This window comes from Schistocerca gregaria, chromosome 1 (assembly GCF_023897955.1).
Source record: "Schistocerca gregaria isolate iqSchGreg1 chromosome 1, iqSchGreg1.2, whole genome shotgun sequence".
NCBI lineage: Eukaryota > Metazoa > Arthropoda > Insecta > Orthoptera > Acrididae > Schistocerca > Schistocerca gregaria.
The window spans coordinates 1062689716-1063266431 of NC_064920.1; the positions used below are offsets into that span (position 1 = coordinate 1062689716).

The following is a 576716-nucleotide window of genomic DNA, read 5'->3' on the forward strand; positions in this document are numbered from 1 at the left end:
GAAATCCTCTGATAATGTTACTTGCACAAAGCTCTTTGATGTTTTGAAGGTAGCAGGCATAAAACACAGGGAGTGAAACATTATTTACAACGCGTATAGAAACGAGACTGTAGTTATAAGAGTCGAAGCAGTAGTTGAGAAGAGAGTGAAATAGGGTTATAGCTTATCCCCGATGTCAGTCAATTTGTATAATGAGAAGGCTGTGAACGAAACAAAGGAAAAATTTGGAATGAGGCTTAAAATTCATGGAAAAGTAATAGGAATTTGAGGTTTGCATTTTTGCCAGAGGCGACAAAGGTCATGGAACAACAATCTCTTGAAAAGAGAATACATGATGAACATCTACAAAAGTAAAACAACGGGTAATTGAATGTAGCTGAGTTAAATTATAAGATATTGAGGGATGTAGAGTAGGAAATAAGGGACTAAAATAGTAGGTGAGTTTTGCTGTTTGGGGGACAAAATAACTAATGATGGCCGAAGTACCTGTAGCTTGCATGTAAAATGTAGACTGCCAATTGAAAGAAAAGAATTTCTGAAAAAGAGAGATTTGTTATCATCTACTATAAATTTAAATGTCTGGAGTCTTTTCTGAAGGTAGTGTTCTGAAGTGTAGCCTTGCACGTGAGTGAAGATGAGAGTGGGAACTTTTGAAACGTAGTGCTGCAGACGAATACCGAAGATTACAAGCGTAGAGCGAATAGGAAGTGAGCAGCTACAGAACAGAATCAGCGATAAAAGAAATTTTTTTCTCGATTCGAATGATAGCTTCATAATTAGCTATCTCAGACATCTAATCAGTCTTCATAGTTCTTGCGTAGCATCACATTTACAAGATTCAATTCTCTTCTCTTATGGTGTTTATAGTTTACGTTTCACTCCCGAATAAGAGTGAAATTCAGACAAAATGTTTTAGAATATACTTCCTGGTATTCAGGGTTGTATTCGATGTCAACATATTTTTCATTTTCAAATTGGTTCAAATGGCTCTGAGCACTATGGGACTTAAATTCTGAGGTCATCAGTCCCCTAGAACTTAGAACTGCTTAAACCTAACCAACCTAAGGACATCACACACATCCATGCCGGATGTAGGATTCGAACCTGCGACCGTGAAAAACGAGTGATCGTTGGAGAATGAATTTCTGTGCAAACATTTGTAAGGACATGTGGAAGAGAAACAACGACTAAAACATTGAAAGAAACTCATTTTGATTCGCATTGTTGACTGGGTACAATGTTTACGTTCCAGGTTACAAACTTTACTCAATGTGACGATCATTTGCATCCACGACAGCTTGGAACTGCACTAGAGATTGCTCTAAAGCAGCCCGAAAAATCTCAGATGGGATATACGATACAACGACGCGCTCACTATGCACTGAAACTTCACGAACATTCTCTGGCGATGATCATCCTCAAATGCGACAACTGTGGGTTTTCAGTCAACCAGCGAGCGTAAAGTGTGCTGCATCGCTTCAGAAAATGTTCCAAGGCGTAATTTAACTTACTCTTACAAGAGACGTAAGAACAAAATCTACTCGAATATCTCTGTCACGTGGCAAAAGTTGGTGGGTAGTGTGAAGTTTGTACGGATACCATTTACAATTGTTCGTAGCACTTTTCGAATGATGGACCATAGAATGTTCAACTGCAGTGACACATCACGTGCACGGATTAAAGATCGCACACTGCATCCAGCATTCTCAACCATGGAAACAGGAACTTCTTCAACTACTTGTGGCGCAACTTACTATCGGCCTCTCGCAGGATAAATTCCAAAACCGGCAGTAAATTTAAACTTCCGATGCGGAAAGAGGAGTTCTCCGTATTTCTTTAACGCGTCGTTATTCGCGAGAAGCAGCAGCACTATTGCTGTAGTATTGATAAAATAGCTTTACGAGCAAAGTCCTGCTCACCTTGCCCAGACCCACGCTGCCTGTCTGCAGCTGTAATGCACACTGACGCATGTGTTTCAACCCTACGTAGCCGTCCCATTACCGGCGTATAACGGCAAGTCATGACACTAAAGCTAGTAACAACGCATATATTTGCAACGCACAGCGTGAACATCATTTCTATAAAATTGGGCGCCAATACGACAAAGAGTTTTCTGCCTACACTGGCTCAAGTAGTGAAAGTTTAATTACAGCCACGCATTATAGCCTCTTTATTCTGGTCATAATTTCTTAATTTGTTGCAAAAATTTGCAATTAACAACGTTTAGTGACTCATTTTTTAATCTAATTACCTCAGCATACTTTATTTAATTCGATTACACACCTTTAGACTTGTTTCACTGTTCAGTCCTTGGATTTTTAACTGTCACTTTTACTTCCTTCACCTGTGGCATTGTTAGTTACGCGAAAATTCCAGTGTTACACCGTGGTTCCGAATTCACGTTGAACTGTAGATCCCCCATTAACTGGTTGACAAGCCAGTTGATACATCGGAGGAAGGCAACAACATGCAACCTCTATTAGGACCGCGCCTACTAAAGCAGTTTCGTGTTCACATTCCCTTCGGGTTGATGACAGCATCAAAATTCTGAGAAGGGTACTCCAGCCAATATTTTCGGCAGCAGTTTTTAAATATGAAAAGGCTAAAAATGTGGGTTTGCCTTTAATCGTAAGGTCAGTACCGTCTTGCGTGTTCCTAAATTTCTCTTTCACCCAAGCTGATTTTCTTCTTTCTTTGAGTCGTCCCATTCTTCTGTAAATAATTCGCTGTTTTCATATTGCAATCATACTCGCGTCATTTTGGCGTATTTACTTGGCTGAAATCGTGCCTGTTCTTTTAAACTAATCAAATATGAATCTCAAGCGCCGGTCATGCACTTACTGCCGAGATGTGGCAACGCGGATCAAACAAAAATACAAATCAGGTTTCCTTCCATTCAGAAGGCTGTTGCACGCAGCGACTGTTATATTGACTTGTAAATAACAGATTTCAGCTATCAGTCGTCCTTTTGAAATTTTATTAACAGATCTAGATTTCAGGTAGAAACTAGCCATTCTCAATGCTAAGAATACAACAGGTACATAGTTAGATGATGTCATAAAAAAGTTGCAATTAATGGCTTAACTCATATGGTTTGTACATTACATACCACTATCATTTTTGATCAATGCATGTAACCCTTGAGGTTTATACGTAGTTCACATAGATGGCGATAACCAACCGATGAGTTCTCCAAACAGCCCGCCTTCCGCAAACATTAGTATTTAATGAACTGTGGATGAAGCCCGACCAACAGGCGTTACATGCATTGATCAAAAATGATAGTGGTATTTAATATAGAAACCACATGAGCTAAGGCATTAATTGCAACTTTTTTACGACATCATCTAACTATGTACCTGTTGAATTCTAAGCATTGAGAATGGCTAGTTTCTAGCTGAAGTCTAGATGTGCCAATAAAATTTCAAAAGGATGACTGATATCTGAAATCTATTATTTACAAAAATACAAATGGAAAAAGAAATGCCCATGACACTGAAAAAGGAGTGTGTCCTTTTTTTAGGTGTTGTAATTGATATACAGGTATGAACATTATATGGATACAAACCTTAATACTTTGTAGTTTTGGAATCTGGTTACAGTGCGTGGAAGCTAGTGGCGGCAGTGTAGCGTTCGGTAAAACATTTCCCCTGCGACGTCACGGACCGGAGCATGGCTTGCTAAGTTCAGGAAGCGCTGTAAAATCGCCACTACCGCCGTCCTTGTAAACTGCACCCGACTTTACGCCAGCTTCACGTGCTTCAGGACTTTCTTGTATAGTTCTTTACAAGTGATGCCAGCAGATAGCATTGGACAACAGGGGCTTATAACATCTCTGTTTTGGTGACACACGCATCCGGAAATTCTCGAAGATATGATCTGCCTAGCGACATAATCTTTATGTAGTAAGATTTCTGAGAATCAAGATGTAATTCGGTGATCTTAATGAAGATTACATCTGACTCCTCTTCCACTCTCGGCTACGACCTCTACGTAAGTACGAAACGAGATTGGTAATAATTAGATTTATTGACGATAAAGTCATCGAAAAACTACACAGTGATAGGAAAAACGCACGCGCGCACGCACACGCACACACACACACACACATACACACAATTTTTACTTTTGTCATGGTGTCATGGACAAAGAAATTGTCACAGAAATAAAAATATCCTGATTTCCCATTGTAGAGGATCATGGAAACGCGACGGCCATCCGGAAAAAAAATAACACCTTCCTTGATTAGATTTATATTTCATGGTGCATCTGTAGATGAGCTAGGTTCAAAAATGTGTGTGAATTCTTATGGGACTTAACTGCTAAGGTCATCAGTCCCTAAACTTACACACTACTTAAGCTAAGGACAAACACACACACCCATGCCCGAGAGAGGGCTCGAACCTCCGCAGGGACCAGCCGCACAGTCCATGACTGCAGCGGATGAGGTAGGCAGTGCAGAAATAGATTATGCAATAAAGAAGTTTAGAACATTACCCTTGCACCCAGAGTCCAATTCACGTACAATTTCAAACTGTAAATAAGTGTAAATTGTAACTGTAAATAAATATTTCAGTCCCTGCTTCCAATAAAAATTTTCGGGAAGTTTCCTTTTCTTATCAAGCGAATACTGAAACCGCAATTTTCTTTTCAAATATTTACAACTGTGAATCCCTTTGCCCCACTACCAGGTTGCTGCGATTGGACGGAAAGGATTCGAATTCTACTGCAGCCCCTTCTACTCTCACGACGTAAAAACAAGAAAAAATAATAATACTGAACGGCCAGGTATACTGCAATACATGTCGGGCAGATCGGTTGCGTCATTCAAGAAAGATAAACATGTGTAGTATCATGGTATCGACAAAGGTTTTCCAGAGCATTCAGTTGGTTGCAAGACAAATGCCGAAACTTGAAATCACCTCCTAAACGTTCTTAATTTGGAACCCCTTTGCCCATTACCTGATTACACGGATTTAACTGAAAGGAACAAAGTTATTTAATAATCAGCCCAGACCATATGAAAGAAGCGAAAGAAAAATGTAAGGAAAAATGAATTAATGAATAGTTTTTCAAGAAGCTGTATATCCAACGGGTTAATCTATACGTGTAATTCATTGTACCTGAAGTACAACACACGCATAATTTGAATCGATGTTTCTCAAATGAACATTGCAGTAGTTCCGCAAAGAGGCGGCAAACAGCAAGCATTTATCCGAAAAACCATATGCAAAGCGTTCGACTTGGACCCTATTAATACGCTGCAGATTCATAGAGCTGTAGTGTATTTGATACATCAGTACCAGTAATAATTATCTGCTTCTAACTTTGTGTACTTAAAATTGAGTCTTATGTTATTTTTAGTAAGTTAAATCATTTTTCATTGTCTTTGTCGCGACACCCGACGAAATGTTAAACACAGTAATGCTATTCCGAAGTGGAGCCATCTGGTGGTACCCGAACGACTGTAATCCATGCTGGGTGGAAGGCCACCGGCGTCATCAATTTCAAACGTCATAAGCCTTTAGAGACGATATAGGAGTGACGCTGCGCCAATCTCGGCATTTGCGCACGCAAGTAGCTGTCATAGCACTGACGTCACTTCATTTGAAATCCCGGCATCAGTGTTTACGCAAAATATCCCGAAGAATCAAGGCATCGACATTGATAAAAATCGATGATGACGATACATGGGATGTCAAACTTCGGTATTTTCAATATATCTAAATTTTGAAATACTGTGAAGAGCTCCGAAATTTTGCCAAAAACTTTTTCAGTTTTTATAAAAAAAATTAAGAGTTTTCATCGCTTCCTTTTAAATTAAAAAATTTATAGACTTGGTTAATTAAATTCAATCAATACAGATACCGACATGATGGCGAAAATAGTTCGCTAACTTGACTAACAGAAGCGATAGCTTTACATGACACGTCCTGAAGTATCAAGGAATCGTCAGTTTGAAAATGGAGGAAAGAGTACATGGCAAAAATGGTAGAGACCAAGACTTCGCTACAGTAAACAGTATGAAATGAGTGTAAGTTGCACTAGTTGTGAAAAGATGGAGAGGCTTACGTCAAACCAGTCCCCGAAGTGAAGACAGCAACAGCAACATTTCGCATGGTACGCGAAAACTGTGACTGCGTACTTCGAATGTGAATAGGAGTAAGTAGCAAGTAGAAATATGAAAAAAAAATTTACATTATTTTGAATTTTCGAGACTGCGCTGAGAGAAAATTAAACGCAAGAAGTCATTATTTTATAAATGTTTAATTCTTTATTCAGACTAAAACCAATTTGAATCATGTATGTCCTTCTTCAGATGACTGCATTCAGAAATGCAGAGGTATCAGTGGGTGACAGATGAAGTGGTGGAATTAACAGGGATATGAAAAATATAAATGTTTAATTTGAACATCGACAATATATGCTAGAGTGAAGCGAAACTATCTGGAAACTTAGAAGAGCTAAAACTGTAAGGACTGAGGGAAGATACCATGAGATAGAAGATTAAAACAGGGTAGCGTAGATGATGCACACAGACTAATGGAGGAGGAGATTAGTGTTTAAAAACCGTCGACAACGAGGTCATTAGAGACGGAGCACAAGCTCGGGTGAGGGAAGGATGGGGAAGGTAGTCGGCCGTACCCTTTCAAAGGAACCATCCCGGTATTTGTCTGAAGCGATTTAGGGAAATCACGGAAAACCTAAATCAGGATGGCCGGAGACGGGATTGAACCGTCGTCCTCCCGAATGCGAGTCCAGTGTGCTAACCACTGCGCCACCTCGCTCGGTCACAGACTAATGAACAGTCACTTTAGAGAGCACAGAAGAAGGAGCAAAACCGGCGATTTATGTACCGTGTGATCAAAAAGTCAGTATAAATTTGAAAACTGAATAAATGACGGAATAATGTAGATAGAGAGGTACAAATTGGCACACATGCTAGGAATGGCATGCGGTTTTATTAGAACCAAAAAAATACAAAAGTTAAAAAAATGTCCAACAGACGGAGCTTCATCTAATTAGAATAGTAATAATTAGCATAACAAAGTAAGAAAGAGCAAAGATGATGTTATTTACAGGAAATGCGTCCACCATCATTCCTCAACAATAGCTGTAGTCGAGGAATAATGTTGTGAACAGCACTGTAAAGCATGTCCGGAGTTATGGTGAGGCATTTGCGTCGGATGTTGTCTTTCAGCATCTCTAGAGATGTCGGTCGATCACGATACACTTGCGACTTCAGGTAACCCCAAAGCCAATAATCGCACGGACTGAGGTCTGGGGACTTGGGAGGCCAAGCATGACGAAAGTGGCGGCTGAGCACACGATCATCACCAAACGACGCGCGCAAGAGATCTTTCACGCATCTAGCAATACTTTGTCTTTTATTTTTTCCTAATAAAACCCCATGTCGTTCCAAGCATCCGTGACAATTTTTACCTCTCTATCTACATTATTCCGTGGTTTATTAAGGTTTCAAATTTATACTGACTTTTTGATCACCCGGTACGTATAAAATCGAGCCAGTCGCTTTTTAGGTGCCGGTCTCGGTGGCCGACCGGTTCTAGGCGCTTCAGTCCGGAACCGCACGACTGCTACGGCCGCAGCTTCGAATCCTGCCTCGGGCATGGATGTGTGTGATGTCCTTAGGTTAGTTAGGTTTAAATAGTTCTAAGTTCTAGGGGACTGATGACCTGAAATATTAAGTCCCATAGTGCTCAGAGCGATTTCCGGTTTTACTCTGACACTATTTATTGTACCAATAATCAGTTTTCGAACCACTGGAGGCTCATCATCAGATGGAGGTGTTAAAGGAACTTCATTTTGTGGAACATTTGCTAGGGCCGTGGTGCTGGCGGAAATAACCGAAGCGTAGACATAAGTTAACGAAATGTGTTCGGAATGGAGAGATCGTCATGTTTCAGAGTACTTAAACTGCATTGCACGTTGGTATTCATGGCTAATTCATAACGATAATGTGTATTTTAGCATCTTACACACACACACACACACACACACACACACACACACACACACACACCTGCAAAGTATTTAGGCATACTTGAGTTTGCAGTATCCTGTCAGTCTTGGATTCCAAGATGCACTGCAGTGTAAATATCCTGAAACGATCTTTTTGTTCCAACATATTTCGTCACTTTGTGCCTAAATTTACATAATTTTCATGAAAACCACGACCGTTCGGCTAAGTTACTCACGGTCCATAAAATAATGCTGCTGTAACACCTCTAGCTGATGATTCAACAAACTGTATCGAAGTCGTAAAGCGGTTGTTTGCATATTGTACTACAAAACTCATGTGTTAAAGTCTCAGTTACAATCCGTCATCCACGAAGGATACAATTCGAGGAACACATTTTCGTTTCACGAGAGTGTAACATCGATAAATGAACATCGATACTGCTTCTTTAATAATTCGGAATTTGCTATATTTAGTAGTCTTGTTTGGCTCCTGCTTCCTTGTTTACATCGCGGTTACAGCAAAATGATCGATCAGTACATCTCGCATCGTGCAGCAAGTGACCAGATACCGCGAAGACCGCTGTCGGCACTAAACAAAAAACAAAAAAAAACAAAAAAACAAGCAAGCAAGCACTCCGTCTTCAGGCCACAAGTGGACAATCGGGACCATCCGATCGCCGTGTGATCTTCAGGTGAGGAAGCGGATAGGAAGGGCGTGTGGTCAGCACACCGCTCTCCCGGTCGTTATGATAGTTTTCTTTGACCGGAGCCGCAGCTATTCGGTGGAGTAGTTCCTCAATTGGCATCACGAGGCTGAGTGCACCCCGAAAAAAGGCAAGAGCGCTTGGCGGTTGGATGGTCATCCATCCAAGTGCCGGCCACGCCCAACAGCGCTTAACTTCGGTCATCCCACGGGAACTGGTGTATCCACTGCGGCAAGGCCGTTGCCGGTACAACAAACCCCATTTATTAAATTCTGAGTTGGAGTCCGTCATCCACAAATCATACAATCCGAGGAGCAGAATTTCGTTTCACGGCAGTGTAACAGCGATGTATGAATATTGATACTGCTTCTATAATAGTTTGGAATTTGTGATATATCGTAGTCACTTGTAGCTCCAGCTGGCTTGTTTACATGGCGGTTACAGCTAATGGATCGATCAGTACATCTCGCGTCGTACAACAAGTGACCAGTTAGCGCGATGACCGCTGTCGGTACTACAAAACCCATTTATTAAATTCTCAGTTAGAGTCCGTCATACACAAAGAATACAATTCGAGGAGGAGAATATCTTTTCACGGCAGTGAAAAACCGATGTATGAATATCGATACTGCTTCAATAATACTTTGGAATTTGCGATATATAGTAGTCATTTTTAGCGCCTACTGACTTGTTTACGTAGCGGTTACAGATCAGATCAGATCAGTAAATCTCGCCTCGTGCAGCAAGTGACCAGTTAGCGCTAAGACCGTTGTCGGTACTAAAAAACTGATTCATTAAATTCTCATTTAGAGTTCTTCATACACAAAGGATACAATTCGAGAGGCACAATATTGTTCACGGCAGAGTAAGACCGATGTTGAATATCGATACTGCTTCTATAATATTTCGGAAATTGCGATATATTGCTGGCTCGTTTACATCGTGGTTACAGCTGAAGGATCGATCAGTACATCTCGCGCCGTGCAGCAAGTGACCGGTTAGCGCCGCGGTGGCCGGCCTCGAGGCGGGTGTGCGGCTTGGTGCTGTGCTGAGTGCAAGGGTCGGTAGACAGACAGACAGCCATACAGCTGCGGACTTACAGCAGAGCGCAGCGCTGGCGGCGGCGGCGGCGGTCGCACTGGCGGCTGTGCTCTGCCGCCACCGGCGCACCGGATGGGCGGCCGGACTGGCCTCGCCCGGCGCTCAAAGCGACAGCTCAGCCGTGGCCGCCGAGGGGGGACGTGCCTCACACACCGAGCCGCGCGCACCCGATTACCATTACTGTACTGCACGCCGCCGTCTTACGCGCCAGGCTACCCACCGCTTTACTCACAAGTTACACTCATACCTACGGTACAAGCCATTAAAATTGCTACACCAACAAGAAATGCAGATGATAAACGGGTATTCATTGGACAAATATATTATACTAGAACTGACATGTGATAACATTTTTACGGAATTCTGGTGCATAGATCCTGAGAAATCAGTACCCAGAACAACCACCTCTGGCCGTAAGAACGGCCTTGATACGCCTCGGCATTGAGTCAAACAGAGCTTGGATGGCGTGTACAGGTACAGCTGCACGTGCAGCTTCAACACGATACCACAGTTCTTCAAGAGTAGTGACTAGCGTATTGTGACGGGCCAGTTGCTCGGCCACCGTTGACCAGACGTTTCCAGTTGGTGAGAGACCTGGAGAATGTGCTGGCCAGGGCAGCAGTCGAACTGTTTCTGTATCCAGAAAGGCCCGTACAGGACCTGCAACATGCGCTCGTGCATTATCCTGCTGAAATGTAGGGTTTCGCAGGGATCGAATGTAGGGTTCAGCCACGGTTCGTAACACATCTGAAAGGTAACGACCACTGTTCAAAGTGCCGTCAGTGCGAACAAGAGGTGACCGAGACGTGTAACCAATGGCACCCCATACCATCACGCCGGGTGATACGCCAGTATGACGATGACCAATACACGCTTCCAATGTGCGTTCACCGCGATGTCGCCAAACACGGATGCGACCATCATGATGCGGTAAACAGAACCTGGATTCATCCGAAAAAATGACGTTTTGCCATTCGTGCACCCAAGTTCGTCGTTGAGTACACGATCGCTGGCGCTCCTGCCTGTGATGCACCGTCAAGGGTAACCGCAGCCATGATCTCCGAGCTGATAGTCCATGCTGCTGAAAACGTCGTCGAACTGTTCGTGCAGGTGGCTGTTGTCTTGCAAACGTCCCCATCTGTTGACTCAGGGATCTAGACGTGGCTGCACGATCCTTTACAGCGATGCGGATAAGATGCCTGTCATCTCGACTGCTAATGACACGAAGCCGTTGGGATCCAGTACGGCTTTCTGTATTACCCTTCTGAGCCCACCGATTCCATATTCTGCTAACAGTCATTGGATATCGACCAACGAGAGCAGCAATGGCGCAATACGATAAACCGCAATCACGATAGACAACAATTCGTCCTTTATCAAAATCGCAAACGTGATGGTACGCATTTCTCCTCCTTACACGAGGCATCACAACAACGTTTCACGTGGCAACGCCGGTCAACTGCTGCTTGTGTACGAGAAATCGGTTGGAAACTTTCCTCATGTCGGCACCTTATAGGTGTTGCCACCGGCGCCAACCTTGTGTGAATTTCTGAAAAGCTAATCATTTGCATATCACAGCATCTTCTTCCTGTCGATTAAATTTCGCGTCTGTAACACATCATCTTCGTGGTGTAGCAATTTTAATGGTCAGTAGTGTAATAATGCCATCACCGACTGCTCCACGGGGTTTCATTCGGGAGCCGGCATACGTAAGCTGTCTGGTAATTTGACGATTTTATAAACTCTTTCTTTTCCCATTAACACTTTTAATCTGTGGTTTTCTATTTTATTGAGTCGGCATCGGACGAACTGTAGACAGAATGAAAATTTTTACTCTGCAGCGGAGCGTGCACTGATATGAAACATCCTGGCAGATTGAAACTGTGTGCCGGACCGAGACTCGAACTCGAGACCTTTGCCTTTCACGAGTCAGTGCTCTAACAGCCGAGCTACCCAACCACGACTCACGACCAGTCCTCACAGCCTTACCTCCGCCAGTACCTCATCTCCTACGTTCCAAACTTCGCAGAAGCTCTCCACCGATCCTCGTAGAACTAGCACTCCTGGAAGAAAGGATATAGAGGAGACATGGGTTAGCCAAAGCGTAGGGGATAGATTAAAACTTTGTGCCAGACCGATACGGGAAATCAGGATCTTTGCCTTTCGCAGACAAGTTGAGCTACCCAAGCACGACTTACGAACCATTTTCACAGCTTTACTTCCGCCAGTACCTCGTCTCCTACCTTCCAAAAACTGGTTCAAATGGCTCTGAGCACTATAGGATATCCGAGGTCACCAGTCCCCTAGACGTAGAACTACTTAAACCTAAGGACATCATACACATTCATGCCCGATGCAGGATTAGAACCTGCGACCGTAGCGCGGACTGAAGCGCCTAGAACCACTATTCCACAGCGGCCGGCCCTACCTTCCAGGAGTGCTAGTTCTGCAATGTTCGCAGGAGAACTTGTGTGAAGTTTGGAAGGTAGGAGACGAGGTGCTGGCAGAAGTAAAGCTGTGAGGACGGGTCGTGAGTCGTGCTTGGGTCGCTCAGCTGGTAGAGCACTTGCCCGCGAAAAACTGCTACAAATTCGTCGAGCAACAGACCTCAGCGCTCGAACTGTCAACACAACTGGCACTGCTAAGACTATCCTACGACTTCCACATCGCTGGCAACGGGTTATACACAATGCTGGTGAATGCTTTGAAGGTCAGCAAGGCTTTGAAACACGTATCTATTTTGTCCGAGCTGTAAATAAATAGTTGCCACTATTAAAGTTCCAACCCTCTTATGCTGGACAGTTATCATCAGATTTAATCATGGGTAATTCCTCACCCAACTTCACCAAATAAAAGTTTGCTATAATCCTTAATCTAAATCTTATGGAGTAACAGGAGAACATAACAATAGAACGTAAAATGATCTCATCAACAGTCATCCAGGCGTGATCAACCATTAGGAACTAATAGAGCGGTTCTCCTTCTTCCAAATAATAAATTAATTTTACAAGTTATGAGATTTATAAATAAAAGTTATCTTACTCCATAACAAAACTTGCAGAATTTCGTTAGCAATTTCAGTGATCACGCCGTTGTAACAGAGGATGGCTTTAAGTTGCCAGGTATGGATTGGAAGACTCGTTCTATCAAAACTGGTACGAAAGACAAGGATTCGTGTGCCATTATTTTCAATGTCTTGTCCGAAAATTACTTCGAGCAGATGCATAGAGAACTAGCTCGTGAAGATAACATCTTAGACCTTCCAGCAACAAACAGACCTCAACTTCTCCAATCAGTTAATGCAGAGGAGTGTATCATTTATCATAACGCTGTGATAGCATCTATGACTGCAGTATTACAACGAATGTTAAGGAAGGTGGGAAAATATTTTTGCTTAGAAAGAGTGACAGGATACATATTGCATAGTATCTGAGTAGTCAACACAAAATATTCAGTGATGGGGACGAAAACACGGAGCGTAAATGGAAAAAAAAAAAAATCGAGAGCATCGTTCAATGTGCCTTAGATGAGTATGTTCCGAAAAAGATCTTAAGGGACGGGAAAGACCCAAGTTTGTTTAACAGCTGTCTTACAAAACTGCTATGTAAACAAGAAGAGTTCCATCACAAAGGCAAGAGAAGTCAAAACCTTGCTGACAAGCAAATGCTAAACGTAGCGAAAATGAGGGTAAGGACAACAATGGGAGGAGCTGTCTCTACAGGTAAACATTTGTCAACCTGTCTGGTTCAAATGGTTCAAGTGGCTCTGAGCACTATGGAACTTAACATCTGTGGCCATCAGTCGCCTAGAACTTAGAACTACGTAAACCTAACTAACCAAGGACATCACACACATCCATGCTCGAAGCAGGATTCGAACCTGCGACCGTAGCGGTCACGCGGTTCCAGACTGAAGCGCCTACAACCACACGGCCACACCGGCCGGCTGTCAACCTATCTGATTAAACACACTAGGAGATTTTGGTCTTATGTAAAGTCAATAAGCTGTTCCAAATCTTCAGTTCATTCAGTGACAATACTGGCACGGAAACAAAAGATACCAGAGAGAAGGCCGAAATACTGAATTCTGTCTTCCGAAACTGTTTCACCGCAGTAGATCCTTATACATTTCCATCATCCTACGAAAGTTGAAACGGCGGATATTGAAATAATTTATCGCGGAATAGAAAAGCAAATTCAATCGCTTTGTAGTGGAAGAGCATCGGGACCAGATGAGATACCTGTACGATACTGTAGATACGCGAAAGAATTTACTCCCTTTCTAGCAGCAGTTTATCGTAGATCGCTGGATCAATGAAGGATACCTAACGGCTGTAAAAAAGACGAGGTCACGCCTGTTTTCAAGGGGCCGTAGGAAAGATGCGCGTAATTATGGGCCTATATCGTTGACGTCAGTCTGTTGTAGAATTACGGGACATGTTTTATGCTCAAGAATTATGACATTTATCGCGAACGAAAATCTCCTGTAGATAAATCAACATGGATTCTGCAAACAGAGACCCTGCGAAACTGATCTGGCTCTTCCTCCATGAGATCTACATCACTTTAGACGACGGCTTTTCAGGGCGATGGTGTGTTCCTCGACTTTAGGAATACTTTTGACACTGTCCCGCACTGGCATTTAACGAAAAAAAAAAAAAATACAAGCTTACCGAGCATCGGACCAAATCTGCGACTGGATTCCTTACAGACAGAACTCAAAGCGTCGCTCTTAGGGGATCAAATTGGCACATTTGAGAATGCAGGCTTTCTCGGCGAATCTCGATGATGAAATCTTCTCGGGTTGAAGGCCGAGTCAATGTGTTGTTTTCCAGCAACATTTCAGCAAGTTTCTTACTTGCTATCTTCAGGCGAAGTGTCGGGTTCATGTTTCGTCCGGATCTTTATAGCCGCTGGGTGACGGGCTTCCGCCGGATGGAAGAAACAGGCCGCACCGAGACGAGACGCCAGGACCCGGCGCCTGCGGCTCCCCTCCCCCCCCCCCCCCCTCCCCCCGCGCGACCTCACCGATTCCGCTCGCACCTGATTGGCCCGACCGACGCCGAGGATGCAGAGAAGCCCGTGGTCCAGCGGATATAAAGATCCGGACGAGACATGAACCCGACACTTCGCCTAAAGATGGCAAGTAAGAAACTTCCTTAAACGTTGCTGGAAAACAACACATTGACTCGGCTGTCAACCCGAGAAGATTTTATCATGAAATTGGCAGATGTAAAGGGAATTTCCGGGTAGCAAAAGAAAATTTTATAGGATCGTTACAGTTCACACTGTATATAAATGATCCACTAGAAAGCGTCAGAAACTCTTTAAAGCTGTTCACAGATGATGCGGTTGTCTTTAAGAAGACAGTAACGATTCCCAGAAGTACGTACACAAGTTTGAAGAAAGGTGCAGGGACTGGTGTTAACCCTGAACGTAAATAAATGTAACGTACTGCACATACATTTAAAAAGAAATCAGCTACTGTAAAACCACACAAGTGATGACACTTTGCTGGACACAGCAATCAACGTTAAATGTCTACGGGCGACTTTTAGTGGAATGACCAGACACGGGAAATAGTAGGAAAAGATGACACGAGACAGATTCGCAGGAAGGATCTTAATGAATTGTAATCCATCCGCTAAATAAGTGGCTTACAAGACGCTTGTTAGGCAGATTCTTGAGTATTGTTTATCAGTATGAGACCCTTACAGGTAGCACTGATTTCTAGAGAAGGTCCAACGAAGAGCGGCACGTTTCGTCACGGATCGTTTGGTTGGTGCGAGAACATTACAGAGATGTTCAACAAAATCCAGTGGCAGACGCTACAAGAGAGGCGCTGGGCATATAAATTTCGAAAGCGTAGTTTCCGGGAAGTGCCGGACAGTATATTGTTTCCTCCAATACAAGTCAGTTGAAATGACCACGACGAGATAATTCGAGAAATTAGAATTAATACAGGGGCTTGTCGGCAATCATTCTTCCGACGCGCCATTCGCGAAGGGAACAAGGAAGGGAATATCAATTCGCTATAACAGAAGTACCCTCCGCTACACGCCGTCAGGTGGCTTCCGGATTATTGATGTAGGTGTAGAAGTAAGCTCCTAGTATTTCCCCAAAATACTGAGAGATAGCTGTATATTCCTCAGGACAAAAACCAAAAAGAAAGAAAAAGAGCTTATAATGAACACTAGGTTTATGACTTCTTTATCTCGCATAAATTCCTGATGTCGATCCATTCGGAGCACAAAACATTCATGCTATTGACATATTTACTAAATTTAGCCGCTAATGTTTGTAATTCTGTTCGGCCGTTGTAAAGAAAAATATACTGTTCCACATCGTAGAATAAGAATCTTACAGGAAATACACTCATGCTCATAAATTAAGGATAATTGCAGTATGTGGTGCCACACAACGTGGCACTACACAAAACTGGCGCTAATAGCATAGGCACATAGGGAACACACACGACACAGATATGTAAGTCCACGGTATTGGTGATAAGTTGAGAAAACCATCCGGAAACGTGCTACAAAACGCCACTGTTTGCTGCGCATGTGCCCCGACATCAATATGGTATATGATCACCATGCACACGCACAGAGGTCACACAACGGGTTGGCATAGTCTGGATCAAGTGGTCGAGCAGCTGTTGGGGTATAGCCTCCCATTCTTGCACCAGTGCCTGTCGGAGCTCCTGAAGTGTCGTAGGGGTTTGAAGACGTGCAGCGATACGTCGACCGAGAGCATCCCAGACGTGCTCGATTGGGTTTAAGTCTGGAGAAGAGGCAGGCCAGTCCATTCGCCTGATATCTTCTGTTTCAAGGTACTCCTCCACTACGGCAGCTCGGTGGGCCGTGCGTTATCATCCATCAGAAGGAAGGTGGGAGCCACTGCACCCCTGAAAAGGTGGACATACTGGTGCAAAGTGACATCCCGATATACCTGACCTGTTACAGTTATTCTGTCACAGACAAGCAGGGGTGTACGTGCACCAATCATAATACCACCCCAAGCCACGAAACCTAGACCTCCATACAGGTCACTTTAAATGACATTAAGGGCTTGGTATCTGGTTCCTGGTTCACTCCAGATGAAAACTCGGCGAGAATCACTGTTCAGACTATACCAGGACTCCTCCGTGAACATAACCTGAGACCACTGTTCCAATGACCATGTACTGTGTTCTTGACACCAGGCTTTATTGGCTGTTTTGTGACCAGGGGGTCAGTGAAATGCACCTTGCAAGCCTCCAGGCGAATAAACCATGTCTGTTCAATCGTCTGTAGACTGTGTGTCTGGAGACAACTGTTCCAGTGCCTGCGGTAAGGTCCTGCGCAAGGCCACCTGCAGTACTGCGTGGCCGTCTGCGGGCACAGACGGTGAGATATCGGTCTTCTTGTGGTGTTGTACCCTGTGGACGTAGCGTACTGTAGCGCCTGGACACGTTTCCTGTGTGCTGGAATCGTTGTCATAATCCTGAGATCACACTTTGTGGCACACGGATGGCCCGTGCTACGACCTGCTGGGTTTGACCAGCCTCCTGTCGCCCTGGTATTCTACCCCTCATAACGTCATCAATATGTGTTCTTTGAGCCATTTCCAACACACAGTCACCATTAACACGTCTGAAACGTCTGCACGCTTACTCACTGCACCGTACTCTGACAAGCACCAACACACCTCTGCGTAGGTGGACTGCTGCCAGCGCCACCGTGCGACGACCGCAGGTCAAACGCACCGCATGGTCATACCCCGAGGTGATTTAAACCCGCAAACCGCCCACCAGAGCGTTGTTTCACCTTGTATCAGCATTATCCTTTATTTTTTGAGCATGAGTGTACTTCACGACCCAATTCGCACCATTGTTTCCGCGTTCCCTCTCGTTCATTCCATGAGCCGACCCCTAGACGCCTCTTCTGCAAGCACCAAAAGCACGCCCCATTCTCTAGACGACACTGTATTCTGCAGCACCTGTGATCTTGGGACCAGCAGCGACGAGTGAGGCTAAAATGCGATACAATCTAGGTGGTATCGATACCTGTTCCCTTACTCTCGTCATGCCATTTAGTTAGGTGGTATCGATACCTGTTCCCTTACTCTCGTCATGCCATTTAGTAATTTCATGAAAATGCATTTAGATGAACTAGACATTCCGTGCTAACGATGTGCACGATTCTGATTTACGTTTATGCTACGAGAGGCGCGAATGCGGCGGTATTCAAGAGAGAAGACGGCGTTAGAGTCATTTTTATGAGGTGAGGCCGTTACCCGAGCTTATGGCGGAATAAATCCTCGATAATGGGCCGCGTAATGTTTTCTCGCGGGCGAGTGCGTGCTTAGAGGCACTCCTCAGCGAAGACTTGCAGGGAGATGCCGGCCGGATAAGGGCCGGTGTCGCGTGCCTCTGCCCGACACCTGGGTCCCTGCGGCTGTCTCTGCTTTAATGCGCTGCCTACAGACTTACGAGAAGCGTTATTTGCATCAGATTGATTTACCGGACTTTCCTATGCAAGGCACACTTCACTATCACGTTTACCACCAAACTGCGCCTGAAATTACACCGACGAGCCACAACATTATGACCAAGTCCTTACTATACTTGGCCCGAAAAAAGCATGTTCTTTGAGTATTTTTTTCTCTGGATGTGTTATAGATATCAATGTAAAATTTGGTCAAAATGTTTATTGTTATTTCCTCTACAAATGGGAATTTTTTTGACCGGAAATGTCGAAGAGCAAAGGCGGAAGTGCTGTCGGAACGAAACAAAATTTCGATGTAGAGCTCCACGCGCGATATGTCACAGGTCAGCCGGCTCGTCTGAAATCAAAATTGAGTTGACGTTAGCGAAGTATATAGAATTCGGATTCTTGCAGTTATAAGAGCCGAGGGGCATGAAAGGGAAGCAGTGGTTGGGAAGGGAGTGAGACAGGGTTGTAGCCTCTCCCCGATGCTATTCAATCTGTATATTGAGCAAGCAGTAAAGGAAACAAAATAAAAATTCGGAGGAGGAATTAAAATCCATGGAGAAGAAATCAAAACTTTGAGGTTCGCCGATGACAGTGTAATTCTGTCAGAGACAGCAAAATACCTGGAAGAGCAGTTGAATGGAATGGACGGTGTCTTGAAAGGAGAGTATAAGATGAACATCAACAAAAGCAAAACGAGGATAATAAAATGTAGTCGAATTAAATCGGGTGACGCTGAGCGTACTAGATTAGGAAATGAGACTCTTAAAGTGGTAAAGGAGGTTTGCTATTTGGGGAGAAAAATAACTGATGATGGTCGAAGTAGAGAGGATATAAATGTAGACTGGCAATGGCAAGGAAAGCGTTTCTGAAGAACAGAAATTTGTTAACATCGAGTATAAATTTAAGTGTCAGGAACTCTTTTCTGAAAGTATTTGTATGGAGTGTAGCCACGCATGGAATTGAAACGTGAACGACAAATAGTTTAGACAAAAACAGAATAGAAGCTTTCGAAATGTGGTGTTACAGAATAATGCTGAAGATTAGATGGGTAGATCACATAACCAATGAGGAGGTATTGAATAGAACTGGGGAGAAGAGAAATTTGTGGCACAACTTGACTAGAAGAAGGGATCGGCTGGTAGGACATATTGTGAGGCATCAAGGGATCACCAATTTAGTATGGGAGGGCAGCGCGGAGGGTAAAAATCGTAGAGGGAGACCAAGAGATGAATATACTAAGCAGATTCAGAAGGATGTAGGTTGCAGTAAGTACTGGGACACGAAGAAGTTGCACAGCATGGAGAGCTGCATGAAACCAATCTCAGGACTGAAGACCACAACAGCAACAATAGGATGCTTACGGAGTTGTACCTCGCTTAAGTTATTTGGGCCATAGGAAACAAAATGGCGTCCATTTGAAAAAAATAGTTTTATTTCATCGATTTTTCGACTTCGTCGGCCAAGTAAAAATATTTACAGTTGATGGATCGGAATAAAAGTGGTACGACTCCTAGACAATTTAGTTAGCTTCGTCGGAAACAAAGACTCACTCCAATTGGTTCAGTAGATTTGAAGTAACCATACCGCGCGATAAGAAAAAAAAAATGCTTCAAATGGCTTTGAGCACTATGGGACTTAACATCTGAGGTCATGAGTCCCCTAGAACTCAGAACTATTTAAATCTAACTAACCTAAGGACATCACGCACATCCATGCCCGAGGCAGGATTCGAACCTGCGACCGTAGCGGTAGCGCGGTTCCAGATGTAGCGCCTAGAACCGCTCGGCCACTCTGGCCGGTGCGATAAAAAAAAGTCATTTCGAGAAAAACGCGTTTGGAGTTTTCACTGCATATAAATGCAATATTATGTAACGTACGATCAATCTGCTATTCCGGGTCCACAAACTAGTCCTTCCTCTTCCTCATAGAGGGCGTTCTGCTGGATCTGGGCCATCCTGCGCTGCTCCAGAGCCGCTCGTACGGCCGGTGACAAGCGGTTATCGGCCGCTTGAATCCGGTGGTCGTCCGAATGCTTGGCGAACTGCGTCGAATAGAGTCCCAAGGTGACGTCCATCGTTGTCATGGTCTTCAGAACTGCTGAATACCCATCGCTGAAGCTGCTCACTGCCAGGAACGTCGCAGTCTCAACAGTCTTCGCACCAGAATGCAATTGCTTGGGGGCTCACTTCCAAACATGCGAGTTCAAACTTTCATTTGAATTTTGTGTGTTTCTTCCCAAGCAATGGTACAATAGGTAATCCTCCGAAAGAAAAAAAAATGGTGCGAGAAAAAGGCCGATTTCAGGCAGGTGCATTTTTTTGTTCAACTGCGAATAATAAACATTTCCGTTCCGTATTCGGAAAAACCGTTTCAGGAACGCATTCTAAACACTTTAATGGATTCAAAAATGCAATTAACAAAAATCGATTTTTTGAACCAAAAGATAGTAAACCTCCCCTTAATGGGGTATTAGTCCACCCTTGGAGCGCAGCACAACAGAGATTCTGCGTGGCATGGATTCAACAAGTCCTCAGTATGTTTCTAGAGTACGTCGCACCAGATGTGTACTCACAGCTCACACAGTTCCCCTAAATTGCGGGCCGGTGATTTGCAGACGCCGAGCTGGCGCCCGATAACGTCCCAGGTTTGTTCCATCTGGTTCACATCAGGCGCATTTGGTGGCCAAGAATTCACTATCAAGCTGCTGAAACTACTGTATCACGATTGTGAGCTTCTGGGACGAACAGTTATCCTGCTGGAAGATGGCATCGCAGTAGGGGAAGTCACTGAAAATGATGGGATTCAGGCAGTCCGCAAAAATGTTCACGTAGCCCACAGCTTCGATTATTAGCCCAGGTCCCAGGTGAATGTCCCCAAGAAGCGCAATTCATCCGACAGGGTGATACACTGATCCATGCTGCATCGTCGATGATCCAGTGCACACTCCAGTCGTAATTGACTGTGTTGCTGTGTCAACATGGAGCAGGTTGGGGTCAACTGCTGCATTGTTCCACGTTAAGGAGGGACGTTGATGAAATTGACCAAAAATGTCAACTTTCGATTTCTTTTTTATTTGTTAGTACAACTCATGGACAATAAGTTCCCAAGTTTCAATGTTGAAATCGCATCCGAAGTGCCTGAAAATAAATTAAAAGTGTGACGCGGCCTCCCTGCCACGCCCAAGTTTTGAAACAGCACTTCAATACCAGCTGATTGAACAACGATTCTTTCAACCAAACTTGAGCGGGATACATCTAGAAGACCGTGATGCACACTCTTTGGTATTATAGATCATCTTTGACTCTCTTCCGTATCTTATAAACAATAACAAACTAGCTGCATCGTTTATGACGAAGCAATTATTATTTTTTGCCTTGTGATACTGACGGAGATCTATGCATGTGTTCGATTCTTTCTTAATTTAGTTATGCCACGATCACAAAAATGTCGTGAGGATGATAGTGTTAGAAAGAATGGGCTTAAAGATAGGAAATTTTACTCACGAAATCCTGAGAAAAATAGATTTACAGCTCGTCTCTGCAGCTGGAAAGTCAGTTGAAGACCTGGTAAAGGAAAGAAGACGGACAACATGAAACCAAAAGAGAAGCGTTGAAGGGAAAGACGACCCAGAGAACAAACGTGTTGCCTTCTGAAGAAGTGAGATAAGGAAAACAGTTGAACTTTAAATTGCGTTTTCTGAAAAGTTTGTTTTTTAAAGTTTATGTACCTTTTCCTCAGATTCTGTGAATGCTAGAATTATGAAATTTTGTACACATATTTCTGTAAAACTAATACACGGTATTTCAAGTGCAAATTTTTAAATTCTGATTGCAAGCTAAGATATGGGGCAAAGTGCTTGGAATTTTGCAGGAATTTAAAATTATAATTGTGGAATTATAATTAAAAATTTATGGAAATTCTCCTATTTGACCTATTCTAAAAAACTCATGAAAGAAGCTTACAACGTATAAAGAGATGAAACAGAGAAATTTTTGTAGAAATCTCTTAAATACTTTCTGAGAAAAAGGAACATACATTATTTTTTGAAAATAAAACTTCAGATTTCATTTTAAAAAGTTGAATATACCCTACTGGCCATTAAAATTGCTACACCACGAAGATTACGTGCTACAGACGCGAAATTTAACCGACAGGAAAAAGATGTTGTGATATGTAAATGATTAGCTTTTCAGAGCACCTACGACATGCTGACATCAGGAAAGTTTCTAACCGATTTCTCATACACAAACAGCAGTTGACCGGCGTTGCCTGGAGAAATCTAGTTGTGATGCCTCGTGTAAGTAGGAGAAATGCGCACCATCTCGTTTCCGACTTTCATAAAGGTCGGGTTGAGCCTATCGCGATTGCGGTTTATCGTATCGCGACATTGCTGCTCCCGTTGGACGAGATATAATGACTGTTAGCAGAATATGGAATCGGTGGGTTCAGGAGGGTAATACGGAACGCCGTGCAAGACAACAACCATCTGCACAAACAGTTCGGCGACGTTTGCAGCAGCATCGAATATCAGCTGGGAGACCATGGCTACGGCTACCGTTGACGCTGCATCACAGACAGGAGCGCCTGCGATGGTGTACTCAACGACGAAGCTGGGTGCACGAATGGTAAAACGTCATTTCTTCGGATGAATCCAGGTCATGTTAACATCATGATGGTGGCATTCGTGTTTGGCGACATCGCGGCGAACGCACATTGGAAGCGTGTATTCGTCATCGGCATACTGGCGTATCACCCGGCGTGATGGTGTGGGGTGCCATTGGTTACACGTCTCGGTCACCTCTTGTTTGCATTGACGGCACTTTGAACAATAGACGTTACATTTCAGATGTGTTACGATCCGTGGCTCTACAGCTCCTTCGATTCCTGCGAAACCGTACATTTCAGCAGGATAATGCACGACCGCATGTTGCAGGTCCTTTACGGGCCTTTCTAGATACAGAAAATGTTCGACTGCTGCCCTGGCCAACACCCAGATCTCTCACCAACTGAAAACGTGTGGTCGATGGTGGCCGAGCAACTGGCTCGTCACAATACGCCAGTCACTACTCTTGATGAACTGTGGTATCGTGTTGAAGCTGCATGGGCAGCTGTACCTGTACGCTTCATCCAAGCTCTGTTTGGCTCAATGCCCAAGCTTATGAAGGTAGTTATGACGGCCAGAGGTGGTTGTTTTGGGTACTGATTTCTCAGGATCTATGCACCCAAATTGCTTGAAAATGTAATCACATGTCAGTTCTAGTATAATATATTTGTCCAATCAATACCCGTTTGTGATCTGCATTTCTTCTTGGTGTAGCAATTTTAATGGCCAGTAGTGTATATATATTCAAAGGATTTTATATGTAAATGTGTTACTTTTATGTAAAGGGTGGTACAAAATTTCATTGCCATATCTCCAAAAATGTGGATTTGGTGCATTTTTGAAATAGTGTGTGTTTTTCATCAACGTCCACACTTAAACAACGCGCGCTGAGCGGTGTGCTCTAAAACACTAGCGCCTGCATGAATCAAACAGCCAGCCAGATTTGACAATTTGACATTACCGGGATCCTCGTTCTCAGGTGCCGGGCCGTAACAATCTGCCCTTCGTCAGAGTCAATTCCGTCAGTAGATTGCATCATTTTGGTCAATGTCACAAGAATTACCGCCCCCCCCCCCCCCCCCCCCCGCGTATATGTTCCGCTTATATACCTCCCTTAGAGCATCACGTGCGCACATCGCCACCAGGCACTATGCAAATTACTGTGTGGAAAGTGTGGCAGTGTGTTACTAGTGTGCCGCCAGGGCAGCTCGGTGCGTGGCAATGCAAAAGCGGCCCGCACGAACGACACAGAGAGACTAGCTGGCTGGCGGAACGAAAACTACCAATGTTGATAGTGTTACGTTATATACTCAAGACTAGGAGCGCTAGATCGCTGTCTTTGGTTCAAATGGCACTGAGCACTATGGGACTTAACGTCTGAGGTCATCAGTCCCCTAGAACTTAGAACTACTTAAGCCTACCTAACCTAAGGACATCACACACATCCATGCCCGAGGCACGATTCGAACCTGCGACCGTAGCGGTCGCTCGGTTCCAGACTGAATCACCTACAACCGCTGGCCACAGCGGCCGACTCGCTATCTTTGCAAGCGAGAATAGTAGACACGGAATTTTACTGCGTACTAACATCTAATCATGAAAACAACCAAAGTTAGCCAGAATGCTATGGTGTTTTAATTCCAAAGAAAGGAGCACGTCTTCTTTACCCTCCGCTCACCGTAGTATTGACTGAATAGTACATTTTGACTGGGAGCGATGGGTATACCTATGATATTTTAACTCTGTGATTATATTTTAGACATTTCTTTATTAATTTTAATACCCATTAAATGTGGTGACGCTGTATTTTGCTTTTTACCTTGTAGGTTGCACCTGATGATGCGGCTTTAGGCCGCGAAATCAGTTACGTTTTAATAAACAACTGTTTTACCAGCTGTTAGCGGTGTTCTTGTTAACATAATGCCCTTCAACAGCTGCGGTTGCCCGGAATATAAAATAATTTTCAAAGTCGTAAAATACGCCAAAAGCTGTCTGGCGTCCTCGCGGGCCCTGCGCATGCGCGTTGCGTGCCACGGGGAGCTACGGTCCACAGCGGAGGCGCGACAAGTCACGCCAGAGGGCAGATATTCGCAACGCACGTGACGTCACATCCGCCTGCCGCGGCTGCGCTGCCCACCACAGATCCCGGACGCAATTACAAGTCAATAGTCCGATAGGGACAGACGTAAACAACGCCGTGATACCTCGGACATGAGACCTTGTGAACCCAATCCCGGATCATCAATTTGGCCTGCCAATGGCTACGAACTTTCGACTGCGCTATACACTGCCACAGAACAGTTTATAGCCATTCTGTAATATATATATATACGTAGCTGTGCATTCGTTACATTTAATCGTTGTAGCTTAGGAACTTTGAGCAAATTAACATGTTTCACACAGCGCAGCAAGACGTATTAATAAAGGAAATAAATTCCCTAAATGGCATTATCTTTTCTAGATGGACGCGAGAGGCACCGAAATCTGCATAACGCGTTCCTGTTCACAGGAGCGAGTACCAGCATTATGCTTACTACCGGAGCCCCCATCTTACTCTGTTACTCGCTCCTGTGAACGGGAACGCGTTATCCAGATCTAGGTGCGTCTCGCGTCCATTTAGGAAAGATAACCTGAAGATGCCTAAATAAGGCGAAACGCGTCGTTGAAAAATAAAAAACTAACATTGCAATCAAGACTGTTTTTAACCAATATTATTAAACCATGTTCAGGGTCAATCGCAATAAAACCTTATAAATGTAAATATATCCAACGACCAGGGAGGATTTATTTGTAAAAAAAGCACGGCGTCTGGACATTCAAGACCCTCATCATAGGGCAACCATGTTCAACTAACCTCACTATAACTTCTAAAACGTATTGCTGTAAAGTGCTCTGAAGGATATCCAACGACCCGGGAGGATTTATTTGTAAAAAAAGCACGGCGTCTGGACATTCAAGACCCTCATCATAGGGCAACCATGTTCAACTAACCTTACTATAACTTATAAAACGTATTGATGTAAAGTGCTCTGAAGGCTACAGAAGTATACCTAACCTTCAGAAATATCTCATCACTTGAAAGGGAAAGGACGCTGTAGTAATTTTAAGAAAGAATCGAGACAAAGGGTAAGCAAAAACTAACGCAACCGAACCATTTGCTACGGCTTCACAGGACTTCAGTGACGATAAGAAACAAAACTCTCCATTAAATTACGAGGCCAGTGTTTGCTAATCTCGATTTTCACGAAAGAGAAATTTCATCATAGGTAGTGTTATCAAAACAGTTACAAATCGAAAGGGCCATCTAACTTAGGAAAATAAACTTGTACGATTTTTTATTTTCCGAAAAGTAATAGTAAGTGACTACGAATATTAGGATAAGAAAGTAAGAAAGAGAGTATACTTAATGTCCGTTAAAAACAAAATCGTATGAGTGGCAAGGGAAATATTTGTCACGACGATGATAATGCAAAAGACAACCTACTTCGCGGAAAAGAAGATCGGATTGAAAATTACCTACAGCCATATAGGTCATCTGTATAAATATATAAGTCAAATTTCCAAGCAAATGATAACTGGAACATTATAGAGTATACTGAATAAAAAGTAAACAATCTGAATAAACAACATATGATCATTTGGCAAGAAAAACAGCTGATAGTAATAACGGAATGAAGAAAACAAAATATGAACTTATGTTTTGTACACACCAAATTACATCACTCGAATGGCAAATTGACTAAGGATTGAGAAGAAACTGTAGATGTCTTATTAGATGTTCCTATAGTTCAACAAATACTGCAAGAAAAAACCTCCAGAAGGAATACCAGATGAGGTGTATAGGTGACAGCGCTTCAATAGAAATGTCGAAAGCTGGAGACAAAGTACACAAAAGAAATTTGCAAACCTGTTTTCACAAGGCTTACGAAAAAAGGCATTCCCCCAAGACCGGAAAAATAACATGAATATGCTACTTCACAAGGAAAAGGACAGACAATGAAACACTGTACATCTATCAGATTCTTCTCCATTATGTACAATATATTCACTAAAATTATCAGCAACGACATAGAAAAAAATTATTTATTCAAGTTAAGGAATGCGCTACTTTTAAAAGTGGGTTAAATTACTGAACGGTGCAGCAGTATGAATTATACAGGGGTGATTCAAAAAGAATATCACAACTTCAAAAATGTGTATTTAATGAAAGAAACATAGTATATCCTAAAGAATATCACAACTTTAAAAATGTGTATTTAATGAAAGAAACATAATATAACCTATTATACATCATTACAAAGAGTATTTAAAAAGGTTTTTTTTCACTCAAAAACAAGTTCAGAGATGTTCAATATGGCCCCCTCCAGACACTCGAGCAATATCAACCCGATGCTCCAACTCGTTCCACACTCTCTGTAGCATATCAGGCGTAACAGTTTGGATAGCTGCTCTTATTTCTCGTTTCAAATCATCAATGGTGGCTGGGAGAGGTGGCCGAAACACCATATCCGTAACATACCCCTATAAGAAAAAATCGCAGGGGGTAAGATCAGGGCTTCTTGGAGGCCCGTGATGAAGTGCTCTATCACGGGGTGCCTGGCGGCCAATCCATCGCCTCGGGTAGTTGACGTTCAGGTAGTTACGGACAGATAAGTGCCAATGTGGTGGCGCTCCATCCTGCTGAAATATGAATTGTTGTGCTTCTTGTTCGAGCTGAGGGAACAGCCAATTCTCTAACATCTCCAGATACTGTAGTCCAGTTACAGTAGCACCTTCAAAGGAAAAGGGACCAAAAACTTTATTGGCTGAAATGGCACAGAAAACGTTCACCTTGGGCGAGTCATTTGCATACTGAGTTGTTTCCCGCAGATTCTCAGTGCCCCATATACAGACATTGTGACGGTTGACTTTCCCGTTAGTGTGGAAAGTTGCTTCATCACTAAACACAATCTTTGAAATGAAAGATTCATCTGTTTCCATTTGAGCAAGGATAAAATCACAGAAATCGATTCTTTTAATCTTATCAGCTGCAGACAGTGCTTGAACCAATTTCAGACGATAAGGTTTCATAACTAACCTTTTTTGTAGGACTCTCCATACAGTTGATTGTGGAATTTGCAGCTCTCTGCTAGCTCTGCGAGTCGATTTTCCTGGGCTGCGAACAAATGCTTGCTGGATGCGTGCTACATATTCATCACTCGTTCTCGGCCGTCCAGAACTTTTCCCTTTACGCAAACACCCATTCTCTGTAAACTGTTTATACCAACGTTTAATACACCACCTATTAGGAGGTTTAACACCATACTTCGTTCGAAATGCACGCTGAACAACTGTCGTCGATTCACTTCTGCCGTACTCAATAACACAAAAAGCTTTCTGTTGATCGGTCGCCATCTTAGCATCAACTGACGCTGACGCCTAGTCAACAGCGCCTCAAGCGGACAAATGTACAACTAAATGAAACTTTATAGCTCCCTTAATTCGCCGACAGATAGTGCTTAGCTCTGCCTTTTGTCGTTGCAGAGTTTTAAATTCCTAAAGTTTGGTATTCTTTTTGAATCACCCTGTATTTCTGTTGCGACTCTTACAGCTTTCAGAAACAATTTAATCTAATTTCAAGAGGGTTGAGTTGAATTGTTTGGGGGAGGAGACCAAACAGCGAGGTCATCGGCCTCATCGGATTAGGGAAGGAAGTCGGCCGTGCCCTTTCAAAGGAACCATCCCCGTATTTGCATGGAGCGATTTAGGGAAATCACGGAAAACCTAAATCAATGGACGATCGCGGGATTGAACCGTCGTCCTCCCGAATGCGAGCCCAATGTGTTAACCACTGCGCCACCTCGCTCGGTTTAATTTCGAGACTTTTATAAATCTAGACAGGAGAATAGATGGTGGCTGCGTCACAGAAGGTATTTTCTGTATTCCAAGAGATAATAAAATATAGAAACGAGATGTATGTAATATTTGGTAGTCATGAAAACATGCAAGAGCGGTATAGATGCTTACAACTGAAAATCTACATCTACATCCACATCTACATCCATACTCCGCAAGCCACCTGACGGTATGGTAAAGGATGGAGAAGTGTAGAGGAGGCTTTTCTCCAACAGCAGATGTCAAATTGCTGATGTTGGCGCTGATGATCATGGTAAATTATGTCTTAGAAATTTAACTTGGTTCGTCGTTGAGCTTCAAATGAAAACCGAGTGTGAAGTAAAGAAGGTGCCTAAAAGTTCACATAGACTTAGTTTCAGGACAAAGAAACGGAATTTGCACAGAAGTAGTTCATTTTCTATATATAACTCCGCAATTGAAAGATGTTCACTGTCGTCAAACACTTCCAGAATCTGTCTCATAAAATGAAGGGCAGTGAACGTTTTCAGAACTTGCACATCGTAGAGAAATTACAGATGACCCACGGTCACGAACGCACACTATTTAGAGAAACGTTTCGAAATTTAGACTCATAAAAACTGTCCATCCTGTGTAACGCAAGAGCGACTAAACTCATTAGCTAATATAGCAGCTAAAGGATGTCGTACGGATTATAATAAATCCTGACAGATTTTCTTTCAAAAATAATCTAACGAAAGTGACAGTATAAGTCACTGCTTCATTTACAAAAATTCTTTTTCCTGTATCATGTCTTTATATCTTGTTTCTCTTTATTTCCCTCCAGTATTCACTAATCCTTTGCCTCTGACGCTTTCTTCTCACCTCAGTAATTTTGAAGCGATTTCTATTCCTTCTTGCATTATAATCGTTCGATCTGTAGGACGTTTATTCTAAAACTGCCCCCCCCCTGTCTTTCTTCTCTTACACAGCTGCTTGTAAATATTTCTTGAACTCTTGAATTCCTTCTTGCATTATAATCGTTCGATCTGTAGGACGTTTATTCTAAAACTGCCCCTGTCTTTCCTATCTTACACAGCTGCTTGTAAATATTTCTTGAACTCTTGAGTCTAGGTTGATTTGATTTCTTTTTTACAAATGTATTGAGGAGGTGTTTGGTTACTCTGTTGTCATCCATTCTGGGTAAGTGACCAAAAAATATCAGTTTCCTTTAGAACTGTGTCCTTAAGCTGTCGAAAGCTTCATACACACTGATCAACTCAGGCAGTGGACCAGTAATTTACTATATACTGAAAATATCAGAAAACGGGACCTCAGTGATGCTCCAAAATAGGACAACTACTGAATGTGTTCCCTAGATGTCGTCCGCCTTCAAAATATTTGCGACATTTCTGGAAACCGAAAATCTCCTCTGTAGGAATCAACTCGGAATCCGCAAACAGCGATGTTGTGGAACTCAGTTCGCTCTGTTCTTTTATGAGACCTAGCCCGTAACTGCCTCATATCCACGAATGTAGACGTATTTTTACGTAGCACTCTGAGCCTGTGACGGAAATACAGCCTTCTTTTATTATCGCTGGTCAACGAATGCTACATATTTGCTTTATTTCAGTGACTGCAGCTGGCAGCTCCAACAGGACAGTGATTGTCATAGTTTCAAAATGGAGGAGGCTCATGGGGTTGAGGCCACGTGAGTGTGAGATTTGATTCTTTGTAATCATCAGCTGTTTTCATTATGAACTCAGAATAAATGCTTCACATATTTTAGAGAAAATCTAAAGTTTATGTAGTGTGCTGTGGGCGGTTCGGTGATCTAGGCTGGCACTAGCCCATCTGGCTTGACCAAACTGCCCCAACTATGTATGTGGAATTCCTCTGACGAGGAGAACCCGGCAAGTGCCATCATCCGATTTCCCAGGAACTTCGCTCAATGAAAGGAGAGTCAAAATACGCGAACACGTGTCTCGGCTTATCCGTAGATACTTCTGAAAAAAAAAAAACGACGGGCAAAGTCTTTGAGGTATTTTTGAGGGACTTAATGTGTCTTTTACCGTGAAATATCGGTACACGAAATTATGGATCAATTGTTAGCATCGCGGGCAATTAATTACACTCCCCGTTTTCGAAATCCGATTATTGTTTTTATTTATTTATTTTACTTTATTATTTTCATTTATCTATCTATGTCCCTAGATGGCAACTACAGGAATGTTTTTATCAAATTGCGGCATACAAGGGCATTACATTAATTGTAAAATTACAACTAGATTTCACCATAAGTATCACACATATACTTCGAAATAATGTATGTATGGGATGTGAAGGGGTTACAATCTTTTACGTTCCCGTGATCTGATATTTCATTCTCGTACCGCATAATTAGATTAATTCTCATATGTATTCACCTGTTTATTATTCGAAAGATTTGGTGCATTTCCCTTTGGTGATACCGATCACAGAAACATTCGACACAGATACTTCGAACACCACGAGGATCACAGGAAGGCAGGTTTGCCAGAGTGACATTTCTCCGTATAAATGTCAATCGGGAAAGAAATTTCCTTAACACTGGTGAAATTTCGCGCACTGGCAATAAATTCGCGGCAAACCACGCATAACCGTTTGCTTTGCCAAAAATTGGCGTTTGCAGTTGAGTGTAAATCAAGGAACACTACAGGAATTTCAGCCGGCCGGGGTGTCCGAGAGGCTACAGTCTGGAAACGCGCGACCGCTACGGTCGCAGGTTCGAATCTTGCCTCGGGCATGGATGTGTGCTTTGTCCTTAGGTTTGTTACGTTTAAGTAGTTCTAGGGGACTGATGACCTCAGCAGTTAAGTCACATAGTGCTCAGAGCCATTTTAACCATGAATTTCACCGAAAACAATTTCAAATAATTTTCAGATTTTTAAAAAAATTCTTTACCTGCATGCAAATTGTAGACAAATAAGGACAACATCGTATCAATGTGCACTGAAAAACAGTCGTATAGTAATCTTTTAGAGATATGGATATATAAATGAAAAGCAAAAATAAAAGTAATAATTGGGTTCCGAAAATTGAGAAACAGCGATGGTAACCACTGAGCCACGATTTCCTCTGACGATATTGTGCGGACGATACCTCGGAAACTTTTACCGTCGTTTTTCCAGCAACGGTCGAATATCTACGGATAAGCCGACACACTTGTTCGCTTATTTTGACCCCTCTTCCACTATGCGAAGTTTCTGGTAAATTAGGTTATGGCATTTGCCGTGTTGTCCTCGTAAGGAGGTAAGGGCTTTATCTGTGGAGTGGGCAGGCTTTGAAAGGAGGACGATCGCTGAGTGTGGAGACAATGGACGGAAACATGGAGATGGAACGAACGTGGGCATGTGTGGAAAGCGAATGCGATGGTATCACTTGATGCAAGCTATGCTGGCAAGAGCGTTTAGCTTCGAGGACGGAAGAAGTAAGAGGCACGGTGACTAAAAGCAGACAGCGGTGCATGTAATGTGTCTCAAGTGGACAGTGAAGTGTTAAGGCGGCCGGTGCGTGAATGTAAAGTGTGCAAAAACTACTGATATTCGCCAATATTACGGACGGATCGGAGTTTGAAGCCAGCGCCGGCTTCTGTGGCCGAGCGGTTCTAGGCGAATCAGTCCGGAACTACGTGGCTGCTACGGTCGCAGGTTCGAATCCTGCCTCGGGCATGGATGTGCGTGAGGTACTTAGGTTAGTTAGGTTTAAGTAGTTATAAGTTCTAGGGGACTGATGACTCAGGAGCTAAGTCGCATAGTGCTCAGAGCCATTTGTAATTCTTTTTAATCAATTTCTTGCGGAATGATCATGATTAATTATAAAATAAAACAGACATTTGAAAAAACATTGGAAATAAAAGTAGCATGGACAGGTCTCGAACCAGGGCCGCCTGGACGGGAGTCTCGCTCACTTGCCAGAACAGTGAAACTTTTGTGTATATAAAGAGCTGCCCAAACTTTAAGAGGCAATATTTCAAAAACGATGCCGCATTGGCACCTACAATTTTAAGGTGTGATAGACGCCTAGCCACACTATAAGCAGGCGGAGTGGGAGCTCAGAACTCGATGCATCTCCCAGAAGGCCCTTTCGTCAGCTCCTCAGTCGTACGTTGCCAGACGGCTATGCCGCTGTTCCGCAACGGACTCGAAACCAAACGACACCAAACGGCTCCTCCTCCTAGCGATCGGCGGTTGATTTGCGTTGGTTGGTCGGTTTGGGAGATTGGACCAAAGAGCGAGGTCATCGGTCCCATCGGATCAGGAAAGGAAGTCGGCCGTGCGCTTTCAAAGCAACTATCCCGGCATTTGCCTGAAGCGCTTTAGGGAAATTACGGAAAACCGAAATTAGGACGGCCGGTCGCGGGTTGGAACCGCCGCCCTCTCGAATGCGAGTCTTAGGTAAGGGTTTTACTGTTAACTTGTTGTCAACTCTCTGATTGGGGATTTCTATTAAGAATGAGCCAGAACTTAATTATGAATTGTGAGATTTTGTAAGCGCTCGAGAGGAATTTATTTCCACTGTTAGTGAACTATTTCTGATGATATTTCTGACACAGAATTTTTTGAATTATTATTTAGGAGGTTATTAATAATGATATCGAACCGGTAAGATTTTTCTTATAATTATTGTGCTGTTTTGAAATAACTATTATGGCTATTATGCGAGAATTTTAGTTCATATTTTACTGAGTGGTTTGATAGCAGTATGGTCCAGACATACGGTCTTAGAAATTTCTTCCTGAGATTAAGGCGCACATATTGGTAGAAAAATTTTTGCGCGGAATGCTCTCTTCGCACGTGCTAGTCTGCTTCTCATGTCGTCCTCGTTTCGACATGCGTGTCTGATTTTTAGGTAGCAGAATCCTTCGCTGTGTCTACAGTATGGTCCCTAAGTTTGATATTAACTTTGTCGATAACCTCGTTTCTGCTAATATTCAACATTTTCTCTTTCTTTTGTTAACTCTGAGTCTATATTCCGTGCGCATTACACTGACAATTCCGTTTGAAAGGTCCTGTAATTATTCCTCTCTTTCATTTAGTATATCAGCGTCATTAGTTAATCTCATTATTGATATCATTTTATCCGGAATTTTAATCCCACTCCTGAACCTTTCTTTTCTATCCGTCACTGCTGCTTCGATGTAAAGATTAAAGTCTTTTTATTTTTCCCTTCTTTTTCTTTTGCCTTTGCCCCGCTTCTCCGCGTGGTCGGCACTGTTACTATCGGAGCTGGTAAGGATAATTTAAAGGGTGCACGGAAGCCCTTCCTGTCGCCCATTACCATCCACCCAGGGTAGACATATGTCCACCCCAACTGTCTATGTCTAATGTTATCCATGTCAGAGTATACGAACGTTTTCTAAATGTTTGTGAATCATGTAAATGAGGCGTGACTTCGGGACCAGCGTGGTATTCACCTAGTGGGATGTGGGAAACCGCCTAAAAACCACATCCAGATCCAGGCTGGCCGGCACACCGATCCGTTAATACTCCGGGCGTATTCGATCCGGGTTCGACGCCTCTGCCCGAACCGCGGAAGCGGAGCCTTAACGCCGCGATTTTTCGGCTCAGTGTACAGATTAAACATTAGGAGAGAAATGCTCTCTATAACCTCTCTCCGTTTCCGTTCTTGCTGTTCCCTCTTGGTTCTTCTACGTTGTGTACGTTAGCTGCGTTGCCCCTCTTCCTTGCACCTACGTCACGAGGAGAGATGAGCCTCGCACCTGGAGCAGCGTGCCTGCGTGTGTGGGAGTGCGGCTGCGTGACACTTCCCAGACGCACCGGAAGCTGGGCTGGGCCGGCCCGCCCACGCCCTCCGCCCCCGCCCACCACTGTGCCGCCCACCGACATTCGCGAGCCACGCCCACCAGCACACTGGCGGCAGAAATAGCACCTCCTCTCCCTCCTCCTCCTCCCACACACGTGTCCAGTTCTGTTCTACGGACACACAACACCTCTATAGTCTGGACCCAATGCTGATGCTTCCGCATCACGCCTGATGCTCCACCAGAACTCCAATAGTCGTAACAAAACACACAGTGCACTGGAGTCAGAGTGGTCTGTTGTAGGAAGTGACAGACGGCGCAGACTGTTGAAAGGACATAACGTTAAAGCTGAACTTCCGTCAATTTCGAGGCTGCAAGGGAAGAAGCTCTATCTTATCTTGAAAAGGATGGGCAAGGAGACCGAATGGGTTCTGGTTCTAGAACAGTAACGTCGTCTGATTCAAAGCATGCAGCAAGCTTCTAGACTTGATGTCTTTTTGGTGACTCGCAATACAGAATTCTTAATATTTTATTAGTTTAGTGTAGTGCGGAGGTAGAATTGCGGCCACGGAAGCGTGGGACCAAATGCTATTCCTACCATAAGTCTTTTTTTTTCAGGACATTAGCATCGTACATCTCCTCTCGGCCGTTGAATATTTCGTCCAGCAAGATTTGCATTTGCGCCGTGTTGGATGGGACCTTATTTGATTACAACTGGATTCGGCCAAAGCCTTCTTGGAACGGAAATGTAATTTGATCTGCTTCAGCATGTGAATTCCTTAACAATTAGCTTCAATAACTGCATTTCCTCTAGTCTCTCAAATGTCATGGAATCCTCACAAGAGTCGGCCGTGGTGGTCTAGCGGCTGGTGTCCGCTGTTTGGGCATTGATTTTATGAATGACCTCCGTCGCTCAGCGGCAACCAACGGTCGACGTCTCCTACAAACGATCAGGGCTGGCCTTGTGGACCACCGGCTTCGATCCCTCGACATTATACAGCGCGCGCAATACGTGAATGTTTATCACGCCTCACGCATCCCCCATGTGGCACAAGTGTTCCCGGTTCCGATTACCCTCGCACGTCGTATGTTGATGGCGATGGGATCCTTTGTCTGTGCCGGGATGTTATTTAAAGTTCAATATTCCTCCCTTGCCCTTCCGCGGGAGCGTGGTGGAGTGGGCTTATTCCATGTGCCAGACAGAGTTACCGCACTTTTTGTTAGCTCCCAACTGAAAGTCTGGCGTCGCTGCCCGACGAGCCTGACCGGACTGCTTTTGCGTGAATACGCACCAGTCTCCATGTCAGCCCCGGTCATGTTATCCGACATTCCACCCCCCTTTTATCACTTTCGGTACTTCTTCTTTGAAATCAGTTACATTCTGCACTCCTTACCCCTTCTCCGTATACTCCAGACAAAGACTGTATACGACACCTTACAAATGTGTCAAACCCCCAACCCCATTGAACACAAGTTTCCCCAGATCATATGGCGCCGTGTGTGGAAAGCAGTGCATGCTGGTTACCTCGACACCAGCGTTCAGTCCACCTGGTATATCACCGTCAATGGCAAACAGGTCAACCAGTCTCGTTTGCACCGCATCCGCCTTGCCGACACACCACTCTGTGTTCACTGTGGTGTAGAGGACACGGACGCTCATCGGTTCTCATGTGGTCCGTCTGCTGACGTCTGGAGGCTCGCGCAGCGTATCCTGGCTTTCCTCACCCGACAGGCGCCTGCTCAGATTACTTTCCTGACGCTTCTATTCCCGGATGTGATTCATTACCCCACAACAAAAACTAATGCCGTGAATTGGATACGCGGTCATACAGTCCGCTACCTTTTTGGGCCCGATGAGAAATCAGAACTAGGTTATTGGACGTACCTTAACGATCGACATTGTGCACTTGTTCGCAACCCCAGATACAAGCAGTTCTTTTCCAATTTTCTACGGAGCGCCTTTCATGACCCGCCTTCCAGCTGGAACGTCCAAGCCATGAGATGCTGATGCTTTTTTGCCGATATGATGTTCTGAACGTACTACACACGGAATCCCCACTAAAATTTCGAGAAGACACGTTTGGATGTTCCGCCAATCAGACGGCGCAAGCGACTCCTAGAATTCTGGTGCAACGACTGCCATAATACAAAAAAATGAATAAATAAAAACATACATACAAAAAAAAAAACAAAGAAAAATAAAGAAAACAAAAATGCAATACAATAAACTAAAAAAAAACAAAAAAGTTCCTGTTCACAACAAATTTCATTTTTTTATCGCTACTCTCTATGTTTCTTCCCCCCTACTTTCTTCCTTTCCTACACCTTTGCAGTAATAGGTTAGTTGTTTTGGAATAGGTGTAGATAGGTGCCAACGCCTGAAGAGGTGCATTTAATTTTATTTTTTTGTTAGAATACAAGTGGCGGTGGCAAATAGACATTTTTTTTGTAGTTTTTCCTTTCCTGTCCAGATAAAAAAAAAGGGGTAGCGTCTTATTAGGGAAAAAAAAAGCGCAATGAGGAGCGTCACTGCCCTGAAAGCAGTTGTTTATTGGGGCGGTGGTTCGCCTCGTGACACTAGCAAATTTTTTTCCTGACATTCGCGTTTTTATTATGTTATGATATTCATTATTAGTTTCATATAAATATATACAAAAAAAAAAATAAAAAAAGCGGTTCTAGGCGCTCAGTCCGGAGCCGCGCGACTGCTACGGTCGCAGGTTCGAATCCTGCCTCGGGCATGGATGTGTTGTGATGTACTTAGGTTAGTTAGGTTTAAGTAATTCTAAGTTCTAGGGGACTGAAGACCATAGATGTTAAGTCCCATAGTGCTCAGAGCCAATCCTCACAAGATTTCTTATCAAATGGTTCAAATTGCTCTGAGAACTATGGGGCTTAACATCTGAGGTCATCAGTCCCCTAAAACTTAGAACTACTTAAACCTAACTAGCCTAAGGATATCACACACATACATGCCCGAGGCAGTATTCGAACCTGTGACCGTAGCAGGCGCGCGGTTCCCAACTGAAGCGCCTAGAACCGCTCGGATACTGCGGACGGTGATTTCTTATCGTGTAAGCAAAATTATGTATAGCCTATGTGCTGTAACATTCGACGTACATCACCCACGCAGTTATATTATACTGTAAAACACCTGTCCTGCCGTCATACCATCCTCTACACGCGCCCTCCAAGTCACTAAATTAAAAAACTAATCCAACATCACCACCAACACTCGCACTTACAAAGAGTGCGTCCGAATGATGCGTTCTTGGGACTACCTTGTTCATTATTTTTATAAATGATTTGCCCGCATTTTCCATGTGATGCAGGTCTGTATGTAGATGACACAGAACTCATCACACGTGATAACAATCTCGACAATGTGCAACACAGTGTGGTGGTAGCGACGGAGAGATCTACCAGTTTGATTAAGGCTTATGTACTACAGAGAAAGACAGCAAAACTAGAACGTTACCAGTCTTTACAATAAAATATTAGTATTTTACATAGATCAAACACTGAGCTGAGATTTCCAAACAGGCAAATTATATAGCAGACCAGCACGTGTCATATATCTACTGCGCAAGATGCGGATTCGGTCACTAAAGAACTCCCAAGCTTCAAAATGGTGCGAATGAAAAAAATTGGCTATGCTACAGGTCAGTCCGTTCCAAAACCTATGTTCGGCATTCGCTTTCGCCAAGTCACAACAAACTGTCACGTCCCACAGTAACTTAGACCTCAGGCTACGCTGCAGATCAGTCTGTCCCAAGCAAAATTTCAGGGAGCGTGGGGTGGGGGGTTGGGAGCAGGATTGTCCAGTATCACAACAATCTAGCCGTAAAGAGAATGCTAACTATGTCAGTGTGATCTAATGGCAACACCTGACCACGTCATTTTTAACTCTTGATCATATCCTCCGACAGGCACAGGAAACGAATATGCCGCGATACAATGCTTCCAACATCCCGTCCTACACGTCATTATCACAGTAGCCTTTATGTGAATTATGACGTGCTACAGGGTACATCAATTGCTGTGGAAGATACGAATGTGTTTCGTATGCAACCATGATAACAGTGCCACGTCTGGCAGAACTTGCAGCGCGAAATCAGCCCCGTGGCGACAGAACATGCGCCTCCACTTTAGCGAAGAAGTGCAAAGACATCAAGTGACGTGCAGTGCTGTAGGAAGTTCCCATGTCTTTTCGAGAAAGTTTTTAACAACTAAATTGGTGGTGGTTACAACAGAGGTATAACGGTTGAAACGGTTGCGTCAGGCTCGAGCCGGCCGCTGTGGCGGAACGGTTCTAGGCGCTTCAGTCTGGACCCGCGCTGCTGCTGCGGTCGCAGGTTCGATTCCTGCCTCTGGCATGGATGTGTGTGATGTCCTTAGGTTAGTTAGGTTTAAGTAGTTCTAAGTGTAGGGGACTGATGGCCTCAGACGCTAAGTCCCATAGTGCTTAGAGTCATTTGTCAGACTCGTTTCCAAAAGGTTGACTATTCAGAATCTCCGAGCATCTTCACAACATGCAAGTCAAGCAGCCTTTTGCCTCGACACGAGCATTTGGGGGAAAGGTGAGTTGGAAAATGTGTTTAAGTATTATGTACTAGAGATTCACCCTGGCTTCGAACGGTTAGCACCAAATATCTATCGCCGGACGGCTTGTTCATATGACGTAAAAAATATTTTTCAAGCGACTGTCAACAGCATGGTACACACTGTGTTGTCTTCTAATATACTTATTCACAAACGGTTTTCATCATTGATGATATTCACAGTGGAAAAACATTGTGACAATTTAACATGTCATACATACTGTTTAACCATAAAAGACGCCATAGCTCACTTACAAACTTCAGAAAAAGATACTTCACCAGTACAACGAAAAAACAGTCGAAAGTTTCGAGTTTTACTTTTTTTATACACTAAATGACTAGTTCAGAGCCGAGACCAATTTTCAGATCATTGTAACATAGTCAAAAATGGTATTTCCGAAGATGCGAAAACCATGTCAAAAATGTGCAACAGTTACAGCGCATACAGATATCTGTATGCCTGAGCAATGGTGCTGTGCACTTACTGCTGTTCAAATGGTTCAAATGACTAAGTACTATGAGACTTAACATCTGAGGTCATCAGTCCCCTAGACTTAGAATTACTTAAACACAGCTAACCTAAGGACAGCACACACATCCATGCCCGAGGCTGGTTTCGAACCTGCGACCGTAGCAACAGTGCGGTTCCGGACTGAAGCGCCTAGAACCGTTCATCCGCAGCGGCCGGTTTACTGCTGTTACATGGTTTCATGTTTTCTGCTTACTTAAGCCGGTAGTATGGCATGAGGTACCTTTTTCTGACATTTGTAAGTGAGCTATGGAGTCTTTTCTGGTTAAACAGCATTTGTGACATGTGAAATTGTCACATAATTTTTCCACTGTGAAGATGATCAATGATCGAAACCGATTGTGAATAAATGTATTGTAAGACAGCTCAGTGTGTGCCATGCATTCGTATGATGTAATGAGGGGCGAGATACTGCATGACGCTCTCGATCAGAGTGAGACGTACCCTTAGAAAAATTTAAAAATGACAGTGATGGAAAACCTCTTACTTTATTTGATTTTCAAACAGCTGAGCAGAACTGAAAGTACTCAGACATTTCTCTCTTTACTTATTCTGATCAACACTAAACTGACACGCAATATTTTTTTTAGCGCAACGCAATCTGACTTTCAGTAATACCTACAAAAGAATGGCCCTGAGTAACAATAACCAATGCCTTTCATGAATCACTTACCTCACAAAAATCTTCGTTACTCGAACTACTGCAATACAGCGTGCGCCAATATTGCCAGCTAAATAAAAGATTCTAACTACTGCCGGCCGAAGTAGCCGTGCGGTTCTAGGCGCTGCAGTCTGGAACCGCGAGACCGCTACGGTCGCAGGTTCGAATCCTGCCTCGGGCATGGATGTGTGTGATGTCCTTAGGTTAGTTAGGTTCAACTAGTTTTAAGTTCTAGGGGACTAATGACCTCAGAAGTTGAGTCCCATAGTGCTCAGAGCCATTTGAACCATTCTAACTACTGAAGACACTAACTACTGGTAGGCATAGTTGGCAAATGAAAGATTTTGATGGAGAACAAACAATGTATTTACATTAATAATATTCAAAAATCATCATATATATATATATATATATATATATATATATATATATATATATATATATATATATATATATATATATATATATATCAGTTCATGATATCCAGTATTACAAATTTACTCTTTCTGATGGACACACGTCCGCTTTCAAAATTCTGCCATTTCTCTTCCCACATCCACCACTGCTGGTAGCTCACCTCCAACTGCGCAACGCTACGCGCTGTTCACATCCAACTGCCCAACACTACAATAGCGGATATTCCAACAATGCAAACCAGCCACACACTTCACACAGCACAGTCAGTGATTTTCATATAGAGCGCTACGTGGCGTTACCAACATAAAAATCTAAAGAGCCTGCTTACAAGAGTTACATCTCACCTCGTTTTCGGAAGGAGTTTCCAAACACCACATTAAGCCTGATGTTTTCGAGCCGCAGTTTCTCGCCTCACACTTTTCATTTGATTCTTGCGACTACATAGTCCTCAGGCTTTTAGACGTTCCAGTGTATTGAGAAATACTCGACCGTTTTCTAGACTTAAATTTTTAACAGAAGAAGCGAAACCAGTGAATACGTATATCCTAGGCAAGTAAATTCATTGTTAGCGTTATGTTTATAGACTGCAGCGACGAGTAAAAATGGTATCACGGCCGGTAATCGAACCGAGGTCCCCTGTTAACTGGGCAGGTGCATGAGCCACTGAGCCACCTTGGCAGAGTGGTTCACAGAACTGCACGGATTACCGTGGCACGCCTCTCTCCTCTGTCCAAATTCTCACTGCCACCTCAGTCTACTTTAAATTCCCCCTTACACGTGTACAAAATTACCGAGGCTCTCCGTGTTCTGGAGTGGGATGGAGGCGTGTCACGTTAGTCCATGCACTTTTGTACTTTGCTGTGCCGAAATGGTTTACTGGCTAATGCATCTGCCTACTTTGCAGGAAATCTGGGTTCGATTACCGACCTAGGTACAAAATTTCACTCACCGTTTCAGTCTATGTACATAAAATCGTTTGTATGAGACCAGTAAAGTCACTGTCATTTAAATTCATTGTTGGTTTATATTCGTAAAGGTAAGATTGCGGGGCTGAATTCCGTCACTGACATAAACTTCTGAGAGTACTTCAGTCACTGAGGTAAAAAAAGCACCATATATTGGTTCTTTTGTGTACTGCACCGTGATGATTGTGTCACTGCGGCAGACATGTGAACTACTAAGCTGAGTAGACTCTTAAATTTTAAATTACTATACGTTTTTTCCCGCGATCAGATTTTGATGAAATAAAGCCTGCGTGTTGCCCCACACTACCTGTGAAAACCTCATGGAAATTCGTCTCGTCGTTTTGCAGCTTAGCGTGTTCAAACAAGCAAACAGATAAAGTTTTTAAAAAATAATCTTATTGTATTCTGTTATACTCCCTGCATCTCCGGTAATCAGTGTTTGGAAAATATTCTCCTTGTAGAGACACGATTGGTTTACAGTTTTATTATCAGTATAGATTAGTATCCATTTGATCCACGTCCACTCCAATGCTAAAATCCAAATGACTGAATGTGTCAATGAGTTTGTATGCAAAGATCTGCAGGAAACCAGAATTAACAACTCCGTATCTGGGTTTCTGACAGATTAACAGTAATCTTGTAGTCGTGTTTAGCAGGAAACTCAGGTCAGGCCGGAAGTGTATCGTTTCTACTAAAACACCCCTAGGCAGAATTTGGCACTTTAGCGATGGGCCAGTTCCATCCTGTATCTCCCATCAGGGCGCGACCTGTCAAATTCGCCAACTCTCTCTCCGAACGCATAAATTGATGCTCTGTAGAGCTTACTGTTACATCTTAGAGTCAGGTTTTGGTCTGTGTTATTTCAACACGTAGTGGTGCTTGATCTTTTTCTTTTAGAAACTTCCTAACAGATTATAACTGTGTATCGGACCGAGACTCGAAATCGGGACCTATGCCTTTCGCGGGCAAGTGCTCTATCAACTGAGCTACCCAAGCACGACTCACGCTCCGTCCTCACAGCTTCACTTCTACCAGTACCTCGTCTCCTACCTTTCTTTTAGCACTGTAATATGATAGAAAGTGTTTCGCGATTTATTAAGTTAATTTCATGTATCGGGTGCATTCAGTACAAAGGGCTTTATTCACTTCGAAATGAAACCATGTAAATCCATAGTCCTTTACACTTAGTATTTAATGAATCGTTTAGTTACTATCAGCTCGCGAGACTTACATAAATTATTTTATTAAAATTACCATCGCTTTTAAACCCGTAAGCGATAAAATGGTTCAAATGGCTCTGAGCGCTATGGGACTTAACATCGGTGGTCATCAGTCTCTTAAAACTTAGAACTAATTAAACCTAACTAACCTAAGGGCATCACACACTTCCATGCCCGAGGCAGGATTCGAACCTGCGACCGTAGCAGCAGCGCGGTTCCGGACTGAAGCTCCTAGACTGCACGGCCACACAGGCCGGCCGTAAGCGATATTTAAGAACTTGGTTTTCGTTTGTTTACAACATGGTGTCACGGTCAAATTAAATTCATTCTGAAGTGCACAGACTAGCGCCCTCGCAATATATCTTGGTCACTCTACGACAATTTCTTTTGCATACTTCACAAGAGTTGCAATAATTTTTCTCAGGCTTGGACGTAATCTCGGGGTGCATTCCATGCCTCGTGTCCCTTGTTTTACACCCATCAAGTAATGGTGTAATCCTCCTTATAATACAAAAAATTACCTGTGGAACGACTACTTACGCACTTTAACTACCATGGTATAGAGTTTGAAACCTGCCCGTATCCTGAATTCTTACCCTCCGATGGTTAATTGCATGGCGTAAAAGATTTAATACATCCGTAGCATCCTAGCATGCTTGACTATACGAATATGTGTGAGTAATTCATGGTATTTTAGGCCACCATATATTCCAGATATCTCTCGAACAAGAGAATAGCTATGTTTATGGCGATAGCTTTGAGTCCATTAATCCTAATTTTACCTGTGTTGAGGATCTTTTAATTAATTAAATAACCGGGGGGAAGATTAAGTTTAAATTACCATATTTTGCGAATTGTGTCCGTATGTTACAAGGTTCATATTTCTTCCTTACGTATGTCCATGACAATTTAATGTTTTTCAGTCGAAAATTAATTCCCATTCTTTATGATCGTCAACCTGTTCTTTTTTTTGGAGCCCGATTCCGAACTAGATCGGTTCCCCTGTATTCACCCCACTCCAACGCCGTGATTTGCATGTTAATGTTTTTCGGAATAGCAATTAAATTGATTTACGGTAATGACTCCCAGGTCGATCCATACTTTATCACGTTCCACTGAGCTTGTGTGTGAAGCCTGTGTCGAAAGCTGGAAGAAACCAACTATTGTTTTCCCCAAGCAGATCACTCACTTGCTGTCCTTCTGTCTGAGGCGTCGGACTTCGTTTCTTACAGCAGGTGTTTCGTCGCCTGCTAAAGACTTTATTAAAAAAAAAGGGGGGGACAGCAAGGAAGCTACAGGCCGATGAAACTCAGTCTGGCACTGCATCTATTTAGAAACGGACACCTGAATGAGAAGTAGCCCTGTGACAGGTTTCCTAAACTACCACTCACAATAATGCAGCCGCCAGGCGAGCAAAGGACTTGATGCGGGACAAGTCAAAAGAACAAATGTTCACACAAACAATGTCTTCAGACTAAGGACCTTTCCCTACGGAGAGAGCAGAAATGAACTGACATCAATCGCTATAAGAAAGAAACTAGCCCTGGGTCACGAAGACCATCACAGAAACAGCTGTCGGACTTCACAGCTAGTCACGCTACATGTCGATTTGCAGCGCCGGTATCCCGCCGTGCAAACGCAGCGATACCACAGTCGCAACCATTGTAGTTACCGCGTGATTAGCAATTCTAAACACCACGAGCAACTCGCGGAAGGCTACATCAAGGCTACCGCCGAGGTAATGGAAAACAACACTTGACACAAAATGGCGGCAAATGCTGCACGATGAACATCGTTATGTCGGCACCTTCAGAATCTGCAACGGAATGGGACGGAGAGTTGGCCTCCAGGTACATTAGACACGGTCGATGAACTGCGGTGCACCTCCGCGGCTTACGAGAAGTTCCTTGCGGCTAAACAAACACGGGTAGGAGGTGAAACCGTTACTGCTGTTTTGGCCGACTGCAGTGGCGTAGTTCCTGCCTTCAAGTTGGGTGGCCGTAACACGTGCGGATTCTTATAACGAGAGAGAACTGTGTATATGTCCGTCATGCTGTGGTTTCAACGACGTTTCGAAATAACGGCCAGGAAACCAAGATGTATTTCGCCAATTTGAGCGTTTCATGTATTAAATAAAAGGGGAATCCTGCCCCCCCCCCCCCCCCCCCAACCCTAACCGATGATCCTGTGTATGAAAATTCCTCGGTAGTGTCTGCGGACCTGGGAAAGTTAATTTAATACATCTACATCTACACCCATACCTGACGGTGTCTGGCGGAGGGTACCTAGAGTACCTCTATCTGTTCTCCCTTCTATCCCAGTCTCGTATTGTTCGTGGAAAGAAGGGTTGTCGGTATGTCTCTGTGTGGGCTCTAATCTCTCTGATTTTATCCTCACGGTCTCCTCGCGAGATATACGTAGGAGGGAGCAATATACTGCTTGATTCCTACGGTGAAGGTATGCTCTCGAAACTTCAGCAAAAGCCCGTACCGAGCTACTGAGCGTCTCTCGTGCAGAGTCTTCCACTGGAGTTTGTCTATCATCTCCGTAACGCTTTCGCGATTACTGAATGATCCTGTCAGCAAAAACCCGTACCGAGCTACTGAGCGTCTCTCGTGCAGAGTCTTCCACTGGAGTTTATCTATCATCTCCGTAACGCTTTCGCGATTACTGAATGATCCTGTCAGCAAAAACCCGTACCGAGCTACTGAGCGTCTCTCGTGCAGAGTCTTCCACTGGAGTTTATCTATCATCTCCGTAACGCTTTCGCGATTACTGAATGATCCTGTCAGCAAAAACCCGTACCGAGCTACTGAGCGTCTCTCGTGCAGAGTCTTCCACTGGAGTTTATCTATCATCTCCGTAACGCTTTCGCGATTACTGAATGATCCTGTAACGAAGCGCGCTGCTCTCCGTTGGATCTTCTCTATCTCTTCTATCAACACTATCCGGTACGGGATCCTCCACTGCTGAGCAATATTCAAGCAGTGGACGAACAAGCGTACTGTAACCTACTTCCTTTGTTTTCGGGTTTCATTTCCTTAGGATTCTTCCAATGAATCTCAGTCTGGCATCTGCTTTACCGACGATCAACTTTATATGATCATTCCATTATAAATCACTCCTAATTCGTACTCCCAGATAATTTACAGAAATAACTGCTTCCAGTTGTTGACCTGCTGTATTGTAGCTAAATGATAACGGCTCTTTCTTTGTATGTGTTCGCAGCACATTACACTTGTTTACAGTGAGATTCAATTGCTATTCCCTGCACCATGCGGCAATTCGCTGCAGATCCTCCTGCATTTCAGCACCATTTTCCATAGTTACAACCTCTCGATATACCACAGCATCATCGGCAAAAAGCCTCAGTGAACTTCCGATGTCATCCACAAGGTCATTTATGTATATTGTGAATAGCAACGGTCCTACGACACTCCCATGCGGCACACCTGAAATCACTCTTACTTCGGAGGACTTCTCTCCATTGAGAATGACATGCTACGTTCTGTTATCTAGGAAGTCTTCAATCCAATCACACAATTGGTCTGATAGTCCATATGCTCTTACTTTGTTCATTAAACGACTGTGGGGAACTGTATCGAACGCCTTGCGGAAGTCAAGAAACACGGCATCTACCTGGGAACCCGTGTCTATGGCCCTCTGAGTCTCGTGGACGAATAGCGAGAGCTGGGTTTCAGACGATTATTAAATGAGAAATTAAGATTGATGACTTGTTTATTAACCAACAGACCATTCTGAGTTTGGTATCAATTTACTCGGAATTTTATTGGATGTTTGAATATTTGAGTTTTATTTCTCTCTTTTCCTTTGTGATGAGGATTGGTCTGGACGGAAGCCGTGGCCTTGCCCCGTGTGTTATGTGCTTGAGAGTCACGGCTTTACATGTGTTAGTGCATACGAGTTACCTGTTGTGCTTTTATTGTGCCTGTGCAACCTAATATAATCAATCAACAAAAGATCTATAGTCCTTGAAAGTGACGTAAGCTGAATGATGAAACTTTCGCTTGTGCAAGAGGTCCTTGTCTAAGTTTCATTTTATTAATATTCACTACAAATTCGTTTAGGAACATCCATCTCCCATCCCCTTCTCTAATGGTAAAGTGATGTGACACCATTCCAGAGCATATCAGCTTACCGGAGAACGTATTAGCCACCACTTAAATGAGCAAACTGGTCAGTTCGGGGCACTGTAGGTGGTGTAAAGCTGCTACCAGGTGATCATGTAACCCTGTACCACTGACGCATGGCAGTGGAGGAGAATGGCTGTGCCGGTCGGGTGACCAGTATCAGCACACCATGTCGGGCCGAGGTGCAGACATAACAGACTGGCAGAATGGATCTACCGGGTTTTGACGTAACTTTGACCACACCGTCAACGAATTTGCTACATGAATGCGTGTGAGCCGTGGTGAAATTTGCTATTGTGAAGAACGCGCCGCAGCGCGCCGTGTGAAGCAGTCGTCCTCCGTTTCTGGCGGTGGCGCGGCTGTGACAATTGCAACTTTCGTGTCTCCCGCTGGTGGGAAAGGGGAAAGGTAGCCTGTTCACGTGCATTTAAGGGGCGCTATGAGCTCGTGAGCGGCGAGTCGGGCAGTTGGTCAGCCAAGTCAGTCTGGGTTTGTCTCTCGTCCGCATTGGTGAGGCATTCAGTGTCTGTCTGTCGTCCGGAGTGCTATTATGTGTTAGGCCTTCAGTCTGCTGGAGTGTGTTCAAGCAATGGTCATTGGCGGTTGGATAGATCGGTTGGTCGGTCGCGCACTGAGACACAAGATGACTTGTCCGCTCTGAGCGTCGGCGCATGTGAGGTCGCCACGTGAGTCCAGTGGGCCGCGCCGTATAGCGAGGGGTAGTGGCTTCGCGGCCGACGCGAGAGCAACAGGAGTCAACGCACGACATCGATCTGGCCGGTGCGAGCTGCGACGCCGTGAGACGCGAGATCGGCGAGACTTCCTGCGTCCGTTAAAGCGGCTGACAGCGGACGGTTCGGGAGAACGTTTTGGGGGTGCTGCGCCAGGTTTTCGCCAGACATCTCAGTATTTAAGGTTAAGTGATTGGAGATGTGTTGTTTCACTTACTTGTTAAATTCTGCTTGTTTTCTTGGTCAGTCTCTCCTCCCCAGCTTGCTCGTCTCTCTCCCGTCGGCATTTGTTCGGCAGTTAGTGTCTGTCTGTTAACATCGAGTATAGACTTAAGTGTCAAGAAGTCTTTTTTGAAAGTATACGTATGGAGTGTAGCCATGTATGGTAGTGAAACATAGACGATAACTAGTTTGGCCAAGAAGAGAATAGAAGCTTTCGAAATGTGGTGCTACAGAAGTATGCTGAAGATTACATGGGTAGATCACATAACTAACGAGGTGGTACTGAACAGGATTGGGGAGAAGAGGAATTTGTGGCATAGGTTGACTAGAAGAAGGGGTCGGTTGGTAGGACATGTTCTGAGGCATCAAGGGATCACCAATCACCGTGGAGGGTAAAAATCGTAGAGGGAGACCAAGAGATGAATACACTAAGTAGATTCAGAGGGATGTAGGCTGCAGTAGGTACTGGGAGATGAAGAAGCTTGCACAGGACAGAGTAGCGTGGAGAGTTGCATCAAACCAGTCTCAGGACTGAAGACCACAACAACAACAACAACAACAACATCTTGAGAGGCGGTATATGTGCAATGTAGAGCATGTTGGTACATTTTATGTAAGATTGCATTTCATAGGGTTTTATTTAAATGCTCTTTTTAGTATATAAAGTTGCCACCCTTCCACCGTAAGAGTTTTCTTTTAAAAACAAGTTGCACTTTCGGTGGCAAGTAATTTTTTTATGTGAGTGTTCTGTACCATTTCCATCCCTCCTACGGGGTGCATAGTTCATGCCTTTGTGTGAGGTGTTAAAATTTTTAGTTCAAAGTAATCTGGTGTGTTGCAGATTTGCACCAGTGTAGTCTTTCAGAGGTTGTTGTGAGCGGTCGTGGTTACGGCCGTGTTAAGAAGCAGCGGCAAGCTTCTCAGCCCGATAACTCATAGTGTTAAAAAAATTGTTTTTTTCTGTCTCCGAATGTATTGTAACTTGATATTTAGAGGATGCTTTGTGATTATAATTTTTAAATGCGTTATTTTTTTTAAAGAATGGCTTTTTAGGGATAAAAGTTCCATTTGTTGAAATTTAATTTGTTTTCATCAGTTAGCCACTGGCAACTACTTCCACGCTCACATAGTGTGATTAAATGTGTTAATGTTCTTGATGAATCGCTAGTAGATAAAGTAAACTCTTTAAGAAATGATTTTGAAAGTAAATTTCACGGTTCAGCGTGGTGTCTGTTCTTTAGGACTTGTCACCTCGATGGGCGATGACTCCACCATCTTCAGTGCGGATGCACAACTACGTTCGACCTCCTGCAGGAAGCGCAAAGTAGCGACAATGGACGACGTGGACGGGGACTGCGATACATGGCCCTACGTGGCGAACGAGGGTTTGCCGGGAGGCGTGCTGAGATAGTCCGGCAATTGCGATGAACACCGTGTCTGGATGGCACAGTGGGTAACGCAAGTGCCTACTAAGCACGTGATCCCGGGTTCGAATCCTGGGCAGGCACACATTTTCGCTCGTCGCTGGTGCATCCACATAAAGTCCCGATGCGGCTGAGATCAATAGTTCCTTCCCTTCTTCTTCCTTTCTCCCCCCTCCATCTTCAAGTTGCATAATGAATTTGTTGGTGTTTCAACGTGGGCTTTCCAATGTGTCTACAAGGAACGGTGTACAACTCGCAGGCATGGAGCGCAGCGTTACAACAGGAGACGAGTTTTACTCTTTGTCGATGAGAGTTTGTTTCAGACTGGAGAGGAATTGCAGCTGTCAGGGAGTGCTGGTCAACCTTAACCGATCTACGAGCGAGAACATCGCGAAGGGAATTGCATGCAATGGACAATCGGAACTGGGTACCTCGCGAAGACCATTCCTCATAGCGACACATTAAACTACATGTCTTCAACGGGCCCCAGAAACTAGGCAATACACGAAGGATACAGTGAAGGCTTTCACGACCGGATGTTTCAGCTGCTGAGAATTCTTCCGGGTTGTCACCGTGATCCCTGACGTTTCGTCCAAGGCTACGTTGGACATCTTCGGAGGTGCTGCTGGCTGTGCTGAGTCTCGCCGACTGACGAGTCGGACGTCGAAGAGCGGCTTAAATACCGTGGAATGTGAGCATGGTCTGGATTTCTCGTGATAGCGGTGATAAACGTTGTCAAACATAAAAAAATTTAACTGTCGGTTATAGTATGTCAAAAATAAAAACTTCTCATCGATTCTGTAGCACCAAACTAAGTTTCATGGCTTCTTCTTTTCTGTTAAAATTATTCCCATGTTTATATACACTCCTGGAAATTGAAATAAGAACACCGTGAATTCATTGTCCCAGGAAGGGGAAACTTTATTGACACATTCCTGGGGTCAGATACATCACATGATCACACTGACAGAACCACAGGCACATAGACACAGGCAACAGAGCATGCACAATGTCGGCACTAGTACAGTGTATATCCACATTTCGCAGCAATGCAGGCTGCTATTCTCCCATGGAGACGATCGTAGAGACGCTGGATGTAGTCCTGTGGAACGGCTTGCCATGCCATTTCCACCTGGCGCCTCAGTTGGACCAGCGTTCGTGCTGGACGTGCAGACCGCGTGAGACGACGCTTCATCCAGTCCCAAACATGCTCAATGGGGGACAGATCCGGAGATCTTGCTGGCCAGGGTAGTTGACTGACACCTTCTAGAGCACGTTGGGTGGCACGGGATACATGCGGACGTGCATTGTCCCGTTGGAACAGCAAGTTCCCTTTCCGGTCTAGGAATGGTAGAACGATGGGTTCGATGACGGTTTGGATGTACCGTGCACTATTCAGTGTCCCCTCGACGATCACCAGAGGTGTACGGCCAGTGTAGGAGATCGCTCCCCACACCATGATGCCGGGTGTGCCTCGGTCGTATGCAGTCCTGATTGTGGCGCTCACCTGCACGGCGCCAAACACGCATACGACCATCATTGGCACCAAGGCAGAAGCGACTCTCATCGCTGAAGACGACACGTCTCCATTCGTCCCTCCATTCACGCCTGTCGCGACACCACTGGAGGCGGGCTGCACGATGTTGGGGCGTGAGCGGAAGACGGCCTAACGGTGTGTGGGACCGTAGCCCAGCTTCATGGAGACGGTTGCGAATGGTCCTCGCCGATACCCCAGGAGCAACAGTGTCCCTAATTTGCTGGGAAGTGGCGGTGCGGTCCCCTACGGCACTGCGTAGGATCCTACGGTCTTGGCGTGGATCCGTGCGTCGCTGCGGTCCGGTCCCAGGTCGACGGGCACGTGCACCTTCCGCCGACCACTGGCGACAACATCGATGTACTGTGGAGACCTCACGCCCCACGTGTTGAGCAATTCGGCGGTACGTCCACCCGGCCTCCCGCATGCCCACTATACGCCCTTGCTCAAAGTCGGTCAACTGCACATACGGTTCACGTCCACGCTGTCGCGGCATGCTACCAGTGTTAAAGACTGCGACGGAGCTCCGTATGCCACGGCAAACTGGCTGACACTGACGGCGGCAGTGCACAAATGCTGCGCAGCTAGCGCCATTCGACGGCCAACACCGCGGTTCCTGGTGTGTCCGCTGTGCCGTGCGTGTGATCATTGCTTGTACAGCCATCTCGCAGTGTCCAGAGCAAGTATGGTGGGTCTGACACACCGGTGTCAATGTGTTCTTTTTTCCATTTCCAGGAGTGTAGATCAAGAACATTCGTTATGTAGTTCGCTTTGGCCATCAATAAACTTTGGCGTTGTTAGTTTCTCGTTTCCCATAGTACACTCCGACTTTTTGCATCACGAATGGTGACTCATAACTATAGTTTCGCCACTCACTACTCGGTCACGCAAATTGACGTGACGTGACTGACAGAATGAGTACTTCCTGCAGGGACGTGATGCCCGCTCATTTTTCTTTTCGATCTAAAACCCCAGTTTATTCCAGGTATCAAAAACAAATTGTTATAGTATTTACAAAACGCTTGTATCGAGTCCACAACACCTACGGAGAGAATCTGTCTGTACTAGCGATATAATGACATTCAAAATATACAGGACCCATTGCGGACAAACCTACGTCACCCCAAGAGCACGTAATCACGGTGGCAAGTATGTTGATGACATAAAAATCTATTCTGCGCATTTGGGTGCTCACTCCAGAGATATTTCTACTGTGTGCAATATGTAAGTTCCACCTACTGGGAAAAGAACACACGATGGAAATCACAATTAATTAAACGAAGGAAAAGTCATTTAAAGGTGGTGACCCAATCAGATCACAAATTGTTATTGATAGCGCAATAAGTGGACAAGTTTACAGTTTTAATCATTTAGGTTCAAATGGCTCGAATCACTATGGGACTTTACATCTGAGGTCATCAGTCCTCTAGACTTAGAACTACTTAAACCTAACTAACCTAAGGACATCACACACATCCATGCCCGAGGCAGGATTCGAACCTGCGAACTGAGCAGCTGCGCGTTTCCGGTTTGAAGCGCCTAGAACCGCTCGGCCACAGTGGCTGGCAATTATTTAGGAAAACGCACAAGTAAACTGCATATGTGTTCAGAGTATATGTGGCACTGCTAAAAGAATCTTAAACAACGAAATTGGAAAGGAAAAAAAGTCTTACGCGTTTTACAGGAGTAAAATATGGCTTCCCATAAAGAAGGATGAGAGCAAAATACAGGGCTCTGAAATGAGATTTCTAAGAACAGTGAAACGCTGCACACTTCCAATCGGATTAGGAATCAACAAAGTAGAGAAGTACTGTATGTTAAATGGATAAATGCACTACTGGCCATTAAAATTGCTACACCATGAACATGACGTGACACGGACGCGAAATTTAAGTTATAGGAAGAAGATGCTGTGATACGCAAATGATTAGCTTTTCAGAGCATTCACGCAAGGTTGACGCCGGTGGCAACACCTACAACGTGCTGACATGAGGAATGTTCCAACCGATTTCTCATACACAAACAGCAGTTGACCGGCGTTGCCTGGTGAAACGTCGTTGTGATGCCTCGTGTAAGGAGGAGAAATGTGCACCATCACGTTTCCGACTTTGATAAAGATCGGATTGTAGCCTATCGCGATTGCGGTTTATCGTATCGCGACATTTGCTGCTCACGTTGGTCGAGATCCAATGACTGTTGGCAGAATATGGAATCGGTGGGTTCAGGAGCGTATTTTTTGGAACGCCGTGCTGGATCCCAACGGTCTCGTATCACTAGTAGTCGAGATGACAGGCATCTTATCCGCATAGCTGTAACGGGTCGTGCAACCACGTCTCAAACCCTGAATCAACAGACGGGGACGTTTGCAAGACGACAACCATCTGCACGAACAGTTCGATGAGACCACGGCTTCGGTTACTCTTGGCGCTGCATCACAGACAGCAGCGCCTGCGATGGTGTACTCAACGACGAACCTAGTTGCACGAAAGGCAAAACGTTATTTTTTCGGATGAAGGCAGGTCCTGTTTACAGCATCATGATGTTCGCATCCGTGTTTGGTGACATCTGGGTGAATGCACATTGGAAGCGTGTATTCGTCATCGCCATACTGGCGTATCAGCCGGTGTGATGGTATGGGTTGCAATTAGTTACACGTCTCAGTCACCCCTTGTTCGCATTGACGGCACTTTGAACAGTGGACGTTACATTTCAAATCTGTTACGACCCGTGGCTCTACCCTTCATTTTATCCGATCGAAACCCTACATTTCAGCAGGATAATGGACGACCGCATGTTGCATGTCCTGTACGGGCCTTCCTGGATAGAGAAAATGTTCGACTGCTGCCCTGGCCAGCACATTCTCCAGATCTCTCACCAATTGAAAACGTCTGGTCAATGGTGGACGAGCAACTGGCTCGTCACAATACGCCAGTCACTACTCTTGATGAACTGTGGTATCGTGTTGAAGCTGCATGGACAGCTGTATCTGGACACATCCAAGCTCTGTTTGACTCAATGCCCAAGCGTATGAAGGCCGTTATGACGGCCAGAGGTGGTTGTTCTGGGTACTGATTTCTCACGGTCTATGCACCCAAAAAGGGTGAAAATGTAATCACATGTCAGTTCTAGTATAATATATTCGTCCAATGAATACCCGTTTATCATCTGCGTTTCTTCTTGGTGTACCTATTGTAATGGCCAGTAGTGTAACACAACAGATATATATAGAAACAGGTGAAAGAGCATGTGCGTAGAATTCCAGACGAAACAACTGAAGAGAAGAAACCCTGGCAGGTCCGGTATGAGACAGGCTTAACAGTAACCTTGGAAGATGGAAAAGGTAGTTCGTCTGAAGTCTGGAAGTGAAGATGATTGTGATGTTGACCGGGTAGTCTACGGACATCGCCTTTCACTAGTAATCAAAACGTCCTGGGTGCTACTATCGATCCAAGGAACTGTTTAAAATTTCAATAAAATCGTCAGCATGTCGGCCGCTGTGACCGAGCGTTTCTAGGCGCTTCAGTCCGGAACCGCGCTGCTGCAACGGTCGCAGGTTCGAATCCTGTTTCGGGCATGGATGTATGTGATGTCCTTAGGTTGGTTAGGTATAAGTATTTCTAAGTCTAGGGGACTGATGACCTCAGATTTTAAGTCCCGTAGTGCTCAGAGCCAAATCATCAGCAGTGACGGCCGAAGACTTCCAGCATAAGGAGTCACACAGAAGATGGAGAGGCGGAGTAACAGAGTGAGTTCCGTACATTTCCCTTTTGGTGGGAGACTCCCCGAAAAGGCGGAAGAATAGCAATGATCAAGGGCATGAGGATGTACAAGGCAATGAAACCAGTGCGTTATAGACACATGAGATGCTAATGGGCGCTAGAGGTAAGGTGAAACACCTCAAGCAATCTTAACAATGGGTTGCGGGGTGTGAAAGGGGTAATACGTAATATAATCGAAATATCTGGAAAAGTTCTGGACGTGAGGGATGTCAAGTGATGGTTTTTTTAAAGATTCTGCTTCATATTCAGTATACCGTATTTTTTCGTTACTAAAACCAAGTTTGTACATTGTAGGCAGATCAAGTTCTTTTTTATGCATAGCATAAGATTGTGGTCAGTACGTAGAGGTAGCTGAAAAAAAGTAAATACAATATGGGCCACCTAAATGTGGAGTGTTGAGGTATGTTTACACGCACAATAAAAATTTCATATTGCCTGGAATATAGACTTGCTGTATTGTGTGAGAACCCTGCGCCCACACGAACTGCATCCACAAGTTCGGTAACATTGAAGGCCACATGTTACTGAGTAATGTTTAAGGCAATACATTCCTGGGCCGCAAGTGGTCACACGAGACTCACTATTGCAACAAAGTGGACGAAAGCGAGCTAGTAGAAGTGAATGTGGTTCTTGGTTCAAAATGGCTCTGAGCACTATGGGACTCAACTTCTGAGGTCATTAGTCCCCTAGAACTTAGAACTAATTATACCTAACTAACCTAAGGACATCGCACACATCCATGCCCGAGGCATGATTCGAACCTGCGACCGTAGCGGTCTCGCGGCTCCAGACTGCAGCGCCTAGAGCCGCACGAACCACTTCAGCCGGGTGTGGTTCTTGCGTACTTGCTTTCGACAAGGAAAAAAGTTAGCAGGAAAAAGAGAAATCGGTATTCGTAGATGTGTTCTTCTTAAGTAAGCGAGCTGCTTCTGAAACATTAACTCCTGAACTGATGCTCGATACATACAGATTGACAGTTATTGAACTATATGAAACAAAATCGTCATAACTTCTGAATGGTTTGCGTTACGACGTTTAAACTGCACCCTTGGCCGCGGGGCATGATGGGAATTGGTACGGGCATGCATGTTTTGGTTTAGGGACGCAGCCCACTTTCAGTTAGATAGATCCGTCAATAAGTAAAATTGGCGCATTTGGGGGACTGAGAAGCCGCATTTCATGATCGAGAAGTCTCTGACCGTTTGGTGAGATATGTCCAGTCACGGAATAATCAGTGCGATTTTCCTTGATGACACGGTGACTACCGAACGGTACGTGAAGGTTTCGGAAGGTGATTACATCCAATTATCCAAAGTAATCTTGATCTCGACAAGGTGTGCTTAATGCAAGACGGAGCTTGACCCCATGGAAGCAGAAGTGTATTTGAGGTTCTGGAGGGGCACTTTGGGGACCGCATTTTGGATCTCGGGTACCCAGAGGCCACTGGCATGAGCCTCGATTGGCCGCCATATTCTCCGGATCTGAACACATGCGACTCTTTTGTGGTGCTAAAGACAAGGTGTACAGCAGTAACCCCAAAACCATTTCTCAGCTCAAAACAGCGATTTAAGAGGTCATCGACAGCATCGGTGTTGCGACACTTCATCGGCTCATGCAGAATTTCGCTTTTCATCTACACCACACCATCGCCGATGGTGGCAGTCATACCGAACATGTCATAACGTAAATCCGAATATCTATAGTGACGCTGTAGGTTGTAACTAATTTACTTTTTTTCGTATAGGTCAATAATTGTCACTTTGTACCTTTCTCAGAACACTGAAACAGGTTTTGAATATATTATTTAAAAGCAATTCGTCCGAGAACGGGTAAGATCGATATCAATATAAAAGGCTTGTCCGAGAACTGGTAAGATCGATATCAATGTAAAAGGCTCTATACCAATTACAATCACCCTTAAGTTTTTAGACAGCGATTCTTTATACAGAAATTTGATGTATCTCTGTAATGTACACTTCTCAGCGATATGCCTCTTGATACAAGGCGATTGCAGCGCTTCGGTAGAACGACTCTAGGAATTCATTGAAATAGTAAGAAATAACAATTCAGTTTTTATTTTAATATTTTTCTGAGATATGCCAGCACAGTGGTGGAACTATTAACTTCATAAGGGCAATACATCTACGGCCAGAGGCAAAAAAAACGCAATACCAAAAAATATTTCATGTAGAGTAATGAAATTTCGGCAATACATTTGTGTAGGTGCCATACAGAATTTTAGGGATTAACATTGCAAGTGTAAGTGCGAGATAAACCATTGCAAGCATAAAATGCCGGAACATTAATAACCGATGTTACCAGCAGAATGTTGAATGCAAGAATGTAAATTTGCATGCATTGTGCTGTACAGGTGCCGGATGTGAGTTTGTGGGATGGAGGCCCATGACTGTTGCACTTGGGCGGTCAGTAGAGGGACGGTTAATGCTGTTTGTCGATGACACTGAAGTTGTCATCTGATGATGTGCCATATGTGCTGGACTGGAGGCCAACGCAACATGTCGACACTCTATACAGCATGTGGTATTACAATAGAGGTTTCAAACGACCCCTGAAATTGTTTTTATGAATGAAAGCACAACAGCTCGAATCAGCAGACTGACCTACAAGCTTTGGAGTCAGGGTGCGTGGAATAGCCATGAGAGTTCTGCTGATTTCGCACCCCAGACGATAACACAGGATGTAGATCCAGTGTGTCTAGCATGCACACAGTTTGGTTTCAGGCCCTCGACTGGTCTCGTCCTAACCAACACACGACCAATTTTCATCATAACATACAACAGACCTCCACCCTGCCCTCCAACGAGCTCTCGCTTGCCACCAATGAAGTCGCAAATGGCGGTGGTTTGGCGTCAATGCAATGCACGCTACAGGGCGTCTGGCTCGGAGCTGTTCTTGAAGTAATCGATTTAAAACAGCTCGTTGTGTTAATGTGGTGTCAACTGCTGCTCAAATTGCTGCTGCAACTTCAGTAAGATGGGCGTCCGCCCCAATAGCTGAGTGGTCAGCGTGACGGATTGTAGTCCTGCGGGACCGGGTTCGATTCCCGGCTGGGTCGGAGGTTTTCTTCGTTCACGGACTGGGCGTTGTGTTGTCTTCATCATCATTTCATCGCCATGCGGCGCGCAGGTCACCCAATGTGGCGTCGAATGTAGTAAGACCTGCAGCACAGCGGCCAGACCTGCCCCGTAAGGGGTCTCCCGGCCAATGACACCAAACACTCAGTTTCCATTTTCAGTACTATGGGCCAGAGTCAAACGCCGAAGACGATGGTTTTCCCCCCTCGGTAGTGCAACGTGGCTGTCTCGTGCCCTGTCTTTATGCGACCGTACATTCTCGTGAGAACCACTGCCAGCAATCATGTACAGTGACTGCATTCCTGCCAAGTCATTCTGCAATATCGCAGAAGGAAAATTCAGCTCCTCGTAGCTTCTTGATTAACATCAACTCAACACTTCGTTGAACGGAATGGACAGTGTCTTGAAAGGAGGATATATGATGAACATCAACAAAAGCCAAACGAGGATAATGGAATGTAGTCGAATTAAATCGGCTGATGCTGAGGGAATTAGATTGGGAAATGAGACACTTAAAGTACTAAAGGAGTTTTGCTATTTGGGGAGCAAAATAACTGATGATGGTCGAAGTAGATGATATAAAATGTAGTCTGGCAATGGCAAGGAAAGAGGGTTTGAAGAATAGAAATTTGTTAACATTGAGTGTAGATTTGTCAGGAAGTCGTTTTTGAAAGTATTTGTATGGAATGTAGCCATGTATGGAAGTGAAACATTGACGATAAATGGTTTGGACAAGAAGAGAATAGAAGCTTTCGAAATGTGGTGCCACAGAAGAATACTGAAGATTAGATGGTTAGATCACATAACTAATGAGGAGGTATTGAGTAGAATTGGGGAGGAGTTTGTGGTACAACTTGACAAGAAGAAGGGACCGGTTGGTAGGGCATGTTCTGAGTCATCAAGAGATCACAAATTTACCATTGGAGGGTAATCCACATAGTGGCGGTACTAATGCCGCTCTTACGCGACTGGCGCGAAATTTGAATAGATATTATCCTTCAGATGTATAAGCACGCGTTACTAACTTTCGTTTACGTCGCACAAGTCATTCTTGGTGGTCAGTGTATATACGCACACAATAAACAGAAGGCTGGTTTCGATTCATAGCCATACACTGCCCCCCGCCTCCTTCCCCCCAAATGCCACACCGGCAGTTACAGTAAAAAACAAAACATATTAATCTCGTTTAAGACTGTTTATCTGTAAATAACATTTCTCTATGTATGTATGTATGTATGTATAAACGCCTGAAGATGAACAGAAGATGTTCGAAAGGCGTTGTATTACGTTAAATTAAGCAAAAAATAAAAAGCGACTGGTAGCGGAAACTTGAAATAATTATCCCACACAGTCACGGTTCACAAACATACCCATTATGGCTGAAAATAAAAAGAAGACAGTTGGCGTGTTGCTGCCCAAGAATCACGCGTGACAGAACTTCAAAAAAGTTTGGATGTCTTGGCTGCCTACTGCAGATCTTCACAACTGTATCACTGAGAATGTAGTTTCTCAGATTTGGGTCTCTTTACAGATTATTTTCAGTGTTATAGCTCTGGTCGCAGATGCCACGTACCACATTTATGGAATTCATGATAACCTCGTTTGTCCTACATTCCTGTAGGTAACAAACAACATGAATGCTTCTGTGTACGCCTCAACTTTCCAGCTGAGGCAAAATAGTATTGTTTCACGTGACGCAGCGCTGTCAGAGCGAGAAAGAGGGAGGAACGGTAAGAGGGAGAGAGAAAGGCATGCGAAGTATTCTCCACCCTTGACATCGGCAACGCAGTGGCAACTATTTGCAAAAGCGTATAATGTTAGTAATATTGACCGGCAATTTTGCCTTGTGTTGCAGCGATATTGCAGCAATGTTGCCGGCAACACTATTGCCGACACTCATTGCCGGAAAATATGGCCTGTGTTAAAGCACTTACGGGATTTGGTATATCGCTGAACAAGTGATAATACAGTGGCCGACGTAACGCTGAACATACCTGGTGAAGAGCAGCTACTTTGCAGGCGGTATGTATAGCCCCGTAATAGGGCCGTTGGCGCGTGCTTGGTTGATAGCAGGCTAGAGGGAGGGAGGGAATGATGGGTTTGCCGGCCCGCTGAAGGCCGGATGGGCCGTTTAGTGTGTGGGACGCGGTGTTTACACGCCCGTAAAGCCGCAGCCGCCGCAATCTCGTGGGCGCCACGGCGTGGCACGCAGATGAGGACGGGCCTCGAAAAAGACGGCGATAAACGGGGCGCGCCAGAAAGACGGAGCGCTCACATTTTAATAGCTGCGCGTCAAAGAGACCCGGCGATGGTTCTATCTCATTACTCTGCATAAATCTTCAAGGAAAAGTATGGTGTGTCTGCGTGTGTGTGTGGAAAAGATCCGCTAGCTCTCTGAAAGGCGACAGATCGCTGGCGATATCGCCTGCAATCGGTCGGTCGCTCCGACGCTGCCTTGTACTAGCTATTTACCAAGCAATTTCAACTAGTACTTCGAACACCACTGTGTCGCGAAGTTCTGCGGACAATGATGTTTGGCGTCAGTGGCACTTGATCTCCGGCTTGTAACCGACCTTATAAGCCTCTTTAACGCAACAAGTAAAATTACGTGTCACAGATTTTTTTAAATATGTTATTCCAAATGAAAAAGGGTACTGAAACTTCCTGGCAGATTAAAACTGTATGCCGGACCGACACTCGATCTCGGGACCTTTGCGTTTTGCGGGCAAGTGCTCAGGATAGCTCCGATGGTTGAGCACTTGCCCGCGAAAGGCAATGATCCCGATTTCGAGTCTCGGTCCGGCACACAGTTTTAATCTGCCAGGAAGTTTCATACGAGCGCACACTCTACTGCAGAGTAAAAATCTCATTTGGGAAAAGGTACTGCTTGAAGAGTTTGCATAAGGAATGGTAGAAAAATAATGTTAAAAGTAATAGGAGTAATGTTATTTAACAAACAGAGAATACTGTTTGTTTTTATGCAAGCTCCGTGCAAGTAGTATATAAGCCATAGCTTTCAAGATTCATGTTCTTGTTCGTATGGATTAGCTAGATGACTTATCTTGTAAGTGTGGATTCCATTTTAAGTGTAAAATATATGTATCAAGGTCTTCATATAATTTTTTTCATAATAATAATTACCTACTTCGGACCCTGAAATGCTCATTTTTCATGCGCTTAACAATAACTAGCCTCACTGTTCCATATGCAAAAAGGGGACTGAACTAAGGCATTTTAGGTGACAAACTTAAAATGCGAACAATTCAGGTTAGGTTTTATCGTGACTGTTACTGATATTATCCACGACGCATTTCAAAGCTTTAAACCTCCATCATCAGGTGGATTTACGTTCGTTAGTATCTACATCCACATGGATACCCTGCAAATAACTTTTAAGTGCCTGGCACAGGGTTCATGGAACCACCTTCACAATTCTCTATTATTCCAATCTCGTACAGCACGCGGAAAGTATGAACACCTATATCTTTCCGTACGAGCTCTGATTTCCCTTATTTTATAATGGCGATAGTTCCTCCCTATGTAGGTCGGTGTCAACAAAATATTTTAGCATTCGGAGGACAAAGCTGGTGATTGGAATTTCTTGAAGATTCCGTGGCAACGAAAAACGGCTTTCTTTTAATGATGTCCAGCCAAAATCCTGTATCATTTCTATGACACTCTCTCCAATATTTCGCAATAATACAAAACGTGCTTTGTTTGAACTTTTCGATGTACTCCGTCAGTCCTATCTGGTAAGGATTCCACACGGCGCAGCAGTATTCTAAAACAGGACGGACAAGCGTAGTGTAGGCAGTCTCCTTAGTAGGTCTCTTGCATTTTATATGTGTCCTGCCAATAATACTTACTCTTTGGTTAGCCTTCCCCACGACATTTTCTATGTGTTCCTTCCAATTTAAGTTGTTTGTAATTGTAATACCTAGGTATTTAGTTGACTTTGGGGCTTTTAGATTAGACTGATTTATCGTGTAACCGAAATTTAATGAGTTCCATTTAGCACTCATGTGGATGACCTCAAACTTTTCGTTATTTAGGGTCAACTGCCAATTTTCGCACCATTCAGATATCTTTTCTAAATAGTTTTGCAGTTTGCTTTGAGTATGTCGTTTCTGTGTGTGTGTGTGTTGTCTTACGATTTTTTGGAGGAATTTATGGCACTGTCGAGTGGAGAAACAAAACACTATTTCAGAACATGGTTTTGGTTTTTTTTGACAAAACCTAAACATATATAACGGTAAAAATAAAATGAGTATACTGTCACATTTTGCAAACAAATACTGCGTCGGGAAACTATAAAGTGCAAGTATCATTTAGCAAAAGAGAAACATTATCAGAAAGTACAAAGAATATACAGCGTAGCTACAGTATTAGAGAGTAAAATTTTAAAGGATTTTTGGAGATCTTTGGTTTGAGGCGTTGAATACATGCGTTGGAACAAATATTTCAGGTGGTATATAAGTCTGATTTTGTCACTATAATATAGATTAAACTTCATTCCGTTTATATAATCAGGTGACATGTTACAACCATTACGTACAATAATTATGTTGGGTACAGTGGTAAAGTTATACACAAATAACCATTCTGGTTAGGATTTCACAGACGGAAATGAAAGGCTGGAGGCAGAGGGAGAAGAAGAGAAAGAGAAACTGAGAGGGAGAGCGACGGTGGAAGGAGTGATTGGATGAGAGGAAACTTTTCAAAGCAGGGGTTCTTAAGGTTGTATCTATCACATGTAGTGATAGAAGGTTGGGGGTAGCACATTGGCTAATGCTTTAAGGGGAGCCGGAACGATGAAAATGACAAAACTAATGGTTTTTGTTTTTTTCATTATAAAATTAGAGTTGTCTGAATAAAACAAATCAAGTTTCACCCTTCTAAGCGAATTCTAAGTGCGTTTTTTATCGCTGCAAAGTTGACGCGCCGCGTAAACGATTGAAGCGACTTGGTGTGTCACCTCTGACGGCGCCGCTCGCTGGTTGCAAGCAGGGTATCTTAGACAGTGTTTTGTTTTCCTAAGTTGTATGGCTTTATCTCTGAGACAAGTGACTGTTCTTATCGGTATCCATAGACGCTAAACCGTGTGTGTTGACTTGTGGAGTTTGCTTTATGTTGTTTAGCTGTTCAATTTTGCGTATTTGACGAATTTTGCTTGTACCTGTTTTACGTATATGGTTTGTGGATATCAATATGCCCCGTTTCGGCAATAGAGTGTTTAAGAAAAGGCAGGATGGAAGAAGAAATCTTTTGTTGTTTCGAAGGGAGATGCTGCTCAGACTGCTTCACCGACTACTCCAAATGAATGTGATAGAACTTCTTCCAGCAAGAAACTTTGTGACAGCAAAGAGAAATTTGAGAACTATGTAAATGACAGTAATGAAGTCAATGAAATAATTAACATTTCCTTGATCTCTAATATTTTGAAACATAACGTATTAGGCAGAGTTTGCAAAGAAAGAGGACTGGAATTGAAAATAACTTCACACATTGGTTTGGCATCAAAAATGTTATTGAAGTGTAACAAACGTCCTGCAGAAGTTTCGTTTTCTAATTCCAACAGTATTCCTCGTAGTGGTAATAGTGGAAAGAAGGTGTATGATATAAAGTTAGGCTAGTGTATGACTTCCGTTGCATTGGCAAGGGCAGTGCTGCAGGCACAATATCAAGTGGAATTGTGAACTTGCCAAAACCACCAACCAAGTTTGGATTTTATAATGAACTGGTGCGATCTCCTGCTGAAAATATTGCTCAAGCAACAATGAAGAAAGCAGTTGAAGAAGCTGTGACAGATAATGTTATAATGACATCCTCAATTGTACAAGGGATTGACCTCATTTACAAATATATCATCACACCAACAGCTTGTACCCCTTGTCAGCTTGAAACTATATATACATCAACTAATAGCACAAATTGTATATGCATCTGCATATTATTTCACCCTCTCTCTGTCATAGACTGTGCGGCTGGTCCCGGAGGAGGTTCGAGTCCTCCCTCGGGCATGGGTGTGTGTGTTTGTCCTTAGGATAATTTAGGTTAAGTAGTGTGTAAGCTTAGGGACTGATGACCTTAGCAGTTAAGTCCCATAAGATTTCACACACATTTAAACCCTCTCTCTCCTTTCATCATCATCATCATCATCATACAACTCAAACATACCATTACAATATGGAAGTGCCCATTACAGTCACCTACACTCTGCGAATACACATACGACACAACTTTCACGTATTCGCAAGGGAAAGTACCAGTGCGCGTGGAGCAAAAACACCATTTTCGCCATGCGGCTGAAAAAAACAAGTTAGGCTACGCATCTAACAGTATCATACGACATTTGCATTTTTGCTACAAGTATTTATTTTACATATTTGGAATACAGGTAAGCTTATAGAAATGCCAACAATAGCACTAATGCCGGCTTCCGTAACTCGTATCCTAAAGTCAATAGTGTGACACCGAGTTAGATTACGTGAAGTGAAAGACACTCAGGTATAGCTGTAGTACAATAGGTAAGCCCTGGACTTCTAAATTAAAATGTACACCTTATTTCATTTGTTTAAACTGTTTTCCTCTCACTATTCTGTGGGATCATAATCGAGAAAACGTTTACAAAAGATTTACAGTTGCGTCTGAAGTCTTTTAGAAGTCGCTAAGTGCTTTCCTTATGAAATACCGGACGAGAATGTTCTAGATAATTTGCACTCCACATTAAGCAGAAGCTAGAATTTTTATGAAGCCATACCCACCGAACTATTTGTAGTACGGTGATTTAATTTTGCAGGTACCCTCAATGGTATATATGGGTTCGTTGTGAAGTTTTACTGAACAGTGAAAATGTGGTACGCGATGAACTATCTCTCTCTCTCATTGTTTCAAAGTTGGGAAGGGGGACGGAGGAAGCGTGTTAGTGAGACAATATTTCGGAAAAGTATGAAATTGTGTGTAAAAATTTGTCGGAAGTCGCTAATTCTCAAATACTGGATGAATATAGTCTGGGTTGAGTCACACTTCCTCTGTTCCTAACTTTTGCACTTGACTTACAATGTTAAAACTTTCAAGTAAAATTATACCTCTTACTGAGTAGATTATGAAAGCATTTTAATTTTTTAAATTCGGTCAATAATTATAAGAAATACTCAAACACTGGACCGTTTGGTATGAACGACCCTCTAGCTTGCAACGCAGGCGCATCCTCCACCATGCAGCAATGGTACAATGCACCTTCGGCAACGTTACATCGTTATGAAGCACCCCTTGCCAAGCAACGTTTGCACGCAGCACCTTCTGCTATGCAACACTGGGATGAGCCACCCTCCACCGTGCGGAATTGGCACGCTGTACCCATTTCCACCCCCACCCCCCCTTCCACCATGAACCACGGACCATGGCGTTGGTGGGGAGGCTTGCGTGCCTCAATGATACAGATAGCCGTACCGTAGGCAACCACAACGGAGGGGTATCTGTTGAGAGGCCAGACAAACGTGTGGTTCCTCAAGAGGGGCAGCAGCCTTTTCAGGAGTGCAGGGGCAACAGTCTGGATGATTGACTGATCTGGCCTTGTAACACTAACCAAAACGAGCTTGCTGTTCTGCTACTGCGAACGGCTGAAAGCAAGGGGAAACTACAGCCGTAATTTTTCCCTAGGGCATGCAGCTTTACTGTATGATTAATTGATGATGGCGTCCTCTTGGGTAAAATATTCCGGACGTAAAATAGTCCCAGATTCGGATCTCCGGGCGGGAACTACTCAAGAGGACGTTGTTATCAGGAGACAGATCCCTTAATCGGGCAGGTAGAAAACTTAAAAAGGGAAATGGATAGGTTAATGTTAGATATAGTGGGAATTAGTAAAGTTCGGTGGCAGGAGGAACAAGACTTTTGGTCAGGTGAATACAGGGTTATAAATACAAAATCAAATAGGGGTAATGCAGGAGTAGGTTTGATAATGAATAAAAAAATAGGAGTACGGGTAAGCTACTACAAACAGCATAGTGAACGCATTGTTGTGGCCAAGATAGACACGAAGCCCATGCCTACTACAGTAGTACAAGTTTATAAGACAACTAGCTCTGCAGATGACGAAGAAATTGATGAAATGTTTGATGAGATAAAAGAAATTATTCAGGTAGTGAAGGGATACGAAAATTTAATAGTCATGGGTGACTGGAATTCAAGCGTAGGAAAAGGGAGAGAAGGAAACATAGTAGGTGAATATGGATTGGGGCTAAGAAATGAAAGGGGAAGCTGCCTGGTAGCATTTTGCGCAGAGCATAACTTAATCATAGCTAACACTTGGTTCAAGAATCATGAAAGAAGGTTGTATACATGGAAGAACCCTAGAGATACTATAAGGTATCAGATAGATTATATAATGGTAAGATAGAGATTTAGGAACCAGGTTTTAAATTGTAAGACATTTCCAGGGGCAGAGGTGGACTCTGACCACAATCTATTGGTTATGAACTGAAGATTAAAACTGCAGAAACTGCAAAAAGGTGGGAATATAAGGAGATGGGACCTGGATAAACTGACTAAACCAGAGTTGTACAGAGTTTCAGGGAGAGCATAATGGAACAATCGACAGGAATGAGGAAACGAAATACAGTAGAAGAAGAATGGGTAACTTTGAGGGATGAAATAGTAAAGGCAGCAGAGGTTCAAACAGGTAAAAAGACGAGGGCTAGTAGAAATCCTTGGGTAACAGAAGAAATATTGAATTTAAGTGATGAAAGGAGAAAATATCAAAATTCAGTAAATGAAGCAGGCAAAAAGGAATACAAACGTCTCAAAAATGATATCCACTGGAAGTGCAAATGGCTAATCAGGGATGGCTAGAGGACAAATGTAACGATGTACAGGCTTATCGCACTAGGAGTAAGATAGATACTGCCTACAGGAAAATTAAAGAGACCTTTGGAGAAAGGAGAACCACTTGCATGAATATCAAGAGGGTTGATGGGAACCCAGTTCTAAGCAAAGAAGGGAAAGCAGGAAGGTGGAAGGAGTATATAGAGAGTCAATACAAGGGCGATGTACATGAGGACAATATTATGGAAATGGAAGAGGATGTAGACGAAGATGAAATGGGAGATATGATACTGCGTGAAGAGTTAGACAGAGCACTGAAAGACCTGAATCGAAACAATGCCCCCGGAGTAGACAACATTCCATTAAAACTACTGTCAGCCTTGGGGGAGCCAGTCCTGACAAAACTCTAACATCTGGTGAGCAAGATGTATGAGATAGGCGAAATACCCTCAGACTTCAAGAAGAATATAATAATTCTAATCTCAAAGAAAACAGGTGCTGACAGATGTGAAAATTACCGAACTATCGGTTTAACAAGTCACAGCTGCAAAATACTAACACGAGTTCTTTACAGACGAATGGAAAAACTAGTAGAAGCTGACCTCGGGGAAGATCAGTTTGGCTTCCGCAGAAATGTTGGAACACGTGGGGCAATACTGACCCTACGACTTATCTTAGAAGAAAGATTAAGGAAAGGCAAACCTACGTTTCTAGCATTTGTAGACTTAGAGAAAGCTTTTCACAATGTTGACTGGAGTACTCTCTTTCAAATTCTGATGGTGGCAGGGGTAAAATACAGGGAGCGAAAGGCTATTTACAATTTTTACAGAAAGCAGATGGCAGCTATAAGAGTCGAGGGACATGAAAGGGAAGCAGTGATTGGGAAGGGAGTGAGACAGGGTTGTAGCCTATCCCCGATGTTATTCAATCTGTATGTTGAGCAAGCAATAAAGGAAACAAAAGAAAAGTTCGGAGTAGGTATTAAAATCCATGGATAAGAAATAAAAACTTTGAGATCCGCCGATGACTTTGTAATTCTGTCAGAGACAGCAAAGGACTTGGAACAGCTGTTGAACGGAATGGACAGTGTCTTGAAAGGAGGGTATAAGATGAACATCAACAAAAGCAAAACGAGGATAATGGAATGTAATCGAATTAAGTCGGGTGATGCTCAGGGAATTAGATTAGGAAATGAGACACCTAAAGTAGTAAAGGAGTTTTGCTATTTGGGGAGCAAAATGATGATGGTCGAACCAGAGAGGATATAAAATGTAGATAGGCAATGGCAAGGAATGTGTTTCTGAAGAAGAGAAATTTGTTAACATCGAGTATAGATTTAAGTGTCAGGAAGTCTTTTCTGAAAGTATTTGTATTGAGTGTAGGCATGTATGGAAGTGAAACATGGACGATAAATAGTTTGGACAAGAAGAGAATAGAAGCTTTCGAAATGTGGTGCTACAGAAGAATGCTGAAGATTAGATGGGTAGATCACATAACTAATGAGGAGGTATTAAATAGAATTGGGGAGAAGAGGAGTTTGTGGCACAACTTGACTAGAAGAAGGGATCGGTTGGTAGGACATGTTCTGAGACATCGGGGGATCACCAATTTAGTACTGAAGGGAAGCGTGGAGGGTAAAAAATGTAGAGGGAGACCAAGAGATAAATATACTAAGCAGATTCAGAAGGATGTAGGTTGCAGTAGGTACTGGGAGATTAAGAAGCTTGCACAGGATAGAGTTGCATGGAGAGCTACATCAAACCAGTCTCAGGACTGAAGACAACAACAACAACAACCCTTTGACAGGGGACACGGGACACACGAGGTTGGTATGACGCACTCCCGTCCGCGTAACATAATTATGAAGCACTCCTGAGCATGGACATTTGCATGAAGTACTCTCGGCAACGCAATGTTTGTAAGAAGTTGTAAGTAGGCTGTTTAAGTATTTTTATTGGTAACGCCAACACCACGTAGCGCTCTGTATGAAAAATCACTGGCTGTGCCGTGTGCAGTCTGTGGCTGGTTTGCATTGTTGTCTGCCATTGTAGTGTTGGGCAGCGGCAGCTGGATGCTAACAGCGGGTAGTGTTGCGCAGTTGGAGGTGAGCCGCCAGCAGTGGTGGACGTGGGGAGAGAGATGGCGGAGTTTTGAAATTTGTAAGAATTGGTGTCACGAACTGATTTATATATTATGACTAGTGAGCTGGCAGTAGTGGCGCTTGCTGTATTGCAGTAGCTTGAGCAACGAAGATTTTTGTGAGGTAAGTGATATGTGAAACGTATGGGTTAATGATAGTCAGGGCCATTCTTTCGTAGGGATTTTTTGAAGTCAGATTGCGTTGCGCTAAAGATATTGTGTGTCAGTTTAAGCACATTCGTGTATAATTGTTTCACATAGACCAGTCGTGTACAATTTTTCTAAGGGGACGTTTCATATGTCGACCCTTAGCCGAGGATACCTCACTGGAATCTTCTGATTTTTTCCTTGTAGTTTGTGTAATTAGTGTAGCTTTTGTTTATTGCTAGCGCGTAATCATAGAGAGAATTTCCTTTGTAGTTGCAGTCTTTCATTGTTGTACAGTAAAATAGTTGTGGCATGCATGTAGTTTTGCACGAAGTATTTCGCAGCTGCGCTTGCAATTAACTAGATATTATTTTCAGTGCTATGTTAATGTGTTCGCTTATTTTTGTTCTTCAAATTGTGTTTTTCTGTGTTGTCGTGTAAAAAATTGTGACAATAATGGAACGTGAAAGTAAACTGAGAAATGACAGTGAAGACGAAAGCAGTGTGTTAGCGCCACCATGTAATGAATTAACTAATGTTCAAAGTAGTAATTTGGTAATTGTGTGTAGGGAAATGGAGCGGGTTGCATATAATGGTGTAGGCAGTGAAACAATTAGTGAACAGTGAAGCGTTATCGATCGATCGGTCGGCAACAGCTCGCCTCAGGATTCCGAAATGACAGGACACAATCTTGCAAATACTGTAGATTCAGATTTTGCGTCCTCACCGTTTTCTCAAATAAATCAAGACACATTTTCTGCTTTTCAAAATGCGAATATTGCCGGTTCAAATGCACTGCCGAAAAGCACTGAGGAACATGTTTCAGACACCAGTGCACTGTTATTACAGTTAATGCAACAAATGGGACAAAGGCTACAAAAGTTAGACACAATGGAACAAAATCTTCAAAAGTTAGACACAATGGAACAAAATCTTCAAAAGTTAGACACAATGGAACAAAATCAGAGACAAACAGAGCAAATGTTAGACGCAATGGAGCAAAAGCTTCAAAAGTTAGACTCAGTGGAACATACGCTTGAACAAACACGTGAAGATTTAACTACTGAATTACATAAAATCGAATCGAAATGTCAAAAAGTCTGTAATGACGTAAAAACAGCAATTTGTGAGCATTTCCAACCTATTTTTTCGCGGCATGAAAATGCATTACAGAATCACGAAGCAGCCATAAACAACTGCAAACAATTGTTCATGAAAATCATGAGATCTTGCAAGCTAAAATTAACACAGTTGCATCTACCGATTCGGTTACGCAACTTGCAAAAACTCAAGAAAACTTAAAGGACACAGTAGATACTCTGAAAATTGGTTCAGAAAGACACATGGAGGACATTAGTTCATTATCAGAGAAAGTAGTTGAACTTTCAGATCAGCTAAATAATTTATCTACGAAGGTAGATGATAATTTGAATGGCACAAAACCGGTAGTCTTTAATGACACAGAAGAGTGCGAACTAATTAGGAAATTCAAACAAAGTCTGAATCAAATTAGTACGCAACACCAAAGAGAAATCCGGAAAGTACAAGATCAGCTGACACAGGTAATACAACAATTACGTATTTCAGAGGACACTCGCGCTCCAATACGGGAAGAGGGACATAGAAATACGGAACAGCCACAAAATAATAACACAGGGCTTCAGAAAACATCGCTCTTCTGCAACGCAGCTAGCTCTTTATTCGCACGAAGTAATGGCCGCTATCGACAGGGGATCTCAATTTGATTCCGTATTTCTAGATTTCCGGAAAGCTTTTGACACCGTTCCTCATAAGCGACTTCTAATCAAGCTGCGGAGCTATGGGGTATCGTCTCAGTTGCGCGACTGGATTCGTGATTTCCTATCAGGAAGGTCGCAGTTCGTAGTAATAGACGGCAAATCATCGAGTAAAACTGAAGTGATATCAGGTGTTCCCCAGGGAAGCGTCCTGGGACCTCTACTGTTCCTGATCTATATAAATGACCTGGGTGACAATCTGAGCAGTTCTCTTAGACTGTTCGCAGATGTTGCTGTAATTTACCGTCTAGTAAGGTCATCCGAAGACCAGTATCAGCTGCAAAGCGATTTAGAAAAGATTGCTGTATGGTGTGTCAGGTGGCACTTGACGCTAAATAACGAAAAGTGTGAGATGATCCACATGCGTTCCAAAAGAAATCCGTTGGAATTCGATTACTCGATAAATAGTACAATTCTCAAGGCTGTCAATTCAACTAAGTACCTGGGTGTTAAAATTACGAACAACTTCAGTTGGAAGGACCACATAGATAATATTGTCGGGAAGGCGAGCCAAAGGTTGCGTTTCATTGGCAGGACACTTAGAAGATGCAACAAGTCCACTAAAGAGACAGCTTACACTACACTCGTTCGTCCTCTGTTAGAATATTGCTGCGCGGTGTGGGATCCTTACCACGTGGGATTGACGGAGGACATCGAAAGGGTGCAAAAAAGGGCAGCTCGTTTTGTATTACCACGTTATAGGGGAGAGAGTGTGGCAGATATGATACACGAGTTGGGATGGAAGTCATTACAGCATAGACGTTTTTCGTCGCGGCGAGACCTTTTTACGAAATTTCAGTCACCAACTTTCTCTTCCGAATGCGAAAATATTTTGTTGAGCCCAACCTACATAGGTAGGAATGATCATCAAAATAAAATAAGATAAATCAGAGCTCGAACAGAAAGGTTTAGGTGTTCGTTTTTCCCGCTCGCTGTTCGGGAGTGGAATAGTAGAGAGATAGTATGATTGTGGTTCGATGAACCCTCTGCCAAGCACTTAAATGTGAATTGCAGAGTAGTCATGTAGATGTAGGGCACTTCGGAAATTATGAAAGAAATTGGCAAGGTACACCGAATTCTAAGATGGAACCGCCGACACGACGTAACAATGACCGATATGCTACCCGCCGAGACGATGATTTTGACTATAAGCTGTTCATTACTACACGTAAATTCAAAACATTTAAGAATTCTGGCAACGACATTCATCCACATGCGTGGCTCCATCAATTCTCTCATTGTTTTCCTCCCAACTGGTCACTAGAGCACAGATTAGAATTTATGTGTGGCTACTTAGGGAATGAACCAGCTGTAAGAATGCGATCGGTCATTCACGATTGCCACAGTGAAGGAGAATTTTACCACGCCTTCCTCTCAGCATATTGGTCTCAAGCCACACAAGACCGAGTAAAACATGGCATCATAATGATGAAAAATTTCGAACAATCTGAATTTTCAAGTCTTGTGAAATATTTTGAAGACATGTTACATAAGAATAAATATCTTTCAAACCCATACAGCCCCATAGAACTCATCCACATTTGCTTAATGAAATTGCCTGAACATTTACGACATATTATTTTGGCAGGACGTTGCAAAGACAACATTGAAGCTTTTCAGGGACTCTTACAAGAATTAGAAATTGACACTGACAATCGCGGAACGCGAAAACAGGAACACAACAATTATAGGTAACATCCGTCGCAATTCCGCGATGAAAGAAATAATAACTGGACACGACACGGCTATTCTTGCAACGCAAATCGTGACCAAAACAGACACCACCCGTATGACAACCGTTGGCAGGTTAGCAATAATTACAGAGAAGGTCGCATTTCCGTAGTAATGAATATGACAGAGACAATCATAGAAACAGACAATATGGCAACCAGAACTATTATTATCACGGGAGACAGAATAACTTCAGACGCAAGGGTCCACCACGCAGTGATAATTCAGGGAGAAATTCTCCACCACATGACCGACAAACAAGAAATTACAGGAATTACCGACATGACGACAGACGATATAATCATAATGACAGACCGGAAATCCATCAGAACTGGCGAGCTTCAAACAGGGTAGGGCCCTCTCGGCAAGGTGAATTTTTAGAAGTTTGGTCCCCTAATCCCATTAACGGCGCGCGCCAACAAAGAGACAGACAATGACTCACACCGCAGGCAGCCGCGTGCGCTGGCTGGCTCAGAGAAAAATAACGTAGACGCTAACCTTCAGAAAAAATTTTAGCATTCCGTGCCGACGTATACAACATGATAATTACTTGGAAGCTGAAACTCTGCGCACTAGAAAGAGTAAATGATTGCACCGCATTTCACATGTAAAACCGTTTATTGAAATATAATCTGCTTTTTAACTTTGTCTTTGCCATAAAACATTTCACTTCACATTTCTAGTATGCTTTGTCACACTGAGAAACTGTTAACATGCAACAAAGTTTTGAAATTAACTATACAGTCTAGAACCTAGGGAACATTTTTAAACAGAAATTACGAATGCATTGTTATAGTGAACAGACGTCACAGTGTTATTGTGTGTGTTCATTCTTGCTTGTTAGTTGCACGAGTACGTAACGACTATAAGGTTTACATACTTAGAACATTTACCAGTACTGCTAATGAGATTTTAATGCAACATTTTGTTTTACTTGAAAACACATTCTTTATTTGAAGTTCATTCGGTGAGATTAAAGATGACTTAGCATTTGGTTTCTATAATAGCTACACGATTATATCACGACGCTACTAATATGTGACACGATTTACATTGTTGCTTTTGCGGTGTATCTGTTTTATATCTGCACAGTTTTTCTGCATTATTCTGGAAAGTAAAACATGTTTTAGTAGTAACTTTTGTGGTATAGCTACAATGAGACAGCCTTTTCTGTAGCACAGCAATACGTTACAGCACAGTACTTTCTTCATCACGGCAATAAGCGTAATAACTAAGATATTTATACGCAAAGCAATTCACTTCGTTTATTACGAGGTAAGTACATTGAGTTCAGCAGAACTTAGCTTTCGGAGGACGATAACTACGACACTTCCACAGAGATGATCTTACAACAAGACGCACAGTTTAGCGCTACAGTACACGTATTTGAGTGATTAATTTTGTACTTAAAACATTTATTTTTAAAGATATTTGAAATACAATGATACAAAGGTTTTCCGTGATACATTTCATTCCATTGCTGTAATCTGTAACATCTGAGGATATAATTACATTAATCCTCAGGGGGGGTACACGTCTGCTTTGTATACCATGTGTTTGGCAAGCACAAGGAGCCCTAGCTAATATGGTATTTGCTTATACAACTTTACACATCGGTGCCATATTTCTCTAACACATAAATTACACAGCTATCTGGTCATTTAACTGAGAGATAAACATTTTTTTTACTACATCATCAGTGACACATGTTTACGCAATTACACAGTTGGATGATTTAACACCTATGAAATTGTATTTTGTCTGTACTTTGTGAACTGTTCATATTTTTTCGGAACCATTGTGATACTATGAGAGCTTTGAATGACATACTTGGTATGGGATCACGATTTTTAAAGTACGTTTGAGGCAGATGACACTTTTGACATGAGCAGAGAATTTTTTTTTTTTAGGTTTTGAAATTATTGGAGGAAGCTACGGAGATTTTGAGAATTTGACTGTGGTGTTATGATGTTATTATTACGATTACGATGTGAATTATGCTGCTGAGGTATGTTTAAGCTGATGCTATATGAGTTATTTGGTTATACTACGTATCTGTTATGATGAAATATTGAAGAAGTGTCGACGAATATATATATGTGTAATAAGGTAAGAAATAATGAGTAGTGGTTAGGGACTCTGATTTGTGAAAAAGGATGTTGGAAACCGAGAATCGTACTTTAAGAGTTATGAAATGAGTGTATATGCGTGAATGTATCACTATGCTGGCGAAAATTATTTGGACACTATTCTATTTAAAGGATTTTGTTTCTACATATTTGTAACGCAAATTCTTGACCTGTTAATTTTTTTATATGACACTGCCACTGTAGCGGAAACTGGTGTCGTAAATATTTCGTTAAGACAGTTAAGTGACCACCTGCATGTAATGCGTCGTGGGCACCCATCTGCGCGACAACCACCTGACAAAAGAAAGCCATTAGTGTGTGCCTGTCAGAGGTACAGGTGGAGAAAAAAAAAAGAGGTCATTATCCTCGCTATTGAGATTCCTTTGTAGAAAGCATCGCAAATACTACACGCCCAAACTTGAAAACATATGATTACACTGTGGAGCTCTTAATTTATGATATTTACTAAAATGCCTAATGAAACAACGAGAAACATTTAATGGCTATTGTCCTGCTAATTGAGAGAAATGCCATGTGGCTTGCTTTATGCATTTATTTACTCATTTTGTTTAATATCTAGTTTCTAACTGCACTGAAGCATTGGTTAAAATAAATTTTATGGATGTACTAATATAAATATTTTATGCCTACAGATCCAGTAAATAATAACTTTATGATGTACTTAAAAAAAACGAAGTAGCACAAAAAGACATTTCCCTTCACAGAAATTGCATACAGAATTGTCTTTTCAAGTACATGGTAATATTTTTTTACAATAAATTTTTTGTGGTGCACCACTTTAATTGCATAGACATTAAGATGTGAATAGACATTGTCCTTATCTGCATTGTTGTCTTTAGTGTAACATTTTTTCTGATTGAGTTTTGTCATCTTTAGGTATAAGTTATAGCATTTGCTGCGGCTGTTTGCTATTCATAGTGCTACTGAATGTCACTTTGTATTACTAGGTTAAGCCAATTTTATTACTGATTTATTTTTCTTGTTTGCTGCGCATTGCCTTATATTAGTTGTAATATTGCTGCCTTTTTTTGCCAATTTCCATTTTTTAACATTGCTGTTTGTGTAAATTGTTTTGTGCTGCTGCATTGCCTCATCCCTTAGTTAAGCATCTGAGCTCAGTAGATTTAAGTTAGCTTAAGAGGGGGTCGCCTATATGCGATGGATTGGAAGAAATGCATTGAGAAGTTATACGAAAAAAGTGCAGAAATCAGGTATAGATAGGACTTTTTGGAAATAATGAAGAACGAAGGGAGATCTCCGAGAAGTAAAGAAAGTTTTATTTGCAAAATACTGCAGGAAAACAAACCCTGTCCTTTCCTTTTGTGTATCCCACTATATGTTTGTGTACCCTTGTGTATTTGTTTTCTTCCTGTCTCTGTGAACTGTTTCATACAATTTTTTCTCTTCTAATACTAAGCTACATTCACTATGATGAGGAATACTGTTGTCTTCGAATATAATTTTATTAATAACATGTTATTTACTTCGTAAAGATGTTTACACATTATTTATTCTGTTTTGTTCTAATGCTCATGTGTGAAGTTGATGTTTCAAAAGTTATTCTGATCTTTTGTGTAAGTACTTATGTCGTAATTTTTGTAACACTGATGTATTTATTTCGATTCTTTTGTAAAGCCTGTATTACAGCAAATGTTATCTGTACTATTATGTTCTTTAATGATATATTTTGTCCTTTGTTATTGTATTCTTATGTTATAAAATTGTAATTGACACCAGTTCATCAAATTAAGTAACTTGTAAATTACATTTCACTGCACACGTTTCTGTTGGTCACAGTATATGGACAATATGTGAGAAGTAGTGGCTGACAGTGTTTGCACATGTGTTAATAACTCAGTAAGGGACTGGATAACAGCATTACTGGTTCTAAAGACATTTCAAAAACAATTTTTCTGAGTACACAAGTGGTGGTTATGGACTTGCTATATTATCCACAAGACTCTTCAATGGTGATTGTGCGCCTGCACAGTCAAACAGATGGCTGCTGGCCATCTCTACAAGGACTACAGTGGGTCTACACCTTTGATGACCCACCAATACCATTATTTCTACGAGGACTGCAGTGGGTCTCCACTTCTGGTGGCCCACCAATACCGTAATCTCTACCAGGACTACAATGGGTCTACTCTGTGACGACCTACCTAACAATATTCTTTAAAACTTCGACTGACTCTGCTGTGGGTTTGCTCTGTTGTGGCCCATTACCTGTCTGCATGTCAAGAGTCAGCACTGTCTTTCCGTTGGAAGGACACCACTACTTCTTCAAGACTGCATGGAAATCCACTACTTCCGTGTGCATTTTCTTTTACTACTCAGACTTTGAGAAAAACACTGCAATTTTACTTTGATGAATGATCATGACTGTCTTTATGGACTGTGAGAAAATTTTAGCTTTTGACCAACATTGTATCGATAAGTGTGTGCATTTCATTTCTTTGTTATTGTAATTATGAAAAAAATTTCAAATCTGTATTGGCCACTGCCCAAAACAATTTGTAATTTTTTTTTGTGGGGAGCATGGGGGCTATGTAAGTAGGCTGTTTAAGTATTTTTATTGGTAACGCCAACACCACGTAGCGCTCTGTATGAAAAATCACTGGCTGTGCCGTGTGCAGTCTGTGGCTGGTTTGCATTGTTGTCTGCCATTGTAGTGTTGGGCAGCGGCAGCTGGATGCTAACAGCGGGTAGCGTTGCGCAGTTGGAGGTGAGCCGCCAGCAGTGGTGGACGTGGGGAGAGAGATGGCGGAGTTTTGAAATTTGTAAGAATTGGTGTCATGAACTGCTATATATATATTATGACTAGTGAGCTGGCAGTAGTGGCGCTCGCTGTATTGCAGTAGCTTGAGCAACGAAGATTTTTGTGAGGTAAGTGATATGTGAAACGTATGGGTTAATGATAGTCAGGGCCATTCTTTCGTAGGGATTTTTTGAAGTCAGATTGTGTTGCGCTAAAGATATTGTGTGTCAGTTTAAGCACATTCGTGTATAATTGTTCAAAGAGGACGTTTCACATAGACCAGTCGTGTACAATTTTTCCGTTTCATAAAGTATCCGTTAGCACGACCATTAGTGCGGGGTATCCTCTGCAACATAATACCACTACGAAGCACCCTCTGCCATGTAAACACTGATACGAAGCACCTTCCACAACGCAACCAATATTGGTACAAAGCCCCCTCTGCCACGCATCTTCGGTACAACGCATTCTTACAAGGGAAACTCCCTATCTCACCCCCCTCCGTTTTAGTGGTAAATTGGCGCACTGGATCGGCCGTCGGAAAATGAACACAGATGAAGGATAAAAACAAGAAGAAGGTGTACTGAAGTGTGAAAAAAGAAACAAAATAGAAACAGTGGACGGTCCAAGCTCAAGATATGCAACATGGAGCGACTCGCGAGAAAGACTGAGTCGTGGTTGTGTAGTCACGGTGTTGGCCTCTAAACGGTAGATCCGTGTTCGAACCTCCCCTTTTTTTAACCCATCTATGAACCGTCCGCCCGGTCATTGACGTGTCTGTTCTCCTTCTACAGTCTTGGCAATTGTCATACTACACACTGGTTATAGAATATGAGTCATGTGAAGAGAAAATATTAATATCGCAAGTAAATGCGGTGAACTGTGAGAGCAGGCGAGATGACCCATAGACCTCTCACTGAAATGAAAACAACAAATAAACAGGTGTGAACTATGTTACAACGATGGAATTTAAGAGTCAAAACATCGAAAACCGAACACAAAGGGTATAACATGTGTTACTTGTACAAACAAATAGGACGTACGTCACGTCCTCCGTCACACATATCAGCTGCAAACGGACGTTACGCCACGATACAGATACGAATTTGAATACAGTGAACAGAAACAGTGAGTCCAAAAAGTAGTCGTTTGGTTATTATTTTTTTTAAAAAAACTACGTATATGTCCCGTGAAAGGAAGGGAATATAAGATGTGCGCCGGTCGATGTGACCATGCGGTTCTAGGCGTTTCAGTCTGGAACCGCGCGACCGCTACGGTCGCAGTTTCGAATTCTGCCTCGGGCATGGATGTGTGTGATGTCCTTAGGTTAGTTAGGTTTAAGTAGTTCTAAGTTCTATGGGACTGATGACCACAGATCTTAAGTCCCATAAGGCTTAGAGCCATTTGAACCAGGCATATAAAATTTGAACATCCAGTCATATGCAACGAACCTTGGTAAACCATTTTATTGATGGATAAGGAAATAAATAAACCCATAGCGAAAACAAATTCGACAAAATGGAGAATTTTTTCAAGGGATACTACAAAAAGTATATGTCCACTCATTTTTTTTTTTAAATTTACAATCTGAAGATATGATTTCAATTACAAAAATTAATATTCAATGAAGTTTCTCTTTGTAGCTGTTACTGCTTGTAGTCATCTGGGCATCGAGTTGACCAAGTTTGCAGTCAAAGAGGCTGGACTTTCGTCTTAATCGTCTTGAAATGCTTCTTTTAGGTCTCTCTGTGGTCTTCTCCTGATGATATCTTCCAGTACTTTCAAAAAGTGTTCAATAGAATAAATGTCTAGGCTCTGAGGAGGGGTGTTAAGTTGTTGTGGGGTATTATACAGGATTCACAACCTTGCAGTTAGAGCCGGATGCTTTGGGTCGTTATCGTGTTGAAAAATGTAATTTCCTTGCAGACCTAACTTTTTGGCGCTAGTATTCAGATTGTCCTTTAAAATGTTGATATACATATGGTGATCCATTGTACATACTATGAAATGTATTTTTCCAACACCTGCAGCACTCATACACTCCCACACCATCAGGGAGCCACAACTGTGTTTAACCGTTGACACGGATTAGCCGAGTGGTCTGAGGCGCTGCAGTCATGGACTGTACGGCTGGTCCCGGCGGAGGTTCTGAGTCCTCCCTCGGGCATAGATGTGTGTGTTTCTCCTTAGGATAATTTAGGTTCATTAGTGTGAAAGCTTAGGAACTGATGACCTTAGCAGTTATGTCCCATAAGATTTCACACACATTTGATCCTTTTTGAACCGTTGGCACGAGATTGCGTGGCAACATCTCCTCATTCTTCTTACGCCACACCATTCACTTGCTATCCGGCCCTAATATTACTCGATTCCAGAAGTTTTCCTTTTGGAGTCTACGTTCAATTGCAAAATGAAGAAGTTTCTTTCGATTCTATTCACTGACCTAAAATTTCTTACTCGTTACCCGGCCGTGATACCCACACGTTTTGAAGGTATTTCTGATTGTATTGACACATACCTTCTTTCCCCTAGACTGTACCTTCCTAGCCAACTTAGGAGCGCTGATTGTAGGTTTATTCTTCATTCCCCTCATGATAAATCTCACGCCTGCATCAGTCAAAGAGTGGGGCGTCCGGTACGCGGTTATGTTTCTTAATGATTCTGTTGCGCAAAATCGATCTATTATCGACTGAACCGCCGATCTAGGTCTAACGACTACTTTAACCATCTCTTAAGAAGATTTGCACTCATTATGTAAGCGCAGAATAAGTTTCCTTCCGATCAGCGTCGTCGCACTACCCTTACGGCTCATGGCGCTAATTGCACTGTATGGGAACCGTTCAGGACCACAACAGGCGATAGAATGGGGCCGCGCTCCGTTGAGTCTAGTGTGTGCCGTGGGTCAGCGTTACAGTTTAATCACTGCTCGCAGAATTTCGGCATGTTCTGATGGTGGACGAATACTTTATGAACTAACTTTTGTATTACGTCTTCTATTTTGTTAACCTTGCTGTCGACTTGGATGTATTTCTTCCCTTGCTTTTCAACAAAAATGACTTGCCGAGCTACTTCTTACATGACTACCTCTTTAGATTTCGTACACATTTCTTTTCATGTTACACAGACCCTGTTTTCTAAAAGATATGCAGCTAGTCTAATAGTTTTTGGATTCACTGTACGTCAATGACCGAACGAACATTTTCGACTTGCGTGGAAAAAACAGTGAGACAGGAGGAAGATTTGAACCTGGGTGTCCCCCCCCCCCCCCCCCCTCTCTGCGATTCTACACCGTAACCACAAGACCACGACGCGAGAGCTATTCACACGCGCTCGATGTTGCACATCTTAAACTTGGGTCGTTCACTTTTCTGTTTTGCTTCTTTTTCACATTTCAGTACACCTTCTCCCTGTTTTCATGCTAGATCTGTGTTCAGTTCTTGTAGGGCTGTCCAATAGACCATCTTACCAAAAACCTGTGAGGGGTGCGACGGGGAGTTTCCCTTGTTAATCACGTTACGTTGATGTCCGACCGGCAGTATCGCCACGTCGTACGAGATACCGCGATTCCAAGGTGTTCTGTCATTCACCAGAAGATGGCAGTGACATAGTTGTCATAACGGCGGAGGACCTAAATTCATCATAGTTCAGCCAGTTTGCACTAAAAATATTATACACGTAAACCTTCCTTGTAAATGGGTCCACCTGTTAGTGGAAACTGTATCAAAATCTATCCAGTAATTCCAAAGATCAGCCTGAACATACTGACAAAACTGCACCACAGGACTTCAGTTAATAATTGCATACAGCATAGATAGACGATGTGGTAGTGTGTGGAAATGAAAGATTGAAGTAGATAGATAGTACTGGCTTATAAACACAGGAATAGTCTAACAATGAAGAAGAAAGTAGCTGTTGTGAAGGTCAGAACCAAATTCTACATCTACATTTGTACTTCGCAAGCCACCCAACGGTGTGTGGTGGAGGGCACTTTACGTGCCTCTGTCATTACCTCCCTTTCCTGTTCCAGTCGCGTATGGTTCTCAGGAAGAAAGACTTCCGGAAAGCCTCCGTGCGCGCTCGAATCTCTCTAATTTTACGTTATTGATCTCCTCGGGAGGTATAAGTAGGGGGAAGCAATATATTCGATACCTCATCCATAAACGCACCCTCTCGACACCTGGACAGCAAGCTACACCGCGATGCAGAGCGCCTCTCTTTCAGAGTCTGCCACTTGAGTTTGCTTAACATCTCCGTAACGCTATCACGCTTACTAAATAACCCTGTGGCGAAACGCGCCGCTCTTCTTTGGATCTTTTCCATCTCCTCTGCGTGATGGCTGGGTGTTGTGTGATGTCCTTAGGTTAGTTAGGTTTAAGTAGTTCTAACCTCTAGGGGACTGATGACCATTGATGTTAAGTCCCATAGTGCTCAGAGCCATATCCTCTGTCAACCCGACCTGGTACGGATCCCACACTGATGAGCAATACTCAAGTATAGGTCGAACGAGCGTTTAGTAAGTCACCTCCGTTGTTGATGGACTACATTTTCTGAGGACTCTCCCAATGAATGTCAACCTGGCACCCGCCTTACCAACAATTAATTTTATATGATCATTCCACTTCAAAGCGTTCCGTATGCATATTCCCAGATATTTTACAGAAGTAACTGCTACCAGGGTTTGTTCCGCTATCATACAATCATACAATAAGGGATCCTTCTTTTTATGTATTCGCAATACATTACATTTGTGTATGTTAAGGGTCCGTTGCCACTCCCTGCACCAAGTGCCTATCCGCTGCAGCTCTTCCTGCATTTCGCTACAATTTTCTAATGCTGCAACTTCTCTGTATACTACGGCATCATCCGCTAAAAGCTGCATAGAACTTCCTATCACTATTTACTAGGTCATTTATATATATTGTGAAAAGCGATGGTCCCATGAGCATGAGGGCAAATAAATGTTTTGGCACAACGCGATTAAATGAAGGGATTGATTGATACGGCATATCCTGAAGCATCAGGTAACGGTCAGTATTGAATGGAGAAAGTTGTAGCGGGAGCTCTTTGCATGAATGCAGTACGCAGCTTCAAATGGATGTAGGTTGCAATAGTTCCCCAGAAATGTAGATGCTTGCGCAGAGAAGGCTATCATGGGCAGCTTCGGACCACCGCAACAACTGGTGACTACCCATTGTTTCCTTGGTTAATCAGTGGTACAGTGCGTCGCTTTATTTGCCTCGTTCAGAGCACTGCGCCGAGATGTGTCCGACAGTATGGAAAATTGCTACAAAACGACGACAGATGCTGGGAGCAGCCAATGGAGGGATTACGGTCTAACAATATTTGGACGGACGGCACTGCCTCCCGGCGACTGCAATCTGCCAGTCACAAAGTTGGTTTACCCTGGCGTGTACTGAGTGCAGTATACTTCCGCCGCCAGCGTCAGCCGGTGACGCGGACTCCGCTGCGAGTCAGCACGCCGCTGTCGAATGCGCCCGGCCCAGAAACAATGGCACACGAGGCGGGGCGCATCGGACAATGGGGCTGGCGCGTCTTCCGGCTGCTCCGCTCGCATTGTGACCGCCCCCGCCTGCCGCCGCCGCCGCCGCCGCTGCTCTATATTTAAACGAGTCGCCGGATGACTGATGGCAGCCGCCGCTAAGCTAATGGGCAGGCACCCAGCGCTTGCATCTGCATACAATATTCGCGACGCGTTTCGCAACGACACCGGCCGTCAGTCAGCGGGCCATTTGGCCGCGACGCCGTGCCATGGCTGCGCCACCGTCACACGTGTATACCTCACATGTATGTACGTCCGCTTCTAACGGGTGTCACAGTTCCTTGTTTAAGGCTAAGGGCTCTATTTCGCAGCAGGTGTGGGGTGGCACGATGTTTGGTACACTGGACTAACATTCGAGATGAGCAAAGTCCTAAGCCCCTCCAACCAATCATTGTTCTATCCGACCTTGCGCTCTTCAATCTCCCCTCATTCAACAACTACACCGGTCGGATGGCCGTGCGGTTCAAGGCGCTACAGTCAGGAGCCGAGCGACCTCTCCGGTCGCAGGTTCGAATGCTGCCTCGGGCATGACTGTGTGTGATGTCCTTAGATTAGTTAGGTTTAAGTAGTTCTAAGTTCTAGGCGGCTGATGACCTCAGATGTTAAGTCCCATAGTTGTCACAGCCATTTTTGATGAACAGGCTTGCGCAGGAGGCAGACCATTCTTTGGACTGAATACCATAACAAAAACGTATTTTTATGGTTCCCTGTCTCGATCTGTAAAAATGGAACGGGTCCCTTTGTTGTCCATCTGTCTGCCTGCCCTACTGCGAAAAAAACCCTTGTTGTCAGAAACGAGTAGACGTATATTGTTCAAATTTATGTCTCATATTAAGGTCCTTGGTTTCTTGATCATGTAAAATTGTAAGCTCCTTAGTCAATGCAGTTAAAAGCTACGGGGATTTATGTCACATATTTTGACACTCGAAAGCACACTCATCAAATCCTACAGGGTACTTTTCGTTGACCTATAGTCATGAAATTTGGTAAGAAGCAAGGTTTCACAGTACAAGTAAATAAAAAAACCGAAATTGGTAATTTGACATTATCACGAAAAATATTCCTTTTTTCATTTGTTATATGACTTCAAACTTGAAATTTTTGAAATTAAAACATTCTCGAAAGTCTTGGAACCCCTCGGGCCGATATCTTCCCAGTATCAATGGCGATAACGAGCAAATACTGTCAATATCCTCGATTCCTTAAATGGATAGAATGTCTCTACACGTTATTAAGTTTGTATGGAAACCGCAATGCACAATTGCTACTTGTACCTGTCACTTCACGTTACCTCACTACAGCACCATTCCCAGATCTACCTGAAAATGCCTTCAATACACTACCTGATAAAAAACACCTGAACACTTCTATGTAATGCAGAGGTGGTCACTAGATGTGGATTCAAATTGTTACCAGCAGTCCAGCTAGCACAATGACTGTAACGTAGTGAGTCAGAAGGAATGGAGTACAATGGTCGAGTAACTCCTCATAATCCACACATTTCTGTAGTTAGCGTTAAGGAGGTGTAATGAGCGACGCCATTAGTTATTGGATGACTGGAGGGATGAACACACTGTACCCAGAGGCAGTCCGACGACAGGGTTTGGATTTGGCAAATACTTGGAGAAGTACTGCAATAAAACTGGTTATGATGTGAGAAATATGCTAACCGATATTGGATCATATGAAATGACCGATTCCCAACTTGAAGACTCAAAACCCAGAAATCCCTACCACATAGTTATATGAAAGTGTATAAACGTCATCAGATATATACACTTAATGCAATTACGATAATGATTAACGACTTCTGAAAAAGATAAGCAGTGATAAACAATTATTTGTACTTTATTTTTGAAATGTTTATTTTAAATATGGTTTTGTACAAATAGATCGATATATGATAGTATTTTCTTTGCTACACGTTGTTAGAGGTAAATCTTTGTCTTTGGGCAGTTCGTAGAACGAGTTTGAAGGGCGACGACTGAATGTAAGTTATGTCTGTTGTGTTGGCATCGCGGTTGATTTTAATTTGTATTTTGAAGTGAAATAGCTGAAAATTTATCCATTGAACACTAGAAATTCCACGAAGGTTCTTATTATTTAACAAAATGAAACCGAGCGTCCTCTAAACCAGTATAAAAAAAGTTGCATTACACAATGGACTACGAGCCTACAAGCTACAATAAAGTAAGTGAATAAAACATGAGTATTATGAAAACTTTTATTACAATTTCTACTGTTGCTAACTGCAGAGTGTCACTAACTCGCCGCGCCAAGTGCTGTGAAAATTTGGCCAGCCGCCCTAATTATCAAATTGCTTCAAAATTAATAAATTGACTTCGCGCTATAAGAGGGTGTTGACGGACACAGTACGGAGGAGGTGTTGTTACCGTGTGGGGGTGGTTTTTGTGGTTACGGTGTCGCCTTCCTATTGCGCTTAAGAAAACGCTAGATGCCAGAAGATATGAACACCCCTTGCAGTGCTGTGTACTGCATACAGTAGAAGAACAGTTGGGAATAATGACTTTTCATATTAGCACGACGATGCACTCCGTCCTAAGACAGCATCTGTGAGCCAATGGCTTGTTTGTGGTCAGTAGCATTCCTGAAATGGGCTGCTCTGTCGAGTCCTGAACCTAGTGGAACGATGATGCAGAAGGTCGACTTCGCCCTAGTACCCAACAGCACTACCGTCCCTGGTATTCGCTCTGAAGCAAGGATGGGCTGCCATTCTTCCACGGTAACTGAGACACAATGGAAGTGTCGCCAGTAGAATTCACCTGTCCGAAGACTGCGCACACCCATTATTAATGCCCGCTGTCAGTTCTCCATATACTTTCGATGACGTAGGGTATATAAAAGCCGAATCCGTGCAAGGAGAAAAATAAAGAACATATTAGGAAATGAAGTGTCTAGCAATTAACTCAGTATACAGTTGCGGAGCGAAGCATGGAGAAACTAACACGTATTTTTTATTTTTCTCTAACGAATCTAAAGACAATGTAAGGGTACAGATATCGATGTATGGAACCTTAATCTTACCAGTCTCTATTGGATCACAGGTAGCGCAGCGCATTCCCCTGTCATCTATGGAGTGGGTGAGCTTTGGACATGCGTAGCAAAGGCGCGTAGGCAGTTAGTCAGCGAGGTCGGCTGATGGAGTGAACGAGTCGTGGCGTGCCCTCGTTGGTAAAAACAGAGATGCGAAGCGTTTATCTTATGGTTAATACTGTGCAATTTGAATCTGTATATTTTTAGTTACTGTGACTCAAGGTAATCTAAGAGGGCAGTGCCTAACACCAGTGAATATGTGGATAGTGTGTTTGTGCATGGACTCTGTGTGGACTTCACATCGACGAAAGGACATTTCCGTGAACTCAGGATACACTGATGTGCAAAATTTACGGAGGAAAGTAACTTCCGCATAGCCAAGTAACATAGTTTTGTGGAACTTGGACCATACATAGAAAGATATGCTACAGTACGGAACAGTACACTACAGTAGGTAACTGAAAGAAATACGCAATAAGATGAACAGAAATGAGACAATAATCAAACTGCACGATTGTGGTGTTTTGGATATTAAAAAAAAATGGGACATTTTACTTAGTATGGTGTTCGATTACCACGGACAGCAGTGTATGCTTCAACATGTGCTCCCATGCTGGCCACAATATTGATACGCAGTTCTCATGGTGGAGCATTACATTCCTCCACTAGCGCGCTTACAAACTGATGGATGTCCCTTGGTGCATATGGAGTCTCCCCGATGGGATTTAAGTTGGGGGAGAGACATTCGCTGGATAACGTCTCTATTCATGAGTTCCTCCACCTACGCTTCAAATGGTTCAAATGGCTCTGAGCACTAAGGGACTAACATCTGAGGTAATCAGTCCCCTAGACTTAGAACTAGAGGAAGGATTCGAACCTGCGGCCGTAGCGGCTCCACCTACGCTCTTCCATGCGAATTTTCATCTATGAAAATGAATTCATGGCTGAATGCACCTCTGAAAACACGCACATGTAGAAGGAGTATGGCGTCATATTGACGCTGACTGGTGAAGGTATCGTGGAGAAAGATTTGGAGGTCAGTACGCCGATGTAACATTATGCTCTCCCAAAACATGCACCTGGACCACCAAAATGATCATATTCGACAATCTTGCTTGCATCAGGTGTTCCAACTTCTCGTCATGTAAGACTAAATCCAGCGCTGTTGAACAAGATCACTACGGTTGTCTCGGCCGAGCACCATGATGATCACAGCCTTTCGTTTATAATTCCGAATGAAAGTTAGCATTTTACACACAGAATAATTATTTTAGCAACGGTATGTTTCTAGACCCGCTAGGGAGAAGGAATACAAATTTTGTTTCTGATAAATAGAGTTACATTATGTTAAAAATGAAGAAGGCGTAGACGTATGGGGCTTTCCTTTCTGCTTCCTTTATTACATGAAGAAGGGGGAAAAAACGGAAAAACTTTAGATCAGGTCTCGAGTTCACCCAATGACTGGTTCTAGGATCTAGTTTTTGGAAAAGAATAAATTTTTGCTTTCAGAGCCTAAGAAAAATGAAGGTGATGACGAACATGACTATTATGACGAAGATGATAAAGATAATGACGATGACGAAAAAAACGACGACGATAAACATGACGTGATAACGAACATGACGGGATTACGAGCTTGACTATGACGACGAACATCGCGATGATGACGATCATGGCAAACATAAAGCTGAAGAACTGATAATTATATGAAGATGAAGATAATGATAACAATACTACTTATAACTGGAATGTCGATGATAATGACGATGTTGACGCTGTAGAGGAAGACAGTGGTAACGGTAAAAATTTTCGTGATTTTGGCAAGTATTAGTTATGATGATGATGATGATGATGATGATTATGATGATGATGATTATGATGATGATGATGATGATGATGATGATGATTATGATGATGATTATTATGATGATTATGATGATGATAGTAGCAAAAATGAGGAAAATAATGATGATAAAGTCACTGGTGATGATGATGATGACTGTGATGCTGGTAATGGTGCTGAGTGGCTGGTGATAATGATGAGAATGTTGGTAGTGGAGATCTGATGTTGACGATTCTGATAATGATTTGTGGAATTCAACAGTCTTTCATAAGAAAATTTTTCCTTTATTTCATGAGCAGTTTGGACCTATGAGATCATAAGAAGATGCATCTGTCTTCTTCAACTAGTAAACAAAACGTTATAAAGCTGTAGCCAAGATCGGTACCATCAGAAGCGACAGCAGATAGGCAAGAGAGGCAAGATACGCATCATCTGACGTTGCCTATTTTAGCTAAATTTGTTTATACTTTGTTTATTAGTTTAGGAAAACAGACGCATCTGATGATGGAGATCGAACCCAGTATTAGACTATAGGAAGAAAAATCGATCAAAACCTGTTTTCTGTTCCAGAAATTTTAAACATTGTGTCGCTGTGTACTAGAGTGTGATTATCTCATACTTCGTCTCACAATGATGGTGAGTGGACTGTTCATGGTAAAAGTGATAATGAAGATACTGGTCGCTATTAGGGCAATCACAAGGAAGGAGATTATGAGGAAGACGCCTCAGAGGAAAATGCGGTTGATGAGAGGGATACTATTGATTAAGAAGATCAAAAGGCTCCGAGCACTATGCGACTAAACATCTGTGGTCATCAGTCGCCTAGAACTCAGAACTAATTAAACCTAACTAACCTAAGGACATCACAAACATCCATGCCCAATGGAGGATTCGAACCTGCGACCGTAGCAGTCGCGTGGTTCCGGACTGAGCGCCTAGAACCGCGAGACCACCGCGGCCGGCGATTAAGAAGATGCTAGTTCTACTGCTGATGACGATAATGGCGGCTGCGCCACTGGCATCCCCTTCTTCGTGCATTGGACGTGATAGCTTATATTGTGTAGCTAAAGTGCGCGTCATTTTCGACGGAGGCCGAGTTTAGGTTCGTTCTGCGCATCTGACGTCACAAAACATAGTCAGCCAATGAACAGAGAACGACGTTGCCAGAGCTCGACTGCAGCGCAGAGCACGGACGAGTGTCTTCAGTTTTAGAAACGTTCAGCCATAAATAAAGTAATTCAACAACAGCACTGTCTTGATAGCAGACTTTCTTTTATAGAAAGTTTGGAAAAAGCATACTTTATACCAATTGCTTCATATTCTATTAATTAATTGAAGCAAACAAGCAATAAGCAGGTGATAGCAAGGAAAGGTGTTTGTATCATTCTCATTAACCGCTTATTCGCAATAAAGAACAGCGGTAGTTTATTTCCTATTGCACTTCGACGAAACATGAGTAATTCATAGTCATACGAACAGTGTTTGCCGATATTTTGCGTGACATTTTAAAGTCCTCCAGGAGGTCTATTGAATGACAAGCTGCGTTAGGGTAATGATTAAGGGGTTTAGCTGCTAAGCAGAAAGTTTAGAGTTCAAACCTCGTTCGATGTTTAATATTTTGTTTATTTTAAAAAAAAGTGTCTAACTATACGAATTTTATTCGTTTGAATGTAATTTTTTGAAATTTATACTGGCAACTAAAATCGACCATACGGAAAGTATACGCTATGGACTTTTACCTCTGCAAATTCTTCAAAATTTCGTGCAATGGTTTACTACATCTAATGCTGCACAATAACTGCGTTGAACATCGAAACAAAATTAAGTTATTTATACGGGGAAGGTATCAGTCAAGAAGATGTGTAAAAATCAAATTTTTGGGCCAAATAGTTTTTGTGAAATCGAATGATAAAGTGTGTCAAAGCAGTCGAAACACCACGTGTGTGCACAGGCGAGCAGTGTAGTGATGACAAAATCGCGCACAGCGCGGATTTCGGGGAGCAGCGAAAAGGTTAGTGCGGCCGTGGTGGCTTTACTACATAAACTGCGCGCTCCCCCCTTAACGTAAGTTTGCGAACTATACTATACTATGGCGCTGCTTCTCTTGGCGCTTACAACTGGCAACGCAGCAATCTCCCGCGTCTGGGCGGGCACGCGCGAACCGCCAAGATAAAAGAATTGAACTATAGTAAGCTGCCACTCACCAGAGCCCCTGGAACGCCGCTGCCCCTGCAGCGTTCTCCGCCCGCAGCGCAGCGCCCGCAGCGCGCGGGTCGCGGCCCCCACGGCGCGGGACTTCCCCGCCGCAGCCCGCCTCTTAAGACGCCGCCACGGCGGGAACCCAGGCAACAGCTTCATCTGCCCTCCTCACCTACAGGCGCGACCCACCACGCCTAGGTCAGATACATTCCGGGAAATGCAACGCACCCAGTGGCTTCCACGAGTAATGCTACCGGTGGCTTCGGTAAGGAGGAAAAGAGACAACAGCTTTCGAGTACAGTATAAGAGCCCTGTGACTTGTGCCAATTGGTCTCCTCCCATGGCAATTTGGAACTCTGTATTCTAAGGAGTGTTTGCTATAACACGTGCGCGCGTTGCGGTGTGATGGCGCTAGCGGACTTGGGCTCGAACTGAGCGCCCAGGTGTACGAGCACAAGATTCATAAAGTGTCCGCGGCTCGTGGTCTTGCGGTAGCATTCTCGCTTCCCGCGCGCGGCGTCCCGGGTTCGATTCCCGGCGGGGTCGGGGATTTTTCTCTGTCTGATGACTGGGTGTTTGTGTCTTTCATCATCATTTCATCCTCATTCACTCGCAAGTCGCCATAGTGGCGTTACATAGCTTGTGGAGCGGCCACCAATGCCATAAGCTCATTATATTATATTGATAGGGGCATCACGGCAACAAGGCAGGGTTGGTGTTTGCCAGAGTTGTGGGTTTTAACAGATCGGCAGTAGTCTGCTGATAAGCTGCGGTCAGGTGTTACTGAACACATAGTTGTATGTAGACTCCTTATGTTGTCGCTCGCTGTTTCTTGTTATTCCATTGGTTGCAGTCAAAGTAGAGGCTGGCGTAATTTGAAGCCAAGAGAGGTGGTTATTCAGTGGTCGGTCGCGCCCTGTTGTATGTAGCTTCAGCGTAGTCAGCAAGGTGGTTAACGGTGCCTTAAAGCGTTGAAAGACGACTCGTAAACCTTTTACATCAAGTTATAAGAAGAAAACGCCTACATAGTTGTAGATTACTGTAAGTACTGGCTACGACACGTGGGTTGTTTAAGCGTATTATTTCCAAAAGGGTGTTATAAAGCGTGATGGAAACGAGCGTTACTGGGTTAGTGGTCCTCTCTAAAGCGTATAGTATGCGTCGATTTTCTCTGCCTTGGTGTTGTTACCGGATGTATCAAACACGGAGGAACTGATAGGCTGCCGCCTTGGTATGGTTTCCAAAACGGTGAAACTTGGAGTCTGAAACTTTGACGCACCCTTGTCGTGTGTTGATGCATGATCAGTCTGTTTCCGACGGTGCAGGGCGGTGTAGCCGGCCGTTGTGACCGAGCGGTTCTAGGCGCTTCAGTCTGGAACCGCGCGACTGCTACGGTCGCAGGTTCGAATCCTGCCTCGCGCATGGATGTGTATGACGTCCTTAGGTTAGTTAGGTTTAAGTAGTTCTAAGCTCTGGGGGACTGATGAAAAATGTTCAAACGTGTGTGAAATCTTATGGGTCTTAACTGCTACGGTCATCAGTCCCTAAGCTTACACACTATTTAAGCTAAATTATCCTAAGGACAAACACACAGGACTCGAACCTCCGCTGGGACCAGCCGCACGGTGGGACTGATGACCTCAGATGTTAAGTCCCATAGTGCTCAGAGCCATTTGAACCATTTTTATTTTGCAGGGCGGTGTGAGATCAGTTGTCTTGTTTCTAACCGGTATTGGCTTTCTTGAAATGGTTTAAAAGTTTTTATAGTGTTGTTTTTATGTCTTTCGCGATTGCTGTTATTACGGCGCACGTTTCTGTGAAGAAGGACGCTTCGCTTGCGTAGAATACTGAAGTGGTACATCACCGTAGCTAGTTATTTTAATTAAGGTGCTTGACCGTAAATACTGATCTGGGTACGGCCACATTGTTTTATTTGACTTGTTCTGCACTGCGTCCTAGGGTCAGTTGTGCTATAGCCTTCCCGTGTTTCCTCTTGTTTGCGCAACAACGCCCAGTTATGGTTAAGTTTACCGGCATCTTTAACTGATTTTATTATTCTATTAGCGTACTGGACAGCCTTATGGCGGTAATTTATTTATATCCAGTGAGAGTAGTTTGAGTTTGGACAGCTTTAAGCCTTTTTAAAAGTATAGTAAGTTTTAAATGTTTTGTTGCTAATGCTTCAGCTCCGCTTCTCCTGGCATTTAAGTTGTTTTATTGATAAAATTAAGCCCTGGTGTTCAAGTTGCCGGCCGCGCTCGAGGTCTGTAAAACATAAACATATAGCAGTGTTAAGCTTTGGATTTCTGGCGTTGCCACCGCACACATGAGGCCTTTAGGGGCATACTCGTGCTATGCTGAATAACATCTATGTGTTTATTGAACTTTATGCCCTTCTGGTTATATAAGGAACTTTAAGTTTTGTTGTTATTGTTGGCGGTGGTGGTGCCAGATACTTAGTTTGTGCTAAGTCACTATGCTGTTCACAGTTGCCTACCCGGAGTCCTATTTTCTTATTCATTAATAAATCCACTCCTGCATTACCCCTATTTACCCTTGTATTTTGTAACCCTGCTTGATTTGAAATTCCACGCTCCGATACGTAGAACAGTAGTTTTGTTTCGCCTGATGACGACATCATCCTGACTTGTCCTCCGCGTAGATCCGAATTTTACCCACGAGGATGCCATCATCATCATTTATCCATACAGTAGAGCTGCATGCCCTCGGAAAAAATTACGGCTTGCTTTCAGCCGTTCGCAGTACCAGCACAGCAAGACCATTTTAGTTGATGTTGCAAGACCAGATCAATCAACCACCCAGACTGTTGTCCCTGCAACTACTGAAAAGGCTGCTGCTCCTCTTCAGGAGCCACACGTTTGTCTGGACTCTCCGTTGTGTTTGCACCTACGTTACTGCTATCTGTACTGCTGAGGCACGCAAACCAACCATCGACGGCATGATCCATGGTTCATGGGGGGGGGGGGGGGGGGGGTAAAGTTTTTGTAATGGCTAAAAATGATGTGGATATTTGCGGTACGCAGAGCGAACCATGCCGCCTCGCTTTATTTCCAAGTATCTTAGTGATCAGATCTTTAGCTTCCAGCTTCATTGCTAAAGGTCTGTCAGACACAGGTACTCGACTTTTAGATGTTGCGGCATCTAACCACTGGAGATACTTTGAAAGAAAGCGATACGCACATGGTCCCAATAAGACTTTTCTTACAGTCGCAAAAGACGGGGTGTAGCCTTTGTCATTTGTATAAGTGCCAATGTGAAAGAAAGATGGCCTAAAAGTGAAAAAGACAACATGTAGAGTGAAGGATGTATATTGTATCCATTACTCAAAACAGAATTTTGATCAAACGCTTTAGGCGAACCACACGATTACAGCACTTCCATTTCTTCTCGGATCCTGAATCCTTTGCAGTGTATTTACAGCGAATTGGGAAAATTCCATTTACTTCTTGGATTAATCACATCGGTTACAGTGTGAAATATGGAGCACATAACGCAAGAAAATTAAGGAAAGAGCCGCACAATTTCAAGCTTGTGAAAGGTTTTCTGACGGATTGCTGCGAAAGCGGATCGCAAGAGAAATGAAGTAGGCAAAGATCACTGTTAAACTGGTCTGCGTTTGTGTTATAGAGGTGACGTTTTCTTAGTGTGGCCATTCAAAATCTCAAATAGCCTCAACTATCAAATGCTTTGCTCCATGATCAGGATGTAAAAATCTTCATTCACCGATAAACAGTTTGAAATATAACCTGTTATTTCATCCAATTCAGAATCCTTGCTTTACCGTATAGCAGCCACACGGGCTGCTTTCTTCAGCCTAGGTGCACATTGATGTCCTTCCAATCTGTCAATGATAAAATGATTTATTTCTAAAAAGAAAAGCACTAACCGGTTTCGGCCTGGCCCGTTGTCCTACTTTGGCGAAGGCTTTCTACCAGACCTAGGATTGTAAAAGATATCCTCTCGCATGCCGTGTACCAGGCTTGACATATGCTTGCTTTCAGCCGTTTTGACATATTTTAACCTATTTTAATCTTAATCATGCATCCTTTATGGAATCACATTTTAATATCTTATAAATTTGGTAAGTGTTTCCGGTTTTAGAAATAAATAATTTTAACAGCTATAGCGGATTTTATCACTGACAGTGTGTAACAGTTGTGAATGTCCCGTCCAGAGAAATGCGAGTCTTTCCAACCTAATAAAGCTCCGCGATTGTCGCTACGGGGACACCGTGTCCGCACTGAAACGTTTTCTGACGCTGCGCGCACGCGCTGGTGTGTATCGAGCATAAGGTGCATACGTTCCTCGTTGCTATCTTCGCTGCACGCTGGATTACTGAATAAGCAAAGTTTTAAATCAAGAGGTATGTGTGTGCGTGTAACACAGGTTGCAGTATCATCATATACTACTGGCAATTAAAATTGCTACACCACGAAGATGACGTGCTACAAAACCGAAATGTAACCGATAGGAAAAAGATGCTGTGATATACAAATGTTTAGCGATTCAGAGCATTCACACAAGGCTGGCGCTGGTGGCGACATCTACAACATGCTGACATGAGGAAAGTTTCAAACCGATTTCTCATACACAAACAGCAGTTGACAGGCGTTGCCTTTTGAAACGTTGTTATGATGTCTCGTGTAAGGAGCAGAAATACGTACCATCACGTTTCCGACTTTGATAAAGGTCGGATTGTAGCCTATCATGATTGCGGTTTATCGTATCGCGACATTGCTGCTCGCTTTGGTCGACATCCAATGACTGTTAGCATAATATGGAATCGGTGGGGTCAGGAGGGTAATACGGAACGCCGTGCTGGATCCCAACGGCCTAGTATCACTAGCAGACGAGATCACAGGAATCTTATTCGCATGGCTGTAACGGATCCTACAGCCACGTCTCGATCCCTGAGTCAACAGATGGGACGTTTGCAAAACAACAACCATCCGCACGAACAGTTCGACGACATTTGCAGCAGCATGGACTATCATCTCGGACACCACGGATGCGGTTACGCTTGACGCTGCATCACAGACAGGAGCGCTTGCAATTGTGTACTCAACGACGAACCTGGGTGAGCGAATGGTAAAACGTCATTTTTTCGGATGAATCCAGGTTCTGTTTACAGCATCATGATGATCGCATCCGCGTTTGGCGACATCGCGGTGAACGCATTTTTGAAGCGTGTATTCGTCATCGCCATAGTGGCGTATCACCCGGCGTGATAGTATGGGATGCCATTGGTTACACGTCTCGGTCACCTTTTGTTCGTATTGACGGCACTTTGAACAGTGGACGTTACATTTCAGATGTCTTAGGACCAGTGGCTCGACCCTTCATTCGATTCCTGCAAAACCCTACATTTCAGCAGGATAATGCACGACCGCATGTTGAAGGTCCTGTACTGGGCTTTCTGGATACAGAAAATGTTCGACTACTGTACTGGCCAGCACATTCTCCAGATCTCCCACCAATTGCAAAAGTCTAGTCAATGGTGGCCGAGTAACTGGCCTGTCACAATACGCCAGTCGCTACTCTTGATGAACTGTGGTATCGTTCAAATGGCTCTGAGCACTATGGGACTTAACTGCTGTGGTCATCAGTCCCCTAGAACTTAGAACTACTTAAACCTAACTAACCTAAGGACATCACACACATTCATGCCCGAGGAAGCATTCGAACCTGCGACCGTAGCGGTCGCGCGGTTCCAGACGGTAGTGCCTAGAACCACTCGGCCACTCCGGCCGACCTGTGGTATTGTTGTGAAGCTGTACCTGTGCACGCCATCCAAGCTCTGTTTGGCTCAAGGCCCAGGCGTATCAAGGCCCTTATTACGGCCAGAGGTGGTAGTTCTAGGTACTGATTTCTCAGGATTTATGCACCCAAATTTCGTGAAAATGTAATCTCATAACAGTTCTAGTATAATATATTTGTCCTATGAATACCCGTTTATCATCTGCATTTCTTCTTGGTGTAGCAATTTTAATGGCCCGTAGTGTACTTGTACCAGTAAGCGTAGCTGATGCCTCCATTATGTCACTATATGCGAACACTAAAGTCGATAAGCCGCGAATAGCACTAGGTTCTTCCGTGGTTGAGTGTATTCTCGGTAGTCGCAACACATTAGCCACAAATAGCCAAAGACTTTGAAATATAATTGTCATTGCTGCACGTTTTGCTCGCAGCAATTTAAGCTGCGCTCTTAGATTCCTACCTATACACATCCCTGGAAAACACCACATATTCGGAAATAAAGATCCAAATATTTGTGACATGCAAGAATGTAAATGTGACTGTTGGTCGTTTTTTAGTCATGCTGAAATCGACCGCACTCATTTCTGCCGGCCGCGGTGGCCGAGCGGTTCTAAGCGCTTCAGTCCGGAACCGCTCGACTGCTGCGGTCACAGGTTCGAATCCTGCCTCGGGCATGGATGTGTGTGATGTCCTTAAGTTTGTTAGGTTTAAGTAGTTGTAAGTTGTAGGGGACTGATGATCTCAGATGTAGAGTCCCACAGTGTTCAGAGCCATTTGAACACTCATTTCTGACAGAGACCACTCTTTTATGTAAATAATATCGAATTTGCAGAATATAGTACCATAACATTAATAAGAGAGTCCCATGAGCTGTCACATATGCGAGTGCGGAGAAAAGAACATAGCTGGGCTGAAACCTACTTTCTCTAATTTTATAACCCTACATCTCTATGTGCTTTCATGTTAGGCTTTTATCTTAAGGTTTTTAACGCCAGTATGTCATTAGCTAACACTTAATTGCAACAAAATGTACCAAGAGTGACATTTTTGTGATGAAACTTCAATGCGCCGTTGTCTTGAAACCACATATTGTCACAAAACGCAAGTTATAATACGAAGACAACGATATACGGCAGAATTCTATCAGGCGTAACCAAAGTTCATTTTTTCGACCTCTGCCGTATAATGTCTCGTGGTCGCATCGAGTGACATATCATTCTGTCGTCACTTCATTATGCTTCCAGTGTCACTAGCTTGCCCCACACCAGAAGTCTGCATCAAAGTGATTCAGTGTACATGTCGTGGTGCTGGACGACCGCACTACACAGTGTGACGATTACTGAGCTATATGAAAAAAAAACATAAATTAGTTGCAAAATAAAGCGTGCACACACTTTATTCAACATGGAAACGTCACTACATACACTCCTGGAAACTGAAATAAGAACACCGTGAATTCATTGTCCCAGGAAGGGGAAACTTTATTTACACATTACTGGGGTCAGATACATCACATGATCACACTGACAGAGCCACAGGCACATAGACACAGGCAACAGAGCATGCACAATGTCGGCACTAGTACAGTGTATATCCACCTTTCGCAGCAATGCAGGCTGCTATTCTCCCATGGAGACGATCGTAGAGATGCTGGATGTAGTCCTGTGGAACGGCTTGCCATGCCATTTCCACCTGGCGCCTCAGTTGGACCAGCGTTCGTGCTGGACGTGCAGACCGCGTGAGACGACGCTTCATCCAGTCCCAAACATCCTCAATGGGGGACAGATCCGGAAATCTTGCTGGCCAGGGTAGTTGACTTACACCTTCCAGAGCACGTTGGGTGGCACGGGATACATGCGGACGTGCATTGTCCTGTTGGAGCAGCAAGTTCCCTTGCCGGTCTAGGAATGGTAGAACGATGGGTTCGATGACGGTTTGGATGTACCGTGCACTATTCAGTGTCCCCTCGACGATCACCAGAGGTGTACGGCCAGTGTAGGAGATCGCTCCCCACACCATGATGCCGGGTGTTGGCCCTGTGTGGCTCGATCGTATGCAGTCCTGATTGTGGCGCTCAACTGCACGGCGCCAAACACGCATACGACCATCATTGGCACCAAGGCAGAAGCGACTCTCATCGCTGAAAACGACACGTCTCCATTCGTCCCTCCATTCACGCCTGTCGCGACACCACTGGAGGCGGGCTGCACGATGTTGGGGCGTGAGCGGAATACGGCCTAACGGTGTGTGGGACCGTAGCCGAGCTTCATGGAGACGGTTGCGAATGGTCCTCGCCGATACCCCAGGAGCAACAGTGTCCCTAATTTGCTGGGAAGTGGCGGTGCGGTCCCCTACGGCACTGCGTAGGATCCTACGGTCTTGGCGTGCATCCGTGCGTCGCTGCGGTCCGGTCCCAGGTCGACGGGCACGTGCACCTTCCGCCGACCACTGGCGACAACATCGATGTACTGTGCAGACCTCACGCCCCACGTGTTGAGCAATTCGGCGGTACGTCCACCCGGCCTCCCGCATGCCCACTATACGCCCTCGCTCAAAGTCCGTCAACTGCACATACGGTTCACGTCCACGCTGTCGCGGCATGCTACCAGTGTTAAAGACTGCGATGGAGCTCCGTATGCCACGGCAAACTGGCTGACACTGACGGCGGCGGTGCACAAATGCTGCGCAGCTAGCGCCATTCGACGGCCAACACCGCGGTTCCTGGTGTGTCCGCTGTGCCGTGCGTGTGATCATTGCTTGTACAGCCCTCTCGCAGTGTCCGGAGCAAGTATGGTGGGTGTCAATGTGTTCTTTTTTCCATTTCCAGGAGTGTATATTTGGGCTTAGGTTATGACATGTCTGATATGCCTGTCATTATTGGCGATGATATGGCACAGGCGAACAGTGAAATTCTGCATGACCCGCTGAAGAGTCGGAACATCGATGCCGTCGATGACCTCCTGAATGGCTGTTTTTGACTCAGAAGTGTTCTGGGGTTACAGCTGTACACATTGTCTTTAAGATAACCCCACGAGAAGGAGACGCAAGTGTTCAGATCCGAAGAATTGATGGCCTATCGAGGCCCATGTTCGCGATCTAAGGGGTAGCCCAGAGCCCAAAGGGGTCCTCCAGGACATCGATCACTGTCCTGCTTCGATGGGGTCGAGCTCCGTCTAGCATGAACCACTTCTTGTCGAGATCATGGTCACTTTGGATAATGAGAATGAAATCACTTTCCAAAACCTTCACGTACCGTTCGGTATTCACCGTACCATAAAGAAATATCGCACCGATTATTCCGTGACTGGCCATTGCTCACCACACCGTCACCCGTTGAGGGTGAAGAGACTTCTCGATCATGAAATGCGGATTCTCAATTCCCCAAAAGCGCCTATTTTGGTTTTTGGCGAACCAATGCAAATGAAAGTCGGCTTCGTCAAGCCAAACCATATATGCTCATACTAATGGCCGTCTTGCCCAGCGGCCAACCGTGCAGTCTGAACGTCTTAACGCAAACCTTTGAGAAGTTATGACGATTTTATTTTATATAGTTCAAGAACTGTCACCTTGTACAAGCACCGTGGCGTGGCAGGTAACTGCAAAGTAAGATTTTAATGTGTTTTTGATAGTTTAAAAGCGTGTGACTTATTTAGTTCTATTTTTCCTTTTTTTTTTAAAGACAGCTCAATCGAACAAAATCACAGAGTCACAATGTAGAAGTAACACAGCATATACGCGGTCATGTGACTCTGGCAAGCCAACAGTAAATTCTAAATATTTTCGTAATATGTGCAAACAATCAAACAATTAGAGACTATACGATTTTGGTAATAAAAATGTAACGTCGCGTAACTATCGCGGAAAATACGGTACTTATAATTACAGTAACAGTCTTTTACGGTAAATGTAAATGTCGTGTGGCTAGGGTCTCCCGTCGGGTAGACCGTTCGCCGGGTGCAAGTCTTTCGATTTGACGCCAATTCGGTGACTTGCGCGACGATGGGGATGAAAATGATGATGATTAGGACAACACAACAACCATTCCCTGAGCGTAGAAAATCTCCGGCCCAACCGGTAATCGAATCCGGGCCCTTAGGATTGACATCTGCTGCGCTGACCACTCAGCTACCGGGGGCGGACGTCTGCTATGGTCACCAACCAGTATAGAATTTTGTGAACTGTAACTGTGTACAGGTGGAGGGGGTGCTAAATTCCGATCCACTTACGTAATTTTGAAGGTGTGTCATCTAGAATAGTGAAATTGTAGGTTCTTGTACGGACTTGGCATGGCATGATGCTGCACTGTGTATCAACGTGAATGTGAGTGACTTCGACGAACTGTGTTCCAGTGACGGTTTCAGCCTCTCGGAACTGCGTAGAACCACGCACTTTATTCTGAGTATATCTCGCACGTGGTTTACGCACACGATCCACCTTCCAAGAACAGTTTTACTGCCTTACAAGAGGTACAGGAAACAGCTAAGCACGCGCGTTTGTAAGCAAAAGCGCGCTTACAACCTACATTGGCCTCGTTGCTTGTAACCTCCTTTCTCCAGAATAAAATTCAGATCAGCTTAACAACTGGAATATTTAGTTCACTTAACAGGTTTCGACTGCCTAATCCGTCGTATTCTAAAGTATACAAAATTTAGGAAAACATAAATCACTAGAATATGGCCATACATCTATGTAAAGTACAAGAAGCATATTACAAAAGCTAATTCAATATTGGGCTAGCAAGCGTCAGTGAAGCACAACTCCGCGACATATGGCAAAATGGATATAGTGCATGCTATAATTATAACGATAAACTGATAACAAAAGAGTGAATTAATCACAAACTTGATTCTGCACGTAAGAGTAATAAATGTCTCTGAGTTATCAATGTGTGGTTATAATTATCGCATACACTATGTACATTTTTCGATGTGCCGTGGAGTTGTGCTTCATTGACGTACGTGGTAGCGCCTACTAAGGCAATATTTGGTATGTTTTTGTATCACATTTCCTGTGCTTCACATACACATACGACCATATTATTTATATTTTGCTAAATTTCCTTCCAAAGATGACAAATTACAAGATAGCCCTATTTTCTGTCTGTTGATCCCTGTTTTTTCTTTCGGTGACCGGTTTCGGTCAATATCGCCCCTCTTCGGATTGTATCTCGTACGTACTCAGTAAGCTGCCCTATTGGAACTATCAGTTGCATCGAGGCAGCTTATTCTGTACTTACAAGATATGATCTGAAGAGGAGCCATGTTTCCAGAAACAGCCCAAACAAGGAAAAAAAGCAACTAATGGCAGGCTGAAAATAAGCTTGCTTTATACAAATAAGGATCATGGATAGCTCCGTCAGACAAATGTGCCTAGTTTTGATAACAAAAGATGACTGATTGAACTGCCGAAACAGATTAAGTAAAATAAGTGTTCCAATTGTGCAGCTGAGGACTGTATATTATCTGAAAAGATATACGCCTCAGCTGATGAAAAAATGGCAGCTGTGAATAAAACCTTGTAAGTTATATCTGTGTCGCGGAATTCTATAGATTATTTTTAAGTATATGCATTTTTGCAGACTACCGAATTTGTTGTTCACACTATTCTTTACTTTCCGTTATATTTTCCTGATATGTTCTATTGTACATTGCCTTTCGTGCGTAGGTTTCCAATTACTTGAAAATGACGTAAATGAGAAATTAGAGTAAGACTTCTACACCCACAAGGGGAAAATGACATCCTTTAAACAGTATTGTCCTTTAACAACACTTTCTTGACTTGGTCGTTATATTCTTTTTGTTATTACTCTTGATTACGCGTTTCGCTTTAACAGCATCTACGAATCAGGTCTGTGGCACAAAGAACATACATTTAACAGGATAGAACAAAGTCTTATATAAAAAATGTTTAGAATAATTGTGGTGACACATAAGTGGATCACATACCTCATGGATGCATAGTTGACTCCCGCCGCGCGGCGTTTTACAAAAGAAACGTTTTTGGCCTTCAGATGGCTGTAGTAAACGGCGTATATCGAATATAATTTCCCATTTTAATTTTCAGTTGGAAATAATTACTTCCCTGCTCAAATATAGTAATTACAGCATAAACATAGCATTTTAAAATTATTTTATAGTGGACGTTATTATGCATCGAAAGAAATGCGGCTCTAATCACATGACGGTGCATTTACAGTATAACTTTTTAAAGACGCAAATGCTGTAAAGGTAGTGTCGCGTGATTCAGGAAGCGCATCTTTAGATGCACAATATCGTCCACTGTAAAACGATTTTAAAATGTTAAGTTTATGCTGTAATTAGAAATTTAAAGAGCAGAATAATTATTTAACATTAAAAATTGAAAGGGAAAATTATATTTGATAAATGCCGTTCACTACAGCCACCTGGCCGTTGAACACGTTTACTTTGTAATGCGGCGCACAACGAGAGCCAGTTTGGCCTTCGATGTTTCGAACTCTGACTACACACTATGTAATCAGTTAATGTGTCACCACAATTATTCTACACATTGTTTATATAAACGTTGGTTCCAACTTTTTAAATGTTAATCTTTTGCGGTGAAACATGGTGTGTCGTGGGGCGATCACTCTGTTTTTAAAATAACTGAAAAGCAACGATCGCTTCACTCGTTTATTAGACGACCGGTTTCAGCACTCTGAAGGTGCCATCACCAGATCTGTGAAAGTATAACATAACAGGTTTGAGGGAGGGCTTACATGAGTTATCTATATACATTACAATAATTACGTGAAACGTGGATTAACATTTATAAAACCATATGGACATCGTGGCATATGACGCAGACCTCTGATAAAATCATTGTCACAATCAATAAAAAAAAATAAAAAACTGCTCTCATGGTCGTTCTTTCCATAAAATATAAAACTGAAGTCACCAGATGAAACTACCACTGCTCGCCTAACACAAGTCAGCATCACTACTGCCCTATTCCGCGTAGGCTTACCTGCTGTGATTCTAGCGGTTCACAACCTGCCACCAGATAGCGCTGTCCAAGCAGCGCATGCACAGTCCCACGGTATAACCAATCGTTACTACTAAAACACAACTTTACTATAACTCCTTGTCACATACCCATGGAAAGCCCACATTTGACCGAAGAGTCAAGCAGTATATTGCTCCCTCCTACGTATATCTCGCGAAGAGACCATGAGGATAAAATCAGAGAGATTAGAGCCCACACAGAATCATACAGATAATCCTTCTTTCCACGAGGAATACGAGACTGGAATAGAAGGGAGAACCGAAAAAAGGTACTCGGGGTACCCTCCGCCACACACCGTCAGGTGGCTTGCGGAGTATGAATGTGGATGTAGATGTAGATGTACGTACTACAATCACTATAAAGTACATCAATTACAAAGTAAAAGCATCTGAGGCACAAACATTGTCCTTTAGCGCCTTACAAAACTACATATTATAATTTACCTTTATTCATACAAGGCCGTCAGGAATATGCGCACAGAAAGCTGTCCATAACACGATTTAGGTACAATGTGACGAGCGATTAAAACATGTACTCTGGGCTTTACCTGTCTAGGCACTATGGTCGTAGGTACTGTAAGCGCTAAAAAAAGAACATATTCACTTGCTATAAAGTGTCTTGCAATCTATACATTCGTTATGAACAAGGTACGAATCAACTACGAAAACCTGCATAGGCTTTTTACGGAAAGAACGACCATGGGAGCAGTTTTTTATTATTTTTTACTGGATTTGACAATGATTTTATCAGATTGTCTGCCTCATATGCCATGATGTCCATATGGTTTTATAAACGTTAATCCACGTTTCAGGTATGTGGTTCTGTAATAATTGTAATGTATGTAGTTAACTCATGTAAGCCCTCCCTCAAACCTGTTATGTTGATCACAGATCTGATAATGGCACCTTCAGAGTGCTGAAACCGATCATCTAATAAACGACTGAAGCGATCGTTGCTTTTCAATTATTTTATAAATGTTAAGCCTCTGTGTCACAGATTTGATCTGAAGATTCTGTTAAAAGGAAACGCGTAAGGAGGACTAATAATAAAAAGAAAATAACGACAGAGACAACAACGTGTTACTGTGCCAAACATGGTAAAAGTACCATTTAAAGACTCTTTGTCAAAGGTAACAAAGAAAGTACTGTCCCTGTTAGTATACCCTGTGCATACCGGATATTAAAAGTGTGACCGCGGTTTGCATAGTAAGTCAAGCCACTGGGGTGCGTGCCCACATGAGTGGAGTACACGAGAGGAGAGATTGTGCGTACCGGAGTCGCGTTGTGTCGCCGTCTGCAGCGCGACGCGTGGAGCGCCGTACAGACCCCCGGCTCGGCGCGGACTGGCTGTGAGACGAAGACGCGCGCCGGCTCCCCGCCACTGTGCATGCAACAGGTGACATCACGGGGGCGTGGCCATGTGGGAGAAGAGGCGAAGCTGACAACCACGTCTTCTCCTAATGGCCTGTCGTTTTACTGCTGGTACAGACTCTTCTCAAATGTTCTTTCCCTGCGTGTGCTCGAAGGAACACACAGTTCCACCCTACACCAACGTCTACATCTACAGAGATACTCCGCAAGCCACCGTACGGTGCGTGGCGGAGGGCACTCTGTACCACTACTAGTCCTTTCCCCATCCTCTTCCGCTCGCAAATAGAGCGAGGGAAAAACGACTATCTACAGGGTGGTCCATTGATAGTGACCGGGCCAAATATCTCACGAAATAAACATCAAACGAAAAAACTACAAAGAACGAAATTCGTCTAGCTTGAAGGGGGAAACCAGATGGCGCTATGGCTGGCCCGATAGATGGCGCTGCCATAGGTCAAACGGATATCAACAGCGTTTTTTTAAATAGAAACCCCCAGTTTTTATTCCATATTCGTGTAGTACATAAAGAAATATGAATGTTTTAGTTAGGCCACTTTTTTCGCTTTGTGATAAATGGCGCTGTAATAGGCACAAACTTACAAGTACGTGGCATCACGTAACATTCCGCCAGTGCGGAAGGTATTTGCTTCGCGATACATTACCCGTGTTAAAACGGACCGTTTACCAATTGCGAAAAAGGTCGATATCGTGTTGATGTATGGCTATTGTGATCAAAATGCACAACGGGCGTGTGCTATATATGCTGCTCGGTATCCTGGACGACATCATACAAGTGTCCGAACCGTTCGCCGGATAGTTACGTTATTTAAGGAAACAGGAAGTGTTCAGCCTCGTGTGAAATGTCAACCACGACCTGCAACAAATGATGATGCCCAAGTAGGTGTTTTAGTTCCTGTCGCGGTTAATCCGCACATCAGTAGCAGACAAACTGCGCGAGAATCGAGAATCTCAAAAAAACGTCGGTCTTGAGAATGCTACATCAACATCGATTCCACCCGTACCATATTTCTATGCACCAGGAATTGCATGGCGACACCTTTGAAAGTCGTGTAAAGTCTGCCACTGGGCACAAGAGAAATTACGGAACAATGACAGATTTTTTGCACGCGTTCTATTTAGCAACGAAGCGTCATTCATCAACAGCGGTAACGTAAACCGGCATAATATGCACTATTGGGCAATGGAAAATCCACGATGGCTGCGACAAGTGGAACATCAGCGACCCTGTCGGGTTAATGTATGGTGTGGCATTATGGGAGGAAGGATAATTGGACCCCATTTTATCGATGGCAATCTAAATGGTGCAATGCATGCTCATTTCCTACGTAATGTTCTACCGATGTTACTATAAGATGTTTCACTGCATAACAGAATGGCCATGTACTTCCAACATGACGGATGTCCGGCACATAGCTCGTGTGCGGCTGAAGCGGTATTGAGTAGCATATTTCATGACAGGTGGATTGGTCGCCGAAGCACCATACCAAGGCCCGCACGTTCACCGGATCTGACGTCCCCGGAATTCTTTGTGTGGGGAAAGTTGAAGGATATTTGCTGTCGTGATCCACCGCCAACAACTAAAAAGATGCGTCAGCGCATTGTCAATGCATGTGTGAACATTACTGAAGGCGAACTACTCGCTGTTGAGAGGAATGTCGTTACACGTATTGCCAAATGCATTGAGATTGACGGAGATCATTTTGAGCATTTATTGCATTAATGTGGTATTTATAGATAGTCACGCTATAACAGCATGCGTTCTCAGAAATGATAAGTTCACTAAGGTACATGTATCACATTGGAACATCCGAAATAAAATGTTCTAACGTACCTACGTTCTGTATTTTAAATTAAAAAACTTACCTGTTACCAACTGTTCGTCTAAAATTGTGAGCCGTATGTTTGTGACTATTACAGCGCCATCTATCACAAAGCGAAAACAGTGGTCCAACTAAAACATTCATATTTCTTTGCGTACTCCACGAATATGTTATAAAAATGGGGGTTCCTATTTAAAAAAAACCAAAAAAACGCAGTTGACATCGGTGTGACCTATGGCAGCACCATCTAGCGGGCCAACCATAGCGCCATCTGGTTTCCCCCATCAGGCTAGACAAGTTTCGTTCTTTGTAGTTTTTTCGTTTGACGCTTATTTCGTGAGATATTTGGCCCGGTCACGATCAATGGACCACATTGTATATGTCTGCTTATGAGCACTAATATATTGTAGCTTATCTTCGCGGCCCTTACGCGCGATGTACTTTGGCGTCAGTACAGTCGTTCGGGAGTCCGCTTCAAAGGCTGTTTTTCTAAATTTTCTCAGTAGTGCTTCTCGAATACAATCTCGCCTGCTTTCCAGCGTTTCCCATTTGAGTTACCGAAGCACCACCATTACACTTACGTAATGTTCGAACCTACTCGTAACAAATCTAGCAGCCCGCCTCTGAAATGCTTTAATGTCTTCCTTCAATCCGACCTGGCACAGATCCCAAACACTCGAGCAGTACTCAAGAATAGGTCGCACCAACGTACTGCGAGGGGTGTCCAGAAAGTAAGTTCCCATCGGTCGCGAAATGGAAACGACCATGAAAATCCAATGAAGCTTTGCGCAGATGTGTTGGGCGAAGTCTCCAGTATGACCCTAGATAGCAACACGTCACTCTTCTCATTTCTGAGCTCACAGAGAGCGCGTAAAGATGCCTAGAAAATAGTGTCTCCCGCCGAGTACGAGGGCCTGGTGAGAAATTTCGCCTGAAGCTATGCAACCAACATTACATAACTGTCGTGCGGTTTCTTCTTCAAGACAATTCTCAGCCGCATTCTGTAGGGGGAATGAAGATGCTCCTGCATCGTTTTCAATTGGGAAAGTTTGATTACCCACAATACAGCCCGTAATTCTCTCCCTATGAGCATCTCTGCCTACATGGACCGCTGGCTATGAAGACAACATTTTGGCACAGACAACGAGCTGTAGGCCAGCGTAGAGAATTGGCAGAAAGCACTGGCGGCTGTCTTCTATGATGAGGGTATTGGAAAGTTGGTACAACGCTACGACAGATGTCTAAGCCAGAACGGCGACTACGTAGAGAAGTAGCTGGAAGGTGTAGCTAACTGTTACAAATGAAACATTTCTGATTTTCACTGTGGTTTCCACTTCGCGATCAATGGGAACTTAATTTCTGGACAGCCCTCGTACATGCGGTCTCCTTTACAGGTGAACCACTTTTTCCTAAAATTCTCCTTATAAAACGAAATCGACCGTTCGTCTTCCCTACCACAGCCGTCAAACGCTCGTTACATTTCATATCACTTTTCAAGGGGACGGCCAGATATTTAAATGGCTTAACTGTGTCCAGTAAGACACTAGTAATACTGTACAGAATGTTGTAGGTTTGTTCTTCCTGCTCATCCGCAGCATAATCAGCAAACCGCAGATTGCTGCCCACACTGTCTGCCAAATCATGTGTGTATATGGTGAACAACAGCGGTCCTATTACTTAATTCGGGCGATGGGTGACGCAAGCAGTTCCATTACGTGACAGAATTACGGTCTACAAAGAAAACATCTGACTCGTGTCAAACCGGCATGTCTAATTCCTACGGAACCTATTATTATTAAATCAGTTACTGCTTATGTAACAGTACTTTTATTACGTTTACTTTCCAAGTAGGTTTATAAGAATATTAGGCCGATTTTATAACAGACTGTCAAATTAAAACGACACAGATGGAAAAAGTCAATAAACAGTTGATTTTTTTCAAAAGTAATCGCCAAAACTGTTAATACTTCTATCTCACTGTGAGACAAAATGGATTTGCCTTCATGGAAAAATGTTTGCGGTTGGCATACAGCACAAACAATGACGGAATTAAAGGAAAGGTTGCAGGCGGTGATTAAAATCCGTGGTATAAGGATAACAATGATAAGAGTCGCTGATAAAATTGCTTTCCTAAATGAAAGTGAAGAATAATTACAGGATGTGTTGAATGGAATGAACAGACTAATGAGTGTAGAACATGGATTGAGGGCAAACCGGAAAAACAAAAGTAACGAAAGGTAGCAGAAATCAGAACAGCGAGAAACGTAACAACACAATTGGTGGTCATGAAGCAGACGACGTCACCGAATTCTACGACCTTGCAAGCAAAGTAACCCATGACGGATGAAGCGAGAAGGACATAAAAAGGAAACCAGTACAAGGAAAGAGGGAATTCCTGGCCAAGAGAAGTCTACTGGTACCAAACATAGGCTTTAAACTGACGAAGGAATTTCTCAGATTTCACGTTTGGAGCACGGCATTGTATGCTAATAAATCGTGGGCAGTGGGAAAACAGGAACAGAAGAGAATCGAAGTGTTTGAGATGTGAGGCTACAGAAGACTCTTGAGAATCAGGTGGACAGACAAGGAATGAGGATGTTCTCCGCAGAATCGACGAAGAAGAGAAAATACGGAAAACATTAACAAGGAGAACAGACAGGAGGATAGGACTTGTCTTAAGGCATGAGGGATTGACCACCAGGGTACTAGAGGGATCTGTAGAGGGTAAAAGATCCGTGAGCGGCAGAGATTGGAATATAAAAAAAATAAATAAATAAATAAAAAAATAAAAAAAACAACACCGTCCGAAGCGGCCCCGAATGTCTTTCTTCGGGACTCCCAAAAATATGGAAATCACATGGTGAGGGATCGGAACTGAATGGAAAATGTGTAAGGGTTTCCTGGCGAAACTTTTGCAGCGAGCATAATCAATAACTTTGGCAACACGTAGGCGGGCATTATCCTGCAAGAGAATGGTGAAATCCGTCAACATACCTTGACGTTTGGACTTGATGGAGCGCTTCAGTTAACGCAAAGCGGTACGTGAACACTTTACAAAAATTGAAGCGCGCCATCAAATCGAAACGCGCAGGAATGTCGACGGACTGAATCGTTCTGTTGCAGGATAATTCCCGTGCCCATGTCGTGGAGGTTGTTTCGATTACCTTGCAGAAGTTTCGTTGGGAAGCCCTTACACATCTCTTGCATACAATCCCAAGCCTTCCCCATACGATTTCCATAGTTTTGGAGACCTCAGGATTGATATTCGTGGTCGTCTATTTGCTTCGGACAAAGACGTACATGCCTGGTTCCATAGAAAACAGGAAATATTTTTCCATGAAGGCACTGACGGTCTTTTCTCAAAGTCAGATGAAACTATTAACAGTTATGGCGATTACTTCTGAAATAATAGCTTGCTTACTTTTATCCAACTGTCTCTTTTTCATTTTATTGCACCTAATAATTTTAAATAAATATCGTAGTGAAATAAAGATCATAAAGTGCAGAGTGGAGACTGAAACTTGCTGGCAGATTAAATCTGTGTGCCTAAGCGGGACTCTGCCCATGAAAGCCAAAAGCCAAGCTAACGAAGCTCGAGGGGAATCTTCATTTTCGCTACGTTAAAAAAATACTTAAAATCATGAACTGTTCTTAAGCCAAATTTATTGTTCACAAAAAAATTTAAAGGAAGACATCTTCGTTTTTGCTAAGCGGGCAGAAATCTTTTGTGTACTCTAAATACCAGCATCTCTCTCTCCATGTCAGACTGTTATTGAAGCTTTTATGGAAACCAAAGTTGGGAGGCATGGCTTAACTCCGTCATTATACGATGAATATATTTTGCAGAATGTGTGTTTCTTTACTCGTCTTGGGACTTAAGCTCTCAGAGTTTCATGGTACGAAACGTCTGTATTGTAGTGTAGTTTTCCGACGATTTCTTTAACACTCTTATTAAGACTAAACGAAACAGTGACGAAATTAACCGTTGTTAGTTTGATATTCTCTATAAATCCTGCCTCTTACGGATCTCAGATCGCCGAACGGTAGTTCACATCGAGCCACCTCTATCGACTACTCTTCCTTTGCTTTCTGGCTTTCGCGTTGCTACATACATGTGGTCGATGCACCTTCAGTCGCTCGGGAAAATCAACGACAACGGAAGTCCCAACTAGCTAATGTCCTCGAGACTCTGGAGTGCAAGTCTCGGCATAACAGTTAGAAAGAAGAGATTACGCTCCCCCACAGGCGCCACCATGTTAGTTTTCACAGAAACAGCTGGAATGGCGTTCCGGAATTTTTTTAAATCAGTGGAGCAAGTCGGTACCAGAGCTTTAAAGTAGTACACATGTATTCGAAAGATATTGGTAAACTCCGTGTCGACTGTCTTTTGTTTACCACTGCCAGCATTCTTGTGGCTTTATTATTTTGCTTACAGGAAATTATGTTTTAAAAACCAGGATTTCAGAACGTTATTTTGTAAAAAACGATTTCTCATTCCAAATTTTATCACAATTTTTGAAAAGTCGAAGCTTGTGATTTTTATGGGTAGGGAGGGGAATGATGGCTGTATGGTTCACGAGGTGCGTCACTGCACCTAAAATTCCAGAAGTTAATCACTGTAGCCCAATTTTTTTTTGAATCATAGTTATTTGGTTGAATACCTAACATATCTACTGAAACTGCTTTTCTTCGTTTAGTGCCACTAGTATAGTTGGCTGCCACTACACAGGACCTCTTGTTACCATATTTGTCCTCTTGTGCTCATCCTACAATCAAAATTCGTGCTCTAATGAAATCGTCTTTCCTGGGATATTGTCGCGCGGGATTAGCCGAGCGGTCTATAGGGCTGTAGTAGTGGACTTTGCGGCTGGTCCCTGCGGAGGTTCGAGTCCCCCTTCAGGCATAGGTTAAGTAGTGTGTAAGCTTAGGGACTGATAACCTTAGCAGTTAAGTCCCATAAGATTTCACACACATTTGAACATTTTTTGGGATATTTAACATATTTTCCTTCCTTCATAATGTGCTCTGACACCATAAAATGTCTTGGCAAACTAGTCCATAAATGTATAGAAAAGCATTCATTCAGCGTGTACTGGGAATAAATTCAGAGTGTGACTATGCTTGGCTTAAGAAAAGCCTAATATGCGCTAATAGGTGTTGCAAATGAATCGTCCTTACCCGCCAGGACATCAGATAAGGCTCGCGGGTTTGGTACAATGAACACTTGCAGCAGTATCTGCTTCCTGCAAGGCTCCAAAATGATGTTCCTCAACTCGCCGGATAAAGAATTAGATCCCTGGCGCATCGACAACAGTGAAGCAGTTTTGTTTGGCTTGTAGCAGGAAGGAACAGGTGGCAGCAGCGTGGGAAGTTTACAGTGCGGCACAAGTGCCTACCCAGAGGCTACAGCGCGGTGCAGGACTCCTTCAGCACGCATCACGAACGACGCCATATAGTTGTGATGGAGTTGTCAAGTAGAGCAACTGGTTTCACACGCGCTGAAGTTCATCCAAAGTCTTAACAAGTACTGGTAAACACTTGTAGGGTAAACATCCCGGGCTGCTATAAATTCACATCGAAATTACGAGGTAGCGCCGAAGTCAGGAGAGGTGGGAATGAGTGAGAGGACTCACCAGCGGCGCTGTGCGAGGGGCTGCCGTCGGCTGACTTGACGGTGATGCCGGTAGAGGCGCTGCTGGTGCTGCTACTGCTACTGCTGCCGCCTCCTGGAACACAACACGCGGACACGACCTGGTGTAACACCCCGAATATAGAACCCATAACGACCACCCTTCTGTTGCAAAAGAAATAGCAAAATTACTCATCCTGACAGTGACGGCAGCTTCTGACAACAAAATTTAAACTCTTCTCAGTTTGATTAACAGGAATGTTATATAGATACCAATACTTACCATAGAGGACAAATGTAAGGATGTAGAGGCTTATCTCGCTAGGGGTAAGATAGATACTGCCTACAGGAAAATTAAAGAGACCTTTGGAGATAAGAGAACCACCTGTATGAACATCAAGAGCTCAGATGGAAACCCAGTTCTAAGCAAAGAAGGGAAAACAGAAAGGTGGAAGGAGTATATAGAGGGTCTATACAAGGGCGGTGTACTTGAGGACTATATTATGGAAGTGGAAGAGGATTTAGATGAAGACGAAATGGGAGATACGATATTGCGTGAAGAGTTTGACAGAGCACTGAAAGACCTGAGTCGAAACAGGGCCCCTGGAGTAGACAACATTCCATTGGAACTACTTACGGCCTTGGGAGAGCCAGTCCTGACAAAACTCTACCATCTGGTGAGCAAGATGTATGAAACAGGCGAAATACCCTCAGACTTCAAGAAGAATATAATAATTCCAATCCCAAAGAAAGCAGGTGTTGACAGATGTGAAAATTACCGAACAATCAGTTTAATAAGCCACAGCTGCAAAATACTAACACGAATTCTTTACAGACGAATGGAAAAACTAGTAGAAGCCGAACTCGGGGAATATCAGTTTGGATTCCGTAGAAATACTGGAACACGTGAGGCAATATTGACCTTACGCCTTAACTTAGAAGAAAGTTTACGGAAAGGCAAACCTACGTTTCTAGCATTTGTAGACTTAGAAAAAGCCTTTGACAATGTTGACTGGAATACTCTCTTTCAAATTCTAAGGGTGGCAGGGGTAAAATACAGGGAGCGAAAGTCTATTTACAATTTGTACAGAAACCAGAAGGCAGTTATAAGAGTCGAGGGGCATGAAAGGGAAGCAGTGGTTGGGAAGGGAGTGAGACAGGGTTGTAGTCTCTCCCCAATGTTATTCAATCTGTATATTGAGCAAGCAGTGAAGGAAAAAATTCGGAGTAGGTACTAAAATCCATGGTGAAGAAATAAAAACTTTGAGGTTCCCCGATGACATTGTAATTCTGTCAGAGACAGCAAAGGACTTAGAAGAGCAGTTGAATGGAATGACAGTGTCTTGAAAGGAGGACATAAGATGAACTTCAACAAAAGCAAAACGAGGATAATAGAATGTAGTCGAATTAAGTCGGGTGATGCTGAGGGAATTAGATTAGGAAACGAGACACTTAAAGCAGTAAAGGAGTTTTGCTATTTGGGGAGCAAAATAACTGATGATGGTCGAAGTAGAGAGGATATAAAATGTAGACTGGGAATTTCAGGGAAAGAGTTTCTGAAGAAGAGAAATTTGTTAACATCGAGTATAAATTTAAATGTCAGGAAGCCATTTCTGAAAGTATTTGTATGGAGTGTAGCCATGTATGGAAGCAAAACATGGACGATAAATAGTTAGGACAAGAAGAGAATAGAAGCTTTCGAAATGTGGTGCTACAGAAGAATGCTGAAGATTAGATGGGTAGATCACATAACTAATGAGGAAGTATTGAATACGATTGGGGAGAATAGAAGTTTGTCGCACAACTTGACCAGAAGAAGATACCGGTTGGTAGGACATGTTCTGAGGCATCAAGGGATCACCAGTTTAGTATTGGAGGGCAGTGCGGAGGGTAAAAATCGTAGAGGGACACCAAGAGATGAATACAGTATACAGATTCAGAAGGATGTAGGCTGCAGTAGGTACTGGGAGACGAAGAAGCTTGCACAGGATAGAGTACCATGGAGAGCAGCATCAAACCAGTCTCAGGACTGAAGACCACAACAACATCATCAACAACAACGACCGTAAAGGAAGGACTACATGAAAGAATACCATACGATTCAAAACAGAAACTTTAAAGGAAGAATTCAAAAATCATTATATACGAACGTTAAAGCCCAGACCATAAATCGACGTGAAGAGTGCAGAAAGTTGAAATAAGCAGTTGACATAATAAGCCAAAACTGGTGATTGCTCAAACTGGGGAACAACCAAGAATGGGGTGCCGCAAGGTTCGGTCTTGAGTCCTCTGCTTTTCTTAACACATATTAATGACTTGCCACTCTATATTCACGAAGATGCAAAGCTGGTGCTTTTGCCGACGATACAAGTATAGCTACCACACCCAATAGACAAGTATTAACTGGTGAAATTATAACCGATGTTTTTCAGAAAATCATTAAGTCGTTCTCTGCAAATGGGCTCTCATTAATCTTCGACAACACATAGTATATACAGTTACACACAGTAAATGGAATGACACCATTAATAAATATAGACTTCGATCAGAAATCGGTAGTTAAGGTAGAATATTAAAATTTCTAGGTGTATGCATTGATATGGGGTTGCACTGGAAAAAACACACTGAGGATCTGCTGAAACGTTTGAGTTCAGGGTCATTGCAAATTTTGGCAACATACATCTCAGTAAATTAGCTTACCACACCTATTTTCATTCTCTGCTTTCATATGGCATCGTATTCTGGGGTAACTCAGCACTGAGTAAAAGAGAGTTCATTGCACAAAAGCGTGAAATCATAATAATTGCTGGAGCTCATCCAAGATCATCCTGTAGACACTTATTTAAAAAGCTAGAGTTCTTCACTGTAGCCTCACTATATATATATATATATATATATATATATATATATATATATATATATATATATATATATCTTCACTTATGAAATTTGGTATTAACAATAAGAACGAATTCAAAAGTAATAGCGGCGTACATGGCTACAACACTAGGAGAAAGGATGATCTTCACTACTCAAGGTTAAACCCAACTTTGGCTCAGAAGGGGGTAAATTATGCTGCCACAAAAGTCTTTGATCACGTACCTAGTAGCATCAATAGTCTGATAGACAGCCATATAGCATTTAAAAGGAATTTAAAAGAATTTCTGAATGCTCCTTCTACTCATTACATGAATTTTTAGATACAGTAAGTGGGCTACAACACTAGGAGAAAGGATGATCTTCACTACTCAAGGTTAAACCTAACTTTGGCTCAGAAGGTGGTAAATTATGCTGCTACAAAAGTCTTTGATCACTTACCTAATAGCATCAATAGTCTGACAGATAGCCATATAGCATTTAAAAGGAATTTAAAAGAATTTCTGAATGCTCCTTCTACTCATTACATGAATTTTTGGATACAGTAAGTGGGTAGTTACCCCAAACCACACCAAAAATATTAAGTGTCATGTAATATTTTGGGTAATATAATATCTTGTATAGACACCTTTTATTAACCTGACACGTTCCACATCATTACGAAGTGTCGTATTCATGATCTATGGAACAAGTACTAATCTAATCTAATCTAATCTAACTAAAAATAACAATTATCCTAGAAGAGAGATGTAGTCGCACGGAGCTGTAAACTCGCTGTGACTGCAATGTAACTCGGCAATGGTGAAGTTAACTTCACTTCTGTCTTGTATTCTGCAACAGTTATACCCTTGCTAAACGCAGCTAGATTGTTTTAAAACTGATTGGAAGTTTAAAGTTTTACGATATCGACTGGAAATATTAGTCAGAAGCCGGAATAATGTAGGATCATCTTTACCGTTAGACAAATAGTGGGATTTTGATGTATGTGACAGAAAAGTGAATCGAGTGATTACCGTTTTGTGATGGGACTTAGCCTTCGTGGTACTTAATAGTCACGAACATTAAAGGACACAGAAAGAGACTGATCGCCGACATAAACGCGATTATTAGATTTCAGTAGGCCACAACTAAACGCAGACACGAAGAAATTACAATTTCGTCGTGTTGTCAGAAGTTAACGTCAAGGTCACAATTACTGATGTTAACATACGCAATTCCTTGAATGATATATCGGTGTGTGTGCTCATCATAGGGACAGACAATAATTACGAAGAACAATAAACCTTATTTCAACTTTAATTCTCCGTGTCGCCTATATCATTTAAGATAGCGCTACGGTCGCAGGTTCGAATCCTGCCTCGGGCATGGATGTGTGTGATGTCCTTAGGTTAGTTAGGTTTAAGTAGTTCTAAGTTCTGTAGGACTCATGACCTCAGATCTTAAGGCCAATAGTGCTCAGAGCCATCTGAACCTTTAAAGGACATTTAAAGTGTATTCGTGAAATTAACTGATTATTCTGATAACATGAAAGTGCTAAGTGATTTAGTGACAATTCAACTGTGAACAGTAATAACTTTACACTAAAACTACGACGCATTTAGAAGGTTGCTCAAGAGTATGTTATTCCTGGAATTACGTCGTGTAGTTGTTGAAAACGCGACGTAGCGACGCCTTGACGTCGGAATAATAATTAACAAATTAATATCTTCACAAAATTCATAATGTGGCATCGGCTTGGGTGATGGCATGATGATTCAAGACACTTTTTTTTAACGTTTGAATAACCATTCTCAAACCGGGCATAAGAACTATAGTCAACAAGTTCGCGTGAACTGAAGGGTCTGTCGCGAACGCGCAAGGGACTTTTGGTTATTTCAGGTCAATGGAGGAATAACGTTATAGAGTGGCGCAGTCGCTACATTTATAAGTGAAGAAGATCGACAGACAACGAACACAATCGCTTTCATTACATGCAAGGGCGGCGCGCACACTGTGGCGTGCTGCTCCATCAAGACAATGATATCATTTTCGAGATACAGTATCTGAAAATAACCAAAACATGCGAGGAGGTTTTTTTTATATAGTTACAGATTGGTGTTGTGATCGACGGACGCCATTCCACGTCCTCTAGACTGGGACACCCATCACCATCGAGCCGAGAGAGAACAGCAGTCATGGACGCCCTCAAAAATTTTTCGAAGAGTGTGCAAGACTCTACAATTGCTGTTGATATAACTGAACTGATTCGGTGCTTTTGAGAACATGTGACCCAAGAATTACGTCTGACAGGAAGTACACAGATCTTAGTGCATCGCAAGTGATTGATGCCATATTTCTGATTTGACGATCTGATGTCACATCCTCGTAACGTTAATTCCAGCGTGTCCAACGAGTTAGAAAACATTCTTTTTGATAATACTCTTTTATTCATATACGAATAACGTTAAAATCTTCTATCATGCAGCCCCGGTGTCATACTCAACACACGATTTAAGGTTTAAGGCAATCAATTACGAACTAGACCAATTTATTACACGATATTGTCTACATTATACCTGTGTATACACGGATGGATACAAAATAGAAAAGGCAAGGCGTTTGATTCAGTTCCCCACTGTCGTTTAATGAACAAAGTAAGAGCATATTGACTATCAGACCAATTGTGTGATTGGATTGAAGAGTTCCTAGATAACAGAACGCAGCATGTCATTCTTAATGGAGGGAAGTCTTCCGAAGTAACAGTGATTTCGGGTGTGCCGCAGGGGAGTGTCGTAGGATCGTTGCTATTCACAATATACATAAATGACCTTGTGGATAACATGGGAGGTTCACTGAGGCTTTTTGCGGATGATGCTGTGGCATATCGAGAGGTTGTGACAATGGAAAATTGTACTGAAATGCAGGAGGATCTGCAACGAATTGACGCATGGTGCAGGGAATAGCAATTGAATCTCAATGCAGACAAGTGTAATGTGCTGCGAACACATAGAAAGAAAGATCCTTTATCATTTAGCTACAATATAGCAGGTCAGCAACTGGAAGCAGTTAATTCCATAAATTATCTCGGAGTAGGCATTAGGAGTGATTTAAAGTGGAATGATCATATAAAATTAATCGTCGGTAAAGCAGATGCCAGACTGAGATTCTTTGGGAGAATCCTAAGGAAATGCAGTCCGAAAACAAAGGAAGTAGGTTATAGTACACTTGTTCGCCCATTGCTTGAGTATTGCTCACAAGTGTGGGATCCGTACCAGATAGGGTTGATAGAAGAGATAGAGAAGATCCAACGGAGAGCAGCGCGCTTCGTTGCAGGATCATTTAGTAATAGCGAAAGCGTTAAGGAGATGATAAACTCCAGTGTAAGACTCTGCAAGAGAGACGCTCAGTAGCTCGGTACGGGCTTTTGTTGAAGTTTCGAGAACATACCTTCACCGATAAGTCAAGCAGTAGATTGCTGCCTCCTACGTATATCTCGCGAAGAGACCATGGGGATAAAATCAGAGAGATTAGAGCTCACACAGAGGCATACCGACAATGTTTCTTTCCACGAACAATACGAGACTGGAATAGAAGGGATAACCGATAGAGGTACTCAGGGTACCCTCTGCCACACAGTGTCAGGTGGCTTGCTGAGTATGGATGTAGATATAGATTCTCCCAAAGAATCTCAGTCTGGCATCTGCTTTACCGACGATTAATTTTATATAGTCATTCCACTTTCCACTTAAAATCACTTCTAATGCCTACTCCCAGATAATTTATGGAATTAACTGCTTCCAGTTTCTGACCTGCTATATTGTAGCTAAATGATAAAGGATCTTGCTTTCTATGTATTCGCAGCACATTGCACTTGTTTATATTGAGATTCAGTTGCCATTCCCTGCACCATGCGTCAATTCGTTGCAGATCCTCCTGCATTTCAGTACAATTTTCCCTTGTCACAACCTCTCGATATGCCACAGCATCATCCGCAAAAAGCCTCAGTGAACGTCTCATGTTATCCACAAGGTCACTTCTCTCCATTGACAATGACATGCTGCGTTCTGTTATCTAGGAACTCTTCAATCCAATCATACAATTGGTCTGATAGTGAATATGCTCTCACTTTGTTCATTAAAGACTATGGGAACTGTATAAAACGCCTTGCAGAAGTAAAGAAAATCGGCATCTACCTGGGAACCCGTGTCTAAGGCCCTCAGAGACTCAAGGACGAATAGCGCGAGCTGGGTTTCATGCGATTGTCTTTTTCGAAACCCATGCTGATTCCTACAGAGTAGATTCCTAGTCTCCAGAAGTCATTATACTCGAACATAATACGTGTTACAAAATTCTACAACTGATCGACGTTAGAGATATATTGGGTGATCAAAAAGTCAGTATAAATTTGAAAACTGAATAAATCACGGAATAATGTAGATAGAGAAGTACAAATTGAGACACACGCTTCGAATGACATGGGGTTTTATTAAAACCAAAAAAATAAAAAGTACAAAAAATGTCCGGCAGATGGAGCTTCATCTGATCAGAATAGCAATAATTAGCATAACAAAGTAAGACAAAGCAAAGATGACGTTCTTTACAGGAAATGCTCAATATGTCCACCATCATTCCTCAACAATAGCTGTAGTCGAGGGATAATGTTGTGAACAGCACTGTAAAGCATGTCCGGAGTTATGGTGAGGCACTGGCGTCGGATGTTGTCTTTCAGCATCCCTAGAGATGTCGGTCGACCACGATACACTTGCGCCTTCAGGTAACCCCAAAGCCAATAACCGCACGGACTGAGGTCTGGGGACCTGGGAGACCAAGCGTGACGAAAGTGGCGGCTAAGCACACGATCATCACCAAACGACGCGCGCAAGAAATCTTTCACCCATCTAGCAATACTTTTTTTGTTCTAATAAAACCGACTGTCGTTCCAAGCAAGTGTGTCAATTTTTACCTCTCTATCACGTTATTCCGTGGTTTATTAAGTTTTCAAATTTATACTAACTTTTTGATCACCCGGTTGGTCTATAGTTCTGCACATCTTTTCGACGTCCCTTCTTGAAAACGGGGATGACCTGTGCCCTTTTCCAATCCTTTGGAACCCTACGCTCTTCTAGAGACCTACGGTACACCGCTGCAAGAAGGGGGGCAAGTTCCTTCGCGTACTCTGTGTAAAATCGTACTGGTATCCCATCAGGTCCAGCAGCCTCTCCTCTTTTGAGCGATTTTAATTGTGTCTCTATCCCTCTGTCGTCTACTTCGATATCTACCATTTTGTCATTTGTCCGACAATCTAGAGAAGGAACTACAGTGCATTCTTCCTCTGTGAAACAGCTTTGGAAAAAGACATTTAATATTTCGGCCTTTGTCATCCTCTGCTTCAGTACAATTTTGGTCACAGAGTGTCTGGACATTTTGTTTTGATTCACCTACCGCTTTGACATAAGACCAAAATTTCTTAGGATTTTCTGCCGAGTCAGTACACAGGACTTTACTTTCGAATTCATTGAACGCCTATCGCGTACCACTCCTCACACTACATTTCGCCTCGCGTAGTTTTTGTCTGTCTGCAAGGCTTTCGCTGTGTTTAAGTTTGCTGTGAAGTCCTTAAGTTGGCACTACGACAGACACTGACGACAGCGCCCCCCAGCCGGCGTTGTGGAGATCTACGAGCTCCGCTCCAGGTTCACCCCATTTTCTTCAGAGGAGACGACCCTGCAACACTGTTTCTATTTCACAGTGGACGAACCACTACTTGTAACTTAGTAACTTGATGTACGGCCTCGCACCTACGTGCTCACCTCAGTGCAAAGTTATGTATTCATATTCTTGCTAGAGTAAAGGTAATTTTAATTCACACTGCAGTGCCGAGAGTTCTACCTCACCTGCTCCTACTCACTTCCTACATTCGGCCAAACCTTCAATTTTCAGGAGCAGACCCACGCGCCGCCTTTCAGGCGAAATACAAAAGTTTATTTACAGTGTTACATTTACACGATAATGATTTAGGCTTAAAAGTGCCATCATCAAATGCTTTTTACAAGTGTTATAAATTGCCTAAGATGTCATACTGTGACTAAAGTGTAGCCCAAGTCAACATTCGACAATATGAACATGGAAAATCTCCCAAAAGAGCGCAAAAAATTGGCCGTTAAACCGACTATTTAACTGCGTAGAAGTGAACATGGTCGGTCTTTGTATCCCCGGTTTGTCACGTTATTGTGAAATCATCCCAGGCTGTCTGCAGAATTCATAAATTTATCATTATGTTGCGCTGTCACGCCTCATAGACTTTGAGAACCTACCAACTCCTGAAGAGGACGTACTTACTACCTTGAAACTTCCTGGCAGAGTGAAAATCTCATTCTGGATTACTACCGTGAATTTTCACACTTCTTTCCTCTGTTAATGTACAGAAAATGGCATTTCCTAAAATCGACTGAGTCTGTGGCTGAATTAGATGAACAAACTACAATACAGCAGTGCCTCGATCTTCAGAGTCTACTGAATGCTACAATAGTTCTGTATTCAGTCGTCTGTGCAATGTATATTTCAAAAAATGGTTCAAATGGCTCTGAGCACTATGGGACTCAACTGCTGTGGTCATTAGTCCCCTAGAACTTAGAACTACTTAAACCTAACTAACCTAAGGACATCACACACACCCATGACCGAGACAGGATTCGAACCTGCGACCGTAGCAGTCGCACGGTTCCGGACTGCGCGCCTAGTGTATATTTCAGACGTGATCAATTTTCTGAAAGACTGAAATAATCGTTAGTGAAACATACCATATAAAAAGGGTGAGAGAGGTAATGTAAACAATTACCGACCACTTTCTTTGCTTCCAGTGTTGTAGTTTCCTCGATATGAGAAAATAATTCGATTTTGTAGACCATGCAATACTTTTGCACAACTTAGAACATCAGTAGATTAAGGAAAGAGCTCAACAACGGTTCTCTTTATATTTGTAAAGTAGAAAGCAGAAGGTTGTCCTCCACTGTCGACAAAAAGATAAGAGGTTTGAATAAGACTGGTGTCTGATTGGGTTGCCGCAGGGTTTTATTCTGGGTGCAATGCTTTAAAAATCGAGACGAAAAACTTGATGTAAGAAACTTGTGATGTATGGAGCCGTAACAATCAGAAACTGCACTACGATAGTCACCTAACCGCATATGGGCCGCGTGATTTCATTTATTTTTCTCGTAAAAATTAAAAAGCCTTTGTTCTCGCACTCAAAAAATGTAAGATTGATTATTCTGTAAATTTTACCTCAATTTTTTCCACAAAATACACAAACGTCAGTGTTACCTCAAAATATTGTTAAGTTTCACACCATAAAATTAACAATTAAATAGCTTTGTTTGTCTGACCTACTACCTAGGGAACTACTACACTCGTATGGGTTGAGTTTTGATTGAATTGTAAATGTAATAAGTTTCAGTATAACGTTTACAAACGTTATTTTATCTCGTTATTCTCACGGGAATGTTTAAATTAATAATTTTAAGGGACTGGGTAACTAAGCCAATCATATGAGACAGCGTAAGAATATTTAAATTAACATGCGGCAAGCATACGTTATAACTTAGTTGGCTTTTATACGCCAGTCTGAAGTTGACTGAAATTTCCCACAATTAGAGATTAGAAGGAACGATCTACATTTCCTTTGAAGAAACTTTTAATATTCCAGATCACATTCACTACTATTTAGTTATGACGACCGGTTTCAAAGGTTAAGACTGTCATCACTTGATTATCAAAAAACTTGTAGTTATACGTCCTGTTTCATTATGACTGTATCACACAAGCCACGTAGACATCATTCCACGAAGGTTTTGTTAAAAATAAAATCAGATTTGTCATAAATACAAACAACATAGTTAAAAAAGCACATCCCTAGTAACACAAGATGCTTTGTAATTGAATTGAATTGTATTGTATAAAAACAATATAGTTAAAAAAATCACCTTGTGTGTGACCATTCATAGTGACACAAGGTGTTTTTTAATTGTGTTGTTTTTATTTGTGACAAATCTGCTTTTATTTTTAACAAAATCTGTGTGGGATGCGCTACATACTATCCAATACGATATCTACGTGGCAGGAGTGATACAGCAATAATGGAACAGGGCGTATAACAAGTTTTTTGAAAATCAGAAATTGACAGTCTTCGCCGTTGAAATCAGTCACCAGGAGTACAGATTTCTGAATGCGATCTTGGCTATTACAAGCTTCTTGAGTTTCAAGTTGTTTCCCGGCTTCGTAGACCGCAGGTGTCCTATCCAAAATTGTTCATCTGGACTTCACCTTCATCACTGTGGTACATTGTCAAAGTTATTGCTTACATCCTATATATCGCTGTCAGCCACTAAATATGACAGATGACAGTGGTGTTACTGTGAAAGGTGTGGAACGTGATATGTATGATGTAGCTAATAGGGTAATCAGTAACATTAGCACACAGCCTTCTGAGACCACATTAACGCTTAACTACAACAGAGCGCACTGCACACATTTTCTGACAAGAAATTTTTATAGGGTTTCTTGGAAGTATCACGTTCAACGCCTTGTGTACAAACTTAATTTTGCTGTCTCCACTATAATAATGATCTCTACTTTCTCTGACACTAAAACACAATGGCATGCTTACTCTTCTTACTTTCACTGTGTTATCACGTATGGTGTGGTATTTTGGAGATACTCTGCGCACTCACCAACCACATTCTTACTTTCGTGAAAATTGGAAACGGATATAGAACACGTATACCGTAGCCACGATTGTGTTGTGTTGGGAACCTGCGCCGGAATCTGCGCGTCTCGATGCTGTAAGGGTCATTTTCTGCAGATAAGTGAGTACTGTATGAGCAACGATGCGGTACATTAGGTTATCTGAGTTCTTGCTTCCTTGAAGAATTAGTTATCGCAGCCTCTGGTTGAGTCTATTACTTTTATACGATGTGTAAATGGTTACGGGTCGCAAGATGTCATTCACGTAGTGCCCTGGACACGCACATACTGCGATTTATGGTTGTACCATATAGCACCCCACGCCATAAGACCGTGTTGGCGCTGTATGTCTTATGTGAATGCAGTCACTGCGATGCCACTCCCTCTGTCTGCGGCGGACCAAAACGCGGCCATCATTTACAAACAGAACGTGTATTCGTCCGAAAACACTAGCTGATGGTATTCCAGTTCCCAGTGACGTCGTTCCATACACCATTGCCGTCTAGCATGTTTCTGCACACTCGCCTAACGTAGAGAAGTGGACGACCCGCCGGAAATCGATGCCGTAATGAACGGCGATGGACTGTCACTCCTAATATGTGTTAGCCGGCCGCGGTGGTCTAGTGGTTCTAGGCGCGCAGTCTGGAACCGCGCGACTGCTACGGTCGCAGGTTCGAATCCTACCTCGGGCATGGATGTGTGTGATGTCCTTAGTTTAGTTAGGTTTAAGTAGTTCTAAGTTCTAGGGGACTGATGACCACAGATGTTAAGTCCCATAGTGCTCAGAGCCATTTGAATCATTTGAACCTAATTTGTGTTACAGTGTTCCACTGTTGAGCCAGGGCCAAGGAGGACGCAAAATGTCCTGCAATGCCTTTCGCATAAGGTGTCGATCTTCTCGTGGCATGGTCTGGGTGGTGAGACCTGACCCATTTCGTCGTGGTCTATAGATTTCTGTGAACCATTCTGCACACACCCGTTGCCGTGCCCAAGCAGTTCATCCCACATGAGTAGCAGTTCCATGGATGGATGCATCACATCCTCTCATGCCAATAACGCGCCCTCTTTGGAACTCATTGATCCGCGCATACGTCTGCGAGACATTCTCCACATCTGATTAAGACTCCTGATCCATTACCTTCGGTCTATAGCGACAACGAGAGCCGCAGGCACCTTTTTCCGTTAGGTGTTGTTGCGCCGCGATATCGATGTTGACTTTGAACCCTCGGGCCGACATGCTTCAAACGGCAATTATTTCTGCAAAACATACAAATGTACGTGTCCTGTGAACATGACGTCCTGCCTCTAGTCAAGAGTGTTCAGTGCCACTCGGTTCTGTCTCGGGTTTGTTCCGCAGCGACGGCAGACCCTGTGCAGTACTGAGGACTATTGCAGTTTTCTACGATGTGTGTTTTACGTTTTGGTTATTGCATGTTACAGGCTTCTTCACTGCTGTGAAGATACACTACTGGCCATTAAAATTGCTACACCACGAAGATGACGTGCTACAGACGCAAAATTTAACCGACAAGAAGAAGATGCTGTGATATGCAAATGATTAGCTTTTCAGAGCATTCACACAAGGGTGGCGACACCTACAACGTGCTGAAGTGAGGAAAGTTTGCAACCGATTTCTCATACACAAACAGCAGTTGACCGGCGTTCCCTGGTGAAACGTTGTTGTGATGCCTCGTGTAAGGACGACAAATGCGTACCATCACGTTTCCGACTTTGATAAAGGTCGGATTGCAGCCTATCGCGATTGCGGTTTATTGTATCACGACATTGCTGCTCGCGTTGGTCGAGATCCAATGACTGTTAGCAGAATATGGAATCGGTGGGTTCAGGAGGGTAATACGGAACGCTGTGCTGTATCTCAACGGCCTCGTATCATTAGCAGTCCAGATGACAGGCATCTTATCCGCATGGCTGTAAAGGATCGTCCAGACACGTCTCGATCCCTGACTCAACAGGTGCGGACGTTTGCAAGACAACAACCAACTGCACGAACAGTTCGACGACGTTTGCAGCAGCATGGACTATCAGCTCGGAGACCATGGATGCGGTTACCCTTGACGCTCCATCACAGACAGGAGCGCCTGCGATGGTGTACTCAACGACGAAATTGGCTGCACGAATGGCAAAGCGACATTTTCTCGGATGAATCCAAGTTCTGTTTACAGCATCATGATGATCCCATCCGTCTTTGGCGACATCGCGGTGAACGCACATTGGAAGCATGTATTCGTCATTGCCACACTGGCGTATCACCCGGCGTGATGGTACGGGGTGCCATTGGTTACAGGTCTCGCTCACCTCTTGTTCGCATTGGCGGCACTTTGAACAGTGGACGTTACATTTCAGATGTGTTACGACCCGTGGCTCTACCCTCCATTCAATCCCTGCGAAACCCTAAATTTCAGCAGGATAATGCACGACCGCATGTTGCAGGTCCTGTACGGATCTTTCTGGATACAGAAAATGTTCGACTGTTGCCCTGGCCAGCACATTCCCAGATCTCTCACCAATTGAAAACGTCTGGCCAATGGTGGCCGAGTAACTGGCTCGTCACAATACGCCAGTCACTACTCTTGATGAACTGTGGTATCGTGTTGAAGCTGCATGGCCAGCTGTAGCTGTACACGCCATCCAAGCTCTGTTTGACTCAATGCCCAGGCGTATCAAGGCCGTTATTACGGCCAGAGGTGGTTGTTCTGGGTACTGATTTCTCAGGATCTATGCACCCAAATTGGGTGAAAATCACATGCCCGTTGTAGTATAATATATTCGTCCAATGAAGATCCATTTATCATGTGCATTTATTGTTGGTGTAGATATTTTAATGGCCAGTAGTGTATTTTCGCAGAAGCAAAGATGATGCCGGTAACAAACCAAATAAGTGATAAAAATATTACTACTCTGTAACGAGCCACCGCAGACCGCGGGTAACTTATACCAAATACTGAAAATGTATCCCGGAATAATCTCTGAAAGTTTGTCGGTGGTGTTCTGGTTCACCCTGTGTATACAGCTTCTGGATGCTTGCTTTGCGCAGGGTTGCATTATTGTTTGGCAGGATGTATGGAAGACAGACTGAACAGCTTGTATCGTACAGATGAGACTGGGAATGACTTACGTTTGACTGAGTCGTTCGTTGCATGGTTTTCCCTCGTTGGCTGCGTCTGCTGATGCTGCTGCTGCTGCTGCTGCTGCTGAGCGTTCCTGATGTTTCGTCGCTTGGGCGAACCGCTGCATTCCCTGCAACCAAACAATGTTGTATCACATCAACTGCCACACCATTTGAAGGAAACACAACTGTCTGTCTGTGCAAGAGCTTACGCCACAATGGCTATACCAGATTACATATGACGGGGAGAAGAGGCACATTGGTATACAGAACACACGTCTAAACTCTTTCGTCTTCTACTTTCATGGCAGCTTAAAGTATTGACCAAGTCTACGCCGCAGAAAGATTGAAGTAACCAGGAAAAGTTAACTAAACCATGCAATATAATCTCCATAGTGAAAAGTAAAGATAATCATAATAATAGCAGGTAAAAAGAATAACAAAAATAATAATTAATTTAGTATTTTTTTAAACCTGTAACAAAATTGTTTTTCGCCGCCTCTGAGAGCCACTCCTTTTCGCTTTTGTGACGGCCTCGACCAGTTTCGGCCTGCGGGAGGAATTTTTTTTCTGGACTTCCCCTAATACTTGTAAACGGGTGTAGTTCGCATTCGACTAGGGCGTCTCAAGGACGAGTAATTTTCACAGTAACGGTGGGTTTTTTCAACACCCATTGCAGAGAAGTTTATGAAAGATCTCGCGGGAAGCAGAACCTTCCAGAAGCGCCAATAGTATGAAGAACGGAATGGCGAATGAAAATCCCTAGATTCTCCTTCTGTTTTGGATTGGTTGGAGGACCTAAACAATTTCGTGGAGCGGCTGGGAGCTCGTGAAGTCGGTTCCCGTTAGGCTGAGGTGACAAGACTTGGGCCCTACACGGCGAAGTTTGTCTTTTAAAATGATGTAAAGTGGTTACCATTTGACAATGGAAGAAAGGTTAAGGAAAAATCAAGACATGCCCATAGCATTTGTAGACCTAAGAAAAGCGTTCTAAAATATAAAATGGTGCAAGATATTCGAAATTCTGAGGAAAATACGAGTAAACCATAGAGAAAGACGGGTAATATATAAGGGGCATTCAAAAGAAAGCCAACCACCTGGCCCAACGGGACCATGGAATGGTTCCATTCAAAAGTAATCACCATACACGTTAAGACATTTATCCCATTGGGAGACAAGACGATAATCTCCTATTTTGCAGAACGCAGTCGGCCGCTGACGGAACTACAACCACATTCACTGTTGCACTTCCTCATCCGACGGAAACCTGCGCCCACGCATATCTTTCTTCTGGTCGCCAGATATGTGGAAATCACACGGTGAAAAATCCGTGCTGTGCGGAGGACGTTACAGCGTTCCCCAACTAAATCATTGAAGCGTAGCCCTCGTCCGACTGGCCATGTGGAGATGGGAGACATCATGTGGGAGGATGAGTCTGTCCGACGACATTCCTGGGCGTTTCGACTTTATGGTGCGTCGCGGCTTCTTGATAGTGTCTTCTTGCACTGTGTATTGATTGTATGGTATCGATAGCTAGGATGCCACGGCGTAGCTGCCAGTTAAGTTGTCACTACGACAGACAATGTCGGCAGCGCCCTGTGTCAGGCGCTCCTCAGCTCTACGAGCACCACTGTAGATTCGGCCCATTTGATGAAGAGCAGACGGCCGAGACACTTCGCTTCAGCTTCGCATCTCTGTACAAAGTTATTTATTACTCTTGTTGCTACAGTAAAGGTGATTTTAAGTCACACTGCAGTACCGAGAGATTCTCACCTTTTCCTGCTCCTACCCACGTGCCGCCTTCCAGGCGGGATACAAGAGATTGCAATTTCAAGCTCAAGAAACACGATGGACAGAGGGGCTCTGCAGGCGAAGATGAGGGTCGTCGTGACCTTGGCGGAACAGATTTGGCTTCCTTGGGCGGAGAAGAAGTGGGACGTATCCAATGTCGACTTTTCCATTTTCACTTGGACAGTCGGATATTGTCGGAAGGAATCATCCTGTTGCACTGCAACGCCCGCCCCCACACTCCCAATCCGACGAAGTCGACGCTTCAGTGATTTCGTTTGGAAACACTGTAACAGCCTCTGTACAGCCCGGATCTTTCACCGTATGATTTTCACATCTTTGGTGACATGAACAAATACGTGGAAGTTGGTTTCAGCCAATGAGGAAGCACAAGAGTGGATATGGCAGTGGTTCTGTAAGCGGCCGACCGCATTATACGAAACAGAAATTGATCGTCTCGTCTCCCAGTGGGTTAAATGTATTAGTGCATGTGGTGATTACTTTTGACTGGTAACATTCCATCGATCCGATGTCGCGGGTATTCCGTTTTAATTTCAAATGGTTCAAATGGTTCCGAGCACTATGGGACTTAACAGCTGTGGTCATCAGTCCCCTAGAACTTGGAACTTCTTAAAACTAACTAACCTAAGGACATCACAAACATCAATTCCTGAGGCAGGATTCGAACCTGCGACCGTAGCAGTCGCGCAGTTCCGGACTGAAGCGCCTAGAACCGCTCGGCCAAAGCGGCCGGCGGTTTTAATTTGACTGCCCCTTGTACAATATGCGCAACAAGCAAGATGGAACAATAAAACTGGAACACGAAGAAAGAAGCGCTCGGACTAAAAAGGTTTTGGAGACGGAGATGTGGTTTCGGCTCCTCTGTTTAATCCGTACCTCAAAGAAAGAATGACGGACTTAAAAGAAGATTAGTGGGATTAAAATTCAGGGTGAAACGATACCAATAACAATGTTCGCTGATGAAATTGCTATCCTCGGTGAATGAGAAGAAGAATTAGAGTCTAATGAGTAAAGAATATGGAATGAGAGTACAGCGGAAGAAGGCAAAGGTAATGTAACGGAAGTGAGAACAGCGATAAACGTATCAGAAATGGTGAATACGAAGTAAACGAAGTTAAGCAGTTCTGCTACCTTGGAACTAAAATTATCCATGAGGGGACGAAGCAAGGAGGACATAAACAGTAGACAAAACAGGCATATTTGTTGGCAAGAGAAGTAAAGTGGTGTGAAACGTAGGCATTAGTTTGAGGAAGAAATTTCTGAGAATCTACGTTTGGACCACAGCGCTGTATGTCAGTGAATCATGACCAGTTGGGAAACCACAACAGAAAAGAATCGATGCGTTAGACATGTGGTGTTAGAGGAGAAAGTTGAAAATTAGGTGGAATGATAAGATAAGGAATGATGAGATTTTCCCCAGAATCGGCGAAGAAAGAAACATATGGAAAACACTGACAAGAAGAAGGAGCAGTATAATAGGAGATTTTTAAGACATCAGGGAATAACCTCCACGTTACCTGCAGAGAGGGTAAAAACTGTAGAGGTAAAGAGAGATTTGAATAGAACAAGTAATTGAGGACGTAGTGCTACTCTGGGATGAAGAGGATGGCACAGGAGAGGAATTCATGTCGGGCCGCATCAAACCAGCCAGACGGCTCATGAATTAAAAAAAAAAACTCTGCATCTTACATAAGCAAGGAATCAACGATGCTACTTTTCCAGTACAAAAAAACCTAGAAAGTATTCCAAAGTGCGTTCTCGACTCGAGCGACTTCTTCAGTAGAAAGAGATTTCTTTAGAGCAGAGCGTCGTATCATCAACTAGCTTGAGGTGGTGGTGGATAAAAGCGACGGCGAGGTTTAATTCAAGCCAATAAATAACATTTGTTTCTGTGCGAATTTGATTGTGTTATTTTTGTGCGACCTTCCCATACTGGGCAACGGCCTTGCCGCAATGGATACACCGGTTCCCGTGAGATCAGTGAAGTTAAGCGCTGTTGGACGTGGCCGGCGCTTGGATGGGTGACCATCCAGCCGCCATGCGCTGTTGCCATTTTTCGGGGTGCACTCAGCGTCGTGATGCCAATTAAGGAGTTACTCGAGCAAATAGTAGCGGCTTCGGTCGAGAATACCATCATAACGACCGGGAGAGGGGTGTGCTGACCCCACGCCCCTGCTATCTGCATCCTCCTCGGAGGATGACGCGGCGGTCGGATGGTCCCGGTAGGCCACTCGTGGCCTGAAGACGGAGTGCTTTCTTTTCCGGTACTGGATAAAGTATTCCGGATTTGTTGCTGTGCAGTACACCGACGGGAGTTGTTAGTAGCCAGCTGGAGACGGTAGTATGAACTGTTGGTGTTGCACATATTCCTGCCAACTTGTCGGATCTCGGAATCTGCCTGAGAATAGTTATCTGCAAGGCTTTTATTGGCGACTTTGCAGTTGTGAGAGGTATAACTCTGGCTCTCGCTTCAGAGAGAGTGATTGACGGCTTCCTGGAGAATGTGGCAGTGCGATAAATTAGTTCTGGCCTGACGGTAAAGGTTTCCGATAAAATCCGTGAAGCACTAAGACTCGGTTTGTCTGATGGGCCGCACGCCGCCAACAGTACGTGGATTCTCGCCACCGCCGCGTATACGAATCAGTACGACGCCAAGGAAGCTCTGAGGCACGGACGAAAGTAATTGATGCCGTGTTTTGGTTAGGAGAGAAACAGAAGCGTTATGACAAAGGAGAAGGTAGAAATGACAGCGGTAGTATTTTTTAAGAAAAAGAAAGCCACATTTCTAGATGAAGGCACAACCTATATAACAGGAAGGAAAAACGGAGGGAAACATTAGCCCCAGCGACGATGATGAATGAGGCAACTACAGTGGCAGGCCACATGTATACAGGCCACGTGTATACAGGCCGCGTGTAACCACACGTGACGCGTCGACCGCCCTATAGTAGAGTGCAGAGCAGGCGATTGGTAGCGCTGGGCGTCGCCCGATCCACGCTTCACGGCTCATTTACCATGGCCGCTGACGGCACACACAAACACACACACACACACACACACACACACAGCACGTAAACACGGCAAGCGGACTGTCGTAGCGATACTCACATCTCCTCTCGATTACAATACGTTATATGATGTACATTGAAGCGCCAAAGAAACTAGTACAGGCATGCGTATTCAAATACAGAGATATGTAAGCAGGAAGAATATAGCGCTGCGGTCGGCAACGCCTACATAAGAAAACAAGTGTCTGGCGCAGTTGTCAGATCGGTTACCGCTGCTATAATGGCACGTTATAAAGATCTAAGTGAGTTTGAACGTGATGCTGTAGTCGGTGCACGAACGATTGGACACAGTATCTCCGGGGTTTTTCCCGTACGACCATTTCACAGGTGTACCGTGAATATCAAAGAATCCGATGAAGTAGGGATTTTCCCGTGCCACCATTTCACGAGTGTACCGTGAATATCAAGAATCCGGTAATACATCAAATCTCCCACATCGCTGCGGCCGGAAAAGCATCCTGCAAGAACGGGACCAACAACGACTAAGGAAAATCGTGCAACGTGACAGAAGTCCAATCCTTCCGCAAATTGCTGCAGGTTTCAATGCTGGTCAGCGTGCGAACCATTCACCAAAACATCATTGATACGGGCTTTCGGAACCGAAGGCCCATTCGTGTACCCTTGATGACTGCACGACACAAAGCTTTACGCCTCGCGTGGATCCGTCAACACCGACATTGCACTGCTGAAGACTGGAACCATGTTGTCTGGTCGGATGAGTCTCGTTTCAAATTTTATTGAGTGTATGGACCTTGCATGTCAGCATGGGCTGTTCAAGCTGGTGGAGGCTCTGTAATCGTGTGGGACGTGTGCAGTTGGAGTGATATGGGACCCATGATACGTCTAGATACTACTCTGACGGGTGACAAGTACGTAAGCTTCCTGTCTGATCACCTGCGACCATTGATGCCCATTGTGCCTTCCGACGAACGTGGTCAGTTGCAGCAGAGCAATGCGACACCCCACATGTCCAGAATTGCTACAGAGTGGCCCCAGGAACACTCTTCTGAGTGTAAACACTTCCGCTGGCCACCAAACTCCCCAGACATGAACACTATTGAGCATAACTGGGATGTCGTGACGCGTCGTGTTGAGAAGAGATCTCCAGGCTCTCGTACTCTTAAGGATTTATGGACACCCATGCAGGATTCATGGTGTCAGTTTCCTCCACTATTTCAGACATTAGTCGAGTCCATGGCACATCGTGTTGCGGCACTCCTGCGTGCTATCGGGGGTCCTACACGATATCAGGCAGGTGTACCAGTTTATTTGGCTCTTCAGTGTGTGTTTTCAATGTGTGTTACGTTAGCTTTGCGGCACGCTCGCCTACGCTTATGTCACGTACATTGCACACATATACAGGGCGATCCCGTGCTGACGTTACAAACTTTCAGGGATGATGGAGAAGAGTTAGTGCATTAGTTTGAAGTAGGAGACTCTAGTGAGGAAACGACCTAGTCGAATTTTATAAGCGAAAATCGTTCTGAAATACTGTACACGTACCGGTACCGCTTTTTGTAAGATTGTTCAAATGATTCAAATGGCTCTGAGCACTATGGGACTATACATCCGAGCTCATCAGTCCCCTAGACGCAGAACTACTTAAAGCTAACTAACCTAAGGACATCACACACATCCATGCCCGAGGCAGAATTCAAACCTGCTGCCGTAGCAGTAGCGCGGTTCAGGACTGAAGCGCCTAGAACCACTCGGCCACAACAGCCGGCTGTCTTAAGTCCTGGTGTACACTCAAAAGTCCCCCCCCCCCCCCAACTGTACAGTAGCACGCCGCTCGATTAGCGAAAATTAAATGGCGAAGCCCAATAATAAAGTGCAAATGGGATACTCCATATTGTTTTGTCTTCTCTTGCTGCATGTTATGGTCCTGCCGTGCGGGAACAATTAATACCGTAACTTTATTTTTTTCCAAGTCATAATTAAAACTTCGTGAGACGTTTGTCATCTACATATGTCAGACGCAAGCCACCGTATGATGTGTGGTGGAAGGTAAGTGGGATGTGCGACAATCAAGTCCAGACCCCATTCTTTTCCATGTACGGATGGTGTGTATCACGAAACATTGTAGGTACTCATCTCTATACTCCTGAATGTCTGTCTTATTCATCTTCACGGTTCTAATGTTAATGATATCGATAGTGCCACCAACATAGTCCAATCGTACCGTTACATATCATTGGCTTTCTATAATTTCTCGAGGCGATGCCATAGTGCTAATAGCCAGCAATGTCCGAGCGCAGACACGCAAGAAGTAAAATAACTTATATGATTAATATTTTCTGGGGTTGCAGCTGTACGTCTTCAGTCGAAATTCAAATGGTTCAAATGGCTCTGAGCACTATGCGACTTGACTTCTGAGGTCATCAGTCGCCTAGAACTTAGAACTAATTAAACCTAACTAACCTAAGGACATCACACACATCCATGCCCGATGCAGGATTCGAAGCTGCGACTGTAGCAGCAGCGCATTTCAGGACTGAAGCGCCTAGAACCGCGGTCTGCGCTATGATTGTAGGGTAGGTAACTTTTACATGTGGTAGCACTGACAGAAACAAGAAAAAAAGTCTGGTAAACATAGGCTGTAAAACGCTTACCTTGAGAGTTATGGGCAGTGTTCATCTTCGCTAAAGTGAAACACATCTCTCCTATTGCAGAAGAGCTCACAGGTCTTTAGGCATGCATATTAGAGCTCATGTTTAATAAATATATTTTCTTTTCGCTCGTAAATTTCGACTCGGTCGCTTCCGAACTAGGTCCCTTATCTCAAATTCATAAATTCAATCTTCGTCGTCATCCCTGAAAGTCTATAATATCATCATGGAATCACCCTGTGTATCTCAATCTCTTCGGTTTAAAACCTACGACTCTAGAGAACAAGTTAAATTTATCTGTGGTATTCAGCCGTTTTGCTTGTTATTAGGTCCCGGAACAAGTTGAAAAAATTATTTAATCACTGCAAAGCTGATTCTTGTAACCTGGTTAACATCCTCGGTCGCACAAATAAGAGGAAAAATGCATTTCATGCTTTTAAAAGTATTCCAAGTACAGGAAATAAATACCAACAGCTTGTCTTCGAACATTTTTATGTCACCTGTTCTCATACACCCCTCACCCCCAAAGTGGCAGTCAGGAGTGTTACACTCATAGTATTATTTACAAATAATACGTCATGTACAACAACTTGGCTAAAATGTGTCCAGGTATTCCTGAGTTAAGCCTTAATGTCAGCCCCTTTTCATTTCCACCCCTTTGGTCCGTAAAGATTCTTAACCTTACAGCACTTCTTTCCGTATAGTAAGCAAGTAAACACCCTACGCTTTAAATTTTTTATCTCTACTGTATAAAAGTGCTTCAAACTTCTGATTACTTTAAAAATGAGTTACCGTGTTAAATATTAGACGTTACGGACGTAAACGAACAAAAGTTCAGAAAAGGTTTGAAATTTTGTTTAAAGTATGTTGGAAGTCGTTAAATGCTCTCATTATGAAATACGGGATGAGTACAGTAAGGATTACTTGCGCTCTGTTTTAAGGAAACCTCGTTTTTTTTCGCATCTCAGCGTTTATGACGTCATGTCTCTGAACTATCTGCTCTACTATGATATATTTTCGTAGATACATTCAGTAGTATGTACCGATACCGTCAGCAGAATGTGTTGCGAACAGACTTAACAATAAACGAGTAATAAATTAAAACAGCATGCCTGGTGAGGCAGTTTTACGGCTTGAAAAACAAAAATGCGTGCCATAATTTTTTGCCTGTCGTCATTTTGTGAGGAACGTCAGAAAAGGTTTCAAATGATGAGTAAAGTTTGTTGCAAGTCGCTCATTCTCAAATACTGGATGAATAAACATGGGGTGCCTCTCCTAAGAGTCACAAAGCGATTTCTCGCTGCTGTTTCGGCAGATACGTGCAATTTCGTTTCTGCAGTGTGTAGCTGAAGTCTACCCTATAAAATATTACTCATCACGCCTTCCTTGTGACTCCCTGGCTCTCGCTGACTGCTACTGCTATGCAGCAGAAATACTCAACCGCTACTCTAGTACTGGTTATTCTTAGAATTTTACTGTCTCTTTTAATAGATATCGAGAAACCAACAATCGCACTGGACCAATTTGAGACTGTTCTATCGAATGGACACATAAAATTTGGCTTCAAAAATCATTATTTTTTGTATCGGGAAACAAAACAGCTCTTTCTGACAACACCAAGCGTCGCATGGCACTATTTGTTTGGGCTGCTAACTCCAGGTACACAATGCAGAAACTAAATTGCAATTATCTGCCGAAATACCAGAGAAAATTTGACTGACCCCTCTTAGGAGAGACACCCTCCAGTCTGGGTATTTTGCGCGCGGTGCGTTATGCTTTCGTTTTCACCTCTACACCAATTGCTTTGAAAGGGAGGTTTATATTCCCTCCCCCCCTCCCCTCCCCAAGTTCTTCTACCGATATAAGTGACATGTATACCACGTTTGGGTGAAGTCGATCCAGTAGTTCAGGAGGAAATGTTGAATATACATATACACTACTGGCCATTAAAAGTGCTACACCATGAAGATGACGTGCTGCAGAATCGAAATTTAACCGACAGGAAGAAAATGCTGTGATATGCAAATGATTAGCTTTTCAGAGCATTCACACAAGGTTGGCGCCGGTAGCGACACCAACAACGTGCTGACATGAGGAAAGTTTCCAACCTATTTCTCATGCACAAACAGCAGCTGACCGCTGTTGCCTGGTGAAGCGTTGTTGTGATGCCTCGTGTAAGGAGAAATGCGTACCATCACGTTTCGGATTGTAGCCTATCGCGATTGCGGTTTATCGTGTCGCGACATTGCTGCTCGCGTTGGTCGAGATCCAATGACTGTTAGCAGAATATGGAATCGCTGGGTTCAGGCGGGTAATACTGAGCGCCGTGCTGCATCTCAACGGCCTCGTATCACTAGCAGTCGAGATGACAGGCATCTTATCCGCATGGGTGTAGCGGATCGTCCAGCCATGGCTGCGGTTACCCTTGACGCTGCATCACAGACAGGAGTTCCTGTGATGGTGTACTCAACGACGAACCTGGGAGCACGAATGCAAACCGTCATTTTTTCGGATGAATCCAGGTTCTGTTTACAGCATCATGATAGTCGCATCCGAATTGGCGACATCGCGGTTGAACACATATTGGAAGCGTGTATTCGTAATCGCCATACTGGCGTATCACCCGCCGTGATGGTATGAGGTGCCATTGGTTACACGTCTCGGTTACCTCTTGTTCGCATTGACGGTATTTTGAACAGTGGACGTTACATTTCAGATGTGTTACGACCCGTGGCTCTACCCTCCATTCAATCCCTGAGAAACTCTACATTTCAGCAGGATAATGCACGACCGCATGTTGCAGGTCCTGTACGGGCCTTTCTGGATACAGAAAATGTTCGACTGTTGCCCTGGCCAGCACATTCCCAGATCTCTCAACAATTGAAAACGTCTGGCCAATGGTGGCCGAACAACTGGCTCGTCACAATACACCAGTCACTACTCTTGATGAACTGTGGTATCGTGTTGAAGCTGCATGGGCAGCTGTACCACTACAGGCCATCGAAGCTCTGTTTGACTCAATGCCCAGGCGTATCAAAGCCGTTATTACGGCCAGAGGTGGTTGTTCTGGGTACTGATTTCTCAGGATCTATGCACCCAAATTGCGTGAAAATGCAATCACATGTCAGTTCTAGTAGAATATATTTGTCCAATGAATACCCGTTTATCACCTGCATTTCTTCCTGGTGTAGCAATGTTAATGGCCAGTAGTGTATAACCAGGTATATAGATCACTTGTTATGAATTATAGACTCTTAGAAATTATGTTAACTGTGTTCACTGACCATGGACAGAGGGATGGGAAAATAAGTCGAAAAAATGAACTACCTTTTCAAAAGTGTCCGGCCATCTAATAGTGGACATTAATATGGGCCGTATCCACCCTAATCAGTCACGTTGTGCCATCAATTTCTGTTCTCCCCAATTCGTTTTCGTAGTTCGTCATTAGATCTACACGACTGATATTCAGCATTCTTATAGAGCACCACATTTCAATGCCTTCTGTTCTGTTCTCGTCTGAACTGATTATTGTCCGCAGCTACACACAAATATCTCTAATTAAGACTTCAACAAACAAGTTTACATTACACGTTGAAAAAACTTTTCTTGAACCAGAAAAGCTTTCGTTGCTAGTACCACTTCACGCCTTTTATTCAAAATCAAACTGTCACAGTGTACAGTAATCCAGATAGAGCACACACACAAAGCACTGGTTCATATTAATGAATCTGTGCTACGCGAAAGAGGAAATGAACACCGAAAGTCCTCGGCGTTAGAAATGAAACACAGTTAAGTTTCTCTCAGGTGTGGAGATAACGTATGCAGAACACACGATCCAGATATATCAGAGTGGAAATTTCCTCTCGTTATTTTCATGACACAATAGAGAAAAGTAAATACAATTTTTCTATTTTTGTAATTTTTAATAAGATATTATAACCCCATCTACCTTCCTTGTCACTGGAATAAGAAACACTAAAGAAGCAGCATAAGTTGTACAGACTTCTAACTCCAACTGTCCTGATAACATTTATTGAAACTGTATTGCTAGGCGGTTTTCTTGATATTGGTGGCGAAGGTCGCCAGTATTACTTCACACTTTTCTTTCTGTTTCACTAATATTCCAAACTCAATTATGATAAATCGTGAACAGCGGAAAATCGGTAATTCCAGTTTGACTCCTGTACAGTCGTATACATAGTGTGGGAGGTTTACAACAGTGAAACGTGGGTCTTACAAGAGCTGTACGGCAGTGTTTCCCAAACTGTGTTCCGCGGGAAGTGAATAACTGCTCCCCAAAAAGCTATTAATAACATGGCGTTCTCTTCGACATTTTTGCAATGCTAATAATTTTTTAAAATTTCGTTATGATTTCTGTGTTATTAGTTATGAGATAAAATTGAAGTAATCACTGAATAAATCATGTTTTTCTCATTTTTGAAATATTATTAACTTCAAATAAAACAATATATTTCATTAAAGTAACAGGATTCTCAAAGTGTTCCGCCAGAGGAAAAGTTTGGAAACCCCTGCCCTACAGCTACCTACGCCAGCGCCTGTCACGCCGCAGCCCGGCCACGCCTGAAGTAATGTTGGTAGTCTATCGCTCTGGCGAACCTCTTCCACACGAAACAATACGCACACAAGTTTTCAGTTTAATCGCTTACAAATATTTCCTGCCATTTATAAAATAATTACGCTGAAGCGCCATGTAAAACTTATGGCCTCAGTTACAACGGCATTAGATTTCTTATGAACGGATCCTGTATGACATTTTCTTTCACCCCTTAGTGTGAGAGCGTTGGACATTGTCGGCTAGTCGGTCAAACAAGCATAGTAAAATCATCAGCAAATATCAAGTAATTTAAGAAAGAAGTGTATTTCTGTCGTTAATGCAGACGAATTAATCGATTTTTTTTGACACAGTCAAAACGGTGGTTAATCAGTAACCAAATAACCGGTTTGAGACACCGCGGAATGATCTATAACTTTATATCTAGTTTCTCACAACGTTGCGGCTCAATGTCTGTTACTTGCTGAAAAGTATCGTCGTTGTAAGATTATAAGGAATTATGGAAAGACTTCGAAAAAAATTCCATTTGATGTAATGTATGACAGCTCTATTCGAACGTGGATAAATGAAAGATAATCTCCTTCTCAGAGAGACAGAACCCGATAGTGTGCCACGCGAGAGTAGTCTTCGTTGTCAATACGCTACTGAAAATTCGCTACTATTGCCATGAAGTAGGGGAGAGTGTCCTACCTGCAGAATAGTGTACCTAAGAACACGTGATGTTCCCTAGTCGGTGTTTTAGCCTAGGGGCCTATTTTAGAATCACATGAAGTAACACTTACTAGAGACCGCCGTAAGCAATTACCGACATTTTCTACTGTTTTACTTCTTGTGAGACATGAGATTTTGTTGTGTGCTGCGTTTATCCGAATTGCAGCTCCTATTCAGGGTGAAGTGAAATTAGTACACTCGGGCTTTGGAGCGCGACTCCTCACATGCCAGCAATAAAAAAAAAATGTCTGTCACAAAATTTCGTCTGGGGAGTATATCTGGCAGAAAAAGGACGTTAAATAGTGGCAATATGACAACACTGTAACAACACGTATGGTAATTACACCTGTCATGACATTTCGATATTCCAGCACAGCCGGCGCAGTCGATAGATTTTTGGTTTTCCATGCAGGAGGTTGAGGGTTCTATCCTGGGTTGGGGTGCATGTTTTTTTTTATATTTCTCTCATTTCATTCTGACGTTTCATAATGTAATATACACCGTTTGTTACGTCACATGTACCCTAAATTTACAACATTTTGTAACGCTGAGCACAACAAATTCTTGGTTAGACAAATAAGAAATAGACAGTTGTTCAAATGTGTGTGAAATCTTATGGGACTTAACTGCTAAGGTAATCAGTCCCTAAGGTTACACACTACGTAACCTAAATTATCCTAAGGACAAATACTCACATCCCTGCCCGAGGGAGGACTCGAACTTCCGCCGGGACCAGCCGCACATTCCATGACTGCAGCGCCTTAGACCGCTCTGCTAATCCCGCGCGGCAATAGACAGTTGCAACAATTAATGGGACCATAGTGATAACACATACAAATAGTAACCGAGTTTGGACATTATTTGCAAGGCACGTTGCTAGTCCTACTGGTAACGTAAGGCTTTAATGAAATTTAATGGACCTGAACGAGGCAAGAATAATAGTTGGTATTTATCTATGTGACCATTAGAGGAGAGTAAAAAAAAAAGCAGGTTTCGTTTCTAGTAGAGGGAGTGGTGCGAATAAATTCTAGCCCATGACGTGGAAATGGCATCTTTCAAAGCAGACCAATGTTCCATTTTTAAGATTGTCGTATATAAGTGCAAATGTTTTTTCAGAGGACCCGCTGCAATCGCAGTTGCCGATTAAGATGTCAGATACCGTACCACGTGGTCTACATTTAACAAATAAAAATACGTATGTTTGAACCCAGGATCGAACCCTCGACCTCATGCATGTTAACCCAAACCTCTATCCACTGCACCAAATGTACAGAACAACTAGAACCAGTTGACTGAGATTGTTACTGTACATGGGGTAGTAGTTTTGCCAGATTGGCACTCTTTAACGTCCTTTTTCTGCCGAATGTACTCGCCGGACGAAATTTTGTGAGAGACATTTCTTTTATCGCTGGCACCCTGCGATGTCCGAGTGCGCGAATTTCGCTTCATCCTGTATATTTAAATGCTGTATAATATACACTCCTGGAAATGGAAAAAAGAACACATTGACACCGGTGTGTCAGACCCACCATACTTGCTCCGGACACTGCGAGAGGGCTATACAAGCAATGATCACACGAACGGCACAGCGGACACACCAGGAACCGCGGTGTTGGCCGTCGAATGGCGCTAGCTACGCAGCATTTGTGCACCGCCGCCGTCAGTGTCAGCCAGTTTGCCGTGGCATACGGAGCTCCATCGCAGTCTTTAACACTGGTAGCATGCCGCGACAGCATGGACGTGAACCGTATGTGCAGTTGACGGACTTTGAGCGAGGTCGTATAGTGGGCATGAGGGAGGCCGGGTGGACGTACCGCCGAATTGCTCAACACGTGGGGCGTGAGGTCTCCACAGCACATCGATGTTGTCGCCAGTGGTCGGCGGAAGGTGCACGTGGCCGTCGACCTGGAACCGGACCGCAGCGACGCACGGATGCACGCCAAGACCGTAGGATCCTACGCAGTACCGTAGGGGACCGCACCGCCACTTCCCAGCAAATTAGGGACACTGTTGCTCCTGGGGTATCGGCGAGGACCATTCGCAACCGTCTCCATGAAGCTGGGCTACGGTCCCGCACACCGTTAGGCCGTCTTCCGCTCACGCCCCAACATCGTGCAGCCCGCCTCCAGTGGTGTCGCGACAGGCGTGAATGGAGGGACGAATGGAGACGTGTCGTCTTCAGCGATGAGAGTCGCTTCTGCCTAGGTGCCAATGATGGTCGTATGCGTGTTTGGCGCCGTGCAGGTGAGCGCCACAATCAGGACTGCATACGACCGAGGCCCACAGGGACAACACCCGGCATCATGGTGTGGGGAGCGATCTCCTACACTGGCCGTACACCTCTGGTGATCGTCGAGGGGACACTGAATAGTGCACGGTACATCCAAACCGTCATCGAACCCATCGTTCTACCATTCCTAGACCGGGAAGGGAACTTGCTGTTCCAACAGGACAATGCACGTCCGCATGTATCCCGTGCCACCCAACGTGCTCTAGAAGGTGTATGTCAACTACCCTGGCCAGCAAGATCTCCGGATCTGTCCCCCATTGAGCATGTTTGGGACTGGATGAAGCGTCGTCTCACGCGGGCTGCACGTCCAGCACGAACGCTGGTCCAACTGAGGCGCCAGGTGGAAATGGCATGGCAAGCCGTTCCACAGGACTACATCCAGCATCTCTACGATCATCTCTATGGGAGAAAAGCAGCGTGCATTGCTGCGAAAGGTGGATATACACTGTACTAGTGCCGACATTGTGCATGCTCTGTTGCCTGTGTCTATGTGCCTGTGGTTCTCTCAGTGTGATCATGTGATGTATCTGACCCCAGGAATGTGTCAATAAAGTTTCCCCTTCCTGGGACAATGAATTCACGGTGTTCTTATTTCAATTTCCAGGAGTGTATTAAGGCTCTCGTATACTTCAGCAATCTGCTGGATGGTGTGGCTGAGCGGTTCTAGAGCTTCAGCCTGGAACCGCGCGTCCGCTACGGTCGCTGGTTCGAATCCTTGCTCGGGCATGGATTTGTGTGATATCCTTAGTTTAGGTAGGTTTCAGTAGTTCTAAGTTCTAGGGAACTGATGAAAATGATGTTAAGTCCCATAGTGCTCAGAGCCATTTGAATCATACTTCAGTAATAGAGTTTTATGTTGATAAAAATAGTGTATACATTTAATACTAGGTAGAAACTTGTGAACGATCACATTCATACTTCTTCAGTCGTGGATCTTCTTGCACAATGATGCACATGCCAACGGATGGTCTACCATGGAACGCGTGATTCTGAAGATGAAATGAGTTCCTTTAGCGTCTAAACGATTTTGCCTGTCTTGGAAATTAATTTTAGTTGCCAATTGCTTCTGTTTCAAAATGTTTTTAACTTGTGTTTATGATAATACAGTGATGTGACAAAAGTCATGGGATACCTCGTAATAACGTGTAGGATCTTCTTTCGCCCGGCATTGTGCGACAATTCGACGTGGTATGAACTCAACAAGTCGTTGAAATCGCAGCAATACTGAGCCAGGCTGCCTCTACAGCCGTCCATATTTGCAGAAATGTTGCTGGCGCAGGATTTTGTGCACGATCTGACCTCTTGATTGTGTCTCATAAACGTTCAACGGAATTCATATCGGGCGATCTAGGGGCTAAATCATTTTCTCTAACTGTCCGGAATGTTCTTCAAACCAATCGGAAACAATTGTGACACGTTAACATAGCGCATTGTCATCCATAAAAATTGCATTGTCGTTTAGGAACATGAAGTCCATGAATGGTTGCAAGTGGCCTGCAAGTAGCCGAATGTAGACATTTCCAGTCACTGACCGCTTGCGCTGGACCAGAGGAGCCAGACTATTCCCTGTAAACACAGCCCACACCGTTATGGAACCACCACCATCATGCGCAGTCCCTTTGGGCAACTTGGTCCACGGCTTCGTGGGGTCTGCGCCACGCACGAACCCTACCACTAGCTCATACCAACTGAAATCGGGAATCGTCTGACCAGGCCACGGGCCACGGTTTTCCAGTGTTCTAGGGTCCAACCGCTTTCGTCACGAGCCCAGGAGAGGCGCCGCAGCCGATGTCATGCCGTTAGCGAAGGCGCTCGTGTTGATCGTCTGCTGCCATACCCCATGAAGGCCAAATTTCGCCGCACTGCCATAACAGGTAAGTTTGTCGTACGTCCCACATTCCTTTCTCCGGTTATCTCACGAACTGTTGCTTGCCTGTTAGCAATGACAATTCTACGCAAACGTTCTGCTCTCGGTCGTTAAGTGAAGACTGCGGCCACTGCGTTGTGCGTGGTGAGGGGGGACTACTTGAAATGTGGTATTCTTCGCAAACTCTTGACAATGTATATCTCGGTCTATTGAATTCCATAACGATTTCCGTAATGGAATGCCCCTTGTGTCTAGCTCCAACCACCATTCCGCGTTCAAACTCTATTAATCCGTACTGTGCGGCCGTAATTGTGTCGTAAACTTTTCCACATAAATCATCTGAGTCCAACTGACAGCTACGACAATGCTCTGCACTTTTATACCTCGTGTAAGTGATACTACCGCCACATGTATAGGCTATGTGTATACCGTTATTCCACGGCGTTTGTCACATCAGTGTACTTCCCCTTAGTTTGATTTCACATAGTGATTATTGTGTGTAGCCGAGTAATAATGTAACTGATAGACTACTAAAAGCACAATATTGACAATATTTTCTAGACTGAAACACTTTCCAGTTGGAACAGAATATTTTGTTGCTATTCACATGACCGTGGTGCACAATGGAACAACTTTCACATTTGAAAAACCTCACTTTTCAGGAGTAATTTTTAAACTATTTTCTACAAGACTGCAAGACACATAAACTGAATGTTATAGTTTCAAAACAGAATGAGGAAATATATTAAACCTCAACTGTTAAGTGCTATTGACAAGGAATTTCAGATCGATTCCTTATTTCTGGATTTCCGGAAGGCTTTTGACACTGTACCACACAAGCGGCTCTTAGTGAAATTGCGTGCTTATGGAATATCGTCTCAGTTATGTGACCGGATTTTTGATTTCCTGTCAGAGAGGTAACTGTTCGTAGTGACTGAGGGACAGTCGTCGAGTAAAACATAAGTGATTTCTTGTGTTCCCCCAAGGTAGTGTTATAGGCCCTTTGCTGTTCCATATCTATATAAACGATTTGGGAGACAATATGAGCAGCCATCTTCGGTTGTTTGCATATGACGCTGTCATTTTTCGACTAATAAGGTCATCAGAAGATAAAAAAAATTGCAGAACGATTTAGAAAAGATATCTGAATCGTGTGAAAACTGGCAGTTGACAAAAATGGCTCTGAGCACTATGCGACTTAACTTCTGAGGTCATTATTCGCCTAGAACTAATTAAACGTAACTAACCTAAGGACATCACACACATCCATGCCCGAGGCAGGATTCGAACCTGTGACCGGAGCGGTCGCTCGGCTCCAGACTGAAGCGCCTAGAACCGCACGGCCACACAGGCCGACGGGCAGTTGACCCTAAATAAAGAAAAGTGTCAGGTCATCCACAAGAGTGCTAAAAGGAATCCGTTAAACTTCGGTTACACGATAAATCAGTTAAATATAAAGGCCGTAAATTCAACTAAATACCTAGGAATTACAATTAAGAACAACTTAAAATGGAAGGAACACACAGAAAATGTTGTGGGGAAGAGGGAAAGGCTAACCAAAGACTGCGTTTTATTGGCAGGACACTTAGAAAATGTAACAAACCCACAAAGGAGAATGCATACACTACGCTTGTCCGTCCTCTTTTAGAACACTCCTGCGAGGCGTGGGATCCTTACCAGATAGGACTGACGGAGTACATCGAAAAAGTTCAAAGAAGGGCAGCATGTTTTGTATTATCGCGAAGTATGGGAGAGAGTATCACAGAAATGATACAGGATTTGGGCTGGAAATCATTAAAAGAAAGGCGTTTTTCATTGCGATGGAATCTTCTCACGAAGTTCCAAACTCCAACTTTGTCCTTCGCATGCGAAAATGTTTTGTTGACACCGACCTACGTAGGGATGAACGATCACCAGAATAAAATAAGGGAAATCAGAGCTCATACGGAAAGATATGGTGTTCGTTCTTTCCGCGCGCTATACGAGATTGGAATAATAGAGAATTGTGAAGGTGGGTCGATGAACCCTCTGCCAGGCACTTAAATGTGATTTGCAGAGTATCCATGTAGATGTTGATGTTACAGGGCTGGTTGGTTTTTGGGGGAGGGGAGCAGCCAGCGAGGTCATCTGTCCCATCGGATTAGGGAAGGATGCGGAAGGAAATCGGCCGGGTCCTTTCAACGGAACAATCCCGGCATTTTCCTGAAGCGATTTAGGTAACTCATGGAAAACCTAAATAAGGGTGGCCGGACACGGGTTTGAACCGTCGTCCTCCCGAACGCGATTCCAGTGTGCTGACTACTACGCCATCTCGCTCTGTTGCAGGGCTGGCTAGAGGCGAAAGCGCGCCAAGGTGCAACACTCTAGCCTGTCTTCAGCCGCAAAGAATAATCAAAAAATTTTATTATATAGTGGTAGATCTTTCACGATATTTAGTGGGAGACATTGTAGAAGTTCAGCTGTTATGGACTCTACTCCATATACAGCGAAAATTCGTTTATCCAGCCATCATTAGTAGGGATCTCAGATTCTTCCATTTTTATTTTGTGTTTGTAGAATTCTAACTGTACAATACTTGATACTCCGGACTTAACAGCGGCAACAATCTACGACGAGACTCACTAAATTTAAGGCTACCATCACAGAGAAATACTGGACGGAGTCAAGTTAATAAGTTGAAAAAGAGCTGTAAAATATTGTGTTGACCCCATTTTTCTGAATGTAAAATGACACCAAAGAGGAAGAGTGGTAGGGTCTTTCGCCAAAAGCTTGTATGAAATGCGCAAATGGCTCTAAGCACTATGGAACTTAACACCCGAGGTCATCAGTACCTTGACTTAGAATTACTTAAACCTAACTAACCTAAGGATATCTCACACACATCCATGCCCGAGGCAGGATTCGAACCTCCGACCGTAGCAGCAGCGCGAATCCGGACTCAAGCGCCTAGAACCGTTCGGCCACAGCGGCTGGAATATGAACTGCTTAAGATAGATAACGGAGAATTGTTGAAAAAGATTGCTGGTGAACTTAGTTTGAAGATGTTTTCTATTATCTCAGGATATTTGGACCAAAGCGTTTACTATTATGAAATTATCGCTGTTTGTTCGTTTTCAGACAATAAAGAGAGTTATAATGGATCAGCTGGCCAAACCGACGCACAATCTGAAGACATTACGCCACATGCAGACGCAAAACACAGTTGGACAAAATAATGGCTTATCTGGAGCGCCAGACGGAAGCAACTTTGGCTGATCTATTGCTGGTGAAACGTCTACGTGATTATGCTGCATATAATTGGCAAACGAGACTGGCACAAAAGAAAATCACTGATTATGTCAGTGTATAAAAGTCACATGTTTTTCTACACATACACAGCCTATTTAAAAAGGTGTCACATATTCCAGCAGGACCTATTATCGGTAAAAACTAGAAGAAAAGTTGCTATAATCTCTCGACCAGAAACCAATACTTCTTGATATATGGAACCGTTGAAGAACCGCAATTCACAGCCTACATTTTATTTACCGATGAGGCAGATTTTGTTCCGTTAAGAGCGCCGTGTTGAGTACTATTTCCAAGGAAGTCCTGTATTCAATCACAAATTGATCCGATATTCGGTAAACGCATAGTCTGTTCACAAAAGGACAGCACGGAACTGTATCAAACGCCTTCCGGAAGTCAAGGAACATGGCGTCAGCCTCAGCGCCTTCGTCTTCTACGCTATGGATCGCGTGGACTAAAAGAGAGAGGAGGATTTCGCAAAAGCACTGTTTGCGAAATTAATGCTGATTTTCGTACAGGAGATTTTCATTTTTGTTCACGAAGGACGTAACGGTGCGTGGGCATAAAATATGTTCCACAATTCTAAAACAGATAGACGTCAATGATGTTGTTGTTGTTGTTGTCTTCAGTCCTGAGACTGGTTTGATGCAGCTCTCCATGCTACTCTATCCTGTGCAAGCTTCTTCATCTCCCAGTACCTACTGCAACCTACGTCCTTTTGAATTTGCTTAGTGTATTCATCTCTTGGTCTCCCTCTACGATTTTTACCCTCCACACTATCCTCCAATACTAAACTGGTGATCCCTTGATGCCTCAGAACATGTCTTACCAACCGATTCCTTCTTCTAGCCAAGTTGTGCCACAAATTTCTCTTCTCTCCAATTCTATTCAGTACTTCCTCATTAGTTATGGGATCTACCCATCTAATCTTCAGCATTCTTCTGTAGCACCACATTTCGAAATCTTCTATTCTCTTCTTGTCCAAACTATTTATCGTCCATGTTTCACTTCCATAGGTGGCTACACTCCATATAAATACTTTCAGAAACGACTTCCTGACATATCTATACTCGATGTTAACAAATTTCTCTTCTTCATAAATGCTTTCCTTGCCATTGCCAGTCTACATTTTATATCCTCTCTACTTCGACCATCATCAGTTACTTTGCTCCCCAAATAGCAAAACTCCTTTACTACTTTAAGTGTCTCATTTCCTAATCTAATTCCGTCAGCATCACCCGACTTAATTCGACTAGATTCCATTATCCTCGTTTTGCTTTTGTTAATGACATTAATGATGATGGGTTATAATTATACGAGTGTGTCCGACGGGCCTCTTTACAGACGGGATTAACTTCCGCTTTCTTTTCCTTGAGTCGCTTGGTACCCTTCATTGCTCTAATGACCTACGTTAGAAGGGGAGCAATTTCCTGATGATGATAATTTTGAGTCTAGTCACGGTATGTTCATTACTGTGTGTGTGGCACTTCATAGAGGAGATTATTGTTTTTATGTGTATTTCTTCTCTTGGCGTCGCAGCAGTCCTGAGCGGGCAGGATGAGGCGCTTGTAGGAAGACAGCGCCAGGAACAATGGCCGGAGCACACACAATGAGCGGCGGAGCCGGAATGGTAAATGAATCCCCGGACACTGTCCAGTCAGGGCTGGCGATACAGCTGCTGCGTCCCCCTTCGTGCTGCATCGCCAGCCTATGTAAGAGGCGCCCACTCTTCATTTCTTTCATAAACAGGCTCATTTCATTCTCAAGCACTAGTCAAGCCTACATATTTCCCGGGGGTACTCTGATGCCACTCTCTCCAACGATGGCAAGCTATTGTCGCCACATCAGCATTAATTTCGCTAGGGAGTAACAAGCCTTTGAGAAAAGCATTGCCATGAATTAACTTACACTATAATTTAATTCGTCATTTTATGTGTGTTGCGAGGACGAACTAGAGCAAATACACAGTAATGATGCAACCAAAGAGTCGCTTTGTCCATCATTTTTGTGTTTAGAGGTTTATCATAATTTATGTCTATCTCAAAACTCAACAAGATTTTCCCGTAATATTTTTAAGATGCATCAGCTCTCTTTATTTGTTTACATTAGTTACAATTAATCCTCAATTAGTGCGTATACTGGGTGATTCAGCTGCTCCTACTGTTGGGTTTTATGTAGTGCGCAACGCCTTCAGATACCATATACAAGATTTTCGTTTTCTCTGGCTTTATACACACAATCTACTAGCCCTACAGTAAAACAAACAGGTCTTTTTTCAGTGAATTATTACGTAATTAAATTTTTTATTGGGATATGTTTTCTCTGCAGGCCTGATTTTCAGTTACGTTTTCCTTGAATAACACGGAAATTCCATCCTCTAGCAGATACACATGGCAGTACAAAATTTATGTACATTAAATTTCCTGGGAAAAGGTCCCATTCATTTTGTTCTGCAGGACTAATAGTCTGGATGTAGCTAGCCAGAGAATATGCAACTCTTGCGTGTCGTATTTGAATGTGTTACGGGTTGCGTAAAACCCAGCGGCAGGCAGCTGAATCGCCCTGTATTTACAATATCTATGTCTTGCGAGTATTGTGTCGTAACTTCTCTGACAGATGTAGTTTTTATACGGTTTTGCCTTTATTAATAGCCAGCTTTATATATAAACATCCGAAAAACTTGTGTGTGTGTTGCTCTATTCTTTCTGTTCAATTGTTAAATTTCGCATGTCATTCGCCAAAACGTGCAGTCTATGGAAAACGTTGATCAGTGCAACAAAACGGTTTAGGATTTTCGATTTAAGTAGCACAAAAGGAATTCAGCTCTTAGCTAAGGAAACTGTTTATGGTATTATACTTCATTGTTAGGTCATTTACGAGCCCCTCTAATAACTGAGAGCGCTAACGCGCTCACTTCTGTGACTGGGAGGTGATCCAGTCCCTCACTCGCGCTTTAACGACGAAGGCTAGGGAGCCGGTCAACCTGGGTGTGGTTTTTAGGTGGGTTCCCACATCCATCTAGGTGAATACTGGAATGATGCCCACGTCCCGCCTCAAATACACATTACGCAAACACTTTGCAAATGTTATCACGCATGAACATGAGATCTACCCTAGGCGCAGGCAAGATAACATACACAGGTTCATTCCCGGCATGGGGGCGGGGAACTGGTGATGTCAGAAGGGGTATCCGACTGTCAAATGCCACAAACACTCCGAAAACCGATAAAACGATGCAGATCACATTCAAGACGCGAAAATACAAAAAAAGATAAGAAAGAAAAGGGTTGGGTAATTTATAAAAAACAGCTTTTTTTTTGTAGGGCATCACCACCCCAACATTCCTTCGCCACAATCAATGAACATCACACGTAAAGCATTACTTAACTTGAAGTGCTAACAGCCATCTGAGGAAGAATCTATCAGTTCAAGACCGGTGAACACGCTATTTGTTCCTAATTATTTATTTACGTATTTATCATACGTCATACATTAAGAGCTTTTAGTCATAAGAATAGCTATACAAAGATTCCGAAACTACTATGGACAACACCCCAATATAGTTCTCTAGCATAATATAATATAGATGGCAAAAGCTACAGGCGAATGTAAAGGACTTTTATACAGGGTCTTCCGAAAGTATTCGTTGAAATTAATACAGGAAGTAGAGAATATCAAAACAAATACGTTTAGTTATGGAGCGTACGATCACTGATGACAGTTTGTGATGCTAGGGATGAGCTATACACAAGGTAGTTTAGCATGCTAATTACAACAGTGGTATTCACAAGAACTGCTCGACTGCGCAACAGTTGGGCTGTACGCAGGCAGAACAACGTCGGACCGTTGACTTTCGTGTCCGTTCGAATATTCCTGGCATTTTTGCAACAGTACCAGAAACGACTGCAGTTCCAGCAACGAGGTCTTCTTCCGTTTCTAAAATGGTTTCATACACCAGCTGCTTCATATACCCCTACAGGAAGAAATCCAGACATGTGAGGCCAGATGAACTGCATGGCCAGCCCACAGCCATCAAGAACCATCGATTCCCGAAGGTGGCTCTCGTATGACTCCTCACAGTAATGCCGAAATGAGCTGGTGCTGGAAGTACATCCTATGTATAACATTGAAAAGTACACCTTCCAGCAGTTCCGGCAACACATGTTTCATGAAGATGCGATATCTCAGTCAGCTGGAACAGAATGGAAGAATATGTAGTCCAGCCAACACATCACACAGATTTCCAGCCCACACATTCATCCCGAAACGTTGTCGATGAGCACGAGGTCGAGTTCGCATGTTCCCAAACCTGCGAATTTTGGATACTGAAACAGCTTTCACAAGTAAACAAAACCTCGTCGGCATACAGGATCTCGGCCTGGAATAAACATTGCATGACAATCTGTTATAAAACCGTTATGCCAACTGCACGAGTTGTGAAAGTCTTCAGGTGTTACTGCTGCCACAAGATAGAAAGGATCAAGCTGCTAGTCGTGTAACACACTCCACACAAGGCAATGTTTGACGCCAGGGATATGTTCAATACGTTATGCTTCGCAGAATCTCGTATTCCATTTCAGGAGTTAGCACTGTTCGATTCCGACCTGTATCACGCATACTTGCACGGAAAATGCCTGTTTCACGCAGCAGGCGATGCAGACGTCCGAATGTTTGATCTTGTGGAACCCGTCGGTTGGCAAAGCGCTGTCGATACTTTCTCACTGCAGCTCTTCCATTCCCATTCATAAACCCTTAATACCAGATGCGCGTCAGCCTTTTCGTCACACGTACACCACTTTATGTTCACTGTTGTTGTCACGAGGCGCTAATGATTGAGACTCAATCAGTGTTTGTACAAGGAAGCCACCGTTGTTGTTACAAAGTCGGTGATGCTTGCGAATGAATCGGTGTGTTTCCAACCAGACCTCAGAGCAGTTATGAATGTCAGTAGATATTCCGAGTCAGCGATGCAAAATCAACAACTTGCGTCAGCACCACTAATAAAATGTTTCCTATCATTGCACGATGACTTCAGAGAATTTGTGTTCCTTATCGAAGTATATTTGTGTTGATGTTTTCTACCGACCTTATTAATTTGGACGAATAGTTTCGCAACACCTGATATAGTTATTACACCACTCACTGTCAGGAAATCTTCGAAAGAACCGTTGTAGGAACATATAGAGTAACTTAATACAACGTGAGCAACTTGCTGTGAGTGTCCACATATCTTCCATGATCCGTTCATCATCCATGACCCGTTCGGATGCGCTTCAGAGCAGTCAGAAAAGCCCGAGGCTGATCAGTTCCAGGGGCTCTCTCTTTGATGCAAGGGAGTTTCAGGCATTGTGCAGGACAGTCTTTTTGCAAGCACAGTTTCCACTCACCGAAGACAATGAACTGATCTCCAGCAAGAACACTGTCTATGATTCCCTCTACAGAGAATAAGTAATTCAATATTGGAAGGTCAGGGCTATAAACAATCGTATGATATTCACCTAGTACCCCACTCTTTCGCCTGATATAAGGAGATGGAATGTGACTCAAGACAGTGACCGATATGTGGAAATAGATGTTATCGACCCACCGACAATGCGCAAGGATCTGTCAAGCTGTACCACTGCTTTTTCGTACATGGGCTATTAAACCAGACAGACGCACAGTACTTTGTTTTTGAGCAAACCACTCCAGAGGGTTGATATTCGAAGTGTGTCTGCTGAAGAGCCTCCAGTAGTGCCACAAAGACTAAGAAGAATATTATTTCTGCTTGTGAGCTTACCAGATGTTCGTGTCAACTGCTCCTTAAAGGATATATTAACAGTGCCTGGTTACTGTCTTTCTTTCCCATTAGAATTCACCCGTAATGTAATAATACTGCAGAACCGTCGACTATCACTGCGTTCACAGCGGTACCGACAACAGTTGCCAGATAGCGTCACCAAATGTCACCCCAAATAACCTACTGACTGCTTGGTCGAACTGTGTCCGATAATTTATTCTATGTACGAAATACGTTAGATTTTAACCTCCTAGGGTATGATGGAAAGCACGACGCCTCCGTGCTTGGAGACGAGCGCTGCATTGCGGCTTTTGCTATTAAAAAGACCCGAATACATGTGAATGAGCTGTATCTGTCTCGAAAAGAACGTGACCAGTACTGTACTCTCTGCCCTCAGTTATCGGAAGAGCCAGACAAGTTTTATGAATGTGGAGTACGAAGCGAGAGACGTTCTGTTACGTATTGGAGACCATTCATGGTGATCTTGAAACGCAAGATAACACACACTCTGCTTTGCTGCATTTATTTAAAGTTGTGCAAACATGCAATAATGACTGACATTCAACATACGTGTGGAAGACAAGCACGAAGTTTAGAATAAAATACTCTGAACTCATAAATCACTGGACAGTGGAAAAACAAACACAACATTCGCAAACCACTTAATATAGAAGAATCACCACTCCACTGGCCGAAAAGCGCCACTAAGCAATAATAATAATTTTTAGGCATTTAATGTGCACCTAACAAAACCTAAAAAAAAAAACAGTTCATTCCAGTAACCACATATGTAAGATATGCCACTCTTTTCACTCGAAGAAATTATTTTTTCAGATTATAAATTATGGCTAAAATTTCCGACAAAGATTTTCCCTACTTGTGGTTTCCAATAAAACTGCTGTTTCAGTCCATAGATTCTGAGCTATAGTATATTCAGATTGTGATTTTTTTTTTATCTTCAGCACAGACTCACTTTTCTAAGATTAAACTTATTATCTTCTCATAGTCCATAGTCGAGTGCGACAACATCGGTGGATTTCACAGAAGAATACAAACAAATTTCAATTCCAGCGATTGTCATCTGAAGTCTGTACGTTCGGACGATGAGATCGGCTGCACTGGGGCCGTACTGACTCGAAAAGGTCGGCCATCTTCAATGCCGGGTATCGCTGATTCAGCCGGTTTTCGGTTATACCAGTTTTATTCCTACAGCAGTTAAACTTGGCTGTTAAGATCGCTCAAAATAACCGATTTCTGAAATAACCGACTTTTGGTTTATTATTCTTGTTACTTACTCTAATAAATATAGAAATCGAAAGAAGATTGAAAATCTTTTACTCTCTTCGTTTCAAGACACATAGAATTAAAATAATAAATTAAACAGACAAATAAAAGAAAACTTAGTCCGTTTGGTGTCTTTCTCTAAAAGTGATTAGTGGTTGAATACTACAAAATAATCGCAAGTATTCTCCTACTGATTCTCATTTTTTGAAATTCTGCTCAAAAAATGTTGTTGTAATAGGGCATTACGAATAGTCAGGGCCAAAGGGTAAAACCTGAGATGGAAAAACTCTGATTTTCTTGCTAATGTACGTATTCATTTTCAAGGGTTACAACCAGATAAAGGCATGTTACGTAGACACAGGCAGCATATCAGTTGCTTTTTATTTTTATTGTAAGCTATGTTTGAACTACTGTTAATCTTTAATTTATTACTGTTACCATAATTTCCTTCCTTTTTATTATTTCAGTGAAATGGCAGACGAATCTTTAATCCTTTCGGTCTGAGGCGCCTTGTCACTATCAGAGCGGCTCCCACGGACGGAGGTTCGAGTCATCCCTCGGGCGTGGGTGTGTGTGTTGTCCATAGTGTAAGTTAGCTTAAGTTAGATTAATTAGTGTGTAAACCTATGATTTCAGCCGTTCGGTCCCAGAAGACCTTACCACAAATATCCTAAACTTTTTTCTAATAATTTCCGGGTATGCAGCCGGATCCCGTCGACATTCTGCCACGATATTTCGGCCCAGAGACGTCCGGCCATCATCAGGTGAGTACACAACTACTGAAGAGCCCAGGTGCAGTCGCGGTATTTATACCGATTCTCGCGCACGTGTTGACATGCGCGGCATAGCCGAGTTGTACGTGCTGCCCTCGGTGGTGAAAGTACCTTAATACATCGAGCGCATGTAATATCGGACGATGAAAACCTCCACGCAGAATTAGAACACTTGGAGAAGGTTTTTAAAGAGAATGGCTACACTTCACGCCAAATAAGAAAGGCCATGCGCAACTGTCACAACAAGAAGCAGGGCACTGAGGACGCTGATGACGACTTTAAATCAACTACGTTTCTTCCATACGCCGGGAATGTGTCGTCGAAAATAGGCCGACTACTGAAGAAGAATAAAATCAAGGTTATCTTCCGTCCACCAGCAAAGAACCGGGCCCTGGTTGGATCCGTTAAAGACGATTTACAACTGAAGAAAGCAGGCGTCTACAAAATTCCCTGTGAATGTGGCTCTGCATATATTGGCCAGACGACAAGAACTGTCCATGAACGATGTACAGAACATGAAAGATACACCCGTCTGCGGCAACCGTCAAAATCGGCAGTAGCAGAGCACTGTATTTCAATGGGACGTTCAATGGAATACAATGGAACAAAAATTTTAGCTCCGGTTTCCGGATTTTGGGATTCCGTAATCAAGGAATCAGTGGAAATACGTCTTGCCGATAATCTTATAAATCGTGACAACGGCTTTCAACTGGATAAAACTTGGAATCCTGTTATTAAAATTATACATTCACAGCGGAATAGACAGCGTCATTCGATACTCAATGACTAGATGATCTTTTACTTTCACCACCGAGGGCAGCACGTACAACTCGGCTATGCCGCGCATGTCAACACGTGCGCGAGAATCGGTATAAATACCGCGACTGCACCTGGGCTATTCAGTAGTTGTGTACTCACCTGATGATGGCCGGACGTCTCTGGGCCGAAATATCGTGGCAGAATGTCGACGGGATCCGGCTGCATACCCGGAAATTATTAGAAGAACAAATACGCCGGGAAAATTTCAGAAGTCACATCCTAAACTTTAATTCTTTAAACCAAATGAAGCATTGTGCTGCTTTGCTGTATCACTTCGTAAAAATATTTCCAGATAAAGGTTAGTATGATTTCGCAATACCATGTATGTACGGCGATGACCACTTCTTATGCCATGTGTTTGTCACTCTTTTTGTCGGCATTGTTATTAAAGTAGCACTGACTGCTTTTCCCACTTTCTGTAATAACGCAACATTTCAAAGTAATGCATATTTTACAAATAAAAATTATTACATTTTAAGGAAAGGTTTATTTAAAAGAGAACATTTTAGCACTGCTGCTGTGGCTAATTGATATTTCGGCTTTTTACTTGGTTATTAGTGTAAAAATGAGAAACACTTGTTATTACCGAGACCAACAAATATCGAAAATTAACTTTATGTAGAACAAAAATACCAGTATCGGTCTTTAGTGGTCGGTTGTTTTCATCCCTACGCCACTGTGACCAGACTATGACGTGGCAAGTAAGCCAGATTCACCGTCGCACCAGATCTCCCAGCTGGGAGCTGGAGTTGAAACAAGAAGGAGTGACAGAAAGAGAAGAAGGCTGCTCTACTCACTCGTTGAGGCCTAGCCGCAGCGTGTGCCCGGCGTTGCGTAGCAGCGCGTGCGCGTCGCTGTTGGAGACGGCGCGCGTAGACTGCCCATTGATGCTCGAGATGACGTCACCCTCGCGCACGCCCTTCTGCGCCGCCTTGCTGCCCGGGTTCACCTGAAACACCAGCACACGACAACGTTAAGGGGGGACGTTCATGAAATTGGCGGAAAACCTCAATTTTCAATTTATTTTTTATTCACTAGTAGAACTCGACAATAATTTCTCAAAGTTTCAATGATGAAATCGCATCCGAAGTCACTGAAAAATAAATGTGTGACGCGACCTTCCTACCACGCCCATGGCGACCCTAGAACGATTTCGTGCGTTACTTTCAAGCAAACTTACACGGGATGCATCTGGAACGTTTTATATATCATCTGTGACTCTGTTCCGTATCTTAGAAAAAATAACAAACCAGCTGATTTTTTGGCGAAGAAGCAGTTTTTGTTTTGCCTTTTACTACTAACAGAGAGCGTGGTGGCCAAGCGGTTCTAGGCTCTTCAGTCCGGAACCACGCGACTGCTACGGTCGCACGTTCGAATCCTGCCTCGGGCTTGGATGTGTGTTATGTCCTTAGGTTACTTAGGTTTAAGTAGTTCTAAGTTCTAGGGAACTGATGACCCCAGATGTTAAGTCCTATAGTGCTCAGGGCCATTTGAACCATTTTGAACTAACGGTGATTTACGTTAGTGTTCGATTCTTACATCACTCAATAATGCCAGAGCCCATCCGGTACAATTGACATGAAAAGTGCAGTATGGACTACATTTTCCCAAATGATGTCAACAGATGGACATCCCATTTATCATATGTGCCACTTTAGCTGGTGTAAATGTCTACAAGCTTAGAGGGATAACAACCCCTACATTCGCAAGGAAAGGCTTCCAAACAGTATCCTGAACATTTTCAAGCCTACTTACTTTCTGATCGACACTGAACTTCTAAAAACGTGTGATCACAGCTAAATCCATAATCCAAATGAATCTCTAAATTCACTCATACGGAAACTATGGCCTAAAACCACGTTTTCATCTGGTAAAGTTGTCACAACTGGAACTTACGATGCCGTTCTTCTATATAGTGATGGGATCGTAGGAAAGATGAAGGTATTAGAGCGAACAGGCTTTAAGATAGGAAATTTCACTCAATAGATCTTCATAAACGCGCCTCTTTGCAACTAACGTCAGTTGAAGACCTGGTACAGGAAAGAAAGGGCGAAACAAAAAACCAGAAGAGAAGCGTTAAAAGGAAAGAGGACCCTGAGTACAAATTTGAGGCCTTCTGAAGAGTGACATACGAAAAAATGTTAAAGTGAACTTTAAATTGCAGTTCCTGAAACTGATGTTTTTTAATGTTTATGTACCTTTTTCTCAAGATCTATGTAAGCTTCAATTATGAAATTTTGTATACTTTTTTCTAAAAATCTAGTAAACCTTGTCTCAAGAGTAAATTTTGAAATTATGAGCTCAAGCTGAGATATGCGGCAAAATGGTTTTTCTAAACCACGTGCCTGTGGAACATCGCCCCAATTGTGCGATTAGATTTGTGATTTCCTGTCAGAAGGGTCACAGTTAGTAGTAATAGATGGAAGGTAATCGAGTAAAACAGAAGTAATATCCGGCGTTCCCCAAGTGTTGTAGGCCCTCTATTGTTCCTGATCTATGTTAACGAAGTAGGAGACAATCTGAGTAGCCCTCTCAGACTGTTTGCAGATGATGCTGTCATTTACCGTCTTGTAAAATCATCAGATGACCAAAACGAATTGCAAAATGATTTAGATAAGATATCTGTATGGTGCGAAAAGTGGCAATTGACCCTGAATAAAGAAAAATGTGAAGTTATTCGCATGAGTACAAAAATAAATCCGCTACATTTCTATTAAGCTATGTCACACAAATCGGAAGGCTGTAAATTCAACTAAATACTTACGGATTACAATTAGAAATAACCTAAATTGGAACGATCACATCGATAATGTTGTGGGTAGAGCAAGCCAGTGACTACGATTCATTGCCAGAATACTTAGAAGGAGCAACAGATCTACTAAAGAGACTGCTTACATCTCGCTTATCCGTCCTACTCTGGAGTATTGCTGGGTGATGCGGGATCCGCATCAAGTAGGACTGACGTATGACACCGAAAAATTGCAAAGAAGGGCAGCTCGTTTTTTATTATCGCGAAATAGGGGCGATAGTGCCACAGACATCATACGTGAATTGGAGTGGCAATCATTAAAACAAAGGCGTTTTTCGTTTCAATCACCAGTTTTGCACTCCGACTGCGAAAACATTTTGTTGGCACCCACCTACATAGGGAGAAATGATCATCACGATAAAATAAGAGAAATCAGGGCTCGCACAGAAAATTTAAGCGCTTGTTTTTCCCGTGCGCCGTTCGAGAGTGGAACGGTAGAGAGACAGCTTGAAGGTGGTTCATTGAACCCTCTGCCAGGCACTTTATTATGAATAGCAGAGTAACCACGTAGATGTAGATGATGAATTTTGCATGAATTTTATATTGTACTTACATAATAGTAATTAAAATATTATTAAAATTCTTGTATTCGACATATTCAGGAAACGACATGGTATGTGGTTACTATACGCAGAGAGACTAATTAAACAGAGAAAATTCTGTAGAAATCTCTTAGTTTCTGAGAAAAAGTCACATATATTATTTTGAAAATAAAATTTTAAATTCCATAAAAAACGTTAAACATACATAATCCAAGGGACTTACCAGTAAATGTGTTAATTTCTTCTAAAGTATAGTACAAAATTTAATTGCCGTATCTTAAAAACTGTGGATTCGGTGCGTCTTTTAAATAGTGTCTATTTTTCGTCAACGGAATTACTGCACTCCAATCTGCTACGTGCAAATGTACTTGTGAGACACTATAAATCAACACAAACCTCTTCAAATTCTATTGGATTCGCCGTTCTCTGCAAAACTCCGCGAAGGACTGGGACCAGCGGATCTATTCCAAATGGGGTGCTTCAGATGAAATCCGCATTGACCCATGCGCTGCCTCGACATGAACTCGAAAGTGTGGTGTGATCTCTTCGCATAAATAGCTGAACAACTGCCTTCTTCGCATCCCGCCGGCAGGTGGCATGTGCGCTCTACACCTTACTGGCGTTGTGCATTTACATCTGCACAGATACTCTGCAAGCCACCGTAAGGTGCTTGGCGGAGAGTACCCTGTAGCAGTAATTGTCATTTCCCCTTCTGTTCCACTCGCAAACAGAGCGAGGGAAAAACGAATGTCCATACGCCTCCTTATTTCTAATTTCTCGTACCTTATCTTCGTGGTCCTTACGCGCAATGTATGTCGGCGGCAGAAGAATCGTTCGGCAGTCAGCTTCAAATGCCGGTTCTCTAAATTTTCTCAATACTGATTTCGAAAAGAACGTCGCCTTTGCTCCAGGGATTCCCACTGAGTTCCGCCACACACCGTAACACGGTTTGATGATTGTAGATCTTCACGACGAACTTCTTTACTTTCCGTTTACTGGCAGGTTACGATTACCAACTTTTGGCCTTAGACGCCATTTTTAGCAGAAAATGCCTGTCACCCCAAATACGTCTTGTTATAATGAACCGCCACTGACAAATACTTATAGACCCATAAAAAATGAAAACGAGCGTTTGGCGTCATTGGCCGGGAGGCCTCTTGCGGGGCAGGTCCGGCCGTCTTCGCGTAAGTCTCATTACACTCGACGCCACACTGCGCGACCTGCACGCCGGATGAGGATGAAATGATGATGAAGACAGCACAACACCCGGTTCCTGAGCGGAGAAAATTCCCAACGCAGCCGAGAATCGAACCCGGGCCCGTAGGACGGCAATCCGTCACGGTGACCACTCAGCTATATATATATATCACACTGACAGAACCACAGGCACATAGACACAGGCAACAGAGCATGCACAATGTCGGCACTAGTACAGTGTGTATCCACCTTTCGCAGCAATGCAGGCTGCTATTCTCCCACGGACACGATCGTAGAGATGCTGGATGTAGTCCTGTGGAACGGCTTGCCATGCCATTTCCACCTGGCGCCTCAGTTGGACCAGCGTTCGTGCTGGACGTGCAGACCGCGTCAGACGACGCTTCATCCAGTCCCAAACATGCTCAATGGGGGACAGATCCGGAGATCTTGCTGGCCAAGGTAGTTGACTTACACCTTCTAGAGCACGTTGGGTGGCACGGGATACATGCGGACGTGCATTGTCCTGTTGGAACGGCAAGTTCCCTTGCCGGTCTACGAATGGTAGAACGATGGGTTCGATGACGGTTTGGATGTACCGTGCACTATTCAGTGTCCCCTCGACGATCACCAGAGGTGTACGGCAAGTGTAGGAGATCGCTCCCCGCACCATGATGCCGGGTGTTGACCCTGTGTGCCTCGGTCGTATGCAGTCCTGATTGTGGCGGTCACCTGCACGGCGCCAAACACGCATACGACCATCATTGGCACCAAGGCAGAAGCGATTCTCATCGCTGAAGACGACACGTCTCCATTCGTCCCTCCATTCAAACCTGTCGCGACACCACTGGAGGCGGGCTGCACGATGTTGGGGCGTGAGCGGAAGACGGCCTAACGGTGTGCGGGACCGTAGCCCAGCTTCATGGAGACGGTTGCGAATGGTCCTCGCCGATACCCCAGGAGCAACGGTGTCCCTAATTTCCTGGGAAGTGGCGGTGCGGTCCCCTACGGCACTGCGTAGGATCCTACGGTCTTGGCGTGCATCCGTGGGGTCGCTGCGGTCCGGTCCCAGGTCGACGGGCACGTGTACCTTCCGCCGACCACTTGCGACTACATCGATCTACTGTGGAGACCTCACGCTCCAAGTGTTGAGCAATTCGGCGGTACGTCCACCCGGCCTACCGGATGCCCACTATACGCCCTCGCTCAAAGTCCGTCAACTGCACATACGGTTCACGTCCACGCTGTCGCGGCATGCTACCAGTGTTAAAGACTGCCATGGCGCTCCGTATGCCACGGCAAACTGGCTGACACTGACGGCGGCGGTGCAGAAATGCTGCGCAGCTAGCCCCATTCGACGGCCAACACCGCGGTTCCTGGTGTGTCCGCTGTGCAGTGCGTGTGATCATTGCTTGTACAGCCCTCTCGCAGTGTCCGGAGCAAGTATGGTAGGTCTGACACACCGGTGTCAATGTGTTCTTTTTTCCATTTCCAGGAGTGTATTTCATTTTGTTCGGTATCTTTCGTTGGGTTTGGTCTGAACGGACGTAACAAGACAAACGCTCAAGTTGATCGTTGATTCCTTTACTCAATTTCTTATCACAGAGGGCGAGCAGGCCTCCGACTGAACACGTTGAGCTATCGTGCCGGATATCAGGCGGACATAGACCCACAGTTTTAACTTCAAGATATCCGCATCTTCACAGACGTTGAACAACGAATCAATTTGTTGAAGCAGCTAGAGTGCGGGTAAATCAGCAGGTAATGGTTTCGTCGTCATATTTTCTTCCCGCTGGCCCGATTCTCGTTTTTAGAAAGTATCGGAGCATTCTGTAGCTGACAGCGATACTCCTTTTAGTCCATGTGAAGCTAGTAGAACAAATGGGCGGGATAAGTGTCTTTCATCAGCACTTCCGTGTAAGAAGGTCGTAACAACACGTCTGTCTCCAGACAGCTACAGCCAGACAGGAAGGGAGGCATCAAGTAATTAGCTAAAGCAAAGCGACACCAAAGTGGCGCGAGCTAGCGGTCTTAATGGCGAACTTCCCAACACATTAGTGACCCAGCGCTTCTCCGCCAATTAGTTCCACCGGACAGCAAAAAACATATGCACAAGGTGGCTCGTGAATGGAATGCAAATCATGCCGGACTTCGTTCTGTACTCAGTCCACCGGAAAGGGTAATACAAAACATTTACACACTATCACCGCGTGGGGACTTGCGCCATTTCGAAATAGTCCATAGTTTCACGGATTCGACGATACAGTTACATTACTTGTCACTTTTGCTACACTTTTCTGACGTAACGGGGCAGCAGAGTGCAGCTGTACAATCAAGAAAGAGAGGTATAAGGAAGGAATTAATAAAGGAACTAAGGTAGAAATGTCGTCATTGACTGCGCAAGCACTCAGACGAACAATGATAGGGAATCGAATCTGTCGTTCTGTTGTAGCATGGTTCTCTGACACTTTGCTGGTGTTATTTTGAGAACACTGGCAGGTAATACGGTTGTGAAGTAGCACAGGTTTTCTTAAGGTTATGAGTTATGCGAATTTTGTTGTAGTGTTAGTGGCAGATTTTAGTGCGTACGTGTCAAATTATTAGTTAGTTTACTTGTGAGGGTGTTGGAGCGTAGGTTGCATTGAGAAATAATTGTAAAGAAAGAAATTCTATACGTTGTACGGTTTCAGAGTTAATTACACTACTGGCCATTAAAATTGCTACACCAAGAAGCACCGGATACTCATTGTACAAATATATTATACTAGAACTCACATGTGATTACATTTTCACGCAATTTGGGTGCATAGATTCTGAGAAATCAGCACCCAGGAAAAACACCTCTGGCCGTACTGATGGCCTAGATACACCTGGGCACTGAGTCAAACCGAGCTTGGATGGCGTTTACAGGTACAGCTGCCCATGCAACTTCTACACGATACCACCGTTCATCAAGAGTAGTGACTGGCGTATTGTGACGAGCCAGCTGCTCGGCCACCATTGACCAGACGTTTTCAGTTGGTGAGAGATTTAGAAAATATGCTGGCCCGGGCAGCAGTCGAACATTTTCTGTATCCAGAAAGGTCCGTACAGGACCTGAGACATGCAGTCTTGCATTATACTGCTGAAATGTAGGGTTTGGCAGGGATCGAATGAAGGATAGAGCCACGGGTCGTAACACATCTGAAAAGTAACGTCCACTGTTCAAAGTGCTGTCAATGCGAACAAGAGGCGACCGAAACGTGTAACCAATGGCACCCTATACCATCATGCCGGGTGATATGCCAGTATGGCGATGACGAATACACGCTTCCAACGTGCGTTCACCGCGATGTCGCCAAACACGATTGCGACCATCACGATGCTGTAAACGGTACCTGGAATCATCCGAAAAAATGACGTTTTGCCATTCGTGCACCCAGGTTCGTCGTTGAGTACACCATCGCAGGCGCTCCTGTCTGTGATGCAGCGTCAAGGGTAACAGCAACCATGGTCTCAGAGCTGATAGTCCATGCTGCTGCAAACGTCGTCGAACTGTTCGTGCAGATGGTTCTTGTCATGCAAACGTCCCCGTTGTTAACTCAAGAATCGAGACGTGGTTGCATGATCCGTTACAGCCATGCGAATAAGATGCCTGTCATCTCGACTGCTAGTGATACGAGGTCGTTGGGATCCAGCACGGCGTTCCATATTCTGCTAACAGTCATTGGCTCTCGACGAACGCGAGCAGCAATGTCGCGATACGATAAACCGCAATCGCGATAGGCTACAGTGAGACCTTTGTCAAAGTCGGAAACATGATGGTACGCATTTCTCCTCCTTACACGAGGCATCACAACAACGTTTCACCAGGTAACGCCGGTCTACTGCTGTTTATGTATGAGAAATCGGTTGGAAACTTTCCTCATGTCAGCACGTTGTAGGTGTCGCCACCGGCGCCAACCTTGTGTGAGTGCTCTGAAAAGCTAATCATTTGCATACCACCACATCTTCCTCCTGTCGGTTAAATTTATGCTTCTGGAGCACGTCATCTTCGTGGTGTAGCAATTTTAATGTCCAGTAGTGTAGTACCGAAGTGGGGCAGTCAGGCTGTTAGGCGCGCAATTTCTGGCGACCCACCAGATGCAGTTACTGTCAGTTGTTCTCATAGCGTAGGTGATGGCGCACGAGACTGCTCAGTGTCTGGATCTGATTCAGTCCTTACTAACGTCCCATATTTAATTTTTGTATCTCTCTCTTGTTCAGTTTTATAAAATCAAATGAAGCACACGTTTTGCGACACCGTCTCTGGCGGACCGCTTTGAATAACCCGCGCAACGGGCTGATTGGCTAACTTCAATGCTAATTAACTCGGAAGAGGTACAATGTATCGAATTTTTTTCTGAACTATTATTTTTCAACACAGCTTACCACGTAACACACTAACAAGCTTTTCAGACTCTTTCTGATTACCCTGTATAATGAAGAACTGTGCGATTTCCGTTTTTTATGTCCTGTACACTTTTCATTTCGTGCGACGTATTAAGAACAATTTTTGTTGAGCAGAAAATTGTTGGCTCTGGCTGAACCGATAGTGGTATATGGACATGTACTTGCAACTGGTGTTTGTATTTGTTTCCAAAGCATGAAGAAAAATGTCGCTCCACTTTTACGCTCTTACGTCATTAACAGGAGCTGATTAAAGTTGTAGTAGGAACACAACTGACTCATCTTAGACATTATTCAGACCGAATGTTTGGACCGTGGATCAATGCAAATGTGTCGCCAGGTCGTATGAATCACATTTCTTGTTACACCAGACTGTCAGTCGTGTCCTGATGCACCATCACGCAGGCGAATGGCAGTTCGAAACATGTACCGTGCTACAGACGCACACAGTATTACGTTGTCGGGAACATTCACCTGAGCTTCTGCTAACTGAAAGCAGAACGGCAGCTATGGATGAAGTGAGTATTATTGTGGACCACCTCCATCCCCTCACGTCTGATGTCTTCCCCGAAGGCGATTGCACCTTCCAGCAGCGCATCTGTCCTTGTCACAAGGTCAAAACCGCGCAGGAGCATGATAGTGAGCTCATGTTGGCGTCTTGGCCACCAAATTCCCCAGATGTGAACCGGATGAACTACTTGTGGGACGCTATCGGGCACCATCTCAGCGCCCACAAACGAGCGGTCTGTAATTTACGGGAACTTCGTGACCTCTGCGTATGTATGTGATACCACGCACTTGTTTGCAGATGACGCTGTAATTTACCGTCTAGTAAAATCAGCAGACCATCAATTCCAGTTACAAAATGATCTAGAGAGAATTTCTGCATGGTGCGAAAAGCGGCAATTGACACTAAACAAAGAAAAGTGCGAGGTCATCCACAGGTGTCCTAAAAGAAATCCGCTAAATTTTGGGCTTACAATAAATCTCACAAATCTAAGGGCAGTCAATTCGACTAAATATCTAGGAATTACAATTACGAGCAGCTTAAATCGGAAAGACCACGTAGATAATATTGTGGGGAAACGCATAACAAAGACTGAGCTTTGTTGGCAGAACACTTAGAAGATGCGACAAACCCACTGAAGAGACAGCCTACATTACACTTGTCCGTCCTCTGCTGGACTCTTGCTGCGCGGTGTGGGATCCTTACCAGGTGGGATTGACGGAGGACACCGAAAAAGTGCAAAGAAGGGCAGCTCCTTTCGTGCTATCGCGCAGTAAGCGTGAGAGTATCACTGATATGATACGCGAGCTGGGGTGGCAGTCGCTGAAACGAAGGCGGTTTTCTTTGCGGCGAGATCTATTTACGAAATTTCAATCACCAACTTTCTCTTCCGAATGCGAAAATATTTAGTTGACACCCACCTACGTAGGGAGAAATGATCATCATAATAAAATAAGAGAAATCGGAGCTGGAACGGAAAGATTTAGACATTCCTTCTTTCCCACGCGCCATTCGAGAGTGGAATGGTAGAGAAGTAGTATGAAAATGGTTCGATCAATCCTGTGCCAGGCACTTAAGTGTGAATTGCAGAGTAACATTGTAGCTGTAGATGTAGAAACCAAACACGTATCGATGTATGTCAAGTATCATCGCTACTGTACTGCGTTTCAAAGATCGACCAACCCGCTGTTACCCAAGCGGTAGCAGTGTTTTGGCTCATCGGTGAAGTTGAAATACTCCAAAGCTTTTTTAAAACCTACGGTCATAAACAAAAAGGGAAAATTATAGTCACTGTTCCGTTTCACAACTACATCCACGACTTGCAAATGATACACACCTGACAGAAGTTCACGAATCCAGTCGCATAACTGAGACGATAAAAGCACGCAGTTTGATTACTAGCCGCTTGTGAGTTATGGTGCCAAAAGCCTTCTGGAATCTAGAAATACGGAATCATTCTCAAATTCCTTGTCGATAGCACTCAAAACTCGTTGAGTGTAAACGGCCAAAGGGCCAAATGTGTTTCATAAGAACGATGTTTTCTGATTCCGTGTGACTGTGTCAGTAGGCCGTTCTCTTCGAGGTGGCTCAAATGGCTCTGACCACTATTGGACTTAACTTCTATGGCCATCAGTCCCCTACAACTTAGAACTATTTAAACCTAACTAACCTAAGGACATCACACACGTCCATGCCCGAGGCAGGATTCGAACCTGTGACCGTAGCGGTCGCGCGGTTCCAGACTGTAGCGCCTAGAGCCGCTCGGCCACCTCGGCCGGATCTCTTCGAGGTAATTCATAATGTTCGAACACAATATTTGTTAAAAGATCCTGCTGCATATCAACTTTAATGATGTCGTTGCTGTTATTGTTGTTGTGGTCTTCAGTCCTGGGACTGGTTTGATGCAGCTCTCCATGCTACAATATCGTGCGCAAGCTTCTTCATCCCCCAGTACCTACTGTAACCTACATCCTTCTGAATCTACTTGGTGTATTCATCTCTTGGTCTTCCTCTAGGATTTTTACCCTCCAGGCTGCCTTCCAATACTAAATTGGCGATCCCTTGATGCCTCAGAACATGCCTTACCAACCGATCCCTTCTTCTAGTCAAGTTGGGCCACAAACTTCTCTTCTCCCCAATCCTATTCGACACCTCCTCAGTAGTTACGTGATCTACCCATCTAATCTTCAGCATTCTTCTGTAGCACCACATTTCGAAAGCTTCTATTCTCTTCTTGTCTAAACCATTTATCGTCCATGTTTCACTTTCATACATAGCTACACTCCATACAAATACTTTCAGAAACGACTTCCTGACACATCTATACTCGATGTTAACAAATTTCTCTTCTTCAGAAACTCTTTCCTTTCCAGTGCCAGTCTACATTTTATATCCTCTCTACTTCGACCATCATCAGTTATTTTGCTCCCCAAATAGCAAAACTCAGTTACTACTTTCAGTGTCTCATTTCCAATCCAATACCCTCAACATCACACGACTTAATTCGACTACATTATATTATCCTAGTTTTGCTTTTGTTGTTCATCTTATATCTTCCCTTCAAGACACTATCCATTCCGTTCAACTGCACTTCCAAGTCCTTTGCTGTCTCTTACAGAACTACAATGTCATCGGCAAACCTGAAAGTTTTTATTTCTTCTCCATGGATTTTAATACTTACTCCAATTTTTTCTTTTGTTTCCTTCACTGCTTGCTCAATATACATATTGAATAACATCAGGGAGAGGCTTCCTTTTCATGCCCCTTAACTCTTATAACTGCCATGTGTTTTCTATACAAATTGTAAATAGCCTTTCGCTCCCTGTATTTTACTCCTGCCACCTTCAGAATTTGAAAGAGAGTATTCCACTCAACATTGTCAAAAGCTTTCTCTATGTCTACAAATGCTAGAAACGTAGGTTTCCCTTTCCTTAATCTAGCTTCTAAGATAAGCCGTAGGATCAGTATTGCCTCACGTTTTCCAACATTTCTACGGAATCCAAACTGATCTTCCCCAAGGTCGGCTTCTACTAGTTTTTCCATTCGCCTGTACAGAATTCGCGTTAGTATTTTGCAGCCGTGACTTATTAAACTGATAGTTCGGTAATTTTCACATCTGTCAACACCTGCTTTCTGTGGGATTGTAATTATTATATTCTTCTTGAAGTCTGAGGGTATTTCGCCTGTCAGTAGTTCTAATTGAATGTTGTCTACTCCCGGGGCCTTGTTTCGACTTAGGTCTTTCAGTGCTCTGTCAAACTCTTCACGCAGTATCATATCTCCCATTTCACCTTCATCTACATACTCTTTCATTTCCATAATACTGACATCAAGTACATTGCCCTTGTATAGACCTTCTATATACTCCTTCCACCTTTCTGCTTTCCCTTCTTTGCTTAGAACTGGGTTTCCATCTGAGCTCTTTATATTCATACAAGTGGTTCTCTTTTCTCCAAAGGTCTCTTTAATTTTCCTGTAGGCAGTATCTGTCTTACCCTTGGTGAGATAAGCCTCTACATCCGCTCATTTGTCCTCTAGCCATCCCCGCTTAGCCATTTTGCACTTCCTGTCGACCTCATTTTTGAGACGTTTGTATTCCTTTTTGCCTGCTTCATTTACTAAATTTTTGTGTTTCTCCTTTCATCAATTAAATTCAACATTTCTTCTGTTACCCAAGGATTTCTACTAGCCCTCGTCTTTTTACCTACTTGATCCTCTGCTGCCTTCACTACTTCATCCCTCAAAGCTACCCATTCTTATTCTACTGTATTCGTTTCCCCCATTCCTGCCATTTGTTCGCTTACGCTCTCCATGTAACTCTGTACAACCTCTGATTTAGTCAGTTTATCCAGGTTCCATCTCCTTAAATTCCCACCTTTTTGCAGTTTCTTCAGTTTTAATCTACAGTTCATAAGCAGTAGATTGTGGTCAGAGTCCACATCTGCCCCTGGAAATGTCTTACAATTTAAAACCTGATTCCTAAATCTCGGCCTTACCATTATATAATCTATCTGAAATCTTTCAGTATCTCCAGGCTTCTTCCATGTATACAACCTTCTTTTTTGATTCGTGGTGCAAGGGTTAGCTATGATTAAGTTGTGCTCTGTGCAAAATTCTACCAGGCGGCTTCTTCTTTCATTTCTTAGCCCCAATCCATATTCACCTACTACGTTTCCTTCTCTCCCTTTTCCTACTACCGAATTCCAGTCACCCATTACTATTAAATTTTCGTCTCCCTTCACTATCTGAATAATTATTTTATTTCATCATACATTTCTGCAATTTGTTCGTCATCTGCAGAGCTAGTTGGCATATAAACTTGTACTACTGTAGTAGGTGTGGGCTTCGTATCTATCTTGGCCACAATAATGCGTTCACTATGCTGTTTGTAGTAGCTTACCCGCACTCCTATTTTTTTATTCATTATTAAACCTACTCCTGCATTAGCCCCATTTTACTTTGTATTTATAACCCTGTATTCGCCTGACCAAAAGTCTTGTTCCTCCTGCCACCGAACTTCACTAATTCCCACTATATCTAACTTTAACCTATCCATTTCCCTTTTTAAATTTTCTAACCTACCTGCCCGATTAAGGGATCTGGCATTCCACGCTCCGATCCGTAGAACGCCAGTTCCCTTTCTCCTGATAACTTTATTGATACGGGCCTTTCTTGATATTGGTTTGAAATGCGTAACTTTCCGACCTTTGGGTATGGATCTTTCGTCGAGCGAACTGTCGTATATATCAGTAAGCGTTGTTCTACTTGAATAGGTGTATATTTGCACACAAAATTCACTTTCTAAGTACTATTACAATCTTATTATTGGCTGTCAATACGAGTTCCTGGCCACCAATCCTTTCTGAGAAAACAGCCCATCAAGAGGACTTCTGCGATATTTCCGGTGCAAGTTTAAGGTGTTTGTGAATTGAGACATCAATGTTATGGCTGGTTCGATGCGGCCAACCTCTTTATTTCAGAGCGACATTTGCACCCTACGTCCTCATTTATTTTTAGAATGTATGCCAATTTTTGTCTTTCCTAGTAGTTTTGTTCTTTACAGCTCTCTCCAGCGCCACGAAAGCTATTCGCTGATCTCTTAACACAATTCCTATCGCCCTGTCTCTTCTTGTGAAAGTTCGTTTCTTCGCCGATTCTGCAGAGGCCTTTCTCATTCCTTTTAACATGCTTCTACAGCACCACATGTCAAACGCTCCGATCTTCTTCTTTTCCAGTTGTCCATGACACTTCCATACTTTGCTGTACCCAAAATGCACATTCTCAGAAATTTCTTCCTCAGATTAAGGCCGATGTTTGATGCTTGATGACTTCTCTTGGCCCAGAATGCCCTCTTTTCCTGTGCTAATCTGCTTTTTGTGTCCTCCTCGTTTCGATCGTCATGTGTTAGTCTGCTTCCGAGGTAACAGGATTTGTTAATTTAGTCTTTTTCATCTTCCCCAAATTTTGATGCTAGCTTTATGGCTAGTCTGATTTCTCCCACTCCTCACTACTTTCTTCTTTCTACTGCTTGCTCTCAGGACCATATTCTGTACTCATTAGACTTTTCATTCCACTCAACAAGTTCTGTAATACTTCGTCACTTTCGCTAAGGCTAGCAATGTCATCAGCTAGTTTTATCATTGATATCCTTCACCAATGAATTTTAGTCCGACTCTTGAACTTTTCTTTTTTTTCCTTATTGGTGCCTCGACGTGTAGACTGAAAAACAGGGACGACAGACTACATGTCAGTCTTACACCCTTTTTCATATGAGCACTTTGTTATTAGTCTTCTATTCTTATTGTTCCCCATTAGCTCTTCCACGTATTGTGTATTATCCATCCCTCCGTATAGTTCGCTATCATGTCCATCACAGTTTCTATCATTTTGCTGCATTTTAAACCGTCGTAAGGTTTTTCCAGGACAACAAATCCTATGAACTGGTACTACGCATTTCATTAATATGTTTATTACATTTGATACCAATTAATGGTCGAAGTAGAGAAAATATAAATTGTAGACTGGCAAAGGCAAGGAAAGCGTTTCTGAAGAAGAGAAATTTGTTAACATCGAGTATAGATGTAAGTGTCAGGAAGTCGTTTCTGAAAGTATTTGTATGGAGTGTAGCCATGTATGGAAGTGAAACATGGAGAATAAATAGTTTGGACAAGAAAAGAAGCTTTCGTAATGTGGTGCTACAGAAGAATGCTGAAGATTAGATGGGTAGATCACGTAACTAATGAGGAGGTATTGAATAGAATTGGGGAGAAGAGGAGTTTGTGGCACAACTTGACAAGAAGAAGGGACCGGTTCGTAGGACATGTTCTGAGGCATCAGGGGATCACCAGTTTAGTATTGGAGGGCAGCGTGGAGAGTATAAATCGTAGAGGGAGACCAAGAGATGAATAGACTAAACAGATTCAAAACGATGTAGTTTGCAGTATGTACTGGGAGATGAAGAGGCTTGCGCAGGATAGGGTAGCATGGAGAGCTGCATCAAACCAGTCTCAGGACTGAAGACGACAACAACAACAACAACAACCAATTAATTAATGTCGTGCAGCCGGCCGCGGTGGGCGAGCGCTTCTAGGCGCTTCAGTCCGGAACCGCGCGAGTGCTACGGTCGCAGGTTGGAGTCCTGCCTCGGGCATGGATGTGTGTGATGTCCTTTGGATAGTTAGGTTTAAGTAGTTCTAAGTTCTAGGGGGCTGATGATCTCAGCCCCATAGTGCTCAGAGCCATTTTGGACTTTCAATACCAATACGTAGTTTTTTTAACATCCTGTGTACCTGGGCAAAGATAACAATCCCACCCGTTACACGGAAGAGGCGAAACTCCCTGGGAGACGTCAGAGCGGCTCGTCACGCCCCGTGGCGCTCCCTTCCCCGGACTTCGGGCGCGCCCAGTGGCGTGACTGATGAGGCGGTGGCGGCGTCCCTCCCTGACCCCGCTCTGCTCTGCCCTATCCTGTGCCGTCCTGTTGCCTGCGCGCATCCCCGATGAGGCCGCCGCCCACGGAAGGCGACGCGGCGCGACGCCACCCCCGCGATAACAGCGCCGACGAGACGCGATGCGACGGCAGTTGCGGCGTCGACGTCCCGGCGTAATCAGCCGCGGGGCTGGCGTCAGCGAATCTGGCGTTCAGAGCGCGCCAGCACTCGGGTTGATTCCTGTTGCAGGAGCCAGGCGTGGCTTGCGGACAACGATACTCGGTTTTGCAGTTAACACAGAAAAAGATACATGCGGAATACCGTACTACTCCAGTTTAATTATCGCACATTTCCAAATATGACTGATATAGACTCTAGGGAGTCCATGAAGTACGCTATCATTAGAGACAGAGAATAGCAGTTTGTCTTGAACGTTTAGCAGCTTACTAAGTTTTTTCTCTTTGTCAGTTGTTCCAGATTTCACCTGAAGTGCATCAAAATGGCAATATATCAGGTGAGGGCGCTATGAGTCATCTGGTAGGCAGATTCCAAATCTGTGTCATCGGTTCATCTACATCTACATCCATACTCCGCAAGCCACCTGACGGTGTGTAGCGGAGGGTACCTTGAGTACCTCTATCGGTTCTCCCTTCTATTCCAGTCTCGTATTGTTCATGGAAAGAAGGATTGTCCGCATGCCTCTGTGTGGGCTCTATTCTCTCTGATTTTATCCTCAACGCTTTCGCGATTACTAAATGATCGTGTAACGAAACGCGCTGCTCTCCGTTGGATCTTCTCTATCTCTTCTACCAACCCTATCTGTTACGGATCCCACACTGCTGAGCAGTATTCAAGCAGTGGGCGAACAGGCGTTCTGTAACCCACTTCTCTTGTTTTCGGATTGCATTTCCTTACGATTCTTCCAATGATTCTCAGTCTGGCATCTGCTTTACCGACGATCAACTTTATATGATCATTCCAGTTTAAATCACTCCTAATGCGTACTCTCAGGTAATTTATGGAATTATCTGCTTCCAGTTGCTGATCTGCTATTTTGTAGCTAAATGATAAGGGTTCTTTCTTTCTATGTATTCGCAGCACATTACACTTGTCTACATTGAGATTCTATTGCCACTCCCTGGACGATGCGTCAATTCGCTGCAGATCCTCCTGCATTTCAGTGCAACTTTCCATTGTTACAACCTCTCGATATACCACAGCATCATCTGCAAAAAGCCTCAGTGAACTTCCGCTGTCATCCACAAGGTCATTTATGTATACTGTGAATAGCAACGGTCCTACGACACTCCCCTGCGGCACAATTGAAATGACTCTTACTTCAGAAGACTTCTGTCTGTTGAGAATGACATGCTGCGGAATTATCGACGCCAATATGGCAGGGCACCACCAGCAAAAACTTGCATAATGGGGTGGTTCAGAAAATTTAAAGAGACAGAGAGTGTAAAAGACCTTCCTCGAAATATACGTACCTCTGTCTCAAGCAAGTGTTGATGTAGTGCGAGCTGCATTTAACCGCAGTCCCTGGAGATAATTTCTCCTCGTACATCACCTCAATTGCAATAAGCAAGATCAACTGAAACTTTCTGTCAGATTAAAACTGTGTGCCGGACCGAGACTCGAACTCGGGACCTTTGCCTTTACTGGCGGAAGTAAAATTGTGACGACGCGTCGTGCTTGGGTAGCTCAGTTGTCACCATGTCCGCGGTCAAGTGCACCGTAGCTTTAACCAACTCCAACGTGTGTCCTATGTCAACATGTACGTCGCCCCTAAACTGGTACACGTCGCCCAGATCCTCCCAATGCCGTTACTCCTTGGCCGCCGCATCCAATCAGCCTTTGGATGTTTCGTATCAACGGGGGCTCTTTTCAGAGTCCGCTACAACACTCTAACACTGCCTCCTGCAAAAGGTGGCCTCGGACTCGTCAACGTGCGGGCACGATCTTCTGCACTCTTTGTCCACACTCTGTTGCGGCACTGGCGGGGGCCGGTCCCGTCCTTAGATATCCTCCGACCACATGCGATATGCGGATATACAGATGACGGTAGTACCGCGAACACAAGGTATAAAATGGCAGTGCACTGGTGGAGCTGTCATTTGTATTCAGCTGACGGTTTCCGTCGTGATTGTGGCCTCACGACGTTATTTAACAGACTTTGAACACGGAATGGTAGTATGAGACATTCCATTGCGCAAATCATTAGGGCATTCAATATTCGAACCAGAGTGTCAAAGTGTGCCGAGAATACCAACTTTCACGCATCACCTCTCACCACGGAGATCGCAATGGCCGACAGAGTTTGTTTAACAATAGAGAGCAGCCACTTTCGCGTTGAGTTGTCAGTGCTAACAGACAAGCAACACTGCAAGACATAACGGCAGAAATCGAATGTACCCATTAGCACAGTGTGGCGAAATTTGACGTTAATGGGATATCGCAGCAGACGACAGACTCCAGCGCCTTTGCTAAGAGCACGACATCGCCTGCAGCGCTTCTCAAGGGCTCGTGGCCATATCGGTAGGACCCTAGACGAGTAGAAAACCGTGGCCTGGTCAGATGACACGTGATTTTGGTTGGTAACAGCTGATGGTAGGGTTCGAGTGTGGCGCGGACCCCACGTAGCGATGGACACAAGTTATGAACAATGCTCTGTGCAAGCTGGTGCTCGCTCCATAACGGTATGGGCTATGTTTACATGGAGTAGACTGGGTCCATTGGCCCAGCTGAACCGATCTTTAACTGGAAATGGTTATGTTCGATTACCTGAGGACCATTTGCAGATAATCATGGACTTCATGTTCCGAAACAGCCATGGAACTTTTTTGGATGATAATTCTCCGTGTCACTGGGCCATTGTTGTTAGCGATTTGTTTGACGAACATTCTGAAAGATTCGTGCGAATGATTTGGCCACCCAGATAGCCCGACATGAATCCCATCGGACATTTATGGGATATAATTGAGAGGTCAGTTCGTGCACATAACGCTGCACCGGCAACACTTCATACTATTTGTTGATTCCAGGCCACTTCGAGTTGCTGCACTACACCGATGCGTCAGACACGATAATAGGAGGTATCCCATGGCTTTTGTCACCTCAGAGTGTTCTTCTTCTTGTTATACAACGATTCTCTGGCGGCAGCGCGGGATTGGTTCAAATGGCTCTGAGCACTATGGGACTTAACATCTGTGGTCATCAGTCCCCTAGAACTTAGAACTACTTAAACCTAACTAACCTAAGGACATCACACACATCCATGCCCGAGGCAGGATTCCCACCTGCGACCGTAGCAGTCGCGCGGTTCCGGACTGAGCGCCTAGAACCGCTAGACCACCGCCGCCGGCCGCGCGGGATTAGCCGAGCGGAATAAGGCACTGCAATCTCAGGACTGACGACAACAACAACAACAACAACAATGACCGACCTAATATTCAAAACTATTTTATTGAAATTCAGAGGTGGTTGTTTTGCGTACCCAACATCAACTCGTACCAGAACGCCATCTGCTGGGCCCATACAACGATGATGTACGCGGTCTACCAAAGTTCGCTTTCATCGGAGTTTCCAGACGTGAATACGTCCATGATGATGCCGAACGTAGAACTGCGAATCGTCTGAAAAGAGGGCGTGGCGTCAGTCCTTTGTCCTGTATTGTTGCGGGCTCACCACTCTCACCGTCTTCGCACGCCTTCCTTCTGCCGCGTCAAGGGAAGCCGCAGCAATGGCCGCTGAGCTGAGGGTTCATAAGTGCTCCCAAAGTCGTCGCACTGTGGTGTCTGACAAACCGTTATTCGCCTTACCATTGCGTGATTGTATGCCGTTCCTATCCGGAGGCAGCACTGTCCAATGCTTGTATTGGTCATCAACTGCAAAAAATTCGTCCATCCAGAGCAACTCGACTTGGAAGACTTTTTTTCCATCCATGAAGATGATGTTTGCTCTAAAAGCTTCCCTAGAAAGTCGTCCTTACCCACTTCCTCTCCGTGTATCCCGACATTAACAGCACTCCTCAGACGTCGCAACAGGTTGTCGAGATCTATGCGACCATTCAACTTGATGTCCACCGACTCCAAGTTTCTGTGTGATGCTTCCTTTGCGACGGGGTCCACGTACTCACTTCTCTTTTCCCTGAAGGCTAACAGGTTTGGAAACTCACTGCATCTATTCCATCTATTGTATGTTGCTTTTCCCCTTATTCTGGTGCTTGTCACATTGCTATCTGACACTCTGTTCTCTCTTTCTCGACGCAGGCAGAATACAGTTTATAATCACTTGCAATGACGGTGACTCGGAGAACGGTGGAACAAACAGTTGGCTCCTGAGGTCGATGAGGGTGAAGTTCACGAAATGAACAGATGGCCAGAAGAAAAGTCCAGAGCGTAGCGGAAATCGTCGTAAGCGTGGGCAAACAGTCCAGAGAGCAAACCAAAATCGAAAAACTTAAACATAGTCAGGGTCAGTGAAGCTATCGACGCTTCGGAGATGTTCGAGAACTGCTGGACAAATGCGGAGCCGCCACATTCGCGTGTCAGTGGACGGGCTCTCGAGACATGCCCGCGACGGCGGCGGTTTCCTCAGAAGTTCAGGTATCTCTCACTTTCCCCCACATCGGTACTTTGTTTGGGCGGAGAATGCGAATCACTGTCTGATGCTATGTGCTCTAGCCATAAGACTCTTTCCACTTCTCTAACAAATCCCGTAACTACTGCTTGAAAATTGCTTCTATCTACAGATCTCGTAGTCCAACTGCAGTTTTCATAGAGCCCTACTCATCCGCCGTGTCCTTTAAAAATCTTTTTTTTTTTTTGCCCTTCCCGTTTTAATTTTTAAGTGTGGCAACCTATAAAGTTGAAATTAGATAATTTTTCAATACATTTGTGTCCTACTTTAATTAGCTGCGGACTTGCCATTATCCCATGAACGCCGTCGCCTTAGAGAACCATGCCTACTCGTCAACACAGATTTCGTCCAAAATTATGACATGTGAAGGGGTTGGCCAGGAGTGAAAGTGACAGAAGTGGGAGCGCCAGATCATTGTGATGATGATGATGATAAAGTCCCATACTCCAAGGAGTGTAGGGGACGATGCGGGAGACCCGCGCCGCTGTACTATGCAAGGTCCTAGTGAAGCTGGTTTGCCATTGTCTTCCTCCGACCGTAAGGGAGATGAATTATGATGATGAACACAACACAACAACACCCAGTCATCACGAGGCAGGAAAAATTCCTGGCCCCGCCTGGAATCGAACCCGGGACCCTGTGCGCGGGAAGTGAGAACGCTACCGCAAGACTACGAGGTGGGGAATCCAGATGATTAAGGATTTTAAAAAAACTCAGCAGTTCAGGTGCCGGTCGAGCGAGGCATGAGCCATTTACGTTACTGTACTTTCCAAGTATCGGCCAGCGCAGCGGAAAAAGCAGAGCGTTAATGCAAGCGTCGGGGAGGGGGCTCGAGTCTACATGTGGACAACATTTTTTTTTCTTTTTTACTTACGAGGATTCTGCAAATAACTTTCCGAAAAGGGTTGTAATTAAAGCGTTCGTATTTTGAGTTCAGAGAAGCGTTACCCATGGTTTGCTGCGAACTATGCGAGAAGAGTGAACCCATGAATATAAACCAAGTTTGTTTTCTATAAAAACTTCTAAAAAAATATTTAATTATAAAAATACACTTAGATGACCTCCTAATATCATTTCGGACCTCCTTTTAGTCGGCGTAGTGCAGGATGGACTCACCAAGTCGTTGGAAATCCCCTGCAGAAATATTGAGCCATACTGTGTCTATAGCCGTCCATAATAGCGAAAATGTTGCCGGGGCAGGATTTTGTGAACGAACTGACCTCTCAACTACGTCCCATAAATGTTCGATGGGATTCATGTCGGGCGGTATAGGTGGCTAAACTATTCGCTCGAACTGTCCAAGAAGGTTCATCAAACCAATCGCGAACAACTGTGGCCTGGCGACATGGCACATTTTTCTCCATAAAAATTTCGTCGTTATTTGGTGACATGAACTCTATGACTCACTTTAAATGGTCTCCAAGTACCCGAAAATAATTTCCAGAAGTTAATTATCGGTTCAGCTGTATCAGAGGACCCAGTTCATTCCATGTAAAAACAGCTTACACCATTGTGGGACCACTACCAGACTGCACAATGCCTTGTTGACAACTTGGCTCCATGGTTCTGTAGGGTCTGCCCCACACTCGAAGCCTACCATCAGCTTTTACTGAAATCGGGACTAATGTGACGAGGTCACGATTTTCAAGTCGCCTACGGTCCAACCGATACGGCCAGGAGCTCATGAGAGATGGTGCAGGCGATGTAGTATTGTTAGTAAATGCACTCGCGTCGCTCGTCTGCTGCCATAGCCCGTTAACACAAAATTTCGCGGCACTGTCCCAACGGATATGTTTGTCGCCCGTGCCACATCGATTTCTGCGGTTATTTCACACAGTGTTGCTTTTCTGTTAGCTCCGACAACTCTACGCAAAGGCCGCTGTTCGCGGTCGTTAAATTAGGCCGTTGGCTGCTGCTTTGTCCTTGGTGAAAGATAGAGCTTGAATTTGGTATTCTCGGCACAGTCTTGACACTGTGTATCTCGGAATATTGAATAACCTAATGATTCCCGAGATGGAATGTCCTATGACTGGCTGCAACCATCTGGCTGTTCGAAATCAGTCAGTTCCCGTCGTGTGGCCATAATCACGTTGGAAACCTTTTCACATGAATCACATGAGTACAAATGACAGCTCCCCCAATGCACTGCCCTTTATAACACCCCAACGACCCCCTTAAAGTCAACTAAGACAGAATATCATAATATGAAGTATGGAAGAGTTATCTTGCCAAATACGACATCTTTGCTGATAAGCCAACACCAAGAAGTTTTGATAACAACAACATTGTACATCACTGAGAGTTTTTGTTATGAAACGAGGAGGAAGAAACCTCAGATTTAATTAATGGACAAATATCCAAGTGATAATTGCAATTAATATCTTGAAAGCTAAGTCTAAGGTGATGTTAGTCAGAGATAACTTTTATGTGGAAGAGAGTTGTAAGCGCAACGAAGAAATTCGATGCGTCTACAATACTCTTTCGCAGAAGAAGTCGCTTGCTGGCTCTCGTCCTGTAAAGACGTGCGAGAACAATTATTGTCTTAGTTACTGAGAGTACGGAACGCGACGAGATTGTTTTGCGTTCAGAAGTGTTTCTTGCGTGACGTGATTCACAAACTTCGGAATTGATTTTCTAAGCAGAGACAGGAACTGGTAGACGTGTTTAACGGTGCATAACGGGTTAATTCAACTTTATTGACGAAACTAGTGAATCTTGGACTTGACTTTCAAATAGTTGGAACTAAAAGAAGAGTGGGTAGTATATCAAAGGACTACACTCAATTAGTCTCGAGTAGGACACAATTACACGACTTCACGATGATAATACAATTACGCTGAAGAGTCAAGTTGTCGTAATTGTCAAGAAACTTAATTTTAATAGAACTGACTTTACCAACCAACTGCGTGTGCGTGTGGTGCAAAAGTTATAAAGTATTTAGTAGCCAAGGATTAATAAACTGTTCATTCCACGTGAAATATCAAGCGTAGACTACATTATTAAGTGATTTAATCAATGATAGTTAACCAACGACTGTTCGGCAGGGACAATTTAATCTGAATATCAAAATACCTACTTCATTAATTGAAAAGCGAATATTTGAACATTTTTTTAACATTACGGCGTAGTTTCACTCAGACGTGATCAAAGAGTATCTGTGGATCTCGCTTCATACAGGTTCAACAACTCCATAGCAACGAGCCAACAACGTACGAGAAGACTGATAATTACAATGTTTCCTCGCAATTGGTGGTGTGTACGATGCGGATGAGATAAGATTTAACAACGGTGGAACTAGGCACATATATTAAAATACTGTAAACTGAATTATGAAATGATATTCACAAATATACTAACAAAAATTATGCTGTATCTTAATGTTTAGGAAATGTATGTCTTAAAAGTATGTTATTGTCAGTAACTAACTTTATGATTACAATAAGCTGGGAGGGACGCTAACTACTGCATATCCGGGCAATGAATCATTCAATCTTAGATAAGGAGAAGCGTCCATCGTACGAGATCGCATTTCTGTCTCCCGTTCACCAACGGGGACCTACGTCATCGTACATCGTGTCTGAAATCCACTGCGAGAGCTGTGGCAGTAGGAGCTCTACCGCGTCGACAATATCAGCACGCGGTTGGAGTGCGGGGACGCCACACCTTTTATACCTTGTGTACGCGATACTACCGCCATCTATCTAAGTGCATATCTCAATCGCATGTCTTTGTTACCAAAGTGAAAGGGAGCACTTTATCTAAAGGCTGGTGCGTCCCGGAAGGGAAGTGTAGGGTATTCCCCTCTGACGAGTGCTGGTATCCTCACACATGAGCAGCCTCGATTACCGGCACATCTCCCCGTGTAATAACGTCCGACCCTCGCAATTTCAAAGAAGAGTGGCGCGGTGCGTTACCATCTCCGTATTCATTTCCGGTCTGCCGAGTTTTAATATCGCGTTCTCTCTTCCCTGCTGCGAGTGGTAGAACCGGCGCCCAGGCAAAAAGCAATCAATAAGACGTAGAACGCAAATGGAAGGCCACGTCTGCATTCTGAGAAGATCCGACAAAGCCGAATACGTGACCTGCCTCTATGGCCGACGTCTCTTACATTCTACGGAGTTCGACTGCGGAGGTACCCAGTTCGAATGCTGAGTATGGAATCAGAAGTCGGTCTCTAGAATGTGGCGGAGGAAGGGTGGCGGCATACAGGGTGTTACAAAAAGGTACGGCCAAACTTTCAGGAAACATTCCTCACACACAAATAAAGAAAAGATGTTATGTCGACATGTGTCCGGAAATGCTTAATTTCCATGTTAGAGCTCATTTTAGTTTCGTCAGTATGTACTGTACTTCCTCGATTAACCGCCAGTTGGCCCAATTGAAGTAAGGTAATGTTGACTTCGGTGCTTGTATAGACATGCGACTCATTGCTCTACAGTACTAGCATCAAGCACATCAGTACGTAGCATCAACAGGGTAGGGTTCATCTCGAACGTGGTTTTGCAGTCAGTACAATGTTTACAAATGCGGAGTTGTCAGATGCCCATTTGATGTATGGATTAGCACGGGGCAATAGCCGTGGCGCGGTACATTTGTATCGAGACAGATTTCCAGAACGAAGGTTTCCCGACAGGAAGACGTTCGAAGCAATTGATCGGCGTCTTAGGGAGCACGGAACATTCCAGCCTATGACTCGCGACTGGGGAAGACCTAGAACGACGAGGACACCTGCAATGGACGAGGCAATTCTTCGTGCAGTTGACGATAACCCTAATTTCAGCGTCAGAGAAGTTGCTGCTGTACAACGTAACGTTGACCACGTCACTGTATGGAGAGTGCTACGGGAGAACCAGTTGTTTCCATACCATGTACAGCGTGTGCAGGCAATATCAGCAGCTGATTGACCTCCACGGGCACACTTCTGCGAATGGTTCATCCAACAATGTGTCAATCCTCATTTCAGTGCAAATGTTCTCTTTGCGGATGAGGCTTCATTCCAACATGATCAAATTGTAAATGTTGACACTCATGATGTGTGGGCTGACGAGAATCCGCACGCAGTTGTGCAATCACGTCATCAACACAGATTTTCTGTGAATGTTTGGGCAGGCATTGTTGGTGATGTCTTGATTGGGCCCCATATTCTTCCACCTACGCTCAATGGAGCACGTTATCATGGTTTCATACGGGATACTCTACCTGTGCTGCTAGAACACGTGTCCTTACAAGTACGACACAACATGTGGTTCATGCACGATGGAGCTCCTGCACATTTCAGTCGAAGTGTTCGTACGCTTCTCAACAACAGATTCGGTGACCGATGAATTGGTAGAGGGCGGACCAATTCCATGGCCTCCACGCTCTCCTGACCTCAACCCTCTTGACTTTCATTTATTTGGGCATTTGAAAGCTCTTCTCTACGCAACCCCGGTACCAAACGTAGAGACTCTTCGTGCTCGTATTGTGGACGGCTATGATACAATCCGCCATTCTCCAGGGCTGCATCAGCGCATCAGGCATTCCATGCGACGGAGGGTGGATTCATGTATCCTCGCTAATGGAGGACATTTTGAACATTTGCTGTAAAAAAGTGAAGTCACGCTGGTACGATCTGTTGCTGTGTGTTTCCACTCAATGATTAATGTGATTTGAAGGGAAGTAATAAAATGAGCTCTAACATGGAAAGTAAGCGTTTCCTGACACACGTCCACATAACATCTTTTCTTTCTTTGTGTGTGACGAATGTTTCCTGACAGTTTGACCGTGCCTTTTTGTAAGACCCTGTATGTATTCGCTTGTGTAGATACGTTTGCAACATTTGGGTGTTTGAGTGTGTCAGTGCTTATAGTACTCAGCCAGTCTCGATGCGATCCGATAGGTGGCGTGATCTTCACAAGCTCTGTGCAGTACTCCATTCCTCTCGTCAGTATCTCCCGTATACAACCTCAGTCCAAGTGACTCCCGTCGCATTTCTAATACTTATCATCCTTCCATAGCTGCAGTACCAGATCAGATATGTTCAGATTCTTGGTTCCTCCATTTCTACCATAACTCTGCAGAACAAACTGCCTTATAACCTGCGTCTCTTCCAAAACCACTCAGCACTCAAGCGGAACTTAAAGCTTTATCTTCTATCATCCGCGTAGCGTTCCTCCCAGCTTATTGTAATCATAAAGTTAGTTACTGACAATAACATACTTTTAAGACATACATTTCCTAAACATTAAGATACAGCATAATTTTTGTTAGTATATTTGTGAATATCATTTCATAATTCAGTTTACAGTATTTTAATATATGTGCCTATGTTCAGTAAAAGTAACAAGTAAAACCATGTGTTGGCAGCGTAGAGAACAGTGCATATAAACATCTTCAATTTTATTCTGGGGAAACTAGTAATTGTAGATATTATTATTATTATTTCTTTTCTTTCTCAGACGTTATGTCTGGTTAAAAATGGAATGTGACGCGGACCTTGATCAAGCGTGACTTCCTTTTAACTGTACGGTATATGTTACATTGCATTTAGCAACTTTCGGGTAATTGAACATGTATCAATAATTACAGATTTCTGTAGTTGTATATATAAGTTTGGATGTAGCTGTATTGCGTTGATGTACTGGTGGATATTGTTTGGTATGACTCCTGTAGTTGATAGTATAATCGGTATAATGTCAACTTTATCCTCATGCCACATGTCCTTTACGTCCTCAGCCAGTTGGATGTATTCTTCAATTTTTTCTCCTGTTTTCTTCTGTATATTTCTTGTATTGGGTATGGATATTTCGATTAGTTGTGTTAATTTCTTCTTTTTATTGGTGAGTGTGATGTCAGGTTTGTTATGTGGTGTTGTTTTATCTTTTATAATGGTTCTGTTCCAGTATAATTTGTGTTCATCATTTTTCACTACATTTTGTGGTGCATACTTGTATGTCGGAACGTGTTGTTTCATTAGTTTATGTTGTATGGCAAGTTGTTGATGTATTATTTTTCCTACATTGTCATGTCTTCTGAGGTATTCTGTATTTGTACATCCGCTTGTGATGTGATCTACTGTTTCTATTTGTTGTTTGCAAAGTCTGCATTTATCTGTTGTGGTATTGGGATCTTTAATAATATGCTTGCTGTAACATCAGGTGTTTATTGTTTGGTCCTGTATTGCAATCATGAATCCTTCCGTCTCACTGTATATATTGCCATTTCTTAGCCATTATTATTATTATTATTATTATTATTATTATTATTATTATTATTATTATTGTTATTATTGTTTCAAACCTTAAACAACACAAAAACATCAGAACACACACATAATATAGAAGTGAAAGTATGTATGTAGAATGTATGTTCCACATCTCTTCCTGGAATACTGGACCGATTTCAATCTAACTTCGTACACATATGACTTACTGTCTGGGAGCAATCACTGTGGGGGTAAGAACCGTCTACACACCAAAAGAGTGAAAGAGGGGGGGGGGGGGGAGGGACGAAAGAGGAGTCCAACCCATGATACGCGAATTCCAAGACTTTATTCATCCAGCATTTTTATCTCTTACTATATTTTCGTTGTTCATGCTCGATCTGGCAGTACGCTTTAGTATAACACTTCTTTACTACAAACTGCATCCTTGTTCACACACAGTATTCACATATAGCAATGAATCTAACTACAAAATTAAATTGTTGGACAACACACAGCTCAGAATATGGTGTCATAAAAACTAAGGTGCATCAAAAATTGCTGCATCATGCATGAGCTTTACATTTATTACTTCTTTGTAGCCAACTTTATTAGCAACACATTTAGCAGACAGTATCTACATATGCCGCCGACTGTTCCTACAAAACTGTGTCATTGTTCAGGAGCTATCAGATCATAAACATTGAGCTGATCGAAAACGAAACGGCACGGCCAAATTCGCTACAGATATGTGTATCAGTTTCTGTGAAATAGAAATTCTTCCAGTCAATCCGTGGCATGAATCATCAAACCAGTGTTTAATAGTATTAGTTGAAAACAGTCTTGGTTGCAGTTTTAGTTTTTTTTATTTACTTGTTTCGCCTCATTCAAGCACCTTCAGGTTGGTCTTAATTTAGTATTTCTTAGGACAGTCCTTTAGACAGTGTAGCTAAATGGCATCGTCGAGTACATCAGGCCAAAATTGCCTTCGTTAACCTCAGTAAATACTTTCTAGATGAACGTGAGTGACTCCAAGACCTGCATAACGCATTCACGTTGACAGGAGCACATAATAGAATAAGATGGGGCTTAAGTCGTTAGCATAATGCACCTAATTCATGAATAATACCATAGTTTGTATGTATGATTGTGTGAGTGATTTCTGTATATGTTACGAGGCTACGTTACTATTTTATTGAGTGCTATAGGATGTTACATCATCGGTAGATCTACGTCAACCTCCCTATTACAGTTAATGCTTTCTTCCATTTCAATTACGCTAACTACTTAAGCCCCATCTTATTCTATTATGTGCTCCTGTCAACGTGAATGCGTTATGCAGGTCTTGGAGTCACTCACGTTCATCTAGAAAGTATTTACTGAGGTTAACGAAGGCCACGTTGGCCTGATGTACTCGACGGTGCCCTTTATCTACACTGTCTCAAGGCTCGACCTAACAAATACCAAATTAAGATCAGCCTGAAGATGCCTAAATAAGGTGAAACGCGTAGCTGCTAAATAAAAAAACTAAAATTTCAACCAAGACTCTCATCAACTGTGAAATACATTAAATATATGTGAAAAATATGTTACATGTGCGTACGCAGGGAAATCGATGGGTAAAATGCTTCACCTACGTTCCTGGACTAGTTTCAAACAAAATGTTTGACGCACTTCTTACTATCTGAGTTAAGAGCTAGAAATCACGTATTGGGTAGGGCTGAGACGTAGAGAGGGAAGGGAGAGGAGGATTTGGACAGTACACACATATACTGGACACAGACAGGGTGGAATGACGGACAGAGGAGAGAGGAGAAGATGGACAGAGAAAGAGCGGGAGATCGAGAAAGAAAAGAAGAGCCGATGGGCGGAGAAAGGGGAGGAGATAGAGGAAAGAAAGAAGAGGAGATGGATGAAAGACAAAGGGGCGGAGATACAGGAAGGAAAGAAGAGGAGATGGACAGACAAATGGGTAAGAGATAGATGAAGGAAAGAAGAGGACATCGACAGACAAATGGGGGGAGATAGAGGAAGGAATGAAGAGGAAATGGGTAGAGTGAGGGAGGAGGAAGGAGTGGACATAGAGAAGGCAGGAAGAGAAGATGGATAAAGAGCAAGAAGTAGGAAATGAACAAATTAAAGGGAGGAGATGGACAGAGAGGGATGGGAGGAGAGGGGAAGATGGATAGGAAAAGGGAAATGTAGAAGATGAACAGAGAGAGGAGGAGGAGGAGGTGGTGGAATGAGACAGGGCGGAGGAAGAGATGCACAGAGAGAGGGCGAAGGAGGAGATGGACTAATAGAAAATTGGGATACATTCATACCTTGGCAAAGCTGGGTACTCGGCTGTATGTAGTAAGAAAGAAAACTTAAATATGTAAAATGTTTTGTGATGCATTTAGGATAACTGCTCTGGCTAGGAATAGTGTTTATTGTACCTGTAGCTGGCCGTCGTCGTAGTGTGTGTGCTTAAAGAAAGAAAGGCTCTGAGCACTATCAGACTTAACTTCTGAGGTCATCAGTCCCCTAGAACTTAGAACTACTTAAACCTAACTAACCTAAAGACATCACACACATCCATGTCCTCAGCTGGATTCGAACCTGACCGTAGGGGTCGCGCGGTTCCAGACTGTAGCACCTAGAACTTCTCGGCCAAACCGTCCTGCTGTGCTTTGAACAAATATATTGAGGTGTTAGAAGAAGAGGTTGGCCACTATGAAATAATTAATGCAACACGGCAACTGAAAGAATGATGGAGAATATGAAAATCGTTTATTTGTCACTGTGTTCAAATGTGTGTGAATCCTTAAGGGAGCAAACTGCTCAGGTCATCGGTCCCTAGAATTACACACTACTTAAACTAACTTATGCTAAGAACGACAAACACACACCCTCATGCGCAATCAGTAACATGGCACCTACAACCGCGCGGCCACTCTGTGCAGCTGTCACTGAGTAACGTCGTCCACGACAACAGTCCAGCTAAACCCCGGAGTTTTTTAAGTACAGTTTCTCTATGACTCTTTTCTTTCACGTTCTGCTTGAGAATTAAATAAGTGTAAAGCGCTTCCTTCGTTTATTGGCTATTTTGTAATCCATCATCATAACGTTATACAGGTGGTAAATCAATGTTTGGCACGCAAGTATAAATCTGCTTTGCAACCGCACTTTTCCGCCACTGAAGTAAGATAGTAGATTTATTATCTACACAGTATCATATCATTAACATCACTGTTACCTAATTCACGAATGATACCGTAGTTTGTGTATATGATTGTGTGAGTGATTTCTGTATTTGGTTAGGCTAGGTTACTATTTTATTGGTTGCTACAGGATGTTACATCATCGGCAAACCTACGTCAACCTCCCTATTATCGTTAATGCTTTCTTCCTTTTCAGTTTCAAGTTATCAGTTCGTGCACATAAAAGTGAAATATTATTATCGAGTGTACTTTAATTTCTGTTAAATCACGGCGTTGAGTAGTATGATGCTGACGGTCACCTTTCTTAATGAGGTACGATACTATAAAAATCTGGAACATGGCTGGATGCAGCAAATGTGGAACAGGATCTTCGTGGAGATAAAGTGGAATGCAGCTAATCAGTAGCAGATATGAAATGATTATTCAAAAATATTAAAGGTTTATCGAAACCTCTTGACCAAGGTTTCGACATCTTTCACTTTATTTTTACGAAGTAAAGTACGACAATTAAAAAGTAAATCCGGCGGAGCCTGATATAATATCCCAGCTGTTTTCCTTTTGTCCAACAGGGAACCAGTATTTCTGTCACACTATAGACTGTCTGCGCCTTACTCACACTTCAATATTTCTGTTTTCTTTCGTCCATCCCATCTGATAATCTTACCCTATTGTTTTCCGCGCTTCCTTTCACCAGTCAACTTCGTCTCCATATTCATGACTTCTGTGCTGTTGTCCCATATTTTTGTTAGATGTCAGTACTCATATTGAAATTCCACTGATGCATTACTACGCTTATTGTGATTGTCATGATCATTATTGGTGCTGTTTTCTCTTGCTCATGTACTATAAAAACACTAATGTTGAATCACAAAGGAAATCTGGTTAGATGTAAGAGGACTGGAAGACCGTAATATTGCCAGCTGAAATAAATGCAAAACTAAATAAATTCGAAATTTATCATGAGCGTTTTAAACGTGAAGACGCGCCAAACTGGTACATTAATCTCCAGCCGGAAACGTAGTTGGGAGCTGGGATTGTTCCTCCGACAACACAATTTCCTCACCCACTCCTTTCCAAACGGCCCACCGCTTTGTACCTGATGCCCTCATCGAGAGAGACGGCGAGGGACTACGGACTCGTTCGGAGTACGTAGGTTCAAATCCCATGCAAATTTTATGCCATGGTTTCCCTAAAATGCTTCAAACCTTTCTGGAATAGTTTCTTTGGAAACGACACGTTAGGTTTCTTCCCATAAAATTTTCCAATCTTCGTTTGATTTCTATCGTTAATCATCTTAACGCAATCGGGAAGTTAAACCCTACTGTACACTATTTTCCAGACGGCTTCGCTGTCGAGAAGAAATCAAACATTATCTTTCTTTTCTGCCTCGAAGTCGGTGATTCGCTTTTACTTCCTCGAAAAGAGTGTAGGTTTTATTAACTCACTTCCTTTGTATCATCGTCGCAAATAAACGATCACTTTGTGTTACACATAAGATCATCATATGGTTCAAATGGCTCTGAGCACTATGGGACTTAACTTCTGAGGTCATCAGTCCCCTAGAACTTAGAACTGCTTAAACCTAACTAACCTAAGGACACCACACACATCCATGCCCGAGGCAGGATTCCAACCTGCGACCGTAGCTGTCGCGCAGTTCAAGACTGTAGCGCCTAGAACCGATCGGCTATACTCATCACAGTCGCTCACAATACACAATACACACTTAACACTTCATGTACGTTCAAAGGTTTACGAGAGGTATAGACATTTTGGAGACGGTCGGAGGACGTAAAAAATGATGAATGCCCTGGCCGCCCCAGTGCATCTGCAACCGATGAAATAGTGCGAAGAGTGAAAGAAACATCGCTAATGATGTTGGAATATTGAGTGGTTCATGACATCAAATGTTTCCACGTGTTTTAGGTATGAGGCGCGTGACAACGATATTTGTTCCCCTTTTCTTGTTTTTCGGCGTTTTCCCCTAGGAGTTAGCCGTTTTCGACCTAAACAGGCCTCCTTCGTCCCAGTTATCTAGTCCTGCATTTCTGTCTCCCGTTGCTTCTTCTAACTATTTTTCCCATCTTAGCGCTGGCCATTCTATTCTTCACCTTAAAATATTCCTTGTCCACCTATGATTGGGCATTTTCTTTGCGTGCCCATACCACTGAACGCTCTGTTCTCCAAAGCTTTTGTTATGGAGTACTTTATCTCCTGCCGCCTCCATAACACCCCATTTCATATCGTATCCTAACTTGTTCGTTGCAAACATCTTCTCACACGGCTCATTTCCGCTCCACTAATTTTCTCCCTAACCTTCCTTGTTTCAGACAACATCCAAGCTCCACACAGAACTACGTTCTATTCTTTTCTTAGTGTCCTGTCGAATACTGTTATTTCATATTATCCCAGACAAAGCTTTGGTAGCTCTGTTCCTCATTGCTATTCCGGATCTACTATCTTTGTCAAATGTTATACATTACTGATTGATAATTAATACGGGTGTTAAAATTATTAAATATAAAAATGAATGGAAAGTCCAATCAATAGTCCGCTGTATCTGTACTTATTCAAGTCAATTATAGACCCACACAAGCGATTTCGCAACTTTTAAGTTGTATCTTCCGCTTTATACACTCCTGGAAATGGAAAAAAGAACACATTGACACCGGTGTGTCAGACCCATCATACTTGCTCCGGACACTGCGAGTGGGCTGTACAAGCAATGATCACACGCACGGCACAGCGGACACACCAGGAACCGCGGTGTTGCCCGTCGAATTGCGCTAGCTGCGCAGCATTTGTGCACCGCCGCCGTCAGTGTCAGCCAGTTTGCCGTGGCATACGGAGCTCCATCGCAGTCTTTAACACTGGTAGCATGCCGCGACAGCGTGGACGTGAACCGTATGTGCAGTTGACGGACTTTGAGCGAGGGCGTATAGTGGGCATGCGGGAGGCCGGGTGGACGTACCCCCGAATTGCTCAACACGTGGGGCGTGAGGTCTCCACAGTACATCGATGTTGTCGCCAGTGGTCGGCGAAAGGTGCACGTGCCCGTCGACCTGCGACCGGACCGCACCGACGCACGGATGCACGCCAAGACTGTAGGATCCTACGCAGTGCCGTAGGGGACCGCACCGCCACTTCCCAGCAAATTAGGGACACTGTTGCTCCTGGGGTATCGGCGAGAACCATTCGTAACCGTCTCCATGAAGCTGGGCTACGGTCCCGCACACCGTTAGGCCGTCTTCCGCTCAGGCCCCAACATTGTGCAGCCCGCCTCCAGTGGTGTCGCGACAGGCGTGAATGGAGGGACGAATGGAGACGTGTCGTCTTCAGCGATGAGAGTCGCTTCTGCCTTGATGCCAATGATGGTCGTATGCGTGTTTGGCGCCGTGCAGGTGAGCGCCACAATCAGGACTGCATACGACCGAGGCCCACAGGGACAACACCCGGCATCATGGTGTGGGGAGCGATCTCCTACACTGGCCGTACACTTCTGGTGATCGTCGAGGGGACACTGAATAGTGCACGGTACATCCAAACCGTCATCGAACCCATCGCTCTACCATTCCTAGACCGGGAAGGGAACTTGCTGTTCCAACAGGACAATGCACGTCCGCATGTATCCCGTGCCACCCAACGTGCTCTAGAAGGTGTAAGTCAACTACGCTGGCCAGCAAGATCTCCGGATCTGTCCCCCATTGAACATGTTTGGGACTGGATGAAGCGTCGTCTCACGCGGTCTGCACGTCCAGCACGAACGCTGGTCCAACTGAGGCGCCAGGTGGAAATGGCATGGCAAGCCGTTCCACAGGACTACATCCAGCCTCTCTACGATCGTCTCCATGGGAGAATAGCAGCCGGCATTGCTGCGAAAGCTGGATATACACTGTACTAGTGCCGACATTGTGCATGCTCTGTTGCCTGTGTCTATGTGCCTGTGGTTCTGTCAGTGTGATCATGTGATGTATCTGACCCCAGGAATGTGTCAATAAAGTTTCCCCTTCCTGGGACAATGAATTGACGGTGTTCTTATTTCAATTTCCAGGAGCGTATAAATGCTGTCATACTGTGTGGGGAGAAATTATAGAATGGCGCAGAGCAACTGTTGGCGTGGTTAGGCAAAGTTATCAGCCCTCAACTTACAAAAAACCATCATCTAAAATGAATTTCACGTTCGTGTTAAAATCACTAACTGTCAATACTTTACTGATTAAAATATGACCTTGTCGGCCTAGGTCACGCACAACATGAGATTGACATAGGCCGAAAGAACATATTTTAATCAGTAAAGTGATGACAGTTCATGAATTTAATAATGATTATAGCTTTCTATCAACTGAGGGCTGATAAATTTGCCTAGCCACGCGAATACTTCCTCTGCAGCACTCTGTAACTACTCCCCATACAATATGGCGTAGTATTTATATACACCAGAAGATACAACTTAAAAGTTGCGAAGCCGGTTGTGTGAGTCTTTAATTGACTTGAATACATAAAACTACGGTGGACTATAGGACTTTTCATTCAGTTTTATATTTAACAATTTTAACATCTGTATTAAAAAAAACTGTTTACCGTGTGAATTGTCAATCAATCACGCATAACTATTTTACCTGTGGTTGTCACAGTTTTAAAATTATCTTCTCGCTTGTACCGGTATTATTTGTATATATTTGTAGCTTCTGTAGGATTTTATTTTTCCTTGTTTTGTGTTAATTTTTACTAAAACCTGTCCCGTTCACATACAGTCCGTCTGTCCAGATTTATTCTCAAAGGCTAATTAATAAACTTCTCCACAAGCTTTCTCATCGGATATTCCATATCGTCTTCATGTTGTGAGAATATTACCGGGTCATACGCTAATAAAAGAGAGTGAAGAGTATCAGCATCAATAGCCAAGTAAGTCGTACACGGATAGCCAAATGGTAAGGCGACCGCTCGCGATAAGCGAGAAATCCGGGTTCGAGTCTTTGTCCGGCAGAAATTTTCACTGTCGTCATTCCATTCTACAGCAGATGGTTGTCCATATTCGCAATTGCGAATACATTAAATGTGTTTCATAACGGCTGAGGTCGCCGCACTGTCCAAAGGAACTTTGCATCGTAATTCACAATAACACAGGCAGTGCAATATCGTAGAAAAGTCTATGGCTCAGAGATGCTAATCCTCTTCAGAAAAGAAGAAACAAAAGAAATGCGGGAGACGGGGAAGTTTCCAGAGCCCAGAGTGACGTGGAGCTTCCAGGCCACTCCAGAGGCTGACTGAGTGCGAGGCAGCGGACAGCTATCTCACCAGGACGCGGGTACAGCAAATCCACTGTGTTGTGAGTCGCAAGCATTAATAATTCCAGGGGCGCCCCGCACCATGACAGGTGGAGGGTGGGCCTGGAGGCTGCCGGAGGCGTCCTCGTTAATCCAGAGGCGCCGGCGGCGGGCGATAAGGCCTTCCCCGCCTCCGGCTCCGCCCCCGCTTATCGCGGCCTTACGGACCGCCAAGCAGCGTCCCAAAAAGTGCCGCCGTCCCAAATCCAGCCACCTCGCGTCTTTCTGCACCGCCGTACCTGTTGTACCTCAGTTAAAGCGCCCACACCCACGCCCTTACGCTTCAGAGTGCGAGATTGTGAGGCCACGTTCTACAGTGGTGGCAAACTCTTATTGTCGGATCAGTATTGGGTTAATAAGAGAGTAACAAGCCTTTGATACTAGCAACGAAATCAATCAGTCTTGACTCTAGTTTTCGTTTGTGATTTTATGAGTGTTGTCAGAGCCAACGAGAGACACCAAACAGTCAGTGATTACGTCCTATTAAAGGAGTAATGTTCCACAGGTTTTACTGCAGTTAATTCTGAATTTAGTAATTTTCGCCAGCACGGCGTTTTTCACTGTAAGGGAGCACCTTAAGCTGAGTTTTAACAGTTCTTCGCACTAGAAAACGCCAGAGAGGCGCCGAAGAACCTGTGCCGGCCATAAAAAGTCAAGCGTCTGCAACCTAAACAACCTCCACAAAAGCAGTACAAATGAGCACAGTTAGACTGGTTGTGAAAAGTAGTACCCTCTGCGCAGTTGGCCGTTTTGTTCGAAACCTGCGGTGTTAAATAATCCTCGCACTCCCGACCAAGAGCCCTGCCTCGATGGCGTAGGACTTTTTCTGGCGTCAAGACTCGTTTCCGTGTGTGCTACACTTCCTACCGTTTAGATATCAGGATGAAATCGTTTAACGAAGTGTTAACAGCCGCCATAAGAGTCGACACGAGGTTTCTTGTTAAGTGTATAAACACAAGGACGGCGGTTTGCAGCTGTCACAGCCTGGGACCCGGCCATCGCGGGGTTAAAACGGGCGCGACGGACGCGGAATGAAAAGATTACCATATATGGCGAGGAACAGAGCACGAGGCCCACGAGAAAGACAGGCCGCGGCGCGTACGTCACGAAGATAGTCCTGAACTCGCTCGCTCGCTCAGCTCAGCAGACAAAATGCGTTTCTGAACCTGTTAACTCGCAGCTGGGCGTTTAAAGACTAACGAGAATTGCATCTTCCACTGGAATCTGCAATTATGAAGTCTTACTGATTAACAGTACTACGGCAAAATGTAATTTAAGATCAGTACTCGATATAAATGGTATAGCGGCTTGTTCACAGCATTTACTCTCTTTCTGCTTAACAGTACTCATTACCTGCGGGAAGTGGTGCCTTATGCAACTGATCATCATTTTAGCATGATTTTATTTTATTGTACGCCAGTATAGCCGTGACAAATTATAAGTGGGCCCATGGACTTCCCATCATCATAGGACTAACAACAGTAAGATTCCATAATAGCGGATTCCAGTAGAAGATTCAGTTTCAGTACGGACACACCTAGTTATGAGTTAACAGGTGTAGAAACGTGGTTTGTCTCCTGATTTGAGCGAGCGCAGCACTACCTTCGTGACGTACGCGCCGCGGCCTGTCTTTCACGTAGGCCTCGACAGATCGACAGAGCACCAGTGACGTAACAGCCCGCAGTGAGGCTATATAACGACGCGGCCGCGGCGACGCAGCAGTGAGTCTTGCCACTTGACAATGACTGGGGAGAGCTCGGTCGAAAGCTCGTGGGATTTTAACCACCTGACGCGGCCGGAAGCCCGAGAAAATTTTATTAATTCATATCGCCGAGAAACCATGCATTCATGCAAGTGTGTAAACAGCTAATGAACTTGTTCGCCAGTTGCCAAAAAAAAAAAATTAAAAAAATGGTTCAATGGCTCTGAGCACTATGGGACTCAACATCTGAGGTCATCTGTCCCCTAGAACTTAGAACTACTTAAACCTACCTAACCTAAGGACATCACACACATCCATGCCCGAGGCAGGATTCGAACCTGCGACCGTAGCAGTCGCGCGGCTCCGGACTGAGCGCTTAGAACCGCACGGCCACCGCGGCCGGCACCCGTTGCCACTTTCGATGACAATCCATAATTACAGTAGCATCATCGACACCTCTATGCCGTCGCTAGGGTAACCATGCTGCGTTGCACTACGACATGCCGTCCTTGGATAGCGTATCTCTGGCTCGCTCTCAGTTATCTGATGTACTTCTGCACTAGCTGAGTACCCGGTGTGGCCTAGTACGTATTTGTTTCAGTTCTGTCAGTCCATTTACTCCTTCCTCTCAGTGTCCAACCCCTGTTCCCACTTTCTCTGTCCACCTCCGTCCCTATCCGTTGTCTATCTCCTCCTACCCCTCTTTCTGATCACATGGCACTCCCCCCCACTCTCTATCCTTGTGCCTCTTCTCCTCCCTCCCTCTGTCCATGTGCTCCTCCCTCTCCTACAGTTCATCTCCTGCTCCACTGCCCATCTCCTTTACTCTTTCTCTGTCCATTTCCTCCTTCCCGCCTCTCTGTCCATCGCCTCCTCCCCCCATCTCACAGTCCACCTTATCCTTCACCCTCTCTGTCAATCTCTTCCTCCCCAGGTCCTCTTTCCACCTAATCACCCCACTCCAATAGGAGGTTCCTGGTTCTTACATACACAGTATGTATCTCGACATATTGAGTAATATATGTACCGAGTTCGGTTCAGATCGATCCAGTGGCTTAGGAGGAGTTTTTTTGTTGCGGCTTTGCCACATAATCGCATGTCACAGATATATCACATACATTTAATGTATGCTTGAAGTCGTTTAAGTGTGGGGGCGATTTACGGTAATGTGAAGTATACACTACTGGCCATTAAAATTGCTACGCCAAGAAGAAATACAGATGATAAACGGGTATTCATTGGACAAATATATTATACTAGAACTGACATGTGATTACATTTTCACACAATTTGGGTGCATAGATCCTGAGAAATCAGTACCCAGAACAACCATCTCTGGCCGTAATAACAGCCTTGATACGCCTGGGCATTGAGTCAAACAGAGCTTGGATGGCGTGTACAGGTACAGCTGCCCAAGCTGATTCAATACGATACCACAGTTCATCAGGAGTAGTGACTTGTGTGCGCAGGATTATCCAAGCGGTCTCGGGCGTTGCAGTCATGGACAGTGCGGCTGCTCCCGGCGGAGGTTCGAGTCCTCCCTTGGGCATGGGTGTGTGTGTTTGACCTTAGGATAATTTAGGTTCAGTAGTGTGTAAGCTTAGGGACTGATGACCTTAGCAATTTAATCTCATAAGATTTTTCACACATTTGAACATTTTTGTGTGACTGGCGTATTCTGACGAGCCAGTTGCTCGGCCACCATTGACCAGACGTTTTCACTTGGTGAGAGATCTGGAGAATGTGCTGGACAGGGCAGCAATCTAACATTTTCTGTATCCAGAAAGGCCCGTACTGGACCTGCAGCATGCGGTCGTGCATTATCCTGCTGAAATGTAGGATTTCGCAGGGTTCGAATGAAGGGTAGAGCCACGGGTCGTAACATATCTGAAATGTAACGTCTATTGTTCAAAGTGCCGTCAAAGCAAACAAGAGGTGACCGAGACGTGTAACCAATGGCACCCCATACCATCACGCAGGGTGATACGCCAGTATGGCGATGACGAATACACGCTTCCAAAGTGCGTTCACTGCGATGTCGCCAAACAAGGATGCGACCATCATGATGCTGTAAACAGAACCTGGATTCATCCAAAAAAATGACGTTTTGCCATTCGTGCACCCAGGTTCGTCGTTGAGTACACCATCGCAGGCGCTCCTGTCTGTGATGCAGCGTAAAGGGTAACCGCAGCCACAGTCTCCGAGCTGATAGTCCATGCTGCTGCAAACGTCGTCGAACTGTTCGTGAAGATAGTTGTTGTCTTGCAAACGTCCCCATCTGTTGAGTCAGGGATCGAGACGTGCCTGCATGATCCGTTACAGCCATGCGGATAAGATGCCTGTCATCTCGACTGATAGTGATACGAGGCTATTGGGATCCAGCACGGTGTTCCGTATTACCCTCCTGAACCCACCAGTTCCATATTCTGCTAACAGTCATTGGATCTCAACGAAAGCGAGTAGCAATGTCGCGATACGATAAACCGCAATCGCAATAGGCTACAATCCTACCTTTATCAAAGTCGGAAACGTGATGGTACGCATTTCTCCTCCTTACACGAGTCATGAGAACAACGTTTCACCAGGCAACGCCGGTCAACTGCTGTTTGTGTATGAGAAATCGGTTGGAAACTTTGCTCATGTCAGCAAGTTGTATGTGTCGCCACCGGCGCCAACCTTATGTGAACGGTCTGAAAAGCTAATCATTTGCATATCACAGCATCTTTTTCCTGTCAGGTACCACGTCATCTTCGTGGTGCAGCAATTTTAATGGCCAGTAGCGTAGAATTAAAAATTTCAACAGCCAACATCTGCGGTTGTTCACTGATGATGTGCAAGAAGGTGTCGAAGGTACGTGACTGTAGATTTATATAATATCACCTAGACAAAATTTCTAGTTGTTGTGATGAATGGCACCTGGCTCTTAATGTAGAAAAATGTAAGTAAATGCGGATGAGTAGGAAAAACAAAACCTTAATGTTTGGATGAAGCATTAGTAGTTTCCTGGTTGACACAGTCATGTCGTTCAAATATCTGAGCGTAACGTTTTGTAGCGATATGAAATGGAACGAACACATGAGGATTGTAGAAGGGAACAGGAATGGTTGTCTTCGGTTTATTGGGAGAATTTTGGAAAAGTGCGGTTCATGTGTCAAGGAGCCCGCATTAGAGGGATAGTGCGACCTGTTCTAGAGTGCTGGTCGAGTATCTGGGATCCGCACCAGTCGGTTGGAAAAAAGACATCGAAGCAATTCATAGGTGAGCTGCCAGATTTGTTACCGGAAGGTTCGATCAGGATGTAAGTGATAAGGATATGGTTCGGGGGCTTAAGTGGTAAACCCTGTATGGAAGAAGACATTCATTTCGAAGAACACTACTGAGAAAGTTTAGAGAACTGGCTCTGAAACTGACTTCAGAACGATCCTATTGCCGCCAACATACACTTTGTGTAGGGACCACTAAGATACAATACGATAAATTAGGTCTCATGTGGAGGCATATAGATAGTCGTTTTTCCTTCGCTCTATCTGAGAGTGGAACAGGAAAGGAAGTGACTATAGTGGAACAGGGTACCCTTTGCCACGTTCCGTACGGTGGCTTGCGGAGTACATACGTAGATATAGATGTAGTTATCTGTCTTTAAATGAAAATTCGTTGTGCAGTGCAACCTGAAAAATAGTTTTTGTTCGTTTTTACATAGTATGTCCTTTTAAAGGATATCTTACTTAATAAACAATGTCAAAACGTTCATTTTGTAGTCGATTTGGATTAACCATGCAGTGGTTGCGCTTAAAAAAGTTACACAATAGGTCACGTGGGTGTCAAAATCGTCCACTGAGATTCTGTATTTTATACGATTATATAATGGATTTTTATTTCTATTAATATGTATAATTGCCATAATATGATTTAAAAAAACTAAATATACGTTAAAATAAACCACCATAAAATCATTCAAAACAGTTGTTACACACGCCGGTACAATGATCTGGGCATACCCAATTTAGACACTTTGAGCACGATCTTCTCGTAGTTTTATTTTTCGCTCGACTACAGATCGGGCACGTTCCCTTTGCACCTGCAGGCCGGTGTTCATTTTGATTGAATTTTGGTACTTCTGTCTTGAGTAAAAGAGCACCTCTTTTCCCAATTTCGACTGGCACCTGAAGATTTTCGACGCGTCGTTTTATTTGGGGTGAGCTCCCAGCAAAATGATTCTATAAAATCATCTCATTTAACTGTTTTATAGCCATTATTCACTGAGTATATGCACTGTGAGTTTATCTCAGACAAGTTCAGAAGATCTAAGAAAATAACGGCAGCCCATCTCCATGTGTTCCTCGCCACCAAATAGTTTGCACAAAGCTGATCCACTACGTCAACACCAACTTTTGTCTTATTGTAAAAAGTGACTATTTCGGGTTTTCTTTTGTCTCCAGTAGACACAACAATTGAATCATCCTCAAGCATTTAAGACACCAGAATCGTGAACGTTTTTCCTTGGGGTGTACGAAACAAGAGTAATTTTTTTGAAAACGAAAAACAGAAGTATTCAGTTGCTTCTTTTTTATTTGGTAGGAACTCTTTTGGCAGCCCCCTTTTATTTTTTTTTCTGGGTCCCAACATAAGTAATATTTTTTTCATGTATTTTTTCCACCAGAGGAATACTGGAAAACCAATTATCGCTAGTAATATTCCTATTAGAGCTATAAATTGGTTTGGCAAGGCGAAGGAACAATATCTTTTCCAGCATTGCTGACTAAATGAGGCCCTGCTTCCTGTTTTCCACAGTAAACTTCGAAATTCATCGTGTACATCATTCTACAATCTACAAGTGCGAATAACTTTATTCCATATTTGACAGGTTTGCTTGGAATAAATTGCTGGAAGAAATACTTCCCCTTAAAAGGAAGCAGTTGTTCATCAACCGTGAGGTATTCGCCTGGTGTGAAATAACGCTGAAAATTCTTTATAAATTGTTCCATAAGGTCACGAATTGGTGCTAGCTTGCCTGAATTTCTTCTGTCGGCTCTCGTTTTGTAGTCATCAAAGCGAAGGCAGCGCATCAGAAAACGATATCTATGTCATAATACAGTTGTCACTAGCACTCCTTAGACCTTATTTTGCCTAGTTAGTGGTACACAGTTGCGAACTTGACTAGTGCATAGTATGCAGATATTAGCTGACATTAGAGAGTTGCGCTTATGTTGTTTGGTGATACCTGAGATACAATAAATGGAAAGTTAACAACAGAACAGCGTTTTTAAAAAATTTGTCCGCAGCTCGTGGTCGTGCGGTAGCGTTCTCGCTTCCCACGCCCGGGTTCGATTCCCGGCGGGGTCAGCGATTTTCTCTGCCTCGTGATGACTGGGTGTTGTGTGATGTCCTTAGGTTAGTTAGGTTTAAGTAGTTCTAAGTTCTAGGGGACTGATGACCATAGATGTTAAGTCCCACAGTGCTCAGAGCCATTTGAAGCATTTTTTCAAAAATTTATAAATGTCTGTGAATTCCTAAGGGACCAAACTGCTGATATCACCCATCCCTAGACTTACACTCTAGTTAAACTAACTTATACTAAGAACAGCACACACATCCGCGCCCGAGGGAGGATTCGAACCTCCGGCGGGAAGGGCTGCGCAATCCGTGACACGGCACCTCAAACAGCGCGGCAACTCTGGGCGGTATGTTTGTTTTTAAAACATGATGGAAACAGGATCATAATGACACTGATATTTGTGATTCATTTGTGGAACGTTTTCCAAAAACTGAACGTTTCCAAACATCTAACCTTCATCCAAACAAAGTATTTAAGATTTGGAGATACTGAGGCAGTAGCAAAACGTCCTCATTCAGGTAGGTTAAAGTCTGCGACTGCAGAAGAGAACTTTAATGCTGTTTCACAATTTTTTGTGTAATTACTGACTAAACCTCAAAGAAAAGCGTCCATGGACTTTGGAATAGCAAGGAAAAGCTTACCAAGCATTCAGAAAAAGCTGAAATTCATACCATATGGACCTAAAGGCCTGTTTTAGTTCAATGCCTAAATGGATACTATCCGCAGAGGTGTATGGAAAATTGTGAGTTATACAAAATCCCACAAAAAGCCAATCCAGTTTTTTTTAAATAATTTTTGTGGCGGTGAACCGTTTTTGGTGAATGGCAGAGTGAACAGATGCAGCTATGTCCCTGGAATTCCACGAATACCGATTCGGCGATGGACATAAAATCTGCGGCTGTGAGTATATGGGCAGTGATTTTACTTTGAATGGACTGGCAGACGGTGCTAGTATGTGTCATCCACAATCCCCAGATGAATTTTTCGGTACATGACATATTAAAACATGAGGTTTATTCTGGCAATATTAGTGATCAGCATTTTAAGGAAAGAATCCAATCAGAATTTGAAAATCTACACTCGTTTAAAATTTTCAACAGAATTTGTAAATAATTGCTGAAAAAATTCAGTGTTCACTTAGACCAGCATGGAAACCATTCTCAGCATCTCCTGTAGGTTCACTGAACTCGACATGCATTTCAGGGTTGATAATAAGTTTGTATTTTCATTTGTTTAGCATTACTGCACCAAACGCATTTTATGGCAACTGACTTATGTATGGCCCACCCTGTATATGATTCTCGTGAGAGTTTCGTGGGCCACTCGATGGAGTTATCTACTACCAATTTCTCCATTGAGCATCACTATTCCAGGGAACATCACTAACTCGATCTCCAATTTTAAGGTGAAAAAAGTACAAGTATAAATTATCGGCCCCAGCAATCGATCCCGCAAGATAATTTGGCCATTATTTTTTGATGGTTCGCAGTTATGACCTTTCGAATGTGCGGCTTTTAAATTTCGCGCGCAACAGCTTTTAGTCACTCGTTCGCCCCACAGCAGGCGCCTAATGCCTGAACACTGAGTACTGTACAGTGGAGTGACAACCAGAGCCTTGCTGTCTTTGGGTTCGCTGTAGAAGTAGAGGGAGAAGGAGGGCACATCTTTCAAACGTGTTGCTGTTGTTGTGGTATTCAGTCCTGAGACTGGTTTGATGCAGCTCTCCTTGCTACTCTATCCTGTGCAAGCTTCTTCATCTCCCAGTACCTACTGCAACCTACATCCTTCTGAATCTGTTTACTGTATTCATCTCTTGGTCTCTCTCTACGATTTTTCCCTCCACGCTGCCCTCCAATACTAAATTGGTGATCCCTTGATGCCTCAGAACATGTCCTACCAACCGATTCCTTCTTTTAGTCAAGGTGTGCCGCAAATTTCTCTTCTCCCCAATTCTATTCAATACCTCCTCATTAGTTATGTGATCTACCCATCCAATCTTCAGCATTCCTCTGTAGCACCACATTTCGAAAGCTTCTATTCTCTTCTTGTCCAAACTACTTATCGTCCACGTTTCATTTCCATACATGGCCACACTCCATACAAATACTTTCAGAAACGACTTCCTGACTCTTAAGTCTATACTCGATGTTAATACATTTCTCTTCTTCAGAAACGCTTTCCTTGCCATTGCCAGTCTACATTTTATATCATCTCCACTTCGACCATCATCAGTTATTTTTCTCCCCAAATAGCAAAACTAATTTACTACTGTAAGCGTCTCATTTCCTAATCTAATACCTTCACCATCACCCGATTTAATTCGACTACATTCCATTATCCTCGTTTTGCTTTTGTTGATGTTCATCTTATATCGTCCTTCCAAGACACTGTCCATTCCGTTCAACTACTCTTCCACGTCCTTTGCTGTCTCTAACACAATTACAGTGTCATCGCTGAACCTCAAAGTTTTTATTTCTTCTCCATGGATATTAATTCCTACTCCGAATTATTCTATTGCATCCTTCACTGCTTGCTCAATATACAGATTGAATAACATTGGGAGAGGCTAAAACGCTGTCTCACTCCCATCCCAACCACTGCTTCCCTTTCATGTCCCTCTACTCTTATAACTGAAATCTGGTTTCCGTACAAATTGTAAATAGCCTTTCGCTCCCTGTATTTTACCCCTGCCACCTTTAGAATTTGAAAGAGAGTATTTCAGTTAACATTGTCAAAAGCTTTGGTTCAAATGGCCTTGAGCACTACGGGACTAACATCTATGGTCATCAGTCCCCTAGAACTTAGAACTACTTTAACCTAACTAATCTAAGGACATCACACGGCAGCCGGTCATCACGAGGCACTGAAAATCCCTGACCCCACCGGGAATCGAACCCGGGAACCCGGGCGCGGGAAGCGAGAACGCTACCGCACGACCACGAGCTGCGGACGTCAAAAGCTTTCTCTAAATCTACAAATGCTGGAAACGTAAGTTTTCCTTTCCTTAAGCTATTTTCTACGATAAGTCGTAGGATCAGGATTGCCTCACGTGTTCCATCATTTCTACGGAATCCAAACTGATCTTCCCCGAGGTCGGCTTCTACCAGTTTTTCCATTCGTCTGTAAAGAATCCGTGTTAGCATTTTGCAGCCGTGACTTATTAAACTGACAGTTCGGTAATCTTCACATCTGTCAACACCTGCTTCCTTTGGGATTGGAATTATTATATTCTTCTTGAAGTCTGAGGGTATTTCGCCTGTCTCATACATCTTGCTCACCAGAAAGTAGAGTTTTGTCAGGGCTGTCTCTCCCAAGGCTATCAGTAGTTCTAATGGAATGTTGTCTACTCCGGGGGCCTTGTTTCGGCTTAGGTCTTTCAGTGCTCTGTCAAACTCTTCACTCAGTATCATATCTCCTATTTCATCTTCATGTACATTCCCTCCGATTTCTATAATATTTTCCTCAGGAACATCGCCCTTGTATAGACCCTCTATATACTCCTTCCACCTTTCTGTGTTCCCTTCTTTGCTTAGAACTGGGTTTCCATATGAGCTCTTGATATTCATACAAGTACTTCTCTTTTCTACAAAGGTTTCTTTAATTTTCCTTTAGGCAGTATCTATCTTACCCCTAGTGAGCTATGCCTCTACATCCTTACATTTGTCCTCTTGCCATCCCTGCCTAGTCATTTTGCTCTTCCTGTCTATCTCATTTTTGAGACATTTGTATTCCTTTTTGCTTGCCTTATTTACTGCATTTTTATATTTTCTCCTTTCGTCAATTAAATTCAACATATCTTCTGTTAGCCAAGGATTTATACTAGTTCTCGTCTTTTTACCTACTTGATCATCTGCTGCCTTCACTACTTCATCCCTCAAAGCTACCCATTCTTCTTCTACTGTATTTCTCTCCCCTATTCCTGTCAATTTTTCCCTTATGCTCTCCCTGAAACTCTGTACAACCTCTGGTTCTTTCATTTATCCAGATGCCATCTCCTTAATTTCCACCTTTTTTCTTTCCCCCATTCCTGTCAATCATTCCCTAATGCTCTCACTGAAATCTCTACAACCTCTAGTTCTGTCAGTTTATGCAGATCCAATTACCTTAAATTCCCACCTTTTTGAAGTTCCTTCAGTTTTAATCTACAGTAGTTAAAACTTCCGGGCTGAGAGGCCGTGGTCGAACAGTAGAACTTTTTCTCCCTGACGTTTCGTTGCCAGTTGCGGACAACATCTTCCGAGGCGAGTCTACGACTGGCTGCCAAGCCGCGGAGGTCCTGTATATATAGAGCGGGTAGAGGGCACCACCACTCGTCACGTGATGTCAACAGTAAAACTATCTCTGACTGGCGTCATTACTCTCGATCGAAGGTAATTGATTGTCACATCTTTGATGCAAGGTTGATCGCCATATTTTATCTAACTTCAAACCTTCTTCTTTCTTGTTTCCTACTGATATAGTAGCCCTGTTCCGGCACTGCCTATCTACGACTTATTTCCAGTATAATAATGAGTTCTATGAACAAATTGATGGAGTGGCTATGGGTAGCCCCCTAAGTCCAGTCGCTGCTAATATTTTTATGGAATTTTTTGAGCAACAGGCACTTCAGTCAGCCAGAAAAAGTCCTTTGAAGTGGTATCGGTATGTGGACGATACTTTTGTGATATGGAATCACGGAGAAGAGCAACTGAACGAATTTCTGAAGCATTTGAACAGCATTAATTCAAAAATTCAATTTACCATGGAGACTGTAATGGACAGATTAATTTTCTGGACGTTTCAGTAATTAAACGAGCAGATGGTACTCTTGGTCACAAAGTATACAGAAAAGATACGCATACCGACCGTTATCTTCATAAGAGTTCAAATCATCATCCCAGGCAGAAGAGAGGTGTCATCAAAACACTGGTGGACAGGGCCAATAGAATTTGTGAGCCAGCGTATTTACAAGAGGAACTAAATCATTTGTTGACAGTTTTTCGGAAAAATGGATATACTGATAAGGAGATAGATCGTGCACTCCACCCTAGAAAGAAAATGTCCGAAAACATGCAAAAACAACAACCTTCAGCACGGAAAGTTTTTCTTCCTTACATCCATAATATTACGGACCGTATCGGAAAAGTGCTAGCCAAGTTTAGAATTGAAACAATCTACAGACCAACTAAGAAGATTAGTGAATGTTTAAGATCGGCGAAGGATGCACGACACCCTTTAGCTACTCCGGGTGTTTACAAAATTCCGTGTAGTTGTGGGAAAGTTTACATTGGAACAACTAAAAGAAGTATCAATACTCGCCTGACTGAACACAAGAGGAACTGCCGATTGGGACACACGGATAAGTCAGCTGTAGCAGAACATGTTTTCGAAGACGGAGACCATGAGATAAAATTTAGCGAGACAAGCGTGCTAGCTAAGACATCGCATTATCATGCACGTATGTATAGAGAAGCGATAGAGATTTTTAAACACCACAATAATTTTAACAAGAAAGAAGAAGGTTTGAAGTTAGATAAAATATGGCGATCAACCTTGCACCAAAGATGTGACAATCGATTACCTTCGATCGAGAGTAATGACGCCAGTCAAGAGATAGTTTTACTGTTGACATCACGTGACGAGTGGTGGTGCCCTCTACCCGCTCTATATATACAGGACCTCCGCGGCTTGGCAGCCAGTCGTAGACTCGCCTCGGAAGATGTTGTCCGCAGCTGGCAACGAAACGTCAGGGAGAAGAAGTTCTACTGCTCGACCACGGCCTCTCAGCCCGGAAGTTTTAACTACTGACGATGCCGGCCGTGAAAGCCTACACGCTATGATTTTAATCTACAGTTCATAACCAATAGATTGTGGTAATAGTCCACATCTGCCCCTGGAAATGTCTTACAATTTAAAACCTGGTTTCTAAATCTCTGTCTTACCGTTATATAATCTATCTGAAACCTTCTAGTATCTACAGGGTTCTTCCAAGTATACAACCTTCTTTTATGGTTCTTGAACCAAGTGGTAGCTACGATTAAATTATGCTCTGCGTAATATTCTACCAGGCGGCTTCGTCTTTCATTTCTTACCCCCATTCCATATTAATCTACTACGTTTCGTTCTCTTTCTTTTCCTACTATCGAATTCCAGTCACACATGACTATTAAATTTTCGTCTCTCTTTACTATCTGAATAATTTATTTTATCTCAACATACAGTTCATCAATCTTCTCATCAACTGCGGAGCTAGTTGTCATATAAACTTATACTACAGCGGTAGGCGTGGGCTTAGTGTCTGTCTTGACCACAATAATGCGTTCACTATGCTGTTTGTAGTAGCTTGCCCGCACTCCTATTTTTTTATTCATTATTATACCTACTCCTGCATCACCCCTATTTGATTTTGTATTTATAACCCTGTGTTCACCTGACCAGAAGTTTTGTTCCTCCTGCCACCGAACTTCACTAATTCCCCCCTATCTAACTTTAACTTATCCATTTCCGTTTTTAAATTTTCTAACCTACCTGCCCGATTAAGGGATTTGACATTCCACGCTCCGATCCGTATGTCCTCGGGAAAAATTACGGCTGTAGTTTACCCTTGCTTTCAGCCGTTCGCAGTACCAGAACAGCAAGGCCGTTTTGGTTAGTGTTACAAGGCCAGATCAGTCAATCATCCAGACTGTTGCCCCTGCAACTACTGAAAGCCTCCTGCCCCTCTTCAGGAACCACGCGTTTGTCTGGCCTCTCAACAGATACCCCTCCGTTGCTGTTGCACCTGCGGTACGTCCATCTGTATCGCTGAGGCACGCAAGCCTCCCCGCCAACGGCAAGGTCCATGGTTCATGGGAGGAAGGGGGGGGGGGGGCAAACGTGTTATGAAATTTTATTCGAGAACACATGTTATTCTAGGCGAAAAACAGATAAGCTATGTGAGTATGTAATACATTAACCTCAGGCACACATTTGTTCAACATCATTTAACAATATTCTCGTATTGATATTCTGCAGCTATATATACGCCTCAAAAGTAAAATGAGTAAACCTAAGCAACGGAAGAATTATTACGAATGAAGCTGATTTTTCCATTTGCAGTTTAATATTGCTAATCACGCTGAAAACCGGCGCATTTGTGCTTCACTTTAACATTGTCGTTTTTAACATCCAAAGAAAACAACGCACAACAGTGGTGTTAATAATGAAATAGCGCTCCCCTAGTTCTTTAATGACGCACTAATTCATTTCATTCACTTGGACTGCATTTGTAAATCGCAACATAAAAATGTTCAAAGCAAAGTGATTCCAGGTGTAAGCTACAGCTTAGAAACCGTGCACTTTGACATAATGATAAAAACCATGTTACCGATGTCACAGCAGTAAATCGTGCATGATGTAATAAAGCGAATACTTGTCAAAAACAGCCGAGGTGGATAACTTCAAAACTTTAACCACTATATGGCTGTGGTATCCCAAATGAGGAAAATCAAGAGAATGGTCATAGCACAGCTTTACAAACCTCTTACTCACTCCACTGTACAGTACTTCGCGGTCTGGCATTTAGCGGCTGCAGTTGGGCGCATCGCGTGACGAAAGGTTCTCACGAAATGTAAAAGCTGTACATTCGGAAGATCGCAAGTACGTACTATTGTAATTATGGCCAAAATTATCGCATCGGGTCGATTTCTGGGACTGATATCTTGCAAGCGTGTTTTTCTCCCGTCAAAATGTAGGATCAAGTCGGTGATGTTTCCTTGTAAGTGGCGCTCAGGCATAAGCCGTCCTCTCATGCGACTTGAAAACGAACGTGGACGAGGAGCTGGTTACGGCACACGGTGGAATTCCACGCTGCATTACACTGTGAAGTGCGCAGTTAAGAATCTAGCATGTAAGATTTTTGCCGAGTGGAGAGGAACGTGGCTAGTGAGATACTACATCGTTTACACGTCACTAACAGCATTAGGAAAGTGCCGCAATGCATAGATGTAAATTTCGAATTTTGTGGGTTCTTTTAATGATAGAGCACGTGATATGAAAATCAGCTTTTCAAATCACCACCAAATTGTGGATCTCTCGAACGTACGTCGTTTTAGCTACGATTTTTTTATAATAAAATGACAGGGAACTATATTTTATCGGTAATTTAAGGCTACCTATGGTTGATGTTATAGCCTGTGTGCTATGAAAGTATACCTTTCAATACTACGGTACAATGATGATCTATCAAAAGGGCGCCACTTTGGTACAATCTGTTATAGTTAAATATAAAATAATGATATTTGTAGTTACAGCCGTTACACTGTGTGTAACATATACGGAGGCCAGGCTGCCATGTTGAAGCCATAATGTAGCTGACAGTGTCATAAGCAGTGAATAGTAGCAGGTTCGCATCCAATTCCTTCCAAATAGTTTTTCACATATTGTTTCCTAAAAGTTTCTGGGTCTTTCTTATTAATTTAATAGACGTATTATCTACAGTAGTTGATGTTATTCATTATAAATAATGCATTTTCTGCAATACTTGGCGCGAAGGCCAACGAGTATTATGTTTACCCAGTGGTCAGAAATGTTAACGTGACTGTCGGTCTATATCTGGAAGTTAACCCATGGTAGTAACGAAAGCCTCGTAACTCCATCTGTCTGTGAAAACGCCGCAACTCCAGTGACCAGTAGCTCCATTATCAAAGAAAAATTTGAAAGTGCATGGATTATTCTTATTTGTCAATAACTAGGCTGCGACTACAGTTACACATGTAGCAACTTTATCTGTATCACTTTAGTTTTTTAATAAACTATTTTTGCTTTGCCTGTAAAATTTAACAAAATGGAGTTACGAGGTTTTCATTGCTTATTATCGAAACACTAGTTACACATAGAAAGTTTCTATTATTTTCAATCTTTGAGTGAAATATACAGGATATACATGTCTCTTGGTTTTATGGAGTGTTTCTATTTGCCGGTAAATATATTTTTCAGTGATGGTGAGCAGGTACGAAAAAAATTACCTGTTCCATTAAAATGAAATTACATAATAAATCTCTCTCTGGAAATCTAGGTTTTTTTTCTTTATTGCTATTTCAATTCCCCACAACAGGGGCGGGCTGGCAGCGGGAAACACCGCTCTTTAGCCAAGGTACCAAAAACTGTATTTGGAAATTGTTAAAATATACAAAAGGTGACAGATAATTTTGTATGAAAATATATAGTGACGATGTTTACATAAAAACAACTTAAAATAAACGAGAACTTATAAAATACACATAGAAGAAAATACTGATGGTTTTTAAAACTTTTGTGGCGATTTTATATTACAATTAAACACACACTTGAATTTGAATGATGCTAGGCGATACACGAAAAAAATATCATGACGAAGGGGAAATCTATCCGATAAAGTACGTTATTACAGAGTGATATTAGTCAATGCAACATCGCGAACATGGATAGCATGCATGCGCAACCTGAAATCATACACCATACTTACACTACATTAAATTTTAAACCGAAAACTGAATGAAGATTCAATTGAGTTTGAGAATAACTTCTACTATCATGTATCTCAGATCTTTGTACACCGTTGTGTAGTGTTGCGCTACAGTCAATTCGCTGCTCGAGCCATCGACGGGTCCAGAATGTTCTTCGCGATTTTCTCCGCTCTTATTCGACAGTTAACGCAGCTGTTTCACATGCGTCAATTTTCATGAAGTAACTGTGTGGTTTATGGGTCAGATGTAACCGCGAACTGCCGTTGGAGAATGCTGAGGTCGCAAATCACGCTGAGGAGGAAGTTCCTTGAGCTGTAGCAGTGTTGAACGCTCGCAAGTGCCTCGCACTCGCGAACTACGTGCTCATATAATACCCAGGTCAGGTCCACAGTCAGTTTCTTGCCCGAGCGCCTCGCGTGCAGCTCTCAAGTGTGTACGTTGCTCGCGAGCGTTCGTTGTCCCACTCTGAGCGAGTCACCTGCTGCTAGTCTAATTGCCCTGTATTCCGGTTTACCTGAAAGGATGTCGTGGTTTACACAGTGAGACGCCTTGATAATCCGGAAGGAGGGGTTCATCTGATTTATGTGACGTTACGTCATCCGGAAGGACTGCAGGTGTCGGCGAGTACATACAGTAAGTCAGCCCAGCTAGCTAGCCCCTCCCTGCACCGTCATGTGTGCCGTACGTCTGCGAGCAGCGCTGCAGCTGACAACGCGCACACACGTATCACAAGCCTAGGAACGCCCCCGCACGTGCCACGTACTGGCGGGGGCGGCGCGCTGTCCCACACAGCGGATACTGGCCGATTATCACACGCGAGTCACGACGCAACAGACTCACTACATCACAGGCACACTTTCCAAAGAAATAATTTCTTTGAAACTTTCTGGCAGATTAAAGCTGTGTGCCGGACCGCGACTCTAACTCGGGACCTTTGCCTTTCGCGGGCACGTGGTAGAGCCCTTGCCCGCGAAAGGCAAAGGTCCCGAATTCGAGTCTCGGTCCGGCACACAGCAGAGTGAAAATCTCATTCTGGAAACATCCCCCAGGCTGTGGCTAAGCCATGTCTTCGCAATATCCTTTCTTTCAGGAGTGCTAGTTCTGCAAGGTTCGCAGGAGAGCTTCTTTAAAGTTTGGAAGGTAGGAGACAAGGTACTGGCAGAAGTAAAGCTGTGAGGACGGGGCGTGAGTCGTGCTTGGGTAACTCAGATGGTAGAGCACTTGCCCGCGAAAGACGAAGGTACAGAATTCGAGTCTCGGTCCGGCACATTGTTTTAATCTGCCAAGAACTTTCATATCAGCGCACATTCCGCTGCAGACTGAAAATCTCATTTGGAAATAATTTCTTTCGCTGTTACCAGATTCGGGTCTGAACCCATCCTCAGACGACATCGAGGATTTTTCTTACGAATTTCATATTTTTGTCCTCTAACACATGCGCCTGATATTGGAAGCAACACTAAAGAAAAATCGAAACACTTTCATATCATTCATCGACAGGAAAAGGCATTCGACAATTCAAAGTGGTGCAAGATATTAGAAATTCTAAGAAAAAGTAAGAGTCAGCTATAGCAAAAGACAGAGAATTTACAATATGTACAGCAACAGACACGGAGCAATGAGACCGGAAGGCCAAGAACTAAGTGCCCTTATGAAAAAGGATATAAGGCAGGGATGCAGATTTCGCCCCTCTGTTTAGTCTATACATGGTAGAAACTATGAGGGAGATAAATGAAAGGTTCAAGAGTGGCTTTAATTTCAAATCGTTCAAATGGCTCTGAGCACTATGGGACTTAACATCTGAGGTCATCAGTCCCCTAGAATGTAGAACTACTTAAACCTAACTAACTTAAGGACATCACACACATCCATGGCCGAGGCAGGATTCGACCCTGCGATCGTAGCAGTCGCACGGTTCCGGACTGAAGCACCTAGAACCGCTCGGCCACAGCGGCCGGCTTGGGCTTAAGTTCGAGGTCAAGAGAAATCAAGAAACAATGATGACATTGGTATTGTCAGAGCAGGTGAAGATTTACAGTGCGTGTCGAGTGGAATAAACTGTCTAATGAGTACAGAATATGGACTGAGAGTAAACCGAAGGAAGAGGAAGTTATGAGGAGTGACCGAAATCAGAATAGCGAGCAAACGTCGCATCAAAATTCGTGATCGGGAAGTAAAAGACTTTCAGGACTTCAACTAGCATTTCTGGCCAAGAGAAGTCTACTGATATCAAACATAGCCCTTCTTAACTTGAGGAAGAAATTTCTAAGAATGTACGTTTGGAGCACACCGTTGTTGGGTGGAGAGGAGACCAGACAGCGAGGTCATCGGTCCCATCGGATTAGGGAAGGACGGGTAAGGAAGTCGTCAGTGCCTTTCAAAGCAACGATCCCTTCAATTGCCTGGAGCAATTTAGGGGAATGACGGAAAACGTAAATCAGGATGGCCGGACGCGGGATTGAACCGTCGTCCTCCCGAATGCGATTCTAGTGTGCTAACCGCTGCGCCACATCGCTCGGTCACACCACTGTACGTTAGTGAACTATGAACATGGGAAAACGGGAACAGAAGAGAATCTCAGCATTTGAGATGTGGAGCTACAGAAGAGTGCTGAAAATTAGAGTCGACTAATAACATAAGCAATGAGGAAGTTCTCCGAAGATTCGGCGAAGAAAGGAACATACCGAAAACACTGACGAGACGAATGCCCGGATGGACTTCTTATTGCAAAATATTTTACAGTTTATATGTCTTTACAGTTTAATTACTTGAGGAAAGATTTTGCTTTATACGTAAGAGCATACGTGTCTGCATCACTGATGTTAAAGGCGCTGAACATGAACTACATTACAGACAAGACGGCGGATACATGTAGTTACGTCTGATGTCACCTGAGATACTGATCTGACTTACTGTACCAAAGAAAAAGATCAAAAATTGATTACTTCTACAGCTACGATGGATATTACTGCAAAGATTATATTGTTATTAACCCAAATCGTGATTGAAGCTATATACTTTGGAAAATTGTGCCAATATGAATGAAGGTCTTTTTCTTCTCAGCGGTGTTCGGTGCTGTTTTTTAATTAACTAACTAAGCTATATACGGCTGTATACACATTCTCAATTACATATTACCAATATCAGTACAACATTACAGAAGGTGGATGAAATTTTATACTTATATTTGGCTTTCTAACTCTAGCTGGTCATTTGAGATAAAGTCAGGTTTCTTGTAAAAGTGGTCGTATATTTCGATTTATTCCTACAAATTCATATGCACTCATTTCGCAGTAATATGCAGTATTTCAAATTTTTCTTCAGTGCTATTCTCTGTGTCTCCGTACTGGGATGTATGAACAGTGAAAGTTGATTTAATTACATTTTTTTTACAGCCTTTGTGCCTCCATGTGTTCTCTGGACATTATACTGAAACTCCTACCAGCTTGGCCTACAGAAACTGTGGGGCACACAGAGCAATTACGTTTAATAATACCAGATATGTTGAGTGCTTCAACTTTTTAATTCGTGTGCTGGTTTATCATTCATTTTGATATTTGTGGAGAAATTAATCGCCATATTTTTAGCAAGGAACAAGTCTCCAATCCGAAATGAAACTAACAGGGCAGCAACTACTGAACTATATGAAATAAAAGTGTCATAAGTTCTGAACGATTTGCGTTATGACGTTCAAGCTGCACCGTTGGCCGCGGGGTGTGATAGCAATTAGTAGCCGCCTACTAACTCTCCTTGATGTTGTCGGCCATTTCAAAGTGAAAATGTTACGTAGAGCGTGGCAGAGCATACAGCGCTACTGAAGGCATAATATGCGAGCAATAACATTCCACCTGCGGCTCAAAGGATGTTTACGACTGGGTTCAAGCTGAAGACAACTGATCCAAGTGCGCTAACAATCAAGAATTTGATTCCCGAGTTTGACAGAGCGTTCGTGGTGACAGTGTTTCGGTCGTCCAAAAAGGGGTGAAAACGCCTGAAAGCATCAACGAGCTGTGTTTCAAACCAGCCTCAGGAAACCGATCGGACCAGCTGCATAACATGTGGGAATCAAGCGGGAGACACTGCGACAAATTGTTGCCGATGACCTGCTTCTCTTCCATACAAAACTCAAACCTATCAGCCGTTAAGCCCCAGGGCCATGTAACAGCGATTGTGTATAGTTAACACCACTGTCCATAAATTGACGAACAAGACATAGATGTGAATATAGTTTTGTCTAGCGACAAAGCCCACTTTTATTTGGATGGTTTCGTTGATAAGCAAAACTGGTGTATTTGGAGGACTGAGAATCTGTATTTCGCTAAGTCTTGACACCCTCAACGGGTGACTCTGTGGTGTGCAATGTCCAGTCACTTAATAATCGGTGCTATATTCCTTGATGGCACGATGACTAGCGAACGGTACATGAAAGTTTTGGAAGATGATTTCATCCCAATTATCCAAAGTGCCCCTGATTTCGACAAGATGTGGTTCATGAAAGGACCAGCTCGATCCCAACGAAGCAGGAGAGTGACGTCCTGGAGAAGAACTTTGGGGCCGGCCGTTGTGGCCGAGCGGCTCTAGGCGCTTCAGTCTGGAACCGCGTGACCACACGAGCTGCCACGGTACCTGCTGGCTTTGGATTTTGAATGTAAACGCGTGTAGACTCTGTCATTATTTTCTGCTGCAATTCTTATGACGGATTTTCTTGGATAATTCTAGAAACCGTGGCGACATTTCCAGGCATATCTACAGTTTACCTTGGAGCCAACATTCCCACACTGCCTGTCCGTTGGAATTTGACGAAGGGCTTGCCTATGGTTTTCGCATCGAAGCCATATGGTACATTAAACCGTGTTTCAAAACTGAGCCTTATTGCCTTTGGACTGTGTTTTAACCTGCGGTATTCCAGTTCCAGAAAAACTAGTTGTTCAATGGAGTACATAATTTCAACGTCCTTTCACGTTTTAAACGGTGGATCTTATTGTTCTGCACCGCGGCACACTATATAGAGGCACTACGTTCTGCGATTACAGTGCCATCTGTTGTCAGCTTTTCGAACTATTTCGAAACTTCTGTATGAAATACTTCACAGACTTAACAGTAAACATAGCGTTTTTTGCACTTTCTCTCTATTTTAGTTTTCGAGATATTTAATTTTGAAATCAGGGACCTTTCGCTCGGCAGCCCGTATTTTCCACGCTAACGTGTAACTGAAAGGCTGAATGTACTAAACGTAAACGTATCAATGTTTCGACAGGTCTCTAGGTCAAACTGCTCTATCGCGACGTGCTCGCTGCTCGCTAGGCCAGGTGGGTCGCCTTGCGAAAGGTCCAGGTCCGCAGCGTGACATAACGGCGGACCATAGCGGGCAGCTGGCGAGGATGCGGCCGCCATAACAAAAACTACTGGCCGCGTGTTACGTAACGACGCACCGGCTGACCGCGGCTCCAGGCAGCGTCCTACGTGAGTAACAGTAGCGACCGACAATATCCGACAACAGGACGCCGACATTCCAGCTGCAAGATGCGGCATCTGGCGACATGCCAGCTTGTGCTGCGTGCGAGATATAACCCCCCCCCCCCCCTCCAACAAATGCCGTCCTGCCATTAATCGTAGAATTTTGTTGCTCGATAGTATGGCTGCTTTACTTAGGAAAATAAGGCGAAAATGGAGTGCTGTATACGAAATTTACAAAGGGAGTAATCATCATGGAGAACGTTATCATTTATTTCATCAAATATGAAGACCACGTCAGATTCTTCAACTATAGGAGGAAGAGCATAGATACGTTTGAGTATCGTATCAGTAGTTTGAGGAAGTGTGTTTCCTGTCTGGAGACGAAGTTTCAGGAACCGATAAGCGTGGAAAAGCTACTTTTTCAAGTGATAAACTTTGTACCACATAGCGGCATACCTTTTCAACATACAACGGCTCCTATATAGCATTAGAATTTTTTCATTCTTCATTGACAATTTGTTTCAAATCACTGCTTGCGTAAATTGTGTAAATTACGTCAGCAGTCAACAATTTTCTACTTATTATGGACGACTTTCTACTTATTATGGATGATAAATTCATACAGCGAAAGACCACACACATTGTTACTACTCTGAACAGTAGAAGTGTGTGTCTGGAGCTGCAAGCAATCCTTATAGGCTTCATGTTCCATTTTAGGGCATACTACTTTCAAAAATCGAAAACTCTTTATACATACTTTCTTTTTCCATCCAGGTATTGCGCTACTGCTGTATCATTTCGCCAACTCTCGTTTTTACTCGAGGTTGGGAAAACAACAATCGCAAACATTGCGAAATAAGTATCAAGAGCTCTATCGTCAAGCATCCAGTCAATACATATGCCACAAGTAACTAAATAATACGTTTCCAATAATTCAAAGGACTTTAATAACAAATGGCAGTTACTATACTAATTGGCAGTATTGTTGGGAAACACGTACAGACTCCTTTTATTCTGGGAGTCTGTAGTTCAATTATAAAAATTACTTTTGGACAGTTATCAGTAAAACCTTCGAAGAGTAGATTTGCAATGATTGATGTTGAAGCTTAAGAAAGAGACACTGACGCTGGAGTGTTCAGTAATTCTGTTTTTCCTCAAAAAATCCAATCACATGGACTTATGTTTGGGTATTCATTCCTGGCGAATTCAGACGCGAATGTGCTACATGTTTTAGCTGGAGACGAAGCATTTCCATCAGGGACATATTTAATGCGAACATACCCAGTAAGAACTTTAACTGCTGGAAAGTGAAAAATTTTCTAGAGCAAGAAGAGTTGTTGAATGCTCATTTGAGGTTCTTTCATCAAAATGGAGAATGTGAAACTGACGTTGATGATACAATAGCAATTTTACGTAACATTATCTGTGATCAAAAAGGTATCGATCCCATGTTTAGTGCAGTCGGTAATCAGTCATGAGTGGGAACGAACATAAGTATTTCAGCACAGTTAAATTCTGCTCGGCGAGAGGCAACATGTGTAAGACATGTTTTGTCACTATTTTAACTGCATGCAAGTAGAAAATTCAGACTAAAGTACATTTAAAGGTATACCTGATTATTTTCCTTACTGACTGGTGCACAAACATACATGTTCACTAACATATTTTTAAACAGGTAAAACTAGGTAAGCTCTCTTAAGTCTTAAGAACAAAATAAAATTTTATTTTTAAAATTATTGTTTTTATATTCATGAAAGACAATGACACTGCAATTCTGTCAGAGGCAGCAAAGGACTTGGAATACCTATTGAACGGAATAGACTCTATCTTGAAAGAAGGGTATAAGATGGACATCAACACACGCAAGACAAGTGTACTGAAATTTAGTCAAGTTAAATCACATGGTGCTGAGGGAATAATATTAGGAAACGAGAAACTGAAAGTAGTAAATGAGTTTTGTTATTTGAGCATCAAAATAACTGACGACAGCCGAAGTAGACAGGATATAAAATGTAGACTGGCAATGGCAAGAAAAGCGTTTCTGAAGAAGAGAAATTCATTATCATCAAACATAGATTTAAGTATTTTGGAGTCTAGCCGTGTACAGAAGTGAAACACGGACGATGAACAGTTCAGGCAAGAAGAATATAGAATGAGATTTTCACTCTGCAGCGGAGTGTGCGCTGATATGAAACTTCCTGGCAGATTAAAACTGTGTGCCAGACCGAGACTCGGGACTCGGGACCTTTGCCTTTCGCGGGCAAGTGCTCTACCATCTGAGCTACCGAGGCACGACTCACGCCCGGTACTCACAGCTTCACTTCTGCCAGTATCTCGTCTCCTACCTTCAAACGAAAGGCAAAGGTCCCGAGTTCGAGTCTCGGTCGGTCACACAGTTTTAATCTGCCAGGAAGTTTCAAGAAGAATATAGAAGATTTTATGATGGGAGGCTACAGAAGAATGCCTAGGATTAGGTGGGTAATGAGGAGGTACTGAACAGAACTGTGGAAACAAGAAATTTATGGCGTAATTTGAATAGAAGAGGGGATCGGTTATTAGAAGACATTCTGAGACATCAAGGGATCATTAATTTAGGTCTGAAGAGAAGTAACGGAGACCAAGAGATGTATTTAGTCTGCAGATTCAGAAGGATGTAGGTTGCAGTAGTTATTCAGAGATGAAGATCTTCGTGCACGATAGAGTAGCATGGAGGGATACATCAAACCAGACCACAATAACTACATTCATGAAAGAGCTTTCATTCTCAAATACCTCAGATTTTTGATACTGCAGTCCCTGCTTGAGATGGAAATTGTTCTCTAAATATTTGTCTGCTGAAATATTTAAGGGAGGTGGTTACTGTACTATATAACTCAAACAAAGTATTCACTTACATATGCTTTAAAACCTGATATGCAACTGCATTACGACTTAGCCGAATGACGAAACATTGTTGTAACTGTTTGGTTAGTGATACAACGAACTTTAAGTTAAGATGGCAAAAAGAATCTAGTACGGTCCTATCATCTTTTGTGTGTACTACATTTTATCTATACAGTGTTACAAAAAGGTGCGACTTATTGCTCTACATTACTAGCATCAAGCACATCAGTACGTAGCATCAACAGGTTAGTGTTCATCACGAACGTGGTTTTGCAGTCAGTGCAATGTTTACAAAGCTGGAGTTTGCAGATACCCATTTGATGTATCGTTTAGCACGGGGCAATAGCCGTGGCGCGATACGTTTGTATCGAGACAGATTTCCAGAACGAAGGTGTCCCGACAGGAAGACGTTCAAAGCAATTGATCGGTATCTTAGGGAGCACAGAACATTCCAGCCTATGACTCACGACTGGGGAAGACCTAGAACGACGAGTACACCTGCAATGGACGAGGCAGTTCTTCGTGCAGTTGACGATAACCCTAATGTCAGCGTGATAGAAGTTGCTGCTGTACAAGGTAGCGTTGACTACGTCACTGTATGGAGAGTGCTACGGGAGAACCAGTTGTTTCCGTACCATGTACAGCGTGTGCAGGCACTATCAGCAGCTGATTGGCCACCACGGGTACACTTCTGCGAATGGTTCATCCAACAGTGTGTCCATCCTCATTTCAGTGCAAATGTTCTCTTCACGGATGAAGCTTCATTCCATCGTGATCAAATGTAAATTTTCACAATCAACATGTGTGGGCTGACGAGTATCCGCACGCAACTGTGCAATCACGTCATCAACACAGATTTTCTGTGAACGTTTGGGCAGGCATTGTTGGTGATGTCTTGATTGGGCCCCATGTTCTTCCACTTCCGCCCAATGGAGCACGTTATCATGATTTCATACGGGATACTCTGCCTATACAAGTACGACACAACATGTGGTTCATGCACGATGGAGCTCCTGCACATTTCAGTCGAAGTGTTCGTACGCTTCTCAACAACAGATTCAGTGACCGATGGATTGGTAGAGGCGGACCAATTCCATGGCCTCCACGCTCTCCTGACCTCAACCCTCTTGACTTTCATTTATGGGAGCATTTGAAAGCTCTTGTCTACGCAACCCCGATACCAAATGTAGAGGCTCTTCGTGCTCGTATTTTGGACGGCTGTGATACATTACGCCATTCTCCAGGGCTGCATCAGCGCATCAGGGATTCCATGCGACGGAGGTTGGATGCATGTATCCTCGCTAACGGAGGACATTTTGAACATTTCGTGTAACAAAGTGTTTGAAGTCACGCCGGTACGTTCTGTTGCTGTGTGTTTCCATTCCATGATTAATGTGATTCGAAGAGAAGTAATAAAATGAGTTCTAACATGAAAAGTAAGCGTTTCCGGACACATGTGCACGCCAGCCGCGGTGGTCTCGCGGTTCTAGGCGCGCAGTCGGGAACCGTGCGACTGCTACGGGCATGGATGTGTGTGATGTCCTTAGCTTATTTAGGTTTAAGTAGTTCTAAGTTCTAGGGGACTGATAACCAAAGCAGTTGAGTCCCATAGTGCTCAGAGCCATTTTTGAACACATGTGCACATAACATATTTTCTTTCTTTGTGTGTGAGGAATGTTTCCTGAAAGTTTGGCCGTACGTTTTTGTAACATCCTGTATATTTCATACTGGATCTTAAGGTATATTTTTAAGATGTTACTATTGTACTTTTTCCTGAAAGGGCTTCCACACGTATTCCACTATATTATTCACATGAAATTGCTAATGTACCACATTGAAGAAGCAAGAAATTTTGCTGATGTTTGATTGTTGGAAACATTATACATCAGCAGACACAACTACGTAAACGACGGATAAAAACTTGGATTATCTCTTGCAAAAAAAAAAAAAAGACATTTGGATATCTAGAACAATTTGTGAAATATGATGATTGTTTGGACCACATGATTCCTGAACAACATGGGCGGATTTAACCACAACGTGCATGGCCTGCCGTCCTGACATACAAGCCAATATCTTGAGAATGGAAGTAGATATAGTTCTGCTCTAAACTTTATGTTACAAATTCGACAAGTTAGCCACATTTCGTATGCAGTAATGTATGATCAAAAATGAACCAAATGCAAAGAATACACAACCATTTATTACCACAGGAAACTTAAAATTTCGTACAATGTGTTACAATCTCGATGCATCGCAGTAACTATAACAAATAACGAAAAGAAACTCAGTCCTTTATCGAGGGAAGACATAAGACTGTAAGACGCAAAGGAATATACACACCAGGAAATGGAAAAAAGAACACATTGACACCGGTGTGTCAGACCCACCATACTTGCTCCGGACACTGCGAGAGGGCTGTACAAGCAATGATCACACGCACGGCACAGCGGACACACCAGGAACCGCGGTGTTGGCCGTCGAATGGCGCTAGCTCCATCGCAGTCTTTAACACTGGTAGCATGCCGCGACAGCGTGGACGTGAACCGTATGTGCAGTTGACGGACTTTGAGAGAGGGCGTATTGTGGGCATGCGGGAGGCCGGGTGGACGTACCGCCGAATTGCTCAACACGTGGGGCGTGAGGTCTCCACAGTACATCGATGTTGTCGCCAGTGGTCGGCGGAAGGTGCACGTGCCCGTCGACCTGGGACCGGACCGCAGCGACGCACGGATGCACGCCAAGAACGTAGGATCCTACGCAGTGCCGTAGGGGACCGCACCGCCACTTCCCAGCAAATTAGGGACACTGTTGATCCTGGGGTATCGGCGAGGACCATTCGCAACCGTCTCCATGAAGCTGGGCTACGGTTCCGCACACCGTTAGGCCGTCTTCCGCTCACGCCCCAACATCGTACAGCCCGCCTCCAGTGGTGTCGCGACAGGCGTGAATGGAGGGACGAATGGAGACGTGTCGTCTTCAGCGATGAGAGTCGCTTCTGCCTTGGTGCCAATGATGGTCGTATGCGTATTTGGCGCCGTGCAGGTGAGCGCCACAATCAGGACTGCATACGACCGAGGCTCACAGGGACAACACCCGGCATCATGGTGAGGAGAGCGATCTCCTACACTGGCCGTACACCTCTGGTGATCGTCGAGGGGACACTGAATAGTGCACGGTACATCCAAACTGTCATCGAACCCATCGTTCTACCATTCCTAGACCGGCAAGGGAACTTGCTGTTCCAACAGGACAATGCACGTCCGCATGTATCCCTTGCCACCCAACGTGCTCTAGAAGGTGTAAGTCAACTACCCTGGCCAGCAAGATCTCCGGATCTGTCCCCCATTGAGCATGTTTGGGACTGGATGAAGCGTCGTCTCACGCAGCCGGCACGTTCAGCACGAACGCTGGTCCAACTGAGGCGCCAGGTGGAAATGGCATGGCAAGCCGTTCCACAGGACTACATCCAGCTTCTCTACGATCGTCTCCTTGGGAGAATAGCAGCCTGCATTGCTGCGAAAGGTGGATATACACTGTACTAGTGCCGACATTGTGCATGCTCTGTTGCCTGTGTCTATGTGCCTGTGGTTCTGTCAGTGTGATCATGTGATGTATCTGACCCCAGGAATGTGTCAATAAAGTTTCCCGTTCCTGGGACAATGAATTCACGGTGTTCGTATTTCAATTTCCAGGAGTGTATTTTTTCTCTGACTAATCTTAAAATTGGATGATTGGTATTTCACATCATCGGGCACGTCCTGCCTAGTATTTCGCCTAGAATACTCATAGCTTTCGCTGTCGCTTGTGCAGATGCGACAACATTCAAACATGTTTGCATTCAAATGTCTCCAGTTGCAGCACACGACAAGCAGTGACATGGATGTCACTAACATAGTACAGTTTTGTAAGTATGCCATCTGAATCTATAGCGTGTCATCATTCGCTTTTGTTTCTCACTTAGGACAGGGCCTAATGCCGCAGCATCGTGCGTACTATAGGACGCGAATGATTCACTGGCAGGATCAGTGGTCGGTGCCACGAAGAGCTACAAACGTATTCTGCTTTTACCACTTCTACTGCTACTAACACGAAAAGACCATCGGCAGTACGGTGACGTAAAATACTCTTAGAAGGACATTTATGTTACTTGGCAAACGTATCAACGAAAAAAAAATTAATCTCAATGTTTATGGGTGAAAAATGGCTCTGACCACTATGGCACTTAACTCCTGAGGTCATCAGTCCCCTAGAACTAACCTAACGGCATCACACACATCCATGCCCGAGGCAGGATTCGAACCTGCGATCTTAGCAGCAGCGCGGTTCCTGACTGAAGCGCCTACAACCGCTCGGTCACAACGTCGGCTTTGGGAATTAAACTGACTGTTTTTTATCTGTGCTACCATGGGTAAATCACTGTTTATCATGCAAAGATTAACGGGAGACAGCATCAAAAGCAACAAAATTATGAGCGAGAAAAACCTAAAATTATGAGAGAGAATAATCTAATGTAGGAGAAGAGATATTGGCAGAAGTGATGTTGTGAGTCGTGGTAGGAGCGTTCAGGTGGTAGTCTAAGTCCGGTACATGCATTTAATTTGTCAGGAACATTCGAAAAAGGGCACATTCGGCTGCAAAGTGATAGACGCGTTTTGGAGGTGAGCTCAACTTTAACACCTACATGTTTCTAAAGTGAATTCGCAGCTGACTGAAACAGCTACAGCAGAAAATCTTTCTCCCACTAGCATTACGAGTAATGATTTTACGAGCTAAATTCTTCCATAACAATAACGGGCTGGAAAATTGAATGGCTGTACTCTTATTCATTTTTCATAGATCTACTCTCGTCTTCTCTCTCTCTCTCTTCTCTCTCTCTCTCTCTCTCTCTCTCTCTCTCTCTCTCTCTCTCTCTCTCACACACACACACACACACACACACACACACACACTTAAGCAGTTTGCCAACACCAAATTTAAAATTCAATCAAGATTATGTGCAATATCCGCAATTTTAAGACTGTTTACGACATCATTAGCATATTATCGCTAGAAAACAAGCAATATTTATTGCTAGTAGCGATGTCATCCGAGTTCTTGGATGCTTGTGTTGGAAACCATATTTGGGCTCAACTGCAAGTACAGCAGCGTTGAATATGGAAAGCGACTATGACGGAAGCCGTATAGCAATAAGAAAAGAAAGAAACGATTATGGTATATCAGGCCACACATACTATTGGTCCGAGGATTTCCGCGCAAGATAATGCGAACACTACTCCGAAGACAATATTGCCAAATGACGCCGTTAAATACGGATGTGTGGCATGGGAACAAAATTACTGCCGTATTCAAGAAGTTCCAGCTAGATGACGTCATGGTGAGAAATAGAATCCGAAATCATTAGACTGTATGGCGCACCCAGGTGCAGATACACAATCCGATCAGAATTTAGTAATGGTGATGAGCACGTTGAAATTTAAAAGCATCATACGACAGAATCCACTGCGTCCATTGGAGATGAGTAAATGGTTCAAATCGCTCTGAGCACTATGGGACTTAACATCTGAGGTCATCAGTCCCCTAGAACTTAGAACTACTTAAACCTTCCTAACCTAAGGACATTACACACATCCTTGCCCGACGCAGGATTCGAACTTGCGACCGTAGCGGTCGCGCGGTTCCAGACTATAGCGCCTTGAACCGATCGGCCACCCAGGTCGGCGAAGAGGAAATATCAGTTCGGCAGGATACAAAAATTCCCCAGGAAAACATGTAAAATGTTTTGTTAGGCTTTTATAAGAAAGTACATTCATTTCCATCCATAATGTCTGGTTTTCACACAAAAAGTTCATGTTTTATGACTATGCTTAGTCCGGTACAGACACCGAATTCGTCGAGATAAGAAGGATAGTATGTTAGAAACCTTTGGTTATACAGAGGTTTATTGTGAGGACCAAAGTATTTTTACGTAACTGATATACAGGGCGTTTCACAATTCCTGTTTCAGACTTCTAGGTGTTATAGAAATGACTTGTAAATAAAATCTGGTAAGGAGCCCATCTCCAGAAACGTAAAGTTTGGAAATAAAGTTTGAAGATCTGATCACTTTCAAATCTCCAGTTTCACGGTACGGCACGTAAATGCAGAACTACACAATGCATGTTTCGATTCCGAGACGACTGGAAGTTATTTCGAATTCCAGCGGTTTTCCTACACCGTACCAGGCACAGTAACGTGTTTTTGGTGTTCCATTCTGTTGTCCAACCCGTGTATTGATGCAACAAATCGCGGCTTAAGATTTCACCACAAAAGAAGGGTTTCCCAGAAAGTAATGCATCGCGTTTCTTTCCTCGCCGAAAACAGTGCTACGAATGCGAAACATTATGTGTGTATTGTTTGAAGTATACTGAATGAGAGCGCTAAGTTTTCGTCACTTCCGACGGATAAAGTACCTGCAGGACAGTTTCAAAATGGCGTCTGAAGGTGATGTACGTTACAAGCAACGTGCCGTCATTGAATTTATCACTGCAGAGGAAGAAAGTGTGGGGAATATTCAGAAATGCTTGTGCAAAGTCTCTGGAGCGTCTGCTGTCGACAGAAGTACAGTTAGTCGCTGGGCGCGGAGGGTGAGGTCATCAGAAAGCAGTTCCACGTAGCTCCAAGATTTGCAGCGGTCGGGAAGAACATCCACAGCTGTCGCACCTGACATGTTGCAGCGAGCTTTCACTTGCTGGGGCCATTAAAGGATGCGATTCGCGGAGGACATTTTGAGGACGAAGAGGAGGTGATTCGCACTGTGAAGCACTGGCCACGTCTCCAGGACAAGGACTGGTAGGGACAGGGCGTACAGGCCCTTGTTTCGCGCTGGAGGAAGGCCATAGAAAGGGATGGAGATTACGTGCAAAAATAGGGTGTGAAGATAATGTACCATTCTTTGGTGTGCGTAATTCTCATTATGTTCAATAAAGAATTGTTGAAGAAAGAAAGATGCTGTGCAGTACTTACTGGGCAGCCCTCGTAATAAAGAAACACTTACTGAAAATATGACGGATTAGATAAAGATGAGTTGAAAAGTATTTCAGAAGTTTGCTATATATTGATGACGACTTGAACACTCTTATGTGTAAGGATCCAGAATGAGGTTTCCACTATGCAGCGGAGTGTGCGCTGTTATGAAACTTTCCTGGCAGATTAAAACTGTGTGCCGGACCGAGACTCGAACTAGGGACCTTTGCCTTTCGTGGGCAAGTGCTCTACCATCTGAGAAGAGCTTCTGTTAAGTTTGGATAGGATACGAGGTTCTGTCGGAAGTGAAGCTGTGAGGAGAGGGGATGAGTCGAGCTTTGGTAGCTCAGGTGGTAGAGCACTTGCCCACGAAAGGCAAAGGTCCGGCACATAGTGTTAATCTGCCACGGAAGTTTCAAGTGCAAGGATGTTAGAGTCCAGTGAGGTCACTCCAAGACCGAAAATCAGACACACAATGTAGAGAGCAGGCAAATATGTTATCCTTTACGTTAGCGGAGATAAACAGTAAGGCTAGAGCACTCCGAAATGCAGGAGCTCTGGTAAAGGAGAAGTTTCACTTGATAGAATTTACTGTTAACTCCATCCACGGCTTCGATGCTGTTGTAAGGGGTCATAGCAGAAGGTGATCAGAGACAGGCACGTCTTAGCATAGGCAGTAAGCTTGATTCTTGCCCCTGGAACTGCAACGTTAGTGCGTTTCCACAGGTTAGAATGAGGTAGGTAAAGCCTCTAGGATAGTGGTCCCCATTCACTAGGGGGCTCAGGGTGGGGCCAAGTGACGTAAGACACTATTGATGTCACCCATAATAAACAGGGCAGTGACATTTAGTTTTCATCTGAACTTGGAGTTTGAAAATGTAAAGTCAAGAAACATCCTGACCTACGAAGTAGGAGGAGGGAAAGGATCTAAACGTGGTTGGCCAGAGGCATCAGCAGGTGGAGAGCTCAATTTCAGATTGATCGATGCTTGAAAAGTGCCAATGGATTGGCGACCCCACTATAGATAGAAATAGTGGGCTCGCCACAATCCTTTAAAAATCTATTTCTTAAATTGAGGAGAATTCTCTGTCTGACAGTTGGGGTGACAACTTCGCGTCGCTCGTCGACAACCTCGGATAAGTATGACAAGCCTGGTTTTTTGTCACATGGAGTGCTGCTCTCGAAGTTTGTACTTTACAATGTTGCTAGTGTTTGCTTTTTCTGTTACTTCTCATCCAAAGGACACAAACACTGACATCTGTTGTGCAACCAGCTGCATCCTTCGCTTTTTCTAATGTTCAGAAATAACTTTCAGTGTAGCAGTCAGTCTGACTGCGCTAACCCCAGCATGCATACCCTGGGTCATACGGACACAGCGAGAGTTTTAACTTTTCATTGTTGTACGAAATGATTAAAACTGAGCTCCTGCGCATCATTTCTGCTCACTTGCAATGTTCGATAGCACATTAAAGGTACTGTTAGAAATCTGTGTCATTAGTTTTAAGTGTCACATATGTTTTCTTTTTTACACCACACATTTATACAACCTAGGTCCGATGGACGCTGTGGTTATGTTGTGTCATTATATTAGATCGGGTTGTACTCAATTACAGTTTGTTAGAATTCTGAAAATACATAATTGGCACACGTATGTGTTGTTGGGATTGCAGAAAATACATCGCTGCAACTTACAACCCTGTTTGGCTGCCAGAAAGCATACACCGTTGTTGTGTAAGGAAGTAAAGTACTGAATTAGATGGTTACAAGTACATGAAGCAGTATAGAAATGTTGTGGGAGTTTGGTACACAGTGAAAAAATTAGGCCTTTACCACAGTGAAATGCCTTGCACGCAATATTGCAAGTACAGCGAGATATTTTACTGTGGATAATTATTTTGCAAGTATACCATTGGCAGTACACCCCTTGGGTAAAAACGTAACTGTTGTGGGACGAATAAAACAGAAATTCTAAAAGAGATGAAGCCAAATAGTAGAACACAGGTAAATTCGAGTCTATTTGCTTTTACGTAAGAAATGATAGCAGTTAGCTTTTCGCAAAAGAAAAACAAGTTTGCCCTGTTAAGTACCATGTATCATGCTCTATGAATAACCAACATCCAAAACGGAAGCCTGAGAACGTGAAATTTTATTTATAAACGAAGGATGGTGTGAATATTGTGGATCAGCTACTGCACAAATATACACGCAAAAGACAAACTAAACGCTGCCCCATGGCTCTCCGGTGCAACATGATAGACGTACGCGCTCTAAATGCCTTCATTCTTTACTCAACACATCATCCCACATAGCACCATGGGTTTTGGTACAAGCGGAGACTTTTCACCAAGGAACTTTCAGTGGAGTTGATCCAACAGTTTACGACCATAAGATCTCATCCCTTTCTGCAGAAATCCATATACCTGGACATGGTGAAGTTCATTACTGTCACTCAAACAGCAGTAGCAACAACACCACGGTGGGCCATCGGAAGGGGAGGTGTTCGTTGAGTGTAGCTTCAAAGGACAGAGAAAACAAAGACAATGTGCTGTCAGTGCACAAAAGATGTGGGCAAGGAAAATACCGCCGTGGCGTGCAACAACTGTAAAAATTAGTGTGATGCTTTCTTGTTGAATGATTGGTTCATTATCGACATCATTATTACCAATTCGTGAACAGTTTGCGATAAATAATATTGGTGGCTTACGTGTCAGTTTCATGATGAAATTTATTCAAAGAAAATTATTCAGGATTAAAAATATAGTGTTTTTAACTTAATAAAATAGCAAAAATGAGCTCAGTTGTCTTATATTATACCGATAGGCCCTAAAAGAAAATATACGTGGATGATCACATCCATGAAATACATTTTTTCATTTAACATGTCATATTAGTACTAATGGGTCCATTGGACAAAGGGTATGTATTTTATTGTATTGTATTGTACTGTATGTTAACCGGGGACCTAGAAACGACGGAGAGGCTCCGTCCCCGCCGCAGCCGCAGTGGTCCAGAACCCCACAACGACTACCGCAGTCCACTTCACCCCTCCGCCGCGCCACACCGAACCACTCTTTCAGGGTTATTATGCGTTTCGGACCCCGATAGACCCTCCCCCCCCCCCCCCCGCCCCCCGCCCCAAGGGAACGTCTCACACCAGACGAGTGTAGCGCCTATGTTTGCGGTGTAGAGTAATGGTGTATACGTACGTGGAGAACTTGTTTGCGCGACAATCGCTGACATAGTGTAGCTGAGGCGGAATAAGGGAAACCAGCCCGCTTTCGGCGACGCAGATGGAAAACCACCTAAAAACCATCCACAGACTGGCCGGCTCACCGGACCTCGACACAAGTCCGCCGGGCGGATTCTGGCCGGGTACCAGGCGCTCCTTCCCAGTCTGGAAAGCCGTGCCACGCGGGATTAGCCGAGCGGTCTTAGGGGCTGCGGCCATGGGTTGTGCAGCAGGTCCCGGCGGAGGTTAGAGTCCTCCCTCGGGCGTGGGTGTGTGTGTTTGTCCTTAGGATAATTTAGGTTAAGTAGTGTGTAGGCTTAGGGACTGATGACCTTAGCAGTTAAGACCCCTAAGATTTCACACACATTTGAAAATTTGAAGGCCGTGCATTAGACCGCTCGGCTAATCGAGCAGGCTAAGGGTACGTAAATGTACAAGAGATAAGGTCATACACAAAACGGTTAATGAGTTTCTTGAATCTCCCGCTGCGAACATACTACCGTGTCCCAAAACCAGGGTCTCTTGCAGATACCCAGTGACAGTCTTTGGCGCTGATCCAAGCAAGCAAAGTGCCTTCACTGGAAGTTTGTTTTCTGCGATTGCTCCTAACAGGTCGGGATTTGCAGATGAGCTGTAAACCCCTTGTCTTCCCTCTATCCCTTGTTAGGACATGACAGACTGTCTGCAAATGGATTTCTCTATTTGTCGCTTGACCGAGAGGTTCCTTTCCCTTTAATGAGGTTATGTGCAAGCTATTTCATTTGTATTTATTAGTATTCAAATCCGGTTGCTTGGCAATTCTATTACTGTTTTATCAACCAGTGAATGTATGTGTGGGTTCTGACCCAGTGCTGGTGTAGAAGCGTTCAACCAGTGTTACAAAATATGTTAGCTTGTCCAAATGGGACGAATGATATGTACATCATCGCGTCGTTAAATATGATAACAAAATTGTTACTCTACACCTTCAAAACTTTTTTATAATGAATATTGTGTTTCACGGCATTTTAATTATTACGTAATGCCATTTTCGTACTATTACTATTTTTATATATTTGACTCCTTAGTATTAACGTAACAGTTTACGTAAATCACGAACGTTGTACTTCTAATTTCCCCGCCAGCTGGTGGGTACTATGTTTTTTAAAAAACATTTCATGTTATTCATACATTATTCTTTTCCCTTTTCTTTTCCTTTCTTTTCTTTTCTTTTCTTTTCTTTTCTTTTTCTCTTTTACTTGTCCTGCACTCTGACAACTTATTATCGATCTGTTTTATGTTTCGTAAGCTGGCTTTTTAAAAAAACAATACGCCAATGTATTTTGGATGTTTCCTTCCCCTTCGTCTGCTATGTTTTTTGCGTACAGTTTAAATTTGAATTACTTCATGAGTCACAAATGCACAAGAGGTATTTTTGTGTTAATATCTTGCAAAACCAGTAACATTAAGTCTTCACGTGACACATGTCACATAGAGGGCGTTCCAAGCCATGTCACACCGAGATCTGCTGTACAGGTGCATGTTAATAGCGGCCTCAGTTTATGTGAGCGCTCTAACTTTATGGTTATAACTTGATACCAGTGCCTACCAATTTTAATTGTATATTACAGGTATGTTCTTACCAACTATTATGTTCATACTCAGTTGTGATTTTCGGTTTTATACTCTCTGATCTTTATGTGAACATTTTTAACTTGTAGCACTGGGGATGGTCACTAACCGGGAAAGTACTTGGGCTCGAACAAACAGATCTGTATGAACGTTTGGTTACAGGACCATTATGTACCTCTGAATGTGCCGGTGGGTGTCGTTTTTCTGCAAAACTCTGCAGTCATGCCCTAGATATCACTGTAGATTTAATTTTAGACGCCATACGCAATGCAGCAATCTTAACTATAAATGTAAATGAGGAATGTCAATAAAATGCTCCGAGCAATGACTGCAAAACGCACAGTGAAGAAATGCAAGTTGATCGCACGGCGTATTTGCACATTCTATAATATCAGCGTTGAACGCCACGTCAGTGACACTTTTGAAGTTATTCACTGGTTCACCACTATCGTAGCCAGCGTTCTGCCACACGTAACGAAGCATTGGTCTGTATACTCATGCAGATAACTGATTGTAAATGACAAAATGCATATTCATGGTAAAGAATCTGTCGTGCAATTTCGGCTCCATATTACTGGAACGAATCATAGACGATAAATAGTTGGGACAAGAAGAGAATATAAGCTTTCGAAATGTGGTGCTACAGACGAATGCTGAAGATTAGATGGGTAGATCACGTAACTAATGAGGCAGTATTGAATCGAATTGGGGAGAAAAGAAGTTTGTGGCACAACTTGACCAGAAGAGGGGATCGGTTGGTAGGACATGTTCTGAGGCATTAAGCGATCACCAATTTCCGATTGGAGGACAGTGTGGAGGGTAAAAATCGTAGAGGGAGACCAAGAGATGAATACACTAAGCAGGTTCAGAAGGACGTAGGTTGCAGTAGGTACTGGGAGATGAAGAAGCTGCACAGGATAGAGTAGCATGGAGAGCTGCATCAAACCAGTCTCAGGAGTGAAGACCACAACAACAACAACATTACTGGAACGTAGTTTAGTGAAGACTGTTATTCTCTTGGCATATATTTTATATTTCCTGAAGAAATACACATCCAGAGGTTGTGCATATTTTGTAGTTTTAGGCGGAATGATTTTTAAACCTACATGTTTTCCGCCAGATGCTTCCAGTAGTACTCGTTCATCCTTATGTTCAGACCAGGAGTCACAAAGTACTAATGACTTTCTCGACAAATGTGGATTCAAAACTGACAGAAAAAACGTCTTCAGATGTTGTCTCGTCATCTTCCCACTCACACTTGCATCGACGACGACATTTGGAGGGCACCTAGTTTCTATTTTCCTTGAACGCGGGGTCCAAACTTTCCACTGGATTCTTGGAAGCAAATATAGAGTTTGTATGCCAATCGTCCGTCCATTGATATAGCAACATCGATCGTGTAACTATGTGTTGCACAGTTAACTGATTGCAAAATCGCGACAGTGTTTCTCTCCGCTTTCATGGATAGTGTTCTGTCACAAGAAAGTTCATAGTTGAACTGACTCTGATCACAGTTCCATACAGAATTAATATCGATGTTTTCTCTCATGATATGCTCATTGACGTCAGCAACAAACGTTTGAGCTTTTTCAATCAGCTGTTCTTCGTCATCCTTATCTTTTCGTGCTTGGAGCATAGTGATACGGCGTGATGTTATCCTAAACTCCTTTTTCAAATTAGTAATAAATCCTATTGAAGCTGTAAAGTTTGTACACCCGAGATTTCTGGCTACGTCCAATGGCCAACGTTGTGAATGCCAATAATGAACGGCGGAACCGCATTCTCGTGCTTTATCGTATTTCGCCATTACACGCTCCTTGATGGTCTTGAACAGCAGTGTTCGATTTCCTTTGCAAACAGTATTGCCTTCTCTTTTCTTTTCCATTTACTCCAGTATGTTTTTAATATTGCTTTTAGACTTCAGTTTAGGGTATCTTTTCAGAAGCTTGTCGTATGTGTCGAAACCTCTGACGTAATAATCATCGTACATGTTCTCCAGTGTGTTGTCATTAAACGTCGTGATGATACTTGCAACTTTAACCTTCTTCTTGGGAGATTGTTGGTATTCACTGTCACTGCTTCCATCGCCTCTTCCCGCATTTGCCGTAGCACTACCGTTTGCAATGAGTTGTTCGTCATTATCATCCCTATCATCATTATTATGTGTTAGTGTTACAAGAGTATCTGTTTCTAACTTATGCTCATATTTCTGTACTATAATAGACACCAGAAAACATGCGAATAATTCTTCTTCTACACTAATACCATCTTCACGAAGGAGGATTCTTCGTAACTTCATCTCAACCAGTCGCAATAATTAGCAGGATTGATTACCAATCGCTGAGCCATCTGACGCTTCAATACACAAATAATGTCACAAAATGCAACTTCAGAAGCATACTGCACCGTCCCCACTGGTGCCAGCCGGTGTGGCCGAGTGGTTCTACGGCTACAGTTTGGAATCGCGCGACCGCTACGATCGCAGGTTCGAATCCTGCCTCGGGCATGGATGTGTGTGATGTCCTTAGGTTAGTTAGGTTTAAGTAGTTCTAAGTTCTAGGGGACTGATGACCTCAGAAGTTAAGTCCCATAGTGCTCAGAGCCATTTTTTTCGTCCCTACCGGTCACGACTGGCGTAACGGCAGGTCAGTGTGCAATGCGGCATGGCATACGCAGAGGCCTCTAACGGACGACTGCAGAGTTTTGCAGATGCGGGAGTATCACTAGTGCAATAAGAGACCTTTACATTATTTCTTACACGATTTTTGTGTATTTGTGTTTGTTCGAGTCCAAGTACTTTCCTGGTAAGTGACCGAAAATCGATTTTGCTGACAATAAAACAGCAAAATACGGCCAATGCTGACTTTCCTTCCAATTCTATATGATTTGTGGTGTAGGTGTTACAGTGGCTAGACATGTGAGCAGGTGAAGGGGAGGAGCACAGCGTGGACAGGCCGAGCAGTGAGGGCGTGAGTGGGAGGTACAAGGGAAGGAAGCGGTAGGCGGCAGACAGCAGGTGCGGCCCCAGGGAATTCCGTTGCTGGCGGCAGGAAGCCCTCCTCGCCTTGTCTTGGCCGCACCTGCTGCTGTGCCTGCGTCAGCCGGCCGTTCTCTTAGGAAAACGAGCGCGCGCAGCGCAGCAAAGCGTATAATAAAGCACACTGACCGAGTAGTCGCGACGGCAGAACTTGAGCATCGCTGCAGTCTGCGGCTGCTGCTGATCCTCCCAGCTGCGCACACCTCCTTCAGCTGCGAGGGGCGACCCTCAAGGACACGCCGCACATGACACACACGAGCACCTGCTTCCTTCACGCTTCCGTGCCCCAGTTGACTGAGTGATCCGTCGACGCTAGCATCTCGCCGCGCATGGGCAATAACGCCGCCAGTACCAGAGGACCTCGAGAGACTTGTTTCTACCGCCTTTGCCCACAACTTGCCAACACTGTACCTAGCGAATTTTTCACACTGAAAGTTTCACATTTGTCAAATCGTGGTTCTCAAAGTGCCAATCACTTGCGTGCTTGTTAATCTTTGGCTCAGCAGTTCAACAGCACCGAATCTTCGATATAGTCTCTAACACCGGATATTTAAACATGCTTTTCCATCAACTTTCACAAGTACTCGCGTACGAGTCTCATAATAGGCAGAATTCAGAACACACTTAATCACCTTCTTGAGGGTGAACTGTACAGCAACATCGCCTCAGCTTCCTCGGTGTCGTACCAGTGTTGTCCCAGTTGGTAACGCATGCACAGCACCTGCACCACCTCTCTTGCGTAACACACACACACACACACACACACACACACACACGTGCCTGTACGTCACTCCCTCGTTCCTAATTAACCTCTCATTCTCTGCGCTGATGGAACCGCAGTCGTGCGTTAATTACTGTCGAGAGGCGCGACAAATATTCGAAATCTCGCGTAGCCCGTAGAAGCTCGTGATTACGTCACTGGAGAACGGTGCACGGATCGCTTCACATTACGGCACCAACTCACGTGCCTCTTACACGCTTGGCATCACCAACAAATAAATGTGTTTGCGGACTTATTTGAGAGACATTCGGCGACTACAGGTTGGTTGAATAGCGCTACTGGCGAAAACCACGTCTCGCCCACGACCTGATAATTACGTCTGTGGAGAAAGATATACAAATTTGTCCTTATCATTCAATCAGCTGAAGTGCCTTGGATAATTGGCATCAGGAACGAAGTGTTTACTGCAATTTTTGAGATACAGAATGTTTTACTCCTGTCCATGGACGACTAACTAACACTTGAGATGACAACTAGAGACGTCAATTATTAAAGCAAAGTTGTTTTATTACATCATTCACAAATTTCGATGCTACGACCGGAGTTTGTAAATCTATATGTGGGAACTCATTAAAGTATGGACATTTTACGATGACTCTAATGTCCGTAACAGTACGTAGCATGCGACAGGAATACGTAAATCCACGGAAGAGAAATGACTAGTTCATTGTCTATACGAACACAAGTACAGTTTTTCTCGTTCTATGTACAATATTTTGCAGCAAAGAGTCTTCGGCGGAAGATAGTAAATATTGTTCTAAGCGATCCTTTCTCGCACAGTGCGGTGCTGAATGGTGAGTCACTGTATTCGCCACTCGCTTTGGAAACTATGCTGAACAGACATTTGCGCGTTAATTACTAGCGAGAGGCGATGCAAATCGTCTAAATCGCGCCTCGCTCACAAGCTTCGTGTTTACGTCAGCGGTGAAAGGTATAACTCAGGAATGTCCACACCACAGCACGAGGTCACGTGTCTAGGATACTCGGCGTCTCTAACATTTTTTTTTATGGTGGTGTTTCAGGTCAGAATCCCGTTACACACGTTCTTGGCTATAGTATGTGACCACACTGATAAAAACTATGGCAAAGACAAACAAAAAAAATCGTTTATCGAAAACTAATTCTCAAGTTTAGTTCCGGCGGCCTCATTACGTCAATCCTCAGAAGGCACCACACTTTAGGGTAACTTTCGCAGCACTAGGACCTCCTGACGACGAGAACAGAAGAATTTATAAGTATAACTTCACAGGCACTATTGTTTTCACTCTGCTTTTGCAACATTCGGTAGCGGCCGTTGTAGGCTATTGAATGCACAAGCTAATCGGACGTTTATGATTCAGCACGTCCCTCGGCGGTGAGTCACCGAACTTCGCATTATGCCACTTGAGTTCCCAGGTGTCGCCGCCGTCGGACGGCAGCCGGCGTTTCGCGGCCTCCAGAGAGTGCAGGGTGCGGGCACACGCGGCGCGGGGTCCCGGCAGGCACTGACTGTTAGCAGCGGCGTGGCCGCCTCCGCTGGTCGCTGGTGGGGCTGCCGGCTCGTTGCTTGGTATTCCGCGGCGGCCGCTCCCGCGGGGCTTCCGGCGTCGCTTCGCTTCGCGCGGGCCCTGGGCACGGGACACACACTCACTCACACGTTCTGCCGCCACTGCACACACACACACACACACACACACACACACACACACACACACTCTTCGCACATGGACTGGGACTGCCACGAGCTGCCGCGCCGGCACACCACTGCCGTACTTCATTGTGTCAGAGAACACCTCAGCTGCTTTCAGAAGTAACAGCGAGAAAGAAAATTGCAACCAGCCACATTGAGGTCGCAAAATTGATGGGACAGGGATACGCGTGTATACAGATGACGGTAGTATCGCGTACACAGGGTAAAAGCGCAGTGCACAGGTGAGTTGCCACATCTACTAGGGAGATTTATGTGAAAAGGTTTCCAACATGATTATGGCAGCACGACTTTGAACGTGTTATGCTAGTTGGAGCTAGACACATGGGACAATCCATTTCGGAAATCATTAGGCGATTCAGTGTTGAGAGAACCACAGTGTGAATAGTGTGCCGACAATACCACATTTCTGGCATTACGGTTAGGTTAGTGGTGTTTAACGTCCCGTCGACAACGAGGTCATTAGAGATGGAGCGCAAGCTCGGGTTAGGGAAGGATGGGGAAGGAAATCGGCCGTGCCCTTTCAAAGGAACCATCCCGGCATATGCCTGAAACGATTTAGGGAAATCACGGAAAACCTAAATCAGGATGGCCGGAGACGGGATTGAACCGTCGTCCTCCCGAATGCGAGTCCAGTGTGCTAACCACTGCGCCACCTCGCTCGGTCTGGCATTACCTCTCACCGCAGGCAGCGCAGTGGCCGACGGCCTTCACTTAACGACCGAGAGCAGCGAAATTTGCCTAGAGTTGATGGTACTAACACACAAGCAACACTGTGTGAAATAGCCGTAGAAATCAATGTGAAACGTATCCGTTAGGGCAGTGAGGCGACGTCTGGAGTTAATGGGCTATGGCAATAGACCACTGACGCAAGTGTCTTTGATAACACCACGACATCGCCCGCAGTGCCTCTCCTAGGCTCGTGACCATATCGGTTGCACTCTATAGACAACTGTTTAGATTAGTCCCCCCCCCCCCCCCCCAAAAAAAAGGCTCTGAGCACTATGGGACTCAATTCTAAGGTCATCAGTCCCATAGAACTTAGAACTACTTAAACGTAACTAACCTAAGGACATCACACGCACCCATCCCCCAGGCAGGATTCGAACCTGCGACCGTAGTGGTCGCGCGATTCCAGACTGTAGCGGCTAGAACCGCTCGGCCACCTCGGCCGGCGATTAGTCCCATTTCAGCTGGTAAGAGCTGTTGCTATGGTTCGAATGTCGCGCCGACCCCACGAAGTTGTCAACAAGGCGCTCTGCAAGCTGGTGGTGGCTCCATAATGGTGTGGGCTGCGTTTACATGGCATGAACTGGCTGCTCTGGTCCAAGTGAACCGATCATTCACTAGAAATGGTTATGTTCGGATACTTGGAGACCATTGCAGCCATGGACTTCATGTTATAGATGAGAATGTGCCATGTCACCGAGCCACAATTGTTCGCGATCGGCTTGTAGAACATTCTGGACAATTCTAGAGAATGATTTGGCTGCCAAGATCTCTCGATGTTAAGCCTATCTGACATATATGCGAACATAATCCACAGGTCAGTTTATGCACAAAATCCTGCGCCTACAATACTTTCGCAATTATGGACGGCTATAGCAGCAGTATGGCTCAATATTTGTGCAGGGGATTTCCAAAGACTTGTCCATGCCACGTCGGGCTGCTGCGCTACGCCAGCCAACAGGAGGTCCGACACGATGTTAGGTGGAATCCCACGACTTTCGTCACTGCATTATCAAACGGCTGTAATGACCCTACAAACACAATTTCCGATTTACAGCTAGCCTGTCTGACTGTCTCGAAGAGGCAACAAAAACTTCACTTGAAATGCTGCCATAATCTGCTTATTAAGAAGTAAAACCTTACGTTAAAATTGTAACACTAGGAGACAAGTATCAAAGTTAGGAACTATGAGTACGTCTTAAGGTAGCGTAACTCAAGGTGCGTAAATTATTGAGACTATATTCATGCAACGTCTTAGAATAAGAGTACTTTGCGACTTCCCATAAACTTTAAACATAATTCATCTAGTGGAGATTGATTCTTTAACCATTTTATTAATTTTTGTTTTGAACTACTAGTACCTTTCGCATGACACCACATATGCTCTTGCCAGACAGACACATCTAGTGATACTCTGAGGTACTCCTACGAATGTAGTACATTGTAGCATTCACTTACAGCTTCCAAAGTAACAGTAGGCGTAGAGATGGTGCTAGAAGATTGTAACATGTGTTGTTTTTTTTTACAGTGATCATATTGAAGAGATCGTTTACACTGAAAGTACGTGTGTCGAAAGGTACTGTACGTGAATTTGAGTTTGTACTACTGCTTTTATGAGTAGGCTCGAAATGAAAACACTGGAGGAGTATGTGGTTTTTATATAAATTTACTACATTTTAGGTCCATTTTTCTTGTCTTTAGGAAAGTAATTTGTTTTAGGCATTGTGGGTTTACTGAGGTTTCGAGATGTGAGATCGTGTCCAGCAAAATTGCGAATTTGCTTTCAAAAATATTTCGTGATATGATCAGTGGTTAAAGAATTTATGTCCCAGTGCTTCCAGAATGAATCCACCTCCTTATAACAACTCGTTATTTATTTTTTGCCAATTTCTTCTTGTATTCGTCGCTTACTACGAAAATGAAGGTTAATTCTGTGAAACATTTTAAAATTCCAGAATGAGATTTTCACTCTGCAGCGGAGTATGCGCTGATATGAAACTTCCTAGCAGATTAAAACTGTGTGCCCGACCGAGACTCTGTAAAGTTTGGAAGGTAGGAGACGGATACTGGCAGAAGTAAAGCTGTGAGTACCGGGCGTGAGTCGTGCTTCGGTATCTCAGTTGGAAGTCGCCTTTCAGCACGCTAGCGGCACGGACGTCTTGTTTACGTCCTCGCCGCGCAGCTCGCTCGCGGAGTTGTTTACGTGATTCTGCCGTCTTAGCGCGCTATATTTCATTCGACAGAGAATGGCTTATGCCCACCGAAAATCGACACTGAAGATTAGCTTTGCACCTGAATATGCCCGACCAAAAGCACTGGAAATCGAACAGTTTATCAGAGATGAAGTCAAGATTGACTGCAACGATCTTGTTGGCATCCACCTTTCTATAGTGAGCAGTGTGGTATACGTGAAATTGGTCAACGAAGACATATGTGAAAAAATTCTAGATGCAACTCGAAGTGGTCTTAAGTTCCGTCACTCTGATGGACACATCGGTGACGTAACTGTGGAACATGCGGGACTTGGACTGCGCACGATACGTGTTTTTGAACTCCCTTTCGAGGTGCCTTCAGAGGTAGTGGTATCTGCATTCCATCCATATGGAAAAGTGATTAGCCACACAGCTGAGAAGTGGGTTCAGTTCACTACATACCCGGTTCTCAATGGAGTACGGCAGATCCGCATAGAACTAACCAAACATGTGCCGTCCTACTTATATATTGGTGGCTGCCGTGCAATTATTATTTATGATGGACAGCCGAAGACATGCTCGGGATGTGGCAAAGAAGGACACCTCCGTTCCAGCTGTCTGCAGCGCAGAATCACACAGTTACCGCCTGGGGACCTGCCGGCCACGACCGCTCCGACGTCGCTACCGCTGACGTTTGTCGAAGCTCTCCATAGCGACCCCCGACCGCGAACACCACTGGCTCCTACTACTGGTACATCGTCGTCTCCGGTACTGCCTCAGGCTGTTGCGGACGGACCAACGCCCTTGCCTCCTCCTCCCGACGTGTGCAGTGGTGAGCAATCTCAAGGACAGAGGATGGCCCTTGACTCCATGATTGTGCCTACCGATGCTTTTGTGTCTGAACATCCGGATCCCCAGGCGTCTTCGGACACTGAAGATCACGTGCGCAAGCAACGGTCGCCGAAGAGACGTCGGAAACGGCGGATCGCCCCGTCTGACACCTGCAGGACGCAGTCTCAAGACGATGAAGATCAAAATTATCAAGTTGTTCCTGCGAAGGACGAATCTATGGTGGAAGCACCAACTTGCACTCCGTCGGACGTACAACCATCCTTGCATGCACCAGGCGCTGTACCTATGGACGTTGAACAACAGCTGAGCCAGGACAACTCTTCCACCACCGACGTGACACTGCCTTCGGACTCTGCTGGTACTCCACTGGACGCACACCATCCACGCACCCTTGCGTGGTCTGACGATGTAGCCGACGAAACACCAACTAGTGAGACAGCCGCGAATGCCGCTGCTCCAGCCCACGACTCCTAATCGACAGGGTTACAGGATGGGGATGTGCAGCCTACTGGGACAACATTCTTGTTCGCTGCTGCTCTTCGTGCCTCCATGAGCGTCCCTGTAGTCCCAATTCTACAACAAGCTTACAGGATTGGCTCCATCAATGTCAACACCATTGGCACCCCTGTCAAACTACAATTGCTCCGTGATATGTTGAGGGCGTCGGACCTAGATGTTGCCCTTTTGCAGGAAGTTCGCCTGGCGACGTTTCCTAATGTCTATGGCTATGTTTCCTACCTCACGCCGTGTGCCGACGGTGGCAGTGGGACAGCTATTCTTTTAAAGGAAGGCATTGATGTAGATGACGTGATTTACCTACCATCGGCTAGGGGTCTTGCTGTGACTTTCCACGGTGTTCGAGTCATCAATGTTTACGCTCCCTCGGGCACGGCCAAGCGACGGGAGCGGTCGCGATTCTATTCAGAACAGATCGCTCCTTTGTTTGTCGGACGCTACGACCATATTGTTCTTGGCGGCGACTTCAATTGTGTGTTATCCCAAAAGGACCAACATCCCCATTTCACCACATGCCAGGAACTCAAGCTGCTTGTGCATGAACTGAAACTCACCGATACTTGGGACCGCGTGCATGGCGATCGGCCTGGATATACGTACGTCACCAGCCATTCAGCAAGTCGTCTTGACCGTGTCTACGTGTCCCCAGGACTCGTAACTGCCACGCTTGACGCTGAGTTATGGCCTACCGCCTTTTCCGACCATATCGCCTACATTTGCACTGTTTCGCTCCAGAGGCAGAAGGTGTGGCGCGGTCGAGGCCTGTGGAAGCTGAATGTGGCCCATCTCAAGGATCCGGAATTTAGGCAGGTCGTAGAGACGACGTGGAACAACTGTGTGAGACGCCTTCCAGCGTATCCTTCAACACTTCGGTGGTGGATCGACTGCGCCAAGCCTGCTTTACGTCGTTCTATGATGAATTACGGTCGCGATAAAATGTTATGGCACCGACATACCATGGAATACTATTTCACAATTCTCCGGGAACTCTCAAACCTTGCCCCCTCAGTTCAACGACAGGTTGAAATTCAACGTATTAAGGCGAAGATAATTTCTCTTATGCGTCACCGCCTTGAAGGCACAGTAGTACGCGCAAGATGTCACGAATGTGTACCAGGAGAGCTCCCGTCCATGCATCATGTTATCCGAGAGAAGCAGCGGTGTCGTAGAAAGTTGATCAACGCCCTCGACATGCCAGATGGTCGTCGATTGACGTCCCAGAATGATATCGTAAGAGCCTTTGTGGATCACTACAACGAGTTCTATGCAGCAGAGGACCGGAACGTGGCGGTAACGTCTGATGTCCTCCGTTCCTTGACAGATACCCTGGACGAGTCTGCTGCGGAGATTCTCACGGCGACAATTACGGCTGATGACGTCGCCGATGCTCTTCATAAGGGTGCGGCAAACAAAGCCCCAGGTCCAGATGGGTTCCCGCTGGAGTTTTACCGCACATTTCATGACATCATGGGCTCACGCTGGACTGCGATGTATGAAGAACTGATGAACCCTGACTTTCCTCTCCCACCCGAATTCGTAGAAGGCTTGCTTATCCCGATCCCCAAGCCATCGGGAGGTCGAGGAGTGGAACATTATCGGCCGCTGACCATGTTAAATTGTGACTTCAAGATTTTTACCCGGATTCTTGGCGCTCGCATTAGGCGCGTCGTCCCTCAAGTTATCTCTCTGGATCAAACGTGCTTTGGAGGTGATAGTAACATTCAGACGGCACTCAGCGATTACCGTGACGTTATAGCCCTGACCATGACCTGTCGCAGTCGTGGTGCCTTAGTGACAGTGGACTTCGACCACGCCTTTGATAGAGTGAGTCATGACTTTCTCGAAAACGTACTTCGACGGATGGCCTTTCCCCACAGGTTTATACACCTCGTCTTGCGGCTTCTCCGAGGTGCCACGTCGCGGGTGCTGGTCAATGGCCGTGTGGCGGGCCCTATTAACGTCATGCGGTCGGTCCGTCAAGGATGTCCGCTGTCGATGCTGCTTTTCGCCATTGCCCTTGAGCCACTATTACACGGTTTGAGGAGCCGGTTGACGGGCATAACAATGAGGGGGACTTCTTTCATCTGCCGCGCCTATGCAGATGACTTGGTGTTCTTGGTTCTATCGGAGGATGAAGTGCGAGAGGCACTGGCGTGGATCAACCAGTACGGGGCTGCTGCGGGCAGCCGTGTGAACCTGACGAAATCTAGTGCTATGTCCGTCGGTAGAGGCCTTCCAGCTGAGAGTGTGGCACCATTGCCATTAGTGGACAAGCTCAAATGTTTGGGGATCACCTTCACGCGTGATATACAGCGCACGATCTCATTTAACTACAAACGCCTGCTTCAAGCTATCCGCACGAACGTTCGTGGCAACCTCCTGAGAGCATTGGACATGTTACAAAGGGTGGATTTTGTTAACACTCATCTAGTCTCGCGACTACCCCATTTAGCACAGATTTTACCGATGCCAAAGGCAATGGCACACAGACTTCAGGCGGCGTTCGGCTACTTTGTTAGCGCGGGTCTTATCTTCAAAGTCCGCTACGACACGCTGACACTTCCTCCTGGAGATGGCGGCCTCGGCCTTGTCAACGTCCGAGCGAGAGCAGCTGCCCTTTATGTAAGTACGATGGTTAAATCGTGGATCCGCCGCCGAAACGGATTATCGGGAAGCCTGATTGATGAAGTGGCCCCTCCCTCTCGAGTGGCACCCGTTGCAGTAGCCCATATTTCTTCCCCTCTCTCACATATCCGGACCTTTTTCATCGAATACAGTTATGTCCATGCCGACTTGCCTAGTACCAGACCCCCTATGACACGTGATGTTTACCGAATCATGATGAGAAATCACACTCGGAATGTTGTGGAAAGGCGATATCCTACGATCGCATGGCCCTTGGTATGGCGTTCTGTACACCATATATACCTAGACACGAGCGCACGTGCGACCTGGTATTTGGTCGTTAATGGAAAATACATGACACAACTTCGTCTACATGCCATAAAAATGACAGATTCGCCGCTGTGTCCTCGCTGTCAAACGCTTGATACGGACGAACATCGACTGATGTGTGGATCTTCTGCAGAGGTGTGGCAGCTGATTCAGAAGATGCTTGCCTTTCTTCTACGTACGGCTCCCCATGCCATTACACCGAAATCTCTTCTGTTCCCAGATGAGACATACTTCCCAAGTACGAAGACCAACGCTGTGATCTGGATAAAAGGTCTCTCGATCTCTTATTTGTTCCATGAAGGTGATAAGAGTGTTCTTGATTTTTGGACATTCCTGCAAGATCGCTTTACTTTTCTCATGCACCATCCGCGATACCGTCAGTACTATGCCAACTTTTTGGGTAGTGCCTTCTTCGATCCCCCCTGCAGCTGGGGTGTCCCAGGTATGAGAAGATGACTTCAATGAGAGTGTGTAATACCAGGACTCAGTCCCATGTACCGGAAAATGCAATATTCTTCGTGAAGACGTGCCTGGAACATGCTTGACTGCCTTGGGATTCGGTGTGCGTCTACCCACAAGTTGGCGGGACGCGGATGCTGCTTTGTCTGTTCTGCCAGGAGGGCGTTTTCTTTAATTCCTATAATTCCCTTTAAACATTTAAAAAAAACTTATAAAAATGCTTTATTGACAAAATTTCACAGGGTAATCACCAGTCGCTCCAATCTATAAATTCATTGTACTATTCTAGTTCATTTTACTGTTTAATTTTATTTAAATCAAGGCTATTGCCTAGGAACTTGTTTTTGTTGTCTGAATACATGTGTTGATACCACTGTGATACTGTTATGTTGTGGTAAATAAACTTTGTTCTCCAAAAAAAAAAAAAAAAAAAAAAAAAAAAAAAAAAAAAAAAAAAAGGGGGGGGGGTAGCGTCTTTGATAAAAAAAAGGGTAGCGTCTTTGGAAAAAAAAAAGGGTAGCGTCTTTGATTAAAAAAAAAAAAAAGTCCCAGTATGGTGCACATTTTTCACTCATCACTGTTGATTCCACACAAAGTCCTGATGCAGCTGATATCATTACTTCTGTTATGTTCCTTTCCTTTTTCCTTTCCTATCCATTCCTTTCCTTTCTTATTTCCTTTCCTTTTCTGTCCATTTTCCTTTCCATTTTCGTTTGCTTTCCTTTCTCCCCCCATGCTTCAATTTACTACTACGTATCACATCTCCAAATCTCATGTGGTGTCTGTTCTTTTCGATATGTCCAACATCCGCATTCATATAATATTAATAGACTCGAGCAGCACATTGATTGCTGCCACTAAACACAGTAATTCTGTTTCCATTTCGCCATACTGTGGCACTGGTAACACTGGTTGAGATTGCTTGAAAAATCAGTCATGCGTGGTGAGGCAAGCAATCGATGGCAGCGACATTGCATGTGACGGCTCACTGCAAATTGTCGCTCATATGTGGGGCCCTTTACAAGTGGCAATTGTATGCAGTCCATCAAACTGTCTGGGCTTTGCATGCAATCAGTGACCAATTGCTGTGATTTGTCCACACACATGCAATCTCCAAAACAATTGGTTGCCCTTGCGACGGATCATTGCGACCTGTAACTTGTGTGTGGGACCTGTAACATGTGGACAGTTATGTTGTATTTCATTGGTCATGCACTATCTTGTATCTTGAAAGAGAAAGTCTTTTATCATGCAACATGTGATACTTGCAAGTGCACTGAGTTTCTTTAATCTCTTAATAATTTTATCTGTCATGAAAATAGAAATTGGTCTTGGTCCACAACAGCTTCTATTTCCAAATGTGTTTAACTTGTAATTTGGTTTTGACCATACTTCTCCTTAATTTAATTTCACTTAAGGGTTATATGTGTCTAGTAGCGTAATAATGAAAAAAAAAAAAAAAAAAAAAAAAAAAAAAAAAAAGTTGGTAGAGCACTTGCCCGCGAAAGGCAAAGGTCCCGAGTTCGAGTCTCGGTCGGGCACACAGTTTTAATCTGCCAGGAAGTTTCAATTTTAAAATTGTTTTCCAAAGTGAAACCACCTCCACAAAATAATTGACTGTTTACTTTTTGCCAGTTTCTTTTTGTATTTGTTGCTTACTATGACGATAAAGGTCAGTCTTGTGAACAATTGAAAATTAATTTCTTTATATTGTTCGGACTCAAGGATTAAAGGATAGGGGTTTGGGTTACTGGTTTTTAAATTCCGTACTACAGATTGTTAAAAACAAGCAATAACAGGCTGGGAATTAATATTTAGTTGTTAAACTTCATCTTATGTTTCTCGAAGTGTCCACTTTAAACACATTTGTGTGTGTTATACCACATGGTTGCATATCTAACGTATTGTGTAGATTCTTAAATAAATACACATCATATAGAAATATAGAATATAAATACCCGAGTATCAGCATATTTTCTATCTCCCCCCTCCCCCCCCCCCCCCCCCTCCGGTTCTCTCTACATTTTCGGTCGGCTGATCGTTTACTTTATTTTCGTCTTTTCGGCAGAAATCAGACACATGTAAGTATTTTTATAGGTGTCGTCAGGCCTCGAAAAAGCCACATTAGTCGAGGCACGAGGCATATGCATTTCAGAAAAAGAGCTTCAATTCGGTACGCTTCTGCAAGAGAAGTTAAGTCACCATGCAATTTAAAACTGAAAGGTGCAGTAAATGGGCTAAAAACAGCTGTGGACTGCAAAGACTGGAGTATATAGCAGAATAAACGGTGGCGTTAGTGTTTAAAACGTGTTCAGAGATGAGGAACTGCCGCACCAAACGACAGACTGAAGGAAATAAAACAAGGAGCCATCCATTCGGACAGAAATTCGTTTTTTCAAGCTGGCGTTCTTGCGCAGCGAATCAAGTGTCCGATCATCAAGAAAAGTCGTTGTGCAGCAGGTGGTGGTCCTCCAGAGGTTAACGGAACTCTTCACCAGCGCCGCGTAAGCGCCGTCTCCCAGAAGTATGCCACGGACGAGCGGCTGATTCATTCGCGAGCAAACCGTGGTTTCGTGCCTGCGCATTCCTCCAGTGACGTCAGAGACCACAGGTGAGAGGCCTCTGTGAGTCGCTCGGTCATGGCGGAGTATAAGTAGAGGCCTCAGAAAGAATCACACTCTATCTCTCTCTCTGCAGCGCAGTCTGGACTGTTTCGAAATTTCCTCACAAATTAAAACTCTACCCTGCACTAAGACACGAACCCGGAACCATTCCTTTCGTACATGTGCTCCTATGGACTGACATATCGTGTCCGTCCTCAGTATACGTTTCTTCCACGCGCTATCCTTGTCCAATACGCAGTTTAATGTGTCAAGATGTTTCGAATGGAGACTTCGTATCATTAGCGTCTCTGTGGTTTTGACGGGAATTACGTCGTAGTCGCTCGCAGGAAAAGGGACAAAATATATCGAGTTATTGCACTTATTACACATTTGACATGACAGCTGCAATTATTTCTGTCATTTGCACTGGTTTTTGTGTGCAGATTGGGTTTGGAGAGGACTTACCTGGTGTAAGGAAGGGAGAGCAAGCAATGACGTCCTGTCGAACACGAAGTCATTAGAGATGGAATACAAACCCTGATGCTTCAAGGCTACTAGGGCGAGCAATGTTCGGCGAGATACAGCATAAATTTTTATTTTTGCGTAAATCTGAGTCTAGGGCAACATTATTTTAAAGCGTTGATGAATTTCGAACATTGTTCTCCCTCGTATCTACTACGATTTTATTTTTGCGTAAATCTGAGTCTAGGGCAACATTATTTTAAAGCGTTGATGAATTTCGAACATTGTTCTCCCTCGTATCTACTACGACAGCCGTTTCACATTAAAGCGACAGACGCATGTTTGCGTACACCCACACACAGTGAATACTAGAAAATGGCAAACAGCGGAAATTAGTTGATCGTGATGTGAATAACAATGTATAACAACCAAAGTGGAGAAAGAAATTTTCTTTTACTACATTTCTGGCTGTGGATCCCGACAGTAAACACTTACTGTAGGATTAGTATAAGCATAGCAGAGACCAAAAGCGAATCATTCTAGCGACGATACGTGCCGCCAGTGGGGAAATCCGCCGACATAAACGAGTTTGGAAAAGTGCACATTGCCATAGACCGACGCCTGAAAACCAGCGTCAAGGAATAATTGCCATGCTACTTGAGGGAGCTGTAGAGGGTAAAAAATGAAGATTAAGGCATAGACTGGAATATATCCAACAAATAATTAAGGACCGTGGTTGTGGACGCTATGTTGAGATGAAGTCGTAACGGGTCAGATCAACCAACGAGTGGAAAAATGTTCTAAGAAAACTGAAGTCAGATATTACTTCCCCCAAATATACCATGATGAGGCAATCAAAAAAACAATTCTATTTTATTTTTCAGTATCAGGTGCAAGTTTTTAATTACCTGAAGCGCCTCGATCACTCTGGATAATCTTCAGATCTAAGTAGTTGCGTCAGCAACCCGTCTTGTGTGTTCCATACTGTGATGTGAGGTTCTGAGCAGACATGACGGGTTGCTGACGCGGCGACTTGGACCTGAAGATGATGAAGAATGATCGAAACGTGTAATGCAATTTAAAATGTGCAACTGAGAATGAAAAAATGAATGAGAATTGTGTTGAATACCAATACAATTGCTGACTCTCTCAGGACACATTTGTCGTCTCTTGTGGGATTCACAGAAATTCAAGTCCATATGAAGTCTCACAGACAGTCGTTCGCACGTACGATTCACGAATAGAACAAGGAAGGGACTGAACCGTAAGGGCAGCACTCGTCAGTCGTTGGAGGGTAGACGTGGAATTGTTTGTCAGAAACGGGCAGTAGGTCGTTGCTGACCAATCCAGCCACGTGGATCAGGCGCTGCCCCCCTAGCCTGAGGCTCGCCTTTTAATCCTCCGCCCCCCCCCCCCCATATCCCCTCTTCTCCACTACACACACGCACACACTGCGTCGTCGCGCCCTTGCGTGCTCGATTAGCCGATGCAATTCCAAGGGCTTCTCCGCCCCCACATCGGCCTATCTGCACTGAGCGGTTTCTCTCTGCTACCATGGGCGTCCGGAGCGGGTGGGGGAGGGAATGAGGAGAGGAAGGGAAAGCTTCCCCCTCTCCTTTCCTCTGGAAACTGGACTACAAACGTCTTAATAATTACAGAGTTCCCTCATATATACACTAATGGCCATTAAAATTGCTACACCACGAAAATGATGCGAAATTTAACCGACAGGAAGAAGATGCTGTGATATGTTAATGATTACCTTTTCAGAGCATTCACACAAGGTTGGCGCCGGTCGCAACACCTACAACGCGCTGACATGAGGAAAGTTTCCGACAGATTTCTCAGACAAAAACACCAGTTGACCGACGTTGCCTGGTGAAACGTTGTTGTGATGCCTCGTGCAAGGAGGAGAAATGCGTACCATCACGTTTCCGAATTTGATAAAGGTCGGATTGTAGCCTATTTCGATTGCGGTTTATCGTAACGCGACATTGCTGCTCGCGTTGGTCGAGATCCAATGACTGTTAGCAGAATATGGAATCGGTGGGTTCAGGAGGGTAATACGGAACGTCGTACTGGATCCCAACGACCTCGTATTACTAGCAGTCAAAATGATAGGCATCTTATGTGCATGGCTGTAATGGATAGTGCAGCCGCGTCTCGATCCCTGAGTCAACAGATGGGGACGTTTGCAAAACAACAACCATCTGCACGAACAGTTCCACGACGTTTGCAGCAGCATGGACTAACAGCTCGGAGACCATGGCTGCGGTTACCCATGACGCTGCATCACGGACTGGAGCGCCTGCGATGGTGTACTCAACGACGAACCTGGGTGCACGAATGGCAAAACGACATTTTTTGGGGTAAATCCAGGTTCTGTTTACAGCATCATGATGGTACCAACATTGGAAGCGCATATTCGTCATCGCCATACAGGCATATCACCTGGCGTGATGGTATTGGGTGCCATTGGTTACACGTCTCGGTCACCACTTGTTCGCACTAACGGCACTTTGAACAGTGGGCGTTACATTTCAGATGTGTTACGACCCGTGGCGCTACCCTTCATTCGATCCCTGCGAAACCCTACATTTCAGCAGGATAATGCACGACCGCATGTTGCAGGTCCTGTACGGGCCTTTCTGGATACAGAAAATGTTCACTGCTGCCCTGGCCGGCACATTCTCCAGATCTCTCACCAACTGAAAACGTCTGGTCAATGGTGACAGAGCAACCGGCTCGTCACAATAAGCCAGTCACTACTCTTGATGAACTGTGGTATAGTGTTGAAGCTGCATGGACAGCTATACCTGTACACGCCATCCAAGCTCTGTTTCGCTCAATGCCAAGGGGTATCACGTCCGTTATTACAGCCAGAGGTGATTGTTCTGAATACTGATTTTTCAGAATCTATGCACCCAAATTGGGTGAAAATGTAATCACATGTCAGTTCTAGTATAATGTATTTGTCCACTGAATACCCATTTATCATCTGCATTTCTTTTTGGTGTACCAATTTTAATGGCCAGTAGTGTATTACTGAAACGCCATTTATTTAGGATTTATGGCTTACCGACTTTCGATTAGAATACTGCTACAGAATCTGAATTTGCAGTAAGAATTAACAAGGCGCCAGGTCGGAGAGAGAGAGAGAGAGAGAGAGAGAGAGAGAGAGAGAGAGAGAGAGAGAGAGAGAGACAGAGAGAGAGGTGGGGGGGGGGGGGAGGGGGGAGTAGGAGATGGATAGAACAGTGCGGAGAAATCTACATAGGAAGCGAAAAGGACGCGATGGACAGAGAGAAGGAACAGGTGGAATTGGAGAGCGAGGGGAAGGAGAAGATGGACATTGAAAGAGGGAAAGAGCTGATTTCCATAGAAAGAGAGCAGAGAGAAGAGGCAGGTGGAATTGGAGAGCGAGGGGAAGGAGAAGATGGACATTGAAAGAGGGAAAGAGCTGATTTCCATAGAAAGAGAGGAGAAGGTGATGGACAGATAGAGGAGGAGAGAGGTGGGGGAGTAGGTAATGGGGAGAGAGAGCGGAAGCGAAGATGAACAGAGACAGGTGGAGGAGGTGGTGTAAAAAGAAAGAGGGAATGAGGAGGAGACGGACAGAGAGAAGGGGAGGAGGAGATGGGGGGGGGGGGAAGGGAGGGGGGAAGGAGATCAGGACATATATCCAATTCCCATACATATAAGAAACCTTGTTATCTCTTTTCTTTCTTTTTCGTTCAATCAAACTGCGTCACAGCAACGAATGGCCAGAAAAAGCTATTTTTTTAAGTATTGGTTACTAAAAATTCATATTTGCAATACAAACGGGATTTTGGTGTGCGATCTGTAAGGAGACGTGCATTTCTCATAAAAATAACAATGACATATGTTAATCAGCATTCTTTTGATGAATTTTATGTTTAAATGACGTTTGTATTCGAAATAAATTGAAAAAACGACAGTAAAAATTACCGAAAGAGACTCGAAGCAGCGATTCATGGATTCCCAGTCTCTAGAGCTACTGATTTTTTTTATACGTGACAGGATTGCTCAAAGAATATGCTCCTTTCTTTACAAATTTGCATCTACCACGAATCGAACGCAGGTTTCCTACATGGCAAACAAGCAGTCTGCCGCAGAGCCACATTGCCCGTCGAAGGGATTAGACCTTCCTTCCCCGAAAGCGATGAAACTGGCGTTACTTCTCGACGTAATCGCCCTGCAGACGTACACATTTTTCACAACGCTGACACCATGATTCCATACCAGCGGCGAAGGCTTCTTTAGCAGTCTGTTTTGACCACTGGAAAATCGCTGAGGCAATAGCAGCACGGCTCGTGAATGTGCGGCCACGGAGATTGTCTTTCATTGTTGGAAAAAGCCAAAAATCACTAGGAGCCTGGTCAGGTGAGTAGGGAGCATGAGGAATCACTTCAAAGTTATCACGAAGAAACTGCTGCGTAACGTTAGCTCGATGTGCGGGTACACACGCGCAGCCCTTCCCCGACGTTTTTGTTGCAGTGCAGGAAGGAATTTGTTCCTCAAAACATTTTCGTAGGATGCACCTGTTACCGTAGTGCCCTTTGGAACGCAATGAGTAAGGATTACGCCCTCGCTGTCCCAGAACATGGACACCATCATTTTTTCAGCACTGGTGGTTACCCGAAATTTTTTTGGTGGTGGTGAATCTGTGTGCTTCCATTGAGCTGACTGGCGCTTTGTTTCTGGATTGAAAAATGGCATCCACGTCTCATCCATTGTCACAACCGACGAAAAGAAAGTCCCATTCACGCTGTCGTTGCGCGTCAACATTGCTTGGCAACATGCCACACGTGCAGCCGTGTGGTCGTCCGTCAGCATTCGTGGCACCCACCTGGATGACACTTTTCGCATTTTCAGGTCGTCGTGTAGCATTGTGTGCACAGAACCCACAGAAATGCCAACTCTGGAGGCGATCTGTTCAACAGTCATTCGGCGAGCCCCCAAAACAAATCTCTCCACTTTCTCGATCATGTCGTCAGACCGAATTGTGCGAGCCCGAGGTTGTTTCGGTTTGTTGTCACACGATGTCCTGCCTTCATTAAACTGTCGCACCCACGAACGCACTTTCGACACATCCATAACTCCATCACCACATGTCTCCTTCTACTGTCGATGAATTTCAATTGGTTTCACACCACGGAAATTCAGAAAACGAATGATTGCACGCTTTTCAAGTAAAGAAAACGTCGCCATTTTAAGTATTTAAAACAGTTCTCATTCTCGCCGCTGGCGGTAAAATTCCATCTTCCGTACGGTGCTGTCATCTCTGGGACGTATTGACAATGAATGCGGCCATATTTTAAAACAATGCGCATGTTTATATCTCTTTCCAGTCAGGAGAAAAAAAATCGGAGGCCTTAGAACTTGAATGCACCTCGTAAGACGATATCTGATAACTGAAGTCACTGCCGTGTCGTAACCACATTCGCAATCATCTCGCAAACATTTGATTTGCAGACTCAAGTTTACTGGAACTCTTCTTCTTAATGCAATTTTGTCAAATATAGAGATGGTTGGAGACCGTGGATGTTATATGAAATAAATTGTTGATGGTGTACAGCAGCCATCTCGAAAAGTACTTCACGTTTCACTTCAGAGTTCTTAGTTGATTTACAGTTTCTCCATTCAGATGAAACAGTGAAGAAAATTAATGAAAAATTAAATATCTAACTAACGAAATATATCGTGCAAAACTAACCATAAATTATATGGCGAGAATAAATTGCAGCGGTAATACCCGTCTTGGAGATAGTACTATCAGATGCCACTAGACAGCGGGACGATCGAAAGCACGCGAATTTGACAAAAACATGACTGCAAACTCTTATTTAATGATTACTTGCCGTTGTCATATATGATATATACCATAGAACATTTTTCAGTCATTGTTTTACAGAAATTTTTATTGTTAAAATCCACAGTGCCATACAAAAGCTAAGGCAGGCCCTGGATATAGTACCAACAAAAATCATTGGGTAGGAGGCCGATCAAAAGATGTAGCAGAACCCGAGATTTGCCGAACTGTGACAAACTGTTCGGACAGTGCGAATCGAGTAAGTATTTTAGAGAAAGATTTTACATACATTATGCATTACAGATGTATTAGTTTGTAATTTAAAAAGCAGTCAAAGCATAATCGATGATGTAATTGTTATCACTAAACTTTTGGTTTGAAACTGCAAAAGTCAGACCCAACATCCTAGAAACTGATGTTTATGAATGCCGCAGGTGAAGACTTATTCATTAGTCGCATTCCGTTGACAGTAGTTCATATATAGCCTTAGATGTAAAACGACTGCAGTTTATCATGCCAACGGCCTTGCCGCTGTGATAACACAGGTTCCCGTCAGATAAGCGAAGTTAAGCTCTGTCGGCCTGGGCTTGCACTTGGATGGCTGACCATCCGCTCTGCCGAGCGCTGTTGGCAAGCGGGGTGCACTCAAGCGTTGAGAGGCAAATTGAGGAGCTACCTCATTGAGACGTAACAGCTCCGGTCTCGTAAACTGGCATACAGCGGGAGAGAGGTGTGTTCCGCACGTTGTTGTTGTGGTCTTTAGTCCTGAGACTGGTTTGATGCAGCTCTCCATGCTACTCTATCCTGTGCAAGCTTCTTCATCTCCTAGTACCTACTGCAACCTACATCCTTCTCAATCTGCTTAGCGTATTCATCTCTTGGTCTCCCTTTACGATTTTTACCCTCCACGCTGCCCTCCAACGCTAAATTGGTGATCCTTTGATGCCTCAGAATATACCCTACCAAACGATCCCTTCTTCTAGTCAAGTTACGCCACAAACTTCTCTTCTCCCCAATTCTATTCAATACTTCGTAATTAGTTATGTAATCTACCCATCTAATCTTCAGCATTCTTCCGTAGCACCACATTTCGAAAGCTTCTATTCTCTTCTTGTCCAAACTATTTATCGTCCACGTTTCACTGCCATACATGGCTACGCTCCATGCAAATACTTCCAGAAACGACTTACTGACTCTTAAATCTATACTCGATGTCAACAAATTTCTCTTCTTCACAAAAGTTTTCCTTGCCATTGCCAGTCTACATTTTACATCTCCTCTACTTTAGACCATCATGTTATTTTGCTCCCCAAATAGCAAAAATCCTTTACTACTTTAATTGTCTCATTTCCTATGCTAATTCTCTCAGCATCACTCGAGTTAATTCGACTACATTCCATTATCCTCGTTTTGCTTTTGTTGATGTTCATATTATATCCTCCTTTCAAGACACTGTCCATTCCGTTCAACTGCTCTTCCAGGTCCTTTTCTGTCTCTGACAGAATTACAATGCCATCTTTGAGCCTCGAAGTTTTTATTTCTTCTCAATGGAATCCTACTCCGATTTTTTAAATTTCCTTTACTGCTTGCTCAATATACAGATTGAATAAATCGGGGAGAAGCTACAACCCTGCCTCACTCCCTTCCCAACCACTGCTTCCCTTCCATGTCCCTAGACTCTTATAAGTGCCATCTGGTTTCTGTACAAATTGTAAATAGGCTTTCGCTCCTTGTATTTTACCCCTGCCACCTTCAGAATTTCAAAACGAGTATTCCAGTCAACATTGTCAAAAGCTTTGTCTAAGTCTACAAATGCTAGAAACGTAGGTTTGCTTTTTCTTAATCTATCTTCTAAAATAAGTCGTAGCGCCAATATTGCCTCACGTGTTCCAACATTTCCACGGAGTGCTCACCACATGCCCCTCTACATCCGCATCCAGTGACAACTGTTGGCTGAGGATGACACGGCGGCCGGTCGGTACCGTTGGGGCTTCTAAGGCCTGTTGGGGCGGAGTTTAGTTTTTTAGCAGTTTCCCATGCGACGTGCATTCGCTATGAACATCAACAAGGCACAGGGCCAATCACTTTTTGCGGCAGATATTAAACATCTCGCGCAACGTCGGGGACTGCAGCCTGTACTGGATAAAGTACACTAACACATATTTGTGACCTAGCGAGATGGCGCAGTGGTTAGAACACCAGACTTGCAGCTGGCCGCGGTGGTCTAGCGGTTCTAGGCGCTCAGTCCGGAACCGCGCCACTGCTACGGTCGCAGGTTCGAATCCTGCCTCGAGCATGGATGTGTATGATGTCCTTAGGTTAGTTAGGTTTAAGTAGTTTAAAGTTCTAGGGGACTGATGACCACAGATGTTAAGTCCCATAGTGCTCAGAGCCATTTGAACCAGACTTTCATTCGGGAGGACGACGATTCAACTCACGTCCTGCTATCCTGGGTTAGGTTTTTCGTGATTTCCCTAAGTCGCTTCAGGCAGATGCCGGGATGGTTCCTTTGAATGGGCGTGACCGACTTCCTTGTCCATCCTTCCCTAATCCGAACTTGTGCTCCGTCTTTAATGACCTTGTTGCCAATGTGACGGTCAACACTAATCCCACTAGTTGTTGTACACCGCCAACAACTTTTCTGCTCTTAGCATCTAATATTGACATCAATATGAGATTTCGCTGCTAGCTATGTTCAGATGTGTGTGAATTCCTAAGGGGCCAAACTGCTGAGGTGAGAGGGAGCACTAGAACCTCCGGCGGGAGGGGCTGCGAAATCCTTGACATGGCGACTCTAACCGCGTGGCTACTAATTAAGACACAACCTGCACGCAAATTTTTGACCTGGGTACCTCTGGTGGCCCCCTCAGGTTCGTGTCTCAAGTGACGGGTTGTGTCACTTAGGTCTTTTATCAAAACTGAACGTAACTGTCTTCGATAAAGGCGAGCTATTTATTATCAGGAGAACTGGAGCAACAAATGGTGGTTTCGTTTAGGGTGGCAGCAGCACTGCTGATAGCCATATTTATATGTGCTAAAGAGATGATTCATTTTAATTTTATCCAAATTCACCCAAATTTTACAGTTACAGAAGTGACTGTAGTGAATAATCTGAATGTATTTTTAAACAACACCTCTAGTTATAAATCATACTATGCTGTGCTATGTATTTCAGGCCTAGGTGTACCTAGGTACTTACATTAATTTTCTTGCTTTTGAGCGAGACGACATTTCAGCATAGTTCGTTCCTTTTACACTTGGAAATCGCGCTAAAAGAAAACGAATGAAAATGAATACAGCTGTGAAGACATGTGAAAATAACCAAGGAAGCTAAGTAGATCATTCCTGGATTACATGTTTTTATTGCTGAATGTTTAGTGCATCATAATACACGCAAATATTACTGACTGAAGTCTTTGTTTCAATGTACTTTCAAAAATATTTTTTTGTGCTGGAGCCTCTTAATAATAAACATTTATTACTTAAAATCAAACAATGAAAAATTCTGGATGCAAATATGACAAGAAAATGGACAGAAAGCCACTCACCATATAGTGGAGATGTTGTGTCGCAGACAGGCATAACAAAAAGACTGCTAAACAAGTAAACTTTCAGCCAAAAGGCGTTCTTCTGAATTAGACAACACACACAAGCACTTTCAAGCAAACACAACTCACACACACACATGACCACTAACTCTGGCTGCAGAGTCTGGCCTCGACAGTGGTCATGTGTGTGCGAGTTGTGTTTGCGTGAATGTGTGTCTGCGTATGTTGATTAACGCCTTTTGCCCGATAGCTTACTTGTTTAGCAAACATTATGTAAAGCATTTGTTTCTTATTACACCTTTAATTTCACCGCAGATACCATACGACTCCGTGGACCTGGACAAAATTATGGCAACAAACATATGCGCGCGAGTTACGGATTTGGGAAGCTACTGACGAGGTAGCAGGGATAAAATATAGGGAAGTTTTACAGAAACCAATGTCCAGTTTTATGAGTCCAAGAACATGTAAGGAAAGCAGTGTTTAGGAAGGGAGTGACAGGAAGTTGTAGCGTATTCCCAATGTTATACAGTCAGTGTATTCCGTAGGCAGTAAAAAACTTTGGTGATGACATTGTAATCTGTAAGGGATAGAAAAGGACTTGGAAAAGGAGCTGAATGGAATGGAGAGCGTCATAAGAACGGGTTATATTATGAGCACCAATAAAAGTAAAAACAAGTGTAAAGGATTTTAGTCGTATGAAATCAGGCGGTGCTGAGGGATCAGATTAGGAAATGAGACAATAAAAGTAGTAGATGACATTTGCTACGTGGGCACCAAACAACTGATGAGGGCCAAAGTAGAAAGAACTAGCTGTAACAAGGACAGCACTTCTGAAAAAGACGAATCTGTTAACACTGAAAAAAATTAATGTTAGGAAATCTTTACTGAAGGTATAAGTGACTTTGTACGGAAGTGAAGCATACAATAAGGAGCACCTCTGAAAAAGAGAATTTGTTAACACTGAAAAAAATGATGTTAGGGAGTCTTTTCGGAAGCTATAAGTAGCCTTGTACCGGAGTGAAGAGTACGATAAAGAGCTCTGAGAGACGAGATTATAATCTTTTGAAATGTGGTGCTATAGAAGGATGCTGAAGACCAATGGGTAGAAAGTGTAACTGATGAGGTGGTACTAAATGGAATAGGAGAGAAAAGAAATTTACGACATAACTAGACAAAAAGAAGCAATCGATTGATAGGACACATCTTGAGTCACCAAGGAATCATCAGTTTAGTACTGAAGTTAAGAGTGTGTGGGTGGGGAAGGGGGTTAAGAGTTGTAGAGAGAGACCAAGAGACAAATACGGGAAATAGGTTCAACTGGGTGTAGGTTGCAGAAGTTATTCGGAGATGATTTACTTGGACAAGATATACAGGAAATGTATTCGAACTTACGAATATGAACCACAATCAGACTTTATATTGGGATAACGACAATGTAAATTTGTGCCAGACACGGACTTGAACACAGATTCTTCGTTTTTTTGCGACTGGTCGCCTTAATTGCTTCAGGTATCCGTGCACGAATCACGGCCAGACCTAAGCTTTCACATGTCGTCGTCCGTGTATTACGCAACCTGCACTTGTGAGTTGCGCATGCAGCCATCCAGGAAGGACATATTTGCTGAGAGTAGAGGGCCTGGTATTGTCGAAAAAATACAAAATCGGATTCTCTGTTTTATTAAGTAGTACGATACGACGCCCCTTGGGTCTTGCATGCATAGCTCAGGCATAACATGTCCGAAAGAACAGATGCCATCTTCATACCGTTAAGGCTAACCGGCTGATGACCTTCTTCAGTGCGGATTCACACGAATTGCCTGAACTCTTACGAGACTCGGTGGGTTGTCTGCCGCGAGTAATGGGTATAATGGCAGGGCACTACGAATGTTGTGTGTGGACTATAAGTTGAGAATGTGGGTCTCAAGGGGAGCGTACCGGTGATAAGTCCCAGCAGTCGCACTATCCTCTGTGTCTTCGGTGCCTCAGATGGATAGAGCGTCTGCCATGTAAGCAGGAGATCCCGAGTTCGAGTCCCGGTAGGGGCACACATTTTCGTCTGTCCCCGTTGATGTAAATTAACGCCTGTTAACGGCTAATGGTATTTATTTAATTGTAATTTCACGCCATAAATATGTCGTTCCTGGAGGGGAATATACATACTATAAGAGTGCCGGTTATGACACATGGACGAGGAAATATGGAAGTTTGGGCCTGGCCGTGATTCGTGCACGGAGGAAATCTGGGTTTGAGTCCCAGTCTGGAATAAATTTTCATTCTCGTCATTCCAATATGCACCCTATGATTGTCCTTATTTGCAATTGTGGGTACATTACTTGTATTTCTTGAAGGCTGTAGTCGCTGCGGTGCCTATACCATTGGAAATGCAAGTTTGTCTGAAGGGACATTGTTTCTTACTCTTGCTCTGCTGTTTCATATTCGTTGGACGAAACAGTCTAGCCTGGAGACCTGCATCGAACAAGTCTTTGGAGTGAAGATCACAACAACTGGTGGGAGCTCGAATAACACTACTGACCATTAAAATTACTACACCAAGAAGCAATGCAGATGCAAAATGGGTATTCATTGGACAAATATATTATAGCAGAACTGACATGTGATTACATTTTCACGCAATTTGGGTGCATAGATCCTGAAAAATCAGTACCCAGAACAACCACCTCTGGCCGTAATAACGGCCTTGATACGTCTGGGCATTGAGTCAGAGCGTGGATGGCGTGTACAGGTACAGCTGCCCATGCAGCTTCAACACGATACCACAGTTCATCAAGAGTAGTGACTGGCATATTGAGACGGGCCAGTTACTCAGCCACCATTGACCAGACATTTCCAATTTGTGACAGATCTGGAGAATGGGCCGGCCAAGACAGCAGTCGAACATTTTCTGTATCCAGAAAGGCCCGTACAAGACCTGCAATATGCGGTCGTGCATTATCCTGCTGAAATGCAGGATTTCGCAGGGATCGAATGAGGGGTAGAGCCACGGGTCGTAACACATCTGAAATGTAACGTCCACTGTAACCAATGGCACCGCATACCATCACGCCAGGTGATACGCCAGTATGTCGATGACGAACACACGATTGGAATGTGCGTTCACCGCGATGCCGCCAAACGCGGTTGCTACCATCATGATGCTGTAAACAGAACCTGGATTCACTCGAAAAAATGTCGTTTGGCCATTCGCGTGCCCAGGTTCGTCGTTGAGTACACCATCGCAGGCGCTCCTGTCTGTGATGCAGCGTCAAGGGTAACCGGAGCGACGGTCTCCGAGCTTATCGTCCATGCTGCTGCAAACTTCATCGAACTGTTGGTGCAGATGGTAGTTGTCTTGCAAACGTCCCCATCTGTTGACTCAGGAATCGAGAAATGGCTGCACTATCCGTTACAGCCATGAGGATAAGATGTCTGTCATCTCGACTGCTAGTGATACGAGGCCGTTGGGATCCACCACGGCGTTCCGTATTACCCTCCTGAACCCACCGATTCCATATTCTGCTAACAGTCATTGGATATCGACCAACGCTAGCAGCAAAGTCGCGATATGATAAATCGCAATCGCGGTAGGCTAGGATTCGACCTTTCTCAAAGTCGGAAACGTGATGGTACGCATTTCTCCTCCTTACACGGGGCATCGCAACAACGTTTCACCAGGCAACGCCGGTCAACTGCTGTTTGTGCATGAAAAATCGGTTGGAAACTTTCGTCATTTCAGCACGTTGTAGGTCTCGCCACCGGCGCCAATGTTGTGTGAATGCTCTGAAAAGCTAGACATTTGCACATCACAGCATCTTCTTCCTGTCGGTTAAATTTCGCATCTGTAGCACGTCATCTTTATGGTGTAGCAATTTTAATGGCCAGTAGTGTATATGCTGGAATGTAAACTTGGATAGGTCTTACTAGCGCTGCAGCTGCTGGGAGGCTCTACACAGTGGTGTGAGTGAGACCAGAGAGGCGGCATCAGCAGGTGTAGCAGAGTACCCCCACCCCCGGCCGGCACCTGCCAACGGCCTCTCGCGCAAGCAGCGCACGCACGCCGCGGCCTCACGCACGGCGCGTGTCACCGCCCCTGCCGCCCACCTCTGGCGACGTGCGACCACGCTGCCGGTTCTGCCTTCCCAGAACAGCCAGCGGGCAGCCACCGACGCTTCTTATGCCGCTCTTGGCTTTCACTTCGCCGATGCGACTGCAGCGCCTGTCGCCTTCAACGCAGGGTGGAAGCAAAGCGTCTGCTTCAACTGCAGTACGAGTGGCCGGCTGTAAACCGGGAGAGGGGGATAGAGGAGTTCTTTGCGTCGTGATACACACACACTACATGCCGCCAGTAACGATGCAGTCGTGCGGAGCATGTCGCGTGCCGAACGCATCCGGTTCGAATCGTGGCGCGTGCAAGATGCATTCCTCCTCAGGCATTTCTTACAGCACGCGAGCAAGGTAGCGCGGGAGGGGGTAAAAACCATCCACACGAAGAGGCGCCGGGTAAGATTAGCTGATGGACCACTTTATAAAACTGAGCAATAACTGTTCTTTACAGTTTTGTGTAATATTTATGGACTGTAAGATTTTGACATGAATCCAACAAAATCTGTACTAACGGGTCTTGAGACAGACGGAAAAGATTTTGCCTGTTCTGTCATACTGAAGGATATACAGTATTTCAAAATTCCTATTACAGATGTCTGGGGGTGGGGGTGGTAGAGGAGCTTTTGTAGGTAAGGTTTTATAAAGAAAACATGTCCGGAATTTCACCGTTTCCACGTAAAGCCGCGCGAAGTGGACGCGTGGTTTGAGGCGCCGTGTCACGGACTGCGCGGCCCCTACCGCCGGAGGTTCGAGTCCTCCCTCGGGCATGCGTGTGTGTGTGTTGTTCTTAGGATAAGTTGTTGTTGTTGTTGTTGTGGTCTTCAGCCCCGAGACTGGTTTGATGCAGCTCTCCATGCTACCCTATCCTGTGCAAGCTGCTTCTTCTCCCAGTACCTACTGCAACCTACATCCTTCTGAATCTGCTTAGTGTATTCATCTCTTGGTCTCCCTCTACGATTTTTACCCTCCACGCTGCCCTCCTGTGCTAAATTTATGATCCCTTGATGCCTCAAAACATGTCCTACCAACCGATCCCTTCTTCTAGTCAAGTTGTGCCACAAATTTCTCTTCTCCCCAATCCTATTCAATACCTCCTCATTAGTTACATGATCTATCCACCTTATCTTCAGCATTCTTCTGTAGCACCACATTTCGAAAGCTTCTATTCTCTTTTTGTTCAAACTATTTATCGTCCATGTTTCACTTCCATACATAGCTAAACTCTATAGAAATACTTTCAGAAACGACTTCCTAACACTTAAATCTATAGTCGATGTTAACAAATTTCTCTTCTTCAGAAACACTTTCCTTGCCATTGGCAGTCTACATTTTATATCCTCTCTACTTCGACCATCGTCAGTTATTTTGCTCCCCAAATAGCAAAACTCCTTTACTACTTTAAGTGTCTCATTTCCTAATCTAATACCCTCAACATCACCCGATTTAATACGACTATATTCCATTATCCTCGTTTTGCTTTTGTTGATGTTCATCTTATATCTTATTTTCAACACACTGTGCTTTCCGTTCAGCTGCTCTTCCAGGTCCTTTGCTGTCTCTGACACATTTACAATGTCATCGGCGAAACTCAAATTTTTTATTTCTTCTCCATGGATTTTAATACCTGCTCTGAATTTTTCTTTTGTTTCCTTTACTGCTTGCTCAATATACAGATTAAATAACATCGGGGAGAGGCTACAATCCTGTTTCACTCCCTTCCCAATCACTGCTTCCCTTTGACGCCCCTCAACTCTTATAATTGCCTTTTGGTTTCTGTACACATTGTAAATAGCCCTGTATTTTACCCCTGCCACCTTCAGAATTTGAAAGAGAGTATTCCAGTCAACATTGTCAAAAGGATTTTCTAAGTCTCTAACTCTTTTGGAGGTAAGGTTTTGATAAGAACACGTGTCCAGAATTGCACCGTTTCCATGTAAAAATAAGTCTGAGGATCGGATCACTTTCATACTTTCATGGAACACACACAACTCTGACATGTGTGTTCTACAGCAGCCTATGGCATTGGCCGTATTACTAGTACTTATCGTCGGGTGCTACTCTACGCGACGAACGACGTCTTCTTCGAAGTCTACAGTGCGGTGCGTCCGTGGAGCATCACAGCCAACCCTCCAAGTGGTAAACGTACCAGTTTCTCGTAGTTGTTGTTGCATTCGGGCCAAAGTTCTGAATGATGGTAGAACAAGGACTGACGTCGTCGACCTCTGCTCACTTAAAGTGCGCACCGTGAAGAGAGAAGTTTGAAACTGACCCAAACGGTGCATTTACGCATATGAGTTCGTCTTTCAAACTCCCTTTACGAAGCCCCTCTGCAACCACAGAAGTCAGTAGTAGGAGAAAATGCCTCTGTAAGTTGGACGATACAAGTTTCCAATAGACTTCGTCAGAACATCGTGAAATTAGGAATTTAAAGTCAGGGAAGGAGACTAATAAAAATAAAACACTGCTTCAGGTGACAGTAATTACTTATGACACGACCGACAATTACTAGAAACTTTAGCAGATTTTTATTCTGTTAATGCGTTCCCGAGTTGTAAATTTTCGAGTGCTCAAATATATTGTCAGACTTAGAAGAGTTCATGCCACCACATCTACTCCCGTACCGACATCGATACCTCTCCTCAGTGCAGCACTCCGTAAAGAATGGGCTGCCATTTCCCAAGAAACCTTCCAGCACCTGATTGAACTTATGTCTGCGAGAGTGGAAATTGTCATCAAGGCTAAGGGTGGGCCAACACCATATAGAATTCCAGCATTACCAATGAAGGCGCCACGAACTTTTAAGTCAGTCTCAGCCAGGTGTTCAGATACTTTTGATCACATAGTGTGTTGTATATTACACGTCCCTCCCTGTATCTTACACCATTGTTCCAGAATTTCAATCATCTTGCACTATTTTACATTGTTGAACGCTTTTTGCAGGTCGACAAATGCTATAAAAGGGTCTTGATTTTTCTTTAGTCTTGCTTCAGTTATCAACCGCAACATCGCCATTGTCTCTCTTGTGTCTTTACCTACTCTATAACCAAGCTGATCGTCGTCTAACACATCCTCAATTTTCTTTTCCATTCTTCTGTAAATTATTCTTGTCAGTGACGTGGATGCATGAGCTGTTAAGCTGATTCTGCGATCTACTTGCCAGCTCTTGCAGTCTTCGGTATTGTTCGGATGATATATTTCCGAAAGTCGGGCGATATATTGCCAGACTCATACATTCTACACACCAACATGAATAGTCGTTTTGTTGCCACTTTCCCTATTGATTTTAGAAATTCTGATGGAATGTTACCGATCCATTGTGCCTTATTTGAACATGAGTCCTCCAAAGCTCTCTTAAATTCTGATTCTAATACTGGATGCCTTGTCTCTTCTAAATCGACTCCGGTTTCTTCTTCTATCACGTCATCAGACATGTCCTCACTCTCATAGAGGCCTTCTGTTTCCACCTATCCGCTCTCTCCTCTGAATCTGATAGTGAAGTTCCCGTGCACTCTTGATGTTACCACTCTTGCTTTTAATTTTACCATAGGTTGTTATGAGTTTCCTACATCCTTAGTGAGTCCTTCCAACAATCAATTTCTTTTCCGATTCCTTCACATTTTTCGTACAGCTGTTTCGTCTTAATTTCCCTGCACTTTCTATTTATTTCATTCCTCTGCTACATGTATTGATGCGTTTCTGAATTTTCAGCCTAATTTTCATTACTACTACATTGGGTTCTGAGTCTATATCTGCACCTGGGTACGTCTTACAGTCCAGTATCTGATTTCGGAATCTCTGTCTGGCCATGAAGTAATCTAAGCGAAATCTTCCCGTATCACCCGGCATTTTCCAAGTATACCCCCTTATCTTGTAGTTCAACAGAGTATTCGCTATTACTATCTAAAAATTTTAACAGAACTCAAGTAGTCTTTCTCCTCTCTCATTCCTTGCCCCAAGCCCATATTCTGCTATAATCTTTTCTTCTAATCCTTTCCCTACAACTGCATTCCAGTTCCCCACGACTATTAGATTTTCACTTTTCTTTACACACTGTATTACTCTTTCAATGTCCTCATAAACTTTCTCTCTCTCTTCATCTTCAGCCTTTGATGTCGACGTATATACCTGTACTAACGCTGTTGGTGTTGGTTTGCTGCTGCTCATATTACAATGTACTCATCAGACCAGAAATCCTTGTCTTCTTTCCATTTTACTTTACTGATCTCTAGCATATCTAGACTGAGCCTTTGCATTTCCATTTTCACATTTTCTAGTTTGCGTAGCACGTTCAGGCTTCTGACATTCCACGCCTCTACTCGTAGAACATTATTCTTCCGTTAGCAATTCAGTCTTTTTCTCATTGTCAACTTCCCCTTGGCAGTCTCCTCCCGGAGATCCGAAAGGGGGACTGTTCCGGAATCTTTCGCCAATGGAGAGATCATCATGACACTTTTCCAATAACAGGCCGCATGTCATGTGGATACACATTATGTGTCTTTAATGGAGTGGTTTTCCATCGCCTTCTGCATCCTCATGCCGTTGATCACTACTAATTTATGTCCTTTAAGGGCAGTTTCCCATCCCACGGACAAGAGAGTGCCCTGAACCTCTTTCCTCTCCTCCGCCCATTTTGATAAGGCATTGTCAAAATGAGTTTTACTTCCTATGCCGGAAGTCATCGGCTGCCGATGCAGTTTATTGATCAAAATTTAAGCTTTAGCGGGTTTCTAACTCGGGACGGAGGGCGTTTTGATTATTAATCAAAGACGCTACACCTATCCCAAGGGTGCCATTTAAATTATAGTCAATTATACTCACTTACATGTAAACAAACAAAGAAACACCGTCGGAAAAAGCCCTGAAGGCACTAGGATACCGAGGAGCCGCCTGCCATCCTCAGCCATTAGGCGTCACCGGATTCGGTTATGGAAGGGCACGTGGTCAGCACACCGCTCTCCCGGTCTTGTCAGTTTTCGTGACCGGTGCCGCTACCTCTCAGCCAAGTAGCTCCTCAATTGGCGTCACAATGGCTGAGGGGACCCTGCTTGCCAACAGCACACGGCAGACGCTAGTCAATCCCGTCAACTTGAGTGTTCTGACGGAGACTGAAGTTACTACTGCGGCAACGCCGTTGGCGTTGGAAGAATATATTCCCAGTAACTTCCGCGCCGTGAGTTTCGCTACCTCAAGACGGTGTGATTTTGAAAACATAAATATGATATTTAGAACTAAAATTCTGATGTATCTGGAAAGGGAAGTCTATATAGTGTGGTTGTATGAACACAGTAGACAATCACTTTTAATACGAAAAATAGTCCAAAATAGTGGACTCTGCACCCCTGCCGTGTTCAGAAGTAACAGCATAGAAAGGGGAAGCAGGCTGGCGATCAGGGAACAGAGACAAGTGGGTGGTGTAATTACGAGTGTAATAGCAATTAAATTGATGTAGAACGGACGTGTAGCTAGGCGAATCGGAGGTAGATTGATCAAGAAAGTTCTCTGACGGATCCATGGAGGTAAGGGAAGGCCCGGACATAATGCAAGCCAATAAAGAAAACAAAATCTTTCATCTAATGTGCTTAAAGGGCCACTCAGGTAGTCGGTGCAATGAAGAGACAGGTAGATTTACAAATGACAGCATCGGAGAATGGAATCCACTGTTCACCCAGCTTCCATATTCCAGCATTCTCCATGTTTCAAGAAAACAGTCATACGATGAGTGGGAACGCCATTACCAAATATCGCAGCAGGAAAATGGATTTTCGCTCGCTTCAGTTCAGTATACTACTCCAACAAAATCACGCTATCGCTATAAGAATCTTGCGAGAAGATATGACGCCAATGGTTCGAATAAGCTTGTGTCACGCATGTTTCCCTGGTAACCCCTACAGTATCGGCGTGACAGCCTCTCCCAAATGTGGTGAACATCCAGAAGACGACGGGGATATTAACCACATAATCTTGGAATTATCTAAATAAACTTAGGGGAAAACCTTGTATAAACGCAGATTTCCTCGCCAACAACTATTAAAACACTAATGAGTTATAACTGCCTCAAAATTAACTTTAATAGAACATTACATGCAAACGCGGATCCGACTTATTAAATATTAATACTTATAAACTTATTTTCGGGCATTCAGCCGATTTCAAGGGACGTCCGCAATTCTTGGTCTCGCGGTCGCGTTCTCGCTTCCAAAGCATGGGGTCCGGGGTTCGATTCCCGGAAGGGTCAGGGATTTTCACCTGCCTCGAGATGACCGGGTATTTGTGTTGTCCTCATCATTTCATCATCATTCATGAAAGTTCAGCCGCCACGGTGGCTCAGCGTGTTCGGTCAGCGAGCTGGTTGGCCTCTGCAATAAAAAACTAAGTAGATGGAGTAACAAAGGAACTTGAACGAATATCATATGTCGCGTGACGTCCGCAACGACCAAACACAACGATCAACAACGAACAAAATGAAAAAAAAATAAAAAAAGGTAGCGTATTTGATTCATAATCAAAGCGTCTTCGGTCCAGGAATCTAATCCCGCCACTGCTTAAATTTTGATTAATAATCTGCATTGGCGGCTGAAGACTTCCGGCATAAGAAGTCAGTCTCATTCTGCCAATGGCCTTGTCAAAGAGGGCGGAGGAGCGGACGAAGGTCCAGGGCACTATCTTGTCCTACGTTTGGGAAACTGCCCATAAAGGCGGAAGAACCAGCAATGATAAACAGCGTGAGGATGCAGAAGGCAATGGAAACCACTGCATTAAAGACACGTAACGTGTATCCACACAACTTGTGGCCTGTAATTGAAAAAGTGTCATGATGATTTCTCCATTGACAAAAATTTCTGAAATAGTCTCCCATTCGAATCTCCGGGAAGGGACTGCCAGGGGGGAGGGGGCGTAAATTGTAATATCAACAGCAGCAAACCAACACCAACAACGACAGTACAGGTGTATATGTCGACATCAAAAGCTGAAGATGAAGAGATAGAGAAAGTATATCAGGACATTTAAAGAACTAATGCAGTATGTAAAGGGAAATGAAAATATGATAGTCGTGGGGGATTGGAATGCAGTTGTAGGGAAACGATTAGATGAAAAGATTACAGTAGGATATGGGCTTGGGCAAGGAATGAGAGAGGAGAAAGATTAATTGAGTTCTGTTAAAAATTTCAGCTAGTAATAGCGAATAGTCTGTTGAAAAACTACAAGAGGGGTGGGGGGGGGGGGGTAAACTTGATTAATGCCGCGTGCTACGGAACGATTTCAGTTAGATTACTTCTTTGTCATACAGAGATTCCGAAATCAGATACTGGACTGTAAGACGTACCAATGAGCAAATAAAAGACTCAGAACCCAATGCAGTAGTAAAGAAGATTAGCCTGAAGTTTAAGAGATTAGTCAGCAAGGATCAATATGCAAAGAAGAAAGAAGTACTAAGGAAGTACTAAGAAGTACTAAAAAGTACTATTGAATGAATAGATAAGCTTGATACAGTACAGTCGAATAGGGATGGACATCTCTAAAAAGGGCAGTCACGGAAGTTGGAGAGAAAAACATAAGTACAAAGAAGGTAACTACGAGAAAATCATAGGTAACAGAAGAAATACTGCAGTTGATCCATGAAAGAAAGAAATACAAAAACAATCAGGGAAATTCAGAAACTCAGCAATACATGTTGCTGAGGAATGAAATAAATAGGAAGTGCAGGGAAACTAAGACGAAATAGTTGCACGAAAAATGTGAAGAAATCGGAAAACTAATGATTGTTGGAAGGACTCACCGAACATATAGGAAAGTCATAACAATCTATGGTGAAAGTAAAAGCAAGAGTGGTAACATCAAGAGTGCACGGAACTCCACTGTCAAATTTAGAGGACAGAGCGGACAGGTGGAAACAGAAGGCCGCTATGAGGGGGGAGGACATGTCTGATGACGTGATAGAAGAAGACACAGGAGTCGGTTTAGAAGAGACAGGGCATGCAGTATTAGAACCAGAATGTAAGATAGTTTTCGAGGACTTAGGTTCGAATAAGGCAGAAGGATCGGTAACATTCCCTCAGAATTTCTAAAATCAATAGGGAAACTGGCAACAAAACGACTATTCACGTTGGTGTGTAGAATGTATGAATATGGCAATATACCGCTTGACTTTATTCAACACGTAAACGTTACTATATATTTTCGGATTTAGCTTATGGCACGTTTATGTATGCCTGCCATCAATGGCGATGATGTGGCGCAGACGAATGGCGAAATTCTGCATGGCCCGCTGAATTGTCGGAACATCGATGCCTTCGGTGACCTCCTGAATGTCTGATTTCAGCTCAGCGGTGGTTTTGGGGTTACTGCTGTACCCCTGTCTTTAGTATAGCCCCACCAAAATGGGTCGCATGTGTTCAGATCCGGTGAATTCGGCGGCTAATCGAAGCCCATACGAGTGTCCTCTGCGTACCCCATAGCCAGAATGCGGTCCCCAAAGTGCACCACCAGGAGATCAAGTACTCTCCTGCTTCGATGGGATCGACCTAAGTGTTGCATGAACCCCATCTTGTCGATATCAGGGTCACTTTGGATAATGGAGGTGAAATCATATTCCAAAACCTTCACGTACCGTTCGGTAGTAATCGTCCCATCAAGAAACACGGCACCGATAATTCCGAGACTGGATATTGCACCGACACAGTCGGGAAGTGGAAATGGGGATTCTGAGTCCCTCAAATGCGCCAGTTTTGCTTATGGACGAACCCATCCAAATGAAACTGGGCTTCGTCGCTACGGCGAGTGCGGCCAACCGTGCAGTTTGAACATGCTAACGCAAACAGTTCAGAAGTTATGACGATTTTATTTAATATAGTTCAATAATTGTCATCCTGTACTTAACAATCTGTCAACGTGGCTCTGAGAGCCAGTTCAAGCTTCGCCCACGCGCCAATCGTCACTTTACGGCAATGAAAGATGCCAGCATGGGAAGCTGGCCGGCTAGTTGTGTTCCATATCACTGACATCAAATACTCTCCAGCTTCGATGGGATCGACCTCAGTGTTGCATGAACCACGTGTTGTCAAAATTCAGCCGCTGTCGTGGGGCTAAAAGCATGTTAGGCCAGCCTCGCAATGGTCACCCGCGGTCAACAGAACCTACTGGTGACCTGGAGACCGTGTAACACCATTGGAAGATATTATGTAATTTTTTTTCTTCTGAGTAATTATGCTTTGCATAAAGTGTATTTTCGTTAATAGAAAAAAAATGGTTCAAATGGCTCTGAGCACTATGGGACTTAACATCTTAGGTCATCAGTCCCCTAGAACTTTAACTACTTAAAGCTAGTTAACCTAAGGACATCACACACATCCATGCCCGAGGCAGGATTCGAACCTGCGACCGTAGCAGTCTCGCGGCTCCGGGCTGCAGCACTAGAACCGCACGACCACCGCGGCAGGCGTTAATAGAAGCTTTTTGATATGTTGTGCTATGTTTTCTCTTTACTGACAAATTGCTTTAGTTGTATTTGGAAATGGATGAATTTGGATAAATAATTTTGTATTGATTTGTTAGTATGGGTAAATGTAATGTTTGCTTAAAAATGTTTACCTGCTACTTTATAACTGCTGATTCACACTTAGGGCTCTTGGTTCATGTTATGGTAAAAGATCGAGTGGGTCCCCTTAAAACGGCAGTAATTTAGCGCGCGAAAATTGCGGTGGGAGCGAGTGAAAAGGTGGAAATGAGAGTCAGTCGGAGGCTAGCTACCGTGCAGTTGGCAGCTAGTGATTGGAAGGTGTATTGTGCAGGTGCCAAGTGAGGCTTTTAGTGTTTGGATTTATTACGCCAAAGCCTCGGGTGGATTAATGGATTTAATACAATGCTGTGTGGACTGAAAGTATTATAAAATCTGATGATCGTCGCCATGAAGAAAATAACAGAGCATTTCGATTCCAACAGTACGTCCATCTCTCCTCATATACTCGCCACCTATATTGCGCGATCACTGTAACAGAGAGGAGGAATCATAGTTTGTAAAGTGATGGATTAGCGCATTTAGCATGTGCAAATACAAGGTAACTCATACCAAAATTTATGTACCTACCCTGATCTGTTCCTCATTACAAAACCTCTCAGGATCCTCTCTCTTCAACAATGATTTACGAGTGCCCAGACTGTGACAAATGATAATCAAAAAGAAAGACAATAATTTGATAATTTTGTTTGAAAGTGAGTGAAAAAGGCTATCAAAAATTACTGTGGATTTTGTTAAAGTTGAAGAGGAGGTAAATGTAGCTTTTGTAAAAACCTCCTAGTGACTGAACTAATTCATTTTAAAGTTTTGTGGAGTTTTAAAATTACTTGTACAACTTCTGGTTTCAAAAGTAAAGAACTATGATGATAATTAGTAGACAGCAATCCATTTTGAGGTTAGCTTTAGAGTAAATGTTCTTAAAGATTGGTTTGAAATGTAATACCTGGTGAACATATTTACTGTAAAATCTGTTATAAAAATGCATACAAAGTGAGCCAATATTTCAGAAGGAGAATTTAAAAAGTTGGCATTCTTTAAATTATTCATGAAATTGTGTTAGTTTGCTTCACGACAGTGGTCAAGAATAAGATCCCCCCCCCCAATTGAAAGTTTCTAAAATTACATAAAGTAACTGCATTAAAGAATATTTTCACTGCTCTTGAAATTTATGTTGAGTTTTGGGACATTGTGTGCTAAAAAGTGTAATATCAGTTTATGAGCATCCATTTACTGTTTTATTCTCACTGAAGGTAAATTTACTATAAATAACATTATCAATGAATACAGTGACTTCTTTGATTTTAAAGAAAAATGTGAACTTTTATGCAGGTGAAATTTAATTGAATTTGTGCCGTGCAGAAAATACCTGACGAAATAAGGTTAGACCCATGCACAATTTCCAATTTAGTATTGCATTTGTTGTGCTAATGAAGTTATTCAGGTTCGACAAAGTACTTAAATTGATGAGTGTAACACTGTCTTTTGTGTTTGTGGGGACAGGCATGTTTTACAGTAAAATAACTGTTAGTATCCACTTTACCAGTTTTTTGCTTGTGATGAGGTTCATTGCACAGCACAGGCTGTGTTTTTCCATTACAACTGTTCACTTTTTCTTTAAAAGAAATGTTACATATTTCCATGCCTAAATAGACTGGCGACCGGTTTCTATTTCATCTGAGCAAGTTTGAGTAGTTAAAACAGTTTTTAAATTGGATCAGTTGACTTCAGTGTGTTTACGTAACTTGAATTTCATGTCCGATAAGCAAAACCGTTTACGCATTTCACGATCAATTGTGCAAAAATCCTCACTCATGGCACAAACAGTGAAGAGTGTGTTGCAGCCGCTATTACGAATTGTGGCTCTTGGGGTCTGGAGAAATGTGGGAGCACGCGAAGCAATGCTAATCCTACGACTTGTCATAGAAGACAGGTTAAAGATTATTACAGAGCAATATCCTTAACATCGGTTTGCCGCAGAATTTTTGAAAATATTCTCAGTTCAAAGATGATAAATTTGTTTGAGACGTAAAAGCTTTTGTCCCGGTTTTGGAAGGAATCGCTCGAACGAAACTCATCTTGCCTTTTCTCGCATGATACCCTGCGATTCATATATAAAAGGCAACAGGCAGATTCCATATTTCTAGTCTCCTGAAAAGGGTCTGACACGGCGCCCTAATACGGACTGTTAACGGAGGTACGAGCATACAGAGTAGTTTCATAGATATGTTGCTGTTTTGTCAAGTTCCTCGAGCGTGGATCCACAATCAGTGCGCAGCGCTATGAAAATACTTTGAAGAAACTGCGACGCGCCCTAAAATCAAAACGCGCAGGAATGATGTCGGAAGGAATAATCCTATTGCACGATAACGCCCGCCCCACACTGCCAATCGGACGAAGGCTACGCCTCGTCGGTTTCGTTGGGAAACACTGTAACATCATATCTATAGTCCAGATCTTCCACTGTGTGGTTTTCACACCTTTGGCGAAATGCAGAAAGATATGGGTGAACGTCACTTTCAGTCGGGCGAGAAGGTGCAAGAATGGGCGAGGTTGTCAATCCGTCAGCAACCGACTGCGTGGCATGAAACTGGAATTGATCATCCCGTCTTCCCGTGGGATTTCTTCCGGTGGGATGAATGTCTTATCACGTGTGATCACTGTTTTTGTATAGAAACATTCGATATTCCCATTGAGGTGGGTGTTTGGTTTCCATTTGTCTGCCCCTTACAGAACCCGGTACTTGGTGCTCGGCAGCGAGTGGCCATCAGAGACGATGTTATCGTCAGAAGTGCCCCAGGGAAATGCCAAAGCACCGCCCATGCTTTCAAACTACATAAATGATCCCACAGACAGGGTGAACAGCAATCTACGGCTGTATGCTGATGATGCTATGGTGAGGGGAAGGTGTCTTCGTTGAGTGACTGAGATAATACAAGTTGGCTTGGATAAAATTTCTGGTTGGTGTGATGAATGACAGCCAACTCTAAATGTAGAAAAATGTAAGTTAATGCAGATGAGTAGGAAAAACAATCCGCTAATATTAGAATACGACATTAGTACCGTGCGTCTATCAAATATCTTGGCGTAACGTTGCAAAGTGACATGAAATGGAACAAATATGTAAGGACTGTAGTAGGAAAGGCGAGTGCTCGACTTCAGTTCACTGGGAGCATTTTAGGAAAGTGCGCTTCATCTGTAAGGGAGACCACGTACAGAACACCATTGTGACCCGTTCTTGAGTACCGCGCAATTGTTTGGGAACGCCACCAGGTTGGATTAAAGGAAGACATCGCAGCAATTCAGAGGCGGGCTGCTAGATTTGTTAGCGGTACGCTCGATCAAAATGCGTGTGTTACGAAGATTCTTCGAGAACTCAAATAGGTATCCAAGGAGGAAGGCGACGTTCTTTTTGAGGAACACTGCTGAGAAAATTTAGAGAACCAGCATTTGTTGCTGACTGCAGAACATTTCTACTGCCGAAAACGTATGTTTCGAATAAGGACCACAAAGATAAGGCAGGAGAAATTGGGGCTCGTACAGAGGCACGTAGACAGTCGTACTTCCATCGTCCTATTAGCGAGAGGAACAGGAAAGGTAATGACGAGTGTGGTATAAGGCACCCTCCGCCATGCGGTGGCTTGTGGAATATGTATGTAAATGTAAGTAGAAAAAAGGTGATCCTATGTTACAGCATTTAGAGGACTTAGATTTTGACAAAACTGACTGAAATGCAGTGGTGAAAATTTTGAGGGTAGCAAGGATAAAGTATGTGGAGCAAAACGTTATTTACAACATTGCAGAAACGAGACTACAATTTCAAGATTCGAAGGACATGAAAGGGAAGTAGTGGTTGAGAAAGAAGTGAGGCAGGGTTGTTATTTGATATGTAGGTTGAACAAGCTGTAAAGGACACAAAAGAAAATTTTGGAGAAAGAATTAAAGTTTAGGGAGAAAGAATAAAAATTTTGAGGTTTGCCAATGATGTTGTAATACTATCACAGAAGGATTTGTAAAAGGATTTGTAAGAGCAATTGAATGGAATAGCTAGTGTCTGATTAGAACTTGAACAGAGTGGATAATATCATGAGAAGAGGTTATAAGATCAATGTATCTAAAGTACGAGGATTATTTGGAAAGTAAGGAACGATCTGCCACGAAATGGAAAATCCAGCGAAAATCTGATGAAGCTTTGCACATATGCGTTGGGCACTGTGACTAGTACGCCCGTAGATGACACCATGTCGCTGTTTTCAGTTCTGAGCTCACAGTAACAACGTAAAGATGGCTAGAAATTAGAATCTCCCGCTATGTATGAGGGCATGGCGAAAGATTTCGCCTGAAGCTATGCAATCCACATAACATAACTGTCATGCGGTTCATTCTACACGACAATTCTTGGCCGCAATGAAGATGCTCTGCTCCTGCAGCGTTCTTGATGGGAAGAGTGTGATCACCCACAATACAGCCCGTAATTGGCTACCCCTGAGGTTCATCTCTACTCAAATGAACCGCTGGCTATGAAGACAAAGAAAACGAGCTGTAGTCTAGAGTAGAAAATTGTCGAAAAGCACTGGCGGCTGTCTTCTATAACGAGGGAATTGAAAAGTTGGTACAACGTTAAGACAGATGTCTTGGCACTGTGGTTTCCATTTCGCATCCTATAGTTCCTTACTTTCCGAATAGCCCTCGTAAAACAAGGGCAATGGAATGAAGTCGAATAAAATCAGGTGATGCTGAGGGAATTAAGACAATGAAAGTAGGAGACGTGTTTTGCTATATGGGAAACAAAATATGTAATAATTGTTGAAATAAAGAGGACGTAGAATGCAGACTGGCTACAGCAAGGAAAGGGAAAGGGTTTTTTTTTGTTTAAAAAAAAGGGGGATTTGTTAAAATCGAATGTAAATTTGAGTGTTAGGCAGTCTTTTCTGAAGTTATTTGCCTGGACTGTAGCCTTGTGTGAAACTGAAAAAGGTGACGAACAGCGGCTCAGATGAGAAGAGACTAGGAACTTTTAAACTATAGCGTTGTAGAACAATGCTGAAGATAAGATGTGTACATCACATAACTAATGATAAGGTACCAAACCGAACTACTGATAAACGAAGTTTATGGCATAACTTGGCTAAAAGAAGGGATCGAATGACAGAACACGTTCTCAGGCAGCAAGGAATTGTCAACTTGATATTGGAAGGGAGAGAGGGAGTGTTTTTGTGTGTGTGTGAGGGGGGGGGGGGGGGGTGCTAAATTAGAGCGAGACCAAAGCATGGATACAGTAAGCATGTTCAAATGGATGAGGCTGCAACAGTTCTTTGGATATCAAGAAATCTGCGCAGGATAGACTAAACTGGAGAGCTGCATCATAAGATTTCGGACTGAAGACCACACCAACAGGTACACGAAGGACAATGCAACAGAACAAGGGGCTGCGTTTTCGGAGGCTGGGAGTGCTGCGTCGACTTAGAAAGAACGGAACCATATCCAGAACGGCAGTAAAAACCATCACCGTCGAGCCCGAAAAGGTTTCACGGGAGAACACCTGGAATCGAGTCGTGATCAATGGCGTCGGTTTCTCTTTACGAACGAGTGCAGAATTTCTACGACTTCTAATTATCCTCGTAGAAGATTCCACGAGTTTAGCAGGGAGGTGGTAGTATCGGGACAAGATCCTCCAACGTATTTTCAGTGACGGTTTCGTCTTTCAAGAATAAGCACACGATCTCACTCTGCGCACCACATGAACATCTCCCTCAAGAAGGCGGGAGTCAACTGCATGGGAAGGCAATGCAGTATTCTCTAACGTAAACCCGACTGAGTGCGCCTGGGAGCAGATGAAGCTTGCAGGACGTTGTCACAAGAACTCCCTTCACACTTTGGACGACCTACGGGAGACTAACGTCGAAGAATGGAACAGTAACGTTGTGAATAGCACACCAGTTAAGATGTAAGCGTGTTACGACATACAGCGGGGAGAAACACTGAAACGAACACACTTCGTACAACGCGATGGCAGTGTAGACACTTTTAGTTTTCCAAGACGACCGGTTTCAACAGTCTTATGCTGCCGACGTCTGCCACGTTACATTACATGAAGTCAAAGCAAAAAAGACATGTAATGTAATATGGCAATTTTATAACAAGGCCAATAAGATGAGATGATGACAGCATAAGATTGTTGAAACCGGTAATCTCGGAATAATAAGTCTAAACTGCGATCGCGACGTACGTAGTGTGTTCACCTTCAGCCATACCGAACGCCCTACAGGATATATCATGTATACCCTATCGTAATGAATGTTACTCTGGGCAGTAGATTTTGATTTTAAACATGTGCCAACATTTGCGTATTTTGGTTAATGTTTCAATTTTTCTTGAGTGGGGTTTAAGGTCATGTAAATCTTTGTAAATGACATCATCATCGCTTCTGACAGTTATAAATTTTTATTAATCAAAAGCACGGTTGAAATTTAGCTATGTTTGCAGTGGAAAGTAGCGAATACTCCAGGATTTTTAAATTTCGCATCTGCTGCAGCACGAAACTGTGTCCACGTGAAATGGCTAGACTGCAACCTTATAAATGACAAATAAACAATTTTAACAGTTAAAGTAAACGATGATTACTTTTAAAAGGTTGTTGTCTTGTTTTTATTTCAGCGTGAAGTTAATTTACCACGAGCTGCGGCATGTCCCAGCAACACATCAGAGTGAACCGGAAAGGTTCTTTTTTGTGTCTATTTATTCCAATTATGTACCAAAATATTTTGCACCAGGTAATTAACTTTAGTGTATGGCGTGCATTTTCAAACCTGGGTACTATTTTGAGTCATACTGAGGCAACCAAGTTGTGCTGAGTCAACATGCCTCTTCGAACAGTCTGAGTGTGGAACTTACGTTTTTACACAAAACGACGAGGCTTTTTTTTTTTTTTGCTTATTGCTTTCTGACTGTACCACAATTACGTATGCTGGATGAATGTGAATGAAAAACTGTTTGTACTCAGGTCTTTAAGAAGATCATCACAGACTATAATTAATAAACACTCCGTATTCACGCCACGAGTGGCCCTCCGGGACCATCCGACCGCCGTGTCATCCTCAGCGGAGGATGCGGATAGGAGGGGCGTGTGGTCAGCGCACCGCTCTCCCGGTTGTAATTATGGTATTCTAGAACGAAGCCGCCACTATTCGGTCGAGTAGCTCCTTAATTGGCATCACGACGCAGAGTGCACCCCGAAAAACGGCAACAGCGCATGGAGGCCCGGCTGATCACCCATCCAAGTGCCGACAACGCCCGACAATGCTTAACTTCGGTGTCTCCCGGGAACCTGTGTATCTACTGCGGCAAGGCCGTTGCCCCTAGAGAATTGATACCTAGAATTAATACCTAGAGTAAAATATTGTCGACACTTTATCAGTTTCATTAGGTTCATTCTACCGTTCTCTGCTCCCTCCTCTAAGCACACAAATGTTTGCAGATACGTTAGTGTGCAAAACTTTTGAGCAGTTTGGTACAGAGTAGCCAAAATAAAAACTGATGCGAGGGTTGCATTCAACCGTAATGAGTCCATCAAAATATCTGAAAGAGGTGGAATGGTCGATTATAGAATTGTCGCCCGTTGGACATATATCTGACCGTGCAACGGAAAATTGCTCAACATCAACTGAAGAGTCGCACTGAGGAGCTACTGCAGAACGAAAAAGTGACAGAAAAAGGCTGAAAACGGCTCCGCGCTGCTCGTGGCACTCCCAGCTCCTGGCGGCTGGAGACAACATCAAGAACACTGTACAGAGCAGCGCACGGCTGATGCTCAGACTGACCTTGGCTCCCATACAGCCCAAGAGGCGCTCCGTGTTGGCCGACGTCCGCTACCGCGCAGCTGACACAACTACCAGGCAGGCAGGGTCGAGAGTAGCAGGCTCCAGATGGCGGGCTACGCCCCCACAGATAGCGTGTGCGTCGTAAACACACAGTGTCGCTCGAAGCGGCGATATTTCGACACTATGCGCAAGCTGTGACAGATTTGTTTTATAACGAGGCACGGACTGCGAGTTAACTACTGCTTTACGACCTTGTGGCCCCCGCCCCCCTCTCCGCATTTCTTCCAGCCTCCCACTCTTCCCTTACTGGAAGGACGCACAGTGCTGTGGTGATCAATACGGCCGGTCGTATCGAGGGGGACCGGAGTTAAAATGTGGAACGTTGCAGGACATAAGACATGAACATGTATACAGTGTTTCACAATTACTATTACAGACTTCTACGGGCTGTAGATGGAACTCTGCAGGAAAACTTTTCATAAGGAACCCATATGCGGAAAAGCACCGTTTGAGTGTAAAATAAATTTGGAGACCGGATAACTTCCAAACCTATCGCTTCACGGTACGCAAGTAACGGAGACAATGATCTCTGTCTTGTGTGCTCTACAGGGACTGCTGCATGTGGCGAGCCTGCTGTTCTTTGCACAAGGTGTGTATCTGCGACGCATGTTACCACTCACAACGTACACAAACCGGGTGTGTGCTGAATAAACGCTGCTGCCGCCAAACTCGTGCAAGGCGATCTTCTTCTACACTACTGGCCATTAAAATTGCTACACCACGAAGGTGACGTGCTAAAGACGCGACAGGAAGAACATGCTGTGATATGCAAATGATCAGCTTTTCAGAGCATTCACACAAGGCTGGCGACGGTGGCGACACCTACAACGTGCTGACATGAGGAAAGTTTCCAACCGATTTCTCATACACAAACAGCAGTTGACCGGCGCTGCCTGGAGAAACGTTGTTGTGATGCCTCGTGTAAGGAGGAGAAATGCGTACATCACGTCTCCGACTTTGATAAAGGTGGGACTGTAGCCTATCGCGATTGCGGTTTATCGTATCGCGACATTGCTGTTCGCGTTGGTCGAGATCCAATGACTGTTAGCATAATATGGAATCGGTGGTTTCAGGAGGGTAATACGGAACGCAGTGCTGGATCCCAACGGCCTCGTATCACTAACTGTCGAGATTACAGGCATCTTATCCGCATGACTGTAACGGATCGTGCAGCTACGTCTCGATCCATGAGTCAACAGATGGGGACAACAACCATCTGCACGAACAGTTCGGCAACTTTTGCAGCAGCATGGACTATCAGCTTGGAGACCATGGCTGCCGTTATCCTTGACGCTGCATCACAGACAGGAGCGCCTGCGATGGTGTACTCAACGACGAACCTGGGTGCACGAATGGCAACATGTCATTTTTTCGGGTGAATACAGGTTCTGTTTACAGCATCGTGATGGTCGCAACCGTGGTTGGCGACATCGCGGTGAACGCATATTGGAAGCTTGTATTCGTCATCGCCATACTGGCATATCAACCGGCGTGATAGTATGGGGTGGCATTGCTTACACGTCTTGGTCACCTCTTTTTCGCATTGACGGCACTTTGAACAGTGGACGTTACATTTCAGATGTGTTACGACCCGTGGCTCTACCCTTCATTCGATCCCTGCGAAACCCTACATTTGAGCAGGACAATGCACGACCGCATGTTTCAGGTTCTGTACGGGCCTTTCTGGATACAGAAAATGTGCGACTGCTGCCCTGGCCAGTACATTCTCCAGATCTCTCACCAATTGAAAACGTCTGGTCAATGGTGACCGAGCAACTTGCTCGTCAAAATACGCTACTCACTACTCTTGATAAACTGTGGTATCGTGTTGAAGCTGCATGGGCATCTGTACCTGTACACGCTATCCAAGCCCTGTTTGACTCAATGCCCAGGCCTATCAAGGCCGTTATTACGGCCAGAACTGGTTGTTCTGGGTACTGGTTTCTCAGGATCTATGCATCCAAATTGCGTAAAAATGTAATCACATGTTATTTGTCCAATGAGTACCCGTTTATCATGTGCATTTCTTCTTGGTGTAGCAATTTTAGTGGCCAGTAGTGTATCACTGTATCTCTATAGGCCCCACAAGGAAAACTTTGTTAGGAGCTAAAGTTGGCGCCTGAGGTGGCCAAGGAGTTGGTCCACCTCGAGGAATCTAAGTCTCACGTCATGTCTGGCAGAGATTTTAGCTGACGACATGTGCAAACGGCATAAGTGTGATATCATGCCGGAACCACATTTGCTGACGGAGTGACGTGACAGATCTTTCAGCAGCAACAGTACATCTTACAGGAATGTCAGCTATCTGGTACCATCTTTCCTGTTTGTATGAGTACCGCCAAACGGGGGATTTGAAACTTCCTGGCACATTAAAACTGTGTAGCAGACCGAGACTCGAACTCGGGGTCTTTGCTTTTCGCGGGCAAGTACTCTACCTCCGAGGTACCCAAGCAGGACTCACGACCCGTCCTCACATCTTCAATTCCGCCAGAACTTCGCCTCCTACCTTCCAAACTGAGCACTTGCCCGCGAAAGGCAAAGGTCCTGAGTTCGAGTCTCGGTCCGGCATACAGTTTCAATCTGCCAGGAAGTTTCATACCAGCGCACACTCCGCTGCAGAGTGAAAATTTCATTCGGGAGATTTGAAAGCTATTCGTCCTGCAAACTTATCCGAACTACACACTTCCGAACACTGGTTCCTTACAAAAACTTTATCTACTAAGTCCCCTCTAGAACCCGTAAAGCCTGTGATAGTAATTGTGAAATACACTGTACAATCAGATGAGAAAAGTAGTGGAATGCCTCCTAATATCGTGTCGCACGTCCTTTTGTCCGGCGTAGCGCAGCAACTCGGCGTGGCATGGAGTCAACAAGTCGTTGGAAGTCCTGTGCAGAAATACTGAGCCACGGTTCCTCTGTAGCCGTCCATAACTGCGCAAGTGTTGCCGGTGCAGGAGTCCGTGCGCGAACTGTCGTCTCGATTATGTCCCATGCAAATTCTATGGCATTGATGTCGGCCATTTCGCTCGAATCGTCCGGAATAGTTTTTGAAACCAATAGCGAACAATTGTGGCCCGGTGACATGGAGCATTGTCATCTATAAACATTCCGCCATTGTTTGGAAACATGAAGTTCGTGAATGGCTGCAAATGATCTCCAACTGCTTGCTCCGATAGCTGAGTGGTCAGTTCAACGGACTGCCACGCCAAGGGGGCCGGGTTCGATTCCTGGCTGGGTCTGGGATTTTCTACGCTCAGGGACTGGGTCTTGTGTTGTCGCAATCATCATCATCTCATCCCCAACGACACGCAAGTCGCCGAAATGGCGTCACATCAAAGGACTTGCACCAGGTGACCGGCCTACCGGTCGGGAGGCCCTAGGCACACGACATTTTATTTCATCTCCACGTAGCCTAACATAACCAATTCCACTCAATGATCGACTCAGTTGGAGCAGAGGACCCAGTCCATTCCATGAGCGCACAGCCGACACCACCAGCTTGCACAGTGGCTTGTTGACAGCTTGTGTCCATGGCTTCGTTGGGTCCGCCACACACTCCAACCCTATCATCAGTTCTTACTGACTGAAATCTGGACTTATCTGACCAGTCCACGATTATCCACTCGTCTAGGTTCAAAATGGTTCAAATGACTCTGAGCAATATGGGACTTAACATCTGTGGTCATCAGTCCTCTAGAACTTAGAGCTACTTAAACCTAACTAACCTAAGGACATCACACACATCAATGCCCGAGGCAGGATTCGAACCTGCTTCCGTAGCGGTCGCGCGGTTCCAGACTGAAGCGCCTAGAACCGCTCGGCCACACCGGCCGACCCACTCGTCTAGGATCCAACCGATATGGTCACGAGCCCAGGAGAGGACTGCAGGCGATGTCGTGCTGTTAGCGAAGGTACTCGCTTCGGTCGTCTGTTGGCATAGCCCGTTAACCCCACATTTTGTCGCACTGTTCTAACGGATACTTTTGTCATACGTCCTACATTGATATCTCCTTTTATTTCACATAGTGTTACTTGTCTGTTAACAGTGACAGCTCTACGTAGACTCCGCTGCTACGGGTCGTTTGTGAAAGCCGTCGGCCACTGCGTTGTCCGTGGTGAGAGGTAATGCCTGACATTGGTGTTCTCGGTACACTCTTGATACTATGGATCTCTGAATGTTGAATTACCAAACGATTTTCGAAATACAATGAACCATGCGTCTAGTTCCAACTGCTATTCTGCGTACAAAGTCTGTCAATTCTCGTCAGAAACCTTTTCACATGAATCATCCTAGTAGAAATGACAGCTCCACCAATGCGCTGCCCTTTTATACCTTATTTACGCAATACTACCGCCATCTATTCATCTACATGTTCACAGATACTCCGCAAGCCACCGTACGGAGCGTGGAGGAGGGTATCCTGTACCACTACTAGTCACTAGGGCACTAATAATACTGTATCCGAAATTTACAGGTTTGACCTTCCTATTCATCCGCATCACCTTACATTTTTTCCACATTTAACGCTAACTGCCATCCATCACACCAACTAGAAATTTTGTCTAAGTTGTTTTGTGTCTTCCTACAGTCACTTCACTTCGACATCTTATTGTACACCACAGTATCATCAGCAAACAACAGCAGGTTGCTGCCCACCCTGTTCGCCAAATCATTTATGTGTAGCGACAATAACAGCGGTCCTATCACGTTTCTCTGGGGCATTCCTGACGATACCGTTGTCTCCGATGAATATTCGACGTCGAGGACAACATACTGGGTTTCATTACTTAGAGGAGTCTTCGAGTCACTCACATATATGTGAACTTATTCCATATGCTCGTATCTTCGCTAACAGCCTGCAGTGGGGCACCGTGTCAAATACTTTCCGGAAATCTAGCAATATGGAATCTGCCTGTTACCCTTCTTCCATAGTTCGCAATATATCACGTGAGAAAAGAGAAAGCTGAGTTTTGCACGAGCGATGCTTTGTAAAACCATACTGATTCGTGGATGTAAGTTTCTTAGTCTCAAGAAAGTTCATTATATTCGAACCGAGAATATGTTCGAGGATTCTGCAGCAAACAGAGGTTAGGGATGGTGCTGTGTAATTATGAAGGTCCGTTCTTTTACCCTTCTTATACAGTGGAATCACCTCCGCCTTTTTTCAGTCACTTGGGCCTTTGTGCTAGGCGAGAGATTCACGATAGACCCACGCTAGATAAGAGACCAGTACCATAGAGTACTCTTTGCAAAACCGAATTGGTATTGCATCTAGACGTGGTGATTTACACACATCAAAAAACGTTCTGCATCACCTCGGTTCCGAGAGTTCCGGAACCTGCACATAAAACTGGAATGGAGATAAACATAACATCAATTCCGTCCTATTTATTGCTCCTGAAAACCACATATCGCATGTTGTACCACCACACAGCGAGACTTTCAGAGGTGCTGGTCCAGATTGCTGTACACACCGGTACCTCTAATACCCAGTAGCACGTCCTCTTGCATTGATGTATGCCTGTATTCGTCGTGGCATACTATCAAAATTTCATCAAGGTACTTTCAGTCAGACTGTCCCACTCCTCAACGGCGATTCGGCGTAGATCTCTCAGAGTGGTTGGTGGGTCGCTTTGGTCGAGCGATGTCGTTATCGTGAAGGAAGTCATTCGCAATATGTTCGCTATGAGGGCGCCAATTGTCGTCCAAGAAGACGAATGCAGCGCCAATATGCTGCAGATATGATTGCACTATCGGTTGGAGGAAGGCATTCGCGTATCGTAAAGCCGTTACGGCGCCTTCCATGACCACCAGCGGCGTACGTCGACTCCACATAATGCCGCCCCAACACAACAGGGAGCCTCCACCTTGCTGCACTCTCTGGACAGTGTGTCGAAGGCGTTCAGCGTGACCAGGTTACGTCCAAACACGTCTCCAACTAATGTCTGGTAGAAGGCATATTTGACACTCATCGGTGAAGAGAAGGTGATGTCAATCCTGAGCGATCTATTCGGAATGTTGTTGGGCGTATCTGTACCGCGCTGCATGGTGTCCTGGTTGCAAAGATGGACCTCGTCATGGTCTTCGGGTGTGAAGTTGCGCATCAGACAGGCTATTGCGTACAGTTTGAGTGGTTGCACGAAAAGCATTATTCAACATGGTGGCGTTGCTGTCAGGGTTCCTCCGAGCCATAATCCTTAGGTAGCGGTCATCCACTGCAATAGTAGCCCTTGGACGGCCTAAGTGAGGCATGTCATCGACAATTTCTGTCTCTCTGTATCTCCTCCATGTCCGAACTACATCATTTTGATTCACTCCGAGACGCCTGGAACTTCCCTTGTTGAGAGCCTTTCCTGCCACAAAGTAACAATGCGGACGCTATCGAACCGCGGCAATGACCGTCTAAGCATGGTGGAACTACAGACAACACGAGCCGTGTACCTCCCTCCTGGTGGAATGACTGCAACTGATCGGTTGTCAGACCCCCTCCGTCTAAACGGCGTTGCTCATGCAAGGTTGTTTACATCTTCGGGCCGGTTTAGAGACATATCTGAACAGTGAAAGGGACTGTGTCTGAGATACAACATCCACAGTCAACGTCTATCTTCAGGAGTTCTGGGAACCGCGGTGATCTAAAACTTTTTCTGATGTGTGTATTTACTTTCAAATCTTTCACGTTTCTCTCTACGCCAGGGATGCATATCACTACGTTGTCCATAAGGGGTCTGTCCGATGGTCAAATGACGGTATACTTACACGATTATCCTGTGTGAACGATTTCATGAACGTGAAATTTAAAACTTCGGCTTTCGTTTTGGCATCTTCAACTGCTACACTACACCGTTCAACAAGGGACTGAGTGAAAGCCTTAGACCAGCTTATCGATTTAACGTAAGACCAGAATTTTCTCAGGTTCTCTGCCAGATCTTTTGCTAAGGTGTGACGGTGGTAGTTGTATGCTTCGCGCATACATATTTTCCCATACGTACGAATCTCTACTAGCCTTCGCTTGTCGTCATTTGTACGTTCTCTTTTGAACTGAAAGTGCAAAAACCTCAGCATCTTAGGAATTTCATTATTTAACTATAGTTATCTTTTTCATCATTTATCCATCTACTAGGAACGTAACTCCCCAGACCACGATTTACAATCTGCTTAAACTTTGCCCATAATTCCTGTACACCCGTCTTACTGGAACTTAATGATATCAGTTCACTGTCTAAGAGAGACGGTAACAACTGCTTATCTGCCCTATCTAGCAGTAACATTCTTCTAACCTTCTTGACTGTACATATCGCTATCCCACCTCAGTGTATATATACTCCGCGAGCCACTGTACAGGATACGTGAGAAAGTACATTTTGTCAATATTCTCAATTTTCTGTTGCGTCTGTAACTGAGAGACGGAAAAATGCCCTATACATGCCCTATTGCCTGATTTTGACAACCATTAGGCAATATGCACGACAGTGGCAGCATGATGGTCATACGGTCATATTAGAATATGGGTTCTTTCAGTTTATGGAATTGGCTTTCACGAGATCCACGTCGTCTCTCTTCCAAGGATTCTCCTGTACGTCACCTGAGCATTTCCGTTACACTTTCGTACGACCTATAACGACCTGTTGCGATCATAGGACCACGTCAATGAATTGATTGGACTGTTGTCAAAAGTGCTTGATAAGGTCTCGATTCCCTGAAACAATATTCTGGAACTGGTCGCATTGCACTTTCCAGGAACACTATAAATCTATGTCTTCCATTTCCCTTCCTTAACACTGATTTTACGTGATCGTCCTTTGTCATACTGATTCTCAGTATTAGTCCTTAATGACCCGCCAGGTTAGCCGAGAGCGCTAATGCGCTGCTTCCTGGACTCGGGGGATCGCGCTGGTCCCGGATCGAATCCGTCTGGCAGATTAAAGACGAGGGCCGGTGTGCTGGCCAGTCTGGATTTGGTTTTCAGGCGGTTTTCCACATCGCACTGACTGAATACCAGTCAGGTCCCCATGTCCCGCCTCAGTTACACGACTCGCAGATATTTGAACACTTTCACACTCTTCCATGGCTTACACTAGACGCAGACAGCTGGGGTACACTCGTTCCGTCCTCGGTGCATTCGGGGTGGCGACAGGAAGGGCATCCCGCCATTCCTTAAAATTACCCATGCCAAATCTGACCTTAACCATGCTGACCCTGGGCAAGATGCGGGACAAGCAAAAGAAAGAAAGAAAGATTAGCCCTTAATGCTTATTCGATGTGGCGTACTCGATGTTCACGACTGATCTTATAATCAAATGTTGTTAGGTTATTCCTCTTTGCTGTACGCCGTTTCTTCAATTTACATACATTGAAAGAGAGCTTCTATTCAATACACTAAGCGCAAATTTTGTCGAGTTCTTTCTGCACTTCCATATTCTCGTTTGACGATATTAATTGGCTGTACAAAACTGCATCGCTAGTGGACAATGTTATAATGCTACTAATCGTATCTGATCAATCGTATACGTATATTGAGAAGATTAGCGGTCATTACGCTTCATCGGGCACACCTAATGTTATGTTATGTTATGTTAGCCGGGGACCTAGAAACGACGGAGAGGCTCCGTCCCCGCCGCAGGCACAGTGGTCCATAATCCCACGACGACTACCGCAGTCCACTTCACCCCTCTGCCGCCCCACATAGAACCCAGGGTAATTGTGCGGTTCGGCCCCCGGTGCATCCCCCAGGGAATGTCTCACACCAGACAAGTGTAAGCCCTATGTTTGCGTGGTAGAGTAATGGTGGTGTACGCGTACGTGGATAACGGGTTTGCGCAGCAATCGCCGACATAGTGTAGCTGAGGCGGAATAAGGGAAACCAGTCCGCATTCTCCGAGGCATATGGAAAACCGCCTAAAAACCATCCACAGACTGGCCGGCTCACCGGACCTCGACACAAACCCGCCGGGCGGACTCGTGCCGGGGACCAGGCGCTCCTTCCCGCCCGAAAAGCCGTGGGTTAGACCGCACGGCCAACTGGGCGGGCACGCCTCATGTTAGTTTCATTTCTCTTGAATAACTGGTGTGCAGTATAGCGCACTGGTTTGACCGGTAAGAAACTATCTGCTATCTGCATCTATCGTTTGCAGCGCATCTTGTGTGTATTAAAACAGCAAGAGTGGTTTTTCCTGTCTATTTTTTGAGAGAAGTTTGTCATCGTCCAGGGGCTTTTACATAGACATCCTGTGGATTGCTGTAACAAGCGTGGCAGAGGGAAATTTTCATCGTACCATATATTAAGGTTTATAATCATACCATTGATTGATGCAGCGTGGTACAAAAAAGCCGCTGGTACTCCTGTGGGCGAGTGTTACTAATTTTATCTGCGAGATATCAACAGGACACATATCTAAGCAGCTCGTGGATATTTCCAGTTTCTGCCCTCATAGACGGTTCTTGAAGTCTTGTAAGCGGCTTCTCGCGCCGGTTGTATGACGTCTTTCTTCGAGTGACCGCTAGTTAAGATTTTCAACTTCTCTTTTACACTGTGTTGCCCGTTAAACAAGCTTGTAATATTTCCTGACGCCCTTGTTTGTATATCCTGTAGAGAGCTTCCAGAAACAGATAATTAAGTTCTCGAGAATCAAATACTTATCCTAGAGCAAGATGAATTGACTCAATAAGGACGAGTTTAAGAGTAAGAAATCTGGACAGGAAGAGAAAGGTTATAGAAGAAGAATGATGGAATGGTGTAAAGGCAGAGGAAACTGGAGAATTACCGTAAATGTTCCAACCCGGCCTGATGCTGGGTAAGGTGGAAACGAAGACGACGACGACATATCGGAAAATCGACAACTTTTGGAGGTTCGCCGATGACATTGTAATTCTGTCAGAGACAGCAAAGGACTTGGAAGAGCAGTTGAATGGAATGGACAGTGTCTTGAGAGCAGTATATAAGATGAACATAAACAAAAGCAAAACTTGGATAATGGAATGTAGTCGAATTAAGTCGGATGATGCTGAGGGAATTAGATTAGGAAATGAGACACTTAAAGTAGTAAAGGAGTTTTGCTATTTGGGGAGCAAAATACTCATGATGGTCAAAGTAGAGAGGATACAAAATGTAGACTGGCAATGGCAAGGAAAGCGTTTCTGAAGAAGAGAAATTTGTTAACATCGAGTATAGATTTAAGTGTCAGGAAGTCATTTCTGAAGGTATTTGTATGGAGTGTAGCCATGTATGGAAGTGAAACATGGACGATAAATAGTTTGGACAAGAAGAGAATAGAAGCTTTCGAAATGTGGTGATACAGAAGAATGCTGAAGATTAGATGGGTAGATCGCGTAACTAATGAGGAAGTATTGAATAAAATTGGGGAGAAGAGAAGTTTGTGGCACAACTTGACCAGAAGAAGGGATCGGTTGGTAGGACATGTTCTGAGGCATCAAGGGATCACCAATTTAGTATTGGAGGGCAGCGTGGAGGGTAAAAATCGTAGAGGGAGACCAATAGATGAATACACCAAGCAGATTCAGAAGGATGTAGGTTGCAGTAGGTACTGGGAGATGAAGAAGCTTGCACAGGTTAGAGTAGCATGGAGAGCTGCATCAAACCAGTCTCAGGACTGAAGACCACAACAACAACATGACTGCAGCGAACACTGTGCGCCAAGTCTTTAAATAGTTATAAGATGAACAACTGTGGCTTTTTAAGCTACACTGGGGCGCACCGTATATTACCCCTGTGTCTGCAGCTGACTCTGCGGCCGGCCGCTGTGGCCGAGCTGCTCTAGGCGCTTCAGTCTGGAACCGCGCGACCGCTACGGTCGCAGGTTCGAATCCTGCTTCGGACATGGATGTGTGTTGGGTAGGCTAGGTTTAAGTAGTTCTATGTTCTAGGAGACTGATGACCTCAGATGTCCCATAGTGCTCAGAGCCATTTGAAACACTTGACTCTGCGTAAAGGATAACGTGCTGCAGCCTTCTCTCTGTCAGGAAATTTCCGATCCAGTCACAAACCTTGTTCGATATACCATAAAAACCTATCAGCTTTCGAACGCCTCGATGTGTTACTGTATCAAATGCTCTCCGACACTGTGTAAATACCGAGTTAGCCTGTTTTATTTTGTCCAAAGAGCTGCCGATATCATATATAAAGAGCGCGACTTAAATACCTCGTGATCGATGTTTGTGGAACGCATTGTGATTTCTGTGAAGAAGGCTGTTCTCTTCCGCGTAGGTCCCAGTGTCTGTACGCAGACTTAGTTATGGCGCTGTGCCACAGTCAGATAGGTATTGTTGTATAGGCAGGTTACTAATTACTATACATGTGATGAATTTTATATTTGAATGACGTAGGTATACGAGCTGAACAGAAGAAACGAAGAAATAGTGACCGAAGCGAGATACGAACGAGCGATTACCAATGTCGTGCGTTATTGTTTTTTCCATCTTTGTTTTTCATACTTCATGGAATTGCTACAGAACATGCTCCCCTATTCAAAAATTTCCATCAGCAGGGAATCGAACCTAAATGCAGGATGTGGCAGGTTAGCATTCAACCAAACAACTACATGGCCTGCCGAGAATAACAAACTTCGCTTTCCCATATTAACGGCGTTCATAAAACTTCAAAATCGATTTTCTTGAAAATTTTTCAGAGTTTCATTGAACTGTTCTGGGCGATTCATATATGAGCCCTGAACTTGCCCCTCAGTCTGCAAGATCCGGGCGGTCGCAGAGGGTGGGTTTACTGGTAGCTGGGAGCTCCAACGTCAGGCGCGTAATGGGGCCCCTTAGGGATATGGTAGCAAGAGAGGGGAAGAAAACCTATGTGCACTCCGTGTGCATACATGGGGGAGTCATTTCAGATGTGGAAATGGTCCTTCCGTATGCCTTGAAGGGCACAGGGTACACCCATCTGCAGGTGGTCGCTCATGTCGGCACCAATGATGTGTGTCGCTATGGATGGGAGGAAATCCTCTCTGGCTTCCGGCGGCTATCTGATTTGGTGAAGACTGCCAGTCTCGCTAGCGGAATGAAAGCAGAGCTCACCATCTGCAGCTCGTCGACAGGACTGACTGCGGACCTTTGGTACAGAGCCGAGTGGAGGGTCTGAATCAGAGGTGGAGACGGTTCTGCGACCGTGTGGGCTGCAGATTCCTCGACGTGCGCCATAGGGTGGTGGTGTTTCGGGTTCCGATGGATAGGTCAGGAGTCCACTACACGCAACAAGCGGCTGCACGGGTAGTTGGGGTTGTGTAGCGTGGGCTGGGCGTTTTTTTTAGGTTAGATGGCCTCGGGCAAATACTAAAAGGGCAACAGCCTCAAAGGTTGCGGGGGAAAGTCAGGACATGTGGGGACCAAGCAGCAATCGGTATTGTAATTGTAAACTGTCGAAGCTACATTGGTAAAGTACCGGAACTTCAAGTGGCGACAGAAAGCACCGAAGCTGATATCGTTATACACTCCTGGAAATGGAAAAAAGAACACATTGACACCGGTGTGTCAGACCCACCATACTTGCTCCGGACACTGCGAGAGGGCTATACAAGCAATGATCACACGCACGGCACAGCGGACACACCAGGAACCGCGGTGTTGGCCGTCGAATGGCGCTAGCTGCGCAGCATTTGTGCACCGCCGCCGTCAGTATCAGCCAGTTTGCCGTGGCATACGGAGCTCCATCGCAATCTGGTAGCATGCCGCGACAGCGTGGACGTGAACCGTATGTGCAGTTGACGGACTTTGAGCGAGGGCGTATAGTGGGCATGCGGGAGGCCGGGTGGACGTACCGCCGAATTGCTCAACACGTGGGGCGTGAGGTCTCCACAGTACATCGATTTTGTCGCCAGTGGTCGGCGGAAGGTACGCGTGCCCGTCGACCTTGGACCGGACCGCAGCGACGCACGGATGCGCAGTGCCGTAGGGGACCGCACCGCCACTTCCCAGCAAATTAGGGACACTGTTCCTCCTGTGGTATCGGCGAGGACCATTCGCAACCGTCTCCATGAAGCTGGGATACGGTCCCGCACACCGTTAGGCCGTCTTCCGCTCACGCCCCAACATCGTGCAGCCCGCCTCCAGTGGTGTCGCGACAGGCGTAAATGGAGGGACGAATGGAGACGTGTCATCTTCAGCGATGAGAGTCGCTTCTGCCTTGGTGCCAATGATGGTCGTATGCGTGTTTGGCGCCGTGCAGGTGAGCGCCACAATCAGGACTGCATTCGACCGAGGCACACAGGGCCAACACCCGGCATCATGGTGTGGGGAGCGATCTCCTACACTGGCCGTACACCTCTGGTGATCGTCGAGGGGACACTGAATAGTGCACGGTACATCCAAACCCTCATCGAACCCATCGTTCTACCATTCCTAGACCGGCAAGGGAACTTGCTGTTCCAACAGGACAATGCACGTCCGCATGTATCCCGTGCCACCCAACGTGCTCTAGAAGGTGTAAGTCAACTACCCTGGCCAGCAAGATCTCCGGATCTGTCCCCCATTGAGCATGTTTGGGACTGGATGAAGCGTCGTCTCACGCGGTCTGCACGTCCAGCACGAACGCTGGTCCAACTGAGGCGCCAGGTGGAAATGGCATGGCAAGCCGTTCCACAGGACTATATCCAGCATCTCTACGATCGTTTCCATGGGAGAATAGCAGCCTGCATTGCTGCGAAAGGTGGATATACACTGTACTAGTGCCGACATTGTGCATGCTCTGTTGCCTGTGTCTATGTGCCTGTGGTTCTGTCAGTGTGATCATGTGATGTATCTGACCCCAGGAATGTGTCAATAAAGTTTCCCCTTCCTGGGACAATGAATTCACGGCGTTCTTATTTCAATTTCCAGGAGTGCAGGTACAGAAAGCTGGCTGAAGCCAGACAGAAATTCTGCCGAAATTTTTACAAAGGTACAGACGGTGTTTAGAAAGGATAGATTGCATGCAACCGGTGGTGGAGTGTTTTTCGCTGTTAGTAGTAGTTTATCCTGTAGTGAAGTAGAAGTGGATAGTTCCTGTGAATAATTATGGGTGGAGGTTACACTCAACAACCGAGCTAGGTTAATAATTGGCTCCTTTTACCGACCTTCCGACTCAGCAGCATTAGTGGCAGAACAACTGAGAGAAAATTTGGAATACATTTTCTCAGCATGTTATAGTCTTAGGTGGAGATTTCAATTTACCAGATATAGACTGGGACGCTCAGATGTTTAGGACGGGTGGTAGGGACAGAGCATCGAGTGACATTATACTGAGTGCACATCCGAAAATTACCTCGAGCAATTAAACAGAGAACCGACTCGTGGAGATAACATCTTGGACCTATCGATAACAAACAGACCCGAACTTTTCGACTCTGTATGTGCAGAACAGGGAATCAGCGATCATAAGGCCGTTGCAGCATCGCTGAATATGGAAGTTAATAGGAATATAAAAAAAGGGAGGAAGGTTTATCTGTTTAGCAAGAGTAATACAAGGCAGACTTCAGACTACCTAAGAGATCAAAACGAAAATTTCTGTTCCGACACTGACAATGTTGAGTGTTTATGGAAAAAGTTCAAGGCAATAGTAAAATGCGTTTTTGACAGGTACGTGCCGAGTAAAACTGTGAGGGACGGGAAAAACTCTCCGTGGTACAACAACGTTAGGAAACTACTGCGAAATCAAAGAGAGCTTCACTGCAAGTTTAAACGCAGCCAAAGCCTCTCAGACAAACAAGTAAACGACGTCCAAGTAAGCGTAATGAGGGCTATGCGTGAAGCGTTCAGTGAATTCGAAAGTAAAATTCTATGTGCCGACTTGACAGAAAATCCTAGGAAAATCTGGTCTTACGTTAAATCAGTAAGTGGCTCGAAACAGCATATCCAGACTCTCCGGGATGATGATGGTATTGAAACAGGGGATGACACGCGTAAAGCTCAAATACTAAACATCTGTTTCCAAAGCTGTTTCACAGAGGAAGACCGCACTGCAGTTCCTTCTCTAAATCCTCGCACAAAAGAAAAAATGGCTGACATCGAAATAAGTGCCCAACGAATAGAAAGGCAACTGGAATCACTCAACAGAGGAAAGTCCACTGGACCTGGCGGGATACCAATTCGATTCTACACAGAGTACGCGAAAGATCTTGCCCCCCTTCTAACAGCCGTGTACCGCAAGTCTCTAGAGGAACGGAAGGTTCCAAATGATTGGAAAAGAGCACAGATAGTCCCAGTCTCCAAGAAGGGTCGTCGAGCAGATGCGCAAAACTATAGACCTGTATCTCTGACGTCGATCTGTTGTAGAATTTTAGAACATGTTTTCTGCTCGAGTGTCATGTCGTTTTTGGAAACCCGGAATCTACTCTGTAGGGATCAACATGGATTCCGGAAACCGCGATCGTGTGAGACCCAACTCGCTTTATTTGTTCATGAGACCCAGAAAATATTAGATACAGGCTCCCAGGTAGATGCTATTTTCCTTGACTTCCGGAAGGTGTTCGATACAGTTCCGCACTGTCGCCTGATAAACAAAGTAAGAGCCTACGGAATATCAGACCAGCTGTGTGGCTCGATTGAAGAGTTTTTAGCAAACAGAACACAGCATGTTGTTATCAATGGAGAGACGTCTACAGACGTTAAAGTAACCTCTGGCGTGCCACAGGGGAGTGTTATGGGACCATTGCTTTTCACAATATATATAAATGACCTAGTAGATAGTGTCGGAAGTTCCATGCGGCTTTTCGCGGATGATGCTGTAGTATATAGAGAAGTTGCAGCATTAGAAAATTTCTGCGAAATGCAGGAAGATCTACAGCGGACAGGCACTTGGTGCAGGGAGTGGCAACTGACCCTTAACATAGACAAATGTAATGTATTGCGAATACATAGATAGAAGGATCCTTTATTGTATGATTATATGATAGCGGAACAAACACTGGTAGCAGTTACTTCTGTAAAATATGGGAGTATGCGTGCGGAACGATTTGAAGTGGAATGATTATATAAAATTAATTGTTGGTAAGGCGGGTACCAGGTTGAGATTCATTGGGAGAGTCCTTAGAAAATGTAGTCCGTCAACAAAGGAGGTGGCTTACAAAACACTCGTTCGACCTATACTTGAGTATTGCTCATCAGTGTGGGATCCGTACCAGATCGGGTTGACGGAGGAGATAGAGAAGATCCAAAGAAGAGCGGCGCATTTCGTCACAGGGTTATTTGGTAAGTGTAATAGCGTTACGGAGATGTTTAGCAAACTCAAGTGGCAGACTCTGCAAGAGAGGCGCTCTGCATCGCGGTGTAGCTCGCTCGCCAGGTTTCGAGAGGGTGCGTTTCTGGATGAGGTATCGAATATATTGCTTCCCCCTACTTATACCTCCCGAGGAGATCACGAATGTAAAATTAGAGAGATTAGAGCGCGCACGGAGGCTTTCAGACAGTCGTTCTTCCCGTGAACCTTACGCGACTGGAACAGGAAAGGGAGGTAATGACAGTGGCACGTAAAGTGCCCTCCGCCACACACCGTTGGGTGGCTTGCGGAGTATAAATGTAGATGTAGATGTAGATGAACTTCACATACCTTTTTATTTCATTTCAGTCTTCTGACTGGCTTGAACTGTCCCGCCACAATTTGCTCTCATGTGACAACCTCTTCATCCCACAGTTTCACATGCAACCCACGTTCTCAGTTATGTGCTAGATGCATTCCAATCTCTGCTTTGCCTACAATTTTTACTCTCTACAAAATGTTCAAATGTGTGTGAAATCTTATGGGACTTAACTGCTAAGGTCTTCAGTCCCTAAGCTTACACAATACGTAACCTAAATTATCCTAAGGACAAACACACACACCAATACCCGAGGGAGGGCTCGAACCTCCGCCGGGATCAGCCGCATAGTCCATGACTGCAGCGCATAAGACCGCTGGGCTAATCCCGCGCGGCTACTCTCTACAGCTCCCTCTAGTACCATTGAAGTGAATACACAATTTGTTAACAGATGTCCTACCATCGGATCCCTTCTTGTCAGTGTTTTCCATATATGTCTTCCTAGACGATTCTCTGGAGAACCTCCTCATTCCTTACCATATTAGTTCACCTAATTTTCAACATTCTACTGTAGCACCTCATCTGAAACGCTTCGATTCCCTTCTTTTTCGATTTACTGGCCCGTATCACTAACATCGATTTGCAGTTGGGTTTTGGAACATACACTGTATTCGAACATTATGAAGTACCTACAACAAAACGATTTATTGACACATAGTGAGCACAGTTTCAGAAAATATCGTTCTTGTGAAACACAACTAGATCTTTATAAAAATAAAGTAATAAGTGCTATCGACAAGTGATGTCAAATTGATTCCATATTTTTAGATTTCTAGAAGGCTTTCGACTGCGTTCCTCGCAAGCGTTTCCTAACCAAACTGCGTGCCTACGGAGTATCGCCTCAGTTGTGCGACTGGATTTGTGATTTCCTGTCAGAGAGGTCACAGCTCGTAATAATAGACGGAAAGTCATCGAGTAAAACAGAAATAATATCCGGCGTTTCCCAAGGAAGTGTTATAGGCCCTATATTGTTCCTGATCTGTATTAACGACCTAGGAGACAATCTGAGTAGACGTCTTAAATTGTTTGCAGATGAAGCTGTTATTTACCGTCTTGTAAGGTCATCAGATGATCAAAACGACTTGCAAAATGATTTAGATAAGATATCTGTATGGTGCGAAAAGTGGCAACTGACCCTGAATGAAGAAAAGTTGGAGTTATTCACATGAGGACTAAAAGAAATCGGCTAAATTTCGATTACGCGATAAGTCACACAAATCTGAAGGCTGTAAATTCAGCTAAATACTAAGGCATAACAATTACAAATACCCTAAATTGGAACGATCGCATAGATAATATTGTGGGTAGAGCAAACCAAAGACTGCGATTCATTGGCAGAACACTTAGAGGGTGCAACAGGTCTACTAAAGAGACTTCTTACACCACGCTTGTCCGCCCTATTCTGGAGTATTGCTGTGCGGTGTGGGATCGGCATCAGGTGGGACTGACGGATGTCATCGAAAAAGTACAAATAAAGGCAGCTCGTTTTGTATTATCGTGAAATAGGGGAGATAGTGTCACAGACATGATACGTGAATTGGAGTGGCAGTCATTAAAACAAAGGCGTTTTACGGGATCTTCTCATGAAATTTCAATCACCAGTTTTCTCATCCGATCATCACGATAAAATGAGAGAAATCAGTGCTCGCACAGAAAAATTTAAGTGCTCGTTTTTCAGCGTGCCGTTCGAGAGTGGAACGGTGGATCAAATGGCTCTGCGCACTATGGGACTTAGCTTCTGAGGTCATCAGTCCCCTAGAACTTAGAACTACTTAAACCTAACTAACCTAAGGGCATCAAACACATCCATTCCCGAAGTAGGATTCAAACCTGCGACCGTAGCGGTTGCGCGGTTCCAGACTGTAGCGCCTAGAACAGGTCGGCCATCCAGGCCGGCGTAGAACGGTGGAGAGACAGCTTGAAGGTGGTTCATTGAATCCTCTGCCACGCACTTTATTCTGAACAGCAGAGTAATCAGGTAGATGTAGATGTAGATTTTCCCACAGTCTTTGCTTCAATACCACAAATACGAAAAACTACCAAAATTCGATTGCCTTGTGGGCCCGTTGTCATTAAACTAGTCATGACAAGTGAGTCTACAGCAGCGCCCCTCGCTTGTTGCTCCTGTACGGAGTCTCGTGTGGCACATGTGGTCTTTTTTGTATTGTTTAAATTGTCTGCTGTTCAGCTCAGCACCTAAGCAGTGAAACTGAAGCTGTAAGAGACCATGCTTCTGTTCTTAAACAAAACAAGAAATAGCGCCAAAGCAAAATTCATAGTGGATGTTCTTCACAATGGTAGTATGGTTAATGCTACACACCACACTGCAGAATACTGAGAGAAAAGAAAGATAAAAATGTGACACCCAAACATTTCAAAACATCAACACTCACTTGCCCGATAAAACAAATATGCATCAAACAGTATTTGGAAGACAGTAAATGGAGCCATTTTATTTAATCATTTGTATCTCGTTTTATTTTTTTATTTTTTTCAAGTGGCAAATAACTTCGAAAACTGTTTTGATTGTTCAATACATCACACTTTTTCACTGCCGAAACAATTTTCACAACAAAAGTTTACCTACATACGAGGGGTATTCGAAAAGTAAGGAACTATAGGACGCGAAATGGAAACCACAGGGAAATCCAAACTGTTTTATTTGCAACGGGGAGTTACACCTTCCAGCTATTTCTCTACACAGTCGTTGCTCAGACTTAGACATCTGTTGTAGCGTTGTACCAACTTTCAAACTCCTTCGTTACAGAAGACAACCGCCAGGGCTTTTCGACAATTTTCTATGCTGAACGGCAGCTCGTTGTCTGTGTCAAATTATTGTCTTCATAGACAGCGGTTCATTTCAGCAGAGATGAACCTCGGGGATAGCCAATTAAGGGCTGTATTGTTGGTGATCCAACACTTCTCATCGAAAACGCTGCAAGAGCATCTTCATTGCCCCTGTAGAGTGCTGCCGAGAACTGTCGTGTAGAACGACCCGCATGACAGTTACGTTATGTGGATAGCATAGGTTCAGGCCAAATATTTCGCCAGCCCCTCATACTTGGCGGGAGACGCTAATTTCTAGCCATCTTTACGTTCTCACTGTGAGCTCAGAACTGAAAAGAGCGACATGATGCGATCGACAGGCGTACTAGACACATGTGCCCAACGCATCGGTGCAAAGCTTCATCAGATTTTCACTGTATTTTCCATTTCGCGATCCATCGCTCCTTACTTTCCAAATAACCATCATATACTTATTTACGCACATAATATTTTAACTTTGTCCAGATATTTTAAAACCTAAATCTCTTTTTGCTTTGGAACACTAGCAAGAAGAATACCAGTTCTCGCAGAAACAAAGCAAACAACAACATAAAAACTAAGAAAACAGAACAGCACAAAATCCATCACTGTAGCGTGAGTGAGCGCGACGAGAACAAATAAACTTCGAATGTTAGCAGACGTCCGCACTGCCCCCTGTCTCTGTGCATGCTCAGTCATTGGCATTTTCTTTTTATTTATCTTTTTTTTCGTTAGTCTGCTGACTGGTTTGGCGCGGCCCACCACGAATTCCTCTCCTGTGCCAAACTCGTCACCTCACAGTAGCACTTGCAAACTACATCCTCAATTATTTGCTGGATGCATTCCAGTCTCTGTCTCCCTCTACAGTTCTTACGGTCTACACCTCCGTACAGTGTCATGGAAGTTATTCCTTGATGTCTTAGCAAATGTCTATCATCTGTCCCTTATTCTTCTCAGTGTTTCCGCATATTCGTTTCTATGCCGATTCTGCGGCGAACCTTATCATTCCTCAGCTTATAAGCCCACCTAATTTTTAACATGCTTGTGTGTCACCACGTCTCAAATGCTTCGATTGTCTTCTGGCCCAGCTTTCCCACAGTCTACGTTTCGCTACCACAAAATGCTGTACTGCAAACGCATATTCTCACAAATACCTTCCTGAAATTAAGACCTATGTTTGATGATAGTAGACGTCTCTTCGTCAGGAATGGCCTTTTCGCCAGTCCTAGTCTGCTTTTCATGTCCTTCTTGCTCCATCTGCCTTTGGTTATTTTGCTGCCTAGAAAGCAGAATTGCTTAACTTCGTCTACTTCGTGGTCACCAATTCTGATGTTAAGTTTCTCCCTGTTCTCATTTTTACTAATTATCATTACTTTCATGTTTCTTCCATTTACTCTCACTCCATATGCTGTGCGTTTAGACTGTTCATTCTGTTTACTGTTTCTTGTAATTCTTCTTTACTTTCACTGAGGAGATCAATATTAACAGCGAACTTATCGTTGATATCATTTCACCTTTAATTTTAATTCCATTTATTAATCTTTCTTTCATTTCCATCATTGCTTCTTCGTTGTATAGGTTGAACAGTGGGGTGAAATGGTACATCTCTGTCTTACACCCTTTTGTATCCGAGCACTTCGTTGCGGTCTCCCTCTTATTTTTCCCCCTTCGTTCTTCTACACACTGTATGTATCCCTCTTTCTTTATAGCTTATCCCTATTTTCCTCAAAATTTCAAACGTCTTGCACCGTTTTACATTGTCGAAAACTTTTTCCAAGTCGAGAAATCCTATAAACATGTCTTTATTTTTCTTCAGTCTTGCTTCCATTATCCACCGCAACGGCAAAACTTCCTCTCCGGTGCCTTTATCTTTCGTAAAGTCAACTCAATGGTCATTTAACAGAACCTCAATTTTCTTCTCAATTTTTATGTATATTTTCTTGTCAGGAACTTGGACGCATGTGCAGTTAAACTGTGCGATAATTCTCGCACTTGTCGTCTCTTGCAATCCTTGGAATTTGTACTACGCCCTCGGCACAATCAATTGATCATATACGTCACTAAGCCACTCTTAACGTGGTTGGCAACTGGTTTAGGCGTTCCCCAGACTGGTGCGTATTTATTGGCAGGTGAACTTCGTCGTGGCGGCTGTGCGGGTTTATTAGGTTTCCCACTTGCCCACACTGCAGCAAAATTTACCGATGCGGCACGTGAGCCTGATGACTGGAGCACGCAAGACCGAAATATCTTATGCCATCACTTAATCAAACATCGTCAGACAATGACTATTCTATTGCAATGGTCATCACCATTTTGTTACAAAGAAAGCAAACGATTTTTCTTTTATTTTTAACGCAGTCGTATATCATGTGTTGTAAAATGAAATCCATTTCTGTTTATCGAACTAAGTTTTCTTATGAAACGCTACCCTCCATCTATTAATATCGTTTGAACCATTGCTGCGTGGCCATTCTATTGATGTTTAATTTAAATATTCGCTAGATGTTAATTTCTGAAAAAGTATTGGATTGTGTACTAGGATTTCTCATATACGATCCTCAGTTTGGAATCTGAACTTCAGTTGATGACAGATGTTTACAACATCCCATGATGGCCACTCAATCAAACTTATTACTCCTGGTTAGATATGCTCAAATGCCTTGTATCTGTGTAAAGAGTACAGCTTTACATCGATGAAAATTTTTAGATGGATGCCTAATCCTCTTCATAAGAAGTACTACGAACCTAATTTTGCGTGGAAATTAGGTCACTAGGAGAAGAAATGGGTATCAACGTATGCTGTTCCATATTTGTTGCTATACTTAAAGGATGGTCAAAAGAATCATGTCTTTACAGCCCTCTTGTTTCCATGACTTCGAGAAAACCAGTGGATTACACAACAGATTATAATTTTTTTCTCTCATATGTACTTAAAACCACTCAAAAGCAAAACAGGAACTGTGCAATTTTCCAATTCCCTATCGGCTGCGGTGCATGCTCATCACAGTGAATAGCTACGGTTACCAGTGACTGCTCAAACGTGTCAGTGATTGAACATGAATACTGACAAGACTAGACCACACTTCAAGAATGAATCTTCACTCTGCAGTGGAATGTTCGCTGAGTTCACACTTTCATGTACATTAAAGCTGTGTGACGAACCGGGCTTCCGCGAGCAAGTGCTACACCAAATCACTCGGGAACGACTTACGATCCTCCCTCACAGCTTGAGTTCTGCCAGCACCCCATCTCCCACCTTTGAAACTTTACAGCCTCCTTCTATCTACCTTGTGGAGCTACCAGTCCTCTCTTCCATCTTTCGGAGCACTAATCCCGCAAGGTATGCAGAAGAACATCCGTGAAATTTGGAAAGTAGGAGACGAGGTCCTGGCGGAAGTAAAGCTTCGAGGCCAGGTCGTGAGTCGTGCTTGGGCAGATCAGTCTGTAGAGCACTTGCTGCAAAAGACAAAGGTCCCAGCTTCGAGTCCCGGTTCGTCACACAGTTTCAATCCTCCAGGATGCTTCAAGACCACGGCTGTAGGAAAAATGGCTTACTATGAATTACTGCCTGTGCAGAGGAAATAACATTATCAATTGTACTGGCAAATCAAGAAAGAAAGACGGATGGACCCATTTATATGGACATGTTTCGTCCTCGGTATGAAAAACATCAGAATTTTCACAAAAACAAGTTGGTTATTGATTGACATAAATTTAGAAAAATTCCAGCACTAGAAATTTACGTTCACAGCGCCGGTTTACCTTGATGAGAAACGACTATATTTCTTATGATATCCGTTTACTTTACTACAGTTTAGTAATTCGTGGCCTACATTGTAAACATAAAATGAATTATCGTGATTGTGGTGACTTTCTTATCGAGGGGGTTCGATAAATCGCACATTTATGAAAACAAAAGTCCGATGCGGCCTAAGACCTTCAAGGCAGATCAGCGAAATCAATGGACAGGTGTGTGAATACTGGGCAATTACGTGATTGGGTGTGTATAGGGGCCAGATTCTACTTTCCATAATTCAGTTACACTATCCAAAACGTTATATGCACTTATTTGTAAGATTAACGGCTCAGAAATTATCTAAAATTTCTATAAGAAAAATATTTTACAGTAAATAGTAAATCAAGTGAAAAACACGTATTGAATTTAATTCTTTGGTTGAAAAGAAAGTGTAGAAGCTTTCAAACAGCCCACTAATGCTCCTTCAGAGGAGAGAATGAAAAGTGTAAACAGTTACAGTGTATAATATCTTTTACTGTACCATTCAAACCAGATAGATAATAGCGCTTTCTTTTAGGGCGTTGACTCTGGAACGATATTTACCTGTCTCGTCTTCGAAAGTGTTTCCTTCATGGCTTTCCCATACTTTGCGAAGAACAGTCACAACCTTTTAACTATCACCTTGGAAAAATGAAGTTACTAAATTATTTCCTTGCTCTATAAAATTTCGGGAGGACTGCCGGCTGTTTGTAACTTGGTGGTAAGATATTTCGGCGCAGAGTCTTCTGGCCATCTTCAGGTGAATACTCCCGAGTCGTCCACTGAGCTTCCTGTTCAAGTCCGCAGCTCGTGGTCTAATGGTTAGTGTTGCTGCCTCTCGATTGCTGGGTTCGGGGTTCGATTCCCGGGGACTCGATCTTTGTGTTTTCCTCATCACTTCATCATCATTTGGGAAAATGGCGAGACTGGAAAGAGGAAAGACTGTGAATGTATACGGGCGCTGATAACCATAACGTTGAGAGCCAGAGCCGCACAAACGAAAATCATCATCATTATCATCCCATATTTAAGAACTCGAGGGGACAGGTCTGGCACAGTCTAACGGATGCTTGAGCGCAAGTCCTTCTGCTGTAAGTCTGTACGATGCTTTGTGCGTCCTCCTTGATAAAAGCTCGCCTCTGTGATATCAAAACGATTGTCTTCGCATGGTAAGATTGTAGGACGACACCAACTGCACAGAGCACCAAGTTGTTCTGTAATCGGACTACATGCAGAATTTAAGCGGAAACTGCGTCTCGATTCATAAGGGATTCATACAGTCTTACTGTTATTGATGATTGGGCTCCAAAATTTGACGTATGGGCCAAAACCTTTGTTTCATTATATTTCGTCGAATGGCCAGTGGAAATACAGTGTTCAGCGATAGTGGACTTATTTGCTTGGAGAAGGTGAGTATACCGCTGATGTTCTGCAGCGCGATCGTGCACAGTGCTTCTCGTTTGCCACATTGACCTGCAATCCTGTGAACAAGTGTTTTGCGCAACTCTAAGTCGTCGTTAACGTATCCCAAAGGCGCTGTTATTTTGGAGGGAGGTCGAAAGATTAATTTAACTTTATGTCCTCTTAATGTTCTACCTATTTTAGTTGAAACATTTCCAATACATGGTAGGCAAGCAGTCGTTTTGAAGGCCTTACCCTCTTCCTTGTTCTGTGCTTGTCGAGACGAATATCCGTTGCTCTGGAACACAGGTCGCAGGTGTTCCAGTCGTTTGCAGGCTATCGGCGTCTGAGACGGTTAGTCGATTGTAAATAAAGGTCAGTATTAGTGGCCTTTCGAAACACTTGAATGCCTACTTCTGCCAACGCTCTTACGTTGCACTAAGACGTCTAATAAACCAAGCAAACCATGTTCCTCCAACTCCACAGAAAATTTTATTTTTTCATGTACGGATTTCAGATGTTGGAGGAACATTCGGAGACTGTCCAAACCACGAGGGAAAATTATAAAAAGTGTCATCACCGTATTGCCTAAATACTATTGGTTTTAAAACATCTGAGGAGAGTGTTCGCTCCTTCAAATTCTTCCATAAAAAGGTTGGCCACCAGGAGAGAAACAGTACTCCCCATGGCGACACCGTCAGATTGTTCAAAAAACTCGTTTCTGAAGAAAAAAAATACGTCTAGGATCTTAAATAGGAGAGCTCTGTATACTACTCGTCAGTATTCACCTCAAGATGGCCAGAAAACTCTGCGCCAAAATATCGTGCCAGCAAGTTACAGGCATCCGGCAGTTCTCCCGAAATTTCATAGAACAATCTGTACGCCGAGAAAGTTTTATATTTCACAATTTGTTTGCTTGGAGGTGCATGTGAGTAGATCTGATACGAAATGAGGAGGTAAATCAAAATGCTGAAGCCCATTTCTGATTTAAGTGTGGGCTGTGCGAAGACTATGATGTAAACCAAACTTATCTCTCTTTTCTCTATGTAATTTTTTATATTATTTCCATTTATCAGAAGTAGGCCTAGATTGTATGAGCGTTCCACACAACATCGTTGTGAGCTGGCGAATGCACAGCTTTTTATAACCTTTCTCTATGAAGTAGTCTGGCTGTTTTCCGTAGCGTGCGCCAGGAGACATCGCACTGCTCGGAGTGAAGTACTGCTATCTGGTATCTCGATAACCTTATCAGTCACAGACGGACAGAATGCTTGAGCCGAGCAATAACTCGTATTTAAACCCGCTAATTATCCGCAATCACGGCAACTGAAGGATGTAAGTGATACCAGTGTTCAAAGCTATCTTCTTAATCATGTAAGAGCAAAAAGAAACTGCTTTAGATTAGTCATTAGTTTAACATACTAACAGTTTTAAAATATGCAATGGCATTATCTCAATTTGTATTTAATTACAGATTTTAGCTTCGAGAATAATACTTCTAGACTCATATTCGATACAGAATGCTTATTTCCGACGTAATGATTTTTTATTCATCTTCATGAGGTAAATCTTTCGGTGGCCTAAGCTCGTTTATCAAGGGAACGGATAGCAAAATCAACTAATTCTTCTGAGGAGATGTCTACATGCTGAACATGACTTTCTTTATGGTATGTGTGCGGAAACCTACTTTTTATCTGTGTTGTTAGTGATAATTTTAGTGAAAGTGTTGTATGTTAGAGAGAAAAGGCTTATAGGATGCAGTTCCTATCTATTTTCTTGTTATGTACCACAATTTCAGCACTGTTTCAGTTTTGGAGGGTTGTCTACCTACAAAAAGATGTCGAAAATAATATAACAATTTTCTTTTGTATTACTCCGCCCCCATCTCTCATCATTTCTATTGTCCACCATCATCACCCGCCACATTTTCTATTTTTATGCCCGAGTTGTTTATACACCTCATCTGATAATTGTGTGTATTCTTGATTTCATTACTAACTGTCTGTGCTTCTGTACCTATTTTCTACAAATTTCAGTCTCTTTTCGCGGTCGCACGGTTTGCTCTTCATCATAAGCGTTCCCGCCTCCTTAATACAACGTTCGCACTCCCTGAGAAACACTCAGTCATTCACGATCTCATTCCCATTAATGTCACTTATTTAACAGATAACATTGGCTCCAGTTAGATAAGTGCACCGAAACCTAAGCACAAATTCTTGTATAATACGCACGTCCGTCATTCCAAAAGTCCTTTATTTGTCGTTCATACGCAACAACTGATTTCAAATGGCGTTTGTTATATAAAACATCCTTTCAGTGTTTGAAAATAGGGTGTTCTAGGACTCAACAATAGAATCTCACTTTGCAATGTTCCGTAGTAATTAGGGTCCCTCATGTAGTTTATAGTTTGAGAATCGGATTCCAGTTTTGGTATCTTGAGTTGATTTAAATGCGCAATTCCAGCATTTTTTTTTTGGTACAATGGCCAGAAACTCAATTTTGATTATTATTTATTAAGGGCTCTGTCAACGTTGCGTACAGTTTCTTGGTGGTAACTTGCTGCGAATGTAAATGTTAATTCTGAATCCATTGCATGAATCAGTGGAATTATGCTGTAACAAACACTTGAAATGGAAGCAATAGTTTGAGATTTAACGTTAACGTTCGAAACTAGTCAACACCAAGAAACTCTACGTAATTGTGACAGAAACTTGAATAAATCCTCTACTTCAAATGCTGTACGTATTAATAAATCGCAGTTTTGACCACGGTAAACTGTCGGACACTCGAACTGTACTATCAAAACATACAAAGCATATTATTTAAATGCGCAGTTCGAACATTTTGTTGGTAAAAGGGCCAGAAATTCAATTTCGATTATTATTTATTCAGGATTAGTCATAGTTCTATCATAATTGTACTGCCTGCAATTTTCAAATTCAGATCGAAGCTTCCAGCACTTAACGGAGAAAGTTGCCACTCGACGGTAATAGTGCATTGGCGAAAGTGATGAGATTTTCCACTCACCGACTTCCCTTGGTTTCTACGGTGAAGCATTACCCCATATAATACGGTGCGACGATAAAAGCGGTTGCCGGTGATCACCACTGACCCATTTGCTGCCGAGCAGCGTTTAGTTTCACAGAACAGTCAGAGAATAAATCTGTAATACTGACTAAAACCCGAACCCTGATCTCTGGATCTCTCAGACCCTATCCAAATGAAAACGCTTCCAGCAATATGCGCAGAAACTCTTGTGAATCTGTAAACTGCTTCTACACTGCTGGCCATTAAAACTACAACATCATGAAGATGGCATGCAAAAAACATCAAACATGCTTGCTTGGGTTGGTCCGGGGAACAGTTTTAAACTTCCAAGAAAATTCATTATGCAATGGTTTTATAATTCCGAAATTACACTTCAACTTTGGTTCTTTTGAGAATATCGTGTTATGCCTCTGTAACACAGAGAAACGCTACAGCAGTTGCCAGAACTCTATAGTAGCTGCCAGATTGCGGCAGGGTCAGAATCATGACCAGTCGAGACTGCAGTTTACTATCCTGAGGCACTGCTGGTCGCCTTGGTTGGGATACCGTGAATGTCAAACGAATATAGAATGAATGGGTTCAGAAGGGCCACATTCAACGCTATGCAGGATCTCAATGGCCCCATGAGACTAGCGCTCGACAGGACTAGCATGTTATTCGCTCGGACGTGAAGGATTTTACAGCCGCTTCGAGTTAGGAAATAGGCTTGTTTGGAACAAACTTATCTACACGGACAGTATGCCGACATATTGAGCGCCATGGACGTTAGTAGTCTAAGTATTGTAACAGCTTCCCTTGATGTGGCATCATCAGGAAGAAGTGGTGCGCCCAACGACAATGCAGCACACATGATTGATATTACGTCGTCTTTTCAGACGAATACAGGCTCTGCTCACGCCATGATGGTAGACGCAAGCGTACGTCGAGGTTCCAGGAAAAACTAACGTTGTCAAGCTGCATTCGACATCGCAATACAGCCTCATCACCTACCGTGATGGCATGGGCTGCCACTGTGTACACATCAGGTTCAAATGGTTCTGAGCACTATGGGACTTAACTGCTGTGGTCATAACTTCGAACTACTTAAACCTATCTATTCTAACCACATCACACACGTCCATGCCCGAGGCAGGATTCGAACCTGCGACCGTAGCGGTCGCGCGGTTCCGGACTGTAGCGCCTAGAACCGCTCGGCCACTACTGTCAGCTACAGAACAGGATCACTTCTGGTTGGTACAGGCGGCTATTCATACAACGTTTGTTACCTTAACGACGTGTCAAGGCTCGTAGGTGTGCCATACAATTCGTGGTCTTTGTCACGCTATCTTTCAACAAGATAATGCAAGACAGTATTTTGAGGGTGCTCTTATGACCTGCCCTGGGCAGCATGTTCTCCACATTCCTAAGTCAATGAAAACACCTGGTCATAGGGCTGTCGAGGGACTGAAAAACAGCACTCACCAGCCACTACGACTAACGATCTCTGGAACAAAGTCGAGATACCAGGGAAAGACATACACGAATCTGCCATTCATGCTCATTTACATTGTATGCCCAGTAGGGTTTAAGCTATTGTTGCTGCCGCCAGAGGGGAAACAGATCTATGAACTGAATTTCGTGTCCTGTGTAGCACACCCCACAACGACCAACAATTTTAATCATGTATCCTTCTTACTTTATGTATAAGCACAATAAGGAAAACTGCCGTATTTGCTATTCTTCCCGGTGTTGCAGCTGAAATGGCTAGCGGCGTACTTTCTTGAAATCTCACATCGAACGGTGAAACGCGCTTTGACAACCTAATTTGAAAAGAAAAGTCACCGAGAACGACACGGTAGCATGCAGTTTTAACAACGGTCAATTTTTAGTTACCTGCTGAGTAAGAGATGTTTTGTTTGACAATTTTAGATCTGCGACAAAAGTACAACTGAAAATCTGATTGTCCTCGTATGTGGCCTTTCACGGCATTGCAGTCAGTCACTCTCCGCGCAGCAGACAGGTAGTGACTGCAATGTAATTCGGGTCCGCATCGGAAATCTTTACTAGTGCGGTTGCCGCTTGCAGGTCTTCCTGATGGGCTGCTCAGGCATATCGTAGCCCCTTCAGTTTAGGCAGCTCATACAGCTCAGATCCTCGGGAGCCTACGAGAATTCCAGGCGAAGCTTCACAGCTGATGGGCTGCTCAGGCATATCGTAGCCCCTTCAGTTTAGGCAGCTCATACAGCTCAGATCCTCGGGAGCCTACGAGAATTCCAGGCGAAGCTTCACAGAAAAAAATATCAAATTGCCCGTTAGCGCGTAGAACTATTCACTTGCGCTTAGCACTTGGGCTAATTGCAGTTTATGAAAGCACTGTACGCATCATGGTGCATTTTTACTGTCCGCAGTTGGTGTAAGTACGGGATCCTGATTAGTGGGGTCGCGGGATCCACTTACAGAAATACCAGATACATAACAGTGTGTTGACAGGTGCACAAATTTCAAGTACCAGTGTGTTGTGTCACCAAACTTCTTCTCTTCTTTCCTGTAGTCATAATGTTCAACAGGACCTTAATTTGCTACTCAGCCGGCCTGGGTGGCCGAGTGGTTCTAGGCGCTACAGTCTGGAACCGTGCGACCGCTACGGTCGCAGGTTCCAATCCTGCCTCGGGCATGGATGTATGTGATGTCCTTAGATTAGTTAGGTTTATGTAGTTCTAAGTTCTAGGGGACTGATGACCTCAGCAGTTAAGTCCCATACTGCTCAGAGCCATTTGAACCATTTGAAATGTTTTGTTAGGATTTGCAAACGAGATTTATTTGGAATAATGGATATAAGTAAATACGGATGTAACATCAATGGACGAGTATTTCAGAATAGTAATTCTGGTCTATTTTTGCAGCGAGATCACGTTACTTTATCAGAATCAGTTCAGTTATCTTGTGAAACGTATTATAATTCTCTAATAAACCAGTGTAGAATATTCTGCAGCAGATTTTCAAGGGGACCAAAATCAGAACTGTAACTACGCCATTCCAAAGCGGATGTTGTCACTGAAGCTATCTGTGTGCTAAAAGACTTTATTCCAGATTTTATCGGTACATTCTCAAGATATGCTAATAGCATACTGATAAACCAGACAATCAATTATGACCACAATAAACATCTCGATATACTGAAGTGTACCTTTTCACACATCACCCGCTCTCCTATTTCACTTTTTGGTTGACACTGGATGCATTAAACTCTCATTGTTGTTGTTTTTGTTGCTGTGTCTTCGGTCCTGAGGCTGGTTTGATGCAGCTCTCCATGCTACTCTATCCTTGGCAAGCTTCTTCATCTCCCAGTACTTACTGAAACCTACATCCTTCTGAATCTGCTTAGTGTATTCATCTCTTGGTCTCCCTCTACGATTTTTACCCTCCACACTGCCCTCCAATGCTAAATTTGCGATCCCTTCATGCCTCAGAACATGTTCTACCAACCGGTCCCTTCTTCTTGTCAAGTTGTGCCACGGACTGCTCTTCTCGCCAATTCTATTCAATACCTTCTCATTACTTATGTGATCTACCGATCTAATCATCAGCATTTTTCTGTAGCACCACATTTCGAAAACTTCTATTCTCTTCTTGTCCAAACTATTTATCTCCCATGTTTCACTTCCATACATGGCTACACTCCATACAAATGCTTTCAGAAATGACTTAGTGACACTTAAATCTATATCCGATGTTAACAAATTTCTCTTCTTCAGAAACACTTTCCTTGCCATTGCCAGTCTACATTTTATATCCTCTCTACTTCGACCATTACCAGTTATTTTGCTCCTCAAATAGCAAAACTCCTTTACTACTTTAAGTGTCTCATTTCCTAATCTAGTTCCCTCAGCATCACCCGACTTAATTCGACTACATTCCATTATCGTCGTTTTGCTTTTGTTGATGTTCATCTTATATCCTCCTTTCAAGACACTATCCATTCCGTTCTTCCAGGTCCTTTGCTGTCTCTGACAGAATTACAATGTCATCGGCGAACCTCAAAGTTTTTATTTCTTCTCTTCTTCATGTGGAGAGCCAAATCAATTGTGATGCATGAACTTTCTTTAGACGCAATGTCCCAAGACAGTTGTTTTGGTGTTTCACTTACAACTGGAGCTGAAACAAACTGTTTGTGCTAGATCTGAAACGAACTTAGTCACATGCTACCTATTATCATTGAGTTCCGTTTTCCGCTGGATCGTGCAGCACTGCGTTTCACCTGCGAACGAAAACAGCAGCGCGCCACGTAACGTCTCCGCCACACGTCGCTTCGCAGCGTCAACCGTGGTTGCAAACTTGGCGCGGATGAGAAAACGATGCGTAGCCGCAGATCAGCCAGCCTTACATGTGTTGTTCCATCGGTTAACGCGAGATGACTCTGAACAGGGCCACAACTTCTCACACGGAACGTGAAATGATTCGTGGACGTGGAGTTGGTCGAGTTTTCGGGACGTCATAATACGGAATTCCGTTTTACAGAGCACTCTTGAAGTGTGAAAGGCTAAATAAGAGAAGTCACGGAGAACGTGGAGAAGAACGTGGCAAATGAGATACAGTCGCTCTCTACGCACAAGTAGTAGTCATAAGGCGCCATATTGGATTACATCGTTACCAGCTGAAGCTCTTATTCACTTACGAACATAAATAGTACATCAAATGAAAGAGCAACTCTGACAGTTTAATCTAAGATAATGATGTGGGTTCAAGAAATGAATTAAATTCATTGGTTCAGCCTACATCATGATCGAAGATAAGGTGAAATGAAATATGTGTCAGGAACATCAACTGTTTATGATTTCAAAGTTTTTTTGTACAGCTGGATGCACTACCTGTGTCTTCCGTTACAAAGCGTTCGTGGCAAAGACGATGAGCAGTGAATAGAAAACTTTTTTTATGTTTTACAGCTCGCAAGGACTGAATCTGTAATTACAGTGCAACGCGCGCTCCGTATTAAGTTCCATCATCCAAGTGATAATAACATCTGCAGATGGTATCATCAGTTTGAAGATACCGGCTGTGTTTGCAAAGGGAATAGTACGGTACTACTACGAGTGACTGAAGAACGCGTTGAGAGAGTGAGAGAATCTTTCAAGCGTGACCCCAAGTAATCAGTTCGTAAAGCTAGTTGCGAATTAGGAATTACAGCGACTTCTGTGTGGAGACTTGTAAGGAGACGTTTACAACATTCTTATCGTCTGCAGGTTTTACAAGTTCTGCAGCCTCCGAACTACAGTTTTTCTCCCTATGTGCCATCTTTGCAAAAGAAATGTTTCTGCATAATAAAATTTTTCTTGATCGCGTTGTATTTAGTGAAATCGACGTTTCATTTAAGTGGAAATATGAACACATAATGTGCGCATCTAAGGGTTAGTTACACCCCATGTTACTGCACAGTTTCAGTGAGACTCCCCTAACTTGAATGGAAAGTTTATGGGCTTTTTTTTCTGTGAAGTAACTGTAACTGGTGTTTCGTATCTTGATACACTAAACCTATGTCTCTTTCCTGAACTGTAAGAATCTGAACCACAGAACTGATTTGGCAACAAGATAGTGCGGCTTAAGGTACAGGATTGAGGCAGTTGTTGCGACAATTACTCGACACAATGATCGAGATTGGCGAAGTACTCGCCTATCAACTCGATGTGCGTCGTGTGACGAATGGTGTTCACATTGAATACCTGTATTTAAAAAAAAATAATTGCTCTTTCATTTGATGTACTATTCATATTTGTAAGCCATAAAAACCCGATATTCATTTTGAAACATTCCTATGAATAAATTCTTGTGAATATATGCTGTTTCGAACACCAGTTGCTCATAAAGGCTCCCTCCAAAGCGCGTCGGTTTTGGTGCGATTTATGACAATAAAATGGGAAACGTCATGTTCTTGGTTAGAGAATATTCGTTGGTTGTTTTTGTATTATTACTTGAGTGTTGTCTCATGTACGCCGTTTCCAAACAATGGCGCTTTGAAGATTTATCAGAAACGCGTCGTTCTTGGTGATCTCCACCACACAAAATTTGCTGCAAACGCTAGGAAACTCTCATGTTAACCGATGACATGTTAACGGATGCCATGTTAACCTGTGTCTCTGATTTTATGATATGGTAAAGGCACTTACTGACATTTAATTATAACAGACAGTATCAAGAATTATCGCTGGTTATTTTTGTATTAATACTACAGTGTTATTTCATGTACGCCGTTTCAAAGCAACAGCGCTTTGAAGATTTATCAAAAACGTCCTTTAAACGAAGCTTTTCGGATTACGTTGCTGTGCATGCTAATCAACATGTCAGAAACGAAATTTCATTGACATTAATGAGATCTAACTTCTAATTATTGTTGTTCATAGGTCCGCTAACTGTGACATCAGAGCATTTCTGCTGAAGCTAGAGAGGGTAGTTATTGCAGTTTACAGGAAGTACCAGAAATTAGTGACTTCTATATTAATTTTGTGTATGATGGTTCAAGAAAAAGGATGTTGGTAGATCTCCTAAATTCGTATGATACGATGCAGACTGTGTTTTTTCCAACTAGGGTGCAGGGAAACAGTAGCACAGCCACAGACAGTATTTTTCTATTCATTCTTCATTATTAGATGGGCCTTCTGCTAGTAAAAGGGTGAATGGCCCTTCAGACCATGATGCACAAATTTTAACACTAAAAGCCATTTTTACTCAAACAAATGTTACATATAATTACAAACTATGTAGGACAGTTAATCCATCAGCAATAGAGAGTTTTTTAAACCTCGTCAAGGAACAAGAATGGCAGGATGATAAAATTAAAACCATATGGTCACTTGAGAAGGAAGTGTCTCGTCAGAAGCGCAAGATCGACAATATGAAGTCAGTTCGTAGTAAAAATATTTCTGTTCCTGATAAATGAGACATATGTACAGTGTTTAACACTCCTTTTCTGAGCATTAGTCGTGAATTAAATAAAAATTCAGTTTCTACAGGGAATCTTATGACTTTCTTGGCAAATGCCTTTCCGAGACTGATGTCTGAAACACTCCTCTGTGATACAGACAAGGGGGAGATTGAGTCAATAATTAAATCAATGAAGAATAAGGACTCTCATGGATATGAAGGAGTGACTAGCAGAATATTAAAGTACTGTTAGCCCCATATTTAGCCATATTTGTAATTTTTCCTTTAGGAATGGTCTGTTTCCTGACGATTAAAGTACTCAGTAGTAAAGCCGCTTTATAGAAAGGAAGAAAGGGATAATGTAGACACTTTTAGACCTATTTGTAAGCCATCAGTGTTTGCTAAAGCTATTGAAAATGCTGTGTATGTAAGGATAATTGATCATTTTATATCACATGATTTGCTATCAAATGTACAGTTCGGTTTTAGAAGTCATTTCCCAACTGAAAGTGATATATTCTCTTTTCTCTGTGAGGTACTGAATGGGTTTAACAAAAGCTTTCGAAAGCTAGGCATATTTTTTTATTTAACTAAGGCGTTTGATTATGTTGATCACAAAATATTGCTCCAGAAGATGGGCCATTACGGAATATGGGGAGTAGCTCACAATTGGTTCACCTCTTAACTTAGCAACTGATAGCAAGAGGTCATTATTCACAGTGTTGAGAATGGCTGTGATGTGGGGTCTGAGTGGGGTACAGTCAAATGGGGGGGGGGGGGGGGAGGAGGAGGGGTCCTCAGGGGTCATTGTTGGGGCCACTCCTATTCCTTATTTATTTAAATGATATGTCCTCTAGTATTACAAGTAAGTCTAAACTATTTCGGTTTGCTGATGAAGTTGTGTGCAACATTGGCTCAGTTGCAAATTGCGCCGTTCATGACGTAAGTTCATGGCTTGTGGAAAATAAACTAACGCTAAATCACGGTAAGACTCAGTTTTTACAGTTTCTCACACAATTCAACAAAACTTGACGTTTTGATTTCACAGAATGGGCATATGATTAGTGAAATTTATCAGTTCAAATTTCTAGGTGTTCAGATAGATAGTAAACTGTCATGAAAAGCCCATGTTCAGGATCTTGTTCAAACAGTTAAAGCTCCCATTTTTACTATTCGAACGGTATCTGAAGTAAGTGATCGTTCGACACGAAAATTAATCTACTTTGCATTTTCATTCGCGTATGTCGTAAGGTATTCCATTTTGGGGTAACTCTTCCCATTCTAAAACGATATTTTTGGCTCAGAAACGGGCGGTTCGGGCAATAAGTGTTGTAAGTTGACGAGCCTCTTGTCGACAGCTGTTCACGAGTCTGAGTATTTTGACACTGGCCTCTCAATATATATTTTCCTTACAGTCATTTCTTGTTAACAATTTGAGCTTATTCCGAAGAATAAGCAGCTTTCACTCTTGGCGGAAATCAAACCTGCATTTGCATCGGACTTTCTTAACTCTTGTGCAGAAAGGTGTGCAGTATACTGCTGCACCCATTTGCAATAAGCTACCACAAGAATTCAAAAATCATAGCAGTAATCCACGAACTTTCAAATTGGAATTGAAGAGTTTCCTTATGGATCACTCCTTATTTTCTGTCGAGGAGTTCCTTGAAAAATTAAGCTGATTCTTGTTGTACTGTTCATTTCGTTTGCTAAAACGTATGGCTTGACTTTTTTTCGGGTTCATAAACATGCCATTTTTATCTTTTATTACTTTCATCTTGTAATTTCATGTACTGACAGGTTCTATGACCTTGGAGATTTGCTCCTCAATTTGTTCCTACGGAACTTGACGTGTAAATAAATAAATAAATAAAATCTCCTTCCCAGTACTTGAAATGTTCTCCCTAGTCAAATGTGTCGATCTTTCGTTTGCAGTGACATATTGTATGTCTTTTCATGTTAATTCTCCCGGACGTTGCAATTTTTTTCCTTTTTTTATCCGCCCTTTCAAGGAGCTAAGATAAGGTATCTGTAGATATGTCAATATTGGTTAAATGTCATAGAGGAGAAAGGATAATAAGTACCTGCAAGCAACAAAGAAGCGATGTCGAGGTCTGTTTTTTTTCCGACTATAAACTATGGTGAGCTCACTGAGCCCGACCGAGTACAATCGGAAATCGATTCTCGAACAACGGCACTCGGCAGGTGATACATAATCTACGAGTAGTAGAGGCGACGTGCGAGTGCAGCGATCAAGCGAAACACCGCCTTCTCGCCAGTAATCGACAGCGTCACGTCGGCCAGCCCGATTCCTGCCACTGATTGCAGGCTAGCGTTGCAGCAGAGTGGAAGAGCCATTCCCAGTGCGAATGCCTGGGAGTCGACTTAGCACCCAGCTTTCAAAGTTACCAGACAGTTTCTGAGGATTTCTTGATGTAAATTGACGTATGAATAAAGGTTAGATCACTCAAAAGACATATATCTCCTACTGGTGGAGGCAGTGTCTCTACAGTACAGTTTTACCGTTATGTTACGAGTTTCACCGTGGAAACATAAACGTAAGTAATTTTATACACTCCTGGAAATTGAAATAAGAACACCGTGAATTCATTGTCCCAGGAAGGGGAAACTTTATTGACACATTCCTGGGGTCAGATACATCACATGATCACACTGACAGAACCACAGGCACATAGACACAGGCAACAGAGCATGCACAATGTCGGCACTAGTACAGTGTATATCCACCTTTCGCAGCAATGCACGCTGCTATTCTCCCATGGAGACGATCGTAGAGATGCTGGATGTAGTCCTGTGGAACGGCTTGCCATGCCATTTCCACCTGGAGCCTCAGTTGGACCAGCGTTCGTGCTGGACGTGCAGACCGCGTGAGACGACGCTTCATCCAGTCCCAAACATGCTCAATGGGGGACAGATCCAGAGATCTTGCTGGCCAGGGTAGTTGACTTAAACCTTCTAGAGCACGTTGGGTGGCACGGGATACAAGCGGACGTGCATTGTCCTGTTGGAACAGCAAGCTCCCTTTACGGTCTAGGAATGGTAGAACGATGGGTTCGATGACGGTTTGGATGTACCGTGCACTATTCAGTGTCCCATTGACGATCACCAGAGGTGTACGGCCAGTGTAGGAGATCGCTCCCCACACCATGATGCCGGGTGTTGGCCCTGTGTGCCTCGGTCGTATGCAGTCCTGATTGTGGCGCTCACTTGCACGGCGCCAAACACGCATAAGACCATCATTGGCACCAAGGCAGAAGCGACTCTCATCGCTGAAGACGACACGTCTCCATTCGTCCCTCCATTCACGCCTGTCGCGACACCACTGGAGGCGGGCTGCACGATGTTGGGGCGTGAGCGGAAGACGGCCTAACGGTGTGCGGGACCGTAGCCCAGCTTCACGGAGACGGTTGCGAATGGTCCTCGCCGATACCCCAGGAGCAACAGTGTCCCTAATTTGCTGGGAAATGGCGGTGTGGTCCCCTACGGCACTGCGTAGGATCCTACGGTCTTGGCGTGCATCCGTGCGTCGCTGCGGTCCGGTCCCAGGTCGACGGGCACGTGCACCTTCCGCCGACCACTGGCGACAACATCGATGTACTGTGGAGACCTCACACCCCACGTGTTGAGCAGTTCGGCTGTATGTCCACCCGGCCTCCCGCATGCCCACTATACGCCCTCGCACAAAGTCCGTCAACTGCACATACCGTTCACGTCCACGCTGTCGCGGCATGCTACCAGTGTTAAAGACTGCGATGGAGCTCCGTATGCCACGGCAAACTGGCTGACACTGACAGCGGCGATGCACAAATGCTGCGCAGCTAGCGCCATTCGACGGCCAACACCGCGGTTCCTGGTGTGCCCGCTGTGCCGTGCGTGTGATCATGCTTGTACAGCCCTCTCGCAGTGTCCGGAGCAAGTATGGTGGGTCTGACACACCGGTGTCAATGTGTTCTTTTTTCCATTTCCAGGAGTGTATTTTTTACACGAACACGGCGAATAGGTACATAGCATATCTGTTCAAAAATCACTAGAGGTAAAGGTATACTTGAAAAAGAGTGGGATGTATGGGAAGATTTCAGTTAGATTGCGTCATGGTCAGGCAGAGATTTCGAAATCAGATATTGAATTGTAAGGCGTACCTAGGAGTAGATATACTGTCAAATCAGAGTTTAGTATTGAGGACGAGTAGTTCGAAGGTTGAGAGACTAGGCAGGAAGAATGAAAGAAGTGGGATACCGAAATAATAAGGAATGGAGAGAGACGCTTGAGTTCTCCGAGGCTATAGTTACTGCGATAATGAATAGCTCAGGAGATAATTGAGTTGAAGAGGAATGGATATATCTAAAAATGGCAATGATAAGAGTTGGAAAAGAAAACATACGTACTAGGAAGGTAGCTGCGAGGTACCCATGGGTAACAGAAGAAATACTACAATTGATAGATGAAAGAAGGAAGTACAAAAATGTTCAGGGAAATTGGGGAATACAGAAGTACGAGTCACGTAGGAAAGCAATAAACAGGAATAGCAGGGAAGCTAAGGCGAAGTGGCTGCAGGAAAATTGTGTAGAAATCGAAAAGGAAATGACTGTCAGAAGGAGTAGCCTCAGCTTATAGAAAAGTCAAAGAGTACAGTAAAGTTCTCTATGAGTGGGAAGAGTTGTCCCATGACGATATAGGAAGAAACAAGACTCGACTGTGAAGAATCCAGTATTAGAATCAGAATTTAGAAGAGCTTTGGACCACGTAAGATCAAATAAGACAGAAGGGTTAGTCATATTCCATCAGAATTTAGAAAATCAATGGCAAGAAACGACTATACACGGTGGTGTGTATGAGACTAACGTTGTACCATTAGCCTTTCGGGAATACATTATCCACACAATTACGAAGACATCAAGAGATGACAAGTACGAGAATTATCGCACAGTCAACTTAACCGCTCACGCATCCATCTCGCTGATAAGAATAATGTACTGAAGAATGGAAAAGAAAATTGAAGATCTGTTAGACGTCGATCAGTTTGGATTTAGTCGGCAGAGAGGCAATTATGACGTTGCGGTTGATATGGAAGGAAGACTGAAGAAAAGGAACATGACATTTCGTAGCATTTGTTGACGTGGAAAATATGTTCGACAATGTAAAAAGTGCAAGATATTCAAAATTCTGAGAAAAATATGGGTAAGCTATAGGGAAAGGCAGGTAATGTACAATATGAACAAGACCGAAGAGGGAGCAATAAGAGTGGAAGATCAAGAACGACGTGCTCGGATTGGAAAGGATGTAAGATAACCTATATGTCGAAGAAGCAAATGACAGAAATAAAAGACGGCGGGAAAAAAGGCGAAAGGATATCAGTGTTAAGATTCGCTGATGTCACTGCTATCCTCAGTGAAAGTGACGGAGCGAGCCGCTGTGGCCGAGCGCAAGGCGCTACAGCCTGGAACCGCGCGACCGCTACGGTCGCAGGTTCGAATCCTGCCTCGGGCATGGATGTGTGTGATGTCCGCAGGTTCGTTAGGTTTAAGTAGTTCTAAGTTCTAGGGGACTGGTGACCTCAGAAGTTATGTCCCATAGTGCTGAGAGCCATTTGAACCAACATGTAATGTGTTTCATGACATTGACCTGATAAATCGTGAGATATATTGTACAACTACCACTATTTATTTATTTAACTTCTTAGTTCCAACGTAATAGTTCATGTAAATTAAGAACTTTGTATCTCTGATCTCCTACGCTAGATGGCGGTTACTGTGCTATAACTTCTGTTATATTTGATGTCATGTTATTTGTATATTTTTCTTCTTTACTAGTCCTGTAATCTGACCATATAATTTTACCTGATGATTTTTATTCTTGCATGTTTTTTTAAGTTGTTTGAAAATAACATGCCAGTGTATCTTGGGAAGATGTGCATTTCCCCTTTCCTTTTTGCTATACGTTTCTAATGTACAATTTTAAATTAGAAATATTCAATTAATGATTTTCAAGTGCACTTTGGTATTTTGTGGTAATCTCTTGCCAAATAAAGTAATGTTAAGTCTTCACGTGACACATTTCACATAGAGGGCGTTCCGGCTCCCTGTCACACCGAGGTCTGCTGTATAGGTGAATGTAAACAGCGGCTTTTGTTTCCTATTCACTGATCGTTATGTGCAAATTTTTAACTTCCAGCACTGAAGATGATCATTTTGTGATCTAAAATCGATTTTGCTGACAATAAATCATCAAAATTACGGCCAACGCTGGCACAGTTAACTCTGCAGTAACAGTACATCAGCGAACGACATAGTGCTTGGTTGGCACAGACGCTTCCAATGTGGTCAAATCAAATACACCACTTCGACGACTTACGTGTCCAGTAACGAACGGTGGTCCAAGTCCTACATCGGCCCAACGTTGCTTAACTACGCTGATTGGGCGGATACCGGTGTTTCTAAAGTGGCAAGGCTGTTGGCTCAAACAAGTCTGAATGACGATGAGGAACGGGCTCTGTTTCAGGAAACCAAACGAAGGAAACGTATGGCGGCAACGCCTCTGACTGGTCGCCTGCACGTGCGCGAACAACGGCCTGATTGCCTGACTTCAGTGCTTATTAACACGGAAAGGTCGCAACGTATCGAAATTCGTTCATAACACTTACTTCTCTGCATATCCTATCCTGAAACACCCTTACAAGCTTTTCAGACTGTTTCCGACGATCCTACTTGGAAAATAGGTAAATTAGTTACAAACTACGGCGTGTACACACTTTATTCGACATGTAAACGTCGCTACAGAGATTCGGATTTAGGTTATGACATGTTCGATATGCCTGCCATCATTGGCGAAATTCTGCATGAACAGCTGAAGTGTCGGAAATTCGATGCTGTCGATGACCTTGTAAGAGGTCCATAATTAAAGAATTTGTTGCTAGCGCACTCGAGCTGATGTAATTTCGATGTACTGCTCACGCGCTGCCTGCGATATGTAAGCTAGAAGAGAATCTGAGACCAAAGAGAAGTGTTGACTGCAGTTAAGTACTGTGTGTTAGTAGGAGTAAGTTGTTGCTAGCGAGCAGTCGTGTCTGGCGTATCGTGTTGGCTGGGCCGGTCGTGTACAGCGATGGCGGAGTCTGAGCGTTCTAGGATAAGGTAAAAGCAGCCTCGCGCATATGTAGTATTGTTAGATCAAGTCACATGTAAATGTTTAAAAAAATCTGTTAATAATAATCTTTCTCATAAAAAGTAACTTTCGACATTCATCTCAATTTAAAGAATTCACTAATTTCTACAATCCCTGGCCATCCCGATTATTGAAAAGAAAAATCAGTTCTTTCCTTTTATATAAGACAGATCTATCGGCCAGCATTGCACTTAGCTGCGCCAAGAAAATTTCTTATAGAAGAAGATATATACGCGTTATCCGGCGATCTAATTAAGGTAAGATTTTTCGGCCTATTCAGAATGATGTATCAGGGCCATGACGCAGCATTGCTGACGTCCAAAATTTACCAGGTTAAATTGACTGCCAATTATTGAAAGGTTATAAGTGACCCACATTTTTTGATACGTTATGCAATTTTCCTGTTGGTAGGTTATACTGAATGTGAACGACATAATTATATTTTTTTACTGTTGAGAGGTTTAGGAATTTTTCTGTTTTGAGGTTACACTAAATGAGAATATTATTCATATTTATTTTTACTTTTTATGAGAAAGATTATTATTAACAGATTTTTTTTAAAAAACATTTACATGGGACTTGATGTAACAATACTACATATGCGCGAGGCTGCTTTTACCTTATCCTAGAACGCTCAGACTCCGCCATCGCTGTACACGACCGGCCCAGCCAACACGATACGCCAGACACGACTGCTCGCTAGCAACAACTTACTCCTACTAACACACAGTACTTAACTGCAGTCAACACTTCTCTTTGGTCTCAGATTCTCTTACAGCTTACATATCGCAGGCAGCGCGTGAGCAATACATCAAAATTACATCAGCTCGAGTGCGCTAGCAACAAATTCTTTAATTATGGACCTCTTACAACCTCCTGAATGACGTTTCAGCTCAGCAACGGTTTTGGAGTTATTGTCATACACCTTATATTTCATATAGCCCCTGAAAAAGGACTCGTATGTGTTCAGACCCGGAGAATATGGCGGCCAATGGAGGTCCATGCCCCTGCCAGTCGCCTCTGGGTACTCCAGAGCCAGAAAGCGGTCCCAAAAGTGTTCCTGCAGGGCATCAAACACTCTTCTGTTTAGATGGGTAGAGTTCCGTCTTGCATGAAACACGTCTGGTCCAAATCAGGTTCACTTTAGATAACGGGGATTAAATCGGCTTCCAAAACCTTCACGTGTCGTTCGGTTGTCACCGTGCCATCAAGGAATATCTCATCGATTATTCCATGACTGGACATTGCAAACGACACAGTAACCTGCTGATGGTGAAGAAACTTCACGGGCGCGAAATGCGGATTCTCAGTCCCCCAAATGCACCAATTTTGCTTATTGACGAACCCATCGAAATGAAAGCGGTCTTCGTCGCTGAACCAAACCATGCTTGCACATACTAATTCCCATCATGTCCCGCGCCCAACCGTGCAGTTTCAACGTCCGAACGGAAACCGTTCAGAAGTTATGACGATTTTATTTCATATAATTCAATAATTGTCACCCAGCATAAAGGCACAGATATATGTAGGAAAATTAATATTGTCGGTTGCAATAGTTGCGCATAGTGTTTATGCAGCGGTATGACATCTAGTGTACTGACAAATCTAGTCAGACGGTATCGCATTGGTATCAGTAGTACAGTACATAACAAGACATCAATGATTCAGATGCTAGAGGATGGAACTCAGTGTAAAGGTAGTCGGCTGTGTGTGTGTGTGTGTGTGTGTGTGTGTGTGTGTGTGTGTGTGTGCGTGTGTGTCGTTAGATTCGGCGCACTATATTGACAGAACGGAAAATGTGGAGAAAGTAGAAAATTATCTGAGGCGTTGAACCGGTTGCTTTTGCGCAAAGAAAGGGCCACGAACAGTTATTCTACTCTAGTTGTTGCTGATTTACAGTTGCCAGTAACTGCCAGATGTGTACGACAAATTTTGTCAAATGAAAACATGTTGATTTCAAGAAATAACTGCAGAAACTTGGTCTGACACCCAAACACCAACAGGCTACATTGGAGTTTGCTGAAACACATTGTCATGGACTTGATAATAGGATAAATTGAACTTCAATGATGGAAAAAGTTGAATTTAGATAGTCTGCGTGGATATGAGTATGACTGGCATGATCTGCAGCCAGTAAGAATGAGCAGAAATTTTGCTGGTAAAGTGTTATGGTTTGGGCAGCGTTCTGCACTAAAGGTAAATCAAGCATTGCCTAGATGAACACTAAAATGAACTCGAACATGTACACTAAGATGCTAGAGATAATACGAATTACAATGTATGAGTCACAGGGGACGAAAGTCAAGTGTTTGAAATAGAAACTGTATCTGTGCATCTATCTGCACAACAAAAATGTGGTTCGAAGATAAAAGATATCGATGTCTTCCATGGCCTGCACGTAGCCTGGAGCTGAATTCTGTGCAAAACCTGTGCAGAATACTTGCAAGATGTGTTTATGACAAATGCAGGCAAGCTGAGGCCGTATACGAGAGCAATACGGGGAGAGTCGGCGACAGATTTACTGCAAGACTTACAAACCCTAACAAAAACAATGCTGAAAGAATTTTTTGAAGTAATTAGTATGATCGGAAGTTGGACAAAGTACTAACACTGCAGTAACATAACAAATCAGTGAGTGCTTTCATACTAATTTCCACCCAGGAAGTGCAAACACCTTATTTTGTTACTCAAATTATAAATGAAACACCTGCCTCGGGCATGGATGTGTGTGAAGTCCTTAGGTTAGTTAGGTTTAAGTAGTTCTAAGTTCTAGGGGACTTATGACCTCAGCAGTTGAGTCCCATAGTGCTCCGAGCCATTTGAACCATGAATGAAACAAAGCAATTCATAACAAATTCGATACATGTATGTTTCAGACATTTTATTTTACTTGGACAGGAACCCTGCCTTTATGTTAATTTGCACTGCTACATCCTCTCAATCTCTCCGTTCGAATAGGTATCGGGAAAAACAACGGTACTGACCGTCCGTCGTGTCATCCGTAGTCTACTGTCGTCACTGGAGGCGAATATGGAGGGGTGTGAGGTGAGCAGACCGCTCTCCCGGCCGTTGTCAGTTTTCGTTACCGGAGCCGCCACTTCTCAATCAAGTAGCTCCTCAATTTGCCTCACAAGGGCTGAGGGACCCCGCTTGCCAGCAGCGCTCGACAGACCTCACGGTCATCGATCACAGAGCTAGCCAAGGCCGACAGCGCTGAACGTCGATGATCTGACGGGAACCAGTGTTATGCATTGTTGTATATATATACTACGTGCTCAAAAGTATTTGGACACGCCCAGAAACATACGTTTTTCATTTTATGTGCATTTTGCTGCCACCTACTGCCTGGTACTCCATATTAGCGACCTCAGTAGTCATTAGACATCGTGAGAGAGCAGAATGGGGCGCTCCGTGGAACTCCGGACTTCGAACGTCGTTATATGATTGGATGTCACTTGTGTCATACGTCTGTACGCGAGATTGCCATACTACTCAACATCCCAAGATCCACTTTTTCCGAAGTGATAGTGAAGTGGAAACATAGAGGAACACGTACAGCACAGAAGCGTACAGGCCGATCTCATCTGTTGACTCACAGAGACCGCCGATTGTTGAAGAGGGTCGTAATGTGTAATAGGCAGACATCTGTCCATAAAATCATACAGGAATTCCAAACTGCATCAGGGTCCACTGCAAGTACTGACACAGTTAGGCGGGAGATGAGAAAACTTGGATTTCATGGTCGAGCGGCTGCTCATAAGCCACACATCACGCCGGTAAATGCAAAACGGCGCCTAGCTTGGTGCAAGGACCGTAAACATTGGGCGATTAAACAGTGGAGAAACGTCCTGTGGAGTGACAAATCACGGTACACAATGTGGCGATCCGATGGCAGGGTGTGGGTAAGGCGAATGCCCGATGAACATCACCTGCTAGCGTGTGTAGTGCTAACAGTAAAATTCGGAGGCGGTGGTGTTATGGTGTGGTCGTGTTTCTCATGGAGGGGGCTTGCACCCCTTGTTGTTTTGCGTGGCGCCATCACAGCACAGGCACAGGCCTATATATTGATGTTTTAAGCACCTTCTTGCTTCCCACTGTTGAAGAGCAATTTGGTGAAGGCGATTGCATCTTTTAACACGATCGAGTACCTGTTCATGATGCACGGCCTGTGGCGGAGTGGTTATACGACAGTAACATCCCTGTAAGGGAATGGCCTACACAGTGTCCTGACCTGAATCCTATAGAACATCTTTGTGATGTTTTGGAACGCCGACTTCGTGCCAGGCCTCATTGACCGACATCAAAACCTCTCCTCAGTGCAGCACTCCGTGATGAATGGGTTGCCATTCCCCAGCAAACTTTCCACTACCTGATTGAATGTATGCCTGCGAGAGTGGAAGCTGTAATCAAACCTAAGGGTGGGCAAACACCATACCGAATTCCAGCATTACCGATGGAGGGCGCCACGAACTTGTAAGTCATTTTCTGCCAGGTGTCCGGATACTTTTGATCATACAGTGTATAACCAGACAAATAAAAGTGAAGCACCCTGAACATATTGTCAGTTGTCAGTGTCACTTCGAGCATATAAACACCTTAGACTGGTATGCAAATGATTAAAGTCGGAATCACGTAAAAATTTGGGAATTTGTGGTAAGGTCTTATGGAACCAAACTACTTAGGTCATCGGCCCATAAGCTTACGCAATATTTAATCTAACTTAAACTAACTTCGCTAAGAGCAACACACGCATACGTGCCTGAGGGAGGGCTCGAACCTCCGACAGGGGGAGCCGCGCGGACCGTGGCAAAACCCCCAAGACAGCGAGGTTAACCCGTGAGGCTGGAATCATGTGTGTCAGGTTAGGTGCGCTAATGTTGTTCGTGTTTAGTAGGGTCTGTAAGGGTACATAAGGGGCATGGGCTGCGTCTGATTTATGTGTGATTGCAGGTGGAGGATATTCAATCGCCAAATAATTGTTAAAATTCATAATGAAACCTTCAGCCGTCCTTTATTTTGCACAATTTGCTACTACTTTCGGTCAAATGACCATTATCAAGCTACGCTGGTATAAACGGCAGGAAAGTTGTACCATACTTTTTTGTTCAAATTATGGTATAATGTTCCTGCCAGTTATTCCAGCGGAATTTGATATTGGTCATTTGACCGAAACTAGCAGCAAACTGTGCAGAATAAAGTACAGTGGAAGGTTTCACCATGAACTTTTACAAGTGTCTGATCTGAGTGATTACTGTCAATGACACGGAGATGCCTCACACTCATGTGAGACAGCATTACCAGCGCCTGCCATTGTACGATAGAGGTCTTTTTGTGGGTCTCCGACCGGTTGGTTGTAAAATGCAGGTTTGTGGACGGATTCGGATATGGTTGCACCCCAGTGTTGGATGGGAACGTGAGGGTAGGGATACTTGGCAAGTCCTATGAACACGTGTGACCATCACAAGGAAAGATGACCATACAGTGCACCAAGCACATCATGGTCTCTTCATTTATGTCCGGCACCCAATAATCAGAAATGTGTTCCCTGCAAACATCTGTGTCGACTCTCACTATTGGTCTGAGAAAAGCAGCAGCCAGGTAAGGGTGTTATCTTCCATGTGTCATCTGCTGTTAACATCACAAAACAAACGGCTCTGTTCAGTGTGGTGCCATAACTGAGAAGCATGGACTGTTGACGAATGGCGTCGCGCTGTGTTCAGCAATGAATCGCAGTTTTGCACTACCCTATATTACAATCGTCGGCGACTGTGGAGCGATCTGGGAAGAGGTCCCATTCTTCCATTGTTTTGGAGAGGCAGTGCGGTGTTACTGCTGCCACTGTGGTGTGGGGAGCCATCTGTTATTATAGCAGCTTACGAAGCGTGTCAGGGAGCGCAGTGGTTAGCACCTGGACTCGCATTCGGGAGAACGGTGGTTCAAATCCCTGTATGGCCATGCGGCCATCCAGATTTAAGTTATCTATGCTTTCCCAAAATCTCTCCGGGCAGATGCTGGGATGGTTCCTTTGAAAAGGCATGGCCGATATTTTCCCCCATCCTTGAAATAGTCCGAGATTGTGATCTATCTCTAATGACCTCTATGTAGCCTGAAAAACCGTAATCTTTTTAGCAGCTCTCAGCTGGTAATGATTGACGAAACTTTGATAGCACAACGGTACGTCATTGACACCCTGTGTCTCCATGTGTTACTGCTTACGCTATAGTATAGTGGTGCCATTTTCAACACGACAATGCTCGTTCACACGTGGCACGTGTCTCTGTCAACTATCTGCATGATGTTGAGGTATTCCTGTAGCCAGTAAGTTCCCCAGATCTGTTCTCTACAGAACGTGTGTAGGGGCCAGCTCAGACATAAATTCTGTGTCATTGCCTGCATCCACGATATCAAGGACAAGATACAAGATTTGTGGAGCAATTTGCCTCAGGAGAGGATACCGCAGCCTTATGAGAGCCTTCTCAACTGAATCAGTGCTTGCATGCAGGCCAGAATGGATACAACATTGTGTTGATAAGTGGGCTCATAATAAAATAATATGACATAATATACACTCTAAGGTATGAAGTTTAGTTTCCTTCCCTCCTCCAATTCTGGGGGTTTCACATTTTTTGTCAGGGAATATATATGTATTGTAGCCATTTATAAGAAATATAGCATTCAATAATACACTACTCGCCATTAAAATTGCTACACCAAGAAGAAATGCAGATGATAAACGGGTATTCATTGGACAAATATATTACACTAGAACTGATATTTAATTACATTTTCACGCAGTTTGGCTGCATACATCCTGAGAAATCAGGCCTTGATACGCCTGGGCATGGACTCAAACAGATCGTGAATGGCGTGTACAGGTACAGCTCCCCATGCACCTTCAACACGATACCACAGTTCATCAAGAGTAGTGACTGGCGTATTGTGATGAGCCAGTTGCTCGGCCACCATTGAGCAGACGTTTTCAATTGGTGAGAGATCTGGAGAATGTGCTGTCCAGGGCAGCAGTCGAACATTTTCTGTATCCTGAAAGGCCCGTACAGGACCTGAGACATGCGGTCGTGCATTATCCTGCTAAAATGTAGGGTTTCGCAGGGATCGAATGAAGGGTAGAGCCACCGGTCGTAACACATCGGAAATGTAACGTGCACTGTTCAAAGTGCCGTCAGTGCGAACAAGAGGTGACTGAACGTGTAACCAATGGCACCCCATACCATCACGCCGGCTGATACCCCAGTATGGCGATGAGGAATAGATGCTTCCAATGTGCGTTCACCGCGATGTCGCCAAACACGGATGCGACCATCATGATGCTGTAAACAGAACCTGGATTCATCCGAAAAAATGACGTTTTGCGATTGTTGCACCCAGGTTCGTGGTTGAGTACACCATCGCAGGCTCTCCTGTCTGTGATGCAGCGTCAATGGTAACCGCAGCCACGGTCTCCGAGCTGATAGCCTGTGCTGCTGCAAACGTAGCCGAACTGTTCGTGCAGATGGTTGTTGTCTTGCAAACGTCTCCATCTGTTGACTCAGGGATCGAGACGTGGCTGCACGATCCGTTACAGCCATGCGGATAAGATGCCTGTCATCTCGACTGCTAGTGATACGAGGCCGTTGGGATCCAGCACGGCGTTCCGTATTACCCTCCTGAAACCACCGATTCCATATTATGCTAACAGGCATTGGATCTCGACCAACGCGAGCAGCAATGTCGTGATACCATAAACGCCAATCGCGATAGGCTACAATCCGACCTTTTTCAAAGTCGTGAACGTGATGGTACGCATTTCTCCTCTTTATACGAGGCATCACAGCAACGTTTCAGGCAACGCCGGCCAACTACTGTTTGTGTATGAGAAATCGGTTGGAAACTTTCTTCATGTCAGCACATTGTAGGTGTCGCCACCGGCGCCAACCTTGTGTCAATAGTCTAATAAGCTAATCATTTGCATATCACAGCATCTTCTTCCTGTCTGTTAAATTTCGCGTCTGTAGCACGTTATTTCATGGTGTAGTAATTTTAATGGCCAGTAGTGTATGTCGTGGCGCTATGCTTTGGGATCACATGTGAATATTTTCCCACGGCCAAATCGAGACTGCTTTTCTCTATATCAAGGAAGAACACAGTCATGTAACTGATAGGTGGGACGCGCTAACCGCCAATGTAGCTTCCAATCTAAAGGCTTTCATCGGACTGAGCTGTGTAGAGAGTAAGCAGATTGAGGGAGAGAGGCAGACAGGACTACCTTGCTATCAGTCCGCTGCCCTCCGCACACAATAGGGGCTTCCACAGGCAATCCGCTCATCCCACACTGCTACCTGCAGAGCCTCCGCGGCTACCCCGAGGTCAGCCCGCGCAGTAATATTCAATCGCGCGGTGTGGGCCGCCGTCCCCTGTCGTTCTGTGCCGTGCTGCGCTTCGCTGCGAGGCAGATATTGCAGCTGGGTGGCGTCGGTCCAATATCTGGCCCGCCCGCATAGCCGCGCCGCCCGCAGAACTCACCACCACCAGCCAAGCCAGCACGGTGTGGGGGGGGAGGGGTGCGACGGCAGGGGGAGGGGGACGGGGGGCGGGGCTTTCCGTCGCGCAGAGAGGGGGCTCGAGGCGTGCCGATGGAAAGCAGGTAGGCTCTACTCACAACGATTTACTTTATCCCGTGGTATACCGAGTCACTTCATCAGAATGCTGGGATGGTTCCTTCAGCAAGATAATGCCAGACAAATACGACGTTTCAGCACAGACTATTTTACTGTTTTCTTCTTTTCTGTAGGTTCAAATGGTACAAATGGCTCTGAGCACTATGCGACTTTTAACTTCTGAGGTCATCCGTCGTCTAGAACTTAGAACTACATAAACCTAACTAACCTAAGGACATCACACACATCCATGCCTGAGGCAGGATTCGAACGTGCGACTGTAGCGCCTAGAACAGCACGGCCATCCCGGCCAGCTTTTTAAGTAGGGTTTACCCCGTTTGTTCGTACAGGCTCAGCTGTACTAAAGTTTTGGCAATTTTATATTTAACTTTGTGACCAGATGCCTTTCCTATTTCTGTAATCACCAGTTACTTTTCGCGCACGGTATCTTGGCCAATGCGCAGAAATGCATTCTCATTCTCAGCGCTGGATGAATCGCCCCGCCTTCCCCCCCCCCCCCCCCCTCCCCACTGTTTTGAAGGGGTGGGTGCCTCAGTTGCCTGTAGCCTACTGAGTTGTGTAGTTCATCCATTATGAACGAAACTTCTCTGCCCGCCTCGGCAATGCTACAGGCAATGTACAGGCGTGTACATGGCAACTCCACTGCAACTTTTCCAAAAGGATTGAAACTATTTGATATAAGAAAATGATTCTCATACATATCATAGCCTAGAACGTCAGCTTCACGGTAAACTGCATAAAATTTCGTTACCCGTCATAGTTATTGTGATATTTGTATATTGAGTAAGGTATTCTATTGTATGTTAACTGGGGGCCTAGAAACGATTGAGAGGCTCCGTCCGCAGTGGTCCACAACCCCACGACGACTACCGCAGTCCACTTCACTCCTCCGCCGCCCCACACCGAACCACTCTTTCAGGGTTCCTGTGCGGTTCGGCCCCCGCTGGTTACCGTGCCCCCCCCCCCTCCCCCCCCCCCCCCCCACCAGGGGACATCTCACACTAGACGAGACCTCTATGTTTGCTTGATAGAGAAATGGTTGTGAACGTGAACGTGGAGAACTTGTTTGCGCAGCAATTGCCGACATAGAGTAGCTGAAGCAGAATAAGGGGAACCAGTCCACATTCGCCGAGGCAGATGGAAAACCGCCTAAAAACCATCCTCACCGGACCTCGACAGAAATCCACCGGGAGGATTAGTGCGCTCCTTCCCGCCGGAAAGGCGTGCGTTAGACCGTACGGCTAACCAGGCGGACTTAAGTAAGGTACTGCACAAACTAAGAATAATCTGCAATGAAAAATACGGGTCATTTCGTACATGTTAGAGTATACGTTTATTCATCTGTAGTGGAGCTAACGAATCGAATTTTTCTTTTAACTTGAGGGTGAGGTCTACATTTGTCACCAGTTGCAAGCAAATGGATTGTATGTATGGTACTCACTTCTGAACGTGTGCGCAAACGATAGAGTGCACGTGAAAGTTTCAAAACATTCCTCGTGTCTCATAAACGATTCGAGACACCCGAAAGAATTTTTGCCAAATGACAGCTTGTGGAACGGAGAGTATCTTGTGATATTGTATAACATACACTCCGGGAAATGGAAAAAAGAACACATTGACACCGGTGTGTCACACCCACCATATTTGCTCCGGACACTGCGAGAGGGCTGTACAAGCAATGATCACACGCACGGCACAGCGGACACACCAGGAACCGCGGTGTTGGCCGTCGAATGGCGCTAGCTGCGCAGCATTTGTGCACCGCCGCCGTCAGTGTCAGCCAGTTTGCCGTGGCATACGGAGCTCCATCGCAGTCTTTAACACTGGTAGCATGCCGCGACAGCGTGGACGTGAACCTATGTGCAGTTGACGGACTTTGAGCGAGGGCGTATAGTGGGCATGCGGGAGGCCGGGTGGACGTACCGCCGAATTGCTCAACACGTGGGGCGTGAGGTCTCCACAGTACATCGATGTTGTTGCCAGTGGTCGGCGGAAGGTGCACGTGCCCGTCGACCTGGGACCGGACCGCAGCGACGCACGGATGCACGCCAAGACCGTAGGATCCTACGCAGTGCTGTAGGGGACCGCACCGCCACTTCCCAGCAAATTAGGGACACTGTTGCTCCTGGGATATCGGCGAGGACCATTCGCAACCGTCTCCATGAAGCTGGGCTACGGTCCCGCACACCGTTAGGCCGTCTTCCGCTCACGCCCCAACATCATGCAGCCCGCCTCCAGTGGTGTCGCGACAAGCGTGAATGGAGCGACGAATGGAGACGTGTCGTCTTCATCGATGAGAGTCGCTTCTGCCTTGGAGCCAATGATGGTCGTATGCGTGTTTGGCGCCGTGCAGGTGAGCGCCACAATCAGGACTGCATACGACCGAGGCACACAGGGCCAACACCCGGCATCATGGTTTAGGGAGCGATCTCCTACACTGGCCGTACACCTCTGGTGATCGTCGAGGGGACATTGAATAGTGCACGGTACATCCAAACCGTCATCGAACCCATCGTTCTACCATTCCTAGACCGGCAAGGGAACTTGCTGTTCCAACAGGACAATGCACGTCTGCATGAATCCCGTGCCACCCAATGTGCTCTAGAAGGTGTAAGTCAACTACCCTGGCCAGCAAGATCTCCGGATCTGTCCCCCATTGAGCATGTTTGGGACTGGATGAAGCGTCGTCTCATGCGGTCTGCACGTCCAGCACGAACGGTGGTCCAACTGAGGCGCCAGGTAGAAATGGCATGGCAAGCCGTTCCACAGGACTACATCCAGCATCTCTACGATCGTCTCCATGGGAGAATAGCAACCTGCATTGCTGCGAAAGATGGATATACACTGTACTAGTGCCGACATTATGCATGCTCTGTTGCCTGTGTCTATGTGCCTGTGGTTCTGTCAGTGTGATCATGTGATGTATCTGACCCCAGGAATGTGTCAATAAAGTTTCCCCTTCCTGGGACAATGAATTCACGGTGTTCTTATTTCAATTTCCAGGAGTGTAGACATCATTCACATAAATAAAATTATAACTAACGATCATGGCTGTTGAAGTTTTTACTTCTGTTTTGCTAATTTTGGCACAGAGATAAAATGCAAAAAATTCTTGTTTAGTGTTATGTACGAGTTACCACACAATTTTTCATACAGCCATCTATAGCTGGTGTAATGAGAATTAGTATGGGTTTGTCATAACAGAGGTGGAGGACTCACACTTCTATATTTATACTGAGCATGAGCCTGTCGTATCCTCTTCACACTACTCGCCGTCAATTGTTTGGTAAATAGCAAACTGTTACAGGATTTTGTCATGATTGCAGTCAATTTAGCATATTAGTGAGGCGAAATTGTGTGAAATCCGCTGTGTATTGGGAACAGAAGCTAATTTCAACATGGCAAAAAGAGAAACTAAAATTAAAATAAACTCGTCCAGAACACGCCAAGGAGACCCAACGGTACCGACCGGCCGCCTTGTCATCCTCAGCCCATAGGTGTCACTGGATGCGAATATGGAGGAGCATGTGGTCAGCACACCGCTCTCCCGGCCGTACGTCAGTTTCCGAGACCGGAGCCGCAACTTCACAATCAAGTAGCTCCTCACTTTGCCTCACAAGGGCTGAGTGCACCCCGCTTACCAACAGCGCTCGGCAGACCGGATGGTCACCCATCCAAGTGCTAGCCCAGCGCAATAGCGCTTAACTCCGGTGATCTGACTGGAAGCGGTGTTACCACTGCGACAAGGCCTTTGGCAACGTGAGAAATAGTCAAAGACAAAGACAGGCGAAAATAAAGTGTGCCCCCTGTGGCAAATTCAGTGTAATCCTGTACCCACTGTATTCTCAATAATAAACGGCTGACTTGTCGAATTGTTTGTCGTACTAGCATAATATGGTAACATGATCATTTTCAGACTCGGTAGCTGTACTTTCCAAGTTCCGAGGCTTTTGTGTGATGGTTTCAGCGCCCCTGCCGCACTGTCTCGTCTGCAAAGGAGGTCTCTTTACTACTGTTATCTACCTTACACCCCTCCCCGTCCATCTGCGCTGTGGAGGCCATATAACACTGCACGCATTCTACCTAAGGGACGGAAGTCTTGTGTACCAGCTGTCCTGTGTGCGACGGTACGAGCGGCATTCAATAAGTACTGCAACACAGTTTCTTTTCTGAAAGCAGTTGGTGCTATTCAGGATTCCAACACACGATATTATTCTGCACCCCACTCTTTTGGCGGCAACACCCAATTTTTCAGTGTAATCTCCGTTCACTGCAACGGCCTTACCCTCCTTTAATGGGAGGGTATGTATGCCCGTACGGTAGCACTCCACTGGTCATGTCTGAGCACTGAGTAACCTTCCCATCATCCGCGTGCTGCTTCCAGCACAGTGCGTCTTCCATTGGGCGAAATAGATGGAAGTCGGAAGGTGCTAGATCCGGGTGTAGGGTGGGTGAGGAAGAACGGTCCAGTCAAGTTTTGTGAGGTGCTTTCAGATATGCTGACTTATGTGAGGTTTTGATTTGTAACGGAGAAGTTTGTCTGCATTTCCTTAGCGAAGGACAAGCCGAAGTCGTTTCGTCAATTGCCCGAAGGTAGCTCAGTACACTTCAGAGTTGATCGTTGCACAATGAGGGAGGATATAAGACTGTCGTCATGACTTCACCAGCTGAGGGTGCAGAGTTCAAATTTTTCTTCGGAGAGGGGGGAGGGGTGTGAAGCCACTCAGTGGATTTCCGTTTTATTTCTGGTTAGGAGAGATGAACAGCGTCGTAACCCGCAAGTAATTACGCAGAGGTTATGGTCCGGCTCACATTCCTGTCTCGCAAACTAGCACGCTGATAGTTACGCTATACGAGCAGATCACAAGTTTTTTTTTTTTAAATGAACTTACAACCATGAGATGCGGTGATGGGATTAGACCTTCTCTATTTCACTACCTTTCAATTTGACATGTTTATCCCAGACAAAGATGGCTTGGTGGATTCGTTGGTTTTACAGGTCTACATTTTGGCTCTTCAAGAACCGTGCTACCTCTAACATTTATGGAAAGACTTCCAATATTTATGGAAAGGGCTGGAATGCAATGATTTCTTCTTCTGACGAAAAAGGAGGAAGTAACTGGGTCCCAAGTCCGTGCAACACAAGGGGTACAGCAAAATGTGACAGCTCAAAGAAACAGCATGGATGACTGTGTGTCTGTAATTAGCTTTGGCGTTGTCGTCGATCAAAAATACTCTCTTGGACAACTTTCCGCAATGATTCGTTTGGGCAGCCTTCCATAATTTCGTCAGGAGATATCGGTAGCGAACCTGTGATGGCCTATGATCATAATCTATTAACCCCAAAACCACTCAGCATCATCTTGTCTAATGATAGGCCTTCGTCTTTTTTCGTCGGCGGTTGATTCATGTGTTTCCACTGCTTGCTTCGTACTTTTGTTCCTCGGTCGTAGTGACATGTCCCACCACTCGTCAGAGTTGGCCAGATACATGAAACAATGCTCTGCAAAGCACCAACTGTACCAACACAACATCATTCCTCTACCAGTTTCGGTTCATGCAACCACTATCACTGGAAGAAAAGCTGGGCATTGCTTATTTACGTACACATATACTACTGGCCATTAAATTGCTACACCACGAAGATGACGTGCTACAGACACGAAATTTAACCGAGAGGAAGAAGATGCCGTGATATGCAAATGATTCGCTTTTCACAGCATTCACACAAGGTGGCGACACCCACAACGTGCTGACATGGGGAAAGTTTCCAACCGATTCCTCAGACATAAACAGCAGCTGACCGCCGTTGCCTGGTGAAACGTTGTTGTGATGCCTCGTGTAAGGAGGAGAAATGCGTACCAACACGTTTCCGACTTTGATAAACGCCGGATATTAGCCTATCGCGATTGCGGTTTATCGTATCTCGACATTGCTACTCGCGTTGGTCGAGATCCAATGACTGTTAGTAGAATATGGAATCGGTGGGTTCAGGAGGGTAATACGGAACGCCGTGCTGGATCCCAACAGGCATCATATCTTCATGGCTGTAACGGATCGTGCAGCCACGTCTCGATCCCTGAGTCAACAGACGGGGACGTTTGCAAGACAACAACCATCTGCACGAACAGTTCGACGACGTTTGCAGCAGCATGGACTATCAGCTCGGAGACCATTGCTGTGGTTACCCTTGGCGCTGCATCACAGACTGGAGCGCCTGCGATGGTATACTCAATGACGAACCTGGGTGCACGAATGGCAAAACGTAATTTTTTTCGAATGAATCCAGGTTCTGTTTACAGCAACATGATGGTCGCATCCGTGTTTGGCGACATCGCGGTGAACGCACATTGAAAGCGTGTATTCGTCATCACCTTACTGGCGTATCACCCGGCGTGATGGTATGGGGTGCCATTGGTTACACGTCTCGGTCACCTCTTGTTCGCATTGACGGCACTGTGAACAGTGGACGTTACATTTCAGATGTGTTAGACCCGTAGCTCTACCTTTCAAAAAATGGTTCAAATGGCTCTGAGCACTATGCGACTTAGCTTCGGAGGTCATCAGTCGCCTAGAACTTAGAACTAATTAAACCTAACTAACCTAAGGACATCACACACATCCATGCCCGAGGCAGGATTCGAACCTGCCTCCATAGCGATCGCTCGATTCCAGACAGTAGTGCCTAGAACCGCACGGCCACTTTGGCCGGCAAAATGTAGTCACATTTCAGTTCTAGTACAATATATTTGTCCAATGAATACCCGTTTATCATCTGCATTTCTTCTTGTGTAGCAATTTTAATGGCCAGTAGTTTGTTAGTAAAATGGCACTTCACTACGATTTTGCCTCTAACTTAGCCCACACTATATTCATTGGTCATTACAACAACGTGTGTCAGAAGATCACAATCACAAACTTGGAATATGTGTGATCACACTCTTCAGATTACGACTTATATGTTGGCCACGTACTATAGGCAGCATGATTACAATATTTGAAGTTTGTGATAGTGACTGCTGACGTAAGTGGTTATTAATGATAAGCAAATATAGTGTGACCCAAAACAGAGGCAAATTCATAGTGAAATGGCATTGTTCCGATATGTATGTGTAAATCACCAATGTCCAACTTTATCTTCAGTGAAGATGGTTTATAAACTGAAACCGCTACAGGAATGAAGCTGTGTTGGTACACCTGATGGTTTGTAACACATTATTTGAAGAAGAAACTGACTGTTGCTTCAAGAAAATTACTGGACAGAAACAGATGCAATATTTCGTTGCTGCCTTCGTTCGGCGGGCTTTTTGAATAGGCGAGGGCAGACGAGCGTCCAGCAGACGTCCACCTTTGTCCTACTCCAAATGCTGAAATCTGATTCATAACTGATTTTCAGTTTTCCACGGTCGCCCTGATTGTGATATACCAGTCGTCGAGCACCAGGGCCTCCAATTTTTTTGTGATTACTGATTCTCCACACACAATTGTCACTTACACTTGTTAGACGAGATTGAAAGCGTTTTTGCCGCTAACCACAGAACAATAGGACAGAAAATTGTTGCCGTACACTTCTAACAACTCTGCATGAATTCTTGGATCGCTGTTGTAACCTTAAAATCACAAAACAAATTATCATACGATAAGCCACTTGTACAGTAAACAGGCGGCAGTTTTAAGAGCAGAGGTTCATGAAAAGGAAGCAGTGGATGAGAAGGGAGTGACACGCGGTAGTAGCACGTTATTCAATCTGTACATTGAGCAAGCAGTCAAGGAAACCAAAGAAAATTTTGAGGAGGGATCAAAGTTCAGGGAAAAGAAATCAAAATTATTAGGTTTGCCGATGACACAGTAATTTTGTCAGGGACAGCAAAGGACCTGGAAGAGCAGTTGAACAAAATGGTCAGTGTCTTGAAAGGGATATACATTGAATCGCTAAAGAAACTAATATTAACATGCGTATTCAAATACAGAGATATGTAAACAGGCAACGCTCATAAGAGACAACAGGTGTCTGGCGCAGTTGTTAAGACAGGTTACTGCTGCTCCAATGGCAAGTTATCAAGATTTAAGTGAGTTTGAACGTGGTGTTGTAGTCGGTGCACCAGCGATGCGACACAGTATCTCCGAGCTGGCGATGAAGTGGGGATTTTCCTGTACGACCATTTCATGAGTGACCGTGAATATCAGGAATACAGTAAAACATAAGATCTCCGACATTGTTACAGCCAGGAAACGAGACAAACAGCGACTGAAGAGAATCGTTCAACGTGACAGAAGTGCAGTCCCTCCGCAAATTGCTGCAAATTTCAATGCTGGGCCATTAACAAGTGTCAGCGTGCGAACCATTCAACGAAACATCATCGACATGGGTTTTCGGAACCGAAGGCCCACTCGTGTACGCTTGATGACTGCACGACACGAAGCATTACTCCTCGACTGGACCAGTTAGCATAGACATTTGGGCTGCTGATGACTGGAAACATGTTGCCTGGTCTCACGAATCTCGTTTCAAACTGTATTGAGCGTATGGACTTGTACGGGTATGGATACGGATATGGAGACAACCTCATGAAACCTGAATGTCAGCAGAAGACTGTTGAAGCTGGTGGAGGCTCTATAACCGTGTGGGGCGTGTGCAGTTGGAGTGATATGGGACGCCTGATACGTCTAGATATGTCTCTGACACTCGACAGTATGTAGCCATCCTGTCTGATCACCTGCATCCATTCATGTCCACAGTGCATTCCGACGGACTTGGGAAATTCCAGCAGGACAATGCGACACCCCACACGTCCAGAATTGCTACAGAGTGGCTCCAGGAACGCTCTTATGAGTTTAAACCCTTCCGCTGGCAACCACATTCCCCAGATGTGAACATTATTGAGCGTATTTAGGTTGCCTTCCAACGTGCTGTTCAGAAGAGATCTCCACGCCCTCCTACTTTTACGGATTTATGGACAGCCCTGTAGGATTCTTGGTGTCAGTGCCTTTCAGCACAACTTCAGACTTTAGTCGTGTCCATGCTATTTAGAGTTGCTGTACTTGTGCGAGGTCTCGGGGGCCCTACGCGATATTAGGCAAGTGTATCAGTTTATTTGGCTCTTCAGTGTAAGATGAACATGAACATGAACAAAATTAAAACAATGCTAGTGGAATGTAGTCGAACTGAATAAGGCGATGGTGAGGTAACTGGATAATAAAGTGAGGGTAAAAGTAGTAAATGTGTTTTGTTATTTCGGCAGCTAGCAGTAAAGGAAACAAAAGACAAATTCGGAGTAGGTATTAAAATCCACGGAGAAGAAATAAAAACTTTGAGGTTCACCTATGACATTGTAGTTCTGTCAGAGGCAGCAAAGGACTTGGAAGAGCAGTTGAACGGAATGGACAGTGTCTTAAAACGAGGATATAAGTTGAACGTCAACAAAAGCAAAACGAGGATAATGGAATGTAGTCGAATTAAGTCGGGTATGCTGAGGGAATTAGATTAGGAAATGAGACACTTTAATTAACAAAGGAGTTTTGTTATTTGGGGAGCAAAATAATTGATGATGGCCAAAGCAGGGAGGATATAAAATATAGCCTGAAATGGAAAGAAAAGCGTTTCTGAAAAAGAAGAATTTTTAAACATCAAATACAAACGTAAGTGTTAGGAAGTGTTTTCTGAAGGCATTTGTCTGAAGTGTAGTCTTCTACGGAAGTGAAACGTGGACGACAAATAATTCAGACAGGAACAGAATAGAAGCTTTTTAAATGTGCTTCCGAAGAATGCTGAAGATTAGATGTAAGATAATGTAACCAATGTAGAGATACTGAATAGAAGTGGGGAGACAAGGAATTTATGGGATAACGTGACTAAAGGAAGCACACATCCTGAGAAACAGGGATCACCAGTTTAATACTGGACAGAAGTGTGGGGGGTAAAAGCCGTAGAGGAAGGTTCAAAAATGGTTCAAATGGCTCTGAGCACTATGGGACTTAACTTCTGAGGTCATCAGTCCCCTAGAACTTAAAAGTATTTGAACCTAACTAACCTAAGGACATCACACACGTCCATGCCCGAGGCAGGATTCGAACCTGCGACCTTAGCCTTCGCGCGGTTCCAGACTGTAGCGCCTAGAAACGCTCGGCCACGCCGGCCGGCCGTAGAGGAAGGCCAAGAGATAAATACAGTAAGGAGTTTCAAAATAATTAGGTTCCAGTAGTTATTCAGACTTGAAGAGATTTGCACACCATAGAGTAGCATAGAGAGCTACATGAAACCAGTTTTCGGACTGAAGACCACAGCAACAACACTTTACCAATGTGCTCCCCTAGCGGCGTGCTACGGTACTGTGGCGTCGGGTTGTCAAAGTGTACCACAACTGCAGACAAGTACTAGAAAACAAACAAAAAACGGATTTGTATAAAATCATTTTTGGCGAATACGACCGTTGCAAAGTTGGTCGAAACGTCGCCATTTTAGTTACTACGATGTGTTACACTGACTCGGCCTGATATCCAAAAGGATTTTATTTTAATTAACACTGGTCCCAGAAGACTACGAAGAAATTAATTAATTTCTAGTTCCCCCGACACGTTTGTAATTTCATCATCGCGTTCATCCATAATGCGCGTTGAGCCTGTGAATGGGAGAGAAACTAGGTGGAATTCCACTCATGAGGGACGCATTTCAAAGCTAATATGATTTAATGGCACGGCGCGTAGAACACTTACTAGGGCCTGCCAGAACACAGGAGATATCAATGTAAGACATTTACATCAAAGTCACCACTGAAAATAGTTATTACTTGACGGAAAGATCGTCGCCTTTTGTGGAGTATTATTTTTTTTGTATGTCATTATTGTGCCATAGTTCTGTAATTTTCACGAACACTGAATCGTTCACGGCACTGAAAGCCCACGAAACATTCGCTGGATCCAGTTACAATCTGAATGTGCCACGTTTTCATAAAAATTTAAAATATTTGTGAGTGTTCTCTAATCATGCTAAAATGTGAAGAACAACTCTCTAGAGTCACAAGAAAATGTACAAATTTTGTTTGATTTCTGTACGTTAATTTCTCAGTATTTTCTTTTATTCTGAAGTATGTTACCGCTGAAAAACTTTTTCACTAGGTGCTTTGCCAATAACAGTTAAACTCTAGTGGAGAAAATCTTTGCTGAGCAATTACACTGGAAAAATTTGTTAGTGTAATTGCTGTTGCAGAAGACTTAATTTCCGAAAGTTTCTGACTACGTTCTGTTGGCGGAACACATAGAAGACGCAGTGGATATACTGAAGAGACTGCCTGCACTACGCTTACCCGTCCTGTTACGGAGTATTGCTGCGCGGTATGGTACCTGTAACAGAGAGAATTGATGGAGGACTTCCAAAAAGTTCAAAGAAGGGCATTTCGTTGTATTATGGCGATAGGGGGAAAGAGCGGCACGAATACGAGCAGCTTACTGAGATGACAGTACTAAAACACAGGCTAATACTTTCACGAAATTTCAATCACTAGCTTTCTCCTCCGAATGTGATTTTTTAAAATTTTATTTTTTGGAGTCCGGTCTACCCGAGGGAAGATGATCATCGTAGTAAGATAAGAGAAATCAGAATTCTCATTGAGGTGTTCATTTTCTCACATGGTAATCGAATGTTGAAGAGTAGAAAACAATCCTACTTTCTATTAATCTTGTGCCAAACACCTAAGTGTGACTTCCGTGATCAAAAATATCCGGAAACCTGGCTGAAAATGACTTACAAGTTCGTGGCACCCTCCATCGGTAATGCTAGAATTCAATATGGTGTTGGCCCACCCTCAGCCTTGATGACAGCTTCCACTCTCGCAGGCATACGTTCAGCCAGGTGCTGGAAAGTTTCTTGGGGAATGGCAGCTCATTCTTCATGGAGTGATGCACTGAGGAGAGGTATCGATGTCGGTCGGTGAGGCCTGGCACGAAGTCGGAGTTCCAAAACATCCCAAAGTCAAAATGTATACTTTCGATCACATAGTGTACCTTCATTATACGAGCATGAAGTGTGTTTTACACCACGCTTCGAGAGCTAGGTTTGAGGCCAAGCGTCGTGTTGCACGAACAACGAAATGACTTGTGCTGAGGTCTTCCTGGATTTAAGCGAGTTCTCTCCAGAAACCTGACTCCTTGGGAACGGAGCAGCGTGCGAGGCGTCCTGTTGTTACGCGGTGCATCTAATTTACCCACTATTCCGTCTCTAGGCAGCTTTACAGGAAGTCTGGTGGCTGACGTTGAAGGCACGAATTTGCATTTTTGTACCGTCTTGTTACGTTTCGAAACGCAGGTCTTCCTGGACCCCTGCATGAAAAAAATTCTTTGTATGCACGACAGATGTTCTTGGTACTTCTTACCTCAAGGTACAATCGAATGTCCTCTGTGTCACAGTTAAACTAGGTACTTCCTTGATGAACACTATGACACTTACCCTTAGAAAATTAAGAATTACAGTGCTGGAAAAACTCTTATATTATTTGATACAGAAACAGCTGAGTTAAACTCAACGTACTCAGACAGTTTTCTCTTTACTTATTCTGAATATCACTAAACTGTCACACTATACTTTAGAGCAACGCAGTCTGACTTTCAATAATCCCTACAAAAGAATGGCCCTGACTAACAATAACCTATACCTTTCATGAATCACTTACCTCACAAAAATCTTCGTGACTCGAACTACTGCAATACAGCGAGCGCCAATACTGCCAGCTAAATAAAAGATTCTAACTACTGAAGGCACAAACTACTGGTAGTCATAGTTAGCAAATGAAAGATTTTGTTAGAGAACAAACAATGTATTTATCTTAATAGTGTTCAAAAGTCATATATAAATTCGTGACATCCAGTTTTACAAATTTCCTTTTTCTGATGGATACACGTACATATCGTCCGCTCATAGTAACCTCTGAAAGCTCTGACATCTCTCTCTCTCCACATCCACCACTGCCGGCGGCTCATCTCCAACTGCCCAACGCTACACGCTGTTCACATCGAACTGCCCAACGCCACACTAGCGAATATTCCAACAATGAGTCCAACTAACACAGCGCACACACCGCAGTCAGCGATTTTCATACAGAGCACTATGTGGCGTTACCAACATAAAAACCTAAACAGTCTACTTACAACACCTCCGTCACAAATGTGTGAAGGCAAACCAGACGCACTGCAGTTCCACAAACTATTTGTTCAGTCTTTAGAGACCCGTCAGCGTAAAAGTGTTTAACATCGACTTTTTGCAGTCTGGGGCGTAGGTAATAACAGTCAAATTTTATCCTGTTTCAGAAAGTTGTTTGTTGTATAAAAATGTACACAAAAACTTGCGCGTCGATACTGAAATCTTAGGTTGGCGCCAGTTGTAAGTTGCTAATTCAGCTATTTGCCGGTAGGGGTCTCCCGTGTACAGCCAGCAGTGTGTGCCGAGACGAGAGGGAGACAACGCAACAGCAGAGGCAATTTTCCGTTGTCCGCTACAACCGCTGTAATTCATTGACTACTGCGCGGCGTCATGTCCGTCTATGGTCCGGCAACGGACCTTCTTTGGCCAAAGGTTTTGGGGATGGCACCAGCAGTTTCAAGACGTATGTTATTTATGTAACAGGAAAACTTCAGTTAGGAATCATGTGCTCGTTCAAGACGTACAGTGCGTTCAACAAAGAGTTGATGTCCTATCCACTATGTTCCTGGTGTCGGTGATTGTGTGGTCGGTTGATCTCCTTCCTATCCCTGGTGGATTTCAGCACTTGGAAGCACCTGTGTGTTGAACAGGGATGTGGACCCCTAGAAACTCTGTAGCTGGTTTCCGCATTGAAGTTCAGTACTGGCAACACACTGCGATGTACTGCTGTCGGAAGACAGTTCATCCATCAGTAAACAGTAGGAGGTGAAAGCATGAAACTCGTCAAGTGAAGGCGATCATCTCGAGTGTATCTTCGGCTACTTGACAGAATGTGCTATGAATGCCATCAGTCCCAGTGATCAACTCATGACGACAGCTGGAGAGCTGGCGTATTTAAAGAGAGCTATTCTGAGGCTATGACGCAAAACTTGGTTCATAATGACCCCATGTGTCCTCCTTATTCTGCTATATTCACTTATCAGGAATTTAACTTTAGTGTCAGTTCCTCGCTATGTGCTCTTGTGAAAGAGAGTTTCTTGCAACATGTCTTATGAGCTAAAGAATATGCTTATCTTGCTTCCTTTCATTTTCTGCTGCAGTCTCCTTTCTTCTGAATGCATATCGTCACTCAACACACGGTGTCGTGATGTGTCGACGACTTACTCCACCAGCGACATACTGGCTCACTCCCGCTTCCGTGCCGGCCGGTGTGGCCGAGCGGTTCTAGACGTTTCACTCTGGAACCGAGCGACCGCTACGGTCGGCGTTCGAATCCTGCCTCGGGCATGGACGTGTGTGATGTCCTTAGGCTAGGTAGGTTTAAGTAGTTCTACGTTCTAAGGGACTGATGATCTCCAATGTTAAGTCCCATCGTGCTCAGAGCCATTTCAACCAACCTGCTTCCGTCTCTATATGCGGCATATCTTGAGTCTGCCTGTGGCAATGTGAGTGAGTTATAACAAATTTTCTAATTTATACTCATTACTATTTCGTGGCATAACACGTCATATCAACGCTAGACAATCGAAAACAAGGTAGACAACCTATGCTTCTAAACATCAAGACCGTGAATGATATAACTGCTTTGAAGAGTTTCTAGCAAATAAAAATTAAAGTGTTAAGAAGGCTTTTCTGAAGGTATCTGGAGTATTTCCCTGTATAGAAGGGAAACATGAGGGAAAATCAGTGGAGAATTGAGAGAATGTGGTGCTACAAATGAATGCTGATTATTATATGTGTATGATGTCAAGGAATCGTCAGTTTTGGAGTGAAGGGAAGCGGAGGGGCAAAAATTGTAGAGGAAGACCAAGGAAGGCTTAAGCACAGTAAGCAGGTTCAAATGGATGTAAGCTGCTGCAGTTATCCAGAGACGAAGTGGCTGGCACAGGATAGAGTACTGTGGAGAGCTGCATCAAACCAGTCTTCGTTTTTTTTTTTTTCATTTATTGATTTTCGATTCCCTCCACCTGGGGAGGGGAGAGCTGACAACAGCTTCATACGCTGCTCTACACCGACAGAAAAGTTAAACAAACAATGGTGAGAGAACAAAAAATATATAAAAAGGAGATAAAACGGTGACTTCGTTAAAAACAGTAAAATAGCAGGATGTGGCAGAACGTAAAACACAAAAACATGGCGTTGACGATGCAGATGAAGACACACAGGAAGGAGACAAGCACGGTGACAGTCTGGTTTCTGTTCGCATGAGATAAAAACACAACTAGTGACAGTATGGTGGCTCCAGAATAAGATTTTCACTCTGCGGTGGAGTGTGCGCTGATATGAAACTTCCTGGCAGATTAAAACTGTGTGCCCGACCGAGACTTGAACTCGGGACCTTTGCCTGTGCTCTACCATCTGAGCTACCGAAGCACGACTCACGCCAGGTACTCACAGCTTTACTTCTGCCAGTCCCGAGTTCGAGTCTCGGTCGGGAACACAGTTTTAATCTGCCAGGAAGTTTCAGTATGGCGGCTGTTCGCAACACTGACAGGGTACGTACAACACTGAATACTGACTTATAACAGCATTATAGAGGCGACACGGCGGCAGATGGGGGGGGGGGGGGGGGCGGATAGGGACCTGAACCGATGGAGGGGAAATTGGGGGGAGGAGAGGAAAAGAAAAAAAAGGGGGAGCCGATGGAGTGAGGGGACATAGAAAAAAAGGGTGGTGGTGGTGGTTGTTGGGATGTTTAAGGGGGACTAAACAGCTAAGGTCATCAGTCCCCCAGAAAAAAAAAGGGGGGTTGGGTGGACGAGAGAAGGAGTAGGAAAGGCAGAAGAGGGGAGAGCAAAAGGACTCGGGGGAGAGAAGGGAGGCAGAGAGAGGGTAGGTGGGGTAAAAAAAGCATGGAAAGGGGGAGAGGGAGCCTTGGAAAAGGACAGAGGATGGGAGAGGCAGATGACGATCAGAGTTGATAGGAGGGATAAATGGAGGGAGAGAGGGCATCATCTGGGAGGAGCAGTCGAAGGAAGGCACCTTGGGAAAGAAGATGAAGGTGGAGAGTAGGTGGGACATAATGGTGAAGGCGGGGGTTGAGAGGAGCAACCAAGGGTTGAGGGGGATCAAAGCAGTGGGAGGTGTAGAGGACGTGGATATGTTCGAGGAATAGGAGCAGATGGGGGAAAGGACCAGTCTTCAGGTTGAAGACCACAACTTTATCAAAAAGTATTATGTCGTTTTTAATCTAGAGAACTGAGATGTAAAAACAGCTTTCGAATTTTATACAATATACAGGGTGATTATAATTAAAGTTAAACTTTCAGACGCTGTAGAAATAACAACACAGGTCAGAATGAAGTCAAATTGCAACGGAATATTAGAGGAGATGGGGAAAAGGTATGCCAGAAGAAGAAAAATAGTGTGAAAATTGATCAATAGATGGCACTGCATGAGTCAGAATACGTAAATGAAACTACCTGCCATGTGCACGACCCATTGTGGTTGGTATAAATACGCCGGGTACACGGCTTTTCCTCCTTTCGCGTCTGCGACGTTCGCCATGACTGTCTCAATGTAGTATCGCACTCTGCTTGTAAAACTATATTACAAGAATAATGAGTGTACACACGTCGCTCTGCAGAAGTTCCGGACACTGAAGGGTTTGAAAAAAAAAAGGCGTTGGTCCGATGACTGCCTTGGGTCCGGAGAAAATGATTCGGGAATTCGAAAAGACGGGTTCTTTTTGTGTGCGACCTGGTAGAGGGAGGAACAGAATTGGTTCGACGTCAGTGGATACAGTGGCCACAGAAATGCAGGAAGAGACGAGTGGTGGTGTGCAAACGTTAGTGCACCGAGAACTGCCCGAATATTGGACATGCCCGTGAGCACTGAGCATAAAATCCTACGAAACATCCTTCTTTGCTATCCATTCAAAATTACCCATGTGCACGAGTTGCTTCCTGTTGTCCTGCCAGCATGAGACACCTTTGCTTTAGAATTTCTTGCTCGCATGAAAATGGACAATGACTGGCCGTGGAAGATTTTGTGGACAGACGAAGCCCACTTCCATCTGACAGGATATGTCAGTACACAGAATTGTCGAAAATGGACGACGGAAAATCCATGCGTAAATCAACCAGCGCCAATTCATCCTGAAATGGTCACCGTGCTGTGCGGGCTTACGGCATCATTTATCATAGGGCCATGTTTTTTCGAAGAGACAGGTGCTTCCGGTCCTGTTACCTGTACCGTCACTGGTAAGCGCTATGAGTGTCTTTTGCGCAACCACGTCATTCCAGCTCTCCAACAATGTGGATGTGTGGATGGAATCATATTTATGCAAGATGACGCACCTCCGCACATTGCAAATCCGGTTAAGCACCTGCTGAAGAGCCATTTCGGAAATGCTAGAATTAATAACCACCATTTGCCTACAGCCTGGCTGTCCTGATCACCTGATCTTAATGCTTGTGAATTCTGACTGGAAGATGTTTTCAGTGTTTCGACTGCAAATTTAGTTGCTTTGAAGGCACGCATTGCGGAACGTATTCTGAACGTGACCCCGGAAACACTTCGATCAGTTGTGGAACATGCTGTTTCTCGATTTCAACTTGTTGCAGAAAACAGTGGACAGCGTCTTGAACATGTTTTGAGCCAGTCACACGGAAATTAAAAATCCGATTTGATTTTGATTGATGCATTTTATGCGGTTTCTAGCCTCAGGACAATTAAAAACCTACGTGATCGATGCTTTTTATACGGTTTTTGTCGTCAGGAATATTAAAAACCGATTTTTCCCATCCGATGTGATATGACTATGCCGTGGTGGATGGGCTTACGTAACTAACAGTATCACACCTGTGCACCCATGCACACTTAGTAGTACAGTTTGTTTAACGTCAGACGTACACCTTGGACATTGTATGATTCATTTGTCATTTGTAGTCGACCACTATTAAATTATGATGCATACAACACCATCTATTGCTACATTTTGCAACTATTTATTTTTCTTCTGCCATACGTTTTCCCCCTTCTCCAACAATTTTCCGTTGCAATTTGATGTCATTCTGACGAGTGGCGTTATTTCTACAGCGATTTGAAAGTTTAATTATAATCATCCTCTACATACAATCCAGTAACGTCGATAGCTCTATGGTGGTGTTCGCGGATGGTGCTGTTGTGTATAGACATTTGCTCTTTAAAATTAAACTTCAAAATTTTCCCTGCTATCGAAGGAGAAAAAGAACTAATGATTCATTCAAGTGTACTGAAATTAAAATACAAGAATTGTAATAAACAGCGTCGCACCAGAGAGCTCGAAACAGCATGTTTGATGCTAATGGTACCCGTAAATACGGCGAGACACTTGCCAGCTAGTCCAGTTTTACAACCCGTGTCCTTAACGTGGAAGAGTGTTAGGCATGCTGGCCCAACAAGTTTGTGGTGTAACAACGAGAATTTCCGTAAGCTGAACTTTGCCACATGTTTGTAGCTTCCAACTGTGATGAATACTCCTATGCAAGATCGAAACCTGTAATCGTGTAAAACCATTTTTTGATTATGTCCGTGATAAATATTTATAAATTATTTTAGCTTTTCTTCCGGTATTTCTGCTTTTTTATTATTATCCGATTAAAAACCAGTAGATATATTTCTGGAACTCTAAATCGGATCGTGTAAAGGAATAATCACTTCGATGTAATAACGTCGCGCTTCTAGGTTACGTATTCCAGTTGTCTCACTAAGCAGAAAAACTTCAGCATCATGGGTGGTAAATAATACCTCCTGAAAACGATAGGCTTTGTCTGACGTCAGAAGTAGAAATACTCTTCCCTCATGCTTCACAATACATCCCACGCGGTAGCTGCTACGGTCATCTACATGTGTGGGCTCGCTCGCCAGTACTTCCTGCTACGGACATTTTGTGTCTGGCCTCACGCTTCCATCCACGAGATGAACTCAACTTGTCCGCGGCATATACATTTTGTAGCACCGTGGGAAAAGGGTTTCCATCATAAGAACTGAACTGCCACGTAGACGTACAGTGACATGACACTTACTTGTAGTGAGTCCGTCCGTGAAACACAGATTTCAGGAACGTGCTTCGATTGAGAAACAAAACACACCCGAGGTCCCCCGGTGTTTACTCCGTATCCTAATTTATATTCACTTGGTCGTTGTCACTAGTAACAGAAATTAAAGTATTTCTCAGTCTATGTGCAACGTTCCAGACTGAAGACGATCGTTGCTAAATAATGTAACTAGTCTCAAGAACCTACATTTGTTGTGTTAGCGTAAGACATATTTGGAAAATTAGCTTACTGTGGCTCTACTATGAAAGGATATATGGCTCTGCCGCATCCAGGTAAAGGGTTTAATTTTATCCTTATTGTCTTCTTACTGTCTTATTGATGTCCATAGTGATATGTTTTAAAATATGGTTAAAGTACCACTAAATGTATCTGATAAAATGTGTTATTATATATAGACCAATGAACACGTTTGTGTTTGCAATGAACATTTACACTTGAAGAATTTTCGAGATCTGTAACACAAGTTAAAGCACCGTCGCTAAGAAGAAAGGATAGCGTTGATTTCTCTTGTGTTCGTGATTTCATTTTGTCTTTCTTTAACGGTACCTTGTACGCGACAGTGTAAGCTGAGTGTTAATTTTTCTGGAATAATTATTTCCTATATCATCATAAGTAACCAAGTTCATTATTCCAACAAGATCCTGTCTCCATATTATTGACTCAATTTATACTGTATTTATTAAATGTGTTTCAGTGAAAAAATGGAAAAGTCTGACGGCGGTTAATTCGGAGGTGGTTAGTTACTTTACAGAAGAAGTTCAGAACCTCCTGAGATATTTTATTTTATCATTTCCCTTGCTGTGCGTAACATTTTATCCTGAGAACTGCGCGAGTGTGATCGGTTATCGCCGCGCGAGGCACGAGTCCTCCCTCGCCTCGGGCATGGGTGTATGTGTCGTCCTTAGCGTAAGTTAGTTTAAGTTGGATTAAGTAGTGTGTAAGCTTAGGGAACGATGACCTAAGCAGTTGGGTCCCATAAGGCCTTACCACAAAGCCGGCCGCTGTGGCCGAGGGTTTCTAGGCGCTTCAGTTCGGAACCGCGCTTCTGCTACTGTCGCATGTTCGAATCCTGCCCCGGGCATGGATGTGTGTGATGTCCTTAGGTTAGGTTAGGTTTAAGTTGTTCTAAGTCTAGGGGACTATGACCTCATATGTTAAGTCACACAGTGCTTAGAGCCATTTGAACCTTACCACGAACTTTCAAATTTTGATCGGTTATCGTTTTCGATCAATGACGTCGGGCATTCTTCTCATTTCCTGATGCAATCCCTTTAAAAAACAAAAAAACAAAAAAAACCGTTCCGTGGATGGACTACAATAAGGTAATATTTCAGTGAAACAAGAGAAGTTTTAAAGACATGCACTTCATGGTGCTATTTGAAGAGTCTGTCCATCATCATTGTGGGTTCCCTCCATGTTACTACTGTGGGGTATGCAAAATCATATATTTTGTCAGCTACTAATTAATTCGCCCCTTTGAGAAACCTTTCCAGTGAATGTCTCATTGAGATACAGGAGATAACGCCGCACAAGCATAATGTTTAACGATTTTAAACCTCAAAACATTAATTTATTAGTGACGCGTCTTAAGGTGCTAGCGTCCATACTCAGCCATCAAGGCATCCACATCACTTAAAAATTATTTATGGTAGTAATAGTTTTAAATAGATTACCGATAACTACTTCAGTTGTCAAATCTTCACTGGCCCGAGAGCACATGTGACCTGTATGTAATGATCACAGAGCAACTGAATCCCTTATACACTCCTGGAAATGGAAAAAAGAACACATTGACACCGGTGTGTCAGACCCACAATACTTGCTCCTGACACTGCGAGAGGGCTGTACAAGCAATGATCACACGCACGGCACAGCGGACACACCAGGAACCGCGGTGTTGGCCGTCGAATGGCGCTAGCTGCGCAGCATTTGTGCACCGCCGCCGTCAGTGTCAGCCAGTTTGCCGTGGCATACGGAGCTCCATCGCAGTCTTTAACACTGGTAGCATGCCGCGACAGCGTGGACGTGAACCGTATGTGCAGTTGACGGACGGGACCGGACCGCAGCGACGCACGGATGCACGCCAAGACCGTAGGATCCTATGCAGTGCCGTAGGGGACCGCACCGCCACTTCGCAGCAAATTAGGGACACTGTTGCTCCTGGGGTATCGGACCATTCGCAACCGTCTCCATGAAGCTCGGCTACGGTCCCGCACCCCGTTAGGCCGTCTTCCGCTCACGCCCCAACATCGTGCAGCCCGCCTCCAGTGGTGTCGCGGCAGGCGTGAATGGAGGGACAAATGGAGACGTGTCGTCTTCAGCGATGAGAGTCGCTTCTGCCTTGGTGCCAATGATGGTCGTATGCGCGTTTGGCGCCGTGCAGGTGAGCGCCACAATCAGGACTGCATACTACCGAGGCACACAGGGCCAACACCCGGCATCATGGTGTGGGGAGCGATCTCCTACACTGGCCGTACACCTCTGGTGATCATCGAGGGGACACTGAATAGTGCACGGAACATCCAAACCGTCATCGAACCCATCGTTCTACCATTCCTAGACCGGCAAGGGAACTTGCTGTTCCAACAGGACAATGCACGTCCGCATGTATCCCGTGCCACCCAACGTGCTCTAGAAGGTGTAAGTCAACTAGCCTGGCCATCAAGATCTCCGGATCTGTCCCCCATTGAGCATGTTTGGGACTGGATGAAGCGTCGTCTCACGCGGTCTGCACGTCCAGCACGAACGCTGGTCCAACTGGGGCGCCAGGTGGAAATGGCATGGCAAGCCGTTCCACAGGACTACATCCAGCATCTCTACGATCGTCTCCATGGGAGAATAGCAGCCTGCATTGCTGCGAAAGGTGGATATACACTGTAGTAGTGCCGACATTGTGCATGCTCTGTTGCCTGTGTCTATGTGCCTGTGGTTCTGTCAGTGTGATCATGTGATGTATCTGACCCCAGGAATGTGTCAATAAAGTTTCCCCTTCCTGGGACAATGAATTCACGGTGTTCTTATTTCAATTTCCAGGAGTGTAGTATGAAACACGTATGTCACCGCAAAATAAGGCACAAACAGCCATAAACTGGCACGACAAGCACACTTTTTTGGACTATGCGCAAATATCCATTGAAAACTGTGTACGTCTTGGATGGATCATCAAGGGTCACTGCAGAACTCGGAGTGGTACCGTGGACACCCCAGCAACCGGTCTGGGATCACTTCACGCTGGGCAACAGCCCCGGCGCCGGGGTCTCTAAACCGCCTGGGCGTGCAACGGCGGAAGCGAATGGACTGACGTCAGCTAGAATACAATACGCAGCTGAATGAACAGCCGAGGCTGGTGTGTTAAGAACGACGACTTGTAAACATTAGGAATAAGTGACTGAACTCTAATATTGTTTCATTAGCGTCGTTGACGTTTCACGGGTTTCCAACGGCTATCCTGACTTCGCGCAAAAGTATCTCCGCTCGGCCCTCTGTAGATGGACATATTTGTCGTAGGAACAGAACCATATTTGGGCGCAGGTGGATTGGTGGCTTGTGATCTGATCCGACCTTCTCTGATCAGGAGTGCTGAGGCTGTAGTTCCACAGGGGCCGGTGCATTATGCACACACTACGCCAACGACGTACTGAAGTTGATGGCCGGTGAAACTGCCGTGTACGCTGGTAATACGCGGTGTTCAAAAACAAAAAGCTACAGGAATACCTTGCCGCAGTCAGAAATTGGGGCAACGTCTGAAAAATAAAAATAATTCCAGACAAAAGCGTCACAGTAATGGTCACATGAAAAGCCAGACTCCCAGACTACCAAATTTTATTTGATGCCAGAAATGCAACTCTGCACTATATTTATAGCGACAGCTTGATAGATGCCTTACGTTTTGCAAGTAAATATCCATGGCACGAAATATTTCGCTGCATTCTGTCACATGTACCCGCTTCAACTGAAACTAAGTTCAAGATTTACAGGCATGTTACACTCCTCACGATGCTGTATGGATCGGATATGCTGTCAATGGTAACCGACACATATCTGAAGAAGCTGCAGTACCTGCAAAGTTAGATCCTTCACATCACAGCAGACGCCGACAGATACTCTGCAAGCACACACATTAGGGATCTATAGGCGAACCATCCATTTACACATATATTAAAAATAAGTCAAAAATATCTATGACAATGATTCAATTTGGCCCCATACAGATATTCATTTGTTCGCCTTACAATACTTCGGCACTTCAAACTAAAGACCTATTTCCTCCATCAGCTGAAAATTTACGGTACATGAAAACTATTATCCATATCATTTAAAACCATTATCTTCTAAATTCATTACCTCAATTGAATTTTCTCGTGTTGAGAAGTTAGAAGGAGCGGTCTGTTTTACTTGGTAAAAGCTTATTATAACCAAGATTACAAAAATTCCTCTTTATTTTCGACACCCGATTTCAACAGACCAGAAGATGAAAGCAAAGTGAGTCGAAACCGGTCGTCGAAAATAAAGAAGAATTTTTAAGATCGTTTTTATCATTAAGTCAAGCCAAAAGTCTATGACAGAGAAACTGTGTTTACGCTTCGTATGTTTGACGCGACAGAGGTTGTTGTAAAGTTAACGATGCACCTGACTTAGCGTCTGCTGAGAATTTTTCATCAGCCCAACAATGCTTCCAAAGATTGAGAAGATTCAAAGCAAATACTTTCCACTTGTTACACAACTGTTTAGCCAGGGTGAGAGGATCAAAAAAATGTCCAAAAATCTCTGTTCGGGACTCTACATTAAGTAGTGCATGACGAAAAGCCTTATTCTCTAAATTATTAGCCCGCATTTTTCATGACAAGTCGAGAAGAATATTACTTCCTCTTACGTAAGGCTGCTAAGTCCACAATGGCAAAATCGGAGAATATAGATCTCAAATGGAAGCTATGAAATGGTGTGTGTGTGTGTGTGTGTGTGTGTGTGTGTTTGTGTTTGTGTGTGTGTGTGTGTGAATTTCTAAGGGAGAAAACTGCAGAGGTCGTCGGTCCATAGATTTACACACTCCTAAAACTAACTTATGCTAAGAACAACACACACACACAGCCCTCCGGCGGGACGGGCCGCGCAGTCCGTGACGGGGCGCCTCAAACCGCGCGGCCGCTTCGCGCGGCTAACAAATGGTCCTTCGCCTCTTGTTCGTCCCAGAAATGGGTAATAAGAGGTTAAAATGTTACGGAACAGACTTCGGTTAATTGTTTGGATACTGGAAAAGTGCTGTCATTGCACAAAGCAGTCTGATCACAAAATACTTGAGCGACCCATGCTACTAAAACGCTCCAGTGTATAGCACTCACAGTGAGTATCGCTAAGTAAACCTGTCATAAATTTGAAGATTTGAGTGAAATCCTAACGGTGGAGGTGGTGTGCTGTTTCTTTCTTCCTTACTTAGCCAGTTATAGGGGGACTTACAGTTTATTTAGACCCTGAACCGCCGTACAATTTTACATTTTTCACATCAACAAACATTGACAGAGGTGGAACAATTGATAAGCGACAGATACACGTTGAAAGATGGCTACACTGAGTCACAGCGCCAGAGTTTGCGCCAAAGAGTATTACTCAGCCGCCTCCACTGGCAGTTGCCGCTGAGAAGTTGGTGAGAGTTGTAATAGTTTTGAGGTAGGCGTGATCTGTGCTTCTTGAGACGTCGATAGAGTACTAGTTGTTCTGTTGGGCAAGACACCATATGTTATTCGATTGGGGATGTTGTAATGATCAAAGTGTATTTTTTGTCAGTATATATGAAGGTAAAGAAAATTTTTTATTTTTAATGTTCAATACCTCTTGGTCACAGGTTCAGTCAACAAAGCATCTGGCTCGTGTTCTTGTGTTAGACTGTAATTCTGGTTTCTATATGCAATTATAGTATTTCTAGTTTTTTTAATTACTTCAGTGTAAATCGTGTTTAAAATATCTTGTCTTATCGTGGAAGAACCGTGAAAGATGTGTACGTTAAATTACACTTCCACACACAGAACAGTTACACTTAGACTTTCTTGTTTCGTAGCTTTTATAATTGCTGGCGACTTAATTAATTAATTGTGTAAACGGAAATTTCCTGTCATTCTTTGTTGTCATTCTGTGCAGTCAGATTGCGTACTAATATTATTCAGGGCCAACCGGTTGCGAGACTGCGTAACCGGACAAACAGCGACAAAAATTAAAATTATTAACATTCTATTTCATTAAGCCCCACCCAACGTCCTAGGACAGACGAGGGATCGAAGCCGAGACATTTAGATCCACAGTCCGGCACTTCTCCACTTTTTTGGTTATTTATTCTATCTGTGTCATTAACATTACAATTCGGAGAAACAATACAGTAACAGATTCATACTTCAGTTTTGCTGAATACTAATATTTGTCCAATTTTCTACGCCTATGGCAGCCACGAGTATTCCAGCATCACTTTGTTCTGATGGGCATTCAGTACGCAGACGATGACTCTTCCCATTCTCGTCAACTTTAGAATATTTCAGAACAGAAAGCTTAACCTTCTTTCCAGAATGAGATTTTCACTCTGCAGCGGAGTGTGCGCTGATATGAAACTTCCTGGCAGATCAAAACTGTGTGCCCGCCCCGAGACTCGAACTCGGGACCTTTACCTTTCGCGGGCAAGTGCTCTACCATCTGAGCTACCGAAGCACGACTCACGCCCGGTCCTCACTTCTGCCAGTATCTCGTCTCCTACCTTCCAAACTTTACAGAAGCTCTCCTGCGAACCTTGCAGAGCTAGCACTCCTGAAAGAAAGGATACTGCGGAAGGCAAAGGTCCCGAGTTCGAGTCTCGGTCGGGCACACAGTTTTGATCTGCCAGGAAACTTCATATCAGCGCACACACCGCTGCAGAGTGAAAATCTCATTCTGGAAACATCCCCCAGGCTGTGGCTAAGCCATTTCTCCGCAGTACCCTTTCTTTCAGGAGTGCTAGTTCTGCAAGGTTCACAGGAGAGCTTCTGTAAAGTTTGGAAGGTAGGAGGCGAGATACTGGCAGAAGTAGAGCTGTGAGGACCGGGCGTGAGTCGTGCTTCGGTAGCTCAGATGGTAGAGCACTTGCCCGCGAAAGGCAAAGGTCCCGAATTCGAGTCTTGGTCGGGCACACAGTTTTGATCTGCCAGGAAGTTTCTTAACCTTCTTCTTCTTCATTGTTTTGAGTGTTGAGTATTTATTCTTCTTTGCTTGTTACCACGGCCGAGAAGTGTTACACAAGGTGTAAAGTAGATTCTTTCTGGATGTTATAATCAATGTTCGGCTACCTTACACCTGCCTATCAGAAAATACCAGTTTCTACTGATATGAGGAAATTGCTTCTTCATGCTGGAGTTTCGCATTAACATTTTCGACTGTACCCGAAGCTTCTGCGTCTAAGCTGATACTCTACCTCGTCAAAGTCTTTTACATTTTGAATTCTTATATTTGGGAATTAATCACGATCAGCACGAAACCTACACTGCTAGCGACCAAGCCACAACCGGGGATACTGAACGTATACAATCGTATGGTCACGGATCTGGTTGATTCAGAGGAGAGCTTCACGGAAGCGCCCAAAAGGCTGAACTGTCTGACGCTTGAAGACAGACGTCAACTATTCCATGGTAGCTTACATAGCAGAATCAGTATTGCGACGAATCTGAGAACATACTACACCCTAAATAACACATCTCTGTTCTTCCTTGAGTTAAATGAACTTCCTTTGAGTAGCTGGTATACAGCAGAGCGTGATGCAATGTTCCCTCGAGTGTGCAGGTAACGGTCGGCGTGATAAAGTTTCAAAATAATTACTAGGAATAATACGATTAAACTCGATGACTGTAGACTCTCGATGTCACCGCGCCATTAGCTACCAATACGAGCGATGCGAAAAAATTTTATGCTGAAAATAACTATGTGGAGACTGTAAAACAAGGTTAATTCTCACCATAAACCATTGTACGCATTAATTGGTATGCTCGATTATAGTCGGGAATCACGAGATAAGGCTTGAAGAATAAATCTGGCCTAATTTCCAAGAAACGTAGCATATCGAAGTCTCAGCCTATCTATACCACACAATCCGCCTTATGAGACTGTTCGAATTAGATAGTACACCCGATTCAGTCATCTCTAAAACAACGTTATAGGAGGTTCTGTTATCAACCCAGAAAATATTATTCATGTTTGCCGCCTCGGAAGTCGCCCCTTAGATATATCGGCGGGTGACAGGCCGTGACTTGGATAAGCAACATTTCTTGGAAATTAGCCCAACTTTACACACACGTAACATCTGTCATGAAGCGATACAGAGTCCTAACATTTCATTTTTTCGTAAGACAATCGGTAACGAACATAAGACTGGCAGCAGTGAGCAGAATCCGCATTAGGCGCAAAAGATCACTACTACACAATGCAGCAGGGGCTCTGGTGACCAGAGAATCCATACGTCGTACTCCAACTCTACACAGGGTGAAACTTTTAAGCTGACAAACCAGAATAATTAGAAAAATAAGCTTCACAAGAAAAAATGTGTAGAATCCAAAGTTGATTATTTTCGAGGGGAGCATCTGATGGTGCTACAATTAGCCCGCCATCCCAGGCCCATGGGGGTTGGGCCGGGTGGCAACTTAATAATTTCAAATGGGAACCCCCATTTTTATGGAAAAATCAGATTCTACATGCAAAACTACATACATTTGTTTTGATTCTTGGTAGTTGGCGCTGTAATTCAACAAATCCATGTTCTCATTTTTGCGTGGAAAATGGTTACGGATAAATAAAAAATGAGTTCACTCGTTAGTAAGTAGGATGTCTGGTTAGTTAGTTAGCTATTCAAATGATTTGTTCGATAATTAAAAGTTGTGTGGCATCATGACCACGAAACAAACAAAACTTATCCGAATCTGCGAAAAAAATTAATATTTGGGTCAACATTTGTAAAATTCTAATTCCTCTCTTCAAAACCCCACCCTATGGGGAGAGAGAGAGAATTTTAGTTTTAGCGAATCAAAATTTACGATGCAAATAAGTATTTTTTATTATCCGTAAACATGAGAACATGGAATTTCTTGAATTACAGCGCCAACTACCAGGAATCAAAACAAACGTTTGAGACAAAATGTACGTAGTTTTTATGTAAAATCTGATTCTGCAATAAAAAATGGGGGTTCCCATTAGAAGCTGTAAAGTTTTCCTCCCGCCCCACCCCAGGGGGCTGGGGTGGCGGGCTAATTTTAGCAGCAGCAGATGGCCCCCTCGAAAATAATCAACTTTGGATTCTACACATTTTTTCTTGTGAAGCTTATTTTTCGACTTGACTGGTTTGTCAATTTAAAATATACACCCTGTATACTGCATCTCTCCGACACGTCGCTCCTGTAGGGACAACTAAGACGAAATTAGACTAACTGCACTACTGTTTGTAAAGAGGACGTGTAGAACAGCGGGACCATAATAAGTAACTTAAGTGGCAGAGAGGTGGGCCAACAGCGTCCTCTTTCGTGTGACCGGACAGTTCAGTGTTATGCAACGTTCATCCGGCACGGAGCCGTAGTACTTTGTGGAAACGTGTAAGCAATTGCCACTACGCCTCGCCGACACTGTAGGGTGGAATATCGGCCTGTGAGTGCGTTCGAATGGGGCAGAATAATTGGTCTCCGGGAGGCGGGTATGTCGTTCCGTGACATTGCGGCTCGTAAAGGGGGTATTACACGACGATACGCCGCGAACAGTACTGGTCTAGCGCGTCAGGCATCTCGCGGTAGAACGGATGAAACTACGAAAATTAGCACATACATTATCCGCGCGCCGGAATAGGGAGCAATTCTAAACTGCTGAAAATCCGCCCACGCGCACTAGGCAGCGATAACTCAAGCATGCGGAGAAGGGGCTACCGCAGTGTTTTCTGCTTGTTATTTGCTTACTCTTTGGTGACTAGTAGCTAATTTCAGATTGTCATGTTGGGGCTTTTCCGTGTGTCTTTTTTTCCACTAAGTAGGTTTCAATTGGCAACGGCCTTGCCGCAGTGGATACACCGGTTCCTGTCAGACCACCGAAGTTTAGCGCTGTCTGGCGTGGCCGGCACTTGGATGGGTGACCCTCCGGGCCGCCATGCGCTGTTGCTATTTTTCGGTGTGCACTCAGCCTTGTGATGCCAAATGAGGAGCTACGGAACCGAATAGCAGGGGCTCCGGTCAAAGAAAACCATCGTAACGACCGGGAGAGCGGTGTGGTGACGACACGGCCCTCCTATCCGCATCCTCAGTGAGGATGACATGGCTGTCGGATGGTCCCGATGGACCACTTGTGGCCTGAAGAGGGAGTGCTTTATGTTTTCATAAATGCAGAAAAAACCTTTTCTAGCCAGTAAACTTTCTTTTACTCTAGCTGTCTGTGAAAGCATTTTTCCTATTTATTACTTCGTATTCTAGAAATGGAATGGAGCAAAGAGGTTTTAAGCGTCTTAATTCAGGCACACAGCGAGGAAAGTTGCGTGTATGAATTACTATATGATAACAGGGTACGTCGCCAATCGTTTATTTCTGAGTAATATGCATCTAACATCACACGGTGATTTTCGGTTTGTATCCTAATGCCTTAGCTTACGAAAGCTCGTGTTTAATTTAAAAAAAAAAAATGGTTCAAATGGCTCTGAGCACTATGGGACTTAACATCTGAGGTCATCAGTCCCCTAAACTTAGAACTAATTAAACCTAACTAACCTAAGGACATCACACACATCCATGCCCGAGGCAGGATTCGAACCTGCGACCGTAGCGGTCGCGCGGTTCCAGATTGAAGCGCCTAGAACCGCACGGCCACAACAGCCGGCGTGTTTGATTTGATTGCATTTCTTGCTTTACTGCAGCATACCAGAAAAGAGAAAATGGCCGTAATAGACGATCAATTCCGTGCAGTTTCGCCCGGTGTGACAGACGAGGACTGCAAAACTCTTGAGTAGTACACATTTATATTTATTTATTCTAAACTTGGAAAAATAACACAAGAGCACATATAAGTAGTGGCCCTTTAAAGTGTTTCAAATTGCAGTGCATACAGCCACAAAAACTTTTGCAACTGTCCTATTCTGTGGCTACAAGCTAGACTCTTAAAAGTTTCACAGTAAGAAATTCATCCTTCAGTTGCAAGATATTTTTTTTTTTTTTTAGTTACCTAGGTTTCGGTGCCAATAATGGTATCTTATTCAGAACCTATAAATTAACCCACACGGACATATATTAAACATTGGGATACATCATCAATCTAATGATTTAATAATAAGGAAAATCGAGATACTCACAAAAATTATTTTGATTGCCAAACGTTGGCCATGTCACAGGCTGAATTTCTTATTGTCTGAACAATTCACGGTTTCTGAAGCGCTGCATTATGTTAAAGATTCTTAAAAGATTACCCAGTCGCCATGAAACGTATTGTTAATAATCAGTCTGCATCATAACAGGGCATTTATCGGTATGTTATCAGTGATGTAAGCTGGTATGATCCCAAAACGTATAAACATATGATTTAGTTCTTACTCTCGAGAACGTGAGACTGCCTCCCTCCTGACTGTGTCACACTTGCTAAATCCATCTTCTATCATAAACAGCAGCTTCTCGAAACAGGGCTTGTCCATCCTCACGAAGTTCCCAAATTCTTGAGGATATTCGGGCCTCAGTTCTTTCATACGCAGTGAATATAATCCCCTACCTTCGTTCCTTCTTTTCAGCCAGGGTCGAACTCAACAACGTCCGGATTTTCGTTTTCGTCGTCGTTCTGCCCTAATCCGAAGATTTACTGCCTCTGCCAGGGCAATAGCTCCAAAAACAAGTTGGTCCTCTAATTAACTTTTTATACTTGGGATTCACAGTCATGTAGAACTTTATAAAAGACATAACATTTACGCCAGTGAGTGTAACACTTTCTTTATTTGACGATTGCAATTTCGGCATTAGGCCATTATCAAGTGCACATTTTTGTGGCTTTATGCCATATCAACTTAAAATGAGCTGACACATTTATATGTCGTTGTCATGAATGTATTTAATAGTAATGACAACGACATACAAATGTGTCAGCTCATTTTAAGTTGACATGGCTTAAAACCACAAAAATCTGCACTTGATAATGGCCTAAGGCCGAAATTTCAATCGTGAAATAATGAAAGTGTCACAATCAGTGGCGTAAATATGATTTCTTTTATAAGTGGGTCCTCCATCTGCAAACTGCTGTATAAATGTAAATTTGTATATAGTTATACCTGTGCAATCATGTGTCGTAATATAGAACCAACTGTTGAGTCTGCAATTCAGAACGATAGTAACCCACGTAAGAGAATAACAATTATTTAATAAATACAGACAAAAAACAATTTCTTATTAAATAGGAACCTTGAGCTCACATAAATAATTGTAACGAATGACGTTCCAGTATGTTACGCGGCCCCCCTTGTGTTTCGCGCGGTAGAACGAACGATTTTATAATAGATCACACAGTTCTATCTGCGTTTCACGCGTTATTACCGTCTACTGCGCAAGTGCGTCAGGTACGTCCCACGTGGGTAGGGTAATAGACGTACGTGAACCAGCCTGTATTACAGATGTCCACGCTTGGGACGCTCCTGCATAGGTGTACGTTAACGCGTGTCTGCTTCATCGGTGAGGCGTACGTGGAACCAATGGAAAGAAGAGCGTCGTACAGAGCGCTGACAGGGTACTGGACGACACGATATGACCACAGCGCGAGATGGTCGCCATTTTGTCCGGTTGGCCGTAACGGACAAACAACTTCGTCCACAGTGTTGTAGCGACGTTGGAGGACTGCAACGGGTCTGGACGCGTATGGATCGACCGTTCGACGCCGTCTTCTACGGCAGCTGGACTGGTTGCAAGCATGCCACTGCGCCGGCCTCCGTTGACGAGAAACCACCAACGCTGCAGACTGGAATGCCCATACTGGCGAGCTGAGTGATAAAATGTACTGTTTCCGGACGAGTCGCGCTTCAACTTGTCCTGCAGTGATGGTCGCATATGCGTTCGACGACGCCCTGGTGAACGCAGTCGGGCAGACTGTGTTGTTGAGCGGCACAGCGGACAAACGCCAAGCGTGACGGTTTGAGGCGCCGTTGCCCATGACACGCGATCTCGCCTCCTATGTCTTGAGGGCAATCTGAACAGCTACCGCTACTTCAGGGAGGTTTTACAACCAGGGGCGCTGCCCCTCATGCACGCCGTTGCACATGCCATATTTCAGCGCCGGCCGGAGTGGCCGAGCGATTCTAGGCGCTTCAGTCTGTAACCGCGCGACCGCTACGGTCGCAGGTTCGAATCCTGCCTCGGGCACGTATGTGTGTGATGTACTTAGGTTAGTTAGGTTAAAGTAGTTCTAAGTTCTAGGGGACTGGTGACCTCAGAAGTTAAGTCCCATAGTGCTGAGAGCCATTTGAACCATATTTCAACAGGACAACGCCCTTCCGCATATGCTTAGGAATATGCAAGCCTTCTTCGAAGAACGACCGGTACCACTGCTTCCCTGGCCTGCCGGTTCGCCCCTCGGACAAGTCTGAGATATGGTAGGTCGGCAACGTGTTCGTTCAGGTCCCCCTGCAGCAGTAGTTGATACTTTGTGGACAGGCTATTTATTTGTCAACAAGACTCAGAGGGCCATAGACACGGGTTCCCAGGTGGATGCCGTGTTTCTTGACTTCTTCAAGGCGTTCGATACGGTTCACCACAGTCGTTTAATGAACAAAGTAAGAGCATATGGAATATCAACCAATTGTGTGATTGGATTGAAGAGTTCCTAGATAACAGAACGCAGCATGTCATTCTCAATGGAGAGAAGTATTCCGAAGTAAGAGTGATTTCAGGTGTGCCGCAGGGGAGTGTCGTAGGACCGTTGCTATTAACACTATACATAAATGAATAAATGACCTTGTGGATAACATCGGAAGTCCACTGAGGCTTTTTGCGGATGATGCTGTGGTATATCGAGAGGTTGTAACAATGGAAAATTGTACCGAAATGCAGGAGGATCTGCAGCGAATTGACGCATGGTGCAGGGAATGACAATTGAATCTCAATGTAGACAAGTGTGATGTGCTGCGAATACATAGAAAGAAAGATCCTTTATCATTTAGCTACAATATAGCAGGTCAGCAAACTGAAAACAGTTAATTCCGTAAATTATCTGGGAGTAGGCATTAGGAGTGATTTAAAATAAAATGTTCATATAAAATTAATCCTCGGTGAAGCAGATGCCAGACTGAGATTCATTGGAAGAATCCTAAGGAAATGCAGTCCGAAAACAAAGGAAGTAAGTTCCAGTACACTTGTTCGCCCACTGCTTGAAGACTGCTCACCAGCGTGGGATCCGTACCAGATAGGGTTGATAGAAGAGATAGACAAGATCCAACGGAGAGCAGCGCGCTCCGTTACAGGATCATTTAGTAATCGCGAAAGCGTTACGGAGATGATAGATAAACTCCAGTGGAAGACGCTGCAGGAGAGACGCTCAGTAGCTCGGTACGGGCTTTTGTTGAAGTTTCGAGAACATTCCTTCACCGAGGAGTCAAACAGTATATTCCCCCTCCTACGTATATCTCGCGAAGAGACCATGAGGATAAAATCAGAGAGACTAGAGCCCACACAGAGGCATACCGACAACCCTTCTTTCCACGAACACTACGAGACTGGAATAGAAGGGAGAACCGATAGAGGTACTCAAAGTACCCTCCGCCACACACCGTCAGGTGGCTTGCGGAGTATGGATGTAGATGTAGAATCACGTGGCAGAGTATTCCCCAGCAGCATGTTCAGGTGGTCTTTAACTCCATGAGATGACGTTTAGCAGCTCTGGTTGCAGCACATGGTGAGCTACTCCTTACACAATTTCCACAGTCACAGTGCATATACAGATTTGTAATGCTAATCATTCGTGTAGTGGCATGTCCCTAATAGGTGGAATACATTTCGTTATCGCATCCCTCGATCTTAGTGTTACACTTTTTCAAAACAGAAGTATACAGGCTGCACGGAACCATTTCATCAATCTTCCCCCACTTCATATGTGAACTGAACGGGAAGGAGCCCTAAGGCGTTAGAATAGGGATTCTTCCATGTGCCTCACAGCGGTTTGTAGTGTTGGTGTAACTTTAAACGCAGTAGTAGATAGATCACGACCGTAACATGTGGAAGGACCACCCGTAGGATGGAAATTATAAAACACATTTTGAATTATACTGAAAAAAAAACGTGCTTCGCAAAGGCGAGTAGCCGGCATTCCCCAGTACATTCTTAACAGAAGAATTCAGAGCTGTAAATACGGCATTGCTAAGTTTCTGCTCTTGTTCAGACACTGCTTTTACTCCTTAATTAATTTTCGCGAGCCTTCAACATCGACCCGCAGCCGTCGAGGAAAGTTCAGCACCCAGTTCTTACCTCTTGCCCCTAACTTGACGATGAAATTTTAACGATGGAACTCATTCGTATTGTGCGGGCATAACTACTCCAGCAAGAGAAAACGGTTTTCACTCACCGCTAGCGATCTGACACTTACTGGCACCATATGACATGTGATAGCACGTACATAGAAAACTTAAGGACACTGAAGAGCGAATGCACGCACTCCACATATGAAGAACGTCTAATGAAAGAAAATCACCACCAGACTGGGTAAAATAAAACATGGCAATTTATACAACAATAACAAAAGAAAGTGCGTGCTCACTCACCAGGAAAAGTGACTCATACAGAGAAAAAAATGCTCAATTACCGTAAAAGCTCATAGATAAGTTAATTTTCCCGCTAATTAGGACTTATCATAAAAAATAAATGAAATGATAAAAAATTTAATTAAATATTTTGGAACTGTCCATCTCGAGGACTGGAGGAACGTTTGTCAAGATAATCGTTACCATTAGTTAGCATACAGAACATAATTGTGATGAATGTAATTCACAACTGTGGATTATATTCCTTACATTTGTGTGTTGTGTGCTTAATAATAACGACTAAAATAAGTAAATAATTATATAAATCAACTCTAAGACAAAAAGAACAAGCACCAGAAAAAAACTATCCGAATGGGATGGAAATCGGTAGAAGTGATATGGATGTACAGACAAACAACTTATTACAATTTCACAAAAATTGTGTGATATATTCAGGAGAAAGAGCTTCACAAATTTAGTAAGGGAATAACGTGTTGCTTCACCGCCGGCCATTATGCAAGCAGTCATTCGAGTTGGCAGTGATCGGCAGAGTTGCTGGCTGTCTTCCTGGGGGATATCGTGCCAAATTCTGTCCAATTGGCGCAGTTAGGTCATCAGATTCCGAGCTGGTTGGAGGGTCGTGCCCATAATGCTCGAAACTTTCTCAACTGGGGAGAGACCCGGCGATCTTCCTGGTCAAGCCAGTGTTTGGCAAGGACGTAGACAAGCAGTAGAAAAATTGGCAGTTTTGAGGGCGGGCTGTATCTTGCTGAAATGTAATCTCTGGATGCCTTGCCATCAAGACCAACAAAACGGGGTGTTGAATATCGTCGACATACCGATGTGTTGTAAAGATAGCGCATATGACAAAGATGTCCTGCTCTGACTATCACTCCTTTGCTGATCACCGGGGCTCAGCTCGAAGCGGGACTCAACACTGAAGACAATTCTACACAAGTCACTGATATTCCAGGTCAAAGACGTGTCAGGAGACGACCTAGACAGCGATGGGATACCAGTCTTTGTGTCGCCCACCATACGGCCCAATAACCAGGAGTGATAGTCTAGGATGCCATTTCTTTTCATAGCAGGACTCCTCCAGGTGTCATTCGTTGCACCCTTACTGCCCCGTTTTCCCGTTTTGTTTCTCTTCACGGCAAGGCATCATGGGATTGCATTTCAGCAAGATAATGCCCGCCCTCACACTGCGATAGTATTTACTGCTTGCCTTCGTACTTGCCAAATCCTACCTTGAGAAAATTTGGAGCACTATGGGCAGGGCCGTCCAAACAGCTCAGTATTTTGCCGATCTAACGCGGGAATTGGGCAGAATTTGGTACGCTATGACTCAGGATATCCAAATCTATTAATCAATGTCAAGCTGAATAGCTACTCGCATAAGGCCCAGAGGTTGGCCAACGCATTAATGGCTAGCTGAAATTACAAAGCTCTTTCTCTTGAATGAATCACCCAATTTTTTGTGAAACTGGTGTAATTTGTTTAATTGGACAAGTAAATAACATCTACCGATTTCCGTCCCATTAGGGTATTTTCTTCGTGGTGCGTCGTTTCTTTTTCCTTAGAGTGGATATGTACTTAATAATTCACAAACAAACACACACACACACACACACACACACACATACACACATACGACACATACACGCATGCACTGCCAGCCTGTACAGTTCCCTTGATCCTTCAGTTACCCAAACAGCAAGGCGAAAAGCATTGCACAGCAAGCAAAATTATATGCAGTGAAAAGCAAAATTGTGACATACTTTTGATTGTGACACAAGAGCCAACGAGCACATGAAAGTATAGAAGACATAGAATAGTGTGCTACACCACGACCTTGTAACTGTAAATAGCGTAAATGTTAAAATAAACTAAATATATTTCCAGAAAATGCTATATAGAAGTTCTCTCATTTATCTTGCCCATTCGGTATAAATGTTTTTCCACAAGGGGGAATTTATCAGCATGACAGACTTTGTTGTAACTTTTTTACGAAGATGTGAACAGCGATATATCTTTTTGTAAATAGCACCCTACATACTTATTCGGGAATCCACTTTCTCTTCTCATGACCTGATCAAAGATGTACACTGTGTACCATTCACGTAAACATGGCGTATTAAAAACGAAACACAAAATTGGCTTTCACTCTCCTCTGCTAACACACAGAGCATGTATCCTTGGTAATGTTATCCAGGGTGTCTCCGCTGTGTGCTAGCAGAGGAGAGTGAAAGCCGATTTTGTGTTTCGTTTTTAATACATCGTGTTCACGTGGGTGATACACTGTGTACGTCTTTGAAAACGTCATGAGGAGAGAAAGTGGATTCCCGAAAAAATATGTAAGTTTCTATTTAAAAAAGACATATCGCTGATTATATCTTCGTAAAAAAGTTACAGCAAAGGCTGTCATGCTGATTAATGTCCCCCTAGTAGCCAAAAGTCCGCTCCGATAGCTGAGTGGTCAGCATGGCAGTCTGTCACGGCAAGGGGCCCGGGTTCGATTCCCGGCTGGGTTGGAGATTTTCTCCGCTCAGGGACTGTGTGTCGTGTTGTCCTTATTATCATTTCATCATCGTCAGTGGAAGGCAACGGGAAACCACCAGTGGAATCACTTCCCTAGACGCTCATGCGGTGGACCGCTCTTACGAGGCATCCCCCATGACAAGACCTGCAGTAAGGCAGAACACAAAGTTTTAAACAAGTAGGTAAATAACGTTCGGTTGATATTTATTATTTTTTTTTTTAATTTTGCTTCTGTGTCGAATATTACGTGGGGCGTTCAGTAAGTAATGCAACACCTTTAGCTTTCTCATAGCAGGTTGGTTTCATTTAACATGATACTATTTCCCTCTCTTTTGCCTACACAATCTCCGTTGAATGCGACGGCTAAACGCCACCTCATTGGTACTGCCTGTATGCCCGCATGGCACCACTCTACTGCTCAACGTCGAAGCCAGCGTTTTGCTACATCAAAAATATCCCATCAGCCACATACTGCTTCCCATGGAGTGCATCCTTCTTTGGGCTAAACAGATGAAAGCCGCAAGGCACGAGAAGACTTGTCTGAGTACTCACATTCTCATGGAAAAGGAGAAGTTCTGTTGCATTTTTGTGGTGACGAACAGGCTGAAGTCGTTTCTTCACTTTCCTGACGTTAGCACGGTACACTTCAGGATTGATCACTGAACCATAGGAGAGCACACATAAAACAGATTCCCAGAAGACCATTGCCCTGACTTTACTGGCTGTGGGCATGGCTCTGAAGTTATCCTTTGGAGGAGAGATGGTGTGGCGCCTCTTCAAGGATTGTCGTTTTGTTTCCGGTTCACTGTGATAAACCCATGTTTCATCGCATGTGACGATGTTCGACAAATTTTTTTCCATTCAGCTTCGTAACATGCAAGCAGTTCCGCACACACGGTCACTTTTGGTCTTCCGTTGTACGGCGAGGAACTCAGCGGCCTCTTACCTTTGAGTATCTCAACTAGTAGACGCGTGTGTTAGCACAACCAAAAGAGACGTCCATATGTGCAGCGAGGTGGCTGATTGTGATCCGTCGACCACATCGGATGAGAGTGTCCACACGTACCAACACTGCAGGAGTTACAGCGGCCAACCGGAACGCGGGAGATCGGATAGATTTGCGCGACCTTGTTGCGACGATGCCAGACACCTCGCCCAACGACTCACCGTGCTTTTGTTCACTTCAAGGTCTCCGTAGACATTCTGCAAGAGCATATGGAGATCTACGATGCTCTAGTTATCCGTCAAATGAAATTCAGTGTCAGCTCTATTCTTGGAGCGCACCTCTGTTATAGGTGCAATCTTGAAAGCTACGTATAGCGCCGCCAATCTATCGAACTACATGAAACGATAGCGGTTGGAGTGGGAATATTTCACGTTGTCCCATAAGAAATTCTGCAATTTTTTCAATCGAAATTTGGTGAGAAAAAATGTGTTGCATTACTTATTGAAAGCGCGTCGTATTTGGGGTTGTAAAAATAAATGGGATACCCATCACTTCACAACAAAATATTTATAATTAATAAATATCTTTTATTTCATTGTGCACCACAGAAGACACCCAATAATTTTAACAGAAAATCATTCATATGATGTAAATCGTAATGTTTTGCATTCAGTTTAGAAAATCAGAACGATGACTCTATGGAAATCAGCAAAGACATCACACAGAATTCAAGCTTAATATTAAAAGATAAGACTCAGTTTGCTTTTTCGATTTTGTCAAATTAAGTTTTATTTACAAACACAAGATCTAGGTTGTAAATCCATATTATTTCTCACCAGTAGTTCACTGTATCTCCACATAAAATCTTTGTTTCCCACCCCTTTTAATGTAATTATTTGTACGTAATAAAAATGTAACGTTTTCCTATGAAAATACTCCGTGTGAGTCCTGTATCTTTTATGTTTGCGACATTCAGTTGTTACCTGAAGGTGGCCTAAAAATACGAAACCTAATTCATGACCAAATATATATGATTTTGCAGAACATTTAGATGTGTTTTCCGATTTAATATTATTAATACAATTAAGTGAAGCGTGTTGAGTAAAAATTTTGTTGCAAAACAGGGATAATATTTACTCTTATCTCCATGGTAAACACCAGAGATCATTGCCTCCCAGAGGCGACAAAAAGCTCGATGACTTTTGTACCATTCTACTAGCGCACACTACCAATGGTCAATATGTTTAGAAGTCCTCTGTGTTATTTTCTTGCCCTTTCGTAAGGATACAAAGCGCAAGTGTCACGTATCACACAACATGTTGCCGCGTTTGTCAAAGAAGAAGAGCTTCTTATCCAGAGCATGCCAAGCTGATCCGGCGTATATCAGAAAATGACAACAGAAGCCTCAGAAAACAGTTCTGAGAAATCTTGCGAATGTGATGTGCGCTCCGAGACGACATTTTTGAGTAGCGCACAGTGAACGTGTGTGAGAAACGAAGTCAAACGCCTACCGAAAAGCTACAAGTATGGAATCCACTTGAGAGAAAATACAAGTTCGCATCTTCATAATTTGTAAAGTAACAGAAACAGTAAGCGCAGTGTTTCTTCAGACGAAGACCAAGAATTTGACGGAAGTAACAAAACACCTGACGCCACTTTCAAGCCTGGAGATTACGTTGGAAAAAATTATGTCGAAAAAGTAAGCAGTTATTTAGCTTGTTTGCGTATAGAACTTGTTAGTTAGAAGCCAAATGTTATGCTGATTGTTTTTTCCAAAAAAACAAGTCCGATTCAACAAATTTATTTTAACAGATGAGGAGTCATTGTTTTAATCAAGGAGATATTGTTTGAAAACACTCCATTACTTCTGGAGGTACGGCTTGTAGATACAAAAACATTGTTTAAACATGATGTCAGTGACTTAATGTATTAACAAACAAACCACGTTCCTCAAGTTAGCGTTACCATAAAGTAATTCGAGATATAACAGATTGGAAAACAGGATAACAAACAACAACTCATGCAGCATATATTGATTTTTATTGACTAAAATATTTTCTGATGCAAACAATTTTGTTTCTTATTGCCCTGGATCCAAAACGGATTTTTACATGTCCCTATATACCTCAAACACCTATAAGTAAAAAAGAAAAATAATAAGATTCACACTACTGTTTCCATTCACTCCTCTCGAGGGACTGAATAGGAACAGCAAGTTTTTATGTTACTAAAGCATGAGCTAGGTTCCGAAGGAAATTATAATTTTAAATTTAGGCTCAATTACAAAATTTCTTTTCCAAATTATCAGCTTTTTCTTTTGAAGCTGAAAACTGTTTTTATTGACCTCGTTTTGCTGTACTGTAAAAGTGATGGGCACTTCTGAAGTATCTCAGGCAAAATCATAATATGATGCGTTCCTCTCGTAAAAAATTTGATAAAAATTCAGAAACACGTGTTTGGCAATATTTCTGGTACAACAATCAATAAAAATTAATACATGGCATATCAACATACTTTCAGTTTATTTAAATATCAGCTCACCCAAATTACATGCACTATGTTTGTCCTCAGTAGGTAAATGAGTGAACCTTTCAGTCTAAAAGCGCATGCTGTTTTCAAAAACTTTAGAATCGTTTCGTACCGGTAAACATTTGGCGAAACTACTAGAATTCCAAAGCAGATCTAAGTAGCCGTGTGAGGCCACCCTGACATTTTAGAGTGGAGTATAAATAACTCACAAAAGTTTAGAAAATGAACCATACTGTCCTCGTTGTCACCTAAGATAAGGTGCAGCGTCCGATTATTTTGTTTCTCCTCTTAGTATATAACATTCTACACCTCTAAGACTACTAAATATGTACTGTAAGTGAACCACAAAATGTTTTCAAACATCTTACGGGAATTCAGCCAGGTACAATTTACAGCCGCAGCCGATATTTCGGCGGGAGAAAACACCGCCATTTTCAAGGTACGAACTGCAACGGACAGGCGATGTACAGGCAAATTTAAAACCTGGTGCCTAACTGAACACCATAACGTCTCGTTCATTTGCAAGTATTTGCAAGTCCCAGATACGTAGCTTAATGAAATATTCTCCTGTTTCTAGAGAAGGGACTCATGGAAATTGTGCACGTGGTTACTCGGGAGAGTACATCTGGTGAAGCAAACGAAGAGCAAGAGAAACTACTCCACTGTCACCAGGATCGGTAGTGAAGAGTATTAAATGCGTCGGGGAGGCAGATAGCCATTAAATAAGAGGAAAAGTATGTGTGGATGTGGACCTCACGCTGTTTTTACCAGCCTGTACATGAGACGGATATTGTGCTAGATCATCTGCAGTAGTAAGAAACAGTGACCTAAAAACAATAATAATAGTGCACAATTAAAAATCGTTAAAGTTACAATTGAAATACGTGTTGTACGATTGAATAGACGTTGTGGTGCACTCGTAAACAAAAACGCATATTTTTTTCTTCTTAACTGAGTGTGCGTTAGGAAATAAAATGTACCGCAATTGAATTGTTACTCTGATTTTCGGCCACAGAAAAAAGTGTAATAAACTTTATAAAACTTACATGTTCCAACAGCATGTCGCTGGAAATCTGTACTCACCTGAAACAAAGGAAAGGAATGTAAGTAAACGTTAATGTAATGTAAGCAAATATATACTTATAGTTTTTCACTATCAGCTGTTCAGTCTGTTTATTGTTTTAGTGGAACAGAAATGGGATGAAAACACTGGCAAGACGATTTGTGCTTGCTTGTAACACACAGACGTAAATGCAGATTCCAAGTGAAATCTCTCTTGTAGTGCGGCTGCCCAGTCTCTTAGTAAAAGTAATAGGAAGTAGTGCGAATAGCCCCCTAGAAGTACTGCATGAGCAGTAACAGGTAATGGGCAGAGAATAGTGACATGTGGTTTAGAGTAACATGCATGTAAGGCGCTGGGAGACGAGGCTAGCTGCAATCAGTGGAAAACTGCACCACACTATGGTAATAACCGTAACAGGCAGGTCCATGCCACAACACCAGGGCAAGTCTCTTGATAGGTGTGACGTCACCATATTCCAGGTTTTAGTGAAACAAATGCACTTCAGACTGATATAATTATGTCTGAATTTTGAGTCCTTTTGCTCGGAAACCACCAAGACACCACGGCCACACCAGACAGGCGATTGGGCATTCCCAGCAGCAGCCACGGGTTCGAGACCGGGCATCGCCTGTAGCCGCCAGCACGGAGATTCCCTCGGGACTTAGTGCCTCAGCACCAGCTGGCCTCTGACACGAGCCGCCAACAACGCACAGCGCTTACACTACATCCCCACACCAGAGCGGAAGCCGCTACCCGTGCGTCGGCGCCGGCCAGGTTCAAAAGAGTGGGGCACGCCTTACCTCATTCAACCACAACAAAGCATGTACCGAAGATGAATAGAGAATTCTTTACTGCCAGTAGTGTTTCCACTGCGCCCTGTGAGTGCAACTGCATTGTTGAACAGCAAACTGAAACAACAAAATGTTTACACTTCTACGCTGGTGGCTGGATAGTTCACTAGTGGTCATTAAAATTGCTACACCACGAAGATGACGTGCTACAGACGCGAAATTTAACCGACAGGAAGAAGATGCTGTGATATGCAAATGATTACCTTTTCAGAGCGTTCACACAAGGTTGGCGCCGGTCGCGACACCTAAAACGTGCTGACATGAGGAAAGTTTCCAACCGATTTCGCATACACAAACAGCAGTTGACCGGCGTTGCCTGATGAAACATTGTTGTGATGCCTCGTGTAAAGAGGAGAAATGCGTATCATCACGTTTCCGACTTTGATAAAGGTCGGATTGTAACCTATCGCGATTGCCGTTTATCGCATCGCGACATTGCTGCTCACGTTGCTCGAGATCCAATGACTGTTAGCAGAATATGGAATCGGTGGGTTCAGGAGGGTAATACGGAACGTCTTGCTGGATCCCAAAGGCCTCGTATCACTGACAGTCGAGATGACAGACATCTTATCCGCATGGCTGTAACGGATCGTGCAGCCACGTCTCGAACCCTGAGTCAACAGATGGCGACGTATGCAAGAAAGCAATCATCTGCATGAACAGCTCGACGACGTTTGCAGCAGCATGGACTATAAGCTCGGAGACCATGGCTGCGGTTACCCTTGACGCTGCATCACAGGCACGACCGCCTGCGATGGTGTACTCAACGACGAACCTGGGTGCACGAATGGCAAAACGTCATTATTTCGGATGATTCCAAGTTCTATTTACAGCACCGTGATGGTCGCATCAGTGTTTGGCGACACCACGGCGAACGCAAGTTGGAAGCGTGTATTGGTCATCGCCATACAGAGGCGTATCACCCGGCGTGATGGTATGGGGTGTCTTTGGTTACTCGTCTCGGTCACCTCTTGTTCGCATTGACAGCACTTTGAACAGTGGACGTTACATTTCAGGTGTGTCACGACCCGTGGCTCCACGCTTCATTCGATCCCTGTGAAATCCTACATATCAGCAGGATAATGCATGACCGCCTGTTCCAGATTCTGTACGGGCCTTTCTAGATACAGAAAATGCTCGACTGCTGACCTGCCCACCACATTTTCCAGATCTCTCATCAATTGAAAACTCTGGTGAATGGCGGCCGAGCAACCGGCTCGTAACAATACGCCAGTCACTACTCTTGATGAACTGTGGTATCGTGTTGAAGCTGCATGGGCAGCTGTACCTGTAAACGCCATCCAAGCTCTGTTTGACTCAATGCCCAGGCGTATCAAGGCCGTTATTACGGCCAGAGGTGGTTATTCTGGGTACTGATTTATCAAGATCTATCCATCCAAATTGCGTGAAAATGTAATCATATTTCAGTTCTAGTATAATATATTTGTCCAATGAATACCAGTGTATCATTTGCATTTCTTGTTGGTGTAGCAATTTTAATGGCCAGTAGTGTGTATCGTCTTTCAGAGGTGTATGAGCTGTCGTATTTACTGAATCAATACAGACCATCACGAGACTACATGAAATCTATCGTCACGTCCCCAGCAAAAATACGACAGCGCATGAGTTCTTTAGGACTGAGAATGGACGTCATACGCAGGGCGGTTGAAAAAGTAGCCCAAAGCAGTAAAGTACTATAAAGATATACTTGCTGTTGTCAGACGTGGCAGTTAAACCTGTTTCCTTATATTATCGTTTTCAGGCTGTGCTGGCGCCAGAAGTACCCGGTTATCAAAAAGTCAGTACAAATTTGAAAACTGAATAAATCACAGAATAATGTAGATAGAGAGGTAGGTATTGACACACACGCTTGGAATGACATGGGGTTTTATTAGAACCAAACAAATACAAAAGTTCAAAAAATGTCCGACAGATGGCGCTTCATCTGATCAGAAGAGCAATAATTAGCGTAACAAAGTAAGACAGAGCAAAGACGATGTTCTTTAGAGGAAATGCTCAATATGTCCACCATCATTCCTCAACAATAGCTGCAGTCGAGGAATAATGTTGTGAACAGCACTGTAAAGCATGTCCGGAGTTATGGCGAGGCATTTGCGTCGGATGTTGTCTTTCAGCATCTCTAGAGATGTCGGTCGATCACCATACACTTGCGACTTCAAGTAACCCCAAAGCCAATAATCGCACGGACTGAGGTCTGGGGATCTGGGAGGCCAAGCATGACGAAAGTGGCGGGTGAGCACACGATCATCACCAAACGACTCGCGCAAGAGGTCTTTCACGCGTCTAGCAATATGGGGTGGAGCGCTGTCCTGCATAAACATCGTACGTTCCAGCGGGTGTTTATCATCCAGGCTGGCGATGATGCGATTTTGTAACATATCGGCATACCTCTCACCCGTCACGGTGGCAGTTACAAAACCAGAATCACGCATTTTCTCGAAGAAAAAAGACCCGATAACGGTAGATGTGGCAAATCCAGCCCATATCGGACTTTCCCGTAATGCAGTGGAGTTTCCACGACAGTTCTAGGATTTTCGGTAGCCCAATTCTGCAGTTGTGGGCGTTGACAGACGCTCGGAGCGTGAAATGAGCTTCGTCGGTCAACAACACGTTACTCAACCAATCGTCATCTTCCGCCATCTTCTGAAACGCCCACACCGCAAATACCCTCCGCTTCACTAAATCGCCAGGTAACAGTTCACGATGCCGATGGTTTTTATACGGATAGCATCGGAGGGTACGGCTAAGTGCTAACCAAACAGTAGTGTATGGAATGGCGGTGCGACGTGCGACTGCACGAGCGCAGACTTCTCCGTGCATAGACGAACCCGCTACAGTCTCCATTTCTTCCTGAACTGTCTCAGCACCATTACACCTTATACACGGTCGGCCACTACGGGGTCTATCGTCTAAACAACCCGTGGCTTCGAACTTCGAAATCATTCTCCCCACAGCAGCATTTGTCAACGGACCTTTACCCGTTCGAATCCCCTTCCTATGGCGATAGGATCGTAACGCTGGACTAGCACATTCCCCATTCTGATAATACAGCTTCACTAAAAGCGCCTTTTCAGGTAACGCCAACATGCTGCGACTGCTGGCGCATCTGGTTCTCATTACAGCTCCTTTTATACACGATTGTCATGCGCAGTCACTGACGTCTTGCTATCCAGCGCCATCTGTCGGACACATTGTGAATTTTTTTTTTTGGTTCAAATAAAACCCCATGTCACTCCAAGTACGTGCGTCAATTTTTACCTTTCTATCGACATTATTCCATGGTTTATTAAGTTTTCATATTTGTACGGACTTTTTGATCACCCGCTACTTCGGAGATATTACTTGCTGTTGTCAGACGTGGCAGTTAAAACTGTTTTCTGATCTCATTCATTCCATACTTATCGTTTTAAAGCTTTGCTGGCTTTAGAAGTATATACGCTGAAATGGAGTCATATTATGAAACGCCGTATTTGACAAACTTGCTATTCTGTTACAGTTTAGCCAACAGCATTAATAAGCAGTCACTTGTTATGTGTGTTGACCGTCCTCTACACTGCATTACATCTGAAAAATGTTGAAGGTGTTGTTCTAGCGAATGGAAGGCATGCGATCATTTGCAACAAGGACAACGGATTGCAGCAGAACTCTCACAGTTCGCACACAACTCACTGGCCCGTCATGAGCGCCACCTCACAACAAGCAGCTTTCTCCTGTTTTAACAAAGGAGACCAATAAAATTCAGTCTTAAATTATCGTCAATAAGTAACATCAACCAGTTCCTGTCACCTTCTGACACACAAGCACTGGCAAATTGTAGTGAATCATACTTACGCTACATTTAAGTAACTATAGTGAAGACAGTTCAGAAGAGTTAACGATGTATCGCTCCAGTAGTATTACAAAATCTGATGAAGGCAACTTGCCAGTGTCGCCGTTCCACATTGGTACATTTTACAACGTGATCCAGTCAATATCTGGAAGAATTATATGAAAGCAGAGCAGTTTCAACCAAAAAATTTCTTTTTTTTTTAATAAGGGGCCCCTCCTACTTCCTGACAATGACCGAAGAGAACTCGAGATCTCATTAGACAGTAACTTCTTGAATTAAGTTTGTAGGACAGCCACAAATCGCAATCATTATTTTTTATTGGCCGCTATCGGTCAATTTAACAGACAGGCTGCATCTCTAGGCTGATATACATCTACAGAGCGGCAAGTAAAGCTTTTATCTTTCTCTGTTTTCTCCTTGTAGTATATTTATTAAATTTCGTGGTTGTTGTTCTGTTTAAGAGGTTTAATCTCAATTTTTGTATGCGTAAATTCATGCAGCCTGTAATGCACTAGTTGCACTGAGTTGGCTGTTGATGGTTGGAGTGCTGACATATTATCTGCGTATCCAGTAATGCTGGCAACCGACTGGTTATGCATGGGCATAATACAGGGTGTTTCAAAAATGACCGGTATATTTGAAACGGCAATACAAACTAAACGAGCAGCGATAGAAATACACCGTTTGTTGCAATATGCTTGGGACAACAGTACATTTTCAGGCAGAAAAACTTTCGAAATTACAGTAGTTACAATTGTCAACAACAGATGGCGCTGCGGTCTGAGAAACTCTATACTGCGATATTTTCCACATATCCACCCTGAGTAGCAATAATATGGCGTAGTCTCTGAATGAAATTACCCGAAACCTTTGACAACGTGTCTGGCGGAATGGCTTCACATGCAGATGAGATGTACTGCTTCAGCTGTTCAATTGTTTCTGGATTCTGGCGATACACCTGGTCTTTCAAGTGTCCCCACAGAAAGAAGTCACAGGGGTTCATGTCTGGCGAATAGGGAGGCCAATCCACGCCGCCTCCTGTATGTTTCGGATAGCCCAAAGCAATCACATGATCATCGAAATATTCATTCAGGAAATTAAAGACGTCGGCCGTGCAATATGGCCGGGCACCATCTTGCATAAACCACGAGGTGTTCGCAGTGTCGTCTAAGGCAGTTTGTACCGCCACAAATTCACGAAGAATGTCCAGATAGCGTGATGCAGTAATCGTTTCGGATCTGAAAAATGGGCCAATGATTCCTTTGGAAGAAATGGCGGCCCAGACCAGTACTTTTTGAGGATGCAGGGACGATGGGACTGCAAAATGGGGCTTTTCGGTTCCCTATATGCGCCAGTTTTGTTTATTGACGAAGCCGTCCAGGTAAAAATAAGCTTCGTCAGTAAACCAAATGCTGCCCACATGCATATCGCCGTCATCAATCCTGTGCACTATATCGTTAGCGAATGTCTCTCGTGCAGCAATGGTAGCGGCGCTGAGGGGTTGCCGCGTTTGAATTTTGTATGGATAGAGGTGTAAACTCTGGCGCATGAGACGATACGTGGACGTTGGCGTCATTTGGACCGCAGCTGCAACACGGCGAACGGAAACCCGAGGCCGCTGTTGGATCACCTGCTGCACTAGCTGCGCGTTGCCCTCTGTGGTTGCCGTACGCGGTCGCCCTACCTTTCCAGCACGTTCATCCGTCACGTTCCCAGTCAGTTGAAATTTTCCAAACAGATCCTTTATTGTATCGCTTTCCGGTCCTTTGGTTACATTAAACCTCCGTTGAAAACTTCGTCTTGTTGCAACAACACTGTGTTCTAGGCGGTGGAATTCCAACACCAGAAAAATCCTCTGTTCTAAGGAATAAACCATGTTGTCCACAGCACACTTGCACGTTGTGAACAGCATACGCTTACAGCAGAAAGACGACGTACAGAATGGCGCACCCACAGACTGCGTTGTCTTCTATATCTTTCACATCACTTGCAGCGCCATCTGTTGTTGAAAATTTTAACTACTGTAATTTCGAAAGTTTGTCCGCCTGAAAATGTACTGTTGTCCCAAGCATATTGCAACAAACGGTGTATTTCTATCGCTGCTCGTTTAGTTTTTATTGCCGTTTCAAATATACCAGTCATTTTTGAAACACCCTGTATCAACCTGTACCGCATCAAAAACAGCCTGAAGATGACGCAATGAAGCGTTGAAACTGGTAACGACAAAATAAAATAATATCGTAAGGACGGCTGTAGGTGTTTTTATTTTTTGTCATGATAGTAAACGGCCGTCGTCCCAGAGACCTCCTGCTAAAAGGATGGACATACAAAAGCTTTGTGAGGCGAATCTTGCACTGGCTCTATACAACAGCCTTAGAGGTAACTGTAAAACAGGATAGTGGCTTGGGGGTCTGGTCGCCAACAAGTTATAAAGAGGGTAACAAATGGTTGTCCGCAAGGATCCATATGCTGACCTATTTTCTTGAACATAGCCGTAGAACCACTACAGAATCCACTAGAAGACAACGATATGGCTAACGGGGTGATTGCGACTGCGTACGCTGATGACCTTATGTTCAAGGTATCTGCAAACTCCAGGTCCCATTGTAAGCGTATTGTCATATCGCTGGTTTAATTGTGGAGTATCTTTGCGGGCAGCCGCGTGGGAAGAGTCGAGCACCGGACACGCAACTGTTATGTTGTGTTGTGTGTAGTTCTGCATGTGGGAGGCATTATTAGTATGGAAGTTGGAGTGATGCTACATGTGCTATTACAGTAAAATGATAAAATAAGCAAATGATTCAGAGGAAAGTGCGTCGATAAGTAACTTAAAATGAGCAGTGCTGCTGATAACGTATTTGTGTATCCTCTCGTTGCGTGTCGTACCGTACTGTATCAATCATTCGCGCCTTGTTCGGTCTCCAAGAATGAACTAATGTGAATCAGTAATACTATTTACCACAAAAGAGAGTATTTAAGTGCCAGTGTCTTGTAGCGAGCGTGAGAACGTGCGTTCGATCATCGCGTTCCGCATCATCAACAATCAAACGCGCCGCGACGGTTACGCGTACGCTCGCACAAGTGAGAACTGAGAACTGAATAATTAACTCTATTAACAGTGTTATATCATTACTAGTGTCATGGAAGACTGGTACCAAAAGAAATATGTGTATGCGTGATGAGTGTAAGAACTTGAAAGGTCCTGTAGCCACCTTTCATTAGTCCGGTAGCCCATTTTCACTAGCATTTCTTTTCCTTGTTTATCTTCTCTCATAACTCTCATAGTGGTGTGATTGAATGAATATGGTTGTGTGTCACGCTGCTAGACGGTGGCATAGTCTGCTGCAGAAAGTCTGCGATAGTGATACAGATTCAGCAGCAATTGTACAGAATAGCCAACTCTCGTAGTGGTCAAGTAGGCAAAGAGGTTTGCGCTACTTGTGAGAAATCCACCTGCATTAGGTTGGTGGCGGAAATGGCGTCTTTGGGTTTTCCGGGCAACTCGGAGCGTGGAGGAGGCTGGAGATGAAAAAGGGAGGCAGTCTGCCGCCGGTACGGGAAGCGTCCACAGCTGTGCTCCAGTCGAAGAAGGGTGAGGTAGACTGACCGCGTGGCGCGTTGTTACTTGGCGAGGGGAGAGCTGTTAGCTTTTGGTCTCATTTTTCAACTCTGAAAGATTGCTTTGCCTTGTCTCAGCAAGGAATGCAAAACTTTGGCAAATTTTTCTTTTAGTAAATTTCTATAGCAGGCTTGGATCCACCGGAAGAGCGCGTCACAAAGGTATCGATAAGAAGTGAGCACTCGATTCTGTATGAATGTCTCTTTGCCTTCATCTGTGCCTGTATAAGCTTTCATTTTTCTAAATATTAATAGCTTTGCCTTCTCGTAAATTTTTCTTCCTTTATGTATCTTTCGACTGTGGGGAGGCAACCACGTGGTTGAACATTAGAGTTTGTTGGGCTACCGTCATCACTAACTGTCCGATCTCATGTTTGTGTTAAAGAATGTTAACAGTTCATGACTGTGTGATGTGATATTGTTGCAACTTGGACACGATACCCAGAAACTGCGTCTCGACAAACCACGTGGGCACGCAGGTGTACTGCGAAACGTGCACCGTTTCACGAGTTATTGCGATCAGTTATCAGACAACAGCAGTTGTATGAATGGTTCACACCAATGATTTTAGGTGTAGATTATAATGGTGAATGTATCGATGCTTTTTTGTAATGTTTTAGGAATTAATGTTATCAGGAATTGTGTACATGCCTCACATCCTTATCTTAGGAATAAAAGATTTTATCTACACTTTTCTCTTATGTTCCGATTTTTGCACCAAAGCTACTCACCTCGTAGCTTTCCCGTTAGCACATCCAACGCGTTTCCTTACGCACAGATCCAGTGATTAGTTTCCCTTTGTATTTTATAACAAATGCTTTAGATTAAGTCTTATTTTCAGGTGTGTTGCTGGGAGCTGATCTTACGCAGTGTTATGCATTTTCTATTTTATTTTAAATGTTTGATTGTCGTGAACAGTGCACGGGCAATACTGTTAATTACATCGTATCCCCTATGAGCGACATCACAACGTATGCATTTTTGTGAGTGTTTGGTCTGTGATCAAATTAATTTATTTTCCGACTCGACCAAACCTTTGATTAGTTGTATGGTTAGAGTGGGTGGCGACCCTAATCTCCTCACGTTAATTTCACAATCAGTAAGCATTTCCATTCCCAATAATAACGTCATATCCCGTAGAAACAGGTTAGTTACAAACTTTCGTGCGATCATGCGGCTTTCGCATCATCAACAATCATCCGCGCCGTGTTCGGTACCCGTTCGCTCGTCCAAGTGATATTGTGGACAGATAATCATCAAGACTGTCGATTGGGATAAACATATACGACTTAGAGTGTAAACAGTGCAACCTGTGATTTCCATATCGTCTTAGAATATAGATGTTCATACCAGACGTAGAAGAGTGTAGTGCTTAACGTTGAGTGGCTCCCCTGACTCACTTGCATATTTCGATAGATAATTTCAAGCAAGCCAGCAGCAGCGTGGAGCAGAACAGTACGACAAGCAAAAGAGACAACCAGTTTAAAGGTACCCCACCCATTTGCACTCTAGGGCGTGTTACACCATTTAGGGAGCAAATCCAGGCGGCTCCTCGCTTTCATCGGTGAATGGTGCACAAACAACAAACTCACAATAGCAACAAAGAAAACTGTTTACCTACTTCTAGGAGGCACGCTGAAAATAAATGCAATTATGGAGTCAAACAACATATATATAAAAAGGAAAGCTGTGACAAGTTAGCTTGGCATTTATATTAAGGAACATTTACACTTTAACGAGTATGCCAGATAGACGATTAACATAGCGACGGAGCTGACGCATAAACTTGCAAAATTGAACACTGTAAGATTAGACTGCCCCTTCAAACACTGACGTACTACACAGCACTCTTTGAGTCAGTAAATTGTTTCGTGGTTTAGTGCTCGGACACATCGATTATGCTTAGGTAGGTATGAAACCATTGTGAGGGGCTGCCAGAGGAGTGTTGTGCTCAGATCTCGGGGGCAGTAGGCACGAGCTCTACTGGAGCACTGTGCGTGGCACCGCGAGTTCTCCTCACAGATATTACAATTCACCACAGAGCAGGTGCCTATTGGCTGAAGAGATGAAGATGCGACAAAATACGAGAAGTAACTGGACAAGACATAACCGACAAACGGAAATTAAAGAAGTGGAGAATTGATACTTGGCAGACAGAATGGGACACAACTGATAAGGGAAGACGAGTCTACTCTTTCTTCCCCGGTATACGAGAGCGGATGAATTTGATGTACATAAATCCAGCACGCGGTATGGTGCAACTTCTCACGGGCCATGGTCCGTATCCTGTACATCTTCATAGGTTTGGCCTTGTGCCTTTGGTGAGAGTGGCACACCTGAACACACAGTACACATCCGCGATGCCCTAGGACACATAAGACCGAGATTAAGAAACGAGGACGTAGGACAGTTAATACGCAGACAAGACGACTGGAAGTCTATGAACAACATCGCAGACGAAGTATCGCGAGCACTATATGCGGCGTACAAACAGCAGGGGCCATACGCTAGAATAAGAAGAAAATGGCTCTGAGCACTATGGGACTTAACATCAGAGGTCATCAGTCCCCTAGAACTTAGAACTACTTAAACCTAACTAACCTAAGGACATCACACACATCCGTGCCCGAGGCAGGATTCGAACCTGCGACAGCACCAGTCGCGCGGTTCCCGACTGAAGCGCCTAGAACCGCTCGGCACCAAAGCCGGCTAGAATAAGACGGGCTGCACATCGGACAGATCAGCAGTACATACACTCCTGGAAATGGAAAAAAGAACACATTGACACCGGTGTGTCAGACCCACCATACTTGCTCCGGACACTGCGAGAGGGCTGTACAAGAAATGATCACACGCACGGCACAGCGGACACACCAGGAACCGCGGTGTTGGCCGTCGAATGGCGCTAGCTGCGCAGCATTTGTGCACCGCCGCCGTCAGTGTCAGCCAGTCTGACGTGGCATACGGAGCTCCATCGCAGTCTTTAACACTGGTAGCATGCCGCGACAGCGTGGACGTGAACCGTATATGCAGTTGACGGACTTTGAGCGAGGGCGTATAGTGGGCATGCGGGAGGCCGGGTGGACGTACCGCCGAATTGCTCAACACGTGGGGCGTGAGGTCTCCACAGTACATCGATGTTGTCGCCAGTGGTCGGCGGAAGGTGCACGTGCCCGTCGACCTGGGACCGGACCACAGCGACGCACGGATGCACGCCAAGACCGTAGGATCCTACGCAGTGCCGTAGGGGACCGCACCGCCACTTCCCAGCAAATTAGGGACACTGTTGCTCCTGGGGTATCGGCGAGGACCATTCGCAACCGTCTCCATGAAGCTGGGCTACGGTCCCGCACACCGTTAGGCCGTCTTCCGCTCACGCCCCAACATCGTGCAGCCCGCCTCCAGTGGTGTCGCGACAGGCGTGAATGGAGGGACGAATGGAGACGTGTCGTCTTCAGCGATGAGAGTCGCTTCTGCCTTGGTGCCAATGATGCTCGTATGCGTGTTTGGCGCCGTGCAGGTGAGCGCCAGTCAGGACTGCATACGACCGAGGCACACAGGGCCAACACCCGGCATCATGGTGTGGGGAGCGATCTCCTACACTGGCCGTAACCTCTGGTGATCGTCGAGGGGACACTGAATAGTGCACGGTACATCCAAACCGCCATCGAACCCATCGTTCTTCCATTCCTAGACCGGCAAGGGAACTTGCTGTTCCAACAGGACAATGCACGTCCGCATGTATCTCGTGCCACCCAACGTGCTCTAGAAGGTGTAACTCAACTACCCTGGCCAGCAAGATCTCCGGATCTGTCCCCCATTGAGCATGTTTGGGACTGGATGAAGCGTCGTCTCACGCGGTCTGCACGTCCAGCACGAACGCTGGTCCAACTGAGGCGCCAGGTGGAAATGGCATGGCAAGCCGTTCCACAGGACTACATCCAGCATCTCTACGATCGTCTCCATGGGAGAATAGCAGCCTGTATTGCAGCGAAAGGTGGATATACACTGTACTAGTGCCGACGTTGTGCATGCTCTGTTGCCTGTGTCTATGTGCCTGTGGTTCTGTCAGTGTGATCATGTGATGTATCTGACCCCAGGAATGTGTCAATAAAGTTTCTCCTTCCTGGGACAATGAATTCACGGTGTTCTTATTTCAATTTCCAGGAGTGTAGTAAACGACACAGACACAATCACAGACAAGGAATCGAATGGTACATCACACACAGGAAGTGAAGACGAGATAAACATACAAACATAGCAAAAGTAAGCGAAGGTTCTACAATACTAAATCGAATCCGCCTGGAAGAAAAAGACTCTCTGTGTAGCTGTTTGTTACACCATTTAATAGCATGTAACACTTCCTGAAAATGTGACATTTCTGCTTCTTTTGCTGCATCACGTGTGACTGGCTCGATGTTTTACCGAGCCCTTGCACCTGATTCAGTTGAGTATGACATTTTAAATCAACTCTCAATCTCCACTGTTACTTTAAGTTCGGAAACACGTTATAACCTAGCTAACCAATGCATTACATTAAGTATTACCACTGGGAGACAACATACTGACAAGACAACATATGTGACAAACGTAACGACACATGCAGAAGGTATAAGGGGAAGATGTGTCATATCATATTTAAGTCAAATTTCCACCTAGTGTTTCTTCCAGTAAACACACTTTTAATTTTACTAAGGCGCTGCAGTCATGGACTCTGCGGCTGGTCCCAGGTGAGGTTCGAGTCCTCCTTCGGGCATGGGTGTGTGTGATGTCTTTAGGTTGGTTAGGTTTAAGCAGTTCTAAGTTTTAGGGGTCTGATGACCTCAGTGCTGAGAGCCATTTGAACCATTTAACTTAGTGACAATGTTTAAACAAAATTGCGTATATTAATTTGTACTATATACGAGGGTAATCACAAAAGTAAGGAATCCTATTTTTTTATAGGTACAGAACTCTGCGTGGCAGTTGGTCGCACTGTTATGAAGAGTGCCTCACGCACTGTGTGTAAACATGTGCACGCCGCGCTGAGGCGTTCAGTCTTGGCTTGGCAGCCGTTGAGAATGGGGCTCCCGTTGGATGTTACCGCCGAGTGCGAATTGCGCGCACTTATTCGGTTTTTGAACGCAAAGGGCACTGCGCCGATTGAAATCCATCGCCAGTTGACGGAAGTGTGTGGTGAGTCGTGCATGGATGTCAAAAATGTTCGTAAGGGGTGTAGAGAGTTTGCAGCTGGTCGGACCGAAATTAACGACGAACAAAGGAGCGGGAGACCGTCAATTTCTGAGGAGACAGTGTTGAAGGTTGAGCAAAGTATACGCGAAGATCGACGGATCACCCTGGACGATCTCTGCACGTTGGTTCCTCAGGTTTCCCAAAGCACAGCCTTGCAGCCGAACAGGACAACTTTCTGGACTCAATTTTCCCGGGTGACGAAACCTGGGCATACCACTTTACACCTGAGACCAAGCAACAATGACGCCAGTGGCGGCTCCTTCTTCGCCAAAGCCGTGGAAATTCAAACAAACGCAGTCTGCCGGTAAAGTCATGGCAACCGTTTTTTAGGATCGGAAAGGGGTACTGTTGGTCGACATTATGCCCATTGGGACCAGAATTAACGCTTACAGGTACTGTGAGACTCTGAAAAAACTCAAATTCAAAACAATTCAGAACCGGAGAAGAGGAATGTTGAGCAAGGGCGTACACATTCGCCGTGACAACCCTCGCCCACATATCGCTCGGCAAACCGTTGCTCTCCTGCAACAGTTTCAGTGGAACATAATCACCCACCCACGCTATAGTCCTGACTTGGCGCCGAGTGACTATCACCTGTTCCCTAAGTTAAAACAACATTTGGCCGGAAAGCGATTCAGCTCCGACACCAAGTTGAAAGAGGAGGTTCATAACTTTTTGAAGAGCATGGCGGCCAGCTGGTATGACATGGGTATACAAAAAGTGATACAGCGTCCACAAAAATGCATCGATGGAAATGGTGATTATGTCGAAAAATAGCTAAATGTTCAAGTTGTAAACTGATTTAAACCATTGTAGAATGGTTCAAATTGCTCCGAACACTATGGGACTTAACTTCTGAGGTCATCAGACCCCTAGAACTTAGAACTACTTAAACCTAACTAACCTAAGGACATCACACACATCCATGCCCGAGGCCGGATTCGAACCTGCGACTGTAGCGGCCGCGCGGCTCCAGAGTGTAGCGCTTAGAACCGCTCGGCCACTCCGGCCGGCAAACCATTGTAGAAATAAACAGGTCTATGTACTTATAAAAAATAGGAGACCTTACTTTTGGGATTACCCTTGAGTTATTTGTTATTCTCTTAAATTTATCTTTTTGTAAAGTTTTAAATAAAAACATTTACTAGTAATAAAACTGAATTTATAAGATATAACAGGGATAAAACACACACTGTACAACCATATAGTAATGGGCAGCAGGTCTCTACTTGAGAATTGAATAAATAAATAAATGTCCCTAACGTGACAGTATCGTGACGCCATTATCCAACAGGTGAACGTTCGTCCATTCATGACACGTGTTTCTGTGAACTATTAGCATGTTGAGGTACTGCTGTGGCTTGTAAGCTCTGCACGTTTGTCCTCGATGTTACATGTGGAGGCCAGCACGGAAGTCAACTCCATCGCAGTGCCGGCATTCAAGATATCAGGGGCCAGTTCCAACTGTTGTGTGCCAGCTTGCCTCACGAGAGAAGGGAATGACTTTATGACATCCTTCACAAAAGAATCAAAAAAAAAGTTCAAATGTGTGTGAAATCTTATGGGACCTAACTGCCAAGGTCATCAGTCCCTACGCTTACACACTACTTTATCTAAATTATCCTAAGGACAAACACAACCATGCTCGAGGGAGGATTCGAACCTCCGAAACAATCAATGCACGCATAGAGGACAGACGGGTTGCAACGTCTTACTGATAAGTAGGTTAAAACTGCAAAAGATCTTTGTAAATTTGACTCGATCTTATAATCACCGAAACAAGAACATATAGCCTGTCAACCGGTGAAGTTTACTTTCGTTCTCCCCTGGAGGGTGCTTCACTTTTTTTTCTCAGGCAATTTAGATTATAGAGTGTGTGATATGCGGTGATTGGAAGACGAGCACGCTCGCTACGCACAGACCGCTGGGGACACGAGTCCTGCGGCGTGTCCCGGAAGCAGGCCACCCACGTGGAGGCTCCAGCTCTCCAGCGCTGGCCCAGCTCTCCAGGGAGCGCCCGGGGTGAGACGGCCGGACCAGGCCCACAGCGGCACTAAAGCGACGCCAGCACGCTCCCCTTAGCGCCACGCACCGCCTCGCCTCACTCGAGCTCTCCTCTGCCGCTGCGTGCACGCACTCGCGTGGCTGCCCCGGTGACCCGAGCAGCGAGTCCCGCCCTCAGCAAGTGCCGCAGCAGCTCTGCTCCGCTCAGGCTGCGAGCTAACTGGCAATAAACGTTTACTTCCAGTAACAAGGTGGTCGCTAAACTGTTTGACGCTTGGTTGGGGAGCGATCACACACAGCTGAACTCTACTTGAGACGTTACTGTATTATGAGAAACGGCAGTTTTGTTTGGAATGTTTGTCATTAAGTGCGTCTTTCTATACTTTATTACACTATTGACCATTCAAATTGCTACACCACGAAGACGACGCGCTACAGACGCGAAATTTAACCGACAGGAAGAAGACGCTGTGATATGCAAATGATTAGCTTTTCAGAGCATTCACAGAAGGTTGGCGCCGGTCGCGACACCTAAAACGTGCTGACATGAGGGAAGTTTCCAATAGATTTCTCATACACAAACAGCAGTTGACCAGCGTTGCCTGGTGAAACGTTGTTGTGATGCCTCGTGTAAGGAGGAGAAATGCGTACCATCACGTTTCCGACTTTAATAAAGGTCGGATTGTAGCCTCTCGCGATTGCGGTTTATCGCATCGCGACGTTGCTGCTCGCGTTGGTCGAGATCCAATGACTGTTAGCAGAATATGGAATCGGTGGGTTCAGCAGGGTAATACGGAACGCCGTGCTGGATCCCAACGGCCCCGTATCACTAGCAGTCAAGATGACAGGCATCTTATCCGCATGGCTATAATGGATCGTGCTGCCAGGTCTCGATTTCTGAGTCAACATACGGGGAACGTTTGCTAGACAACAACCATCTGCACGAACAGTTCGACGACGTCAGCAGCAGCATGGATTATCAGCTCGGAGACCGTGGCTGCGGTTACCCTTGACGCTGCATCACAGACAGGAGCGCCTGCGATGGTGTACTCATCGACGAACCTGGGTGCACGAATGGCAAAACGTCATTTTTTCGGATGAATCCAAGTTCTGTTTACAGCGTCATGATGATCGCATCTGTGTTTGGCGACATCACGGTGAACGCACATTGGAAGTTTGTATTCGTCATCGCCATACTGGGGTATCACCCGGCGTGATGGTATGGGGTGCCATTGGTTACACGTCTCGGTCACCTGTTGTTCGCACTGACGGTACTTTGAACAGTGGACGTTACATTTCAGATGTGTTACGACCCGTGTTTCTACCCTTCTTTCGATCCCTGCGGATCCCTTCATTTCAGCAGGATAACGCACGACCCGCCTGTTGCAGGTACTGTACGGGCCTTTCTGGATACAGAATATGTTCGACTGCTGCCCTCGCCAACACATTGTCCAGATCTCTCACCAACTGAAAACGCCTGGTCAATGGCGGCCGAGCAACTGGCTCGTCACAATACGCCAGTCACTACTCTTGATGAACTGTGGTATCGTGTTGAAGCCGTATGGGCAGCTGTACCTGTACACGCCATCCAAGCTCTGTTTGACTCAATGCCCTGGCGTATCAAGGCCGTTATTACGGCCAGAGGTGCTTGTTCGGGGTACTGATTTCTCAGGATCTATGCAACTAAATTCCGTAAAAATGTAATCACATGTTAGTTCTAGTATAACATATTTGTCCAATGAATACCCGTTTATCATCTGCATTTCTTCTTGGTGTAGCAATTTTAATGATCAGTAGTGTATATGAGTGACATGCTACTCTGTGTCTGTCAGAGGTTGTGTTAGGAGCGGGGTCATCAGGAAATACGGCCTGCAACTAACGTTTGACGCAGTACTTGCCTTTCCCAACATGAACCGCGAAGTCTCGGCTATGTCCGGAATCAGGTGGCAAATCAATATGTCAATGAAAAAGTACACAATAAAAACCTTAACTTTGTCATACGTTATGGAGACCGTGAGTTTATTTAAATTAGTAGATTTTTTGGAATCATCACTCTTCTGACTGCTTTTTGGCGGACCGCCACGAATTCCTTTCCTGTGTCATCTTCTTCATCTCAAAGTACCGCTTCCAGCCTACACCCTTAATTGAGGAGCGTGATGGACTATGGGCGTAATTGGATTTACGCCCTTTTTCCGTCAAAGTGCTAAATTGATACCTCCATATTTGAATTACCCGCCCTGGAAATTTTAGGTCAATATCTTTGGTGTAGGGTAAGCAATCATCTTAACAAGGTAGTGGATGACAGGCAGCTGTCACCTTGTTTACTGCTATTGTATCGACTCTGATCTGCTTTGCGACTTAACTTGTGTGATTTAATGAGTGAAGAGAGTGGTAATTAGTCAGAAAATGATTTTACAGACAAAAAGAAGAAATGAAACAGTGGGGAACGGTATACAAACAAGAAAGGAATGGTCGTGGGCGCAAAAAAACTTTATCCTGTAGATCGATGTTGTCCAAAAACGTGTAGTGCAATAGTGACAGACGAGAGCCACGAAACAATATTCAATCTCTTTTATCGTTGTGGTGATAAATCTCAACAGGATGCATTTCTATCAGGATGTGTGGAGAGAAAGGATGTTAAACAAATGAAGAAGATGTACAAAACTAAGAACAGAGAAAATGTATGGGTTACTCATTTTATGACCAAGGTTGTAAAGTGCCTGTCTGCAGAAATTTGCTCCTTCGTATGCTGAACATTTCTGAAAAGCGTTTAAAAACTGTGCAGAAGAAGGTTTTGCAAGGACATTCAAGAGGTGTTGCGCTTTCTTCTTGATACAGTAAAATGTTGGTATGAATAACTTCTAGACAGAGTAAGTAGAGAAGAAGCTATTGATCCTGAACAGGAACATGAACTGTACCGGCCATGCACGTATATTTTTTTGTTAATGTACAGTTTAACTGGGCAATAAAATAATGAATTTCCAAATGGTTTTCATGATATTTTGTAGGGGTATCATGGTTTGATGGAAAAAGAGAGAGCACCATTCATCATATTTTGGACAATATATTTCAAATGGAAGAAATATCGCCGTCCGGAGTGGCCGATTCTAGGCGCTACAGTCTGGTTCCAATACTGCCTCGGGCTGGATGTGTGTGTCGTCTTTAGTTTAGTTAGGGTTAAATAGTTCTAAGTTCTAGGGGACTGATGACCTCAGAAGTTAAGTCCTGTAGTGCTCAGAACCATTTGAACCAGTTTGAAGAAATATCTTCAGCGGTAAGGAATGGTTCTATATGTTAAAAGTATGGTCTAAGAATTATTACATTATTGAAATATAACTGTGTTTCAATAAGTTATAACCATGCAAATCTTCAACTCACTTTTAACGGAAATGCACTTTTCCGACTTACGCCCATAGTCCATCAAACTCCTCAATTATTTGCTGGATGTATTGCTATGTCTTCCTCTACACTTTTTACCCTCTACATCTCCCTCAAGTACCATGCAAGGTATTCCATGATGTCTTAACAGTTGTCTCACCATCCTGTGCATTTTCCTTATCAGTGCCTCTCCAATTCTGGGCAGAACCTCCTCATTACTTACTTCATCTGCCCATCTAATTGCAACATCCATCTGTAGCACCACATCTCAAATGCATTCAGATTTTCCCACAGTTCATGTTTCACTACCATACAATGCTGTCCTCCAAACGTACATTTTCCTAAATTTCTTCCTCAAATAAAACCTCATGTTTCATACCAACAGTCTTCTCTTGGTTGGGAACGCCCTTTTTGCCTGTGAGAGTCTGCTTTTTATGTACTCCTTGCTCCGTCTGCTATGCGTTATTTTGAATTCCTCAACTTTTTCTTCTTCGTCATCCCCAATTCTGATTTTGAACTCTCGCTATTCTCATTTCTGTTGCTTATAACCACTGTTATCTTCCGGTTCAGTCAAAATTCTTATTCTCTACTTCACAGACCGTTAATTCCATTCAACACATTCTGTATTCCTCCTTCACCTTCCCTGAGGACAGCACTAATACTCTTTTTCCTTAATTCTAATCGCACTCTTCAACCTTTACTTTATTTTCATCATTGCTTTTTCTTTGTATACATCGAATAGTAAGGGCGAAATACTGCGACTGCTAAATTGTTTGTTTCTTGGCTGTCTACGTGAGCGACCACACACTTTGTTCACTGAAGTTCCAAGCTTCTGCTTCTAACACCTGTGAATTACAGAAAGTGGGTAATGAATACCTCTAGGTGACACACGAGAATTTGTTTGATCTTCTGTTTAATTAACAAAATACAGCAAGAGATAACCGCAGTTTATTGCACACATTGGGCACCTAATACCTAGTTCAATATAAGGCTGTGCGAGAGTGAGTTTACCTTTTACATTGAAGCAATAAGTTTTTACCAAACAATACCACGTATTTCCGCACTGTGAAGCTACAAACAATCACCAGCTACCCAGCAAAATTCAGCCTTCCAGCTGTTCACTGTAAAAAAATTGTGGTTAAGTCCGAAACTTGCGCTTCCGCACCGAATTGTACATAGTCCCACGCTGCGGCATTCCAGTCACCCAGAATCTGTCCCCGCAATTTCTAAACTTTCCGACTCAATCGGCGGAACTCACTCTGCTGACCCACGATTCTTCACACAACAATTCCAGATCTGCACGTCCAGTTCATACGTACCTGCGCCCCACTCGGCCTCCAGATTCCTTACATTTACTATCGAAATATAGAAAAATGAATTCAAAAATGTACATCTTATAACCTGTGTTAACACTATTGGCACCAGTGTGTGCCGCTTTTAAGGCCGCATCCGTCTACACCAAAACGTAGCGAGGTTTGCATATACTGTTCTGCTTCAGCAACCATTTATTAATTTTTTTCTCATCGTAAGTTTCCAAATTTTTATTAATTGAAAGTAAATCATCAAAACTAAGCCTGAGTCAGTTCATTTCCAAAGGATTTTTTCCGGCTTTTTCCAGTAGTGGTGACCATTTGTTCCCAACTTTAGTAGTTCTTTCTGAATACTGAAATTAGCTATATATAAAACTTAAAATAGGGAATAGGTGTCACTCACTGTTTTGATAGGTACACAGTATCTAATATCGCTATTCTCTGCGGTTTCAATTCCCTGTTGTGGTTTGTTGTTTGTTTACTATAAAATCAATTAAATAATTATAAACGCTTGAAGGGTCCAGTTTAAGATGGTCATAGCTGCAGTCCCTAGGCATTTAGCAGAATTTGATTTATCGCGTAATTGCAGAAAAACTCACACTTTTTATTGTTAGGCTCAACTACCAATTTTGGTACCAAACAGATATGTTTTCTAAATCTTTTAGCTATTCGTTTTGATCTGATGACTTCACTAAACGATAAACGTCCGCACATCTAAGTGTGTCTCCTAAATAGATTATACAGGTAAATAACAGGTAAATAACAGCCCAGTTAAACCAAAAGTCTTCTAGCGATATGTAGATTAACTTGTGTGATGTCAAGGTGAGAAAGAGCTGTCACGATTTTTACATTCTAATTCTATCCACGAAAATAATCAGTTTAAGATGGAAGTTGCTAATGGTGGTTGACAAGAATAATATACAAAAGAACGAAAAAGAAAATCGAGGATGTGTTATAAGACGTCCAATTCAGCTTTAGGAAAGGTAAAGTCACCACAGATACAATTCTGACCTTGCGGTTGATAATGGAAGCTATATGAAACGCCGGCCGGTTTTGATGAGCGGTTCTAGGCGCTTCAGTTTGGAACCGCGCGATCGCTACGGTCGCAGGTTCGAATCCTGCCTCGGGCATGGATGTGTGTGATGTCCTTAGGTTAGTTAGGTTTAAGTAGTTCTGAGTGCTAGGGGACTGATGACCTCAGATGTTAAGTCCCATAGTGCTGAGAGGCAGCCAATATTAAAGAGAAATCAAGTCGCATTCATAGGACTTGTCGACCAGGAAAAAGCGCTCGACAATGTAAAATGGTGCAAGATGTTCGAAATACTGAGGAAAATAGGAATACGCTATTGGGAAAGACGAATGTTTTACAATATGTACAAGGACCAAAAGGGAACAACAAGACTGGAAGTCTAAGAAGGAAGTAGTCGAATTAAAATCGGGTAAAACATAGATGTAATCTTTCGTCCATGCTCTTCAATCTGTATATGAGGGAAGCAATAACGGAAATGAAAGAAAGAGTCTAGAGCGTCATTAAAATTCAGGGTGAAAGGTTATCAATGACAAGATTCGCTGATGAAATTACTGTCCTCGTTGAAGATGAAGAATAATTACAAGATGATTTCAATGATCAGTGTAATGAATACAAAGTATGGATTGAGAATAAACCGCAAAAAGTTGAAAAATGAGAAGTAAGAGAAATGAGAATAGCGAGAAAAAATGGTTCAAATGGCTCTGAGCACTATGGGACTTAACTTCTGAGGTCATCAGTCCCCTAGAACTTAGAACTACTTAAGCCTAACTAACCTAAGGACACCATACACGTCCATGCCCGAGGCAGGATTCGAACTTGCGACCGTAGCGGTCGCGCGGTTTCAGACTGTAGCGCCTAGAACCGCCGACGAATAGCGAGAAAAGTAACATGAAATTGGTTATCGCAAAGGAGACGAAGTTAAGCAATTCTACAATCCCAGAAGGCATAAAAAGCAGACTAGCACAGGCAAAGAGAGCATTCCTAGCCAAAAGATGTCTATCAATATCAAACAACTAGCCCTTACATTGAGAAAGAAATGTCTGAAAATGTACGTTTGGAGCACATTACTGTACGGTAGTGAATCATGGACTGCAGGAAGCTGGAACGGAAGAGAATTCAAGAGTTCGAGATGTGGTGATACAGAAGAATACTGCAAATTAGGTGGAGTGGAAAGGTATAGAATGAGGAGCTTCTCTGCAAAATGGGAGAGGAAAGGAGTATATGCAGACTAGAAGACGTGACAGGATGATGGGACATTTGTTAAGACATCAAGGAATGACTTCCATGGTACTAGAGGGAGCTGTATCAGGCAAAATCTGTAGAGGAGGACAGAGATTGGAATAAATACAGTAAATACGAGTAATTGAGGACGTAGGTTGCAATTGCTAATATGAGATGAAAAGTTTTGCACAGGAGAGGAATTCGTGGTGGGCCGCTTTTTTTTTTTCAGACCAGTCAGAGGACTAATGAGTCAAAAAAAGAAAGACCTGTGGTACACTGGTGTTCGGCTAAAAATAGCTGGAAAATTAAAGGGGATGGCGTTAATGTGAGATAACAAGGTGGGTCGGCAGCTTGTGAGTGACGCAGTATTGCCAACAGTGCGCCGCTAGGACACTGCGCTGCTTTCTCTCCTTTGAGCGGGCCTCTTTATCTGGCGTAAGACACGGGCGGGTGGCCATCCCGCGTCCGCAGAGCGGACTTTTCCAGAGCGCTGGTGAGGCAACGCGACGCGCCGTCCACAAATAGGCCATTACGGCGAGCACGCACACGGCACCCACCGCCCATTAGCCACGGCGGCCCACGCCGTCTGCAATGTTCCGCGCCGGGACGTGCCCCACTTTGACGCCGGCTGTTAGGCCTCACACTGCGCGTGCCCCGGTGCTTTGTGCGCTGCACAGTGGCTTACGAATGGTGATTCAGGCTGTGGGCACTTGCGAATCCGACTGTTTCAATTACGAGCACGGAACTTGCACGCAATCCCCACCTACGCTGTACAATTTAATGTTAATACGATGTGACTACGAAGGCTTTCCCGGCGTAATAATTGATAATATTCTTCTCGGCTATGCAGCCGGCTGCATACCCGGGAAAAATATTATTAATGTTAATACGCTATATGTAACGGCTGAAAACAAAGGGGAAACTACAGACGTAATTTTTCCCGAAGGCATGCGGCTTTTCTGCATGATGGCGTCCTCTTGGGTAAAATATTCCGGAGGCAAAATAGTCAAATGTGATTCTTGAGTGATTCACGGCGGACAGAGCCATCACACCGACGTCATCTCAGACGCCGTCGCAATTTGTTCCACCGCGCTACCGTGGCGCGGGGCGCGGACGGCGGAGGGAGCGCGCCGCGGGCGGAGGGTATTTAAATCGGCCGCCGCCGCGACCGAACCCAGTTCCCCCTGAGCAGCCATAGCGTACGGATCTCCGTGCCGGCACGTTCACAGGAGTTCAGTCCGTCAGTTCACCTGATGATGGCGACATGTTTGATCGCCGAAATATTGTGCCCGTTGGACACTATAGACCGGCAGTACACCCGTGGATATTTTGATTAATGTCTCTGAGCACTATGCGACTTAACTTCTGAGGTCATCAATCGCCTAGAACTTAGAACTAATTAAACCTAACTAAGCTTAGGACATCACACACATCCATGCCCAAGGCAAGATTCGAACCTGCCACCGCAGCGGCCGCTCGGCTCCAGACTGTAGCACCCAGAACCGCATTGCCACTCCGGCCGGCGTAAAATAGTCCCTCATTCGGATCTTCGGGCGGGCACTACTCAAGAGGACGTCTTCATCAGGAGAAATAAAACTGGCGTTCTACGGATCGCAGCGTGGAATGTCAGATCCCTTAATCGGACAGGTAGGTTAGAAAACTTAAAAAGGGAAATCGATGGATTAAAGTTAGATATAGTGCGAATTAGCGAAGTTCGGTGGCAGGAGGAACAAGACTACTGGTCAGGAGAATATACGGTTATAAATACAAAATCAAATAAAGGAAATGCACGAGTAGGTTTAATAACGAATAAAAAAATAGGAGTGCGGGTAAGCCACTACACACAGCATAGTGAACGCATTATTTTGGCCAAGATAGACACAACGCCCACGCCTACTACAGTAGTACAATTTTATATGCCAACTAGCTCTGCTGATGACGAAGGGATTGATGAAATGTATGATAACATAAAAGAAATTATACAGATAGTGAAGGGAGACGAAAATTTAATAGTCATGGGTGACTGGAATTCGATAGTAGGAAAAGGAAGAGAAGGAAACTTAGTGGGTGAATATGGATTGGGGGTAAGAAATGAAAGAGGAAGCCGCCTGGTAGAATTTTCCACAGAGCATAGCTTAATCATAGCTAATACTTGGTTCAAGAATTATAAAAGACAGTTGTATATGTGGTGTCACCGCCAGACACCACACTTGCTAGGTGGTAGCCTTTGAATCGCCCTCGGTCCGTTAGTATACGTCGGACCTGTGTGTCGCCACTATCAGTGATTGCAGACCGAGCGCCGCCACACGGCAGGTCTAGTCAGACTCCCTAGCACTCGCCCAGTTGTACAGCCGACTTTGCTAGCGATGGTTCACTGTCTACATACGCTCTCATTTGCAGAGACGACACATAAGCATAGCCTTCAGCTACGTCATTTGCTACGAGCTAGCAAGGCGCCATATTCCGTAATTAGAATGAATTCTGAACAGATAATATTGTGAATCATATACCGTCAAGAGCTACGTTCATGATTAATGGATTAAAGTTAAGTATCAAACTAATTACGTCCGCTTTCTGAATTCTAATTCCTTTTCATGTTCCAGACCTCACATCAGTATAGTTCTTCCCTCCTCACGCCAGCCTGCGTGCATTTCGGTCTCTACTTGTAATACGGTGTTGGCTCTTCTGCCAACACAACAGTATACATGGAAGAAGCCACGAGATACTAGTAGGTTTCAGATAAACTATATAATGGTAAGACAAATTTAGGAATCAAGTTTTAAATTGTAAGACATTTCCAGGGGCAGATGTGGAAAATGACCACAATCTATTGGTTATGAACTGTAGATTAAAACTGAAGAAACTGCAAAAAGGTGGGAATTTAAGGAGATGGGACCTGGATAAACTGACTAAACCAGAGGTTGTACAGAGTTCCAGGGAGAGCATAAGGGAACAACTGACAAGACTGGGGGAAAGAAATGGAGCAGAAGAAGAATGGGTAGCTTTGTGGGATGAAGTAGTAAAGGCAGCAGATGATCAAGTAGGTAAAAAGACGAGGGCTAGTAGAAATCTTTGAGTGACAGAAGAAATATTGAATTTAATTGATGAAAGGAGAAAATATTAAAATGCAGTAAATGAAGCAGGCAAAAAGGAATACAAACGTCTCAAAAATGAGATCGACAGGAAGTGCAAAATGGCTAAGCAGGGATGGCTAGAGGACAAATGTAAGGATGTAGAGGTTTATCTCACTAGGGGTAAGATAGATACTGTCTACTGGAAAATTAAAGAGACCTTTAGACAAAAGAGAACCACTTGTATGAATATCAAGAGCTCAGATGGAAACCCAGTTCTAAGCAAAGAAGGAAAGCAGAAAGGTGGAAGGAGTATATAGAGGGTCTATACAAGGGATATGTACTTGAGGGCAATGTTATAGAAATTGAAGAGGATGCAGATGAAGATGAAATGGGAGATATGATACTGCGTGAAGAGTTTGATAGAGCACTGAAAGACCTAAGTCGGAACAAGGCCCCGGGAGTAGACAACATTCTATTGGAACTACTGATAGCCTTGGGACAGCCAGTCCTGACAAAACTCTACCATCTGGTGAGTAAAATGTATGAGACACGCGAGATACCCTCAGACTTCAAGAAGAATTTAATAATTCCATTCCCAAAGAAAGCAGGTGTTCCCAGATGTGAGAATTATCGATAAATCAGTTTAATAAGTTACGGCTGCAAAATACTAACGCGAATTCTTTACAGACGAATGGAAAAACTGGTAGAAGCTGACCTCGGTTAAGATCAGTTTGGATCCCGTAGAATTATGAGAACACGTGAAGCAATACTGACTCTACGACTTATTTTAGAAGCTGGATTAAGAAAAGGCAAACCTACGTTTCTAGCATTTGTAGATTTAGAGAAAGCTTTTGACAATGTTGACTGGAATACTCTCTTTCAAATTCTGGAGGTGGCAGGGATAAAATACAGGGAGCGAAAGGCTATTTACAATTTGTGCAGAAACCAGACGGCAGTTAAGAGGGTCTAGGGACATGAAAAGGAAGCAGTGGTTGGGAAGGGAGTAAGACAGGGTTTTAGCCTCTCCCCGATTTTGTTCAATCTGTATATTCAGCAAGCAGTAAATGAAGCAAAAGAATAATTCGGAGTAGGTATTAAAGTCCATGGAGAAGAAATAAAAACGTTGAGGTTCGCCGATGAAATTGTAATTCTGTCAGAGACAGCAAAGGACTTGGAAGAGCAGTTGAATGGAATGGACAGTGTCTTGAAAGGAGGATATAAGATGAACATCAATAGAAGCAAAACGAGGATAATGGAATGTAGTCGAACTAAATCGGGTGATATTGAGGCAATTGGATTAGGAAATGAGACACTTAAAGTAGTAAAGGAGTTTTGCTATGTGGGGAGCAAAATAACGGATGATGGTCGAAGTAGAGAGGATATAAAATGTTGACTAGCAATGGCAAGGAAAGTGTTTCTGAAAAAGAAAAATTTGTTAACATCGAGTATAGATTTAAGAGTTAGGAAGTCGTTTCTGAAAGTATTTGTATGGAGTGTGGCCATGTATGGAAGTGAAACATGGACGATAAATAGTTTGGACAAGAAGAGAACAGAAGCTTTCGAAATGTGGTGCTACAGAAGAATGCAGAAGATTAGATGCGTAGATCACATAACCAATGAGGAGGCATTGAATAGAATTGGGGAGAAGAGGAGTGGACTAGAAGAAGGGATCGGTTGGTAGGACATATTCTGAGGCATCAAGGGATCACCAATTTAGTACAGGAGGGAAGCGTGGAGGGTAAAAACCGTAGAGGGAGACCAAGAGATGAATACAGTAAGCAGATTCAGAAGGACGTAGGCTCCAGTAGGTCCTGGGAGATGAAGAAGCATGCACAGGATAGAGTAGCATGGAGAGCTGCATCAAACCAGTCTCAGGACTGAAGACTACAACAACAACAGCTTACAGCACGACAAACTGAAACAGTGACTCGCTTAGAAGCTGACAGACATAAATTCAGATTACTTAAGAGCCTGGCTGCAATCATAACACACGGATACAGATCCCACTGTCAAATGGCTGCTTCCTGGGTTTTTAACAAAACGTCAATCATCAAAACGGCGTGCACAGTGAGTTAACAAAGATAAACGTTTGGGTAGAAATAACTGGAACATAGATTTGTTGACCAGAAGCAACCAATGCAAAACCTAAAAGATGGCACTTATATATTTGTTACGTGCAATAGCTATTTATTAGAATATATATGAAGATAGTAACTGTTCTCGAAAGAAGAGATACCACTGATGACCGTCCAGCTTCTGTAGAATAAATGATAATTCTAGCTGCAGGTCAGTGTTCTCTGGTATTCATGTAATGCCTTCTAATCAAGTTGTGATATAAACAATGAACATCAAGAGTCGACCAGGAGACGTAAAGAATGCAGTTTGGACAAGAAGAGAATAGAAGCTTTCGAAATGTAGTGCTACAGAAGAATACTGAAGATTAGATGGGTAGATCAGGTAACTAATGAGGAGGTATTGAATAGGATTGGGGAGAAGAGGAGTTTGTGGCACAACTTGACTAGAAGAAGGGATCAGTTGGTAGGACATGTTCTGAGGCATCAAGGGATCACCAATTTAGTATTGGAGGGTAGCGTGGAGAGTAAAAATCGTAGAGGGAGACCAAGAGATGAATACACTAAGCAGATTCAGAAGGATGTAGGCTACAGCACGTACTGGGAGATGAAGAAGCTTGCACAGGATAGGGTAGCATGGAGAGCTGCATCAAAGCAGTCTCAGCACTGAAGACCACCAGAACAACGCTTCAGGGGCGGAGTCAAGGGGGGGGGGAGCTATAGCCCCCCACCCCCCACCCCCAATAGAGTGTCATATTACACAGGATAAAATGCCTTCAGAAATCAGTGAATACTTTACTTCAACAGATCGAAAAGGAGAGTTGAAACTACGGAAGTAAAAGTGGGTTGATGAAAGTAAAAGGTCTGAAATAGCAAATGAAGATTTAAAGAACTATGACAAGCAGTGTCTGAAATAGCAAATGAAGATTTAAAGAACTATGACAAGCAGTTTTACTTCTAATATCTGGGCTTATTCCTGTCACCACAAGCACTCCTGAACGAAGCTTCTCTACTTTGAGACGAATAAAGACTTATTTACGTAACACAATGGGACAAGACTAAATGGATTGGCTCTTGCAAATATCCATAAAGAAAGAGATATGGACATTGAAAATATCATTGACATCTTCAGTAAAACGAAACACAGACGAAATAGCATGACAAATTGGGCAGCTGACAAAAATATCCAGTGAATTTTGTTACAGAATTTCTTTTATATCCATGTCAGGTTCAAGATTTAATATTCATGTGTCCAGAAAATTAATGAAAACTTTTTTGTTGTAAGTTGACCTTTTTCATGGTTTATGTAATTTATGGCTCAAATGGTTCAAAGGGCTCTGAGCACTATGGGACTTAACATCTGAGGTCATCAGTCCCCTAGAATTTAGAACTACTTAAACCCAACTAACCTCAGGACACCATACACATCCATGCCCGAGGAAGGATTCGAACCTGCGTCCGTAGCGGTCGCGCGGTTCCAAACTGAAGCGCCTAGAACGTCTCGGCCACACCGGCCGGCTGTAATTTATAAAATCTTCCATGTTAAAATGAGTTTTTATTTTTACCCTGAACTCCAAAACATTTACCAAAAACTACTTTAAGCAACACCAAACTTTTACCTATTTGTCGGTGGAGGACTCTCCTTTTGTTAAGCAATATTCCATTTCCCCCTCCCCCCCAATTAGCCCACCCCCCTTGACCGGCTTCTAAAATGGCCTCTGATATGCTTTATGTGGGTAACTGGTTTCAAGCTTCAGATAAACTGCAATGGACCGAACGTCTGCTTTACTTTCTCCTGTAGCTTATCACACGGTGCAATCCATACCTGTCAGGAAAAAAATAAATAAATAAAAATGAAGCGTCCAGAATCATTCTCAGATGTCTTACTTCCTACACGTACACACTATCGACGGATGTGTAAAGCCCCTTTTACGCCATCGACTTTCTTGCATCAACTGTTTACTCGAGAAAAACGAGTCGACGGCAGCGCCCCAGAATTTATTCCCGTACTGAGTTCCGTCTGTTTTGAGTGTCATTTTCGTTAACACCTAAGAGGCAGAATTGCCAGTGATACGAGAGGTGTCTGCCGTGCTGTTTCGCATTTGAATGGTGAAAGTGATGTTATGAGGGGCTATCATTTTTATGGAAAAATTGAAGTGTACTAACAAAATGAAGGAACAAACAATGCCGGCCGCGGTGGTCTAGCGGTTCTAGGCGCTCAGTCCGGAACCGCGCGACTGCTACGGTCGCAGGTTCGAATCCTGCCTCGGGCATGGATGTGTGTGAAGTCCTTAGGTTAGTTAGGTTTAAGTAGTTCTACGTTCTAGGGGATTGATGACCACAGATGTTAAGTCCCATAGTGCTCAGAGCTATTTGAACCATTTTTTTGAACAAACAATGACAACATAGTGTATTACTGACCAAAGACGAATTCATAGTGGAAGTTCTTGGCAAATGTCGCGTGGTAAATTCTCTACACTCCTGAGAACTGAAAGAATAGGAAAAGTGTCATCCAAAGATTTCGGGGCATTTGTTTGCTCGACGAAATACACTCCTGGAAATGGAAAAAAGAACACATTGACACCGGTGTGTCAGACCCACCATACTTGCTCCGGACACTGCGAGAGGGCTGTACAAGCAATGATCACACGCACGGCACAGCTGACACACCAGGAACCGCGGTGTTGGCCGTCGAATGGCGCTAGCTGCGCAGCATTTGTGCACCGCCGCCGTCAGTGTCAGCCAGTTTGCCGTGGCATACGGAGCTCCAACGCAGTCTTTAACACTGGTAGCATGCCGCGACAGCGTGGACGTGAACCGTATGTACAGTTGACGGACTTTGAGCGAGGGCGTATAGTGGGCATGCGGGAGGCCGGGTGGACGTACCACCGAATTGCTCAACACGTGGGGCGTGAGGTCTCCACAGTACTTCGATGTTGTCGCCAGTGGTCGGCAGAAGGTGCACGTCCCCGTCGACCTGGGACCGGACCGCAGCGACGCACGGATGCACGCCAAGACCGTAGGATCCTACGCAGTGCCGTAGGGGACCGTACCGCCACTTCCCAGCAAATTAGGGACACTGTTGCTCCTGGGGTATCGGCGAGGACCATTCGCAACCGTCTCCATGAAGCTGGGCTACAGTCCCGCACACCGTTAGGCCGTCTTCCGCTCACGCCCCAACATCGTGCGGCCCGCCTCCCGTGGTGTCGCGACAGGCGTGAATGCAGGGACGAATGGAGACGTGTCGTCTTCAGCGATGAGAGTCGCTTCTGCCTTGGTGCCAATGATGGTCGTATGCGTCGAGGCGACACTGGAATAGTGCACGGTACATCCAAACCGTCATCGAACCCATCGTTCTACCATTCCTAGACCGGCAAGGGAAGTTGCTGTTCCAACAGGACAATGCACGTCCGCATGTATCCCGTGCCACCCAACGTGCTCTAGAAGGTGTAAGTCAACTATCCTGGCCAGCAAGATCTCCGGATCTGTCCCCCATTGAGCATGTTTGGGACTGGATGAAGCGTCGTCTCACGCGGTCTGCAGGTCCAGCACGAACGCTGGTGCAACTGAGGCGCCAGGTGGAAATGGCATGGCAAGCCGTTCCACAGGACTACATCCAGCATCTCTACGATCGTCTCCATGGGAGAATAGCAACCTGCATTGCTGCGAAAGGTGGATACACACTGTACTAGTGCCGACATTGTGCATGCTCTGTTGCCTGTGTCTATGTGCCTGTGGTTCTGTCAGTGTGATCATGTGATGTATCTGACCCCAGGAATGTGTCAATAATGTTTTCCCTTCCTGGGACAATGAATTCACGGTGTTCTTATTTCAATTTCGAGGAATGAATGTGAGTCTGACCGAAGGCAGGCCGTGACGGCCCCGAGGCTCGACACGAGCATTTCCAAAACTGCACGACTTGTCGGGTGTTCGAAGAGTGCTCTGGGGAGTGACTTCAACACGTGGAGGAACCAGGGTGCAACCACATCCAAACGTCGTGGAGTAGGGCGGCCACCCCTCATTACGTATGTTGAACGTCGCAGGCTGGGCAGACTGGTGAAACAGGACAAGAGGCGCACTGTGGCGGAGCTAACTTCAAACTTTAATGCTGGAAACAGTATAGGTGTCTGAACACACAGTGCACTGAACACTCCTAACGATGGGCCTCCGCAGCCGACGATCCTTGCATGTCACCACAACCTCGACAAGTACGGCTGCAACGGGAACGTGACCATCAGCACTGGACATTGGCACTGTGGCAAACCGTTGCATGGTCTGATGAACCCCGATACCTTTTTCAACATGCTGATGGGAGGGCACGAATCTGTCGTCTTCCAGGGGAACAACTGTACTGCGGGATGGAGTCAAGGTGGCAACGGCTCCATCCACGTGGGCATCACCGGTTCTTTGGAGTTAGTGCAAGGTACCATGACGGCCGAAGAGTACCGCACATTGGTTGCAGACCACTTACACCCCTTCATGACGCCGGCCTGGGTAGCCGAGCGGTTCTAGGCGCTACGGTCTGGAACCGCGCGACCGCTACGGTCGCAGGTTCGAATCCTCCCTCAGATGCGGATGAGTGTGATGTCCTTAGGTTCGTTAGGTTTAAGTAGTTCTAAGTTCTAATGGAGTGATGACCTCAGAAGTTAAGTCCCTTAGTGCTCAGAGCCATTTGAACCATTTGAACCCTTAATGACGATCATGGTTCCCGGCACCAGTGGCATTTTCAAACAAGATAATAAATCATCTCACAAGGCCAGGAGTGTGACGGAGTGATCCGAGAAACACAGTGCTGAGTTCCAATTGATGTGCTGGTCTCCCAACTCTCCAGATCTGAGTACGATCGAACTTATCTGGGATGTGACTGAACATCGCTGTAAGCAGGCTGTTTAGGTTTTCTTATTGGTAACGCCATGTAGCGCTCTGTATGAAAAATCACAGACTGCACTGACAACTTTGAAGACTCACCAGTACCATTATTTCTACAAGGACTGCAGTGGGTCTGCACCTCTGGTGGCCCACCAATAACATAATTTCTACCAGGACTACAGTGGGTCTGCTCTGTGATGACCTACCTACCAATATTCTTCAAAACGTCGACTGACTCTGCTGTGGGTTTGCTCTGTTGTGGCCCATTGCCTGTCTGCATGTCAAGAGTCAGCACTGTCTTTCCGTTGGAAGGACAACACTACTTCAAGACTGCAGGGAAATCCACTACTTCTGTGTGCATTCTCCTTTACTGCTCAGACTTTGAGAAAAAAAACCACTGAAATTCTACTGTCATAAATGATCAGCACTGTCTTTATGGACTGTGAGAAAATTTTAGCTTTTGACCAACGAAGTTGGGAGCTCCAATGTTAGGCGCGTAATGGGGCCCCTTAGAAATACGGCGGCTAAGGAGGGGAAGAAATCCAGTGTGCACTCCGTGTGCATTCCTGGAGGAGTCATTCCTGATGTGGAAAGGGTCCTTCCGGATGCCATGAAGATCACAGGGTGCAGCCAGCTGCAGGTGGTGGCACATGTCGGCACTAATGACGTGTGTCGCTTTGGATCTGAGGAAATTCTCTCTGGATTCCAGCGGCTATCTGATTTGGTGAAGGCTGCCGGTCTTGCTTACGAGATGAAGGCAGAGCTCACCATCTGCAGCATCGTTGACAGAACCGACTGCGGACCTTTGGTGCAGAGCCGGGTGGAGGGTCTGAATCAGAGGCTCAGACGGTTTTGCGACCGTATTGGCTGCAGATTCCTTGACTTGCGCCATAGGGTGGCGGGGTTTCGGGTTCCGCTGAATAGGTCAGGAGTTCACTACACTCAGCTGGCGGCTACACGGGTAGCGGAGGCTGTGTGGCGTGGACTGGGCGGTTTTTTAGGTTAGAAGGCCTCGGGAAAGTGCGGGATGGGCTGCAATGTCAAAGGATGCTTGGCAATTACAGGACGTGCTTGGATCAAGGAACAGTCGGAATTATAGTTGTAAATTGTTGTAGTTAGTCCCTGAGCTTCAAGCGCTAATAGAAAGCACAGAAGCTGATATCGTTATAGGTACAGAAAGCTGGCTAAAGCCTGAAATAAGTTCTGCAGAAATTTTTACGAAGTCTCAGACGGTGTTCAGGAAAGATAGATTAGGCAGAATTGGTGGTGGAGTGTTTGTGTCTGTCAGTAGTGGTTTATCTTGTAGTGAAGTCGAAGTAGATACTCCGTGCGAATTGGTATGGGTGGAGGTTATACTTAACAGCCGAATTAAGTTAATAATTGGCTCCTTCTACCGACCCCCAGACTCCGATGATACAGTTGCGGAACAGTTCAGAGAAAGTTTGAGTCTCGTAACAAATAAATACAACACTCATACAGTTATAGTTCGTGGGGACTTCAACCTACTCTCGGTATGTTGGCAAAAATACTTGTTCAAAACCGGTGGTAGGCAGAAAACGTCTTCCGAGATTGTCCTAAATGCTTTCTCCGAAAATTATTTCGAGCAGTTAGTCCACGAACCCACGCGAATTGTAAATGGTTGCGAAAACACACTTGACCTCTTAGCCACAAACAATCCAGAGCTGATAGAGAGCATCATGAATGATACAGGGATTAGTGATGACAAGGTCATTGTAGCTAGGCTCAATACCATTTCTTCCAAATCCATCAGAAACAAACGCAAAATAATTTTATTTAAAAAAGCGGATAAAGTGCCACTAGAAGCCTTCCTAAAAGACAATTTCCATTCCTTCCGAACTGACTATGCGAATGTAGACGAGATGTGGCTCAAATTCAAAGATATAGTAGCAACAGCAATTGAGATATTCATACCTCATAAATTGGTAAGAGATGGAACAGATCCCCCGTGGTACACAAAAAAGGTCCGAACGCTGTTGCAGAGGCAACGGAAAAAGCATACGAAGTTCAGAAGAACGCGAAATCCCGAAGATGGGCTAAAATTTACAGACGCGCGAAATTTGGCACGTACTTCGATGCGAGATGCCTTTAATAGGTTCCACAACGAAACATTGTCTCGAAATTTGGTAGAAAATCCGAAGAAATTCTGGTCGTATGTAAAGTACACAAGCGGCAAGACGCAGTCAATACCTTCGCTGCGCAGTGCCGATGGTACTGTTATCGACGACTGTGCCGCTAAAGCGGAGTTATTGAACGCAGTTTTCCGAAATTCCTTCACCAGGGAAGACGAATGGAATATTCCAGAATTTGAAACACGAACATCTGCTAGCATGAGTCTCTTAGAAGTAGATACCTTAGGGGTTGTGAAACAAACGCAAATCGCTTGATACGGGCAAGTCTTCAGGTCCAGATTGTATACCGATTAGGTTCCTTTCAGATTACGCTGATACTATAGCTCCCTACTTAGCACTCATATACAACCGCTCGCTCACCGATAGATCTGTACCTACAGATCGGAAAATTGCGCAGGTCGCACCAGTGTTCAAGAAGGGTAGTAGGAGTAGTCCATTTAACTACAGACCTATATCATTGACGTCGGTTTGCAGTAGGGTTTTGGAGCATATACTGTATTCAAACATTATGAATCACCTCGAAGGGAACGATCTATTGATACGTAATCAGCATGGCTTCAGAAAACATCGCTCTTGTGCAACGCAGCTAGCTCTTTATTCGCACGAAGTAATGGCCGCTATTGACAGGGGATCTCAAGTTGATTCCGTATTTCTAGATTTCCGGAAAGCTTTTGACACCGTTCCTCACAAGCGACTTCTAATCAAGCTGCGGAGCTATGGGGTATCGTCTCAGTTGTGCGACTGGATTCGTGATTTCCTGTCAGGAAGGTCGCAGTTCGTAGTAATAGACGGCAAATCATCGAGTAAAACTGAAGTGATATCAGGTGTTCCCCAGGGAAGCGTCCTGGGACCTCTACTGTTCCTGATCTATATAAATGACCTGGGTGACAATCTGAGCAGTTCTCTTAGACTGTTCGCAGATGATGATGTAATTTACCGTCTAGTAAGGTCATCCGAAGACCAGTATCAGTTGCAAAGCGATTTAGAAAAGATTGCTGTATGGTGTGTCAGGTGGCAGTTGACGCTAAATAACGAAAAGTGTGAGATGATCCACATGAGTTCCAAAAGAAACCCGTTGGAATTCGATTACTCGATAAATAGTACAATTCTCAAGGCTGTCAATTCAACTAAGTACCTGGGTGTTAAAATTACGAACAACTTCAGTTGGAAGGACCACATAGATAATATTGTCGGGAAGGCGAGCCAAAGGTTGCGTTTCATTGGCAGGACACTTAGAAGATGCAACAAGTCCACTAAAGAGACAGATTACACTACACTCTTTCGTCCTCTGTTAGAATATTGCTGCGCGGTGTGGGATCCTTACCAGGTGGGATTGACGGAGGACATCGAAAGGGTGCAAAAAAGGGCAGCTCGTTTGGTATTATCACGTTATAGGGGAGAGAGTGTGGCACATATGATACACGAGTTGGGATGGAAGTCATTACAGCATAGACGTTTTTCGCCGCGGCGAGACCTTTTTACGAAGTTTCAGTCACCAACTTTCTCTTCCGAATGCGAAAATATTTTGTTGAGCCCAACCTACATAGGTAGGAATGATCATCAAAATAAAATAAGAGAAATCATAGCTCGAACAGAAAGGTTTAGGTGTTCGTTTTTCCCGCTCGCTGTTCGGGAGTGGAATAGTAGAGAGATAGTATGATTGTGGTTCGATGAACCCTCTGCCAAGCACTTAAATGTGAATTGCAGAGTAGTCATGTAGATGTAGATGTAGATGAACATTGTATCAATAAGTGTGTGCATTTGATATCTTTGTTATTGTAATTATGAAAAATTTTATCAAATCCTTATTGGCCACTGCCCAAAACAATTTGTAAAACTGTTTGTGGGGAGCATGGGGGCTTTGTAAGTAGGCTGTTTAAGTTTTCTTATTGGTAACGCCACATAGCGCTCTGTATGAAAATCACTGGCTGTGCTGTGTGCAGTCTGTGGCTAGTTTGCATTGTAGTGTTGGGCAGTAGGGTGTTAACAGCGCGTAGCGCTGCGCACCCGGAGGTGAGCCGCCAGCAGTGATGGATGTGGGGAGAGAGATGGCGGAGTTTTGAAATTTGTAAGACTGGATGTCATGAACTGCTATATACATTATGACTTTTGAACACTAGTAAGGTAAATACATTGTTTGTTCTCTATCAAAATCTTTCATTTGCTAACTATGCCTATCAGTAGTTAGTGCCTTCAGTAATCGAATCTTTTATTTAGCTGGCAGTAGTGGCGCTCGCTGTATAGCAGTAGTTCGAGTAACGAAGATTTTTGTGAGGTAAGTGATTTGTGAAAGGTATAGGGCCATTCTTTTGTAGGGATTATTGAAAGTCAGATTGCGTTGCGCTAAAAAATATTGTGTGTCAGCTTAAACACAGTCTTGCACAATTTTTCTAATGGGACGTTTCATGGCGTCAGAGCTTTTCGCACCCCTCTCCGGAATTTACGGAAATTTGGTGACTTGTATGTGCAGGTGTGGCGCCAAATCCCTCCAGCGACCTACCAAGGCGTCACCACTTCCATGCCACGACACGCCGCCACTGTTACCCATGCCAAATGTGAATATACTGGCTATTAGGTGGTTATGACGTTGTGGCTGATCGGTGTGTAAGGGCGGTCGACAGCGTCAAATGTTGACTGGTCATTGTGAAGGACACGGAAAAAGGCGTTATCAGCACCTATCAGAATTTGAAGGGGGCCCCACTGTGGGTCTCCATTTATCCTGCTGGGAGAAGCGTGCCGTATTGAGATTGATATAGTATTCAGATGTGACAGTGACCCGATGTTGGACTGCGGGTATACTCGTCGTCAGTGTTCTGGCCGACCATGTTTGACCACCGAAAGGTAGGATCGCCACATTGTGCTCCAGCCACGTCGTAATCCCTTCACATCTGCGCCTGCTACCCGATAAATGAAGAGGACTCCTTGAAGCACTCCGTTCAAAAAATGGTTCAAATGGCTCTGAGCACTATGGGACTCAACATCTGAGGTCATCAGTCCCCTAGAACTTAGAACTACTTAAACCTAACTAACCTAAGGACATCACACACATCCATGCCCGCGGAAGGATTCGAACCTGCGACCGTAGCGGTCACGCGGTTCCAGACTTAAGCGCCTATAACCTCACGGCCACACCGGCCGGCGAAGCACTCCGTGTCACCCTACACCATTAAGCGCCACAATACCAACGGCTGCTTTTGGTGCCATGACCGGGAAGCACCGTCTGCTGATGAACGGCATCACATATTCTTGAGTGATGAATTACAGTTCTACGCTATCCCAGATGACCATCGTCGGCGAGTATGTGGGCGACCTGGGGAAAGGTCCCATTCTTCCAAGATTTTCAGAAACGCAGCTATGTTACTACTGGCATCACGGCGTGGGGAGTCATCGGCTGTGACTTCAGGTCACGGCTGGAAGTGGTTGAGGAACTCTGACGGCTCAATGGTATGTTGCCATGCGACGCTACCGTTGTACCATTTTTCAACAGGACAACGCTCTTCCACACGTACCATGTGTCTCTGTGAGCTATCTGCGTGATGTCGAGGTACTCCCGAGGCCAGTAAGATCCTCGAATCTCTCACTGCTAGAACATGGATGGGACCAGCACGGACGGCTACTCTGTCCCAGTGCCAGTATTCAATATAACAAGGACCATTAACAACAGTTGTGGGCCAGCTTAACTCACGAGAGAATAGAACGGCTTTCTGAGATCATTCCCCACAAAATCAATGAATACGTCCCAGACAGAGCGTGGTGTGACAATACTCGTCCAGACACGGGGCATATCTGGTTAAGCTGTTTGTCACGATCACTCAAACACAAAATTTCGACTGTGTTGTGACTTTGCAGATAATGTTTTTCTGCTTCTCCTGTATGAGGTATCAATGTTCGATACGATGCCTCTTGAAATACGAAACACTGTCCACCTTGTCTACAGAAGCACCTACCATTTGGTTAGAAAAAAAAATGGTTCAAATGGCTCTGAGCACTATGGGACTCAACTGCTGTGGTCATCAGTCCCCTAGAACTTAGAACTACTTAAACCTAACTAACCTAAGGACATCACACACATCCATGCCCGAGGCAGGATTCGAACACCTACCATTTGGGCAACAAAATTTTGCCCACGGTCGAATTCACTGAGTTCCGACATAATGCACTCATGGCTACAAGGAACACTTTTCCGACAACGGCTGAAACTTGCAACGTATTGAGTACATTGCACAGGTATTGTTCGTGATCAAATACAATAGCGCCATCTTCAGGCGTGGCTAGCATCTGCATTTATTTTCAATCACACATTTCTCGAAATGTTTCCATACTTTTGTCTAATCTTTTACTATTCCAGCGAAAGTACCCACCATTTTTCAAAAATGGTTCAAATGGCTCTGAGCACTATGGGACTCAACTGCTGTGGTCATTAGTCCCCTAGAACTTAGAACTAGTTAAACCTAACTAACCTAAGGACATCACACACATCCATGCCCGAGGCAGGATTCGAACCTGCGACCGTAGCAGTCGCACGGTTCCGGACTGCGCGCCTAGAACCGCGAGACCACCGCGGACGGCCCCATTTTCCAGTGCAAGCGGGTTATGAATACTCATGTGACAACTTTTGAAAGATTGTCCCTAGTCTCCTCAATAGAAGACACTTCACGATTTTTATATGATGCCCGACAAAATTCAGTCTATCACGGAATTTTTTTTCCTTCCGAGATTTTATACAGAGTGTTTGTCTGAGATACATGATCATGAAGCTGCACTGATCAACCAACCTTTCACCTTCCAAAAGTATTTGTGTCGAGTACAAGATTACATTTCCGATAAAGGGTGACCATCAAGCTGCTCTTGATCCACACACGCATCATATTCTGGAAGCATCATATTCTGGAAATGTTTAGTGTAGTGTACAGTTTTACATTTCCGAACATGCACCACATAGTGAAAGCCTGTTTGAGGAAACAGTCAAAAGTAACATGGTTAATTAATATCTCTACTCGTTAAATTTGCTAGTCGTAGCACTGACAGGTAAATGATCAGACTTATCATGTTGAAATTAACAGTGACTATTTTGTAGGTTGTAGTTAATGGCAGTTAAAATCCCCGTTCTAAATTTCAGAAATCAATATGTACTGGAAGTTACCTAAAAAATAATGAATAGCGGTTTTCCTTGCTTGGTGCTTACAACTAAGATGTGGATATAACTGGATCTTGCTAGATGCGGTTGCGGAGAGCATGAAGCGCACGATAGGACAGGTATGGTCTTGTCGTCATCGCCACAACGTTCAATGAAGAGGTATCCGACTTCATAGCTTTGTAAAAAAAAAAAAAAAAAAAAAGGAGGATGAGCGTCCCTGGCAGATTAAACCCGTGTCCCGCTTGGCGATTCGAGCCCTGGACTTCTGTCTTCCGCGAGCAATCGCTCTACCGAATGAGCTACCCGAAAACGTCTAATGACCACTCCTCACAGCTTTACTTATCCTGCTACGACCACTAGTACACAATAAGTTTCCTTCCCCTCCGTTTCAAAATGTGTTTCTTGAAGGGAAGATACTATTTGGCTTTTTTGTGTGTTTCTTTTCATTTCTAATAAGTGTAAAAGCCTGTTTCTAACCTTAGTTCGAGTTTCAAACACTGTTCTTCATGTTCAATCTCACCTCGCGGATGATGACATTCCCTGTGAACATTGTGCTGCTTGATGGGTACATACATCAAGTGAAGACGTCTGGAAAAGTGGGAAGCGAAAATGTTACATCCATTCTGTGGGAACGAATACCTTCTCCTTCTAGATTCTTGGGCAGGTTATGAAAATTCTGATGGAATAATAGACCCTGACAAAGAAGCAGAGCAACTTCAGATTTTACCTCGTACGATGGATGTACTTTATCTGTTAGGCAGAGAATTTTTGCGTTATTAGAATGAATTTAAAGCAGGTTAACAGAGGAAATAATTTTGAACTCATCACTACAGTTCCCTGCATATTACAGCCACAATATTCTCAAACTGCAGTGACTGGTACACTATCAGTATTCTACCCCTTCTGTCTGAAAAACTGATTAAATATGCGTGGCACTTCTCAAAACGTACTGCTATTTATGTCTAAAACTGACTATCTGCGACTCGCACGGCTGTCAGATGTCGTCCTCAATTGCATTTTATGGCTCTGAGCACTATGGGACTTAACATCTGACGTCAACACTCCCTTCTACTTGGAACTACTTAAACCTAACTAACCTAAGGACATCACACGCATCCATGCCCGACGCACGATTCGAACCTGCGACAGTAGCGGTGGCGGGGTTCGAAATTGAAGCGCCTAGAACCGCTCGGCGACACAGGCCGGCAATTGTATGTTATGGTGCACATAGAATGTCTGTTTGGAACAATGAACCAATATTTCACATTTTTGCAGTAGTTACAAGGAATAACATTAATAAAGCCTGCAGACTTGCATAATAACATTAACGTTGACGTGCTGGAGACCTTACACACGAGGTGACGGAAGTCTTAGAGATATGCACACATACATATGGCGGTAGTATGGGGCCGGCCGTTGTGGCCGAGCGGTTCTAGGCACTTCCGTCCGGAACCGCGCTGCTGCTACAGTCGCAGGTTCGAATCCTGCCTCGGGCATGGATGTGTGTGATGTCCTTAGCTTAGTTAGGTTTATGTAGTTCTAGGTTCTAGGGGACTGATGACCTCAGATGTTAAGTCCCATAGTGCTCAGAGTCATTTGAACCCTTTTTGGTAGTATGGCGTGCAAAAGCAATAAAAGATCAGAGCAACGGCGAAGCTGTCACTCGCACTCAGGTGATTAATCGGTAAAGGTTTCCGACTGATTATGGCCGCCCAACAGGAATTAATAGACTTTGAGCACGGAATGGTAGTTGGAGGTAGACGCATGCGACGTTCAGTTTCGGAAATCACTTCAGAAATCAGTATTGCGAGATCCACAGTGTCAAGAGTGTGCAGAGAGTATCATTTCCACCGACAACGCAGTGGCCGGCGGCCTTCCTTAACGACCGGGAGCAGCGACCTTTGCGCATAGTTGCGAACAGACAAGCAACACTGCGCGAAATAACCGCAGAAATCATTGTGGGACCTACAGCGAAAGTATTCGTTAGGACAGTGCGACGAAGATCGGCGTTAATGGGCTGTGGCAGCAGACGATCAATGCAAGTGCCTTTACCAACAGCACGACACCGTCTGCAGCGGCTCTGCTGGGCTCGTGACCATAACTGTCAGGACCCACGCAACTGGAAGACCGAAGCCTGGTCAGATGAGTCGCGAAGTCAGCTAGTGTGAACTGATGGTAGGGTTCAAGTGTGGCGCAGACCCCTCGAAGCCATGGCCCGAAGTTCTCAACAAGGCACTGTGCAAGCCAGGAATGAACTGGGCCTTCTGGTCAAAATGAACCGATCATTGATTGGAAATGGGTATATTCGGCTACTTGGAGACCGTTTACAGCCACTCATGGACTTCATATTCCAAAATAAAGATTTTTGTGGATGACAATGTGCCATGTTATCAGGCCACAATTGTTCGCAGTTGGTTTGTAGAATATTCTGAACAGTTCGAGCGAATGATTTGGCTACCCACATCGCCCGACATGAATTCCATCGAACATTTATGGGAGATAATAGCTAGGTCAGTTCGTGTACAAAAATCCTGCGCCGGTAACACTTTCGCAATTATGGACGTCTGAAAAGGCAGCATGGTTCAATACTTCTGCAGGGGACTTCCAACGCCTTGTTGCGTTTATGACACTTACAGAGCTGCAGCGCTACGCCGGGATGGAGGTATCCCACGACTTTTGTCACCCCAGCGTACTTGTGCATATTCCATGATATGGTTACTTCATTGGACTTGCATGCGGGAGGACGGCGGTTTAAACCCGCGTCCGGCCATCTTGATTTAGATTTTCCGTGATTTCCCTAAATTGCTTCAAGCAAATGCCGTAATGGTTCCTTGAAAGGGCACGACAGACTTCCTTCCTCATCCTACCTAAGCCGATGGACCAATGACCTCGTTGTTTGGTCCCTTCCCTCGAATAAACCAAACAAACAAACCATATTCCATCCCAGCTTCCTCATCCCTCCATAAGCCAATGGGCCGATGACCTCGATGTTTGGTCCACTCCCTCAAGTAAACCAAGCAAACAAACCATATTACACCCCAGCTTGGAAGGAACGTCATGAACCAAATATAATTTATATTGCCCTTAGAAATTTAATTACTTTACCATCGCTTGTAGTTGGTGAGTGAAATCTCATGCCACAAGACAATGTAAGCACTGACAAAGGAGCGTCTCGTTGGGTAGCAACAGAACACATAGCTGTACGACGGGTAGTTTCAGGTACGGTAGCCATCCAAAAGATGCAATTTTTTTACTTAGGAGCTTTAGGAAGTGTGCTACACTTGTCGTCCCATGCTATGACCGTTGCGTAACAAATAGTGGCGCACTGTCAGAATAGAGAACATGTTCCGCGTTTCCTGTTGACAGTGTTCTGCTGCTGTCGGGTAACAGGTACATCACAGGGTGCGAGTGAAATTGCAGTGTGCATGACGGAACGATTCTTGTGGACAAAAAGTCTAAACCGCCAAAGATCCACGGAAGAGTTCTGGCGGTATATGGACGAAATGCAGCGTCGCGTGCAGTCGTAGTGAAATGGTGCCAGCAATTTGACCAAGGCCGCACACACACGTGCGGTGCTGATCTGGAAGGAAAGCCATTTTCATCGATCACAGACGACAATGTCGAGGCAACTGAGGAACTGATTCGCGGTAAATACAGAGTGACCACAGCGGACGTTGCTCAGCAGATGTGCTTCCTCCATAGTCCGAGGTCGCCCGCGTAACCCTACATTGTGCTCCAGGTCACTCCCCGATCTCGCGCCGTGCGATTTGTATCTTTCTGGTAAGGCGAAAGAACATCTGGGGCCGTTTGCACAGCGCTCCATTCCTCCGTGACCAAGGAGCAGTTTTGTATTGTCGAGGAATTAAACAACTGCTAGAATATTCCGACCGTTGAAACTTCCTGGCAGATTAAATCTGTGTGCCGGACCGAGACTCGAACTCGGGACCTTTAGCTTTCACGGGCAAGTGCTCTACCGACTGAGCTACCCAAGCACGACTCACGCCCCGTCTTCACAGCTTTAATTCCGCCAGTACCTCGTCTCCTACCTTCCAAACTTCACAGAAGCTCTCCTGCGAACCTTGAAGAACTAGCACTCCTGGAAGAAAGGCAAAGGTCCCGAGTTCGAGTCTCGATCCGGCACACAGTTTTAATCTGCCAGGAAGTTTCATATCAGCGCTCACTCCGCTGTAGAGGGAAAATTTCATTGTTCAAAAATGGTTCAAATGGCTCTGAGCGCTATGGGACTTAATATCTGTGGTCATCAGTCCCCTAGAACTTAGAACTACTTAAACCTAACTAACCTAAGGACATCACACGCATCCATGCCCGAGGCAGGATTCGAACCTGCGACCGTAGCAGTCGCGCGGTTCTGGACTGCGTGTCTAGAACCGCGAGACCAACGCGGCTATTTCATTGTATTCCGACGGTTGTTTACTAAGAGTTGGTGACTCTGCTGCAAAGTAATGGCATGTATTTGTGTAACTTTCAATAAAATAACGTGATAATCTGGAAGTCACTTTTTAAAGTCCACCCGTAATTGTTTTTCAGCGACTTCAAGTTCACATCGGAAGCGGAAACCAGCACGTGGATATTAACTGACGTTAACTACGAGTTAACGCCCAGTTTCGAAAAATTGCTCTTGAGTTCTCCTCTGGTGTGCAGAACGCCCCTCCATCCCCCCCCCCCCTACCCCTCATCCAGTGTCAGTAAAAGGCCCTTCATACATGCTGTTGGCACAGTTCGCCTCCCCCCTCCCCCCCCCCTCCCACACACACACACACGCGCACGCAGCACAGAGCGGGTCAGGTTGCCCAACGTGCCGTAACCCAAATACGGACTTCTGCAACACGTGTGGCGCGTCCGCCACTTTGCGAAGCGCCGCTCGCGTGCTTGCGTGCGTGGCGCGACGTCACCAGCCGCCTCCCACGCCACCTGGCACTTGAGTTAAGACACCGCCGACCCACGTCATGTCACGTCGCGTCACACCACTGTTTCATTTGGTGCGGAGTGACACTCGCCAGGGAAGGGGCGTTCCCCACTGACAGCCGCCGGAAGTCGTCCTGCCCCAAACAGCGCCACAAACTCTCACCAAACAAACGGAAAGCCGGGCCGGGCTCTTGCTGAGTGACAGAAATTAATGAGTTACAGAGCGAATCCCCTCGAGTCCAGTCCTTCTACTGGTCTTACGGCAACCATTTCTTTCTCTCCAGACACTGCCATTCGACAGGATTACAAACTACACTCCTGGAAATTGAAACAAGAACACCGTGAATTCATTGTCCCAGGAAGGGGAAACATTATTGACACATTCCTGGGGTCAGATGCATCACATGATCACACTGACAGAAACACAGGCACATAGACACAGGGAACAGAGCATGCACAATGTCGGCACTAGTACAGTGTATATCCACCTTTCGCAGCAATGCAGGCTGCTATTCTCCCATGGAGACGATCGTAGAGATGCTGGATGTAGACCTGTGGAACGGCTTGCCATGCCATTTCCACCTGGCGCGTCAGTTGGACCAGCGTTCGTGCTGGACGTGCAGACCACGTGAGACGACGCTTCATCCAGTCCCAAACATGCTCAATGGGGGACAGATCCGGAGATCTTGCTGGCCAGGATAGTTGACTTACACCTTCTAGAGCACGTTGGGTGGCACGGGATACATGCGGACGTGCATTGTCCTGTTGGAACAGCAAGTTCCCTTGCCGGTCTAGGAATGGTAGAACGATGGGTTCGATGACGGTTTGGATGTACCGTGCACTATTCAGTGTCCCCTCGACGCTCACCAGAGGTGTACGGCCAGTGTAGGAGATCGCTCCCCACACCATGATGCCGGGTGTTGGCCCTGTGTGCCTCGGTCGTATGCAGTCCTGATTGTGGCGCTTACCTGCACGGCGCCAAACACGCAATTGACCATCATTGGCACCAAGGCAGAAGCGACTCTCATCGCTGAGGACGACGCGTCTCCATTCGTCCCTCCATTCACGCCTGTCGCGACACCACTGGAATCGGGCTGCACGATGTTGGGGCGTGAGCGGAAGACGGCCTAACGGTGTGAGGGACCGTAGCCCAGTTTCATGGAGACGGTTGCGAATGGTCCTCGTCGATACCCCATGAGCAACAGTGTCCCTAATTTGCTGGGAAGTGGCGGTGCGGTCCCCTACGGCATTGCGTAGGATCCTATGGTCTTGGTGTGCATCCGTGCGTTTCTGCGGTCCGGTCCCAGGTCGACGGGCATGTGCACCTTCCGCCGACCACTGGCGACAACATCGATGTACTGTGGAGACCTCACGCCCCACGTGTTGAGCAATTCGGCGGTACGTCCAACCGGCCTCCCGCATGCCCAATATACGCCCTCGCTCAAAGTCCGTCAACTGTACATACGGTTCACGTCCACGCTGTCGCGGCATGCTACCAGTGTTAAAGACTGCGATGGAGCTCCGTATGCCACGGCAAACTGGCTGACACTGACGGCGGCGGTGCACAAATGCTGCGCAGCTAGCGCCATTCGACGGCCAACACCTTGGTTCCTGGTGTGTCCGCTGTGCCGTGCGTGTGTTCATTACTTGTACAGCCCTCTCGCAGTGTCCGGAGCAAGTATGGTGGGTCTGACACACCGGTGTCAATGTGTTCTTTTTTCCATTTCCAGGAGTGTACATATTCATCTAATATGTTTACAATTTGATACGTCGATCTTTACGTTCTTGATTACAAATTGCCACTCGACTAGCGTAACAGATAATTTTTTTATCCTTTTGTCAACAAGTCAAAAACTGAAAATGTACTGTGCTGAGGATATTCGTAAGTGGCAGTCTTTTGGAAGTAAATATACCAGAATTCAGATCAGGAACTTCTACCAGCATGACTAACTTGGAAGTAGTTATCCTCTGTCTAGCGAAGCAGCTTAAATCACCTAGCAAAGGCAAGTCCACCGGACCACAATATGTACCAATTACAGTAGATTTCTTTCAGAGTATCTCGATATAACAGGTCCTTACTTCGCAATCCCGTACTACCACGCACTCGACGAAAAATGCGTACTTTAGAGATTGTAAAGTTGGACAGGTCACAGCAATAACCAAGACAGGAAATGGGGACAAATAGCGCGGTTCTAGGCGCTTCAGTCTGGAACCGCGCGACCGCTACGGTCGCAGGTTCGAATCCTGCCTCGGGCATGGATGTGTGTGATGTCCTTAGGTTAGTTAGGTTTAAGTAGTTCTACGTTTAGGGGATTGATAACCTCAGATGTTAAGTCCCATAGTGCTTAGAGCCATTTGAACCATTTAGGACCAATGTGATGAATTACAGACCATATCACTGACATCGATTTATAGTAAGATTTTGGAACATATACTGTGTTCTGATGTTATGAGATACCTCGAAGAAAACGATCTCACAAATTCAGCACGGATTGAGAAATTATAGTTCTTGTGAAACCCAACTTGCTCTTTATTCTAACGACGTAATGAGTACTATCGATAACGGATCTCAGATTGGTACCACGTTAATAGGTTTCCAAAATGCTTTTGATACCGTGCCTCACAAGTGGCTTCTAATCAAATTGCGCGCCTATGGAGTATCGTCTCCGTTATGCGATTAGAATACCTGCTTTCCTCTCCGACAGGGCACAGTTCATAGTAACTGACGATAAGTCATCAAATATAAGCGATACCGGCGTTCTCCTAGGATGTGTTATAGGCCCTCTGCTGTGTCTAGTCGATATAAATGATTTAAGAGACAATCTGAGCAGCCATTTTCGATTGTTTGTAGTTGATGCTGTCTTTTCCTTCTAGTAAAGTAATCAGAACATCAAAAGCAATTACAAAATGATTTACACCAGATATCTGCATGGTGCAAAAAGTAGCAATTGGCCCTTAGTAGCCCGCATCTCGTGGTCGCGCGGTAGCGTTCTCGCTTCCCGCTCCCGGGTTCGATTCCCGGGGGGTCAGGGATTTTCTCTGCCTCGTGATGGCTGGGTGTTGTGTGTTGTCCTTAGGTTAGTTAGGTTTAAGTAGTTCTAAGTTCTAAGGGACTGATGACCATAGATGTTAAGTCCCATAGTGCTGAGAGCCATTTTTGACCCTTAGTAACGAAAAGTGTGAGGTGACCCACGTGAGTAATAAAAGATATTACACGATAATCACACAATTCTAATGGCTAACAATTCAACGAAATGCTTCGAGATTGCAACTGTGGAAAACTTCATTTGGAAGGATCACATACACAATTTTGTGGGAAAGCGATTTATTGGCATCTTCTGCGATTTATTGGCAGAACACTTAGAAGATGCAACAGATCTTCTAAAGAGACTGCCTAAACTACGCTTGTCCGCCCTGTGCTAGTGTACTGCTGTGCGGTACGGATCTTTACCAGACCGAATTGAGGTTTAAATGGTTCAAATGGCTCCGAGCACTTTGGGACTTAACGTCTGAGGTCATCAGTCCCCTAGAACTTAGAACTACTTAAACCTAACTAACCTAAGGACATCACACACATCCATGCCCGAGGCAGGATTCGAACCTGCGACCGTAGCGGTCGCGCGGTTCCAGACTGAATAGCCTAGAACCGCTCGCCCACACTGGCCGGCCCGGAATTTAGGGAGAACATCGAAAGCGTTCAAAGAAGGACAGCTCGTTTTGTATTATCGCTAAATAGGGGAGAGAGTCTCCGATATACTACACGAGTTGGGGTGGCAATGATTAAAACGAAGGCGTTTTTCGTTGCGGCGGGATCTTTTCACGAAATTTCAGTCTCCAACGTTCTCTCCCGAATCCAAAAATATCCTGTTGGCACATATAGAGAAACGATCATTGTAATAAAATAAATGAACTCAGAGCTCGTACGGAGATATTAATGTTCGTTTTCGCCGCGCGCTGTTAAAGAGCGGAACGGTCGAGCAATAATGTGAAAGTGGTTCGATGAACGCTTTTTCAGACACAAAGGTGAACTGCAGAGTAGCCATGTAGATGTAGATGGAACTCGGCAGTTCCTTCTGTCCTCTGCTGACGTATATCTTTGTACATAACCACTACACCGAAGACTGTAATAATAAGGGTTATAAATTCCAGTCTTTGTTGCCCCCTTTTATTTTTCTCATTGCCTTCTCTACTCCGTACTAGATTAACTAGTCATACTCAGTCGCAGAACAGGGTAGTAATAATTTCTTTCTCCACCCCATCCCCTATCCCCAAATATAACTTGAAGTCACCTCCGCTTTTAACGTTAAATAGATGCCTAGGGTTTTAATATCAGTAACGATAAAATATATAAAATGTATTAATATAATTATAAAGTTTACTTTCATTTGCCTGTTTCATTTAAAATTTTGCTTCTATGTATCTTGAAACTGAGATAGTCAGAATTTACGTTACTCGCTTTCAACGTTTATTACAGGAAATGACAGGATAGAAACGGAAAATCGGTAACATCAGAAACAGGTTATTTTGAGCGGTTTTAACATGTTAAAGTAGTGTGGAAAGAAAACGATATAATCGAAAACCGACTGTTTCAGTGATAACTGCCATTCCTGCTACCGCTCCTACTACTTCTAGAATAACTTAGAGTCCAGCAACAACCTCCTTCAATGTGACTCAAAGAAGTACTCTGACGAACAACCTCAGCAGTTGCTAGTTGGCGAAGTCTTCCACAGGCAGTCCAACAGAAGGGAAAGGAATGAAGGCCCTTCTCCGATTGTGGCGGTAAAGCTGTAGCAGTAGCAGCCCTGGCAGGGCGGTTACAAAGGGCCTGATTGAATTGGCGGACCTGGACGGTTGCCACGGAAACGGGTCTGGCTGACGGTGTGGGTGGCGCGGGGGAGGAGGGGAGGGGGGGGGGGGGAAGGCTCGACGTGACGGGGCGACACAAAAAACGCCGGCCTAGCCGGCATCAGCACGGGCGAGGGGAAGGCGCGGAGCAAGTGCCCCGGCAGCTCTGGGAAGCGACTGTGGCAGCGGCTCTTGCTCAGCAGCCGACAGACGCCGCTGTTCCGGCGCGCTCTCTTGGGGACAGCTGCACTCTGAAGCTGCTATACCGCCCTTGGCGGAGAGTACTTCCTACTGTATTATCGATTTTCTGCCCTCTCCCATATGTCTGTGGAGCGATGGGAAAGATGACCACATCTTTCTCTCTCGGGTTACGTGCGAGGCTCCGGCGAGAGAGCGCGTTATCTATCTCACCAAACCGCTATCCTGGATCTACCAGCTGCTGACTGCCTATCTAATCGCTTCCAGAGAAAGCAAATATTTGGTTTTCAACATCTCGTGTAATTATTGACCAAATTAAAATGCAGTCGTAATCTATTCATTGAGAGGTATAATCTTATATTAACTTTTAACTTGAGGCTGTGTAACTGACTGCACCCAAATACCTGGAATTTATTCGTCCAGTATTTAAGAATAAAGAATAGTTAGTGACTTGCAACAAACTTTACACATAATTTCAAACTTTTAGTAAACTTTTTATTCCTGGCACCCTCCACAAAATGATGAAAGGAAAGAAGTTATCACTTACTACATTTTCGTTGTTCGTGCTCTTACACTTCAGCATCACACATGAAATTTAAATTTGTTGCTCCTTTACTCTTGACTATATTCGTAAGACAGTTTTCAGCCCGTATCCATATACGGCACTTAACGTTCATTAAAAAAATAATTTTATTTGGCCAACAGTGACGAACTAAGGAGGAGAAAATTAGCTCAAGTCGTAGCAGGGAGAGCACTTGACTAGAGTAGTCTGTGCACGTGAGTGTAATGGCCAACACACCTGCCTAGTAAGTAATGAGACCTGGGTTCTGCTCCTAGTGGGGGCACAAGTTTTGATTCGTTTCTTAAGCTTCTAGCATTATTGTAGATAAAGACGAGTGTCAACTGTCTCAAGGAAAATTCAGTTACATTAGATACGACACATAGTTCAGGTGACAGACTTCTTAAATTTTGCGACGCGTGAAAAACTAGCCATTCCCTAAAACAGCGCCAGATCAGATTCATCCAGCGTTTTGTAACGAGAGCACTTATAGCCTTCCAACAATCTTTAACCATAATTTCAAACCTTGACGAAACAATTTCTAATTTAAATGCTTTAAGTAAAAAATTTAACACATTAACTGATTTGTAGAATAATCGTACTTTTGAAACTGTCTTATAAATGGATGATTCTTTAAAGAATGGGGGGTTTACTCGTTGTTTATAAACTGAGCGTTGTCAGACACAATTCTGTGGATTCAGGTCCGTCGATCAACTTTTCCCTAGTTAATTTTTGGAGCAATACATCTCGCAATTTTTCTTACACGACAAATGTGACTAAGGGCGGATGGATTCAGGCCGCAACCACGACACACGCCACTGCCTCTCCGAATAGCGCCACTGCCTCTCCGAACAAAAGACGGAAATAGGCGTCCATAAACAATTTTCCAGGGTGACGGAGTGGGAGGGCAACAAGACAATTTTAATGTAAATGAGATGGTCAGTTTTCAAGAGATGTCATTTTATAAGAACTAAATTTTGTAGCTGGAGCAAAAAACTTATCACATCTCAGGGACTGGATGATCCACTCAATATAGAAATGAAACCTATGTACTCCAGGGGACCTTGCCTATGAGCGGAAGAGACATTTCACTCTGCACCACAACCGATTTACTAGCTGCATTTTACTGTTCGCCTCTGGCACGCTTCAGTAAGGAATGATAAAACTTGACAGAGAAAGTTGAAAATACGTCTGAAAGTCAATTACAGCAGAACTAAAATAACGAATGTAATCAATATAGAATAATAGAAGAGTACATACACTGGTGTGCAAAACTTAGGGACGACAGTAAATTTCGCATAATGTGTCACTCCCAGGTAACGTAGCCCGATGAAACGTGGACTATATAAAGAAAGAACCGCAACAGTAGAGTACAAAATGCAACTGAAAGAACAACGCAATGAGACGAACAGGAATGACACTTTTATTCAAAGACAATAATGATACTGAAGTCACCACGGTTTATGATGATCCCCTGAAAGTAAACTCCCTCCGAGCAGGTCATAAAGGTCCACCTGTACCCTGGCCGGCCGGAGTGGCCATGCGGTTCTAGGCGATACAGTCTGGAGCCGCGCGACCGCTACGGTCTCAGGTTCGAATCCTGCCTCGGGCATGGATGTGTGTGATGCCCTTAGGTTAGTTAGGTTTAAGTAGTTCTACGTTCTAGGACTGATGACCTCAGAAGTTAAAGTACTCAGAGCGATTTGAACCATTTGAACCACCTGTACCGACCGGCCGCCGTGTCATCCTAAGCCCACAAGCGTCACTGGATGCGGATACGGACGGGCAGCCAAAACCTCTCAGACAAACAGAAGCTAAACGATGTCAAAGTTAGGGTCAGGAGGGCTATGCGCGAAGCGTTCAGTGAACTCGAAAGTAAAATTCTATGTACCGGCTTGACAGAAAATCCTAGGAAGTTCTGGTCTTACGTTAAATCAGTAAGTGGCTCGAAACAGCATATCCAGACACTCCGGGATGATGATGGCATTGAAACAGAGGAATGACACGCACAAAGCTGAAATACTATACACCTTTTTCCAAAGCTGTTTCACAGAGGAAGACCGCACTGCAGTTCCTTCTCTAAACCCTTGCACGAACGAAAAAATGGCTGATATCGAAATAAGTGTCCAAGGAATAGAAAAGCAACTGGAATCACTCAACAGAGGAATGTCCACTGGACCTAACGGGATACCATTACGACTCTACACAGTCTACGCGAAAGAACTTGCTCCCCTTCTAACAGCCGTGTACCGCAAGTCTCTAGAAGAACGGAAGGTTCCAAATGATTCGAAAAGAGCACAGGTAGCCCCAGTCTTCAAGAAGGGTCGTCGAGCAGATGCGAAAAACTATAGACCTATATCTCTGACGTCGATCTGTTGTAGAATCTTAGAACATGTTTTTTGCTCGCGTATCATGTCGTTTCTGGAAACCCTGAATCTACTCTGTAGGAATCAACAAGGATTCCGGAAACAGCGATCGTGTGAGACCCAACTCACTTTATTTGTTCATGAGACCCAGAAAATATTAGATACAGGCTCCCAGGTAGATGCTATTTTCCTTGACTTCCGGAAGGCGTTTGATACAGTTCCGCACTGTCGCCTGACAAACAAAGTAAGAGCCTACGGAATATCAAACCAGCTGTGTGGCTGGATTGAAGAGTTTTTAGCAAACAGAACACAGCATGTTGTTATCAATGGAGAGACGTTTACAGACGTTAAAGTAACCTCTGGCGTGCCTCAGGGGAGTGTTATGGGACCATTGCTTTTCACAATATATATAAATGACCTAGTAGATAGTGTCGGAAGTTCCATGCGGCTTTTCGCGGATGATGCTGTAGTATACAGAGAAGTTGCAGCATTAGAAAATTGTAGCGAAATGCAGGAAGATCTGCAGCGGATAGGCACTTGGTGCAGGGAGTGGCAACTGGCCCTTAACATAGACAAATGTAATGTATTGCGAATACATAGAAAGAAGGATCCTTTATTGTATGATTATATGATAGCGGAACAAACTCTGGTAGCAGTTACTTCTGTAAAATATCTGGGAGTATGCGTGCGGAACGATTTGAAGTGGAATGATCATATAAAATTAATTGATGGTAAGGCGGGTGCCAAGTTGAGCTTCATCGGGAGAGTCCTTAGAAAATGTAGTCCATCAACAAAGGCGGTGGCTTAAAAAACACTCGTTCGGCCTATACTTGAGCATTGGTAATCAGTGTGGGATCCGTACCAGGTCGGGTTGACAAAGGAGATAGAGAAGATACAAAGAAGAGCGGCGCGTTTCGTCGCAGGGTTATTTGGCAAGCGTGATAGCGTTCGGAGATGTTTAGAAAAACTCAAGTGGCAGACTCTGCAAGAGAGGCGCTCTGCATCGCGGTGTAGTTTGCTCGACAGGTTTCGAGAGGGCGCGTTTCTGGATGAGGTATCGAATATATTGCTTCCCGATACTTACACCTCCCGAGGAGATCACGAATGTAAAATTAGAGAGATTCGAGCGCGCAAGGATGCTTTCCGGCAGTCGTTCTTCCGCGAAACATACGCGACTGGAACAAAAAAGGGAGGTAATGACAGTGGCACGTAAAGTGCCCTCCGCCACATACCGTTGGGTGGCTTCCGGAGTATAGATGTAGACGTAGATGTGGTCAGCACACCGCTCTCCCGGCCATATATCATTTTAAGAGACCGGTACCGCTACTTCTCAATCAAGTAGCCCCTCAGTTTGCCTCAAAACGGCTGAGTGCACCGTGCTTGCCAACAGCGTTCGGTAGACGGGATGGTCACCTATCCAAGTGCTAGCCCAACCGACATCGCTTAACTTCGGTAAGGCCGTCAGTTTATTATGTTCTCCTGGACAAAAGGTGGGAGATAGTTCTTCATAGGGCTTGTGATTACCACGGTCGGCTATGCACGCTCTGCGACGTGTTCCCAAGCAGGCCGCTAGTTCGATAAGGAGTTCTTGCGGAACGGTGTTGCTTTCCTACACCAGCGGGGTTGACAACTGTTCAGTAGTCGTTGGTGTACGTGACTGTTCTGCAATGCCTCTCGCCAACGCATCCCGCTCGTGCTCGATCGGGTTTAAGTCGGCGCAACAAGCAGGCCAGTCCATTCGCCGAATATCCTCTCGTTCCAAAGGGTCCCACACCGTCGTTGTTCGATGCGGTCGTGCATTGTCGTCCATAGAATGAAGTCAGTGCCGAATGCACCCCCGAAACGCACCACAAGGGGACGGACTACAGTGTCACAATAACTTTGACCTGTAAGTGAAGAGCCTTCGCCGCGCTGAGTGGCCGCGATGTTAGAGGCGCCGTGTCACGGACTGCGCGGCCCCTCCCGCCGGAGGTTCGAGTCCTCCGTCGGGTATGCGTGTGTTTGCTGTTCTTAGCATAAGTTAGTTTAAGTAATCTAGGGACCGATGACCTTAGCAGTTTGGTCCCATACGAATTCACACACATTTGAACATTTGAAGAGCCTTCAAAGACATGGAGGTCAGTAAGGTCATGCAACACGAGTCTGCGTATTTTGACATTGGCCTCTCACTACGTATATTCCTTATTGTCGTTTCTTGATACCAATATTAGTTTATTTCCAACAATAAGCAGCTTTCGCTCGGTTAATACGCGGCAGAAATCAAACCTCCACTTGGATCGGACTTCCTTAACTCTTGTGCAAAAAGGTGTGCAGTATACTGCTGCATCCATTTTCAATAAGCTGCCACTCGAATTCAAAACTCTTAGCAGTAATCTACGCGCTTTCAAATCGAAACTGAAGAGTTTCCTCGTGGGTCACTCCTTCTATTCTGTCGAGGAATTCCTTGAAAAATTAAGATGATTCTCATTGTGTTGGTGACAGCGTTTGGTTAAACTTATGGACTGATTTTCTTTCAGGTTCATGAACATTTATTTTTATCTGTTATTACTTCTTATGTTGTAAGTTCATGTACTGACACGTTCCATGACCTTGGAGATTTGCTCCTCAATTTGGTACTATGGAACCTGACATTTAAATAAATAAATAAACATTATGCCTCCCCACACCATAACAACTGGACTACCAAAACGATCATTTTCGACAATGTTCTTGAGTGAATCACATGGTACTACCTGTCGACGCATGAAGGTTCCTCCAGAATCACTAAGCAGACTGTGAATTTGCTCTCGTCCAGCGATGATCTATTAAGAACCATATCGCAGTTTTTGTAATGTTCAGAGGACCATCATATGTCGCGATGACTTCAGTGTAGTTATTCTCTTTGAACAAAACTATCACTTCTGTTAGTCAAATTAGGTATTTCTTTCAGTCCCCTTCTGCACTACATTGCAACAGTTCTTTCTGTGTATGGCCCAAGTTTCATTGAGCTGTGGCAATGACACATCTTGCGAAGTTACATTCGTCATTAAGTTTTGCACACAGCGTTATGAAAAGTCCCCTTTGGAAGATTATACAAAACTGTGCTTAAACTGACGCACAATAATTTTAGCGCAACGCAATCTGACTTTCAAAAATCCGTACAAAAGAATGGCCCTGACTAACATTAACCTATACGTTTCACAAATCACTTACCTCACAAAAATCTTCGTTACTCGAACTACTGCAATACAGAGAGCGCCACTACTGCCAGCTAAATAAAAGATTCAAACTACGGAAGGCACTAGCTACTGATAGACATAGTTAGCGAATGAAAGATTTTAATAGAGAACAAACAATGTATTTACCTTAATATCATCAAAAGTCATAATATATATAGCAGTTCATGTCATCCAGTCTTACAAATTACAAAACTCCGCCATCCCTCTCCCCACGTCCACCACTGCTGGCGGCTCACCTCCAACTGCCCAACGCTACGCGCTGTTAACATCCAGCTGCCCAACACTACAATGGCGAGTATTACAACAATGCCAACCAGCCACAGACTGCACACAGCACATCCAGTGATTTTCATACAGAGCGCTATGTGGCGTTACCAATAAAAAAACCTAAACAGCCTACTTACAGCGTAATACAAGTTAACATGAAGTCACACAAGACGTTTTGTGTTTTTAAGGCAGATGAACACCGTTCGAGGAGTAGTCAAAGACATAACTAGATGAGCAAAAAAGTATTTTAGTTCCTTCGGTTAACTTACTAGTGTTTTAGTATTACACTTCCTGTGTGACTTAATAACGGAGGTCATGTCCACCCACGGTAGTTGAGAGGTCAGCGCGACAGAATGTCATTCCTAAGGGCCTGGGTTCAATTCGTGGCTGGGTCGGAGATTTTCTCCGCTCAGGGACTGGGTGTTGTGTTATCCTAATCATTATCATTTCATCCCCATCCACGAGCAAGTTGCCGAAGTGGCGTCAAATCGAAAGACTTGCACCCGACGAACGGTCTATCCGACGGGAGACCCTTGTCACACGACATTTATTTACGGAGTTCATAATCAGAGCGTATTATCAGTACTAGCGTACGGCACTGGGGCGCAGATTTTTAACTGCTACGAAGGGCAGTAAAAGAAACCTAGTATAGACTGCAGTGAAAGACGTAATTACGGGACAGTAATGAAACTGAAATCGTGGGAGGGCGCTGTAACAGGGAGAATGGAATGCATGTGACCATAAACCTTCCGTGCTCGGTTTCAAGAGATATGAAAAAAACGGAGACATTCGCATTAGAAAACATACGGGAACAACACGGACCCAAGCAGGTGAAGAGACTGTAATACCAGGAAAAATCAAGGAATAGCCTTTGTCTAACAATTGATATCAGCTGGCTGATAAAGGTTAATGATATGGATGAGTTTTACCCTTTCGCTTGGTATAAATCTTCCTGTATCGACTACAGTAAATTAAGAAAACAAGGAAGCTATTTTCAGCTCAAACTTAATGGGGTACCTGGAACGGAATAACCTCATTTCTACCAAGCACGGTTTCCGAAAACATCGGTCTCATGCGAAACCCAACTTGCCATTTACTCAGGTGACATCTTTAAAACCGTGGATCAAGGCATTCACGCGTATGCAGTATTTATTCTTGACTTCCGAAACTTTTTTGACTGATTACGACAACTACGCATGTTGCCGAAATTTCCTGGAAGAGAGGAAGCAGCGTGTTGTCTTGGACGAAGAACCATCGAATGATGTAGAAGCATCTACAGCTGCACCCACGGGAAGTGTGTTGGGAACCTCGGTGTTCATTTTATATATTGAGGCCCTTGTTGACAACAGCAGCCTCAGAATGTTAGTGGACAATGCAGTTATCTATGAGGAATTAGTTTCTGGAAAAAGCTGCACAAGCATCGAGTTAAATCATGATAAGTTTTTAAAATGCTGCAAAAATAGGTAACTTACTTTAAATATACATAAATGTAAAATTATGCAACTTACAAATCACAGATAATTCTTAACCCATGATTACAATCACAACTGGAAACAGTGAAGTCATACTAAGAGGTGTGTGTGTAACAAGTTGTAAAGATATGGAATGGAACGATCATTCAGGCTCACTCGTATGTAAAACGGGTGGGAAATTCTGATTCAGTGGTAGAATACTACGCAAATAGTATGTCGACAAATGACATGCTTACAAGGCACTCAGGCGACGCATTGTAGATTACTGCTCAAGTCAGTGGGATCCGTACCTAACAGAACACGGGATCCGTTCCGTTCAGCTGCCCTTCCAAGCCCTTTGCTGTCTCTGACTGCAGTACAATGCCATCGGCTAACCTCTTTTTTTTTATTTCTTCTCCCTGGACTTAAATTCCTACTTCAAATTTTTCTTTTGGATCCTTTACTGCTTGCTCAATATATAGATTGAATAACATCGGGTATAGGCTAAAACCCTGTCTCACTCCCTTCCCAACCACTGCTTCCCTTTCATTGCCCCTCGACTCTTATAACTGCCATCTGCTTCCTGTACAAATTGTAAATAGCGTTTCGCTCACTGTGTTTTACCTCCTCCACCTTCAGAATTTGAAAGAAAGTATTCCAGTCAACTTATCAAAAGCTTTCTCTAAGTCTACAAATGCTATCCACGCAGGTCTGCCTTTCCTTAACCTATCTTCTACGAGGAGTCGTAGGATCAATATTGCTTCGCGTGTTTTGCATTTTTGCGGAATCCAAACTGATCTCTCCCGACGTCGGCTTCTACCAGTTCATCCATTCTTCTGTAAAGGATTCGTGGTAGTATTTTGCAACCGTGACTTATTAAACTGATCGTTCGGTAATTTTCGCTCCTTTCAGCACCAGATTTCTTTAGAATTGGAGTTATAACATTCCTATCGAATTGTAAGGGTATTTCACCTGAGCAACGTGTATGAAACAGGCGAAAGACCCTCAGACTTCAAGAAGAACATAGTAATTCCAATCCCAAAGAAAGCAGGTGTGAAAATTACCGAACTATCAGTCTAATTAGCCACGGCTTCAAAATACTAACACGAATTCTTTACAGACGAATGGAAAAACTGGTAGAAGCCGACCTCGGGGAAGATCCGTTTGGATTCCGTAGAAATACTGGAACACGTGAGGCAATACTGACCTTACGACTTATCTTAGAAGAAAGATTAAGGAAAGGCAAACCTACGTTTCTAGCATTTGTAGCCTTAGAGAAAGCTTTTGACAATGTTGACTGGAATACTCTCTTGCAAATTCTCAAGGTGGCAGGGGTAAAATACAGGGAGCGAAAGGCTATTTACAATTTGTACATAAATCAGATGGCAGTTATAAGAGTCGAGGATCATGAAAGGGAAGCAGTTGTTGGGAAGGGAGTAACACAGGGTTGTAGCCTCTCCCCGATGTTATTAAATCTGTATATTGAGCAAGCAGTAAAGGAAACAACAGAAAAATTCGGAGTAGGTATTAAAATCCATGGAGAAGAAAGAAAAACTTTGAGGTTCGCCGATGACATTGTAATTCTGTCAGAGACTTCAAAGGACTTGGAAGAGCAGTTGAACGGAATGGACAGTGTCTTGAAAGGAGGGTATAAGATGAACATCAACAAAACCAAAACGACGATAATGGAATGTAGTCAAATTAAGTCGGGTGATGCTGAGGGAATTAGATTAGGAAATGAGACACTTAAAGTAGTGAAGGAGTTTTGCTATTTGGGGAGCAAAATAACTGATGATGGTCGAAGTAGACAGGACATAAAATGTAGACTGGCAATGGCAAGGAAAGCGTTTCTGAAGAAGAGAAAAGTTGTTAACATCGAGTATAGATTTAAGTGTCAGGAAGTCATTTCTGAAAGTATTTGTGTGGAGTGTAGCCATGTATGGAAGTGAAACATGGACAATAAATAGTATGGACAAGAAGAGAATAGAAGCTTTCGAAATGTGGTGCTACAGAAGAATGCTGAAGATTAGATGGGTAGATCACATAACTAACGAGGAGGTATTGAATAGGATTGGGGAGAAGAGAATTTTGTGGCACAACTTGACCAGAAGAAGGGATCGGTTGGTAGGACATGTTCTGAGGCATTAAGGGATCACCAATTTAGTATTGGAGGGCAGCGTGGAAGGTAAAAATCGTAGAGGGAGACCAAGAGATGAATACACTAAGCAGATTCAGAAGGATGTAAGTTGCAGTAGGTACTGGGAGATGAAGAGGCTTGCACAGGATAGAGTGGCATGGAGAGCTGCATCAAATCAGTTTCAGGACTGAAGACCACAACAACAACCACCTTGTATTCACCTGACCAAGAGCCTTGTTCCTCCTGCCACCGAACGTCACTAATTCCCAGTATATCTAACTTTAACCTATCCATTTCCCTTTTTAAATTTTCTAACCTACCTGCCAGATTAAGGGATCTGACATTCCACGCTCCGATCCGTAGAATTCCAGTTTTCTTTCTCCTGATAACGACGTACTCTTGAGTAGTCCCCACCCGGAGATCCGAATGGGGGAATATTTTACCTCCGGAATATTTTACCCAAGAGGACGCCATCATCATTTAACAATACAGTAAATCTGCATGCTCTCGGGAAAATACGGCTGTAGTTTCCCATTGCTTTCAGCCGTTCGCAGTACCACAACAGCAAGGCTGTTTTGGTTAATGTTACAGGGCCAGATCAGTCAATCGTCCAGACTGTTGCCCCTGCAACTACTGAAAAGGCTGCTGCCCCTCTTCAGAAACCACACGTTTGTCTGGCCTCTCAACAGATACCCCTCCATTGTGATTACACCTACGGTACGGCTATCTGTATCGTTGAGACACGCAAGCCTCCCCACCAACGGCATGGTCCATGGTTCATGGGGGGAAGGAGACTGGCGATATACCATGAGATTTTGGGAAAAACCTCATCCACACAATTAAGAAGATTACAAGAGCTGACAAGTGCGAGAATTATCGCCCAGTCAGCTTAGCGGCTTATGCATCCAAGTTTCTCACTAGAATAATATACAGAAGAATGGAAAGAAAACTGAGGATCTGTTGATGACGATTGGTTGGGCTTTGGGAAAGATAAACGTGCCAGAAACGCAGTTCTGACGTTGCGGTTGATAATGGAAACAAGACTAAAGAAAAATCAAGACAAGTTCACAGGCTTTGTCCACCTCGAAAAAGCATTCAGAAAATAAATTGTGCCAAATGTTTGAACTGCTGAGAAAAATAGGGGTAAAGTGATGGGAAAAAGTGTGCTTAAAATGAAGGAGAATGGGTATCAGTGTTAAGATTCGGTGGTGACATTGTTATCCTCGGTGAAAGTGAAGAAGAATTTCAGGATCTGTTACATGAAATGGTCTAATGAGTACAGAATATGGATTGAGAGTAAATCGAAGAAAGACGAAACTAATGGAAAATAGCAGAAATGACGACAGCGAGAAACGTAACGTCATAACTGGGGATCATGAAGTAAAATGGTTCAAATGGCTCTGAGCACTATGGAACTTAACATCTGAGGTCATCAATCCTGTAGAAGTTAGAACTACTTAAACCTAACTAACCTAAGGACATCACACACATCCATGTCCGAGGCAGGATTCGACATGCGACCGTAGCGGTCGCTCGCTTCCAGACTGACGCGCCTAGAACCGCTCGGCCACACCGGCCGGCCGATCATGTAGTAGAGGAGGTTAAGGAATTCTGCTACCTAGGCAGCAAAATAATCCATGACGGACGGTGCAAGGAGGACATAAAAAGTACACTAGCACAGTCAAAAAGGGCATTCCTGGCAAAGAGAAATCTACTAGCATAAAAACAGTCTTTAATTTAAGGAAGTAATTTTCTGGGAATGTACTTTCAGAGCAAAGCACTGTATGGGAGTGAAACACGGACTGCAAAAGAAAACAGAATTACTTGAGATGCGGTTCAACAGAAAGAGTTAAAAACTGGATGGATTGATAAAGTAAGGAATGGGGAGGTTCTCCGTAGAATCGGCGAGGAAAGGAATATATTGGAAATATTGGAAGAAGGGAGAGGATGGCAGGAAACTTGTTAAGACATCAGGGAATAGCTTATATGGTACTAGAGAGAGAGCTGTAGAGGGTAAAAACTGCAGAGGCAGACAGAGATTCGGATACATCCAGCAAATAACTGAGGACGTAGGTTACAAGTGCTACTGTGTGATGAAAAGGTTGGAGCAGGAGAAGAATTCATGGCGGGCCGCATCAAACTAGTCAGAAGACAGATCACGCAAAAGAAAGAAATGTTGTATATCTATCATGCGTTTACAATGGTAGTGCGGGATTAGCCGAGCGGTCTCAGGCGCTGCAGTCATGTTCTGTGCGGCTGGTCCCGGCGGAGGTTCGAGTCCTCACTCGGGCATAGGTGTGTGTGTGTTTGTCCTTAGGATAATTTAGGTTAAGTAGTGTGTAAGCTTAGAGACTGATGACTTTAGCAGTTAAGTCCCATAAGGTTTCACATACATTTGAACTTTTTTTTTTTTTTTTTTGAAAATGTTCTAATGTAAAGGACAAAAGCAGTCGTGGACTTAATAAAATTCGTATTAGCAACTGGGGCGGCATTTGATTAATTAGCACAATGAAAAGTACTCTCTATCATGCCGTTTACAGTGGTGCACGTAGACGTAATTTAGTCAGATTTAGCAGTAGATGCAATCATGTTCCACGGCAGTTCCTATTTCAGACGCAGAATCCTCTTGCGCCAGGAAAAGTTGTGCACCACGAGTACCTTCTAGTGGCAATCCGAGACACTCCTCTGAAATCTGAAAACTGCGTTCCTCCACTCCGACTAAAATTGTGAGCCGTGCTGTGTAGGAGGATTCCCTGGCTCGGTCTGCTGCTGAAAAGCAGATTAAAACAAAAGAGTTTCCAGGAGGGTCTGCAGACCTCTCTGCCTTCAGAGACGAACTGAGGCCGGTTAGCCCAGAGCTCTCCAGTGCAGAAGCGCCGTCTCCACTTCTCCCGGCGGCAGACATTTTTTTTTTTTACCGACTCCCTCGCAGATTACTATACGAACTTCCCCTTGCCAAAAGGCTGCCCTTTTCCGCTACTTAAAACACTCTTCAAGGAATGCTTTAAACGTAGATGTCTTCATGCGTTTTACGAATCTATAATAACTGTAGTCCAATTTCAGCCTTTGGAACATGAATGATAAGACTAATTGTCTTACAGTATTTTGTGTTGTACTGTAACGAAAGTCACACTAATGAGAGCTGAAAAGAAAATCTAGGAAAATACTGGTGGAGGCTAGTTTGTATTCAGAAAAGGCAAAGGGACAAGAGATGCACGGGTTGTCTCAAGATGACTCGAGAACGAAACTAATGAACAAGGAGGTGTACATTTGTTTTATGGACTGGGAGAAGGTTGTCGATAGAGTCAACTGGAATATACTGATGAGAACTTTAAGAGATTTTGGTATAGAGTGGAAAGATGGATTAATAAGACAGAGTAGGAAATGAGGAGACGGAAGAGCTGTAAGGCAAGGGTGCTCACTGTAACCTAAGTTATTCAACACACAGAGTGAATCAGCTGTTCCTTCCTATAGGTTTCGCGCAAACCGCAACAACTCCAAAAACCATGTGTGAGATTTTCATATTCCCTCGCTCACTGCAGGAGGGCTATTAGCCACACAGAAAAATCAATAGGACGCTTTTATAGGAAATTTAATGTAGTTAAATTTTTTACTGTGAAACATTTTCGTTGGAGGCCATTATTTAAAAAAAACGCTCTTGGAGGTCACTTTTGTACCTTTTTCTTGAAAAATTAGAAAACTATGGCCTATAGCGAAAACATATCCTTGAACAAAACTTAACAACATTACATTTCCTACAAAAAAGGCTCTGTTCATTTTTCCTGTAGGACTAGCAGTTTGTGCGCAGGGAGGAAGAGAATATGAAAATCTTGCTCGTGGTATGTAGGGGCAGCTGAATCTCCATGTTTATGCAGAGTAACTGGTAGGCACGGCCATAGAGGATGCAAGAGCCATTCTAATAGGAGGAGAAAGGATAAATATAACGAAATAGCGGAAGATCAAGCAGTGCCGGTAGGGTCATGAGAGGAGCTACAGAAGATGTGACAGAGTACCGCAAGACGGGACGAAGAGTATGGAATGATGATGACTATAGGTACGACGTAAGTGATGAGAATAAGGAAGAAGGAATCCCAAGTAAACATGTTCTTAGGCAAAAAAAAAGATAGAACAATTGTAATCCTTTCTGTACCTGGGAAGTTTAATGACATGGAACGGAAGCTGTCACGGACGGTTAAAAAGAAAAAAAAGATATTAAATTTTTTTTACAAAATATGTCTATCGAGAAGAATGCTTAACACGAAGTGGACTGACAGACATAATAATGAAGGAATAATAAAATAGTGAGAAAGAAAGAAGATTATTGGGAGTGATCAGAAAGAGAAAAAAATATCGATTTCGACAAATCCTGCATAGGAATGATCTGCTACGTCATTACAGACGGAAAGCAATGAGAGGGTGAGATAGGAAGAGAATTGTAATGATGGAAAAGAACTGGAATGATGGATCATATTTGAAGAGTAGGAACATACAAAAGGGCGAAGGAATATGCTCAGAACAGACACGATGGAGAGCCTTCAGTTGAAAACTGTCACAAGACAGATATACTAAAGAAGAAGACAAGAATAATAGTACACATAACCATTTTTCTTTCGCTGTTTCCGGTGCTGAATGCTTAAAAGTTAAATAAAAAAACACACTCATAAAAGATAAAAATGTTTTTTTTTTCTCTTTTGATTTCAGATAAATTTCGGAAACACTGCTTCTTCATCATTTTCAGCGTTTACTACAGGTGCATCGCTTCCGAAAGTTGACCGTGTTGAAATATATGCGTTCCTGTGTGAGCGTTCTTTGTTTTTTCCATCCTATTCATACGATTTTTCCCATTTCTTCCTGCAGTGAGCTAGCTTCTTATTCAGGGGAACGATCTTTAGCTCCTAATGAATATATTCACTCCGTATTCTTTCCTGTCTAGTATATCCATTCACTGATCTTAAAAATCTCATTTCTATAACTTGTATTTGTCATTCCTTTTCCCTGTTACTCATGTTTCGCTTCCACATGTTAAACTACGATTGCCATTGATTTATAAAATTTCATTGAAATCTCTTTACGAACTTTATTCTTTAATGTTCTTCTTATTGTTCCACACATTTGTCCGTGCCCTGCCACGTGTGGTAGCCGTGCGGTCTTGGGCATCTTGTCACGGTTCGAGCGGCTCCTCCCGTCGGAGATTTGTGTCCTCCCTCGGGCATGAGTGTATGTGTTGTCCTTAGCGTAAGTAAGTTTAAGCTAGATTAAGTAGTGTGTAAGCCTAGGGACCGATGACCTCAGCAGTTAGGTCCCATAGTCCTTGCCACGAATTTCCAAATTTGTCCATACCCAACCAAGTTTTCCCTGATATAAACACTTCTGTCATACCATGTTTCACAGTCGATGTACTTAAAATGACTTGTTTGCTCTATGGTTTTTCAGACAGTGCCCATCTTAGTGCTTATAGGTTGTTTTCCTCGGAATGCCATTACTTTGGTTTTAATTTGGATATTTTAAATTATGATTTCAGCAAGTCTGCGTACCAGGATCTGCAGTTCATCTTCTATTTTCCCAATCACAAAAGAGCGTTCAGAATTTTCTCAAGCCCTATTTTAAAACCACAGAACTCATCAGTCCATTCGCGTAGGCTGTTGTCAATATAAATTTTACATGTTAAAGGGTACAGAGGGCAACCCCGGTGTAGGCCGCTGTTGATATTTATTGTTTTACTCAGTTCTTCGTTGGTTTCTATAACTGTCTTTGTACAATAATACAGGCTTTTATGAACATTAAATGCCCCTCTTCTCCAGAAGCACCCACAAATCCGTCCTTTTCATCCGGTAGAAGGCCTTTTCATGGTCTGCAAAAGCTAGATGCGTTTCTATTTTAACACTATACTTTTTGCAATAATCCATCAAATTCGATTCGGTGACTCGCCATGAAAAGGTGACAGACAAAGTTACTTTCACACTTATAATACTAATACCTTATGAATTACTCACTGTGCTTTTCAACAAGAAGTGCTGTATCTTGACTGAAATACGCTAGTCCTTGACAAACACGCCAAACGGGACACGAGGTATTATTGCCAACAAAAGGACTCTGGCGAAACATTAAGGCACACAGAACAACAAATGTAGTGTCTGTAAGAAGCGTAACGATGGCGGAATATCGAAACGTGGCAGTACTATTTCTTACTAAGTACCGAAGGAATCCGTAGAGATCAAATATTTACCGAAAATGTTTGAACATGTATGCTTGAACGCAGCCCTATAAATTTACAAATTTTTCACAAAGTAAAAAATTTATGCGAGTAAAACATGCGTAATAGCTTATTTATCTGCTACGCCGTCACAAAACGATAAACGACGTCATGTTTTATCTTACTTTTACTGTAAATTATGACAAAGAAAGCAAGAAGGCGTAACACAACAAGTCATACTTGCGTTCTGTTAATTCCAGGCTTCGTCAGTTTTTTTAAACTCTCAATTACATGCTACCCGTAAGTAAAAATTGCGATTATGTCTAGATTCACTATCTCTCTCTTTTCTCTCACTCTCTGCCGGGCTGTCTGAGTGGGGGAGGGGGCACGTGACCCGTGCAACACCGCCCCCACCCCGTCGCTCCCTGAAAACGCCCTTGTGTTCCGACATATTTCAGAAATTCAACGTTAAACTTATGTATTACTGCAGCTTTCCGATTTTTGTCGGTTTTCAGAGCTTCTTCAGTTCTTACCACATTAAATCAACACTTAAATCTTTGGATACAAAAAAAAAGTTCAAATAGCTCTGAGCGCTATGGGACTTAACATCTGAGGTCATCAGTCCCCTAGAACTTAGAACTACTTAAACCTAACCAACCTAGGGACATCACACATGTCCATGCACGAGGTAGGATTCGAACCTGCGACCGTAGCGGTCGCACGGTTCCAGACTGAAGCGCCTAGAACCGCTCGGCCACATCGGCCGGCTTTTGGATGCAAAATCTCCCTCTTGTTCCGTTACGTCACGCTATAACTGTTTATGGTAGGTAGTCCTCTTTTATATGGTTGCAACATCTCATTCAGTTTTGATTAGGTACTTGACCATCTTACATGCACACTGCTGAAGTCCATGTAAATTATTTTCAGTATTGCTGATAAACTTATCTCACGCAATTCTATGAGTTTCTCTAGTCATTTCTGAGTAAGCGGTCATATCGATTTTTCTCGCTCACAGTACGTCTTTGTGTTTCGTTACCTAGCTACGGTGTTTCTGGCGTCTTAGTAGATAGCGGCCTTGCGGCATCTCGGGTGAAATATAAGTGCACGCACAGCTCACTTTAGAGGTCTGCTGAGGGTCGACTGTCAGTGAAGGAGTCTGTCTTGATGGTGGCTTCAATTTGCTAGCCGTGGAAATCTGCTTGCCGCATAAGGACGGTGAATGTTTACATTGGAGAGCATGCTAATGTTTACTGGAGAGTTGCCAATTCTTTTTGCGTTTGATTTCAGGTAGCTCAGGACAGGCGAGCTGTGCTGAGCATATCCCAACTGACCAAAAACAAACTGCCACACGATCACATAATACGCAGCCAAGTTAAGCTGACGCTTGCATTGTGTACTGAACGGCCACCACAACATTATTATTATTATTATTATTACACTACTGGCCATTAAAACTGCTACACCACAAAGATTACGTGCTACAGACGCGAAATTTAACCGACAGGAAGAAAATGCTGTGATATGCAAATGATTAGCTTTTCAGAGCATTCACAAAGGTTGGCGCCGGTGGCGACACCTACAACGCGCTGACAAGATGAAAGTTTCCAACCGATTTCTCATAGACAAACAACAGTTGACCGGCGTTGCCTGGTGAATCGTTGTTGTTATGCCTCGTGTAAGAAGGAGAAATGCGTATCATCACGTTCCCGATTATGATAAAGGTCGGATTGTAGCCTATCGCGATTGAGGTTTATCGTATCGCGACATTGCTGCTCGCGTTGGTCAAGATGGAATGTCTATTAGCAGAATATGGGATCGGTGGGTTCAAGAGGGTAATACGGAACGCCGTGCTGGATCCTAATGGCCTCGTATCACTAGCAGTACAGATGACAGGCATCTTATCCGCATGGCTGTAAGGAATCGTGCAGCCACGTCTCGATCCCTGAGTCAACAGATGGGGACGTTTGCAAGACAGCAGCCATCTGCACCAACGTTTGCAGCAGCATGGACTATCAGCTCGGAGACCATGGCTGCGGTTATCGTTGACGCTGCATCACAGACAGGAGCGCCTGCGATGGTGTACTCAACGACGAAACTGGGTGCACGAATGACAAAAGTCTTTTTTTCGGGTGAATCCAGGTTCTATTTACAGCATCATGATGGTCGCATTCGTGTTTGGCGAAATCGCGGTGAACGCACATTGGAAGCGTGTATTCTTCTTCGTCCTTACTGACGTATCACTCGGCGTGATGGTATGGGGTGCCATTTGTTCACGTCTCGGTCACCTCTTGTTCGCACTGACGGCACTTTGAACACTGGACGTTACATTTCAGATGTGTTACGACCCGTGGCTCTACCCTTTATTCGATCCCTGCGAAACCCTACATCTCAGCAGGCTAATGCACGACCGCATGTTGCAGATCCTGTACGGGCCTTTCTGGATACAGGAAATGTTCGACTGCTGCCCTCGCCAGCACATTCTCCAATTCTCTCTCGAATTGAAAACCTGTGGTCAATGGCGGCCGAGCATGTGGCTCATCACAATACGCAAGTCACTACTCTTGATGAACTGTGGTATCGTGTTGAAGCTACATGGCCAGCTGTACCTGTACACGCCATCCAAGCTCTGTTTGACTCAATGGCCAGGCGTCTCAAGGCCGTTATTACGGCCAGAGGTGGTTGTTCTGGGTACGGATTTCTCAGGATCTATGCACCCAAACTGCGTGAATATGTAATCACATGTCAGTTGTAGTATAATATATTTGTCCAATGAATACCCGTTTATCATCTGCATTTCTTGTTGGTGTATCAATTTTAATGTCCAGTAGTGTATTATTGAAAATACTAATTAAATATGAACATAATTTAAAGCTAAATTTAAGGCAAATGGAAACGAGACACAAGGGAAAAAGTATGTAAACTGTTAAGTATTTCAGAAATAATCGCCATACTACATTTATCCCACTGTGTGACAAGACGGCCAATGCCTTCATGGAAAAATGTTTGCTGTCGCTAACAGAACCATGATTATACCCAGGCGTGCACCTCCTCGTCCAAAGGAAATCAACGACCACGGATATATGACTTCAGGGCTGTAAAAATATAGGGAATCGCATGGGTAGAGGGCGGGACTGCCTGGACGATGAGTAAGGGCTTCCTAGTGAATCTCCTGCTGCGTAGCTGAAGCAACAGGCACTCCAGCGCCGGGAAACGCATAACGACCTTTTTATTGGACTGCAAGGTTCCGCTTTTCATTGACTTTCGAGAACAAGGTGCCATAATTAACGCCAGTGTAACGTGCACACATAGCAAAAATTGAAGCTCCATTAAGTCCAAACGCCCGTGAATGTTGACGGATAGCATCATTCAGTTCCAGGATTGTTTCGACTACGCTAAAAAAAATTTTATTGGTAATATTACACAGCCTCTACGAGGTGCGACGTGAAAAAAAATATTGTTTACCGTTCTAAACAAGTTTAGTGTTTTCTCCTTCAAAGTACACTACTGGCCATTAAAATTGCTACACCAAGAAGAAATGCAGATGATAAGCTTACTGTTAAAGTTGTCGTCGATCTTTAATCCAATTTAACGCAAAAAGAAGTGGCATACCGTTGCGCAATATTATGACGTTCCATTTCCGTGACGAGAGACGAAAACACATGTTAACTTATTACAGCACAATTCACGACTGAGCAATTGCATCGATGTGCCACTTGGACTAGAAGCAGCTTATAGACCAAGGTCAAAGATATTGTGCCTATGCAAGCCTGCAAGGTTGCCAAATATTGCAAAGAATTTCAGTCTCATTACCTTATTGCCGCACCTCGTATACAGTCCCGATCTCTCTCCATGCGATTTCCATGTTTTTGGAGCCAAGAAGAAAGACATTCGTGCCGTCGATTTGGACGAAAGGCGGATGCCTGGGTATGACTGTGGTTCCGTAGGCAACACCAAACTTTTTGCACGATGGCATTAACCGTCTTGTCACACAGTGGGATAAATGTATTAAGAATTGCTGCAACTGCTTCTGAAATAATAAACAGGTTACCTACTTTTTTCCGTCAGTCTCGTTTTCTTTTAACTGCTCCCAGTATAAATTCACAGGCGTTTTATTTATATAATTTATCAGATCTTTTGCCAAATCGTTTTCAAAGACACGAATTTCAAAGGCATTCTGCAACAACATGTCTGATGTGTTTTTAAAAATTACAGGGCCTCTGGGGTGGCAGACTATTCCCATCTCTCATGGTTATTCCGGATTCTCTTGAGGGTACTCAGTGTTCTCTGAGCTGATCAATTTCCCTGGTTTGCTGTTTTGGCGTGGAGAAACTTATGGAGGTCCGTTGGAGCGTTGTTACACTATTATAGCGTCCAGGACACTGAAGTTACGGTTCACCAGGTTGCTAGCTGTTAGGGGTGCGAAATGTCTGGAGCAGAGTCTGCTGATTCGGTTAGGATAGTCAGTATGTTCTGAGGAATTGGCAGCTGCTGGTTTTAAAGATTTTCTTGTCACGGACTGTGCGGCTGGTCCCGGCGGAGGTTCAAGTCCTCCCTCGGGCATGGGTGTGTGTGTGTGTGTGTGTGTGTGTGTGTGTGTGTGTGTGTGTTTGTCCTTAGGATAATTTAGGTTAAGTAGTGTGTAAGCTTAGGGACTGATGACCTTAGCAGTTAAATCCCATAAGATTTCACACACATTTGAACATTTTTTTTATATTCCCTCAGAAGGATATTCTTCCTTCATTGTTTAGGTGGTGGAATGTGGTTCAGGGCAATAGTCAGAACACTGCAGTGGACTTTATTGTACCAGTAAAACTCCGCATTGTTTGTTTTAGGTGCGTATCTATCAGCTTCGTGTGGCTGTTGTTTATCCAAACAATGCCGCAATATTTTGCCGCTGAGTGCGTAAGTCTGAGGGACGATGATCGTAAGGTATAAGCTGCAGAGCCGCATGTTGTACCACATAATTTGTGCAGATATTATTTCTTGACCTCAATTAACAGCGGTCGTTTTTTGAGACTATTCAGATGAAAGCGTTTTGTAATGTTTTAACTCCAAAGTACCGCGGACGTTACTTATGGGCCATTTATGTTACCCTTGAAACATGTGTTCGCTGGGAAATTACTCAGATGAAAGCAAGTTTCTTTAGGGTACGGTCAAGTCACCGTTTACGAAAACATGGTTCTATTATATTTAGGCATTTTGTTAGTATATCTTCAACGACCTCGATTTCTTTGTGTTGTTGCTATCACCCAGTCACCAGAACCTCAATTCCTTGAGTGAATGGCTACTATATGTTGAACATACAAGCTACATACCAGTAGAGGTAGACAGACCATTGAGGTAGTCTATTGTTAAGCTTCTTCTGCTCTATATAAATGAAGGTTGTTTGGAGCAAGGAAAGTAATTACTGATGGCAGCTGCATTGGGACATTACACGGAATCAGCGGTGACGGGAGGAATTGTGTACCAAACCAGGATTCGAAACTGCTTACTAGGTAAGTGCGTTAACCACTGCACCATCTGGACTCCGTGTTATCGCAACTGCGCGGACCATCTCGGCGCGCCTCATGGCCGACCCACATTCCCACCGAGCGCAACCTATCCGCACTCCCTGCCCATTTCGTCCATGCTCGCGACTCTTGAGATTCCCGCAAGAGGTCGGACGTACTCGTGCATCTACACTGAAGAAGGTGGATCCATTGCCCGTCTAGGCGAGTCCGTTATATTAATGCGTCGCGTCTGTCCTTTTGTGTGCGAAATTAGGACATTAGAGACCCTATTTACCATATTACGATAATCTTAAGCGCAGCACAAGACGTTTACGAAGAGAAAAATGTCTTTTTCTACAACTGATTGTATATATGCTTTGGTTTTTGCAGAAACCATACACGGCCTAAGAGTTTCGAAAAACATCGTCGGTTTTCCGAGAGTATGGTCTTATACGCACACTCATGCACCGCCACCTTATAATAAAGCAATGCCCCCACTACGTGCCGCAAATGAAAACTTAGTTTAGTGTAATGAAATTTAACATGGTTCAGTTGTAAAACAGGTAATCTCATTTAAACTTTTTATTATAACGTCCAGGTCACTGCGCTTTCCTGCGCTATCCTGATGGGATACCAGTTCGATTTTACACAGAGTACGCGAAGGAACTTGCCCCCCTTCTTGCAGCGGTGTACCGTAGGTCTCTAGAAGAGCGAAGCGTTCCAAAGGATTGGAAAAGGGCACAGGTCATCCCCGTTCTCAAGAAGGGACGTCGAACAGATGTGCAGAACTATAGACCTATATCTCTAACGTCGATCAGTTGTAGAATTTTGGAACACGTATTATGTTCGAGTATAATGTCTTTTCTGGAGACTAGAAATCTACTCTGTAGGAATCAGCATGGGTTTAGAAAAAGACGATCGTGTGAAACCCAGCTCGCGCTATTCGTCCACGAGACTCAGAGGGCCTTAGACACGGGTTCACAGGTAGATGCCGTGTTTCTTGACTTCCGCAAGGCGTTTGACACAGTTCCCCATAGTCGTTCAATGAACAAAGTAAGAGCATACGGACTATCAGATCAATTGTGTGATTGGATTGAGGAGTTCCTAGATAACAGAACGCAGCACGTCATTCTCAATGGAGAGAAGTCTTCCGAAGTAAGAGTGATTTCAGGTGTGCCGCAGGGGAGTGTCATAGGACCGTTGCTATTCACAATATACATAAATGACCTGGTGGATGACATCGGAAGTTCACTGAGGCTTTTTGCAGATGATGCTGTGGTGTATCGAGAGGTTGCAACAATGGAAAATTGTACTGAAATGCAGGAGGATCTGCAGCGAATTGACGCATGGTGCACGGAATGGCAATTGAATCTCAATGTAGCGAAGTGTAATGTGATGCGAATACATAGAAAGATAGGTCCCTTATCATTTAGCTACAAAATAGCAGGTCAGCAACTGGAAGCAGTTAATTCCATAAATTATCTGGGAGTACGCATTAGGAGTGATTTAAAATGGAATGATCATATAAAGTTGATCGTCGGTAAAGCAGATGCCAGACTGAGATTCATTGGAAGAATCCTAAGGAAATGCAATCCGACAACAAAGGAAGTAGGTTACAGTACGCTTGTTCGCCCAATGCTTGAATACTGCTCAGCAGTGTGGGATCCGCACCAGGTAGGGTTGATAGAAGAGATAGAGAAGATCCAACGGAGAGCAGCGCGCTTCGTTACAGGATCATTTAGTAATTGCGAAAGCGTTACGGAGATGATAGATAAACTCCAGTGGAAGACTCTGCAGGAGAGACGCTCAGTAGCTCGGTACGGGCTTTTGTTGAAGTTTCGAGAACATACCTTCACCGAAGAGTCAAGCAGTATATTGCTCCCTCCTACGTATATCTCGCGAAGAGACCATGAGGATAAAATCAGAGAGATTAGAGCCCACACAGAAGCATACCGACAATCCTTCTTTCCACGTACAATACGAGACTGGAATAGAAGGGAGAACCGATAGAGGTACTCAGGGTACCCTCCGCCACACACCGTCAGGTGGCTTGCGGAGTACGGATGTAGATGTAGATGTAGATGTCCGGTTTGAACCGCACTTGGCGTTCATCTTCAGGCCATACAGTCGTAATCTCAGCGATTTATCAGTTATTTAATCACAACATTGAGCGTGCTGATTTAGTGAACTCACGAGATACTGCGTATCGCCTATATGGCGGCCCGTAGATGATACGTGCTGCGAAAGAGAGATTGAAACTGGTCTCCGATTGTGAAGAAAGTTCACAGTTGTTTTTTCTTCTTTTCTGTGAGACATCATTTTTCTGGCTGGTATGATACAGCCTGATACGAATTCCTTTGCTGTGCCATCCTATCTTGCAACCTAAGTCCTCAGTTCTTTGCTGGATGTATTCCAGTCTCTATCTTCCTCTACAGTTTTTACCCTCTACAGCTTCTAATACTATGGAAATTATTTTTTGTTTTGTTTTGGATGATTTTCTTCTTTAGGTTATTCAGTGTGTCACGGTCACTAGATTGAGTTGTAGTAGTGTTACACTCGAGCCATTTTTGTATTTCACGCCTTGCTATGTGTTTGGTTGCAATGTCGTTATTTATACTGTATTCTATATCAACTTTTAATACTTGTAACTGCTTAGTGGAAGGTCTATGATGAGGAGCATATATGAAACCTTTTGCTAACACTTCGATTTCCCTTGTGGAAAGGACTGTTTCTGACAAATTTAACACAACTGAAGATCGTATGTAAGTGCGTTGTATCTTAGTCCAGAATGTTTGGTTCGGAAGAACACACAAATAAATAAATAAATAAATAAATTGTTTAAAATGGCTCATGCACTATGGGACTTTACTTCTCAGGTCATCAGTCCCTAGAACATAGAACTACTTAAACCTAACTAACCTAAGGACATCACACACATCCATGCCCGAGGCAGGATTCGAACCTGCGACCGTAGCGGGCGCGCGGTTCCAGACTGTAGCGCCTAGAACAGCTAGGTCACTCCGGCCGGCCGGAAGAACACAAGCTCCTTGTAAACAATATCAAGAAGTTATCTGAAGATGACCTAATAAGCCGAAAACTAGTTCATACAAATAAAAATCAGTAGAATAAAAAACCGCCTAAGTGTTAATTACTTTAAATTTACCTTACTTTAAACAATTTTAAGTAGCACCATATCTTAAATGCTTCGATTCTTTTCCGTTCCGGTTTTCATGTACATTCTTAATCATTTCCCTCTCTAAAAAGCCTAAGTTTGATATTCTTCTGGCCAGGAATCACCTTTTTGCCAGTGCTAGTCTGCTTTTTACGCGTCCTTGCCTCCGTCTATTCCGGATAACACGGAATAACTGACGCAACAAATCTTCTTTTTTCACTGCATCTTTACTCTACACGAACGTTATGTTTAGCTTGGTAAGTATGAATCATTCCCTCGAAGGAGTGGCGACCTAATAAAACCAATACTCGCTTATCACGTACCGATACCGCTGACGAGTTTAGATATGATACAGCTCAATTCTGCAAGTATCTTTCTTCAGAGGTGGTTCACGTATCTAGAGGACTAGATCTACAGCGAAATGACATCTCAGATTTTGTCTGAAGTGGTTAGAGAAAAGAAAAGGGAGTCATAATGAAAACACGAATGACTATCGAAGGAAAAGAAATCAGCAAATCCTAGGGAATGTCACGTTGTCCTTGATACTGATACTAATAAAGAAAATGAAGGTAGTCAGGTGTTTTTTTTTCAGTGAATTTTGTTTCGGTCATTGTCACGCTTATGATGCCCATAGCGCAGGTCGTCCTGCGTGGTGGCAGCTGTCAAAGTGGTCAAACAAATCCGTGACATTGAACTGAATTGGACAAATTTGCGATATAGCAATATAATCAGCATGCCATGTGAATAACTGTTGAAGACCTTGCACAAAAATGTGGGTATGATAAAATCTTTGGCTTTATGATTGCAACTTGACTTACAGCTGACCAGTACCGATCCGTGAGACACAGTAACATTCGGACAAGGTCGCGTTCACCCTGAAAGGATCTCTTTGATGACTTCAGTTGCAGCTAAACCTTAATCGAGGTAGCCAAGCCACGCCAATTTAGCGGTTTTTGACAAAATATAGCCGATTAGAAATCTGGCGGAGGAAAAAAGCATCCATACCTAAATTTTTAATGAAGTAGCGTGGTCGCGTGAAGAAGATTATCACCAGAAAGTACGTCCATATCCTGCGTTGAATCACAAGCTTCTTCGCAGTGCCTCATGGAGTAAGGATACGTGCCACTGTAGGTGCTGATTTGTCCATAAAATAAAGTTGTAGGACTTGATGAGCCTTAGTGTAGCTATCTGAGATGAAAATTTACCGCTATCAGGTTCCATCACATCACTTTCTTCTGTTTCCTCAATCCTACATACACTGAAGTGACAAAAGTCATGGGATACCTCCTAATATGGTGTCGGACCTCCTTTTGCCCGGTGCAGTGCAGCGACTCGACGGGGCATGGACTCAACAAGTCGTTGATATTCCCCTGCAGAAACATTCAGCCATGGTGGCTCCATTGCGAACCAAAATTGCGACACTATTCCTTGTGCATGATTTTGTGATTAGATTAATACTTGTTCCATAGATCATGAATACGACACTTCGTAATGATGTGGAACGTGTCAGGTTAATAAAAGATGTCTGTACAAGAAATTACATTACACAAAATATTGCATGACACTAATGATTAAGTTTTTTTTTTTTTTACTTAGTTTATATCTAAAAATTCAGCCAATGAGTAGAAGGAGTTGTCATCTAGAAATTCTTTTAATTTATTTTTAAATGTTAGTTGGCTATCTGTCAGGCTTTTGATGCTGTTTGGTAGGTGCCCAAAGACTTTTGTGGCAGCATAATTTACCCTTTTCTGTGCCAAAGTCAGATTTAACCCTGCATAGTGAAGATCATCCTTTCTCCTGGTGTTATAGGTATGCACACTGCTATTACTTTTGAATTGGGTTGGATTATTATCAACAAATTTCATAAGGGAATATATATACTGTGAGGTTACTGTGAGGATCCCTAGATCCTTAAATAGATGTCTGCAGGATGACCGTGGGTGGGCTCCTCTCCATTATGTCCCATAAATTCTCTACGGGATTCACGTCGAGCGATTTGGGTGGCCAAACCATTAGCTCGATCCCTCCACAATGTGCTTCAAACCAATGACGTCCGTGAATGGTTGCAAATGGTCTCCAAGATCCGAACAGCCTGAGGACCAAGTCCGTTCCATGCAAACACAGCCCACACCAGCTTGCACTTTGCCCTACGGACGACTTAGGTCCATGGCTTCGTGGCGTCTGCGCCATACACGAGCCCTTGAATTCCCTCTTACTAACTGAAATCGGGAACTATCTGCTCTGGACAAGATTTTCCAGTCGTCTATGGCCAAACCGATATGATCCCGACCCCAGGAGAGGCGCGGCAACCTAATCCGCGCTGTTAGCTTAGCAAAGGCAGTTGCGTTGGTCTTCTTCTGCCATAGCCCAGTAACGCCAAATTTCGCCGCATTGTCTTAACGGATAAGTTTGTATGTCCCACATTGGTATCTGCGGTTATTTTACACCGTGTTGCTTGTCTGTTAGCGCTGAAACCTCGAAGCAAACGCCATTGCGTCATTATCGTTAAGGTGAAGACCGTGAGCCACTGCGTTGTCCGCGATGATAGGTAATTCTTGAAATGTGCTACTCATGGCGCACTCTTGATACTGTGGGTCTTGGAACACTCAATTCCCTAACGATTCTCGTAATGGACTCTCCCAAACGTCTAGCTCGGGCCCCGTATCAGTCGAATTGCACACGCCCCACACCATTACAGAGCCTCCTCTAGCTTGAACAGTCCCCTCCTAAGATGCAGGGTCCATGGACTCATTAGGTTGTCTCCGTACCTCCACACGTCCATCCGCTCGACAGAATTTGAAACGAGACTCGTCCGACCAGGCAACATGTTTCCAGTCATCAAACTTCCAGCGTCAGTGTTGACGGGCCCAGGCAAGGAGTAAAGCTTTGTGTCGTGCAGTCATCAACGGTACACGAGTGGGTCTTCGGCTCCGGAAGCCCATATCGATGACATTTCGTTGAATGTTCGCTCGCTGACACTTGTTGATAGTCCTTTATTGAAATCTGCAGCAATTGACGAAAGGGTTGCGTGTCTGTCACGTTGAACGATTCTGTTGAGTCCTCGTTGGTCCCGTCCTTGCAGAATCTTTTTCCGGCCGCAGCGATGTAGGAGATTTGATGTTTTACGGATTCCTGATATTCACGGCACACTCATGAAATGGTCGTACGGGAAAATCCCTACTTCATCGCTCCCTCGGAGATACTGTGCCCCACGGCTCGTGCGTCGACTATAACACTACGTTTAAACTCACTTATGGTAAATCTTGATAACTTTCCGTTGTAGCAGCAGTAACCGATCTAACAACTGCGCCAGACAGTTGTTGTCCTAGAGTTGCTGACCGCAGCGCCATATTCTGTCTGCTTAAATATCTCTGTATTTGAAAACGTATCACTATACCAGTTTCTTTGGCACTTCAGTGTAAATCGTCCACCAATGAAGAAATTCTCCAAACAGACAAACAATTATCGTCCGTTTTCTTTCTGACTTCCTTTTCCTAAGATTTGAAAAGGTGATGAATTCAAGAGTAGTTGCATACTTAAGTGGAATAATTTACTTACCACATCACAGTCTCCGTTCCAGGAAGGTTGCTGGACTGATCATGCTATTTATACATTCATTCATCAAACAGTAAAAACCTTAAATAATAATATGTCGCCAGTTAGAATTTTTTGTGCTCTTTCCATGGCGTTAGAGTGTGTAGATCATGCTATTGTCCTAGAAAAATTCAATTTTATGAAACAGGTGACTTTATGCCCAGCTCGTTTAAATCATATATAACAAACAGAATGCAAAAGGTGTGCTGGATAATTCAGACAATGCTGGAAAGGTAAAGACTTTAGTGATTGGAGAAAAAAAATTACAAGCGACGCGTCCCACAGATTTAAGGTTTGGGTCCACTCCTATTCCTCATATACGTGAATGGCTTCCCACTTCATACTCGACAAGTTAAACTGGTACTTTCTGCAGAGGATAACAACTGTCACAATAAACTCCATTACAGAGAAAACAACGGAAGCGTTAGTAAATGATAATTTACAAAGAATTATTAAGTAGTGTTCTGAAAATGGACACTCCAAAAATTAAGAAAAAATCTAACTTTTCTACTGTACAACAAATAGAGTCATACCAACAACTGACATAGCATATGAAAAGGAGTCAGTCAGGTGGAAAGGGGGAAAAGGGAAGTGGGGGAAATGGCAGTGGTACCATTCGGCACAAAAAGTAAAGTGACATGCGGAATATAGACGGAGATGTAGATAAAATTCACCACTGATGGCAGCATCAATACATTATACGTTCGTTGCACCTGTTATACAGGGCGTTACAAAAAGGTACGGCCAAACTTTCAGGAAACATTCCTCACACACAAATAAAGAAAAGATGTTATGTGGACCTGTGTCCCGAAACGCTTAATTTCCATGTTAGAGCTCATTTTAGTTCCGTCAGTATGTACTGTACTTCCTCGATTCACCGCCATTTGGCCCAATTGAAGGAAGGTAATGTTGACTTCGTTGCTTGCGTTGACATGCGACTCATTGCTCTACAGTACTAACATCAAGCACATCAGTACGTAGCATCAACAGGTTAGTGTTCATCACGAACGTGGTTTTGCGGTCAGTGCAATGTTTACAAATGCGGAGTTGGCAGATGCCCATTTTATGTATGGATTAGCACGGGGCAAAAGCCGTGGCGCGGTACGTTTGTATCGAGACAGATTTCCAGAACGAAGGTTTCCCGACAGGAAGACGTTCGAAGCAATTGATCGGCGTCTTAGGGAGCGCGGAACATTCCAGCCTATGACTCGCGACTGGGGAAGACCTATAACGACGAGGACACCTGCAATGGACGAGGCAATTCTCCGTGCAGTTGACGATAACCCTAATTTCAGCGTCAGAGAAGTTGCTGCTGTACAACGTAACGTTGACCACGTCACTGTATGGAGAGTGCTACGGGAGAAGCAGTTGTTTCCATACCATGTACAGCGTGTGCAGGCAATATCAGCAGCTGATTGACCTCCACGGGTACACTTCTGCGAATGGTTCATCCAACAATGTGTCAATCCTCATTTCAGTGCAAGTGTTCTCTTTGCGGATGAGGCTTCATTCCAACATGATCAAATTGTAAATGTTGACAATCATGATGTGTGGGCTGACGAGAATCCGCACGCAGTTGTGCAATCACGTCATCAACACAGATTTTCTGTGAATGTTTGGGCAGGCATTGTTGGTGATGTCTTGATTGGGCCCCATATTCTTCCACCTACGCTCATTGGAGCACGTTATCATGATTTCATACGGGATACTCTACCTGTGCTGCTAGAACATGTGCCTTTACAAGTACGACACAACATGTGGTTCATGCACGATGGAGCTCCTGCACATTTCAGTCGAAGTGTTCGTACGCTTCTCAACAACAAATTCGGTGACCGATGGATTGGTAGAGGCGGACCAATTCCATGGCCTCAACCCTCTTGACTTTCATTTATGGGGGCATTTGAAAGCTCTTGTCTACGCAACGCCGGTACCAAATGTAGTGATTCTTCGTACTCGTATTGTGGACGGCTGTGATACAATACGCCATTCTCCAGGGCTGCACCAGCGCATCAGGGATTCCATGCGACGGAGGGTGCATGCATATATCCTCGCTAACGGAGGACATTTTGAACATTTCCTGTAACCAAGTGTTTGAAGTCACGCTGGTACGTTCTGTTGCTGTGTGTTTCCATTCCATGACTAATGTGATTTGAAGAGAAGTAATAAAATGAGCTCTAACATGGAAAGTAAGCGTTTCCGGACACAAATCCACATAACATATTGTCTTTCTTTGTGTGTGAGGAATGTTTCCTGAAAGTTTGGCCGTACCTTTTTGTAGCACACTCTATACACACATCAAACAAAGTTTTGCATCACCCCAGTTTCCAGAACTTCTGAAGATAGACGTTGGCTATGGATCCTTTTGACTGTTCAGAGATGTCACTAAACCCACCCAAAGATGTAAACAACCATGCAGGAGCAGCGCCCATTAGACGGAGGGTCTCCGACAGCCGATCAGTTCCAGTCATTCCACCAGGAAGGAGGTACACGGCTCGTGTTGTCTGTAGTTGAACCTTACCTACCGCCATTTGATCGCGTCCGCATTGTTACTTTGTTCCAGGAGGGGTCCTCAACAAGGGAAGTGTCCAGGCTTCTCTGAGTGAACCAAAGCGATGTTGGACGGACATGGAGGAGATACAGAGAGAACAGGAACTGTCGATGAAATGCCTCGCTCAGGCCGCTTAAGGGTTGACCTCTACATACGGATTATGGCTCGGAGGAAAGCTAACAGCAACGCCACCATGTTGAATAATGTTTTTCGTGCAGTCGCAGGACGTCGTGTTACGACTGAAACTATGTGCAATAGGCTGCATGATGCGCAACTTCATTCCCGACGTCCATGGCGAGGTCCATCTTTGCAACCACCACACCATGCAGCGCGGTACAGATGGGCCCAACAACATGACGGATGGACCGCTCAGGATTGTCATCACGTTCTCTTCACCGATCACTGTCGCATACAATCGTCGGAGACGTGTTTACACTGAGCGAGGTGGCGCAGTGATCAGCACACTGGACTCGCATTGGGGAGGACGACGGTTCAATCCCGTCTCCGGCCATCCTGATTTAGGTTTTCCGTGATTTCCCTAAATCGTTTCAAGCAAAGCCCGGGATGGTTCCTTTGCAAGGGCACGGCCGATTTCCTTCCCAATCCTCCCCTAACCAGAGCTTGCGCTCCGTCTCTAATGACCTCGTTGTAGACGGGACGTTAAACACTAACCACCACCACCACCACCGGAGACGTGTTTGGAGGCAACCCGGTCAGGCTGAACGCCTTAGACACACTGTCAAGCCAGCAAGGTGGAGATTCCCTACTGTTTAGGGGTAGCATTATGTGGGGCCGTCGTACGCCGCCGGTGGTCAATGAAGGCGCCGTAACGACTGTACGATAATTGAATGCCATCCCCCGACCGACAATGCACCCATATCGGCAGCATATTGGCGAGATATTCGTCTTCACGGCCGACAATTCGCGCACCCATCGTGTACATCGTGTGAATGACTTCCTTCAGGATGACATCGCTCGACTAAAGTGGCCTGCATGTTCTCCAGACACGAACCCTATCGAAAATGCCTGGGATAGACTGAAAAGGGCTGTTTTATGGACGACGTGACCTAACAACCGCTCTGAGGGATCTACTCCGAATCGCCGTCGAAGAGTGGGACAATCTGGACCAACAGTGCCTTGATGAACTTGTGGATAGTACTCCACGACGAATACAGGTATGCATCAATGCAGGAAGAGGTGCTACTGGGTATTAGAGATACCAGTGTGTACAGAAATCTGGACCACCACCTCTGAAGGTCTCGCTGTATGGTGGTATAACATGCAATGTGTGGTTTTTATGAGCAATAAAAAGTGCGGAAATGGTGTTTATGTTAATTTCTATTCCAGTTTTCTGTACAGCTTCCAGAACTCGCGGAACCGAGGCGATTGAAAGCGTTTTTGATGTGAGTAGTAACACACAATGTTATTTTTGTACGATTTTTGCTTAAAGTAAACAAGACTCAAAAAAGAGCCTGCGATCACTGAACGGTATATCCAGTTACACTACTGTTTACCTTTGTAATTAAAGCATCTTCCTAACTTTGATCAATCTGCTAAAATAGCTGTTCGTCTTCTGCGGCCTGACAGTGGAACAAATTTTCCTGAAAAGCATGTGTACTGATTGTCTGTCTTGTTTTTTTAAATAATTCCACCTCATAGGTAGAAGTATAACTCTCCGAAATATATACTAGGAATATCAATAAAAGTGACTAACTAGTTACAGTTATATCTTTATTTCCATTAACTTTCATGGCAGTCAGAGTTAGCCCAACCTAAAACGTTCCCATCGAAAGTAGTATTTATTTTTTTTAAAATTAATTCTTTAGCCTCGGGTTGCATAAAGGGCACAATTGCCGGGTTCGACTTCTTAGATCTACATGTACATCTACCTACGTATTCCGCAAGCCATTATGCGGTGCACGGCGTAGGAGATCTTGCAGCACTGTCAGCATTCTCTTTCCTGTTCCACTCGCAAATGAAGTCAGGGAAAAGCGACTGTCTATAGGTCTCCGTACGATTCCTCTTTCCCTATCTTGCTTCGCTATTCTTAGACGTGAAGTACGTTGGCGTCAGCAGAATCACACTGCAGTCAGCCGCAAATGTCGGTTTTCTAAATTTTCTCAATAGCGTACCGTGAAAAGAACTTCTTTTCTGTAGAGGTTGCCATTTGAGTTGACAAGGCGTCTTCTAATACCTGGTGTTGATTGAACCTACTGCTAATAAACCTAGCAGCATGTATCTGAATTGCTTCGAACTTTCCTTTAATCCAAATCCGTTCTGGTGGGATTCTAAAACACTCGAGCACCACTCAAGAATGGGTCGCACCAGTGTTCTACGTGCGTTCTCCATTATACACTGAAGCGCCAAAGAAAATGGTATAGTAATGCGTATTGAAATACACAGATATGTAAACAGGCAGAATACGGCACTGCGAATGGCAACGCCTATATAGGACAAGTGTCTGGCGCAGTTGTCAGATCGGTTCCTGCTGCTACAACGGCAGCTTATCAAGATGTACGTGAGTTTGAATGTGGTATTGTAACCGGCGCAGAAGCGATGGGACACAGCATCTCCGAAGCAGCGATAAAGTGGGGATTTTCCCGTAAGACCATTTCACGAGTATGCCGTGAATATCAGGAATCCGGTAAAACATCAAATCTCCGACATCGCTGAGCCGGAAAAACATCCTGCAAGAACGGGACCAAAGACGGCTGAAGTGAATATTTCAACGTGACAGAAGTGTAACCCTTTCGCAATTGCTGCAGATGCAATGCTGGGCCATCAACAAGTGTCAGCGTGCGAACCAGTCAACGAAACATGATCGATATTGGTTTTCGGAGCTGAAGGCCCACTCGTGTACCCTTGATGACTGCACGACACAAAACTTTACGTCTCGTCTGGGCCCGTCAACTCCGACACTGGACTGTTGATGACGAGAAATACGTTGACTGGTCGAACAAGTCTCGTTCCAGATTGTATCGATGGGATGAACGAGTACTGAGACCAATTCATGAAGCAATGGACCCTGCTTGTCAGAAGGGGACTGTTCAAGCTGGTAGAGGCTGTGTAATGGAGTCGGGATTGTGCAGTTGGAGTGATATGGGACCCCTGATATCTCTAGATACGACTCTGACACGTACGTAAGCATCCTGTCTGATCACTTGCATCCATTCATGTACATTGTGCATTCCGACTGACTTACGCAATTCCAGCAGGTCAATGCGACACTTCACACCTCCAGAATTGCTATAGAATGGCCATAGAAACAATCTTATGAGTTTAAACACTTCCACTGGCCACGAAACTCCCAAGACTTGAACATTATTGAGCACATCTGGGATGCCTTGCAGTGTGCTGTTAAGAACAGATCTCCACTCCCTCCTAGTCTTGCGGACTTATTGGCAGCACTGCACGATTCATTGTGTCAGTTGCTTCCAGCACTACTTCGGACATTATTCGAGTCCACGCCACTTCGTGTTACGGCACTTTGCGTGCTCACGGGTGCCCTGCACGATATTACGCAGGCGTAGCAGTTTATTTGGCTCTTCATTGTAGATGAGCTGCGTTCTCTTAGTTTTTTCGCAGTAAGACGGAATCGCGCATTCGCCTTCCGTACTACCATCCTTGCATACTCACGTGCTCGCTGCATTTCATAACGTTTACGCATCGATATTTAATTGACATGTCTGTGTCAAGCAAAACAGAACTAATACTGTATTCGAACATTACAGGATTCCCTCTCCTGCATTAACTTACATGCTTCTACATTTAGAGCAAGTAGCCGTTCATCGCACCAAAAACTAATTACGTCTAAGTCATCTTCTTTCCTCAGTCACTCAACGACGACACTTCCCCGGACACTACAGCGTCATCAGCGAACTGTCGCAAGATGCTGCTCCTTTACGTATATAGGGAACAGGAGCTTGAGTCATTCCTGACGTCACCCGTGTCTCTGATGAACTCTCTCCAGGCTGCCCAACGTGCTGGATCCTATTGCTTAACAGGTTTTCGAGCCACTCACACATCTGAGAAGCTATCCCGCACTCTCGAACCTTCGTTAACAGTCAGTGACAAACGCGTTTCTTACATCTAAGGATATGGACTCCACGTGTTGCCCTTCATTCATGATTCGCAAGATATCGTGCCATAAAAAGGAGAACTGCGTTTCGCATGTACGGTGCTTCCTAATTTCTTACTGATCTGTGGACAGAAGCTTTTCTGAATAAAGAAAATTTATTACATTCGAACTTAGAATACACCTAATAATTTTGCAGTAAGCTGGCGTTAGATCCGAGATGTGGCTATAAAATCACGGGACTACTGCTGTAAGACAATTGATTTCAAAAACATACATGCTTAGTTACTGTCGCTGACAGTGTACTCAGCCTCCTCTAGCGCTACAACGTTAATGCAAATTTTTCGCTGATGGAAACATTACAGGAAGTGTGAACTCCTCGATGATGCGTGTCGCATTTTCTTCCGCTAGGTCTTTGGACTGAAATCTTTTTCCTTTTAATTCAGATTTGATCTTGGGGAGTAGACAGAAGCCACACGGTGTTAGGTAGGCGAATAACGTGAGTGGTCTTAACACTGGGGTGCTACACATCGCTAGTAACCTCTCAACAGACAAGGCGGTATGAGCCGGTGCGTTGTCTTTATGCAGAACCTACGACTTCTTCTTCCACAGCTCGGGTCGTTTTATCTCATTTTCTCACGGAGTTCTGCAAAATTCTCAAGGTAGTAGCGCTGATTAATAGTTTGACCTTCTGGAATCCAGTGAAGATACATAATTCCTCAAATATTGCAAAAGAACAATCACCATCACTTTAAATCTTGATTTGGTCGGTCGAGTTTTCTTCGTTCTCGGTGAAGTTGAGCGCTTCCAGTACATCGATTACCGATTAGCTTCTGGGTGATATGTCAAAAACCAGGACCATCACAAGTTATTACTTTTTCTAAGAAATCAGGATCTTGGAATTCAAACTGTCACTACAAATTTTTTCCGAACTTTTTTTGGTTCAATCGTGAGAATTTTCTGCATCATTTCGCACACACTTTTATCACGGTAAACTGACTATATAAAATTTCCTACAGTTTCAGTAGTCGATCGAATACTCAACCGATGGTCAGAGCGAATCAGATTGCCTTCTTTTCGACATTTTCATCCGTTTTTGATACTGAACGAAGTCCTGGGCGTGAGTCATCTTCAACGTATTCTCGTCCATCTTCGAAACGTTTGAACCACTCTGAAACTGAATAAGTGATACTAGTCTTCCCCATACACTTCCTTTAGTAACAGACAGGTTTTAGTAGGAATTTTTCCAAGTTTCATGTGAAACTTCACGACATTTCGTTACCCTATTATTACACTTATCATTATCCAGCAAAAACAAAATAATAGTTCTTAACGAAGACACGAGAGATACCGCAATCGAGTGAGATGGCTTCACACATCATAGCTATTGGTCGTTGATCTTTGAAGCCGCCGTACTTCGTCTGCAACAGCATTATAGCAAAACCTCGATCCTCGTCTGTAATTTTGGAGGTCCGTTCGTTTACACTTCTTACATACATCAGTCACCGTCTCTTTTTACTAGTTTCTTAGGAATTTGTCAAGTCACCATCAGATGATGTGTAAAAAGAGAGACAAAGGGGGATGATACAGCCATGCGGAAATAAATTACAAAATCAGAATAACTGCTATAAACAACTGCTCGCACTTCAACAACTTCCGTAGTGACTCCTCATTGTGGAACTGAATAGACCAAGAGAGGCACTCACAATGTGAACATATCTTCTTCTGACTGTTTGAAGTGACATGTTCTGTTAACTGCTTAATGGTATAAAGTACAGTACAATACTGGCGCTGAAAAAAAAGAAGGAAGAAACAGGAGTAAGAGACGTAACAGACATAAAAAACTTCAAAAACTCTGTAGTACGGCAATCGCTTGGTTCATTTGACATATTGACAAAGTACACCACTGGCCATTAAAATTGATACACCAAGAAGAAATGCGGATGATAAACGGATATTCAATGGACAAATGTATTATACTAGAACTTGCATGCGATTAAATTTCAAGTAGTGACTGGCGTATTGTGACGAGCCAGTTGCTCCGACACCATTGACCAGACGTTTTCAGTTGGTGAGAAATCTGGAGAATGTGCTGGCCAGGGAAGCATTCGAACATTTTCTGTATCCAGAAAGGCCGGTACAGGGCCTGCAACATATGGTCGTGCATTATCCTGATGAAATGTAGGATTTCGCACGGATCTAGTGAAGGGTACAGCCACGGGTCGTAATACATCTGAAATGTAACGTCCACTGTTCAAAGTGCCGTCAATGCGAACAAGAGGTAACTGAGACGTGTAACCAATGGCAGCCCATGCCATCACGCCAGGTAATACGCCAGTATGGCGATGACGAATACACGCTTCCAATGTGCGTTCACCGCGATGTCGCCAAACACGGATGCGACCATCAAGATGCGGTAAACAGAGCCTGGATTCACCCGAAAAAATGATGTTTTTCCATTCGTGCACACAGGTTCGTCGTTGAGTACACTATCGCAGGCGCTCCTGACTGTGATGCAACGTCAAGGGTAGCCGCAGCCATTGTCTCCGAGATGATAGTCCATGCTGCTGCATATGTCGTCGAACTGTTCGTGCAGTTGGTTGTTGTCTTGCAAACGTCCCCATCTGTTGACTCAGGGATCGAGACGTGGCTGCACCATGCGTTAGAGCCTTGCGGATAAGGTGCCTGTCATCTCGACTGCTAGTGATACGAGACCGTTGGGATCCAGCACAGCGTTCCGCATTATCCTCCTGAACCCACCCATTCCATATTCTGCTAACAGTCATTGGATCTCGACCAACGCGAGCAGCAATGTCGCGATACGATAAACCGCAATCGCAATAGGCTACAACCCGACCTTTATCAAAGCCGTAAACGTGATGGTACGCATTTCTCCTCCTTACACGAGTCATCACATCATACATTCAATATACAGCAACCTATATTTGTGAAAGTTATTTCGTTTCTTTTTTTTTGAAACTTTTGGTTAAGGATAAAAACATATTATTCAGGTATTAGATCAAAGAGTGATCAGAAAATTTGGGCCGCCTGTTTTTTCAAGTACGTACGTTATGTGTTTAGTCATGCAATGAAAGTTTCACATCGGGTACGGACATCATTTAAAACTACTGCACTAACGGACAGCTTGCCCCTAAAATTTCCTCTCCGCCTGCAGGAGACATCTCCAAAGGTAAAGTGGCGAATTGGCATTATGTGTCTAGTTTATACAAACTTTCCTTCTCTAAGTTTTGACCACTGTTGTTTCTTATACCTTTTACCTGACAATAGTATATTAACTTACATAATTTTGAGCACCCTACATGATATAACCATTATGTTGTTACCGGCAAAGTACTTTTGAATTAATCTCACATTGGAAAGAAGTACATGTCACAAGATTTATATCCTCTTGTAATACGGAAAAATTTTGCTCTTGCGTGGTGCTCCACGTAACCTAAAATAACTTTATGCTCCTATGGTTAATAATCGTCGAGCACACGTAATTCCTCGTGTGTGCATACCTGATTGCATAAAATTCTTATATTTCATTTCGACATAGATCATGTTTAACTGTACGTTGATTTGTATATATTTAAAAGGCATAATGGTAGATTTTGTAATGAGCTACACATTCCACATTATCAGTTAGTTTTCAGAATAATTTGCAATTATTAGTTTCTGTTATAAAATCGAACCCGCAATTTGGAGACAAAGTATCATTTTCACAGATTCACGTTATTAGCTGTATCAGTAGAAAGCAGTATTTATAGTAAAATATTACCACCAGGTAGTTCAAATAGTGATCATCGTAATGGATATCCTGTTTAATAAATACGTGATCCATTATAGCGTCAACTGACAATGGCCAACATTTGATATTAGTTTATTGTATGACCGCGATTAACATCCAAATAATAATGCCTAATTCGCCTTCTGAACGAGTTAAAAGGCTCTATGTTTATTTAGAAAGATGGGAATATAACTGTTCAGGACGAAATTAAGTTGTAACTTATTTTTTCCCTTAAGATTGTTAAGACTGACAAGAAACACTTGACTTAAACAAAAGGAATAGGTAGGTATGATCACCTGAGACATTAGCCTCATAATGACATGGTATTATGTTAACGTTCAATGCTTAACATTCTGAACGGTTTGCGTTTAAACAAGCTCGGTAATAATGGATTAAGGATGGCTCCACTTTTCTGAAACAACATAAATTATCGATTTGCTTTTAACACCCAAACATGTTTCACCACAGTTGCAGCATCCTCAGTGGGTTGCTCTTTTATTTTCCTGAAATACGTACATACAATTTATGTTGACGTTAGAAAACATGTTATGCTGGATTTTGCAGTTATTGAAATTACAAAAGCTACCTATTTTTTGTTTTACACTGTGTGTGTCCCGTGGCTGCCAACCGAAATAACCACAGGTCTAAGTTAGTAGACCATGTCACCTGCAAACATGAGGAATTTCAGGATATCGTCTCCATTGAATTTTTGTTTGTAATTCAGTTCAAAAGATATGTTCAGGTACATATACTATCATCTCTCATGTTTGCAGATGACATGTGGTACTAATTTAGACCTGCAGCTTATTACGGTTGTCAGCCACAGCACACACGCAATGTAAATTAAAAGATAAGGTGCTCGTGTGATTTAAATAACAACAAAATACGATGTAACATATTGCCTAACCGAAACATTATCTGTATTTATGTATTTCAGGAAAATAAATGAAAAAACTACTGTTTATGAAAAATTTTGGTGAAAACATTCTGTTGACACCCACCTACATAGGGGGAAATGATCATCACGATAAAATAAGAGAAATCAGGGCTCGGACAGAAAAATGTAAGTGCTCGTTTTTCCCGCGTGATGTTCGAGAGTGGAACGGTAGAGAGAGAGCTTGAAGGTGGTTCACTGAAACCTCTGCCAGGCACTTTATTGTGAATAGCGGGGTAATCACGTAGATGTAGATGTATAAATATGTCTGGGTGATGAAAAGCAAAACAATAATGTATGTACTCGCAAAAAGACAGACCCATCCTTAATTATTTATTATTTTCTGCAAGCATGGGAACTCAGCTCAGAACTCCAATATGATAAGCTTTGTAATATTTACAATAAAAATAATTAATACAGTATTTTGTCCTTCCCTTAATAAAGTAACAGCTGACAGGTGTAAAAATTTGGAGTTATCATTGGTGTCACGCACTGCTGTGTTTCAGAAGTTGGCAGTCCTACAGTAGAGATATCTCACGAAGCGTCCAGGTTGGGGATCGAGGTGTAAGCAAATATGACCACTAGTGACAGCTGATAGGCGAGAGTCAGTAGAGGAATAAAACGCAACAGGCGCTGCAATAGCCCCACAAGCCACGAGTAGTCGACTGATCCTCGAAGGTCGATTGCGCAAAAGGAGCTTTAAGTGCGACAGAACACCGGTGGACGCACGCCGCGTTACCTGCGACTCCACGGCGGCGGTGGCGGCAGCTGCAGCGTCGTCATCGTCGATGTGGTCTTCGGCGCCTCTCCGCATGGCGCGCGCGTGGCAGTGCAAGCGACTCGTCCCACTGACCGACAGGGCAGCCGACGAGCAAGGTCGCGGCTGCTATCGCTGCGAGAGCAGCTTATCGCCACAGCTGATCGATACGCGCAGGTGGGGGCAGGCCAGGCCGGCTGGTCCGCGCTGCCGAGTTGGGCGCCGTGACGTCACTCACAGCTGGCTTTCCATTCAGCTGCGGCGCGCACGCTATGGTCCGCTGGGGCAACCAGCGGCACTGAGAAATAGCTCGGCGTCGTCGTTCAGTCAGGGACGCGGGGCCTTCCGGAGGGCTTTCTGCAATGCAGATCTGCCGCGGCCAACAGCAAAAGTGACTGGCACGTAAACGCCTATAATCACGATGATGTCACCGGGACATCCCGGAACACTGCGTTCGTAAACAAATCAGTATGCGACGAGCTGAGCAGCTCAAGGAGCGGACATTATGTGCACAAATTTGACGGTAGAACACTGCACATGATGCACTGAAAACAACAGGCTTCGTTATATTACGGCACTACTCCGTTCAGTGCAAATATGAAAACATTTCCTAGGTGACGCGAACACAAGCGTGTCTAAAGTCTGTGCACCACAACGTCCACGTAACGCAAATCCTTCGTACCCTCGAATGGAAGCTGGAAGTTTGTACTTTTTTTTTCTTTTTCATACAGTACCACATTTCACAGACTGTAACAGAGAACGAAAGTCAGTAATGCAGCTCATTTGTAGGTTTTAAGTAAGACTCTACAGATGCGGAAGTAATGAGGTAGTGGAGCTCGATCACTTGCCTTCCTTTGCAAGGCAATTTCAAACGTAGTTAGCAGGTGAAAGATCAATGAGCAGCTTAATTCCTTCAGGAGGACGCATCAACGTACACTCGATAGGGAAAGAACTCCATAAACAATACACATACTGTACGCTAAAAATCCGTCGCAACAAGTCCTTTCACTATGTTGAGCAGAACGTCGAGTTCTCTTTTAGTCCCACAAGATGCATTCTGGAAACTTCACCACGCCAGATGATGTGTCGTTCAGTGCAGAACAACCTGAACAGTGACATAGTATCCGAAAGTAATGTCCGCTATTCACTCTTCCGTTAAACGTCGTGTAGGATATCTCCGAGATATTTGTGAAGAACAAGAGATGAAACGAAACGTAAAGTTCAAGTTGGAGTAGCTGAACTATCCACACGCAAAGTTTGTTTTAGCCGCATATTTTTCACGCGTGGATGCTCCGAAAACTTTAGAGTGGATTAGTTTGAGTTGCAGTGAGTATGCTTGACTCCGAGGCACTTTCGAAACACGAGAAGAAACCACTGTTAAAGGATGTGCTGACCGCCACACCAGCTAACGAGTTTCTACTGGCGGCAGGATGACTCCGCGCATGCGCAGAAGAGACCTTCCCGGAGTACGGCGTCAGCGTGCCGTGGCTTATGCCCTCCCAGCGAGCACTGAGTGTGATGTGGGCCTCTGGGCGGCGCCTTTGAAGGTGGGGGCGTGCGTGAGAGCAGAGTCGATTAGCGGCGGCAGGGTCGACCCTAGCTAGCGTCGGCGGCACTGCCTGCGCCGTGGCTCGGTGCTAGGATGGTCGTTGGGGCGGGAGGGGGGGGGTAGGGAGGAGTAGTGAGGTGGGAGGGGCAGTTAGAGCTCATCTCGTGTCGCGGGGCCGGGGGACTGCGTGGGAGAGACGCCAGAGCGATGCCAGGCCACGATATGCGTGAGTGCGGTCAGCCGCAGGGGCGCGCAAGGCATGTTGTGATCGACTTGCGCGTCTCGGACTACTGTGCACACCCAACTGTCAAAATACACTGCTGGCCGTTAAAATTGCTACACCACCAAGATGACACGCTACAGACGCGAAATTTAAGCGACAGGAAGAAGATGCTGTGATATGAAAATGATTTGCTTTTCATAGCATTCACACAAGGTTGGTGCCGGTGGCGACACCTACAACGTGCTCATATGAGCAAAGTTTCCAACCGGTTTCTCATACACAAACACCAGTTTACCGGCGTTGCCTGGTGAAACGTTGTTGTGATGCCTCGTGTAAGGAGGAGAAATGCGTACCATCACGTTTCCGACTTTGATAGAGGTCAGATTGAAGCCTATCGCGATTGCGGTTTATCGACTGTTAGCAGAATTTGGAATCGGTGGGTTCAGGACGGTAATATGGAACGCCGTGCTGGATCCCAACGGCCTCGTATCATTAGCAGTCGAGATGACAGGCATCTTATCCGTATGGCTGTAACGAATCGTGCAGCCACGTCTCGATCCCTGAGTCAACAAATAGGGACGTTTGCAAGACAACAACCATCTGCACGAACAGTTCGACGACGTTTGCAGCAGCATGGACTATCAGCTCGCAGACCGTGGCTGCGGTTACCCTTGACGCTGAATCACAGACAGGAGCGCCTGGGATGGTGTACTCAACGACGAACCTGGGTGCCCGACTGGCAAAACGTCATTTTTTCGGATGAATCCAGGTTCTGTTTACAGCATCATGATGGTCGCTTCTGTGTTTGGCGACATTGCGGTGAACGCACATTGGAAGCGTGTATTCGTCATCGCCATACTGGCGTATCACCTGGCGTGATGGTATGGGCTGCCATTGGTTACACGTCTAGGTCACCTCTTGTTCGCTTTGACGGCACTTTGAACGGTGGACGCTACATTTCAGATGTGTTACGACCCGTGGCTCTACCCTTCGTTCGATCCCTTCGAAACCCTACACTTCAGCAGGATAATGCACGATCGCATGTTGCAGGTCCTGTACGGGCCTTGCGGGATACAGAAAATGTTCGACTACTGCCCTGGTCAGCACATTCTCCAGATCTCTTACCAATTGAAAACGTCTGGTCAATGGTGGCCGAGCAACTGGCTCGTCGCAATACGCCAGTTATCACTCTGGATGAACTGTGGTATCGTGTTGAAGCTGCATGGGCAGCTGTACCTGTACACGCCATCCAAGCTCTGTTTGACTCAATGCCCAGGCGTATCAAGGCCGTTATTACGGCCATAGGTTGTTGTTCTGGGTACTGATTTCTCAGGATCTATGCACCCAAATTGCGTGAAAATGTAATCACATGTCAGTTGTAGTATAATATATTTGTCCAATGAATACCCGTTTATATTCTGCTCTTCTCGTTGGTGTAGCAATTTTAACGGCCGGTAGTATACTTCGGATTGCTGAGCGTAAGTAACCGAGGGATGCAGGCAGTGCGCGGAAAGCAGTCACTGCTGTATCGCTGCCAAGATAAGTCACTTCCTCTTCAACAAACATGTTGTTTTCCTTGTACTCATCGCTCCTAACCTACGTCCTTTAAAGTGCACAACGACGTGAACGCTAAAGCGAATGCAAATCTGCCGCGTGTGGTAGAAGACGCGCAACGAAGTGCACGTTAGTAACCCCATGTGCAGAGCTACGTAGCATCGAGTGCTAGAAATAAATCAGCAATTGCTACCTTCATTGCCTTATGCGCAGTGAGCATGAACAACAACATGGCTGGAAAAACAAAACAGTAGGACTCGCACACCGAGGTTTCCGTACAAACTTAAATTATGTATGTAGTTATTTCATCCAACCCGGGAATAGGGAATTTCGACGATTTTTGTCAGTTATCGATATCAACACTGGTAAGATATCAAAATACGTGACATAAAATACGGCCATATCTTTTGAATGCTTCGACGTAGAAGCTTACATTTTTAACACCTCGAAGGGACCGTACACTTTAGTGTGTGACATAAATTTCAACTTGATACGTTGACGGGTTTCTGAGCAAAAGGAGTCTTAATAGGCGGATATGCTATCGCATAACTAATAGTGAGAAAAAATAGTTTTTTTCGTGTGATATAAACACAAATTAACAATTTTCGGATTTTTACCTTTACTTGCACTGTGAAACTGCTTTCTGCCAAATTTCATGATTCTAGGTGAACAGAGTGTACCGTAGAGGTTTTGGTGAGTTTTCGAGTATGACATAAATGGCCGTATCTTTTGATTGCACTGTCTTGCAAGTTTAAGTTTTTTACATCACCAAGGGACCACAGACCTTAGTAAGTAATATAAATTTCAAATTGATATGTGCACCTGCTTCTAAGAAAAAGTGTTCTTAACAGTCGTACAGCCATACAGACCACTTCTCGCTTATACTACTGTACAAAAAATTTGACTATGATCGTATTCCAGATGGTCAATTTAGACGAACTCAGATTTAATTATTCTTTTCCAAAGCATATGGTAATCAGTGCACAAAACAACGCAGATTGTGAATCTGAAACGGCCCCTTAGAAAAATTATACATGACTGTGCTTAAACTGACGCACAATATTTTTAGCGCAACGCAGTCTGACTTTTAATAATCCCTACAAAAGAATGGCCCTGACTAACATTAACCTATATCTTTCACAAAGCACTTACCTCACAAAAATCTTCGTTACTCAAACTGCTGCAATACAGCGAGCGCCACTACTGCCAGCCAAATAAAAGATTCAAACTACTGAAGGCACTAACTACTGATAGGCATAGTTAGCTAATGAAAGATTTTGATAGAGAACACACAATTTATTTACTTTATAGTGTTCATCAGTTCATGATATCCAGTTTTACAAATTTACTGTCTCTGCCCAGATCATCCGCTATCAGAACTCCGCCATCTCACTCCCCATATCCACCACTGCTGGCGGCTCATCTCCAACTGCGCAACGCTACGCGCTGCTAACAGCCAACTGCTCAACACTACAGTAGCCAACAACAATGCAAACCAGCCTCAGACTGCACACAGCACAGCCAGTGATTTTCATACAGAGTGCCACGTGGCGTTACCAATGAAAAAACCTATACAGCCTACCTACAAATCGTTTCTGTTAGATCACACAAATGTGTAGTTACATTTTGTACCAAGGTAAGGTGAGAGTCGTTCACCCAATTTGGAGGTATTTTTTACTGAGTAATGCAACTGCAACACTTAAAACTCAACAGTTCAGTTAGTAACTGTCTACATAAAAACTATTTCATGAGAAAGCTATGCACCAACTTCTGCTTAATGTATTGATTATGTATTTTACTGTAAGACTAATTAATTTGCAAATCACTTCCTCACATTAACGGTTACAAAAATATTCCGTCTGGTTTTCAGCTAAGAAAGGAACGAAGGAAATTAATATAAAATCCAACTTCCTTAACATAAACGCCACATAATCACAAATACACACAAATGGTCATCGATGTCAACCCCACGAAAACAATAAAACACGAAGAAAAATGTTAATCGGGAAAGTTTGTTGAATAATAGTGACAGAATTAATTTAGGTTTTGATTAATGCTTCACTTCGCATCACTTAACTAGCCTCAATCTCTAAATTATTTTCAAGATAACACAGGTTTCTAACAGGGTTTATTCAGAAAATAAGACAGTTCGCTCTAAAATTATGACGCTAACGTAACTTTTAGGATTTGGTAGAGGAACGTGTGCCAGGCAACATGACTTGATTTGCTAACAGTTGGTACGTACATTTAAATTAAATTATGTTGTTAAAAGAACACACAATAATACCCTGGCCCGTCTAATTCGAAATGTTAAGGTAAAGAAGAGTACATAGCCTGGAGGCGACGGCGCGAAGCGCTGTTATCGTCCAGGACATGACGTTGGATCTGAGGCAACAGTCACGCACACAGAAAAGGAAACCCTAATGTTGGATTAGAAGTTGGATTTCTCTCAGGAAAAAAAGGAGTCAACAAACACACTTATTAAAGAAACTACACCCGATGATGAGAATGCTGTTTGCTTTGGCAAACCAACTAACTGATGGGTTATGGATGAGGACAGCCAACCACAAACTTTTAGTGGCAATGCAGAAAGGTATGCCACCGAAAACTGGGTGATGAAGCCTGTACAAAGGCCTAGTACCAAACGTGGACAAAAGCCAGAAACCACATTTTATAGGAGATCCATTTCTTCTTCTTATACATTTGTATTTAAACAAGGATCTAGATATTTTTAACTGTTGACAGTATAATTATAACTAATACAAGTACTTCCGCCAGCTCTAAAAAAATTGTAGCATTGTACAATTAACTAACTTTCAATGACTGGCATGTCAGCTTTTGAAACACAGTTTATTTCATGTCCAGTTTTGAAACAAATATTTGAAGCTGGCTTTCACCTTTTCTACCTTCGCCGAATGGAGATTGGCTTACGTTATAGGGCATGGAAAGTTCCTTTCTTTTTTTAAAAAAATGTGAGCAAACTTGAAGGAAATAATGTAGAAGGCGGTTTCGGTAACTATAGCATCAACATATGTTGAAAATTATGACTTTGAAACTTCCTGATTGGCTGCAAAGCTTATGTCCGCGATTGGAACAAACTGATACAAAAAATGTCCGCTTGCGATACAGCTCTCAAATGTCAGATGTAAAAATGAAAACTCTCTGGCCTCTAACGGTACACACTTCTTTCAGAATCAAATAGCTGATGGAAATTTGTACTAGAATCAACTTGTAACCGATTTTCGATCGAGGTAGTGTACGACTGACTTTGAAAATTAAAATGTTGAAATGTGTGTGAAATCTTATGGGACTTAACTGCTAACGTCATTACTCCCTAAGCTTACACGCTACTTAACCTAAATTATCCTAAGGACAAACACACACACCCCTGCTCGAGGGAGGACTCGAACCTGCGCCGCGACCAGCTGTACAGTCCAGGACCGCAGCGCCTGACACCGCTCGGCTAATCCCGCGCGGTTACTGACTTTGATACTAGGCTCCCCATATATTGTATAAATTTATATCTTGTCCGAAAGAACAGACACCACGCATATAACTCAGGCAATAACTGCAATGATCCCTTCAGTGAAAATGCACACTAGCTCGAACTCTTGTGAATTGGCGAGATGCCCCAAGTAACGAGGCTAATGAGCAGGAGTACTACATCAGTAGCGTGTGGTGTAAGTTGAGAATTTGGGTCTGATGGGACACGTGCTGGGGTTGTCCGAGCAGTAGGGCTGCCTACTGTGTCTGGATGGCGTAGTGGTCAGCGCATCTTCCTAGTAACCAAGTTGATATTAACCGGGGTCCACTGGCAGCTAAGATTTTTAATTCCTTTGTGTCTTAATATCTTTACTGTTGCATTTTTAAAGTTAAGAATTAATCAAAGTAGCAGCTGCACAGAGATTTTAAAGGGTAATGTATTGGACGAGTTGCCTTAGACACACAGGAGGATGGGTTTTCAAAATGTGAGAAATAAATTAACATGTACAGATAGCGTACCACGAGACCTGCGTTGAGGGGCCAGGAGTCACTGTGTCCGTTCACAGGAAAAAAAAAGGTTGGTGATAACCTTGGGCGTTTAGAAGGCCAGCGAAGTCGCGGCAGAGGGGAGCGAATGCAGTGCGTACGGAGACGTGAGGAAGCATGAGGCACAGGTGGGGATGGCGTGACGTAACCGTGCCAGCCGCGGCCCTCCGGCACGTCTGCAGTGAATCAGACTGGTGGCCTTCACCGACAATCCAGAAGCAGCCACAACAAGTAGCGCGACGGCTTCTGCGTTCTTTACGTCTCCTGGTCGACTCTTGGTGTTCATTCTTTATATCACAACTTGATTAGAAGGCATTACATGAATAACAGAGGACGCTGACCTGCAGCTAGAATTATCATTTATTCTACAGAAGCTGCACGGTCATCAGTGGTATCTGTTCTTTCGAGAACAGTTACTACCTTCATACATATTCTAATAAATGGCTATTGTACGTAACAAGTACATAAGTGCCATCTTTTAGGTTTTGTATTGGTTGCTTCTGGGCAACAAATCTATGTTCCACTTATTTCTACCCAAACGTTTATCTTTGTTAACTCACTGTGCACGCAGTTTTGGTGATTGACGTTTTGTTAAAAACCCAGGAAGCAGCCATTTGACAGTGGGAACTGTATCCGTGTGTTATGATTGCAGCCAGGCTCTTAAGTAATCTGAATTTTTGTCTGTCAGTTTCTAAGCGAGTCACTGTTTCAGTTTGTCGTGCTGTAAGCTGTTGTTGTAGTCTTCAGTCCTGAGACTGGTTTGATGCAGCTCTCCATGCTACTCTATCCTGTGCATGCTTCTTCATCTCCCAGGACCTACTGGAGCCTACGTCCTTCTGAATCTGCTTACTGTATTCATCTCTTGGTCTCCCTCTACGGTTTTTACTCTCCACGCTTCCCTCCTGTACTAAATTGGGGATCCCTTGATGCCTCAGAATATGTCCTACCAACCGATCCCTTCTTCTAGTCCACTCCTCCCCAATTCTATTCAATGCCTCCTCATTAGTTATGTGATCTACGCATATAATCTGCAGCATTCTTCTGTAGCACCACATTTCTAAAGCTTCTGTTCTCTTCTTGTCCAAACTATTTATCGTCCATGTTTCACTTCCATAAAAGGCTACACTCCATTCAAATACTTCCAGAAAAGACTTCCTGACACTTAAATTTATACTCGATGTTAAGAAATTTCTCTTCTTCAGAAACGCTTTCCTTGCCATTGCCAGTCTACATTTTATATCCTCTCTACTTCGACCATCATCAGTTATTTTGCTCCCCAAATTCCGTTCAAATGTTCTTCCAAGTCCTTCGCTGTTTCTGCTGTAAGCTAGACAGTGGTAATTATTACTTGGTGTTAGTCACAGAAAATCACAATTTCATTCCACGCTGTAACTATTGTTGTTGGAACTACCACTAATTCTAGTGAGATACAGCAGCTCCTACAGATAGATACTATTTGAAAGACTGTGTGCATGAGATGAACGTTATTTGGTATTAATGTATGTAATCCTTAAATTTTAGAGTGTTCACTAGCTGAAGTTACGTAACTATTGTTGCTCCTTCCACAATATATTCACTGCAGTGAACTTTGCTACAACGCCTTTTACAAGTTTTAGTAATTTGTATTGTAACTGCAAATTCATTCTTCTGGAATCGAATTACGCGAAAAAAGTTTTATAACTCAGGCTTTAACTTGTATGGATGTTACCTAAGCTCTATGAAATTGACGTCAGTTTTGAAGCCTTCTTTTCCTGAGCTATAGTTGCTGTGTAGAATTTGTGGTTTCAGCTTGGTTTCATGCTTCTTGTCACCATTGTATTGTAAACATATTATTTTTTGTAGCACGACCTCGTCGTAAATTGTAATACAAAGTACATATCATGTGTTATTCACCTTTTGAAAGTAAAAAAAAGTTATATGAATGCACGGGCTCTGTTTTTTCGCACATGTCCAAAGAACCGACGCCACGCATTCATGTAACTGATTCGCATCGACGGGCAAATTGATCCGCCACATTTAGTGCGGATGCACATTTACGTCCGACCTCCTGCAGGAATCTCCAAGTAGCGAACATGGAGGATATCTACAGGGACTGCGGATAGGTAGGGCTATGTGCGAATGTGGGTGGGCAGAGAGGCATTCCGAAATAACAGTCCGCGCAGTTGCGGCGGCTGGAGCAGTGGTTAGTGCAACTGGCTCGTAAGCAGAAGATCCTGGGTTCGAAGCCTGGTCTGGCACACTTTTCACTCGTCGCCGCTGATGCCTCACAAAGTCCTGACCAGCTGATATCAACAACCCCTTTCCTTTCTGCCCCCTCTTCCTTCGATTTACATAAAACAAGGTTATTGGATTTTAATATTGCAATTAAAATTTCTATCTAATAAATTATTTTAAACAAAATTTCGGTCCTGCATCTTACCACTTCCTCCCCCCTCCTACCATTACTGAAACAGTCAGTAAACGTTTCTGAGCAGCCTCTGAAATTTTGTCTGTGGTGTTTGGTAGATGCTGTATGACCGCCACTGCACTAACGTAGGCAGGATAAATACCTTGGATTTCAAGCACTGTTGGAACATCTTTCATTGAGATGTATGTAAGAATGGCAGTAGGGGCAGACGATGGGAAGTGGGGAAATCAGGTATAGAATTGTCGACAAAACGAAGAAAGGAATGGCGAGGGGTTTCGCTGGCTCTACTATTTGCTTTGTTTTACTAATACTCGCGTAACAACTGATATATGAGATAAAATATGTTGCTACGAAAAGAGCCCCGAAATATCTTTTAGTGATGCTGTGCTGTGACTTTCTTTGGGTCATTAATTTTCAACAAAACAAAATAGATTACGTTCTTATTGTTCTGGATCTGGCTTTCTATTAAAGGAACATTTTTTCGTTACTGTATCTCGCCATAAAGTCCAACATATCTTCCCGACTTTACAGTTCTTGAGAAGGTTACTGAAAATTATTTCGTTATTAATACTGATGTTACAGTACGCAATGTTTGTTCAACAACAAAATTTTGCAGTGGGTTTTTGTTAAGAGTAAAACACCAATAAGTACCACGAGTAACACGATAACGTGTGACTATTATCAGAGAAAAAGATGTTTGTACTATAAGGTTTGCCAGACCAGAACTACGCACAGCAAGATTTCTTTTATGTTATGAAGGTAAATTATCTTTTTGTACTGTTAATAAATATATTATCAACAGCCCGCATCAACCTGTAAAACACATGATAAAATCTGCTGCTCTGCTCTGCAATTCCAGAAGCTGAAAGAAATAATTTTAGTTCACTATTACCTGTCTGCTTCTTTGCGGTTTGATTGGTTTCATTTAATGCAGTTTGAATGCGGCGCCGGCCGCGGTGGTCTCGCGTTCTAGGCGCGCAGTCCGGAACCGTGCGACTGCTACGGTCGCAGGTTCGAATCCTGCCTCGGGCATGGATGTGTGTGATGTCCTTAGGTAAGTTAGGTTTAAGTAGTTCTAAGTTCTAGGGGACTAATGACCACAGCAGTTGAGTCCCATAGTGCTCAGAGCCATTTGATTTGAATGCGGCGCGGCAGCGGTTCGTTCGTTCGTAGCGCAGCTCTGCGCCACGAATAATATTTAAATAGCTGAAAATGTCTTAGAAGGATGGGATAAAATACAAAGCATGCTTATTACAAATCATAATGCAAGGTTTCACTAAGTAACTCTATTCAAAACATTTAAACAGATTAAGTTATTACACACCTTTACAAATCAATGTCTAATGGCGTCCCTCTCTCAATCTTGACAAAAGAATGCTACGTAAGCGTACAGTATAACGTCACATGCTCTTCCCACTCACGTAACTACTAGAAGAGGACAGAGAAATTAATGTTCGGTATTTACTATTTATAGTAGCCACATATTCATCTTTGTTTGATATGTAATAAGTACCATCCGTGGCGGTTTCAGTACTCACCGACACAGATATTATTTGAAAAAAATCAGTACATAATTCTATACAAGAACAAAACATGAGACAATGCTTTCTCTTTATTACATAAGGTTCACACAATCGTTGTCCATGCATTTACATTGATCCAGTTCAATTATTCTTTTCTCCTTTTCTTTTGCTAAGAGACGTTACAGGAGGAGGAAAGGAGCACGAACCTCCAGAAGGCGGTGGATGTCTCTGAGGTGGAGTATCGAACTTCGGAACAAGCGGTCACAGCAGGCGGTGCAGATTTTATGGCGAGTATGTGGAAGGCAGCTGCAACGAAGAGCACTCGTAAATCGCCTCTGTTGATAACGACACGGCAATCAACTACACTCTCCGAAGGCTGCACAGCTGCCAAGGCCCTAGAGTAAGGCAAAGAGGATCACTTCGAGTGTGCGTATGATTTTTATCATATGTCAATACAAATTATGGTTGTTTATTTAGATTACTAGAAAGGGTTGTATTATTAAAAAAAATTTCTTTAATAGCTACATTAGTGATAAGTTCACCAGACAAGAACACTGCCTGAAGAAAAACATGGAGCAGCGAGAAGACGAGGGGGAAACGAAATGCAACTTCACTGGTTGAGAGGGTATATAATGTTATTTCGCTGAATGCAAAATGGGGTCAAATTTATAAGTAAACGTGGCAAAATGACGTTGCACACTCTCTGGCCGCGGTGCATCCATTGATTCGGCTGGAGAGGATATCATAAAGTTAGGCAAGCTGGCACACAAGTGTTGCAACTCTGTACGTCCATCCTTTCACACATGGATACGGGACCTTGGCTATTCAGGACAGAACATCAAATGAAACACATTTGAGCTGTCTAAATTTCCAGATTGTTATTTTATTGGACTACAAGTTTCGACGATATACACTACTGGCCATTAAAATTGCTACACCATGAAGGTGACGTGCTACAGACGCGAATTTTAACCGACAGGAAGAAGATGCACTGATATGCAAATAATAAGCTTTGCAGAGCATTCACACAAAGTTGGCGCTGGTGGCGTCATCTACAACGTGCTGACATGAGGAAACTTTCTAACAGATTTCTCATACACAAATAGCAGTTGCGCGGCGTTGCCTGGTGAAACGTTGTGATGCCTCGTGGAAGGAGGAGGAATGCGTACCATCACGTTTCCGACTTTGATAAAGGTCGGATTGTAGCCTATCGCGATTGCGGTTTATCGTATCGCGACATTGCTGCTTGCGTTGGTCGAGATCCAATGACTGTTAGCAGAATATGGAATCGTTGGGTTCAGGAGGGTGATACGGAACGCAGTGCTGGATCCCAACGACCTCGTATCACTAGCAGTCGAGATAACAGGCATCTTATCCGCATGGCTGTAACAGATCGTGCAGCCACGTCTCGATCCCTGAGTCAACAGATGGGGACGTTTGCAAGACAACAACCATCTGCACTAACAGTTCGACGACGTTTGCAGCAGCATGGACTATCAACTCGGAGACCATGGCTGCGGTGTACTCAACGACGAACTTGGGTGCACGAATGGAAAAACGTCATTTTATCGGATGGATCCAGGTTCTGTTTACAACATCATAATGGTCGCATCCATGTCTGGCGACATCGCGGTGAACGCACATTGGAAGCGTGTATTCGTCATCACCATACTGGCGTATCACCCGGCGTGATGGTATGGGGTGCCATTGGTTACACGTCTCGGTCACCTCTTGTTCGCACTGACGGCACTCTGAACAGTGGACGTTACATTTCAGATGTGTCACGACCCGTGGCTCTACCCTTCATTCGATTCCTGTGAAACCCTACATTTCAGCAGCATAATGCATGACCGCATGTTGCAGGTCCTGTACGAGCCTTCCTGGATACAGAACATGTTCAACTGCTTCCCTGGCCAGCACATTCCCCAGATCTCTCACCAACTGAAACGTCTGGTCAGTGGTGGCCGAGCAATTGGCTCGTCACAATACGCCAGTCCCTGTTCTTGATGAACTGTCTTACCGTGTTGAAGTTGCATGGGCAGCTGTACCTGTACACGTCATCGAAGCTCTGACTGAAAGCCCAGGCGTATCAAGGCCTTTATTACGGCCAGATGTGGTTCTTCTGGGTACTGATTTCTCAGGATCTATGCACCCAAATTGCGTCCAAATGTAATCACATGTCAGTTCTACTACAATATATTTGTCCAATAAATACCCGTTTATTACGGCCAGAGGTGGTTCTTCTGGGTACTGATTTCTCAGGATCTATGCACCCAAATTGCGTCCAAATGTAATCACATGTCAGTTCTACTACAATATATTTGTCCAATAAATACCCGTTTATCATCTGCATTTCTTCTTGGTGTAGCATTTTTAATGGCCAGTAGTGTATTAGCAATCTGTCCTAAATGAATGGATTACGCCTTCATTACTTTTCGTTCGTCTTAGTATTGACAATATTCAACGAATAGTTAATTCTGACTATGGACGATGATTATGACAAGAAATGGCTGTTACTAACTTAATTAAACAACTTTTGCTTCAAAAAATTAATACAAGACTTCAGGTTTACTGGGGTTTCGTAACCATCCCTCTGGAGCCTTCGAATAGTAATAACACTTAGTCAGAATAACAGGTAACGCAATAACATGACAAAGAAAAAGAAAAACCTTTAAAAATGAACATTTAGAACGTTAAAACACCAGTGAAAATAGGAACCAGCATTCAATGACATCCGTAGGTTTTTGAGACAGCGATCACTCCAAATATCACCTGCCGACTGTCAACCGGCTGGTGACGTTTTGGTGTGATCACTGTCTCAAAAATCTACAGACACCTGTCACTGAGTGGTAGCCCCTATTTTGACTGGACCAGGGGTGAGAATCTTCCTACACGTCGGTCAGGAGTCCTGAAGATGGTGTAAGATGTTGCCGAAATTGATAGCCCAATAAAATAACAATTTCGAAATTTACACGGCTCAGAGGTGTTTGATTTGACATTCAGTGCTGTGACTGGTCCTTGATAGTGGTACTGGGATGGTGTTGAGGTCCCAGCTGTTTTCACATATGTTCTATTGGGGACAGATCTAGGGATGCTGCTGGCTACGAGAGTGCCTCAACATCACACAGACAGTGCACTGTGTGGACGAGCATCGAGAAACGGATCCAGGTACTATCGCATAGCAGGCAACAAACGGCGACGCGGAGGTCGTATCTTACTGTTGTGCCTTCAGAGTTTCCTCGATCATGACTGCCGCTATCAGAAGTGATCACTCCAGCGGTAACAGCACCGTGCTTTCCAAAACAATGGAAGAATGAGACGCTCCCAGGTCGTCGTCATACTTGCCGATGATATTTGTGCGGAGTAATGCAGAAATGCGATTCGTCGCTGAACACAACTCGACGCCATTTATCAACAGTACGTGCCTCTGTGTCACTGTACCGCTCCAAAGGTAGCCGTCTGTCACATTATGTTGACGGCAGTCTAGGTGTTGGACGGTAATTCCCTAGTCTGCCTGCTGCTTGTCTCCGACCAATGATGTTGTAGGTAGTCCATTAGTCCCTTACCTATTCTCGAAGTGCAGCCACAAACGTGAAGGAGTTCGATGTGATGTTTTCACATCACAACGATCCTCCCCTGTGGTTGTCAGATGTGTCGACTGGCATCATGGCAAGGAGAATGGCTACCCCACGTTCGCATGCATGTAACGTCGGGGCATTGTCGCATCCGAATGCCCCACAGATCTGGGCATTTGTAAATATTAATGACATTCTCCGACAGCCCCGCAACTAAGATATTATTTTATTTTATTTTGAAGGCAACCAGTTTCGGCATTCCACTATGATATCTTCAGGCCCCACATACATCTCTCAAAATAAGCGATAACGCCATAACAGTGCCATATGTCCCTTGCTACCAAGTCTTCGAGTCACTTGTGAAACGGTTTGAATTCACGAAACCCAGTGATATATGGCTCTGTATGGCATTATCGTTTATTTTGAGAGATGCATACGGGGCCTGAAGATGGCATAGTGGAATGCCGAAACTGGTCATATTAAAAATAAAATAAAATAACAACTTAGTTAGTAAGCTGATGGAGATTTTCGTTCATCCTGACTATTATTTAACTAGCTGATTCCCTAACCCACGATGGGTCAACAGAGAATGTGAGTACTGGTTTCGATTACCCCATTAATTGGAGACCCACAATCTCTATGGGGCCGGCCGTTGTGGAAGAGCGATTCTTGGCGCTTCAGTCTGGAACCGCGCGACTGCTACGGTCGCAGGTTCGAATCGTTCCTCGGGCATGGATGTGTGTGATGTCCTTTGGTTAGTTAGGTATCAGTAGTTCTAAGTTCTAGGGGACTGATGACCTCAGATGTTACGTCCCCTAGTGCTCAGAGCCATTTGAATCATCTCTATGAAGATTTGATACCGCTATCTCACACTATTACGCGACAAGTCCGCGTCCTTCACAGTGATCACTCAACATCTGATGCTTTTCACGCCCCTTATGTACGCTACGTGGCCTGGTAACAACATTATACACGCACGGTGGTGCCAGTTCTACCTGACGTGGAGAATTCAACTCTAATCATTTACTCAGTCGCTGACGATCTCTACATGTAAGTGTACAACATCCGACCATGTCATCTGGGTGCTTCACTTGTTTTGACTGGCAGTTTATTAATCATCCCATTAAAATATACCGGGCCCGTGAAACGCGGCAAGTTTTTTTATGCCGGTTTCATTAATAATATTAATGTATTTATCACTCTGAGGCTGACAACACGGAAATTCAGTAGGGAGAGAAATTTATTGTTATCATAAAACACCGTGATTGCCAGCGGAGGGCCGTGTGTAATTTGCATGTCACTCTGTATGGACTCGATGAAGGTTTTTAATTGATTATGAGCGTCTGTGGGGCGTGCGAATGTGTAGAGCATTGCACTCCAGACAAAGGTCCGCAGTCGGGTTGCGTGAGATGACGGGCCAAAACCCCCAAGGGGCTACAGGCACTGTCCTCCCATAACGACTGCAGGCGGCTAAGGTCCAGCCACAGGCATGCAGAAATCGGTGGCGCTTTTCCGTATTTTCTTAGTTCTTTCGATGATTAGCTCATACCACTTGAAGAAAGTGCAGGGCACTGGAAACATTCTCTAGCCTCTTCCGATCCTCTCTGAATTTCACGAACTCTGTTACGAAGGCATGGACTCTGGAGGGATAACGTGCATCTGGCGTAAAGAGATGTGACGTGAGACAGCAACGTTCAAATGAATATACAGGGTGTTACAAAAAGGTACGGCCAAACGTTCCTCACACACAAAGTGAAACGTCCCCTTTGAACAATTATACATGACTGTGCTTAAACTGACACACAATATTTTTTTTAGCGCAACGCAATCTGACTTTCAATAATCCCTACAAAAGAATGTGTGGGGCGGCGAAGAAGTCGTCGAATGAGTTGTTTGAATGTTCATTTCACGTAACAGACTATTGCCGATGCAACATATGTGGGACGGCGAAGAAGTCGTTGTTTAATGTTGAATGAAAGTTGAACATTGCCACCTTAAATCACGCGAGCCTGGCAACTAATTTGGTGGCCAGTCAGAAAGCGAAGGGAAACTTACTGACCTTAGTTCCCAGTCTGCACGGCCACATTCCTGTACAGCCCAGCTAAACGAAAAATATCCATAGTTCTTCACGGGATTAGGGCTGCTTCAATAAAATTTAAAGTTCCAAACAAGATTTTATTATCTTAAAGGCTCACACAAATTACTCGAAACTTCTGAAAATGCTAAAGACATTAAATATTGTTAATTCAGCCAATCGTTTAATAGTTCAGAGGCGACTTCTACAGCAAGTTCCTCCCGAATAGTTCATTACTCTAACTAACGGTGCTCTATTAATAGTTCGCAATAATGTTAAAAAAAAAAAAGATTAATGCTCGCCTTAAAAGTGGAGTTAGTCACCACTTGCCACGCGGAATTATACTTCACACGGACGGCACAATAACAGTTTGTTACCGAAGTCTAAACGATCCAGGACGGTGTACAGTCCTCGCGATTTTCAATGTCCGTTTACATTGCTAAGTACGCACATGTCACAGCCCGCTATGACGTCACCCGAGGCGAGGCGAGATCGGACGTTAAGCTCGCGTGGACTAGGCGTTGGTCTAATGCGGAGTGAGCTACTACTGCCTCTGCCGCTCTTTTTATATAGCTCCGGCGCGTACCGCCAAGAGAGCATCTGTTCTTTCCGTTCATATGCAGATGCCTGCGGCCTCCAAATGACCGCTATCTCAGGCACATAATCTTAAATATCACATTTAATAATAGCTTTACAAACTTCTCAATTTTTGTATGCATACATCTGAGCAGTACAGAAGCACGTAGAAAATCTCAGCCCGCTAAAATTAAAACTTTACTCTCTAGAATTTTTACAATGGAACTAACGGTAGATTGTTACCTCTGAACCATAGCTTTATCAAGACTTGTATCAGCTGTTAATTATGCTACAAGACTAAAACTTGGTGTAGCTTTGTTAATTGTCCTATCTGATCATTGGTCTTAAAGAATTTGTTTTATCATTAAAATTTAAAGTACTTAATCTATAATGCTTATGTACATTTTACTCACAAAAGTAGTTTTTACTAAATTACTAAAAAACTAGAAGAGGTAACTGATTGTGGTATTTCCATTATTATTATTAGGGTGAACTGAAGCATCCTACCAATTTTCAATATTGTAGCTCTATTATTTCGCGCCTCTGATTTTTCCGAAAAACGCGGATTCTGGAGTCAATTTTAGTTTTATGGTTTTGGAAACCAGCACCACTCATTAATGACTTCTTACTGCACCTTCTCACCAAATTTTGGCTTCCTAGCGTCATTATTTAGCGCCTCCTATTTTTCTTTCAAAACGTGAATTTTACGTAAACTACTAATTTTATAACATTAAGATTTGTTACCTGAAGCATTATTACATAGAACTATACTTAAACAAAGTTTTACACACAAATCTTAATTTTTACTTTTATGTTAAATGTGGTGCAATACTATATGCAGGCGCGTTACGATGACGTGACGCTACTAGCAGTGAACTAGGGTAAGTCCCGTGCACTCGCTCGCCTCTGTATCTTATACATGATACAGCGCTTGCTTTGCTTCATCACCCCCTTTTTAATTTTCGTGAAAATCTATTTTTGAACAAAATTAAATTTCTAAAAGAACAAACAAGCGATGGATTACTTTAGTATACCTCTTTCAACTTAAGTTGCTTCTTCTTAGGAAATTCCTTATTACTACATACACAAAATAACCATACTCATATACACATAGAAAACCTAATACAGAAGACATTCACAAATTATTTACATACATTTACATGGAAATATAAATTTTTCAATGGTTACAAAATAGTTATTTTTTTTTCTTTAAAATCAGTCTCTTCCTGAAAAAGAAAATACACACGACTTTTATCACTGCAACGCACTCACATTTTTCTTTTACTGTAATACTCGGCACTGTGGTGGGTGTCCTATTGTAACACTCATTTAATTTCACTGATTGACAAAATTGTGGGAGGAAATTGTATTCACTGTGGTTTGCGTCTCTACTTCCAATCTCCCTACCGCTTGTTGTCAGTCATTCATGCAGCCTGCATGTCCCTGAGAAACAGACAATACAGTCTAAGTTTCTGTTTTCAACTTATATCTAAGGTAGGACAAAGTACATTTTATAGTTTATATTCTGGCACTATTTTACTAATTGTGAAGTTGTCAGAAAGACATTTAGCACTAAGTCGTATCTGATACAATAGCTCCTACTCTCTTCTTTCATAAATAATCTTTTAGGTTCCTAAATAGTGAAAATTCTTTTAGCAAATTAATATATTAAGATCTTGCTTCAACTTAGAAAATTGAGTAACCTTTTAGTTTTAATGTACTCTGGCTTAATTATCGTATGGATTAGTTCATCAAAGAAGTCATTTGCTGACCAGCACTTTGCTTTATTGTATGAATTACTAAAGAAATTAGTTATTTTCAGTATACCGATTCCAAATTTCTGCATTTTCCAATATTTGTGTGTTTCTGTTGTCTGTTTAACTATTTATTTGCCTCAAGCAAGATTTAGCGTTTTTCACCATTTCACGAGACGTGAGGGAATTATTCTTTAATCCTACATCATTTACTTCAATTTACTTACTTCACTTCTTCACCTTATTCATTTTCTCCCTTTTCCTTTTGCCAGCCTATTGACATCCTGTTTCTATATGTTTGGTGCGATCCTCACACCACTTCCACACATCTCCATTTATTTAATTCTAAAACGCCATTGCTTGCCTCTATGAGCATTACCTTCTTACGCTGTTTTCCTTCAGACAACCTTATTTCTAGCAACATACTTCCTTCTGCATAATCTCATGGATTATTCATATTCATACCGTACTTCGTATACTGCAAAGTGTCTCTCTTAGTTGTAGTTTCTAACCCTTTACAATTACATGAAATATTTTAATTTATTTATTTTAGCCATGTTTGCCTCTTATTGTTACTCAGACTTTTGTTTTGCCATTCACTAGGTAGATCCTTACTAAGAATACTTAAAACCTAATAGCATATATACAACATGAAGACATATGTGATTCTTACCTGTTATGATAGACCAGAAGAAGGGAATGAAACTTGAAAAGGAAATAAAGTTTCACCCAGCTGGGACTGCACGGTACGCCAAACCGTGTATCCGCCAAAGAGTGGCAGACTCCCTACAGTAATTAATTACTGTTAATTTTAAATTCCTTTAGATCCACAATATTTCTTAGACCTAGTTCTCTCTTACTCTTTGGATATTCCAAACGATAGGCATTTGCATGAGGTTTACTTACTATTCTAAATGGTCCATGATATACATGCATAAACTTTTTAGTTTCTGCAGAAATTTTCTTTGATTTTTCTTTTGTTTTGACCAGCACTAGCTCACCAATTTTAAAACTAGTGGGGGAAGCCCTTGCATCATGTATTGGATAAGGCTTCTTAAAAAATACCTTCCCAGGCTTGATATTCAAATGGCATTCATAACCTTTAACTTCACCAGGTGCGTTTGAGAATACATTACTATGCTTAGTTAACACACTCTTTAACTCTGATCTTTGTTCGTCAGCAATTTGCTTTGTTGATTGTACCTTTTCCTCTATTTCCTTTAGGATGTGTCTCTCTTCAACCTTAGCACTTTCCTCATTCTCACTGAAAACCAAATTTTCCTGCAAGTATCCTTTATTCTTTATTATTCTAATAGGCAGTTCCCAAGTTTCATTACTACCGCCTATATGACTTCCTATAAAAGACTCTCTTATCACTTTAGAGTCAGGTAAAGTTAAAATTAAGTTGTTCTGATCAAAATTTATCTTTCCCTGGTACTTTGATAAGAAATCAGTACCAATCAACATATCAACACTTAAGCCTAGCACAATCAAACAAGGATGATCTATTACTACGTCATTTATACCAATGGGTATCAAAGCTTCGTGTTGAACTGGTCTAGAGACTTTTCCAGTAGCACCTATAATCTTTAAGCCACTTACTTTCATAACTGTTAACTTCTCTTTATTGGGTATGGTGTCAAAAAATGTTTGTGATAAAGCACTTGCTTCACTGCCACTGTCAAGCAGACAACGCACAGTGACTCCTGATATGTTTACTTTGATAACAGGGTGAGTTATTTTACATTGAACAGGTTGCTCACACACCTCGTCTAATAAATCTCGTTCTATGTTCTTCCAGCTAAAGTAATTCTGATCAGTTGCAATTACATTTACATTTACATCCTGGGGCTCATCATGCTCTATAATCTTAGCTGCTTTCTCTAATCTGTCCACTAACTTTAAATCGAAGCATCTGACGACTTTTTCTACTTTTGTTTGCTGCACATCAGCCAAACTATCCTCTACCTCTGAGCAACTGCGTCCCTGCGCAATATTGCTGTTCATAAGAATGTCGTCACCTTCAACCATTTGTGGCACGTTTACACAGCTACTAGATTCTTTCACCTCGTTACTATTTCTACCCCCTTCATTCATCATTTCCTCCTCTCTAAAGTTTTGCAGTACTGATTCTACTTCTGCTACTTCTACTTCAGCTTTTAGATTGCCATTTTCACCGAAGATGTAAGCTTTTACTTCATCATTATTCCCATCAGACTCAAATCCATTATCTATTTCTTCCCCATTATCTACCTTGAGTTCCTGTTCTTCCTTGACCCATTTTTCTAGTGTATCCAAAATACTATCCACTATTTTGTGAGAGTGGCTTAACACATCACTGGTATTATCTGTATTTATTTCGTCATCCATGTTGTCTGTCTGTGTATGTTGGCTGATTGTCTGTGTTTCCGTTACTGGCTGTGTTACTGTTACCGCCTGGTGAGCGCCAGTTTCCTCATAGACGGGATTTAGTTTCCCACACACGGCCTGTTGTGTTCATCTGTGACACCACTAGATATAGTAGCATCATGACTCCCTTCTTGTCTTAATGGCATAATATTTACTTCTCCACTTTCGTCATAGTAGTTGTTACGAAAGCGTGGTGAGTATCTACCCCCTCTTCCTCTGCCACGGCTTTGGTTTCGATAGTTTGTTTTGGTGTGCCTAACTTCCATATTTCTAACGTTCACGTTTCCATTATTTTGTACGTGATTGTTAGAAGATTTGTTATTCTGCTGCACCTGCTCCTCAGCAGCAGCTACTCTTTCCACTCTTTCCAGATATTCAATAAATTTGTCTATATTATCTCTAGGGGCGGAAATGATCCTTTTCTGCCAGTACCACGGCAGCTTACCTTCTAAACCCATAATGATCATATCTGGCTTCATCTTTTCTGTCAAATGTGACAGTCTTGAAACCCACTTCCTAGCGAAATCCTTTACTGATTCACGCCCTGGGAAAAACTTCTTACCACTCCAGAATTCCCTTAACACATCATTTTGTTTGTTATGTGACCAGTATTCGTTGAGAAATGCAGACTTAAATTCAGATAAAGTTTTACATTTGATCATTACATCCGCTAACCATCGCAAAGCATCACCTGACAAATGACTTCTTATAAATGAAATTTTTTCTCTTTCTGACCAAGTGTTGGGGAGAACATCCTCAAAGTCATTCCAAAATTCAAGAGGGTGAATGTACTTATCAGGATCAAAGCGCAAAAACTGTCGACACCCTATAAAAGCGGCGTCAACTGAAGTCACATGCTGTACAGTAGAATGACTAGAATTAACAGAGGTTACTCTATTTTCTAGGTTAGCAATGTTAGTATTTAATTCCTCTACTTGTGACTCTACTGCTTCTATCCTGGCAGAACATCTTTGTTCCACTGCACCACGAATTTCGGTACAGGTTTCTTTTACTTTCTCAATGTTTTTCTGACAAGTATCTACTTTAATTTGTACCTCTTTAACTTTGTCAGAGCAAAGTTTGGACTCGTTGCTCAATCTTTCGGACAACCTCACTTCCAAAAGTTCATCTGCCTCTTGATAATTTTTTTGAATTTGATCTATTTCACATTTGAAAGTACTATGCATTTTAGTTAACTGTTGCCCTACTTTTACTTGAATGTCATGATGAATAGCATCTATCTTATAATTCAAACTATTCCATTTTGATTGCAGTTCTTCTTTTAGTTCTTTATTACTATCCTCAATTTTATTTTCCAACCCTTTATTACTAACCTCAATTTTATTCTCCAACTCTTTATTACTATTTTCAATTTTATTCTCCAACTCTTTATTACTATTTTCAATTTTAGCCTCAATTTTATTTTGGTTTGATTCGAGTTTGGCAAACAGTATTTGCATCCAATCCGGAGCTTCTACCTTGATACTTTGTATCTCTTGACTTGACTGAGCTGGAGATATATTGAGCTCAGTTTCACTACCTGACAAAGTTAGCAACTCTACTGGCTCCCTTTTTACTTCTATTTCACTTATTGATTGCATCCCTGCACTCTCATTTAAATTAAAGTCATAATTTACTGGTGACAAATTACGTTCTAGTTCAATATTTGAGGGATTAATGGAACCATCCTCATTAAACTCAATTCCTGATCCTGAGGATTCTTGGTCAGAGACCGCTTCCCTTCTGAAATGTACACTACTCTCCATATCTTTTAGTTTGTTAGCAGCAGTTAATAAATATTTTAAAAGTCTTTGACTTAACTTAAATGCTTGATTTCGACGAATGATGTCGTCGCGGTATACCAGCAATCGTGATGCGACGCGTCGCGACGTATTGAAGGCAGCAGCAGCAGCTGTAGCGTCGAGTACCGCCACAGGAATCGCCTACTGCAATAGCTCCAGGGGGGGGCAGCAAGGCACCGTTGACCGCTCGGCGCAGCCGGCAGCTGTCTCGCAGATCAGCGCAGCTCCGCGATGACGCACCGTCTTCCTTTAGTCTCCGCGCCGTCGGCAGCCGCGATCCAGCATCGTCGCCTTCCTCACCATCGTCACTAACCAACGTACAGCGGTAGACACTTATTGTTTATACACTACACCCGCCTTTACTGGTAACACTGTTCCCACACTAGTTCAATTCAGTGTCCTGTTATTGCCTACCGAGTTCGTTAATTTATACCAATCGCTTTCACACATCGAGCACTTTTATTTGCTTTTAATTCAGTTTTCCCGGCCGATGCACCATATGTGGGGCGGCGAAGAAGTCGTCGAATGAGTTGTTTGAATGTTCATTTCACGTAACAGACTATTGCCGATGCAACATATGTGGGACGGCGAAGAAGTCGTTGTTTAATGTTGAATGAAAGTTGAACATTGCCACCTTAAATCACGCGAGCCTGGCAACTAATTTGGTGGCCAGTCAGAAAGCGAAGGGAAACTTACTGACCTTAGTTCCCAGTCTGCACGGCCACATTCCTGTACAGCCCAGCTAAACGAAAAATATCCATAGTTCTTCACGGGATTAGGGCTGCTTCAATAAAATTTAAAGTTCCAAACAAGATTTTATTATCTTAAAGGCTCACACAAATTACTCGAAACTTCTGAAAATGCTAAAGACATTAAATATTGTTAATTCAGCCAATCGTTTAATAGTTCAGAGGCGACTTCTACAGCAAGTTCCTCCCGAATAGTTCATTACTCTAACTAACGGTGCTCTATTAATAGTTCGCAATAATGTTAAAAAAAAAAGATTAATGCTCGCCTTAAAAGTGGAGTTAGTCACCACTTGCCACGCGGAATTATACTTCACACGGCCGGCACAATAACAGTTTGTTACCGAAGTCTAAACGATCCAGGACGGTGTACAGTCCTCGCGATTTTCAATGTCCGTTTACATTGCTAAGTACGCACATGTCACAGCCCGCTATGACGTCACCCGAGGCGAGGCGAGATCGGACGTTAAGCTCGCGTGGACTAGGCGTTGGTCTAATGCGGAGTGAGCTACTACTGCCTCTGCCGCTCTTTTTATATAGCTCCGGCGCGTACCGTCAAGAGAGCATCTGTTCTTTCCGTTCATATGCAGATGCCTGCGGCCTCCAAATGACCGCTATCTCAGGCACATAATCTTAAATATCACATTTAATAATAGCTTTACAAACTTCTCAATTTTTGTATGCATACATCTGAGCAGTACAGAAGCACGTAGAAAATCTCAGCCCGCTAAAATTAAAACTTTACTCTCTAGAATTTTTACAATGGAACTAACGGTAGATTGTTACTTCTGAACCATAGCTTTATCAAGACTTGTATCAGCTGTTAATTATGCTACAAGACTAAAACTTGGTGTAGCTTTGTTAATTGTCCTATCTGATCATTGGTCTTAAAGAATTTGTTTTATCATTAAAATTTAAAGTACTTAATCTATAATGCTTATGTACATTTTACTCACAAAAGTAGTTTTTACTAAATTACTAAAAAACTAGAAGAGGTAACTGATTGTGGTATTTCCATTATTATTATTAGGGTGAACTGAAGCATCCTACCAATTTTCAATATTGTAGCTCTATTATTTCGCGCCTCTGATTTTTCCGAAAAACGCGGATTCTGGAGTCAATTTTAGTTTTATGGTTTTGGAAACCAGCACCACTCATTAATGACTTCTTACTGCACCTTCTCACCAAATTTTGGCTTCCTAGCGTCATTATTTAGCGCCTCCTATTTTTCTTTCAAAACGTGAATTTTACGTAAACTACTAATTTTATAACATTAAGATTTGTTACCTGAAGCATTATTACATAGAACTATACTTAAACAAAGTTTTACACACAAATCTTAATTTTTACTTTTATGTTAAATGTGGTGCAATACTATATGCAGGCGCGTTACGATGACGTGACGCTACTAGCAGTGAACTAGGGTAAGTCCCGTGCACTCGCTCGCCTCTGTATCTTATACATGATACAGCGCTTGCTTTGCTTCAAATGGCCCTGACTAACATTAACCTATACCTTTCACAAATCACTTACCTCACAAAAATCTTCGTTACTCGAACTACTGCAATACACCGAGCGCCACTGCTGCCAGCTAAATAAAAGATTCAAACTACGGAAGGCACAAACTAATGATAGGCATAGTTAGCAAATGAAAGATTTTAATAGAGAACAAACAATGTATTTACCGTAATAGTCATAACATATATATAGCAGTTCTTGACATCCATTATTACAAATTCACTGTTTCTGATGGACACACATCCAGATTATCCATTCTCAAAAATCCGCCATCTCACTTCCCCACATCCACCACTGCTGGCGGCTCACCTCCAACTGCACAACGCTTCGCGCTGTTAACATCCAGCTGCCGAACACTACAATGGCGAGTATTATAACAATGCGAACCAGCCACTGAGTGCACACAGCACAACCAGTGATTTTCATACAGAGCGCTACGTGGCGTTACCAATATAAAAACCTAAACAGCCTACTTACAAAAGAAAGAAAATTTGTTATGTGGACATGTGTCCGGAAACGCTTAATTTCCATATTAGAGCTCATTTTATTACTTCTCTTCAAATCACATTAATCATGAAATGGAAACACACAGCAACAGAACGTACCAGCGTCACTTCAAACACTTTGTTGCAGGAAATGTTCAAAATGTCCTCCGTTAAAGAGTATATATGCATCCACCCTCCGTCGCATGGAATCTCTGATGTGATGATGCAGCTCTGGAGAATGGCGTATTCTATCACAGTCGTCCACAATACGAGCACGAAGAGTCTCTACATTTGGTACCGGGGTTGCGCAGACAAGAGCTTTCAAATGCCCCCATAAATGAAAGTCAAGAGGGTTAAGGTCAGGAAAGCGTGGAGGCCATGGAATTAGTCCGCCTCTACCAATCCATCGGTCACCGAATCTGTTGTTGAGAAGCGTACGAACACTTCCACTGAAATGTGCAGGAGCTCCATCGTGCATGAACCACATGTGTTGTCGTACATGTAAAGGCACATGTTCTAGCAGCACAAGCAGAGTATCCCGTATGGAATCATGATAACGTGCTCCATTGAGCGTAGGTGGAAGAACTTGGGGCCCAATCAAGACATTACCAACAATGTCTGCCCAAACGTTCACAGAAAATCTGTGTTGATGACGTGATTGCACAATTGCCACATTACCTTCCTTCAATTGGGCCAACTGGCGGTGAATCGAGGAAGCACAGTACATACTGACGATACTAAAATGACCTCTAACATGGAAATTAAGCGTTTCCGGACACATGTCCATATAACATCTTTTCTTTATGAAAGTTTGGCCGTACCTTTTTGTAACACCCTGTATTTTGGTGGTACGGGAGTGTTTCGTTGTCATTGGCGGCTGGAAAAGATGCGCTGTTTCTGGCGGGATTCTCTGTTGGACCCCAGGGGTTCGTAATTTTGAGTTTGGCGCGTGAAAGGGACCAGCCGGTAGGGCGCCAAGTTGTCCGCATCGGAGAGGCCCCTGCGCTTAGGACGTGAAAGTGTCCAGGTCGACTTGCGTAGCAGCGCGGGAGAGGGTACTGCATCGTGGATTCCTGCTCAGGTGCTGACGCTTCCGTCGTCGCCACGAAGAGAACTGCACGTCTGCATCACGCAGTTCGGCGCACCAAGGTCTAACTTACAGTGAGCGTAAGTGGCAACAACGGCAGACTAGATAAATTGCTTTTCACTCTTGTGGAATCCATGGCGATTGCCTGCCTCATCTCCTTTGCTCTGGTAATAAATGTAAATGTCGTGTGACTAGGGCCTCCCGCCGGGTAGACTGTTCGCCTGGTGCAAGTCTTCCGATTTGACGCCACTTCGGCGATTTGCACGTCGATGGGGATGAAATGATGATGATTACGACAACACAACATTAAGTCCCTGGGCGGAGAAGATTTGCGACCCAGTCGGTAATCGAACTCGGGCCCGTAGGACTGATATTCTGTCGCACTGACTACTCAGCTACCGGGGGCGAACGCTCTGGTAATAAATGTATCGTTTCCTGGATTTTTAATCAGCATTTTTCAGTCACTGTTCCGATCAAGCATTGCGTGATTTAATAGTCGTCACCTATCACTGATCAATTAGAGAGAATAATTTCTTAGGAGGGCATGAAGTAATACATTGCTTTCCGTTTAACGGTCTCAACCAGTACAGAAAATTGCACTAGAGATCAACATAAACAACATATCTCCCCGTTTATTGCTCATGAAAACCGCACATTGCTTGTTGTACCACCACACAGCGAGACCTTCAGAGGTTTTTGTGCAGATTGCTGTACACACCAGTACCTCTGGGTTTGGGGTTTGGGTTGTTTGGGGGAGGAGACCAGACAGCGAGGTCATTGGTCTCATAGGATTAGGGCAGGATGGGGAAGGATGTCGGCCGTGGCCTTTCAAAGGAACCATCCCGGCATTTGCCTGCAGCGATTTAGGGAAATCCCGGGAAACCTAAATCAGGATAGCCGGACGAGGGATTGAACCGTCCTCCTCCGAATGCGAGTCCAGTATGCTAACCACTGCGCCACCTCCCTCGGTCCCGGTACCTCTAATACCTAGTAGCACGTCCTCTTGCATTGATGCATGTCTGTATTCGTGGTGGCACACTGTCCACAAATTGATCAAGGCACTTTTGGTCCAGATTGTCCCACTCCTCAACGGCGATTCGGCGTAGATCCCTCAGAGTGGTTGGTGAGTCAAGTCGTCCGTAAACAGCCCTTTTCAATCTATCCCAGGCATGTTCGATAGTGCTCGTGTCTGGATAACATGCTGGCCACTCTAGTCGAGCGATGTCGTTATCCCGAAGAAAGTCATTCACAAGGTGCGCACGACGGGTGCGCGAATTGTCGTCCATGAAGACCAATGCTGCCGATATGGTTGAACTACCAGTCGTAGTATGGCATTCACGTGTCGTACAGCCGTTACGGCGCCTTCCATGACCACCAGCGGTGTTCGTCGGTCCCACATAATGCCACCCCAAAACATCAGGTAACTGCCACGTTGCTGCACTCGTTGGTCAGTGTGTTTAAGGCGTTCAGCCTGATCGCGTTGCCTCCAAACACGTCTCCGGCGATTGTCTGGTTGAAGGCATATGCGACACTCATCGGTAAAGAGAACGTGAGCGGTCGATTCCACATATTGTTGGGCCCGTCTGTACCGCGCTGCAAGGTGTTATGGTTGCAAAGATGAACCTCGCCATGGACGTCGGGAGCGAAGTTGCGCGTTATACAGCCTATTGCCTAACACGACGTCCTGTGGCTGCACGAAAAGCGTTATGGTGGCTGGCGTTCCTCTCAGGGTTCCTCCGACCCATAATCCGTAGGCAGATATCATCCAAAGCAGTAGTAGTGCTTGGGTGGCCTGAGCGAGGCATGTCATCGGAAGTTCCTGTCTCTCTGTATCTCCTCCATGTCCGATGAACATCGCTTTGGTTCACCCCGAGACGTCTGGACACTTCCCTTGTTGAGAGCCCTTACTGGCACAAAGTAACAATGCGCGAACCGCGGCATTGACCGTCTAGGCATTGTTGAACTACACACAACATGAGCCGTGTACCTCCTTCCTGGTGGAATGAGTGGAACTGATCGGCTGTCAGACGCCTCCGCCCAATGTGCGCTGCTCAGGCATGATTACATCTTGAGCGGGTTTAGTGACATCTCTGAAAAATCAGAGTGACTATGTCTGTGATACAATATCCGCAGTCAACGTCTATCTCCAGCAGTTCTGGAAACCGGTTTGATGGAAAACTTTTTTTCATATGTGTATATTGATCTCAGAATTCTGTTTATGTGAATATTGAGTTTACGCATTCTTTCTGTTCCACGCTTTCAAGTAAATTAAGTTGCTGGGTCCTAATCTATAGAGGTGGTGGTGGTGGTTAGTGTTTAACGTCCCGTCGACAACGAGGTCATTAGAGACGGAGCGCAAGCTCGGGTTAGAGAAGGATTGGGAAGGAAATCGGCCGTGCCCTTTCAAAGGAACCATCCCGGCATTTGCCTGAAGCGATTTAGGGAAATCACGGAAAACCTAAATCAGGATGGCCGGAGACGGGATTGAACCGTCGCCCTCCCGAATGCGAGTCCAGTGTGCTAACCACTGCGCCACCTCGCTCGGTTTAATCTATAGAGGTTAGTTCTTAAAGAGGTGGGCTGTTCACAGTTAATTTTGGAGAGTTAAGAGAAATTCGTCACCACGGGATTTTTGCGACCCTCTGTAATGGTGTAGATGGTGTGGGCACGGTAAAAGGCCGTCATATGACACTTCACCGCTGACGTAAGTCATGTAAGTGAAGGGGTCTGTACCTGTCAGTCAATGGTTTGCAAATGGGGCCACTAAAGTGTATCAACATGGAGACGTGACAGAGTGGCAATAAGAGCTACAGTATTTGGATTTCCCATTACACACCGTAAATGAAGTAGCCCAATTGTTTATGTATCAGTGCGGACTGTGTAACAAGTCTGCAAGGAAAGGTGTACTCAAAGCCATGTAACTCAGAATAAGAACAGTGGCCGTAAAAAGACCCTAACCTACATGGACCGGATAGAAGTGTGCCATCTTGTCAACGAAAAGCGGTTGCAAACCCGACAGGTTTTGCTGTTGTCAGTGCCGTCTGAACCAGCTCCCGAGACAACATTTTGAAGGAACTACATGCACATTTGGAGTTGGGTTGTTTGTAGAAAGCCATTGCTCAAAGTGGCACACAAATCAGCAAGTATTCAGTGGGTCAATTAACAAAGAAATTGGACAGTAGTTGACTTGAGTCATGTATTGCAGACGCGATTCTGCCTCTTTTCAAATAATGCAAGGCGTGCAGTGCACAAACCGCGCTATTTTGTATGTTGAGCTGTTCTAAGTAGCAATTTCTAATGAAAAATGTTAAGAGAAATGTATCAAACTGTAAACACATTACATAATTACGTGATTTGTAAAGCGCCGTTAAGAGCGAGAACTTCGGCACAGTCATCTTAACGGCTCATCATACATCCAATCCGTTGACAAGAATAATACACAGAAAAATGGAAAATGAGGATCTGTTACATTACTATCAGTTTGCCTGTAGGTTAGGTAAAGGCACCATAGCAGCAGTTCTGACGTTACGCTTGATAATGGAAGCAAGACGTGCGAAAAATCCACATTAATAGCGCTTATTGACCTAGAAAAAACGTTCGGCAACGTAGAATAGTGCAAGATGTTGAATGCACAGGGTAAATTAATTTCAGATTTGTAAGAAAATATTATATTGAACCAGAAATGAAGAAATATAGCATTCCTTGTGTAGAAGTGTCGTTGCGCAACAGCGATCGCTGATTCAAGGTGTTATGGGTAATGTGTCAGAGTAACTTTAAATATAGAGATGTGTGGAGGACTCTCAAGTGTAAAGACGTGTTGTATCCGATGTATGCTGGATGTACCAGGTGATCAAAACGTCAGTATAAATTTGAAAACTTAATAAACCACGGAATAATGTAGATACAGAGGTAAAAATTGACACACGTTATTGGAATGACATGGGGTTTTATTAGCACAAAAAGAAGTTCACAAAATGTCCAACAGATGCGTGTCGTTTGGTGATGATCGTGTGCTCAGCCGCCACTTTCGTCATGCTGGCCTCTCAGGTCCCCAGACATCAGTCCGTGCGATTATTGGCTTTGGGGTTACCTGAAGTCGCAAGTGTATCGTGATCGACCGACATTTCTGAAGATGCTGAAAGACAACATCCTACGCCAATGCCTCACCATAACTCCGGACATGCTTTACAGTGCTGTTAACAACATTATTCCTCGACTACAGCTATTGTTGAGGAATGATGGTGGACATATTGAGCATTTCCTGTAAAGAGCATCATCTTTGCTTTGTCTTACTTTGTTACGCTATTTATTGCTTTTCTGATCAGATAAAGCGCCATCTGACGGATATTTTTTGAAATTTTGTATTTTTTTGGTTCTAATAAAACCTCATGTCATTCCAAGCATGTGTGTCAATTTGTACCTCTCTATCTACATTATTCCATGATTTATTCATTTTTCAAATTTATACTGACTTTTTAATCACACGGTATACTTACTCGCAACGGACTGTAAGGTGCTGTGATGTTTGATAACTGTAAAAGGAATCACAACCAAAGTTGGAAATAATAAAGGTAAAGAAAGTTGTTTTGTTACAAATGCAATGCGCGTATTCATAAGTGATGATTGAGACAATGTATAGCACTAACATCCAATGATTTTCATTTGCTGATCGTTAATGTATAATCAGTTTATTGAGTGTGTTAATTGTGAGCATTATTAATTTTCAAAGAGTCAAAATACAAGTTTTAAAGTTAGTGCCATATTTTTACTTACCCCAAGTAAATACCAGTTCCCAGATCCATGTCATTGTTGATTAACTATTTTTCTCAAGAAGTTATTGTCTCAGTCATATTGGATTTAATTAAAACGTATGCTAAGCAACAGCCTTGCACAATAGCTGTTTGCTAGCTACACAGAGAGCAGTGCGAAGAGAGTTACCACTGCGCACGCAAAGGTAAGAAATTTTATTACTTCAGGGATAGCATTCATTAAGCACAGGGACCATTATTTTCAAATTGATCAAGTTTTGTTTTATTACCAGGGTAAATTTCAAGCAAATAGTGTTGCATCAAATTCAGTCTTTGTCTTAGGTAAGTTCGTGCAGTTTTTGTTTGGTTTACAGCTATTGACAGCTAAATTGAATTTACATTCTCACAGTCAGTAAAGTTCAGTACAGGGCAAAGCACATAAGCGACGAGGTGAAATACATATTCACACACCATTCCCATTCTAGCAGTTGTTGGCCACTCGGCGTGGCCGCGCGGTTTGAGGCGCCATGACACGGATTCCGCGCTCCCTCTCGCCGGAGGTTCGAGTCCCCCCTCGGGCATGGGTGTGCGTGTTGTTCTTAGCATAAGTTAGTTTGAGTAGTGTGTAAGTCTAGGGACCAATGACCTCAGCAGTTTGGTCCTTAGGAATTCACACATCTACTCTCACGCATACAATTTCAATCACATTTTCAACGTACATGTTTCACATTACATTTTCGCAGCTATATTAAATTTACGTTCTCGCACTGAGACAAGTTCAGCACAGGGCAAAGCGCTTAAGCGACGAAGATAAAATACACGTTCACATGCCATTCCCATTCTGTTATGTTGCAGAATACTTTCAGTTATAAAATATCAATCATACTTGAAACGTACATGTTCCAGCCTTCCAAATTATGAGAAAAATAGGAGTATGCAATAGAGAAAGATGGATAATATAGAATATGTACAAGAACAAAGAGGGAATAATAGGATCGGAAGACAAAGAACGAAGTAGTCGGATGAAAAAGGAAGTGGGACAGGAATGTAGAATTCAGCTCCTACTGTTCAATCTACACATTTAAGAAGCAGTGATGTAAATAAAAGAAGCGTTCAAGAGTGGGATTCAAATTCAAGATAAAATATCAATGATTAGATTCACTGTTGACTCTGCAATTCTTAGTGAATCCGAAAAAGGCTTACAGGATCTGTTGGATGGAATGAATTGTCTGATGAGTACAGAATACGACTGAGAGTAAACTGCAAAAAGACGACGGCAATGAAATCTAACAGAAATGAGAACGGTGAAAAACTTAACTGGTGCTCACCAGCTACTTGAAGTTCAGGAATTCTGCTAGCTTGGAAGCAAAATCTCCTACGACTGACGAAGCAACTCCGTCCGAGCAGGCCTTGGAGAGCCCAACGGTACCGACCGGCCGCCTTGTCATCCTCAGCCCATAGGTGTCACTGGATGCCGATTGGAGGGGCATGTGGTCAGCACACCGCTCTCCCAGCCGTGAGTCAGTTTACGAGACCGGAGCCGCTACGTTTCAATAAAGTAGCTCCTCAGTTTGCCTCACAAGGGCTGCGTGCACCCCGCGCTCGGCAGACCAGATGGTCAGCCAACCAAGTGCTATCCCAGCCCGACAGCGCTTAGCTTCGGTGATCTGACGGGAACCGGTGCTACCACTGCGGCAAGGCCGTTGGCACTGACGAGGCAAGGAGAACATAAAAGCAGACAAGCACAGGCAAAGAGGTTATTCCTGACCGAGAGACGTCAACTGCTATCGAAAATTGGCCTTCATCTGAGGAAGAAAATTCTGAGAATGTACGTTTGGAGCACGGCACTGTATGGCAGTGAGACGTGGTCTGTGGGGTAACGAGAACAGAGTGACAATTGTTTGAGACGTGGTGCTAAAGAATTGTTAAAAATCAGGGGGAGTGATAAGATAAATAATGTTGAGACTCTCCGCAGAATCGGCGAAGGAAGGAACATATGAAAAACACTGACAAGAATAAGGGGCAGTATTACATGACACATGTTGAGCCATCAGGGGATAACGTCCACGGTTCTAGAGGGAACTGTACAGGGTAAAACCTGTAGAGCATGGCAGGCCACGGCGTGCCGTACTTCACGCCTGCAACTCCTGCGGGCCGTGGGCTGGCCAAGCTCCGGACTGCCACTCGGTTTTGTTCGGTCCTACTCGGCAGTGTCCGGAACAGCGCCACATTTCATTTAACACTGCGGCGCGCCATTTTGCGGTCGGCACAACTCTCTGAGTTCAGCTGAATCGTGGTGTCAGCGCTGCGTACCCCTCGCTATGTGTTCGTGATGTTAAGGACTGTCACAGGTCCAGTGGCTGTTAGTACGAAAAGAGGCAGTCTAGCGATAGATGGTCACGATCCTTAGTAATGAAGGGGAATGACAGAAGAGAGGGATGCGACTTCTCGATTTACGTGAGTGACAGGTACTGCTTATTTGCTATGGAACGACATTCTAGTACCATGCAGAACGAATTCAAACGTTTATATGACAATGTAAGAGCAAAAAATTACAACGATCGACAGAAGAGAGTCATTGTTCTGTACATTAAGAAGCGCTTAGTACTATATTTGCTGGCATGGAGCACTTGAAGAAGTTGATGGTAAAAACAATAAAATTTTTAACTCGCATCCATTATTCCATTTTCTGTTTCAACAGTTTTCAGTGGAAACGAACGAAGGGTATTGAGAATCCATAAATTACTGCAAAGTACGTTTGTTAAGTCAGGGGCATGCCTGGATCGATTTTTCGATTACAACTCGCTATTGTTGAATTTATGAAGGAAAAAAAGAAGTGCAGGAACGCAAATTACAACGTTCGGAATGGATTGCAGATTTCGCATTTTAAGTGAACTTGACTGCACATTGCCCGCAGCAAGAAGTTGGAAGGTAAAGTCTTTCTGATTTGATGAGGATGTACTGAAAAAAAAATCTGCGAAAAACAATCCAGTTTCCTACGCCTTTTGGCGTTAAAGAAAGCGCGAGGTTTGAAGAATTTATTATGGCCTTGCAAGAATTATAACGATAGTTTTATAAACGTCTTTTATGACACTTTCAGTCTTACGTCTGTTTTCGACCCGTTTTCGAGACCGTTTGCCCTTTCAGTTGAAAGCGCCCCTGTGCACTTGCACGTAACTGATTGATCTGAGAGGTAAATCCTAATTGAATTACAAATCTTTTCAAGTTAAAACTGTTCATGACGTCTAAACAGCTTTCCTATGGTAGATTTTCCAAGCCTTCATAATGGTTTTGCAAAAGTGCAACACCATTTCGATCGACATAATTGTGTGAAAGACCTTTTTGCGATTATGAAACTAAATAAATCACGATTACGTGGCAACTTGAGTGCGAAACTCTATGCAGTTCTCTGTGTCTGTTCGTATGCCAATAGTTCATATCAGATGAAAGTTATGTCCTTAGCACACCAAAAATAATTAATTAATGCTAAAAACTTATTTTGTTTGAGATCGATGTTATGGAGAAATGGGAAACATAAAACCAAGTTGTATGCCGTTAGATTTTACTGCAATTTAAATAGGGCTTTTTTTCCCCTCTTCCCCTTCCTCGCGCTCAGGCAGGGTGGCCTGGCGGTGGGGTAAATGTGCAGTGGGACTGAGCACCACGGCACTTAAGCCCGGGCATGGCCTACGACCTGAAATCTTGACCACCGCTGCTGTAGGGGAAGATGGAGTTTTGAACGCATCCTACAAACATTGAGAATGTAAGATGCATGTGCCACCCTGAGATGAAGAGCTTCGGGCAGGACAGGAACTCGTGGCCGGTGGCATAACACCAGTCAGAAGAGAAACAACTTTTCTGCATGAGGTCATTGGTCTCATGACTAGTTTGACGCCTCTCTCCTGCCAACCTCTTCATCTCAGAGCAGCACTTACAGCCGTCATCATTAGCCTTCACTGGATACATTCCAGTCTCTGTCTTTCCCTACAGTTTTTACACTCTACTACTCGCTCAAGTACTACGCAAGTTATTGTTTGATGTCTTAACAGTGTCTTACCATCCTGTCCGTTCTTCTTTCCACACGTTCCTCTCTTCGACGTTTCTGCGGAAATTTCATTTCTTATCAGACCATCTAATTTTCAACGCCCTTATACAGGACCACATCTCAAATGCTTTGATTCTCTTCTTTCCAGTTATTCCCAGAGCCCATCGTGAACGCACTACTACGAGGGTGAGTCAAATGAAAACCTTAAATATTTTTTAAATATTATTTATTGCGCAGAAGTGGTACAAAGCCGTATCATTTTTCAACATAATCTCCCCCACGCTCAATGCAAGTCCTCCAGCGCTGACAAAGTGGATAAATTCCTTTAGAAAAAAATTCTTTTGGTAGTCCGAGCAACCAATGATGCACCGCGTGGCGTACCTCTTCATCCGAACGGAACTTCTTTCCTCCCACTGCGCCTTTGGGTGGTCCAAACATATGGAAATAACTTGGTGATGACGAATGGCGCCATTACTTGCCCGCTCTCTTCGTTTCCGGTCGGTGGAAGTGAACCCAGGTTTCGTCCCCAGTAACGATTCTTGCAAGGAAGCCCTCACCTTCTCGTTCAAAGCGCCGAAGAAGTTCTTCACAAGCATCAACACGTCTTCCTCTCATTTCAGGAGTCAGCTGCTGTGGCACCCATCTTACAGACACTTTGTGAAACTGGAGCACATCATGCACAATGTGGTGTGCTGACCCATGACTAATCTGTAAACATGCTGCAATGTCATTCAGTGTCACTCGGCGGTTTTCCGTCACTATGGCTTCAACTGCTGCAATGTTCCGTGGAGTCACCACTCGTTGCGCCTGAGCTGGACGAGGAGCCTCTTGCGCTGAAGTCACACCAAAAATGGCTGTGAGCACTACGGGACTTAACATCTTAGGTCATCACTCCCCTAGAACTTAGAACTACTTAAACCTAACTAACCTAAGGACATCACACACATCCATGCCCGAGGCAGGATTCGAACCTGCGACCGTAGCAGTCCCGCGGTTCCGGACTGCAGCGCTTAGAACCGCACGGCCACCGCGGCCGGCGAAGTCACACCATTTGCGAACTTCCTACTCCATTCGTAGACTTGCTGCTTTGACAAACATGCATCACAGTACTGAACCTTCATTCGTCGATGAATTTCAATAGGTTTCACGCCTTCACTACGCAGAAACCGAATAACAGAACGCTATTTTTCACTGGTGCAATTCGCAAGTGGGGCGACCATCTTTATACTGATACTGCGACGGTATGTGTGCATCTGCACTATGCTGCCACCTACAGGCCATTCTGCACGCTGTTTGTAGCACGCTTACCAACTTAGAAGATATTTCAACCATTTTGTATGGTTGTTAATTTCTGTCTTGTTGAATAATCTCTGGTCTTATGACAGAACAGAAACTTCCCATTTCTGAAAACGCTGCCCTCAGATCAGAGTGTAGGTACGGAGTGGTAACACCAGTAGGAGAGGAGGGTCGCAGACAGAAGACCTCATTATCTGGGTCAGCGATTCTCCGCTAATGAGCTCCACAGTGAGGCTAGGTCTTATTACGGGCCGTGCCGGAATGTCGCCATTGCGTGTCCGCAGGCGGAATCAGCGCTGGCTGTCGAAACCCAGGAAATAACAGCGGAGGCCACCACACAATAGATGCAGACTCTACTTAGTGTGACCCAGTTTCCCCCTGACCTCTTTCGAGCTTGTTCATCAGCGAAACTTTAGAATGCCTCTGGAACTTACAGCTGGTTAGTTATACTCTATGAAATTCACATGCCCCCGCTTCTACCTTCAGTAAATTATCTAATTTTCAACAAATCCGCAGAGTCCTATTTTCGACCAATAACAACCCGTAAGTTCCAGCGCATGATAACCTCTTACAAGAAAGATACTCTCAGTCTTTATATCTTTTAAACGCTTAATAAAGAGAAAAAATGAAGAGAATAAATGAAGCGAAAAAATAAACAGATAAAATTGGCCACGCGCAAGGATGCTCGCGAACTGAAGTTTCCATACAAACTTCATTATGTATAAAGACCGTTTACCGAATCCGGGAAAAGAGGATCACGATAATTTTTGCCCTTTATTTACACTGATATTGGCAAGATATCGGTCCAAGGAATTCCAAGACTTTCCGTAATATATTAATTCCCAGTTTAAATTCGAGTAATAAATGACAAAAAAATATTTTTTTCGAATGATATAATTACAAATTGACAATTTTCTTATTTTTATCTTTACTTGTACAGTGGAATTGTTCTTGCAAAATTTCGTGATTCTACGTCAAAGGGAAGTACCTTGAGGTTTTAATGAGTGAGTTTGCGGAAAAAAATAAGCGCAGCGCCAGCAAGGAGTTGTGCGACAAAAACGAAAGCTATACTTATATGGATATGGTGTCTGTTCTTTCGGACATGTCCGAAGGAACAGACACCAAATCCATATAAGTATATAGTTCTGGCAACACCGGCTGTGGTGTCACCGCCAGACACCACACTTGCTAGGTGGTAGCCTTTAAATCGGCCGCGGTCCGGTGGTATACGTCGGACCCGCGTGTCGCCACTATCAGTGACTGCAGACCGAGCGCCGCCACACGGCAGGTCTAGAGAGACTTCCTAGCGCTCGCCCCCGTTGTACAGCCGACTTCGCTAGCGATGGTTCACTGCCTACTTACGTTCTCATTTGCCGAGAATATAGTTTAGCATACCCTTCAGCTACGTCATTTGCTACGACCTAGCAAGGCGCCATTATCAGTTACTATTGATATTGTGAACTATGTACCGTCAACAGCGACGTTCATCATTAATGGATTAAAGTTAAGTATTCCACCAGCTACGTCGGTTGTTTCTAAATTCTAATTTCCTTGTCCTGTTCCAGACCTCACGCCAGCCTGCGTGAGCTAAATCGCGTGCCTTTCGGCCTCCTCTAGTAACACTGTGTTGGCTCTCCTGCCAATTACAACACCGGCCATGACCTTTCTTCTTCTGCGCGGATGCACACATATTCCCCGAACTCTTACGGGACTTGGTAAGAATGTCTTCTACGAGTAATGAGTGTGTTGGGGTGGCACACTACGAATGTAGTGTGTGGACGTACAAGGTGAGAATGTGGGTCTCGCGGGAGGCGTGAGCGAGATAGTCCCTGCAGTCGCTCTATCCTCTGTGCCCTCGGTGGCTCAAGTGGGAAGGCGTGACGGTTCCCGGCACGAATCTGCCCGGCGGGTTAGACTTATGCCGGCACGGTAGCTCAGCGTGTTCGGTCAGAGGGCTAGCTGCTCTCTGATATTAAAAAAAAAAACTGAGTTAATGGATCAACAACGAACTGAAACGGGTGTCTTTCGACGTCCGCCCAGAGCAGATACAAAGAACGAAAACGAACAAAATGAGATTAAAAAAAAAAAGGCTAGGCCGCGCCTCTTTAGCTCAGTGGTAGAGCACTGGTCTAATAAACCAGAGGTCGTAAGTTCCATCCTCACAGGAGAAAGATGAATTTTAGCCGGCACGGTAGCTCAGCGTGTTCGGTCAGAGGGTTACGTGTCCTCTGTAATAAAAAACTGAGTCAATCGATCAACAACGAACATCCTGGTCGGGGCATACATTTTCACCTGTCCCCGTTGATATATATCAACTCCCGTTAGCAGCCGAAGGTATAAGCCAGCACGGTATCTCAGCGTGTTAGGTCAGAGGGTTAGTTGCCCTCTGTAATAAAAAACCTGAGATAATGGATCAACTACGAACTGAAACGGGTGTCTTGCGACGTCCGCACCGAGCAGATACAAAGAACGAAAACGAACAAAATGAGACTACAGAAAAAAAGGTATTAATATAATTCTAACTTCGTAAACGAAAGTTTCTGAAAGATGATGTCTATCCAAATTTCTCTTCAGTCCATAAGAGTGGCGCGAGTAAAGCCATTATGAGGGTGGAAATCAAGTTTGCTTTAAATACGAGATGTAATGGTCGTGAGCGTTAGTTCATCAACAGATGAAAACTCCAGGGATATCCGCAACCAGCATTAACAGCCCCTGTACTGACCGACCAAGTGCAACAGGCATGGAAGTCCGTTCCATCAACTGACGTATGACCTCTGTACAACACAGTGCACACACTTTTGCATGCTTACATTCAACATTCTGGCGGTTACATCGGCTATTAATGTATCAGCATTTCACGTTTGTAATGGCTTATCTAGCGCTTACATTAACCCGTGATCTTTCAATGTTAATCACTTGAATATGTTACCTAGCCAAGTATTCCCGAAAGTTTGTAACTCTACATTAATTATTTTTCATGTCAGTGTGTGTTACATGAGTGCCCGTATCTTTTAATTGTACAGACTTAGAAATTTCACATTGTTACACTACTAAAGGACTATAGATCTCAGTACGTTACATAAATGTAAACCTGACACCTCTACCCGTTCCGAGAAAAAGGGAACAGTCAGTCTGTTGATGTTGTTGTTGTTGTTGTTGTGGACTTCAGTCTGAGACTGGTTTGATGCAGCTCTCCATGCTACTCTATCCTGTGCAAGCTGCTTCATCTCCCAGTACCTACTGCAACCTACATCCTTCTGAATCTGCTTAGTGTATTCATCTCTTTGTCTCTCTCTACGACTTTTACCCTCCACACTGCCATCCAATACTAAATTGGTGATCCCTGGATGCCTCAGAACATGTCCTACCAACCGATCCCTTCTTCTGGTCAAGCTGTGCCACAAATTTCTCCCCAATCCTATTCAATACTTCCTCATTAGTTATGTAATCTACCCATCTAATCTTCAGCATTCTTCTGTAGCACCACATTTCGAAAGCTTCTATTCTCTTCTTGTCCAAACTATTTATCGTCCATGTTTCACTGCCATACATAGCTACACTCCATACAAATACTTTCAGAAAAGACTTCCTGACACTTAAATCTATACTCGATGTTAACAAATTTCTCTTCTTCAGAAACGCTTTCCTTGCCATTGCCAGTCTACATTTTATATCCTCTCTACTTCGACCATCATCAGTTATTTTGCTCCCCAAATAGCAAAACTCCTTTACTACTTTAAGTGTCTCATTTCCTAATCTAATTCCCTCAGCATCACCCGACTTAATTCGACTACATTCCATTATCCTCGTTTTGCTTTTGTTGATGTTCATCTTATATCCTCCTTTCAAGACACTGTCCATTCCATTGAACTGCTCTTCACAGTCCTTTGCTGTCTCTGACAGAATTACAATGTCATCGGCGAACCTCAAAGTTTTTATTTCTTCTCCGTGGATTTTAAGACCTACTCCGAATTTTTCTTTTGTTTCCTTTACTGCTGGCTCAATATACAGATTGAATAACATCCGGGAGAGGCTACAATCCTGTCTTACTCCCTTCCCGACCGCTGCTTCCCTTTCATGTCCCTCGACTCTTATAATTGTCATCTGGTTTCTGTACAAATTGTAAATAGCCTTTCGTTCCCTGCCACCCTACTTCCACTACCCCCTGCCACCTTTAGAATTTGAAAGAGAGTATTCCAGTCAACATTGTCGAAAGCTTTCTCTAAGTCTACAAATGCTAGAAACGTAGGTTTGCTTTTCCTTAATCTAGTCGTATTGGGTCAGTATTGCCTCACGTGTTCCAGTGTTTCTACGGAATCCAAACTGATCTTCCCCAAGGTCGGCTTCTACCAGTTTTTCCATTCGTCTGTAAGGAATTCGCATTAGTATTTTGCAGCTGTGACTTACTAAACTGATAGTTCGGTAATTTTCACATCTGTCAGCACCTGCTTTCTTTAGGATTGGAATTATTATATTCTTCTTGAATTCTGAAGGTATTTCGCCTCTCTGATACATCTTGCTCACCAGATGGTAGAGTTTTATCAGAACTGGCTCTCCCAATGCTGTCAGTAGTTCTAAAGGAATGTTGCCTACTCCCGGGGCCTTGTTTCGACCCAGGTCTTTCAGTGCTCTGTCAAACTCTTCACGCAGTATCATATCTCCCATTTCATCTTCATCTACTGAAACGTCCCCTTAGAAAAATTATTCACGACTGTGCTTGAACTGACACAAAACATTTTTTTTAGCGCAACGCAATCTGACTTTCAATAATTCCTACAAAAGAATGGCCCTGACTAACACTAACCTATACCTTTCACAAATCACTTACCCCACAAAAATCTTCGTTACTGAAACTACTGCAATACAGCGAGCGCCACTACTGCCAGCTAAATAAAAGATTCAAACTACGGAAAGCACTAACTACTGATAGGGATATTTAGCAAAAGACAGATTTTAATAGAGAACAAACAATGTATTTACCTTAATAGTCATAATATATATAGCAGTTCATGACATCCAGTCTTACAAATTTCAAAACTCTCCATCTCTCTCCCCACATCCACCACTGCTGGTGGCTCACCTCCGAATGCGCAACCTTCCGCGCTGCTAACAGTCAACTGCCCAACACTACAATGGCAGACAACAATGCAAACCAGCCACAGACTGTACACAGCACAGCCAGTGATCTTCATACAGAGTGCTACGTGGCGTTACCAATAAAAAAATCCACACCACAGCAGTCTGTTTGATCATCACTTGCCGATTGTTCAGCTAAAGGGACTGTTGCGTCAAAAATCTACAGATAGCAAATAAAAACAACTGGAAATTTAGAAAGCTTACACACATTTTAAAGAAATTTGTAGATATTTCACCTTTTAAATTTATTGTTTTGGCCTCGTGTATCTACAGACCTTTCGGTTGAGGAGCGGAATGATTATCCCGCTAACGCCCTTCGCACTCGCCCATTTAAAACTACGGGGATGGAACCACAATAAAGAAATAATACCCACAGGATAGTTAGACAGTGTTGAGTAGAAGGAATACGATGGTATGGCAAAAAATAAAGCAAGGCGGGTGGAGGAAGAAGGGGAGAGCATGAAGCTAGTGCACTGAGCCGAGATGCGTGGCTGTACGCACGTGGACAGAAGGCCGTGCAAGGGCGCCCGTAAGCCGTCCCGCCGGCCAGTGGCCGGTGACGTCATAGGAAGCAGCTCGTTGGAGCCGCCCCAGCTGCTCGCTGGCCCTGCGGAGGAAGCGCTGGCAGCCAGCAGCCGGTGGGCGTGCCGCGTGGGAGCAGGCCGCCGTGCTGCGACCTTACCCAACCCTGCCGCCAAAATGTGGGACACTCGGCGCCTGGCACTCACAGCGTCTCATTGACCCAGTTACTATCTGCCCTTCTCATGTCGGCTAAGCGTTTCAGTCGTAATGAATTAAGGACGGGTCCGCCTTTTTACGACTACACAAATTATGAAACTTCCTGGCAGATTAGAACTTTGTGCCGGACCGAGACTCGAACTCGGGACCTTTGCCTTTCGCGGGCAAGTGCTCCACCAACTGAGAGCTTCTGTAAAGTTTGGAAGGTAGGAGACGAGGTACTGGCGGAAGTAAAGCTGTGAGGACGGGGCGTGAGTCGTGCTTGCGTAGCTCAGCTGGTTTAAGAGAGCTGGTTGGCCTCTGTAATAAAAAAACTGAGTCGAAGGATCAACAAAACGAACTTGACCGGATGTCATGTGACGTCCGCAACGATCAAACACATAAAAAAAAGTTGGTAGAGCACTTGCCCGCGAAAGGCAAAGGTCCCGAGTTCGACTCTAGGTCCGGCACACAGTTTTAATCTGCCAGGAAGTTTCATATCAGCGCAGACTCCGATGCAGAGTGAAAATCTCATTCTGGGTACACAAATTGTTCTTTTAACAATCAAACATGCTTCACCACAGTTACAGCATCCTCCGTGAGTTTTTACTTTTATTTACTTATATTTTCTTTTATTTCGAATTGTACGTGAGGTGGCCTTCAACTGGAATCAGTCACGTTTATAAATTAGTTCACCACGGCATTATTCTAGTATTTGTCTAGTTCTGAGCTGATGCAAGTTTGTTTGCGTGTGCTACACGTGTGTTCCTATAGTGTCAGAAACGTAAATTCTTGCAGTGGAATGTCCGTCCAAACCACCGGAACGTAGAAGGTTCAAATGGTTCAAATGACTCTGAGCACTATGGGACTTAACATCTGAGGTCATCAGTCCCCTAGAAATTAGAACTACTAAAGCCTGACTAACCTAAGGACATCACACATATCCATGCCCGAGGCAGAATCCGAACCTGCGACCGTAGCAGTCGCGCTATTCCGGACTGAAGCGACTACAACCGCTCGGGCACAGCGGCCGGCAGCAACGAAGAAGGACGCAGTATACACAAATGAGCAAGTGAAAACCTTAGCCCAACTACACAAAAACACGTTTGGCACATACAAACAAACTTGTCGCAGCTCAGGGATAGCCAAATAACTGCAACGACGGTATGATGAAGTGATTTACACCTGTGGCTGATTCCGCTTGGCAGCCAGACGACACAAACACAATGTGAAATTAAAAAAAAATGGTTGAAATGGCTCTGAGCACTATGGGACTCAACTTCTGAGGTCATTAGTCCCCTATAACTTAGAACTAGTAAACCTAACTAACCTAAGGACATCACACCCATCCATGCCCGAGGCAGGACTCGAACCTGCGACCGTAGCGGTCTCGCGGTTCCAGACTGCAGTGAAATAAAAGAAAACTAAAATAAACACCCGTGATGCCACGACTGTGGTGAAGCATGCGTGCGTATTGAAACAAAACAGTAATCTGTGTACTTGCAAAAAGGCAGACCCACCCTCATTCATTATTATTTTCTACATGCACGGGAATTGAGCTCAAAACTTCAATACGATGGTTTCAGTTGCGTTGGTCCTCACTACTGGAAGGATAAAACACTGAACTCCTCGAAAATTGATGCACTGAAGAAAATCACAACACAATTTCTACTTATCACGTAGCACGTATTTAAGGCTGAAATTACCATTACACTTTAAGGAAGAATCTTTGTAAGAATTTTACTAGTGATGAGTGAAAGATTGATAGCAGGGATAAAATACGGGGCGCGAAAGGTAGTCTACGTCTTGTACAGAAACCATACTGCAGTTATATAAGTCGAAAGACATGAAACTGGAGCAGTAGCCGAGAGTTGAACAAGACAGTGACGTAGCCTAAACCCGTTGTTATTCAGTCTGTAGAATCAGCAAGTAGTAAAGGAAACCAAGGTGAAGGTGTGAAAAGAAATGAAAGTTCAAGGAAAAGAAATATAAACTATGGGGTATGTCGACGACAATGTAATTTTGATTTGACGGCAAAGGACTTTAAACAGCATCTGAAGTAGATAGTGCCTCGAAAAGAGGTTTTTATATGATCGTCAACAACAGTAAAACAAGTAAAAATAATTAATCAGATGATGCTGAGGGAATCAGAAATTCAGAGACGAAAAGCAGTAGATGAGTTTCGCAACTTGGGCAGCAAAATAACTGATAATGTCAAAAGCAGAGAGGTTGTAACATACAGACTGCCATTTGTAAAAGGGAAATTTTGTAACGTCGAATATAATTTTAAGTGTCAAGAAGTCTGCTATGAAGATAACTGCCTGAGTGTAGCTTTGAACGAAGTGAAACGCGAACTATCAACAGTTCAAACCAGAAGAGAATAAAATATTTTGAAATGTATTCTACAGAAGAATGCTGAAGGTTAAATGGGTAGATTGTATAGCTAATGAAGCAGCAGCAGAACCGAAATACGAAACAGCAACCAAACTAGAGCAACATATTCACAATGTTGTTGTTGTTGTCTTCAGTCCTGAGACTTGTTTGATGCAGCTCTCCATGCGACTCTATCCTGTGCAAGCTGCTTCATCTCCCAGTACCTACTGCAACCTACATCCTTCAACCTACATTCACAATATCAATCACGAAAAGAAAAGTTTGAAGAAATATTGTTTTAGTTAGCCAGAATTATTGGATTTAAATTCCTTGACTATAAATTTAATAGCACTTTTATTCAATATATTTTCTCGTCTTTGACGTTGTATTGAACATACTGACTGATTAAGACGTTATTCCAAAAAAAGCAAAATTGGTATAATTTTGGAAAGTATTTCTTTCTTTACGTGACAGAGTAGATATTCCTTAACGACATTCGAATATATTATAATAAGGCAAGGTGGAGCCCAGCAGGATCCTAGTCCAGGTAACAATGACTGAGGCTAATGACACGATCGGGGAGTTTGAATATTGCAGGAGTAGCGTTATTATTCCGTTCTCAGTGAAATTAACTGGATAGTCCCTACAAAAGTTTTAAGTTAATCTTATATGAACAGTTTTATAGATTGTCGATACGGTTGCGGCGATGGTGTATGCATCTGCAAGAAACTTTCAATACTTCTGTTTATTACACTGTGATTAACTGAAGAAGATCTCAGGGCAGGAACCTGCTATTGCTTGGAGCTTAATTCATCCACGTCCGTCATTCCACCTGAAAGTTTCGCTTGTGAAAAAAAAAAAAAAAAAAAAAAAAAAAAAAAAAAAAAAAAAACACGTCGGCGATCTTGGTGGCTTGGCGTTTCACTATCTCGACAAATGATCACGGGACGAGAAGAGCTGCTTTTGTTAGATTTTCTCACTCTCTACCACTAATCGTATTGTGTGTATTGAACCGGAGACCTAGAAACGACGGAGAGGCTTCGTCCCCGCCGTAGCCCTCAGTGGTTCACAACCCCACAACAGGCTGCAGCAGTCCACTCACCCCACCGCCGCCCCACACCCAACCTAGGGTTATTGTGCGGTTCGGCCCCCAGTGGTAGAGTAATTATGGTTAACACGTACGTAGAGACAGTGTTTGCGCAGCAATCACCGACGTAGTGTGACAGAGAGTGGAATAAAGGAAACCAGCTTGCACTCGTCGAGGCAGATGGAAAACCGCCTTAAAAACCATGCACAAGCTGGCCAACACATCGGACCTCTACACTAAATCGCCAGGCGGTTTCGTGCTGAGGACCGGCACGCCTTCCCGCTCGGGCAGAAGCGAGTTGGACCGCGCGGCTAGCTCGGCGAGCTATTACTAAACGTTCTTAGTAATGGTCCTAGTCTTATTAACAACGATCCAGAATTGGTAGAATAAGTGTTCTACACTTTGTTAAGATTTTATCACAGAATGCGAGCCAGTCTGCTTTCCCTTTTATTATTTTACGTAGTCATTGTACTTTCGGTAGCTCCGGAAGGCTACACTTTCGACTTTAGCGGTGGTTACTCTTTCCAGTGATTTGTTGTCAGTAATGTAACTGATCGTTAGTGGATCTCTTACTCTATTTGGCCGTAACATGTTACGTGTATTTAAGTTCGTCAACTGCCAGCCCCGCACGATTCAGAGAGAGACAGGCAACTGTACTACTTGGCTTCCGGCAAATATCTGCGCTCGTCGTTAAAATGTACATTATTTCAACAATAAGTGGTGCTGACTCACGAGCATCTAGTTGCATATGATGTTTCACCTATGTACCATAAACTCGATAGCATGACATTAGGAGCAAAGTGGGCTTGGCGCGTGGTTGACGTTGTGTCTTCTCTCTTCGTGGAGACAGTTTCTAAATTACATCACATCCCTACCGGGAAGAGTGTGTAATCTCCCCTCTCCTTCCTTATTCCGGCTATTGTCCACAATAAGCAAAGTCTTTTATGAAACATTTGAGAGGAGCGAAGACTACAATAAAATTTCTACTTTACTTAGCTTTTCTTGTAGAGTTGGCTCCAGTTCTTCTTGTCTAGGGGTCTGATTCTTGAAGGTGAAATTCTCACATTTTAGGTCCTCATGATTGAATTGATTTAAGTAAATATGAAGATTGTTGTTACAAAATTTTTGTTGTTACGTTAATATATTTTGTCACAAAAAAATGGCTTTGAGCACTATGGGACTCAACATCTGTGGTCATCAGTCCCCTAGAACTTAGAACTACTTAAACCTAACTAACCTAAGGACATCACACACATCAATGCCCGAGGCTATTTTGTTACATTGTACATCCTACAGTCCTTTGAACTTTCACATTAACAAAGCCGAAATTACATTGCACGCCGAAAATACAAAAATACCTTCCATCACATCAGAGGCATGCTTACTACTACCTCACTCTGCGGTAATAACCATATTCTAAAGGTTTTACAGTTTTTCTGTGCAAATGAATTTATATTAATTTCGATTATTATTTCATAAATAAATGCAGAAGTAAACATAGTAAACAGTGCTAGATTGCGTAATTAATAATAGAAATTTTAAGTGTGCCAAATAATTCGTATTTTCAAACATTTCTACAAAAAATTGTCTGTGCATTGAAAATAGTACTTATCGATTGTAATATCGAAAATAAAGTAATGCTAGAGAAGAATATCCCTTCACAAGTGGTAAATTTTGGACTTGTCTTGCTATTTATATTTCTCACAATCATCGACCAGTGCTGGGTGCGCAAACTTGAGTACCATCTGGGGTGGATGTTGTAGCAGCCCACTCTAAATGTAGGTCGTCGACCTTTTAAGAGCTTGACTCATTACAAAGTAATACAAACTGCTCTCGACCGCTAAGCCGGCTGAGTAATGCGGTAGATTACTGCAACTAATATCCTTAAGATATACCACATCGAAGAAATAAACACCCTATATCAAGCTGAAAGACGTGCTTGGTGATGTTGAGGGAAGCACGTCCTTGTGCACTTCGAATGTTGTTAGTGAGATGCAGCTTAACTTCGCACTTTAAGGAGGCATTATTAGGTAACTGAAAACACATCGTATCACTTTATGCAGTCTTGAACAATTCGTTGTGAATTAATGGACCCTCCAAAGTGCCAGGCAGTAAAAAAAAAAAAAAAAAATGGCACTTCAAATGGTTCTAAGTACTAAGGGACGTAACATCTTAGGTCATTATTCCCCTTGACTTAGAACTATTTAAACCTAACTGTTGTGGTTGTCAGGTGAGCCAACACCGTGTTACTAGAGGAGGCCGAAAGGCACGCGATTTAGCTCACGCAGTCTGGCGTGAGGTTTGGAACATGACAAGGAAATTAGAATTTAGAAAAACGGACGTAGCTGGTGGAATACTTAACTTTAATCCATTAATGACGAACGTCGCTCTGGACGGTACATGATTCACAATACCAATAGTAACTGAACATGGCGCTTTGCTAGGTCGTAGCAAATAATGTAGCTGAAGGCTATGCTAACTATCGTCTCGGCAAATGAGAGCGTATTTTGTCAGTGAACCAACGCTAGCAAAGTCGGCTGTACAACGGGGGCGAGTGCTAGGAAGTCTCTCTAGACCTGCCGTATGGCGGCGCTCGGTCTGCAATCACTGATAGTGGCGACACGCGGGTCCAACGTATACTAACGGACCGCGGCCGATTTAAAGGCTACCACCTAGCAAGTGTGGTGTCTGTCGGTGACAGCACACTAACTAACTTAAGGACATCACACACATGCGAGGCAGGATTCGAACCTGTGACCGTAGCGGTCGCGCGGTTTCGGGCTGAAGCGCCCGGAACCGCTCGGCCACAGCGGCCGGCCCAGGCACTACAGTCACAACGTTGTTTACAGTTCATCTCTGGCGGCGTTGTTTGAACGAAATACTCGTGTTACTAAAATTGCTGCTCACTCCAGTGAAATAGCAACCTGAAGTAAATGTTTCACAGAAGCGACATAAAAGAATTATACAATACAAATATTCCAGTAGCAAGAGGAAGCCATCACAGTTGGTCATTCGGTTAACTGTATAATGAGTTGAAAATACTACCGGATGTCATATCAACGCAGGCGTCAACTCAGATTTAGTGTATTTCGACTTGTATTAGTCCATGACAAAGTTTAGTAATTTCTCTGTCAGGAGTTGGTATACAGATGATTTACTCAGAGTACAATCGCTTTATTTAGAAGAAAACACCTTCAAGAATGAGATATATGAATAAACAGCATTGCCATAAGCAATGGCTACACAGCCAAATCCATTGACAATTTAAACAGACAGATACACAAAAATAATTCAACGAATGGACACACTGTGAAAGAAGAGAAAATATTCGCGAGTATCCCATACCTAGGCCCCATATCACAGAAAATCGCTAACCTTTTCAGAAAAACAAACGTAGCAGTTGCATTCTCAACTAATAATAAGTTAGGAAATTTACTCATCCATATCGTAAAATCAAATACACAAACACGCAACGACAGTGGAGTGTACAAAGTATCATGTCCCAGTTGTCCTGCCTACTATGTAGGGAAAGCAGGCAGAAACTTCAAGGCCAGTTTTCAAGAACACGTAAATGCTTTTGGGCTCAACCATTTCGAAAAGTCAGTCGTTGCACAACATATGTTGGAAACAACAGTATAGAAAACAATTTGTTAGTACTACATAACGAAGCCGATTCTAAGACCAAAACTGTTAGAAAAACTGGAGATATACCTCCACAAAATCAAAAAACCAGACTCTATGTTAAATGAACAAACAGGTTTCCTGCATATGTCATTCGTTTAATAGTTATATCTTAAGCACTACGAATAAATTCATCTCTGACAACACCATGCAAAAAAACATCTGTGAAGTGTTTATAAACATGTGTGTGCAAATGTGCCTCTTGAATGAAGTGACATGCACGAAAACGACGGAGAAAAGAATGTTTGCTGGTGCTAAAACGTTAAAAACGCTTTCCTTGGATTATGTGGTAAGTTCACACTGTTAATCTTTTTCACTATTTTGCACATATTCTCCGCGTTCAACTTACGAAATTCATAACCCAACATTAAACCTTCTCGTGACAGGAATATGTTTTCCACGTCATTCAAGAGAAGAAATAAAACATGTATTATGACAAATGACACCTGACAATGTACCCACAGGTTCCGAAATGCATCGTGTATTTAATAATACACGTAAAGTTCTGAGTGAAGGCATTTTTTAATTCATACCTCCAATATACGGATTCCTTTGTCTTGTAAGGTTCTGAAGACGAAACAATTTACTCTGGAACAGGTACAAGGTAAATTTGTTGAGTGCAAAGAGAAAAAGAAAAACTATGAAATAAAATGACTTTTATTTTCCCTCCGCAAAGTTCTCCCACATGTATCTCGCGAAAGCAACATAAGAGAAAAAGTCAGAGAAATTCCGGCACACGCGGAAGCTTGTTGACAGATATTCTTCTCATGAACTGTTCACAACTTGGACAGGAAAGGAGGGCGATGACGGTGATACACAGAGTTGAAATAATACGGAAATATACTCTAAGACAAGAAAAGACACAACACGAAGGAGTTATCCGAATGAGACATAAATCGGCAAAAAGTGATGTACACGTACAGACAAACCAGTTTCCCAAAAATTGGGTGATTTATTCAAGAGACAGAGCCTCACAAATGAGAAAGTCAATAACACGTTCATCCACCTCTGGCCACTATGGAAACAGTTTCTCGGCTTGGCATTGAGTGAGTTGTTATATGTCTTCCTGAGCGATATAGAACCAAATTCTGTCCGATTGATGCGTCAGATCATCAAAATCCCCAAGTGATCGGAGGGCCCTGCCCATAGTAGCGCAAACGTTCCCAGCTGGGGAGAGATCTGACGTCTAAGGTAGGTCTGATAAATATGAAGATGAGCAGTAGAATATCCTGCCGCGTGCGGGCTTGCATTACCTTGCTGAAATTTAAGCCTAGGTTGGCTTGCCATGAAGGGGAACAAAGCGGAGCGTAGAATAATACCGATTTACCGCTGTGTTGTAAGGGAACCGTGGCTGACGCTGGTCATGGGGACTCCGTTCGAATTAACCCTAGGATGCCTAAGGGGGGGTTCGTTGAACCCACAATTTTTTTATGTCCCCTGCTTTTGCCCAAGAACTTTCGTACTACATATTCCGTTTGAGTTATTGTTTGTTGGCTATTTTATGAAACATTAGTATCAATATATTTTATAGAAAATTCCTGCTTTGAAAGAAAAGATAAATAAACTTATTATGAGTCCAATAAACCCCCTCTTAGGCTTCCATGCTATAGAAAATTTCCCTTAGTACTATTTTATATTTCTCATCTCTACAACAGTACAAGTTAGTTTCCTGTTGCTTGGTATTCTTGACATCCACAACAATCTGTTTACTTTCAGAGGAAGTGATTGTTGATGTCAGTCATCTGTTATTTATCTTGTAAACTTGCAGTGAGTTAGTGCAGTTCCCTACTGTTCACACCCACACTTAGAAATGACTAAAAGAATACGTGACTTGTCTTTAGAAAGAGTTCTGAATGAAGATGAAGATTCTGACTCAGGGAGTGAAAGTGAATATGAGGATGGTGTTATGGGTTATGATTCAGATTGGGAAAGTGATGTGGATGTTAGAGAAGATGAAGATAGCGCAGCTTCAGGCAGTGACCATCACGATGTTATTGTGGCCAAGTCTGGAAGAAGGTACGTAACCACAAAGCCTAGAATTCCTCGGAGGTCTATTGCTAATATAGTAAGAGAGCAGGCAGGAGTAACTCCAGCTGGTGTTTACCATTCACCTGGAGAAGCCTTGAAATTACTTCTTACGCCTGACATCATGGATGTTATAGTAAAACATTCAAATGAAGAGGCAGTTTAGGCAAAATGTTATTTTGTCTAATGAAAAAGAATTGTATGCCCTTATAGGATTCCTGATACTTATGGGGGCAAATAAAGACAATTCTGTCAGTGTACACGATCTTTTGTTAGACCTAATGGGTCGGCCAGTTTACAAGGGTAGTATGGCAAGAGAACGTTTCAAGGAACTTATTGCAATCATAAGGTTTGATGACAAAAGTACCCGCCAGCTAAGAAGGGAAGCAGACAAGTTCACAGCAATCCGTGATGTTTTCAACAAAGCGAATGATAGGTTTCCGCTACTGTATAAACCAGGGGTCCACATCATCATTGATGAGATGCTCAGCTTGTTTACAGGGCGCTGGAACTAGTGAAATTGCAGGTAGAAGAAAGAAGTGCCAATGCAAGAGGGTTATCTAACCAAATTGTTCAATCAATGGAGACTATTGTACAAAAGAAAATCAAAGATGTGACAATAGAAGCACGTCAGCCTCCTGTACGGAAAGGTCGGTGCCATATTTGTGTAAGAGAAGCTAAAACAAAGAAGCAGAAGTACAACAATCTAAGTAAACCAAAACAGTATTGTGGACAGTGTCATAAACATGCTTGTAACACACATTCAGAAAAAATTGTGAAGTGTGTCTCTTGCCTTGCAGTTGAGCACTCACAGTAGTCTATTGTATATGAAAACATCTGTATTTTGTATTGTAATATGTCAATTTTTTTATTCCAATACTTATAACAATTAACAACATTTATAAACCGATGCCTTAGTTAAAATACATAAACCATTTTGAACGATGTAATTTTTCATCAGTAAACTTATTTAATACCTGTGGGTTCGCCGAACCCCCCCCCCCCCCCCCCCACACGCCTTAGGCATGCAAGTCAGAAAAAAAGGCTTGGGTGTCCTAGGGTTAAGACTCACCACGGAAGACTACTCCAGTCAGTGAGATTAGAGGCCGAAGACGTGTCTGGAGTCTGGAGACGATCCAGAAAGTGGTAGGATATCAATCTGACTGTAATCCGCTACACGGCCTGACAACCAGGTCTAGAGTGCCAATTGTTTTCCATCTAGAACTGTTTACTTGTCATCCACGGCAACCTTACAGTACAGCGATATATCGACGATATTCTACGCCCCATTTTGTTGTCATTCATGGCAAGCCATCCCGAGCTTACATTTCAGCAAGATAGAGCCCGCCCACACACGGCAAGAGTTTCTGCTGCTTGTCTTTGTGTATGAGAAATCCTTTGTTGACTGTAAGGTTACAGGATATCTTCTCATTTACGAAAGTGTGGAGGATGTGTGTATTGCATATTGTATATTTAAACTGGGGACCTAGAAACGACGGAGAGGTTTCGTTCCGTTGTAGCCCTCAGTGGTTCACAACGCCACAATAGGCCACAGCAGTCCACCCACCCCACCGCCAGCCCACACTGAAGTCAGGGTTATTGTGCGATTCGGCCCCCAGTGCACCACCCCCGCCGTCACCCTGGGAACGTCTCATACCAGACGAGTGTAAGCCCAAATGTTTGCGTGGTACAGTAATTATGGTGTACAACAGGCTAGAGGAGTCCACTCACCCCAACGCCGCCCCACACCGAACCTAGGGTTATTGTGCGGTTCGGCCCCCAGTGGTAGAGTAATTATGGTGAACACGTACGTGGAGACAGTGTTTGTGCAGCAATCGCCGACATCGTGTAATTGAGGTGGAATAAGGGGAACCAGCTTGCATTCACCGAGTCCTATGGAAAACCGCCTTGAAAGCCATCCACAGGCTAGCCGGCGCACCGGACCTCCACACGATTCGGCCGGGCGGTTTCGTGCCGGCGACCGGCACGCCTTCCCGCTCGGAAAGCAGCTCAGGTAGCCGGGCGGCCATGGGCAGAGTACTGAGGCCGTCTTTGGATTAGGTCGATGTACCGTGCCAAGTGAACAGAATTCGACACGAAATGCCTGAGGAGGGCAGTAAACGATCATGGCCGGTCTGCTTGCAGAAGGGCCAGAAGTTGACCAAAGCGTTATTGACTCGCTCAATTTGTGAAGCTCTTTCTCTTGATTAAGAATCCAGTCTTTCTGAAATTGTAATCATTTATCTGTTTTTACATGTACAAGATACGTACCACTTACTGTCCCACTTGGATAATTCTTTCGTAGTGCGTCGCTTTTTCAAATTTTTGTCTTAGAGTGTATCTGACCAACGACATGCCTCTGTCAACCTCGCCATTCTTAAAATGTCTAGAGATTGGCTGCAAAGAGTTACATTAGTTCAATGATATGTGGTATAGTTCGATTCCTCAGCACCACATACAGTAAAATGGCTTGCAGGGCATGAATGACGGACAACGGAGAGATTTCATATTCCTAGAATTCTGGAAAGCGTTTGACGCAGTGCACAATGTTAACGAAAGTCCGAGCATAGGCAATAGGTTCCCAGCTATGTGAGTGGCTCACAGAGCTCTTGTCTTGGACTGCGAGTCTTCATCAGAGTATCGGCAAGAGCTCCCCAGGGAAGTGTGACAGTACCACTTTTGTTCTATGGACAAGACGAGCAGCAATCTTACGGTATCTGTTGATGATATTTTGGTGCACTTCCAGTCGTTAAATGACTGTAGAAGGATACAAGACAGACAAAATTTCTTGTTGGTATGATGAATTGCAACTTGCTCTAAATGTAGATAAAACGTAAGTTAATGCAGATGAATAGGAGAAACAATACCTTAATATACCTTACAGAATTATCAGTGTGCTACCTGACACAGTCACTTGAATTGTCTAGACGTAACGTTTCAAAGCGATAGGAAATGGGACGAGCACGTAAGAACAGTAGTAGGAAAGGCGAACTGCCGACTTCGGTTTGTTAAGAGAATTTTAGGAAAGTGGGGTTTATCTGTATAAGAAACTGCTTATAGGATACCAGTGTGATCTATTCGTGAGTACTGATCGAGTATTCGGGATCCCCTCCTGGTCGAATTAAAGGAAGATATCGAGAAAACCGCAGGCGCGTTGCTTGATTTGTTACTGGTAGATTCGACCATCGCGCAAGAGTTACAAAGACGCTTCGTGAACTCATATGGGAAACCCCGGAGGCAAGAATACGTTCTGGAACACTACTGAGAAAATTGAGAGGGAGGGTATTTGAAGTGGACTGCAGAAATATTCAACTGCAATTGACGTACATGTTGCAGAAGGTCCGCGAAGGCAAGATAAGAGATAAGTGGTTTTTCCCTCTCTCCACTTGTGAGTGGGACAGGAAAAGGAAATGACTAGTCGTGGTACAAGGTACCCTCTACCACACAACATACGGCAGCTTGCGGCGCATATATGTAGATGCAGACGATGAATAAATGTTTATTCATGGCACTTTCGTCTATAAGTTTGTAGAGTCCAGTTTGTAGCGCTTTGTAGCTGCTGTCGTGATGCGTTCAGATTTTTAGTAAAGCGAGATGGTTAATTTTGTGTCTGAAGAGTTTATATGCAGGTAGATTCATAGTACCCAGACAACGTTACAACGCAATAGCTGAATTTCTGGTTCTTGGTAGCTACTCCGAAAGGGTCAAGCCTATAGGCCTACTAGTGTACAACTTTTATTGGATCACCAGTTTTCTGAATGAATGATTTTGATGCATGCCAGTCTCTCTATCACCGCATAGCACTTACATCTATATTCCAATCTCTGCCTTCCCCATCTACTTTTGCCGAGTACTAGTCCCTCTAGCTCCATCGAAGCTATGATGGGAGTTCTTGAACACATGATCCATCGTCACTGAGCCTTCTTCTATTTAGTATTCTCAGAACATTCGTTTCCTCGTTAATTCTGCGAAGAAGGTCACTTCTCATCAGTTCACTTGATTTTCAGTATCCTTCTCTAACATTTCAAACACTTTGGTCATCTTTCTTTCCAATTTCATCACAATGATTCACTTCCCTACAGGGCAGTATTCGAGCCTTAGATTCCCAGAAAGGACCATCTCAAATTAAGCCCTTTATTTGAAGCTAGCAAACGAAAATCATAGCAAGTACCTGTACCACTTCATGGCAGGTACGAGGAGAAACAAGGGAAGTAGTTTCTATTTTCAACCATCTTGCTTTCCAAATTTTCACTGACAGTGACTGCAGCCAAAGAATCAAGAGACGCTTGTTTGTTGGTGAAAAGTGAGTGTCCAATTTTGAAATAGTTCTACGTGTAGACACACAACTTTAACAAGATCTATCCAACTGTGATGTACGTTTCTTAGAACTGAACCGTAACAGAGGCTGGACCTCGGAGAATTCTGGTGTTGGATTAATCTCCTATCGAGTATCATGGAGTGCAAAAAGAATGAATAGGTTGGTATTACGGCAATTAAATCAGTACTGCTGCTTCTCAGGTCTTATACTGATGCAACAACAATCCTACTTGAGCACTTAATGAAGATGTGATTCGCTGGGAGACCTTAACGCTGAGAAAGATTCAAGACACAAGGAGAAGAAGCGACAGAGGGCGAGATGGACTGATGGCGTGCATAAGTAATGGATTTCAGAGTGCGAAGTCTTCTGGAGATAGAACAGAATAAATTGGCGAACGTCATGTATGGGGCCACGGAGTGTTGGAATCGACTAAACGACTATGGAAAGAGAGAGACAGAGAGAGAGAGAGAGAGAAACCTGCGAACAATGCTGTCTTTGTCTCGTTCGTCATGCGTTATTTTGGATTCAAGGCAGTACACTTGTTTCACTTCCTCTACAAATCGTCCACAATTCTGACATTACGTTTATCACTAATTTCACTTTTGTTACTCCTCATTACATTCAATATATATTCGACGCTCCATTCCATTCAACATGTCCTTTAATTTTACCCCAGCTTGCTAGAGGGCTGCTGTGTCATCTACGAATTTTATCAGTGGTATCCTTCCACCCTATATTTAGAATCACTGTTCAATGTTTCTTTCTTTATTTCTTTCACTGCGTTATTGATATCCTCAGTTCATTGTAAGGTGAGAAAGACATCATCCTGCCTCACGACCTTCTTAATCCGAGCACGTCTCTGTTCGTCTTTCATTTTTATTGGTCGCTCTTGGTTCCTATGCAAATTTTTTATTGTTCCTCTTTTCTTATAGTGTATGTCTATTCGCTGGAGGATTTCAAACATCTTGTGCCAGATGGCATTGTTGTACGGTGACGATCTAAAAAATCTGTTCGGCAACGTAAAAGGCTTCAAGATGTTTGAAATTCTCTGGAAAATGGTTGTAAGGAAAGTCTTCTACTACACAGCTTGTAGAAGAACCGACAGGGAGAAATAGGACTGGAGGATCAAGAACGAAGATTTCGCAATGGATATAGTGTGAGACCAGGATTCAATATTTCGTCCCTACCGTTCAATCTATACATCTAAGAAGCAATGACATAAATAAAAGACAGCTTTGTGAGTGAGATTAAAATACAGCCTGGAAGGATATCAGTGATAAGATTTGCGGATAACGTTACTTTTCCAAGTGAAAATAAAAACAACTGTAATCTGAGCAGCCACCTTTAGATTGTATGCAGATGACGCTGTAATTTACCGTCTTGTAAAATCATCAGACGATCAATTTCAATTACAAAATGATCTAGAGAGAATTTCTGTATGGTGCGAAAAGTGGCAATTGGCACTAAACAAAGAAAAGTGCGAGATCATCCACATGGTTACTAAAAGAAACCCGATAAATTTTGAGTATACGGTAAATCACACAAATGTAAGAGCTGTCAGTTCGACCAAATACCTAGGAATTACAATTAAGAGCAACTAAATTGGAAAGACCGCATAGATAATGTTGTGGGGAAGGCGAAACGAAGAATGCGCTTTGTTGGCAGAACGCTTAGAAGATGCGACAAACCCGCTAAAAAGACAGCCTACTTTAGACTTGCACGTCCTCTGCTCGAATATTGCTGCGCGGTATGGGATCCTTACCAGGTAGGATTGACGAAGGACACCTATAAAGTGCAAAGAAGGGAAGCTCGTTTTCTGTTATCCCGCGATAGGGGTGAGAGTGTCACTGATATGATGCGCGAGTTGGGGTGGCAGTCACGGAAACAATCGCGGTTTTCTTTGTGGCGAGATCTATTTACGAAATTTCAATCACCAACTTTACCTTCTGAATGCGAAAATATTTTGTTGAGACCCACCTAAGTAAGGAGAAATGATCATCATAATAAAATAAGAGAAATAAGAGCTCGAACGGAAAGATTTAGGTGTTCCTTTTTCCCACGCGCACATTCGAGAGTGGAATAGTAGAGAAGTAGTATGAAAATGGTTCAATGAACACTCTGCCAAGCACTTAAGTGTGAATTGCAGAGTAACCATGTAGATGTAGACGTAGACCAGTTGAATGGAAATAACAGTCTAATGATGTGGACTGAGAGCAAACTGAAGAAAGACGAAATAAACGAGGAGTAGCAGAAATGAGATTTGCTGTAAACTTAGCTTCACAGTTGGGGTCCATGAAGTAGAAGAACACAAGGAATTCTGCTAGCTTGGAAGCAAAACTACGCGTAATGAACAAAGCAAGGAGGATAAAAAAGCGGATTAGCACTTCAGAGAATGTACGATTGGGGCATAGCATTGTGTTGAAGGGAGAATTGGAAAAGAATACAATAGAAGAGTTTGTGACCTGGTGCTAAGGAAGAATAATGAAAATTAGGACGTGTGGGAAGGTAAGAGGTGGTTCTACACAGAATCGGAAACAAAAGGGACATGGCAAGTAGGGGATACAAGCTGATATGACATGTGTTAAAACATCAATGAATATTGCCCTTGGTAACTGAAGGATCTGTAGAGGGGAAAAACCGTAGGGGGCGACAGAGAATGGAATACTCGTTTGTCAAAACTGTGTATCTCGAAAGCTCTTGACTGATTGCTTTGAAATTTCGACACAACACTGAATTCTAATACAGGTGTGTTTTTAGGTGCCTAATTCTTCAATGTATATAAATTCAAAACATTGTTACCAGAAATCTCAAAACGTACCTTTCCGATATATAAGGTGTTACAGAAATATACGTTTAGAGACATTGATCGTGACCAAGCAAAAAATCTCACGAAATAAGAGTCAGACCAAAAAACTACAAAGAACGAAACTTGTCTAGCTTGAAGGGGGAAACCAGATGGCGCTATGGTTGGCCCGCTAGATCTACATCTACATCTACATGATTACTCTGCAATTCACATTTAAGTGCTTGGCACAGGGTTCGTCGAACCACAATCATACTATCTCCCTACCATTCCACTCCCGAACAGCGCGCGCGAAAGACGAACACCTAAACCTTTCTGTTCGAGCTCTGATTTCTCTTATTTTATTTTGATGGTCATTCCTACCTTTGTAGGTTGGGCTCAACAAAATATTTTTGTATGGGAAGAGAAAGTTGGTGACTGAAATTTCGTAAAAATGTCTCGCCGCGACGAAAAACGTCTATGCTGTAATGACTTCCGTCCCAACTCGTGTATCATATCTGCCACACTCTCTCCCCTATAACGTAATAATACAAAACGAGCTGCCCTTTTTTGCACCCTTTCGATGTCCTCCGTCAATCCCACCTGGTAAGGATCCCACACCGCGCAGCAATATTCTAACAGAGGACGAACGAGTGTAGTATAAGCTCTCTCTTTAGTGGACTTGTTGCATCTTCTAAGTGTCCTGCCAATGAAACGCAACCTTTGGCTCGCCTTCCCCACAATATTATCTATGTGGTCTTTCCAACTGAAGTTGTTCGTAATTTTTACACCCAGGTACTTAGTTGAATTGACAGCCTTTATAATTGTACTATTTATCGACTGATCGAATTCCAATGGATTTCTTTTGGAACTCATGTGTATCACTTCACACTTTTCGTTGTTTAGCGTCAACTGCCACCTGCCACACCATACAGCAATCTTTTCTAAATCGCTTTGCAACTGATACTGATCTTCGGATGACTTACTAGACGGTAAATTACAACATCATCTGCGAACAACCTAAGAGAACTGCTCAGATTGTCACCCAGGTCATTTATATAGATCAGGGACAGCAGAGGTCCCAGGACGCTCCCCTGGGGAACACCTGATATCACTACAGTTTTACTCGATGATTTGTCGTCTATTACTACGAACTGCGACCTTCCTGACAGGAAATCACGAATCCAGTCGCACAACTGAGACGATAACCCATAGGCCCGCAGCTTGATTAGAAGTTGCTTGTGAGGAACGGTGTCAAAAGCTTTCCGGAAATCTAGAAATACGGAATCAACTTGAGATCCCCTGTCGATAGCGGCCATTACTTCGTGCGGATAAAGAGCTAGCTGCGTTGCACAAGAACGATGTTTTCTGAAACCATGCTGAAGACTTATCAATAGATCGTTCTCTTCGAGGTGATTCATAATGTTTGAATACAGTATATGCTCCAAAACCCTACTGCAAACCGACGTCAATGATATAGGTCTGTAGTTAGATGGATTACTCCTACTACCCTACTTAAACACTGGTGCGACCTGCGCAATTTTCCAATCTGCAGGTACAGATATATCGGTGAGCGAGCGGTTGTATATGATTGCTAAGTAGGGAGCTATTGTATCAGCGTAATCTGAAAGGAACCTAATCGGTATACAATCTGGACCTGAAGACTTGCCCGTATCAAGCGATTTCAGTTGCTTCGCAACCTCTAAGGTATCTACTTCTAAGAAACTCATGCTAGCAGCTGTTCGTATTTCAAATTCTGGAATATTCCATTCGTCTTCCCTGGTGAAGGAATTAAGGAAAACTGCATTCAATAACTCCGCTTTAACGGCACAGTCGTCAGTAACACTACCATAGGCACTGCGCAGCGAAGGTATTGACTGCGTCTTGCCGCTTGTGTACTTTACATACGACCAGAATTTCTTCGGATTTTCTACGAAATTTCGAGACAATGTTTCGTTGTGGAACCTATTACAGGCATCTCGCATTGAAGTCCGTGCCAAATTTCCCGCGTCTGTAATTTTTAGCCCATCTTCGGGATTTCGCGTTCTTCTGAACTTCGCATGCTTTTTCCGTTGCCTCTGCAACAGCGCTCCGACCTGTTTTGTGTACCATGGGGGATCAGTTCCATCTCTTACCAATTTATGAGGTATGAATCTCTCAATTGCTGTTGCTACCATACCTTCGAATTTGAGCCACATTTCGTCTACATTTGCATAGTCAGTTCGGAAGGAGTGGAGATTGTCTCTCAGGATGGCTTCTAGTGACACTTTATCCGCTTATTTTGCGTTTGTTTCTGGTGGATTTGGAAGGAGCAGTATTGAGCCTAGCTACAACGACCTTGTGATCACTAATCCCTGTATCAGTCAAGATGCTCTCTATTAGCTCTGGATTGTTTGTGGCTAAGAGGTCAATTGTGTTTTTGCAACCATTTACAATTCGCGTGGGTTCGTGGACTAACTGCTCGAAATAATTTTCGGAGAAAGCATTTCGGACAATCTCAGTAGATGTTTTCTGCCTACCACAGGTTTTGAACACGTATTTTTGCCAACATATCGAGGGAAGGCTGAAGTCCCCACCAACTACACTCCTGGAAATTGAAATACAAACACCGTGAATTCATTGTCCCAGGAAGGGGAAACTTTATTGACACATTCCTGGGGTCAGATACATCACATGATCACACTGACAGAACCACAGGCACATAGACACAGGCAACAGAGCATGCACAATGTCGGCACTAGTACAGTGTATATCCACCTTTCGCAGCAATGCAGGCTGCTATTCTCCCATGGAGACGATCCTAGAGATGCTGGATGTAGTCCTGTGGAACGGCTTGCCATGCCATTTCCGCCTGGCGCCTCAGTTGGACCATCGTTCGTGCTGGACGTGCAGACCGCGTGAGACGACGCTTCATCCTGTCCCAAACATGCTCAATGGGGGACAGATCCGGAGATCTTGCTGGCCAGGGTAGTTGACTTACACCTTCTAGAGCACGTTGGGTGGCACGGGATACATGCGGACGTGCATTGTCCTGTTGGAACAGCAAGTTCCCTTGCCGGTCTAGGAATGATAGAACGATGGGTTCGATGACGGTTTGGATGTACCGTGCACTATTCAGTGTCCCCTCGACGATCACCAGAGGTGTACGGCCAGTGTAGGAGATCGCTCCCCACACCATGACGGCGGGTGTTGGCCCTGTGTGCCTCGGTCGTATGCAGTCCTGATTGTGGCGCTCACCTGCATGGCGCCAAACACGCATACGACCATCATTGGCACCAAGGCAGAAGCGACTCTCATCGCTGAAGACGACACGTCTCCATTCGTCCCTCCATTCACGCCTGTCGCGACACCTCTGGAGGCGGGCTGCACGATGTTGGGGCGTGAGCGGAAGACGGCCTAACGGTGTGCGGGACCGTAGCCCAGCTTCATGGAGACGGTTGCGAATGGTCCTCGCTGATACCCCAGAAGCAACAGTGTCCCTAATTTGCCGGGAAGTGGCGGTGCGGTCCCCTACGGTACTGCGTAGGATCCTACGGTCTTGGCGTGCATCCGTGCGTCGCTGCGGTCCGGTCCCAGGTCGACGGGCACGTGCACATTCCGCCGAGCATTGGCGACAACATCGATGTACTGTGGAGACCTCACGCCCCACGTGTTGAGCAATTCGGCGGTACGTCCACCCGGCCTCCCGCATGCCCACTATACGCCCTCGCTCAAAGTCCGTCAACTGCACATACGGTTCACGTCCACGCTGTCGCGGCATGCTACCAGAGTTAAAGACTGCGATGGAGCTCCGTATGCCACGGCAAACTGGCTGACACTGACGGCGGCGGTGCACAAATGCTGCGCAGCTAGCGCCATTCGACGGCCAACACCGCGGTTCCTGGTGTGTCCGCTGTGCCGTGCGTGTGATCATTGCTTGTACAGCCCTCTCGCAGTGTCCGGAGCAAGTATGGTGGGTCTGACACACCGGTGTCAATGTGTTCTTTTTTCCATTTCCAGGAGTGTATAACCGTATGAGTGGGGTATTTATTTGTTACGAGCTTCACATTTTCTCTGTTCAGCAACTGCATCATCGGAGTCTGGGGTTCGGCAGAAGGAGTCAATTATTAAATTATGTTGGGCTGTTGAGTATAACCTCCACCCATACCAATTCGCACGGAGTATCTACTTCGGCTTCACTACAAGATAAACCACTACTGACAGACACAAACACTCCACCACCAATTCTGCCTAATCTACCTTTCCTAAACACTGTCTGAGACTTCGTAAAAATTTCTGAAGAAAGTATTTCAGGCTTTAGCCAGCTTTCTGTACCTATAACGATTTCAGCTTCTGTGCTTTCTATTAGCTCTTGAAGCTCAGGGACTTTCCCTCTGCGATTGCCCGGACCTTGAAGGCTGAGAATCATCCTCTGAAACAGGGCCGGCAGCTGCATCTGGCTCAGCACCTGAAACCTGTTTGTCAGACGCACCGGGGAGGCTTTTTGATCAGCCGCTGGGGACGTCTTTCGCTGCCTGCCACGCCTTGGGACGACCTCCCAATCAACCATAGGCGAGGGCTCAGCCCCACTGTGTAGTGGGACGTGAAATTGAAGCGTCACCCATCCACCAGTGTCAGCCCAGCTTGCAGGTAAATGTACGTTTAAATTAGTGTTTTGTTTAGGTATTTTGTAATATTTATAATTGGGGTGAATTATCTAAAGTTTTGTATTTATTTTTATGTTTCATGTACGGAGAGGGCGACGCAACGAACGGAGACCGCATCTTCACTGCCGAGACCAGAGAGAAAATTGCTGGCCACTATACGTCGCGGGTCGACAGCCAAACAGCAACAGAAGATCCTGAAACCGAGTTGTTGCGTCGTGCTTCTAAAAACTGAAAAAATAAGAATTTGTAATGTTTCTACAAAAATGACCTCATAGAAAGTTTAATCACGTTGTAAATGTTCAGTCCTATCTTGTCAAGGTTCAAATTCACGTCTATATGTAGTATATAGGAAGAGAATAAACTAGCGAATACTACAAAAGTTTAAATACGCGTTCCGAGAATTTATTTATGAAGAATTATGTTAAGGAAGAAAATTTATTTGACAAGATTATTAATTTTTGACAACGTTCATCTCGAGTTTGAGTCTTGAAAGTTTATTCAATGTGGTTCTAATATTTAGTAAAGCAGATAACTTGCATTAATATAATTTCTGAGAAGAAACTAATGACGTCTAAATTGAAAATGTTTGCGCAAACCAATTGCAGTGAGTGACGTAATTCTGCACATACGACTCAAATGATGATGTTTTAATTACAGTTTCGTTCAAGAACCATTCAGCGACCACCTATAAAAAGAGTTTAAATAATTCCGAAGTGTTTTGTAACTGACGTTGGTGACGAAGTCTGCACATGGTCATATGTCAAAAGAAAATCATTTATACGAAACTTACGTCGTTACACTACAACTGCGGGAAGCAACCGGGGCAACCACAGCGGCAGACCGACCTGGGGACAGACGAGACGAGGTTTACATCCCCGTGACACCCAAGTCCGGCCCCCACAGTGGTGCCCTTTGGCAGCAGCCTCAAGCTGCCTGACCGAAGTCAGCGCTGCCTGCAGCTGTGAGCGAAGGGATGCCAACTCAGCCCTCATCCGAAAACAGCAATCACAGTCTCTGTCAAATGATGTTGAACAACAGTTACTGAAACACGAGTCCATGTTTAGATAACTCAAGGGAAACACGCAAAGAATGTATGAACTAACCTGTACAAATGCCTAACGACTGCGCTACAATCTGCCTGAATTTACGATTACAGTAACTAAAACTCGAAATTACACCTCCTATACGAAACTATACAACAAATAAGTGAGCTAGGAGTATACGAATTGCTGCTGGCAGCTGCTTATCCAATGGCGGCAGGGAGCACACTGGCTGTGATCAGCCGACACTGGCCATTCCTAACAAAAACAGAAGACAAACGACTACGCGCTGCCATAGGTCAAACGGATAACTGTTTTTTTTTTAAATAGGAACCCCCATTTTTTATTACATATTCGTGTAGTACGTAAAGAAATATGAATGTTTTCGTTGGACCACGTTTTTCGCTTTGTGATAGATGGCGCTGTAATAGTAACAGACATATGGCTCACAATTTTAGACGAACATTTGGTAACAGGTAGGTTTTTTAAATTAAAATACAGAACGTAGGTACGTTTGAACATTTTATTTCGGTTGTTACAATGTGATACATGTACCTTTGTGAATTTATCATATCTGAGAACGCATGCTGTTACAGCGTAATTACCTGTAAATACCACATTAATGCAATAAATGCTAAAAATGATGTCCGTCAACCTCAATGCATTTGGCAATACTTGTAACGACATTTGTCTCAACAGCGAGTAGTTCGCCTTCCGTAATGTTCGAACATGCATTGACAATGCGCTGACGCATGTTGTTGCTTCGACGACCAATCCACCTGTCATGAAATAAGGTATTCAATACCGCTTCAACCGCACGCGAGCTATGTGCCGTACATCCATCATGTTTGAAGTACATAGCCATTCTGTCATGCAGTGAAGCATCTTTTAGTAATCGCCATTCTGTCATGCAGTGGAGCATCTTGTAGTAACATCGGTAGAACATTACGTAGGAAATCAGCATACATTGCACCATTTAGATTGCCATCGATAAAATGGGGGCCAATTATCCTTCCTCCCTTAATGCCGCACCATACATTAACCCGCCAAGGTCGCTAATGTTCCACTTGTCGCAGCCATCGTGAATCTTCCGTTGACCAATAGTGCATATTATGCCGGTTTACGTTAGCGCTGTTGGTGAATGACGCTTCGTCGCTAAATAGAACGCGTGCAGAAAATCTGTCATCGTTCCGTAATTTCTCTTGTGCCCAGTGGCTGAACTGTACACGACGTTCAAAGTCGTCGCCATGCAATTCCTGGTGCATAGAAATATGGTACGGGTGCAATCGATGTTGATGTAGCATTCTCAACGCCGACGTTTTTGACACTCCCGATTCTCGGGCAATTTGTCTGCTACTGATGTGCGGATTAGCCGCAACAGCAGCTAAAACACCTACTTGGACATCATCATTTGTTGCAGGTCGTGGCTCACTTTTCACATGTGGCTGAACACTGGCGGAATGTTACGTGATACCACATACGTATACATTTGTGACTATTACAGCGCCATCTATCACAAAGCGAAAAAAGTGGTCCAACTAAAACATTCATATTTCTTTACGTATTACACGAATATGTAATTAAAAATTGGGGTTCCTATTTGAAAAAAACGCAGTAGATATCCGTTTGACCCATGGCAGCGCCATCTAGCGACCCAACCACAGCGCAATCTCGTTTCCCCCTTAAAGCTAGACGGGTTTCGTTCTTTGTAGTTTTTTCGTTTGATGCTTATTTCGTGAGATATTTGGCCCGGTCACTATCAATGGACTACCCTGTATAAATGTATATATAAAAAGTAAGATAATGATATGTTAGAAAACAGTAAAGTTGTATTTATAGATTATTGGTTTATGATTAGAATGCTACTACTACTATTACTGCTACTACTAAGTATGTATTACGATAGTAATAAGCAAGTTCAAGGTCAGAGAGAAGGGGGAATGGGCAATAGACAGAGGTGTGGGAGGAAATGGACGTAGTAAATGGGAAAAAGACAGACAGAGAGATGGGGTAGGTGGAGATGGAGATGGAGATGGAGATGGAGAGAGAGAGAGAGAGAGAGAGAGAGAGAGAGAGAGAGAGAGAGAGAGAGAGAGAGAGAAAGAGAAAGAGAAAGAGAAAGAGGAGGGTATAAGAAGCTGGACAGAGAAAGGGGAGAGACGGACTGAAAGAGGGGATGAGAGGAGACGAAGAGGGGAGGACAAAATGGACGGAGAAAGTGGGAAGAGATGGTGTACAGTGAGAGGGAGAAGAAGGAGGAGATGGACTAAGAAATTGGGAGTGGGAGGCAGAGTTAGGGAAGGGAAGGAGATTAAGACGTATATTCAATTCGCATACATATATGTAACTTTGTTTTCTGTTTTCTTTCTTTTCTATTTAAACAGACTGAGTCAGAGAAAGTCGTGGTCCGGTACAGATAGTATACACTAAATAATTAAGGACTCATCAAATCCATGTCTCGCAGATTCACTGCTGTACGGCTTTCCGAACGTGGAACAACACTCTAAGATTTTCTTCAGCATCTTCTTCAGTATATTGCGAAATACTGTTGCTCGACCTGTGAATATTTTCACTAACGTGAACTGGATAGCGATTATGCTATTAGAATCTATGTACCACAATCACACATCAGACATTTGTTGTTTCTATAAGCATTATTTATGTACGGAGGCTCTGGCGCCTCCATCGGACAAGAGCAATATTTGAGTTAGGAGCTGCTGTCCGTAGAGAAGAAACTTGGACTCCCATCTGCTGCGAAGAGGGCGATACCCGGCGGACGCTGAATAATGAATCGACTGCCGGCGTTGTGCGCGCCTGGGCAGACGAGCTGTGCGATGAAATTTTAATTGGCCATACTCCTGGGGGACCCAGCGAGCGAAAGCGGCCCATCAAGTCTCGATTATTGCTTTAAGCCGTTACGACCTATTACGCTGCAGCTGCGGAATTCCTTTATTAGCCGTCCAAGAAGGCATAAAGTGCGACAGATTCGGTCAAAGTGTCCGTTATCAGACTCTTAATTAATACTAAGAGATAATTGGATAGCAAAGACAGATACGTGCGAGAACTACCTTACAGTCAGACTCACAGCACGTAAGTTGCTTACTAGAATACTGTATGAAAGAACAAAAACAAAACTGAGGATCTGTTACATGACAAGCTGTTCGGGTTTAGGAAAGGTGAAGGCACGAGAGATGCATTTTGAGTGTTAAATGTGTGTGAAATCTTATGGGACTTAACTGCTAAGGTCATCAGTCCTTAAGCTTACACACTACTTAACCTAAATTAGCCTAAGGACAAACACACACATCCATGGCCGAGGGAGTACTCGAACCTCCGCCGGGATCAGCCGCACAATCCATGACTGCAGCGCCCTGGACCGCTCGGCTAATCCCGCGCTGATTTTGTGTGTTATGCTTGATAATATCAGAGCAAGACTTGTGAAAAATCTTGATCTGATTCTACGGTAGTTCTCGCACATATTCACTCTTGCCGTCTTTGGATTTACGTGGATGATATTTTCCGAAAGTCTGGTGGTGTGTGTCTGGTCTCATAGATTCTACGCACCAATTCGTTGCCATCTCACCTAGTCATTTTAGAGATTCAGAAGGAATGCTATTTATCCCTCCTGCCTCATTCAATCCCAAGTCTTCCAAAGCTCTTTTGAACTCAAAGTACAGTAATGGATCCGCCATGTGTTCCACATCGGCTCCCATGTTTTATATCACCTAGAGGCGTTCAGTGTACTCTTTCTATCTATCCGGACTGTCTCTATTCCCCCTGCATTCTTAATGTAAGATTGTTTTGACTATACTTTATGCTAAATCAGTTCTTCCGATGGTCATTTCCTTTTAGATTTCGTCACTCGTGCTTCCTTGTTTTCTCTGCACTACCTATTGTTTCGTTCCAGAATTACTTACGTTGCTGTGTTCCTACCTTTCTCTTCCTACCTTTCTTCTTTCGTCGATCAGTTGCAGCTCTCCCTTGTTAACCAATAGAGATATCAATTCCTCTACAACTGAACTTATTTTATTCATTATCGTCCTACTAGTTGAAATTTATTGCAGAGCACTGTTAATATTTCTCATCTCTCGTTTCTACTATGGTGCCCACATTCTCCCGTAACTCCGTCTTCCATTACATCCCTTACTACAGCGTCCCAGTTACCCATGATTATTAGATTTTCATGTCCCTTCACACACAGAATTACACATTTCATACGTTGATACGAGTTCTCTGTCTCGTCATCTTTTGCTTGTAACGTCAGTATGTATACCCTAACATATGTGGTTGTGGTTCGCTGTGTCTATTTTGTTGAGAATACCCCTACCATTGAACTGTTCACAGTAACTGATTCTCTCAACACTCTCCCTATTTGTGATGATGCGTACTCTCACCACACCATTTTGTTGCTGCTGCTGCAATTAAATATTGCTCAGCCCACAGATTGTTGTTTTCTTTCACTATACTCCGTTGATCCCCACTACGTCTAAGACTGAGATTTTGCATTTCCCTTTCCCAAATTCTCTAGTTTCCTTGCGTTTCAGACTTCTGACACTGAACTTTCCCAATTGTAGAATGTTGTTTATAGGAAGGTTGTAACGCCAGAAGGCTCAAGATAAATGCAGAAAGTCATGCAAGGGATCGATGATTGGTGCACGGTCTGGCGGTTGACCCTGAAGTAAATAAATGTAACGAATTGCGTGTAGATATCTGAAGAGAGCCATTACTAACCGATTACGGTATTGTTGAAAAAATCTGTGGGAACAGTAACAAACAAAAATACTTATGAAAAACTGTCCAGGATGATCTGAAGTGGAATGAGGATACAAAACAAATCCTAGGAAAGCTAGACGGCACGCTGAGATTCGTTGAAAGAGTCTTGGGGAAATGGGGTTCGACAAGAAAGAAGTGGTTTGCAAAACACTTGTCGTCCGATTATTGAGTAAATTCATGAGTCTGGGATCTTTATCTAGTAGGATTAATAGAAGATAGTTGTGGGCCACCGGTAGCTGAGTGGTCAGTGCGACAGAATGTCAATTCTAACGTCCCGGGTTTGATTCCCGACTGGGTCGGAGATTTCTCATCTCAGGAACTGGATGTTGTGTTGTCCTATTCGTTATCATTTCATCCTCATCGACGCGCAAGTTGCCGAAGTGACGTCAAATCGAAAGACTTGCACCCGGCGAACGGTCTAGCCGACGGAAGGCCCTAGTCACACGGCATTTGCATTTAATAGAAGATAGTGAGGAACCAACGGAAACGGCACGTTCCCCCACGAGATCGTTTAGTCGGGACGAGAGCGTTACGGAGAAGCTCCACAATATCAAGTGCCAGATGGTACAAGAGATTCGTTGTTTATCACGAAGAAGGTTTCTGTTAAAATGCCGAGAGCCTACTTTCGAAGAAGAGCCGGGCAACATTCTGCTTCCTCGTAGAGAAGTCTCGCGAAACGACTACGATGAAAATAATTAGAGAAATTAGACCACATACGGAAGTTTATTGTCATTTTTCCACGCAGCATTCGGGACTGGAACTGAGGAGGAGGAGAATAGCAGAGTGCTTCCGCACAGTCCATAAGATGGGTTGGAGTGAAGCTGTGACTGTAGGTGTAGAGAATGTGCGGAAAAGTACACATTAGGGTGCGTGGCGGTGGATACTTGTGGTAGCATGTCTGATCCCTACTTCCCTGTTGCATTCGCGTATCGACCGCGGGAAGAACGGCAGTCGCCACTGACACTGACACTGACTGACGAACAACACTCAAGTATCGGTGCAACGAATGTTCTCAAGTTACTGCTATCATGAATAATTACGTTTCCTTAGAATTCTTCGACTAAATCTCAGTCCGCCATCTTATTTTCCTACAAATATTTTTATGAGACCATTTGAACTGTTGTAATATTCTAGTGAATGACTGAGTTTATCTAAAATAACTTCAACCATCAGTTTCCAAACCTACCGTAAATAAGTTTAAAAACTCTTTTTCGTTCAGGTGAACCAGCACTAAAGTGACCTAACATAAAAATCCCTTTATATTGCTAACGTTGCTGCACAATATTCGTGCACGAACAAGCACGAATAGGTCACCTAACTGCGAGAATGGAAGTTACCCTGCTCTGACGACGAATCCTAAAAGCTACGCCAGCCATAGCTTCACATCCTGTACTTAACTGAAAATACGAAATAACATAGTTACATATACCCTTTTAGTATAATGCGCGTCCCGGCAGGAATCATCGTATTCAGTGAGATGAAAGAAACGATCATTAGAAGCAAAAATGTCTCTCAAACATGGGTTCTAAATCGCCTACCTTAAGGGCTGTGAGCACGTCTTCATTTCTGATAATATGAAGCAAATCTCTTTAACTGCATGCTCTTTGCTTTCCATATTTTGAGAGGAGGTTCTATGGACCAAAACAAGAAAAAATGTCATTAAACATGAGCTCTAATGTGTATACCTTATGAGCTATGGGCACTTGTCTAGAGATAAGTTTCGCATTATCGCTGATGGAGAAGTGCTAATATTCCTGTCATGTCCCTGAATACTGATCATCCCCTCTGGGACTTCCTGTACAAAGAAAAACCGATGTTTTGTTGTACACTAATATAATTACATAATACACAACGAGAAAAATAAATGAAATGCACCACTTTCCCGATTTGATTGTTAATGTTCTGTAAAAGGAGATTACAGGCAATAACCCTGGCCTTGTGCAATAAAAAGACATCTCCAGGAAACGAGCACAAACTAGAGACTGACTGATACAACAGTCATAGACTCACCTTTTTTTCTCCAACTACAGCAACTTGTAGTGTGCGTGCTATTGGTCGTTGTTTGGTTATGCTGATGAAACTACATTATGAAATGAGACACTTAAAGTAGTAGATGACATTTGCTATTTGGGGAGCAAGATAACTGATGATGGTCGAAGTAGAGAGGATATAAAATGTAGACTGGCAATGGCAAGGAAAGCGTTTCTAAAGAAAATATATTTGTTACCATCGAGTATAGATTTAAGTGTCAGTAAGTCGTTTCTGAAAGTATTTGAATAGGGTGTAGGCATGTATGGATGTGAAACATGGACGGTAAATAGTTTGGATAAGAAGAGAATAGAAGCTTTCGAAATGTGGTGCTACAGAAGAATGTTAGAAATTAGATGGGTTGAGCACGTAGCTTATAAGGAGGTATTGAATAAAATTTGGGAGAAGAGAAATTTGTGGCTCAACGTAGGTATCGCTGGGTAGTACACATTCTGAGACCTCAAGGTTTGTGGGATTGAAAGGACCAGACTGCTAGGGCCATCGGTCAGACCTCAAGGGATCACGCATTTGGTATTGGAGGGAAGCTTGGGGTGTAAAAATCATAGAGGGAGACCAAGAGATGAAAACAGTAAACAGATTCAGAAGGATGTAGGTTGCAGTAGGTACTTTGAGATGAAGAAGCTTGCACAGGATAGAGTAATATGGAGAGTGGCATCAAACCAGTCTTTGCACTGAGGACCACAACAACAACTCTATAGAATGGTTAACTGGGGGATACGCGACAACACTATTTCAGTCCCGCCTGAACTACTACTTCCTTTCACATCCTGTGACTCACATAATTGCGAGGTGGTTGCTGCCCAAATTGTGGATAACCTTTCACTCGCTGTATTTTATCCACCGTAATTTTAGAACTTTGAATAATATTTTCCAGTGTACATCGTCCAAAACGCTTTTCAAATCTACAATTGGTATACATATAGGTTTGTCTTTCTTTGATTTCATTTCTAAGGGAGTCATAGCTACAGTATTGCCTTACCTGTTCCTATATTACCCTGGGATCCGAGCTGATCTTCCCCCACGTCAGTCTCAGTCACTCGTTCCTTTCTTCTGTTAGCATGTGGAGCAGCCACAGTATTGCTTCACCTGTTCCTAAATATCCCCAGGACCCGAGATGATCTTCCACCAAGTCAAACCCACTCTGGCCGGGCGCTGTGACCGAGCGGTTCTTGGCGCTTCAACCTCGAACTGAGCTGCTACGCCCGCAGGTTCGAATCCTGCCTTGGGCATGGATGTGTGTGATGTCCTTAGGTTAGCTAGATTTAAGTAGTTCAAAGTCTAGGGGACTGATGACCTCGGATTTTAAGTCCCATAGTGCTCAGAGCCATTTTTTTGAAACCCAGTCGGTCGTTCCAATCTTCCATTATCAGTACATTCTGTGTACGTGGCATCGTGACTATCGCAATTGTAATGCGAATGAAACTGGATCGAAACCCACAGTTCTATTCCAGCTTTTATGTGTTGTCAACAAAATACAAAGTGGCTTGGTGGAAGCTAAATATTTTTATTAAAACAGGCCACAAACAATGCAGCAGCAGCGCTCTGCGGTAATTGGGGCAGCAACCGCACGCGACCGCAGCGCCGCGCTCGTGTGTTTACATGCCGTGTGTGATGTTCGGCGAAACATCCGCTTAGCGTTTTATCGCGTTTTGTGACGGACGCGCGCGGCCGGCCACTGAATCATGGCCAGTTAAGCCCAGCAGACTGCAGACGACCACTGGATTAATTTGCTGCATTCCGCCGCCCCTGTGGAATGTTATCCCGCGTAATTTATTCCGATAATACTGGTTTACTGCCGGAGTACGCCCTACAACTACCAGCGGGCAGCGCGCAGCAACGTACGGCCGACATAAATTTTTACAGACCAAATGGCCTGCAGAGCCAAACTGATGTGTACTAAATTTAGAAAAAAAAGGAAGAAGTTGATTCCACAGTGAGGCCCATGGGCGAAACACGCAAACCGCGTCGTGTTTTTCAGTCTTGTGACACATGATTATTCCGATGTTTCTGTCGCGTTTTACGCAAAGCCCAAAGCTGAATGTATCTCTCCCTCTACCTTTCTTTCTCTCTCTCTCTCTCTCTCTCTCTCTCTCTCTCTCTCTCTCTCTGTACGTATGCATCTTAAATTAAAAATCCCAGGGCCTTGCGCTTAATAAGCCTTACAAAGGTTCTGGTATTCCTCTTATAAAGTATTCGAATCATAGCCAAAAAACCTTCTCAGTTGTTTCTGCATCTCTGGTTTCGATGCTGATCGTACAACATTTTTTTTTTTTGTTTTTCAACTTCCATCTCTGGGCGGGCCAGCACCGGAAGTAACTTCACCTGACAAAATATTAGTAACCCCGTTAAATGAGTACGCTGGTACTGTGTAGAAAGTCTAGAATTGGTACCAAGTGGTCATGTTCTAACAACCATACAACAACAAAGGTCAAAATTTAATAATGATTGTGGTGTTGCTCACGCTGCTAAATACTGCATTTTCGGGCAACAACAAAGTTATTACTATCAGGTGTCATTAGAGCACAGTTAATAAAGTCATTTCCTGTAATAATGAGTAAAATAGGCACTCATCTTTTTGTGTTTCCCACGCTGGTCTCGTTGTCAAATCATGGCTTAATCGTCGAAAATCTAGGTGGTGACGATTCCAAGCTCGGATGCAAAGTGGCCTAGGTTTTATTATGCAATATTCAAAAGTTTTATAAATGTGTTTCACAAACCATTCTTGAAGACTCTACTTTTGCAGGACAACGGTGATGTAAAAAAAGTAATCAGCACTCCCAATTTAAGTTACACTTCTTTTTTATTACTTTTGCTGCAATATCAGGTAACACACAAAACATCACTTCACAATACAAAACATACTTAAAAACATGTTCCTCACTGTTAAAGTTCACATTCTATAAGCTGACTACAATATGTGTCTTTCCAACATTACGTCCAAGACCTGACCTTTTCAAGGTCCGACTCTTTAACAAACCAACTAACTACTTACGCGCCCAAAAAATCAAGAGTTACAAGTACGTCAAAGATCATAGTGACAAAAGAAAGAATACACACAAGAATAATATCATTGCAATATAAACATATCGATGTATCAAAGTTCCTCTACATTAATGAAATCAGATTTGAATGTTGTCTCAGAAATATGTTAACTACTTTACAGAAACACAGTAGAATATTACTGGTATCGAGAGGTTCAGGTGAGCTGTCGTAATGGTTACGTAATTCAAGTACCATTACAACGTGAATCTCCAAATTAGGGATGTGGAAACATCCAAAGGCTAAAACCGATTTCAGTTCTGAATAACCGATATTTTCGGTATTTATTTGGTCCCTGGTATAACAGGTTTTTTTTTATCTTTTACTAATAACAGGGTAAAAAAGCGCTGTATCAATATGTCAGAGCAGTAGCGATAAATTTTTTGGTTTTAAATGAAACTTTTCTTTATGAAACTAATATTTATTCGTACAATTTTCATTACTTTGAACTTTATTACAGAAAATGGGAAAAGCATACAGAGCTATTTTAATAACGTCGCAGACAGAAACGAGGAACAAACACATATCATAAGAATCTGTACAGCATTGTTGAGAAAATATTGTACCTGTTGTTCTTTACTACCCCTAAACAAGCAGTGATCTTTTCGTTTTTTGGGAGCAGAGCAGAAGGTGTATGCCAGTCTTGTTCATTTGTAGCCCAAATATATTTATCTTTGATAGGAAATTCGGTGACTCTTGAAGGATTGGTATCATTTTAAAATGATATTGTTCCCGATGAAGGGAGCCAACGCATTATAGAATGAGTATTTCTGAAGATATTGGACAATAAATATTGGCTAGCCTATTAATTCATTACTGAAATTTTAATTCTTGTCAAATAAAAGTAAAATAATCTAAACTCTTCATTTGAATTTTTTGAAATAGCGTTTTTAGTTGCACAGAAGATCTTCTGCCATTTCTGTGAAATAATAAAAGGGAAATGAAATTAAGGCAACAACAATGAATTAGAAACTTAAGAATTCATTTATTGTTTACAATTAAAGTAGAAAGTGCGTGGTCTGCTGCTTGTGTCTGCACAGTATGCTTTTACCTATTTGTAGCCCTCGGAAACGGAGAAATGTACAGGACAAAAAGAGTTCTTCAAATCCAGTTTTCATCCTTCAACACTAACTATTCGTAATGCCCGAATAGTAGTATGATCCTCGTTTGTAATAGAGCAGAGTTTCAAAATAGTAGAATCAATAGGAGGATATTTGTTACTTTCTATGGTATTCAACCCCTCATCATATTTCGGGAAAAGCAACGGACAGTCTATGGACTAACAAGAAGTTTTCTTTTATTTACCAATCTTACTGTATGCTGTGATTCAAAGGACCATGAAACTTGCCAGTGGCCTTGCCGCAGTGGTAACACCTCTTCCCGTCAGATCATCGAAGTTAAGCGTTGTCGGGGTGGGCTAGCACTTGGATGGGTGACCATGCGGTCTGCCGAGCGTTGTTGGCAAACGTGGTGCACTCACCCCTCGTGAGGCAAACTGAGGACCTACTTGATTAAGAAGTAGCGGCTCCGGTCTCGTAAACTGAACTACGGTAAAAAAAAGGCTCTGAGCACTATGCGACTTAACTTCTGAGGTCATCAGTCGCCTAGAACTAATTAAACCTAACTAACCTAAGGACATCACACACATCCATGCCCGAGGCAGGATTCGAACCTGCGACCGTGGCGGTCGTTCGGTTCCGAACTGTAGCGCCCAGAACCGCACGGCCACTCCGGCCGGCTGGCCTACGGTCAGTAGACCACTGTACTGACCACATATCTGCATCCAGTGACGACTGTAGGCTGAGTATGACACTGCGGCCGGTCGGTACCGTTGGGACTTCCAAGGCCTGTTCAGATGGAGTTTAGTTTTCATCTTGAAACTTATACTGCAGAAATCTGGAGGGCCTTAGAATTTTTCTGTTCTCGTTCGATGTCTACGTCTATTGCTGGAAATAATGACAACAAAAAACTGGAGATCGCCTATTTTAGAAACTGGTTATTCTGGGAGATTTTGACAATCAGCTTAAGGGGAGACGGAAGGCACCGGAAGTACGAGCTGAAGGCGCCAAGTAGAACTTACCCACTCGGCCACAACCATGAACTAATATTGCAGGTTAGCGCCTCCAGGCCATCTCTTGCGTGAATGTCCCAACTGACGCCACACTGCGGTTAGCGTGACAGATCACGACGAAAGCACCGTCTGTCTCCTGGAGGCGCTGAAGGTAAACACGCTCCCACTAGTCAGGCAAGGACAGAGTGAGAGGAAATGTGCCAGCAACTAGCACGGGTCCACATGCTTCCGACAATCCGATGGTGTGTCCTCAATGTCCTAGATTCGACACACTAAAATATGCCAGCAACTGACTTCACCTTAACTGCTCCGTCTCCGTTAAGCGAGTGCCTAATTAAGACGCCGAAAGGCAGGTGCAGGAAATTTGCTGTCAAACATCTGCAACTGGCTAAACTTTTTGTAGTGGAAAATGCTCAGCGTCAAGTTGGCTTCAGCACCGTCTGTCTCCTGGAGGCGCTGAAGGTAAACACGCTCACACTAGTCTGGCAAGGACAGAGTGAGAGGAAATGTGCCAGCAACTAGCACGGGTCCACATGCTTCCGACAATCCGATGGTGTGTCCTCAGTGTCCTAGATTCGACACACTAAAATATGCCAGCAACTGACTTCACCTTAACTGCTCCGTCTCCGTTAAGCGAGTGCCTAATTAAGACGCCGACAGGCAGGTGCAGGAAATTTGCTGTCAAACATCTGCAACTGGCTAAACTTTTGGTAGTGGAAAATGCTCAGCGTCAAGTTGGCTTCGCTTCGCCTGTTCAGCCACAGACTCGAGAGCTTGCCGAGCTAAGCCGTCGGCGCGGCAACAATTTGTCAGAAGCTCTCACTCGCTAATTGCGACTTCCAGCCCAAACCCATCACGCTGAGAAAGCGTTTTCTGTGGCAGGGAGGCTAAGAGCGGCCGAGGTGGTAAACCAGCCATCGGAGAATCGTCCACTCCAGTGTGGAACAAAGGGAAGGAAAGGCGCTCCGTTAATCAGCACCCGCACATCGACACAACGCTGGAGCGATAATCGATACCGCTAATGGAGCGCTTCCTCAACCCGGAATTCTCTGTTACCGACCTGCGTGCAAAAGATTATTCAGATCGAAGTGGCAGCCAGATGCGACTGAAAAAATTTCAGTATTAAGGGCGAGAGGCGATGAGTCTCACTTGATACGGAATATGCAGGCTAATTCGATACCCTTGCCCTTGTCGCGGAGTCGAAGGAACGCGTAATTTCGGAAGACGAACAAGACAGTTTCTCGTAAAATATCTACCGCATTGCCTTCGTAATGCGTTGTGCATCGCTAGTTAGGTTACGTCATTCTTTTTTGTTTGTTTTGACGCTTGACCTCTTTATCCAGTATATTTTAATTCTCTGATGTTCCAGTTATATAGCAACTTCTTGGCTGCATGGTACGTGGACCAGGAACCCAAGTATTAAAAAAAAAGTGGTGTGATTTTGTCGCGACGCCGGATGCAAAAGGCGAATTCCGCTCCTACGTACTGACGTTGGTCTCTACACTGACTTAGCAAATGTCATAGGATAGCGGGGCAGAAATGGCGTGGGTCCGTTGTAGGCGCAGCACTCCCCCCCCGCCTCCCCCCCCTCCCCCCCCCCCTGGGTGAGCTACAGTTTCATAGGAGACATTCTGAGAAGTGGTTGTGTAAGCGACTTCCGTAACATGCAACGTTGTCGTAAGCTGGCGCCGTTCGATCGGTGTACGATGGTCGGTGCCCGGTGGATAGAAATTTAGACTTCGGTAACGGTGCAGGAATTTGGTTTAGGCTTCAGATTCGGCTTCAGAGTGTATCGTGAAAGGCTGAATGAGGGTGTCACAGTCCACAACGAACAAACTACCGGCCGTCCAGCCACCCACGATGACCGTGACCGATGACAAAATGATTAAGATCGGCGGAAGAGCCAATCATAAAAAGCTCACCTGGTATTTCGGGTTGCATGACACACGTATCTGACGTAAAGAAAAATATAATAACCACAATTTCAAAGAAATCAGGTGCTGAAATACATCGGTATTACCACTTTATCAGTTTAATAGGCCATTAGTTTAAAGTACTGACGAATTATCTATAGAAGGATGGAATAATTGGAAGAAGCAACTTTTACAGAAACCAGACTGCAGTTGTAAGAGCGGGAAAGGGAGAAGGGGAATACGACAAAGATGCAGGCTACACTCTGTGTTATTCAGTCTCGATATCTACCTACATCTGCATGACTACTCTGCAGTTCACAATTAAGTGTCCTAAAGAGTTCATGAACCCACCTTCAAGCTATTTCTCTACCGTCCCATTCTGGAAAAGTACGCAGGAAAGACGAACTCTTGAATCTCTCCGTTCGAGCTCCGCTCCAGACTGCTCAAACTCGTCTGAACCCAACTAGGGCCACCGAACGATTCGACGATTTCTCCAGCTACCCATAGCTCTACGACACTCGCTTCAAATGCTGACTTTCGGTCAATCAGCCTCCATATCAGAATGTAGACACACTATCGAATGCCCAGGGTCGGCGTGGTTAGGTACGAATTTAGCACTGTTAATGTTAAGGACCCGTAGACCCGTGGTCTAGGTTTAGCTGGCACGATAGCTCAGCGTGTTAGGTCAGAGGGTTAGCAGCCCTCTGTAATAAAAAAAACTGAGCTAATCGATCAACAACAAACTTAAAACGGATGTCTTACAACGTCCGCCCCGAGCAAATGAAGCGAACAAAATGAGATAAAGAAAAAGGGGTAGCGTCTTTAATTCATAATCAAAACGTCTTCGGTCCCGGGTTCGATACCCGCAACTGCCTAAATTTTGATAAATAATCAGCATTGGCGGCCGAAGACTTCCGGCATAAGAAGTCAGCCTCATTCTGCCTTGTCAAAGACGGCGGAGGAGCGGATAGAGGTTCAGGGCACTCTCTTGTCCTAGGGCTGGGAAATTGCCCCTAAAGGCGGAAGAATCAGCATTGATCAACGACATGAGGATGCAGAAGGCAATGGAAACCACTGCATTAAAGACACGTAACGTGTATCCACACGACATGTGGCCTGTAGTTGAATAAGTGTCATGATGATCTCTCTCTCCATTGGCAAAAGATTCCGGAATAGTCCCCCATTCGGATCTCCGGGAGGGGACTGCCAAGGGGGAGGTTACCATGAGAAAAAGATTGAATAATCAGCGAAAGGATAACGTTCTACGAGTCGGGGCGTGGAATGTCAGAAGCTTGAACGTGGTAGGGAAACTAGAAAATCTGAAAAGGGAAATGTAAAGGCTCAATCTAGATATACTAGGGGTCAGTGAAGTGAAGTGGAAGAAAGACAAGAATTTCTGGTCAGATGAGTATCGGGTAATATCAACAGCAGCAGAAAATGGTATAACAGGTGTAGGATTCGTTATGAATAGGAAGGTAGGGCAGAGGGTGTGTTACTGTGAACAGTTCAGTGACAAGGATGTTCTAATCAGAATCGACAGCAGACCAACACCGACAACGATAGTTCAGGTATACATGCCGACGTCGCAAGCTGAAGATGAACAGATAGAGAAAGTGTATGAGGATATTGAAAGGGTAATGCAGTATGTAAAAGGGGACGAAAATGTAATAGCTATGGATGACTGGAATGCAGTTGTAGGGGAAGGAGTAGAATAAAAGGCTACAGGAGAATATGGGCTTGGGACAAGGAATGAAACAGGAGAAAGACTAATTGAGTTCTGTAACAAGTTTCAGCTAGTAAGAGCGAATACCCTGTTCAAGAATCACAAGAGAAGGAGGTATACTTGGAAAAGGCCGGGAGATACGGGAAGATTTCAATTAGATTACATCATGGTCAGACAGAGATTCCGAAATCAGATACTGGATTGTAAGGCGTACCCAGGAGCAGATATAGACTCAGATCAGAATATAGTAGTGATGAACAGTAGGCTGAAGTTCAAGACATTAGTCAGGAAGAATCAATACGTTAAGAAGTGGGATACGGAAGTTCTAAGGAATGACGAGATTCGTTTGAAGTTCTCTAACGCTATAGATACAGCAATAAGGAATAGCGCAGTAGGCAGCACAGTTGAAGAGCAATGGACATCTCTAAAAAGGGCCATCACAGAAGTTGCGGACGTGCATTGTCCTGTTGGAACAGCAAGTTCCCTTGCCGGTGTAGGAATGGTAGAACGATGGGCTCGACGACACCAGAGGTGTACGGCCAGTGTAGGAGATCGCTCCCCACACCATGATGCCGGTGTTGGCCCTGTGTGCCTCGGTCGTATGCAGTCCTGATTGTGGCGCTCACCTACACGGCGCCAAACACGCATACGACCATCATTGGCATCAAGGCAGAAGCGACTCTCATCGCTGAAGACGACACGTCTCCATTCGTCCCTCCATTCACGCCTGTCGCGACACCACTGGAGGCGGGCTGCACGACGTTGGGGCGTGAGCGGAAGACGGCCTAACGGTGTGCGAGACCGTAGCCTCCCGCATGCCCACTATACGCCCTCGCTCAAAGTCCGTCAACTGCACATACGGTTCACGTCCACGCTGTCGCGGCATGCTACCAGTGTTAAAGACTGCGATGGAGCTCCGTATGCCATGGCAAACTGGCTGACACTGACGGCGGCGGTGCACAAATGCTGCGCAGCTAGAGCCATTCGACGGCCAACACCGCGGTTCCTGGTGTGTCCGCTGTGCCGTGCTTGTGATCATTGCTTGTACAGACCTCTCCCAGTGTCCGGAGCAAGTATGGTGGGTCTGACACACCGGTGTCAATGTGGTTTTTTTTTCCATTTGTGGCGCTCACCTGCACGGCGCCAAACACGCATACGACCATCATTGGCATCAAGGCAGAAGCGACTCTCATCGCTGAAGACGACACGTCTCCATTCGTCCCTCCATTCACGCCTGTCGCGACACCACTGGAGGCGGGCTGCACGACGTTGGGGCGTGAGCGGAAGACGGCCTAACGGTGTGCGAGACGGTTGCGAATGGTCCTCGCCGATACCCCAGGAGCAACAGTGTCCCTAATTTGCTGGGAAGTGTCGGTGCGTAGGATCCTACGGTCTTGGTGTGCATCCGTGCGTCGCTGCGGTCCGGTCTCAGGTCGACGGGCACGTGCACCTTCCGCCGACCACTGGCGACAACATCGATGTACTATGGACACCTCACGCCCCACGTGTTGAGCAATTCGGCGGTACGTCCACCCGGCCTCCCGCATGCCCACTATACGCCCTCGCTCAAAGTCCGTCAACTGCACATACGGTTCACGTCCACGCTGTCGCGGCATGCTACCAGTGTTAAAGACTGCGATGGAGCTCCGTATGCCACGGCAAACTGGCTGACACTGACGGTGGCGGTGCACAAATGCTGCGCAGCTAGCGCCATTCGACGGCCAACACCGCGGTTCCTGGTGTGTCCGCTGTGCCGTGCGTGTGATCATTGCTTTTACAGCCCTCTCGCAGTGTCCGGAGCAAGTATGGTGGGTCTGACACACCGGTGTCACTGTGTTCTTTTTTCGATTTCCAGGAGTGTAATTGAGGACGTAGGTTGCAAGTGCTACTCTGAGATGAAGAGGTTAGCACAGGAAAGGAATTCGTGGCGGTCCGCATCAAACCAGTCAGTAGACTGATGACAAAAAAAAAAAAAAAAAATGTTAAGGGGTGGCCAGATGCCCTTCCTGCCGCGACCCCATACCCCCTGGGATGGAATGAGTGTACCCCAGCTGTCTAGTGGAATCCATGGAATAGTGCAAACGTGTTCAGATGTCTGTGACGGTCGGAGTGGCCGTACGGTTCTAGGCGCTACAGTCTGGAGCCGAGAGACCGCTACGGCAGCAGGTTCGAATCCTGCCTCGGGCTTGGATGTGTGTGATGTCCTCCTTAGGTTAGTTAGGTTTAATTAGTTCTAAGTTCTAGGCGACTGATGACCTCAGCAGTTAAGTCCCATAGTGCTCAGAGCCATTTTGAACCAGATGTCTGCGAGTCGTGTAACTGAGGCGGGACGTGCGGACCAGCCCGGTATTCACCTAAGGGGATGTGGAAGACCGCCTAAACACCACAACCAAGCTGGCCATCACATCGGCCCGCGTCGTTAATCCGCTGGGCGACTTCGATCCGGCGCCGGAGCGCCTACCCGAGTCCAGAAGGCTCTCAGCTAACCTGGAGGGTCTGTAGAATGTAGACACTACGATTGGCATTTCCTCCTCACGCCCGTAGTACACATGTAAAGTGCTGCTGCCTGGCGACACTTCCAGTTCTTTGCTTCCCAAAGGGAACCAGAAAACGCGTGCCATTTTGTAGGAAACACCCTCGCCTTACCGCGAAAAGGGAAGAGAGTTTCACGAATATGATAAGGGAGCTGTGGAGGCAATCCTTAAACAAAGGCACTTACAGTTGCAGTGAGGATTTTTCACGAAATTTCAATCCCCAGCTTTCACCTCAGAATGCGAAAATATTTAGTAGACTCCCTTCTACATAGGGAGTAATTATTCAGAATTTGGCTTTGAAGATCTATCAGCAGCCGTATTTGCAGACAAAAATTATTACTTGTCATGTCCACCTGTTGTAGGTTTATACATAACACAGTTATTTGCTTGGGTGTATGTAGGTATGTGCACTGCCTGGCAACTGCGGAGGAACAGCTAACAATTGCTATGAAAGTAAGTAAGAGGAAATGTAAAGGGCAAGACGTTTTAACTGCAGTGAAACCTGTGCCCGAACGCTCTGTGTGCATTCGACATTTCACATGATGTTTGACGGAGGTTGTTGTGGGACAGATTAGACGGATTAGTGCGACAGTCCGTGTGGTACAGCAGCATGTCTGCAACACATTATTTTAGTGCTTACAATCGTGGACGAGCAGTTGGACGAAGCCGGTCGAAGTGTCACGACTATGACCTCAGTAGTGGCTGTGTCCGTAAGTGCCATCTCGCGATTAAAAAAGGCCGCCGAAGTTGGAAATTCCGGTGGTCGTAGACGGACTACCACACCGCAAAATAATCGATAGATTGCTCTAATGTCGAAAAGGAACAGACATCTCACACCTAGGCTGATCGCTGCAGATTTTGCAACCACTACCGGTACACGTGTCTCTGTCAGAACCATTCCGTGGCGATTAAATCCGGCTGATCTGTAAGCTCGGAAGTCTGTTAAATGCTTCCCACTTTCACCACGCCATCATCGACAAAGGCTTCGTCGGTGTAGGGAGCATATTGGTTTGGGCCAGCATCAGCGGTCCGGAGTAATGTTCTCCGACGAATCCCGCTTCTCTGTAGCAAGTGATTCCGGCCACCACTTAGTGTGGAGAAAGAGGGGAAGCACTGAACGTTTATAAACATCATCGGTTCACCGGTACGGCCCAGGCACTATGGTGTGGGCAGATATTATGCACAATGGCCAGGTACAGTTGCAGAACAGCGCTACTGCAGGGAGATTATTCTGGATCATGTCCACTTATTGAGGGGTGCGACACGTCCCGACTTTCCGTTTATGATCGACACGCCCGCCCACGCTGGATCGCTGAGGTGTCGGACACACTGGAATGTGGAAATATTGAACATATGGAATGGCCTGTGTACTCCCCAGAACTAAAGCGTAAACTGTATAGAGAAGTGGTTCCCAACCTTCCTTAGACCGTTACCCCTGAGTGCAATCAGACACCACCCCCACCCCCACCCCTTCCCCCGTGCGTCTCTTGCCACTGCTCCCTATTCCCCACATTATCACCAACATAGCACCTAGCTAAACCGTAGAATCAAAGGTTTTGCTTAAAACACTTTTGTTTTTAAAACGATGGAAGAGAAATGATATTTGGTTTGTGTGTGTGTGTGTGTGTGTGTTACAATAAATGATGACGGAGTTCGTGGTTCATCGAAAGTGACACCCACAACTGCTTCTCCGATATTCACAATGAGGGTAGACACTTGCTACAAAATGTAGTTTCCCTGCATTACTGCTCGCCATTGCGGCGCTTGCTCGACCTGCACAGTGAAACCCCTTTTAAAATCAACCAAGCTAAAACGTGTGCACTATAATTACTGTTCGTAAATCACTTCATTCCTGCACTCCTTACTTCTAAACTGGCAGAAATTTGAAGACTTTAGGCTGTTAATGCTTTTCGTCTGATCACAACCACTAATAATAATAATACTGTGTAGACTCTAGTAGACCTTCTGTATTTACTGCTGTGTCGTGCTGTAAATTAATTCATTTATCTGTTTTAAAGCGAATAATGGAACAATTTATGGACTACTGCATGTACTATCTACAATTTGGAGAAGACATTTTCTTGAGATATTTAGTATTTGTTACGCATATGTCTCACTTTTACCATCAGCGATGTACGGGACAAAGCCCAGCATGTGTGCATAGTGGGTGTATTACGTGAGGAACCTGTAACCTCCACCGCATTGATGCTTCTAACTGAGAAATTGCGATAGTAGTAACGACCTGCTGAAAACAATTAAGTTTCGTGACTGAAACAGAATCGAATCGTTTAGTTTTTACCCCTCCCATCCAGAAAATTTCATTTTAACCCTCAGGGGTAATTACCCCCAGGTTGGGAACCACAGGTATAGAGGATGCGTGGAATGCTCTTGGCGGACGCCTTTCTCAACCGACACCGCCTCTGCGAACCGCGCAATACGTGAAAGCCGCCTTGAGGGAGGAGTAGGATAATATCCCTCAAGGACTGCTCTGTAGTTTGGTAGCCAACATGAATAGCAGGTGTTAAATGTACATTAGTGTCCGAGGAGGGAATATTACTTACTAACTTTATGTTGGGAGTCTGACCAATGTCAAACATGAACGTTGTTTGTGCCTATTATCCTGCTTTTCCATGTGGTGAAATGTGTATCATTTTTCTTCATAAATATACCACAACATCTCTATTACGTAGGTACTGTGTTTCATGCCACCCATCATTGCCTGTCATTATTCCTGTACAACAGGTATGAAGATTAGCATCTCCAAAACGAAAGTAATGTCAGTGGGAAAGAAATATAAACGGATTGAGTGCCAAATACGAGGAACAAAGTTAGAACAGGTGGACAGTTTCAAGTACTTAGGATGCATATTCTCACAGGATGGCAACATAGTGAAAGAAATGGAAGCGAGGTGTAGCAAAGCTAATGCAGTGAGCGCTCAGCTACGATCTACTCTCTTCTGCAAGAAGGAAGTCAGTACCAAGACTAAGTTATCTGTGCACCGTTCAATCTTTCGACCAACTTTGTTGTATGGGAGTGAAAGCTGGGTGGATTTAGGTTACCTTATCAACAAGGTTGAGGTTACGCATATGAAAGTAGCTAGGATGATTGCAGGTACTAGTAGATAGGAACAATGGCAGGAGGGTGTCCACAACGAGGAAATCAAACTGAGAATGAACTCTATAGATGTAGCAGTCAGGGCGAACAGGCCTAGGTGGTGGGGTCATGTTACACGCATGGGAGAAGCAAGGTTACCCAAGAGACTCATGGGTTCAGCAGTAGAGGGTAGGAGGAGTCGGGGCAGACCAAGAAGAAGGTACCTGGTTTCGGTTAAGAATGATTTTGAAGTAATAGGTTTAACATCAGAAGAGGCACCAATGTTGGCACTGAATAGGGGATCGTGGAGGAATTTTATAAGGGGGCTATGCTCCAGACTGAACGCTGGAAGGCATAATCAGTCTTAAATGATGATGATGATGATGAACAATCTTCGTGTAAGCAGAATGAGATTTTCACTCTGCAGCGGAGTGTGCGCTGATATGAAACTTCCTGGCAGATTAAAACTGTGTGCCCGACCGAGACTCAAACTCGGGACCTTTGCCTTTCGCGGGCAAGTGCTCTAACAACTGAGCTACCGAAGCACGACTCACGCCCGGTACTCACAGCTTTACTTCTGCCAGTACCTCGTCTCCTACCTTCCAAACTTTACAGAAGCTCTCCTGCCAGGAAGTTTCATATCAGCGCACACTCCGCTGCAGAGTGAAAATCTCATTCTGGAAACATCCCTCAGGCTGTGGCTAAGCCATGTCTCCGCAATATCCTTTCTTTCAGGAGTGCTAGTTCTGCATGGTTCGCAGGAGAGCTTCTGTAAAGTTTGGAAGGTAGGAGACGAGGTACTGGCAGAAGTAAAGCTGTGAGTACCGGGCGTGAGTCGTGCTTCGGTAGCTCAGTTGGTAGAGCACTTGCCCGCGAAAGGCAAAGGTCCCGAGTTCGAGTCTCGGTCGGGCACACAGTTTTAATCTGCCAGGAAGTTTCGTGTAAGCAGTTATCAGGCAGTGTAAAAAAGCAGTTCTTTGTGTAACAGGTGTACCTGAAATACAGTAACAGGGAGGAATGATCACCACAATAAAATGAGAGAAATCAGAGCTCAGACTGGATGATTTAAGTTCATTTCTTCCACGTGCTGTTCGAGTGGTTGTATGAACTCTCTGTCAAACAAGTATTAAATACAGGGTAATCATTTACGTGTAAGCTGAGGTGTTCTGTTGAAGGAAGGCAGAGTACAGTTGAACGTCAGATCGACGTCGAGGTCTTTAGAGATGGAGCATAAGTTCGTGGTAGAAGAGCTTAGGGAAGGAAATTGGCTGCACCCTTATCAAAGGAACTATTCCGGCGTTGGCGATTTAAGCTGTGCACATTAGGGAAATAACCTAAATCTGGAGGCCGGATAAGGAGCTGAACCGACGACCTCCCGGATGCGAGCCCAGTAGATCTTTTATTGAGGAAAACTTTCTATACTAGTTTACAGCTGATATCTTCGTTACTTCGACCATCCTCTGCAAGCTGGCTTTCTACACGGGAGAATTTTTCACTTCTACCTTTAGTGTGTCATTTCCTATTTTGTTGTCAAGTAATCATTCACTCTCCCTCCTACAGCATTTCTTCACCATTGTACGCCCTCTAGTCATTACGTCAAGTCGTCCAAGCGTTGCTTAACAATCAGGTTATCGTATGCCATCGGTGGCTCATGACAGGTCTTCCTAGCACACACTAGCTTCACACACTAGCACACAGGTTGGTAGCCCTGCGCCTGCTACACGGACGTCTGAGTCACAGCTCTTGTACAAGATAAGTAATTTAAGTAGTAATAAACTGTTTTTTTAACACTTTAAACTAATTTATTACGTTAATTATAGTGCTCTGCAAGCATACCATTAAAGGTTTTTGTCTTACTCGCGTATTTTCACAGTAATCACGTAAAGTTCATTTTGTTTACATATCGCGGCCAGGCCGAACTTTTGAGTTTTCAGATTAAACTTCATACCGCAATCTTAAGTGCATTTACTGATAGTTTAGTGTGCTAAATACGTTTGCTGCCCATTTATATCTGTAGAGTATCGTCATCTCTTAAGTAATTTCCAGTAAAAAACTTCTGAACCACTGTTTACATAGTCGCGAGTAGGCCTAATTTTTCGTACACGTATTTTCATTGTTTTCCGGTAACTTAATTGTCTTTCTGTCACTAAAATAGATTTGTACCATGAGTGTAAAGTGCCTGACGTGCCGTAGGATCGTTAGCTCCGGGGTCTGGTGTGATGGATGTAGTAACTTTTTTCATTGGGGCGACTGTAGTGGCGTGGGAATTGGGAAAATGAGCGAGACTCATCAGTGGTTCTGTAGGCTATGCAGTAGAGATAGGAAGATTGTGGAACAGGAGGGGAAAATTGCTGCCCTTCAGGCTGAGTTAGATGAGGCTAGGCGAGAACTGGGCAGGTTAAGGGGGGAGAAGGGTAAACAGGGGTGGGAAGTGGCAACAGGCATGAGGAACAGGCCAAGAAATTCTTCTGACCGCTTTGTTATTAATGTACAAAATAGGTTTGACCTGTTGCCTCAGTCAGAAACTGATGAGCCTCTCACAGAAGTAGATGTACACAGGGCTCAACAAGCTTTCAGCAGCAAATTGATTAAGAATGTAGGGAAGTCTGCAAAGAGAAAGAAAGTCTTGTTGCTAGGTAGTTCGCATGCTAGGGGTGTGGGCCAACTTCTGCAGGATGAATTAGGGTTGGATTACCAGGTCACAAGTTTTTTCAAACCTAGTGCTGAACTTGGGCAGGTTACAGAGGATTTAGGTTCACTATGTAAAGGTTTTACTAAGGAAGACACCGTGGTTATTGTGGGTGGGCCGGGCAACAGTATTGACAGAGATCCGGGGTACAGCATAGAGTGTGACCTGGCAAATATTGCATCGGCATCGAATCATACCAGTGTTGGGTTTGTGTCGGTTCTGGAGCGCCACGACCGACCTCATTTGACCTCTTCTGTCAGGAGAGTTAATTTGGAGTTGGAACGGCTACTTGGATCTGATGCGGGGTCACACATTGGTGTGGTTCGTGTTGATTCACTCTGTAGGTGGGACTATACTAGACATGGCCTACACCTCAACAGGAAAGGGAAGGGTAAACTGGCTGGGCTGATAGCAGGAAATTTAAAGGGGGGAGGAACTACATCTCATGGTGGAAACTCTTTTTTAGTGTAAGATCAGTGTCCAGTGGGAAACTCAGCCATGCAAGTACTAAAGATGTCAAAAAAGTTCAAGATAGTTGCAAAAGTAAAATGAAAAATGTTAGTATATTTCATCAAAATATTGGGGGATTGAACAATAAAATTGATGAGCTTCTGCTTTGTTTAGAAGATATAGAAACTGAGAATGTAATAGATGTACTATGCCTGTCTGAGCATCACATTGTCACTGATATGCAAAAGGTTAGCATCAATGGGTACAAATTAGCTGCACATGTAAGTAGAGATAATATGATGAGAGGAGGAGTTGCCATATATGTCAAAAGCTTCCACAGTGCAAAAAATTTAGAAACTAAAAAATTTTGTGTAGAGCAACATATGGAAGCATGTGCCACTGAACTTAAACTAAAGGATGGCACTTTCATAATTGTAACAGTGTATAGGTCCCCCTCAGGGAATTTCCAGCTATTTCTGGAAAACTTGGATGCTTTGTTGTGCTATCTGTCAGACAGGGGGAAGCAAATTATCATTTGTGGGGATTTCAATGTTGATTCCCTGAAAGAGTGTAATAGGAAGAATGACCTTTTAGTATTACTCAGTTCTTTCAATTTGAGCTCCGTCATTGATTTTCCTACTCGGATAACAAAGAACAGCAGTACATTGATAGATAACTTTTTTATAGACCAAGATAAGTTTAAGGACATAAATGCTTATCCTGTTGAGAATGGTCTTTCAGATCATAGTGCACAGCTTGTTACAGTACATGACATAGCTCCATGCAGTATAATAAATCAGACTTTCAAAGCAGTGCGTTCAATTAACAATATAAATATTGCAAACTTTAGGGAAAGCCTACAGCAGCTAGACTGGGATGAAGTGTATAAGGAACCCGATGCAAACTTGAAATATAACTTATTTCACAATACATTTTTAAGGGTATTTGAAAATTGTTTTCCCAAGAAAATAGTTAAACATAATTCCAAGAAAACATATAAAAAACCTTGGCTAACTAAAGGAATAAGAATATCTTGCAACCGCAAAAGAGAACTGTATCTAACAGCAAGATGGAGTACTGACCCCGAAATTGTTCAATATTATAAAAACTATTGTGCGGTACTAAGAAAAGTTATTAAAAAGTCCAGAAGCATGTGTATCATGTCTGAGATCAGTAACTCTGATAATAAAATTAAAGCAATTTGGAATATTATTGAAAGGGAAACAGGGCAACCAAGAGCACAGGAAGACTTTAGTGCAATAAAATTGAATGACAAGTGCACTAACAAACAATCAGAAATTGAAAATATTTTGAATAATCATTTTTTAAATGTTGTGGAGAAAATAGGATCTAGATCTTCACTAGAAGAGGCAAGGCTATTAATAGAAGAGGCCATACCTGCACAGTTTGAAACAGCTGTAATTCCACCAACCTCTCCCTCTGAAATCAGTAAAATAATAAACTCACTGAAAAGTAAAAGCTCTTACGGAATTGATGGCATTTCCAGCAAAGTACTTAAAGCTTGTTCCCCACAGATAAGTAGAATTCTCAGCCACGTATGTAATAGCTCTTTGGAGCAGGGTGTTTTCCCTGATAGACTGAAATATGCCATTGTAAAACCATTGCATAAAAAGGGGGATATGTCGGATGTCAACAACTACCGCCCAATCTCTCTTCTGACAGCTCTATCAAAAATTTTTGAGAAAGTAATGTATTCAAGAGTAGCCTCCCATATTTGTAAAAATAAAGTACTAACAAAATGTCAGTTTGGTTTTCAGAAAGGCTTTTCAACAGAAAATGCTATATATGCTTTCACTGATCAAATAATAAATGCTCTGAATAACCGGACATCACCCATTGGTATTTTTTGTGATCTCTCAAAGGCCTTTGATTGTGTAAATCATGGAATTCTTTTAGATAAGCTAAATCATTATGGTTTGAGTGGGGCAGTGCACAAATGGTTTAATTCATACTTAACTGGAAGAATGCAGAAAGTTGAAATAAGTGGTTCGTGTAATGTTAAAACAGCTGATTCCTCAAACTGGGGTGCTATCAAGCACGGGGTCCCACAGGGTTCGGTCTTAGGTCCTTTACTGTTCTTGATATACATTAATGACTTACCATTCCACATTGATGAAGATGCAAAGTTAGTTCTTTTTGCTGATGATACAAGTATAGTAATAACATCCAAAAACCAAGAACTAAGTGATGTAATTGTAAATGATGTTTTTCACAAAATTATTAAGTGGTTCTCAGCAAACGGACTCTCTTTAAATTTTGATAAAACACAGTATATACAGTTCCGTACAGTAAATGGCAAAACTTCAGTAATAAATATAGAATTTGAACAGAAGTCTGTAGCTAAGGTAGAATTTTCAAAATTTTTAGGTGTGTCCATTGATGAGAGGTTAAACTGGAAGCAACACATTGATGGTCTGCTGAAACGTCTGAGTTCAGCTACGTATGCTATTAGGGTTATTGCAAATTTTGGTGATAAGAATCTCAGTAAATTAGCTTACTATGCCTACTTTCATTCACTGCTTTCGTATGGCATCATATTCTGGGGTAATTCATCGTTGAGTAGAAAAGTATTCATTGCACAAAAACGTGTAATCAGAATAATTGCTGGAGCCCACCCACGGTCATCCTGCAGACATCTATTTAAGGATCTAGGGATCCTCACAGTAACCTCACAGTATATATATTCCCTTATGAAATTTGTTGATAATAATCCAACCCAATTCAAAAGTAATAGCAGTGTGCATACCTATAACACCAGGAGAAAGGATGATCTTCACTATGCAGGGTTAAATCTGACTTTGGCACAGAAAGGGGTAAATTATGCTGCCACAAAAGTCTTTGGGCACCTACCAAACAGCATCAAAAGCCTGACAGATAGCCAACTAACATTTAAAAATAAATTAAAAGAATTTCTAGATGACAACTCCTTCTACTCATTGGCTGAATTTTTAGATATAAAGTAAGTAAGTAAAAAAAAAAAAAAAAACACTTAATCATTAGTGTCATGCAATATTTTGGGTAATGTAATTTCTTGTACAGACATCTTTTATTAACCTGACACGTTCCACATCATTACGAAGTGTCGTATTCATGATCTATGGAACAAGTATTAATCTAATCTAATCTAATCTAATCTAATCAAAACCCGGACACAGAAAAATAGTCATAATATCCTACAAAACTGTGTTCTCTTTGGGTCGCTAATTAAGAATCCGATGTTAGAATCACAAAATTCAAAATGTCGGATTCACTTTTGGAGATACAAAACTATCAATTTAGCAGATTAGAGGAAAACTTTGGCATAAAGTATTGTTACATTGATGATAATGAACTGAAAGTCAAAATTGCCTTATTGAATTGTTGTATCCCATATTATACAGGCCGGCCGCGGTGGCCGAGCGGTTCTAGGCGCTTCAGTCCAGAACCGCGCGACTGCTACGGTCGCAGGTTCGAATCCTGTCTTGGGCATGGATGTGTGTGATATCCTTAGGTTAGTTAGGTTTAAGTAGTGCTAAGGTCTACGGGACTGATGACCTCAGATGTTAAGTCCCATAGTCCTCAGAGCCATTTGAACCATTTGATATTATACATATTTCAATTGAAAGCGCAGTCGCATTGTGTCATTATTGCTTCTAGAAATGTTGGCCACTGGGAAACGATTCGAAAAGCGGACCTGTCACCTCAGAACGTGTATATTTACCTTCTTTTATTGTCATTTTCTCGACGCGCGAGGTGGATGATGCGAAGACGCCAAATGCCGATGGAATACGACATACATCATTTTCTCACTGGAATATTTGCGTCTAAAATCTTCAGCGTTACTCCGAGTATGCTTATTCCGAGCTTCCTGCATATCTTCAGGTAGTCGACCAAAAGGGAATGAAGCAGCTTCGATTATGATATATCCGTGCACCTGAACTATGTGGACTGATGTCGGCATCCGGAATTATTGTCAAGCCGGCACCTGAGTTTCGAGAAACATACATTTGTTTTAAAATTATTGATAGATATGTTTTATTTGTGCAGTATTTCGCAAAGAAAGGTACTCTGAGAAAATTTAAACTTGTAAATAATTTATTTTCCAATGTGTAAAGAAATATGAGCACAATTCCGAGTAGCTCCTCAATAATTCTACAGAAGACCATAATGACATTTCTTTGGGCAGATAACAGTTCATGGCATAACTGCAATAATGAGGGACCCATTTTTACCGTTTGGCACTGTCGCACGTTTGATCAATGACCGTGCACTAGAAACTTGCAAATACGTGCGTGTAAATAGCTTTGCACTCGTTAACTATACTGTCAAGGTAGTGGGAGAGCCTCACAGAGAAAACTTTGTGGCCACTAATTTCGGATTATATTTGCAGTACTATAGTTGTAAGTCAATTTACATCGTCACACCGATTAAAAATTCCATGTACATAACTTCTGGAGCGCTACCCTTCTTATTATACCCTGACAACTAGGCAGGATCGTCGTCATACGAGGTGCGACAATAAAGTAATGGGACTGATGTGAAAAAATGTTGCTTACAGTTTTAGTCAAGTTTAGTGTTGTCTCCTTCAAAGTAGTTCCCTTTTGATTACACACACTATTTGCAGCGCTTCTGCCATTGATGGTGATATTACTGGAACTCGTCTTCTGTAATATCCTCCAAGACCCTCGTCACACCTTTTTGGACATCTTGTGTTGTTTGAAAATGGTGTACTTGATCGCCGTTTTGGCTCTTGGAAACAGAAAAGAGTCGCACGGAGCGATATCTGGAGAACAAGGTGGCTGTGATAGTACTGAAATTTGTTTTGAGGTTAAAAATTGCTGTACTGACAGAGCAGTATGGGATGGCGCATTATCGTGATGCAGAATCCAATTATCAGCAATGTTGGCACGGACACGAGGAACTCGTTTACAAAGTCTTTCTAAAATTTCTTTGTAGTAATATTGGTTAACTGTTTGTCGAGGAGGCACCCACTCTTTATGAACAATTCTCTTGGAGTCAAAGAAACGCACAAGCATGCATTTCACTTTTGACTTTGACATGCTAGCTTTTCTCGGTGAGGGTGATCCCTTTCAGCACCATTTCGAACTTTGGCATTTTGTCTCTGGATCGTACTGAAAAAACCAACTTTCATCACCAGTGTAACACGGTTTTCCATTTGCTCTAACAGATCGGCTGCCATATTTTTCCGTGTTTCTCGCTGTTAAGGTGTGCGATTTTTAGGGACCATTTTTGCACAAATCTTTCTAATACCAAGATCTTCAGTTACTATTAGACGAACTATTTCTCGATTGATCTTCAGTTCTTCTGCAGTCATTTTCAGGGACAATCTTCGATCAGATCGTACGAGTTCAAGCACCTTGGCCAAGTTGACATCCGTTCGTGAGGTTGATGATCGTCCACTGCGGTCTTCATCTTCGACATTCTTTCTGCCTACACTAAACATCTTATGCCAACGAAAAGCTTGAGCTCTTGACATAACCTCCTCTCCAAAAACTTCTGAAGCTTACCGTAAGTTGACGTCGCGTTTTCACCCAATTTAACGCACAAAGAAATGGCATACCGTTGCGCAGTATTATGCGGTTCCATTTCTGTGACGAGAGACACAAACACGTGTTAACTTATTACAGCACAACTCACGACTGAGCAGTTGCATCGATGTGCCACTTGAACTAGAAGCAGCTTATAGACCAAGGTCTAAGATATTGTGCCTACACAAGCCTGCAGAGTTGCCACATCGTGCAAAGAAAATCAGTCTCATTACTTTATTGTCGGACCTCATATATTAAACAAGTCACGTAAACAGTATCCGAAAAGCTTGTCATTGTCCGATTCACTGTCTACCGTCAGTTGTCACGGCACGTATCGTATCGACTTGAGACTGGAATGACACCACAGCTTTCGGCAAGTATACTCCAGTGCAATCTATAAGATTTCCTGGGACTAAATTCGAAACGCGTACCTTTTTCTATTTTTATTCTCTCCAAATTTTGAAGAGAGCTGGCCCAATGCGCATCGGCTGGCTCGTACTATCGGTGGCTTCCGCTCGACTCTACAAATTCTGTTAGCAGCAACGAAATGCTGCAAATACAATTCTGTGTGACCCTTCAATGAGAGAACTTTCAGAACAAGTGAACTGTAAATGCCGTGTGACTGGGGCCTCTCGTCGGGTAGACCGGTCGCCTGGTGCAAGTCTTTCGAGTTGAAGCCACTTTGGCGACGTGCGTGTCGATGGGGATGAAAAGATGATGATAAGGACAACACAACACCCAGTCCCTGAGCGGAGAAAATCTCCGACCCAGCCGGGAATCGCACCCGGGACGTTAGGTATGACATTTCGTCGCGCTGACCACTCAGCTACCAGAGGCGGACAATGTCGTGTGACTAGTGCCTCACGTCGGCTAGACCGTTCGCCGGGTGCAAGTCTTTCTATCTGATTTCACTTCGGCGACTTGCGCGTCGATGGGGATGATATGATGATGATTAGGACAATACAACACCCAGTCCCTGAGCGGAGAAAATCTCCGACTCAGCCGGGAATCGAACCCGGGCTCTTAGGACTGACATTCTGTCGGGCTGACCACTCAGCTACAGGGGCGGACAACAAGTGAAACGTCACATAATTTCTGCTTAATTTAATGTAAAATTATTTTATGTTCTATATCGTTTACGTAAATGGAATTTCGATACTTTCAAAATAAAATTTCACTTTATTACAACAGCAGACTAGGGCGTTTCGACGCGACAACTGCCCCACGGCGAGAAACAGTAAGAGGAATGCCATTAGATGAAGGGAGGATGAATACGCGCCGCCTCACAGCGAGAAACGCTATTCTCAGCGCCGGCGTGGAAGTGTTAAACGCATCCAGAAGGGCCAAGTCAAGCCTTGACGTAGACTGTAATTACGAGCGGCCCGAGCACGCACCCCTGTGGAACACCAGCCTCCGCCCTTTGTACGCAGGTGCTCCGCGGACCACGTGGCTCGTCGCAGCGACAAATGAGAGAGCCCGCAAATAAAGTGCAGAGTGGGGGAGTCCAGTCAGCACGGCAGGGCACGGCTAGGCAGGACTGGTGATTTAGCGCGCGCCGACTTTATGGGCGCGCCGGCAAATGAATTCCTCCGCTAGTTTATGGCCCTCTGTGCGCAAAGTAGCCGAGATAGCGCCACGTGGCGGTCCGATGAACTTCCGGCGGAGTCGCCACTTCATCTCGCGAACACCACCTGTACATAGGACTCGCATTTCATTACGGTATGTACGATTTCTAGTTGCAATTCGCTTCGTAAAGTGAAATTAACAGAGGCAGTTTAACATGCGAAATAATTTGCTAAGTGCCCTGTGTCTTCTGGGCTTTCATCTGACGAAGTAAAGCAGTTCATAAAACCCTCTACCTTACAACTACACCTCTACATCCTATCCCAACTAACCTTGAACTACCTCCCCAACCTGACCAAGGAATGAGCCAGGAGATCTACCTAACGTGTTCAAATTCTCCTAGCCTGTCTGCCCCTTTCTCCACGGCAACCACTAAAGCAGCTCAGCCTAAGGCAACGGAGACATAGAAGTACATGTTTACTGAGGCACAATATCTAAAGCGGCCAGCTTTGGTTTCGGCAAGCATGCCTAGCTTCATGGGATGCGATCAGCCTGCAGCACCTGATAACAGGTTTAACTATCAGTACAAAGTGACTAGCTAGGTATATGTTTGCTTAGGTAGTTTCCCTGTGGCAACGGCCTTGCCGCAGTGGATACACCGGTTTCCCGTGAGATCACCGAAGTTAAGCGCTGTCGATGGGTGACCATCGAGGCCGCCATGCGCTGTTGCCATTTTTCGGGGTGCACTCAGCCTCGTGATGCGAATTGAGGAGCTACTCGACCGATCAGTAGCGGCTTCGGTCAAGAGTACCATCATAAACACCGGGAGAGCGATGTTTAGACCCCACGCCCCTCCTATCTGCATCCTCTACTGTGGATGACACGGCGGTCGAATGGTCTCGGTTGGCCAGTCGTGGCCTGAAGACGGAGTGCTTTTTTTAGGTAGTTTTCCTGCGGCTCATTTATCAGAACGGTGGGAGCAGCAAAATGAATAATCTAAACTTAAAGCAGACTGAGAAGAAAATAAGAGTTTGGGAATATATACCAGTCACGAAACAGAACCTAACTGCAACAGTGGGGTAGTTTTAAGATGTTTATGAGACAGCTGCAAAAAATTCGGTAGGGCTCTAGCAATGCAAATCGCATACAAAATTACTAAGCACTATTTCGGGAAGCTCGAGTATGTTACGACCAGCTGTTTCCCTACACTACGAATATTTTGGAAGAGTCCGTCTCCGTAACTGCGAGGTCGGTGCGGCCGATTGCTGACTGTAGCGGCCTGGGCTGGATTCCTGTCAGGGCGGAAATTCTCGCCGCTCGGAGACTGGGTGTGGTGTTGTCCTTATAACCTACATCTCAGGCGCCTTTGATAATCTTTGGTGGCTGCAATGTTTCAGATTCTCAAGACACCCGCAACGCGCTACAACATTCTACTAGACTACTGTAAGATCAGAGCAGTCACGTGGCAATTGGACGGCCGAAAAGCAATTAAAAGAACTGCCAAAGGCCCGAATCTTCTGGGATATTACAATAGAACCTCTTCTGTATTTACTGAAATGCACTGAACCGGCAGATGGGATTGTCGCCTATACAGATGACCCACTGGTCGTTGTATCTGCTAATAGCAGGTCCCAGCTGGGAGAAAGAGCAAATGGGACACTAAGAATACTAACACAGTGGTGCAATAACAAGAAACTAGCCCTCAAAGGGTTCCTGCAAAGGAACCCAATAGTAAAAATAGGGGATGCAAATATAAAACGCGCATTCACTGCACCCTATCATGGGGTTCACACAGAAGCTTAATTCCCATGAACATATGCAAACGATCACAAACAAACCAAAAAAATTCTACATAAATTGGCATGGCTAAACTCAGAACATTACAGACTTCCCCTGTCAGTCACATTGACGTACTATTGTGCTCTCTTTGAGTCAGTATTCAGTTTTGCTGCCAATACGTGGGCCCAGAGACTAAGACTGTCAACGAACGGGACACTGGTTACAAGAGGGCAAAGAAGCGTCTTGCTTAGACTCTCGGGTCCCTTCGACACTACCTCAGTGGACGCACTGTGTGTGGTGCTGTGGGTCTATCTGATGTACATCACAACAAGGTACAGAGCAGCGATGTGCTGGCTTAAGATAGGAAAAAAATTACCACGTTTTGAGGATCACTGGAATACCGATTAATACCAAACACCAACTTCTAAATTGGCGTCTGGATTAATGGCAAGGTGAGTGGGACACAAGTGATAAGGGCCGCAAGCTATGTAACTTCTTCTGAACAGAAGAGAGAGATTAAGCCCCAAACATATCGATCCCCGCCGAGGACTGTACATTACCTAACGGGACACGACCCTTAACACAAGCACTAAAATCGCGTGTATCTGAAGGAGACAAACACATTTACATGTGGAGAAGAAGGTTCCTCAGAACACGTCGACTTTTTCTACGGTCGATATAAAAACATTAGGCACGTATCACACACGAAATGCTCAGAGTCAGAGAGCAAACGGACTAAAATTAACTTACTCACGGATGAAATATCTAAAGCGACCTACACCGAATATTTAACAGTCAGACAGTACAGACAAATAGCCTATGTGCAACAACATGCCGATGTCCACAGGGTAAACCAAGACCAATATCGAGACCAAAATATCAATATCTCTGACCATGATACGACTGAAAATTAGTCAGACGTAGCCTCTGACATTGTCTGGGTCAGCATAAACAAACTTGAGAATAATGAATGTAACTTAAGTCTAAAAGCACGCTATGTATATACGGTCTGACACCAACACTATGTCGTCAACTGCTGTAATTAGATTTTAGATATTAGTTAGGTATATTTCGTAGTACATAGCATTAGAAATAATAGGTAGTTATGTGTGTGGCGGTCAGCGTCTTGAAGTTAATTCCAAGACACACACTGCCACACACATTTCTATCATCTTTCCTATTTTCCTACTTTTTCTCTTCTTAAATAACACATTTTGTAACATTTCCGTTTCCAAATATTGTTAATTTCGAAATTATGTCTATTCCTGTAGACAAAAAATAGAAAAGAAATACAAAGAAATAACAAAGAAAAGAAAATAAATAAGCAAAAGCAACATACAAAATAAGAACCAAGAAAACATTAGGAATGAAATAAAACAGAAAATAAATAAAATGAAAAGCCCGCCTCCACAGGACGAGAACGGGCAACGATGGGATGGGAGATAGGAGCTGAGGGTGGGGGGGGGGGGGGGGGGGTTCAAAGAGATTACTTGGGACCTAGAGATTACTTGGGACCTCACACCCCATCACAGCGGCTAAGAGGCTAAAAGAGACCCAACTTAAGAAATCAGATGGTGAGTCAAAAAGAATATAGCAGAAAGAGGAAAATAGTATCCTTACGCTCATATCGTCATACTGACATTACAGTACTGAGATGGTTGTATGGGCACTAGGCTTTCTTAATTTAGGGCAACCACTGATTCAAATAGAAAAAAAATGGCTCAGGAGATATTAAAAACTACATTCTGGTAGCATGTAACGTAGTGTGAGGAAGGCTTAATATGAAAGAAAAGCTTGTTCTTTGAGACTGGTACTTTTTAGATGAGTACAATACGATAAACGAACTTCGCTGATGATAAAATACATTTGGAAAATGTAGATTTGAATGAAATCACTGAGGTTATAGAAACTAGACTTACAGAACCTTACGTTAGATGGCGTTGCAGTATAATAAACAACTTCAGGTTCTTAGGTGCACAAGGATTTCGACTTTCAGAGATTCTTCTGCTTACTAGAGGTAAAATGTATTAGAGGTGACATGATGATAGTTCAAACTGAGAATAGCGAGTACTAGTCGAAACAGGATGAAGTCGGAGAGAAAACTGTTCATATAGGAATAAATAAATAAGCCTGTCTTACACCAGAAAGAAAAAAAGGACAAATCAATCCACCATTTTCTGGCCTATAATGACCCAAAATAATATATATTTCATTGAGTCTCGTCTTGTGATACTCGGGCATAAAAAGGTTTCATCAACTTTCGAATCATAGTCATAACACTACTATGAAGGCGTATAAAATAAATAGCTACATAGATTAGTACAGCGGAGATACGGGCAGGAAAGCAAGACTACTGTAACCTGCTTGGGTTGGCATAGCTTGACCTGCTTGGGAGTAAAGCAGCCTACCCGTTCTACTTACAACTTGTGGCAGCTTGCCTGCCTGCTAGCAGGCAGGCATGGACAGGTTAAAAGCGCAATTTGTACACCTCTGAAATCCACCGAGCCTTCCAGATTTATGGAAAACTTTTCTTCCTCTGTCTGTCAGGGTGGATGTACTACGAGCATGTCCGCGAAGAGTAAAGTACGTAAAAATTAAAAGAGAGTTGGCAACGCTCGAGACTGGTAATCACTGGATCGCTGTTTCAAGTCTCGCTTTTTTCCTATTCAGTTCGAATCCCTATGTCATTTAAGCATAAAATTCATTAAACATGTGCTAATTAACACATATCTCATTGTGATGAAGCTGATAAATACATATATTCTTATTTCTAATTCCAAAGCACACACAAAAATCCAGTTTCCACTTCAAATACAAATTTTTAATTAATAATATTTTGTAAAAGATTGTCACTAAATTTATTAATAAACGTCACAAATTAAATTTCATTCTTAGCGGAAATGCTCAAAGAACAAGTACCTTTGTTAAAAATTTACAACTCCCAGGAATCTAACCTATTCCGCCCTTGACGGAGGCAGGCATTTTACCGCGGACCACACAGGTCATCGAAACTTTTGTTCTAGGTTTAGAGTGTTACGAGTGTTCGTAAAATTTTAAAGTCGTTTTTCTTGATAATTTCTGAGTGTTACATCGAAATGAATCCATGGAAAAGAAATAAAAACTCTGAGGTTCTCTGATGACATTGTAATTCTGTCAGAGACAGCAGAGGACCTGGAAGAGCAGTTGAATGGAATGGACAGTGTCTTGAAAGGAGTATATAAGATGAACATAAACAAAAGCAAAACGAGGATAATGGAATGTAGTCGAATTAAGTCGCGTGATGCTGAGGGAATTAGATTAGGAAATGAGACACTTAAAGTAGTAAAGGAGTTTTGCTATTTGGGGAGCAAAATAACTGATGATGGTCGAAGTAGAGAGCATATAAAATGTAGACTGAAAATGGCCAAGAAAGCGTTTCTGAAGAAGAGAAATTTGTTAACATCGGGTATAGATTTAAGTGTCAGGAAGTCGTTTCTGAAAGTACTTGTATGGAGTGTAGCCATGTATGGAAGTGAAACTTGGACGATAAATAGTTTGGATAAGAAGAGAATAGAAGCTTTCGAAATGTGGTGCTACAGAAAAATGCTGAAGATTAGATGGGTAGATAACATAACTAATGAGGAGGTACTGACTAGAATTGGGGAGAAGAGGAATTTATGGCGCAACTTGACTAGAAGAAGGAAGCCGTTGGTAGGACATATTCTGAGGTATCAAGGGATCACCAATTTAGTATTGGAGGGCAGCGTGGAGGGTAAAAATCATAAGAGGGAGACCAAGAGATGAATACACTAAGCAGATTCAGAAGGATGTATGTTGCAGTAGGTACTGGGAGATGAAGAAACTTACACAGGATAGAGTAGCATGGAGAGGTGCATCAAACCAGTCTCTGAACTGAAGACAACAACAACAAAAACAACAACATCGAAATGCTTTTGACGATAGATAACTGTATTCTCAACTTCCTGTAACATGAATATTAAAAAAAGGAGCTATACAAAAATCCGATTTCTTCAACATACACTTTTGCTTGTAAGACAAATTCCGTTTAACTTTGGTTAACCAATAAATCACACAAATTCAAACGTTATCGATTCAAATCAAAACCTACATTTACATCTGCATATACAGGGTGGTCGGAAATTCAAGTTACAGACTTGTAGGACTTGTAGAGGGGAATGAGTACATCGCATTTTGAATAGTAACCCATGTCCGGAAACGTCATCCTACGGGACTACAGAGCGTCTAAGTTATAGCCGCGGGCGTCTATAAATGTACGTATACACGGGGTGATTCCGTAATGATGTTACAGACTTTCTATGATGATGGAGAACGATAAATGTATTAATTTGAAGGAAGGATCCCTGTACCGGAAACGAGCGAGTCGAAAGTTGTAAACGAAAACCGTTCTGATACCTCTGACAGTTGAATACACGTACCGGTTCTCGTGTTACGAAGAGTGTAGGGCTGGTAACTTTCAGTGGTGGTTGTGTGGACAAAAACGAGAAAAAATGTCCGGTAAACTTGGGCTCTAAATTGCATACCTGAGGAGCTATGACCATTCGTTCATCTTCGCTAATGTGAAACACATCTCCTCTACTGAGCAAGTGTTCATAGCTGTTAAGGTACGCACTTACCATGAAACCCAGTTGTAATTTTAGAATTAATTTAACGCCCTTGTATCCCCTAACTTACTAAAATACCTCTAGTAACCTTTTACTAACATGGATAGATAATAAAACAAAATAAAATAAAATAAAATAAAAACAATAACCGGGTTTCGAACACGGTGTGTGCGCTGTATCGTTTGAAAGATACAGAGACGAATGGGTGTGTTGAGGCTTACCCCAGTTCACTGCTACTAGCGTGAAGAATGAAATTAAAAATTAAAGTTGCTTTTCAAAACTTTGTCAACATATGCTTCAGTATATTAATGTTTTGAATTGTTAAATATCAGAATGATCAGATGAATATCTTTTCATAAATACATCGTTCTAAGAAAAAAATTAGTGGCGCTAAATAATAAAGCTAGAAAATTGAAAATTTCCAGAGTCTGCAAATGCACGTAAGACTCAACTGTTACAAGTTTCAACTTGATCAGAACAATATTTTGGTCAAAATTGGAGTTTTTACGAAAAATTTGAGGCGCTAAATATTAGACTTAGAAATACGAAAATTCCTATGAAGCTTCAGTTTGATATAAAATCATTAACTATGGGACCCCATTAAGCTACTGCTAAAACTTTTCGAGTAATTTACTGAAAACTAAATTTGGAACAGAAACTTCCTTGTTTGTAGCAGATTAAGTATCAGTTATATTAACGACAGGCAGTTCTGACTACACCATTTGATTACATCTATTAAACAATGAAATTATAACAAGTTTCGAGACTTTGATGTGAATAACAATCAGTACAAGTTCTCTTAAAGATGTAGTTCAGGTCATTTTCTCTGTTCTAAATATTCTAGACCTCTTAGTTTATATGTAGGCGAGCTATAACTTTTTCTGTAAATAAAGCCTACTTAAGTTCATTCATACAAAAGTTACGAAGATCGTAAATTGATACACAACAGTCTTATAAAACGATATGTGTCTTCTAAAATGATATGTTTCCGAGAATACGGCCATTTAGATGCTGCAAGTTGGGGATGGAGCGGATGACAGCAGGTGTTCCCTTCGGCAGTTCGCTGCGCCCATACACTATGTGATCAAAAGAATACGGACACATGGCTGAAAATGACTTACAAGTTAGTGGCGCCCTCCATTGGTAATGCTGGATTTCAATACGGTGTTGGCCCACCCTTAGCCTTGATGACAGCTTCCACCCTCGCAGGCATAATTTCAATCATGTGCTGGAAGGTTTCTTGGGGACTGGCAGCCTATTCTTCACGGAGTGCTGCGCTGAGGAGAGGTGTCGACGTCAGTCGGTAAGGCTTGGCACGAAGTCGGAGTTCCAAAACATCGCAAAGGTATTGTACAGGATTCAGGTCAGGACTCTGCGCCTGACAGTCCATTACAGGGATATTACTGTCGTGTAACCACTCCACCGCAGGCCGTGCATGATGAACAGGTGTGTGTAAAATTATCGTGTTGAAAGACGCAATCGCCATTCCAGAATTGCTCTTCAACAGTGGGAAGCAAGAAGGAGATTAAAACATCAATGTAGGTCTGCGCTGTGATAGTGTCACGCAAAACAACAAGGTGTGCAAGCCCCCTCCATGAGAAACACGACCATACCATAACACCAGCACCCCAGAATTTTACTTTTGGCACTACACATGCTGGCAGATGACGTTCACCGGACATTCGCCATACCAAAACCTTGCCATCGGATCGCCACATTGTGTACCGTGATTCGTCACTCCACACAACTGTTCAGTCGTCCAATGTTTACACACCTTACACCAAACGAGGCGTCGTTTGACATTTACCGGCGTGATGTGTGGCTTATGACCAGCCGCTCGACCATAAAATCCAAGTTTTCTCACCTCCCGCCTAACTTTTATAGTACTTGCAGTGAATCCTGATGCAGTTTTGAATTCCTGTGTGGTGTCTGGATAGATGTCGGCCTATTACACATTACGAACCTCTTCAACTGTCGACTGTATCTGTCAGTCAATAGACGAGGTCGGCCTGTACGCGTTTGTGCTGTGCGTGTCCCTTCACGTTTCCACTTCACTATCACATGGGAAACAGTCGGCCTAGGCATGTTTAGGGGCATGGAAATCTCGCGTACTGACGTATAACACGGTGACGCCGAATCACCCGAAGTCCGTGAGTTCTGCGGAGCGCCCCAGTCTGCTCTCTGCCCATGTGTAATGATATTCGCTGATATGCAGTACCTGGCAATAAATGGCAGCACAATGCACATAATACGGAAAACGTATACTTTTGATCACATAGTGTAAGTAAGGCATGAGAGGCAGTGATACGACTTGACTTCACCTCGCACCCAGCTATCAATAGGTACGCGTCAGTCAAACGCCAGCTACGCTCTGCCGAGGCACACGAGAAATACAGGCCGCGGCGCGTACGTCACGAAGATAGTCCTGAACTCGCTCGCTCAGCTCAGGAGACAAAATGCCTTTCTAAACCTGTTAACTCACATCTGGGCGTGTAAGTACTAACGAAAATTGTATCTTCCACTGGAATTTCCTATTATGAAGTCTTACCGATTAACATTACTACAGCAAAATTTAAGATCAATACTCGTTATAATTGGTATAACAACTTGTATATAGCATATAGTCTCTTCTGCTTAACAGTACTCATTACATGCTGGAAGTGGTGCCTTATGCAACCGATAATCATTTTAGCACGATTTTATTTTATTGTACGCCAGTACAGCCGTAACAAATTATAAGTAGGCACATGGTCTTTCCATCATTATAGAACTAATAACAGTAAGATTCCATAATAGCAGATTCCAGTAGAAGATTCAGTTTTCGTTTGTACGGACACGCCTAGTTGCGAGTTAACACTTGTAGAAACGTAGTTTGTTGATTTGGTTGAGCGAGCGAGCGCAGCACTACCTTCGTGACGTACGTGGCTGGCCTGTCTTTCTCGTAGGCCTCGGCTCTCACTCGGATGACGTCACAGCCAGGTTGCAACTAAACGCATGTTTTTGGTTCAGATAGGAAGTGAACTGGCAAGAATTGTAACAAAAATGTGTGTGAATTCTTATGGGACTTAACTGCTAAGGTCATCAGTCACTAAGCTTACACACTACTTAACCTGAATCACCCTAAGGACACACACACACATCCATGCCCGAGGGAGGACTCGAACCTCCACCAGCATCAGCCGCACAGTCCATGACTGCAGCGTCTTAGACCTCTTCGCGTGAACTGTACACCGTCCTGGATCGTTTAGATTTCACAGAAGAAACTGTTTGTGTGCAGCCGGTAATGTTAACGAAACCAAGTGGCCAGTGGTGACGTTATTTTCCACTCTTGTGGAGAGCAATTAACTTGAATTATTAAAAGCCAGGGCGAAAGACCATTTAATGGGAACTTACTGTAGAGGTCGCCTCTGAACTGCTCATACTGCTGTTTATGATACAGACAATTATTTTATATTATCAGGAATATTGCTATGTTGTAGCTGCGAAAGTTTATCAAATATATCGATTAATTAGAAATCGAAACTTCCATTTATAATCATCGTTCCTAATCCTGTTGCGTAAATGAAGAGTAGAAGCAATTCTTTGGGTGAACAAAAGAAGAATGTGGGCTTGCAGACTGGAAATTATGGTCAGTATGTTCTCCATCATTTTCTGGCTGATCCCAAAAACAGTTTTCAGGCTCTTGTAAAAGACGATGGCGCCGCCACCCCACAACGGGACGCGAAAGTGAAGCACATCGACGCTAGCCACTCTGCCACCAGTTTAGCTGAGCTTTTTGCGCCCTAAAAGGCACCTAAAGTATTTCTAAAATTTTGGCGGTTGTCTTTTCAGGAACGCTCGGGTGCCTACGAATAAGCGGAGAGACCTGCTCGCTTATTTAGACCCCACTTCCACTGACCGAGGTTCCGGGAAATCGGGTTTTGGCATTTTCCTGTTCCCCTGTGAGTGGGCTAGTGAACTTAGTTTCTTTCGACACTGATTGGCATGCTTGTCAAAGTTATATTTCCTTCTTCACTAAATGGTCATCTAAAGATGGACAGAGGCCCAAACGCTCAATGATTAATGAATTGATACAGAAACGTCTTGTGGCTATTACATTACGACTAACCGCCTACTTTAAAGTCATCTGCGTTATTGTGATAATTTTGGATGTAACGGATGAAGAGGGGGACAGAAACAGTTTACAAAGGTAGTATACATAAAGCTGGAAGACCTTGTGGGGAAAGTACTAGTGTTAATACTGTTACAGTACAGCTTGCTTAGGTTCCTGTGGTGCGAGGATGGTAACGATGCGAAACGCAACATGAGGCTGCGGTCAGCGAGTTACTAGGCTCCGCTTGCTGCTAGCTACACGGCGCCACGCCACGCCACACTCCAGCACACGGCAGGACACAGCAGCCGCCTTTGTACGGAGACCAGCGCCTTCGTCACACGCCGGAAGTGTGGCACGTGCCGCAGCATCCCGATGTCGGCAACCGGTCCCGCAGCATCTGTGCCGTTATACAGACAGCCTTCAGACGCTAACTGGTGGGGGACGTGTGGTTTTATCATTCAAATTAAGTTCCTTAAAATGAGACACGAGGAAGAAGTGGAGGTGACATCAACTAGATGTAATGCCATGAACTGATATTAGTGAAATATGTTCAGAAATACTATATAATAAACGAAAAGCACCAGTTTGCTTTTGTTCTACAATATTACTTTTATTGTGTTAACCGATTTTTGGCAGACGTGTTATTTCTCTTCCAATGTTGTTTGCAAACATTGTAACTTCTTTGGTGACAACAATAAGTAAAAGTCTGAAGACGGCTTGTAAGCCGAACCCGGGTAACACAATAAAAGTAGTATTGTAGAACAAAAGCAAACTGGTGCTTTTCATTTATTATGATGTTGCTCTACCAAGAACCGAAGGAAGATTCTGTTAACATGGTTCAGGAATACTGTTCGAGAATCAAACCCCGGAAGTCGTGCTTATGCGAGGAGTCGCCTTAGACATTGTAACATGCGCGGGTGAGTTGAAGCTAACGATACCGTACATCGGCGTAGATACGTGAAGTGTTGGTATTAAGAAGACACCACAACTGTATTCGCAAGGCTTTACACTGAGGTGCCAAAAGTCATGGGATACCTTACAACACTGTGTCGGACCTCGTTCTGCCCGGCTTAGTGCAACAACTCGACGTGGCAAGGACTCAACAAGTCACTGCAAGACCCCTGCAGAATTGTTGAGCGATGCTGCCTCCACAACTGTCCAAAAAAAATGGCTCTGAGCACTATGGGACTTAACATCTATGGTCTAACTAACCTAAGGACATCACACACATACATGCCCGAGGCAGGTGTTGTGGTTGGCAGGAGAGCCAACCGTGTGGTTAAAGGAGGCCGAAATGCACGCGTTTCAGCTCACGCAGGCTGGCGTGAGGTCTGGAACATGACAAGGGAATGAGAATTGAGAAACACGGACGTAGCTGGTGGAATACTTAACATTAATTCATTAATGGAGAACGTCGCTCTTTATGGTACATGATTCACAATATCAATAGTACGGATACTGGCGCCTTGCTAGGTCGTAGCAAATAACTTAGCTGAAGGCTATGCTAACTGTCGTCTCGGCAAATGAGAGCGTATTTTGTCAGTGAACCATCGCTAGCAAAGTCGGTTGTACAACTGGGGCGAGTGCTAGGAAGTCTCTCTAGACCTGCCGTGTGGCGGCGCTCGGTCTACAATCACTGATAGTGGCGACACGCGGGACCGACGTATACAAACGGACCGCGGCCGATTTAAAGGCTACCACCTAGCAAGTGTGGTGTCTGGCGGTGACACCACAGCAGGATTCGAACCTGCGACCGTAGCAGTCGCGCGGTTCCGGACTGAGCGCCTAGAAACGCTAGACCACCGCCGCCGGCCACAACTGTCCATAATTGCGGAAGTGTTGCCGGTACAGCACTTTGTCCACAAATTGCCCTCCCGATTATGTCCCGTAGATGTTCGATGAGATTCATCGGGGGCGATCTGGATGGCCATTCGCTTAAATTCTCCAGAATGTTCTTCAAACCAGTCGCGAACAACTGCGGCCCCGTGACATGACGTTGTTGACTGGGGCCATGAAATCCATGAATTGTTCCAGATGGTCTAAATGTGGCCGAACAGAATCATTTTGAGTCAATGATCGGTTCAGCTGGACCAGAGCATCCACGTAAACACAGCCCACACTATTACGGAACCGCCACCAGATTGCACAGTGCCTTTTTGACAATTTTGTATCTCGCCTGGAAGGCGGGGCGAGGGTAAGGGACAGGAAAAGGAACTAATTCTCGGTACTGCCTATACTGTTAAAAGCGCCTGTAGTAGTGGATAAACATTTGCAAACATACACTCCTGGTAACTGAAATAAGAACAGCGTGAATTCATTGTCCCAGGAAGGGGAAACTTTATTGACACATTCCTGGGGTCAGATACATCACATGATCACACTGACAGAACCACAGGCACATAGACACAGGCAACAGAGCATGCACAATGTCGGAACTACTACAGTGTATATCCACCTTTCGCAGCAATGCAGGCTGCTATTCTCCCATGGAGACGATCGTAGAGATGCTGGATGTAGTCCTGTGAAACGGCTTGCCATGCCATTTCCACCTGGCGCCTCAGTTGGACCAGCGTTCGTGCTGGACGTGCAGACCGCGTGAGACGACGCTTCATCCAGTCCCAAACATGCTGAATAGGGGACAGATCCGGAGATCTTGCTGGCCAGGGTAGTTGACTTACACCTTCTAGAGCACGTTGGGTGGCACGGGATACATGCGGACGTGCATTGTCCTGTTGGAACAGCAAGTTCCCAAGTGTAGGAGATCGCTCCCCACACCATGATGCCGGAGTGTTGGCCCTGTGTGCCTCGGTCGTATGCAGTCCTGATTGTGGCGCTCACCTGCACGGCGCCAAACACGCATACGACCATCATTGGCACCAAGGCAGAAGCGACTCTCATCGCTGAAGACGACACGTCTCCATTCGTCCCTCCATTCATGCCTGTCGCGACACCACTGGAGGCGGGCAGCACGATGTTGGGGCGTGAGCGGAAGACGGCCTAACGGTGTGCGGGACCGTAGCCCAGCTTCATGGAGACGGTTGCGAATGGTCCTCGCCGATACCCCAGGAGCAACAGTGTCCCTAATTTGCTGGGAAGTGGCGGTGCGGTCCCCTACGGCACGGCGTAGGATCCTACGGTCTTGGCGTGCATCCGTGCGTCGCTGCGGTCCGGTGCTCCTTCCGCCGACCACTGGCGACAACATCGATGTACTGTGGAGACCTCACGCCCCACGTGTTGAGCAATTCGGCTGTACGTCCACCCGGCCTCCCGCATGCCCACTATACGCCCTCGCTCAAAGTCCGTCAACTGCACATACGGTTCACGTCCACGCTGTCGCGGCATGCTACCAGTGTTAAAGACTGCGATGGAGCTCCGTATGCCACGGCAAACTGGCTGACACTGACGGAGGAGGTGTACAAATGCTGCGCAGCTAGCGCCATTCGACGGCCAACACCGCGGTTCCTGGTGTGTCCGCTGTGCCGTGCGTGTGATGATTGCTTGTACAACCCTCTCGCAGTGTCCGGAGCAAGTATGTTGGGTCTGACACACCGGTGTCAATATGTTCTTTTTTCCATTTCCAGGAGTGTATTACATTACTTGCAAAGTGGGATGCTGAAGCTAAGTGTCCTGGCTGGCTGCACCTGATGAAAAGGGCTGAAGCAGTTGCGGAGGTCGTAGCCCTCGACAGCACCGGCTATAGGGCGCAGTCGTCTGTGTCTCTCGTAGTGCCAACTTGACAAACTATGTGGCATCGCTACTATCGACACCTCAGACAGCTGAGCGACACGCTTCGTGGGATCTGCACCACACTCGAACCCTACCATGAGCTCTTACCAGTTGAAATTGGTACTCACCTAACCTGGCCACGGTTTCCCAGTCGTCTAGACTCCAACCGATATGCTGTAGAGCCTACGAAAGGAGCTGCAGGCGATGTCGTGACGTTAGCAAAGGCACTCGCGTCGGTCGTCTACTTCCATAGCACATTTCGCCGTACTGTCCTAACGGATACGCTCGTCGTACGCCCCACGTTGATTTCTGCGGTTATTTCACGCAAACACTGCTGCTCTTGGTCGTTAAGTGAAGGCTGTTGTGAGAGTTAATACCTGAAATATGGTACTCCCGGCATACTTTTGACACTGTTGGCCGCGCGGGATTAGCCGAGTGGTCTAGGGCGCTGCAGTCATGGATTGTGCGGCTGGTCCCGGCGGAGGTTAGAGTCCTCCCTCGAGCATGAGTGTGTGTGACTGTCATTAGGGTAATTTAGGTTAAGTAGTGTGTATGCTTGGGGACTGATGACCTTAGTCCCATAAGATTTCACACACATTTGAATTTTTTGTTGTTGACACTGTTGTTCTCTGAATACGGAATCCCCTAACGGTTCCGAAGTGGAATGTCCAATGCGTCTAGCTCCAACTACCATTACGCGTGCGAAGTCTGTTAACTACCGTCGAGCCGGCCGCGGTGGTCGAGCGGTTCTAGGCGCTCCAGTTCAGAACCGCGCGACTGCTGCGGTCGCAGGTTCGAATCCTGCCTCGGGCATGGATGTGTGTGATGTCCTTAGGTTGGTTAGGTTTAAGTAGTTCTAGTTCTAGGGGACTGATGACCTCAGATGTTAAGTCCCATAGTGCTCAGAGCCATTTGAATTCCCGTCGTGCGTCCATAATCACATCGAATCAGCTGAGTGCAAATGACAGCTCGACCAGTGCACTGCCCTTTCATACCTTGTGTACTAGACACGATACAGGATAAATACTCTCAGACGTCAACTAGACGATTAAATACTCCTGACGTAATTTTCTGGCATTTACGTCAATGATACTATTAAATACTCCTAACCTAATTTTCTGGCATTAACTTCATACTTAGGCAGTCAGAAGTAGAACAGAACACTGACGATTTTTGTTTTGGTTCTACTACATTTTGTTTTTCTTTCTTTACAGAGAACCGTAAAATGTAAGTGGAAACAAGGCCTCTAGAGTAGACGTCATTGTCTCGGAATTGTTGAGAGCCAGCCATGACAAAACTATTCGGAAATGGATTCGTAAACTGGGAGCACGTTTTGATGTCAGCTGTACGTTTGATTAGTGACTCCCGAAAATTTATGCCAGACCGAGATCAGAACCGAGATTTTCAGCTTACCGCGAGCAGTCGCCTTAATCACTTCGGCTATCCGTGCAAGCCTCCTGGACAGACCCAAGCTTCCATGTGTCATACACTGTCCATAGCCCCTACGCACGCTATTTGTGATTCCCGTACAGGAAGAGACATGCTTGTATATTTGAAGAACCAGACGTATGGAAGTTTGGGTCGACCCAGGAGGTGTGCACGTATGACTGTAGTCGTTCACTCATCAAAGTTTACAAACATTACATAATGAAATGGCGCTGGTTGCCGTTTTCAGCGACCTATCTAAGGCATTTGACTCTGTGAATCGCTCTCTTAGAGGAATTGGTGTTCTATAGGACTGATGGTGTAGTCAACCAATGGATCATTTCATACGTAACAAAATGAATGCAGAAAGCTGTATTCAGTAATTCAGTTAATATTGTAGGAAGACAGGAAAAAAAATCACGTGTCGGGTTCCTGAATGCTCAACTTTAGGTCCACTATTATCCCGAATCTATGTAAATGACGTTCCGTCTAATACACAACAAGCAGAATTAATTCTTTTTGGAGATGACAATATTATTGTAATCAATGTATGCATATAAACAGGAAGAGAAGCAATGGTAACAGTGCTGGTAAGAGTGTCATTGACTGGTTTCCTGCGAGTGATCTCACCCTCAATTTTAAAAAGATATAAGGCACTCAGTTCTGCAGACCTAAGTGTACTACACCGGTGATAAGTGTAAAACGTGGTGAGGAAATAATAATAAGGAGGAAACTTCAAAATCCTTAGGTGTCCATATTGACGAGAATTTAAAATGGAAAAAGCACATTTTGGTACTCCTGAAAGAATTTAGTTCAGCCACTTTACACTTAGAATCATTACAGATCTTGGGGCGAGACAAATCAGTAAGCTAACACTTTTTGCATATTTTGATCAGTAATGTCATATGGAGTAATGTTCTTGGGTAACTTTTCTTCAAGAACGGAAGTCTTCGTTGCTCAAAAACGTGCTGTGAGAATAATATGTGGTGCTCATCGGCGATCATCTTGTAGACATATGTTTAAGGAGGTGGGCATTCTGACAGCTGTTTCACAGTATACACTCCTGGAAATAGAAAAAAGAACACATTGACACCGGTGTGTCAGACCCACCATACTTGCTACGGACACTGCGAGAGGGCTGTACAAGCAATGATCACACGCACGGCACAGCGGACACACCAGGAACCGCGGTGTTGGCCGTCGAATGGCGCTAGCTGCGCAGAATTTGAGCACTGCCGCCGTCAGTGTCAGCCAGTTTGCTGTGGCATACGGAGCTCCATCGCAGTCTTTAACACTGGTAGCATGCCGCGACAGCGTGGACGTGAACCGTATGTGCAGTTGACGGACTTTGAGCGAGGGCGTATGGTGGGCATGCGGGAGGCCGGGTGGACGTACCGCCGAATTGCTCAACACGTCGGGCGTGAGGTCTCCACAGTACATCGATGTTGTCGCCAGTGGTCGGCGGAAGGTGCATGTGCCCGTCGACCTGGGACCGGACCGCAGCGACGCACGGGTGCACGCCAAGACCGTAGGATCCTACGCAGTGCCGTAGGGGACCGCACCGCCACTTCCCAGCAAATTAGGGACACTGTTGCTCCTGGGGTATCGGTGAGGACCATTCGCAACCGTCTCCATGAAGCTGGGCTACGGTCCTGCACACCGTTAGGCCGTCTTCCGCTCACGCCCCAACATCGTGCAGCCCGCCTCCAGTGGTGTCGCGACAGGCGTGAATGGAGGGACGAATGGAGACGTGTCGTCTTCAGCGATGAGAGTCGCTTCTGCCTTGGTGCCAATGATGGTCGTATGCGTGTTTGGCGCCGTGCAGGTGAGCGCCACAATCAGGACTGAATACGACCGAAGCACACAGGGCCAACACCCGTCATCATTGTGTGGGGAGCGATGTCCTACACTGGCCGTACACCTCTGGTGATCGTCGAGGGGACACTGAATAGTGCACGGTACATCCAAACCGTCATCGAACCCATCGTTCTACCATTCCTAGACCGGCAAGGGAACTTGCTGTTCCAACAGGACAATGCACGTCCGCATGTATCCCGTGCCACCCAACGCGCTCTAGAAGGTGTAAGTCAACTACCCTGGCCAGCAAGATCTCCGGATCTGTCCCCCATTGAGCATGTTTGGGACTGGATGAAGCGTCGTCTCACGCGGTCTGCACGTCCAGCACGAACGCTGGTCCAACTGAGGCGCCAGGTGGAAATGGCATGGCAAGCCGTTCCACAGGACTACATCCAGCATCTCTACGATCGTCTCCATGGGAGAATAGCAGCCTGCATTGCTGCGAAAGGTGGATACACACTGCACTAGTGCCGACATTGTGCATGCTCTGTTTCCTGTGTCTATGTGCCTGTGGTTCTGTCAGTGTGATCATGTGATGTATCTGACCCCAGGAATGTGTAAATAAAGTTTCCCCTTCCTGGGACAATGAATTCACGGTGTTCTTATTTCAATTTCCAGGAGTGTATTTATTCCCTCATAAAATTAGTTCTAAATAAAGCACTACAGTTCAAGAGGAACGATGATGTACACAATTACAATGCCAGAATGAAAAATGACTTCGTTACTCCACGTTTAGGTTGTCTTTAGATCAAAAAGGGACGCACAATGCTGCAACGCAAATTTTTGATCACTTGCTCAGTGATATAAAATGCCTGACGGAAAACAAGGTGAAAATCATTCTTCTTGACAACTCCTTCCATTCCATAGAGGCATTTCTTTTAATGTAATATGTGAAAGATGGTGGGTAGGAATTAATAACTTTCTTTCACTTTCACTTGTGCCTTTTCCCACAGTCAGGCAGGGTCAGCATGGTTAATCGGATTTGGCAGTGTGAGAGGAAGGGGTGGCCGGATGACTTTCCTGCCACCACCCCGTACCCTCCAGGACGGAATTGGTGTACCCCACTGTCTGCGACAAGTGTAATCCACGGAATAGTACGAAAGTGTTCAAATGACTGCGAGCCGTGTAACTGAGGCGGGATGTGGGGACCAGCCCGGCATTGACCTAGGGGCATGTGGAAAACCGCCTAAAAACATCATCCAGGCTGGCCTGCAAACCAGCCTTCGTCGTTAAACCACCAAGCGGATTCGATCCGGGGCCGGCGGGCCTACCCGAGTCCAGGAAGCAGCGCGTTAGCGCTCTCGGCTAACCTGGCGGGTGGTGGGAATTAATAACTCACATCTGCATATTAAAAAATTAAAATAAAAAAAACACGTATATGTTGAGTTTGTAGCCTAATTAACGAATTAATTTGCGATCTGACTCGTTCGACATCATTACGATCCATGGAATGTGACACTACGTAACTAATTAACTAAGTTAATGCAATCGCGGGTGATTTGTGGAAAATCCGGGTTCGGGTGCCGAACCTGCACTAATTTCCGTGCCTCAACAATAAAATGTACATCTGACGTCAAACCTTATTTGCAATTTGAAAATCCAGTAACAGCTGTGAATCGTCAAAACAGTATCTGTTTCTTCAGACATCCATGCCTGTCTGAAAGACATTGTAATATAATATATAGATTGTTTATAAACACAGACATTGTGTGAATCACAGAACTATTACCTACGGTATGCAAGATATACACTGATCACTAGAACATTATACACATTGACGTGCCTCCATGTCCAAATGAAATTTGTAGTGTTATCAGTATAACACAGGCACTGAAATATCGTATTTAACAGCTGATCACGGCCAAGCGACTTTCAAGTACAACATCTGACTTGTACGGGAGCCGTGCGGGATTAGCCGAGCGGTCTCAGGCGCTGCAGTCATGGACTGTGTGGCTGATCCCGGAGGAGGTTCGAGTCCTCCCTCGGGCATGGGTGTGTGTTAATTTAGGATAAGTAGTGTGTAAGCTTAGGGACTGATGACCTTAGCAGTTAAGTCCCATACAATTTCACACACATTTGAACTTGTACGGGAATATACATAACGGATGTACGAGTACAGGTAGTAGACGCATGGTTGACGACGTGTGAAAATTTGTGTCTGGCCGTGAGTCGTGTACGGATAGCCAAGTAGAAAGGCGACCGCTTGCAATAAGTGGGAAATCCGGGTTCGAGCCCCGTTATGGCACTAATTTCCATTGTTGTCATTCCATTATACAGCTGCTGGTTGTCCTTATTCACAATTGCGAATTCATTTAATGTATCTAATGACAGTGTCCGCACAGTACAACATCGCAGAAGCCACAGATGTGTCCAGCCCGCCGGCACGTGGGAAATCAGACAGGTTTGCGCAAGCTTTTTACGATGACGACAGACGCCTCGCCCAACGACTCACCGTGCTTTTGTTCACAGCCATGTCTCAGTGGACATTCTGCAAATGCCTGTGAATGCCTGCGATGCTCTGGTTTTCAGCCAAAAGAAACTCAATGACAGCTCTCTGCTTGGAACGTACCTTCGTTGCAGACGCCATTTCAAGGCTACGTAAAGTGCCGCCACTTATTGGTACTTCGTGAAAATATACGATATGAGGCGGAAGTATTTCACGATGTCCCACAACAAATACCGCCTTAATTTCAACCGAAATTGGTCGAGAAAAAAAGTGTTGCATTACTTATGGAACACCACTCGAAGATAAGATAATGAGTCACTAAAGGCAGTCGATGCATTTTGCTGTTTGGGCAGCGAAATAACTGACAACGAAGGAAGCAGAGGGGATATAAAATACAGGACGGCAGTAGAAACAGAAGTATTTATCAAACAGATGAATTTGTTAACAACGAACAAAATTTTAAATCTTAGGAAATCTTTTCTGAAGGTACTTATGTGGTGGAGTGTAGATTTACACGGAACTGAAACGATCACATAGATAATGTTGTGGTGAAAGCAAACTAAATACAGCAATCTATTGTCAGAACAGTTAGAAAATACAACAGGTCTACTACAGAAACTGCCTACACCCCGATTTTCTTTCCTCGTCTCGAGTACTGTGGAACCCACGTCATACAGAAATGCCAGAGGACATGAAAATGTTGAAAGAATGGTAGATGGTTTCGTGTTATCGCAAAGTAGGGGAGAGAGCGCCATCGCCATGGATATGATATGCGAGTTGAGGTGGCAAACATTAATGCAAAGGCTTTTTTTGTGGCGGCAGGATCTTCTCATGAAATTTCAGTCACTTTCTCCTCCGAGGGCGAAAATATTTTGTTGGTGCCCATCGGGAGAAATGATCATCATAATAAAATAAGAGGAATCAAAGCTCGCACGAAAAGACTGAAGTGTTCGTTTTTCCCACGCGCTGTTCGAGAGTGGAACGGTAGAGAAATAGCTTGTAGGTGTTTCGATGCACCCGTGGCGAAGCTCTTACTTGTGAATTGTGGAGTAATCACGTAGATGTAGGCATTTAGCCTCGGTAAATGTTAAATACAGTCTTTCTGTCGTTCTACCATGAATGCTCCTGTTTGTGAGATAACTGCTGATGTTCTTCTCTCCGAATGCGAAAACATTCTGTTGCCACCCACATACATAGGGAGAAATGATCATCACGATAAAATAAGAGAAATCAGGGCTCACACAGAAAAATTTAAGTGCTCTTTTTTCCCGCGTGCTGTTCGAGAGTGGAACGGTTGAGAGACAGCTTGAAGGTGGCTCATTGAACCCTCTGCCAGGCACTTTTTTTGTGAATAGCAAAGTAATCACATGGATGTAGACGTAGATGCAAAACAGACTGGTTGACGTACTCATATGGCCCAATTACAATCCCCCAGCAAATTACACAGGTCTTTAGAGGGAGCGCGGTTACTATTCGTGATTATTATTGTGATGATCCATTCAAAGTGGTTCAAATGGCTCTGAGCACTATGGGGCTTAAAATCTGTGGTCATCAGTTCCCTAGAACTTAGAACTATTTAAACCTAATTAACCTAAGGACATCACACACATCCATGCC

General features: G+C 43.9%; 2 protein-coding genes and 1 non-coding gene across 3 annotated transcripts; 1 reads left to right on the plus strand and 2 right to left on the minus strand.

Moving 5' to 3' along the window:
- Window positions 1-34430: 34430 nt before the first annotated feature.
- On the minus strand, window positions 34431-458557 carry LOC126288157 (microtubule-associated serine/threonine-protein kinase 3-like). Its single transcript, XM_049984894.1, has 11 exons — window positions 458483-458557; window positions 233893-234136; window positions 231878-231960; window positions 191997-192250; window positions 175670-175823; window positions 156062-156213; window positions 126407-126528; window positions 111680-111772; window positions 90040-90151; window positions 82781-83041; window positions 34431-34674 (listed from the first exon to the last, which is right to left on the minus strand). Exons 1-11 carry the CDS (start codon window positions 458555-458557, stop codon window positions 34431-34433), a joined length of 1794 nt encoding a protein of 597 aa, XP_049840851.1.
- Window positions 231916-275878, minus strand: LOC126281329 (uncharacterized). The gene is made up of 2 exons (XM_049980193.1): window positions 275801-275878; window positions 231916-234136 (listed from the first exon to the last, which is right to left on the minus strand). The coding sequence occupies exons 1-2, from the start codon at window positions 275810-275812 to the stop codon at window positions 233831-233833; spliced, it is 318 nt and encodes a 105-aa protein (XP_049836150.1). The 5' UTR covers window positions 275813-275878; the 3' UTR covers window positions 231916-233830.
- Window positions 458558-497999: 39442 nt separating the features above from the next.
- Window positions 498000-498071, plus strand: Trnai-aau (transfer RNA isoleucine (anticodon AAU)). The gene has a single exon. It is a non-coding gene; the product is annotated as a tRNA-Ile (tRNA).
- The last annotated feature ends 78645 nt before the right edge of the window (window positions 498072-576716 follow it).

Excerpts from the sequence above, each read along its gene's own strand:
- LOC126288157 (XM_049984894.1), bottom strand. The coding sequence starts at position 458,557 with ATGCGGAGAGGCGCCGAAGACCACATCGACGATGACGACGCTGCAGCT. Across the intron at positions 111,773-126,406 it reads AACGAACGACTCAGTCAAAC|GAGGCGGCAGCAGTAGCAGT; the intron begins GTAAGTCATTCC and ends GTTGTGTTCCAG. Across the intron at positions 90,152-111,679 it reads CCCCTCGCACAGCGCCGCTG|AGGCGGGCTGCGGCGGGGAA; the intron begins GTGAGTCCTCTC and ends CGGCGTCTTAAG.